Source organism: Bos mutus, chromosome 29 (assembly GCF_027580195.1).
Source record: "Bos mutus isolate GX-2022 chromosome 29, NWIPB_WYAK_1.1, whole genome shotgun sequence".
NCBI lineage: Eukaryota > Metazoa > Chordata > Mammalia > Artiodactyla > Bovidae > Bos > Bos mutus.
This window is the reverse complement of record NC_091645.1, coordinates 27776950-28353665: the sequence shown is the minus strand read 5'-3', so window position 1 is coordinate 28353665 and position 576716 is coordinate 27776950. Positions and strand designations below refer to the sequence as shown.

The window sequence follows — 576716 nt, the reverse complement described above, 5'->3', positions numbered from 1 at the left end:
AGCTGTGGTCTGAAGATATCATATGCTAGGCATGGTTCACTTGCACGAGAGTTCCAAGAGAAAGTCAATTACGCTAAGATACACACTTAACATTAGTGGATAGCAAGAACATGTGAGACCCTAAAGCAGACTGGAAATTTTTCTAATGCATGTGTCCTCACTGACTTAACCAAAACTGTCAAAAGATTGAGTTTTTTTCTGAAGTGATCTAATTTCCAGAGTGCTACTATTGCTAAAGATTCAGTTTTAAAATACTGTTTTGTTATCATTATCAATAAACTCATGTGGCCACATCACATGACCCAGTATTTTTAAAAATGTGGCCATTCTTACAAAATGAGCTTAACTACAGGTATAGGCGTCTTATTCAGTGAACTGTTACATTTTAAGAATATGTATAAATATGTATAATAGCATCAACTTTTGAAACAGAAATGCACACATATGCATGGGGAAAATCTTGGGATATATCCCAAAAGTGCTACTCTCATAAAACTGTATATTAATATTTTCCTGCAATGTGAGGAAAATAATGTCACAAACTTCAGCAACTTTTCAGTTGTAGAATAAGCACCCTATAGTGTGTTAATGACTGAAACTGTAATTGTCTTCAGGTTGTGTCCTAGTCTGTCAAGTTCTGCTAGACAGAATTGTAAAATTGTTTCCTTAATAAACATTTTTCTCATTTGTGTAAAAAAAAAAAGCATCAGTTATACAGTTTTTTTTAAAAACTGTAAAAATGTCTCATTCACATAACTGCAGTGTTACAACCCCAGTATTTTAGACAGAAAATACTTGCTACATTTTAGCTAATACTGGCTAATACTTACTATGCTTTGCCAGGGGTCTTTGCTTCATTGGCGCTGATAATGAATAAAGGAAAGAGGATAGAGAAGAGGCAGCCACTGTTTGTGAGGGGAAAAAAAAAGAATTAGTCACCTTCAAAATAGCCATGACTTTGAAGATATTAGAAGCCCAAAGTTAGTTACCTCCAGTGCTAAATAGCATGGCTTGATGGACCCTTAATCTATCAAACATATGTTTAAAATTTTTTTTTTTTAAAAAAAAGGATTTTTCTAAACACAGGCTATGTTTAACATTGTTCCAGGAAGCAACATAGAAGAAAGAATATGGGATATAGGATCATGCAGACAATATTTTAATGCTAGGAATTCCTTGGCAGTCCAATGGTTACAATTTCATGCTTCAACTGCAGGGGGGCTAAGATCCAGCATTCTTCAATGTGTGGCCCCCCACAAAAAATAAAATAATGCTAACTGACAGACATCTGTGACTATCTGTCAGGGAGAAAAATCCTACAGACCTCTAGACGGCCAAGTAAAAATGCAGAATGCCTAGCACAGAACCAGTGCACTCAAGGTGCTCCCTACACTGAGTTATTATTGTTATTATTATTACTTTTTTTTAAACTAGTTCCCTCCAAGTCCTTGCAGTCCAATTACCTGACAATGTAGGAGGACTGCATTGCTGTGAGGAAAGCCAGGGGCAAACCAAATCCAAAGTAGTAAGGCCAATTCCTTTCTATGTTTGATAACCGCTGGTGCATTTCAATTCCTAAAACAAGGAGCCAACATAATTAGGCTGCATTACTTCCTTTTAGTCAAATGACTAAATATCACTGACAATTTATTTGAGGTTTAAGTTTTAGGTTCAGATCTGCTATTTACAATACAACTAAAGTATACTAGAATTGCCCAAATCCCATAAAGCTTCCATGCAAAGATTTTACAACTGAACCATCACAATTCAAAGCTGGCAAGCCAAGTGAATTCTGCATTCAATACCAGCAGCATCATATGTCAGTATTAGTTTTGAACAAAGCAAGATATATCAAAAAAAAAAAAAAAAAAAGGCAGCCATCCTCTAGAAATCAATTAATCTCTTTCAACCATCCACACCCAAATATACCAAGGACTTTCAACATATCCCTCAAATGATCTGTATGCACCAGCATCAAACTAACTTCTCTGATTCAGAATAACTGGTGCTTTTACGCCACCTTATGGCTCTGTCAGAGCTACATGACATTGAGCTCCACAGGGTAGTCCTACAGGGCTACACCCCCCAGCACCAAAGGGTTAAAAAAACCTCTAAGCCAAATGTAAGTCCCCTCTTGCCAAAAAGGCTGCTTCATCCCAATGATGGGTTTGCCAAGGGCCTCAGTGTTGAAGAATTTAAGAAGTTTCCTTGGCAGCACCATTTCCAAACTGGGCCTCCAAGCTCTTGAGTTTCTTTGGACAGGCTTACCTTTATTGAACCAACGATATTCGAAGCAGTATAGTGAGTAGAGGAGAGACATATGCAGGAGACTAACCAGCTGACCAACAAGATGGATGGGAAAGAGACTCACAAACATCCCCTGAAGAACAAGTATGGAAAAGCTTAATTCCAACACTTCAGAGACCTAACACTGTTCACCTGTCACTCTGAGTTATTGCTCTCGCTCTCTACCCAGCCAGCCAGAGAGCTGCTTCTAAAGTTTCTAAAAGAGCAGGTGAGTGCAGAAGGCTCAGGGTGGCTGGTAAGAGCAGGTAAATTCATGTTGTTTTTTTTTTTAAATAATTTTATGATTTTAAAAGTCTCTAGTTGTTTCTATGAAAAATGATTTAAAAATCAATACCTCCCATAAACATATCTGCTCAGTATAAACGGGATACCCTGTTTTTGTGAAGCTCCCTCTAGTGGATCTTTCTTTAATCCGCCCATGTGCCCGGAAGGCCAGTCTCACCTGGAGAAGGAAGAGAGCCTGAAGCAAGAGGTTGAAGAGCATGTCAGCAATTATTTTGCTGACACTAGGAAATGGGTGAGGTTTCCTCCCAGATACCTCGAATGCCAAGTCCGCTATATCCTGCAAGAGAGAAAAGAGCTCACCAAAACGTTCAGTCACTCAGTCGTGTCCGACTCTGCAACCCCATGAACCGCAGCACGCCAGGCCTCCCTGTCCATCACAAACCCCCGGAGTTCACCCAAACCCATGTCCATTGAGTAGGTGATGCCATCGAACCATCTCATCCTCTGTCGTCCCCTTCTCCTCCCGCCCTCAATCTTTCCCAGCATCAGGGTCTTTTCCAATGAGTCAGCTCTTATCAAGTGGCCAACGTATTGGAGTTTCAGCTTCAACATCAGTCCCTCCAATGAACACCCAGGACTGATCTTCTTTAGGATGGACTGGTTGGATCTCCCCGCAGTCCAAGGGACTCTCAGGAGTCTTCTCCAACACCACAGTTCAAAAGCATCAATTCTTCGGCGCTCAGCCTTCTTTAGAGTCCAACTCTCACATGTCCACTGGAAAAACCATAGCCTTTACTAGACAGACCTTTGTTGGCAAAGTACTATCTCTGCTTTTTAATATGCTGTCTAGGTTGGTCATAACTTCCTTCCAAGGAGCAAGCATCTTTTTATTTCGTGGCTGCAATCACCATCCGTGGTGGTTTTGGAGTCCAGAAAAATAAAGTCAGCCACTGTGTCCACTGTTTCCCCATCTATTTGCCATGAATTAAATGGCCTAATTATCCATCCCCAAAGTGAAGGCCACTAATTTGCCATGAGACCTACCAGGGGAGAAAAGCCCCTGGACACCTGGCCATGAGACACCCTTGTGAGCTGAGAGAATAATTTCATTTTACAAGAGCCCAGAGCTCACCCGCTGGCTGCCTGACCAAGAAAAGTTCAGGCTGTGGAGTCGCTCCCTACGTAGCTACTAAATTGACAGACTGAAATCTGCCACCTGGTGACCAATCATGCCGTCAGACCCAGACTCCATGCTGCCCTGGACCGACCTGAAACCAAATCGCGTTGACGACTTTGCTGAGCACAAAGAGGGGGAGCACCCAGAGAGCACTGAAAATTGATGTGAGGAAGAACTCCAACCACGACCAGACATCCCCGTGTAGCGATGGGTCACCTAGGACAGCAGGGAGGGCTTATTAGTTTACCTGGAGAAAGGGAAAGCCAGAAGAGCAAAGGTGCGTCCCCTGATTTGTGACTGTGCTTCCCCTCCACACACACACCTTTGCTTCTTGCCAGCACATCACTGTACCTGTGCCAGGTAGTCTTACTTTGTCATAGAAACACCACATTCTGGCCATGACTCCAATTCAGAGCGGCCATGGATATGTGCTGCTTACTTGGACACAAAAGTGCTCACGTGGTGGTGGCCGACAGGTCAGTGACTAGTGGTCACTGGATGCAGGAATCCACCTGAGTTCATATTCCAGCTTCGCCACTTACTAATGGGTTAACCTTGGTAACCAATTTGCATTTCCTCATCTACAAAACGGTATCCACAGCAATACCTACTCAAAGGGTTGCTGAGAGATTTGACTTAGAGGAATCTGCCTTGCAAAGCAGGGGACATGGGTTTGATCCCTGGTCACAGAACTAAGACCCCACATGCCTCAGGGCAAATATGGCCTGATGCAGTCAAACAAATAAATACATAAAAAACCTAAAGCTCCGCGTTCAAAGTAAGTGTCCAATAAACTGAGGGAGACAGGAAAAACCTCCCCCCTCTATCCTGGGCAGAGAGCACAGAGCAACGGAGTCACTTACCAATAATCTGGGCCGTTACTGATTGAAGGACGGGAATAAACACTCGATAAAACAAGAGGAGACTGAACTAAAGGAGAGAAGCAACAAGGCAAGCATCAAAAGCCCTTCTTTAAAACAAGAATTTCAAGTTTCAGCGTACTCATTTTCCAGATGGAAGTGCCTTTTATCAATCAGGAGTCCTGCAGTGGCATCAAAACCGGACTCGCTGCTCTTTACCAGTCCTCCAGCGAGAGGCACACACCTGACACTGCCTAGGCTGCTCTTTACCAGTCCTCCAGCGAGAGGCACACACCTGACACTGCCCATGGAAACAAACTTTGGGGGCACAGGAGCCCAAGTCAATCAGTATTCGTGCCAATACTAAGAACGCAGTCAGCACAGGAGCACAAGTCAATCAGTATTTGTGCCAAGACTAAGAATGCAGCCATATTTTATTAATTAAAACTAACACCTAAAAACATCTGTGAAATGTTTACATTAACAAGTTGAATTATACTGAATTTCAAGTCAAAGAAAATATTTTGACTCTTTGTTTTTCAAAGTACTCAAATTTCTCCTGGGGCTGTGTTGGTTCTTGGTCAACTGTAGACAACTTTCTGGTGTGAGTTTCCACAGTAATCAGTTTGAGGACACTGCTATGACCAGCTGACGGGAGAGCCTTGCTCATGTCCATCGTCCCTCCCCTTTGAGCCTCCACAGTCACTCTGAACCAAAATGTCCAGACAATGTCATGAGAAATTGTTACCTATGACAATAAAACTTGTTAAGTCATTTAACAAAAGAGTGTATGCGCAGGGCTGTCCCTGACATTTACATACAAGAAGTCTGAGGGGACATAAAATGACTGAAAATGCACAGAATCCCGAGTGATGGCCTTAGGAATGTATTACTACGTGAAAGTTACCTGTCTCAGGTTTAAGAAGACAGCTGAGAACCATGAACACTGTAACAACCTGAATAAAGATGCTTCTAAGGCACTTGGAATTTGAGGAAAAAGAACTTACCCAGAAAACTCCACCATTCCAAGCGCAGCACTGAAAAATTCTGCTCACAATACGTGGTTCACTGGAAAAGACCACATGTGTTTAGCTCAACAGGTATATAGGCTATTTCCATACTGTCATTCAGCAGCTCTGTAGCACCATATTATTTTTTAGCACCTATTGTTCTTCCAATGTTCTCTCCTAATATCAATGAGAAAGGCTAAAAATATTTCAAGAGAAGCATTTTTTTCTTAAAAACAAAACAAACAAATAAACTCCTTTATTTCCTAAGTCCAAGACTGGAGAAGATTAGAAGGGAATGTCAGGTTCTTTTATCAAATTCCACATAGGTGCTCCTAGAAGCATCCACTCAGCCAAAAATATTTTTTATGGTTCTCTATTCACCATTCTTGGAGAAGGAAATGGCAACCCACTCTAGTATTCTTGCCTAGGAAATCCCATGGACAGGAGCCTGGTGGGCTATAGCCCCTGGGGTCGCAAAGAGACGGACATAACTTAGCAACTAAAACAACGATATTCATCATTCTGATTTCTTTTAGACACCACAATATTGTGAACAAGGATTACTGCTAGACCTCAGTTTAATTCAGTGTGAGGGAAGTGGGGAAAAATCACCTGTAACTTTTATGGGGAGAGAGTACAAAAGACAAATAATGCAGTACTGAAACTCCACATCATTATGTAGTGTCTGAATTTTATGCTCAATCTGATCACTTCCTAAAGTGCCCCCCGACCCCCGACTGGAAGGGAGTTCAGATGCTCCCTGACCTCAGCCTCCACTCCTTACCTCTCCTGCTTCCTCTCTATGCTCTGGGCTCTCCTCTGAGCCAGGATACTGCTTGCCCTTCTTCGACGCTGCTCCTCTCTCTTTTGTTGAATTCGAGCATCTAGCTTTGAGATGGTACAAATTCCCCAGATGGAGTCTTTGATTCCCTGTCGACATGAGTATTTATTATTTTTAAAGAGGGAAAATTATGGATCAGAAGACTTCTCAAAGTTAGATACAATGAAATAATAGTGTAAATCATTCTACTTAGTTTGCTACAAGGCTGAAGTGACCCTTGATATTCTTCTGTTTAGAAATCATTCCCAATTTACAGAAGAGTTGCAAGAATGGAGAAATTCCTAATATCCTTTCTCAAAATCACCAGTTGCTGTGCCACACTGTTATTTACGGGCTTCCCTGGTGGCTCAGCGGTTAAAGAGTCTGCCTCCAATGCAGGAGACCCGGGTTTGATCCCTGGGTCAGGAAGATCCCCTGGAGAAGGAAATGGTAACCACTCCAGTATTCTTGCCTGGAGAATCCCATGGACGGAGAAGCCTGGTAGGCTACGGTCCACGGGGTCGCAAAGAGTCGGACACGACTGAGCAACTTCACTGTATACATATATACTCATTTCTTTCTAGATCATTTAAGTAGGTTGCTATATCATGTCTCTTTACTTACAACTGTTCATTGTGTATTTCCTAAGAACAATGATATTCCTTAATACAAGATCAGTTCAGTCAGTTCAGTCGCTCAGTCATGTCCAATTCTTTGTGACCCCATGAACCGCAGCATGCCAGGCCTCCTTGTCCATCACCAACTCCCGGAGTCCACCCAAACCCATGTCCATTGAGTCGGTGATGCCATCCAACCATCTCATCCTCTGTCATCCCCTTCTCCTGCCCTCAATCTTTCCCAGCATCAGAGTCTTTTCCAATGAGTTCATACTACAATTTCCCCATTTGTCTCAGAAATGCCCTCTACAGCATTTTACCCATTGCATACCAGACATCAGTTCAGAATCACATGGTGCACTTAGCTCTCATATCTCTTTGCTTTCCCTCCATTAGGAAGAGCTCTATAGCTGTCTTCCTTTTTGAAGTATACACATCAGTTATTTTACGAGGTACCCTCAATTTAGGTTTGTGACTCATGATTAGACCCCAGGTTACACATTTTTAGCAGGAGTTATCACCTAAGGGGGGCTTCCCAGGTGGCTCAGTGGTAAAAAATCCACATGCCAGTACAAGAGACATGGGATTGAATCCTGGGTCGGGAAGATCCCCAGAGAAGGAAATGGCAACCCACTCAAGTATTCTTGCATGGGAAATCCCAGAGAGAGGAGTCTGGTGGACTGTAGTCCATGAGGTCGAAAAAGAGTTAGACACGACATAGCGACGAAACAACAACAATCACCTAAGTGATGGTGTGCCTTTCCAGGTGTTACACCCAGAAGCACGTGATGTCTGTGTTGGCCCTTGCAGGTGACACTGATTCTACATATTTGGAAGGTGTTATCCAGCTCCATTGTATGGCTGCAAATTTTTCTCCTTGCAACCAGTAAGGAATCTGTGGGCAGACATTTCTGAGACCAGGCAAATATCCTGCTCATCAAGTCCTCTTCCCTAGATTTGGGCATCAATTAACAAGTCTTGATCAAACCAATCTTGAATAACACGTTGCAAAATAGTGGTTTTCTAATCCATCTAAGAGTTACCAATACTGTTAAGCCAAGTTATAGCCCTCCTTGATACTCTTCTAATATCAGTTGAATGCCTACAAGTATGATTTACATCCTGTATCAAACCAGTGATACAAGGATAGATTAAACACTGGTCTCCAAAAAGGACCGGGGCTGGACCAAGGCTGAAGAAGACACAAAGAAATAATTAGCATAAAAGTATGAAAAGCTATTGCTGAGTAAGACAGAAACAGCATGGCAGTATAGCTGGAGAAGAATGTCTTTAAACATGTATGGCGAGGGAGAGAATGATTAAGTCTATAAGTCACTGACAGGGCCACTTGCCAATAACTGTAAGAGCCTCAGTGGTAGAAAGGTTACTGTCATTACCACGAACATTAGACCTGCCTATTACCCAGTTCAAAGGACTATCCTCATTCATCGACCCACTTTCATATCGAGCGTCCTTAATGAGCTAGACATCAGTCATATGGACGTGCTTAAGAAACTCATAACTCGGCAGGAAAAGTACGTAAGTAAACAACAACAATGTATAGTTTAGTAAGTGCCAGAACAGTTTTATATCCAAAGTAGAGAGGGAAGAACTAGGGTATTCAACATCATCAAGAAGCAAAAAAAGGTATTTTGGAAACAATGGTCAACCTGGATTTAAGAATGACATTTTCTCCTATTATGAGCAAAAACAAATTTTAGAGAAAATTGTCAGAATACAGAGAAATGGACACGTTTATGAACTACACACTGAAAGGAGCATACACTGGCAAGGTTCACATGATCTTTTACTTATGAGTAATGTTTATTCTTATTTTGCTTTTTAACTTGAGTCTTCCACCAACAGTTTAAAATTTTGAGATCATTAAGTTCAAGTGGCTTAAGGCCTAGCATGTGCCAGAATGACGACAGGATCCCCACCTCTGATACTTGCAGTCTGTCTGAGGCAGACAAATACACAAAGTGCATGCTGTATAACTGATCCACAGTTGACATTTTATCGCACAAGAACGGCAAGACAAGGATGTAAGGTATTAAAAGAAGGTCACATTGCATGAATTCGCTTTGGCCCTTCTAAGATATTCCTTCAATTCCACCTCTTTTAATCAAAGGAAATAAACTTATAAACACTCCCACTCCCAGGCAGAACTGGTCTCTCTCCTGCCCTCAAGAATAAAGCGACAGGGGCTCCAACTAGGGCATTGGACCTCAGACATCACTATAACGGAATGTCACACGATAGATCATTCGGGTTACTGGGTCCTAAACAGACCTTTATGGCTCTGTTGATTAGGGAGTCCTAAATGTCCCTTTAATGGGACATTTTCCTAGAGCATCATCATCTCCACCTTGTAGAATTGGAGAATAAGAGAGGTTCTATACTGTAGATCCAAACAAAGTAGGTTAGGTATTAGCATTACACCAATGTTCATTGCTTGGTTTTCAACAATATACCACAGTTACATAAGATGGCAATATTAGGAGAACCTGGTGAAGGATACAGTGGAGCTCTCTGTATGACCCTACAACTTTTCTGCAAGTCTAAAATTATTCCAAAATAAAGTTTAGGGAATTCCCTGGTGGTCCGGTGGTTAGGACTCCATGCTCTCAAGGTTAAGGGCCCGATTCAATCCCTAGTAGGGGAACTAAGATTCCACAATTCACTTGGCATGGTAAAAAAAAAAAAATACAGTTTTAAAAAAAAAAAAGACGGTCTGGGCCCAAGCTGAACAGGGTCCCCATACTAGAGACATTCACTAGACAGGTCTCCCAAGTTTCTGTGAGATGTAGGATAATTCCTCTCTCTTGAGTAGTATGGATTAGAGTGAAAACCTGTATGTGAAGAATCCAACAAATATAACAACACTACGTAACAGATTTTCTAGTCCGTTCCTGCAGCAAAAGGGTCAGAAGAAGACTGGACGTACTCACCCTGGCAAGGTCCTGCAGAAAGGTTTTGACACTGTCAGCCATCTCTTTACCGCCCAAACTATCAGCTACACAAAGGAGAGAGAAGTGTCCCCAGATTTTTCATTATGAAGGACCTGCAAATAGATGGAGTATAATCAAGGAAAAATATTTATCTTCAAGTTACATGAAGACGTTTTCCACATACTTGTCTAACAGGAGTGCAGTAGATTCTATCAGTTACATAGATACTAGCAAGTGAACCAAGTGAGATTATAGCTGTAACTGCTGAAAAACCTGAAATCAACCATTTTTAAGTCACTTACCTACCTTTCACTTTTATTCAGGGTAAATGTGCTCTTGGACCAGTAGCCTCTTCTCTGGGCCATGATGTCCCTAACTATTCCTCCTCCGTCGTCGTTCAGTTGCTAAGTTGTGCCCAACTCTGTGACCCGTGAACTGCAACACACCAGGCTTTCCTGTCTTTCACTATCTCCCAGAGTTCGCGCAAACTCATGTCCACTGAGTCGATGATGCCATCCAATCATCCCTGTCACCCTCTTCTCTTCCTGCCCTCTATCCTTCCCAGCATCAGGGTCTTTTCCAATGAGTTGCATCAGGTTACCATCCCTTCTACATGTCCCAAGTATTTTTGAGATCCAAGATCATGAGTGACAATTACACTTCAATATCCTCTTAAGCAATATTTGTGCTTGAAGTTACGTGAATGCAAATACAAGAGCAAGATGAAAGTTCTAACAAAAATTGTTAAATACGCACTTCATACACGGGGCCCTCCGGCAGCGGTAAGTTTGGATGATGATGTGAAATTTCCCACCAAGACCCTCAAATATGCCTTTCCTGTTTTCCAACTTTAAATATATACATACATATGTAAAATTTTAATAAGCATGCAAAAAATAATGAATTTTAAACTAGGCCAAAAAAAGGTTAAGTTCACATATACAAATATTCTTTAACACACTATAACTTTCCCACTGTATTTTTTGAGTCCATCTATGTCTCTGCAAACAACTCAACTTTGCTCCTTTTTACGGCTGAGCAGTACTCCACTGTTGTGCTCCCTCTGTTGATGGGCATCTAGGCTGTTTACATGTCTTGGCTATTGTAAACAGTGCCGTAATGAACATAGGGTTGCGTGGGTCTTTTTGAGTGTGACTTTTTGAGTTATGGTTTTCTCTGGGTTCCCACTGTATTTTTTTATTAGGTGAATGAAAAACCTAGCTTCACAAAATAATAACTTGAAAGTTCACATGTATAAATATTCTTAGAATATTATGCTCCCAAGTAATGTGTTTAAGGTGAACAAAGAACCCATTTTCAAAAATTTAATTAAGAACTTGGGATTCTAAACTTCTCAAATGTGACTTAATCAATCTGAGATATCCTCAGTTTAAGAGAGAGCGCATAATGACAGTATCACAGGCAGCTTCTATAAATCTCAAATTTCAAAACATAAGCACCCTTTGCTTAATGACCACTTCATCAAACTATACCTTACTGACCCAACTGGACTACTGCCACCCAGAACAGGAAGAGCAGGGAATACAGCAGTAGGAAGGCAACTTGCCCAACACTGTATGTTCCATCTGCTCCTTGGGTCAAATCCTACACAGATACACTCAGAGTCAGGTGAACAGTTAATGCTCATGATGATACATAAGACACTGGTTGCTAAAGACTATCACAGATTCACTCTTAATCGTCTACTTCCTCATCGATGAATTAAGGGTATTAAATTTCTTCCTAGGTGTTGAGTATACAGTGCAATAACATGAAAACAAAACCTTAACTTCTAATATAAACATAATCCTACTACAGAATGAGCTAGTTTGGGAGTTTAAGGAAACAGATTACTTAGTCTGGATTTCTCATAAGGCCCTGACACAACTTGAAGCGTGTTGGTTCTAATTCAAGGGGAAGAGCTCTGTTATCTGAACCATGGCCATTAACACCTGGCTTCTGCAGGGCTTCCCTTGTGGCTCAGCTGGTAAAGAATCCGCCTGCCATGTGGGAGACCTGGGTTCCATCCCTGGGTTGGGACGATCCCCTGGAGAAGGGAAAGGCTACCCACTCCAGTATTCTGGCCTGGAGAATTTCATGGACTATACAGTCCGTGGGGTAGCAAAGAGTCAGGCACGACTGAGCGACTTTCACTCTGCAGGTAACAAGTCGCGAGTTACCTACTGACCAACAGGGGCTTTTGAGGACAAGTCACTTCAATTTTACACGGAGACCCTAGCAGCCTTGCTACAGAAATAGGTGAATTATCCGGTTTGACAAAAAAGGTCAGATATGGAGAAAAACCTGCCACAACTGGAGACCAGAGACTGAATAATAATACGGAGGGAATCCTCGAACTGAGGTGAAAATAAATAAGATACATCTAGTTCACATTTCACAGACGGAGGAACTGAGTCTCTGAAGTTAAATGGCTTGCCCAAGATTACAGCACGCGAAAGGCTACAGAGAACTTCAAAACCCCGGTATTCCAACCCTCAGTCGAGACTGTCTACTCAAGCTTTGCAATGAGGAATTTTAACCAGAGCATCCCAGGGACAAAATGTTTCTTACGCCTGTAAACACAGCTGGCCATTAAATTCCTAAGCAGTCATGAGAACTGACCGAGTATCTACTGAAGCACAGTCCTGTACTTTCATTTCTAAGTCACTAAACCCAAGTCCGGAAGGCAGGTGGCTGTCACATCCCACTCCAGGTCCGCTAAAGGTAAGCATCCTCTCTTCTCACCGGGCTCCGCGGACGCTCGGAACCCACAGGTCCCTTCGGACCCGTCTCCCTGCAGCTCCTGGGCAAACTCCAGTGGAGGCTGGTCTCTCTCGGCAACCAGAGCCGTGCACGAGGCGCGGGGCAAGCTCACTTCCCGTCACACGGTGAGCTAAACCGAGCCGCGCCGCACCTGGGCAGAGGTTCGCCCGCGTCTGCCGGCTGCGTCCCCCGCCCCAGCCCCGTCCCGCCGCCGAGGCACTTTCCGGTTCGGGATCCCCGCCCGCAGCCTCCGCCCGCACCTCCCATCCCCGCGCTCGGGCCCTGCTGCCCTCCCACGCCCTCGCCGCCCCAGCCGCCGGGGTCCACCCCGCGAGCGTGCTGCGCGGCGCCAGAGCCTGGCTCGGCCGAGCTGCACCTACCCGGAAGCTTCGCCGCCACGGCTCCGGCTCCGGCTCCAGCCGGATCTCTCGCCCACCGAGGGTCCGCTCGTCTCCTCCGAGCCCCTCCGCACCGGGTCGCACGCTCCCGCCCGGGCGCTGCCAGGGCCGGGGCCGCTGCGCCCGCACTGGGCATGCCCGGGCCGCACGGGGCCGCTGGGAAGTTGGGCGGGCGCCGAGTTCAGCGGCCCAGGAGGAGGGGGGCGGGGCCACGGCGGAGGAGGGGCGGGGCTACGTGCAGACGCAGCCTGGAAATGCCCGCGGTGCGCAGAACCGGTTCCGCGCGCCTGGTCTGTCGGCGCCGCTTTCCCGGACGCTGTTCCTCCACCGTCGCCCGGTTGCCCTCCTTCCTGATCCAGTATCTATTAACAGTTCTTTGCTCTCTCTTTTTTACTTCTCCGAGGTTGCCTGTCTTTCTTTTATAAAGCCTAACAACGGAACAATAAGATGCAGAAGTCATTTTGATCTATTTGGTTAGAGATTTTCTATAACCAAAGAGTACTAAGGAATGCTGGGTTTAAATCAAGCTCATTCACCTATTAAGAATAAAATGACTAAGAATAGGTCAGTGGGCCTTCCCTGGTGGTCCGGTGGCTGAGGCTCCCGCGCTCCCAACGCAGCGGATAAGGGTTTGATCCCTGGTCAGGGAACTAGATCTCACATGCCACAGCTAAAATCTGCTCCTGCTGCTGCTGCTAAGTCGCTTCAGTCGTGTCCGACTCTCTGCGACCCCATAGACGGCAGCCCACCAGGCTCCACCGTCCCTGGGATTCTCCAGGCAAGAACACTGAAGTGGGTTGCCATTCCCTTCTCCAATGCATGAAAGTGAAAAGTGAAAGCGAAGTCACTCAGTCGTGTCAGACTCTTCGCGACCCCATGGACCACAGCCCACCAGGCTCCTCCATCCAGGGGATTCTCCAGGCAAGAGTACTGGAGTGGATTGCCATTGCCTTCTCCAACTAAAATCTGGCGCAGCCAAATAAATAAATAAATATTTTAAAAAAAATAAGAAGAAGAATAGGTCAAGCTGCCATGCAGTTTAGCTGCATTAGACTTTGTCTTCTGGCAGCACAGTGTTGGCTGAGATGAAAACGGTCAAGTAAATAGAAATGAAACTGTTTTCACCTCTGAGGCCCCACTCTGTCTACCCCAGGGCGTCGAACCATCAAGCCTGACTTATAACCTTTTTCTCCCCTATTCCCAACTTCCTGTATCTCTCACTCCACATATTTTTTCTTTCCATTTCCGTTTTCCTTCACCTCTAGGTGTGCTTAGAGCTGCTCTGCTCGGGCCACCAATAGAATCAGAATTTTACAACTAGAAGCTATTCAGTATAATTTTACATAGTGTAAGCCCAGATGTCTTCTGACTTACTCAAGGTCAGTGACAAATACCCAGACCTCTTGACTCTCCTTGAGTTAGTTACTGACCTCTTCTTCCCTGACCAACTTCCAGCCCCATTCCAGAATAGCCAAGACCCCTACCCTGAGCCTGTGGAAACTACCGGGAAGACTGTCCCAGAGTAGAAACTAACAAGATGGGAGAAGAAAACTAAGTGTTGAGAATAGCACAAGCCTCTGAAATAAAGGGCCAACCTGGAATTTATATATGTAAACCCCTTGGGAGGGGAACTTTTTTCTTAATTTGTTTTGCCTTGGCAATAATTTCATTTTCACTAAGAATAGATCTATGAATATCCAGTCAAGTTTCCTTTTCTTATAAATCTACTGCTTGATTTTTTCCACAATTAAAGAGAATGGAAAGGTGGAGCAGGAAGAGGTCTCATCTCACTTGCCTTCCCTCTCAGGATGCCTGTTTCGTGTTGCCTGATAAATTGTTTCATGTATGTTGTCTGTTTTACTTAATGCATTTATTTTATTTTTTGGCTATACCTCACAGTTTGCAGGATCTTAGTTACCCAACCAGAGAGCGAACCTGCACCCCTTGCAGTGGAAGCATGGAGTCTTAACCACACCAGGGAAGTCCCTGTGTTGTCTGTTTTTGTATTGTTTCAAATGGAAAGTGAATTCAGGTCCTGTTACTGCATTGTGGCCAGGAAAGGAATTCCCCTTCCTACTTAATTTGAGTCATAATTACTCTGCAGGGCTTCATAGGTGGCGCTAGTTGTAAAGAACCCTCCTGCCAATGCAGGAGATATAAGAGACTCGGGTTCAATCCCTGGGTTGGGAAGATGCCCTGGTAAAGGGAATGGCAACCCACTCCAGTATTCCTGCCTGGAGAGTTCCATGCACAGAGAAGCCTGGCGGGCTAAGGTCCATGAGGTTGCAAAAGAGTCGGACATGACTGAGTGAGTTAACACTTAAAGTCATCACAAAGAGGAGACAATCCTAAACTTCCTTTTTGTCACAAGAGTAAATATCTTCAACTATTTGTTATAAGGAACTACATAGAAATGATTTTTATTTCTTTTGGAACTTAATTTTGATTAAAATATAAGCAGGTCATCTGCTGAGTCTTAGCTATCTTGTTATAAAGAGATTTAAGTGGTTTAATGATAAACTGATTATTGTAATTATTACAGTAGCAGTGATTCCTCCAAGCTGCAGCCTTTCTCAAAAGTGTGAATTTAACTGCTTTATATAAAATGGATAACTAATAAGGACCTACTGTAGAGGATAGGAAACGCTGCTCAATGTTCTGTGGCACCCTCTATGGAAGGGGAGCTCGGGGGAGAACCAATAAATGTATATGTATGGCTGAGTTGCTCTGCCATGCACCTGAAACATGTCATGGTCCGGGTGCAGGTTGGAAAAGAATTTCCAGACATGAGGCAGAGTGAAAGAAGAAACAAGTTTATTAGAGTGGTGAGGGGAGAGTTGCTGCCAGCACAGGGGGCCAGCTTCCTGATAGTCAGAGAGAGCTGATGTTGAACAGGGGTCCTTGATTCATTTTTGTACCCAGGGTGTAAGGAGCGGGATAGGGGTCTTGGATGAGGCAGTTATATGGGAGGGAGGGCGGGAGAGAAAGACATACCTTCTCCCTATATGCGGGAGGAGAGGAGACAGGTTATGGTGGTCAGGAGGACCTGAAATTGATTAAGAGTTACAACATTGGGGATGGGAGGGAAGGATAATAAAGGTCTGGTTTTTCCATTCCTGTATTCCAAGACCCTCCTTGGTTTTATCTGCTCTTTCCTCCTTCAGTTCAGTTCGTTGCTCAGTCATGTCCGACGCTTTGGACATGTTGGACGCCAGCCTTCTCTGTCCAACACCAACTCACAGGAGTTTGCTAAAACTCATGTCCATCGAGTTGGTGATATCATCCAGCCATCTCATCCTCTGTCGCCCCCCTCTCCTCCCACCTTCAATCTTCCCCAGCATCAGGGTCTTTTCCAGTGAGTCAGTTCTTCGCATCACGTGGCCAAATACTGGAGTTTCAGTTTCAGCATCAGTCCTTCCAATGAATATTCAGGACTGATTTCCATTAGGATGCACTGGTTGGATATCCTTGCAGTCCAAGGGACTCAAGAGTCTTCTCCAACCTCAGTTCAAAAGCATCAATTCTTTGGTGCTCAGCTTTCTTTATAGTCCAACTCTCACATATATACATGACTACTGGAAAAACCATAGCTTTGACTAGATGGATCTTTCTTCACAAAGTAATGTCTCTGTTTTTTAATATGCTGTCTAGGTTGGTCAGAACTTTTCTTCCAAAGAGCAAGCATCTTTTAATTTCATGGCTGCAGTCACCATCTGCAGTGATTTTGGAGCCCAAAAAAATAAAGTCTGTCACTGTTTCCGCTGTTTCCCCATCTATTTGCCATGAAGTGATAGGACCAGATGCCATGATCTTAGTTTTCTGAATGTTGAGTTTTAAGCCAACTTTTTCACTCTCACTTTCATCAAGAGGCTCTTCAGTTCCTCTTAGCTTTCTGCCATAATGGTGGTGTCATCTGCATATCTGAGGTTATTGATATTTCTCCCTGCAATCTTGATTCCAGCTTATGTTTCATCCAGCCCAGTGTTTCTCTTGATGTACTCTGCATGTAAGTTAAATAAGCAGGGTGACGATATACAACCTTGATGTACACCTTTCCCAATTTGGAACCTGTCTGTTGTTCCATGTCCAGTTCTAACTGTTGCTTCTTGACCTGCATAGATTTCTCAGGAGAAAGGACAGGTGATTTGGTATTCCCATCTCTTGAAAAATCTTCCACAGTTTGTTGTGATCCACACAGTCAAAGGCTTTGGCATAGTCAGTAAAGCAGAAGTAGATGTTTTTCTGGAACTCTCTTGCTTTTTTGATGATCCAGCAGATGTTGGCAATTTGATCTCTGGTCCCTTTGCCTTTCCTAAATCCAACTTGAACATCTGGAAGTTCTCGGTTCACATACTGCTGAAGCCTGGCTTGGAGAATTTTAAGTATTATTTTGCTAGTGTTCATGATGAGTGCAATTGTGCAGTAGTTTGAACATTCTTTGGCATTGCCTTTCTTTGGGATTGGAATGAAAACTGACCTTTTCCAGTCCTGTGGCCACTGTTGAGTTTTCCAAATTTGCTGGCATATTGAGTGCAGCAGTTTCACAGCATCATCTCTTAGGATTTGAAATCCATCACCTCCACTAGCTTTGTTCCTAGTAATGCTTCCTAAGGCCCACTTGACTTCAAATTCTAGAATGTCTGACTCTAGGTGAGTGATCACACCATTGTGATTATCTGGGTCATGAAGATCTTTTGTGTATAGTTCTTCTCTGTGTTCTTGCCACCTCTTCTTAATATCTTCTGCTTTTGTTAAGTCCATACCATCTATGACCTTTATTGTGCCCTTCTTTGCATGAAATGTTCCCTTGGTATTGCTAATTTTCTTGAAGAGATCTCTAGTCTTTCCCATTCTATTGTTTTCCTCTATTTCTTTGCATTGATCACTGAGGAAGGCTTTCTTATCTCTCCTTGCTATTCTTTGGAATTCTGCATTCAAATGGGTATATCATTCCTCTTCTTCATTGCCTTTCGTATTTCTTCATTTCATAGCTTTTTGTAAGGCCTCCTCAGACAATCGTTTTGCCTTTTTGCATTTCTTTTTCTTGGGGATGGTCTTGATCCCTGACTCCTCTACAGTGTCACAAATCTCCATCCATAGTTCTTCAGGCACTCTGTCTATCAGATCTAATCCCTTGAATCTATTTCTCACTTCCACTGTATAACTGTAAGGATTTGATTTAGGTCATACCTGCATTGGAAAAGACCCTGATGCTGGGAGGGATTGGGAGCAGAAGGAGAAGGGGACGACAAAGGATGAGATGGCTGGATGGCATCACCGACTCGATGCACATGAGTTTGGATGAACTCCGGGAGTTGGTGATGGACAGGGAGGCCTGATGTGCTGCGACTCTTGGGGTCACAAAGAGTTGGACACGACTGAGCAACTGAACTGAACTGAATGGTCTAGTGGTTTTCCCTACTTTTTTCAATTTAAATCTGATTTTAGCAATAAGGAGTTCATGATCTGAGCCACAGTAAGCTCCGGGTCTTTTTTTTATTTTCTGACTATATAGAACTTCTACCATCTTTGGCTGCAAAGAATATAATCAATCTGATTTCAATATTGACGATCTGGTGATGTCCATGTGTAGAGTCTTGTCTCGTGTTGTTGAAAGAGGGTGTTTGCTATGACCAGTGCACTCTCTTGGCAAAACTCTATTAGCTTTTCCCCTGCTTTATTCTGTACTCCAAGGCCGAATTTGCCTGTTACTCCAGGTATCTCTTGACTTCCTATTTTGCATTCTTTTGTCCTTGGGTCACCACGAAGCTGTCACAACATTGTTAATCCACTATGCTTCAATATAAAGTAAAAAGTTTTAAAAATAAATAAATGCCCAAAAAGTGTGAGTTTAGAAAGAATTTAATAGGTGAATCTAACTTGCCTGATGAAGGGCATTTTACAAATTCCAACATGTATAATACAATCTAGATTTTAAAAACAGTAACAATTATACCTTACATTTTTAAAGAGCTCTTGCATACTTATTGAATATTGGGTGTCATCCATGAAACAAGTAGAAGGTGTATTATTTTCCTAATTGTATTTTTGTGTAATTATTTATTTTGTGCAATAATTGTGTATTATTGTGTATTATTTTCCTTACTGAGGAAGCCTTGTGGCAGAGCACTGAACTCAGAAGACTTGATCTCCAGTCTAACCTCAAGCCTTAGTCTCCATAACACAGGGCTGCTAAATGGGATCTATGTGAAAGTCCCTTCTAACTCCGTACTTTCTTGATTTAGTGAATTGACGTCAATACTAGCTCCAGAAGCCATAAATCCTAGTTTCAAGCCTTAGAATATTCTAGGGGAGAGACATTAGTACTATAATTTATTAGGTATCTACTATGTACCAGACCTTTCCCATTTATTATTTCACAACCATCTAAGTGTCATAATTGATTTAGGAAAAAAGAATCCAACCTGGTTTGCCGGGTTCCCAGAACACTGTCTTTTTAAAAACATATTTATTTGTGTTTATTTATTTGGCTACACCGGGTCTTAATTGTGGCATGCAGGATGCATATGGGATCTAGTTCCATACGGGATCTGTTTACTACTATTGGCAGGACCAGAGATCTAACCTGGGCACCCTGCATTGGGAGCACAGAGTCTTAGCTACTGGACCACCAGGGAAGTCCCTCATGCTTTTCTCCTTACCACACCTGCCTTCCCTTATGGCTCACAAGGCCACTCAGTTAAATTAGGGCTTTGTGTATCATCAGTAAAGTAGCACCCCTCAAATTCAAAACCCATCACCTGGAGATCTTGCTAAATAGATTCTCATTCAGTTCATCTTGGGTAAAGGCGAAGAGTGCATGTCTAACAAGCTCCCAGACATATAAGCATTTACCTAGTGCCTATTCTGTATCTATTGGTTGGCCAAAAGGTTCATTCGGGTTTCTCTGTAAGATGTCATGGGAAAACCTAAACAAACTTTTTGGCCAACCCAGTACCTATCTTGGCTATGTGTTTGCCCTCAATTTGCTTCCCTCCAGTGGGGCTTCCCAGGTGGCGCTAGTGGTAAAGAACCCACCTGCCAGTGCAGGAGATATGAGATGCGGGTTTGATCCCTGGGTTGGAAAGATCCCCTGGAGGAGGGCATGGCAACCCACTCCAGTATTCTTGCCTGGAGAATCCCGTGAAGAGAGGAGCCTGGCGGGTATATAGGGTCACAAAAGTCAGACAGAACTAAAGTGACTTAGCACGCACATGCTTCCCTCCAGTGGGAAAACAGACAAGAAAATGCAATGGGATAAACGCAAAGTCTCGAGGGACAATGAGGAATTAGCAAAGAGAACAAAGGATGGCAAGGGAATTCTACTCAGAGGAAAAAACACCAGCAAAGCTACCCAGAGTATTTAGAGCACTGTAATTTGTCCATTATGGCTGGAATAGAAGAGGAGGAGAAATGGCAAGAGATAAACTTCCTATTTACTGAGTGCCCTCGATTTGCCAGACTCTTTTCAAGTAATAGGATTAAGTGGTAAGCAAGACAGACAAGATGTCTGCTTTAATGGAGTTTACATTCAAGTAAATAGAATAAAATAATGTAATAGTGATAAGCAATTTTAAAAAGTAAAACATGAATATGTCCTAGAGATTGATTGGCAGGGCAGCTGCCACTGGCTCTTTGAAGGGAAGGCAAGTTTGAGGAGCTGATCTTGTCTTTAGATTTGAATACAGAGAAGAAGCCAGCTATGTAAAGGTCTGGGATTAGCAGAGGAAACCAAGGATACAGCTGTAAGATCAAAACTTGCTTGGTCTGTTCCGGGAACCAGGACAATGAGGCTGCAAATATGACGAGGCCGTATTTGGCTGCCTCTCCTTTACCTCCCATATCCAATCAGTTACCAAATAGTTTTTTGTTTTTTTTTAATATGTATTTATTTATTTGGTGTGTTGAATCTTAAATGGGGCACACAGGATTTTTAGCTGTGACATGCTGGATCTGGTTCCCTGACCAGGGATTGAACTCAGGCACCCTGCATTGGGAGTGCAGTCTTAGCCACTGGACTGCCAGGGAAGTCCCAATTACCAAGTAGTTTTGATTGTACTCCCTAAAGAAATGCTCAAATCCATCCCCTTGATTCCATCTCTACTGGGCTTCCAATCAACTGCCTCTAATTGATCCCCTACACAGTAGCCCCTCAACCTTTAGGAAATGGAAATTCAATTACTCTTTCTTCTACCTAAAACCCTTGAGTGGCTCCTATTCCCATCAGAATAAAGTCTAAACTTTTTATCATGATTTGTAAGGGCTCTGGGGGATCTGTGTCTGCATACCTCTTTTACCACATGCCTCTCTGTACTCTCTATGTCAGTCATCATTCCTAAAACACACCAATTTCCTCTGCCTACTAGGTCTTCACATAGCATTCTTTCTGCCTCCCTCCATCCTCCCCACATACATATCTTTCTTCTGCTGAGTCCTCCTCATCCATCACATCTTCTGTGAAACCTTCTCCAGCTACCTCCCTGTTCATCCTTTGAGCTCCTGGGACATCCTGAACTTCTCTTATCAGAGTGTTCATCCTGCTAAATTGTAATCACTTATTTAATCTGTTTCCCCCATTTATATCCACATGTCTAGTATTGGAGTAGTAGGGCCTCAAAAATTTGTTAAAAGAGTAAGTCAATAAATTAATGGAAGTCAAGATAGGCAGTTATATCATAGCTTTAGGTCACCACATGAAATTTGGACACTATCTTGATGGCAGCAAGGAGCCACTGAAGAACTTTAAGGAAATGATTCTATTTGTATTTATGAAAGATCAACGAAGCAACAAGACACAGATTTCAAGTGAATGAAACTGGAAATAGTGAATGTAAAGGTAGGAGGCTGGTTGTTTCCATTACAGAAGGGAGGAATGATGAATACCTGAATCTGAAGAAAACAGTTTACAGAGATAGCAAGAAAGAAGAAATTTAAGGACTTGGTAGCTGGATGAGAAGGTAGAGAGAAAAAGGGCTCAAGATTGGCACCTACGTTTCTAAGTTGGCTAACTTGATGGATAGAAATGCCATTCCCTGAAACTGGAAATATATAAGTAGAAATTAAAGTAGAAGATAAATTCAGTTTTAGACATGTTGAGTTCCAGGCCATATGTACAAGTGGAGATATTTTGGTAGGCAATTGAATCTGGACTTAGGAAAGAGATCTGGGTGGCAATACAGATTTGGGAGTCATTGGCATATAGATGAGATTTAAAATCATGTAGGTAGAAGAGATCACCCAGAGAAAATGCACAGATATTAAGCAGCATAAACTGAAACCACAAGCTTAACAGTTTTCAGTGAGTGGTGTATATCCTTCTAGCAAATTGTCAGAACTAAGGAAGGTCTTGGAACCCATGACTTGCAACTAGTGTCAGTAGTACGGGTGATCTAACAGGCTGTGCTCCCTCAAATTTCACAATTCACCAAAAGTCACACCTAAGGATTCATAACAGCACTCTTCCTAACTGTCAAGTTCAAGAAACAAACAAACCCCAAAACATCCATCAGCAGTAAGTGCATAAAAAAATTTTCAGTGTATTTTTAAAGTTAAATACTATATACATAAAAGTGGATCAATCTCATACATGTTAAATTTGGGGAAAAAGACCTACACCTAAGGTAGCTCAGAAATTAAAGCATCTGCCTGCAATGCGGGAGAGCTGGGTTCAATCCCTGGGTTGGTAAGATCCCCTGGAGAAGGAAATGGCAACCCACACCAGTATTCTTGCCTGGAGAATGCCATGGACAGAGGAGCCTACCAGGCTACACTCCATGGGGTCACAAAGAGTCAGACACGATTTAGTGACCAAACATCAACAAGCGACTTGGCACACATGCACTAAGAGCCAGGAATACTTTGTGTTCCCACCAGCCACAGTGGGAAAAACCTGACCATTAGAAATTGCCTCAGCAGTAGGGAAAACTAGCCCCTACTAAAGGCTACTCTGGTCCTCCCTTAGGTGAAAGTGTAAAAGCTATCCTTATTCTTGAAAGTACCAAAGTATTTCAAGTAAGATAACTATGTCCTAGGTTTCCCTTGTAACTCAGTGGTAAAGAATTCACCTGCCAATGCAGGAGACAAGAGTTTGATCCTGGGTCAGGAAGATCCTCGGGAGAAGGAAATGGCAACCCACTCCAGTATTCTTGCCTTGAGAATCAAACGGACAAAGGAGCCTGGTATGCTGCAGTCCATGGGGTTGCAAAGAGTCAGACATGACTTAGTGACTAAACAACAACAACCATGTCCCAGGAAAAAAAGCTCAAGGATATGTATATGAATCCAAAAATATCCAACTCCCAACAAGAAAATATGCATAGTGTTTGGCATTCAAATAAATATGACCAGGCATGCAAAGATGCAGGAAAATATGATGCGTTATAGAATAACTAATCAATAGAAACGTCCATGAATGATGTAAATTATAGAATAAGTTGACAAAGACATAAAAGCCTTTTTTAAAAGGAAAGTTTTATTTATTTGGTCGCATCAGGTTGTAGTTGCAGCTCTATGGATCGTCATTGCGTCATGTAGGATCTTTCCTTGCCAACTCTGTATAAGTGTTATGTTATCGATTGTTTCTCTCTGAACTAATAGATAAGAAACTGAGATTTAGAGAGGTAAAGTAATTGCCCAAGGACAGACAGATAAGTGGCAGAACTAGTCCAAACACAGATCCATGTTACTCCAAAGTTTATACGCTTAACCATTGTTCTATGCTGTCTCCTGAAATTGAAGGGGAAACTACTGGTTCAAGATGGTCACTGATACCAAATAATTAACAACTGCCTTAGACCCAGTTCTGACACAGATGCTAAGGATACAAACACACACACACACACACATATATAAATAGACATATATTTGGGCTTCCTTGGTGGCTCAGTAGTAAAGAATCCATCTGCCAACACAGGAGACTTGGATTCAGTCCCGAGGTCACGAAGATCCCCTGGAAAAGGAAATGACAACCCACGCCTGTGTTTTTACCTGGAGAATCCCATGGACAGAGGAGCCTGGCGGGCTACGGTCCACAGATCACAAAAAGTTGGATAAGACTTGCAACTAAACGACAGCTATATGTGTAACACATATTTATATACATACACAGTATTTGTGGTATTACATCAGTTGTAACTGAAAGAGTTCACTGAACTTCTCAGTTTTTCTGTCATTTTCGGTCTTGTCAAGGTCTTATTTGTTTTACTTGTTTTTTAATTGACGTATAGTTGATTTACAATGTTTCAGGTATATAGCAAAATGATTCAGTCACATATATATTATATATATAATAATACATATATTCTTTTTCAGACTATTTTCCCTTATAGGCTGTTACAAATACTGAGTGTAAGTTCCCTGTGCTACACTGTAGGTCCTTGTTGTCTGCCTATTTTGTATATAGCAGTGTGCATATATTAATCCTAAACTCATAATTTATCCCTCCCCAGCCCGATTTCCCTTTGGTAACCATAAGTTTGTTTTCTATTTCTGTGAGTCTATATTCATTATCACAGTAATCCAAGTCTATGCCCCAACCAGTAATGCTGAAGAAGCTGGAGTTGAATGGTTCTATGAAGACCTACAAGACCTTCTAGAACGAACACCCCAAAAAAGATGTCCTTTTCATTATAAGAGACCAGAATGCAAAAGTAGGAAGTCAAGAAACACCTGGAGTAACAGGCACATTTGGCCTTGGAGTACAGAATGAAGCAGGGCAAAGGCTAATAGAGTTTTGACAGGAGAACGCACTGGTCATAGCAAACACCCTCTTCCAACAACACAAGAGAAGACTCTACACATAGACATCACAAGATCTTCAATACCAGAATCAGATTGATTATATTCTTTGCAACCAAACATGGAGAAGCTCTATACAGTCAGCAAAAACAAGACCGGGAACTGACTGATGGCTCAAATCATGAACTCCTTATTGTCAAATTCAGACTTAAATTGAAGAAAGTAGGGAAAACTACTAGACCATTCAGATATGACCTAAGTCAAATCTTTTATGATTATACAATTGAAGTGAGAAATAGATTCAAGAGATTAGATCTGATAGAGTGCCTGAAGAACTATGGATGGAGGTTCGTGACATTGTACAGGAGGCAGAGATCAAGACCATCCCCAAGAAAAAGAAATGCAAAAGGCAAAATTGTTGTCTGAGGAGGCCTTACAAAAAGCTATGAAAAGAAGAAATACGAAAGGTAATGAAGAAGAGGAATGATATACCCATTTGAATGCAGAGTTCCAAAGAATAGCAAGGAGGGATAAGAAAGCCTTCCTCAGTGATCAATGCAAAGAAATAGAGGAAAACAATAGAATGGGAAAGACTAGAGATCTCTTCAAGAAAATTAGCAATACCAAGGGAACATTTCATGCAAAGAAGGGCACAATAAAGGTCATAAATGGTATGGACTTAACAAAAGCAGACGATATTAAGAAGAGGTGGCAAGAACACAGAGAAGAACTATACACAAAAGATCTTCATGACCCAGATAATCACAATGGTGTGATCACTCACCTAGAGTCAGACATCCTAAAATGCGAAATCAAGTGGGCCTTAGGAAGCATCGCTAGGAACAAAGCTAGTGGAGGTGATGGAATTCCAGTTGAGCTATTTCAAATCCTAAAAGATGATGCTATGAAAGTGCTGCACTCAATATGCCACCAAATTTGGAAAACTCAACAATGGCCACAGGACTGGAAAAGGTCAGTTTTCATTCCAATCCCAAAGAAAGGCAATGCCAAAGAATGTTCAAACTACCGCACAATTGCACTCATCATGAACACTAGCAAAATAATACTCAAAATTCTCCAAGCCAGGCTTCAGCAGTACGTGAACCGAGAACTTCCAGATGTTCAAGCTGGATTTAGAAAAGGCAGTGGAACCAGAGATCAAATTGCCAACATCCAGTGGATCATCAAAAATGCAAGAGAGTTCCAAAAAAACATCTACTTCTGCTTTATTGACTATGCCAAAGCCTTTGACTGTGTGGATCATGACAAACTGTGGAAAATTCTTCAAGAGATGGGAATACCAGACCACCTGACCTGCCTCTTGAGAAATCTGTATGCAGGTCAAGAAGCAACAGTTAGAACTGGGCATGAAACAGCAGACTGGTTCCAAATTGAGAAAGGAGTACATCAAGGCTGTATATTGTCACCTTGCTTATTTAACTTATATGCAGAGTACATCATAAGAAATGCTGGGCTGGGTGAAGCACAAGCTGGAATCAAGATTGCCGAGAGAAATATCAATAATCTGAGATATGCACATGATGCTATCCTTATGGCAGAAAACGAAGAAGACCTAAAGAGCCTCTTAATAAAACTGAAAGAAAAGAGTGAAAAAGTTGGCTTAAAACTCAACGTTCAGAAAACTAAGATCATGGCATCTTGTCCCATCACTTCATGGCAAATAGATGGGGAAACAGTGGAAACACTGACAGACTTTATTTTGGGGGGCTCCAAAATCACTGCAGATGGTGACCGCAGCCATGAAATTAAAAGACGCTTGCTCCTTGAAAGAAAGGTTATGACCAACCTAGATAGCATATTCAAAAGCAGAGACATTACTTTGTGAACAAAGGTCCATCTAGTCAAAGCTATGTTTTTTCCAATGGTCATGTATGGATGTGATAGTTGGACTATAAGGAAAGCTGAGCACAGAAGAATTGATGCTTTTGGACTGTAGTGTTGGAGTAGACTCTTGAGAGTCCCTTGGACTACAAGGAGATCCAGCCAGTCCATCCTAAAGAAAATCAGCCCTGAATATTCATTGGAAGGACTGATGCTGAAGCTGAAACTCCAGTACTTTGGCTACCTAATGTGAAGAACTGACACATTTGAAAAGACTCTGATGCTGGGCAAGATTGAAGGCAGGAGGAGAAGGGGATGATAGAGGATGAGATGGTCGGATGGCATCACCAACTCAATAGACATGAGCTTGAGTAAACTCTAGGAGTTGGTGATGGACAGGGAGGCCTGGCGTGCTACAGTCCATGGGGTCACAAAGAGTCAGACAGAACTGAGCGACTGAACTGAAATGATTTCTGTTCTTGTATGTAAGTTCATTTGTATCATTTTTTTTGAATTCCACATATAAGCGATATCTTATGATAATATTTGTTAGTTTTCATTTATATGTTCCTCTTTATCACCAATAAAAGTGATGAAAGAGATTCTCCCCTCTATCCTTTCCTACACAGGTGTTCCAAAATGTTTGATAGCTATGTATTAGTTTATTTGAATTTGTTCTTGTAAAATGTGAATTGTTTTATTATGGGTACATAGTTTTAGTTTTTCTAAAAGATGGGCTTTTACAAAAGGATGGCTCTGAGCCTGTTTCTTTTTTCCACTCAGCTCTGTTTTGAAAATGGCACCACATTTGATACTAAATGACAGCTAACCGTTTACCTCTCATTGCTGCCTGAGGAGACAATTTTGTTTTTTGACTTTTTCCTGCAGACCCAGAGGAACATTCAGACATGGTTTTGAATGTCAGATGTCTGCAGGGCCTGTGACAGGCTGAACAGGATGCTCTCGGTGGAGAAGGCTGTCACTTGGGTCTTGGTAGTTGCTGCCATTTGGTAGTTAAGGAAGTGCCGCAGAATGGTCACACTCATCGAGAGGCCAGAATCAAGATTTTCAAGTAAAATCTCCTTATTTTTTAAGTGTTGGAAAAACTGAAGACTAAACAAAATACTGGATTCAGCAGCCTGGATTCAGCCAAGGATTGCTCCAGCCTGACTTTTACATTAAAACGTTTGAATCCGAGAAGGAATGAGATCAGATTTGTTTCAGAAATTAAGAGGAGGATGAAATAGAGTAGAGGGTAGAAGATGGAAGATTAGTAATGGAGGCTTAAATGTGAATGAACCTACGGCTTATGGGTTGAAATTCCAACACATGCTACATGGAGGAACCTTGAAAACATTATGCTAAGTGAAAAAAACCAAGCACAGAAAGACAAATATTGTATAATTCTACTTCCATGAAGTACCTAGAATAGAGACAGAAAGTACAATAGTAGTTCCGGAGGGGAGGGCGGCGGGGAGGCTGGTGCCAGGAGAGGGTGGGGAGTTATTGTTTAATGGTTATGAAGTTTCAGTTTGAGATGATGAAAATGTTGTAAAGATGGATGGTGGTGGTTGCAACAGTCATGTGAATGTGTTGCAGAGAAGCCCAGGTTCTGATTTCTTGGTGGATTTGTTTCTTTGACTTTAACCTTTGCTTCTCATTGTTTTTATCATTATAATCATATGTAAATGACCAGCCTCAAGGAACCCTGCCCCCTCTGATTAACACATCCCTGCCCTGAGGTTGGTCATTCCAGGAGATATCTGCATGATAATAGCCTTTACTTCCTCAATTCCTACCCTTCTCCATCCTATAAAGGAACCTGGAATGGTGGTCAGCCAGCTGTGTACCTTGTCTCTCAGTTAACTGGCCTGCCATGCGGTGAGCGGACTGAGTTTGGACTGGGTAACAAAGCACTTAATGTCATTGAACAATACACTTAAGGGTTAAAATGGTAAATTTTGTGTTGTGTGTATTTTATCACACACAAGCTTACTATCAAATCAGCCCCCTTCTGTTAACAGGACAGAGCTGAGTTTATTTCTTAGGACAGTAAAAGGGAGCACCACCAGGACAGAACTTTCACAGTGTCTTAGAGGTCAAGGTTAAGTTAAAATTTATCGAGAAATTGCAGTTTGGTTCAAGGCAATTCTCCCCGTACTAGGGACTTGATTGGATAAGATGAGTAAGAATCGATAATCAGACTAGGCATGGTAGGAAAAGCAGGCTGAGGATTTGAGAGGAAGAATTTAAAGAATCTTTTAAAATAGGAACTTTATGGAGATATAACTCCCATACCATTAAATTCAAGCATTTAATGTGTACAATACGATGGGTTTTAGTAACTTAACAGAGTTAGGCAGCCATCATCACGATCAATGTTTAGATATTTTCACTAACCCTCCAACTAAACCCCCTACCCATTAGCAGTCACCCCCATTTTCCTCCAATCTTCTGCATCCCCTCTGTTGGGAGGAAAATCTTTCCTCCTACCAAATTAGGTTCAATAGTTTGAATTAACAATTGAGTAACTGGAGAAAAGAAAGCAAGTCTTATTTATAGGCAGACAGGATCATTCGTCACTTTCACTTTCAGGACCATTCAGATGAAGAGGCTCTCTGAACTGCTGGGGTGTGTGTCCGATTCTTTGTGAGCCCACGGGTTGTAGCCCGCCAGACTCCTCTGTCCATTAGATTCTCCAGGCAAGAAGACTGGAGTGGATTGCCATTTACTTCTCCAGTGGATCTTCCTGACCCGGGGATCAAACCCAGATCTCCTGCATCGTAAGCAGATTTTTTACCATCTGAACTATAGGGAAGTCCCAAACTGCTGGGGACGGGAGTTTATATATCATTTTAATAGGGCAATGAGAAAGGAGAAAAAGAGCTTCCATGGGAAGCACAGAAGGCTTGCTGTTGTTTATTTTGTTTTGTTTTAAGAAAGACAAAAGGCTTTATAGGAAAACCAATGCATTGACAGTTCTTGATAAAGTTTGTTTATGCAATTTCTCTTACTGGGAGTGAAGCTCCCCCAGGTGATTAATGGCAGTTTTACAGTTGCAAGGACTTGTCTATTGATCAGATAGGGATGCTCTTGAAATGCTTCTTTCTGCATTTGCTATGTCTCTAACATCTTCCATTTAAAGTAATCTTTATGTTCACAACACTGTAAATCAACTGTATGTGTATGCTCAGTCATGTTCAACTCTTTGTGACTTCATGGACTGTAGCCCACCAGGCTCCTCTGTTTAACGGATTTCTTAAGCGAGAATGCTGGAGTAGGATGCCATTTCCTTCTCCAGGGAATCTTCCCAACCCAGGGAGCGAACACCCTCTCCTGCATCTCCTGAATTGGCAGTTGGATTCTTTACCACGGTTCCGCTTGGGAAGCCCAGGTTAATCAACTGTACTTCAATTAAAAAAAAAAAAAATCATCAGTGAGACTTCCTTGGCAGTCTAGAGGTTAGGGCTCCGAGCTTCCACTGCAGGGAGAGAATAGGTTCAACCCCAGGTCAGGAAACTAGGATCCCACATGCTGCATGGTGCAACCAAAAACACGACAAAATCATCAGGAAAAAAATCTTTTTTCTTTCTTTTGTCTGCATTGGGTTTTAGTTGCCTCGTGCAGGCTTCTCTCTCTGGTTGTGGCTTATAAGCTTCGTTGCCCTGCAGCATGTGGATCTTAGTTCCCTGACCAGGGATCATATTGTCCTGCCTGGGACAATACAATATGATGTTAGGGATTGCCCCTCAATGAATGTTTAGGAAGGTTAGTCACATTTATTCCCTTCACTATGACAACATCCAGGAGTTAAAAGTAGCAAGACATTTATGGCAGAGTTAAAAACAAAGGTTCTGGACTGAATTTGCTGAGTCCAGGAATTAGGACAAACTTTAAAACAATCCCCTCCATAGTTAACTGGAGATTCAGGCCAAGAGGTCTGCTTTGCTTGTCTTTTTGCATTAAGTTACTAGAGCTACTGGAACTCAACAGTTTAGTAAGATCTAAATACTAGTTTTGTTTTTATTTTTCAATTTTTAAGAAAAGTTTTACTGAGATATAATTCGCATACCATACATTTCACACATTTAAAGAGTGTAATGCCATATTCCCTGGTGGTTCATATGGTGAATAATCTGCCTGCAATGCAGGGGTCCTGGGTTTGATCCCTGGATCGGGAAGATCCCCTGGAGATGGAAATGGCTACCCACTCCAGCTGCTCTCTCTTGCCTGGAGAATTCTATGGACAGAGGAGACAGGGTCGCCAAGAGTCGGACATGACCAAGGGACTAACACACACACGTACGATGTTTTATAGTAAATTATTCCATGTAACTGAGTGGGGCCCTCTGGGGCTCCTGGGCACGGAGGCCTCTTTGTCCCCCATTTCTTGTAGGTGTTGACTAAAAAAAGATGCACAAAGTGAAAGTTGTAGATTAAGTTTTATTTGGGGGCAAAATGAAGACTGCAGCCTGGGAGACAGCACCTCAGATAGCTCTAAGAAACTGCTCCAAAGAAGTAATGGGGAAGGCAAGACTACAGCCTTTATGACCTTTCCTGTGTTCCTAAGGTCGAATTTAAACAGTTGCCAATCGAGGAAGGAGCCGCCAAGAAATCATCTGACACAGATTAAGGGACTAGAGAGGAGGCCGACCACCTGAGATCCTGCACACACCCTAATCCTGTCAGACCCCACCTTTGACCCACGGTTATGAAAACCTTCATCAAGTTCTCTGGGGTTGAGATGCATAGTTTTTCTAGGCAGAAGTCTGGTGTGTCTCCCTTTGCCTGGCAAAGCAATAAAGTTATCCTTTTCACTAGCCTGGTGGCTCAGATGGTAAAAAAAAAATCTGCCTGCAATACAGGAGACTTGAGTTCAATCCCTGGATTAGGAAGATCCCCTGAAGAAAGGAATGGCTATCCATTTTGATGTTCTTGCCTGGGAAATCCCATGGACAGAGGAGCCTGGCGGGCTACAGTCCACGGGGTTGCAAAGAGTCGGGCACAAATGAATGCCTTTCACTTTTCTAGTTTACCCAAAACCCTGTCTCTAGGACTTAATTCAGTACCATGTACAGAGAGGCCGAGATCTCGATAACACAACCATCACATGGTCCTCAAAAATGAACCATTCCCAGTAGCTGTCACTTCCAGTCCCACCTCTCTCCCAGCCCTAGGTGAGCACTAATCTTTCTGTCTCTATAGATGCCTATTCTGGACACTTCACATACTTGGAATCTTACAGTATATATCTTGTGGGTCTCGCTTCTTAGCTTTTCAGGTTCATTCATGTTGTAACATGTAGCAGTTCTTTCTTCCTTTTATAGCTGAAATAATATTCCATTGTATGATAGACTATCCATCCGCTAATGGACTGGTGGCTTATTTCCTTTTGTTTTTTGTTTTTTCAGGAATAATGCTACTGTGAACTTCCCAGGTGGCTCAGCAGTAGAGAATCCACCTGCCAATGCAGGAGACACAGGAGACACAGGTTCAATCCCTGGGTCGGGAAGATCCCCTGGAGAAGGAAATAGCAACCCACTCTAGTATTTCTTGTCTGGGAAATCCAATGGACAGAGGAGCCTGGAAGGCTACAGTCCATGGAGTCACAGAGTCAGACACGACTAAGTGACTGAGCATGCATGCATGCATGAACTTCCTGCACACATTTTTATGTGGACATATATATTTTAAATTTTCTCCTGGGTATGTACCAAGGCATGGAATTGGTGGGTCATATGGTAAGTCTATGTTTGTTTGTGTTTCTTAGATTGTGGTATAACGCACATAAAATGTACCCCTTAACCATATTTTAGTGTACAGCTTCGTATTAAGTATATTCACACAGTATGACCCATCTTTAGAAGTTTTTCATCACATAAGCTGAAGCTCTTCACTCATTAAGCAATTCCTCATTTCCCCCCTTTCCCTAGCCCCCCAGCAACCACCATCCTGCTTTCTGTTTCTCTGAATTTAGATACCTCAGAATTTATTTTTCTGTGACTCATTTATCTCACTTAACATAATGTCTTCAAGGTTCATCTTTATTAGAGCATGTGTCAGAATTTCCTTTTCAAGGGTCAACGGTACTTGTATTCCATTGTATGTGTCTGTATATACTACATTTTGCTTATCTATTCTATCTATTGTTGGACACTTGGATCCCCTGGAGAAAGAAATGGCAATCCACTCCAGTATTCTTGCCTGGAGAATCCCATGGACAGAGGAGCCTGGCAGGTTACAGTCCATGGGGTCCCAAAGAGTTGAACACAACTAAGTGACTGACACACACACACACCTGGGGCCTGTGAATTAAACTGACAAAAGGCCAATCGAACAGGAGCTGCCGCTGCTGCTAAGTCGCTTCAGTCGTGTCCGACTCTGTGCGACCCCATAGACGGCAGCCCACCAGGCTCCCCCATCCCTGGAATTCTCCAGGCAAGAACACTGGAGTGGGTTGCCATTTCCTTCTCCAGTGCATGAAAGTGAAAAGTGAAAGCGAAGTTGCTCAGTCGTGTCCGACTCCTAGCGACCCCATGGACTGCAGCCTAACAGGCTCCTCCGCCCATGGGATTTTCCAGGCAAGAGTACTGGAGTGGGGTGCCATTGTCTTCTCCAAATCAAACTGGAGAAAAGACACTTAATTTTTAATAATGTTCATATGCATGTGAGATGACAGAGAGTAAAACTCAAAGAAGTGTTTACACTTGGACCTAATTTACTCTTTTAACAAAAAGAATTTGGGCTTCAACAGACAATAAATTGTGGGCAAGTGATTAGGAAACAGGAGAAATTGATGGGAGATAAGGACAGTTTCAGTAAGGTCTATTTATGAAAACATATCTTGATGTCAGCTTCCCATCTTCAAGGATAAAAGTCTCTTTTCTCTCAAAGGCAAGTTTACCCAGGTTTTAGGCACAGAAGGTCTATGTTTTCCTGAGGAACTGCCATTTTCAGTTGACAATTAATAGAAGCAAAGAGAAAAGACACCATAGCAAAACCTGAATAAACTAAACTGTATTCCAAAAATGATGTTCCACAATTACCCTATACAAACCAGTAGCAAACAGCAGCAGCAACAACAAAAAGCTGTTTATTTTTAAGAGAAGAAGTAAATATTTTGATTTTGGAACCATGAATGATTTTTTCCTTTGTTTTTTAATTTTGTATTTTAATCCACTTCTTTATATTTAAGAGAAAACAAACTTTGTTTGAAAAAACAAACAAACAGTCCTGGTGTGGCCTAAGACAGTCAACCCAGGGAGGAACACCATAAGGAGAAAAGCATATTTTCAGAGAAGATACCCAACAGACAAGACCACAGAGTGTGTTTTGCCTTTTGCCATTTTCCTAGCCAGAGCCAGACAAACAGCCCAGAAATATTAGTAAATTTACATATCAACCTGGTCTTCACAGTCTCCTGCCTATTTGGACCCCACACTAGGTGAAACAATGGACTTGAACTACTGCTGGGTGCTCTCTCCCTAGGCTTAAGGAAGGGAGAACTTGAGTGGAAGCCGCAGGATTTGGTCCAAGGTCCAGCCCGGAAACATCAAAGATAAACAAATCTGTCCTTCAACATCCCCTGGACTGAGATCCCCTTTGGTCCCCCTTCCCTCCCCTCTCTCCGTTTTTTTTGCCCTGGGGGCCATGCTGGTCTTCTTTTCTCTTTTGTTAGGTAGGTGCTGCCTATGGGAATGCAGCAGCTCTTCTTAGTAACCATGGGAACCTTATTGGCATGGCAACCTGGCAGCCGGAGGGAAAGGCAGCAAGAGGAGGAGGATGGGAGTGGTAGGAGGTAGTTCTATGGCAGAAGGGAGGGGGTAAAGCCGGCTTTCTTCCTGCTGAGGCAAGAAAAGGAGCAGAAAAGATGCCCACCTCTCTAGATGGCCCCAAGGAGAAGCCCCTGATGAGTTTAAACCTCACTCCATAGTCCAGTTCAGGAGGAGCTTGGGCCACGGCTGTAAGCCAAACTGGACACCAGGTCCTAGACCTACTGGTGCTTTTTTATTCTATGGCATGGCTCAGCAGGGGCAGGGGGGCTGGGAGACACAGTGAAGCATCTCATGTGAGCACGTTCTGACACTACATTCTAATTACAGGCAAAATACCACGTGGAGCTGTTGTTAGGCTCTGAGAGTCCAAGCAACTTTTGTTAAAGATGTCTAGGGGCCAGGAAATTTCCAAGCAGCATCTAAAGCAAGAAACAAATCTGTGCAATACGATTAAGGAAGGCTATTGATGGGAGAGGGGTTTGGGGGAGAACAGATACATGTCTATGTATGGCTGAGTTCCTTTGTTCTTCACTTGAAACTACCACAACATTGTTTATTTGGCTATACCCCAATACAAAATAAAAAGTTTAAAGTTTGGAAAAAGAGAAAAGATTAAGGAAGGCTGTTGTTTAGTCCCTAAGTCATGTCCGACCTTTGGAACTTTAGCTCACCAGGCTCCTCTGTCCATGGGATCCTCCAGGTGAGAATGCTGGAGTGGGTTGCCATTCTCCAGGAGATATTCCTGACCCAAGAATAGAATCTGAGTCTCCTGCTTGGCAGATGGATGGCTGAGAATGTAGTAAAAACAAAACAAGATTGAGAAAGTACTTCGACTGGAGAGGAAGGAGTGAGCAGCAGGGTCGCTGGCAGTGCCCTGATGGTCCTGTTGCTAGGCTGAGCTAGAATCCCTGGCTTTCTGGGTTTCTCCGGCGGATAGGTGTGACCTGAGGCTACCCTGCACCATGGAGTCTGATGCTGCCTTGAACGGTACTTACCTGTGTGTGCCTCAAGCAGATTGGTCTCTCAGAGTCCATTTCCCCTTTTCCTAAGACAGAGGATAATAATACTCTATAGGGCCATTGTGGAAAGGAAAGGAGATTAAGAACTTTAATAAACAGTAATAGTAATTGAAGCTCCTTGCATGTCAGGCACACAAATAACAGCTACTCTGGTTACTCTGCTGGCTCTTTAGAACTGGCTCTCTTTGTCTGGTTCTGTACCATCACCTGAGATTTGACCAATGTTTTTTTTAATGCATTGACATTTTTTTAATGTCATAAAATTTTTAGTTAGAAAAATTAATAAGATTTCTAGAATATATATATTATACATATTATTTATATATGTGTATACAAGAGCTTTTCTACACTTGATAAAGGCTTGAGAAAGAACATTAAAAAAAGAAGAGATGGAGAAATCAGAGAACATAAACTAAATGAAATTGGAACACTGAATATGAAATAGAAAAAGTGAAACAAACTAGATAAAAGTAAAAGATCTTCATATAATTCAATTGTTTTCAAACATGGCTTTAATGCATTGACTTTTAAAAAAGCAACTTTATTGAGATGTAGTTATATATCATTAAAGTCACACTTTTCAAGTTGTACAATTCTGTGGATTTTAGTATAGTTACAGAGTTGTAAGCATCGTCTGATTTTAGTACATTTTGATAACCTCAAAAGAACCTAGAGAGGGCCTTCCCTAGTAGGCCAGTGGTTAAGACTCCAAGCTCCCAATGCAGGGGTCCTCAGATTGATTCCTGGTCTGGGAACTAAGATCCCACTTGCTGCTGGGTAACTAAGCTCACAGACTGCAGCAAGAGAAAGTTCGTGTCCAACATCGAAGACCCAGTACAGCCAAAATAAAAACAATTTTTTTTTAAATGAATAAAGCTGCTATGAATTCGGTGAGCCCCGAAGAATTGATGCTTTTGAACTGTGGTGTTGGAGAAGACTCTTGAGAGTCCCTTGGACTGCAAGGAGATCCAACCAGTCCATCCTAAAGGAAATCAGTCCTGAATATTTATTAGAGGAACTGATGCTGAAGCTGAAACTCCAATACTTTGGCCACCTGATGTGAAGAGTTGACTCATTTGAAAAGACCCTGATGCTGGGAAAGATTGAAGGCAGGAGGAAAAGGGGATGACAGAGGATGAGATGGTTGGATGGTATCACTGACTCAATGGACATGGGTTTGAGTAAACTCCAGGAGTTGATGATGGATAGGGAGGCCTGGCATGCTGCAGCCCATGGGGTCTCAAAGAGTTGGACACGACTGAGCGACTGAACTGAACTGAACTGATGAATTCAGGTATAAGTTTTTGTGTATATGCATTTATCGAGTTTTAGTTCATGGTTTATCATGCCCCATGGCCTACATATGACCAGATAAAGAAAATATAAATATGAAAGATAGATTGACATGATTATTTCTTTTTAAATTTCCCTCAGACTACTTTCCTTTACTCCTATTCTCCTCCTTACTCTTACTCTCATCTCTCTCTAGAGAACAATCTAGTCAATCTCATGCATATTTCCAGATATGGCATCTGAGATGCTCACAAAGGATATTTTCCCCCACAAAGATATTCTTAAAGTGTGGAAAGGGGAGAGGTAGAGAGGGACAATGAAGTGTAGGCCAAGTTTATTATTCAATGACAATCAAAATATCACTTAGAAACATTGTTTTAAACTTTACTGAGATAGGCTATCCACTCTAAAAACTGTACAAGTCAATAAATTATCACACACACACCACCATTTAGGAATTGCCTACCTTTACCAGTCCGTCCTAAAGGATACCAGTCCTGGGTGTTCATTGGAAGGACTGATGCTGAGCCTGAAACTCCAATATTTTGGCCACCTCATGCGAAGAGTTGACTCATTGGACAAGACCCTGATGCTGGGAGGGACTAGGGGCAGGAGGAGAACGGGACAACAGAGGATGAGATGGCTGGATGGCATCACTGACTTGAAGCACATGAGTTTGGGTGAACTCCGGGATTTGGTAATAGACAGGGAGGCCTGGTGTGCTGCGATTCATGGAGTCGCAAAGAGTCGGACACGACTGAGCGACTGAACTGAACCAAAGTAAGGATAGATGTAGAGTAGCCAGAAAAATTACAGAGATAGACTGCCCAGTGACATTTGAATTTCAGATAAACAATGATTAATTTTTTTGTATAAGTCTATTTTAGGCAATATTTGTGACAGTTTTTTTTTTTTTTAAATCCATTGTTTAGGGCTTCCCTGGTGGCTCAGTGGATAAGAGTCTGCCTGCCAATGCAGGGGACGTGGGTTCGATCCCTGGTCTGGGAAGATTCCACGTGCCGCAGAGCAACTAAGCCAGTATATGCCACAACTACTGAGCCTGCTGGAGAAGGAAATGGCAACGCATTCCAGTGTTCTCGCCTGGAGAATCCCAGGGACGGGGGAGCCTGGTGGGCTGCAGTCTATGGGGTCGCACAGAGTCGGACACGACTGAAGCAACTTAGCAACTGAGCCTGCACTCAAGAGCCTGGGAGCTGCCAGCTACTGAAGCCTGTGCTGTGCAACAGAAAAGCCACTGCAATGAGAAGCCAGTGCACCGAAACCAGAGAGTAGCCCCCACTCTCCTCAACTAGAGAAAGCCTGTGCACAGCAGTGAAGACCCAGTGCAGCCAAAAGTAAATACATAAATAAATTTCTTAAACAGTCAAAGACAGGGATTGAAAAAAAAGACTAACTGGATGTCCCTTATCTTCCCTTGGAAAATCCCTAGAAGGGGAAATTAAAGAACATCCAATGAATAGAAATAATTTTCATGACTGGGTAGCAACTGAGGTTTAGTTGTAGGAAATCTCAGAATAAAATGGAATTTAGAGCTAATTTGTTGATTTAATTTACTTTGCTCTCTCCCTAGGGTTCTGTGCGACTAAGTGTTGTGTCATCTTTCTTTCTCACAATATCTCTATGAATTACTTAGGAGTCTACACATGGAGAAAGAAAAGCAGAGATATTTAAAGATACGCCAAGGACTCCCCTGGTGGTCCAGTGGTTAAGACTGTGCTTCCAATGCAGGGGATGCCATTCAGTCCTTGGTCGGAGAGCTAGGATCCCACATGCCATGGAGCTACTAAGCCCATACATCAACTATTGAGCCTGAGCATCACAACTAGAGAGCCCAAGCACCTCAAGGAAGACCTAGCACAGCCAAAAAATAAAAGTACATATATATATATATATATAAATATATATATACATTCAAAGTGAGTTTGGAGTCACTTTAAACAAAATACCAGGAATGGTTTTTGAAAGAATACATAGATTTTAAGAAGAAAGGTGTGAGGATGGATAATTGGGAGACTAGGATTGACACGTACGCATACACCACAATGTATAAAATAGATAACTAATAAGAACCTACTGTGGAGTACAGGGAACTCTACTCAGTACTCTAATGGCCTATACAGGAATGAAATCTAAAGAAGAGTGGATATGGGTATATGTATAACTGATGTACTTTGCTGTACACCTATAACTAGCACGACATTATGTATCAACTATACTCCAACAGGAATTGAAAAATAAATGAGAAATATACATTGTAGATTCATTAAACTTAAGATTTTACTGGAAGCCCTTTACATTAATATTATGAAAGAGGAAACCAAGATTCAGAAAACCTAAATAATTTTCTCTAAGTCACAAAGCTCACTAATGGTAAAGTTGATACTGAAATCTCAATCACTGGACTCCTAGCCTATGGAATTTTTCCTCATTTAAACTAAATTGTGCCCCTTCCCTTTAGTTCGTGTGCTTCTGTCTCAGTCGCTTCAGTTGTGTCCCACTCTTTATTACCCTGTGGACTGTACCCTGCCAGGCTCCTCTGTCCATGGAATTCTCCGGGCAAGAATACTGGAGTGAGTTGCCATGCCCCTAGAGTTCTTCCCAAACCAGGAATTGAATCTGTGTCTCCTGAATTGCAGGAGGATTCTTTACTGCTGAGCTACCGGGGAAGCCCTCCCTTTAGTTTTCCTCTCCATTAATGTGGTCTAGATAATCAGATCACCCATAATCACACAATTAGTGAAATGTGAAACTGGGAATTCTCCTTAGATCTTCCAAGTATTAATAGTAGAGAGCTAGATTCCTTAACACGGAACAAATAGTTTCCTGTTCTAAACAAGATTTCTCGAAGGGTTTGAGATTAATTTCTTTTCATATCTTTTAGCTGCAAAGAGTTGCCGTGATCGAATTTGGGGATAATCTTTCTTTTCTAATGGGAGCTTTCCTAGCTCAGCTGGTAAAGAATTCACCTGCAATGCAGGAGACCTGGGTTGGGAAGATCCCCTGGAGAAGGGAACGGTTACCCACTCCAGTATTCTTGCCTGGAGAATTCCATGGACAGAGGAGCCCGGCGGGCTAGGTAATGAGTGAGATTCCCCTGATTTATACATTTTGCATTTCCAGTGTCCAGTCATTATACCCAACAGGCAAATTCTTACTCCGTAAAGTAGCTGGATTTGTTTGAATATGCAAATCTGAAAAAATAAGTCAGCAGATTTTTGAATGCTCATAGATTGCCAAGCCTCTCAAATCTTCTGGTTTTACATTCATTCTATGTGGAACTAAAACAACAGTTTTAGTACTTGGCCTCATCACCTTCTCACACATTCCAGGGATCTGATCAATTTCCAAAAAAAAAAATTTTTTTTTCCTTTCATAGCTCTCCAAAACTTCCAGTCCTGGGTCATATCAGTATTTTTATTTATTTATTTAAAAATTTATTTCGGTCTGTGTATTTTATTTAATAAATTACTTTATGTTATTTATTTACTTGGCTGTACTGGGCCTTGGGTGCAGCAGGCAGGATCTTTAGGTTTCGACTTTGGAATTCTTGGCTTCAGCATGTGGGATCTCGTTCCCTGACGAGGGATCCAACTGGGCCCCCTGCATTGAGAGTGCAGAATCTCAGCCACTGGACGGACCACCAGGAAAATCCTGGTCTGTGTACTTTAAAGGGAAAAATCTTGACCATCACCAATCCAGCATTCTAAAGAGATCTTGGTGTTCAATATGGTCAAACTGTCACCCTGCAGGATGTGACAACTAGAAGAGGCTGACTTACATGAAACCTGGCTACAATGACTTTGCCAAAAAGACTAACTTGAAACTGAGGCTTTGGGGAAGAGATGGCTTCTTTGCTCATCATTTTCACAGGGTTGAAAACGCTGTTGTCGCCCGTGCCTTAGGATAGCTACGGCCCAGGGCAGGATTTGCAGAGTGTGCTGGGCTCTAGGGGTTTGCAGGTGAAGTGATTTTTATCTGGCTAGACTGGTGCAGTAAAATGGCAAAATTTGTTTGGCATTTTTATTCCCTCAAGTTTATTTCTGATTTGTCTCTGAATACCAGGGCATCCTGGGGATGGCAGAAAATAGAGACGTTCCTTGAGATTGAGGGGATGGGAGTCAATCTTCAGGAATTTATACAAATGATGTCCCTGAGTGGACGAGGGAGGGGCTCATAAAGAACCAAAAGTTAACCTAAAAGTGAGCCTGTGGAACTGAACCATGTCATGAGTGGCTTTCCCTCATGACACTGCCTCTAGGCTCTTTCCTATTGTGAGGACGTGCCAACAATAGGCCAGTCTATTCTGTCCCCATTCACCCAGGGCACATGCTGATTTGTCCTAATGAATCACTTAGTAGCCACTGAGAAAGGGAGATTAATGACCTTTATTTTATTTTATTTATTTTTGGCCGCACTGGGTCTTTGTTGCTGCTTCGCTGTGGGCTTTCTCTAGTTGCAGTGAGAAAGGCTACTCTCTGGTGTGGTGCACGGACTTCTCATTGTGGTGGCTTCTCTTGTTGCAGAGCATCAGCTCTAGGCTCGTAAACGTCAGTAGTTGCGGCACGCGGGCTCTAGGGTGCAGGGACCTCAGTAGATGTGGCTCGTGGGCTTTGGAGATCCGGCTCAGGAGTTGTGGCTCACAGACTTAGTTGCTTGGAGGCATGTGGAATCTTCCTGGACCAACAAGGTATTGAACCTGTGTCCGTCCACTGGCAGGCATATTTTTATCCATTGTACCAATAGGGAATCCCAGGACCTTTCTTTTTGACCACTGTAGACATGAAAGCTTTCCTCACACTGGGGACTTCATTTGTGTTTTCCTATTAAAATTTGTAGTTCTCCTTTCTTGAAATATCTAACTCGTTTCTAGAATAAAAAAGTTGTCATCGCATTTACACTTACAGCATGTCCAAGGGAAATCTCATTCTTTAAGGGATGAGATTCTTCAGGATCTTAAGGGATCTCATTCTTTGCCAACTAGCTCATGTATTTTTCTTTTTTCATCAGAAAACAGAAGTGACTGTTCTGGAGTTTATCATTGTTCTTGGGTGTGATTTATTGTCAATTTTTATAATGTTGCTTATTCTTTTTGAAAGTAATATACTCTTGTTCTTGGTGCACGTGCTTTGTGGTAGGGAGTAATTACTTGCTGACTGTATGGTTATGAATGGAATTTGAATCTTGGGGAATGTTCCATTTCCCTTGTGGAAACAAATTAGAGAGTTTAATTAACCCTGGAGCTTGAGGATGGAGATGAATATAGGCTCAAACTGAATGTTGCTGTTCAAGAACTACCAGTGATAGAAAAATCAAGTAATCTTACAATGTTAGCAGGTGTGATGATCTCATCTTTATTTGCTGGGCTGTGATAGACATAAGTTTTCAATGAAGATTTAGCTGCTCATTTCCAGAATGTCATGGAAAACTGGCTTCTTCGAGAAGGGTCCTTTTAAGGAAGGTCAAATACGATGAGCACAATACATATCGTGCTTTCACTGAATTTCTAAATTGAAAAAGCCATTTCTAGCCTTGAAAGCCATTTAAAAAAAAGGAATGGGCAGCCCTGTAAGATCAAGTTTCTCATCACGAGAGGCATCTAAGTAGAAGCTGTGTATAACATAATCTAGAAGGATATTGGTTTCTGCATCAGGTGAGTGATTAGACCAAATGACCTTTAGGTGCTCTATTTATGCTAAGATTCTTTGATTCCATCGAGTAAATTTGGAACTAAAATAAGTTCAGTTCAGGAACTAAAATAAGACCCTAGAAAGTTTTTGGTGAAATTTCAAGGGTGGTGGTTTACCCTGTATCGTCAACAATCAGTGGTTTTTACCTCTAACCCAGTCTTCATCTTTCATACTTAAAAGGTGTGTGTGTCTAGGCTTTAGTCCTGCTAATGCCCTCTGTAGGAAAAGCCGCACCATTCTAGCAGAATGTTTACTCCTGAAAGATTTACATCAAAGCTAGTGGTTTTCAGCTGGGGCAATTTTGTAATTTTTTTTTTTTTTTCAGCCCTGCAAATCCAGTCTGGAAACATTTTTGGTTGTTACAGCTAGGGGGTTGCTACTGGCATGTATTAGCCATGGATGCTGTTAAAACATCCTACAGCGCCCAGGACAGCCCCCAAGGACAACCACTCAACTCAAAATACAACAGTGCCAGGTTTGAGACTCTTGGTCCAAGTTAGGTGACCTTTTGGGCGACCCCCTGCTCTGTTCTCCACTATCACATAGCAATCGTGTGTGTGTGTGTGTGTGTGTGTGTGTGTGTTCAGTCTCTCAGTCATGTCCGAGTCCCTGACCCCATGGACTATAGCCTACCAGGCTCCCCTGCACATGGAACCCTCCAGGCAAGAATGCTGGAGTGGGGTACCACTTCCTACTCTGATAGCAATTATAGAGCTTTGCTTAAAACACTTTTTAACTTCTTTAAAACACATATACCTTTGTCCATTGGGAGTGTCATATTTTAGAAACTTTTAAAGCTCTAGGATGGAGAAGAAAATGGCAACCCACTCCAGTATTCTTGCCTGGGAAATCCCATGGACAGAGATGCCTGGTGGGTTACAGTCCATGGGGCCGCAGAGTCAGACGCGACTGAATGGCTAAGCACACACTGGGTATTGTATATCCTAGGGCAAAATTCCTCTCCATTTCTGGACCTGTGAAACTGATCTGCTTCCAAAATACGATGGTAAGACAAAGGATTGACTTTCCCATTCAGAAAGGGAGAAAATGAAAGAAGAAAAGAGATTACTAGTGTAAAGCTAGTTCAAAACCCAGCAGGGCAAGTTCCATGAGGTTTCAAGGACTGAGAATCATCCTCTGAGGCTCGAAGCTCCATCCTCTTGGCCCTGCCTTCAGAGTCATTCTTTCTGTTTCTCGAAGGATAACGTTCACCTCTATCAGCCTGTTTCTTAAACATGAAATTTCAGAAGTCTTAACAGTTTATCTTTACTGTGTTCCATCTCTGTGCCTTTCAGTTCAGGCTGGCAGTGTTTCTGCTGGTATAACATTCTCAGAAACGTTACATGCAATTTGATGCTTCGGAGCGAAGGGTGTCCAGGCCATCATCCTCACTGCATTTTAACATCAGCAGCAAGTAGAAATCAGGCCACATCCTCCACACTTTAAACATCTCCTCAGCTAAACATCCAAGTTCATTGCTTACAAATCTACTCACCACTCAACTCAAAAGACATTCCAGCCAAGCTTTCTGCCACTTTCTAACCAGGCTGCCTTTTGTCCAGTGTCTAATAACGTGTTCCTCATTTCCATCTGAGACCATAATTACGAGAAGCACTTTAACATTCATATTTTTAGCAACATTCTGCTTATGACAATACAGGTACACTCTATGATGATAGAAGCTTTCTCTACAATTCATCTTTTTTTTTTTTCTAAGCATTTGCCAGAATTGCCCTTTAACCCATATTTCTACCAACAATGTCTTCAAGGCAACCTAGGCTTTTTCCGTCATGTGTCTCAAAGTTCTTCTAGTTTCTATCTTTTTCCCAATTCCAAAGCCATTTCCACATTAAATTCTTTTTTTTTAAGCTGCACTGTGCAGCATGTGGGGTATTAGTTCCCCATCAGTGATGGAACCCATCCCCCATGCTTCAGAAACTCAGAGTCTTCACCACTGGGCCACCAGGGACAGTGTGTGTTAGCCTCTCAGTTGTGTCCGACTCTTTGCAAGCCCATAGACTGTAACCCTCTAGGCTCCTCCGTCCATGGGATTCTCCAGGCAAGAATACTGGAGTGGGTTGCCATGACCTCCTCCAGGGGCTCTTCCCAACCAAGGGATTGAACCCAGGTCTCCTGCACTGCAGGCAGATTCTTTACCATCTGAGCTACCATGGAAGCCCGGATCACCAAGGAAGTCCTAAATATATGTTACAGGAGCACTCCACCACCAAAGTCTGTGTTATTTCCCTAGCATTGCTGTAACAAATTACACAAACTGATGGCTTAAAACAGGAGAAATTTACAGTCTCACGGTGCCGGAGACTAGAAGTCCAAAATCAAGGTGTCAGCAGGGCCATGCACCCTCTGAAAGTTCTGGGAAAGAATGGTTCCCTTCCTCTTCTTGGCTTCCTGTGGCTCCTGGCATTCTTTGGTGTCCCTTGACTGGTAGTTGTATCACTCCAATCTCTGCCTCCATCATCACGTAGCTTCTTTCCTATTTCTCTGTGTCCTTTCTTCTTATGAGGATATCATTCACTGCATTTCAGTTCAGTTTAGTTGCTCAGTCGTGTCTGACTCTTTGCGACCCCATGAACTGCAGCACGCCAGGCCTCCCTGTCCATCACCAACTCCCGGAGCCTACCCAAACTCATGTCCATTGAGTTGGTGATGCCATCCAACCGTCTCATCCTCTGTTGTCCCTTTCTTCTCCTGCCCTCAATTTTTCCCAGCAGGGTCTTTTCAAATGAGTCAGCTCTTTGCATCTGGTGGCCAAAGTATTGGAGTTTCAGCTTCAATATCAGTCCTTCCAATGAACACCCAGGACTGATCTCCTTTAGGATGGACTGGTTGTATCCCCTTGCATTTAGGACCACCCTAATCCACTATAGCCTTTTTTTAACTAACTATATCTGCAAAGATTCTGTGTCCAAAAAGGTCACATTCTGAGGTTCTAGGTGGATATAGATTTGGGGAAAGACATCTTTTAACCACTACTGGTTCCAAGTAGCAGAGTGTGGAAATTGACAGACTAAATTCGCACCTCTTGACGACAGGCCTGAATTTTTACCTCCCCAGTGTCTAGCACAGGTCATAGAACAATGTATTTTTTTTTTAGAACAATATTTTTAAAATGTTGCCTGAAAAGTGTACCCCTATGTTCAACAGCTGAAAGGCAGAAACAACCCAGGTGTCCAGAGATGAAAGAATGGATGGGTCTAACTCTTTCATGACCCCATAGATTGTAGCCCAGGAGGCCCCTCCCTTCATGGGATTCTCTAGCCAAGAATACAGGAGTGGGTTGCCATTTCCTCCTCCAGGGGATCTCCCCAACCCAGGGATGGAACCCCCGTCTCCTGCCTGAGTATTTTACATTGGCAGCTGGATTCTTTACCACTTGAGCCACCTGGGAAGTTTGTTTTATGTACATTCAGTGGAATATCACTCAGCCTTAAATGGAAATAGAATGCTTCCACATGCTATAACACGGATATACCTTGATAGCCTTATGCTAAGGAAAATAAGACAGACACAAAAGGACAAATGATTCCACTGACAAGAGGTACTTAGAATAGCCAAATTCATTGAGACAGAAAGTAAAATGGTGGTTACCAGGGGCTGCAGAGGACTGAGGAGTTAATGTTTAACTGGTACCGAGTTTCTGTGTGGGACCCATGAAAAAGTCCTGCAGATGGATAGTGGAAATGTTTGCAGCTTTCTTGGCCTGAAGCCAGCCCCTACCCTGCATCTTTGGGTGCTAAAAGCGTTTATTACTTTTGAAACCTCGAGTGGGTTGTAGGCATGCCTCCGCTTGCTCACGCCAGTCCCCAGCAGAATAAAACGGGGAGTCCAGAAAGTCCAGGGAGGTCTTTGAGTGTGACTGCGGGCATCCGCCTGCTCACCCCGCCCATCCATTCGGCCACCCGCCTACGCTTTCATGGTGAAGCTACAGTGCCCGGCCCTCCCAGTGAGAAACCCACACTGGGAGTTACTGCAAGTTCGCATCTTGAGCTTCTGAATATTCATGAGCAAAGCAGAAAGGCCAGCGCTGAAGGGTAAGGGGAGGAAAGAGAAATAGTAGTCATAAATATTCATAAAGGCAAGCCACATGCACCAAGGAAAGCAAGGAATGTTAACGAGAAGATGACGTCCGGGTCCTGAGCGTGCCCGCTGTGCGGGTGCCCGGCGCGCGCCACCCTACCCCTCCCCGGAGCCCGGGCACGAGCGCGGGGAGGGGGCAGAGGGGGCGGAGTGGAGGAGGGGAGCCTAGAGCCGGGCGCCGGCGGAGCTGCGAAGGGAGCGCTCTCTGGCTCGCCGCTGCCGCTGCCGCTGCCGCTGCGCTCCGGCCGCTCGCCGCGGCCCTTGGATGGGGGTGTCCAGCTGAGCCCCGCGATCCGCCTGCCTCTGCCAGGACCCGCACAGGTGCCGTCGCGGGGGGCGACCTTTAGTCCGGACCGACCCACTGCCGTGGGTGGGGGGTGGACCGGGTTGTTGAAGGAGGCCCCGCGCGACTTGGGATGCTCCGGTGGGCAGGGCTGGGGGCACCGAGTCTCTGCACCCCATCCTGTCCCATCCTGGAATCGTAAAGGGAGAGTACGAGGGCCATCGCCCTCCTGCCCAGCCCTTCGCGGGAGAGCACGGTGGGCTGCCGTGCCCGGGGCCGTGGGATTCGGGAAGACCCGCATTTTGAGCATCCTCAGAGCCGCGGCCCGCCAGCCAGGGGCGCCCGCGCGTGTGTGTGTGTGTGGCTGGAGGCTGCCTGGTTTGGGGCTGGGGGAGGCAGGGGACGCTGCCGGGTGGTGCTGGAGCAGTGGGTCAGTACCTCCTCCCAGGACTGTCATCTGTTCCGGCTCCCTTACACGCCCCAGCATCTTTCATGCCTGTAAGAACCTGGCCCTCAGCCCGCCCGCGCCCCTCCCTGGGATGCCGAGCCTTTCCCCAGGACCGTGCATTCCTGCAGTGTCAGAACCACTGGCAGCTGCCGCAGACGCTGGCGGAGCGATTGTTTTACTACGAACAGGTCGGAGAAAGGACGAGTGTGATGCTGGTGGGGGCGCACTGCACTCCTGTGGGCCCAGGGCCTCTGGGGGCTGGGGGCGCATCCGACAGAGCCCCCCAGGGGCCTATCAACGCCCTCTCTTCTCCTGTCTTGCCCGTCCCTTCCCTCCTCGCCGCGACACCACCTCCTGACCCCCCATTCGTCCCCCGCGTCCGGGTCTGGTTGGGCCGAAAGGGCCGTGGCCGTGGAGTATGTGTGCGGCCTGTGCGGGGTGAGCCCGGCTTTCTCGGAGCACCAGGCTTTGTGCTGCTTGGAGGGGCCTTTCTTTACCCCGGCAGCCTGGGGGAGGGGATGTGGGAAGAGGGTGGATGGAGCAGCAGGAGGGAGAAGGGGGGAGCAGAACTACAAAGAGGCTGCTGACTTCTATGCGGTGAAATACTCTCTGTCGAAAGGTGCGGCTTGGCACTGGTTTTTGCTGAGCAGCAGTGGGGAAACCGAAGGTGGGTCAGTGGACCATCAGCTTCGGGGACGGTTTGGAGGGCGGTGGGCACATAGGATCATTTGATCTCTGGGGCAAGTAGTGGGAAGAAGGGGAGCTGGAGTGGGGCCTGTGTGGAGATGCAGAGGCCCGGCAGGGGGAGGCATGGTGAATTCTTTGCTGCTCAGCTCAGCAGAGCAGGCACTGGGAAACCGGTACCCGCAGCCTGAGCTGCGGCGACCGTGTATCATTGTGCTGCACGAGAGGCTTGTTTCCTACTGGGTCTCTCTTAAGCTCCCCGCGGTCCTTTCTTTTCCAAATTACACCATCTCTTGGGAGCCTAAATAAACGGAATAGGACATAAGCAAACTGTAGTCCTGCACTCTCGTTCTATGATAAAGAGAAAAAGACTAGACCACCCTCCTATGAGTCCTTTTTTTCTGCCATTCTTCATTTTTATGTTTCTTCAAGTTGATTTTGGAAGTACAGAGGAGGAGGATAAATGCTCAATTGAATTCACCCCAGCTTTAAGGGAAGGAAGCTTCTGAAATGAGCTGTGACTGAAGACAGGCATGAGCTTGCCAAGATACAAGAGTAGGACATCTTATTTGGGGGCAGAGGCACTCCACTAAGAGAGAAGAGGAAAAGGAGGAGAGAAGGGGCACCGTTTAAGAAGGATGGCCAGCCCCAATTCAGGGAGCCCTTCTTGAAGCTGAGGTGGGCCAGATGCTTGCCTCTCACCTCCTCTGCCACAGCCTGGGCTCTTTCTACAAAATCTGGGCTCAGTTTGGGTGTCAAGTGCTTTCAATTTTAGCTTCATCCGCAGCTGGTCAATCATGCAGACCTTCTTGGCGCTTGGGGAGCAAATGAGTTGATGAAAAGAAATCAGGCTATATTGAGAGTTTTCCAGTGATCATGTTTCTGAACTCCAGAGTGAGTGGTGATATCCATTTCTTTTTTTATAATCTTCTAGGTGAATCCATTTTCTCTAGAGCCTGTGCTGAGGACAGGTGCTTTTAGAACAATCTTGCTTGTTGCTATCACTCAAAACTCAATTGTAGTCTTAGATTCTGATTGGATTGCCCTCTTGTTACTGGTTGATGGGATAGATTCTGTTGTTTGCAATCAGCATCCTCCTTGGTATACCTTCTCGTGCCAGCTCCCTTGTCCCCTCCAGGAAGAGTACAGATTTAAAGAAAGTGTGAATATTTGGAATACAAGCTGGTTAGCTTTCATGTCTTGCTGAAATGGAACCAGTGATCTGAGAAGCTTTGACCACATGAATTGAAAATAGCAGGAGTGCCTTAGTAAAAAGCATGATAACATTCATTCAGCGATAGTTCTCTCTTTTGATAAGCATTCTGAAGCATCACACAGGGAATATCTTGGCAAGGGTAGTTTTTATTTTACTTGAAGCACTGTCACCTCACATTTTCATGTAACTATCTTTGCTTTCCTAATATTGTTGACATTTTTGGACACTTCATGTATTCCATACATTGTGCTTAACACTTCAAAGATTGTCTCATTTATTGCACAAAGCAACCTCCAATATAAGTACTATTGTAAACCCCATTTTACAGATGAGGAAATGAAGTCAAAGAGGTTTATAATTTGCCCAGAGTCTCAAAGCTGGGAAGTGATAGGACCAGGATGGGAACCTGGGGCTCTTTCAACACAAATCTCTCGTCTGTAAACCTTTCCCTAATTTCTGTCACACTGAGTGATCTTTTCTAAACTCACTCTTTTGGCACTCAGGGATTCCTAATCTTTTTTGTGCGATGAGCCACTTTAGCAATGTAGAGGAGCGCTTTGGGATCTTTCTCAGAATATGATTTTATCTCTCTTCTTTTTTTTTTTTTGGCCACATTGAGGAGCATGTGGAATCTTAGTGCCCCAACCAGGGATCAAACCTGTGCCCCCCGTAGTGGAAACTCACCGTCTTAACCACTGGACCATGAGAGAATTCCCTGAAATATGCTTTTAAATGCAAAAAATGAAGTGTGGTATATTCAAAGAACCCTCAGGAGTCTGTTGACCATAGGCGAGGAACCTCTGACTGGCAACTAGTTGTGTATTACTTAATAGTTGGGGTGTCCGATATGGTAGCCACTAGCCATACGTGGCTGTTGGACACTTGCAATTTGACTGGTCCAAATGGAGACACAGTGTGAATGTAAAATACACAGTATATTTTGAAGACTTAGTATGAAAAAATAGTGTCAAATGTCTCATTAATATTTAAAAATTTGGATTAGATATTTAAATGGTAATATTTTGGATATATTGGATTGAACTATAATATTCAAATATACAGTTAAATTATTAATTATGTTAATATCTTATTAAAAGTGACTTCCAAAAGTATTAGCTCTATACCAACACTTTCTTTTTAACAGTTGAGGAAATCAAGACCCACAGTACTTCTTACTCAGTCAGACATTGGCAGGTCTGTTGACTCTTGACCCTGTGTTCTTTCTAAGCTGTCATACTGCTTTTGTATCTTTTTGTATTTTGAGGTCTTAATCACGTTGCCTTTGCAAACCATAAATACTCAGAATGTGTTTTGTTGAGATGTGGTGGTAACTGACTCAATCCCAGTAAAATCCCAGGAAGAACTGTCCAGGTCCTCACCTGGCATGCCATCTGCCCTGCTTATGTAGAATTTTAGTTTTAAAGGTAGGGGTGGAGGATGTTTTTGCTCTCTGTTTGCTTCTCCTTGGGTAGTGGTTCCAATTTAAGCATCTGACTGGATCCGTCACCACACAGATAAGAGATGGAAGTTTGGTTGCCTTGCTGTGTTCCAGGGAAGGAAACGGAGTAGGTAGAGAAGGGCATGATAGACAATAAGCTTGTGCAGCCTGCAGTGGAAAATGAAAACTCTGTGAGGGGGACGGAAGATCATTTGTCAGTGAGCACACATTGATTGATTGCCTTGCCGCAGGCCGTGTGTGCTAGAAACCGGGGAGGGTATCCAGAGGATGTTCATGTCCTCGAGGAATTTAAATTAAAATTGGGGAAGGGCTTGGTTGTATACATACGGATAGATAAATCACAGCTGAAGGCCCGGAGCTATTGGGAAATCAAGGGAGGCCTGAATGTACAGCCTTCTGGGGTGCAGTGCCCCAGGTGGCTGTGGAGTCTGGCTTTGGAGGACACGGGTAGTTGGGTCTCTCTCTTACAGGTCACTAATCCACTCTTCTAGTTCCAGACGTAAGCTGTGTGTCTGGAGAAAACTCAGGTACTTGTATGAAAGTCTGTATTAGTGCTCTATTAGTCCACCGTTTATTGATGAGAGTAGTACCACCCAGGTCCATGAAGCCCTGTCCAAAACCCCTGGGGCCAGGCATGTTTCAGAATTGAGATGATCTCAGGTTTTGGAATGCAGTAATAGAGTGCATATTCTGCATATCATCCCTTGGGGGCTGGGGCTGGGCAGCCATCTCTATAATTTAAAAAAAAAATTAAAATTTCTGCAGCAAAACACACTAAATGGGATACATTAAAACCATAAACAGCTCTGTAAGCATGTAGATCAGGTTTAGTTGCCACATGAGTTTAGGTCATGGCAGGTTTTGCCACCAAATAAGTAATGGAAAACTTCCAGGTTATTTATTTGTTTTGGCTGTGCTGTACTACGTGTGGAATCTTAGTTCCCTGACCAGGAATCAGACCCGTTCCCCCTGCGTTGGAAGTGTGGAGTCTCAACTACTGGGCCACCAGGGAAGTTCCTTTTCAATATTTATTAAAATTAAAAAAAATTGCTTATTTGGCTGTGCCGGGTCTTAGTTGCAGCACGCAGACTCTTAGTTTTGGCATGTGGGATCTAGTTCCCTGACCAGGGATCAAACCACGGCCTCCTGCCTTGGGAGTGCATGCAGTCTTAGCCGCTGGACCAGCAGGGAACGTCCCACAAACCTCCAGTTTTGAGAGCACATGGTTAAGGATGTAGACCTATGTTAATCATCACCATCATAATACAAAGAACATAAATGGAACAACATCGATGTTTATTATCTCCCAGGCACTGTTCTAGGCACTTACCTGTGTTTACTCCTTTAACCTTTAGGACAGCCCTTTGAGGTAGGTCCTGCTATTATTTCTGTCTTAAGGAGAATAAAAGAGGAGTAGAGAGAAGTTAAATTACTGCTACGATTACAGCTGGGCAGGAGCTGAGGCGTGAGCAGATGCACACCTAGGCAGGCTGGTCTAGGTGGGCTGCATCCTTAACCTTTGTTAAAGTTAGGCTTTGTTTCTGGGGGCAGGGAATGGAAAGCAGGTGTGTCTCCAAAATGCATGCTTATTAAGTTAGCATTATTCACACTGATAATGACATTCGCACTCGTTAAGGGTATAATAGTGAGGAAGCACAGACAATGGAGCCAGTAAAGCAGGATCTTTGTTTTTAGGGGCTGAGAGTAATGAGTGATTATGTAATAAGTGATTGTGGCTCCTCAACAGAGCTGGCATAAAAGCCCAGTCCAAACTCACATTACCGTGTCTATTTCTTCCAGATAAACGAATCCTGAACGTTGCAGTTTTCTGATTGCTGTGCAAGGATGGAGGCCCCACTGGTGAGTTTGGATGAAGAATTTGAGGACCTTCGGCCCTGCTGCTCGGAAGACCCTGAGGAGAAGCCCCGGTGTTTCTATGGCTCGTCTCCCCACCATCTCGAGGACCCCTCCCTATCTGAGCTGGAGAATTTTTCTTCTGAAATCATCAGCTTCAAGTCCATGGAGGACCTGGTGAATGAATTTGATGAGAAGCTCAACGTCTGCTTTCGGAACTACAACGCCAAGACCGAGAACCTAGCTCCTGTGAAGAACCAGTTCCAGATTCAAGAGGAGGAGGAGACCCTGCAGGATGAGGAGTAAGGCGTCTCAGTTGTTCTCTGTTGTCTCAGATTAGAGCCCTGGGGTCTGGGGCTCCCTGACATAGAACGAGTTTCTGTCCATGGGTTTATGGCATATTACTTATATTTTTGTATCAGTGAGACCGCACCCTGGTAACTGCTCACCTTGTTCCCTTATATCCCTTTACAGTCACCTTTAGAGTTTTCTTAAGTTGAAACCACAAAGGAATAAAGTATTTTTAGGAAAGAGATTTCCTTAGATACAAAATCAAAATTCAGGAGCATGGGAAATTTGGGGGTCTGTCTATTTTCAGCTTTCTTTATATCATAATAATCCATCCAGATATTAGAGATAAGGGCAAGAAAAAAAATGAACTAAGAGGAACTATGTTGTTGAAACAATTTGCTTTACAAAACACCAGAACTGTGAAAATCTCCAAGTTGTTTACACCCCCTCAGGACTGGAAAGATAATCTGCAAAAGTTAAGTACAAATAAGAAAGCATGAACATTGAACCAAGAGACTGGGGAATTACCCTGGACAAAGTAAAGATGATAAGCAGGTGAAGTGGCTTTTGAGTATTCCCTGTGTCACTTAATAGTCACATTCCAGGGTCTTAACCGGAGAAGGCAATGGCACCCCACTCCAGTACTCTAGCCTGGAAAATCCCATGGACGGAGGAGCCTGGTGGGCTGCAGTCCATGGGGTCGCTAAGAGTTGGACACGACTGAGCGACCTCACTTTCACTTTTCACTTTCGTGCACTGGAGAAGGAAATGGCAACCCACTCCAGTGTTCTTGCCTGGAGAATCCCAGGGGTGGGGGAGCCTGGTGGGCTGCCGTCTATGGAGTCACACAGAGTTGGACACGACTGAAGTGACTTAGCAGGGTGTTAACAGAAGTCAGGAACAGAGATTTGAGAAAAGTGCTGTTCAAGAAGGGACTAGAAAGAGAAGAGGGTGTTTGTTGTATGAATTAAAGAAGGTGTTTGGGATATTTAGTAAAAATAGGCATAAATTCCCCATAGGGATAAATATGCATCAACTATTCTTTAGGGATCACACAGGAAATGTCGAGTAGTTGGTAGTGGAAGTTTCAGCCAAAAGAGCAACTGCACTTTGGGTTTCTCTTTTTTATGTACTTGGGGGGAAAAGTTGCCCATAAGTAAGTGGGGGAAGAAGACCCCTTCTACAGCAGGGGTCCCCATCCTACAGGCTGTGGACTGGTACCTCTTGTCAGGTCAGCGGTGGCATTAGATTGGAGATAAAGTACACAGTAAATGAAATGCGTTTGTCATCCCCAAACCATCCTCCCTACTCTCGGTCTGTGGAGAAATTGTCTTGTACAAAATTGGTCCCTGGTGCCAAAAAGACTGGGAACCTCTGCACTACAAGATTGAACCTGATTATATTTAGCAGATAGTTGCTTATTGGAAAACTACTGAGATTGTATCTCTGTGAATATTAGGGCTGTCTGTCTGCCTTACTAGCTATTCTGTCTCCAGTATCTGACACAGTGCGTGGTATGTAGTAAGTGATCAAATCATGTTTTTTGAGTGAATATTGAATGACCTGGATGAGCAATAATAGCTAGCCTCATAGGTACATGTAATGCATTTCCTTTTCTTTTTAATTAATGCTAGCCTGAAGGTACGATCACAAAGGACATTTCACTCTGGTGACCAATACTGTGACTGTGGGCTTCGTGTTTCAATTCAATTTTAAGTTTCAAACTGATTTTTTAGATTCGGAGCCTGTTACAATTTGCTCAACTCCTCGAGGTCATAAAAGAATGGTTCTGGGGCTTTATTATAATACAGAGCTTTTTTGACCATAGTTCACTGCAGTGCGCGATGGACTAGAAACACTATGAACTGCCATTTTTACACTCTCACTCCCTGTGTGACCTTGGGCTCATCGCTTAAGTCTAGTTGACTGTGATGGTGCTCATCTTTGGAACCTTGGAGCTCAGTTTCGATGCAGCAGGGCTAAAGACTGGCTAAGAACCTCATTTCTCACCTCACCCAGGCTGTGCTCTGAAAATTCCTTTGCTTCCAATAGATCATGTCTCCTTGTCTAAACCCCCCTCTGCCTCATTAAGGACAGAGGTTCAACAACCAGGTTCTTACCCTTTTCTAGCACATTAGCAGAGGCCACTCAGTGTGAATTACCATCACATGGGATTATTGGCCTTATCCTGATTTCTCTGACTTGCCTCCTTCATTGACTGCTCAGCTAAATGACTGAAAGCTGAATAATTCTTTAGAGGTAAAATATGATGTGGGGATAGTGTGGTGGGAAGAATCTGGGGAGAGAAATTGAAATACTGTGCTCTCTGGGCATTCAGCGTGTGTTTCATACATATCTAAAGCTTTACTGCTTAAAAATTTGAATCAAAAAAAAAAAGAAAAGAAAAAATTTGAATCAAATTATACAGTTTGTTACACCCATCCAGCTACTTCAACTGTAATATTATGATGGGGTAAAAGAAAAAGATAATTTAATATCCAACCTGGTTAATAGTCTCCTAAGCCCAGCCTTCTTGTTCTAATAAACTTGGTAGGATTTGGTAGTTAGAGGTTTCATCTGCCAATGAATTGCAAGTCTTTTGGATGGGTTAGAACTACATAATGGAAGCTTCAAACAAAAACAATGAAATTCTTAGCCAAAGTAATCTCCTGAGTGAGTGAGTGAGTGAAGTCGCTCAGTGGTGTCCAACTCTTTGCGACCCCATGGAATGTAGCCCACCAGGCTCCTCCTGAAAGATAGCACAAATCAGAAAGCAGGGGGAGTGATTCCCTTTGAAGTTTTGGTTTTTTTTCTTTTCTTCTTCTTGCCCTGCCATGTGGCAGGTGGGATTTTATTTCCTCGACTAAGAATCAAAACTGGACCACCTGCATTGGATGCACAGAGTCTTAACCACTGGATGGGCAGGGAAATCCCAAAGTTTTCATTTGTAACTATTTGGCTCAAAGAGAATTGGCTGAGATATCAACTTATCTCTGCCTTGTCAGGGCATGGAAGTCATTAAAAGAGAGTCAATCTGTATGAAAATATATTTTCACTTTTTTAAATTTAGAAAATACTCCAGAATCTCTTCTCTGCATATGTAGACTCACCCTTTCTTTGTCATAAGAGATCCAACCTGGAGGCCTACCGAGTGGGAATGGTCAGCCTTCACCCCACTTCCTACTTTTCTGGGTTTCCCTGTCTGTCCTCTTACAAGGCCCCTAGTGACAGAGGGGCCAAATATATGAGAACACTGAGTTTCCTGTTCCTCCAATAGAATTACTGAGTTAAAAGTGAAGTGAAAGTGAAGTCGCTCAGTCGTGTCCGACTCTTGCGACCCCATGGACTGTAGCCTATCAGGCCCCTCCATCCATGGGATTTTCCAGGCAAGAGTGCTGGAGTGGATTGCCATTTCCTTTTCCAGGGGATCTTCCTGATCCAAGAATCGAATCCGGGTCTCCCGCATTGCAGGCAGATGCTTTACCGTCTGAGCCACCAGGGGGTCATGTTAAAAATCAAGTTCCCATGATAAGTAAACAGATTGTAGTCAGCCATGCTTTAACTTGAAGACAAGTAAATCCTAAATAATCAGATAGGGAAAGTCGACAGATAGCTGTGGTTTTTAGGAAAGTTAGTTCTCTTCTCAGAGGTTCTGTTTCCCCATGTGGAAGGCAGACATAGTGTGGATTCTTTTGAAGCATTTGAAAGAATCTAAAAAGTTGTTCAAGGTCATTGGTGTGTTAATAATTCGTAATTCATAAGCGTTAACAGCAAAAGTGTACTCATGTTAACACACATCTAAGTGTGGATATTGGCCTGGCTTGAAACCGATAAAACAATGGATGAAGGCAGTACAGCCTAAGAGATGTTACCAAGCTGGAATTCTAATGAGCACCTTACCCTGTCTACCATCGGGTCAGGAATATGTATATGGGTGTGTGTATGTGCAGCAGGATTGATGTAGCCTTGATGGCTATGTTGCCAGTTTCAGACCCAGATTTTAGTGTGCACGTCTTGTCCAACTTCCCTTGTGGCTCAGCTGGTAAAGAATCCGTCTGCAGTGAGAGAGACCTAGGTTCAATCTCTGGGTTGGGAAGATCCCCTGGAGTCAGAAAAGGCTACCCACTCCAGTATTCTGGCCTGGAGAATTCCATGGACTGTATAGTCCATGGGGTTGCAAACAGCTGGACACGACTGAGTGACCTTCACTTTCACTTGTCCAATAAATTCTATTCGCTTTGCTCATCCTCTGCTAGCATCTTTTTCCAGTCCCTAGCCCTCCACGGTAAAAGACAGTTTTGTCATTTCTACAGGTATATGTGTGTGCTCAGTCATTAAGTTCTGTCCTACTCTTTTGCCACCCCATGGACTGTAGCCCTCCAGGCTTCTCTGTCCATGGCATTCCCAGGCAAGAATACTGGAGCAGGTTACCATTTCCTTTTCCAGGGAATCTTCCCTACCCAGGGATCGAACCCAAGTCTCCTGCAACCATGTAAGCCCAAGATATAAAATATGCACTTGAAAAGGCATTTCTATTATTATAGGGACTGAGGAAAGGTGGCATAGTGGTAAAGAGCCTGTCTGCCAATTCAGGAGACATAAGAGAGTCGAATTCAATCCCTGGGTCGGGAAGATCCCCTGTAGTAGGAAATGGCAATCCACTTCCGTATTCTTGCTTGGAGAATTCCAAGACATGGGAGCCTGATAGGCTACAGTCCATGGGTTGCAAAGAGTCGGACACGACTGAAGCAACTGAGCATGCATGAGGGAACAAACTGGATTTCAGGTGTCATGACAGCATAATAACGAGAATTGCGGGAACTTGTTTAATCTGAGTTTTTTTGATGAAAGATAATAGTGGATAGCTTTCAAAGTCTCCTTTCCCTAAGATAAGAGTAAATAGGAGGATTCCTCTCAGGAAGTGAAATTTTACAGTCCACCCAGGGTACTTCTGACAGGGAATACATCTCTTCCCAAGGATCCTGCTTAGGATAGGATGGACAACCTCTCTGGGGACAAAAGTCTAACCCATTCTCTCTCTCCAGAAAGCTTTGTGTTTTCCCCTCCCAGGCCTCTCTTGGTTCCCGGGGCTGCGTGCCTGCCAGTGTGCCTGCCTTTGCCTTCCATTGAACCTTCCCTGGGCTGGAGATCTAAAGAGAAAGCAGGCGTGTACCCCTGCTGACCTTGCCAGTTCTCCTTTCACAGATTGATGAAAGCACCATGTCCAGAATAATGCAGTTATAGACCTTTCACACAGAGGCGGCTGCTGCCCTGCTGTTCTCGGTTGTGATTTTTAACTTGGCATATGTTCTGATGCTCACGAGAATCATAAAATTTATAAAGAATTGGAATAGTCAAGTGGGTAGGAATATAGGCTGTAATAACTGTATTGCCTGGGTTCATATCCTACCTCTGTTATTACTGTGTGAATTTTGATTAATTAACTTCTCTGTGTTTCAGTGTTTTTTTCCTCTGCATCTGCTTTACAGTGTTACTGTGAGGAATGAGTGAATTGATCCACATAGAGAGTTTAGGATAGTACCTGGCTTGTGTTTAGTAATTGCTCAGTAAGGTTGGCTGCTATGGTAATTATTGTTAAACAAGCACTGAATGAATATGGGAAGGCGTGCAAATGATGACAATGAGTCATTCTATTAAAGGTTGCTTATAACCTCAAAGGATAAAAAGTATGTCTGTGAGAAAGGAAGGAGAAAACTTGAAAGAGAACAAGGATGCCTTGAAATCCCAAGGAGATAAAGGTTTAGGGAATTGTCACTAAAAATCTAGAACTAGAAGATGAAATCCAGGGTCTGTTAGTGAAGGCTCAGGTGAGAAAAGTTGCTGCCCTAAATGATTTTAGAGCATCTTCATGTGTCACTTTAAAGATGTAAACAGTTTCAAGGTCATTGGAAAGTGTGTAGTCCCCCATTCAAGGTCCCAGCTTCCACCCTATCTAGGAGAGGCACAGAAGGCTCCTGCCTGTTTTGGGCTTTGCTGAAACAGTTTTCCAGGCACTTGCTGCAGGGTCAGACTTCAAGGTCAGTGCCTGCATGCATGCCGTTCATTCTGAGTGTAACGCCGTGACGCTCGGAGGGTTTGTCTGTTGATCTTCCTGGTGGGTGTGGTGCTGGGACGTTTGTCTTGAAGGCAGCAAATCGTGTTTGCTCCTTGGCGTTCGAGTGCTAACAAGACTTGGATTTAGAATTAGGCTGGATTACTGACGCTCTAATAGTGTTTGATGGAGGCTGGATTGTCACCCGTGTTTAAGATGTAGACGCTCAGTCCTGCTGAATGAATGTCTAATGAACACTTGATGAGCTCTGTGCAAGTGCTTCCTTATAATTGTAGGGGAAAAAATGAATCGGTGGAGAGCCAAAGCAGTGCCATTAAGTTGTGTTTTCCTGATTGCTTTTGTTTCATCACCAAATTGTGTGCATTGTACACTAGGAAAATCTCCCTGTTTATATACTTGTATATTATACATTCCATATTTTATATATGTTAAGAACACTCCCCTCCCTCATTTTATGTATCTGATTTCAAGTGTCTGTGCTCTGACATATATATATATATATACACACACACACACACACACACACACACATCTACTTGTTTATATATCTATATATCTGCTATATATATATATAATGTACACTTATCTTTTCAGCATCGTAAACCATACTTTGTCATGTTTTGATTTGGTCCATTTGTGTACATATTTGCTTGTTTTTAAATGGCTATTTCCTTATATTTGTATAGCTAAATAAAATATCCCTTCTTGCACTTGTTTCACAGGTATCAGTCCTGTTTGATGTGCACAGGCATCTGCAGGAGATTGCATCGAGCCCTCATTATTTCATTACTTCATATTAACTCAAGTGCTGCTGACTTCCATGGAGAGCGTTGTTTTAGGAGCTTGGTTTAATGATTTACATGAACTCTTGCTGTTAACTGATTTATTTATTTTCCTGTGTGTGAAAGTTTGTGACTTCAGGATTTTCCCCAATCCCCTTCCCACTTTTTTCCCCAAGAAAACCTTTCTGAAATTGTGAGTTAAACAAAAAGAATTGTAGAATATCCTTTTTTATAATGTACCTATCAGAAAAATTTTTTAAAAATATAATAAAGGGGACCCCATCTCCCCCCACTAAAAACTAACTGAGTAGGCACTGGTGTGTTTCATATTCCTTTCATATATTTTCCTTAGAGTCTCTGTGGTGGAGACAGGGCACCTTAAACTCTGCATTCCTAGAGGACAGGGTTGTGCCACGCTGGGATCCCCAGAACATTTTGGGTAATAAGAAGCTTAATAACATTGGCATCATCCCCTTACCTCCATTAGGGGTCAAGGAGTTAATTCCTGACTGGATTGTAGGCATCTGAAACTGAAATACAGTTAACCCTTGAACAACAAGGGGGATTAGGGGTACTTACCCCTTACGAAGTGCATTTTTCTGCTATTTATGCCTCAGAAACAAAGGAACTGATAAATGACAAGGGCAGGAAGCTGAAATAGTTTGAAGAGAATCAGGACTCAAACCCTAGTTCTTTTGATTCCACATATTGTGATCTCTAAACTAACACAAACTTTCCCCCGTACTTTTTAGTTAATATAAAGATCTGTGAAATGAAAATATTGGTACTACAATATTCCTTGGAAAAATATCCACATGTAAGTGGATGCTCACAGTTTAAACTCGTGTTGTTCAAGGGTCAGCTGTATCAATAAACCAGACGATGACCTTGTTCTTAATGAGATTCAGCCAGAAAATCTGCCCAGATCAGTCTGTCTCTCTCTTCCTTCCTCTTCCTCTCATTCTTCTCTGCCCATAAGAAAGGAAACATGGACATTTCTTAGATTCATGGGACAGGAGCCATTTGGTTGAGGGGCAGATTTAGTTCTGGAGTAGTTTCTTTATTGCCAGTGGTGTTTTAATTGTAGACGCTACCATTGGTATCTCAATGATGAGAAATTCCTCCTTTTTTTTTTTTTGGCCCTGAAGTTCCTGGCTAGGGTCCATTCCCTTGGCTCCTTCTCTCCTGGTAGTGCCTGAAATTCAGTTTTTAAGCTGCTTCACTCCTACATGCTGGAAGGCAGATGATCTCAGCCTGGCACGCACAGAAGCCTCTCTCCTCCCCCGGCCTAGCTCTTCCTTCCTCCAGGCGGGGCCAGGCCACAGATGTGCGCTAATGAGAGCTTCTCTTTGTTTCCAGGGTTTGGGATGCTCTGACAGACAATTACATCCCTTCACTCTCAGAAGACTGGAGGGACCCAAACATGGAGGCTCTAAACGGCAACAACTCTGACACCGAGGTACCTCTGGGGCCCCTAACTTAACAGGGCTTGAGGAGCTGTGGATTCCAGTTTAAAAAAAAAAAAAAAAAAAAAGCACCCAGTAACTCAGCAGTCTTCCCCATTATGTAACGAAGCTCAACATCATTGCTGGGAAGGCAGGGATTGTGGAGGAAGTGAAAAGTAAGATGAAGGAGGGCATCCAGGGTATATGAGGTGAATGGAATGATTGTAAAATAGTGTAAATGCAGGTCACTTCTGTTGCTCATCTCTGTCCTCAATGTGCAGAATTAGGTGATCTGAAGTAAGACAGGAGGGTGAGTATCACAGGCTTCTTTTGTGTTCAAACAATGATGGTTAAAAAAAAAAATCAGGGTTTACCATCTAAAATGAACAGTTCAGTCCCATCAAAAAACAGTATTGACAACGTGCATGGCTGAATTCCTTTGCTGTCCACCTGAGGCTATCACAACATTATTAATTGGCTATACTCCTATATGGCGCAGAGGTTAAAGCGTCTGCCTGCAATGTGGGAGACCTGGGTTCAATCCCTGGGTTAGGGAGATCCCCTGGAGAAGGAAATGGCAACCCACTCTAGTACTCTTGCCTGGAGAATCCCATGGACGGAGGAGCTTGGTGGGCTACAGTCCACGGTTCGCAAAGAGTCGGACACGACTGAGTGACTTCACTTTCACTTTCATACTCCAATATAAAATAAAAAGTTGAAAAAAGCAGTATTGACAGGCTTGTGACAAGCTCAGGGCCTGGCTAATGGCCACGGTTGGGGCCCAGATAATAAAGAGGTCGTCATGCAATAGAGAGCAATTCTTTTTTTTTTTTTTTTTCCCATATAATTTTTGTTGGCATATAATCGCTTTACAATGTTGTGTTAGTTTCTGCTGTATAGCAGAATGAATCAACTACATGTATATATATCCCTTCCCTCTTGGGCCTCCCTCTAACCCTCTAGGAGGAATTCTTTATGAAACTCAACCAACCAGGCATGCACATGACTGGACCTGAGTCACAGTCTGTGGTTACTGACACCAAAGAAGAAGGTAGCCTACTGGCTTCTGAAAAAAGCAGAAAAGGGAATACTTGTTTTGAGTTGATTTGCATAGGTTACAGGAGCTCCAAAATGTCCCTCCTAGCTGAATATACGTGTAGAAAAGTGTTACTAAATCATATAATGGCTCTGTCCTTGCTCAAAGCCTCATTCTACTCTGCTTAGTTTTCTAGTTTTAGCTGCAAAGCAGATCTGACAATTCCCTATCAAGAAGTGCTGTCACGATTCTGTGGGCTCGGCAAACGAGGGAGGGAGGTGGATCTGATCTTTCTAGGTGCTCCAGGATTGAGTCCAGGGAAGGGCAAGAACCAGATTTCCCTTACCAGGCGATATTTCTGTAGACCATTGCCCAAAATATCACAGCAGAGAGATCAGCAATCAGTTGATTTGTTGAAAGCTGGCTCTATATAGCCTTTCTAACTCTTCTAATGATTAGCTATTCAAAATACCCAGAACCTTGAGGCTTCATTTACTGGGCAAAATAGACTTTGAATCTCAGAGATTTGCTACAATCCTACTTAGCATGGATATAGGATGTCTCAGGTGCTGTTTTGAACTCCTGAGTGCTTTTTTTCCTCTTGCAGTGCTTATATGGATAGTGTTGAGTCCTTACCCAAAATGCAAAGGAGAAGATAAGCAGTAATAGAGTAAACCTCATCACTGAGATGAAATCAGGCCTGTCGTGTGCAAAAGGCAGATTTTGCTTTATTATCTCCTTTGTCACCTTTCTAACTCATTTTGTGGATTTAGCCAAAAAATATATAAGATAACCTCCCCTTCGAAAGGACTCTAATTTATCCTCACTTGCAGATTTCCCTTAAAAGGGTTAATATTTCAGGGGAAACTGAGTGACCCTGGGAAAGATGATCTTGATCTCCTCATAGAGTTTTCTCTATCTAACCCACGGAAAAGGATGGGGTAGCAATAACGGATGGATTAAGGCTGTTTTATTTCAGCCTCCTTTATTATCTGTGTTCATTACAGCAGAAGCCCTTTTCACTGACCTCAGTTTAAATCACTTGCTATGTTACCCATGCTCTGTATTCCTTCTGTAAAACATGGTGACCAAACACCCTTGGCATGCAGTGTCCCCACGGCTGGTCGGCCTCTCTCTCTGCCAAGTCCTCTTCTCTCTACTTCTGCTTAGTTCATTGCCAAGGATCAGTTATATTTGCTTTCAAACCTGTTCATGCTTGTCCTTGTGACTATAACCAATTTAATGAAATAGAAGCTGTAGGGTTATGACTGCAAAGAGGGTCATTTTTGCTTTTATAAAATTAAAGTAACACATGTAAGTAATTTTAAAAGTCAAATCATGCTTTTAAAATAATAGGAGACAACAAAAAATACACACAGCAGCCCCTGACTTACCTTTCCCTGTTCCACAGAGGCAGCCACATCTGCTGTTTTTAGTTATTTTTTGGTCAGGCATCTACAGTTTCCTAAATAACACTTTTATATTGCTATTTCTTTGATTATTTAAAAAAGCAATTTTGTTTGTTATCTATTATGGAAGAGAAGATTTAATTCTTTTGCATCACCTCAAATACTCCCATTTGGCCTTCCCTCTTGTCACCAATTTATCGTTAAATCAATCTTATGTATAGATACTGGGCTTCCTGATGGTTCAAATGGTAAAGAATCTGTGTCCAATGCGAGAGTGCTGGGCTTGATCCCTGGGTCAGGAAGATCCCCTGGAGAAGGGAGCAGCTACCCACTCCAGTATTCTTGCCTGGAGAATCCCATGGACAGGGGAACCTGGTGGGCTACAGTCCGTGGGGTCAGAAAGAGTCGGACAGGACTGAGCGAGACGGGAAGAGGATATGTAAATACAAGTATAACTGAGTAAATACTCTTTGTTGCTGAATCATGGAGTTTTTAAAAAAAATACTTCCTGTCTTAACTCGGAGTGAAAAATTGCCTTGGTTTTCATTTGCTTAGTTTCCTGTACATCTATCATCAGTTCAACTCCAAATTCTGAGTGAACTCTAAATCTCATATATATATTTTTAAAATCAGATAGTCTTTTAATTTTTAAAATTAATTTAAAAAAATCAAAATTAGTACCCTCTATCTTTCTTCTCTAAACGAATATGGTTGTATTCCAGATCTAGTGCACAGCTCTTGTCTTGGGAATTCTTCTTGCCTCTCTCTCCTGTCCTGATTGCCATATTTTTATCTTTCTGGGTGTATTCTCTTGTTCTAGTGAAAATAAATTCAGTATATTCTTAAGAAAGGGTGGAAGGAATGTATTTGTTAGAATAGATGAGCGTGTTTTTATTTTCCTGTCATACATGTGACTGAGAATTTGACTTGATAGAGTTATTTTAGGTTGCAAAGGAATATTTACTTAAAATTGCATAGTACCATTCTCTTATCTTGTAGCTTTCAGTCACTATTGAGAAACCCCAAATCCATTCTGATTCTTTGTCTTTTATATGTGACTCTCTTTTGGTTCTCTTTAGAAGCTTTGAGGATATTCTCTTTTTCCTTTCTCATTTCTTTTACAGTAATGTGCCTTAGAGTGAGCTGTGTTTTTTTCATCCATCCTGCTTTATACTCCGTGGCCCCTTTCAACCTGGAAGCTCATGACTTTAACTTGTGGGATGCTTTCTTGTTATTTCTCTGAAGACAAACTGTTTCTGTTTTCTGCCTCTATTGAGATGATTATATGGTTTTCTCCTTTCTTATGTCAATGTGATGAATTACATGAATTGATTTTCAAATGTTAAATCAACCTTGCGCTCTTGAGATTAAACTCACAGCTTTACTGAAGAATAATTGGCATGCAGTGAACGGCACATGTTGAACTGTGCAGTTTGCTAGGTTTTGACTTATGTTTCTTATGTTTATGTCTGTGAGACCATCACCACAAGATATTAAGCAAGATAGGAAGCATGTCTACATATCCATCGCTCTTCCTTCCACCCCCTATCTTCAGGCGACCTGATTCTGTCACTGTAGATCAGTTTGCATTTTTTAGAATTTTGTATAAATAGAATCATGAAGCATGCACTCTTTTTGTCTTTTTTTAAAAATTCAGTATAATTATCTAGATATTCATTCATTTAATTGCATGTATCTACATTCATTCCTTTCTATTGCTGAGTAGTATTCCATTATATGGATATACCATTATTTTCCTATTCATTCACCTGTTAATGGACATTTGGGTTGTTTCCAGCCTTTGAATATTGCAAATAAAGCTATTATGAACATTCCGGTGTAAGTCTTTTTGTGGACATATGTCTCTGTTTTTCTTGGATAAAATTCTATGAGGGAAATGATTGGGTCATATTGTAAGTGTATGTTTCACTTTTTAAGGAACTGCCAAACGGTGTTCCAGTTTAGAACTCAAATTACCCCACCAACCCTTGGCATGCACAGCCTTTTTGATTTTAGTCATTTGAGTGGGTATAGAGCAGCATCTTATTTTGATTTTAATTTGCATTTCCCTGATAATATATGATGTTGAGCATCCTTTCATGTATATCCTCTTTGGTGAAGTGCCTGTTTAAATCTTTTGCCCGTTTTCTTAGTGGGCTGTTTGTGTTATTATGGAGATGTTCGAGTTCCTCATGTTAAAAGATAAAATGAAGCATATTAAATCTTTGACAGTTTATTTGAGCAAAAATCTGTTGAAATCTGACAGTGCCAAACCCAAAGTGGTTAAGAGTGCTCTGCCCACAGAAGTCAGAGGAAGGACTTTTACAGAGAAGAGGTGGAAGCAAAGGAAGGAAATAAGTTGATTGGTTCTAGTTTGAGTGGTTGTATTATTTGGGAAAATCTGATTGGCTGTTTGTGAGTGGTTGTCCTTTGGTTTGATTCCTAACTTTGAGGCATTGGGGGTTTTGGTTTTGCTTTGCTTAGGAACCTCCTGAAGCATTGAAGTCACCTTAGCCTAATGGTCTCTTTGTTTAATTAATTAAACACGTACATTCTAGATACAGATCCTTTGTTTGTTGTATGTTTTGTGAATATTTTTTTCCTGTCTAAGAAAGTTAGAACTTTCTTAACATTATCTTTTGAAGAGAAAATGTTCTTTTAAATGAGACAAAATCCAATTTATTCAGTTTTAAAACAGCTTGTACTTCTCATGTAGTATTTAAGAAATTGCCAAGCCCAACATCACTAAGATTTTTTCCTTTCTCCTAGAAGTTGTGTAGTTTTAGCTTTTATATGATTTATGATCCATTTCAAGTTAGTTTCTGTATACGGTGTTAGGCTAGGTCAGGGTTCATTTTTTGTGCATGGGTATGGCTATCTAGTTGTTTCAATACAATTCATTGGAATATTATCTTTTTCATATTTGATTGTCTTGGCATCTTTGTTGAAAATCAGTTGACCTAAATGTGCGGACCTATTTCTGAATTCTCGATCATGCATCTATCTGAGTGCCAATACTCTACTGTCTTTGTTACTGTAGCTTTATGGTAACGTCTTGACAGAAAGCATATGTCTTTCCACTTTGTTCTGTTTTTTCAAAGTTGCTTTGGCTATTTTAGGTCCTTTGCATTTCCATATAAATTTTGGAATCACCTGATAAATTTGTACAAACAAACTTGCCAGAAGTTCAACTGTGATCGTGTTAAGTCTATGGAACAATTTATGTGTATAGATCAATTCTTTATGTTAATGTGATGAGTTACTGCACTGGGTCTCCATTGCTGCGTGCGTGGGCTTTCTCTAGCTGTGAAGAGCAGGGGCTACCCTTCGTTGTGGTGTGCAGGCTTCTTAGTGCAGTGGCTTCTCTTGTAAAGCACAAGCTGTAGGTGCTCAGGCTCAGGAGCTGCAGTGCGTGGATGTAGTTGCTCCGTGGTATGTGGCATTCTCCTGGACCAGGGATCAAACCCGTGTCGCCTGCACTGGCAGGCAGACTCTTATCCACTGTGCCACCAGAGAAGTCCCTTGTTAACATTTTATTAAGGATTTTTGCTTCTATGTTCATAGGACTCTTTTAGTTTTCTTCTCTTGTAATGTCATAAAATGAGTTAGAAATTTTTATTCTATTTTCTGAAAAAGTTTCTGTTATGCTGGTATTATCTCTTCCTTAAATGTTTGATTGACTATACCAGTGAAACCATCCTTCTCTGTGAAAGTTGTTTTTTTTTTCTGTGAAAGTTTTTGATTACCGATTTAATTTCTTTAATAGATATAAGGCTATTCAGATTTTCCATTTCTTGCTGATTTTCTTTAATTTTGGTAAATTGTGTTTTTCAAGGAATTTATTCATTTAATCTAAGTCATTGAATGTACTGATCACAAAGTTGTTTCTGATATTCTCTTATTCTTTCAATGTTAATAAGAGCTAGAGTGATGGTCCCTTTCTTATTACAGATACTGTTGATTTGTGTTTTCTCTCTCCTTCTGTCCCTTCCCCTCACCCCCACTGCATCAGTTTATTTATGAGTTTATCACTTTTATTAATTTTCCCAGGGAACCACTTCTGTTTTTTTTTCCTTTGCTGTTTTTTCATTTTCTGGTTTGTTTATTTCTTCCCTTACCTTTACTGTACCCTTCTTTGTGCTTAAACTAGGGTTTTACTTCACCGTTCGTTTCTTTAAGCTTCTAAGATGGGAGCCTGTGGCTTCCTTGGTGGCTCAGCAGTAGAGAATCTGCCTGCCAATGCAAGAGACTTGGGTTTGACTTCTAAGTCAGGAAAATACCTTGAGAAGGAAATGGCAACCCACTCCAGTGTTCTTGCCTGGGAAATTCCTTGAGCAGAGGAGCCTGGCGGATTACAATCCATGGGGTCACAAAGAGTCGGACACGACTTACTGACTAAAAGCAGCAACAAAGGTGGGAGCTTAGATCCTATTTCAAACTTAGAAAAAATGATTTTGTTCCATTTGGGCTACAAAGTACCACAGACTGGATGGCTTATGAACAATAGAAATTTACTTCTCACTGTTAGGGAGGCTGGATATCCACAATCAGGGTGCCAGAACGGTTGGTTCTGTTAAAGGGCCTCTTCCAGCTTGAAGACTGCCAACTTCTGGCTGTGTCCTCACAGGACACATTGTGCAAGGGAGCTCTGGGAGCCTCTTTGATAGGAATACAGACCCATTCACGAGGGTCCCACCCTCCTCCGCACCTCCCCAAGGCCCTACTTCCTAATGCCATCACACTGGGGGCTAGGATTTCAACATACGTGTTGGGAGGACACAAACATTCAGACCATAGTCATAACACAGCATCTTAAAACAGGAAAGTTTTAAGCATTGCCTCAACTGAATCCGCAGTTTTAATATGGTGTGTTTTCATTATCATTCAGTTCAGAATATTTTACACTTTTCTCTTGTGCTTTCTTCTTTGTCCCATGGGTTACTTAGAAAAATGTTTATAGATATCATTTTGTCATTGATTTCTAATTTAGTCAGAGAACAAAATCTGTACAAATAAATCTTTTAAAATATACTGAGACTGATGTATGACCAAGCGTATGTTGTATCTTGGTGAATGTACCGTGTGCCATTGAGAAGAATGCTTATTTTGCAATCGGTTGTGATGTTTGTACAGGTCAACTGGATTAAGGTGGTTTATCGTGCTGTTGGACTGTCCTATATCCTGATTTTTTTGTCTCTTTGTTTTATCAGTCATCAAGAAAGAAGTGTTAAAATCTCCAATTATTAATATTAAATCATGGATTTGTCTGTTTCTTTAGTTCTGTTAGTTTTTGTTGTACATATTTTGAAGATCTGTTATTAATTACACACACTTTTATTATTGTTGTATATTCCTGATTGACCCTTTTATCATTATGATATGTCTTTTAATTTTATTTATTTACCTATTTTTGGCTGTGCTGGGTCTTCATTGCTGTGCGGGGTTTTCTTTAGCTGCAGATAGCAGGGGCTATTCTCTGTATGTGGCGCGTGGGCTTCTCACTGCAGTGGCTTCTCCTGTTACAGAGCATGGGCTCTAGAGCATAGGATCAATAGTTGTGGCGCACTGATTCAGTTGCTCTGCGGTGTGTGGGATCCTCCTGGACCAAGGATCGAACCTTCCTGTGTCTCCTGCATTGGCAGGTAGATTCTTTACTCCTGAGCCACTAGGGAAGCCCTGAAATATCCTTCATCTCTGGTAATACTCCTTGTTTTGAAATCTACTTTGTCTGATATGAATTTAACCACAAAAGCTTTCTGTTGCTGTTAGGTAAACATTTTTCAATCCTTTTACTTTTCACCCATCTGTGTCTTTAAAAATATATCTTTTATAGATTATATGTAGTTGGCTCTTTTATATTTAGTCTGACCATGATGATCTGTGCTTTTTAGTTTATTGTGTTTAGTTCATTTGCATAGTGTTTAATTCATTAACTTTTAATGTTAATAGTTTGTGTTTAGGCATACCATCTTGCATTTCTATTTGTTCCACCTGGGTTTTTCTTTTATTGTTGGTATTCCTCTGTTTCACCTTCTCTGCCTTCTTTTGGGTTAATTGAATACTTCTGGTCTTCCATTTTATTTCTGCCATGGATTTTTGGTTATACTTCACTCTTTTATTAATTTAAAAATATTTTTTAAATTATGAAAAAATATGATAACACTTTCATATTATCATGTCATATCATATAAAAGTACAATATGAAAGTTTACAGGAAAATCAAAAAATACAGAACAAAGTTACATATAGTCCCACTATATCTTAAATTATTTTTAAGCAAATAAATTAAGATTTTTAATTGGAATTTCAATATCAAACTCTCAAAAATTAATAGAATGAATATAAGAGAAATAGAAGAATACAGTAGACTTGAAAAGCACTGTGAACCAATTCAATATAAGTAAGATTTATTCACTTTTCACACAATAAGAATACAAATTCTATTCAAGTTCCCATACAGTGTAAACTAGGAGACACTGGAATATATCCAGGGACATAAAACAAGCTGCAAAAATTTCATGGGATCTGGGGACGTATGAGTTAGGTATAGCTCCCATGTTACCAGGAACTCAATAGCTTTCACACATGCCTGACTCTTTGTGACCCTGTGGACTGTAGCCCACTAGGCTCCTCTGTCCATGGGATTATCCAGGCAAGAATACTAGCGTGGGTTCCTAGTCTCTCCTCCAGAAGATCTTCCAGACCCAGGGATCAAACCTGGGTTTCCTGCATTGCAGATGGATTCTTTTACTATCTGAGTCATCAAGGAAGCCCTCACAAGCTTACAATTCATTTCAAATCTTGTTTTGCCCACGCCTGACAAATCAGACTAGTACACTGTACAACAGAGAGAAAAGAGAAGGCTCTAATTAGGAGTCATCCATGCTGCTGCCCAGCTTCCATGCTTCCATAATGTCTGAATGGCAAGAAGGGTCAATGCCTAAAAACTCTCTCCCCGCCTTCACCAGGAGCCCAGGGGGAGGACCTTGGGCAGGGGGCTGGGGTAGTTGAAAGATGCAGTATTAACAGTCAGTGAGGTAAACTCGCTAAAATTGGCCATATCTCAGAAAATGTAAATATTCCATTTAAAAAATAGATTTACTAGGACAAAAATTCTGCTTAGAGACTGACTCACACTGGCTGTCAGATGCTTATATATTATTATGAAAAATAATCCAAACAAGAAAATAAAACTTTCTGAAGTTAGGTAGGAGCCTAACTCCTACCACAGGATTTCCTAGCCCTAAAGAAAGTTCTACCATGAGAGAGTAGCTGTGAAGAAGCCTACAGGAGTTTCCTTCTACACAGCTGGGAGCTGTGGGAAGCAGGCATGTACCACAGGCGGTGGGCTTGGCAGAGAGAGGAGCATATGGGTTCAACAGCAGAAATAGATGTCACCATCTGGCACAAAAGCCCCTCAAATAATCCCATTACCTCGCTGTCCTACCCCTTACCCAGGTTGAGAGCAGATGGCCTTTGAGATTTTTGTTTTTGTTCTTTTATGACATAGTCCTGGTTTTAAGCAAAAGTAGATAGAAGGCGATACATTGTTGGGGGTGCCTGCCAAGGTAGAGTTTAAGGAAACGGGGAGATGTTTCTGAGGATGGATTCCCTCTGACATGACTGCTTGGACTGGAACAGGGGTGTTTCCTGGGGGTGCTAATTAGAACAGGAAATGTGTAATCCCCAGTAGTCAGACAGACCAGCATGCCAGCTGTTGGTGTACAAGTGAAATTGATTCCTGGATGAGAGGTGTCTGCAGAAAGATTTCCTGGAGGCACTTCTTGCCAGGCTGGAGATGACTTTCAAATGAGACTCCTGGACACAGACAGCTTGTTAGTTTGTTAATGGCTAGTTGTTCAGTCACTCAGTCGGGTCCTACTCTGCGACTCCACGGCAGCACTCCAGGCTTCCCTGTCCTTCACTATCTCCTGGAGTTTGCTCAAACTAATGTCCATCGAGCTGGTGATGCCGTCCAATCATCTCATCCTCTGTCTCCCCCCTTCTTCTCCTGCCTGCAGTCTTTCCCAGCTTTGTGCTTATTTGTGCAGGATTTGACCAGCAGTACCAGGCCTCTTGGGACACAGATAGCAAAGTCAAACACGTTGTGAATACCTTGCCGGGCTTCAACATCTAGAACCTCGATGGTTGTTGACTTTCAGTCTTGCTTGGGATGGAATTTTGGAGACAGTGCAAATATTTCAGTATTTGCTATTGCCGTTGGAGTTTGTTCTTTGGTTTGTGTGGTCAGGTTGTTCCATGGCATGTCCTGTGGAGCTCTGACACATCCATCCTTCATCAGCTATGACACCATGCCTAGATTCCAACACGATGACTTTTTGTCAGATTTTAAAAGCATGACTATTTGGGCTGGAACAACTCACCCTTTATGATATCTGCATGCTAAGTGGCTTCAGTTGTATCTGACTCTGTGTGACACTATGGACTGTAGCCCGCCAGGCTCCTCTGTCCATGGGATTCTCCAGGCAAGAATACTGGAGTGGATTGCCATGCCCTCCTCCAGGGACTCTTCCCGACCCAGGGATCAAATCCATGTCTCCTCATTGGCAGGCAGGCTCTTTACCACTAAAGCACCATCTAAAGTAAAATCTGGAAACAGAGTCCCATTTGAAACTCCTTATATAAACAGATGTGCCTTTGCTGCAGGAGTTGGTTGCCATTATTATTCACCTTGAGAAGGTTCCTTGTTCACCTGAAGGTGACCTGTCTATGGGTTAAACAACTATACTTCTTCCCTTGGGTGAGAATGGTGCTGGCTACACATGCCTTACTGTCTTTTTCTGACCATGTTGGACCCAGTGATGTATGCTGTATGGACAGAGTATTCTTGGAATTGAATGAAACTCTGCACACCTCTCAGATTCTCTCTTTACACAGTGGATAGCCAGGGTGGTCTCTGCCAGTGCCATCTGTTCTAGAGACTGGAGAGAATCCTAGTTCTGCTGATGGTCAATCAAAATTCCATCCCCCTTCTTTACCCCTTTCAGATCCATGAGAAAGAAGAGGAAGAGTTCAATGAGAAGAGTGAACACGATTCTGGAATCAATGAGGAGCCTCTACTCACAGCAGATCAGGTATGAATATGTCTTGGTTCTTGGGACTTTTAGTTCTTTTGATAGAGAAAAAGTTTGAGTACGCACTTGCCACATCCTTTTAAGGTGACAGAAAAATGTGTGGTCTTGTGGTGGCTATGTCCTGACTGAGAGTGTGTTTGATAAGGGATTGCATGTCTCTTTAAGACTCAGTTTACCCACCTGCAATAAATGGGAATGTAACTCCTGACATGTGTGTCGGGTGGGGTCCGTGTTTGGTAACAGCCAGAGAGGGGCCCAGCATTTACTGCCTCCATTTCCTGGAGGCAGTAAACCTTTTTATTGCCTTTTTATTGCAACTCATTGTACTTGGTGTCAAGATACTTAAACAAGGGTCCCAAATCCTTGTTCTCACGAGAATAGAAATGACAGATGAGGCTTTCAAGTGATGGATATTTTCTCATATTTCATAAAACATTGAAAATGTTGAACCTTCCTAAAAGAGTCTTAGAAACACTCATTTGGTAAAAAAAAAAAGAAAAAAAAAAGATATAATGCTTCACGTTTTATTGACTTACTTACATTTTGGTTTTAATAATTTGTTACTTAGGGAGAATACTCCTGGGTCTCTGGATTCCTCATTCAACCTTTCAGTCAACAACTATTTATGGGCACTTGCTTTGAGCAGGCACCTTTCAAGCATTTTCACAGAGCGATTCTGAAAAAGCTCTACCAGGAGCCTTTGGTGCCAGAAAGTGCTTTTCAGTAAAAGGAACTCTTTCATATCTGTGGTAAAGGGTGGGATATAAACAGATAAGGATCAAGAGATTAAAGGGAACTGGATTGAAAAGAAGAGGTACTAGCATTTATTCTTGTGAATTTCGAGAAGAAATGCAGTTCAGTGATCCAAATTCAATGATAACGACTTCGAGGGAAAGAGGAGCTCTGCTATAAAATTCCAAAGAGGGGTCATGTCATTTGCTTGTATTCCATGAACGGCTTAAGTATCCCCTACATTTGTGAGTGGAGATGGGGAAGCTTTGGAATAAAATGGAAATTATTCCAAAGGAGGGAACTCTAAGTGCCTTTATCTTTGGTCCAGCCTAACATAAAGGAACCCACTTCAGTGACCAGTGGCCTTGGAGCCGGAGCCCATCACAGCATCGAGAACAAATATACAGATGCCCTGTTCTGACCAGACTCATCAATGGCTCCTTCCAAAGAAGCAGCCTTTGCTCATTCCCTTTTCTTCACGTGTGAACAATTAGTGTCCAAAGTCTCGTGTATTGTTCAATAGTTCACACTTTTCCCTTTTGGCAGTTACCTAATTTTACTCTCATCTTCTAGAACCAGTCCCCTACAATAGTCTAGATTATAGCTGAGTTTCTTACCTATTTTCTGCTGTCCAGACCCTACTTTTTCTATTATTATTTGTCTTGATTTGCAGTTGTTGGCCAGCTTTAGTTCTTGTCCTGGTGAGTTCTGGAGGTAGAGCTCTTTTCTTCTATGTGAAAAGCAGTACATGAATTTGAGCTGTCCTAGGAACACGGCCATTTCCGGTCATAAGCATCATCACAATGAATGGACTGGATTTTGTGTTCGAGTTGGGTGGATGAAATATTCTCCCACTCAGGAAGAAAGTGCTCAGCAAATTGAAGTAAATGTTCCCTTCCAGGCAGCTCTGCTTTGGTTCCTGAAAGAGCAGTTTATTTCCAATAAAGCACTCATCTAAATGGTGTTCTTGGAAGAGGTTTGACGTTAAAGAGGGCTTTGTATTAAAGGGAGAATGTTTGCAAGCCTTCGGTCAGATCTATTTTTATTATTATTCAATATTTATTAAGTAACAATATTGCTTTAGGAATTTTACAAAGAAAATTAGGCACATCCTTCATTGATCATCCTTCACGCTGAGATATTCCTGCAGCAGAGAAGAGTGAGTGCTCTCTTGTGTACCCTCTTCAGGTGATTGAAGAGATTGAGGAAATGATGCAGAATTCCCCCGACCCTGAAGAGGAAGAGGAGGTCCTGGAAGAGGAGGATGGGGGAGAAACCTCCTCCCAGGCGGACTCGGTCCTCCTGCAGGAGATGCAGGCCTTGACCCAGACCTTCAATAACAACTGGTCCTACGAAGGTGAGGGTCCTAGGGGTGGACTCGTGAAGGATGAACTCAGCTCTGCTGGGTAGGGCATGAGCTTCACGTGCCACTAATAGAGCCTCAGGATCTAGGGAGTTGACGTCACTGTTCTTACTGTATATCAGTAGAGAAGTTCGCATCACAGAGGGTGGGGAGGAGGCAATCGAGCAAAATTAAAATGGTAAAATGAACCAAAGAACAAGTAGAGGAAATCTGAACTCACTATTCCAAATGATGCTTCCCTGGTGGGCTTCCCTGGCAGTCCAGTGGTTAAGACTGCAGTTCCGACACAGGGGGTGTAGGTTCAATTCCTGGTTGGGGCACTATGGTCCCACATGCTGCACAGAGCACCCCCCGAAAACCCCACTTGATACTACCATAAAGTCAATGAAAAAAATCTACAAACAGTGATGATAATAATAGCTTATATATTTAGAGAGCTTTGGAGTGCCAAAGCCTGTTCTAAAGCTTTGTGTGCATAATCTCATTTCATGCCTGTAGCAACCCCATTAGGACTGAGCTAACTGAGTTTCTGGACGAGTAAGTGACTTGTTTGAGGCCATTGTCGGGGAAATATGATTTAAAAATAATATCTCCTCCCCACCCGAGAAACCTTTTCACAGTAAAGGAGAAAGGAAACAATTTTATTATCGAATAAGCATTAAGCCAGAATATGGTGCATATCACAGTTCAATCAGTTCAGCTGTATCCAACTCTGCGACATGAACTGCAGTCTGCCAGGCTTTCCTGTCCATCACCAACTCCTGGAACTTGCTCAGACTCATGTCCACTGAGTTGGTGACGCCTTCCAACCATCTCATCCTCTGTCATCCCTTTCTCCTCCCGCATTCAATCTTTCTCAGCATCAGGGTCTTTTCTAGTGAGTCAGTTCTTTGCATCAGGTGGCCAAAGTATTGGAGCTTCAGCTTCAGCATCAGACCTTCCAATGAATATTCAGCACTAATTTCCTCTAGAATTGACTGGTTTGATCTCCTTATCACAGTCATCCACCAAAGGGCTTGCAAAACCAGAAAAAAATCTCACCTTTACCTACAGGCAATTGCGCACAACCCATTACATTGAGGAAGTTTTGCCATTTGGAGTCAGGTGACGAGTGAGGCCCCTGTTTTGTTTCTTGGTGATGACTTTTCAAAGCAGTGGCTCCCACATCCTTGAGGAAACATTCCTGAGTCCTGAGACTGGCAGGAGGTGTATTTAGCCATGAAAATGAATGACACACATTTGAAAAGGACAGAGAAAGAGATTCTGGAAGAAAAGGAAGGGAGGGGGGAAGTCTCTTCCCTCATTTTCAACAGGGAGAATCAAGCCTCTTTTTTTTTCCCCATCATGTGGCACGTGGGATCTTAGTTCCCCAACCAGGGATTGAATCACACCCCCAACAATGGAGCATGGAGTTTTAACTGCTGAACCACCAACGAAGCCCCAAGCCTCTTATTTTTAATGCATATTTGCCCCTACACCACCTTCAGGTCATAAGGGGTGGAGCCAAAATTTGAAGGCAGGCAGGTTAGCTGCAGAGTCCACACTCTTAATCTGCATATCGTATTAACTCTCTGACACAGGTTTGTAGTAATTATGATCCTGCAAACAAAGAGGCAGATGAAGCGTGAAATTAAAAGATGTAACACCAGTGGCAAAAACGGGTATAAGCTTATCAGTCTGCAGGGATAATGGTAACCATGCTGCCTGAAGGGCCACGTTCCCTGGGAGTGGATTTGCATGGGGGTAGCGGGACTTAACAAACGACAGAGAGGGAAGGCGGGATGGTTAGGGTATAAAAGTCCAAACTCTGATGAGAATAGTAGCGAAAACAGAGGCGTGACCTGAGGGACCGAGTCCTATAAGTAAGACCGTGGCTCCAGAGAGTGGAAGCAGGGCGATGTTAGCAGAAAGAATCTGTTGGGAGCCATGGATTTGGCCCCAGCACTGCATTCACAGCGGCTCCAATCAGGCCATTCTCCGCCACACAAAGGTCCCATACAGAGAACTGCTCAGTGAAAGACTGGGGAAAACAGCTGAAACGCAGAGTTAAATGGCAAAAACAGAAGGAGGAGGACAACTCCAAAGAGTGAATTGAAGGAGAAGGTTGAAGTAAGTCAGCAAATACCCCGGGCAGAGCAGGGAACGCAAAGAGAGAGGAGAATGGATTCTGATGTAGAAGAAACAAAAGATGCCATTAGAAAGGAATACATTCGAAAAGATGCTCCCGGATCTACTTTAAATGAAGAAGTCTGAGGGGATAAGAATTTAAAATAAAGTGATCTGTGTTCTGTTCTCCCAGGTTCCTTTTTCTTTTCTCTAACAGTAGCAGTAGACTCGGTGCCAACAGGCCAGGCTTCATTTTCCCATGCGTGTTGCCTGTCTTTGCATGTCTCACGTATTTTTGGACACGTATGTTGTGACGCAGGACAGTCAGTGTAGAGAGGCCTCAGATGACTCTGCCTGTTTTGCTGTTGGCTCTGTCTTGATCAGGTCTTGGGAACAGACACCACCTCTCTATTGCTCTTCGACAAAGATGTCAAAATCTTCATGTCCCCCTCTCCCAATTCTTGACCCATTTCACGTGAGAAATATTATATGTGCTCAGTCGCTCAGTCGTGTCCGACTTTCTACGGCCCCATAGACAGTAGCCCGGCAGACTCCTCTATCCGTGGAATTTTCCAGGCAAGAATACCAGAGTGAGTTGCCATTTTCTACTCCAGGGGATCTTCCTCACCCAGGGGTCAAACCAGCCTCTCTTGTGTCTCCTGCATTGGCAGGTGGATTCTTTACCACTGGCACCATCTAGGAAGCCTGAGGAATATTATAGAGACAGAGGAAAACTAGGGAGACCAATCAAGTGATCAAATGTCACATGTGTGTCCACCTGCATTTTTGTGGACAGAGTCCACAGGTCTCCCCCGGGGTTGGTTTTTCTCTCCCCTTTGTTTTCCCGAGATGATGTTTTCTTTCACAGTCCATAACTGGTCCTCCCCTCTGGCATGTGCCTGAATCGTGCAGGTCCTTCCGGGCCCCGGGAGCCTCTCCCGTGGGCTGGAGGCAGTGACCCTGCAGGATGGTCTTCCCCTGCAGGCCTGAGGCACATGTCTGGGTCTGAGCTGATGGAGCTCCTGGATCAAGTAGAGGGAGCCATCCGAGACTTCTCGGAGGAGCTGGTGCAGCAGCTGGCCCGCCGGGATGAGCTGGAATTCGAGAAGGAAGTGAAGAACTCCTTCATCACGGTGCTCATTGAGGTGCAGAACAAGCAGAAGGAGCAGCGAGAACTGATGAAGAAGAGGCGGAAAGAGAAAGGGCTGAGCCTGCAGAGCAGCCGGATAGACAAGGGAAGCCAGATGCCTCTCAAGGTAAGAGGACAGCCCGGCACGAGGACCAGAGGTGTCCAGCTTCTGGGGTCCCCATTGCGGGTCCCGGGACCAGACCAGCTGTGGCCCCAGACAGACCTGTCCTGAGCCATGACTGGGCAGGAACCCCTGGCAGACAGTGAGGCCACAAGAGGGAGAAGAGCCCACCCATCTCCTCTGTGCCCCCAGAGGATGCCTGGTCTAACTGAAGGAGACAGGCTGTAACTCTAGAAGAGAAATAAGTACAGCTATGTGCTTTAATAGGCAAGACTCTAGGAAGTGGGGTGACGGTATTTAAGACTGAGTGGAGTTGTGCCCTGGGACTCTGGGTTCAGAGTCCCTGTTACCAGCAATTTATAGTTCTGACTCATCTCTATAGGAGGTCATTGGGGTGTTTCAGGATTGAAAATTATGACACCTTGTTATAGTGACCAGATTCTTCCAACCAGTGGTTTTCAATCAGGAGGCTCAGCAGAATCATCTAAGGAGATTTCTCAAAATACCTATTCCTGAGTTCTCCCCGAGAGCTACTGAATGGGGCCTCGGGCATGTGCATTTTGGAGAAAGCTTCCTGGATGGGGACAAGTGCTTCACATCCATCCTTCCCAATGACTAGGCATTTTGTTTTCTTCCCTGAGACATTTTCATCGTCATCTGTCCAAGTTTCCCTGTGCTGCTTTATTTTTCTATTTACATACAGAGGCTGAAATGAGGAAATCCAGGAGTACCTGGGAGAGGTGGGGGGGGTGGGGCTGGGGTTGGGTCTTATCACCCAAGGGACTTACTCAGATAAGAGACTTTGAGATGCTGCTATTTCTTCTTGCAAAGCACAGGCTGAGGTGCTTTGCAAAAATTTTGGCCCAGGTCTTTACTTTCTAGATATAAAACCCCAGGGCCCTGATCTGGGATGGTGTAGAAACTGACAGGTCTGGGTAGCTTAGGGAAGACTTGCCCTTCTGAGTCTCGCTGTCCTCCCCCAGCGCTTCAGCATGGAAGGCATCTCCAACATCCTGCAGAGTGGCATCCGCCAGACTTTCGGCCCCTCGGGAAGTGATAAGCAGGTACGGCCTGTCTCTCTGCTCCCAGTTTCCTTCCCAGGCTCTTGCCACTCGGTCTCCTCAACAGAGTGGGGGATGGGGATACACTAGAATTATCCCAGCATGGGGGAAGATTGAGGGCGTGGGAGGATGTCCTAACAATTTCTTCCATTAGGGTCTTCCATTCGAAGGAGAAGCAGAATGTGTCTTTTTAAAGGCAAATCGTTTTTTGAACTTTTGTATTAGAGGCCATGGTGAAAACTCAACACTCCTTGTAGACCTGTGAGTTCAGTTGCTTTCAGAACAAAATGCGTTAAGGGAGAACCTGCTTCATGAAAGATGCTGTCCAAGAGCTTAATTAGCTTTACCACACTGGGCTTCCCTGGTGGCTCAGTGGTAAAGAATCTTCCTGCAATGCAGGAGTCACAAGAGATCAAGAGATGCAGGTTTGATCCCTGTGTTGGGAAGATCCCCTGGAGGAGAACATGGCAACCTACTCCATATTCTTGCTTGGGAAATCCCGTGGACAGAGGAGCCTGGCGGGCTAAAGTCTGTAGGGTTGCACAGAGTCAGACACGACTGAAGCAACTTAGCAAGCACACTGGCCTCCTAGCGGAGCCAGTCCCACCAAGACTGCCTCTTCAGCTGCCTTGCTGACTGTAACCCACACTGCGGGGTCTCCAGTTTGGCTTCACTTAATCAATTACTTCCCTGAGAAATGGTTTGCATTTCTGGCTATCTGGTGCCTGCCATGTGCTGAGCTCTGTTGCTAGGCCCCCAAGCAGTACAGAGATGAATGAGTCCTGGTCCTGCCCTCATGGAGTGCATAGTCTAACAGAGAAAGTTGGTATGTCCAAAGACATCTTTGAGATCGTGCACAAAACTGTATGTTTTAGGCCTATTTGTGACTGAATCCTAAGTATTCGATTCTGGAGCTACAGGCTGGGAAGAGATTGTTGTTGTTGTTGTTCAGTCGCTCAGTCGTGTCTGACTCTTTGCGACCCCATGCACTGCAGCATACCAGTCTTCCCTGTCCTTCACTGTCTCCTGGAGCTCTCCCTGGAAGAGATTTTATGAACATGTAACTTGGTCCCCTGAGTTCACAGAGGTAGAACGAAGGCTCAGAGAGATTAGGCAATTTCCCCCAGGCCACACTGCTAGTGGCAAGGCCACGGCTAAAACACAAGCCTCGTGCTTTAGAGCTTTTCTCAATCATGATGTCAGGCTCCCTCAGGACCTTCCAGGTCCCTCTGGCCAGTGCTTTTGGATAGCCCCCTGGGCAGTAAGATGATTTTGTTGTAGGAGCACCTCATCTCCACCAGAGGGAGCAAAACCAACATCCCAGATCCTGGGCGGGGTTGAGGTTTTCTCACTAGTCATTTTGACAAAAGAGAAAGCATTCATTCTCTAGTTACATTGCAGAGGAGAAGAAAATATCATACGCCCGTAAAATGTTCTCTGCTTTTAACCTGGAGGACCAAAAGCTCACCAGTATTCCTAAATAAATAAAAAGTTTCTAGTGTTAAAAGAAGACTTTGTTAGTTGGAGGGACCCTTCTCCTGGCTAATATGATCAAGTCTTATTTTGGTGGGAGGGAATTGTACTTTCTTTTTTATTTTTTTAAATTACGAAAGTATGGTAACATATTTACAGGCGACCTGGAAAATACAGAACAAAGTTATATATACTACTACTACTACTAAGTCGCTTCAGTCGTGTCTGACTCTATGTGACCCCAGAGATGGCAGCCCACCAGGCTCCCCCATTCCTGGGATTCTCCAGGCAAGAACACTGGAGTGGGTTGCCATTTCGTTCTCCAGTGCATAAAAGTGAAAAGTGAAAGTGAAGTTGCTGAGTCATGTCCGACTCCCTAGCAACCCCATGGACTGCAGCCTTCCAGGCTCCTCCGTCCATGGGATTTTCCAGGCAAGAGTACTGGAGTGGGTTGCCATTGCCTTCTCTGAAGTTACATATAGTTCCACTATATATTATAATTATTTTTTAAGTAGATAAATTCAGATTTTTAGTTGGAGTTTCAATATCAAACTCTCAAAAATTAATAGAATAAATAGACAGAAAAGTAGAAGGATATAGTAGACATGAAAAGCACCATGAACCAAAATATGGGGGTTATTTTCAAATATCTTTTGATATTGATTTCTAACATCCCATGATGATAGAAAAGACTCTGTTGATTTCAATACCTTTAGACCATGGCATTTTTGCACTCTGCTTTATGTCCCCAGATATGTTCCAGTGTCTCCTGGTTCATAGTCTATGGGAACTCAGAATTTGTATCCTACTGTTTTGTGAGAATTGTATAAATCTTAATTATGATAAAGTCTTCCTTTAAGAGACATTTTCCAAAGATGGGGGGAAATCCTGAAACAATGGTGTGCACATTGTCATGTATGTTGTTGAGAACATCAGATTTGATGGAGCGCGTGTTTTTTAGAGAAAAACCCAGTTCCTGTGCAAGTTGTCGACCCCTATCTCGGCCCCGGGAATGGGGCTTCTGTCTCACGTGCAGCATGCCCTGTTTGTCTCCTAGTACCTGAACACAGTCATCCCTTACGAGAAGAAGGCCTCGCCCCCGTCAGTGGAAGACCTCCAGATGCTGACTAACAGTGAGTTCCTCCCATTCTCAGCCAGATCAATTGCTCATTTCTGTCCCTCTTGCCCTGTGAGTTATACCCTTGGTGTCTCAGGTCTGAGGTTTCCCCAGGGCAATTTCTTTTTTATTTTTGTTACTATTATTATTTTTAATTGGAAGATAATTGCTTTAAAATGTATTGGTTTCTACCATGCAACAATGTGAATAACTCATAACTATATATGTGTGTGTGTGTGTGTGTGTGTATATATATCCTCTCCTTCCTGAGTTTCCCTCCCATCCCCACCTTTAACTTTTATTTTATATTGGAATACAGTTGATTAACAATATTGTGTTAATTTCAAATATACAACAGAGTGATTGAGTTATTCATGTACATGCATCTGTTCTTTTTCAAATTCTTTTCCCAGTTAGGTTGTTACAGAATATTGAGCAGAGTTCCCTGTGCTATACAATAGGACCTTGTTGGTTATCTATTTTAAATATCTATTTTAAATATAGTGCAGTTTCAATGGATCAAAATGTGCTCCACACCATTGCATCATGTCCCCTCCATGGGACAGAATTAAAGAGCTCTTCAGTGATACTAGGAGCTGCTTTGTCTTTTCCTGGTTCCTGGAAGGGAAGAGACTTGCCAGAAAAGACAAGCTGATGGAGGAGGTTGAGCAGGGGAACTTTCTGTGGTTCACCCACAGGTCTCAAGGCCGTGTGCTCTCCGCCTTGCCTGCAGTTTGAGGTTGCCTTGTGTTCCCAAAGCAGGGAGCTCCTTCTAAGGGACTGACTGTATTTAATGAGAAGCAAGGTTTCTTGGGTGGGGTAAGGCTGATGGGAGAGAATAGATTCTGGTTTTCCTCCCAGGCCCTGACTCTATTGTCAAGTAATATTAGCAAGCATTCAGAGCGGTTGGGGAAAACAGCCTGTGATGGAGAGCCTTTTTAGGCAAAATCTCTCGATACCCATCAGACACTACAGCCCCCAGAGGGCTGGGGCCACAGGGTATTAGCCATCAGTGCCAGCTTGATTTTTTAGGAAGAGAAAAATCCTAGGCTGAGATGTGAGGAAGAGCTCAGTAAATCACAAGGCCATCCATCACCCTGGCAACCGTGCTCTGCATTGAGTAACACACTAACGGGATGCCCGCCGTTGCTGTGCTGCCTCAGAGGGAATGGGCCGCCGTAGGGCTTTTTGATGCCTAAGGGGAGGGAAGGGGGTCTTCATCTATTTGGCTGAAGAAGATAGATACCTCCTGGGCCCATTGCTTAAGGTGTCCAAAGATTTCATTTTTATCATTTTGGAGAACGAAAGAAGACATTTCTGATAAATGGAAATCTTGCCTCCATCAATAGACACCACGTCCTTGAGAACCTGGAAGTTTAAATTCAAAGTGCATCAGCTTCCTCTTAACTCATCTGAAGCTCTTTTATTTGCATAAATATGCACTAAGATTTTTTTTAATGGGAGCAGATAGAAATGAGCTGACATTTATAGGTGTTGGTGTTTTCACAAGCAGCAAGCATTTGGAAAATAATTTGGACAAATTATGAAGGTTGATATATGTAGAGCACTCTATCATGCTGTTTTTTGAAAAATAAAGAGCTATAAATTTATTACAGATCCCCATTCAGAAATTTAGTGTGAAATCCTTTCATTTTAATCAAGAAACAGTGGTTTGTGTACACTTTGAAGTTCATTTAAAAAATTAGGGCTAGAGTATATCCATCATTTAGAATACTTTGGAAACAGAAATGTGAATAAAGGAAAATAAATAGCTTCTTCCTCCCTTCACTGTGGTTACTATATGGTGTTTTTCAAGCATAGTATTTTATGTCTTTCCCATATAGTTGGGATTACACAGACTATTAAATTTCATATCATGATTTTAGTCACATCAGTTAACATTTGGTTAACATTCTTTTTATGGCTCTCTCTTCTGTCGTATAGACATACCACATTCCAATATTTTATTCTTTTTAAAAAAAGCTGCCAACTTCCCTGAATACCAACTTCCCTGTATGTTATGAGAGCTCTCTTTTTTGGCACATCTGTGTATGGGTTTGTAAACAGTAATTCTTCTTTTCCCAGCTCCTGAGTCAAGAACATAAGCCCAAGACTGACTCTGGGGACTGGACAATTCTTATAAATTTTGGATTTTGGAGACCACCTGAGTCACATGTTGGCTGGGCTGAGTGCAATTATTGTATTTTTATTGCTATCTTCTTGGTGGGCAGCATTTATTTTAGTCTTCGCATGCCCAGCTGCAACGTATTTTCAGCCTGTTATGTTGAAATGAATCCATGTCTAAAAATACAGAAGAAAGAAAACAAACCATCGCCTGAATGGCCTGAGGTCCACTCTTTTTCTGGGCCTGGCCATGGACTCATGCCAACGTCAGCCTCTGTTTCTTACCCGCTCCTGAGTTTTGGAGTCAAGTGGGCTTCCCTGGTGGCTCAGATGGTAAAGAATCCGCCTTCAGTGTGGGAACCCTGGGTTTGATCCCTGGGTTGGAAAGATCCCCTGGAAAAGAGAGCGGCTACCCACTCCAGTATTCTGGCCTAGAAAATTCCATGGACAGAGGAGCCTGGCAGGCTACAGTCCATAGGGTCGCAAAGTGTCGGACACGACTGAGCGACTTTCACTTTCCATGATGCTGATTTGCAGCTTGTTAAGGTAATCAATGGAGAATAGGACCTCGGAATGGACTGGAAAGTCTCTCGATTGTCAAGTTGCCTCCTGACCTCAGTCATCAGGGCCAGTTGATCTTCAGTGTTTTCTTCACTTGCCAAAAGCAATACATGTACACACTGCTATATTTAAAATGGATAACTAACAAGGACCTACTGTACAGCCCAGGGAACTCTGCTCAATGTTTTGTGGCAGCCTGGATGGGAGGGGAGATTGGGGGAGAATGGATACAGGTATATATATGGCTGAGTCCCTTCCCTGTCCGTCTGAAACTATCACATTACACTGATAACTGGCTATACCCCAATATAAAATAAAAAAGTTAAAAAAATGAAATTAAGTGCAAAGATTATTGTATCCAGTGGAAAAAAAGAGTAATACATGTTCATGGAAAAAATCTGGACCTTATAGCAATACGATACTGAAGAGAACATGACCTGGGGCCTCATACTCAGAGGTAACTGCTTTTAAGTTTCATGCACATTCTTCCAGATTTTTTTCTATGAATATTAACATTTATTATTTACTCTTTTAAAATTAATATATTAAGTTCCACAACCTCCTTTCTTCATTGATAAGTATGTCTTGTATACATACACATCTATCTTTTTTTATGAAGCTGTTTGAGATGGCATAGATAGCATATACCAGAGTTTACTTAAGGCCTCTATTGATGATGAAATCTCTTGTTGGATACTCCCATCCCTTCCCTCATTTTTTGATAGTATAAACAAGGTCCAGATATTAATTTTTTTGAAGGATTTTTTACAGCACTGATTTCTGCATCATGAATAATGAATATGAGAAGGTACTTCTTAGTTTAATAACAGAAAAATCTGTTCTATGAAAAACCTTAAGTTTTAATCACTTTCCTGTTGTTCGCTTCATATGTGGTTCATATCCCTTTTCAACAAAAAGTCTGTAAGCTCCTTGAAGGTCATCAGTACTTTTGCATTTCCACAAATTCTAGTGCTGTACTGGGCATAAAGTAGAAGATATTTGTTGAATTAAATTCATTTGCTCTTAACAAACTGGAGATGAGAACTTTCCTAATAATATCTGTATGAATAGGATGTCTTTAAAGACAGATTTGTCAGAGTTTCAGCAGTGTGACAGCTGTTATTCTTAACATTTGGATTGCATCTGAAAGTTGATTCCTTTTTTAAATTGCTTTATTTATTTTTATGATCATTAAAGACACATAATTCATAGGTGATGGGGAAATTACAGATGAGCACATGCCTACAAAAAGGAAAGACTAAAAGAAAAAGAGAAATAAGAGAAAAGAGGACGTCAACTCATCAGTAGGGCTACCCTGATCCTTTTGGTGGCTTCTCCTTCACCAGCAGGTGAATGCTGGCTCTTGACAGAGGCTTCTAGACTTTGCTCAACACTCAGCAAGTGTCTGATTTCCTTGACTTCTCTCTCACTGTCTTTGGGTTGGTGGACTGTCTGGCCCAGAAGTGAGCTTATGTGTCCTGATTCGTCTTGACTCTTCTCTCTCCCCTCCCACAGTTCTCTTTGCCATGAAGGAGGATAATGAGAAGGTTCCCACTTTGCTGACGGACTACATTTTAAAAGGTAAGAGCAGCCCAGGTCTCTGGGAGCAGAAGTGACCTCCGGGGCTCCCCTCCCCCAGGACTCTTGTCGGCTGGACGCACAGAGCCCACACTGTGGGCCTCCCAGAGCCTCCACACTGGGCCAGACCAGGCAGGGCCGGGGAGCTCCGTGGACGACTGTGAGCGGGCCCTTGCCTTTGGATGTTGCTAGGAGGCCTGAGGAGGACATTCCATCACCCCCGAGTCACCAGCGCAACTCCACACAAAGAGCAGCCAAACCAGTACAAAAGGCTTATTGTTAAAGTTCTGTGGCGCTTGGGCTGTTTAGTTGGCAAAAACAAAGCCTCAGGATACCTTTAACAATCTCAACTACTTGAAAGGCAGCAAACTAGGGACATGATTAGCTACATCCTTTTATAGCTATTTCTTGTTTCATCTTTCATTGTGGATGATAGTTTTTTGTTTCATCTTTCATTTAACATATGCAGAAGTAGAGCAAATGGTGTAGTGCAGCAGTACCCAGCGTTTTTGGCACCAGAGACAAGTTTTGTGGAAGACAGTTTTTCCAGGGGGAGGGGAAGGGGATGGTTTGGGGATGATGCAGGTGCATTGCATTTATTGGACACATTATCTCTATTATTATTACATCAGCTCCACCTCAGATCATCAGGCGTTAGATCCTGGAGGTTGGAGACCCCTGGATAGTGAACCGTCACGTGCTTAGCGTGTGGCTTTAAAAATTATTAACTCCTGGCTGATCTAGTTTCATTTATAACCATACCCAGCTTCTCCCCTCCATATTATTTTGAAGCAAATACCAACCATTATATCTTTTTTCATCCATAAGTATTTCAGTATGTATTTCTAAAACATGATCACAAGATCATGATCACAGCTAGAAAAATACAACATTTTAAAGTATCTTTGAGGGACTTCCTTGGTGGTTCAGTGGTTAAGACTCCACACTTCCACTGCAGGGGGCAAGAGTTCAATCTCTGGTTGGGGAACTAAGATCCCTCATGCCATGTACATTGGCCCCACCCCCCACCCCCACCGTCCCAAAGTATCTTTGACTCTTCAACCAGTGTTCAGATTTCCCTGTAATATTTTTTCAGTTTATTTCTTTGAATTAGGATCCAAAGAAGTTCCATACGTTACAATTTCATAATGTTTCTCTTAAATCTCTTCATTTTATTTATTTGACTGCACCGTGTTTTATTTGCAGAATGTGGACTCTCTAGCTCCTGCATGTGGGATCTAGTTCCCTGACCAGGGATGGAACCTGGGCCCCTGCATTGGGAGTGCATAGCCTTAGCCACTGGACCACCAAGGATGTCTTTTAAATCTCTATTAATATATATTCCCTGGTGGCTCAGATGGTAAAGCGTCTGTCTACAATGCAGGAGACCCGGGTTTGATCCCTGGGTCGGGAAGATCCCCTGGAGAAGGAAATGGCAATCCACTCCAGTACTATTGCCTGTAAAATCCCATGGACAGAGGAGCCTGGTAGGCTACAGTCCATAGGGTCGCAAAGAGTCGACTTCACTTTCACTTTAATATATATACAGTTTCCCCTTTCCTTCATCTCTCACATCCTTTGAATTTTATTTCATGAAAAAACCAAGTGATTCAATCCATAGAATTTCCTTATTCTGGCTTTTCCTTGTTAGTTTCGTCCTCGTGGTTTCATTTAATATGTTCTTCCGCCTTTTGCACTTCCTGTTGTCCAGCGGAGCCAGAGGGCTGAACACATTCAGAGCATCCACACCAGACCGGACCGGGCAGGGCCAGGGGACTCAGTACACTAGCATCCACAGTTTTTTGGAAAGCATTAGTTTATCAGTGGTTGAGAACTTCCATTAAGAGACAGCTACCATCTGGTTGTCTTTCTTTTGGGGGATGTTAATATCTATATTAGTGTGCTCAGGCTGATAAAACAGAATACCACTGGGTGGCTATAACATCAGAAATTAATTTTCTCACAGTTCTGGAGAGTAGAAGTCCATGATTAAGGGGCCAGTAAATCGGGTTTCTAGTGAGGGTTCTCTTCTCAGCTTGCAAGCAGCTACCTTCTTGCTATGTCCTCACATGGCCTTTCTTCTGTTGATGAGAGAGTGCCAGAGCCTCTGTGCTTCTTCTTACAAGGACACTAATCCTAGCAGATCAGCACCCCACCCACATGACCTCATTTTAACCTTTCTTTCTCAGAGGCTCCATCTCCACGTATACCCGGGGGTTAGGGCTTCACCATGAATTCTTGGGTTGGGGACACAAACGTCGACTCTGTAACACTTTCCACTGGCTGTCATTCATAGTCCAGATCCTTTTTCTCGTTAGATTTTGCTCCACAGGCGCAGACAACCTTAGGTGCAGTTTCTGAAGGCTTGTAGACCTCAGTTTAGAACCTCTGAGCTGTACTGTTCTGTAAGGATCAGAAAGATGAATCTTAAATTTCTGCAGGATGGATTTAGGAAGAACTCAACATTAGGAAGAACTTCTGGCTCTTAAAGATTTTAAAAGAGCATCCCGTTTCTCAGAGGAGGTTTGTGGAAATGGGTTCTATAAGTCTGGGAGCCCAGGGGCTAGACTTTACCCCTCACGATCAGCTGAAATGTCAGTGAATGTATAAAACTAGTTAACATTTATGAGCACTTTCTGTTTGCCTCTGAGCAACGCTGTGGGCTGGGCAGAGGCACAGGCTACTGTATACATGAAGAAAAACAGACACAGGTTATTTCCCGAAGGTTGTGGTTAATAACAGCCAGACCCGGGATTTGAACCAAGGCGGCTGGACAGCAGAGAAGACCCACTTCATCACTACACTGAACCACCAGCCATCAGTGGCTCATTCTCCTTCTGGAAGGAAAACACGTGATTGCCATCCTTCCCTGGTTCTAAGGGGGCGGGTGGTTCTCTGCTCAGGACACTGGCAAGAGGTCAGGGCCACCCTGGGCCGGGAGGTCCGGCCCCACACTTGCTCTGACATGCCCTCTCTCTTCTCTTTCCAGTGCTCTGTCCCACCTAACCTTGCCCTTGGGAGCAGCCTTGCTGCGGAGGTCACCGAGCAAGAGTCATCCCACCGCAGGGACTGCATGACACCGCGTAGCCTCCGCCGTGTATTTAAACGTGTATAGCTTAACCCGGATTAAACATGAGCAAACGCGCGGGGTCCTTTGCTGTTGGCTTCTAGTCCTAGTAACCATTGGATGCATGACTGTCGGGCAGGGCTGGTGACGTCGCCTCTTCTCCGCCCGTGTTGGAGGGAGGCAGATGCTGTCACCGCTCATGATGTAGTCTGGCTCCAGCCCTCAAAAACAGCTTCCACTCTAAGACTAATTTTGAAATAAACCTTCATTTAATTAGTATGCTTCATGTGCTTTGGCGTGTGGTGTCCCTCGGTGCTCTGGTACAAACCTCCAGAGAAAGGACGTGTCGCTGCCTCCACGCAAGGCTCCTGGGCACGGCAGCGGTGGGGTGTTAGGGGATGGGGTGGTACCTGTTGTGACCTTTGGTGGGTTCTGGTGGCGCTGCCATTGTCCACACAGGGAGGAGGCCATCCACAGACTCCTAAGATCTTGTTGCTTGACAGTTCCAGATGGGGCCACACAAGGTGTGGTAGGAAGGACTGGCTGGGGAGGAGACTGGGAAGTTAGCAGCTGGAAAGTGAGGCTTAGGGGTAACAGGGCGGCTCTAGTGCCTCCTGTTGGGATGGCCGGGTCGACACCCTGAGGTCTGAGGGCTGGACGGCTGAGCTCCGCTGGGCTCTCTCGGTGTGGGGGCTGCGGCTGCTTTCCTGACCGCCCCTTCTGACCCCTGGTGGCCTCTGGCTGTCTGTGTCCTCCCCACCTCCCCGAGGCCCTCGCCTCCCACATGCTGTCCCCGGCATTGGTGACAGGCAGCTGCAACCAGCCAGCAGGTGAAAGCTGTCCGTGTGTCTGGAAGGGGCTCCGCTTTGGCACAACCTGAACTGTCTTGGCTTCCATCTTCTGGCTTGAATGGCATTCATTCTGCGGATTCTCCCAGTCCCATCTTTAAAAAAAAAATCTATTTTTTTTCTTGTGGTAAAAGTCATGTCATATAAAACCTGCTATTTTAACCATATTGAACTTACAGTTCAGTGGCACTAAGTACATTCATCTTGTTGTGTGACTCTTACCACCATCGTCCAACTCCCCAGTTTTTTCACCTTCCTAAACTGAAATTGTCCCCATTAAACACGAACTCCTCATTCCCTTCCTCCTTCCCAACCCCTGCCCCCTGGCTTCTACCAGTGTACTTTCTGACTCCATGAATTTGACTATTCAAGGTACTGCATATAAGTGGAATCAGTGTTTGCACCTAATATATATCGGAATGCATTTTTAAGGTTAACTTAATATATGTGCTACAAACAGGACTTTTACCCCCCATGCTATACAGTAGGTCCTTACCAGCCATCCACTTCATACATAGCAGTGTATATATGTCAATCCCAACCTCCCAGTCCATCCCAACCCTTCTCCCCCGTCGGTGTCCATACATTTGTTCTCTACATCTGAGTCTCTATTTCTGCTTTGCAATGGATTGGTTCATCTGCACTGTTTTTTCTAGATTCCACATGTATGCGTTAATGTACGATACTTGTTTTCTCTTTCTGACTTACTTCTCTCTGTATGACAGTCTCTAGGTCCATCCACCTCTCTGCAAATTGCACAATTTCGTTTCTGTCTTAAAAACTTTTCTCAAGTACTTGCTATGTACCTGCCACTGTCATAATCACCTCGAAATCATCTTGCGTCTCAGCATTGCCCTGATAGACGGACGAGGACACCAAGAAGCAGAGACGCTCAAAGCGGTGGAGTCAGCTTGGCGCTTTGCCTCTTGCGCACCTAGATCTCCACGCCTCCTTAGGACTCTGGTGTTTGTGTGCCACACGGAAAGCTGTGCTTCGTCCCACGGGCAGCTCCCTAGAAGGTCACAGATGGACGCGGGTGACAGTAGAAGGCATCTAGGCACTCTCTCACTCCCTGGGCCTCTGCTTTTCTAGGAGCTCTGCTACAGAGCAGTAGCAATCTCCCCCGGGGGGGAGGGGGGACCCACCAGGGAAACCGCCCCACTGCCGGCAGCTCTCCAACTCAGGCATCCACGCAGAGCAGGGCTTCCATGTGGACGGCACCCTGGCCACTACAGGAAAATGGAAAGAGCACGAGGTAGTTGTACCGATGCTCAGGCTCAGCACGTGGACCTAAGTACCCGAGCTTTGACAAAAGGGACACCTGCAGCTCTGCGTTCCCTGGTGCCACGGTCACGGGGCAAAGGGCCACTGGCAGGGTGAGGTCCTTGGCACAGTTCACGCTTTGCCAGCTCTGGGGGAGCAGTGAATTCCCCAGGAGCCTGCCTTCCTGCCTAGGGTTTGTCATATCTGGGTCAGCCGCTCCTTTCCCCCAATTTATCCTGCCAGCAGGTGTCTGAAGCAGCAGTGACAAGCTAATCAAAGCGGCTGGCAGGTAAAAATAAATCTCAAGTGTCAAGGAGATGCTCCATCTCCGAGGAGGTGAGTCTCGGAGGAGGGGTGGGAGCAGTGACTGCCGTTTCTCGCCTATGGCCCACATCGGGAGCCAAGTGGGACGGTAGATCCATGCCTCTGGTTTTGCATCGCTCTTTCCTCTGTCCTTGCTCCTCAACACGTGGGGCCCAACCCAGCAGCAGAGACAAAACATCTAGGAATTTATTACAAATGTAAAGAGCTCAGATCGCAATCCCCCGCCCACCCATCCTCTACCCCAGTCAGAAGCTGCAGGTTTTTTCCTTTTTGCCATGCCATGTAGCACGTGGGGTCTTAGTTTCCCTGACCAGGGATCGAACCCATCCCCTCGGCTGTGGAAGCCTAGAGTCTTAACCCTGGCCTGCCAGGAAAGTCCCTGGAAGCTGCATTTTAATGCGATTTCCAGGCAGTTGGTGTTTGTGTTAAGTTCAGAGACACTTTGAGAGTTGCTGGAGCCCTGACTCTCGAAGACTGAACCTGGAAAGCATGGATAGTGTGATTAACACGTGACTGCACCTCTCCTCCCCTCATCTTTCAGGAGGAGTCCCAGGGCAGATGATTCTTCAGGCCCCAGTCAGTTTGGACGGCAAAACTCAAGTCCACCCAGGGTGTCCACTCTCAGCCAGAGCACTGGGGAGACAAGTCCTGCAGGTGCCCTCCTGGGCAGGTGGGACTTGGCCTGGCCAGCGGGCTCCTTTACCGAGGCTTGTCTCCATCAACTGAAGGCCTCCATGTGGGTTTGCGAAGCCTAATCTGATCCAGCCCTGGTGAGGAAATGTCCCTGTAGGGCCTGACGCCAGCCTTCAGTTGTGTAGAGTTGAAACAAATGACCCTGTGAAAGTGAAAGTTGCTCAGTGGTGTCCGACTTTTTGCGACCCCATGGACTATACAGTCCATGGAATTCTCCAGACCAGAATACTAGAGCGGGTAGCCTTTCCCTTCTCCAGAGGATCTTCCTAACCCAGGGATCGAACCCAGGTCTCCCGCATTGTGGGTGGATTCTTTACCAGCTGAGCCACAATGACCCTGTGGGGACAAGCTATTGTCCAAATGGAATGTCCTCACACTCCGTAATCTTGTATCTCTGCTTCAGCGTGGGAGACAGATGGGGTATCTCAGAAAGAAAACCCAAAGGGAAGGGTGTTGGGGCAATGCGTTTTATGGGATAAATTGGATTTTTAAAATGAAGTAAACCTTTTGCATATGCACTGGAGTATTTTCTGGACTAGAACTGTCTTCACTTAGAGGTCAGGCAAGAGATGCGAAAAATCCAAAAAGGTGCGCTCCTCTGGATGTCATAGGATGCATGATGAGCCAAGTCCTAATGGATGTGATGAATCTGTTCTGTGGGCTTTGAGCACCACTGTGTCCTAGGGACTCCTTGCATAGCCCCGTTATGCAGACCACTTCGTCTCACCAAAGGCCAGGGGCAGGGGGCACCAGGGGCCACCCCCTCCTCAGCAGAAGCCTGAATCGGAGATGGGGGGCTTCATCTCCAAAGGAGCCAGGAGAGGTGACTCTCACCAGGGCCAGCCTCCACGATTAGTATGCGTGGAGGGGAGAGTAATTAGATGCCGCTCTTGGAGAAGAGACACTCACATTTTGTTGGGGCCTGATTATTTATTTTCTTGGGAGGATGAGAGGAGAGTCCTTAAGCTTTCTGTCTGAGCCTCAGCTTTGCTCTCTTCCTCTCTTCACCAGAGAGGCGGACGTACAGGCCACTCTGCTGACCAGGAAGGTACTTAGCTTCATATTAATGCCTTTCTTTAAAAAGAACAATGAGCCACCTTAGCCCACAGCCCTGCAGCTCCACACCCCCACCCAGGCCCTCATGCATATTCATCCTGCTTCAAAGAGCACAGCATGGAATATGCAAATCGGCCAGGCAGGAGCTGGTTGGCATTTTGATAATAGCTTTGTCTGAAAAACCCCAGAGACACAAGCACATCTAGTCCCTCTCTCTCTCCCCTTCCCTCCCTCTCTCTTCTTCCTCTATCCTAAGTCCCCGTCTTGGTTCTCTCTTCACTCTCCAACTGCCAGAGAACAGGAAAATGAATCACAGAACCAGAGGAGGGAGTCAGTGAAAGGACAGGGGTCTGTCCTCCAGTCCCATGTATTTCCACTTCTTTCTCCTCTACTCCTCCTCAAACAGAACCATTTTGTTTCTCCCATTAAAGCGCTCCCGACCTGACCATGTTGGGGTCCCTGAGCCTGCCCTCTGCTCTCAGCAGCCTCCCCCACTTCATCTAGGCTCCATGCTCCATTCTATCTCCCAGAGATGAGCTCCTTTCTCTTTGTCCTTCCATCTTTCAACCTGGTTTTACTCTCAGTGCATGCCTGCTCGGTCCCTTGGTTGTGTCTGACTCTTTGCAACACCATGGACTGTAGCCCACCAGGCTTCTCTGTCCATGGGATTTCCCAGGCAAGAACACTAGAGTGGGTTGTCATTTCCTCCTTCAGGGGATCTTCTAGATTCAGGGATCGCACCTGGGTCTCCTGCATTGCAGGTGGATTCTTGACTGTTGAGCCAGCAGGGAAGCCCTCAGTATTCCAGCCTAAAAAACCCAGGAATCTGGCCTTGCCCTCTGAACAGAACGGAGGGCATCATCTGCAGAGGCCGGAAGTGAGGGAGGGAGGGCTGCTGTCATACTGTCAGTTCACTGACCTCACGCGTCCATCTCTACTAGAAAAGGACGCAGAGAAATTCCTTAAGGGCTTACGTCCTGCCCCTCCTCCCAAATGTAAATAGTTCCAGTGGGAGCCAGTGGACTAGTGGGCAGATGATCTGTTGTGGGAGAAGCAGCTAAGGTCTGGATCCTACTTCTTTAAACTTTTTTGGCTGCACTGTGCACCATGTGAAATCTTAGTTCCCCAGCCAGGGATTGAACCAGCATGTCCTGCATTGAAGCACAGAGTCTTAACCACTGGTCCACCAGGGAAGTCCTGGACCCCATGTCTTTGAAGTCTGTTTCATCTCAGAAACTAAGAGGAGGAAAGCAAAGGCAGATGCAGGCATGCATGGACCTCCAAGGAATTCAGGGACCAGAGGAGTCTCTTCCCTTGGCCTTGAAGCTCAGCCCTGATCAGGCCAAAGCTCAGGAGGCAAATTATCTCAATCAAGGAGCGTGGGTTTGAGGCCTGGGGTCAAATCCCAGCTCTACTACATATTCGCTGAATACTTTTTGAGAAATTTAATTTCTCTATCTCCTTATTTTGGGGCTTCCCAGGTGGTGCTAGTGGTAAAGAACCCGACTGCCAATGCAGGAGACATAAGAGACGTGGGTTCGATCCCTGGGTCAGGAAGATCCCCTGGAGGAGGGCATGGCAACCCACTCCAGTATTCTTGCCTGGAGAATCCCATGGACAGAGGAGCCTGGCGGGCTACAGTCCATGGAGTTGCAATGAGTCGGACATGACTGAAGTGATTTAGCATGCACACATTTCCTTATTTTAGAAATGGGAATATTAATATTAGCAATAATACCAGTAATTCTCTCAGGGTTGTTTTGAATCATTTACAGTATCTAGCATATAGGCAAAGTGCTCAAGAAATTGTGACTTTTATTTTTGCTGGTAAACTTCAAGGAACATAAGAGAAAGAACTGAGCCCAGGGCTTCTTGAGCCTCATCATTTTTTCAAACCAGTGGTCACAGAAGATCTGAAAACAAGACCAAAACAAGACAGGGTGTGACCTGTTCCCCTAAAATCAGCCCCACCGCACCCTTTATGCTCTCTAAATCCTGCTTAGTGGTGGCCCATCTGACTCTAGAACCCATGGCCTCCAGGCTCTCCTGCATAAAGAGACAAGCAAAGAGCTGGATCATGTTCTGATTTCTCAGCAATTTCACTCAAGGCAGGCAGTGGAGGAGGGGCAGTGCAAAGTCACATTTATTTTTGCACTTAGAGAAAAGATTCTATTTTCACTGGCAAAGAGACAGGTGGAGTGACAGCAGAGGAATCACACAGACCACCCCAGACACACTTTGAGAAGCCTCACATGCTTTGTGATTAGGCCACACAGGTGGGGCCTAAGGAGCTTTCTGGTAAATCAGTTGGTAAAGAATCTGCCTGCAATTCAGGAGACACTGGTTCAATCCCTGGATGGGGAAGATCCGCTGGAAAAGGGATAAGCTACCCACTCCAGCATTCTTGGGCTTCCCTGGTGGCTCAGCTGATAAAGAATCACATGCAATGAGGGAGACCTGGATTTGATCCTGGGTTGGGAAGATCCCCTGGAGAAGGGAATGGCAACCCACTCCAGTATTCTTGCCTGGAGAATTCCAAGGACTATATAGTCCACGGAGTCGCAAAGAGTCCGACACGACTTTCACTCTAGAGGTTGGGGAAAGGTGTTGCAATCTCTCGCATAGGCGTTAAGCCTGGAAGACCGCCACTTCCTCCCCCCGCCGCCAGAGGGCAGCTCTCAGCTCGCAGGGTGGAGGTTGGCGAGATCACCGGGAGACACTGGGTTCCCTCGCTGGACGTGGATGGTAAAGGTGGATGACAATTTACAATGCTGTGGATGGGGCTCACACAGAGGGTGAGAAAGTTGGGTTTAATGACCTTAAGTTCCCTTTCCGGGACTGAGAAACGATTGTTTTCACTCTAGGCTTGGATCCTTGTCACCTGCAAAGACCCCTGGAGGGGGAGGTACTGAGGGCCACAAGGCTCTTTCAGTTCAGAGCGACTGGCCGCAGAGCTTTTTCCGAAATCAGGCTTGGGTGAGACAGTGATTCGGCATCTCTGGGTTGCTATTCAAAATGCACTGACCTCGGCCCACCGTTGGAGGGTCTGCTGTAGCAGATCAAGAATAGAACCTGGGTGCCTGCACCTCCAAAAGCCTGCTCAGCAATTCTAAGGTGCCCCCAGCAGAGTAGTCCAAGGGTGGGAGTTGGGATGTCATAGATGAAGATGGCCTTGAACCGGGAGGTGCTGGGGGATTTCATCACAAGAGTGCTGGGTTATTTCATCTCCTTCCAAAATGTTGAGGGACTTCCCTGGTCGCTCAGACAGTAAAGTGTCTGCCTACAATGTGGAAGACCCGGCTTTGATCCCTGGGTCGGGAAGGTCCTCTGGAGAAGGAAATGGCAACCCACTCCAGTACTCTTGCCTAGAAAATCCCAGGGACAGAGGAGCCTGGTAGTCTACAATGAATGGAGTCGCCAAGAGTTGAACATGACTGAGCGACTAAACTTTCCAAAATGTTGACCCCACGTGGATACCGAGCACCATACAGTCAAAGGGGCAGCAGGAAGTGTGGAGAAGCCCGGCTGCTGGGAGCCTGGGTGGTGATGTGGTTTCAGCTTCTCCAGCAGGGTGGGGGCTCCCAACAGAGGAGCGGCACTCCTAGGAGATGCTGGGGGCTCGCAGTACTGTCATCTGTAGGACAACATAGAAGATCCCCCGAAGGCGGACTTAGCAACCATCCCTTCTCGCTTTCTCACTGTACAAGGGAGGAAGTAAATTTAGATGGTCCCTGTGTGTGAGGGGCTGTATTGCCAGAGTCTTCCCCCAAATCCAGGGGAATCCAGTGTTCTTCCTTTTGCTGCAGAGGAGCCACGGGAGGCCCACAGGTGGGCAAAGCTGGCCTTCCATGAGTCTGATGTCATAAAAATGTTGCAGTACCATTGGGGGAACAACCACCCAGAAATGCACGAAAGAACAGGTGGATGAGAAAACTACACACCTGATGTGAGTGCTCTGGATAATGCTTAGGTGTAATAAGATGGAAAAAAAAATCTGAAAATGAAAAGGTATAATGAGATGTACACAACTGAAGGGAATTGTCTTAAATGGCTGATTGTAATGAGATGTACATAAATTGTCAGGCTTGTAATGAAATGAAAAAAAAGTTCTTGCCTGCTAATACTGGGTGTAATGTCTACACCTGAAATAAGTCGTCTCAGTGCACTGAGTAATGAGATGCACATAATTCTAAAGAGTGTAATGAGATGAAAAATAAATCAAACACTTGTCTTAAAATGAAAGATGTACTAAGATGCACACACCTGAAGGGCATTGTCCTAAATGGGTTTGGTTTAATGAGATGCATTTAATTTGCAAAGGGGCTAAATGAGATTGGCCCAGAGAGAGGCTGAGAAATATAGAAATGTAAGGTACACTTGACAGTGGTATAATAAAATTTGCCTGGGGGCTTCCCTCGACATCCAGTGGTTAAGGCTTCACGCTTCCCCTGCAGGGGACTCTGATCCCTCAAGGGGGAACTAAGATTCCCAAGCTTCATGGTGCAGCCAAAAAAAAAAAAAAAAATCTGCCTGGTCCGAGGGATGAAAATAAGACACCACCACAGAAACATGGAAACATGTGAGGCTTCCCAGGTGGCTCAGTGGTTAAGAATCCGCCTGCCAATGCAGAAGATGCAAGAGATGCAGGTTCGATCCCTGGGTTGGGAAGATGCCCTGGAGAAGGAAATGGCATCCCACTCCAATATTCTTGCCTGGGACATCCCATGGACAGAGGAGCCTAGTGGGCTACAGTCCATGGGATTGCAAAGAATCGGATGCGACTGAGCGATTGAGCACACAACTACATAAAAACGTGTGGCTGCTGCTGCTAAGTCACTTCAGTCGTGTCCGACTCTGTGTGACCCCATAGACGGCAGCCCACTAGGCTCCTCTGTCCATGGGATTCTCCAGGCAAGAACACTGGAGTGGGTTGCCATTTCCTCCTCCAATGCATGAAAGTGAAAAGTCAAAGTGAAGTCGCTCAGTCGTGTCCAACTCCTAGCGATGTTGGAGTAGGATGCTATTGGCATTCTTTCTGCCAGTCCTCTGTGACCCTTGCCCTGGGATACTCTGCAAAGTTGAATCATCCTCTGTCTCTCATTCGATGCCAGGCACATAGTAGGCATCCGTGGATGCTCACTGAATGATGAACAGGTTCAGGGGGTTGTAGTGTGTTTAGCAGAAGGAAGTTCATGGGAGCAGCTGTAAAGCAAGGAACTTCTAAAAGGCAACTGAGAGCGATTTTCTGAGAGCGGTGTTTCTCAAAGTCTTCAGCATCTTGATCAGAATCTGGGAACGATTAGTCGTCGTGAGACCTGATCTGTGTATAGCACAAGCAGCCCTGGTGGCTTTTATGCCCCAAGGCTCACGACCCCCTCTGGAGGTCAGGCAGACAGGTAACACAGGACTGAAGGCGTCTGGTTATAAGACCCAGGTACCTCTGCAGTTAAAGGTAGGAGATTCTTCTCTTCCACAGGCAAATATATTCTCCCCATTTTTTATTTTTAACTGCAGAACCCTCTTGGATTATCTTGTTTTCTCACTCTGGATGGAGCAATGGGTATAGAGATATGTTTTCCTTTTTATTTATTTTTTAATTAAAAAATTTATTATTGTTATTTTTGTGGCTGCATGTCATGTGGGATCTTAGTTCCCGACCAGGGATGGAACGTATACCCCCTGCTTTGGAAGCTCAGAGTCTTAACCACTGGACCACCAGGGAAGCCCCAAGTTTCCTTTTTAAAGACAACTGCTCAAATATTGGAGGGAAAGGTAAAAAAAGGAAAAAAGAGAGGAGAAAACATAATTAGCCAGTGAGCCAACTGAAGAATGGCAGCCCAGTAACAAATGGCAGCTGACCCTCAAGCTCCGTGTTGGGAGACCACGTGAGTGGCCAATGTCACGACAGCCTGGAGGCCACGTTGTCAGGGGGTGCAGTGACTCAACTACCCTCAGCCGTGGCTGGGTGGGAATCTAGGTCCGAGGTTGCCTGTTTGCTCGATTTTTCGAGATAAATCAGGAACCCGCATTTTATGTGCAAACTTCTGACTTAAATGTTGGCCCGCAAATTTTCCAAAACAAAGTATGGTCCAAACAAAACATGACTGTAAGCTGGATTTGACCTAAGTGTCTCCTGTTTGCAACTCTGAATGATCAAGTTGGAGGTTATTGTCTAGGATATGGTCATAGCTCAACCATTATGAGGATATGATGAGTTCTCTTTCAGTCTCAATCTTCCCCTAGAGTGTGAATTCCCTGAAGGCAAGAACTGTGTTTTCGTTGATCACAGCTGTAGTCTCAGTATCTAACACTGCCTGGGACAGAGTGTTGCTCAGTGCTTGAATGAATGAGTCCGTGCTGGCTGTGTTGCGACAGTCAATGCCATCATCTGGTCATGTGCAAGGCAGCAGAGAGGTCACGTGGTCCAGGAAGTTGAGCTCTGGTCAAGAACTTCCTTGGGCAGGAATCTCCAATCAGGTCATCCCTGATGGGTTTACGGGGTTGGGGCCAGAAGTCAGTCTGAACGTTCCCAGGGTCTGGATATCACAGCTCCGTCTTGAGGATAAAGGAGATCTTCCTCATCCCCACCCCACCTTGTCCCATCTCTTTCTTTCCACATGGACTTTGAGACATCCCCACGGGTTGGATAGGGTCGGGGTCTAACGCAGACAGAGGTTGCTGCCTTCTCACAACACAACCACCCACATCTCAGATGATTTAGGAGACCACTTTTTAGTTGGCTGCTTTGTATAAAAAATGGCAGAACTTGAGAGAAAAACTTAGGAAGGGGTGGGAGAGGCTGGGCTCAGGCTATTACGTAAGTTCTCAGAGGTTTGTTTCCTAAAATGCGTTTTGTGCCATGCTAGTACGATTGATTAGCTATTACTTGAAAAACAAAAGATAAATACATTTGGGGAACACGTTAAACAGGTTTCTTTCCTGTAGTACCTTTCAGAGGCTTTTATATTCTAATTCACATTACGAAACCCCTTTAACAAAGTATAATATGCACTTCATCCTAGACTAAGCCAGCTATCTCTTAAGAGTGTGTTCCTTAACTCCAACTACAAAATCCTAATTTATCACCTTCAAAAAATAATTGTCACATATAGTGGAATGATATGTAACTTTGCTCTGTATTTTCCAAGTCTCCTGTAAATGTGTTATCATACTTACATAATTTAAAAAATTAACAAGAAAGAGGGAAAAAAGTTTGTTCCTCGCAAATCACTGCTTTGAAAGTTGTCTTCCTGTCGCCAGCCCTTGCCAATGGGAACGAAGAATTCTAAACCCATGCCGGGACGTCTCAGCACATGGCCCAAGTAACGAAACCTCTAGGATCAAAGTAACAAGGCTGCCTCTCACTTAGTTGGGGATATTAGCTGTCTCTCAAATTCTTCCTGCCCCAGGGAATATAGTGCTGAACTCTGGGATTCAAAGGGCAGGCTCCCCTCCAAACACAGCTCCTGGATTCAATGTGTCAGTCAAGACTGCCCATCCTTCCTGATTCCTGGGGCCTTTCACACAAGGGATAGGGCGACGGGGGCATGTGAGGCTGGGGGATGGGCAGTGTTGGCACCAGCTTCGATGGAGGTGGGATAAGCAAGGGTCTTTGAGGGTTGGGCAAGGTGAAGAGGAGATGGAGTTCTGAGCTCCCCTGCCATGACAGCAGACCGCCAGGAGAGGGCAGTGCAGAGCCTCTGCCTGTCTTTTGCTCTCTGTCTTAGAGAAGATACCTCTGCGGTGATTGTGCCAAACTTGGCCATCTTCCTCCCCAGACTGGCAAGCTGAGGACACCCAGAAAGCCCTCTTCCTCGGTCCCTTTCATGGGTAGTCGAATGAACAAGGATTGTGGTGAGGCCTCCAGATTTCCTCTGGTCCAGGGTCCCCCTAACCCTTAACCACGTGAAAAGAGAATCACGCACCAGAATTACGGTAGGTAATAAGGTTTACTGAAAACTCGGCCACATTCAGTACTGGTTTGGTGGATACATCAGAAGAGGTTGCATAACATTAGGCAGGTGGAGGGGGGCTGGGAGGAGGATGTGTGGGCACGTGTGTGCAAGAGTGTGGGGTGGGATGCCTGTCCAGAGTGATAAGTGGAAGGGTGTATGTGTGTGTGTGCATGTGCGCGTGCGTGTGTGTATGAACAAGAAAAATGAAGCAGAACAGGAAATGTATTTATCCCACTGCACGTTGCAAAAGTCTCACGCCAAAAAAGCTAGACTTTCCTCTACCTATGGCATCAAAAGGGAGTAAAAAAATGATTGGATCACCCAGATTATAAATAAGGTTATTTGTTTCTCAAAAATCCCTATTAAAACATTAAATATCAGCTCTTTTGGGGGAAGAAATACATTCATTTCAGGGAGACCTCAGGAAAGCCACCATCCTTTTGCTCCACCTTACAGGGCCCTGGCAGGGGGCCCTCGAGTTGAGCCCAGCAGCCCACTCACATCCTGCTGCTGCCGGAGGTGGCCAACGCACATCTGACAGATGAAGCTGCAAGTCCATTAAATTAAATTCAATGGAAAACACACGTGTGATCAGTCCTGTGGTTCACAGCCGTAGGGGTGGGAGGGAACAGGAGGGCGGGGTGCCAATCCTGGGGGCCTGAGGGTTGGGGGTGGAGGCTGTGTGTCAGGGCAGATGGTGGGAAGACTCCTCCTCCTTGTGGAGCCCAGGTTCCTCCAGGGCTGTGGTGGGGATGGAGTGTGGAACAGTGAGGCGGGTGGGTGGGCACCTCCCCCACACTTTGGATATTGATGGGAAGGGGGATGTAGCTAGCACCTTCTCCAACCCCTGGCTTCACACTGGGCTGGATGCTTCTTTCCAAAGTTTCTTCTGCCTTCTCAGAAGGATAGAGTGAAGAAGAGAGGATGAAGGCTGGTGGAGCCAGCCTGGGGGCAGAGGGACAGCGGCGAGGGACAGGAGGGGTGGACATCTGCCAAGCTAACCTGGCTCCACCCTCTCCAACAGCCCATGGAAGGCCTGGAACGTCTGGAGAGCTCCATCCCAGGGCTGCGACATCTGGGCTAAGACACCACTGACCGCCTGGGTACGGCTGTGGTCCCCAAGGTCGCCTTGATATGGCTCCTAGCCCAGGTCTTGCCATCTCCTTGTGTCCTGAAGCCGACCCAGGTGAAGGGCCTCCACTTAACCTATAATTTGAGCCCATCAGCTTACCACTGATTTCCAGGAGGCAGAGAGAGAGAGAAGGTGGCTCTAATGGCTCTTGTCCCCCTCTACCAAGTCCATGGGCCTTGGAGGACTGAGGGGAGCCCTACAGAATCCAGGTCCCATCTTATTCTACAGGATGTAACGCCGTGGCACCCCTCTCCCTCCAGAGTCATGCATTCTGGTTCCCTCCTGCCTTTGAATGTCTCTCAAAGAGCTGAGGACCCTGTGGAGGTGGAGCCCAGACCCCCTTTGTCTCTTTCCTCCTGACTGTTCCCTGGCAGAGGCTCACTCTGTGAACAGCACTGGTCCATGTCCCAGGGTGGGGCTTGTAAACAACTCAAGTCCTTCAGTGGGGGGGTGCTGTGGGTGCCCTCTGTCCTCAGGGATGCGGTGAGTCCAGATCTCACTCCTGCCTCTCCGTCCAGGCTGCTCGACTGGCCCCGCCACGCTGAGTCCTCTGCAGTACTAGGGAAGTGGGGCCGGGGTTCTCGGTGAAGCTTGGTGGTTGGGAAGGAGCGGGTGTTTCCTGTGCATTTCCTCCAGCTCCTGATTCCGGGAAGCCAGGGCCCAGCTTCCTCTGTGCCGCCTGCCCCGTCCCCTTCCCCCCCACCCCGAAGCCCTCCTGATGACACTCCTCTCCCGCTCGGTGACCAGTGCCACCTGGGCGGCTCGGCTACTCCAGGGAGTCACTGTGTTCCAAGCCCAGGTCGCTGACATTCGTTGTCTGCAGCTCGTCCGCCTCCTCCTCCAGCTCCTCTTCCTCCTCCTCTTCCATCTCATCCTCCTCCTCTTCTTCCGTCCCGTCCAGTGAATCGTCGTGTGCCGCCATCATAGCCTGCTGCATGGCCATGGTGGCATTGTCTGAGGACAAGGACTGCAGGTTGTCCAGGTTGATGGACCCTAGAGCGAGAAGAAGGCCGGGGTCAGGCGCAGGAGCCCCTGTGGATGGGGTGGTGAGTGCCTACGCCGGACAGTTCCCTGGTGTGAAGTCTCCCGTCCATTCACTGTCAGCCACCCCTTGCCCCATCCCAGGCAGCAACACTCCTGGGTACCACTTCCTGCCAGTTTCCGTGTAAGTGTGGCAGACACTGCTGCCTTTCGAAGAATTCTGTAAGTAGGTATTGTCATCCTCACTCTAAAGAGGAGGAAATAGTCTCAGACCGTTGAGTCATTAGCTCAAAGGAACACAGTCAGGCACGATTTTGCTGCGCTTCTCTCCCTGGTGGGTTTAGCTCAAAATCTGTTGATTTCCACTCTACCTCATAAGACTGTTGCCCACCACATGGAAACTGGTTCACAGCCATATACATGCACATATACATGAAGGTGTGCACATACACGTGTACACCTCCACTCCACTTCCCACACGGAGCTAGCTTCACATGCCAGGCTATAAAATGCCTGGCTCATGGCTCATTGAATTATTCATTGTGCACCAGGCGACCGGCAATTAGAAAAGTGTATACAGAGGGTGTGATGGAGAAGCTGGGAAAACAAAACTCTTCCTGGCCTCCGTTCACAAGCCAGCTGCCTGCCTCGGTATTTATAGATGGCCCTGGCTCCTGGGGGACCGTGAAGACACTGACTGGTGCTAAGAAACTTCGGGTGGGTGTGGGAGTGAGGAGGGGGGCTCTGCTGAGCAGCCATTGACTCAGATGCCCACCAGTGGACTCCCACTCATCCTGGTGAGATTGCTTTTGACTTGTTAAAATATGTACCAAAAAATCTCCTTCTTTCAGGCTTTACGTACATCCTTTGGCCGGGATCGGGAGAGTTAACTATTGTGACAGAGCTGACACTGCCACTCAAGTGAGTAGACGTTCAACCTTTGACTCTGCACAGCCACACCTGTAGGAGCTTCAGGAGCCCCTTTTCCATCCCCCGACCCCAGGGTCTAGAGTACCCTCAGCCCCAGTTCTTACCATCGGGGTTTGTCCCTGGGGCACCGCCCTGTTGCTGCAGAACCCCTGCAGCAATGGAATTGGGCCAAAATCTTTGGGTGGGCCGGTGCTGCGACTTGATTTTCTTGGCTTTGGGGGCAGGGTCGGGGTTGCTGGCATCAAGCATAGGCTGCAGTATGCGTCTTCGGGCATTGATGAACCTGTCCCGGGGTCAGATGGAGACAAGTTAGCCACCACGGGGGCGGGAATATGTGTGAGCAGATGTGTGCACATGTCCTGTGTGCATGCACGCACATGTGTGTATGCACATGTGTGCATGGGTGCACATGTGTATGCACATGTGTGCAGGTGTGAGCATATTTGGGTACGTGCAGGTCTCTGCACTCATGGACACATATGGGTACGCACATGCATGTATGTGTCCATGTGTGCATGTGCACACCCATGGATGTGTATATGTGGGCTTGTGTGTGCACGTGTATGTAAGCACATGTGAGCATGTGTGCAGGTGCACATGTATGTGTGTACACACATGTGCAGAGAGCACTAAGCTGCTTCTGGACTCCCACCGGCTGGTCCTTGAATGGAACCGACTGGGGGTCTAGTCCAGGGTATGAAAGCACAGCAGTGATGAGCCCTGGGCACTGAGGAGCTTGTGAGTTCACCAGGAGCTTGGGTACAAGTTGGGATGAACGTGTGAGAAGGCCTGGGAATCTGCTCCAGACCCGTCAAGACTGAACAGTGAAGGAAGAGCTCCTTAGTCAAAAGCACTAATCTCTGATCTCTCTCCGGGGGGCCAAGGGTCCACTCCCACCCACCAGACCTTGCCCTCTGAGATTCCCATGACACCCCGGCCAGCCACAGAGGAGGGAACACGGGGAGCCCTGTGGGTCAGGACTGTTGCCTCCTCCCTCCTTCCGGCTCCCAGCTCTGCAGAATGTTTTAGCTTGAGCTCTGTTTACACAGGTTGTGAGCAGAGCAGATAACCCCTGGGGGCCTGGGGGCCTGGGGGCCTGTGGGCTTGGGATGCAGCCACGCCTGTGTGTCTATTCAAGTTTTCCGTGATGTTCTTGACACAGCTTCCCAGCAGAGGGCGCTGAGAAGCTTCAGATGAAGCTATAGGTGTGGATTTCAGCTTTTCTGTTTCCAGCCAACATGGGAGGGCTGGCACGGTGGCTGGGCGGAGACTGAAGTGAGCTGGGCACTCCCACCTTTTCCCCTGCTGTGCATCCCCCTGCTGAGCAAGTGGCCCCTGGGTCTGATAGCCTCTGGGCATGTGATGCTAACTCACCAGTTATTCACTTGCAAGAGGGTGAGGTTTGTCTGGGCTGCGATCTGCCTCTTCTCATCCTCCGTGGGGTAGGGGTGCTGAAATGAGAGGCGAAGAGCTAGTGAGGGGTGGGCACGTGGTGACCTGGTCCCCCTAGAGACCATGCCCACGACACAGGCAGCGTCCCGGGCAGGCAGCCTCAGTGGTTTGGAAGCCCAAACAGGAGAAAGTTAATGTTTGTTCCCCAGAAAGAATGGACTACCGGCCTCAAGGGAGGCTGCTCTGTGCCTAAGGAGGGCCACCCACCCTCGGCCCAGCCCCCCTTTGGTGGGGAACCAAGTGGTCTCCCAGGAGCCGGTACAGTTCAATGGTGGTCGCTCCCACAGCACCGTGGTCGCTCCCACAGCACCGTCACATCCTCCAGCCCGCTCCCCAGCAGGCAGGTCAAGCGTGATCAGTATTAGGATTTACAGTGGCCTCCAAAGCCCAGGGGACTCTCAGAAGGTGGTAAACGGGGTGAATGAATCCGTTTAATTTACACTAACTGACATTTACTGAACATCTACTCTGTGTGCAGATTCATGTAGGCATCCTAGGAGACAGAAGATAAATATAAGGACAACTACAACTTGTATATTTTACATCCTGTGAAATGCTTTCATGCACTAATTTCACTTAATAAAAGCACCTCACTAAAACTCAGTAAGGGGCAGGTTAGGGGTTGCTCTTCCCACTTTACAGATGAGGAAACTGAAGAACCATCTCCATTGTCTCCCAGATGGTGGCATCAGCTTGGAACTCAGTTCTCCTGACTGTGGCCCGGGCACCCCCATCACTGCACACTGCCACTCTGTGACATGGAGTCCATGTCTTTGGAGGGGGGTGAGTGAGGACGTGAGCCAGGGCCTTCAGTCCCTGCACTGATTCCATGCTTATCTGTCTCTCGACCTGTGCTTCATGAGGGCAAAGACCAGCTCTTATTAATTCATCTTATTAATGTATTCCCAGTGCCCTCCACATGTGCATAATGCACAAATGACGTCGTGACGTCAGTGACACACAATAACACCCAGTGAAAGGAAGCAGACACGAGGCAGTAGATGCTGGGATGAAAGAGCAGTGGGGTGTTGGCCGGAGCATTGGGAAGGCTGAACAGGTCACATTAAAGACTGGGAAATTTTGTGATGGCAGTTGGTTAGGGTGGTGAGTCCTGTGACGACCAGTTCTGTGTGACTCTGTGTCTTTCTCCGGCTTCTGCATGCCACCTGGTACCTGGCAGGCTGGCAATAGGTGTGATGAGAGTGAATGGGTTGGAGCCTTGCCCGGGCAGCTAGGGGAGGTTTGGGGGCTCTTAGGGTAGAGGGTCCAGCTGTCCTCAGGTTGGAAATATCCCCTTATTGAGGCAGAATGAGATACTGGAGCTTGGGCCTTCCAAAGTCCCGAAGACCAGGACTCAGATTTTTGCTCTATCATGACAACCGGTGAGATCTCCGGACCATCACTTTACTCTACATCAAAAAGTCATGTCATGATTAAATGAAATTGTACTCGTAAAGTGCTCAACAAGAGATGGCTCTTCAAACTATTATTGGATGATGCTGGCAAGGTGCTTAAAGCTGTCTGAGGGATGAGCTTGAGATCAACAGCCTCGGTGGAATGCTCATTATCAGTGACAAAGGAAAGCAACCTCTTTAGTGGCCTCAGCATCCCCCGGCTGAAGCAATCGGGATCATGTGTTGTTTTAATTCACACCTCTGACCCTGCCTGCCACGCCAGGGCAGCTGGGGCTTGTGAGCCACATATTAAGATTCTAACAAGAAGGAAAGCGCAGCGGTGTCGCAGGAGCCAATTCCATCTAAAAGGGGAGGAGCAGAGGGAGGTGGGGATGAGGCTGTTGCCCTCAGCGGCAGAGGAGGAGGGGCTCCGTATCTTCTGACCCCCTCCGTGGAGGGGCGGTAGCTGAGCCCTCCTCCCCTGCCCATGGAGTTTCAATCTCCGTGGCCCTCATTAGAAGCCGAGCAGCCTCCGTGTCATCCATGGCAGCTGGTCTGAGGATACAGTAAAAACAGAGCAACGTTCTGGCCTCTCTGGGCCCTACTAGCTCCTTCACATCTTCACGCCTTTGCCCTGCTGTCCCCCTGCTGGAATACTCCATCTCCCACCTTTCTACTGCGTGCGTTTCTGAGCTTCTGCAAAAGACCTCTCCCAGGTCAAGTCCTTTGTGAGGTCTCTCCCAGCTCCCCAGGGCAAGTCAGTCGCTGTGGCCCTTGAATAACTGCCTTCAGCCCACTCTCCAGTGACAGATCTCTCCCCTATCCTGGGAGTTGCTCAGGCAGGGACCCTGTCTAATCAGACACCGCATCTCCAGTGTCCAGACCAGTAGCAGGTGGCGTGGCTATTCGGTGTCTGTGTATGAGACAGATGAGTGAACCAGCATGGGAAGGAGCTGGGTGACTTGTTCCCTGAGCCTTGACAACCATGCCGGCACATCAACCACAAACTCAGGGAAGCTGCTACGGCCCAAGAGAGAGACACCCATCCATGGAACCCACAGCTTAGAGGGAAAAGCTTCAACCACAGAAGAAAGCCTCTATTAAAGAGGAGTGTATAGGGGACTTCCCTGGTGGTGCGGTGGATAAGAATCTGCCTGCCAATGCAGGGGGCATGGGTTCGATCCCTAGCCTGGGAAGATCCCACATGCCGCAGAGCAGCTAAGCCCAGGTGCCACAACTATTGAGCCTGAGCTCGAGAGCCCGTGTGCTGCAGCTCCTTAAGCCCGTGCTCCACAGAAGCCGCCACAATGAGAAGCCCGGGCACCGCGACAAAGAGCAGCCCCCGCTCGCTGCAACTACAGAAAGCCCACCACAGCAATGAAGACCCAGGGCAACAAAAAGAAAAAGATACGTAGCGCGTTTCAGTGCACACTGGGTGGTCAGAGCAGTCAGAGGAGCCTTCTCTAGGGAGGCGGGCTTCAGCTGGACTTTGAAGAATGGCCAAGCCATCTTAGTAATGGAGGGCACGGGCTTTCCAGGCAGGGGCTTTGTGCTAGGACTTATTGTCAGAGGCAAATTTCTTCCACTATTAAGATCTCCAGAGAAGGAAATCCTTCAGCCTCCCACAGATAAAGTTCGCTGTCTCTAAGGAGCCTTCCAGGGCAGGCCTCCATTCTGAATGGATGTCATAAATCCACAGATTAAGTTAATGGGAAGGGATGAGAGGTGGGGTCCCCCAAACTGGCTGGTTATTCTCTTACAAACACAGACACAAAGCCCTGATCCTCCTTCAGTGCAAGTCCCCCCTCCCCCATGGCTCCTGGGATGGGTATCTCAGGAAGCATGCGGTGGAGGCGGGGGAGGCTGGGGGTGGTGGTGGTGAGTGCAGGGTTTGGCATGGCCTTGGGGACAGGTGTGTTGCCAGAACATTCCTGGCACCCCATCTGAGTGCTCATGGGAGCAGTCCAGCTTGTCCACGCCTCAGACCAGATGATTCCTGAGGACAGAGTCAAAATAGCCCTGGCCCCTGGACAGCCCTTGATTTGGTCAGCGCTACTTTTAGCACCATCGGAAAGGCTGGGGGCCAGGGGCAGGGAGAGGAATCCAGCGTGATGGCGGTGAGCCCTCGGGCCTCGGCTCACTATTTGGACGAACTTCTCCTCCGGAGCCAGGAGGGAAGGGTGAAGACAGAGGCCCTCTAGAAGAGACACGGATGGACCAGACAATGACAGCTCCTTCTCAGGCCAGCCAGGAGCCCCGTGTGACTGGGCAGTGCTGCCTGCTGGTTAAGAGCATGGCCTCTGCAGAGGTCACTCACTCCAGTATTCTTGCCCTGGAAACCCCATGGACAGAGGAGCCTGGTGGGCTATAGTTCATGGGGTCACAAGGATTCGGACACAACTCAGCGACTACATCACCACGTGTACCATCTTTGCAGAGGTCGAGTCCTGCATCCACCGCTTAACCAGACACAGGACCTTGGCAATGTATTCTTTCACATCTGCCATCCTCAGTTTCTGGGCTTAAGATGGAAATAACAAGATGGGGCCTACTCCTTGGCCTTTGAGGATGACTGAATGAGAACACGCTGGACCAACAGTAACACTGGCCAGACTTCAGCGTTCAGTTGAATATCCAGGCTCTGGGGAAGGGAACTGCCGGATGTAAGCTGAAGAGGCATTTCACGGTACCGCAGTTGCCATCAGGAAGCTCCTCTGACATCTAACCCAAATCTTTGCTGACACCTCCCTTTGGGCCCCATTACTCAAGTCTCATCTGGGCTAAAGTGAAGCTGAAGGCATTTTTCGGTTTGAACTACGTGTCCCCCCTAGGGTCCTGGGTCTGAAAGCAGCTCACCCAGGCTGGTACGTGGGCCCTTGGCCACTTCTCTCACTCAGAGCCCACCCAGTAGGGAGCACCCACCTCCTCACCCAGGCAGACAAGTGGGAGGCTGGCCAGATCCCTGAGGGACACAGTGCATTGGAAGCAGCAGCCTGCAGGTGTGAGATGGAGCTGCGGCTGGAGCCGAGCTTGAAGCTGCTATCCTGGCCTGCTTTCCCACACTGGGGTCAGCCACACCCTCCTTCCCTTCCTGCTCCTGACCAGCTGTGTGCATGTAGCCTGCTGTGGCTACAAAACTTCTTAATCTGGCCACTGCTCTAGCAGGGCCAGAAACCAGCCAGAGGGAGGCAGCTGGGATGGTGAGGGGCCCTGAAACAGCCACACTGCATCACACAGAAGATGCCACTGATGGCAAGGCACACCCTGACCTCAGAGACGCTAAAGTGGGAGGGACGAGCAGTTTAGAATGGAGAGGGGTACAGAAGGTACCCAGGGGCCCTGCCTTTCCTGCCAGAGCTGTCCTGGCTCAGACGTCCCACTTTTCCATTCCTTTCTCTTTTCCACTCACCTCCCCGCTTACAATTGTGCACACGCAGAAAAGCACGGGGCCTTCCCAGGTGGCTCAGTGGTAAAGAACCCGCCTGCCGATGCAGGAGACAAGAGATGCGGGTTCAATCCTTGGGTTGGGAAGATCCCCTGGAGGAGGAGATGGCAACCCTGCTCCAGTATTCTTGTCTGAAAAATTTCATGGACAGAGGTGCCTGGTGGGTTACAGTTCATGGGATTGCAAAGAGTCAGACATGACTGAGCGACTGAACACGCAGGAAATCACAGAGAACTAAAATCCATAGCTTGGTGTCACCAACACCCATGTGACCACCACCTAGGTCAACAAAATAGATTTCTACTGTTGGCCCAGAAGCCCCTTTTCTGTCCCCTGCCAATCACAACTTCCAAAGATATCCTCCCCTAAGGTAATCTGATGCTCCTTGTAATTCCTTTTTTTTTTTTTTTTGCTTTTCTTTATACTTGTACAATCTATGTTACATTCTTAATCAATATGGTTTAGTTTTGCTTGATTTTTGGACCCTATATAAATGCAATCATAGAGCATGCAGTATTTCACTCCATAGTATAGTTGGGAGATCCATCCATGGTTGTTCTATGTAACAATCACCTTCATGTTCATTGCTATATAGTTCTTCATTGTAATAATCTACCACCTTCCTGCTCTTCATTTGTTCCTCCAGTCACTAAGTTGTGTCCAACTCTTTGCGGCCCCATGGACTATAGCCTGCCAGGCTCCTCTGTCCATGGAATTCTCCAGGCAAGAATACTGGAGTGAGTTGCCATTTCTTTCTTCAGGGGATCTCCCTGATCCAGGGATTGAATGCTCACCTCCTGCATTGGCAGGCGGATTCTTAACCACTGAGCCACCTGGGAAGCCCTTCCTGCTCTTCACCCTTCCCCCGGTTTCTATTTCAATCAGTCCTCCACAGAGTAGTAAAATTTTGGTCCTTAACCTGCCCCCAACCCCTTAAATCCATTTGGAACATGCCCTCCACTGCCATGAGGTCTGAGCCCCACCCTATCCAGAATTCCACACACTACAAGGATGGTCTGTTTTTCACCCCAACCAGACAGGCTGCAAGTTTTGAGAAAAGGGTCCACACTGTTCTTTTCGCCCCCACCTCACTGGCGCAGAGGAAAATGCCAGGTTTGTGCCAAGTGTTCAATACGTCTTCATTGAATGACCATAGGATCCTGGAGGGTAAGTGGTACTTGTCATCATTCCCTTTGTGCGTGTCTGTGGGTGTGAAAATGAGTAGGAAGGTGGTGGGGGGCATCAGTGATTCAGGCTCCCCGGGCCACCTGCTTATTAACAGTGCTGTTCTCACAACCAATGGTTTCAAACATATTTGTGGGGGGATGAGAAGGAGAAGGGGGTCCTTAGGAGTCGACTACTTCTCTAGAAGGGTCTCGGAGGCAGCATGGTAGCAGTAGGCAAGGACAAATAAGAAGGCCTCTAGGGACTTCCCTAGAGGTACAGTGCAGGGGGCCCGGGTTGGATCCCGGGTCAGGGAACTAGATCCCGCAAGCCCCAAGAGTCTGTGTGCCACACTAAAGATCCTGCATGCCGCAGCTAAGATCTGGTGCACCCCAAAGAAGAAGAACGGGGCTCTAGAATCAGACTGCCCGGCTTTGAACCCTGGTCTCTCACCAGCTCAAGACCCTGGGCTCTCGTGTCAGCTTCTCCTTCTGTAAAGCGGGGAGAGCAAATACACCTTCCAAAGGTTGTTTCATAACAATCAGTGTGTTAATATTTGAAAGGTGCTTAGAAGGGTGCCTGGAACACTCCATGATGCTGCTGTTTAGTCTCTAAGTCACGTCTGACGCTTTCTGACCCCTTGAACTGTAGCCCGCCAAGATCCTCTGTCTATGCGATTTCCCAGGCAAAGATACTGGAGCGGGTTGCCATTTTTCCCTCCAGGGGATCTTCCCGACTCAAGGATCGAACCCAAGTCTCCTGTTTGACAAGTGGATTCTTTACCACTGAGCCTCCTGGGAAGCCTAGCGCGCTCCATGAGTGTTTGTTAAGTAAATCAGTAACATAAAATAAACCTGCTGCTCAGCGCAAGTGGCTCTCTCTCTGGGAAAGCCACAGCTTGTTTTTCTGAGGGCAAGACCCCCAGCAGCCCCTGTGTGCATGTACAAATGTGCTTTCCTTTCAAATAGGTTTATTCACCAGCCCCTGGGTGTATATGATGGGGCATTTTCTGCTAACCTGCCTTCAGGCTCCTTGGGGGATGCTGTGGAGGTGTAAATCTCCCCTGGCCATTTTCAGGTGGAATCTTTATTTTATTTTTTAGTGTTTGGCAGCGCTGTGGCAAGTGAGATCTTAGTTCCCCAACCAAGGAATTCTCTGTTGAACTCATCTGCCTCCCTATTGTCCAACCAGAGAGAAGAGACTGTCTTCCAGAGCCACACAGGGTCCGAAGCACCTGCCCTCGCCTCCTAACAGGGCTCACCGCCACTTCCTGGAAGTAGACAGCTTTTTGGAGAACTCTGAGCACTTACAGAGCATAGAGCACCCTGTGAGAGTACTTGACATGTATTCTGATTGAATTCTCAACGCATCTATGAAGTAGGCATCATTATTCCCATTTTACGCACAAGAAAACTCAGCTCAGAGGGTGAGAAACTGGCTCCAGTTTACACAAGGGGTATGAGGCAGAATCAGGACCCACACTCCCTGTATTTTTTTTTTTTCTGCTGCCTCGGGTCGTCGTTGCTGCAGGCTTTCTCTAGTTGCCACGAGCGGGGCTGCTCTCTAGTTGCCGTGCAAGGGCTTCTCACTGCGGCGGCATCTCTAGTTGCCGAGCAGAAGCTCTAGGTGCGTGGGATTCATTAACTGCAGCACACAGGCTCAGCAGTTGTGGCTCTTGGGCTCAGTCGCCCTGTAGCGTGTGGAATCTCCCCGGACCAAGGACTGAGCCCATATTTCCTGCATCGGCAGGCAGATACTTAACCTCTGGACCACCAGGGACATCCAACCCCCTGCATCTTTTTTTTTTTCCTCCTGTATCTTTAACCATGTCCACTTCACCTGTGTCAGCCACTGCGTTTTTTAACATATTATTGATCTTCACCATGCATATGTATTATCGCCTTCACTTTATGAAAAGGAAACTGACATGAGAGAAGTTAATTGACTCATTCAAGGTCATATAGTAAGTAAAAAATGGGGCAGAGCTCAACCTCAGGTCTGTCTGCACAGGCTGTCCCAAAGGTCTCACAGACCAACAATCTCCAGCCCTCAGCCCTCAGCCCTTGTTGTGTGACTTGCTTCCTGTAGGAGCCATCTGAACAGATATGTTCCCATCCTGGCTGCCCTTCCTTGGACATGACTTGTCAAAGGACCTTTTGGAATCTGATGCCCAGTCCTGGATACACTATGCTGGACATGTCTGACCAGGAAGATGGGCAAACCCCCTCCCCTCTATTGAGTTGCCAACGCCCTGCAAGTGTGTTTGTGTGAGAGCACTGGGTTACATCATGGGGTGACCATTCGTAGGATGTGTATGATTTATCCCCTCAATTAAATGACCAGTCCTAGGAGTGCTGAAATCATCTCTCTCACCTGAAGGTCAGGTGTTAGTGGACAGAGGTATTATTTGGAACTTAGATCACCTTTCTCCATAGAAACAAGTTTTTTTAAATAGGTAGTTTTCTGGGCTAGCCTTAAAGACCGATTTGGTTGAAGATCTGTGTTCTGGTGGAGAGAAGCCCCCAGGATTCAGGAAGAAAAAATGAGAGATCTTCCTCTGCTTTCAGGGAACAGAACTAGACCCAGGTAAATGCTGAGTCTGGTGAGCATAGACTTCCTCAGCCTTTCCCTTTTTGTGCTCCATTGACTCTTCCCAGTCCCTCCTGTGACAAATCCCTGGATCCTTATGCTATCCTCCCGTCTGCTTCCTGAATCGGAGGCTTCCAGCCTTTAGGACTTTACGGTCAAATCCCCTGCAGTGATGTTCATGATGATGAAGATAAAGCTTTCATCAGATTCTCAAAAGGGTCAGGAGAGGTTGAAGACAATTGCTAGGAGCCTTTCCTCTGGCACCCCATTCTGGCCTACCTCCTCAAAATGCTGTGCTTACAGATGCTCTGATCTTCATCTTCCACCACGAATAAACACTGGCACTCTTTGCCTGAAACTGATCCTAGTGGAGTGGGTGTAGAAAACCAAGCTTTTGGACTAATTCATACCTAAGCTATGAAGGAGTGATGACCTCACCGTGGGCATTCTGACAGGGATAGGATAATTTTAAATGAGTGAGATTTCAGATAAGGTGATGAAATTAAAGGAAAAGTAATAGATAATATATGCTGGAGCAAGAATGGTGCAGTCTCCCTAAACTATTTTCTTGCTTTTCCATGTTTTTTTACTCCAGTTTCCCTAGAAGTATCAAGTTTTCTCTCTGAGGTTTCCAAGGCAGAGCAGATCACGGGGACTTTCAGAGGTATTTGTAGCAGGTATTTGTAGCAGCAGCTGTGTCTGTTTCAGGACAAAGGACCTCCGCATCCATCATCTTATTCTATCCTCGCAATAGCACTATGAGCTGGATATTGTGGCTCCCATTTCACAGCAGAGGAAACTGAGGCTTGATGAGGCCCAGCAATTCACTGCAGTTCTGCTGGCTAGGCACAGAGGGCGTGTGCGCGTGCGTGCACGCTCAGTCATGTCCGACTCTCTGTGACCCTGTGAACTGGAGCCGGCCAGGCTCCTCTGTCCATGGGGTTTCCCAGGCAAGAATACTGGAGTGGGTTGCCACTTCCTTCCTCAGAGGATCTTCCCTGACCCAGGGATTGAACCCAGGTCTCCTGCTTGACAGGCCGACCACTAAGCCACCTGGTAAAATTCTTTACCACTGAGGGGTCAGTGAGACTTATATCCAGATCTTGTCTCCAAGTACCATGCCTTTTGCATAAACTATCTCTATCTGCTGCGTAGGTGGGTGTCTGATAGGGGTAGATGCCCTCTTCCTTTAGACTTAATGCTACGCTAGGCACAGGGAAGCAGGCAAGGATGTTTGCTGAGTGATTGAAGGCAACACTGATGTGCAGAGGCAACCAGCTGACTCTCTCCTTCACAAGCCCTCCTTGGCCGGGAGCCTGCATGCAGGACACATGCTGTACCTGGGTGACTTCCAGCAGGGATGAGCCCAGCATGTGAGGCTCCAGCCCTGTGGGTGAGAACAGCTGGGAACCGGACAAAGAGTCTCAGAGACAAGAATCATGAGGTATACGTGTGTAGCAGTATCAGTCAAAGCCAAGAAGGTGAAACCCAAATGTTCATAAAGTGATGAATGGATAAACAAACTGTGGTCTCTCTAACACAATGGAATATTCATACACAGAAATGAAGCACTGCCATGTATTACAAGAGGGTAAACCCTGAAAACATCATGCTAAGTGAAAGAAGCCAGTCACAAAAGATTCCATATCATACAATTCCACTCACGTGAAATTTCCAAAATCAGCAAACCCCTCAAGACAGAAAGTAGACCACTGGCTTCTAGGGGTGGGCAAGTGATGGCTAAAGGGTACAGGGTTTCTTTCCAGGGTGATGAAATGTTCTGGAATTAGATAGTGGTGATGATTACACAAGTTTGTAAATACACCTAAGGCCTCTGAACTGTATAGCTAAAAAGAGTGGATTTTATGGTATGTGAATTACACTTCAATACCCAAAGAATCAAGCGGAGAAGGCCCTTGGTTTTGTGCACTCAGTCTGTGTGACAGCAGCCAAGTGTATCTGACGGCCCTGGAGCAAGGTCGTCAGCTCCGTGGGGTGGGGGCGAGGTGGCAGCAAGCAGAGTGCAACCCTGGTGAGACGTAGGTCTGGCTGGTGGATGCGATGGAGGCCGGAGGAAGAGGAACGGATGAGATAGTCAGGCAGCCTCACTGTATCTGAAAACGAGGGCCGGGCTATCAAACCCCACACCTGTCCCAGGATGGGGCTCTGTGCCTCGACTCGGGGTTGGGGTCCCCTTGCACTTTACCTAGATTTTGTGTGGGAGCCAAGAGATGCTGCTGTTTCTTGAGCCAGTGGAGAGGCGGTACATCCTAGTGGGAAGAAATTAGAGCCACACGGACCTGGTTTCAAGTCTGGTTACCCTTTCGGAGCCTAGTTTTGTAATTGGTAAAACAAGGATGGTAGCAGTACTCCCTCCTAGGCTGACTGGGCAGGTGAAATGAGACGATGCAGAAAGAAGCTTAGCCCGCACCCGGCAAGCCGCAGAGGCTACTGGAGTAGGGGGCTCCATTGGTGGTGGTGGGGCCACTAGGGCTTGGTTTCCTCTCCAGGATCCCCCCATAGTGAAAACATTCTGTAAAGTGGCTCCTGTGCTTGGGTGGCAGCAGCAGGGAGCAGTCACATTTTTGATGGAAATGAGCAGAATCATACAGGCAGGATGGTGGGGGGAAGCTGTGATCTGGACCGGAGGGGATGAGGGCAGAAGTGGGGACAGGGGAGGCTGGGAAGAGCAGCAACCCTCCCCTCCACAGAGGGGACCCTCTACCAGGGTTTCCCACCCAATCTGGATTTGCAATGAAATGATCGCTTCCAGCAGGAATTTAGCTGCTTTCAGCCAGAATGCAATAGCAAGAAAATCTCACTGGAGCAAGGAACTAATGGATGAAACCATCCCAATCTCACAGTAGCCTAAGAGCAAAAAGGCTCGGGGGTTGAGCCTCTATCTCAGGAGCACGCTGTCATCTGAACACATTTCCGGAGCTGCAAGTGCCATGGGACAGTGGAAAAGACAAGAAGTCTCTGACACAGGGCGAAAGGATGAAAGAATACTAACTTCTGCCTGAAGGAAAGAAGACAACAGAGAACCAGCACCCACAGAAGAAGTTCTGAGAGTTGGTATCTGTTAAACAAGTCTGCATATTATACCGTGCTCTCCCCTCCTGCTGTCAGCCATTAGAACTGCTGTCTACATCCTGAAAGCTTAGGAGGAATAGCTTACTTTGTAGAATGTTCATTAGTCAATTTATCTGCTTATCAGGAAGACAGCAGTTCTGCATTGACTAGTTTATGCTACTTCTGTGTGTTACTGTAATTATGGAACTTAATTAACTATTCTGTAAACCATGAAATATGAGTGCAAAAAAGCAAGAGTTGTTGCTAAGAAAACCAAGTGGAGTGCTTTGGAAGACTCCAGAGTCAAATTCGCTTAAAAGTGAGATCAGGTAAGACAAGTGAAAGAAACTGGGATATACAGAAAAAACCTAAAAAGATCCTACAGCCAGATTACTTCCCCAAAGCCAAGGTGCTTATTCCATTTTAAATAAAAATGAAATTTATAGATGCTATATATAGGAGAAATATGTGCAAGTAAAAATGACAAACTTCAATGAGAAAATGACCTTGTTCCTGTATCAAAACATTAGCAAACAAATATACATCTTTTAAATCCAGATAAAATGTATCTTTCTTCGCCTTGCTTGCATGTGCGCCCAGTCATGTCTGACTCTTGGCGACCCCATGGACTGTACCTCGCCAGGCTCCTGTGTCCACGGGATTTCCCAGGCAGGAATCCTAGGGCAGGTTGCCATTTCCTACTCCGGGGGATCTTCCCAACCCAGGGATTGAACCCACATCTCCTGCGTCTTCCTACATTGACAGGTGAATTCTTCACCACTGAGTCACGTGGGAAGCCCACAGTGGAATACGGCTTAGCCATAAAGATGAAATAATGCCATTTGTAGCAGCATGGACCTAGAGATTACCATACTGATAAAGTAAGTCAGAGAGAGGCAAATACCACGGGATATCATTTATGCATGGAATCTAAAATAGGACACAAATGAACTTATCTACAAAACAGAAAGAGACTCACAGGCAGAGAGGACAGATCTGTGGTTGCCAAGGGGACGTGGGGGTGCGGGAGGGGTGGGTTAGGAGTTTGGAATCAGCAAAGGCAAACTGTTATACTTAGAATGGATAAACAGCAAGGCCCCACTGTATGGCACAGGGAACTATATTCAATATCCTGTAAACCACGGTGGAAAAGAGTACGAAAAAGAACATATATACGTATAACTGAATCACTCTGTTGTACAGCAGAAATTAACAACATTGTAAATCAACTACACTTCAATAAAATAAAATAAAAATTAAAATGTATCTTTTTAATGGTTGTTCCTTTCTTCAACAAACTTTTCCAAATAACCAACCAACAAATTAGTTGCCTTGCACTGGATATGAGACCATCTACTGATACTGAGATCTGCCCTTATTCATACCTTTTCTATGCTTCCTTCCTAAAACTGAGCAGCTGCTGCTACTGCTAAGTCGCTTTAGTCGTGTCCGACTCTGTGCGACCCCATGGACTGCAGCCCACCAGGCTCCCCTGTCCCTGGGATTCTCCAGGCAAGAACACTGGAGTGGGTTGCCATTTCCTTTTCCAATGCAGGAAAGTGAAAAGTGAAAGTGAAGTTGCTCAGTCGTGTCCGACCCTCAGCAACCCCATGGACTGCAGCCCTCCAGGCTCCTCCGTCCATGGGATTTTCCAGGCAAGAGTACTGGAGTGGGGTGCCATCGCCTTCTCTGAACTAAGCAGCTACTGTGTGTCTAACACAACATTGCCACAGAGCAGTACTCGCCAACAACTATATAGAGTTGTTCCTCAAAGCAACAATGAAAACAAGAGTATGACTCAGAGTGGCCAAATGTCTGGGGAAAGCTTCAAGCCATGCACCCTCTTGCAAACTCATGAAGCCCTCTAGTACACTAAGGGTAAAGAAATAAGCTAAACTTCGGATAACCCAGATTTTCCTAAACCTATTTCATCGCACTACCCTTTCTTGGGAGCAACATCTATAATATCCTGTAAGACACACACTTGGGGATCAATCAGTGCTTTGGGGCCCATAGAAGAGGTTTCATATATGATCCCTATTGAGGAATTTACAACTGAGTCAGACATAAAACATGTAGACTGGACACACACATATACACACCGAACTGACAAGTAACAGAGTTAGTCAACGCATTCTTAGGATCAAGAGAGAATCAGTAGCTATCACGGATGAGAATGGATCAGTCAGCTACCTCTAAATAACTTTCACAAATGTTGAGTCTTAGCCTAAAAACTCTGCTCATGGTCCACTCTTCTAGAAAGTTTAAAGAGAACTCACATTTCTTAAGTGTGACTGTGTCAGGCATGGCTCTTATATATGTTATTTCATTTAATCTTCTCAACTGTGGGAAATGAGTTACTATCTCCTTTTTCAAGGAAATAGAATGCGTGCACAGCTAGTGGAAGGCCCTCAATTCACACCTCTGTCTGGCTGGCTTCAGAGCCTGTCTTCTTTTCACTGTGCCCTGTGACCAAGCGCTTTCACAGAGCCTGTCCTGAGCTGGTGTTTAGCGGGGGCTGTGTGTCTGCCTGTATCTGCAGAGCCAGCCTTGGGCCTGAAGAGGACAGCTTGTCATGCTGAGTTACTAGAGCCCAGACTTCTCCCGACCCTCTTCCTCCCCCTCATCCAGAAGTCCTGAGTTCTGACTTTAAAGGCCGAAGGGTCACTCCCTTGTCCTCTCTCCATGGCCTCTGCGGGGAGGACTTGCCAATGTCAAGTGCTTTATCAACAGTATCCACTCTGAGTGCACTCTGAGCTGCAGAGGGCCCGGGGTGGGTGACAACCTCACTCCCGCAGCTCAGCAGGTCCCCCCATCGTTCCAGGTCCTTCTGCAGCTCTAACCTGGGTCCTTCCTTCCCCTCTGCTTTGCTCAGCTGCTCTGCTGTCTCTCGCCTGTCTGGCTGGAGGTGGCAGTGGAGTGGAAGGCAAGGACCCTGAGCTATGGAAGGGGCTGGACAGGAAGGGGTGAGAGGCGGGACACTGACCTGAAGCCCAAGGTCAGAGGGCAGGCACAGCCAGGAGGGAGGGATGACCTTCTGCCTCAGGCTGAAGGCTTAACTCGGGGGGTGGGAGAGCTGCCATCTGGGGGTGGGAGGCAGCTGAGGTGATGGGAGGCAGTGGGGGTGCTGGCCTGGATGCTGGGCTCCTGGGCAGTGGGGCGGGGACTTGTCTTGCAGCCTCCTCTCCCTACTACACTTGCGTTTTCTCCCCTGAAAAGCGAGGTTGTAGATGTGTTCAGTCTTCAAAAATACACTGGGGGGTTGGGACAGGGGAGAGAAGTCAGCTAACACTTTTTAAGACCCAGGACGTCAGGGCCTCCGCACTCATTTCATTCCTTTGTCATGATCTCCACAAGAGATGAGTGTGGCCAGACCTCAGAGAATTGAGGGAAAGCCTAGATACGGAGCCATACTTGGTTGTCTCAAAAGCCCACACGTTCCCAGCATTCCCACTGCCCTACAGTTACACATTCTCACAGCATGACACAGGGGGCGCCTGCTATGGCCGGGGAGGTTGCCTGGGTGCTGCAAACCTGGGTGTCACAGGTCAGCACAGACACAAAACCTCCCCTACTGAAGCCCTCTTCTGGGGTCGGGGGCAGGGCTGGAGCTCAGCACAGACACCAGGGTCTTAGGGCCACCACAGCCCTCTGCTCTCTGCCCGCGTGGAAGAGAGACCAGGCAGGGGACCTGGGCACCTCCACCATGAGCTCCAGATCCTGAGTTAGAGGAAGAGGCTGGCCCTGGCTCCCTGGCTTCTTCACTAGGCTCTGGGCGTCTCTCCATCCTCCTCTCCTCACCTTAACCTTCAGCCTTCCAGCTCCTTCTCTCTAAATTTGGTTATCGTCTGTGCCCAAGGGGCTGCTTTCAAAATGGGCTTCCTCAGCAAAGTACTGGGGCGGCCCTACGTCCCCAGAGTCTGGGCAGGGTGTGGATCTGGTGGTGGATGCAGAGCTCCAGCCGCATCCAGCATCCCAGAGCGATGCTGGCTGTCTGCTGGGTGGGCAGACCCCCTGCTTCCGGGACAGAGATCCTCAGTTTAGTTCAGTTCAGTCACTTAGTCGTGTCCGACCCTTTGCAACCCCATGAACTGCAGCACGCCAGGCCTCCCTGTCCATCACCAACTCCTGGAGTTTACCCAAACCCATGTCCATTGAATCGGTGATGCCATCCAACCATCTCATCCTCTGTCGTCCCCTTCTCCTCCTGCCCTCAATCTTTCCCAGCACCAGGGTCTTTTCAAATGAGTCAGCTCTTCATATCAAGTGGCCAAAGATCCCCAAACCCTGGGCCTGGGCTCCATGGCTTTTGGAGGCTCTCCCATTTCAAACAAAGGGCTGATGATTAATTAATTAGTTCCCAAGATCCACTGACTTTCTCTCCTCTCTGAACAAAGAGCCTCCCTAACTCCTGGTTCTTCTCCACACTTTGCCAGCCAATATGCCTACAACCCTAAGCCTGGTATTTATCTTCTGTCTGTGTGTCTATCACTTCCATGCCAGGCCAAGAGCTTGCAGACCACTGGGAGCCTGCCTGTGCTTGAAGATTCTGCCTCCCCATCCCAGACACACACACACACACACACACACACACACTCAGCCCAGACAGAGTCACCAGCTTTATTGCTCCAACCCTTGAATGATGCAAGAAGGTCACAGTTTTGAAGTCACTCCTGATACTCAACCTAAGGCCTATCTGTTGCAACTTACCGTGCACACAAACACAACCACCATCCTGCTAGGTGCACACGGCAGGTTTTTTATAAACCCACGCCCCCCACAGTGGAAGTTCAGAGTCCTAACCACTGGGCCACCAGGGAAGCCCCTATAAACGTTACTCTTTTTTTTTTTAGTGAAAAAAAATTTTGGCTGTCCCACGGCCTGTGGGATTAGTTCCCCGATCAAAGATTGAACCCAAGCCACCTGCCTTGGAAGTGCGGTGCCTTAACCACTGGGCCATCAGAGAAGTCCCCCATAAATGTTACTATTAAACCTCAGGCTGCATCATCATCTCATGAAAGAGACCCAAGGAAACAACTGCTCACTGCATCTCTGAGCTGAGCTGGCTATCTGATGCTAGGATTTCAGCCTGGGCTGGCTGCCCACCTCGGGGTAGGGGTGGGCTTAACCACAGCTTGCCAGTTCACGCTTCTTCTGGCTGCTCTGATCAGAAGGAAAGGGATGCACACCCTCTGCTCCCTCCCCGAGCACCAAGGACTCAGGAAACAGAAGGGTTCTGGTGGAGAATCAGCATTTTCTTCCACGGGAGAGGACAGGGGTGAGCGTGGCTGCTGCATGAGCAGTAACCACAGCCCCGCTCCCACAGAATCCCACTCTGTTCATGAAACAACACTGCCCACTTGCCCACAACTTTACGCTCTTCAGAACGTGTCCATCCCCGTTACCTCATGGACGTCATATTCTTTTGAGGCAGTAGCCACAAGCACTGGAGGAATCTCCAGCTTTAGGTCCCATTTAAGCCTCCCTCTACCCTGGCCTCTGGAAGATGGTATCCCTACAAGAGAGCCTCTCTCTGAGGCCACGCCCTCTGAAGATGTGGGAATCACGGGCCGGTGTCCCAGGGCTTACTCATACCCCACACTGCAACTCCACACCCCATCACACACACACTCACCATGAGATGCTGGAAGAGCCAAGAACGCATTATATTGGTGGCATGCTTGGGCAAGACTCCTCGTTTGTTCTTGGACTTCTTATCCTCATTGTCCAGGAGGGAGGTGAGGTCAAGGTTAACCTTCAGGGCACGTGGAGAAAAAATCAGCATCAGCAGCCTGGCGGGCCAGCAGCTAGGGACCTGTTGCCATAGAGACGGCAGGCTCTCGCTGCCAATCCCCTATCCCAACTCATTCTGAGGGTCCGGGGGAGGTCACCTTTCCTGTCATCTGGCACCAACCCCTCAGAGAATGGGAGAAGGGAAGAAGAATAGAGAAAGAGGAGAAGGAGGAAGAGGGGAGGAGAGGTAGGGGATGAGAGAGGAAACAGAGGAAACAGGCTCATGCAGAAGGTATAGGAGAGAGAGGTTAGCCATAAACCATCCAATGGTCGTTAGCATTTCTGGGGTACGTGATCTTTTTTGGAGGGTTTTCCTATCAGTTACCATGGTCAGCCCTCACATCAGCTCTGTAGGCTGGTGGGGCCATGGGCAGCTGATGTGAGTCCCTCTTCTATGGAGAGGAACTCGGAGGCTCAGAGGGCTCAGCTGACCTATCCAAGATGGCGGAGCCAATGTCCGCCCTCCAGCCTCTGCCTTCAGATCTTCCCATCCCAGCCTGGCCTCTGTGTGTGCCCTCTACCCCACTGAGCTACAGACTGGCTCAGAGTGCAGAGCAGGAGGAGGAAGTGTAGGATCCCTCCATGTGACCCCGAGATCTCAGGAGCTGGTAGAACCTTTCCAATGCCCACCTTCTTGCCCGTCAGGTGGGGGTGATGATACCTCTCTGGGGAATGATGAGAGGCGAGGGAGCTAGTGGTGGAAAGCGCCTAGCAGACGGCGATTGGGCACGGAGCCCTCCCCCACGCCATGCACATATGCACACACCTGCACTGCACACACACACTCACCTGTGTGTTCTGGATCTGGATGGCTCCCTGGGGGATTGCCTGGGTGACCACCTGACCCTGGGAGGTTACCATGGTAACCGGCTGGTATAAGGCTCCACCTGAGGAGACAACCAGTTTTGGGGTCCCCTGCCATAGGGATGGGTAGGAGTGAGGGCAAGCAGGGCTCCCAATCCACTTGGCACTCACGTGTAAACACTCTCTACTCTGGAGGCCTTCAGCCCCTGTGGGGAAGGGGTGGGAGGGGATGGGGTGCAGAGAACAGAGTCTCTGTGTGTGTTTGCGGGGGCGAAGGGTCTTTGGGTGGGGCTCATGAGACTCCGACCCAAATTTGTTGCAAACCACCATCGTCAGGTCTTGCTAATGATCTGTAAGCTTATGGAACACTTTAGGCAAGAAACTCAGCTGGGAGCCCCTCCCTTGGCAGGGGGCACCGCCTCCCACATCCTAGGACACTTTGTTCAGTGTCTTGCCCCCCACCAACCCTGGAATTCCCTCAGGGCCACCCACTCTCCTCCCAGGGGTGTTCCCCAGGATCCCCTGCACAGACCTGACACCACTTGTGAGTTGACGGTTGTCATGGCGATGTTGCCCTGCTGGAGCGCTGAGGCTGGGACCACAATCCCCTGGGGGTTATTGGAGACTCCAGACATGGAATTGGGGGAATTCTGCAGGAGGTCCTGGCAGCAAGGGAGGCGTGGTTTGTGACAGTGTCACTAAGGGCTTAGCTGCCACAACCCCAAATTCCTCCTCTTCCCTCCCGCTTCCTGCCTTCCCGCCTCCCGCCTCCTGCTCCTCCCAGACCCAAATCCAAAAGGCATTCTCCCTAGAAAATGTGAATAAGCAGGTTCAACTTTACAAACAACTAACCGACAAGAGTCATCTGCTGACCTATTCCATTCCCCTGTGAACTTGAGACAGAAATTATCCCCCACACCAGTGGTGCCCACCTTGGCTTCACCGTGGAAGCTCCAGTATTGATGCCTGGGTTCCATTCCCAGACATTCTAACTTAATTGGTCAGGGGTGTGGCCAGGGCTCTGTGGGGAAAGTGCATGTTGAAAGCTCCAGGTGACTCGGATGTGAAGCCAGGGCTGGGAACCAGGCTTTACCTGCTTAGCGCATACTCATCCTTCACCCTCAGCTATCCCCAGAAGCCTCCTGCCACCGAGGGCCTTGCTGCTCAGCACCCGTATCACAGCGTTTATGACACAAAGCTCCCCACAAAGCAGCCGCCAACGTACTATCTGTACTTAGTTCAGATCTGCCGTATCGTGGCTACTAAAATATTTGCTAAATAATAATAAAGATAGCCCCCTGTCCTCTTCATCACCCGTCTTCCAGGGCATCCCATAGGAGTGTCCCCTCAGCTGGGGGCACATTTCATCAGCTCCCCCCCTCCTTAGGTCCCCAACCTAAGCCCCCTGAGGAGGCTCACTCCCCAGGCTGTCACCTGCGGGCCCCTTTCCTGCAGACAATCCAAAGCAGCTAAGGGGCCTTTTTTTTTTTTCTGGCACACTCATCATTGCCACCTAAGAGCTGGGCAGAGAGTGCTTGGACTCTGATGTAGGTGGACAGGAAGCAGGCTCAGCTGAAAGCCTCCAGGAAGGGGCAGTGAGGCCTCCCTCCTTGGTCACCGGGCGCTCTGCTCTGCTAGGGAGGGTTTGTGAGGAAGGAATTGAGTGTGAGGGTTGGGGTCTCTAGGTTTCGTTTGGAGAAAGCAAGGCAGGCATGAATGGTGGAAAGTAAGTGAGCCTGAAAAGACCCACTGGGGTCGCTGAGCACCCCCCAACCACAGTTCTTCCTGTGAAGACAAGACTTACACTGGGTAACCTGCTGGCTAGGATGGTCATTCCCATGGTGAAAGCCTGGAATCACAGGCCTGAAGCTTTTAGGATTTAGACAGGAAAATGGTTAAGAAAATGGACAGCAAGGTGATCAAGCCAGTCCATCCTAAAGGAAATCAACCCTGAATATTCATTGGAAGGACTGATGCTGAAGCTGAAGCTCCAATATTTTGGCCATCTGATGCGAAGAGCCAACTCATTAGAAAAGACCCTGATGCTGGGAAAGATTAAAGGCAGAAGGAGAAGGGGGTGACAGAGGATGAGATGGTTGGATGGCATCATCGACTTAGTGGATAGGAGTGTGCGCAAACTCTGGGAGACAGTGAAGGACAGGGAAGCCTGACATGCTGCACGCAGTCCATGGAGTCGCAAAGAGTCAGACATGACTGAACATGCCATGGTTAAGAAAATCCGGGGGAAAAGAAAGCCCCCAGTTCCCTAGCTTTGGTTTAAGGACCGGATGAGCTTGGACCATCAGCTGCAGGAAGATCGAGAGCATGCAGCAAGAAGTGTGTGCCCGGAGCAAAACCTGGAGCCACTGCCTGCAAATCTGGAGCCACAGACCAAGAAGACACATCAGGGGCCAGGGGACAGCCGTGGCACGTCACTTCCCAGACCCTAGCTCTCAGGAGCTGGCTGAGCCTTGCAGGTGGAGGCAGTCGGTACAGACAGTTTCACTCGATTCAGCTGCTTACCCACCCTTGGCATCTTCTCCAGAACTGCCTTTTTTTACCCTCCTGGACTGTCCGGCCCAGGGCTGAGGAGATCAGGCTATAAATAAGCAGCCGTGGGACTGGAGTCTGGTTGCCCCTCCTCCACGCCCTCGCCTCCTATCTGGCTTCTGATGGGGCAGGGTGGGGAAGGAGGCCTTGCTTCCCCACTGGCTCACCTCTGCGGCTGTGACCTTGCTGAAGGGAGGAGGGGCCAGCTCCTGCCTCACTTTTTCCTTTCTGGGACCTGTGAGGGCCTCCCCGCCAGAGAGGTTTATTCTTTGACCAGGACTCTCAGCCTTTCCATTTGGACAGCTCAAGTGTAACACCATCTGAGCTGCAGAAATCTAGAAACTGGAAGGGCCCTTTTGCTGTTGCTGTTGCTAAGTCGCTTCAGTCGTGTCCGACTCTGTGTGACCCCATGGACTGCAGCCCACCAGGCTCCCCTGTCCCTGGGAGAAGGGCCCTTACAGCCTGAGTATTCCAGCTCCCTGGGGTACAAACGAGGAACTGAGGCTAAGAAACCCAAACCACTTGCTCAAGGTCCCCCAGGTGGGTAGCAACAACAAGGTTAGGCCACAGCCCTCCTTCACCCACAAACACTGCATCCCCACCCCAGGGCCAAGAACTAGGCGGCAAGGTGCTCCTGGAATCACAGGGGTTCAATGAATATGAGCAGGTGAGCAGATAAAAACAACCCAAACCCAGACATACAGAGGCGGCATGAGCACCCGAGGAAAGGACGGTAGATTAGGAATTAGCACGTCATGGCTCTTTGGTCCCATGGCAACCCACCCCAGTATTCTTGCCTGGAGAATCCCATGGACAGAGGAGACTGGCAGGCTACAGTCCATGGGGTTACAAAGAGTCAGACACGACTGAAACGACTTAGCACGCATGCACAGCCCTTCAGTAGGCTCTTTATTTATAAGATGTGTCTGGCCCTGTGTTCACACCCAGGAATCCTCGAAGCCTGACTCTTCAGCTTGAGTCTGTTCCAAACTTGAGCTCCCCTCGATCCAGCCTCCCAGCCAACCTTTCTCCCAGGGTGTAAACCAGTACTGAGATTATGAAAAGCTGGGACAAACTTGAAAATTAAAAAAAAAAAAAACTACTTATTTATTTTATTTGACTGTCAGGTGTTAGGTGTGGCCTGCAGTTGAGGCATGTGGGATTGAATTCCCTGACCAGGGATTGAACCCAGGCCCCTTGCACTGGGAACATGGAGTCTTGGTCGGATCACCAAGGAAGTCTCTGGAAGGTACATTTAATAGTTGAGGACAGCCACTCCATTGACACTCACCATAAAACTCATGGCAAATGACTTTTCAATGACCTCTGGTTTGGAACCATCCATGCCACGGTGCTCATCATTGAATAAGGATATTTGGGAATTTCCAACATAAAAAGTTGTTTCAGACCTTCTTCCATCCCAAAAATAAATCCAGCAAGGTTAGGAAAATATATGCAAAGCCAGTAAAATAAATACAAGATGTATGACTTGGGATTCAACCAGCACATCTTTACTAGCCAGAGGCAAGAGAGTGAGTTATCACTTGGATCTTCCCTGGCTTATTCACACTCTGACTGGTTCTCAGCCTTGTGGCTTGGTTAACCTCTGTGCCAGCTTACCCGGTTTGGGTAACTAAAGGCAATTTATTCTTTGCATCAGACCCTTCACTTTCCTACCCTCTCCTCCTACTCTGGGTCTTTGATGGGAGGTGCTAAGAGGCAGCTGAGTTACATCAGTAAAGGAATGAAACAGAGAACCTCCTGGGTGGAGACTGTGGTCAGGGGCCTGTGCTGACCACAGCTTAGCTGGGACAGAGAAGAAGCAAAATATTGGCATCTCTGGGGTCTAGGGAAGTGATATTCATCTCTTTGTTGGTGGTGTTGTTGTTGCTCAGTTGTATCCGACTCTTTGTGACCCCATGGAGTGTAGCCTGGCAGGCTCCTCGGTCTTCCACTGTCTCCCAGAGTCTGCTCAGAATCATGTCCATTAAGCAGGTGATGCTATCTAACCATCCCGTCCTCTGCTGCCCCCTTCTCCTTTTGCTGGCAGTCTCTGACATTTGTAAATACGAGCTGTTTCACAAACCTGCCTGAGTGCTGGAGTGTTTTTAAAGACACAGATTCTCAGGGCCATTAAATGAGACCATCAGCCATCTCGTGTTTCTTTTCTTTTCTTTTCTTTTTTTAGTTGTTGGCACGTGGGATCTAGTTCCCCGACCAGGGATTGAACCGAGGCTCCCTGCCTTGGGAGCACAGTCTTAGCTGCTGGACCACAAGGGAATCCTAGCAGTCTGTGTTTTTAAAAAACCCCTCTCAGATGGTCCCAAAGATCAGCTGGGACTGAACACCACATTTTTATTACACACACTGAGTATCAGAGAACATTCTCTCACTGCACTATTTCATCTTAACCTCACCACTACCTATGGGGTCAGCAGAGGAGAGAATTCCCAAATATCGTCGATTCTGTTCGCCTGAGGAGGAATCAAGGTCCTGAGAATGGAAGTGACATTCTTGAGTCACATAGCTCTTGAATCCGGGTCTTCCAGTCCCAAGTGTGGCACGGATGCTGCGGTGGGGAGATGAGCTTTGGAGCCAGTCAGCCAGGCTCCAAGGTAAGCATGGTGTCTGGCACATTTAGGCACCTAGTAAATCATTTCCCACTTCCTCTGGCTGAGGTCACTCCACTAGGGAACGGCACAGCCAGGGTTTAAAACCTGTCCTAGAAGTCGCAGAGCCTTGCGGGTTCCTTACTTAGCAACAGCAGAGGTTCACCCAGAGTTGCACACCTAGCCATGGTGGTCAGTGCCACGTGCCCTGTGCCAGCTTCCCTGCCCAAATGGTGTTCCTGGTCCAAGGCCAAGCCACAGAATCTGAAGCTGCAGCCTCTGTCCCAGACGAGCCCCGTGACTTGACTTCGCAGCTATTTCTGGTCCTGCCTTAGTCTCCAGCCTGCCAGAGCCTTGTCTCTATGGAGACAAAGGGACTGGGTCTCTGGGGACCACCTCCTGGTCTTTTCTGAAGGAGGAGCTACTATGGCAGCAGCAGGAGCCCCCTGGGGAGAAGACGTTGGCTAAGCACACAGTGTTATTATCTTCTTGACAGCTTCCTCCTGGGGCTCATCACACTCCGAACCAGGTGGATGCTACTCCATCTAGACCCAAACAGAGCTGTTTCCTGCCAGGCTCCTTGGCCCCATAAAGAGGTGAGGGGCACATGTGGTACTTTCAGTGACATCCCAATATCCGGGGTCTCACATCCCTTGAGTTGCCCAGGAACCAGGGGCTGAAAGCTGGTTATCCAGCCCAGGAGTTCTCTGCCGTGTTCAGGAGCATGGCAGGGGTGTCCCCAAGCCTCTGGAAACTGCCAGAAGCCTAGGAATCATGGGCATTCTTCCTGGCTTCTCTGCTGGAGCTGTTGCACTGGGTCTCTTACTTTCTAGTAGGGAATGGGCCAAAAAGCTGAAAGCTTAGAGTTTCCCAGGAAGGACATCCTTTAGGGCAGGGACCAGATGACCAAGAGGTCAGATGGAAACCAATGAGCTGGCCTCCACAGGCCTCATCTCTCTCCTGCTCCTTGTGTGCTGTTTCTCAGAGACACAGGCTGAAAGCCCCTCGGGGAGTGGGGCAGAGAGAGGCAGGAGAGCAGCTTACGACAGCTGAGAACTTGCACTCCTCGACACCGCCCATGGGCCAGCTGCCAGGCCCTTGGGCCCTGGGGCCATCGGTCATTCCTTCTGACCCACAGTGGTCACTGGGTGAGTTCTACTCCACATTTCATTTCTGGAACAAAAAAAGATGACTTGTTCAAAAGGAAGCCCTTTTGAACTACGAAAAAGTGAAGGGCTTCATGATTACTTTTAAAAGCAGAGGGTGGGGTTGGGGTTGGAAATAAGCTGGCATTGACTGTGAACTCTGACACTGTGGTCTGATGTCAGCCCAGGGGGAGGTATGTCAGCTCCTTGGACTGTCTTCCTTCACTGTTATTAAGGGGAGGGCTTGTGCTGCCTGGGAAGACTTAATTTCCACTCAAGGAAGAAATTCCTGGAACAAATTGTGATGGCAGGAAGAAATGAAGAGTGAAGGAAAGAACTGATTAGAGTTTTCCTTTAAGTTGTTTTGCAATAGCTGGAATTTTTTTTATCTTATTAGGATGCCTGCGAAACAGGGGAGTGAATTGGATGAACTCGCAAAGGCCCTTCCAGTTGGGGATTTTAGAAAAAAACACCACCACTCCCTGAGATGTATTGTGAGTGGGTGGAGGGTATGCGGGGGCGGGGCGGGGGGGGGGGTGGGACAGCCAGAGCGGGCGGCCCCAGATGTCTGCCATCCACCCCCAGGCCACTAGGGGTCTCTGCTGATCCACCAGCCCAGACGTTTCTCCCAAAGCCTCCCCAGCCTCCTAGGAGGACCGGTTTGCGCCTATCTTGCCTGGGCTGGGGGTGGGGAGCCAGTTCTGAGAGCCTGGGTTCGGCTGGGAAGCTTGTCCTGACCCACTCGGGCATGCCCTTGGCCCATCCTCTCAACTCCTTTTTAACGCTTCCTGTTGGCTTGGCACACTGGGCACACAGCAGAAGGCATCTTTCTTATACATGTGTCTTTTCCCCTGTTTGGTTGCAGGGTTTTTCTTTTCTTTTTTTCTTTTAGGGAAACAGGGGTCTTTAAATTCCCCCAAGCTACCCAGCACAGCACTGGGTGCCTGATAGATGCTCGGTAGGTCGGCGGCCTGCCTGAGCTGAGGTCTGGACCTGCTGAGGAGGTTACCGTTGTCCCCAGGCACCCCATTCTTGGCAGTGTCCCTCCATTTCTGGCAAAGCCAGCGGGCTAAGAAGAGTCGGGTTCCCGAACCCAGGAAGCCAGTCACATGTAAACAAGCCACCTAACCCCGTTCCTCTTCCTCTCCTGGTGGGAGCTGACATCTCAAGGGAAAGGCACTTGGCCTGCAGGGACACGCAGCAGCTGCCGCTCTTAAGGAACCCTCCCTTGGAAGGAGGGAGCCGCTCTGGTTTCCGAGCCTGGTAGGGCGGCCTTCAGCAGGTCCTGGCCCCTGAGCTGGAGGGTGGGTGGGGTCATGGGGTGGGGGGCTAGGGACCCAGGAGGGACAGCCTTAACACCCATGGAGGAAGAAGGCAGTGGAACTCAGTGTCCTGTCACTTGGGTTGGGGGTGTCCCCTTTCCATCTCAGTAGTGACCCTGCAGAGTGGACCACCACTCCCACGCTCGGCCACGACGCAGAACTTCCAGGGGCTGGCCTGAGGTGTTGGCCCTCCACCCCCTTGGCTTCCTGCTAATCCTGGAAATGCAGACTCCCTGTGGGTCAATCGGCAAGTCCCCTTCCCCAGGCGGGGGTGCACTGATAATGCCCTTCCTGTATTTTTAGAGAGCAGCCCACCTGCGGAGTGACATCTGGTGGGCGAAGCCTGGTATCTCAGAACTCTGCTCTCTGTGGCCTATCCCCTCCCTACTTTCAATTAGCGAATCCAAATTCTTTCTTCTCCGCAATTGCTTTCTCACTTGCTCTCTCATCCCTGATTGACAACTAGACAGGGTCATGGCTCCCCACTAGGGGTCCAGGAACCCTGGTTCTCCTTCCTACACATCTCTGAAAAAGTAAAAGGACCTAGGAAATGAAAATGGACTCTGGAGGACTCCATCCCTGACTCTGTCGCTTATTAGGCATGGGGCCTTGAGCCTTAACTGCCCTGAGTTTCCCTTTCCTTGAGTATAAAGTGGAGAAAAGAATGTGCACTTTGCAGGCTGGTTGTGATGAGTGAGAGAATCTATGTCAAACACCCAGTACACACAGTGTCTGAGACCAGGGAGCTCAATAAACGTGGACGTTTTCTCCCTTTTCTCTGCCAGCTCTCCCTTGAGCAGCTCAAGAGGTAGCAACTTAGTTCATTTATCTCCAATGCGTCTTCAAGCCTTAACCCATTGCCCACATTCTCACTGAAGAATGGAAGTCTTTGGCAGTTACGATGATCAGACTCAAGGCATAGCCCCCACAAATCTGGCTGCAAGATACTCCATTTGCAGTTAGAGATTGTGTTGCAGTGGTTTTTATGCCCTTGGAACTGAGCAGGCTCGGTAGATCCCTGAACAGATGCTTGAGGCATGAGTTTCCCCCTAAACCCTGGCCTCTTTGCTCCAGGGACTGTTCTTTCTGTTCCTCCCCTTCTCCAGACTTCTCTTTACACTGGGAACACTCACACCAAGAGCTCCTAGATTGTCTACTAACCGCTCTCCACTCACCTGAGTGAAAAGAAAAAGTGAAAATGAAAGCTTTAGTCACTTAGTCGTGTCTGACTCTTTGCAACTCCATGCACTATAGCCCACCAGGCTCCTCTGTCCATGGATTTTCCAGGCAAGAATACTGGAGTGGGTTGCCATTCCCTTCTCCAGGGGATTTTCCTGACCCAGGAATTGAACCTGGGGTCTCCTGCACTGCAGGCAGATTCTTTACCATCTGAGCCACCAGGGAAACCCCAAGCCTAACTACCCCAAGCCCCTACTGACCCAAGCCTGCCTGAAATGCTCCCTCCCTCAGGAGGTCCTCCCAAAGCCAGTGAAGCTACAGCTTCTCCAATCACATTAGCTTTGGAAATTCTCCTGCACACCTATCTGATCCCTCCTGAGGTTGGCTCAGTCTGTCTCTGGGCCGGAACAGACCCTGGCCGTGAGGGTATACAGGTGGGGCCTGGTCTTTCCCAGCGGGAGGTAGAAGGATGCTGAGAGGTGACTGGGCAACCTCAGGCCACGTACATGCTTCGCTCAATCCAGACCCCTTCCAGCGGCTGCTTTCCTGTCCTTCCTCAGGGTCCTCTTGCCCCTGAGCACTGTATGCTCACAGAACTTATCTAGATCTTCAGGTGGCTCCCTCCCACTGAGGTTGAGTGCTCATCCTGGAAAATTCACAGTGTTCTCTCAGGACCTAGTGCAGTGCATACAGTAAGCGTCCCTCCAGTGCTTGGCAACTGAGTGAGAACTGTGGCTCAGCCTGATCTGCCCTGGAAGAGAGCTGGGGTTTAATCTCCAAGGCAAAAGACGGTTTAAGGTTAAATGCAAGCTTGGCGTGAGGGTCTCTTCAGTGGAATCAAGGAAAGTGAAAGTGTTAGTTGCTCAGTTGTGTCTGACTCTTTGAGACCCCATGAACTGTAGCCCGCCAGACTCCTCTGTCCATGGGATTTTCCAGGCAAGAGCACTGGAGTGGGTTGCCATGCCCTCCTCCAGGGGATCGTCCCAACCCAGGGATCGAACCCAGGTGTCCCTCATTGCAGGCAGATTCTTTTACAGTCTGAACCACCAAGGAAGCCCCTGGAATCAAGGAAGAGGTTCCTTGCTAAGGATCTGCCCACACAGGAAGCCTGGGCTCTGCTGAGTAAGAAGCTAGGATGTCATTAGACACAGGCAGGGCAGGATGGCTTCCTGGGGAGGGGGAAGACCAGGCTGTGGTCCAAGCCCTTGGAAACCCCAGTTTAGCTCTCCTGCTTGGAAGAAGCAGTCTCCTCCACTTGACACTCCCATTCTACCCCCTATAGAGAAAGCTCACGCATCGAAATGGAAGGCCACGTGTGGAGTATGCCCAGACCCCATTGTGCCAGATGAGGACACGGTATGGCATCCGAGACAGGGGGACCATGTGAGTAAAAAAAATATCTCCCACTTTGCAACACAAGACTGGATGATCAGCACACAGGCAAAAGCATGAGCCAGCAGTTTGCAACAAAGCTGGCGGGCGTCCGGAATGTTGATCCTGTGGATCATGTTCCGGAGGGGAGACACCCCTCCCCAGGCCAGGCTGGCGCGCACTGTGGCTATTTCAGGCTGGGGGAGATTAACGTCGAACCATGACGAATGTGTATGCAGATACACACACACACACACACTCACACACACACACAGACATGCTCCTCCTCTCTCCTTTCTGGTGCTGATTTCCATGCTCAGACCCCAGGCCTGCCTCCTGCACTGAGTCTCTCAGCCCCATGGGGCTCTCCTTCCTGGGGAGGCCCAGGGCCAGCCCGCACCCACCTTAGCAAGGAAGAGATGGGAGCCTGGGAATGAGGATGGGGCAACACACACAAGGCATCCTGCCCACCTTCTCCTCTGCACACCCCAGGACACTGCGCCGACCCCGCCCCGGCCCCTCCCCCCACTGCTGTCACCATTTCTCTTTCCATTTCTTTCTGCCTCTGTCTGTCTCCAGACTCACTTTCCTCTTCCTTGTCTGCGTCTCTTTGTCTTTGTTGCTCTTTTCCTCCAGTTCTTCATCCTCTCTGCACCTCCCTCTCAAACATGACCCTTGAGACCTACTGTATAGCATAGGGAACTCTGCTTAATGTTATGTGGCAGCCTTGGATGGGAGTTTGGGGAAGAATGGATACATGTATACGTATGGCTGAGTCCCTTTGCTGTTCACCTGAAGCTATCACAATATTGCTAATCAACTAAACGCCAATATAAAAATTAAAAGTTTGAAAAAAGAATATAAGGCAGAAAAGCAAAGCATACCCTTGATATTTGCCTTTCTTTCCCTCTTTCTCCCTATTTCTCCTTCCCTCCTCAGACTTCTTCTTGCCTCTGATTTTTCTCTCTCCATCTTTCTCATCATATTACATCCTTCAACAGAAAATTATTGGTTAACTACCATGCACCAGACTCTGTGTGGTTACTGTCGGGTATAGACATAATAATACATGAAATCCCGTCTTTGCTCAAAAAATGTTTGTTATCCAGGAGAGGAAAACAAGGCTTACACAAGTGATGATGATGCAAAGTCACATGTGATATTTACCACATAAATGGCCCGCCATGCCCAGGAGTTAGCTGAGAGAAAGGAAAGTCCAGCTTTGAGGTGGGGCGTCCAGGAGGCCTCTATGGGGAGGGCAGCCTTCTTACTGCCCTTGGCGAAGAAGCTGGGTTCGGTCCTGCAGAGGTGTGGGGACATCACCCAAACACACGGGCATGGAAAAACAGTGACCGAGGAGGGCCTTGAATGTTACGTGAAAGGATGTGAAAACCCTGGGGGAGCTGGTGATGGAGTTTTTGAGCAGGAGAAGGGCTTGAACAGTGCTTTAGATGATAAAGCCAGCCGCAGAAGCCTAAGAGGTGTGCGGGTGTGAAAGCATGTGTGTGTGCGTAGGAGGGCCTCGAGGTAGCCACAGAAGAGCAGAATAGGAAGCTTTGACAGTAGCTCGTGTGTAATTACCTTATTCACCCACTGAAGCCTGAACCGAGGAGCTGGGGGCAGAGACAGGAAACGAAAGGGGCGGTCTAAGAAGCGGCAAACAGGACCACCTCGCCAAGTGTCTTCTCTCTTTTTCAGTGTCTTTGTTTTTGTCAGATTGTCTGAGCTCCCCTTTCTAAGCGGATCAGAGGCCTTTCTGCAGCGGTCACCCCAGGGCCAGCTCCACTGTCAGGCACCGATGTGATGCTTGCAGTGATAGAGATCAGAGTTCCTTCCTCTTCTCTCTAAACTCAGAGGCATTGGATGCTGGGATCCCCCAGGAAGACTGACTTCTGCAGACAGTATCGCCCATGCCTGGTTCACCCAGCACCCACGTTATCCTTCTCTACTAGTGTCTCCCAGTGACCCTGCTTCCTGCAGGACAAACCTGTTGGCCCCGGGACTCCAACATTTCGGAGGCCCCTGTGGCTACTAAGCCCCCTGGCCCTCCTTTCTTTCCCCTCTACCCTGGTACACCCCCAATGCCAGAGCTCGAGTTGGGGTTGGAGGGCCCAGAAGGGGAAACCTGGTGCCTCTCCAAGGACCTGATTATTTCCAAAGACTTGTGCTAATTTTCTGATATGATCCTCACATCTCTGTGAGGCACTAAATCCTCATTACTTTTCCTGACCGATGCATTCTAATTAGATCAACACTTAAAACAAATTCACAATAGCCACAGGATGGCTTTCCATCTCATTAACTCCTCACTTATTATTTTCATGAAAATTACTGATAAAAATGTGCATCTCCATTTGGTGAGGCCTCACAGCCTCCTCGGCTCCTATCTTGCATCTCTCCCGTCACCGGGGCTGCGCAGCGTCGCCATGGTAACCCACAATAATAGAAACTAATAAATTACAAACGAGATGCTCGTTGAGCAATTATTGTCCTCTTTTATGCAAGTTTCTTGCTAATTTTGATCATAAGGGAAAGTACAATAAGACTCTGAAGGAATGAGTCTATTTCAAGAGAATATTAGCAAGCAGAAGCCTGGGCGGCGGCGTTTAGATCTGTAATAAAGTGATTTGGTGATTTCAAGCAAAGGGAAGAGGAAATAAACTTCCTGCCTCGTGTCTCCTGCAGTACTCACTATTGAGTCCCCCAGAGATCCCCTGGGGGTGGGTTCGATGTGACTTTTGTGGTCAACATGTACAAGGCGTGGCTGGCCTTCTAGAGGTCACCCTCTCCCTTCCCCTGCCTCTGCCAACCTAGAGAAATAGATGATATGTGTTGGTCCTTAAAATTTACAGGTTAAAAATGGCATCACCTTTCTTTGGCACTCTTTCCAGCACATTTCATCAAGCATTCTTAGAAAGTTCAACTGTATCCCCAAGCCTGATTGTCTCATGGGTAGAAGGCTACTGCAAACCTCCTGTGGGATCTCCATGTGCCTGTCCTGGACTCAGAGCTCAGTGGGAGAAGGGGATGAGCCTAGGGCTTATATAGACACCAGTGAGTTGGAAAGGTATTGCCAGGAAGCTTTTATAGTTCATAGGTTTGGGGGGAATATTCTGCCCTGGAGAGAACCCATTCTCTCCTAGAGCACAGAGTTACTGTTTCCACAGCTCCCGGTTCCCAGGATGAAGGTGGCAGGTGAATCTTGAGAGGAGGGGGTGACTTTAGGTGACTTATACAGTGGCCTTGAACCACAAGGAGACAGATGTGCCAGGGTGGGGTGAGCAACTAGAGAATGATCGGGGAAAAGCTGCCCCTTGGGAAGCTTCTGTATTCTTCTATTGAGTGGAATTCAGGAGAGGACCACTTCCCCCAAACCCTCCTGCCCAGAACACAAGAACTCATTAAACCAAAGCCCCTGGAGAATCCGAGGGGTGGTGCTGGCATGTCTGATTCCATTCCCAGCTCTGTCCTGCCTCATCCTCCAGCAAAACTCTCCATCTCCTTAACTTTTGTGCTTATTTCCTGCAATTTCTTGGACCTGGAAGCCAGGAGTCGCTTTGAACATTGTCCCTCTCAGATTTAGTCATTTTCTAGGGAATATTGATGCCCTGGCGTGGTGAGCACTGGGCTTTCAAGGGTCTGGCTGCCTGAAAACAGCAGGAGGAATGGACCAGAGGATGCATCTCATGATGAAAGGATCCAGTGACTCTAAACCATTTCCCTAAACCACGGGACCTTCTGATACCTGGCTTTGGAGCCTGGCTAGGAGTGAGGACCCAGTGCTCTGTGTTACCTGTGAGTGAAGGTTTATGGAAGGCTGGTTGGGGGAGTAGGGTCCCCCGAGGTCGTTCCTGAGCAGATTATCACTGTGCATCTTGGTTTTGAGGCAGGTGATGTACCGGTTACAAAAGTCCTTGCAGAGTTCATTGACTTTCTCCAGCTCCAGCAGGTGGATCCTCAGCACCTGGATCGCCTTCACCATCTGTGGAGAGGAAAGATAGGTGAGCTCAGGTGTGTCCGTATTCCAGTCCCCTCACTGTCTTGACCCTTGAACCCCAAGCACACCAGCAGAGAGAAGCCCTGCTCTGGCGATGGAGGATTTAAATTCTCTCTGTGGGTACATGCAGATTGTTAGCTTGTATTTTTAAATGCACAGATTTTTTTTTTTTTTTACTTAAAAAAAAAATCTATACACCGCTACCCTGGGTCTTTGTTGCTGCACGCAGGTTTCTCTAGCTGCGGCGAGAGGGGGCTACTCTCTAGTTGCGGTGCCCGGGCTTCTCATTGCAGTGGCTTCTCTTGTTGCAGAGCGCAGGCTCTAGGCACTTGGGCTTCAGTAGTTGTGGTGTATGGGCTTAGTTGCCCCGAGGCACCTGGAATCTTCCTAGGCTGGGAATTGAACCCATATGCCTGCATTGGCAGGCAGAGTCTTATCCACTGGACCACCAGGAAAGCCCCTGTTTACTTATTTGAGCCTCCTGTTATCATAGCTGTAATGAGGGCAGATGTGCTATTCTGAGAACAGCCTTAGAGATGGAAGGCCAGGTTTCCAGCTCTGGGCCTGCCTGTCTGTGTGGCCTTGGTCAAGTGCGTAAGTTCTGTACCTTACTACCTGACAGCTGGACGCAATGACGCCCTTCCTGACAGCTGTGCAGGATTGCAGAAAGGAGCGTCTTAGGGAAGGCACAAGATTTGAAGGGTGTGGCCCTGAACCGGCATGAGGAAGACAGGGATCAGAGCTTCTGGTAAGAGTCCCAAGAGGCCAGGGACCGGCTATTCTTAGACGCGTGGTCTGAGGGCCTCATGTGACGCCAGTCACCGTGCAGACACCCCATCAACGCTTGTTGACTGACCGCGTCATCCAGCGTGACTGAGCTGGGCGCTGGGATACTCAACTGTCTGCGCTGGCTTTTTCCATACCCTTCGGGTGGTTGTACGTGAGCCTGCCGCCTCTTCAAATGGACCTTCCTAACCTTTCAAGGCAAGAGGCTATTTCTCAATTGAACCTTTTCTTTTTATTGTTGCTATTATTATAAAAAGAAAGCACTATGGGAAGTAAGGAAAACAGAGGATGAAAAAGGCTGCCCTTGACCCAATCACCCTAGAACATAATGGGTTTTCTGGGGGAGGGGTTCACATGCACATATGTCAACACAGTTTCAGTCACTTGGCACACGCAATTTTGTTTCCTGTTTCTCCCCTTAGTTTACCAGATGTGTTTTTCTAAGTGGCAGCATTGTTTTCTCTATTCTCGCTTCTAGCCTGTGGGCTTCTAGAAGGGAGACGTGGCATCTAATTTGCTCATCCTGTTATTGTGGTTATTAACACATGTGGATACTGAGTATATAGTTCTCGAATGGGTAAAAGTTATTGAGTAAATATATTTTAAATTATTGCATACCATTCCATGCAATAATAAAGATAATAATATAATAAAATAATGAAAAAAATAATAAAAATTCCATGGGGCTTCCCCGTGACTCAGACGGCAAAGAATCTGCCTGCAATGCAGGAGACCTGGGTTCAATCCCTGGGTCAGGAAGATCCTCTGGATAAGGGAATGGCAACCCCCTCCAATATTCTTGCCTGGAGAATTCTGTGGACAGAGGAGCCTGGTGGGCTTCAGTCCATGGGATCGCAAAGAATCAGACACGACTTAGCGACTAACAGCAATAACATATCATTCCATGTGTGTGCCTTACTTAGCCAATTCCTTATTGTTGGGCATTTAGGTTAATTCCAATTTTTCAACTTTATAAAAAATGTTAAGTGAGTATTTTCCAACTTTACAGCTTATTAATCCTTCTTCATTATTTCCTTAGGACAAGGTCCCAAAAGTGATCGGGAAAAAAAATCTATGGACATTCTTTTGGTTCATGGTAGATATGGCCAAATCACTTTTCAAATAAAGATGTTGGAGCAATTGACCATCTACAAGCAAAACAGTGGATTTTCACATCTTACACAAAAATTAACTCAAAGACCAAAACATAAGGCATAAAACTGTAAAATTTTTAAGAAAGAAAAAAAAGAAACACAAGAGAAAATAATCAGGACAGAGGGCTAGGCAAAGAAGTCTTAGATTTGACACCAAAAACATGACCCAGAAAAGGGAAACTTGATGAATTGAAACTTATCAAAGTGTAAAATGTTTGCTCTTCAAAAGACCCTGTGAAGAAGATGAAAAGACAAACTACAGAACAGGAGAAAATATCTGAAAAACACGCATCTGGCAAAGGACTTATATCTAGAATATATAAAGAACTCTCAAAACTAACCAGTAAAATAACAAGCAATCCAATTAGAACATGGGCAAAAGACAGCATCAGACATTTCACTGAGGAGGACACATAGATGGCAAATAGCCGCAGGAAAAGATGTTCAGAGTTACCAGGGAAGGGTCTTCGCTGGCGGCTCAAATGGTAAAGAATCTTCCTGCAAAGCAGGAGACCCAGGTTCTACCCCTGAGTTGGGAAGATCCCCTGGAGGAGGGCATGGCAACCCACTCCAATACTCTTGTGTGGAGAATCCCACGGACAGAGAAGCCTGGTGGGCTACAGTCCATGGGGTCACAAAGAGTTAGATACAACTGAAGTGACTTAGCACACATGCATGCATCATCAAGGAAATGCAACTTACAACCACAGTAAGGTGTCACCACACACCTATCAGAGTGGTTAACATTAAAAATAGAGATAACACTAAATGTTGGCAAGGAATTAGAAACTGGATCACTCATGTGTAACTGGCGGATATAAAAAATGGTCCAGCCACTCTGGAAAACAGCAGAATAGTTGATTACAAAACTGAATATATACCATCCAGCTCAGCAGTTGCATTCTTGGGCATTTATCCCAGAGACACAAAAACATGTGTTCACCTCAAAACGTGTATATTCAAAGAAATCTTATTTTTAATAACCCCAAGCTGGAAACAACCAAAATACACCTCAACAGGTGAATGGATAAAGAAACTATGGTACATCTGTATCATGAAATCATACTTAGCAACAAAAACAAACCACTGATATACTCAACTACTTGGATGGATTTAAATGGAATGATGCTGAGAAAAAGCCAGTCTCAGAAGGCTACATACATAATGCCATTTATACAACATTCTTTTCTTCTGTTTTTATATATAGAACATTCTTTAAATGACTAAATTTTAGAGATAGAGAACAGGTCAGTGATGGCTAGGGGGTATGGTGGGGGAGGGAGGGAGGGACTGCTCTGTATCTTGACAGTCGTAGTGTCTCCATGAATACACACGTGACAAAGTGGCACAAACTAAACACACACGCATACCGCTATGACAATGTGTAACACTAGTGAAACCTGAATAAGTTTGGCGGTCATACCATTGTCATTTCCTGGCTGTGAAACTGTCCTCTAGCCATGCAGAAGGGGAATCAGGTCTTCGCTATACTAATTCTTACAGCTGCATGTGAATCTACAGTTACATCAAAATAAAAAGTAAAAAGAAAAGGTGGTTGCCTTCCAAGACGATTGATGCTGACATAAGCCATGTAGAGGCGTCTTACGTTAATCCCACGCTCCTAGCTTTTGGCCAACATCTTGATGCCCAGGAAGTCTTGTAAGGGCATCGCTCCCAGAGAATCCTATTGTCCAGGTGTGTTGGCCACACCCTCCCTGAGCCTCATCAGCATTTCAAGTGGAGAGTGATAGAGGAGCCCCCAGACTCTCATCTGGATTGTCTAATAGGTAGGGATTCAGTTCAGTTCAGTTGCTCAGTTGTGTCCGACTCTGCAGCCCTATGGATTGCAGCACGCCAGGCCTCCCTGTCCATCACCAACTCCCTGAGTTTACTCAAACTCATGTCCATTGAGTCGGCGATGCCATCCAACTATCTCATCCTCGGTCGTTCCTTCTCCTCCCGCCTTCAATCTTTCCCAGCAACAGGGTCTTTTCTAATGAGTCACTTCTTCGCATCAGGTGGCCAAAGTATTGGAATTTCAGCTTCAGCATCGGTCCTTCCAGTGAATATTCAGGACTGATTTCCTTTAGGATGGACTGGTTGGATATCCTTTCAGTCCAAGGGACTCTCAAGGGTCTTTTCAAAAGCACCAATTCTTCGGTGATCAACTTTCTTTATAGGGACAGGGATTGTGCTTGGCTAATTAAAGGTTCTTGGAGAATTAGATGAAGTATCACTCAGAGGCAGAAACTGACAAATATATATTTTCCTCAGTAATCAATGTAAAGAAATAAGAGGAAAACAATAGAATGGGAAAGACTAGAGATCTCTTCAAGAAAATTAGAGATACCAGGGGAACATTTCATGCAAAGATGGGCACAATAAAAGACAGAAACGGTATGGACCTAACAGAAGCAGAAGATATTAAGATGAGGTGGCAAGAATACACAGAAGAGCTATACAAAAAAGAACTTAATAACCAGATAACAATGATGGTGTGATCACTCACCTAGAGCCAGACATCTTGGAGTGTGAAGTTAAGTGGGCCTTGGAAAGCATCACTACGAACAAAGCTAGTGGAGGTGATGGAATTCCAGCTGAATATTTCAAATCCTAAAAGATGATGCTGTGAAAATGCTGCACTCAATATGCCAGCAAATTTAGAAAACTCAGCAGTGGCCACAGGACTGGAAAAGGTCCATTTTCATTCCAATCCTAAAGATGGGCAATCCCAAAGAATGTTCAAACTACTGCACAATTGCACTCATTTCATAAGTGGGCAAAATAATGCTCAGAATTCTCCAAGCATGGCTTCATCAGTATGTGAACCAGAACTTTCAAGCTGGATTTAGAAAAGGCAGAGGAACCAGAGATCAAATTGCCAACATCTGTTGGATCATAGAAAAAGCAAGAGAGTTCCAGAAAAACATCTACTTCTGCTTCAATGACTGTGTTAAAGCCTTTAACTGTGTAGATCACAACAAACTGTGGAAAATTCTTCAAGAGATGAGAATACCAGACCATCTTACCTTACCTACCACCTTACCTGACCTGTATGCAGGTCAAGAAGCAACAGTTAGAACTGAACATGGAACAACAGACTGGTTCCAAATTGGGAAAGGAGTATGTCAAGGCTGTATATTGACACCCTGCATATTTAGCTTATATGCAGTGTACATCATGCAAAATGCCGGACTGGATGAAGCACAAGCTGGAATCAAGATTGTCAGGAGAAATATCAATAACTTCAGATATACAGATGGCATCACCCTTATTGCAGAACATGAAGAGGTACTAAAGAGCCTCTTGATGAAAGTGAAAGAGGAGAGTGAAAAAGCTGGCTTAAAATTCAACATTCAAAAAACGAAGATTATAGCATCTGATCCTATCACTTCACGGCAAATAGATGGGGAAACAATGGAAACAGTGACAGATTTCATTTTCTTGGGCTCTAAAATCACTGCAGATGGTAACTGCAGCCATGAAATTAAAAGGCACTTGCTCCTTAGAAGAAAAGCTATGACCAACTTAGGCAGCATATTAAAAAGCAGAGACATTACTTTGCCAACAAAGGTCCATCTAGTCAAAGCCACGGTTTCTCCAGTAGTCATGTATGAATGTGAGAGTTGGACTATAAAATAAGCTGAGCACCGAAGAATTAATGCTTTTGAACTGTAGTGCTGGAGAAGACTCTTTAGAGTCCCTTGGACTACAAGATCAAACCAGTCAATCCTAAAGAAAATCAGTTCTGAATATTCATTGGAAGGAACGATGCTGAAGCTGAAGCTCCAATACTTTGGCCACCTGATACAAAGAGCTGACTCATTAGAAAAGACTCTGATGCTGGGAAAGATTGAAAGCAGGAGAAGGGGATGACAGAAGATGAGATGGTGGGATGGCATCACCGGCTCAATGGACAAGAGTTTGAGCAAGCTCTGGGAGATGGTGAAAGACAGGGAGGCCTGGTGTGCTGCTGTCCATAGGGTCGCAAAGAGTTGGACACAACTGAGTGACTGAACAACAGCTTTCGATAGGCACCAAGAACTAGATATCTAGCGCCTCTATCAGTACAATCTCTCTCAATTTTAAAAAATATTTGTGTATTTGTCTGAGCCAGGTCTTAGTTGCACTATGTGGGATCTGGTTCCCTGACCAGGGATCAAACCCAGGTCCCCTGCATCGGGAGGGTGGAGTCTTAGCTGCTGGATCAGCAGGGAAGTCCCTACAACCTCCCTTAATTTAACATTATTATTTCGACAAATAGTAAGTCTCATTAAATGCCAAACGCTGTACAAGACCTCTCACTCGAATAAGATGCCAGTCAGCTTTGTCTTCTCCAGCCAAAATAATCCTAATTCCTTAAACCTTTCTTCTTTTTCTCCTCCCTCTGTTCCTTCTTCCTTCCATCCTTTCGTTTCTTCTTTCCTCTTTCTCCGAGCTTTCCTTAACTGGACTTTTTCCTTTTCAATCAACATTTACTCACTTTAAAATCTTTCTGTGAATACACACACATACACACACACACACAGGAAAGTACACATACCTATAGTCGATAAATACTTCTTATGTAAAAAGAATCAGAAAATACAATTAAATAGAACAAAATAAAATCTACACAGAATAGCTTTGCTCAGATGAAATACACGTGCAATGTGTTTAAATCAGATCTGATGCACAGTGGCCGAAAGTGGACCTACCTTTTGGTTTAATGAAGCACAGGTGAAGGATTACTTTTTTATGAGATAACAGACTTGGTTTAAAGATTTAAGAACATAGAGTAAATCACAATGGTATTCCAAGGCAATGAATATGTAGGATCTATTCAGTATTAGAGAAAAAAGTGGGCAATGCCATTAATATGGGGCAGCTGCCTGGCATAGCACAAAGCCTGTGGGATTTACCGTCAGCCCAGATTTGAGCCCAGGCCTACTGTTTACAGATTGAGTGACACTGGGCTAATTCCACGACTTCCCTTAGCCTCAGTCTTCCTCATCCCTGACTCACAGGATTTGATTAGGGCTAAAAGAGATAATAATGTGAAAGTGCTTTATAAACCACAGGGAACCAAAGGCATATACATTTTTGCAACCTCTTTTAATGATTTCTAATATCCTGTTGGCTTTTCTATTGCTATTCCATTTTCAGAGAGTGGAAAAATAATCATCCCCAGTTTTTTCTTCTATATTTATGTTTCGTGAATCATCCTCTAGCTTATTTCTAATGCAATTTTGGGTTTTTGCCTCTAAATCAGAATAAAACTCTGGTGTATTAAACTATTTCCCTAAGTGATCGATGTCATGTAAAAGGTTATTCCAAATCTTCTAGTGCAATGAACAGTTCCATTTAATTTAATATCATCAACAACTGTGATGAATGTATCCTTAATTCCTTTTCTCCCAGTTTGGCTTCATCTTTTAGCTTCTCTCCCCACCCTTCTCTTTCAAAATACTAATTAAAAAAGCAGCCCTCTTTTTCTAAGTAGCATCCTTCACTAAAGCAAAACAAGCTGCACTCTTACATTTTAGTCTCATATAGCACACGGGCCCCACATGCGTGTGTGTGCTCAGTCGGGTCTGACTCTTTGTGACCCCGTGGACTGTAGCCCGCCAGGCTCCTCTGTCCATGGGGTTCTCCAGGCAAGAATACTAGAGTGGGTTGCCATTTCCTCCTCCAAGGGATCTTCCTGAACCAGGAATCACTTAGGTCTGAACCTGCATCACTTAAGGCTTCCTGCATTGGCAGGTGGATTCTTTACCCCAAGGGCCACCTGAGAAGCCCGCATGGCCTCACAAGTCTCAGGAAAGCCCACAGGATGGGACGAGCCTCTCTTTCTCCGGAAAGTCCCTTGGTGTGATGTCCTAAATCTATTATTTTCTGAGTATTTGGAACCAGACCTTTAACTTCATCTGTAACATGTAAGCTGATCAATAATACACCAAAGAGCTGTTGTGAACAGCTTCACATGGTTGAATGAAACCATGTACACGTGTGTCCTGGGCACACAGCAACTGTGTTGTATGTCGATTATTTACATCAACGTGCCCCTCCCTCCTCCATCAAGCACTTTTCTGAAAAGTGGCCTCTCTTGTAAGCTTGCGACCTCTTCATTTGATAATAATAAATCCTTGCCTTTCAAAGCATTTATATACATAGCATTTTACAATATGCAAAACGCTTCTCTCTCCATTACTTCATTTGAGTCGCATAAACCTGGGGACCCACAGGCACAGTTATCATTCTCCTGGAGAATAGGAAATCAAGACCCAGGGGTTAGGTAACCTGCGAAATTCCAGGCAGCAATTAGGGAGTAGCTCTGCCCTGGAGGGTAGACTCCTTTTTCCCTCTCCTTCTTCTGCATTTTGGGAAGCTGGAATAGTCTGCTTCACGTACAGATGAATCGGTAAACATGCATTCCTTCAAGTGCTCTGAAGTGCTTCCTGTGTGTCACTAGGGCAGCTGGAGAAGGCAATGGTACCCCACTCCAGTACTCTTGCCTGGAAAATCCCATGGATGGAGGAGCCTGGTAGGCTGCAGTCCATGGGGTCGCTGAGTCGGGCACGACTGAGCGGCTTCACTTTCACTTTTCACCTTCATGCATTGGAGAAGGAAATGGCAACCCACTTCAGTGTTCTTGCCTGGAGAATCCCAGGGATGGGCGAGCCTGGTAGGCTACCGTCTATGGGGTCACACAGAGTTGGACACGACTGAAGTGACTTAGCATAGCATAGGGCAGCCAAAGCTAAAATCTAATTGGGAATTTTTCCAGGCCAGCCCAGCCTGGCCTGAGCAGTTGGAAGGGTGGGGTCCCTGGAACAAGGCCTGGAACATGGAAGAAAGGTGAAGACCAGGGGCTAGAGACTGCCAGATGACTGAGGAAGCGGACGAGCACTTAGGGAGGCTGCCACGCAGGACAAGTTAAATACTTTTAAGTCACAATGTGGCACTTCCCCCGCCTCCTCCTCAGACTCTGGAGAGGCCTTGTGGTTCAGGGAAAAGAGGTGGGCTTCAGGAGCTAGACAAATCCCAGCTCTGTAACTTAGTGACTACAGGGTTCTCAGTCTTGGATTCTCCCTTCTGTAAAATGGGTATAATGATAACCCCTCCCAGGGCTATCTCGAGAATTAAATAGCAGAGCTGGGTGCTAGGAAATAGTGGATTTTGGAGGCTGAGTCTGGGGCCCTCCACCTTCTGGGATGCCCTGCAGGATTCACATGATCTCTGTACTTCCTTGTTCTCATCTGTAAAATGGGATCATAACAGCAACTCCCTCAACATCATACTGAGGATGGAAGGAGATTTGGCCAGAAAAGAACTAAAGACGAGTGCAGAGGAAGTACTAAGAAAAGACGGCGTCTAGGGCCGCATAATTGCTGAGTGTGGGCCAGGGCTCCATGCCTGTGTTTGACTCACGTTTGAGCTGCGTGGTCTTGAGCTATGATTTCACCTCATGTCGCAAGATCCTCATCTTAGTGAAAGTCGCTCAGTCCTGCCCAACTCTTTGTGACTCCGTAGACTGCAGCCCGCCAGGCTCCCCTGTCCATGGAATTCTCCAGGCAAGAATACTGAAGTGGGTAGCCATTCCCTTCTCAGGGCATCTTTCTGACCCAGGGATTGAACTTGGTTCTCCTGTGTTGCAGGCAGATTCTTTACCATCTGAGCCACTAGGCTTCTCTCATCTTTAAGCCCTCTCATCTTAAAATAGGGATAGTAATAATCTGTGCCTTGTGGGTCTGAAAAGAGGATTAAATAAGATAATACAGGTGTAGTGTTTAGGACGACAGCACCTGGAACCCAGTAAGTATGCTATAAATGTTATTTATTACTGGCTTTGATTATTATTTCCTTTCCCTGTTCTGGGGTCTTGTGGGATTTTCTACTCCTGTCGAGGTGAAGAGGGTCTGGACAGAAGGCAGGAGGGAATGACTCTCTGAACGGGTGCTGCCTGGGGTCCCTGTGGACCCATGGCTCCAGCCTGCCTCCTTCACGTGTCTCCATATTCACAACCTCTGGCCTCTGCACCCCACCCCCTTCAGAGAGGGCCCAGGGGCCTGGGGGGCCCCATGTTGGAGCTGGCTTTGCGATCAGGCAGCTCTAATCTGTCCCGTGAGCCCCACCAGAGTCTCATTAAAACGTGCCCCATAAATGTTAAAAAATTTACACATAAAAAAATTCCATGCATGAAACTGAAACCGTACGTTTTACAGCCTCAGTTTGAAATCTTGCATAATATATAAAACCTCGGCCCTGCACTGGGGGCCCGTAAATCAGATTTTATAAAACAAAAAGCTTTTGCCTTTCAAAGGGGTTTGGGGAACTTGCAAATTTTACAAACTGTACCAACTGCCAGTCAGAGGCTGCTGGGCCCAAATAGGGGATCGATGGGCCAGGTGACAGAGGGCTGGTGAGCACTGGGGTATGTGTGTGGGAGTTGGAGCCGGGGCAGGGGGTGGGGAGTGTCCCTGGGGGAGCTGACCAGGGGAAAGCCACCCCCATGGTACTGAAATGGGGAGGTGGAGAGGATCAGGGAGTGTGTGTACCAGGGGGAGAGATGCTTATTTTTTTATTTTTTATAATTAATGTCATATGTTTTTATTATTCAGACTTGCACTCCTCTTCACCTTTCATATCAGGGTTGTTTTTTGTAAGATGGTCATTTATAAATGAGGGCTTTGCTGCCCCTGGGGAAGCAGAGAGGTGGGTGATGGAGTGGAAGGAGTCAGCAGACCTGGGCGCTGACAAGTCACCGCCCTTCTCCGGACTCCAGTGTCCCCATCTGTAAAATGGACACGCTGCTCTCCATGCTTGGGGTTTTCCCCCAGTGTTTTATGATTCTAAGTTTATATTCCGGCAGCTGGCTAACTGAGAAGGAAGGTTCACTTAGAAACCTACACTCTGGGAACCTCTCTGGTCTCTGAACATCTCTGGGAGGGCTTTGTCAGCCATGGTTCCCATGGGAACCTGTCAGGAGATCGCAGGAGCCAGGGAGGTGGACACAGCGATTTGCTTGGATGGGAGGAGAGGGACCAGCAGGAGCGGGGAGGACCCATGTCTGGGGGGTGGTATGCCTGGTGGGGCTGGGGAGCAGGCAGGATCTGAGCCCCGCTCCAGGATCCAGGGTGGGACAGTTTGGGGGGATCCCAGTATCCTCGTGACAAGCCCATCTGTGAAAGTCAACATTCAAGGGCAAAGGAAAGCCGCCCTGACACACATATATATAAAAAATAAATCTCTCAATTATCTCAGCTCATTTGCTTGGGGTCTCATTTTATGTCCCTGCTCCGCTGCGCAGTATATCTGTCCGGATAAAGAGTTACAGTCCGCTGGGCTACGTGTGCGGGGTTGTAAAAAATACAGATGCCAAATTAACTGGCTGTGGCACTCGGCAGCTGATTGAGCTGATAATGACGCGATCTGACCTTTTTCTAATTTCTAATTATGTGCATCTCGGCAGTGCCGGCTGCACGACTCTTGTTCTAATGATGGCTCCTGTGGTCGGCCTCCTCACCTCCCCCCTCCTGACACAGGACCACACGTGGGAGGCAAAGGGCACTGCCTGATCCCAGCCCCAACCCCCTGAAAGTTTCAGGCTCTCCGCCACATGGTCTCTCTGATGGCCTGGAGGTGAGGTGAGGCGGCTGGAATGCCTGGCCTTAGTGATACTGCATTTGACCTTAACCTTCTGGATGCCACGCATTTTCAAAGGCCATTTAGTTCCACTAGTCACGGCGTTTATTTTTCATGACAGTCACAGGAGGCAGGTGTACTGGCTCTACAGATGGGGAAACCGAGCTTCAAAGGAGCTGTCGTCAAAGTCTCCCAGAAGGTGAGCTTGGCCTCGGGTCCTTGGCTCCTTCAACCACCTCCATTTAAATAATTGATTCATCCATCAGTCATTGACTGTGGTCAACTCCCCCAGGTAAACTCCTCCGGGTCCATGTGAGGGGTGGGCGGTGCTAAGCCTGTTCCGCCAGTGGATGACTCCCAGCCTATCACTTGGGATAGAAGCCCAGGGAGCACCAGGGGTCTGGGGCCACTGGGGCACCTCCTCCAGCAACCCCACCCTCAGATTAGGCATGGCACATGGTGGATACTACCACGTCTTGCTGGATTAGATGAAGAAATCTGAGTCTTTCCGTGAGCAGACCCCTGAGAGACCCAGGTAGTGTGGGCCAGGGGAGAGCATGGAGATGGTCACTTTTTGGTATTTCCAGGCTGTACTCTTGGGTTGACCAAAAAGTTTGTTCAGGTTTCCCCACTACATCTTATGGAAAAATCCAAATGAACTTTCTGACCAACTTAATAGAATAAGAGGTTGTCCTGGGGCTGGGAGGGGGAGGTGTCTTCCAGAACTCACCTGGCAGGTGGCAGTGGGCAAGTTTGTGAGGTTGGTTTCGCCAGGACTCCTACTTCTGAAGAAGTTTATATTCTTTCGTATTACTCAGCCTATTTTAGGTATTTCCCACCAATTGAGGCCTCAGCTTCTTTGGGGGGTCAAGTGAAGGGAGTGTTCATTCCAGCTCCCACACAAACGGCTGCCTCACATCCTGGCCCCATGACTGCTGCAGGGGTAGCTTCTAAAGACCTGATTCACAATTGTGGTTCTGAGATTTTGATCAGATGAACAGCAGAGGAGGGGCAAGTCTGCCTGCACTAACTGTCCAACTAAATGGAGAACCTGCATGGGGACAACTCTCCCAGGGGACCTGAGAGATAGGGGACTGCGTTACCGGGAAGGATGTTAGCTCAGTCACAGCCAGGAGCCGAGCAGAGGTGCACCTGGGGCTTCCAGAAACCTGCACTCATGCTCCTGACCTTGGCCAAGTGCGTATCCTCTGTCCTGTATCATAACACCATAACACTTCATAGATTTCCAGGCCAAGGAGGGGGGCCTCTCCTGGTAGCGCTCCTGGACTCCATAAAGTATCATATTCAACTCCTGAGAGAAGCGGTGGGGTGGGTCATTCACAACACAGAATAATACCCAAGTCATTTAAGTCTGCTCTGCAGATGCACTGCGTGTGTGTGTGTGTGTGTGTGTGTGTTTCTTCCTTCCTTCCTGGAGTCACATTTGCTTTTCTAACTCTGTTTCCCTTTGGGGAGTAGGTACTAACTAAATTCTGAATGGAGGTCAGCCCTATAATCAATCAACTTGTGGAAGACATATTTTCAGAGTTTCCAAATTTACCATGCATGATCTGGATAATCCACCCACAGCAAAATCAAGAATCGTGGTTAATAATCCCAGGATAACTGTTGTCACGATGAACAAACAGAGTGGTCTCTCCACAGCTCTTTTCTTAGCAGGACTCCCAGGGCTGGACGAAGAGTTAGAGTATCATCTAATCTATTGGCTCCCAAGACTTATTGAAGATTGGTTGTCTGGGAAGCCTTTAAAAATGTACGTGTGCAAGTCCCACTAAACTTACTGAATCCTGGTTTCCAGGTGGAGGGGCCCAGGAGCATGTACTTTTTAAGGCTGTAGTGATGATCTGGATGACAAGCTAGGCTTGGGAGCCTGATCTACTGTATCCTAAATGGGCAGGACATCTGCTGGTCTTCTCAGTAGAGAAGCTGGTCTTCGAGTCTGTTGCTTCCAGTCTTCCTATCTATCCACTGATGTGCTTGAATATGCATGTCACCCTTCTCCTTCACAATGTAGCACATGGCCATCAGCTCCTCTCTGGGCAGCCCAAGACGGATTTCCCAACATGCCAGGATTCCAGCCCTCAGAACATTCTGGATGCCATAGCCCTCCCCTCCTCCCGTCTGCACTGCAAGAGGGTGGGAGGTGATGCTGGTGCTGCGGGGGAGGAGGAAGGCAGAGCTTTGGCAGCATCACCAGTGTGTGCAACTCTTGGTTAAAGGTTCTCAGCTGCTGGAACACCAAGGCCTGCCCACAGCGGGGAAGCACATTTCTTTGTTGAATGAATAAATGAAAGGATTGCTTTTGGGGCATTTGGAGGGGATCAGAGGGCGGGACGACCCTAGCCAGGGTGGGGGTTGGAGGGTCTTTACCAGATTGTCCAGTTCCGGGTCATCGCTGAAGAAGGGTTTGTGTTCCTGCTCCTGCTGGTGAACAAAGTTCTCGATGTCCACATCGAAGCTGGCGGATGTGATGCACTCAGAGCCCTGGGTGGCCTGTTCACATTTCTCAAACAGCAGCGTCAGGAGCGGGAAAAGAGGATGCCTGCAGGGACAGGGAGAGCTCACACATGTGCACTCAGAGACCTGCTGCCATCAGGGCTTCTAACAGTGCAAAAGCCTTCAGGGGCCCACCTCACCTTCCCATCACCTCTTCTCCCAGGGTCTCACTCCTGGAGGAAGGCCCCGTCCCCACAGTCCGCCGGGACAGCAGCAATTCATACCCTGGCACAGAGGATCCAACCTCCTCATTCCTGGGGCCTCAGTGGCTTCTGTTCCTCCCCTACCGGGAGCCTAACTGTTCTCTTTGTCTAGATAAATTGTGTGGATATTTGATGAGGGATGCTGGGTATAACTCTTCAAAGAGGTAGGTGTCCATTTCGGGCTCAAGGTCAACCGGGGAAGGAAATATGGGAAATGTCCAGAAAAGTCCTAGATGTAAACATTCATCGTTGGTCACAGATCCACACTTGGCTGTGTAGAGTCAGCCAAGGGCAGTACCTGCGTGTTTGCAAGTGTCGATGGGGGTGGGGGTGGGGGCGGGGAGGAGGGTGTGTGTGTGTGGACCTGGCTACTCGTCACATGTGGAGGGCAGATGTCCCCACCCGTCCTGCCTCTGCTGGCTGATTCAGTTTAGGTCAGACACCCCACTTACATGTGACAGCTCCCTACACATTTCCATCAACACCCACTTAGCACAACTGCAATTAAATAATAATACGCATCATTACTTGGCCACTGTTTTTCCCCAAGACTGTCCCTGTCTCATTGATCATTGTATCCTTAGGACCTTGCCTTGACACTCACAGCAGGCACTTAATACATATTTGGTGACTGACAATGAACTGATGAATGAAGAATATGTGAGCATGAGCATGTTTGGCGACATGGGCGGTTCTGTGATGGATGGATGTAAGCTGAAGTGCTGACCTGGCCGCTCTCTAGGTGTTGGCTTCCACATCACCAACTCTGGGAACCTGCCCTGATTGCCCGACCCTGAAACCTACACAGACCCTGGCTTGTTTGCCTTACCATCTGCCTTCCTCACTAGACTATCAGCTACATGAGGGCAGGAAGCAAGCCCATCGTAGTCTTCACTCTCTGCCCAGAGTCTAGCAGTGACTGTACGTGATCCGAATAAACATTTGTTGAATATACATGTATGCTATGTGTGAGATGTCATTTGCACATGTAAGTGCATCTCATTCTCATTTCTCTGCAGCCTGAGTGAGCAGCTCTGTCTTCACACCCAGCACCTATGCGTGTGCTTATATGGGTGTTGACACTGGACTCTGGAGCCCCATTCTCCCCACTGTGGTTCCCAAAAGCATATGCACATCCCTCTCTGGCTTCTCACTGAAGTCCCCTGGGACCACGAAATCTGGCTCCTTTCTTGATGAAAATCTGTTTGCTGGGAGAGGAGAAAGCATGTGTCAGGCCTGGTCCCCAGGCTCCTGCCAACAGGGCTGCGGTAGCCAGCACCACCCAGCAGAACTTCCTGCGATGATGAAAAGGTTCTATAGTCTCCACTAACTAACGGAGGCCAGCGGACACTTAAAATATGGCTGCCATGATGATACGAATGAACTGACTTACAAAGCAGAAACAGACTCACAGAGAATGAACTTCTGACTGCCAGGGGGGCAGAATGGGAGGAAGGATTGTTAGGGAGTTTGGGTTGGACATGTACACACTGCTGTACTGAAAATGGATAACCAACAAGGATCTAATGTAGAACACTGGAAACTCTGCTCAGTGTTATGTGGCAGTCTGAATGGGAGGGGAGTTTGCGGGAGAAAGGATACATGTATATGGATGGCTGAGTCACTCTGCTATCCACTCGAAACTATCACAACTTGTTAATTGGCTATACTCGAATATAAAATAATAAGTTCAAAAAAATGGATGCTTTGCCTAGGACCTTGAATTTTTAATTCTAATTTTAACTAATTTTAATTTAAATAGCAACATACGGCTAGTGGCTACCATATTGGAGAGCACGAGAAATCTTGAAGAGGAAACCCAACTACGCTTCTTCCAGCAGGAACACTGTGATTAACCACGCCAAGAAGGAATGAACAGCCAGCCTACAGAGTGTTTGTAGGCAGATGGGGAACCCCTATGAGCCTGTCCCATCCTGGGATTCTAATAATTCTGGACAGAAAGGCAGAAAGTGCTGAGACCCATCCACAGTCAAACCCATACCTGCTGGTCATTCTACCCAAGCTCAAGGGCAGGGGGCACGGAGGGGAGGTGAACTCCTGTCTCCGATGAGCCGCCTGGCTTGGCAGAGCTGCGCTTGGACACTGCCGCCCTGACTCTTGGTTTGGGAGCTGATGCATAAACAGCTGGGCTCCAAGGCTGCAGGCTGGGTGATAGCATGGAGAGAAAAAGGGTCACTATCCGAGGCTAGCCCATCTGCAGCCCCCAAATTGCTAGAAGATCTACTCAGCCCCCTCAGGAAGCTGGTGGGAAGACAATGGGTTCGCTCAGCCAGCCGCTGAAGACAAAGAGAAAACCAGGTGAAGGGGTTAAACTCCAGTCTAAGTCTTCATTTGCAGCCACTAATACCGCAGCATATTATAGTCTAATCTAACCTGATCCCAGTTTAATGCAAGATTCTCCTGGCCCTGAGTGGAATACCAAAGAAAGCCTCCGCGGCTGTGATTTAAGCAGAGCCCTGCAGTAGTTTAGCTGAGGGACATGAAAGGCAAATTCCAGACGGTGTTATGAATTATTGCGCCTTATGAACCTTCCTACTCTCAACAGATGCCTGCTGCCATTTAAACAGCCACTAGATCAATTAGGAATGAAAGGCACAAATCGACTCTGTACAAGGGCACTAAATTACCAGGAACTAATAATCCGCAGCATCGTGCCAGGTGGTGGGGGTGCAGCCCGCCCCCCCACCCCCACGGCAGCGGCTGGTCACTGCACGTTCCTTTCTCACGGGTTGGAAGGAGGGTGGGCAGCTGCTGGAAGGAGAGGGGATGGTGTGTGTGTGTGTGTGTGGGTGGGTATGGGTGTGGGTGTCCGTGCATGCATGTGCACCTAGGTTGAATGTAGGCTGTCAACAAGAGCAAGTGTGAGTGGTGTGTCAGTGGACTGTCCTGGGTGCTTTTATTTGTGTGCACACATGGTGTTATGTCTTGCGGGACGATGCACATACGGGTTGTGTGCATGGAGCTGGGGTGCAGGGATCGTGTGCTGTGAATACACTGTGCATGTGCCCTGTGTTATATGCAGTGTGTGTGTGTGTGCGTGTGTGTGCTACATGTTATTTATATGCAGTGTGTGCGAGCATCGTGCGTTCTGTGTACACAGTGAGTGTAGCATGTGAGGCAGGGAAGAGGGAGCTGCTGGTGGCTACATCTCCCAGCCACCAGCCTTGGGGCTGAGGTGGCAGCAGGAGGCAGGCTCCTCGGCTGCTGTCCTGGCCCCTTCGGACAGGAGAGTGGTCAGGGAGGGCCTCTCTGAGGAGGTGTCATTTGAGTGAAGCCTCCAACGATGAAGAGGCATTCAGGCAAAGATCTGAGGGAGGGGCGTTCCAAGCAAGAGAGGACCAAAGCACTTGGGATAGAAATGAGTGTGGCGTGTGTTTGGAACAAAGTCCAGGTGTGTGTGGCTGCAGTAAGGTAGGCGAATGGAGGGAGATGAAGTCCAAGAGGTGAACTTGCAGATCACGGGGCTCACAGTGAAGTGGGCTTTCAGGGACTGGGGTGGAGGCTCTGTCCCTTCCACTGGGGGACAGTGTACACCTTCAAGGCAGAGCTCTAGCACTGCTCCATCTTATAAGCATCTCACCAGGAGGGGACAGATCTCCCTGCTGTGGGGGGTGTGTGTGAGAGAGAGAGAGAGAAGGAGAGAGAGAGATGAAGGCATACCCGGAAGTGTTTTCTATGACTTATGTCAAGTCTCAGTAGAAGAAAACCTGCTTTCCTTCCCGGTCCTGCAAGTGAAGGGAGCACCTGTAAGCCCAGAGCAGGCTTCCTAGTGGCTGCCATGGCCCCTCTCCCCAGCCCCTCCTGGCTTGAGCAGCACTTTCAGCTCCCAAATCCTCCCTTCATGTCCCACCCTCCCACCTCTGGGTGGAACACCCACCCTGATGCCAGGATCCCTGAGCTTAGGAGCTGGGATGACACCTGTGCTAACCCACAGCTTCTCACATGACCCCCAGGCAGGGTTGGTGGGGCTGCCTGTGGCTCCCCTGCTTATCCATCTGGATCTTCTCATCACCTGGACAGCTACCTGCTAAGCCCAAGTGTGGGGGCTGCTGAGACACTCTGAGCCAGCCCCAAGAAGCAAGTCCAGTTTCCCAGTGACTCAGCTGTTTTTTCCATGGCTGCATCGATGCTATGGGCACCTTGATGGCTGTTTCCAGCCCACTCCACGGCCCCTTCCCCAGTGGCCCATCTTATACCTGCCTAAGCGTTGACTTCCATTTCTAAGATACCCTCCAATGTCACTCCATAAAGCTGGGGAAGAGGCTAGAAGCCACCCTCAAGGAGTCCTTTCCAGTAGCCCTATTTTGGCCCTGGAATGGAGGACACAGTGGCTAGGGCAGGGACCATGGGAGCTGGACACATACGTTACCCAGAACACGAATGGCCAGTCTGATCCAGGCATGGGATGGGGAAGGCGGATTTCCAGCTATGGATGGGATACTGATGCTGCCATTCTTGACATTCCCTGAGCTTCACCCTCTCCAACTAGAAAATGAGTTTTAAGGAGTTTCACATCCCTCTGTCCAGATCTCGCCCACTGTGGATCAGTACCCTTGAGAGGCTGCAAGCAGAAATGTGGAGACTTGGTCTCCAGTGCCCAGATGCTGACGATCGAGATGTGAAAGATGGCCATTAGGCTTTCTTTCCAAAGAGCCGAGGACACCTGACCTCCAGAAGAGCTCACCTTCTCCCTCCCCGATCCCTCTCCACTCTTCTCCTTGCGTTGCCTTCCGCCTGGCCGCCCCCTCCACCCCAATCTCTCTTAAGCCGTTCAAAATTTGGAGGAAATAAATCTCACCGCACTAATTCAGGGAGAGTTTGAGCCTCGTCGGTGCAGAACAAATAAAAGGAGTGAACTGGCATGACATTTTACTGCAGAAGAGAGGTCGTTTCCAGCCACTAATAAAAGGATTTGACACAGACTAATAAAGAGAAATGAATTTCTCTAATGGCCTGATTTAGCACATTCAGCACTGTGCCTCTGCCTGGGTGCCGGGAGGGCGGGACGCCCCGAGAGCCGACAGAGCCGGGCACGGGGGACGAGAGATGATCTCAAATAAGATTTTATTATTTCTTTTCTCTTTTCTGAGTCCTCACCAACCACCGCCCCCCACCCCACCTCCACCCACATCAGACCTCTCCCCAGGAGGATATGAACCAAAAGCAAGCTCAAGATACGCACTTTTTGTTAACGATCCAAAGAAATAAAGAACCCCCTTCACAGACCCGCAGTCTTGTGCTAGCTTAAGAAGGTGATTAAACCGGATGTGTTGATTTCTACAGGGGTTTAAGCCATCATTTGGTTTAATTACTTCTGACATTTCTGCCTTCTTGTTTTTTCTACATTGCCCAAATTCGGCAGCCTAGAATGCCCAGTTTGGGGCCAGGATGTGTGGGGTTGCCCCTGGGAGACAACCCACCTGCCATAAACTGGGCAGGATCTTGGCTGAGTCCTTTGAAGAATTGAATGTGACCCTCCCTCCAGCAGCAGAGAGGCCGAGACCCCCTCGGCAAAGCCCCAGATTTTCTTGACAGCGAAGTGAGCCAGGTCCTCCCCACCTCCCCCCACACTGGACACATATTTCTGATGAAGCTTCTGAGCGCATCCTTGGGCAGCTGTGCATTTTATTCCTTCCTGTCTCAAGACAGATGTTCATAATGTAGATGGCCCGATAGGTCGCACTAACATTTCCAAAGACCTTTTGGGATAGAGACCCCAAACTACTTGGTAATTTTTACACTCACATCTAACTCAAAGTTCCCTTCTAAGGCTGAAGTTCATTGCCTTTTGTTAAAGGACTCAAGCAAAGACAAATAGACCTTTTTCTGCTTCCCTCCCTTCCTCCTTGGACAACCTGGATTTTAAAAAGTTTTTTTTTTTTTTTTAACATTTCTTTCTACTCAGAGGACCACAGACAGAGAAGCAGAGATAGGAAAAGAAAGAATGCAAAAATATAGAGCTTCAGTAGATAACCAACAGAGACCTACAGGACAGCATGGGGAACTACACTCAATATTTTGTAATAACCTATAAGAAGAAAGAATCTGAAAAAGAATATATATACATAAAACTTAATCGTTATGCTGTACATCTGAAACTAACACAAGATTGTAAGTCAACTATGTTTCAGTTTAAAAAGTTTTTTTTGAATAGCGCTTCAGAGAGGCTACAATGCAAAGAGCACAAGAGACAGAGAACAGATAGGTAGAGAGAAACAGAGCCCCATGGGCTGGGGGAGGGGAGATGATGGTCACACGCAGGGGCAGACATTAGCACTGAGCTCCCTTTCTGGGTGATAAACCTTGTGATTCACAGTCATGCCACTCCGTCACTTCTGAGCCTCTCAGCCATCCCTCGCCTTGTGACCTTGGCCAGAATTGCAGACCTCAATTATGGGTCCAGCCATGTGTGTGGCAGCCTGCCTGGCTGTCCACTCCCTGACCTTGGAGCCCCCAGGCCTGTCCTGCAGCTCCCTTTACAGCCCATCGTCAATGCTCACCCCTCCCTGAGCCTCGGCTGCTGCCTCCAGTGGGGATGGGGTGGGATGTCAGAGCCCCCAGGCACTTCCTAAGAATGGACCATCCCAGAGGAGGCAATGTAGAGTGGGAGAGGAAAATTTCCAGGTGGAGGTTTTTATTTTTATTCTATTTTTTTTTAATATTTATTTATTTATTTGGCTGCACTGGGTCTTCGCTGCGGCATGCGGGATCTTTAGTTACGGCACATGGGATCTAACTCCCCAACCAAGGATTGAACCTTGACCCGTGCATTGGGAGCTCAGAGTCTTCTCTACTGGACTGCTGGGAGAGTCCCAGAATGTGGAGGCTTATAGTGATGAAGCAGAGGGACTAGAGCCTGGTCAGGGTCAGACCTCTGCACAGGACATGAGTCACTGGCCAGAGAGGTGGGGTGAAGGAGGGCAAGCAGTGACACGACCGGCTCACCAGCCACCCAACCTAGTCTCCCACACAGTGGGGGTCTCAAGTTGCCAAAGGCCCACCACCCTGGAAACTACCCAGGGGGCTGGCGTTGTGACCTTTTATTTCTAGTGCCCCCTGTCGGAGGTCGCTGGGACCACAGAATCAGAGTCAATAGCCTGGAGCCACTTTGCCTGGTGGCCCCGCCCCTTTCCCTTTCACAGCCAGAAGGCCTATTACCAGCAGTCAGTCTGAGAAATATAGAGACATCGCTCCTGGATGTTGAGGCAATAGAGTCAGCATCATCAGATGAGGCTTCACAGCGTGGCCTCAGGCTTCTTTTCAGCACTCATTGACAGACTCAGAGGAATACGTGATGGCTGGACAGATAGCAGGTGGCCCCCAGCCCCTTGTACCTGTATCACACCCTTCACCAGCTCAGGCAAACCAGACTGTTCATGCCCCTGCTGTTCCTTCCACCTGAAATACCTGTGCGTAGGCCTCTCCTAATAGCCTAGCTCAGAGTGCCAGCCCTAGTACCAAGGCTGCCCCGACTGGTCTCTCCAGCAAGAGAAGTCATTGCCTCCTCTGAGTTGCCACTGAGATGTGCTTGGGGGTGGGAGTTCTACTTTGACCTCACAAATTCAGTGGGCTGGTTGGTCTGAAACCAGCACAGTCTCTGGAGATGGATAATTAACTGTATAACTTTGGGGCAAGTGACTGAATATCTCTGAGCCTCAGTTTCCTCTTTTATAGAAGGGGATGATACCACCTACCACAGAGGTTGTAGCAAGGAGAAAAGGAAGGATAGTACAGAGTGGCTGGCACTTAGGAAGCTGTCAGTTAATGCTTGTTCCACTTCGCTGGAGTGGCGTGGGGGCACCTTTTTTTAATTCAGAGCAACGTCGATGCTATCCGCTCCAATAAATGTATAATTCCATCTCCACTGACTCATTTGGCAGGGAAACAAGCCCACGTGTCAATTCAAATAGAGGCAGAGAAAGAGGAGGAGGAGAGGCAAAGTATAACTCATCAGAACTCGAAATCCTCTTTTTAAACCAAAAAACACTGCCGGTAAGCATTTATTTTTCTTTCCTTTAGGACGATTGTTAAACTTTACTGACTACAGTTGTTTGTGCTCAGCCGTCTTCCTCACTCCATGGGGAGCTCCTGTGATCCACAATCTCACTTTCTCTCTGAATTCTCCAGGGTCAAGCACGCTGCCCGGCACACAGCAGAAGGTGGATAAATCTTTGATGAATCAATGCATGGGGACGAATGAATGAATGAAGTGACCACCGGCAGCAAGTGGGGGTTCTGAGACATAAGCATAAAGTGCTCTTTGGGCTCAGAATCCACTCACTCCTCTAAGGTACCCAGACCAGCTACGGCCATCTGGCAGTTTCTAGCTGCTACAAAGGGACCCTCCTCCTCTGGGCTCTGCCGGGGGTGGGGGCTGCCAGGGTCCCGGAGGCAGAGGAGCCAGTGTGAAGGAAGAGCTTAGCCAGCCCGCCTCCTCTCCTCCCCGCTCTTCCCCTCGAAAGACCAGATGGAGAGAGCAGAGCGAGGTGGGGGAGACCAAGCCAGCAGCTCCCGGTTGGATGTATTTTTACTTCAGGTGTGACGTGGAAACCATGCGGGTGTATTTTTAGCCCTGCCCAGTGGGCGGTGTGTTCGCCTGGGTTGCCTTGGAGAGGACTTCTTCGTGTTGCTAAATTGGAATTGCATCTGCTGGGTTCCTGGGCTCCAACCAGCTCTCCTCCCGGCAGGTGGGCGGACAGGTCCGTCCCTGGAGAGGGTGGGGTCCCGGGCAGGCCAGAGTCTGCTTTGTCTCCATCCCTTTACACACACACACACACCCCCCTCCCTCCTGACACATTAAAAAAAAAAAAAAAGAAATGTGAAATCTCCACAAATTGATTGTTAAGGCTAGTCTACAAGGGCAAGAATACAAAGAACCTAAAACTTGCAACCTGTTAGGATCTTATGTCATAGTCCCTTCATTGCCGGCACACAGGGCACCACCGCCCCCCACCTCCCCACCCCGCCCCAGTTTTATTGAGAAATAACCAATTACTTCACTGTATAAACTTAAGCTGTACAGCATGACGGTTTGATTTACATACATTGTGAAATGATCATCACAATAGGTTCAGCTCACACACATCTTCTCAGATTGATAAAAAGAGAAAAGGAAAAATTTCTCCTTGTGATGCGAACTCTTAGAATTTACTCTTAACTTTGCTGTATATGATACAGCAGTGTTAACTACACTCATTGTGTTGTACATTACATCCCTTATAGCTTCTGTGTGTGTGCTCAGTCGTGTCGGACTCTTAGCAACCCGGTGGACTGTAGCCCGCCAGGCTCCGCTGTCCGTGGGATTTCCCAGGCAAGAATACTGGAGTGGGCTGCCACGTCCTCCTCCAGGGCATTTTCCTGACCCAGGGATTGAACCCACGTCTCTTGTGTCTCCTGCATTGGTGGGCGGATTCTCTACCACTGCGCTGCCTGGGAAGTCCCATGTCACATCCTTATACTTACTTATTTCATAAATAGAAGTTTGTGCCTTTTCTCTGGAAGTTTGTGCCTTTCAACTACCCTCCAGGATTGCCCCCTACCTCTACTTTCCACCTCTGGTAACCACGACTCTGATCTCTTTTGCTCTAAGCTATTTTTTATTTATTTTTTGGTTTTCACATATAAGTGAGATCACACAGAATTTGTCCTCCTCGATGAGGTATTTTACTTAGCATAACGCCTTCAAGGTCCCTCCGTGTTATCACAAATGGCAGGGTTTCCTTGTTGCTGTTCTTTTAATGACTGAATACTATCCCACTGCGTGCATATACGCCACAACTGCTTGGCCCACTCATCCATCAGTGGACACTTCGGTTGTTTCTGCGCCTTGTCTCTTATAAACAATGCTGCTCTGAACGTGGTGGGGGGTGGGGTGCAGATATCTTCTCCAGTTAGCGTTTTCATTCCCTTTGGGTCCCCGAAGAGGGGTTACTGGATCTTACGGTCATTCTAGTTTTAATTTTTTTGAGGATCCTCCCTACTATTTTCTATAGTGGCTATGCCAATCTACAATCCCAACAACAGTTTACAAGGATTCTCTTTTCTCCAATCCTTACTATTATTAATCCTTGTTATCTCCTATCTTTTTCATGTTCAGCCCCTTCATTTTAAGGGGAGGAAACTCAGAAGAGAAAAAAAAAATAGAAGTATCTTTCCCACAGGTAGGCAGCTACAAAGAGGCAACTTCTATCCAAGTCCCCAGAGATTCAACCAGTCCCCAACGAAAAAGCCCTGGGGAAAGGGATGCTTTGGGAAGGAGAACTCTATCCATTTTGCTTTGGTCATTGGTATTAACACACCCATGCACATTTGGTGGCAATTGGTAAGTTACATTTCATGCACTTATTGCACTGAAACACCCAATATTTCTTATTATTCCCACTTTACTGATTTGCAAACTGAGGTGCCATGTGGTTAAATAATTACATCATCAGGCTAATAAATGATTGCGTTTAGATTTAAACCTGGGTATCCAAACCCTAAACTTCATGCTTTCTCCCCTCTCCCAGGTACCATTTTTGAACCATTATTAGAATCATTTCATTGTCCTCCCCTTTTTTCTCTACTGCCCTTGAGTCTTGGGTGTTCTGGGGTCACAGAACTGAGCTGCCAGACTTACCCTTTGAGCATTAGGACCTTTGCAGCACAAGGGTGCCTCATCAAATGAGTTCCCAAAAGAATCTTTTCCTATAGTAATACGTCTGTGTGTTGAAGAAGACGTTGACATTTTTATAGATCTTTGATTTTCTCATTTGATGCCTACTCTATGGAGTAGGAAAGCTTATCTGAAGAAGTTAAATGGGTTGCTCAGTGGTAGAGTCAGAACTTAGTCTGAAGTCTTAGTCTTATGTTCTTTTCACTTGACCACAAAATGGTCCAGTGGCTTGGGAAAATCAGAAAGTGGGGCTTAGTTAAAAGAAGGGCTAGGGACTTCCCTGGCAGTCCAGAAGTTAAGAACTCGCCTGCCACGGCAGGGGACAAGGGTTCAAGCCCTGATCCAGGAAGACCCCACATGCTGCACAGCAATTAAGCCTGCATGCCTAGAACCCGTGCTCTGCAATAAGAGAAGCCACGGCCATGAGAAGCATGTGCACCACAGCTAGAGAGCAGCCCCTGCTCACCGAAACTAGAGAAACGCTCACACACAGGAACTTATACCCAGAGCAGCCAAAAATAAATGAATAAATTAATTTAAAAAAAAAAAGGAAGGGTTACACTAGCTTAGTCCATCCCTGGTGAGAAGGAATGGGCCACACGAGCCCTCAAAGCCCCAGCTTGCCGGCTCCCATCCCAGCCCAATTGCACCAGCAGGAGGACCAATGACTGCCATGCTCCCATCCCAGCCCATTTGCACCAGCAGGAGGACCAATGACTGCCATGCTCCCATCCCAGCCCATTTGCACCAGCAGGAGGACCAATGACTGCCATGCTCCCATCCCAGCCCATTTGCACCAGCAGGAGGACCAATGACTGCCATCCTCCTGCTAGGAAGGGGGCCTGATCCACTGTCACGACTCACAACTGTGGCCACCATTCACTGGGAGCCTTGCCTGTGCCAAGCACTGTCAGCTGTGAGTGTTGGTTATCTCCTTTAATCCTAACATAACCTTGTGAGAATAAGTCACTGGGATTCGGGGCTCCTGGATCTCTCATCCATGTGCCTGGTCTTGGGGAGTATCTGGACTTCTCAGCTCTACTTAGGCCAGGTGGTGAGCCGTGGAAGCAGCCAGAGCTGCTGCCTCTGAACACACCTGCTCCCAGGACCAGGCAGCCGGCGTCCCTGTGCCTGCCAGCAGCGTGTGCGGAGGCTAGGCCCAGGGGCGGGGGCCTTCAAGATGCTGGCAGGAAGGGCAGGGAGCAGGCGATGCCTGGCGCCTGGGGGAGAACTGAGCATGGTTTGACTTTCAGCTGACGGCTCCGGCAGGATCACTCCCCTGACTGTAGTCAACAGCTGAGATGTTTTCTCGGATGCCAGTGAATCCAACTGCTTCCAAAAGCAAGGAGTGTCTGCTAGAGCCCCAGCCCATAAAACCCTGCCTGGAACATCTGCTCCCAGCAACTCGTCCGGAAGCATCTGGTCCTGACTCTTCAGTTTGGAATGGCTGAACTTCTATCCCCCTCCATCCTCAGGCCACCTCGCCCAGCACGTTCCAGGAATGACCCAGCCCTCTGCCAGGGAAGGCACAGGGTTAAGCCCCAGGGTCAACTCCCTGGAGACGAAACACCCTTTGGTCACAGGGTGGAAGAGTTCCCTCAAAGACGCTTCAGCAGGAAGGGCCAGTTCCCAGGGTCCTGGCCAGGCAGCTGCTGAAGAGGTCGGTCACACGGCAGCCAGCCCCCCTGCCCAACCTCAAGCTGCTGGGGGCTCCTCTCATCCCATCCATGGTCCCGGTCCCAGGAGAGGCCTCTTGGCTACCATTTCTCTTGGGCTTCATCTCCCTTGGGAAAGCAGTCCAACACTCCCACACTGCACCATGGGCCAGGGGCCTTGCAGTCAATTCCACAAATACTTTTTGAGCCCGAACCATGTGCCAAGTTTATACTCTAGCTACTTCCTACGCCTATTTTCCTCCCACTCCCTGGACCGATCCATTCTAATTCAGAATCCCTCTTGGAACTTGACACGATGCTTACACATGGCAGAGCTCAATAAATGTTTAACCAAATTGCAGTGCGAACAGCACTCAACTGGGAGCCCTTTCCTATCTTGCTTCTTGCTGTCTCGCCTCTCAGCAGTCACCTTCTAGCCCTACCAACCCCCGTTTCATTTCCTCAAACATCTAATAGCAGCTAATGCCTGCAGTGCACTCTCTAAGTACCAGATTCCTCCCCCAGCACTTTATGGTATTATCTCACCTAATCCTCATGACCAGCCTAATGAGGAGAGGGCACTATTTTCAGTCCCATTTTACACATGAGGAAAGGCCTGGAAAGGTTTAGAGGCCAGTAGTGGAGACAGAATGGAAACCCAGGCAATTGAGGTCCCCAGGCCCTGTTCTGATGCCTGAATTTCACCTCCCCAAACACACAAGATGCCTCATGTACTGAAAGGGCCAAGGGAACCGAGCTGGCCCCTGTGTTTAAAACACCCCCATCTCGGGACTTCCCTGGTGGTCCAGCAGTTAAGATTCTGCCTGCCAACGCAGGGGACACAAGTTCAATCCCTGGTCCTGGAAGATCCCACAAGCCAAGGAGCAACTAAGCCCATGCTCCACAACCATTGAGCCTGCACGCCTAGAGCCCATGCTCCGCAACAAGAGGAACCACTGTGATGAGAAGCCCAAATGCTGAAACTATAGCCCCCACTAGCTGCAACTAGAGAAAGTCCATGCCCAGCAGCAAAGACCCAGCACAGCAAAAATAAATAAATAGTAAAAAAATGTTTTAAAGAAGTAGCTTCACCATTAAAAAACAAAAAAACCCCACCTTCACTTCATCCCATGCAGCCAACACTGATCTGTGTGTTAGATATCATAACATCATCTCATTTTAGTCTAGCTATGACTATTTCCTTTTTTTATGGTTGAGAAAACAGGCTCAGAGAAACTAACTTGTGCGAGCTGACCAAATTAATTACCACTACATCCATTTCTAGAGCTCGTCCTGCCACCCAGAATAGTTGTTCTATGACTTTTGCCCCCCTAACTACAGGACCATCAGGACCAAGCCTGAACTTCAGTGACCTTTCGAGGGACAGTCTCAAGGGAGGGACCTGCCCACTACTCTGTTCTGATCTTTCCCTAAACAAGAGCAGAGTCTAGAGTGATCCAGTCTGCATGTGACAGGACAAATGGATTACAAACAAGGCTTTAGGAATGAGTATTGCTTTCACTGGGCTAGAAGTGGACTTCTTCAGCATGAGCTGTCTAGGGCAAGGTCCCACGTGGGCAGAAACTCTGAGCGTGGTTTACAGAGAGATGAGACCGACAGGAAGAATGACAAACGCTACATGGACAGGCCAAGACTGACGGCTGAGAAGCTAAAGAGGAGGCAGAAGACTGGTTTGATGACAGGTTTCTGGAGCTGCAGCAAAGGAGCTCATTAACGGAGAGACCAGGAAACATTTGGAATCTCCTTGGGGAAAGTGGGAAAGTTGGGGCTTTGCTCAAGCAGATGCTGAGAGCTGGATGGAGCTCGATAGATTCTAGGAAGGAGAAAACTCACTGTGTTGGGGTTGAGGTGAAAGATCACAATTGCAGACACTTAGAAGGCATTCCAGGACTTCCTAGGTGGCGCCAGTGGTAAAGAACCTGCCTGCCAATGTAGGAGACATTAGAGATACAGGTTCCAGCCCTGGGTCTGGAAGATCCCCTGCAGGAGGAAATGGCAACCTACTCCAGTATTCTTGCCTGGAGAAATTCATGGACAGAGGAGCCTGGTGGGCTAAAGTCCATATAATTGCAAAGAGTCGGACACGACTGAAGAGATTTAACACACACACACACAGAAAGCATTCATTCTATGCTAGGTCTTGTTCTAAGGATTAATTTGTTAAGAGAGACCATTTCAGATTTTAAACTGAGGAGTGGACCGGATAGGACCAAGGAGTGCAGAATTGTGGCTAATCCATCCCGTACAATCAGTTATAAAGGAGCTGGTAAAACTGGGTACCTGTAACTTGGCTCCTGTGTGGGGTTTGTACTTGAGGCTGGTGGGAGCCATCTGTGTGCTTCTCTTCCCAGCTATGTCATGCAGCATCACACCGTAGCTTGAAAAGGGCCGTGGTGGGTGCAGTCACACCATGGAGATTGACGGACGTCATAGTGAGGGCTCTCCTGGTCCCTCTCCCCCCAGGACCAGTTTGCCAGCACCCCAACCTAGAACCCTGAAATATGTCCAGTCCTTCCTCGCCTGTTTAAGGAATCCACTCAACAGCTCTGATTTAGTACACCCTCGTCCAGGCTGCAAGCTCTAAGGTGCTGTGTAAGGCACTGGGGATAAATCAATGAAAACACACAGACCCTGTCTTCACGGAGGCAACGATCTAGCAGTGGAAACAGAACTAATATTAACACAATCCATTCAGTTGCGAGTAACGCCACAAAGGAGAAATACAGGGCTCTGCAGCCCCCTCAGCCTGCACACCTGATTCACAACTCAGCTCCCTGGCATTTTTCATGGTGGGACTGCCCCCACCCTTCGCTCACTGTTCCGACCTCTAGCCCAGCACTTCCCATCACTAGCAGGTAACTTCTGCTGTGCCTGGCCGGCCTCTTCCCGGGTCCTCAGACAGAATGTCAGCCTAAGCGGCAGGAACTCAGCCTTCGCAGAATGGTCTTACCAGAGTCCCCCTCCTCCCCACCGCACCTGGCCAGGCCCAGCTCCTGCCACTCTTCTGCTCCCCAGGACATCATGGTTTCCATGGGAACCCACTCACTTCAAAGGGGAACCAAGGAGACTGTAGGGGAGGAGGGAGAGTGAAGGCCGGATTAACCTCACCCTCTTGGCCCGTCTCTGTGGTTGCTGGCAAGCCAAGCCCCAGGTTCCCAGCCACCTAACACCGTCCAGCCCACAGCCCACACTGGAGGAGGGGGCGGGGAGGTGTGGTCCAAGCTAAATTTTAACTTCTTGTGAGGCGAAAACCCCAGGGGTGAGGTGGGCCTGGGGAAGGAGATTTTTGAGCTGGGTCCAAACCTGTGGTCCCCACTCCACGGGGCCTCCCCTCCACAGACCCAGGCTCGGCATTGCTCACGGGCCACAAACACAATTACCCACGATGTGCATCTAATCATGGGATCTGCTTGGATTAGACTGCAATCATTAATCTGAGCCCGAGCTCCTGGTTGCCTTGCTGATTAGCCCAGATGATGCTCTGGTATGATCCAATTAAAGACAGGCTCTGCCTCCCCTCTCCCCGGCCACACACACACACACACACACACACACTACACACACACATATACAGACACAGACACACACACACACACACACCCAGCTTCCACATCAGAAGGAACCAGTACATTTCATTAACACATCCTCACATACAAATAAAGCGTCAGGGCACTGACGGGCTCCCTCCCTCTCGTGGTACTGTCTCCTGCCGCCCTGAAGACCTGGCCAGGGAGGGGCCTCCCCCACACCTCCATTCTTCTTCGGATCTGGGAGGGGCCTCAGAGGGGGCTCCCAAAAGTCAGAGCCGGGCACTAATCTCCATGGAAAGGGTCTGGTTACGTTTATTGACATGAAATGCAGACTCCCTGATGTGCTCTGGAGCGCCGCTGCCCCAGGCAGGCAAATCTAATTAGAATTACCCGACCCTGCAGGAGGCGGGGCCCCCTCCTCCTCCCTGCCTCACCCCCCAACAAGGGCTGTGGAGAGGGCGACTGGCACTAATGGGAGAGGTGTGGTTGTGGGAGACAGACACCCTGGGGCCCTGGGACAGGAAGGGCTGCAGAGGAAAGAACCGGGCAAGGATGCTGATGTCTGTCCGCTTGGTCGTCCTGAGAGGCTGGGTGGCAATGTTTGGCTGGTTCTTTGGTGGCATCAGCTCGGGGTTTCTTCTTCACCTTCAGACAGTTGCAGAGATTATTGTGCAAATGCCACGGGCTGTGAGGGGACCTGCCCCACAAAGGTGAGACATGTTGATTGAAGGACCATCTGGGCCTCCATACATCAAGTGACACCATGATGGACCGTGGGAGGCAGCTCACTTCCTGGCTGGGCCTGGGTGGGGCATGACCCTGGGGTCTTGGGAAGGGCTATGGAGCACGTGGGTCCCACTGGTGGGACATAGAGAACTGTCTGCTTTGTGCTAGACATGGAGCCGGGTGCTGACATGGGTTGTCTCATTATTCTTGCTGAACCAGTGATTAGGCTCTATCGTGAAACCAATGCTGAGATGAGTACCAGGAGAAGGGAGGACTCGAGTCTAGGTTTCCAGAAGCTTTTTGTCACACCACTAACTGGGGGTCTTTCTAGACTACAATCGGTGCTCGCTACATGCCCTTGCCCCCTGGAGTTTGGGAAGGGGTCGGGGACCCATCTGCAGTGAGCACATGAATCACCCGGGATCTTGTCAAAGAGCAGAGCAGGAATCCCGAGGTCGAGTGAGGCCTGAGAGTCAGTGTCTCCAAACAGCTCCCAGGGGATGTGATGCTGCCAGTCCGGATCGCACTCGGAGCACGTCGATCACTATCTAAATGAGGTGTGATGACTGTACCCCAATGCATTTCAGAGGCCATGTCACTCTCCTGTGCCTGCTTCTGTTCCCCACAAGGGCACAAGCCCACCACATAGTTGAACTTATAGACCCCATGCAGCCTCATGTCCCCACACCCAGCTGCTCTGGCCAGCGGCTGTGCTGGGAACTCACCAGGCTCTCCTCTGCCTGGAAGCCACCCCCGCCTCCATTTCTCCTCTTGCTGAGCAGTCTTACTCAGGTTTCAAATCAAGCTTGAATACTGCCTCCCCCTTGAAGCTGTCTCTGTTAAAGCTCTGACCACTCTGTGTTGGTTTCTTGTTCTCGTTTTCAGAGAGTCTGGCAAGAGCCCGCACGTTACCTTTATAATTTACCCCTCTTTCTCCTGCGCCCAGCACAGCACTAGTAACAGCAAGGACTCAATGCCAAGGTGATGGGAGGACAGGAGCACTTACTGGTCTGTGTTGCGGGAGGGGGAGCTGGAATCTTTCTCAGGGTCTCTGACTGGCCCTGTGACACCAGATCCAGGCATTCTTCAGAGCCCAAGGCAGAGGTCTCTATGCACAGGAGCTGGGCCTGGCCTGAGTGTGTGTGTCTGGGGGTAGGGGGGTGGTCCTTGGGGGGCAGGCACTGTGTTATCCAGGCCTGGGAAGAACCTCCAGTCATGATCTAGGGATCAGGGCCCATTGCTCTGGACTCCCAACTGTTGGATTAGAGGCATTCATTCAGCCCATCTGAGTGCCTACAGGTAGTGCCAAGGATAATTATGATAACAGCTAAAATTACGACCATTACCATAAAGCCTGTCAGGACTGGGGGCAGGGAGTGGGGGTGAGTGAGGAAGGACTCAGTCCTCCGATTCACCCTGGGTGGGCTGGTCCGAGTGTGGGTGGCCTTAGCGCCCACTGCAGGGCTCACCCAGTGGAGGTTAATGGTGCTGATGCTCATGGCTGTTCGTGCCCACACACAAGTGGATGTGCACAAGGGTTTGACCTCAGTACCGACGCCTCCATACTTAGGCATCTTTTCTTAGTGATGTGGGCTCACCATGGATAAATGATGGCTGAAATCCCTGCCAGGGCCTCATCAGATCTGCCTTCCGAGGACTGCATCTTCACTTCACCCGTGTACACAAGACAGACCAGTAAGTCCCTGAGCCTCACCCACCCTCTGCAACAATCAGGGCCCAGCCCTGGGTGCCAGGGGCTAATGCAGACTCAAACAAGACAAGCAGCCTGCTCCCTGCAAGCAGCCCCTCTCGGGGAGGGTGTTGGAACCTCCACCATCACGTACAACCTCTACTGCTGAAAACCAAAGTCGACCGTGAATCACAGCGTGGGCCAAGAGGTAGCTGCATTACATCCACCTGGAATGCTTGTTAAAAATTCATGTCCTCTTCCTACAGCTTGACCTACTGATTCAGCATTTCCAAGCACGGAGTCCAGCTATGCGTGTTCTAACAAGCCTCCCAGAGGCTTTCAGGTGGACTCAAGTTCGCTCATGAATGAGTCCTGGACGGTGTGTGTTGGAGTGAGGGTGACAATGGGCACTGGGGCCGGGACAGTCCTGAGGCAGCTCTGAGCGGTGGGGGGGTAGGGGCATTCTGATGCTCATCGGGACTCATCCCCCCAGTTGGGCTGGGGAGGGCCCCTCCTGGGAGACACAGCCCAGGCTGCATTTCCCTCCCTGGACGATTCCAGGAAGCTGGAGCCCACCCTGCGTGGCCAGCTGAGGGCTCTCTGGGGTGATTTCAGGGGGAAGCGGGGAGAGAACAGCCCTGGCTACTGGCTTCCATGAGCCCACCCTCGGGCCTGCACTCTCATCTCTCAGGGCTGGGCTGGGCCTGAGGCTACCTGGGGGCTTCTGAGCACAGCCCGGCCAGAGTGTCTCCTACCTGTACACAGCGCGCTTGTCAGCCTCCAGCTGGGCCTGGGGGTCAATGGGGGCGGTGGGCACGGGCGTGCTGGCAGCAGCTGAGGGCGTGGAGATGTGGACAGCCTGGGCCTTAGAGGGGGCTTGAGCGGTCGCCGTCATCTGCAGAGACAAGGGAGAGGAGGTGTGGGTTAGTGGGCCAGGACTGCTGGTTCCCCGACTGGAATCGTGAGGTCTACATCGTCCCGTGTTGTGTGTGTGGATAAGAGAAAAGGTACAGAGAAATGCGAGTGTATAATGAGCACCCATGTGTACATGTGTTACAAGTGGGCAGAGAGCAGGCGTTTCTTCAAAGCAGAAAGTTCTGGAGAACAGTTTAGGACCATCCAAAACCAAGTGATGCTGAAGTGAGCTCACTTTAAAAGCCATAGTTCTTAATGCAAATTAAGGTGGTGGCCTCTGCCCAGAAGCTGGGGAAAAAAAAAAAAAACCCGAATGATGAGCCCTTTAAATTTTGCTTACGAGTCACTTGGGCTGTGCTGAGCAGTGCTGCGTTTGATTCTGTGACTTTGGAGGGCAGGAAAAAATTAGCTGAGTCAGTTCTCAATTGGGCAAAGATTTATTCCATTTAACGTAAGCCAGAGGTAACTGTTTTAATGGTTTTGATGGATAACTGAGTGTTCTGCAAACTTTGGTTTACCTGGGCACTTGAAGATAAGCGGGTTTTAGTGGACAATGAGCAGATTTCTGTTCTCAACTCTAACGAATATTTGGAGTAGTCGTTTTCCTCCTCTGTCACATGCCTTGGAAGGTGTCCCAAGTTTACATCAATCAGAGCACCTTTTAAAAATATATTGGACTTTCTGTATAAGATTTCATTTGAAGAAATGATTAAATGGCTTTAAAATTTTTGGCAACAACCATCATTACAGAACTTAATGCTTTTATATTTTATTTTCTTTGATTAAATGGATCCCTGAAACATCATATGTGGTGATAAGCCTCAACTGTTGCCTTCCTCCAGCCTGTCCACAGCACCTCACAGCTCTCATCCCCTCTGCTCTTGGGACTTGACATCCTTGTCTGCCTCTCGAGATAACACCTTGTTCACTCCTTCATCCCCAGCACGCGGATGGCACAGAGTGAATGCTTGGTATCTCTTGAGAAGATGAATGAGGGACTAACGAGTGAACACACCTTAAGAGAATTATGTTTTCCAGCTGGAAAGTTCGTCTTATGATCTAGGTCCCTGCTTCCTAGAAGAAAGAGTATGGTATTTCCACAAATACGTAACTGGTGGTGCCAGTGGCCCCCAAATGCTTGCTGTCTCAGTTTCTTCATTAGATCTGTCAGATGCCACATCTTCAGAGTGAAATAGAGTCCCTCTGCCCCTTGCTCTCCCCCTTGCTCTGCCTCATTTCACAGCCCTTATCGTGACCATGTATTTCACAACCCTTGGACTAGACACTACACTACTTGCTATTTTCTCTCCCACCTCCAACTCAAATTTAAGCTCAAAGACGGCTGATTAACAGTTGTGTTTGCAGGGCCTAGAATAGCCTGGCACTAGTTGATGTTCAACAAATATTTATTGAATGAATGAGTGACTGATGGTAAACAAAATTGAGACTATAAAAGAAATATACTGTCTCCTCATCATTTTTTGTTAGGTAGAGATATTCTTGTCTCTGTTGGCTGAGCTGGGGGAACTTTCTCAAACTTAACAGGCTAGACAGAACATCACGATACCTTGAGGCCAGCAAGGTACCACACTTGACTCCTACTGTCTCCTGTTAATAGCTTTTTGACTTACAGCAAATCCCTCAGCTTTCCTAAGCTCCTGCTTTCTCATCTGTAGGCAAACTGGTGTCCTTTTAGGATTCACGGGTATTAGGGCAGCAGTCTATGGGGCCACAAACTGTCGGACCCAACTGGGTGATTGAGCATGCACAATAAGGGAGAAAGTAGAAACAATCACTGTTCTAATCTTCAAAACACAGAAATAAGGTGCAATCAGGAAAACTAAATACTTCTAAATTTCACATTGACTTGGACCAGTTTTTTTTTTTTCACTCACTAATGCAACTGATTATTTTCCCAATACTTTTTGAGTTCCCACTGGGTACTTAGGCACTGGGGTGACTAGGATGAATGCCTGCTACAATAGTGCCCACTTTCTGGGTTTAACATGCTAAAGAGCAGGAGAATGTAGTAGACACAGATGCCGTAAATGACCTCCTGTGATTTCCTCATGGAAAACTTGGAGACATGGCCCGGTGGACAACTGTGTGGATTATTAGGACGCAACACCCAACGGATGGCAATGAAAGGAGAGATGTCAGTAGGAGAAAGGCTTCTGGGAGATGCTACATTCTTTCTCCTCGACCCTCTTCCTCGATATTTTAATCAGTGACTCAGAAAAGTTCTGAAAAAACGCTTGACAAATTTATGGGTGACATGAAACCTGGATCCAAATGATCTTTACGGATTTTGGCAACGTGCTAATTCTAATAAGATTAATTCTCATCTAATAAGTTGGAATTTAAACTTCTAACACTTTGGCCAGAAAAAAAAAGATCGATAATATAAGTACAGAACAGGGGAGATGTGGTTTAGCACCATGTTTCAGTTGACAGCAGGCTCAGTCTGTCCAAAGTGTAACGTTGTCTGTCAAACAAACCTCTATACTGATGCTCTGTGAGGATCCATGAGCAGAGGCGTGGCTCATGCAGAGCTTTCAACCCCACGCACTAAGCTGAGACGTGGCACGAAGGTACACTCAGAGGAGAGTGTACCTTCAGCCAGGCTGCTGAAGGGATTCCAAAGAATATTTGCAGGGATTTGCAATAATACTAAGACGGAGAAGGCAATGGCACCCCACTCCAGTACTCTTGCCTGGAAAATCCCATGGACGGAGGAGCCTGGTAGGCTGCAGTCCATGGGGTCGCTGAGAGTCCGACATGACTGAGCGACTTCCCTTTCACTTTTCACTTTCATGCATTGGAGAAGGAAATGGCAACCAACTCCAGTGTTTTTGCTTGGAGAATCCCAGGGACGGGGGAGCCTGGTGGGCTGCCATCTATGGGGTCGCAGAGAGTCGGACACGACTGAAGTGACTTAGCAGCAGCAGCAATACTAAGAAAGATCTGGGGGATGGGTGGGAGATGGAGGGACATGCGAGCCCCCTTTGAACCACTGAACCCGGGGTTAGATTGTGCAAGTTCTGTACTGTGGACTCCAAAGTGTCAAACTGCAACCGACACATCAAACCTGCAACACATAAAGCACATTTGGGTTCGACCCACATAGTAAGTTTCCAAGCCTCTGAGCTCTCCAAGGCTGGGATGCACTGCCTCCAGGAAGTTGTTTCCACTGGCACAGGGGCCAAGCAGAGACTCACCCGGAGATGGTGGAAGCTCCCTAGCTGGATGTGTTGGCTTAGGTGGTATCTGAAAAAGCACCTTCTTTTAAAAAAAATTTATGTATTTATTTTTGGCTGCAGCGGGGCCAGCTGTGAGAGGGCTTTCTCTAGTCGCAGCTCCAGGGGCTACTCTCTAGCTGTGCGAACATTTCTCACTGCGGTGGCTTTTCTTGTTGCAGAGCACGGGTTCTAGACTGTGGACTCAGTAGCTGTGGTGCGCAGGCTTTCTGTAGTTACGGCACACGGGCTGATTTGCCGCATGGCACGTGGGATCTTCTCAGACCAGGGACTGAACCCGTGTCCCCTGCATTGGCAGGTGGATTCTCAACCACTGAACCACCAGGGAAGTCCCCAAACCCCTTCTATTAATAGCAGTGACAGGCCATGAGAATGCTTACACCATCACTACCCACCCCAAGCGATGGCACATGGCTCCCATTAGATGACATCCAGTGTGTAAAAGTGCTTTGAAACCCTAAAGTTTTGCCCACAGGGAGGGTGGTTGTAGTTATCAAACACAAGATTTCCAGAACATGTATCTTGCCAAAAGCAAGGCACAGCTATGTGCACAGCTCATTCAAGAGTAAAATACACGTGGGCTGGTGTGCTCTGCTGGGCTCAGTCCTCTAAAGGTGAATTTCCTGTGTCCTTGAAGGAATCTACAAGGGGCTTCTTCTATGCAGATGAGCTTCTAGGAGCAGGAGGGCTGAGGGGAGGGGCTTGTTTTCCTCTGACCTCCCATTTCTAGGCAGGACTTCAGGGAAAGATGGGGCAGAAGGGCCTTCTGGGGTCTAGAGGAAAGCGTAAATCAAAAGCAGTCATTGCCAGCATCCCAAGAGGCTCTAGTTGAGAGGCTGTTGTTGGGGTTCAGAGAGCCGGGGAGCTGGTCTGAGGAGGACAATGATTCAGATTTATTTAACTCCTGGGGGTTAATTCAGCAAACTTGGCATTTCCTCCAGGTTTGGAGAATGAGTGTTTATCTCCAAATAGATTTCTTTATCTAGCCAGAGACACCCATTTCTCAAGAACTAGAGCGCAGAGGGAGAGGCCCACAGCTGTCCCAGGGCCCGGGGGCAGGGGGAAGAGGGTGTTGGGTGGTGAGATTTTGGCAGGAGGTTCTGGCCCTACAACAGAGAAGCTGTTGGGAAAGATTGCATGGATGGAGGGCAGAGATCCCTTGCTCTGGTCAATGAAGGCCGAATGATAATTTTTTGGGAATTTTGCAAGTTTGATAATCACATTAACAGCTTGAGAGTGGCCATGGTGGGAGCAATCACACCATGGAAACTGACAAATGTTGCAAATCAAATCCTTTCCCAAACCCCACCCTGACAGCTGGTTGTTAAATATTTACAAGCACACCCCTAACGTCAGAGTTTCTCTCCAGGTAACGTTCTCTTGTTCTCCTCAATCTGTAGTGAAGAGACTACACTCTCTGAGGCCACTTGCTGTGTCTCCAGCTGGTCCCAAAAGCGGCCACTCCAGACTAGGAACCCTTCTCCAAGGAGAGCCCTGGACATCCTCCCCAGACAGGCTGTGAGCCTTGATTAAGAAAGCAGGGGACTTCCCTGGTGGTTCGGGGGTTAAGAATCCGCCTTCCGATGTAGGGGATGCGGGTTCCATCCCTGGTTGGGGAACTGAGATTCCCACGTGCCAAGGGGCAACCAAGGCCATGGCCACAAATACTGAGCCTGCAAGCCGCAGTGAAAGGTCCCGCGCCCTGCAACTAAGACCTGACACAGCCACATAAAAGAATATTAAAAAGAACAAGAAAAAACTGGATACAAAGAGTGGATAGGGACAGGTGACAGTATTCCCCAGAGGCCTGCCCGAGGTGAGCTGCACTGCCGGGTCCAGAACCTACACAGGCTTCTAAAGTTCCCGTCGCCTCTCCTAGCATGGGGTCCTTGCATCCCACAGATGCTCTAACCCACTGGACTCTCCGCTATCAATCAGCTCTGATCCAGCCCTGCATTAAGCCTGGAGCTAAAGGTCGCTGCCCAGACTCTCCATTTGTGACATGGTGAGGTGAAAGCTCCTGATGCCCCAGCCCCGATCCCAAAACGCCAAGGGAAGAGTTGGGGGGTGTACGCGTGTGCGCTGTGAGCGTAGGAAGGCAGGAAGGCAGAATCTGAGGCGCTTAGAGACCCATCCCCTCAACAGTCTAGTCTGCCATGAGAACAAGCAGAGGACGCTGGCATGGCTTACGAGGTGCTTGCTGATACTGGATTAGACAGGTTCACCCGGGTACCTCCCACATGTGCTTTCTGCAAACCCTGGGCCTCCAAGGTCTGCACCCCCCACCACGACTCAGCCCAGACAGCACTCCTGAGGGAACACCCCCTCGTCTGACATGGCAAGGTGGGGCTGCCCATCCCCAGGGCCTGCCGGCCAGGTCAGGGAAGCCTTGTGTTTTGAGAACATGGGGGCCTACACAGGCCCAACCACTAGGGGCCGCTGAGGCTCCAGGAGGGCTGGTCTGCTCTGGGGGGCGGTAGAGCCAGATCTGGCTTCCCCAGTGGCTCAGCAGTAAAGAACTCTCGTGCAACGCAGGAGACTTGCAGGAGACCAGGGTTTGATCCCTGGGTTGGGAATATCCCCTGGAGAAGGAAATGGCAACTCACTCCAGTATTCTTACCTGGAAATCCCCATGGACAGAGGAGCTTGGCAGGCTACAGAACACAGGGTCGAAAAGGGTCAGACACGACTGAGTGACTAAAAACAAACAAAAGGCCAGATCTGGTTTCCTGTAACCTAGATGGAGTCCAAGGACCTGGAGGTCAGGGCTTGAAGCCATTTAGTAAATATCAGGTTTGGCCTGAGCAGTGGGGAGGCAGAGAGGGTACAATGGATGGTTTTGAGGGGAGGGCACAGTCCAGGGTGCTCAGGCCTGGACCTGCTCACTGATCCAGCCTCATCTCAGGTACAGCACCCCTCTCCCACCCCGCCCCCCACCAGACCCTCCTGGGTGGGGGTGCCCAGACACGCCCCATGATTGACATCTTCACGCCCCCGCCCCCACGGCTGCCTCAGCAGAAAGGGTCCAGGTTTCCCCGCCTGGTGTCACCCGCCCCACACCGGTCACCCCGGCATGCCATCGATGCTGTGGTCACTCTGTCTGAGACACTGGGGCTACAACAGTGAACAGAACAGACGTGTTCGCTGCCCTCCAGGATCCCCCCCGACCACGTGTGAACACACCTCTCTTTCAAGACTCAGCTGGAGGGAGTGTCAGCCCTCCCGGGAAGCCTGTCCCAATTCTCCACGCCCCTGTCTAGGTGGAGAAGGAAATGGCAACCCACTCCAGTATTCTCGCCTGGAAAATCCCATGGACAGAGGAGCCTGGTGGGCTCCAGTCCATGGGGTTGAAGAGAGTCAGACACGACTGAGCAGCTAAGCCCTGACCAGGTAGCCCCGCTCCCTGCCTCCTCTGCATGTGTGGTGATGGACCTTAAACCCTGTAGCACTTCGGGTCCTCTTCTATCCATCTCCCCGAGTGGACTGGAGTCCAGCTCCCATCACCAGCCCTGGCTCCCATGGGCTCCAGGCCTGTCTGTGGAATGGCTGAATGACTGACTGAATGAGGATACAAGAGCATGCATGCTCAGTCATGTCCAACTCTTTTGTGACCCCATGGACTGTAGCCCACTGTCCTTGGAATTTCCCAGGCAAGAATACTGGAGTATTCTTGTAGATTCTTGAAGGATCCTCCCACTGATCTTCCTGACCCAGGGATCGAACCTGCATCTCCTGCATTGCAGGCAGATTCTTTACCAGTGAGCCACCAGGGAAGCCCAGGAAATGAGAGAGTGGCATGTTGAAAGGGTTAGGGATCCAAAACCAGGAGGAGTCAAGCATGGTTCCTCCAAATATGCCCCAACCCAGTCAGCTCAAGGAAAGGAAGGGCTGGAGGAGAGGAGGGTAGTCCATTTGGCTCAAAGGGGTTCCTGCAACAGCAGGCCTGGCGCATCTGCCTTCTGATTCCAGGACCAACCAGATAGAACAAGCCATGCAAAGAAGTTACTTTGTGGTGCAAAATGGAGGTCTTCAGCAATTAATTAATTTTAAAAGGGTTTGTAGGCAGTGGCTTACAGAATGAAACTTGAAAGTGTTTGCTACCCTGCCTGCACTGCTGGGGTGACTGGCCATATACCTAAAGGGAGGAAGACCATGGACTGTGATCCAACTCTTTCACTTCCCAGCTTCAGGCACTTTCACGGGCGCTGTCTTCTCCCCATCTTTCCCTCCATCCCTGGAGGACCCTTTGCTTGTATAATAGTCCCACAACAGTGAATTCAATTAGGCCCTTGAGGGTATGCGTATATGTGTGTGTGTGTGTGAGGGAGTGTGTTTACAGCTAGAGACACATACTTGATATCCCTACTGTGTTCCCAATAAAAAGGAGAGTAATTAAAGTTCAATCCAGTCTTGTCTACTGGAGACATACAGAAGATCAAGAGGAAAAAAAAAAAAAAAAATCAATGTCAGGGTCATGGCTGAAAGAAAGCTGGAAAACACCATGGTACCCTTCACATCCACACTCTCAGCCACCCTGTGAAGCAAGGAGGGCAGAAGTTATTCCCATTTTACTGATGCAGAAAGGCTCCCAATAAGCCATAAGCTCCATTAGGGCAGGGACATGTGTCCCTGGCACATGGCACAGGTTTGCAAGACCCATGGAAAGCCCCTTGTATTTATTAACTGGTTGAGTGAATGAAAGAGATAATATTGAAACTTCTTGTCCAACTTTGTATAATTCATCAGCATTGGAGTGGGACAGGCTTAGGATTCTGAATTCCTGTTTTACCACGTTGACTTGAGTCAGCTTGCTCTTCTTCCTCCAGACCACAAACTCCAAGGACAGCACACACCTCAGAGCTGTGCTCACCCACCCCCATCCCACCCTGCTCCACAGATATCCGAGCTCCTAGAAGATCAACTGGAAAAGGGGGTGGGGAGGAAGGCAGGTTCCAGCTCCCTAGGCCCGCTGCTGACGGATCACCTGTTGCCTGATTTATTTTAAGCTTTGTGTACTTCGGCCATCAGCTATTTTTGTCACTGTTTAGAATGCTCATCCTGCTTGCAGGCAAGAGGATAGACAATAAAATATCTGAGTTTTTTTTTGTAAATACAAGAATTCGAGTAGGAAGTTTGTCAAATAAAAACCCTAGGCAAGGCCATGAGAGCACGGGTGTCTTCTAGCAAAATTCTGTGGCTAGGCCACTGTCTCCTAAGCGAGGCTTAAGGCCCCATGGTCAGACCTGAAGGCTGTTTTCGCCTTTGCCACAGTGAAGAATCCAGGCCTGGAGTGAGCTGGAGTTCAGCAGCATGTCCTGTTGAAAGACATGGGTGGCCCAAGCAGGCCACGGAGAGAGGTCACTGTGCACAGTGAGAAGAAAGGCCCGGCAGAAAATAAAAAAGAAAGAGAAGAGTCCGTTTTGATGAGTCAAAGCGAGGGAAGGCAGGTCACCCATATGGTCCCTCTGGTGCTGGCCCCAGGGGCAGAGGGAGCCGTCAATCACAGCCACAGAAGAGGCTTTCAAAGCTGTGGAATTAACTCTAAAGCTGCAGAGTGCCTCACCAGCAGCTGAGCAGAAGGTCCTGCATGGCAGGGGGCTCCTACCCGTAAAGAGATGAGAGGAATGTAAAGTGTGAAAACAACTGAACCCGCTTCTGCCTGGTCCAGCTGCATGGTCTGGATGGAGGAAGGCATTCACAGCCAGGGGCCCTGACTACTTCCCATCCCCTCCACCTAATGAAACCAGCGTGGGGACCCTAATGACTGATCAAAGGCCTTCCAGCTCCCCCAGGTATCTGCTCAGGCCTCTGCTCAGAGAGGGCACGATGCCTGGACAGGGAGGGAAAGAAGTTACTCAGAGGGCAAGAGAGACAGGTCTGGTCTCCCCCGACATGGCTGGCCCAGCCTTAGCCTTGCCGGTGCCGCATGGGGGTGGGTAGCATCATCTGGACCCCTCATCTCCCAGCACGGCATCTGAACACCATTCTCCTGGCTCTGAGGGTGGCAGGAGGATGGAGGGGGTGGGGGGTGGGGAGGAGTTCCAAGCAAGGGTTTGACTCCCTTCTGAAGTGAGCTTCCCATCTGGGTCCTGAGCTGAGAGTTCTGACTTTGTCTGTCTTGCCTGCCTCTGGTCAATAATGAGGCTGCATCCTTGGTGAATTGCCAGAACCCTTTCAATACCCCCTATCATGATGTCACACTATGCAAGCACCTAGCTACCTGCAGAGCAATTGGCTCCTAATCCAAACTGCAAGAGTGCCCCCATCCATTGCCACTGTGCCTAGTGAGTCAGACTGGCCACCAGGATTTCTGCTTTCTACTCAAATGCTCACACAGCCGACATGCTGGGGACACGCAGAGGAGTACTAAACGCTGAATACACACACACAAATAGACCAGATAAAATATTTGTCTTGCCTATAAGCCAAGGGCAAAGGTATTTGTGGAACAGTAGGTATGTGTCTGTGTTTGAGGAAGGGCGGGGGGAGGTTACTGGCAGCAGGAGTTTGGGACGAGGGGGTTAGAGTGAGGGGTGGGGAAGCTGCTGCCTCCCCAATAAAGCTGTCAGTTTCCTAAAATTGCTAGTGGAGCCACAGAGCGAGAACTCTGGTGGGTGGGTGGTGTTGCCCACGGGGTGTTATAGGAAACGGGAGAACTTGAATGACACTTCAGAGGTGGAAAGAATGCATGGTTAGACGGTATGTGCCTGGATGAGTGAGAGGGAGGCTGTGTTACCAGGAAAATTCTGGGAGGGAGACTGGAGTGGCGCTTGCTGGGAGAGGGGAGTAACAGCAGAGAACATGACTTTGAGGCTCCCTTAGGGATCCGTGGGGGTGCTGGGGCAGCGGGAGGAGGGGCTGGGAAAGTCCAGGTGACAGATGGGCAGGCAGAGGCAGAGATGCGAAAGGATGAAGAGTGATGTAGGCGCCGAATGGAGGGACCACAGGCCTTGTTCGCATCCAGGTCTCTCTGGAGACAATGTCCTCATTAAACAATTACTGGAGAATTCCACAGTCCTGTGACTTGCCCTACCTCTCCGAGCATAAAGTGAGAATCTGCATCCAGGACTCAGGTGTCATCACGCCAGAACTGAGGTACTGGAGGTGGACAGCAGAGGGCGCTGTGGCCCTGACAGAATTCAACAGGGAGCCACAGGAAGGAGGAAGCAGGCCACAGGAAGGGTCCCAGTGGGTTGTTGCTTTTGTACTCTCTAAACTTGCGATCTGTCTTCAGTGCACAATGAACACAGAGGGATGTTCTTACAAGTAATCACGGAGTTTTCCAGGATGGACGGGAACAGAACTGAGGGGACCGGAGGCCGCTTAACTGTTATACCACTTGGCTTGTGCCCAAATAGCATAGAACCATAACCACGAACATTTCTGGACTAAAATGGGAAGAAGAAGAAGAAAAAAACCCTCCCTCATTTTTAATAACTTTATTCCCCAAACTTCAAAAATGAAATTGCCAAGTTAAGAATTTGCCTTGAAAAAATTTTTCTTCCTAATTTATTATAAAGAAGGTCCGGGGCTTGGGAATTTTTTAATGCAGATTCCTAATTTTCCAAAGCGAGATTCTCCTGTGCATTTGAATAGATTATGCTCGGAATTGCTAGCCCTTAGCACAACGGGAACATTATTAAAACGACTGCATGGGTCTCAGAGGACGGGTCCTGCTTTCTCGCTTCCTTTTTCATTTTGGGGACTTTGTAGCAAAGACTGTCCATTTCTGCCCATGGAAGAAACTGGGTTTCTGAAGAGGTGATAAAGAGATGCACTCAGCGGTCTAGGCCTTGAGGAGACAAGTCATATCGGGTCCAAAGGTAACGAGATTAGACCTGAAGGAATGGAGAAGTGTGGGACCCTTTCCAGACAGCCCTGTTCCAGAAGTGATACCCTGTGGGCCTGGCCCACACTATTGGGCTGGGCTTTCCTGAGGACATGGAGTGTCAGAAAGCAGCTGGTTTGCCAGGATGATGAGCATGATGAGGGCAATGGAGCAGGCTTCTCCTGGGAAGCAGGGCTCCGCCCCTGATTGCTCAAAGGGAAGAAGGCAGGAGGACCAGAGAAAGTTCCCCATGCTTGAAAACCCAACACGGAAGACATGCTCACATGCAGCCACTCAGAGAAGCCCTGAAGAGTGGGGAGAAGGGCCCCCTGAAAGCCAACTGGCCTCAAAGTCTAGCACTCTGGGGAGAGCAGCCCTTCTCTGTGAGTCAGAGACTCTGCCTGCAGTCTTCATCCACCTCCTCTATCCCACCCATTCCATCCATGCCCTAAGTTCTCCCTGTGATTGCTCATCCTGGTCAGTTTCCTTGGGAACCAGTTTGGCTCAGGGAGGACCCATGGGAATCTAGCCACAGCCTAGTGGCCTAGCCAAGGCCATAAAGACCCCAGGCCTTGGCCTGGTCACTTTACCATGGACACTGAGACTTCATCCCTGGACTTCTGTGGTTACAAGGAGATATGTGGCTTTGCCATGGAAAATTATTCCTCTGCTATAAATGTGAGTATTTTCGATGGCGAGGTTCCAGTGGCTGCTGGAGAAGAGAGCCTTAGGACAGCCCCCTCATTGGGTTTCTGCTCTGAGGCCTCAGCTGGGGGCTGGAGCCTCCCTTCCCTCCCTAAAAGGCTACAGCAGCTTGGTGGTGGCTTCTGGAGGTGGGGGGCTGAGCACCATCAGGCTGCAGCCCCACCTCCCTCAGCACCTGGGATGGACGACTTCTCAGCTGTACCCTCCTCACTCCACCGGGACCAGCATTCCTGAACAACACAGGTCCTTGCTACAGCTCTCCTACTATTACCCCACCAAACCCAAACTTCTCCCAGCTGCCTGGGAAGGCAAAACAGGGGGTGTGGCTGGAAGCAGGGAGGCAGCTGGGCCAATCTGGTGCTCCCTGACCTCTCAGCCCAACTCTGGTCTGTCCCTGAGCCTTGGGGATGGGGATGGGAGCCCTGGCGCCCACCACCTGCTAAACACAAGCAGTGTCCTGACTGTCATTCCCGGATCCCACTGTGGAACTTAAGAGAGCATCATCCAGCTACAAAAGAAATGGAGCTGATGTTCCTGCCTCTTCATTAATACCCTCAGGTATCAGTACCCATTAGTACCCGACACAGCCTGAGCAGACGGGGCGTGGTTCTGGTCTATGGAGGAAGGATGGTGCCTCTCCCCCGTAAGGTCCTTATGTTCCCAGGTCTCCACTGTTTCAGGCCTCCTTCTATGCTTGGTTCTGACCACAGAGGGAAAGGCCCTGACACAGCTGCACACCTGGAGGCTTTCAAACAGGGGGACCGTGCAAATGCCAAGCCCAGCCCACAGTCATTCATGGGAAGCTACTGACATGAGCAGAGGTTCTGCTGAAGCCAAGGTCAGGGCAGGGTGAGCCTGGGAAGGAGCACAGAGTTGACGAGTAGGAGCAGGGATGGGGATGAAAGGACGTGCACTCGGAAGTCAGCGCTTCCAGACTTAAAAGGGGAGGAGTCAGGGGTGGTCCATGTGCTGGACCAAGTGGTCATTTTGTCGGGGGGATGACAGGGTGGACGGGGCAGCCCCACAGGCTCACACTAGGCTGGGGTGGCAGGGCCGTGGGACATAAGGCGATGCCCCCTGTACCTGCATCTCTGCATCCTGTCCACGTGGCACAGATATCCCCTGTGGTCAGGAGAAGGGCTGTGTCTGAAATGCTAACGAGTGAGGGATGGCAGCGCAGGGCAAAGACCAGCGATCAAGACAGAATGGGAATGATGGCCTGGCACACAGTAGGGGCTCGCTGCACTTTCATGAAATGAAAGAAGGAATTCAGTTCAGTTCTAGCTGGCTGCATTTCACATTACAGGGACTCGATCAGTAATAATTGAGAAAACAGGAGAGTGTGAAGGTGGAGCCTCCTGTGAACACATAGCCTCAGGAACTCTGAGTCTCAAAGAACCCAGCATGGAGGGGAGGCACACACAGGGGACCAGATCAGAAGTGATTGGTCTCAAGGACTTGGGGAGCCCGAACCACAGAAGCTGGGCCAGGTATCCGGAGGATAGGGAGGAGAGAACAGGAATACAGGGCGAGGCCGATGCCTCCTGCAGGAGGTGCAACTGGGCTGGGCATCTCAGAAGGACTTAGGGCTGCCGTGTCCGAGCTGTGGTTAATGGAGACTGGGAATCAGAGGAAAGGATAGGAGGGTGTAGAGAAATAGTCCTGGCCTTTTTCTGGATACAAACTGAATGGAGTCCTGAACAGAAGGGAGATTCCTCCCATAGGCACACAGAGACCAGTGAATGAGGGAGCTGGTAGATCAGATCAGATCAGTCGCTCAGTCGTGTCCGACTCTTTGCGACCCCATGAATCGCAGCACGCCAGGCCTCCCTGTCCATCACCAACTCCTGGAGTTCACCCAGACTCACGTCCATCGAGTCAGTGATGCCATCCAGCCATCTCATCCTCTGCTATCCCCTTCTCCTCCTGCCCCCAATCCCTCCCAGCATCAGAGTCTTTTCCAATGAGTCAACCCTTCGCATGAGGTGGCCAAAGTACTGGAGTTTCAGCTTTAGCATTATTCCTTCCAAAGAAATCCCAGGGCTGATCTCCTTCAGAATGGACTGGTTGGATCTCCTTGCAGTCCAAGGGACTCTCAAGAGTCTTCTCCAACACCACGGTTCAAAAGCATCAATTCTTCGGCACTCAGCCTTCTTCACAGTCCAACTCTCACATCCATACATGACCACAGGAAAAACCATAGCCTTGACTAGACGAACCTTTGTTGGCAAAGTAATGTCTCTGCTTTTGAATATGCTATCTAGGTTGGTCATAACTTTCCTTCCAAGGAGTAAGCGTCTTTTAATTTCATGGCTGCAGTCACCATCTGTAGAGGGACCCTCTATTCAAGGGTTTCCCTAAACACTCAAAGACAGACTCAAGTACCTGGAGCTGTCTCCCTGAGTGAAGGGTTGGGGCATTTGTCTGATCTGAGCAGGAATCGGGGTGGGGAGGGGCCCCAGACCATGAGCAGGTACTGCACCCTGGGGTGCCAGGTCCTTGATGCAGGCGACAGCTGCCCAGGTGGGATCTGAACCCGGTGCTTTGCCAAGTGCAGACTCCTCTCAGGGAGTCTGGGAAGAGAGGCTCCCCAGGCTGGACAGGAGGAGAGCTGGGGTAGGCCTGGCCCTGCCCTCCGCCCGGGGAAGGCCTCCGGGTCCCCTCCACCCCGCCGCTGGTCAGTCACTCACCTGTGGGCTGTCCTGGTAGGCTGGGGGTGGGACATTCTGCGTGGCCATCATCGTCAGAGCGGGGGCTGGGGAGGCATGTTGCATCATGGGATGGATTCACATGGGGGACCTGTGGCAGGAGAGAGGGGGCCGCACTGTTAATCGCTGAGCGCAGGGAGTCCTGGGGACCAGCCACTGGATGTGTACCCAGTCCAGGCCCCCGGGGACTGACCAGATACAGCAAGGGCTGGAAGCCCATGGGGGAGTGCAGGAGAGTTAAGGGGAGAAGCCTGAGTAGGGAGGGACTTGCTGTGCTATTTGGACTTGGAATAAACAATATTCAAATCACATGTAAAGCAATCTGGGAAGCCAGCAGCCCTGCTTCTGTTCAGCACCAGCTCCAGCCTGGTGGGGGCCCGGGGAGAGGCAGGAGTCGGGAGGGGGCCTGGTCCGTGGCAGCACTGGAGGAGGGCGTGGGAGGGGGCATTGGAGGTCATGTGGGCACGCCATGGTCAAGCGTGCTTTCCCTTCCCAGGCCTCCTGGAGCCACCCTATACCCTCAGGGCAGAAATCTCAGCTCTGGTCCTCATCATATACACTTGCCTGACTGTATGGCCTCTCCCTGTTCACCTGGGAGGGGGCCCAGTTCTTGAGGCTCTAGCTTACTGTGTTCCCCTTTTGCCTGGCACAGTAATAAAGCCACTCTTAACCTTTCCTCTTCCATAAGAAATAAAAGAAGACGAAGCCTCAGCCCTCACAGTTCCAGATTTCCAGATTCCCCCTCCCCTCCCCAGGAGTCTCCCAGCACCACAGTAACCCCGGAGGTGTGCTCACCACACCCCCTAGTGATGGGAAGGGACCTGGGGCGCCGGCTCCTCCCCAGCTGGAGGGAGGGGCGGGTAGCCCCAGGTGACCGCTTGGAGGCCTTCCAGGAAGGGACAGAGGCAGGGGAGCAGGGGCCGCTGCCGCATGAACGCTCCTGCACATTCTACTAAGACTTCCTCAGCCTGTGTTCAACTCTGAGTTCAACCGTAAGTGAAGCCAGAAGAGCCGCAGAGCCAAGGGTCCTCTTACAGAGGAGGAAGCAGAGGCAGAGAGGACAGACGTGTGTGTGTGTGTGTGTGTGTGTGTGTGTGTGTGTTTCAGGGAGGGCGTGGTGCTTGGGAAGTAGGTTCGCCAAGATCTCTAGATTTCCCCCGGTGGGGGCTGCTCTCATCTACCAGCCCTCCCATCCCATCCCCCAAAAGCGAGCTGCCCCCATTGGCCTCGAGGTCTCTTCTTGAATCACTAAGTGGTGAAGTAAGAGGAGACAGCCTGGCTGTACCACCCAAGGAAACAGAATGCTCAGAGAACTGTTCAGTTGCAGGAGAGGCCCTGAAATATTTAGAGCTGGAAACCACGGCTCATTGCCCGATACAGGCCTGTCCATCGAGAGATGCGGGGACTCCTGAGAACGTCCGCGAGTGCAGGGCCTGGCCTCCTCCTTGGTGGAGGGCGCTCAGGAGCAGGCAATCTTGGCGAGCGTGACAGTCAGACCCTCCCTCCCCTTCCTCCCTCTCCCTGGGGACCTCAGGGCTCCATCCTCTTCTTCCCTGATGTCCTCCCAACACCCCCTCCGCAAGGCCTTCCAAAATGTTCACATCTCTGAATTCTGTGGGAATTGGAGGAGTCAAAGGGAGGGTCTCCAGAGCCCCATATGGAGTGTGTGTGGGTGTGTGTTGCTGTGTTAGTTCTTTTTCAGGAAAAGGAGGAAAGACCAGCTTTGGTGACCCGAGTCTCCAAACCACCAGGTGTGCTTTGACCCAAAGTCTACGTGTGAAAGCCCTGGAAATCCAGGCATTCATTCAGTTCAGTCCAGTTCAGTCGCTGAGTTGTGTCTAACTCTTCGTGACCCCATGGACCACAGAACGCCAGGCCTCCCTGTCCATCACCAGCTCCCGGAGTCCACCTGCCGGGAGCTGGCCTGAGGAACTCCACCTGTGGCAAAGGTCATGAGAGAGGAGGCTCGGCATACACAAAGGCGGGATCACGGGAGGAGTTCCTCAGGCCAGCTCCCGGCATCCACCCAAACCCATGTCCATTGAGTCGGTGATGCCATCCAACCATCTCATCCTCTGTTGTCCCCTTCTCCTCCTGCCCTCAATCTTTCCCAACCTTTCCCAGGGTCCTTTCAAATGAGTCAGCTCTTCGCATCAGGTGGCCAAAGTATTGGAGTTTCAGCTTCAACATCAGTCCTACCAGTGAACACCCAGGACTGATCTCCTTTAGGATGGACTGGTTGGATCTCCTTGCAGTCCAAGGGACTCTCAAGAGTCTTCTCCAACATCCAGTTCAAAAGTATCAATTCTTCGACGCTCAGCTTTCTTCATAGTCCAACTCTCACATCCATACATGACTACTGGAAAAACCATAGCCTTGACTAGACAGACCTTTGTTGACAGAGTAATGTCTCTGCTTTTTAATATGCTGTCTAGGTTGGTCATAACTTTCCTTCCAAGGAGTAAGCATCTTTTCATTTCATGGCTGCAATCACCATCTGCAGTGATTTTGGAGCCCAGAAAAATAAAGTCAGCCACTGTGTCCACTGTTTTCCCATCTATTTGCCATGAAGTGATGGGACTGGATGCCACGATTGTAGTTCATTCAGCAGAGGTTTATCAAGAGTCAACTATATGCAAAGACCTGTGCTGGGGGTGAGGGGACAGATGAAAAGAGGCAAGGCATTCTCCCCAGGGAGGGAGGTGATGGTGCAGTGAATCGAGGTTCCTGTGGAGAAGGTGGGGGGAAGGATGACTTCCCATGCTAAAAACCCGAGACTGCAGGGAACGCCTCTTGGCCTCACTGAACTTGTACCCTATCCACCCTGGCCTCACTTCCGAGACGGACCGCCAGGTCATCTTTGTAGCCAAAGCACCCAGGGTCACCCCATCTCACACGCACTAGGTACTGAGACCCAAGCTCTACTTCTGCAAAGAGGCTTGGAAGGATGCCCCAGGTGGAGCCTAACTCTGCAGGCAGGGAAACCAATGCCTTTTTCATGGCTGGGTCTTGTCCAGAAGGTGAAAAACATCCCAGAAAGGCGAGAGCAGAGTGAAGAAGACTGGGGGACAGGGCATAGGATATACACTCCTTGAGACATCAGAAAGAACCTGAAGAATGAAGACTTCTGAGATATTAAAAGGGGCACGGAATCTCTCTTTTTCAGAAAACCTGGAGGGAATAAAGGAAATACGGGCATTTCAGGGATGTGCTAGGTTGAGCTTTCCTGGAAACTCTGGCAGATGGGGTAATTTTGGATAGGTCGTACGGGTCCTGAAGGCAGGATCCCTTCCGGGGAGCACCAATCTTAAACGCTCCTTGCCCAGAAAAAGCAAACATCTGTGGGGCTGTAGGGCCAGAAGCCTCCAGAAGGGGGAGCCTGGGGGGCAGAGTTTGGCGGCAGATTTTTCTTCCCCTTGTGGGGGTAACTAGGGACAGGGGAGCCTGGTGGGCTGCCATCTATGGGGTCGCACAGAGTCGGACACGGCTGAAGCGACTTAGCAGCAGCAGCAGCAGCAGCAGTTCCCTCCTGGGTTTCCCAGGTGACTCAGTGGTAAAGAATCTGCTTGCCAATGCAGGAGACATGGGTTTGATCCCTGGGTCAGGAAGATCCCCTGGAGGATGGACAGAGGAACCTGGTGGGGTGCACTTGATTGAGCACACTCACAGTTCCCTTCCACCTTGGGTTTGGGTTTATATAAATATATATATACACCTATTCCCCAGATGAGAAAGTCATCGTGAAGGCAAAGCACAAGAAGCTCAAAAGGAGGAAGACTGAGGCTAAGAAGAGGACTCTTTAGTTTGCATTCTTTTTGTTCACTGTCCAATGGATGGGAAGTAGGGTCACTTTAGAAATGTTTGTAACAGCTGATGAACTGCCCTACCTGGGGGTTAAAGAGAGATGGCAAGAGTAGTCTAGGGCTTCCCTGGTGGCTCAGATGGTAAAGAATCTGCCTGCAATGTGGGAAACCTGGTTTCGATCCCTGGGTCAGGAAGATCTCCTAGAGAAGGGAATAGCAATTCATTCCAGTATTCTTGCCTGGAGAATTCCATAGACAGAGGAGTCTGGCGAGCTACAGTTGATGGGATTGCACAGAGTCGGACATAGCTGAGCGACTCACACACACACACACACACACATACACACAAGAGTAGTCTGCACCCAGAAACCAGCACTATCCAGGCTGACAGGAGATTTTTCCATCTGGAGCCTGCTGGGCTGTGGAGCAGGGTCTAGAGGCCACGGGAACAATTTTCTGAGGACCCAGATGGCCTCTGCCCCTCCTCTCCTCCTCTCTGGGGTCACCACAGGCCACTAGGCCACTGCCCTACTGCCCTCTGGGGGCTTCTCCTGCAAAAAACAGGAGGCCTTTTCATCACGGGCTTAAGTTTCCTTCCCTACGTGCTCAAGCACAGAGCCTCTGGTAACCTGACTCCGGGGGGACCGGGAGCCCACCACCACATCCGGAAGCTATTGCTTTTCTTCACCCGCACAGGTGCCCCTTCTTCCCACCAGCTGGGCTTGGGGTGCAGAGGGTCCACGAGGGAGCATCCCGGAGAGGAATGTGGGGGTCTGACTTCTCTTGGCCGAGGCTCCACAGCAGGGGTGTGGGGGAACTCCTTGAGCCATCACTGGGCGCCAGGCCCTTTGGGGAACCCTGCCTTTCTGGCGCTTTGGGAGGCTGGAGGGCGCGGGGGCCTCGGAGTATTTGTTTGTGGCCGACGGCTGGGAGGCTGCTCCACCCTGTCCAGAGGCCCCAGCCCTCTGTCACCGGACACCAGGGCTCTGGAGGGACACAGCCAAGACTGCAAATGGAGGACACACGAGGAACAGTTTACCACTGAGAAATATCCCAGGTCACAGGACTATTTTCAACGCTGAGCACCTTTATTAAGGGGAAGCTGGGAAGGAAAAACAAACAAACAAACCCTAATGCAACACTCAACCCCACAGTGATATCCAGAAGAAATCATTTGTCACTGATATTATCATCCGAAGGAGCTAAAACTGCCATTTTACAGAGCTCAGGGGCCGAGAGAGGATGTGCGCACAGGTTGGGGGTGGCTGAGGGATGTGAAGGCCACCCCTTAGGAATTAGGGAGGAGCAGCCCGGGAGCACTCACTCCCTCTGCCTCCTCAGCTCCAGCTCCCCAGCCCCACAAAGTGAGGCTCGACTGGAGCCCAAACTCCAGCTTGTTGACAAACAGATTGAGAAAAAAGACCCAAGCTTGTTAGGAAGGAGCTCATTAGGACTTGTTGACAAGAAACCCATTAGACCAATTAACATTCTATTAACGGCCCGGGGCACCAAGGGGTTAACGCTGCCCAGCAGTAATTGGGTTGGGGTGCCTGGGTTGGGGGCTCAGGGCCTTAAGGATGAGAAACTAAGTCTAATTGGGAACTCTCCGGCCAGCCGACCCCACAGCATCAGGAGCAAGCTCCCTGACCCCGGCTGACCCTCCCCTGGAAGGCCTGAGGTGGGAGAGGGGACAAAGGGACCAGCTTCCCTGTGGCTCCCCACTGTGGGCCACCCCCTCCCCCGCTCCACTGGAGGCTGGGTAGGTGGCTGGCACAAGACAGGCTGGGGAGATGTTTCCACCCTCTGGGACACCTACCCTTCTTCCCTCCCTTCCCCTAAACCCCCTGGACCAGGGAAGGGTTCTGTATTAGCCTTGGGAAGTAAGTCTCCTCTTTTGGAGAGCTTTTCAGTAATATTGCCCTCTCTTACAGAACCTCTTTGGAGATGCTAGGATCCTTGAGAGCCCAGGGCCTGAAGAGGGGTGGGGAGGGGTGGGAGGCAGCTCTGGTCCTGGGCCTGCCCCTTTCCTCCCACCTCCCCCCTTTCCTCCCCACCCCCACCGCCCATCACCCTCCCTGCCTCCCTGTTCCCATCTTCCCTCCCTCCTTCTCTCGCTCCACAAAAGGGCATCAAAGAGGCAGCACTGAGGTGCCCCCTGGCCCAGGAGCCCTCCTCTTCTGTCCCCCCCACACTGGTAGTATCATTTTCCTTTCCCTGCTCCTACAAGAGGCTGTGGCAGTCTGGGCCTCCATTTCCTCATCTGTAAATCCCCAGTGATCATATGGAGGCTGAGCTTAGGGTCAGAAAAGGCTGGGTTCCACACCCAGCTCTGCCACCTCTCTGTGACTGTAGGAGTCCCTTTCCCTCTTGATCTGCAAAACGAGGGAATTCACTAGAATATTCCCAAAGCCTCTGCCCAGGGTTAGCACACCACACAAGCTCTGCTGAATAGAATGGAAACAGTTGAAGCTGGTAGCTTCATTCTAAAGCCTCCCTCATTTGAGAGTGAAGCAAGGGGGCCCCGGAGTCCAAGAGAGGCAGGAAGCCTCCTCCACGCCCCCAGCCCAGGGGCCCCAGGTGGCTCCCGCCCCCTCCCCCAACCCCAGGCCCGCCCCTCTGAGCAGCTGCCCAGGCCAGGGTTCTGACGTCTAGACAGATTTGCAGGAGGCTGAAATAACACAGTGAACTCAGCAGGAGGGCCCGAAAGGCTGCATTAGTAACCTGGCTGGCTCAACCGTAGGCAGTTCCCTTTATTTTCCTTCCGCGGAGAGCCTGGTCCAAAAGGGAGTCTCCGGCCCAGCTCCCTTCCCAGAAGCAGCCTGTAGGTGGCGCCGCGGAGCCCCACTTTAATTGCATTATATAATATAACCTGTTTACTAAATCATGTAATCAGTCGGTTTAGGATTTACAGCTTCGGATGTGTATAGAGAATTGGACTTTGAGTCAAATTTAAAAACAAATAAAAATGAGAGGCAGCTGTTGCTGATAGTGTGATATTCATCTTTTGGAAACAAATTCACCCCGCTGCTATAAATTATGCCTGGGGAAAAAAAATGTGTTGGTGGTGGGAAGGAGTTGGCTACGTCTCCTATGCTGGCAACTCGGAGCGATGAATCTTGAAATAACGGTGTCAACCTGTCACTGATTTCATGTGACTCTGTGGATTTATCTAAAGAAACGCAAGCATGCGCGTGCACACACACACTCAGACAAACACACACACACACACACACACACACACACACACACACACACACCAGGTCTCTTTCGCAAAACCCAGTAAGGGTTAGAAACCGCAAGTGGAAAGCTGAGTGCCTAGAGGAACTGGATGGTCCCGGATCCTTGGTGCTTGGAGTCAGCACCGGGGTGACAAGGCTTAGGCCAGTGTGGAGATAGATGGTAGGAAGGATGGAGGTGAGAGAGAGGACACACCCATGGGTGGGAAGCTTCAAAGTGTAAGCAGGTCTGATGGAGGTGTTTCAGAGAGGTGAAGGGTCCTTGTAGAATAAAGGGAAAGGGCCAGCCCCAAGAGCCCGCCCCCGCCCCCCGCCCCGACCAGCACAGCAAGCGCTGGATCTGGGCTTGCCGTTCAACCCAGGTGCTAGGGAGCCAGGCGGAACCTCAGGGCCTGGGGTGACAGGAATGCTGTGGCCTAGTGACTGGTGTTCCCCACTCCCCCCCATCTTTCTGACTTTAGGGTCCTAGGGGCAGATAGAATCCTCTCAATGTAATGAGGCCAGGATCAGCATGGGAGCCAGAAGAGTAATCGAGTCTGCACTGGAGGAAGTATTAGGATTCACATTCAGGATCAGACTCCCCAGGCTCACTCACTGAGCTGAAGGCTGGCCGAGAGGTCACACCTCCCCCATCACCGGGGTCCCAGGGGGGTCACTGCTCCCAGCACAGAGCTCAAGTCCTGGCAGAACGTCTCAGCCAGAAGGGCGACCTCCCTGGCACCCCTCTGGTTCCTGCTTGGAACTCTCAGTGGGGAATGATTCTCTACAGCAAAGGTGACAGCCAAGACAGCAGGCAGCTCCGGCCCTCATGGTCACCCACAGCCCTCTGCTCTGACTGCCTTTCGCCACCTCTCTGGGCAGCCCACTTGGGAGGTGGAGCCAGGTCATGACTTCTTGTGACGGTGCTGGTTTCCAAGGAACAGAGGAGCCAGTGGGTCCAGCCTGAGTTTGACCAGCCTGGCCAGTTTCAGACTCCTTGGGAGATGGGGAATCTCCCTCTCTCTACCTCTCTCTCCTCCTTCAGCCCGTAACCTCCCTTTGGTCTCTGGAAGAGGCTGGAACCATCTGTGGACCGTCCCAGCAGCGAGGTCCTCTCCGTGGCCTGTGGTCCTCCCTCCAGGAGCCTCCCCCTCCTCCCCTCTCCCCACTCCAAGGCCATTTCATTCTTTGTGCTGGAATAACAATATGTCTCCTCTGGGGCCGGGTCTAGGAGTCATTTCTGTGCTCACGGACCCCAGTCTGGGGATGGGCTACAGCTTGCTGCGAGACCCAGTTCTGGGAGGAAGGGGCTTATAATCCACTCTGGACTCCTCTGTGCCCACAGTGTAGTGTGTGTGTGCTGGGGTAAGGGGGGTGTTGGCGGGGCTTGTGACATTCCCTGGGTGTTGCAGGGATGCTGGGAATCTCTGACCCAGGTCAGTGGCTCTCCTCACCCCTGATCGGCTTTCCAGGGGAGGAGACCCATCCTGCCCCACTGCCTCTGACTCACGGGGGCTCCTGGCACCTCAGCACCCAGAGTCAGGGCTGTAGCTTTCTTTCCTTTATGTACCCGGTTCCCTTTTACTGTTCAACTTGGTTTCAAAAAAAAATGGACCCGGGTCAGATTTAGGAGAGCAGCCTTTACTGTGGCCCCAGCATCTCTCCTGTCTGCTCCTTCTTCGCACACAGGGACCAGGAAGTGACAGTCCCCCGTTTTCCTCCCTGCCTTGGCTGTCACACCTTTTCTGGCTTCAAAAAGCCGCTGATATATTTTACAAACTGAAACAGCAATTTAATTCCCCCTGATAGCGGCAATTGTCCATTAGATCTTCCTACCGAGGAGCTTAACAATAATTCCTTTCATCCAACTGCTTGCTTCTTCTTGATCTGAGAATCAATCCCATAAATAGCAGGCGAGAGTCTTCACATTACTCTCCCCCTCCAGCTTTTAGCATTTTGATGAAGATTCTCATCTCCTCTTTAAGCACTTTACAACTTGGTGATTTTTCCCCCCTTTGGTTCCTTTAACAAAATAAAACAAAAAAGCAGAAAGGGGGTGGCAGGGGAGGGGGGAGCATGCTAGCTATAAGGGTAAGCACAGCCCTGCATTCTTCTTACAGAGAAGTGGTATGTACTTTCTCCTGCTGGAAGGCAGGGGGTTGGCAGCAATGACCTCCAAGGGTCATCTCCAATCTGCCTTCAAGCAAGTGCTGCTCTGCCCCAGAGGCCCCATTGGTCTGGTCCTAAATTTCACCCACAGCTGGGTCCTGCTTTTGCCAGTGATACTTGACTTAGAACATAGTTTCTCTTTCTCTTCTGCCCTGTCTCTGCATCCCAGGAAAGGGGGTTGGAGGAGGCCATCGCTGGTTCCAGGCACGAAGCCTCTCCCCAGGCCCGTAACCAGGGTCCCGCCCATCCCTTGGGCAACTCTGGAGCCTAGAGATGGGAGTCCGCCCTCTCTTTTTCATCTCCAGCCCTCTTCATCTCTATCCAAACAGCATGAGTGGGAGAGGTGGGGAGGAACGGAGACAGGAGAGAGCTTGAGGCCTTTCATTCAATTATTTTTCTTCTCTCTCAAACGTGCAGGCAGTCCTAGGGGTCTGGGGCAGAGGAGGGCCCTGCAGCTCTTCCATGGGAGCAGCCAGGGTGGATTGCCAGGGCAGCTGGGAGCCCCGGCCAGCTCCCCCGGGACCCCATCATGTGCTCCTGGTCTGCACACATACACAGAGAGAAACAAATCTAAAAATGAACCCAGGGACTGAAATCCCCCTCGACAAACCCGAATCCCAGGTTTATTATTATTTGTTGAGAGCTGACAGCAGCCACTGCTCAGGAACTGAGCTGAGAAAACAACACGGGCTGGGCCCCTGAGGCTTGCGACTCAGCAGAGACAGACAAACAGCTCAGACGCTGGGGACCCCAGATGGAAGGAGCGTTTCTGCTGTCCTACCTGCCTGCTTCCTCCTATCAGTCAACTGCCTTCTCAGAGGCAGTCACCCGGGAGGCCGGCCCTCCCTGGGAGCCAGGAAGAAGAATAGAAGTGAGGGGCTGGGATGGAGGTGCAGGGAGAGGTCTGGTTAGGGGAGTTCCCAGAACTAAGGGACCCAGGCACCTATCGGGTATGGCACCTGAGACGCTCTCAGATTCTCCTGGAAGCAGAGGATGCTAAGAGGGTCAGCCAGGCCACCTTTCTCTCTGAGAAGGACTGCACCACATTATCTGGCTGGATAATATCTGATTTCATTTTTAAAAACTGCCTCCAGAGGGGAAAAAAAAGGGGTCAAGAATCAGGGCTATGAAAGCAAGTAGTCCTTTGGGCTCAGTTTATCATTGAAAAGCCACTCATCCCCGACACTTCCTGACTCAGCCCATAGCTGTCCTCACTCTGGGCCCTCGGTGAGCCCATGAGAAAAGACAGGGGGACCCCGTAGAGTCCACAGCAATGTGGTCAGCTTGTGGGAGGAAAGGGCACCAGCCGGGTGCCTTGGTCCTCACAGCTGTTTGGAAGTAGAGCAGGTACACTGGCTCTGTGTTCCTGATCTGTCAGAAAGGCAGCCCTGGGGGGTAAGGGAAGGGAGGATGGCATCTTCCATGTGAAAGGGGGTGATGCCGGGCAGTCACCCCTGGGTTTCAGCATCCAAGCCCCAGCTATCAGACAAGCCCCATCTACCTCCTGAGAAATGGTGCCTCTGCGGTGCTTCTCTGCTGGCAAGGTCCTCTGTGTTACACGACCACACCTCTGCCTGCATCAAAACTTTGCTCAAAGCCTTCTCTTCCACGAAGCCTTTCTTCACTTTCTACTCCAGGACCATCCTCTCAGCTGGAGCCCTGCCGTCAGGCAGAGGGAGGGCATGCAGCAGGATTTAGCGCTACGTGTGTTTCTATGTCCTGGAAAGCCTGCTTCCCACTTGGGTCTCATCTCGCCCATTGACCTCTATGTTCCCAGCAGACAAGATCATGGCCTTGCCTTCCTTTTCCTTCTGGGGAAAAAGGTCTGTGCAATGTGATTTTACAAGGTCTACCTCCTTATGGAGGGCTTCCCAGGTGGCTTAGTGGTAAAGAATACGCCTGCCAATGCAGGAGATACAGGTTCGATCCCTGGGTCAGGAAGATATCCCTTGGAGAAGAGAATGGCAACAACTCCAGAATTCCTGCCTGGGAAATCCCAAGGACAGAGAAGCCTGGTGGGCTACAGTTCATGGGGTTGAAAAAGAATTGGATACGACTGAGTGACTAAACAATAATAACAACCTCCTTACAGAGCCTGGATAGACATAAAACTTCCTTTGGTTTATTGTTGAAATGTCAAACAGACCAATAAATCTAAGGATATTAGATACTAGGACTTGAAGAAAGGATAAATCTTTAAGTCCCAGCAGTCATTTACACCTTAGTGAGAATAAGTTTGTTTCCCTGGAGCCAGTTTTGCCCTGGAGTGAGATGATAATCCAGAATTATTAACAACTTCAACTCACTGAGCCCTTGCCATGCACCAGGCATTATGCTAAGCCACTGTCACAGAGAACCCTATTTATTGTTCCCAGCAACCGTAAGGTATAGCTGTGATAGTTGTCCCCTTTCAAGGATGTGAACACTGAGGTTTGGAGTGGTGGAGAGAGTTCTCAAATGTGACACAAGGCCTGATTTCAGAGTCTGGACGTTTAACCTAGAAGTCTGGGGTGGAGGCGGGGAACACCAGCGGAGCCCTGGAAATGGAACAGGAGAAAGACAAAGCTGACTGTGCAGAAGCTACCATCTGGAGTCAGGACACCCAACACAGGTGGTCCCTAACTTCCACATGCCCTGAAGGTCAAAGGGTCACATTGTAGCAACACACCTAAATGTCACCCGTCTGCCAAATTTGAGCTTTTGCACCTCACTAACGGGCACATACTTTATGCCTGTGGATGGTGAGGCCTCTTAAACAGCAACTGTTCATCTCTGTCAGTCCTGTCTTCTCTGGACAGCAGGGTGTGTGCAAATTCATTTAAAATCTGTATTGCATTTGCTCTTATTATTGTATAAAAATGAGTGGAAGACGGGAAACAAAATGCTGCTAACACCCATGAGAAGTCGGGGCCTCACAAACACGATGCAACCAAGACAGAGATGCTTCCATGAGCGCTGAGAGAGGCAGGTCTGAGCCTCCGTCGGGGACTCACTGGACTGTGGGTTCAATTATGAAGGGAAAGAACAAGATTTGAGAACGACTATGAAATGATGGAATACATGGTTGAAGACGGCACGTAACAGGCGATCACGTGTCTCAGCCGTGGGCTCAGAACCCTGGGAACTGGTGCCAGGCGGGGCCAGGGGCTGCCTGCCCCCTGACCCCTCACCATGCAGGCAGCTCGGGGCCGGGATCCGACTCATGTCGGCGGGGATGCTGGCAATGTCTCCCTTCTGGGCTGCGGCCCGGGCAGAGTGGGGAGGGAGGGGGTCTGAAGTCTACTTGCTCCCTGTGAAGTCTCTCTGCTTGGCCTTCTTTCTCCGCCCCACCCATGGTTTTCCAAGGACCACCCACAGCTGCAAAGAAGTCCCTGTTCTGGAGGGAAATATGCCGTGACTCACAGGCTAAGAGGCACCTGGCTCTATCTGCGGAAAGCCTGTCTGATGAAACAGGACTGGCTTTTATTCAGGTTAGGGGCACCCCATGCTCAGGGAGCATCCCTTGACATAGCTCCCTGAGTCCTAACTTTATCCCCTTGCAAAAGCCCCTTCCCCGCAAACCTTCCTTTCAGAACTGCCTCCTTCTCCTCTCAGCCCAGAGAGGTTTCAGGCAGCTTCTGAAGGGGTGACCAGTAAAGACATCTTTGCTGGCCAGCAACGGGATTATTACCCATAACCTCCAAAGCAGGAAGCAATTAAACAAAAGTGCAGGGGGCTAGAGCTCTGTTCTGCGTCCCCCTGGCCCCTGCCAAGCTCCATCCCTTCAACCTCCAGCTTTGAAAAGGGGTCAGTAGTTCTCGGGTTTCTAACAGGGAAAACTTGAGTCATATGCTGGCCCTTTCTACCGCACTCAACCAAGAAGTGTTCCATATTAGCAGCGGGTGTCTTTGAATGCTAGCCACTTGTCCGAAAATTATAACTTGCCTCAAATGCTGCCCTTTGCAGGGACGACTCATTTCCTATCATTGTGGTCTCGGTGGAAAGAAATCCTGCCTTCATTAGAGAAACTTTGTGGACTCGAAGTTCAAGTGCTTCTACTTGTGCCAGTTAAGACAGACCCCATGGAGGGCAAGTTCAGGGCGGGGAGGCGGGGACGTGGAGACAAATTCACACAGTGGACTCTGGACCTGGGGGACCAATTAGGATACTTCGATTAGAACAGAGAATGATCTTTTGGGATCTGAGCGCTTGTTGATCTGGGTGTTCCAGGGTCTGGCCCGTTCAGGGAGAAGGAGTGAAGCATGTCAACTCCCAGTGTAGAGATTCTATCCACAGCAGAGTGGCCTGGGCAGGGCAGGAGAGAGGAGTGTGAGGTGTCTGCTCCCAGAGCCCATCTGTGGGGAAGGGAGGAGGAAAAAGTGGGAATTCTCAGCCACAATGCCTCCCCAAGGGCACAGATCGCCTCAGGCTGGGCAAGATCCCTGCTATCCACAAGCCTCTCTGATCTCCTTTTTAGGGCCTGGCCGTCTCAGGTTAGAGCATCTGCTCTGCAGCCCTGGGAAGAGAAGTCTGTTGTTTCTTTGTTCTGGGATTCATAAAAGTGTAAAAAAGGATCTCACCTAATGAGGCCCTTGCTGTGGTCAGGGATTATTTCACGAACAGGAGCAGTGTATGCATATGAGCTGAGATAGTCTGGGGAGTAGGGGGCAAGGTGGGCAGAGGGAGATGAAGAGAGGAGGCCCATGTAAGAATGATCAGGAAGGTCAAGGAGAGCGGTCCCCAACAGGATCAATGTTCAGGGGATGCTGATGAGATCTGAGGTTTCAGAGATGTGTCTGTCACTGGGGGCTGGCCACTATGGCTGCCCTGGCTTGAGCTGACCGTTGTCCTCACTCCTTACTCTTAGCTTCTTCCTCAAGCCCAGAAGCAGCGTTGGACGCAAGGCTCCAAAGAAGTCTGTTCAGAGCAGTTTGCCGGAGGGCTGGCAGAGCCGTGGTGGGTCTGAGTGCTGCCTAGAGGAGAGGTACAGAGGAGAAAATCCCGTCCGAGGCCACAGCCAAGTTGAGTGGGGCTCCTACCCGGAAACCAACAGTCATTTACTGAGCACCTGCCATGTGCCAGGCTCTGCAAAAGGCCTTGGACGTCCCAGAAGGAGAAAACAGGGACGAGTGGAATAAATAAAGATACGAGATGAAGCAAGATAGATGACTTCAGATTTCAAGGGATCCCGAGGGCTGAGTAAGAGAAATAAAAAAGGAGCAAACCAAATCTCAAGCCTCAGCACACAGTGGTAGAAATTCAGAACTTTAAAAAGAAAAGAAATCTAAAAGTGGATTCTCACTGCCAGACTGGAAATAAGAGAGTGAAGCAGCACCTTCAGGACCTACGAGAAAATGCTGTGGAACGTGGGACTTGCTCTGAGTTCTGTCAGTCAGGTTCAAAGAGAAGATCAAGTCTGTTTTGGGTACATGAGGACTCAATTTACTCCCCTCCCATCAATATAAAAATAACTAGAGGTGATAATTCAAAAAACAAGGAGGCTGGAGGAAGAAGACAATGGAAAACAAAACAGAGCTGCAGCCCAACGGGAGGAAGGCAGCTGGAAGGACGGAGGGGTGGGCATCAACCCTGGGGCTCAGGAGACTCTAGGCAGTAGCCGGGTGGTGAGGTCAGTGTTCCATTCCTTTTCCTGGGGTCAAATCCCAAGAGTAAGTCCTGTGGCTGAATAACATTTCCACCTTGTTATTAACCTATAGACAAGGCCTGGAAAATTCAATGGACTGTATAGTCTATGGGGTCGCAAAGAGACGACAAGACTGAGTAACTTTCACTTTCACTTTGGGGCTTCCCTGATAGCTCAGTTGATAAAGAATCTGCCTGCACTGCAGGAGACCCTGGTTCTATTCCTGGGTCGGGAAGATCCCCTGGAGAAGGGAATGGTTACCCACTCCAATATTCTTGGGCTTCCCTTGTGGCTCAGCTTGTAAAGAATCCGCCCACAATGCAGGAGACCTGGGTTCGCTCTCTGAGTTGGGAAGATCCCCTGGAGAAGGGAAAGGCTACCCACTCCAGTATTCTGTCCTGGAGAATTCCATGGACTGTATAGTCCATAGGGTCACAAAGAGTCGGACACGACTGAGCGACTTTCACTTCACTACCAACCTATAGTCAACATGCGGAGGTAACCACAGTTATTTAACAGAATAAAAATCTTCTAAATCTTATAAAGTTAGCACATAAACTATACTAAATAGTATAACACTGTGCACTCTGTAATATATATATTCCGTATTATATATAATACTATCAACTAAAAATAGATAGCAAATATAGTTTGATCAAACTAATATAAATTGGAAGGAGAAGAATGTGTGCTCGTTTCCCCAACTTCCACAGCAGATCGTTCATAAATAAACACATGCATTAACAAGAGGGACTGAGGAAATGTCCTGGTGGTCCAGTGGATAAGACTCCAAGTTTCCACTGTAGGAGGCATGTGTTCAATCCCTGGTCGGGGAAGTAAGATTCCCATGCTGCCCAGAGAGGCCAAACAAATAAATAAATAAATAAAATATCTTAAAAAAGAGAGAGATTGACACATATTGTATGACATAATAAGCAACCACGTGCGTACATGCTCAGTTATGTGACTCTTTGTGACCTTATGACTGTAGCCCGCCAGGCTCCTCTGTCCACAGGATTCTCCAAGCAAGAATAACCGGAGTGGGTTGCCATTTCTTCCTCTAGGGGATCTTCCCGACCCAGGGATTGAACCTGTGTCTCCTGCATTACAGATAGATTCTTTATGACGGAGCCACCTGGGAAGCCCAATAAGTGGCCACAAAATCAGCTAAATCAGAAACCGTTTCTTGGGGTTGACTGGATGGTGAACTAGTGGGCAGAGGTGGGGGAAAGAAGGGAGGCTTTTTAGAATACTATGCAGCAATCAAAAACAATAGACTGAATCGATTTATCTTGACCTGGAAAACTCTCCATTATATAGCCTAGTTTAAAGCAAGTTTTTAGAACAGCATTTGAAACTTAAATCTCACTGTGTTCAATTAAACACCCAAACCGATAAGACACAGTCTGTGTCCTCAAGCAACCCCACCTCTGCAGCCCCTCTCCATGCCGCTCTACCCCACCGGCTTCTGCTTCTGGAACATCTCCCTCGCTCAGAATTCTGCAAGATGCAGATCTCTTTCTATGCTAGGGGAGAGCTGTTTTATGTATGTTTCAAGTCACAAATGCAAGTTCTTGACTACAAGTAGTAAGTTCAAAGATGGACCTGGATGAAGCCGCTCAGGAGATGAAAGCTTCACGCACAAGTAACTGGCCAGGGGGAAATCAAGTCGGGAAGGGAAATCTGAGAATTACAGATGCCGAGGCTAAAAGGCATCTCACAGAGCTCCCATCCGCGTTTCACATTCACAGATAAAGAACATACGTGGGGCGTGATGGAAGGTCACTGTATTGAATTAGTGCCCAGAAGAGGGGGAGTTGGGCTTGTTATCAACCAGAGGCAGGAAAGAAGCCAAGAGATGCTGAAGCTGGAGTAGCAGCCTGATGCCAGGGCCCTGCAGAGGAGCCCATAGGGAGACGGTGGGGGGTGTGGTGTGTGGGGCTGGGGTCCACTTCAGGAGCTGCTCATGGAGAAGGTGGCTTGACTTTGGGGAAGACCAGGGGAAATCAGACAGGAATACACTTCCTTAGTGTCCACACAAGCTGGAAAGAAGCAGCTTCAATCTGGGCAGGAGGGGACACATTGGGGAAGGGCTGGGAGCATCCATCGTGTGCCAGATGTGCATGAGGTGCCCTACAGTAGTTCCGGCATTTCATCCTCACACAAGCCCTGCAAGGTAAATGCGGTTGTCCCAGTCCATCAAGACAGTGATAGTTAGAAAACCTAAGTCATGTAACTTGCCCCAAATCCCGCAGCCAGCAAATGACAGAGCTGGAATCTGAAGCTGGGCTGCTTTGATCCAAAGTCCCTGCTCAAGGAATCAGAGGGCATCAATCAATGTGTGGTCACTCATTGCTAGGAGGAGTGTCTTTCCCAAACTGGGATAAACTAACCCTTCTCACCTCCTGAATCCTGTGTATGGACTCAGGCCCCCTGCCCAATCCATGAACACCCAGGCATAATGGCTGGCTCAACTGGCCCAGTAGGACCCTGAAAATTCCCACCTCGGAGGAGAACAGGAGTTGGGGTTCCCTTTCTCCCAGCCCCGAGCCCTGCATTGCTTCTGAGATGTCTGGAAGGAGGTGCACTGGGATGGAGCATGAACACAGAGTGGAGAAGAGAAGCTGGAAGCCTGGACCCTTGGTTTTTAGTGCTTAGCTCCATACCTGCCCTCCTCCAACCGCCAGGGCACCTCATTGCCCTTGATCCCACCCCCAGATGCTGTCGGCTCCCCCACGTCTCCCCAGGCGCCTCCGCCCCCATGGAGCCTCTGACTTCAGCAGGAGGCAGGCAGGCAAGCCCACAAGAGAATGTATGTCAGTTAGGGGTTGTCGTTGACACGTGGAGATCATTAACGAGGCTTATTTTTAAATTGTAATTGCAAAATGTAAATGCTCCCCAAACTGATGTGTAATTGCTACCCCCTCCACCCCAGCCCTTCCCCTCTGGTGCCAGCTTTGCAAGGAGAGAATTAGAAAATAAAAAGGGGGTGGATTATGTAAGCAAAATGATTTTAAAAAAAGAGAGCGAGAGAGCTAAGAATTTAAGTGAGACAGCTGGCGGCTCCCTGATTGCCACACTTCCAGCATTAGCTGCAAAAATTGTCCTTGCCGACTACACCCACCCAAGCAACGGTGTCAACTGTATTGAGTCCCAGAACACAGAACAGACTGGAGCTCCCTTGGCAAGATGGTTCAGTGGTCAGTGTGTGTGTGTGTGTGTGTGTGTGTGTGTGGTCCTCTTCAATATACATGACATTTCTAATTACCTGCCTCTCTCCTTCTTCTTCTCTTGAGGGAAACAAGGTTTTGTGAGGAATCTGGCAATGATTACTGCCCCCCAAACAAAGACTGGATCCCAGGTGGGACTAGTAAAGAATCTGCCTGCCAATGCAGGAGACTCAAGAGACGGGGATTCAATCCCTGGGTCAGGAAGATCCTCTGAAGAAGGAAATGGCAACCCATTCCAGTATTCTTGCCTGAGAAATCCTATGGACAGAGGAGCCTGGCGGGCCACAGTCCATGGGGTTGCAAAGAGTTTGACATGACTGAGTACTGAGCACATATTGGGTCACAAAGACTGGGAAACTAGAAGATCATGGTGGCCCTAACACATCAGGGAAACTTACAAACACCCCAGCAGGGTCCTGTAGATTTGGGGTGGGGAGGGGGTGGAGCCCATCTCACCATAACAGATCCAGCCCTTATCATGGCATACTGGAAAGAAAAAAGACTTGTTTTGGATAACTGGATTTCTAAACCCCTGCCTACACTGCTACTTAGGTCTGTGAGATCATCAGGTTACTTAAGGCGATTTTAAGAACCCTATCTGATAAGAGGATTAAGTGAGATTCTCTGCTTTATACTCTCTAAGGAACTAGTTCTCATAGTTCATCACACACATCTTCGATGCAGTTTCCTCTGTGTTCATCAGAAACACTGGGGGCAGGGTGCAGATTCTCAGTCTAAACCTAGACTCACAATTTGGGATCTCTGGTGTGAGGTCCAGGAACTGAGTTTTTCACAAACACTCCTGGAGACAAGGCTTGCTCCAGAGGGCTGGACAAGTATTACCGTCATGGGTGTGAGTAACAGCCCATCCCTACATAGCAACAAGAGTTTCTTGTTCATGGAATATGCAGAGCGAAATAGAGGTAGGCAGGGACTAGGCACAGCTCTCGCCCCATCCTCCAGGGGCCAAGGAGAAACAGAACGGGTTTGCGTGTTCTGAGGTCATGTGCAGTAAGTGTCAGCTAACGTTATGGGCTGCTTCTCAAGGTTGTCCGAAGAAAAGACAATCTGCCTGGAGGGTTTGCTAAGTACTAGTCACTCAGTTGTGTCTAATTCTTTGCTAGTCCATGGTCCGTAGCCCATCAGACTCCTCCATCCATGGGATTCTCCAAGCAAGAATACTGGAGTGGGCTGCCATTCCCTTCTCCAGGGGATCTTCCCAACCCAGGGATTAAACCTGGGTGTCCTGCATTGCAGTCGGATTCTTTACCATCTGAGTCTTCAGGGAAGCCTGGAGGGTTTAACCACGTGTTGAAGGATGGAGAACGTTTCTTACTGTTCGGTGATCCCGGCAGCCTCTAGGATGGCCCTCAGGGCACTCAGTCCTCTCCTCACTTCCAGCTGGGCCAGCAATCCTTCCTGTTGACCAGAACCAGCGCACCTGTGAGAAAGGGAAGAGCAGCACTCAGAAGGGAAGGCTAGAGGTACAGGGATAAAGGGGGACCCCACTCTGCTCCCCCTCCTCCCAGGCTGGTGGTGAAGGATACACTCTGTGTGCTCTGCAGACCTCCTACTACACGATCATTCAAGCCCCTCTCCTCGTTGGGTGTTCAGACCCACCGAGCCGTGTTAGAGCCCAGCCCTTCTCTCGGCAGGAAATGGCCTGTGATTGCCCATCTGGTCTCCTGGAACCAGACAGCCCCTCTGCCCCAAGTGTGGTCAGGTCACTGAGTGATTTGTGAAGCCTGGGGAAGCACAGCCGGTTTCTTGCTTTAAACTGTAGGGAACTCAGAGAAAGAGTGGCAGTTGCCACCTGCTCAGATGTGTGCAGGAGTTTCAGACGCTTTCCCAGCAGACAGGCTTCATCTGGGGGTCTGAACACTGGTGGGTGGGAGGAGGGCACTGGTCGGCAGCAGGAAGGAAGAGTCTGGAGGGCAAAGGACCAAAAGCAGTGAAGAACAGCCTTGACCTAAAGGGGGCTTCAGCTGCATGACTTATTTATTTATTATTAGATTTGTTGGTGTTCAGTCACTCAGTAGTGTCCAGCTCTTTGCGACCCCATGGACTGCAGCATGCCAGACTTCCCTGTCCTTCACCATTTCCCAGAGTTTGCTCAAACTCATGTCCGTTGAGTCGGTGATGCCATCCAACCATCTCATCCTGTGCTTCCCCCTTCTCCTCCTGCCCTCAATCTTTCCCAGCATCAGAGTCTTTTCCATGTGACCCTATGGACTGTAGCCCACCAGGCTTCTCTGTCCATGGAATTCTCTAGGCAAGGATATGGGAGGGTTGCCATGCACTCCTCCAGGGGATCCTCCTGACCCAGGGTCTCCTGCATTGTAAAAGGACTCTTTACCATCTGAGCCACCAGGGAAGACCATAATTAGATTCAGTTCAGTTCAGTCGCTCAGTCATGTCCGACTCTTTGTGACCCCATGGACTGCAGCACGCCAGGCCTCCCTGTCTATCGCCTGTCCAACTCCTGGAGCTTGCTCAAACTCATGTCCATTAAGTCAGTGATGCCATCCAATCATCCCATCCTCTGTTGTCCCCTTCTCCCCCTGCCCTCAATCTTTCCCAGCATCAGGGTCTTTTCCAATGAGTCAGTTATTTGCATCAGGTGGCCAAAGTATTGAAGCTTCGGCTTCAGCATCTGTCCTTTCAATGAATATTCAGGACTGATTCCCTTTAGGATTGACTGGTTGGATCTCCTTGCAGTCCAAGGGGCTCTCAAGAGTCTTCTCCAACACCACAGTTCAAAAGCATCAATTATTCGGCACTCAGCTTTCTTTATGGTCCAAGTCTCACATCCATATGTGACTACTAGAGAAACCATAGCTTTGACTAGATGGACCTTTGTCAGCAAAGTAATGTCTCTGCTTTTTAATGTGCTGTCTAGGTTGGTCATAGTTTTTCTTCCAAGGAGCAAGGGTCTTTTGATTTCATGGCTGCAGTCACCATCTGTGGTGATTTTGGAGCCCAAGAAAATAAAGTCTGTCACTGTTTCCCCATCTATTTCCCATGAAATGATGGGACCAGATGCCATGATCTTAGTTTTTTTGAATGCTGAGTTTTAAGCCAGCTTTTTCACTCTCCTTTTTAACTTTCATCAAGAGGCTCTTCAGTTCCTCTTCACTTTCTGCCATAAGGGTGGTATCATCTGCATATCTGAGGTTATTGATATTTCTCTCGGCAGTCTTGATTCCAGCTTGTGTTTCATCCAGCCTGGCATTTCGCATGATGTACTCTGCATATAAGTTAAATAAGCAGGGTGACAATATACAGCCTTGACATACTCCTTTCCCAATTTGGAACCAGTCTCTTGTTCTATGTCTGGTTCTAACTGTGGTTTTTTGACCTACATACATATTTCTCAGGAGGCAAGTAAAATGGTCTGGTATTCCCATCTCTTTAAGAATTTTCCAGTTTGTTGTGATTCACTCAGTCAAAGACTTTGGCATAGTCAATAAAGCAGAAGTAAATATCTGTCTGGAACTCTGTTGCTTTTTCTGTGATCCAATGGATGTTGGCAAACTGATCTCTGTTTCCTCTGCCTTTTCTAAATAATTAGATTAAAATGGATTTTGTTTCTCAACATTTGAAATGGACCAAAATGTTCAAAAATGAGTTTGGTGGTCAGCATTGGTATAAGGCTTGGCCTGACACTTCCCAAACACATCAATTTCTCCTTGTGGATCGAGTTTCTAATTTGACTCCAGTTGAGGCTGCGCTTGGGGCAAAGGATGACAGGGGGTCGTGGGATGGGGGTGTTTAGGAGGGGGGCTGCTATACCTGAGCTTTGTTTTCAGGGCAGTCTCAGGGACCACCTCCAGCCAAGAGCCCCAACCCTGCAACCAGAGGTAAGTGTGTCTTTAACATTGATAATTCCTTCCTAGTTAACACCATCTTAGTCTCCCTGTAAAAACACATTTGCACCTTAGTAAAGAATGTAATTAACTAGTGACATGACAACAGGAGGAGCTAAACAGCGGCTGGGCTTGGAGCTGCCCTGGGAACTGGGAATTCAGACATTTGCCTGAACAAGACTTGCCTACTTCCTTCCTGGGAGTTGTGCATGCGTGTGTGTGTGTGTGTTTGGCCTACATGCACTGCTGGGAGGTGAGGATGGCAGAAGCGCAGCATCCTGGATCCTGAAGGGTGCATGAATTCCCAGCTGCAGGCCCGAGGAAGCAGGGGAGCTGGGAGATGGGATGAGCTGAGAAGAACTCCAAGAACAGGCAGGGTGGTTAATGAATTTCCATGAGCACAATCTGGGTTGAAACAACCCCCTTCACCACCCTGGACTCAGATTTCTCCAGAAAAGAGATGGCGGATATGAGACATTCTAAGTGGCAGGAGGCTCAGGCCCCTTGGTACTGCCCAGCGAGGATGCCATGAGCACCAAGGTACTCCTACTCCAGGCCACTTCTCCTCCACTGGTCTTGACTGTGACTTCTGTGAGTGACTCCCAGTCCTCTGCCCCCAACTTCAGAGAACAAAACTGGGGGACAAGCCCACGTCTTCCCTCCTTAAGCCCCACCTCATGTCCTCCTCTTCTCACTTCCCCACTTCCCATCCCTTTCCAGTCCAGGCGGAAGATGGTCTCCAGCCTTTCTGTTAGGGAAAGAACACTGATTGAAACCACCCACCCTGGCCAGACACCATAGTAACCATTTGCATGAGTTGTTTTATGACAGGAGGTCCTGGAAAGGAACACAGAACTAATAAGCCTCCACCAACTGGAAGAGTTTAGGAAAGGTCAAAATGAGACACCACATGTCTGACCACCTCCCAGAATCCTCTCTGTCATTCATCCTCCCAGAATCCTCTCTGGCATTCATCTTGGCTGAACAAGGTATGTACCACCAGGAAGGATTCTTGACTTAGAATGATTGGCTAAAGACAACCCAGGAATTAACCCCACCACCATAAAACCCCAAACTGCAAGCCATGTGACAGAGCTGTTCTCCTGGGTTGCCTTACCCTCCTGCTCTCTGCCCGGGTGCCCTTACCCAATAACATCTCTTGCTTTGTCAGCACACGTGTCTCCTCAGACAATTCATTTCCAAGTGTTAGACAAGAGCCCAGTTTCGGGACCCGGAAGGGGTCCCCCTTCCTGCAGCATTTCCACTCTCAGGGACATTCCTAGAAAGGGCCCTCCTTCCTGGTCACGCGGGCCAAGTCCCTCCAACTTGTGAGCCACCTCCAGGCTTCCCAGGCAGCCAGTTGCATCCTGCGTCCATCCAGACCCACGCCCGGGATGGGTGCACAGCTGTGTTACCTCCCACTCCAGAATCCTTAGTGACTCCCTCTTCACAGGCACCTACAGGTGTTCAGTCTCACGGCAAACCACTCTGCCTTCTGGGCTCAGCTTCTACCCTTTACCTGCAGACTGCCTACCCTCCATCCATTCACAACACCTTCCATTCCCCAAGCTGCCCCACAACCTCCTGCTGTTCTCAGTGCCCCAGTTCTACATTTCTACCTGAAAAGACTCTCACGATTCTTGAGTGTTCAGCGTGGACATTCTGGCTTTTTCCTCTACAGCTGGCCGCCATTGTATCTCCCTCTGAGTTTCCTGGGAATACACTGCTTGTCATCTTCTGAAAGCTCTCGCCACATTTCGTATTATGGTCTAGTTATTTTACACGTCTTTCATCTCTTTCCAAACTGGAGACTCCTCATAGGCAGAGACCCTGTCTTACATCCACGTAATTGTTCAGTTTACAAAGTACTTTGGTATGTAATATCTTCTTTAACTCTTTAAACAATCTTTAGAGGGCAATATTTCAATATAATGGCTTCCCAGGTTGGGCAGTGGTAAAGAATCCACCTGCCAATGCAGGAACTCACACTGGATCCCTTGGTTGGGAAGATCCCCTGGAAAAAGAAATGTTAACCCACTCCAGTATTTCTTGCCTGGAAAATCCCATGGACAGATGAGCCTGGCGGGTTATAGTCCATGGGCTTGCAAAGAGTCAGACACAACTGAGTGACTGAGCATGCATTCATTTCAATACAGTAACAATTTTTATTACCTTTACAAACTAATATGTTTATTGCACAAAATAAAGAAGACAGAGAATTTTTTTTTTTTTTTTGGTGGTGTGTTGCAGCTTGTGGGATCTAGTTTCCGAGCCAGGGATTGTACCTGGCCTCTGGCAGTGAAAGTACTAACTCCTAACCTCTGGACCTCCAGGGAAATCCCAGAAATTTTAAAGTGAGTTGTGATCCTATCATACAAAAATAATCACAGTTAATATGAAGGGTAAAACCCTTCTTTCTTCAAAACAGCACATACTATACATATTGTTTGTTCTGGAAGCAGTTGTTTATATTTAGCAGCATATCATAAATACCTTTGCATATGATCTTAGTGACTATGTGGTGTTCCATTTACAGATGTACTATAATTATCCAACCAATTGTCTATTATTTCCAGATTTTGCTACTATAAACAAATAATTCCCATTCCTTTATTTTTTTTAATAGACTATTTTTTAAAGCCTCCACTGAATTTTACAATATTGTTCCTGTTTTATGTTTTGTTTTTTTTTTGGCCAGGAAGTGTGTGGGATCTCAGCTTTGCGACCCAGGGATCGAACTCACAACCCCTATATTGGAAGGCAGTGTCTTAACCAGTGAACCGCCAGGGAAGTCCCATAAAGCCCATTCTTATAGCTGAGTTTTGCTCCAGACTTGATTATTGTCTTAGGAGAAGTTTATAGATGTGGAGTTGCCAGATCTAAACGCATATTCATTTGAAAGAATAATGACTTGCAGAAGGTCACACGTATTTACATCACATCTGCAATTTATGCGAAATATCTTTTTTCCTGTTGGGTAGTTGATCTCATCGTATCAAGGTGGATATCGAGGCTGAGGAAAGTCGAACATCAGACTTGCCTAAGAAGACAAGCCGGCACACAGCATGTCTTCTGGCTCCGGATATTTCGCTCTTCCAACCTCCCCACCTCTCTTTGTTCTTGTATTTCTTACTGGCACAGAGGGAAGCCTGCAGTGTAAATGCTACGGAAACGCTGGGCTTCCTGAAGGACGAGGCAAGGTGATGTGTCCTAAGTAGTGGGGTGGGCCACTCCTGGGGGCTCAGCTCGTGTCAGCCTCCCCTGCCTCGTGTCCCAGGGGTCTGAGACCTATTTTGGCAGAGGACAGCTCTGGTCTTAGGTAGACTTTTAACTATTGCTTCCTCCCTTCTTCTGGGCAGATGCAAACTGCTTCAATGTAGACTCCATGCATTGAGAATCTACCATGTATTAGGGCCTGAGCGTGCAAAGATGAAGCACACACACACACCGAAGCTCCCCACATCTCAGAGGGCATAACTTGTCGCGCGTGGATGCTGCTGCTGCTGGCTGTTGGTCCCACTGCCCCTCCTCTGCCAAAGCCCTTATTGCCAGGGGCAGAGGACAAGGCCCGAGTCAGGGTTGCAGAAAGAGGCTGACCTGCCTGCCCAGTGTGTCCGGCAGCCCCTCCTTCTAATTGCAACCCTTTCTGGCCCTGAGGGGCCAGAGCTCCCGCTCTGCATCTCGCTGCAGTGCTTGCTTCTCTGTCTTTCTGCTCCAGCTGTACCTCTGTCCCTGCCCTCACCCCTCACACAGCACAGAGGGAATCACACCAGTTTAGGGAAAAGACGCCAACCCTGCCCCACTGGGGGACTAATAAATACATAGCCGAGAGGGGAAGGACGGTCCCTGGTGATGCCCATGTGTCCTACGCAGGGCACCGCTTCAGGGCTACAATACACACAGATTTCCCCTTTCCCAGAACTGACGACTGCCTGGTTCCCACCAGCCTGGAGAAAGCTTCAAGGCAGAAAGAGAGCCTGTCATCTTTTTCTGTCACTGCCATCTCTTCCTCTGAGCATAACAGGGCAACTCATAGGGCAGAAGGGCCCGAGGAAAGTGAAAGACAGTCTGGGCCAGAGGGCAAGGCCATCCTCCCCCATGCTCATGCCCACCTTGCCCGAGGAGGGTCCCGCGTGTGCCTTTTTAGATCTTTCCAGAGAAAACTCGTTCCCTTTGTTTTGTCACCATACAAATTCCTTCTCCTCTAGAGGCTTGCAGGCAGTCTGTAATACCACTGCCCTGACCCTGGAGCTGGGCTGGGGTCCAATTAACAGGCAGCTGGATAGGCACGGAGGCGGACAGAGACAGAGAGACAGATGGGGAGACATGGGCCCCTGTGACCCAATGGCCCAGATGCTTAAGGGACAGGAGGAGCCAGGACCTTCAGCTTGAAGAAAAGGTCCCTCTGTCCCCACAAGATCCCCAAGGAAAGCAGTGGCTCTGCCCCTGATTTTTAGCTCTGGGCCCTGAGGCTTTTAACCAGGGCGCCCTCTGACCTCTGATGGATGGCAGGCTTCCCTGGAGAACACCTTTGCCTGTTCAGCGGGTCTGATTTACACTTTTCAGATGAACAGGGCAGTGCTGAGGACTGAGCCTCTGGAATTCTGGCCAGACACCCAGACCAAAGGCCTGCCCCCTGTCCACTTTAGGGAGCTGCCCCACCCTGGTATCTGCCCCACGAGCAGAAACACTGGAGTCTTTGTCCTCACTGGCCCAAGAGCCTGGAGAGAATCCATTCTGTCTGGAGACCCTCCAGGGCCTGTGTTTGCATAGTGCAGCCCTGTGATTTGCCTACTAGGACCCTCGGGCATTTCCCCAAAGATACAGGTTCCTCTCACCTCCTGCTGGGGTGGCTGGTTCCAGCTCTGCCAGGAGCTTGCTCTGCAATGTGGCACAAAACCCTCCACCTCTGAATTCCAGTCCATCCCCATCATCGGCACTCTTCATCACTGCTGTCTGCATATAAGAGGTGGGACCTGACGCCGTGCCCCGTTCTCACACGACCCCATTCTCTGACTGCTCTTGAGCAGCTATCGAGTTCAAACATCCCAGCAAAAGACTCAGAGTTCACCAGAGCTGTGAGGACCATCTCAAAGAGACCGGATTCCAATCCTCTAGGAAGAGAGGGCCTCCTTGGGCTAAAATAGTTTACAGGCTTGTTTATACAGCTTCTCCCCGACTCAGAAGTCTGCAATGACTTGCCGAGGTCTATGAAGACAAAATTCAAATTTCATAGCCTCTTTTCTTGTCTTTCATCATCAACCCCAACCTATTTATCTTACTTAATCCCTTGGTTTTTCAAGCCTGAGCCTTTGCTCCAGCCATACCAGCCTGCCCTATCTCACAACTGAGCACACGCCATGTCTAGGCCCTCTTCCCCTCTTTCTCAGCCCACTAGGACTGCCTGGAGGGCCTGGTGGCCCTCCTTCCTCTGCGATACCCAGGTCCTAGCCAACCCTCAAGTCTTACTTTTCTCTGAATTTCTGCAGCTGAGTGAAGTCAAATTCTTGCTCCTCCATCCTATGACTGGCCCTGAATCTTACTTTATTTTGGCCCTTATTTTGTGAACTGCTTTCCGTGTTTGTCTGAATCTCAATGGCATGCATCATAGATGTTTGAGGACAAGACTGGTGTCTTTGGGACTTGCCTGGTGGTCCAGTGGTTATGACTCTGAGCTCCAGGGCGCCCAGGTTCAGTCCCTGGACAGGGAACTAGATCTCACATGCTGCAACAAAGATTGAAGATCCTGAGTGCCACAACTAAGACCCGTGCAGTTAAAGAAACAAATATTAAAAAAAAAAGAGAGAGAGAGGCTCAAGACTTCCATTTCGCTTATGTCTGCCATGTGTAACTAGGCTAGTGGTGTGCCTATGCAGATCATCAGCAGGATCATTCTTATCACAGGAAGGGCAACCACGACTGGAAAACTAAATCAGATCAGTGCTTAACCAGTTCAGCTAGACTTTGCCTGTTTAGTCATTGTTACTCATTGTCAAAGGCATCACAATTCTCTATGCCTCAGTGTGTCTCTGAATTGAAAGATTTGAAGAAAACAATGGGTTGTTACACATGCTCCTTACACATGCCTCTTAGTAAGTTGGTGGGGGAGACAGTACAGTGGGAAAAACTGGATTCAAATCCTAGATCTCCCTTTTCCTAGTTGTATGTGGTATGCTTAGTCACTTCAGTTGTGTCCAACTCTTTGCAACCCCTTGGACCATAGCTTGCCAGGCTCCTCTGTCCATGGGATTTTCCCAGTAAGAATACTGGAATGGGTTGCTGTTTCCTCTTCCAGGGGATCTTCCTGACCCAGGGATCGAACTCACATCTCCTGCATTGCAGGCTGATTCTTTACCCCTGAGCCACTGGGGAAGCCCCTTTTCTAGCTCTGTGATCACCAAACTCAACAACAAGGTGTTTACTGGGACTGAACTGAGCAGTTTTACATCAGACATAAGATGTGCTCAGTGGATAATAAAGGACTCAGCGTTGACATAGACAAAGCCTGTGATAAATGGTGACTATCATTGTTAAGACAATGACAGCATGGTGGTTTGTTTAGATCTTGTTTGGCAAAATCATACTCATCCTTTAAGATTCAACTCTGTGAAGTTATCGCTCAATGCTCCTCTACCCTCTACAAGGCAAGTCACTCCCTCCTTCCCGCTCCCCTGATAACTGGGACTGTTTCTCCTATAAGATAAAGCCCAAAGTTCTTAGCTATGAACTCCAGGCTGAATCTCATCAAATTATTATTATGTGTCACTAGAGGGGTCCCTCTCATTCAGCTCTGAGCTGAACAAGGACATCCTCACCTTTTATGTTTTCAGCTCTGGCCTAGCATCAGGATCAATGTGTGTTTGTTAAATGAGGGGATGAACAGATGAGCAGCAGGGCCGAGAGCAGTCAAGAGGCCCGGGCAGAATTTGCCCAGACCCAAAGGTGAGCCTGGTGATAGGAAATCCAGCGTGGAAAGCAAGTGTCCCTTTATTTGTTTTTTTTAATTTTTTTTTTTTTTTGGATATGGACCATTTTTAAATTTTATTTTTAAATTTTAATTGGAGGATAGTTGCTTTACAATATTGTGTTGGTTTCTGCAATAGAAAACCATAATTGAAGGGGGCTTTCCTGGTGGCTCAGAATGTAAAGAATCTGCCTGCAATGCAAGAGACCATAATTGAAAAAGACATGTGTGCCTCAGTGTTCACTGCAGCACTATGTACAATAGCTAGGACATGGAAGCAACCTAGATGTCCATCGACAGATGAATGGATACAGAAACTGTGGTACATATGTACAACGGAATATTACTCAGTTATAAAAAAGAAAGCATTTGAGTCAGTCCTAAGGAGGTGGATGAACCTAAAGCCTATGGTACAGAGTGAAGTTAAGTCAGAAATAAAAAGACAAATATTGCATATTAATGCATGTGTATGGAATCTGGAAAGATGGTGCTGATGCAGACCATTTTTAGTCTTCATAGAACTTGTTACAACATTGCTTCTGTTTCATGTTTTGGTTTTTTGGCCATGAGACATGTGGGATCTTGGTTTCCTAACCGAGGACTGAACCCACACCCCCTGCATTGGAAGGCAAAGTCTTAACCACTAGGCCACCAGGGAAGTCCCTAGCAATTGGCCCTTTAAACTCACCTAAGATCGGCCTCAAATTTAAAGAATTTGCTCAACTTTTCCAGCAGGATTAACCTTCTTGGGGAAAGCCAGCAGCTCCATCACAAGCCCTTTGACCTTCTCTGCAAACCCTTCCTATCTGCAGCCTCCTTTTCCTCAGCTGGGCTCCATCCTTCTCCTGCTGCTCCCCACCATTCCTCTCCCCAATGGTCAGACCTCCAGCCTTGAAGCCCCTGCTCCCTCAGCCCCCCAGGCTGTTGAATGACCCTGGGTTCTAGGACCGCCTTCCCAATCCAGAAATGGGAGAAGGTCAGTATGTCCTGACACAAGCTAATCATTGTCTTTTGCCCCCAGGCAAAGCAAGCTGCACTTTCCTCCTCTCCATCACCTCTGCCACACCTGGCTCAGCAACAGCCTCCTAATCAGTTTCCCTGAGCCTACCCCCTCCTCCCCATTTGAATGCAGATTTCCAAAGAATAGCAAGGAGAGATAAGAAAGACTTACTCAGAGATAGATGCAAAGAAATAGAGGGAAACAATAGACCGGGAAAGACTAGAGATCTCTTCAAGAAAATTAGATGTACAAAGGGAATATTTCATGCAAAGATGGGCACAATAAAGGACAGAAACAGTATGGACCTAACAGAAGCAGAAGATATTAAGACAAGGCGGCAAGAATACACAGAAGAACTATGCAAAAAAGATCTTCATGACCGGGATAACCACGATGGTGTGATCACTCACCTAGAGCCAGACATCCTGGAATGTGAAATCAAGTGGGCCTTAAAAAGTATCACTATGAACAAAGCTAGTGGAGGTGATGGAATTCCAGTTAAACTATTTCAAATCCTAAATGATGATGCTGTAAAAGTGCTGCACTCAATATGTCAGCAAATTTGGAAAACTCAGCAGTGGCCACAGGACTGGAAAAGGTCCGTTTTCATTCCAATCCTAAAGATGGGCAATCCCAAAGAATGTTCAAACTACTGCACAATTGTACTCATCTCACACAGCAAAGTAATGCTCAAAATTCTCCAAACCAGGTTTCAACAGTATGTGAACCATGAGCTTCCAGATGCTCAAGCTGGAATTAGAAAAGGCAGAGGAACCAGAGATCAAATTGCCAACATCCGTTGGACCATTGAAAAAGCAAGAGAGTTCCAGAAAAACATTAACTTCTGCTTTATTGATTATGCCAAAGCCTTTGAGTGTGAAGATCACAACAAATTCTGGAAAATTCTTAAGAGATGGGAATATCAGACCACCTTACCTGCCTCCTGAGAAATCTGTATGCAGGTGAAGAAGGAATAGTTAGAACCGAACTTGGAACAATGGACTGGTTCCAAATTGGGAAAGGAGTACATCAAGGCTGTATATTGTCATCCTGCTTATTTAACTTATATGCAGAGTACATCATGTGAAATGCTGGATTGGATGAAGCACAAGCTGGAATCAAGATTGCCAGGAGAAATATCAATAACTTCAGATATGCAGATGACACCACCTTTATGGCAGAAAACGAAGAGGAACTAAAGCGCCTCTTGATAAGTGAAAGAGAAGAGTGAAGAAGCTGGCTTAAAACTCAACATTCAAAAAATGAAGATCATGGGATCACTTCATCGCAAATAGGGAAACAATGGAAACAGTGACAGACTTTGTTTTCTTGGGCTCCCAAATCACGGCAGATAGTAACTGCAGCCATAAAATTAAAAGACGCTTGCTCCTTGGAAGAAAAGCTATGACCAACCTAGACAGCATATTAAAAAACAGAGACATTACTTTGCCAACAAAGGTCCATCTAGTCAAAGCTATGGTTTTTCCAGTTCAGTTCAGTTCATTTCAGTCGCTCAGTCGTGTCCAACTCTTTGCGACCCCATGAATGGCAGCACGCCAGGCCTCCCTGTCCATCACCAACTCCCAGAGTTCACTCAGACTCACGTCCATTGAGTCGGTGATGCCATCCAGCCATCTCATCCTCTGTTGTCCCCTTTTCCTTCCACTCCCAATCCCTCCCAGCATCAGAGTCTTTTCCAATGAGTCAACTCTTCGCATGAGGTAGCCAAAGTACTGGAGTTTCAGCTTTAGCATCATTCCTTCCAAAGAAATCCCAGGGCTGATCTCCTTCAGAATGGACTGGTTGGATCTCCTTGCAGTCCAAGGGACTCTCAAGAGTCTTCTCCAACACCACAGTTCAAAAGCATCAATTCTTTGGCGCTCAGCTTTCTTCACAGTCCAACTCTCACATCCATACATGACTACTGGGAAAACCATAGCCTTGACTAGATGGACCTTTATTGGCAAAGTAATGTCTCTGCTTTTGAATATGCTATCTAGGTTGGTCATAACTTTCCTTCCAAGGAGTAAACGTCTTTTAATTTCATGGCTGCAGTCACCACCTGCAGTGATTTTGGAACCCAGAAAAATAAAGTCTGATACTGTTTCCATGTTTTCCCATCTATTTCCCATGAAGTGATAGGACCAGATGCCATGATCTTTGTTTTCTGAATGTTGAGCCAACTTTTTCACTCTCCTCTTTCACTTTCATCAAGAGGCTTTTGAGTTCCTCTTCACTTTCTGCCATAAGGGTGGTGTCATCTGCATATCTGAGGTTATTGATATTTCTCCTGGCAATCTTGATTCCGGCCTGTGCTTCCTCCAGCCCAGCATTTCTCATGATGTACTCTGCATATAAGTTAAATAAGCAGGGTGACAATATACAGCCTTGACATACTCCTTTTCCTATTTGGAACCAGTCTGTTGTTCCATGTCCAGTTCTAACTGTTGCTTCCTGACCTGCATATAGGTTTCTCAAGAGGCAGGTCAGGTGATCTGGTATTCCCATCTCTTTCAGAATTTTCCAGTAGTCATGTATAAATGTGAAAGTTGGACTATAAAGAAAGCTGAGCGCCAAATAATTGATGCTTTTTGAACTGTGGTGTTGGAAAAGACTCTTGAGAGTCTCCTGGACTGCATGGAGATCCAACCGGTCAATCCTAAAGGAAATCAGTCTTGAATATTCATTGGAAGGACAGATGCTGACGCTGAAATGCCAATACTTTGGCCACCTGATATGAAAAACTGACTCATTGGAAAAGACCCTGATGCTGGGAAAGATTGAAGGCAAGAAGAGAAGGGGCCGATAGAGGATAAGATGATTGGATGGCATCACCGACTTGATGGACATGAGTTTGAGCAATCTCCAGGAGTTGGTGATGGACAGGGAAGAAAGAAGTGCTGCAGTCCATGGAATCGCAGAGTTGGATACGACTAAGTGACTGAACTGACTCCCTCCTCCACTTGACTGCCACAGGATATTTCTAGCAGCTTAGAGCACCCTGTGCACAATTCTCTTAGCACTTGTCCTGCAAAATTGTGGTTCTCTCTTTGCCTACCCCACTAGATCATATCATCCTAAACTGAAAGTGTTTAGAGCCTAATGTGTGTTTTGTTCATATTAAGTGTTCAATAAGTTTTGGTGGAATAAAGGAGTAAATAAATATATCTATTCAGCAGAGGGGCTTTCCCAGGTATTGCAGTGGTAAAGAACCCAGCTGACCATGCAGGAGATGCAAAACCCTCAAGTTCAATTCCTGGGTCAAGAAGATCCCCTGGAGTAGGAAATGGCAACCCACTCCAGTATTCTTGCCCAGGAAATTCCATGGACAGAGGAGCCAGATGGGCCACAGGAGTCCATTCGGTCACAGAGTCGGACAAGACTGAGCACACACACACACACACACATATTCAGCAGAGGATATGTAGAATGTATGGCACACAACATGCTATGTCCTTTACAAAGAATTATATCTCCCGGTTTATTACTCAATCCTTGCAACAGCCCTGTAAAGGAGGTAGTATTAGTCCCTATTTTTGAAAGAGGGAACTGAGGCTAGAACAGTGACTCGAATAGTCACAAAGCTGGTTAAGGGGCGAAGGGAAAGGGCAGAGTCTAAGGCTGGCCTCCTTTGCCTCCCTAGCCCCCTGCCCACCTGTCCCCTTCCCTGCCCAGCTAGGGAGAGGATGCACAGAGGCTGAGCTGCTGCTGCTGCTCTGCCTCACTTGGGAAATAAACAAGAAGAATTCTTCTTCTCATCATTTGGTGAGTCGGTGACATTTCGTTTGACAAAGAATCTAGGAAAAGCCTCTCCTGGGACCAGTTTTGGGACTAGGCTGTGATAATATTGCTTTATTGAAAAAGGATGCTAGGAACTGAGCTCCGGATGGCCTTTTACTTGGAATAATTTATGCAGGAAATGAGAAATAATTTTTTTAAAAAGAAACACACATTGATCTACACATGGTCACACAGATAGAAGTGATGGCAGCACACACACACATGAATAATCCCAGAGACACAGACATGCAAAGGCATAAATTCCAGTTCTCCATCAAGATTGTGGCCACACACCCTGTAAAATACCGAAAGATTGCAAGTGTGGTCAATTCAGAGCCCTGTGGACACACCCACTTGCAAAACTGTCTGATGGCTCTGACTTCCCCTCCATGCCTTCCAGGGGAAATTGTGATTTTTTCCCCCACACATGTAAATTTCAGTCATTAAGGGACGCACAGGAAGCTTGACATTGGAGAAATTAATCTCTCCGTGCCTCCGTGCCCTTCGCACTGCCCTGTTCCCTCCTGTGATGATCACACAGTGTCCGGAGAGGCTGCCTATCAGATGACCTGCGCCCCAGGCACCAAGTCCCCACTCTGGATTCACACTGCCTGCGCCTCCAAGGCTTCGGTCATAACCAGTGCCTGGAGGACCACAAAGGAACCAGGAAAAGGCTGAGAAATGAAATGTCTGTGAAATTCTCGTTCGGATACCTCTCAGAAATGAATCTCAGATGCAGAAGGGATGGGAAAGGAGTTTTATCTGAACTATCTCCCTCCCTAGACTGCTTGGGAAGGGCTGGGATTTGAAAGGAAAGCTGAAAGTCAAGAATTCCCCTCCAGCCATGGTGCTTTTGACCTGGGCTGAGAGCAGCACCCAGGATCCCTATTCTTGTGGAATCAGCAACTGAGGAACTCAGAGAGGCCAGGAACTGCACCAGAAGTCAGGACACTTGGGTTGTATCCATCACCCTCCTGGTTGAGCTCGGGATGTGACCCTGGGTACATCACCGTCTGGTCTCAGTTTCTCCATCTATAAAGTAAGAAGTTTAGGACTGCGACTTCCCTGGTAATCCAGTGGTTAAGAATCTGCCTGCCAATGCAGGGGACATGGGTTCGATCCCTGGTCTGTGAAGATTCCGTATGCAGTGGGGCATCTAAGCCTGTGTGCCACAACTACTGAAACCTGCGTGCCCTAGAGCCCATGGTCTGCAACAACGAGGGGCCCAAGCACCACACCTAGAGAGCAGCCCCTGCTCGCCACAGCTGGAGAAAGCCCAAGCACAGCAATGAAGACCCAGCACAGCCAAAAGTAAGGCAGAAAGACAGGACCGGATGGTCACTTCTGCTGCGGTCTCATCGGGTGAATCGTGGCTCTGCCTCCTGCATGCGTGCTCTGTCGTGTCCAGCTCTTTTCAATCCCATGGACTACCACCCGCCAGGCTCCTCTGTCCGTGGGGTTTCCAAGAATACTGGCGTGCGTTGCCATTTGCTACTCCAGGGCATCTTGCCCACCCAGGGATTGAACCCAAGTGTCTTGCATCTCCTGCACTGCCAGGTGGACTCTACCACTGTGCCACCTGGGAAGCTTGGCCAGCTGCTAATGAGACCTCAAACACCTCTATGTACCCACGATGATTATATATCCCAAAGCATGTCCAGCTAGCTTTTAACATTTTGCTTGATAAAAGATGCTTACTCCTTGGAAGGAAAGTTATGACCAACCTAGACAGCATATTAAAAAGCAGAGACATTACTTTGCCAACAAAGGTTCGTCTAGTCAAGGCTATGGTTTTTCCAGTGGTCATGTATGGATGTGAGAGTTGGACTGTGAAGAAAGCTGAGCGCCAAAGAATTGATGCTTTTGAACTGTGGTGTTGGAGAAGACTCTTGAGAGTCCCTTGGACTGCAAGGAGATCCAAACAGTCTATTCTAAAGGAGATCAGCCCTGGGATTTCTTTGGAAGGAATGATGCTAAAGCTGAAACTCCAGTACTTTGGCCACCTCATGCGAAGAGTTGACTCATTGGAAAAGACTCTGATGCTGGGAGGAATTGGGGGAAGGAGGAAAAGGGGACGACAGAGGAGGAGATGGCTGGATGGCATCACTGACTCAATGGACGTGAGTTTGAGTGAATTCTGGGAGTTGGTGATGGACAGGGAGGCCTGGCGTGCTGCGGTTCATGGGGTAGCAAAGAGTTGGACACGACTGAGCGACTGAACTGAACTGAGACAGTACTTTGTGAAGTTGGTAGTACTGGAATCAATACACCCATTCTACAGATGGAATAATCAAAACTGAGACTTGGAGGATCTTGGCCAAGGTCACAAAAAGAAATCAGTATTCATTCAACTCACAAGAAGTTTAAATATTCCCTTGGACATCACTCTCTATTAAAAAGGAAAAAAATGTACAACATACCTTGGAAACCCTGAAATTTGCTCTGGAAAATATTTGTTTCTTTTGGCCAGCTTGGACTTGTTAAGTAAAAACTGTGATTTCAAAGCTTCTGCTGCCTTTTTGCACAGCTTAGGGTAGAGGCCCAGGGCAGATGTTCTTTTATTTAGGAAAAAGGTTTAAGGTCTTCTGGCTGTTAAAGGGGAAGCCAGGCCTACTCCAGGAGGGGAAAGAGGAAAACAAAAGGGAACTCAATTGTTATTCACTCATTCAACAAATATTTATTGAGTGTCTGCTATGTGCCAGGAACTGTTCACAACTGTTAACAAAACAGATACAAATCTCAGCATTCGTGGGGTTTACTTTCTGGTCTGGTCGAGATGGGAGTGGTGGACACGTGATAACAAGGCAGTAAATAAAATACACAGGGCCGGATAACAAGGGCAAAGGAGAAAAGGTAAATGAAAGGGAGTGTGGGGAATTGAAAGTTCCCCACTCACTTCCGGCGAATCTAGGCCAGAGCCTTATAAACATAGAGGAGCATAAAACTCAGAGCAGAAGGGAGGAGCAAGAAGGTGCTGGTTGGGAGAACAGGTGAAAAGGTGGCAAGCCAGGCTGTGAAGGAGAAAATGGACAGTGAGGAGGAATTTCTTCTGTGAGGATTCAGTTCAGTTCAGTCGCTCAGTCGTGATTAGGAGAGGGATTTAAAGACCTGGTTATCTCCTATATCAAGTTTAACTTGTTCTGCCCCCTGCCCTAGAGCATACCCCCTCCTCTGGCATCTCCTGGGGCTGGGACCACTGGTACCTGCCTTGGCCACAAAGTTTAAGGGTGCTCCACAAAATGTAATGGGGATGAAATCAGGACCTGTAAGTGTGCTTAGACACATTTGAATTTAACTCAAAAGGAAGAATCAGTAATACTGATTCTGCCAGTGTTGAAAATGTTGATGCTTTGTTTATCATACATTTTTGTCATTAATTTGGAGGTCTAAAAATATTGCATTAAAATATGATTTCTCTTGATTGCTGAGTTTGGGGGCACCCCCTTAAAGTTATGGGTTTCCCAGGTAGCTCAGTGGTAAAGAATCTGCTTGCCAGTGCAAGAGACTCGGGTTTGATCCCTGGGTTGGGAAAATCCCCTGGAGAAGGAAATGGTGACCCACTCCAGTATTCTTGCCTGGAGAATCCCATGGGCAGAGGAGCCTGGCGGGCTGCAAAGGTCCATGGGGTCATAAAAGAGTTGGACACGATTTAACAACTAAACAACAACAACTTAAAGTTATGCCTGGGGTTAGACCCTGGCTGCAGAGCTGAAAGGGGGTGCAGTTAGCCATCTGCCACCTGGGGTGAGTGAGCCTGGCACCAGTAAAAATGTACCCAGGCAGCAGCTTTGTTACAGGAAAGAAAGAGAAGGGGCCCTGCCCACAGTGGAGAGAGCTGTGCTGGGGGGCCGAGGAGGCCGCATGCCTAGGACCCCAGGACTGAGGGAGGAAGCAGAGCAGGGCTTTCTGCTTGACGAGACCCTGAAGCAAAACAAGATCAGGAGAACCTAATGCCCCTTCTCTCTGGGACTCCACAGAAGCTGTGCCTTCCTCAGTGTGGGAGGACATCTCCAGTTGTTCTGTGGGGATGTTCACAGGAACAGTGGGCTTGGGGGACACGCGGGTGGTTTGTTCTGTGGGGATGTTCACCGGAATGGTGGGGCTTCGGGGACACATGGGGGACACATTGCTAACTGCACCCCCTTTCAGCTCTGCAGCCAGGAGTCCTCCATAATAATTAAACCATGAAAGCACCAGAGTCCATCCCTCGGGAGTGCTGGGGATGGAGTGGGGGCAGTCCCGGGGTACCCCCATGGTCATGAGACCCTGACCAGCCATCCTGCATAACCAGAAGGTGCGGGGAGGGTGGTCTCCAATTGTCTTGGCTCCACAGGAAAGGAGGGGGTGGCATCTTGTCACAGGGTCTGCCCACAAGAGTGTGAGCCCCCTGAGGACAGGGAGTGGGCAGGGTGTGTGTCAGAACAAAAGGGAAGGTTCTACAGAGGACAGAGTCCAGGAGCACATCCACAGACCTGCCTCCAGGGGGCTGTTGGGTGGGCCCAGCCAGTCTGCTTTCCTCACTGCTCCCTGCTTCTCTCCAGTGCGCTCCAAACCCTAGGGCCTTTGATGAGTCACTCCTGTGTTCACAAACACTTTTATTATTGACATAAATAAGTCAGCTATTTGAGACCTCTCAAGTCCTGCAGAACTTTCCAGGCATATGTCTCGTAACTCTCCTTCATAACCTCTAGATCGGGGCTGGCAAACTACACCCAGGCCAAATCCTGAGGCTGCCTGTTTTTTGTAAATAAAGTTTTATTGGCACACGGCCCTACTGTTCCTTTACTCTGGCCTAGGTCTACTTTCCACACCAGTGGCGGTTGAGCAGCTGCAACACTGAAACCTGAAATATTTAAACATAAAACCTGAAATATTTACTGTCTGAAACGTTCCATAAAATGTTTGCTGAGCTGGTCTAGGTTGCAGGTAAGCTGTGCTCATCTCCTCACAGCCTCTGCGAGGCCTGTGCTGGTCCTGCTTTCCAGGATGAAGATGCTACATTTCCCTGCTCTAGCCACTGGACTACGGCTGATTCTTCAAGGGCTCAGGTGAAACATTATTCATCATGTGATGTCTCCTGGATTCCTGCAAAGAGTAGCTCACTCTTCTGTACAGCCTTGATCCATTGTTAGGGTGACCATGAACAAGGTACCACCAAAGCTGAACAATTTTGACAGGGGAGGAGAGCACGATTAATAATTACACAGACACTACAGGCTTCAAGGCTTCCCTGGTGGCTCAGATGGTAAGGAATCAGCCTGCAATGCAGGAAACCCAGGTTCGATCCCTGGGTTGGGAAGACTCCCTGAAGAAGGGAATGGTAACCCACTCCAATAGTCTTGCCTGGAGAATTCCAAGGACAGAGGAGCCTGGCAGGCTACAGTTCATGGGGTCACGAAGAGTCGGCTGATACTGCAAGGCTTCAGCTGAAACAGTCCCAGGCAAACTGGGCTGTCCAGTGGTCCTACACTTGATGCTTGATTCATTCTGCCTCCTTTGGGTCAATCATTTATATACCAGCTCCTCCAATAGGCAGGCTGCTCCAGGGCAAGGAAACTGTGGGGGTTTTGGCCCTCAGAGCATCCTTATCTATAGGCTAAGATCAATGAATGTCCATTGAAATGAAGGAGAAAGAGCTCCATTCTAAACAAGAGCAGTTTCTGTAGGAGCAGCAGCTGGAAAAACAGAGACAGAGGAGCCATTACCCGGAACGGGGAAGAGGCACTTGCAGTCCATGGAGGTGGCAGGCTTGTGTCTGCGTCATTGTACCTGCATACCCAGAGCAAGACTTCCCTGGTGGTCCAGTGGCTAAGACTCCACACTCCCAGGCAAGGGAGCCTGGGTTCAATCCCTGGTGAGGGAACTAGATCTCATGTGCCACAGCTAAGACCTGGCACAGCCAAAATAAATAAATAAATTTATATGTTTATTTTTTTAAAGAGCCAGGATAGTGCCTTATCCTCCGGAAGTCCCGCCTCTGCTTCCCTGCTCCTCTGCAGCACCCACCCTCTCCCTTCCTGCTCTCCCCGTCCATCCACTCAGCTGCTGCCCCTCCTGGCACCTCCCAGGGAGGTGGTCACAACTACATGAGTCTCTGCAGAGTTAGAAAAAGGGGCATGCCACTTCAAGGGTGAGAGTTTATTTTTGCAAGTTCTGAGCTGGGTGATCAGAATTTAGGTATATATACATCTCCCTTCATAAAGTTCCAGCAACAGGGGACTTTCCTGGGGGTCCAATGGCTAAGATTCCAAGCTCCCAATGCAGGGGCCCCGGGTTCAATCCCTGGTCAGGGAACTAGATCCCACAGGCCACAGCTAAGAGTTCACATGCCGCAGCTAACGATCCCACATGCTGCAGTGCAGACTGAAGATTCCAAGTGCCGCAACTAAGAACTGGTGCAGCCAGATAAATAAATATTAAAAGAAAAAAAAGCTCCAGCACATTCTACAGACTTCAGCTCACCAAAGTGGGAGCTAGGAAACAAACGGCTAGGGACTAAGATGACCCACTGAATACATAGATGCTCGCCATCTGTTCTCTGCTGAACAGCTGGGAGACCTCTTTGAAGTGAAAATTCCATTCTAAGCCCTCGCCTTCTTCTCGCTGGTTTCAGTTACTGGTTTCCCACTCTTCTTGAGATCAAGACCAAAATCCTTACCTTGGCTCAGAAGGCCAGGTGTGGTCTGGCCCTGCCCACCTCTCCTCCTTCATCTAGCTGGCGCTTGGCCTTCCAGCCATTCAGACCTCTGGTCCTCAAACAGGACATGCTTCTTCCCATCACAGGCCCTTTGCCCAGCCACCCCATTTCCTGCAAGATGCTCTTCCCTCATCCACCTGGCACTAGCAACTCTGCTTCACTGTCACATCTCAGCTGGACCTGCTTCCTCCAGGGGAGCAACACCGACCTCTCAGACCAGGGAGGCCTCCTTTGTATATTGCATTTCAGGCTTCAGTACCACTTACTGCTGTTTATAATTACATACTCAACTGCGATGATGTGGGCAATGCCTGTTTTCTCCCCTAGGCTCCCTGTGGGCATGGATTCAGGTTTGCTCAGCTCACTTTGACTCCTAGCACACAGTGGCACTCACAGACATTGGTTAAATGATCATTCATGCCAACCCAAGCCAAAGATCAGGAAGGTGACCTCTGGCCACTGCTCATGTCGTAAATTAAAGTGGTTGGAAGTGAGAGCTGGGCATTAAAGTCCTCTCTCTTCCCATCCTCCACTTTCAGCTCTTACTCCTTCTCCTGAAAAAGCTGTCTTTAGGGACCTATAACACAGAGGACCACAAAATGGAGCTTACGTGGGGCTAGATGCTGACTTTGAGTTCACAGGTCAAGACTGGCAAGAGATGTGGACAGACCCTAACAGAGCAGACAGCCAGCCAGTAGGAGGAGGGCTGAGCCAGCACCAAGCAGGTCGACTGAGGGCCTCCCAGCAGGTCTTGTCTCCTCCACAGCATCTTGGGCTCAGAGAAGCCAGAGGAGCCCTTTGTACCGCTCAGGTTTCCTCTTTCCTCCCGCCCTTCCCCAGGATCTTTTGTGCCCAGGGGGTGGGGGGTGGAGGGTATATGTTCACCTCACTGCAGGGCAATCTCTCTGAGGGCAGGAACTGGGCCCTGAATGGCTTTGGCTCTCCATAGCTCCTGGTTAAGGTGCAGCACAGGACTCACATTTGTAGACTCTTGTTCTGATATGCAGGGTATACGGGCTGCCTGCTTAGATGCAGAGCCAGAGGATGGTGTTCAGGCCTGGTGAGGGTGGTGCCAGGAGCCCATGGGACACAGTGGGCTAAGATGTGCAGAAAGGTCCAGACCAACCCGCAGGCCTTCACAGCTGTGCTAGACTAAGAGGCTGCCTGCTCCCTGGGCTGGCTCACCTGAAATATAGAGTGGCTCACCACACCCTCTCGGGTCAGAGAAAGACATGTCCATACCTCCGTTCACCCACCCACCCACCCACCCACCCCAGCAACCTGGCAGCTGAACCCTGGGGTGGGCCCAGCCCACCAGGGAGAAGACAAAGCGGCTGCCTCCAAGCTGGCACCAAGCCCGCTGCTGTGAAGAGAGGCCTCTCTGCACGAGGCCGATAAATAATAGAAAGTGCAAGTGGCCCGAGGTAGCAACCAAGCCGCTGGGCCTCAGGCAGGATGGGGCGAGCGGGCCCCCACGTCAGGAGTACAGGGATTAATAACGTATCAATTTTAATGTAGGGAGAGGGTTTTTTTTCTGCTTCACAAACAGCAAAGTGAATGTTTGAGCATCCCGGCAGGGGGTTAATGAGGACTCTGATTAGTTATTCGGATTTCTCCACACTGCCTCAATCCATCCTGCTAGGAAGCAGAGGAGGGAGGCGGCCGGGTGGAGAGCTGCACAGGGCCCCTCGGCTGAGAAGACAATCTCAGTCTGTGAGCAGGTCTCAGCCCAAGGAAAACCGCAGCCCACTCCCACCCCGTCCTTGCCACCTCCACACACCGTGGTAGAACAGGGAGCTAGACCAACTTCCAGATGACCTGTCCAGCCCCTGGATTGGAGGGGCTTGACTCTGCAGCCACACGGAGTGTCAGTGAGAGAGCATGTCCAGGCTGGAGTCCAGAGGCCTGGGGCTTTCCCAGTACACCAGACTGCCCTCCCCACTCCTCCTGCCCAGCCAAGGCGAATATTCTCCTTTTGCCTTCAGGGAAGCAGCAGATCAGGGATAAGCCCATGTCCGTCTATCAGAAGTCCTCAGCTAGGGCTGTCTGCTGGGCTGGGGGACCTTGGAACCTCCTTGTTGGGAAATCTCTGCCTTCTGGTCCGGGCTGGTGCCCAGCTCAGGGATGGAAGATGAGGCTTGCTGTGATGGCCCCTGAGAACGGGAGCCTCCCAGCATCACTACCTCCTTCTCTGTCCCAGCTGCCAGGGGGAACTCCAGCCACAACCCCTCCACCCTCCCTGCAGACTCCCAGGTCAGTGACAGATCCTGTTCATTTGGCCCCAGACACGCAGGGCACAAAAGAGGGGCAGGAACCTGCAGAGACGCAGCACGCGCTCAGGAAGAGACATCGCCAGGCCATCTGGACGCGTGCTCCATGCCTTTCCCGCTATTGCACCGCAGATGGACTTTGGAGCCAGGGGCCCCACTCCCCATCCACTCCCAGGTCCCAGCCCATCTGCTACAGTCTGGGACCCAGATCCAACCCACACCCAGATCCACAAGGAAATGATGTCACCATAGGCACCGCCCCGCAGTTTTCCCGAGATCATCTGAGGTCCCCCAAGTGCCTCTTTCAGGAGGTTCCTGAGGAAGCGCCTCTCGCATCACCCCCAAAATCCTCAAAGCGCATGCTGAGGTCCTGTCAGCTCTCCCTGACATGAATATTTATCTTTCCCAAAGCCAGGGACTGTCATATTGGCACTCACAGGCACCTGTGGCTTTTCATCTTGGACTGTCGCCCCGTTCACTGTGAATATTGCAGCTGAAGTTTATTGAAGGTTCCCGTGAGCCAGCTGTCTCGTCCAGCTTTACACACATGACCTTGTTAACCTTTGGAGACCCAGTGAGGTGATGCTTATGTGCACCTCCCCCAGAACTCTCTGCAGCAAGATCTCCTCTCTTCATTGTATCAATACCGGAGACACCACATGGCTAGTAAGCACTTGCATTGTGGTTGTTGCAACTGAGTAACTGATTAGTAATTTAATTTCCTTTTAATTTTAATAGACACATGTGTCTGGTGGCTACCAAACGAGACAGCATAGACTCCAGGGTCGAGCAGCACCCTCCGTACCCCAAGCCTGGTAGGGGCACAGACTGGAATCACTGGGTTTGTCTGCTTTTCCGTACTGCCTTTAAAGGCATTCTTGAGTGTGTGAAGAAACTCAGGCAGAGAAGATAAAGAGATAGCGCGTAACCGTGGAGGGCTCATGCTACATGCCAGAACTGGGTACAGAGGTGAGTGGATCTAGTCTCTGCCCTCAGGGGCTCTAGTGCAGCTGATTCTACTCGGGACAGCAGGACTTAGGTGCACGACTGAAGGAGGTGGGATGTGGTCCAGATACTCCATGCCACCCCCTACCCCAAACTCAACCACGCCCAGCCATGAGCCCCACCGTCTCCACTCTGCCCACGCTCCCCAGGTTTGTTCCTCATTCTGGATGAATGGCGTCATTGTCGCTGCAGTCACTCAAGAAGGAAACCTGGGGACTTCCCTGGTGGTCCAGTGGCTGAGACTCCATGCTCTCAATGCAGGAGGTCCAGCTTCCATCCCTGGTCCTGGAACAAAGATCCCACATGCCGCAACTAAGAGTCTATGCACCACGACTAAGATCCGGTGCGGCCAAACAAATAAACAAAAAAGGTTTTTTTGAAAAGAAGAAAACCTGGAGACACCCTCACCTCCTCTTCTTCCTTCCTCCCCCTTCTCTCACCTCCTTTCCATCACATCTGATATCTCACTGTTAAGGTACTTTACTCTCTCCTTCCCACCCGCACTGTCTACGCTCCCAGCTCTGCCGTCTCTTCGCTCTCTCACGTCACCCCGTGATCCAACCACACGGTGTAAACAGGCATTTCCAGGCGCTCAGCACACTTCCCTGTGCCCCGTGCTTCTGAGTCTGCTGTCCGCTCTTCCTGGAACACCCATGCTGGCCTCATTTACTTGGACACACACGCTATGTCTCTGGACCCTCTTCCGCTGAAGGCTTTGCTGAGTATCCTTCCTCTCTGGCCGCTGGTGGCTCCTGAGACCCTGAGCACTCCTCTGTTACGCACTAACTGCCTTGGGTTAAGAGTTCTGGCATCTCCCCTGGCCTTCTCTGAGGTCAGAGACGGTGGCTTTGTCATCCCTGTGTCCAGAGGGCCCACAGGGTGCGGCGTGTGGCGGGAGGTGGACAGGCAGGGCACGTGTCTGCACCAGCAGTTGTCTGAGGCCTGGAGCACCTTCAGGCCCTGCCTTCGCACCTCCCACGCCCTGCCTTTCCGCATTAGGAGTCTTGCAGCCTGGCACCGAGAACATTCCTGATTCACCTCACAGCCTGCTTCCTGGAGGCATGGCAGGGTGACGTCCCACAGAGCCCAGCACTCAGCGTGAGCTCCCGCAGCTCTGAAGAGTCTCAAAAACAGCCCCAACCAAAACGGGCTTGGGTCTGTGACTTCCAAACGGCCTTGCGCACATCTCTGCCTTTGTCTCTGGCCTCCCCACCCAGCCCCACTCACCTTCCCAGTTCCCTTCATGAGCCTCTAAACTGCCAAGTGCATTGGGCACCACCCACAGGAAACCACAGATTCATTCCTGACAACTTACCACCCTGGGCTCCCGCCCTGGGAGGGACCAGCATCATCGGAGAGGCGGTGCCCTCGCTTGCCCGCAGCGCTACCATTCGCAAAGCAGTTCCTTCCATGTTTTCTCATCTCATCCTAACGACCCTCCTATGTGGGGAGGGAAGTTGGGCCCTGTTCCCCCGCTTTACAGATAAAGAAATAGAGGCTCAGGGACTTCCCTGGTGGTCCATGGATAAGACTCTGTGCTCCCAATGCAGGGGGCCCAGGTTCGATCCCTGGCCAGGAAACTAAGATCCCACAACTGAGTCTGAGTGCCCCAACTAGAGAACACGTCCACCACCACTGCTGAGCCTGCGTGCTCTAGAGCTGACACACCCAGTGCACTTCCGGCATGCTGCAAGAAGACCCAGCACAGCCAAAATGGACAGAAAACGAAAGAGAAGAAATAAAGGTTCAGGGAAATGAAGAGCTAGACCCAAGATTCATGTGGAGATCTTTTGATTCTAAGTTCAGTGTTCACCTTACTGGGAGGATGGTGATGTCACCAAGAAAGGTGGATGAGAGAAGTGATAACAGGGGAATAATAGGTTCAGAGGAGGTGTTGATGAGTTTATTTGAGAGTGTGTTGTGCTCAGTGTTTTGTTTTTTTTTTAACTTTTTGTTTTGTATTGAGGTATAGCTGATTAACAAACAATATTGTGATAGTTTCAGATGAACAGCGAAGGGATTCAGCCATACATATATATGTATTCACTCTCCCCCAAACTCCCGGCCCAGTGTCGGGATGGGGCACCATGGTAGAGGACAAAGCTTGGGATGCCTGTCTGGGGGTGTAGTCCACCCCAGTCCACCCTGTGGTCCAGCTACATAAAGTCATCTGCTGTTACCCAAACACCATCCTGTTTCTTCACCTTTGTGCCTCCCTAAGGAATTTACAGCCTTCTCTGCATCTCTGATTTCTGATACACTCCCCAGCCTTCCATGACCGCTTCAGATGCTACCTCCTGCATGATCTTTCCCTGATCTTCTCAGGTAGAAATGGTCCCTCTTCCCTGGGGACTCCTGCACACTTTGTATAAGCCAGCACTGTCGTCTTCATCTCATCCTGTCTACGGCTTTGGTAATTTGCGTGTCTGCCGCGTCCATCGTGGGGACATTCTTGCTCACCTCTGTATCACCCACTATATTTAGAACTATGCCTTGAGCAAAAGAGGAAATATTGGTTGGGCTGAATTTCATTGCTAATTATGTTTTTAAGAGAGGAGGGTTTGACCTATGTCTTTCTAATGGGGTATAAGAAATGTAATGGACATCGCATCTTTTGCCTGCATTTTCAAATCTGAGCTCCACGATGGCTTAGAAGCACACATGCAGAAGATGAAAGGAGGGGCTTATCAACAAAAAACAAGACACAAGAGTAGCCTGAACCCATTAGAAGTGCGCTGGGAAGGCCAAAGACTAGAATGAAGTGGAGACTGAAAACACTCTCCTCCCTACACCCCCTCCCTCACCCGCTCCCTCTCTTCTCTCTCTTAAAAAAAAAAAAGCAATACTTGAAGCAAACAGAAAGAGACAAAAATAAGGGATGAAGGCGGCTACAGCCTGGGGCAGACGGAGGAGGTTACAGATGACAGAAGGAAAGCAAATGATTTAACTCCCACTTTGCTTTGTTTTCTTCAAGGACAGTGATCATCAAACCAGAAAAATGATTTATAAAGGTTTCAAGTTTGAGATAGGTGAGGAGATGGTAAATGAGCATCTTATAGCTTTAAATAAAATCAAGGCTGCAGACACAAGCAAATCACATCTTAGAGTAAGGAAAGAGCTTCGAACTGTAGAACCACTGCTATCTATTTGTGAACTGATGGAAAGAAATCATTTTTAGAGATGGAAGATGCAAAAGCTGTGTTGTCTTTCTTTTTTAAAAAAAGATCTTTTTGATGTGGATCATTTTTTAAAGTCTTTATTGAATTTGTTACAATATTACTTCTGTTTTATGTTTTTGGGGTTTTCTTTTTTGGCTAAAAGGTATGTGAGATCTTAGTTTCAGGGATTGAACCAGCAGCCCCAGCATTGCAAGGTGAGATCTTAACCACTGGACTGCCAGGGAAGTCCCAGAAGTTGTATTTTCTTAAAGTGGTAAACATTAGATTCTGGAAGCGACATGAGAGTGAGTCTGATATTCATTGCTAACAAAAATTCCAAATTGGAATATTTATGGAAGAAATAAGTGACGACCCCAAACCAGAATAGTTTCATTGAAAAACAATCACATCAAACTAACTTTATGGCCCTTAAAAAACACTTAGAATCCCTAGGCTGGTAGATAAGGAAGATTCCAAGACCTATCTTGATTTTAGCAAGCTCTGTGACATCTTTCACAATATCTGTCTGGATAGGATAAGATGGGATAAGATGGAAGTGTAAGCTGGATGCACAGGGACAAATAAACAGTTACTAGGCCTACCATCGGAGAAGGCAATGGCACCCCACTCCAGTACTCTTGCCTGAAAAATCCCATGGACGGAGGAGCCTGGTAGGCTGCAGTCCATGGGGTCGCTAAGCGTCAGACACGACTGAGCAACTTCACTGTCACTTTTCACTTTCATGCATTGGAGAAGGAAATGGCAACCCACTCCAGTGTTCTTGCCTGGAGAATCCCAGGGACGGGGGAGCCTGGTGGGCTGCCGTCTATGGGGTTGCACAGAGTTGGACACGACTGAAGCGACTTAGCAGCAGCAGCAGCAGCAGACTTACCATGGGAGGCATTTTGTAATACATGCAAATATCACATCACTAGGCAGCACACGTGAAACTAACATGATATTGCGTGTGTGCTATGTTTCACTAAAAAGGAGTAAGTTGGATGGGGAAAGTGGTAGGTGAACTTTTAGCTAGATTGTGATTGTCCCCAGTCAGTACTGATTAGTACATTTCAGCATGAAGGGAGGTCTTTCATGTTGAAATAACCAGCTCGGGGTGTTGAGCATCGTTACCAACAATTTGCATACCACTGTAGAAGGTGTGTCTACCATCCACACACGGAAGGGATACTTAATGTGTTTAAAGACAGAATTAAGATTGAAAGCGTGTGAGGCAGGAAACACAGGCTGAAAGCAAGGCCTGTTGAACAGAGAGAAATAAAGTTATACTGGGAGAGTAAAATGCAGACAGTGTAAGTGAGGGAGATGGAGCTTAAAAGCATCACATATGAAAAAAAAATTCAATAGGTACTAGTGTTATGATGTGGCTGCCAAAAGCAATAAAAAGGTAATTGCAATCTGAGGCTGCCCTCCTACGAGTCCAGGTGAAGGGGGTAATGGCTCAGACCACTTTGGAGGGTTGTGTTTACGTCCGAAGGGGAGACCTGATCATCAGCTGTGCATCTGGGGAGGGAGGCTAGGATGCCAGAGAAAGGTAGACACCTGCAGAACAGAAGACGTGGGGGGAGGAGTGCGTATTACCTTCAGTATTTAAATTAGAGCCATTGTGCAGAGGAGGGGCTTCCCAGGTAGTAAAGGGGCCCAGCGGCAAAGAACCCGCCTGCAATGCAAGAGTGCAGGAGTTCCATCCCTGGGTCGAGAAGATCCCCTGGAGGAGGAAATGGCACCCACTCCAGTCTTCTTGCCTGGAGAATCCCATGGACAGAGGAGCCTGGTGGGCTACAGTCCAAGGGGTTGCAAAGAGTCAGACACGACTGAGCACACACACACACACAACGCAGCTGCAGCATATGCCGAGGACACGTTGGTTTCACACTGGGCTGCCTGGAGGACAGAACTGAGACAGAGAGGTGGAGGTGACAGAGACAAATCTCCCCATCACGTGAGGGTGTTCTACAAGCGAGAGCTGCCCCAGCAGGAAGAGCCGCCCTCCCCGGGAGTTATTAGGAAGGGGACAAAAGTCTGCTGCTGGAGGTACCTTCATGGTATGGCAGGTTAAACTCACTGACCTCTGAGGTCCCCGCCGGCTCTAAGACATGACGAGATCCCTGAGCGAGGAAGGTGTTTCTGATTGGGGCCAAGCCTCTCCAGGGTCCCTTGAATGCATTGCAGAAGTTGCCATCTCCTTCGCCGGCATAATAAATCTGGTCACGCATTCTGGGCACTGCTCTTGGGAAAGATCATAGTCTCAGGATGTGTGGCATTTGGAAGAGAGCCCTCATGCTCCTTTTTGCTCCTCACAGAGATCCCCCGCTGCCAGCACTTCAGGAAGGAAGGTGGGCTCCTGCTGCACCTTCCCCCGGGGCTGAGCGGGACTGGGCAGAGGTAGCAGAGAAGCTGCCATCCGTGGAGCTGGCAGGGCCCAGCCTGGGCACAAGCCAGAGAGCCAGCCACGCGGCTGAGAGCGTGACCACAGGCTGATAACCGGTCAGGAGGGAGCAGCGAGGAGCAGAAAAGGGGTAGGTTCTAAGGAAGGCCGACCTAAGAGCCAAATGGTCTCCCGGGATCGTGCGCTCAACACCTGGGGATACGAATTAAGCATCTGCGAGGGATCCTTATTTCCAGCCATCTCTGTGCCTTCGCCCACATGGCTCCCTCTTCTCGAATGTTCTCCCTGGCCTCCAGGTTTGCCTTTTCTGGTTTTGTTCATCCTCCAAGGCCCGGATCCTTTGTCCCACCCTTTAGTCTCCCAGTTGAGGACGTTTCCCACGGCGGCACCCGTCGTGAGCTTGACCCCTGGGTGAGGCGAGGGGTCCCTGGCACAACCACTTTGCGGACTCACCCACTAGGTCAATTCTGTGCCTCCTGTGTCCCCTGCACTAGGAAGCAAGCTCCTTGAGAATAGAGAAAGGTTCTCTTGTATATGACTAGCCTGCGTGTCAGTGGCAAGATGACAGGTGGTAGAGAGCTGAACCCAACCCTCTAGGTATCCTGTTCAGAACGAGTGAAAGGAGCACGGTGGCAAGCCCCGAAGGCCCATTTGAGCCCACACGCTTATGATTTTCCTCCGTAAATGTTGTTTCAGGTATTTCCTCCTTTATCACATACGTCAAACCCTGTTCATCTAATGGCCTGCTTTCATTTCTGGATCTTTTTCTGTTGCTCTCCCTCATCCAACTATCCATCCATCTACCTATCCTTCCACCCATCCATGCTTCCCCACTTTTAACCAACACATAATGAGCATCTGCTACAGGCTAGGTTACCAAAAAGACTAAGATGTGTTTGCTGCTTATATGGAGGGCACGGTTAGAGCAGGGGACACAGCCATGTAAACAGATAATGAAAACCCAAGGTGGTAAGTGCTGCACCAGAGGTGAGGGTGGTGTGCTGGGGCTGCAGGGGGAGTGATGGAAAGAAGGATGCTGCTGGTCAAGGTACCGAAACCGCTCATCACCCTCTCAGCCCTGCATGTGAGCGGGTGCCTCGCGTCCTTTTCCCTGGCCAATCCTCCTAATATAGCCCTCAGAAGAAGGATGGGGACTGTGGAGAACAGGGACAGAATGTAAAGGGCTTGGCCTCGTGGTCCATAGAGAGTCCGTGGTCAGACTTAGAATGAGCCCCAGACCCCTCTGCAGCCATGCTGGGGTCTCTAAGGTCCAGAGTCTGCATTTTCGAGCCGCTTACCTCCCCCCACCCCCAATGCAGCAGCACACTCGGCAAGTCATTTATTCCTCCATAACATTTGCTCGAAGGAACGCTGCCGCTGAATTATGGCTGGGACCATTATCTCACAATAACTGTCTGGGAAATGTTAATGTTAATGCATGGATCATGCAGAATGCCACATTAGGGGTTTTATGGTGGACATAACATTTTTATGAACTTTTTCTCTGGTAGCATCAGCCTTTGATGGAAAGAAAAGAAAAAAGAAAAGGAAGAAAGACAGGGTGGGAAGGAAGAAAGAGAGCTGGCATGGGGAGCAGAAGTGCCATCTGAGAGTACCCCGGACTGAGCCAGTGAGCTGCTCACCCCCAGGAAGGCCCGCCTGGCCATGCTCCAGGGGCCGAATATCTTCAGCATTAGGTATTTGTGAGCAGGAAGCAACCAGCCAAATTGGCGACTGGTGGGAGACAGGGTCTACTGGGGCAGACCCATAAAACTTCTCAGTCTTTTCAGCCACCTGCTGCCAGGCGGGCACTTGGTGCCAGCCAGGGAGGGCTGGGGAAAGGTGTGCGAGGCTTAGGGGGGCGGCCAGCTTGCCCCCTGGGTGAGGGGAGGGGTCCCTGGCACAACCGCTTTGCGGGCTCACCTTGAGGAGTGATGGCTAATGGCTTAAAGAGATTTTAATTTCTGCCATTAAAAGACAAAAAAAGGAAAAACACGATCTTGGGAATGGCAGTATTTTACACCTGGCTTTTAGAAAGGACTAATAAAGGCAGTGTTTAGCATTTTATATCCTTACTCAAAAATAACGATCTTTGGTTCTCATCTCAGACATATTTTAAGTGAACTCGTGTCTCCTATCTCCAGAATCTTCCTTCAGGAGGCTGGATTTATAGCTCTGTTCTTTACCTGCCCTGGGCTTCAATTTAAGTCTCATAACTGCTGCACAACGGTCAGTTTGCCTCTCCTCTCCCCCGCATGCCCGCACCCCTGCTTCACCTCTGCAGTTGCCCTGATGCTGTTACTGCAATTTTTCTTCCAGACAAGAGTACTGTTTAGCTCCTGACCCTGCAAGACACCTGACACCTGTTTACAGTCATTGCTTCGAGCACAAACTCGGGCTGGGGGTGGCACAGCCACACTGCTTGGCGGGCCCCTCCCTGGAGCCTCCAGATCCTGGCCCAGGGGAGTCAGTCCCTGTCCAGCCCGTGGGTCCCTCTGACCCGGGACAGGCAGGGCAGGGGGACCTGAATAGGGGGGTCCCTGGCCTCTGGAGCTGGCAGGGGGCTGGATCTTAACGGGAACACAGCTGCGGGAGTGCTGAGAAGAACTGACAAGCTAGCATGGTTCCCTAGAAAAAACTGCCAGGCTCCTCTTGGACGACAGTGTGACTCGAGATGACCTTAGGCAGGTCACTAAATCTCCAGGAGCCATTTTTCCTCCGGGAAAGCGAAGCCAGAGCAATCCGTACACCTCCCTGCGCCGGAGTCGGTGATCCTACGGCCGCGCAGACCACCTGGAGGCCGGCCGTGTGGGCTGGGGTGTCTTGTCTGCCCCTGAGGCTAGGTGAGCGCCATGGGCATGGGGCCAATGGGTTTAGATCCAGACCATGCCTCTTCCTAGCTCGGAGAACTTGGACAGGTTTTTACAAACTCTGAGTTTCCATTTGCTTGCATGTAAAAAGGCAATCACAGTGCCGACCTTGTCAGTTGGGAAGGCAAACCTGCAACTGACCGCTGTGCCACATGTGAGGTTCCATGCTAGAGTGGAAACACCACGAGGGCAGGGGTCTTGGCTTGTTACCTCCACAATGTCTCTCTCTAATACCTGGGATGGTTCTTGGCACAGAGTAGCCCCTGCCATCAGTATTTTCAGTATTTAGGGAATGAATGAACATCCAGGGATGTCTGGATAAATAGGAGCTCCTCAGGATCCCCATCTTTACCCAACAGAGACCCTGGGCATCTACCCTGAAGCTGCCTAGAGGAGGACATCCCCCAGGCTCATGGGGCTGTTCCACTCTCCTGACAAAACGCCGGCTTAAGGGACATCGGATGCAGTCATGATCTGGGATGCAGAAGGCGTGTGTGCAAGTCCACACTTCTGCTCCCTCCCACAGAGAGCAGGGGTACTTGCTTAGAGCACCCCCTTTCCAAACACCCCTCAGCTCCTAGCTAGGCCACTCCCCTTCTTCTCAGGATGCCATATTCTCGTTCCTGGGGACCCCCCGCCATATGTTCCATTCGAGCTCTAAACTGCATGCTAATTGTCCTGAATGAACAGCTCCAGCTGGAAAAGCAGGCAGGCCATTTACAGACCTTAAGATAACACCCAGTTTCCCGTAAGTGAGGGGGTTTCCTGGGAAGGGGAATGGAAAGTCTTTCTTTCAGGGCCAGAGCTGGGCGAGACAGGTCCCTGGGGCTGGGGCCACAGTCCAGGGCACCGGCTCCTTCTGGTCTCTACCCAAGCAAACCTGTTTCTGAGGGGCCCTCCCTGTGGAGATTCAGAGCCATTCTCTGGCTCCACCAGGCAGCCAAGCTCCCATACGTACACTCGCTCTCCACGGGTGATGAGGGTCCCTTCCAACCATTTCCCTTGCCATTCCAAGAGTCCAGCAACCTCCCTGCATTCTTCAGGAAGCCTGTGGGATTGGCCTGCATTAAGCTCCTAAAGAAGGCTGAGCACTGAAGAATTGATGCTTTTGAACTGTGGTGTTGGAGAAGACTCTTGAGAGTCCCTTGGACAGCAAGGAGATCAAACCAGTCAATCCTAAAGGAAATCAACCCTGAATATTCACTGAAAGGACTGATGCTGAAGCTGAAGCTCCAATACTTTGGCCACCTGATGCGAAGAGCTGATTCACTGGAAAAGACCCTGACGCTGGGAAAGGTTGAAGGCAGGGGGAGAAGGGGACGACAGAGGATGAGATGGTTGGATGGCATCACCAACTCAATGGACATGAATTTGAGCAAGCTCCAGGAGATGGTGAAGGACAGGGAAGCCTGGTGTGCTGCAGTCCATGGGGTTTCAAAGAGATGGACATGACTGAGCATCTGAACAACAACAACAGAGCCCCTAATTCAGACAGGCTGCTCATGTCCATCTTGAGGCAGCAGGGAGGGAGTGTGGATGGAGGGCGGGTAGAGAGTTAGGCAGTGAACACGTTACCATGTTATCGTGCAGGTGAGGACCCCTGCATCTGCTCTCACCCACCGGCCTCCGCATCCTCTGGTGGTAAGGGGTAGAGATGGGGTTTTTCTCTGTGTCACCTTCCTAATGCCTGTTCCTACATGGAGGCCCAATTCTTCCCACGGTTCTGCAATGCTGATTCAGCTCTGTCCTCCATTTCTGTCAACGTTTCCCCAAAGCAGAAGGAGAAATGTTTAAGCAGCAGTTTTCTGATAAAGCAGGAGCCTTGAGGATGGGAGGCATCTCAGAGGCCCGGGCGCCAGACTTCCTGAATCAGGGCAGGGGAGGCCGAGGCCAGGTGCGGAGTCTCCAGACTGGTGCTGGCTCTGGGCGGGGAAGGACCCACCACTGCCCTTGCCCCTTTTCCAGGGCCTGAGGCCTCCCTGGGGGCGCAGTAGAGAGGCTGGGGCCCAGTGCCAGCTCTCCACAAATGAGCTGTATGCACTTAGACACGGCACCCGGGCTGGGCCCCCATGTGCTCATCTATAAAAGTGATGGTGAGGCAATGCTTGTTCTCCTTACCCCTCAGGGGAGTCTGAGGCTCACAAGGAAACAAGTGCAAACAGGAGATGAAAACTGAAAAGCAGACTCCAAAGGTAAGCGACTAAGGTTATGCTTATTTCCAGGGCTGGGGTCCTCGCACCCCCGTGGGGATTAAGGTTTTGGAAGATGGGAGACATAGCCGTCCGGGTGGAAGGAGTCTTTTGCCTGGCTCTCCGCACCCAGCACGGCGGCAACAAGTTAGTTGCTGCAGAAACCAGGCAAACACTTGGGCCCCCTCGGCCTGTCCCTTCTAGAGCCTGGAGTTGACAAAGCCTGACCTCTGGACAACTGGCCGCTCACAAACCTCCCTGTTTAGGAGGAAGCCATTGGCGGAAGTCTTCAGGTGGGTGAAAGGAAGAGCCCACCAGCCCTGAAAAGGGCACCTTGTGGGCTGAGGAGCCGGGTTAGAGCTGGGGGTCCAGGTTGAAGCTGGACAACCACACTGTACCAAAGGCTTCTGCGGCCCTCAAGGTCTCTCAAAACTCAGACATCCCCTGACTTCTGTGACCTCCTGGTGAAAGAGAGGTGGGGAGGGCTGGGAGGAGGGGATCCTGAAGCTCCCATTGAGGGGGTGTCCAGTCAAAGAGGAAAAGCTGGGGGTGGGAGCTCCTGGCCCACCTGCCTGTCCTGCTTCTTTGTCAGGCATCGTGTGTACACGAGACTGATGGCTCCTGGCAGTGGAAGCCTTGGGGGCCTTGACCCTGGAGGGTTACCCCAATCTCCTCTGCCCTGTGGCGTCCCTGTACACAGGGTAGCCAAGAGTTCCCCACTAGTGGGCCTCTCTCCAACCTGAGGAGGGCAGCTGGGGAGTGAGTTAGAGGCCAACTTCCTCCTGGAGGGCTCTGAGCCCAGCTGCAAGCCCAGCCTGCTGAAGGCAGTGGGGCCAGGTGGTCAGTGGGAGTGCTACAGGTGGAGAACCACACCCATATCAGCATCAGAGGCTAGACAGTGTCTAGTCTCTGAAAAGCAGAGACATCACTTTGCCGACAAAGGTCCATAAGGTCAAAGCCATGGTTTTCCCAGTAGTCATGTACAGATGTGAGAGATGGACAGTAAAAAAGGTTGAGCACTGCAGAATTGATGCTTTCGAGCTGTGGTGCTGGAGAAGACTCTTGAAAATCCCCTTGGACAGCAAGGAGATCAAACCAATCCATCCTAAAGGAGATCAATCCTGAATATGCATTGGAAGGACTGATGCTGAAGCTAAAGCTCCAATACTTTGGCCACTGGATGAGAAGAGCTGACTCATTAGAAAAGACCCTGATGCTGGGAAAGATTGAGGGCAGGAGAAGGGCGTGACAGAGGATGAGATGATTGGATGGTATCACTGATTCAACAAACATGAGTTTGTGCAAACTCCTGGAGATGGTGAAGGACAGGGAAGCCTGGAGTGCTGCAGTCCATGGGGTTGCAAAGAGTCAGACATGACTGAGAGATTGAACAACTGCAGCATCAGGGAGAGAACAAAACAGATCTCTTATCAGACACGGCCTCAGTTACTCAATGGGTGGCCAGGGGCTGGGGCAGCTCTGGACTCAGGTACCCTCTGCCCTTTAGGCCCAACTTCTAGGTCTGATGCCTGGGTGTGGCCTTTCAGCTCCTGCTATCCTGCTATCTTCTCTGTGCCTGCGATGCTGGTGCTCCCCTCCTGGGCCAGCAGAAAGCCTACTCCTCCTTCAAGGTCCAGCTCGGATGTCACTTTCTCTGGGAAGCCTTCCTGGATCTCCTCCAGGCATCACAGCCAGCCTCTCTCTGGATTCTCCAGGCAGACGGAGCTAGCTGCGTCCAAGATGCTATGACCACATAGTGGACCATCAGCACTGGGCCCAGAGCCCCTCACACCAGCCCTGGGATCTCCAGTAGCACCACACTCAGAGCCCTGCACACAGTAGGCACTGACACATTTACAAGCGTGCAAATGTGTGATCTCGTGCTTGCTCTGGCCTAAATATCAGCCAATCCATCTGTGAAACTCACACCCAGAAAGGAAAGAATGAGAAAGCTGGCCCTGGGAAAACATGTGTATCTTCTTCTCCTAGTGCCCGTCTCATGCTTCAGCCCAGAGCCCCCCAAACCCAAAGCCTGCAATGAAACAATAGATGATCTTTTGACATTTCCAGGGCTGTTTGGAAGGAGGAAAGATAATATGTAATAAATTCATATACTTCTATGTGTTTCTTGGCTCCGGCGGTTCTATTTCCATCTCTTTATGCAGGAGTCCTGGGGAGCTGAAATCCTTGATAATGCCAAACAATGCAACACTTTATTCTCTCTTTACTCTGTCTGCAACCACAAAAAAATATCAACGTTATGCTAGCAGCTGTGGGAAGTGAAATCAGATGCCACGTTCCTTCCTGCACGCAGGAGTCAGTCCCGCTCTGGAGGCACTGTCCCTATGCCAGGGTCCTGGGCAATGAGAGTTTAGGACCTTTTGTCTGATGGACCCAAGGGGAAGGATGGCCTGGCCGCCCCCCTTTCCCCAGGGGATATGGACTGGAGGGTCTTGCATCCCTGAGACATCCAATATGAGCTGAGATGTTTTTCTCTCTGCCCTCTGTCCTCACTGTCTGTGGTCTTTTTCCAGTCCTCCCACCTCCTTCAGTGGACTGGCAGCATCTGATCTGACTCCAAACAAAAGCTTCGTGGGCCAGAGCCAGGCCAGGGCCCCAGAGGAAGCCTGAGCAGGCTGCTATCTTTGAGCTCGGGCTTGCAACTTGTGCAGCCAAGTTTCAGCCCGGGGCTGAAATAAGCATCTATTACCATCACCTTCATTTCCGGGAGGAGGGAGCCGGGGACTAGAGCGAGGACAAGACTCGCCCAGGGCCACACGCTGCAATCTGCTAGAGCTCAGAATTTCATCTTCCCACCCCTAGGTCAGAAATGTGTCTATCTTTGTGAGTCATCTAACACATATTAGATGCCCGCCATGTGTCCGGGTCCCAGGAAGCTTTCCCTGGGTCTGGAGCCTTTGTTTTGTTTTCAGGTTTCCCTGCAGAGGTGAAATCTGGGGCTCTGCCTGTTTGGATCTGGGTATGTCCTGTCCGGACAAATAACACCTGACATCAGCAGTCACTAAAACCCCTCTCTCTGCACCCACCTCTCTCTTTCTTTCAACCATGCACACAAACACACACACTCACGCACACTCACCCCCTTGCACTCCAGGCACCCTCAAGCACACTGAGCACCCCGAGGCGACTCCCCTACGTGAATGGACTATCCCTTCCTTTCTGGGCTTCCCAAGTGGAGCTAGTGGTGAAGAACCCACCTACCAAAGCAGGAGACACAAGAGACGAGGGTTCTATCCCCAGGTTGGGAAGATCCCCTGGAGGAGGAAATGGCAACCCACTCCAGTATTCTCGCCCGGAAAATTCCATGGGCAGAAGAGCCTGGCGGGCTACAGTCCATGGGGCTATGAGAGTTGGACCTGACTGAAGCGAGTGAGCACAAAAAACAAACCTCTCCTTTGCATGTAATTCTCAATGCCAGGGTTTGAATCTTGGTTCTGCTTCTTGCCAGCTGGGGCACCCTCTGTGCCTCACTGACTGTATCTGTAAAATAGGGATAATACTAATAAACCTCCCCCTGCCCCAGAGAGGACTGAATAGGACACACATGCCAAGTGTTTAGCACAATGCCTGGTGCAGAGTGTTCAAAAACCGCTTGCCGCCATTATTATTATTTTATTTTTGTTATTATCAATCTGGTAGGGAGTGCTTCGTTCCAGGTTTAGGAAGAGCCCTCCAACCAGGTGGCCAGGCTGGGCGATCGGCAGGCCAGGCGTGCAGGGAGCAGGCAGTGATGTTCCTGCAACCCTGTGACCAATTCCCACTCCAAGGCGCCCCACGTGGGTCTCTGGCCACGACCCTCACGTGCACAGATGGCCCCCAGGGCTTATGTCTCTTAGCAGGCTCAGCCTTTCCTCACAGCCCATTGTAAGGGCCCCTTGTGTGCCCCACCCACACTCCACAGCCCGGGAGCTACTGTTTCCTTGACGCCACCTCCTGAGGGACCTGACCTCAGTCTACAGCTCATTCCACCAGGGCTGCTCAGCTGCTGTTTCCAGCCACTCTCATGCTGGTGGGTCTTCCCAACCACAAAAGTCCTCTTCTCCCCTCCAGCCCAGGCTCAGCTCAGTCCAGCAGAAGTATGTTGAGGGACTTCCCTTCCAGTGGTTAGGACTCCGCGCTTCCCCTGCAGGAGGCACGGGTTCGATCTCTAGTCAGGGAACTAAGATCTCAAAAATTGTGTAGTTTGACCGAAAAAAAAAAAAAAATACATTGAATGTCCACCACGTGAGAGATCTGCTGATATCACACAGCAGCAAGAATGACGGGGTTAAGACTGTTTGTCCCCAGAGGGGTCCTGGTTCGGAGGGGGTCACACAACCGTGACAGTGAGCTAGTCTGTCAGGAGGGTAATATGGAGCTCAAAAGAGGGCACAGGGCCATCCTGGGGTGGAGGGGACACTGAGGGGTGGGGAGGAGGGCGGTCCAGACAGAGGACGTGGTATTTGCAAGGGTAGGAAATAGCAGCGTGATCCAGGAACCAATGAGAAGTTTATGGAGGAGACGAGGCCGTGACTCCAGTGCAGACTCAGCTGTGGCCCCACGTGCCAGGCTCAAGAGTTTGGCCTACAAAAATCCCTGATGGTCCAGTGGTTAAGACTTTGCCTTTCAGTGCAGGGAATGAGGGTTTGATCCCTGGTCAGGGAGCTAAGATCCCACATGCCTCGGGGCTAAAACCCTCTAAAAACATAAAGCAGAAGCAATGTTGTAACAAATTCAATAAAGACTTTAAAAACAGTCCACATTAAAAAAAAGAAAAAAATCTTAAAAAAAAAAAAAAAAAAAAGATCTTGGCCTGTATCCTTCCAGGAAGAGCCTATTTTCTTAGACATGGAACACTCATTCAGAGATTCACTGCCAATGTCACCTCCTCCAGGAAGTCCTCTCTGACTTCTCTAGATGAAACCCTTTCTTGCCCATGCTTTCTGAATGATGAGTTTCTATCTCTTTCAGCACCTACCATATTGCTCTAAGTTTTGTTTAAACAGCTGTTTCCACCATCAGGCTGGACACTGAGAATAGTTTTCTATTCAATTTCAGATCCACAGAAACTAGCAGAGGACGTGACATACTCAAGTGCTTCCTGAATATTTCATGGGTGAATGAATGAGAGCAAATGGAAGTTGAATGATCTCCTCATCCCCTCTACCTTGCTCTCTGCCTCTAATCTGAATCCTCAGCTTGAATAATAAATATTGATTTATATCTGTATTTATCTGTTTCCTCATCTATACAATGGGAATAATAATACTCTACAGATTGCTTTGAGGAATCTGTAGAGTATTATTTGATATGCTTTAGAGTAACAGCTTAATATTAGTCAAAGTGTTCAAGACACAGCTCAGTACATCTTAAGCACCCTGCGAATGTTAGTTTTCCTTCATTCAGCTCCTGTTTATTATCCACCCACTATGTGCCAGGCACTGAGTTCACAGCAATAAAGAAAACAAACTCTCCGTCTTCATAGAATACACTTTTAGGGACTCCCCTGGTGGTCCGGGGGTTAAGATTTTGCCTTTCAACACAGGGGGTATGGGTTCAATCCCTGGTCCAGGAGCTGAGATCCCACATGCCTTGAGGCCAAGAAACCAAAATATACAAAAAAAAGAAAAATTTTGTAACATATTCAGTAAAGACTTTAAAAATGGTCCACATTAAAAAAAATCTTAAAAAAAAGAATACAATTGGATTAGATAATAAATAGACAAGCAAATGCACAGTACTCAAGACAGACAAAATTAAGCCAGAACCAAAGGGGTTGGGTATCAGGAGTCAGGCGGGGGTTGCTGTTTTCTACGAGGTGGTCAAATTGGTGACAACCTATAGGCGTCTCGCTGGTTAGATGACAGCAAAGCAGAGACTGGACAGTGTTCCAGGCGGGAGGGGATGTTGGAGGAACAGAGGAGGCCAGTGTGGCCGCTCTGGGAGATGTGGCTGAACTGGCAAGCACCCGGTCAGGCAGGGCGGGGCTAGGCTTGCATCTTCATTCTGGGCAAAATGGGAAGCCACTGGCGGCTTTTGGGCAGAGGAGTGGTGGGATCTGCTTATCATGTTGGAGTTTCTGGCTGTGGGCTTGACAACAGACCGAAGAGGGAAAGGGTGAAGCAGGACAATGGGTCGGGGGTTTTCACAACAACCCAGGTGCAACGGAGACACGGACCAAGGTGGGAACACCAGTGGTGACGGGTTTGGTCCGACCAGGTTTCTGAATTCACGGGTGTCAACTGTGAGAGGAAGAGAGGGGCTGGAATGACCCCGAGGTATTTTTCCTGAGCACCTGAGAGCTCAGCTTCATCCTTCACTGGATGGAGAAGCTGCCTCCCAAGGGCGAGGTGTGCGAGGTGGAGAGAGCAAAAGGACATTCTCATAATGCTTGTGCACACTCGGGCAGGGGGAGACTCACACGCGGTACAGATGAGGGAAGAGGGGGACCCAGCAATCTAGGAAAGAATAAACAACTGAAGCCGGACGCAAACACGGTCCAGACAAGAAAGGTTATGGCTGGGCAGGAAGGGGGCAGTTGTGTCGGCTCAGGCTCTGAAACCGCCCTCTCTTTGAAAGCCACCTTCTCACGAAATCCAGCGGCCTTGTCCTGACCTCATTTCCCTTTAACTCGGTGCCCATACGACCCCGGGATCCACCCTATTCGATGTGGCCCCACCCCTACTGGTCACTGTGGACACAGGCGTCCACCAAAGGCCACCTCGAGCCCTCACGATGCTCTCTAGCTCTTCGAGTGGTGCACACATGCAGATCACACACACACGTGCACACACGTGCACCATACACAAATGCACGTGCACAATTGTGCACACCGCAGGTTCGATCCACGGGAGGGCGTGACTCACAGATTCCTCTGGAGCTGACCACTCTCCCTAGGACTTTCCTCTCAGCCTGACGTTTCCTCTGGGTGTCCAGCTGTCACCTTAAGTCAAGCTGTGCTCAGTACCAACCCGCCAACAGTTTTTCAGGGCGCCTGGCTCCTTTCTGTCCACAGCATCACGGCAGTCTCTACACTCTGGCTCCAAGGTCTAGGTTCATCATTGACTTGTTCTTCTGCCCATCTTCTTATCCACAAAGTCTTTAAGCCCGATCCCTGTGTTCTAGGAGATGCTGCTTATATCCCATGACAGAATTCCTGCAATACTGTGGCCCTGCCTCTAGTTCCCCTGCCTGGCCAGTCCTCCCGGACAGAGGCCACCGTGAGATGGATCCAACTAAAGTATGACCCTTACTACTCTGCTTCTCTGGGTCTTTGTGCCTGGCAAGACAGAGCTCCAATTCCTCAGCCTGGTGTTTACTTCTCTCTGTAACCACATCTCTCTCCTTCCTCTTGCATGTGTGCAAGAGTGCTCAGTTGCTTCAGCCATGTCTGACTCTTTGCAACCCTATAGATTGTAGACTGCCAGGATCCTCTGTCCATGGGATTCTCCAGGCAAGAACACTTGTCTGGAGTGGGTTGCCATGCCCTCCTCCAGAGGATCTTCTCCACCCAGGGACTGAACCCAGGTCTCTTGCATCTTCTGCATCACAGGTGGACTCTTTACCACTGAGCCACCAGGGAAGCCCCTTCCTACCTCTTACTGGACCCCAATACTCCACAAGAGGCAGGTGGTGAGAGAGCTAGCGATTGTCAGGTACCTAGTAGCACCACGCATGTGCTTACGGAATCTCAAGACAGCCTTGTATGACGTGCCAGCACCGTGCATGCAGACAAAGAAAAGGATTCTTGGTAGGGTAACATCCTGGACGCCACGGAGCTGATGAATAGCAGACGCAGGATCGATGCACAGGTGTTTTTACTTTAAAGCTCATGCCCTTCCCATCAGAATCACACAGGGTCCTAGACACGCACAAATCTTTTCTCAGGAGAGCTGGATCTCATTTCCCAGTTCACTCAAGTGCCGACCACTGCCTCTCCACCCACCCTTCCCTCCCGCCTCTGTCTTTCATCCTCCATAGCCAATTCCCAAGGCTCTTTCTCCATCCAATTCCATTTCTCCTAGACTCTCTACTCAGCTCGATTTTCTCCTTCCTTTCCATGCATGTTCTTTTCTGGACTTCTCTGCTGGCCGCGTAGGCAGAGAATGTCCCCAAGATGACTGGCAGCTCCTAAGTTTGGGGAAGGGGGCTTATCTCAGCTTCTGAATATCCCACAGTTCTGTCAGGGCCCATAAATACTTGTGGAAACGAAAATAATGAAAATACAATAACAACTAGTTCCTTCATAGGGACATTCAAAACAACTTAAAGCAAGAGTCATTTGTGTTTCAGTTTAATGTCTTAATTTCCTCCAGTTAACATGGAAATAACTGTCTGAAATTACAAGTTAAGTGGGATAGTCATGTTAGGCAGCTTTGTTATTTAAGAAAAATATTATGACAACATTAATGGCAGTGAACTACAGAGTTCAGCTCAGGAGACAACTTCCTTCCTTAGCACACAGTTTTCCATTGCTCAGAATATTCTGTAACACTCTGAGTGTTTTTCTCCTCCATCAATGTCTGGGGAAATGAGATTAACGGTAATATCCTCAGCCATTTTGAAGACATTTGAGTAAGAGGGTTATAGTGAGAAGGGAGACGTTGTATTTCCCCAGGGGTGTGTGTGTGTGTGTGTGTGTGTGTGTGTTACAACTATTCAACAAAAACTTCAACATGAGGCTGCTCATTGATAAGGCCTGCTGCTGCTGCTAAGTCGCTTCAGTCATGTCCGACTCTGTGCGACCCCATAGACGGCAGCCCACCAGGCTCCCCAATCCCTGAGATTCTCCAGGCAAGAATACTGGAGTGGGTTGCCATTTCCTTCTCCAGTGCATGAAAGTGAAAGGTCAAAGTGAAGTTGCTCAGTCGTGTCCGACTCTTATCGACCCCATGGACTGCAGCCTACCAGGCTCCTCCGTCCATTGGATTTTCCAGGCAAGAATACTGGAGTGGGGTGCCAGTGCCTTCTCTGCGTTGATAAGGCCTAATTCACCCCAAAATTTAAAGAGAAAAGATGTGCAAAAGAACCTTTTGAGGGAGAGGAGACTTTCAGACACATGGGCATAGGTATTCCTCCAGGAGGTTGGACAAAGAATAAGCAAATGAATTCTGAAGAAGAAATTTCTCTTCCTAAAAAAGAGATGCCAGGAACACCCAACACCTGGATGAGTTCCCTGGGGAACAAGGGCGCCTCTCTGCCCACATGTCCACCATCCCTGGAAGAGCGCTGTCCGCAAGGACCCAGAGGAGTGGGTGCATAGCGACCTCTCCATCACTTGCCCATTAGCCACCTGCCTACTTACAACACATAGTTTGGCTAAAAAAAAAACAATTAAAATTTGTTTCTGTAATTAGGCGATTAAAAGCATATGGCAGGACTTCCCTGGTGGTTCAGTGGATAAGAATCCACCTGCCAATGCAGGGGACACGGGTTCCATCCCTGGTCTGGAAGGATCCCACATACTGCAGACTAAGCCTGTGGGCCACAACCACTGAAGCCTAAGTGCCTAGAGCCTGTACTCTGCAACAAGAGAAGCCACTTCAATGAGAAGCCCTCGCGCTGCAACCAGAGAGTAGTCCCTGTTCGGCGCAACTAGAGAAAAGTCCGAGCGGCAAGGAAAACCCAGTGCAACCAAAAATTAATTAATTCTTAATTAAATTTTAAAAACATACAGCAAAGAAGGTAAAGAATTTAAGGAGCACAAAACATTAAGTATGAAACCTAAGCATTTCTCCTACCTCTGACCTTGAATCCCCATTCTTCCACCTCACAGCCAGAGGCGATTAGCGTCACAATTTCTAGATCTCCCTCCCAGGGATGTTCTGTGCACACCCAAACAGGTCTGTTTTCACGCAAAGAGCAGGGTGCTCTAGGATGCTGCTTTGCCCTTTGTTTGGTCCCTTTGGTGTTGGCCTGTAAATAGCGTGAGGGTCCCTGATCAGCCTGTAAATAGCTTTGTGCGTCCATGGTGACTGCCCCCCTTTCCCTAAAGCAAGCCTGTAACACCCTCAGTCTGCCCCACCCTCTGGGTTCTTGTTCACCCCGCACCCCCCCACCAGCTTCCACATTTCACACGCACATCGAGTGGATAACTGTCTCCAGTCTTGACCTGTTGTACTTCCTCTCTCTCAGGGCAAACACTTCTAGGTATAAAGTAGCCCGGACTCAGGTCTGAAAGGACCCCCTGCCTGTCTTCTAAGGCTGCAAAGTCACTGATAGATAGAAAGGGAGGGGGGAAAGGAAGGGGTGACCGCAGCCAGCCTCGTGGATGGAAGCCATCTTCCGCACAAGACTGGACCTGCTAAGTCCTGAGGATCCTAAACTGAGGACTCATTACCTGCCCAGCCGTGTAGTAGGATCTGGGGAGTCAAACACGAAGCCTGCCTTGCAAGGACACCACAGCAGTGCCCCCAGGATCCAAAATCAACGTTACCACCAGCAAGGGTTCCTTGAACCTGAACCAGCTGGTCTCAGCCCCTCACCCCCTACCCAGTTCCTGAACATGACGCACCAAAGGGGACCTGTGTCGGGGCGGAGCTGGCACTCACTCCAATCCTGCAACCGCCGCCGCCTCCACCAGAGACTGTCATTAAAGCTTTGTCCCGGGCGCTCTGATTTACATGTACAAATAATCGCTGTCAGGGGCACGAGCCCCGGAGAGCAGTAATAGATTCTGGTGGTAGCAGATGCAGATGCAGGAAATAAAAACAAAAATGAAACACGCCAGCCTGGCAGAACTCAATGCTGAGAGAAATCCTAGGGGGGAGAAAAGCCTGCCGGATAGGCGGGCCAGAGAGGGTCCATGAGATCAAGTATTGATTGGTTCGTTCATCTTTTGCAAAAGCCAGCCTAGGACTCTTTAGAAAAAAAAAAAAAGTGGTGGTCACATATATAACATAAATATGCCATTCTAACTACTTTGAAGTACACAATTCAGTGTCATTAATCATATTAATGCTATGCAACCATGATCACTACCCATTTCCAAAACTTCTCCATCATCCCAAACGGCATTGCTATATTATTTTTCAAGCAATAACTCCCCAGCCCCGTGATGCCCCCAGCCCCTGATAACCTCTAATCTACTTTATGTCTTTATGAACTTGCTTGCTCTAGACAGTTCACAGAAGTGGGTACAGGGATTTCCCAGGTGACCCAGTGGTAAAGAATCCTCCTGTCAATGCAGGAGACGCAGGTTCGATCCCTCATCCGGGAAGATCCCACATGCCGTGGAGCAACTCAGCCCGTGTGCCACAACCATGGGGCCTGTGCTCTAGAGCCTGGGAGCTGAAACTCCTGAAGCCCGCATGCCCTGGAGCTGGTGCTCTGCAACAAGAGAAGCCACTGCAGTGAGAAGCCCATGCACCGCAACTAGAGAAAGCCCGCAGAGCAAGGAGGACCCAGCACAGCCAAAAATTAATAAATAGATTTTTTTTAAAGTGGGTTCACATGACATTTGTCCTTTTGTGTCTGGTTTGTTCATTTTTTTTTCACTTAGCCTAATGATGTCAAGGCTCATACAAGTTGTAGCAGAGTCAGTTCGCTTTTATGGTTGGAGACTCGTCCCCTGTACCTGTATGTATATACTACATCTTGTTTATCCATTCATCTGCTGATGGCTGCTTTTCCACCTTTGGCCATTGTGAATAACACTGCTGTGAATGTGGGCACACAAATGTCTGTCAGAGTCTCAGCGGTCAATTCTCTAGAGTATAGCCATAGGACTGGGATTGCTGGGCTATGTATGTGGCGACTCTATGTCAAGCTCTTTGGGGAACTGCCATACTGTTTTTCCCAGTGCCTAGCCAAAGACGTGAGGGGATGACTCGGTCCCAGTCTAGAAGGTGTGTTCTGGGCACCCTGGCCTTGGAGACCGCACATTCCTCTCGCCTGGCCAGCGTGGCCCAGAGTGAGAAGAAGAGAAGAGTGCAGAGCTTAGAGGCTTCACAGTAGGGCCTGATAGGCCTGGCCCCCCAAGCCCCTCCCCAAGTACCCATCCAGCTCCAGGGAGAGAGCCTACTATAAACTCCCAGGGTGGGAGACAGCGAATCAGTGCCCACTGCCTCCTGCTCTATGTGTGAGACAGTGACCCCTCACTCCACCAACACTTGTCCTGGGTCCCCTCGCTCCCCCCGCTGTGCCAGCTGCCAGCTCTGGGCTGGGGCATCGTCATGACGCCCGTGTGCAGTCATAGTCCTGGGCCTGGCTCTGCTCCCTCTCAGAGACCCCTTCTCCCAGCAGTGCTGCCTGGCTAACTCCTGTGCACCCTTCCAGACTCAGCTCAGGTATTACTCCCCTGGGGAAGCCCCCATCTCCTCAGTGGAGCTGGGTACCCCTCTCTGGGCTCCTCAGCACCTTGGGAATCCACTCTCAAGGCTGTCATCATGCACTCACTGATGCTTTCAGCTTACTGATGTGTCTCCCCAGCAGAGAATGAGCATTTTATCTGTGCATTCCCAGGACAAACCAGGCCTGGGGCCTAGTGTTTACTGAATGAATGAATGAACGAAAGTAAATGACTGAATGAACTGCACACTGTTTGTAACCCTGATGAATGTTTGTTGACTGACCTAATGAGTGAGTGAATGAATGAATGGGATCCCCGGGACTGCATGAGCCTGTGGAGCAGACCCTCAGGCCTCATTCATGCATTCATTCGCTTATTCCAGTCACGGCTAAGTGTCAGTCTCCATTAGGTACTGGGGTTCAGCTGCAAGTAACACTCAGCTTCAGCCATCAGGAAGCCCACTGAAGAAGAGGAGACCGAGATGAACAAGCAGTGAGCTTCAGGCAACTCCATCTCCCCCTAAAGCACACAGGGACTTACATCACATCAAAACCCCGGCCAGGCCTCCTTGGCTCCACCAGTTGCTGGCACAGCTGGCTGCGGGCAGAGGGGCGATTAGCATGCTATATACACCTGTCCGCGCTGCTCCGCAGATCCAGGGGCCAGAGAATTAACAACCAGGAGGATTTTTTTGGAGTTCCCGGAACCCAGCCCCGCTCACATCAGAGACCTCATTCCCCTTTAGGGATTCATTCGCTCTGCACAGCTGGTTAATTTTTCATCAAGGGTGGGGGTGGGGATTGGGAGAATGCTCTGATCCTTCACTCTTTCATGCTGGGGGTGGGGGAGAAACACAACATCCGATCCATTTTATTTTTAGATGAAATAGGAACAGATTGTGGTTGCCAGGCAAGACCCAGCCCTCACAGGGCTGGTGCTGCTGCTGCGGGCTGATTAATGGTTATTGGGCAAAGGATGAAGCATCCAGACGGCACAGGCCTCCGGTGAAGGTGCTTACACATTTAATGAGCACCGGATGGCATGCTGGTGGTAAGCAGCAATTTTTTAAAGTGATTTAAGGTCCTAGTCTTCCGACCCACACCTTCATCTCCTCCGCCACTAGGACCTGGTTGGGTGAACTCCGTGCTCTGGCCAGGGTGACCCTTGTTCCATTCCTCTGTGAGCACCCCCTCCTCTCACGGAGCCTCTGACTACAGCACCAGGGGCAAATGCTTCTGCTCGAATCTGACCCAGAACCCACAGCTCGGAGCTGAGAACTGGGCCTCAGTTTGCTTATCCAGAAAATGGGAAAGAAAAGAATAAGAAAATGGCCTTAGAACTTCCTTGGTTGAGTGGTAAAGACTCCGCCCGCCATGCAGGAGACATGGGTTCCATCCCTGATTCAGGAAGATCCCACATGCCTTGGGGCAACTAAGTCCGAGCGCCACAACTACTGAGCCTGTGCTCTAGAGCCTGGGAGCCACAACCACTGAAGCCCTTGCACCACAGAGCCTGCGCTCCACAAGAGAAGACACGGCAATGAGAAGCCCAAGCACCGAGAGAGTAGACCCCGCTCGTTGCAACTAGAGAAAGCCCATGAGCCTCAGCAAAGATTCAGCACAGCCAAAAATAAATAAATTAATTAAAAATAAATAAATAAATAATTTTAAAAAGAGAAAGTGAAAGTGAAGTAGCTCAGTCGTGTCCGACTCTGTGCGACCCCATAGACTGAAAGAGAAAATGGCCTTATAAATAAATCAGGGTGGAAGTGGCAAAGGGCCTTCATGCTGATTATCTCATTGAATTATCATTCAAAGCATTTACTGGCTGCCTACCAGGTATCCCCTGGCTTTCCTGGTGGCTCAGATAGTAAAGAATCTGCCTGCAATGCAGAAGACCTGGGTTGATCCATGGGTTGGAAAGATAACCTGAGAAGGGAATGGCTACCCACTCCAGTATTCTCACCTGGAGAATTCCACGGACAGAGGAGCCTGGTGGGCTACAATCCGCACGGTCACAAAGAGTCACATGAGTGAACGACTAATACTTTCACACTCTCACCAGGTGCCCCAAAGTTGAGGTGACCTCAGCAGGTCTGTGGAACAGATGCTGCTGCTGCTGCTGCTGTTGCTGCTAAGTCGATTCAGTCGTGTCCGACATAGACAGCAGCCCACCAGGCTCCCCCGTCCCTAGGATTCTCCAGGCAAGAACACTGGAGTGGGTTGCCATTTCCTTCTCCAATGCATGAAAGTGAAAAGTGAAAGTGAAGTCACTCAGTCGTGTCCGACCCTCAGCGATCCCATGGACTGCAGCCTTCTAGGCTCCTCCGTCCATGGGATTTTCCAGGCAAGAGTACTGGAGTGGGGTGCCATTGCCTTTTCTGGTGGAACAGATACTAGCCCTCTATTTCAGAGAAAAGGAACCTAGAGAACCAACCTGCAGTACCCACCCAGGTCACACAGTGACCAGTGGCCAAAGTGGGTGAGGAGGAGATGCTCCGTCCTCCGCTGCTGCCCTGGCTGGGAAGTGGGCTTGCTCCACTGGTTGGGGGTGCTCCCAGCCGGCAGCTGAGAGGTCTTCCCTGGGTGACAGGGCCCTTGGCTGCTATGGACTCCGGACTCTGTGTCCGTTCTCCTGAGATGTCCACACACGATTGTTCCAGGTCAGAGGGAAAGCCCCTACTGTGCGCCTAGGACTGTGCTCTGAGTTCCATGCTCTGTGTGAGACCCAACAGCCACAGTCCCCTTTCTCAAGAAGAAGGCAACTCTACTGTTGAGACACAAAATCTCGACACGGGTGACTCTGACAGAGGGTGGGTGTTAAAGAACAAACACCAGTGCTTCTCCACCTTCCCGGTGCTTATGAATCACCTGGGGATCTTGCTCAAATGCAGGTTCGGTGGGTCTGGGTTGGGAGCTGAGACTGGCAGAGGCATTTCTAACAACCTCCCAGATGGCCCTGGTGCTGCTTGTCCTCAGGCCACACTTTGAGCAGCAAGGCTTTGTATGGTCCCTTATGACAAGTGAGAGGAGCTTGGGTGGACACGTCCTGCAGGAGGTGTGCTGATGCCCAGTTCTGAGGAGGGGAGGGACATAGGCATCTTCAGTACAGGCTCTGGGAGTGAGGAGTTGCCTGCCTTGCTTAGTCGCTCAGTCGTGTCCAACTCTTTGCAACCCCAGGGACTGTAGCTGGCCACGCTCCTCTGTCCATGGGATTTCCCAGGCAAGAATACTAGAGTGGGTTGCCATTTCCTCCTCCAGGGGATCTTCCCAACCCAGGGATCGAATCTGTGTCTCCTGCATTGCAGGAGAGATTCTTTATCTGCAGAGCCATCAGGGAAGGAGCAAGAGGTTATGGGGCCACAGAAGAGGGCCCCTTGTGGCCTGGTAGAACACATTTTCAGCTGGGACTGGAGGCAGAGTAACTGGTCCTCATCATGGGACTGTGAGCTGATCGCTTCCTCAACCTGGGCCTCATTTTCCTCCTCTATAAAGGGAGAGTTCACCAGTTCCCAACCTGGGCAGCTCGTTGAAACATCTGGGGAGCTTTTAAAATAAAACATCTGGAATCCTTCCCCAGAGGATTTTACGCAGTGATCTGGGGTAGGGCTCAAGCCCAGGTCGTTTTTAAAAGCTCCCTAGTGATTCTAAGGGGAGACCTGGGTGGAGACCATGACACTGGATGATCTCAAAAGTCCTTCCTCACCCACCTCATCTTTACATTTGGACAAAAAGCTCCAGAAGTCCCAGCTTCCGTTCCTGGGCATGTGGACTGAAGCAAAAACAACAACAACAACAAAAACCCCCAAACCAGTATTATAGAAATCCTCAGAAAACCTTCACCACAATGCCAGAAATCTGAGCATTCTCTGGTGGAGGCCAGGTGGAGGGGCCGTCCTGCCCATCTGGTTCCCATTAATCCCAGGGCATGTTTCACATCCCTGGCAGGTACCTGGGAGCAGCCCCCTGGGTGGCCCTCGGCAGGGGCCTTTCAAGCCAAGCCCTGCTGACAGGCTGCAGGGCTCTGGGGGGCCCTCCTGGCTTCCAAGTCACTTGCCCCCTCTCAGGGGCAGAATCCCAGGCAAATTAGAAAGCAAAGAAAGCAGAAGCCCTGGCCGCCCTCATTAGCAGTCTGTCATAGCGCGTGAAGGCCTTCGATAAATTCTGCAGCTCGGCAGCAGCTGCCGAGGAGACCCGGAGGGGGAAGATTCGTTTGTTCCTCAGAAGACTAAGTCTTCAGGAATTTCCAGCCCCATTCCTCCTCCCCACCGCCCCACCCCCTTAGCTGGGAACTAGCCCAAAGCCACGTGTTGCTCTCTGCCTGTGGATTCCAAGGCTTTGGATAGAGCGGAGAGGGAGTGACTACCCTGTCTGGTGAGACCCTGAGGACCCCTTCCTCCCTGCCAACACAGGTGGGGATCTGGGCTCTTTTTCTAGAAGGACCCCCAGAGTATTTGGCTGCTAACACATCCTCTCCCCAGGCTGCAGCCCCAGTGGCTCTGTGCAGGGTTGGGGAGTAGTCTTTGCCAAGTCACCCCACAAGAGATGCTCAGTCAGCTTGGTGGAGTTGGGAGTGGGTGAGTAGCCTGCATGCAGGGTGCCTCGGCTGAGCCTCCACTTCCCTCAAAGAGATGCTGCTTCTTCTTTTCCCACCAGTCACTCCCCAAATGCTACAGCATTGGCCTGGACCCTGGGGTCACACAGATCTGAACAGAGTCCCCATGCCACTGCGTAGTAGCTACAAGATCTCCTTGTGCCTCTGTTTTCTCATCTATAAAATGGGATAGTAAAATCTGCACTTCATACGGTGATGATGGGGATTAATGCAGTAAGATGGTTAATGGTGAGGGGCCAAGGGAGAGAAAGGTCCAAGTCAAAGGGTCTCCGCATCCCCAGCTGGCAAGCAGCTGGGCAGCAGAGGGTTCAGAAGGGCCTGATCTCATGAGCCTGGTCTCATGAGGGGACCCACATCCAGGATGAAAGCATCGGTGACTCCGCCCCTTTCAGGAAGGAACAAGAAGAACCTCCAGCTGTACTCTGCCTGACACTTACGACACGCACCATCCTTCCCCACGCATTCTGGCCAAGCCACCCCTGGGAACTCTGGCCAAACAGTCTCGCCAGCCCCCTGAGCGGGAAAGGGCCAAGGGCTCCAGCTGCAGATGTCCCTCCCAGAGGGAGCCTGAGGCCCGGCTCACATGGAACTTGGAGGGGAAAGGGGAAGAAATGCTTAGTCACTCAGTCGTGTCTGACTCTTTGCAGCCCTGCAGACTGTAGCCCTCCAGGCTCTTCTGTCCATGGGATTTTCCAGGCATATTTCCAGGCATATTCCTCTATCCAGGGATATTTCCAAGAATACAGGAGTGGGTTGCCATGCTCTCCTCCAGGGTTTCTTCCCAACCCACAGATTGAACCGAGGTCTCCTGCATTGCAGGTGGACTCTGGACTGTCTGAGCCACCAGGGGAAGGAGAATACACTGCCAAGCGCTGCCCTGGCCCTTATGCGGCCAGCCGAGTAGTTACCCAGGCGGGAGGCTCAGCAGCACCCTCAGGCCAGGGTGCCCCCAGCCCCAGGGGCTGGCAGGGAGCGGTGGGGAAAGGGGCTCCCAGCCCCTTTCTCAGCTGGCAGCAAGAGATAGCACAGTCGGTCAGCACACACCAGGACCTTGGACTCAATCCTTTTATGAAGTCTGATGAACTTTACTTTGAAGGAATTGAGTCCAAATCCATTTTTACACAAAATTTCGGTTTGAGGGGAAGAAAGTTTTATTTCAGAAGGATTCTTTCCTCTACAAAATTGTTTACCAGGAGATGTTTCAGTGACAGCTTCCTAATAACTTTAGGATATTACTTGAATTTTAAAAAACCCAGTCGACACACTAAGTGTTCAGGAATCCAAGTTGGTGAAACACTAAATCCCTTTCAGGTGTTGACTCTGCATGTTCACCCACCTGTCAGCATTGGTGTCCTGTCCCAAGTTCTGCTCTTCCTCCTTCCTTTCTTCCTTCCATGTCTCTGCAGTTCTACCCATCATTTACTGAGTGTGCAGGGTTTCCCCGGGGGTCAAGTGGATAAGAACCTGCCTGCCAATGCAGAGAACACAGGTTCGATCCCTGCTCCAGGAAGGTTCCACATGCTGCAAGGCAAATAAGCCCGAGAGCTACAGCTACCAAGCTTGAGACTGTGCTCGGTATTAAGAGAAGCCACTGCAATGAGAAGCCCACGCACCACAACCAGAAAATAGTAGAGAAAGCCAGCGTGCCTCAGTGAAGATCCAGCAGTGTCAAAATAAAGAAATTAACTAATTAATTAAAAAAAAAACTGAGTGTATGCCGTGTGCCCAACACTGAGATGGGGGCTTGTCTATTGGTCTCTCGTTAATCCTCATGACCAGACCCTCACAACGCCTCCCTGGTCACTCGTGACCCACCCAGGACCTGTGGACTGCTGGTAAATATTCAACAACAAACTGCTCTCTGAAATAATATTCCTACGTGGCCCATTTAAACATACCAATAAGGGCAGAGATGCAGAGTAAGTAGTATGCCATGATATATAATAGCATTTCCACCATTCAGACACAATAGGCATCAACAAACTCAAGGGCATAGATAACAGTAAAATGTAGAAGAATGCCCAGGAACCCATGAGTTTTGAGTATTTATTACCTTTGTGTTCAATATAATTTAATTGAAGCCTACATAATTTTAATAATGGCTATGCTTTTGGCTTGCCAAATTCCTGAAAATTTAACAGTCAGCTCTTGCAAGCTGGCCCACGCTGGCCCTGGTACCCCACTGCCTAGGACCGAACTACTGCTGTGATGGGGCTGCTGCCTCCACTGCTACTGCCACCACTGCATTAACCCCCAGGAAGAAGGAGGAGGTCAAGCACAGCATGTTAAATGCAACCTTTCATGGGCATCTCATTGCAAACCTCTGGGCTAAGTCATTTATTATCCCCATTTTACAGATGAGGATCCCAGTGAGGCTACCCTGAAGCTTCAGAGACGTTCAGTGATTGATAGCCCCTCTGACAAACCTAGACAGCATATTAAAAAGCAGAGACTTCACTTTGTCAACAAAAGTCCATATAGTCAAAGCTATGGTTTTTTCAGTAGTCATGTATGGATGTAAGAGTTGGACCATAGTAAGCTGTTGTTCAGTTCAGTTCAGTCGCTCAGTCGTGTCCGACTCTTTGCGACCCCATGAACCACAGCACACCAGGCCTCCCCGTCCATCACCAAAGAAAGCTGAGCATTGGAGAATTGATGCCTTCCACTTGTGGTGCTGGAGAAGACTCTTGAAAAGTCCCTTGGACTGCAAGGAGATCAACCCAGTCTATCCTAAAGGAAATCAACTTTAAACATTCATTGGAAGGACTGTTGCTAAAGCTGAGGCTCCAATACTCTGGCCACCTGATGGGAAGAGCCGACTCACTGGAAAAGACCCTGATGCTGGGCAAGATTGAAGACAAAGGAGAAGGGGGTGGCAGAGGATGAGATGGTCAGATAGCATCACCAACTCAATGGACATGAGTTTGAGCAAACTCCAGGAGACAGTGGAGGACAGAGGAGCCTGGTGTGCTGCAGTCCAGGGGGTCATAAAGAGTCGGACACAACTTAGCAACCAAACAACATTAGATCAAATCCAAGCCCCTCAGTCTAACTGTCAAGGCTGTAGACCAGACAATTGGGTCTTCATTTTATTCAGTTTAATTTCTCAACACCTTATCTCAAGTGGATTTCAGGAGAGAACTGGGAATCTGGGGAAGGTTTTCTCTGACTAGTGTGAGAGCCTTTTTCGAGATAGAAGAGATGTGTAGGAGCACTATCCTGGGTTCTAACTTTGGCTCTGTCTCTGATTTATTGGACCTATTACCCACCCGAGGCCTTGGGGTCCCCAGCTGAAGAAGAGGGGGAACAACGGCCTGCATGATCTTGATCCCCCTCCAGACTGTAGGCTCATGGCACAGTGTCTGCCTAATAGCCTACAGAAAGCACAGGGGCAAGCCTGGATTCCATTCTCCACTGTGTGGCTGACTCACTCCCAGATAGGGCTTCTTCTGCTTCTCTCAAACTAGAGCCAATCCCCATGTGGTCAGTCTTCAAGAAGAAGATTGCTGCTGCTGCTGCTGCTAAGTCGCTTCAGTCATGTCCGACTCTGTGCGACCCCTGAGATGGCAGCCCCACCAGGCTCCACCATCCCTGGGATCCTCCAGGCAAGAGTACTGGAGTGGGTTGCCATTTCCTTCTCCAATGCATGAAAGTGAAAAGTGAAAGTGAAGTCGCTCAGTTGTGTCTGACTCTAGCGACTCCATGGACTGCATCCTACCAGGCTCCTCCGTCCATGGGATTTTCTAGGCAAAAGTACTGGAGTGGGGTGCCATTACCTTCTCTGAGAAGATTACTGGTTACCTAAAAAGCTGGACCAGTACATGCCCTCACAGAAGATGGGGGACCTCTGTAGTGAAACAGCCATGAATGAGGAATGGTCTGGGGGAGGCTGCTCAGATCTGGGGATGGGGATGGGCAGAGGCTCAAATGACCTCCAGAAGTCTCTGGTGTCCTCTCCCCGAGGAGGCTGGTCTTGTGGGTTTCCTGAGATAGATGGATTACAGGTCTGGAATCCATCATTCCCTTCATAACACAAATAATTGCCAAATGCGCTCAAGCACTCGGTAGCCTGGATATTCACTCTAGCAATTCTCTGTGTGGACGGTGATTAGACCATCATTATCTTAATGCTTCTTAATTTATCTTTCTGATTAGCAACTTACCATTTTATTTGCAAAAAATAGCCTTCTGCTGGGTGGAAGCCAGCCGAGCACAGCAGCTGTCATTTTCTCTGTACTAAATCAGGCCAGGCTTAAGTTGGTTCTCTGGTGATGCTATTTCTTGTGTCTTGGCGCTAACACGCACCACTATCCATCATGGTTGTTGTAAAGGCTCACTCCTGGGGAGGAGGACTACAGGCTTAGGGGTCACCTCTGCCCAAGGAAGGGACACCCCTCCCCAATCCACTCACCCAGGGAAGGACTCCCAGAGTCTGACCCTCATGCTGCCCTTATGGGATAGCCCATGGCTGCTGAAACTACGACTGAGGTCAGTGGTGTATGGAACAAAATAATAGTTCCCATCTCACATCATGTAAAGCACACGAGCCCCATGATTTGATTTAATTCTCAAAACAACCCTGTACTTGTGTATCACGATTATTTCCATTTACAGATGGAGAGACCCAGACTTAAAGAGGTTACGTAATTCGTGTAGGACACTATGACTCGGAAGTGGCAGAGCTAGTTTTGAACAAGAACCTTTTCCCTTTCAACCTGACCCTTTCATTTTCCCAACTTAACCATGAACAAATCATACTGCTTTCTGGTTCCTATTTCCTTCCAGAAAATGTCTTTATTGTTTTCTCTCCCCATAACACATGGGTCACGACCCTGGTGTGTTGCTGCTGACATTGTCTCTAAGAGATCCATCATATTCACTCTACTTGGATATCCAAACCCTACCCTTCATGTATTCCAACTATCCCTGTCTCCCCCAGACAGCAATATACCTAGATATTCATGTACATAAAGGAACGCAGAGGTTTCATTACTTGACTCCAGAGAAGGTCCTTAGGTAGAGGGAACTCACTGAAGGAGGAGGTGGCTGTAATATTGTGTCTTAACCTAGCCTTGGTTCTTGAGGTGCCATCCACTTAATCACGAATCTTCCTGGGTAACAGGATATTTGCCCTCACTAAGCTCTATCTGGCTTCCCTGATGGCTCAGTGGCTAAAGAATCCACCTGCAGTGCAGAAGAGATAGGAGACACAGGTTCTATCCCTGAGTCAGGAAGATCCCCTGGAGAAGGGACTGACAACCCATTTGTGTTCTTGCCTGGAGAATTCCATGGGCAGAGGAGCCTGGGCTACAGTCCCTGGGTTCATAAAGAACTGGATATGACTGAGTGACTAAGCACACAGCACAAGCGTGTGAGACCAGTCTGCTCGCCCAATATGGCGGTCATTGGCCACACATGGTTATTCAAATGTAAACATAAAATTCAGTTCCTCATTGTACCGGCTGCATTTCAAGTTTTCAGTCACTGGATGTGGCTGGTGGCTACCAAATTGGCCAGCACAGATATAGAACATAACTATCACTGCAGAAAGTGCTACTGGACAGCATGTGTCTAGATAATTCAGACCTCTAAACCCACTTGGAAGCTTTTGTTAACTAGCTTGGATATCTATAAGGTGCAAATTTAATGGATTATGGTTAACTATTTTCCTTACTTTGGATAGCATTTGTTGTTGCTTAGTCGATAACTAGCGTCCGACTCTTCTTTGACCCCATGGACTGTAGCCCAAACCAGGTTCCCCTGTCTATGTCATTTCCCAGGCAAGAATACTGGAGTGGATTGCCATTCCCTTCTCCAGGGGATCTTCCTGATGCAGGGACTGAACCCACATCTCCTATCTTAGCAAGCGGGTTCTTTACCATCAAGCCAACAGGGAAGCCCTTGGATGGTAAAGCCTGCATTTTCAAAATGTGATCCTGTCTTCTGGGAATTGATGAGAAACGGGAATCCTCAGGTCCCATCTCAGACCTGGGTCAGCTCGGGCAATCTGCGCTTTAACGCTCCAGGGATTCTGCATGCTCACCAAGTACTAGTACATCCCTCGGTATCCCCTGGTGATTGAATCCAGGGCCTCCAAGGACACCCAAATCCATGGCTGCTCAAGTCTTTTATATATCATGGAAAAATAGCTGTATATAGCCTATGCACATGTACCTATATACCTTAAATCATCTCTAGATGACTTAAAATATCTAATACAATGTAAATGCCATCTAAATAGCTGCTGGAGTACAGCAAATTCAGGTTTGCTCTTTATAAGCTTCTGTATTTGGGGGAGGGAATATTTTTGATCAGAGGTTGGTTGAATCCACATAGAGGAACCCACGCTTTCCGAGGTCTGACTGTGTAGATAAATAATGATGCCACGTGCTCAGAGGTTGCTGTGTGCTGGGCATGGCAGTGAGCTCCTACAAGTATTATTCCCCCTTAACCTGGCAATGATGCTGTGAGATAAACATCATAGTCCCATTTCACAGATAAGGGACTGAGGTGCTGAATAGGAAGCATCTTGCCCAAGATCACTCCCCAGTGGCAGGGTGGTAAAGAACCCACTTGGAATACAGGAGACGTAGTCCCATCCCTAGGTCTGGAAGATCCCCTGGAGGAGAGCATGGCAACCCACTCCACTATTCTTGCCTGGAGAATCCCATGGACAGAGAACCCTGGAGGGCTATAGTCCATGGGGTTGCAAAGAGTTGGACATGACATGGCAACTGAGTATGCATGCATGCAGCCCAAGGTCACTTAACAGCTGGCAGAGGCAGTTTTCAAACCCAGTTTGGTACGACTCCCAAAGCCTGTGCCGTAACAGCCCCATGTTTGAAGCTAGCAGAGAGCTCCTCCTGTCAACTGAAGGGACTTGGAGATTCTCTCATTTGACAAGCTGAACAGTGGGACCCGAGACGGGAAAAGGGATGAGGCCAAACTTCCCACGGAGCAGCCATGACAACAGCAGTTCCCCAGCAACAACAGCTCCAAATGGGGAAATGTCCCAAGTGGGGAAATGAGCTGGATTTGGGTAATTCATAGACCAAGCCTCCACCATTCAGGACAGTGGTCTTTTTTTGGGTCTTTCTAGTTTGGCCAGCCCAAACTCAGGCATCTTGTTTTAAGGGTACATGTGAGTTCAGAGAAACGAATTGCTCTAAAAATAAAGTTCTTCCCTGGAAAAACTGTGGATTTGTTTTTCTTAAGAGTTCAAGAAAACCTCCCATGATTGTTATAGGGGATTAGAGCTCGAAATTGCTGTTTCCTTCTTTAATCTCCGCGGTGGTCCCTAGGCTGGCAAGTTGGATTTCACAGTAAAGGAAACACATGATTTGTTTTGTACAAAAGTTATGTGCCCGAAACATTCAACAAACATCCACTGAGCATCTATGTTATCCAGATACTTTCCCTCAGGTCATCTCATTTAATCTTCAGAACTACTCTCTCCGGACCTGTTATTTAAGACAGTGGCTATTATTATTACTTCCATTTAATAGATGAGGAAAGAAGGCTATTCACTGGGTAAGTGGCCAGTCAGAATTCAAACCCAGGTCAGCCCATTTTACAATTTCTCACTGTTTACCACATATACAAGCTTACTCTGTCTGGCACTGGGGTAGATTAAGGAAGGGACTGGACTCTGAGGATCTGGGGACAAATACAAGAAAATCTCAGGCACACTAGCCTGGTAAACACGGAAAAGGAAAGACGTTCGTTCTAAGGGACAGCAGGTCAACCTCTGGGAAGACTTCGAAGGAATATTTCTAAACGGATTTGTATAAATTGGGCCTGTTCGACATATTCCTGGAATCACACTTGACCGAATCCCATGTCTATATCCCAGGCTCTCAATTCCTTTCCTCCTGAGGCAGGTCTGGGCTGATTCTGGCCATCAACTCCTACAGCCCCAGGGGGAGGCTTGGCCCAAGCAAGTGGCCTGGGCTCCAGAGGATACTGACCTCTGGGCAACCCTGATGTGACAGCTAGGCTTGTCAGCTCCAACCAGCAAGTTCTGAATAATCTTTAAAGTGTGAGCAGCTCCGGGTTACAGGAAAGCTGTCTAGCCAGTGTTCAGGAGGCCAGTGGGATCACTCAGATCCCCAGGTCCCTCTGGCTCGCCGTCTGTCTTAACTCTTTGCTTGGAGACCCTCTGCCTCCTGGCCTCACACAGACACCCCTGAACCCCCTGATTCCTGGAAAGCAAGCAGGACTGGAGGAAGGAAGGGGCCAGGAATAATCCTTGCACAATTCAGCCATGGATGTCCAATCGCCCTGGCACCGCAGACAGCCAGACCTTGCCATGCCTGTGCTATTACTGGCCAGGCTGGGTGGGGCGTGGGGAGCCCAGGAGGGCATGTAAGGGGTGAGCTCATGAAACTTGGAGCCTCATCTGTGGGAGGACTCCAGCCAGGTCCTTTACATGGAGCACCAAGTAGAAACATGTGTCACCCCCTCCTCCCCAATACTGCCTATGACACTCGCAAAGGAGCCTACACCAGGGCATTCCATTAGAACTCAGATCCAATAAGGATTTCTTCCAGATCACCCAGGTATTCTCTAAATTATCGGGGTAAAGCTAGAGAGGACCCATTCCCTTCTCTCCCTGACTCAGACTGACCTGGGCTGGTCCTTTTCCAAAATTTTTGATGCTAAGAGAATCCTGGATGCCAGAGAGGAACTTTTTTAGGGGAGACACGGCCTCCGTTTGCCTCTGTGCAGATGGCCTGGCCCCCTCCTCCCCCGGCCCTAATTTCCCATTCAAGATCCCCAGTGTCATTCCCCAGATGCCGGCAGGTTAAGAGGGGTGGTTATAAGCTGAGCTTCAAGCAGCCCCAGGAGTCTGGGTGCAGGTTCAGACTGTCACGAGGTGCATATCAAAGCTGGAGTTTAAAAAGTGTACTGGGAATAGTGCAATTATCTCGCTTCACCACATTTCTCAGCCCCGACTGAGGTTTAATTAAAGCCAAGTAAAAACACAGAGTCGCCATTTCAGTTATCACCCCCATTGCATGCTGGTTAAAAAAAAAAAAAGAGGAAAGGGAAAAAAAAACCCTTTATCAGGGACTTAAAATTTTTTTCCGTGGGTATCTTCCAGCTCAGTTGGATATTATTCCTTCATAACAGCCACTTTAAAGAAAAAAATATATATTTAATATATACGTATAAAATGAGTTAATCCCCCATAATCTCCTTGAGTTGTACCTAAAACACAGTTTCTTGCAGGTGACCTTTTCAGAAGAGGCTGTTCCTATGGCAACCGCATTGTTTGATTCAGTCAAGAGAAAAATGCTTCATGGAAATGTATTTAATTTTGCTTAATTTGATGCTGTATTTAACACTTGCGCGGGCTGAAAGGAGAGAGGGGCTGAAAGGCAGGAGTTGGCTCTTCGGGCCACATTCATGGGCATCCTATTCTGAGGTCCCGAGGGCCCCCCAGGCCCCATAATGCTCTCAGTACAGGCTCCTGGCTCAGGGCTGAGGGACAGAACTCCGAGTTCTGCAGGGAAAAAGAGGGATAGGGCCCATGGGGCAGCCGCTCCAATGGTGGGCCACCCAGCAGCCATCGCAATTTGAATAAAAAGGTAGGACACACGGGTGGCAAAGCTTTGGACCAAGAGTTAAGGGGCCTGGGTGAGGTCTTTGTTCTACTGTTCCCCGCGCATGTCCTCACCCGAAACATGAGGCCACCGAATCCGACCACCTCCCAGGTATCTTTTAGTGCTGAGCCTGAGTCCCGTGTGCAAGACTGGTCTCTTCAAGCCATCTCTGAGCCTCACGGAAGGAGCACTGGGCTTCGGGTAGGCACACAGTAAACGATTTGTTCGTGTCATCAGGTAGGAGCCCACTCAGGGGCACACCACAGCCCGGTCCTGAGAGGGCTGGGTGCAGCCTCACCCACCGCAGGTCACAGGTGCTGCACTTACTTCTCACCATCCAGGCGAGTCCACCGTCACAGACAGGGTTCCAGAGCGGACAAGCGCGGGCACTCGACTAAGGCACCCCCGAAGCCGACAGGGCTGGAGGTCCTAGTCCAAGGCAACCCCGAAGCCGACAGGGCTGGAGGTCCTAGTCCAAGCTTTCTGGTTTGCAGTGGCACCTCTGCTGTTTGGAGCAAACCACGAGGTGAGACCAAGTGTCCTCCCACCCACAGCCGCTATGCCTCGGCTCCTTCTGCCTCAGCCTCAGATGAGCAGCACCCATAAACTATACATGTACCTCTGTTTTTTAAAATTTTTATTTATTCACCCATTTATTTATGGGTGCTCTGGGTCTTTGTTGCTGTGCATGGGCTTTCTCTAGTTGCGGCAAGCAGGGGCTACTCTGTAGTTGAGATTTGTCAGCTCCTCACTGTGGTGGCTTCTCTCGTTGGGGAGCACTAGCTCTAGAGAGCCCTGGCTGCGGAAGTTGCTCCGTGGCATGTGAGATCTCCCGAGACCAGGGATCGAACCCACATCCCCTGCATTGGCAGGCAGATTCTTAACCATCGGACTACCAGGGAAGTCTCGTACCTCTGTGCTGAGTAAATTCTAACTCCACTTTTTAGCTTGATGACCATGGACAAATCGTTTCACGTTACTGGTCCTAAATTTTCTCACCTGAAAAATAAAGGCATTGACTGGGGATATCTAAAATTACATTCTCTGTGATACAAATCTAATCTTCCATTCCCATATGCCAACAGCTGACACATGTCCAGTGGTGGACGGGATTAGCCACCCAGATCTTCAGTCACCATGTGGCGCTAACTCCAGTCATTCAGCCCTTCCGCTGAGGTCTCCCGCTGAGGCCGCCACTTCCCCATCACAAGCCAAGCATGGCACTGCCACTGTCCTTAACCACAGACTGTGATGACTTTCAGGACAAATCCCGTCGTGCCTCAGCTTCTCACTCCCCCGAGTTGCCATCAATATCTCAGACCTCCCAGATTCGACATCGCCGTGTGGACACTGAAGTCCATGCTGTGCATGCCCCCTAACCCCCTAACCTCCCCTCCCACTTCTCTCCCTATCCTTTTACTTTGCCCTCTAGGAATTCTGGTCCACTCTATCTCCTTCACTTTCTTGCTATAACTGAATCCTGGTGTCCCCCCTTCCACCCCAGGGTATATTTTCTTGGAAGCCCTTCTTCTTGGTGGAAGAAGTTTTGTCTCCCACATCTGACGTTACTTCAGAATGGGAAGGTGAGTATGTATCTTCCTTGCTCCTCTAAGCAAGGAAGCTGTCTCAGCTGTCTCTTTTTGCTTTCAAAATTCCAAGCTCCTTTGAAAAGTTTACCATCAGACTTCGTGACCCTCCCCCTACATACATAACGCCATCATTCTACCAAGTTCCTGGTCACTCCCCCTCATTCCTGGATGATGAATGAGCATCATGCTGAATGAGCAGCACACGTATCACTGAGGCTTTCTCTCTACTGTTCCTGCCACCATCGTTGGAGACTCCAACATCCATGAAGACGGTCCATTCCACATCCTGACCTCTTAGTTCCTGGACTTTCCTTGCTCCAATGAGCTTTTGCTCCACTCACAGGGCTTTTCCCTAGGCTTGGTCACACCAATCACTGAATCTCCCTCTAAGTGAAGATTTCCAACTCCCACTTTCTGACCATCACCACCCTTTTTGGGGCTAGCTTACTCCAACACTCCCACTCCAGTCATTCTCCAACCTTATCAAGATCTCATTTCATCAAAAAAAGAAAACAACACTTTTTCTTTTTGTCATCGATTGCTGCCACTCCCCACACATGCCTACTTTCTTCCTTGCCCAGCTCTTGATTCCAAAATCCACACTCCAGCCACCTCCTCACCAACAGCCCGAAACTTCTGGCTTCTCTCCTTCTGCTGTGCTGATCCGTTATGCCTCCAGCCTGGTGTCCTAGCCACTTACGTGGAGCCTGCACCAGAGCAGCTGAACATTGCTGGAGAAAAATGACCCAGATTTGCTGACTAGACTTGGTACAAACATGGCCACAAATCTCACTCAACACTGTCAGAAAAACCTACTACACTTCCCTAGAAAATTCAATTTCCCAATCTCTGAGGAAACCATCACACTTCCTTCTCTCCGCTTGACTCGCCAACACACCCTTCTCTGTCCCGCTCTCCAGCTGATGACCTTGTCATATATTTCACAGAGAAAATAGATTTCTATAAGATGAGAACTACCTCATCTTCCCATGGACAAGTCCTTCACTGTATCTGCACCCGAACCCAAATACGCTGCCGGCCCCTTCCCCAAGTTCAGTCAAAAAAGAATCCTGGCTCCTTACCCAAGGGCAGCACCTTCACTGGGCTCTGAACCCATTCTTCTGTGCCTTTTTGATAACTTTTTTTTTTTTTGCAACTTCTGTATTGCATTATCATTTCTCCCTCTTTTCTGAGTTATTTCCACCAGCATGCTAACATACCTCCTTTTAATAAATGCTCCCTGGACCCCACTTTGTCCTCATTTTCTTTCTTTCTTTTTAAAAAAAAAAACATTTATTTTATTTATTTTTGGCCATGTGGGGTCTTAACTGCAGCACTTGGGATGCTTCATTGCAGAGCTTGCAGTGGTCTATTGTGGCTTTGAGAGCTCCAGAGCACGCAGGCTCCGTAGTTGCCACACTCAGTCGGGCTTAGTTGCCATGGGATCTGCTATATGGGATCTTTACAAGAGACTCAGGTTCCAGCCCTGAGTCAGGAAGATCCCCTGGAGAAGAGAATGGCAACCCACCCCAGTATTCTTGTCTGGGGGATCCCATGGACAGAGGAGCTGTGGGGTCACCATGCCTGAGTATGCACCTAACATTTTCTTACTGCTGTGCTTGTCTCTCGTTTGTTGACTCTTTCCCTCCCACTTAGAACAGGGACTCCCTCAAGGCAGGGACCCTGTCTTGTTTAGCACTATCCCCTGCACCTACCACAGGCCTTGCACACAGGAGGAACTTTGCATTTATTGAGTGTCTGCCTGAAGGGAGCAATCTGTGGCTAGGTGTGGGGGCAGAGGTGGTGAGGGCAGGCTCTGCCATCTCACTCACTCTGTGCCAGGACTGGCCCTTCCCGGCGCCTGGTGCACAGCCTGTGATGGGGAATACGTGGGATGCATTATTACGTCTTGGAGTTGGATGCTCTCTGAGCAGCCCTGGTTAAAAGAAAAAGAAAGAAAGTGAAGTCTCTTAGTCATGTCCGACTCTTTGCGACCCCATGAACTGTAGTATGCCAGGCTCCTCTGTCCATGGGATTTTCCAGGCAAGAGTACTGGAGTGGGTTGCTATTTCCTTCTCCAGGGGATCTTCCTGACCCAGGGATCGAACCCAGGTCTCCCACATTATAGACAGATGCTTTACTGTCTGAGCCGCTAGGGAAGTCACCAGGGAAGCCCTGGTTAACCCTCCACCTAAAGTAGGATTTTCCCTATATTCAGACATCCCTCTGATGTCAGGTGGTCACTGAGCCTTTCGAGATCCTCAAATGTTCAGTGAGGAAGCCCAGCAACTGAGAGGGTAGCCTGGGGCCACTGCCCACAGAGCCTGGCCAGGCGGGGCCGTCTCCTACCCCTGGTCAGTACTGTATCCTGTGCCCCACCTCCCGGCCCCCTGTGCTCCTTGTTGCACATCCTTGCCTGTGTTCTTGTGGTCTACTAGGTTCTGTAGTTTATCAAATGGTGAAAAAATAAAAAATAGCCACAGTTTGGGGAAGAACCCTCCACTGCACACCGGGCTAGAACCACAGCAGTGACGGAGCTGCATGAAGCACGCCCTCCATCTGAGCTCCCCCGAGGACCCCACTTTGGGAGCTGGGGTGCCTCACTGACTGCTGAACATCCCTCTCCCTTCTAGGGTCAGGTGCTCCCTTCCCCAGGACCCTAAGGTCATGAAGACCACGTGGTTAGGGATGTGGGCCATTCAGACCTGGGTAAGACTCAGCTCATGTGACCATGGGCAAGTTACCTGGCTGAGTCTCAGCCGTGACGTGGGGATATTAATAACACTGAGCTCAAGGGATCAGTAAGAAAGTAAATGAGGTTGTGGATTCAAATCACAGAGCACAGCTATGGATATACCGAAAGCCCTCGAGAAATGAGAGTGGCCATGGGTTTTAGGTCCTCCAGTTCCACCCTCTGGCTCCAGAGCCTGGTAACACCCCCTTCCCCATGGTTGGGAGGAAGGAACTTCGCATCAGGCCTCACCCTGGTCTGACTGGGAAGAGAGAAGATTTTTCTTCTGCTGGTACTGTTTCTGGGAGGGGACCAACCTAGGGGAGTCTCAGAGAGTACATTCCCAGAGAATCTGGGTTAATCACACCCATAATCTCTTGAATCTCACAGATTAACAAGGAGTTAGAACTTACCCAAGTCTTTGTTGATTATGGGGCAGGGGCGGGGGAGGGAACAAAACTGCAATATGTTAGAGCTGAAAGGATCCTCCCTGTGCTCCCAGAAATCATCTAGTCCTGCCTTCTCATTTTGCTAATTAGGAAACTGGAAGGACTTCGCTGGTGGTCCAGTGGTTAAGACTCCATGCTCGCAATGCAAGGGGCACAGGTTCTATTCCTGGTCGGGGAACTAAGGTCCTGCATGCTACAACCAAAGACCCTGCATGCTGCAACAAGACCAGGTGCAGCCAAATAAATAAATAAATAAATATATATATATATTTTCTTTTTAAAAAAAGTAAACTGGAGCCCATAGGCCCCCACAAGATCATACAGTAAGAGCCGGAGCCTCCTAACTCAGGACAACACGCTTGCTCCCAATTCCCTCCCACTGTAGAAAACCACGTGTAAGGCACCAAACCACAAGGGATTTCACTCCCAAGTGGCTCCATCCAAGCCAAAGCCGAGAAACTCTTTCTCTGCTCTGTTTTTCCTCACCCCTTGAGGAAGAAAGTGGTGGAAGGGGATCTTCCAGGAGAGAGGGCAGCACCGTGCCAAGACGACTGGCAGTGGAGACCCTGGGCCAGGTTCCTGCTGGCCTCTGCATCCCTGGCCTCTCTTTTTCCATCCGCCCACCCCTCCTTTTTCATTCTCTTCTTTTCTCGTTTCGCCTGGGCTGCCTGCCTTTTCGGCTGTTTGCTTAGAGCTGGGCTCTGTTTGCTGAGCCGTTATTCATTTTCATATTACCTGGGATATTTTCAGCTGCTCCTCTGGGTTTTTAGGAGAATTTCAAGCGGCAAGAAGCAATGTGGGCTGCAAAGGCAAACACACATTCATGACCTCTGAGCCTCGCCGGGGAATTTGTGCATCTTATCAGCTGCCTTCCTGACTAGCACGGCCACTGTCTCCTGGCCTGACACTCGGCCCCTCGCCCTGGGCTTCTGGGGAGCAGGGCACACTTTCAGGGAGACAGGCTGCAAGATCTCATAAATCTGAGACTGAGGCAGCGGGCTGGCTTGGGTCAAGGACATGCAAGGCCTTTGGCCTTTCCTCCTCTTGCAGGACAGCCTCCCTGCACTGTGGCCAGAACCCAGAGAAGAGCATCTCAGAAGTGCTTTCATCACCTCTCAAACAGGGGAACAGTGAGGCATCCAGAGCAGTCGATACCCCCCTCCTCCAGCCAACAACTTCCAGAAGGCACTGTTCACTGCTGGTCCTCTGCACATCCCAGCCCAGCAGTGGCGGCCCAGGGAACAGGTGGGAACGACAAAGGAAGGGGCACCAGGGAGAATAAGGTTGCTCCTCTGGGGCTTGCTGAAGCTTTGCCCCTTGGACTCTATTTACTTGACAAGATCAAAGCCTGAGGAAGAGCTCCTGAATCCTCAGCCTGGTCCCTGGTGGAAGGGGACCTGAATCCCTCACATTAAGGAGTGGGGGCACCAAAGGGCACAAGCAGTCAGAGGAACCTGGGGTATAAGATCAGATCTTGACTGAGTCTTGGCTGGCCCATGGATTAGTCATGTGACCTCAGCAAGTCAAACGTTCAGCATCTCAGTCATCTCAGTTAAAAACCTGGGATGAAGACCCATCTCAGGGTTAATGGAAGCATCAGTAAGTGGTGAAGGGCTTTGGAAATGTCATAGATTACTCATCCAGAGTCAGACATTCCATCAGCGGATCAATCATCCAGGATCGAGAATCAGCCCCATCGAGACAGATGCCTTGCTGTCCTCACAGCCCCGCTCTTAGAGACCCAGAGGCACCGCGGTTGCCAGCTCTCATCTCTGCCCCTCCTCCAGGCCTCCATGCAATTTGTTCCAAATGTTCCAGGAGACTAGGCGAGAGGCCTGGGTTATTGGATGTCAGGTTTAATAAAAGGCCCTGAGCGGCTCTGGGCTTGTCATGCTCTCTGGCTTTGTCACCATAGCACTGGTGGCCCTGGCCCTGAAACTCCAGGTGCTAGACATCAGGAAAGCAAGAGCGGGTTTTATCAATAGGCCAAGGGAAGAGTGGTCATCTGTCCCGGGAGGACAGGCAGTGGCAGCCTCCCCATCAGCACGCCGGGCCCCTCTGCGGCTCCAGCTGCAGTTACCTCACTTCTGGGCTCCGTGGGCTGAGTGAGTGGAGCCAGGAACAGGCCCATGAGCTGGAGCAGGGCCTGCAGAGGAGATGACTCCTTAAAGAACTGGTGGTTTTTTTCTTTTTCTCTTGAGGAAGTCATCAAGTTACTGCCAGCTTTCCCTTAACTCTGCTAGTTTTGTGACAGCGCATACATGGATGGACCGAGTAGAACTGAAACCAGAGCCTTGGGGGTCAGGAACCACGTCTCTTCTGAAAACCAAGCGCCCTGCAGAATATCTGAGGCACAGAGTCTGCTCAGTGAGTATTGAGTGAATGAATGAATGAGACAGGGGAGGGGCTGAAAGCTGAGCCAGGCATGCACTCCAGGTGCAAATGAGGGGAGAGAAAGTCCACTTAGAAAATTCGAACACGAAACACATATCCAGGTAGCGTTCAACATCCGAGAAGTCCAGAAAGAGATTATGAATCTCTTTACCCATAGGACACAGTGGATGAATGGGAATGTGTTCTTATAAAGGCAGAAGCAAGACAAAAGACTGACAAAAGAAGGTGAATATACAGCCCAGAGCCTGGCTAGAGCCCAGTGGGTAGCATCCTGTGGCCACTGCCATAGGGGGGAGAAGGTGACATGGCACAGGGCAGCAAAGTTATTCACATCTTCCTGTTCCTCAACCCCTAGAAGCAACACCGGTCCCCTGTGAAGGACACAGAAATCGTGCTACTGGGCGTCATTGTCTAGAACCTTCTGTTTCATCCTCAAGCCAGCAGAGGCTCAATATCTTTGATTCCAGCTAAGGGGGAGCCCCTGACAGGCCTGGAAAACCCTTCCCATGGGTCAGATGTCACCCGCCCCAAATAGCCCATGCCTATCACAGACCCAGAGCCAGGAGCCCGAGCGTAGGAGACAGGGTGTCAGTTCTGGTTTCCATGTTTCTTCCTATCATCCTATTTTGGGAGACAGTAAATGCAAGAGCACCTAGGAAGGTGGGCAGGGAGTTAGGCATCACTTATTCCAGTTTTCTCCTCAATGAAATTCCAGGCTGGGGAGGCCGCACTGGCCTTCCAGACCACGACGAGTAACATGTGGCTAAGTACAAAATAAAGATTTTTCCAAGGCATTTGTTATCCTCTCATTATCCTCTACCCCACCAGCCAGTTCACGAGAGTCTGGACCATAAGTGAATGGGAGATTTTAAGCTTGGGAATGCACATTGAATGAAGATATGATGCCAGGCCTGGGGACAATTTGAGAAGCCACCCAATGGGGGAGAGACTGACAAATGCTACATTAAAGTTAAAAGTGAATCCCCTGGGACTTCAGCCCAGAGTCTGGGCCTTTAGGATGACGCGCAGTGGGGCGCATCACAGCAGGATCAGACTCAGTCGCTCGCCTCCTGCAGAGGGAGGACCACACTGGGGCCCAGGAGCAAAGGATGCGGATGCCACTCCCCTGGTTCTCAGGATCCCTCCTCAGGATTTAGCAAGGTTGGGTTACATCCAGAGGCATCAAGAAATCCAGAAACACCGAGCTATTCAAATATTAGACCTTGAAGCCTGGGGGTGGAGCTGCTCTCCTACAGGTCCCTCGAAAGATTATTAATGGGGACAGGGGATGCACAGAGGCAAAGGGGGAACACTCAGGACCCCGGGACGTTCTCCTCTCCATCGCCTGTCTTGTTTGCTGTCGCATCTCTAGTGCCAGTGACAATGCCCAGCATAGAAGAAGAACTCAGTAAACTAAAAAAAAATTAGATGAATACAAGCAAGAACCCTGATCTCTAGGAAACTGTTTGTTAGCCAGTCCTTCGTGGGAACTTACCAAAACAAAACCCAACCCAAGGACTGCCACCACCCCCTGCCTCCACCCTCAAGATCTAAGAATGCCTACATCTCTAAGTCCCAGCATCCTGAAGGATGCAGGCTATCAAATGCACTTGAAGAGACCTTGGCCATCCCACTTCCTTCTAGCCTCACTCCCAGCCCCAGGCTGGGCAGTGGACACCATCTACCTCCATCAACTAAACACACACGTAACCAATGGCCAAGGGGTCTTTCCCTCAGAGATTTGTCACATCTCTGCGAGTGTGAGCAGACGGGCTGGATTCTCCAGCCCTGGCGTTAATTGTAGCCCATGTGCTATGATTACAAAGCGGAATTAAATGACACGCCAAATTAAAGAGTTATTTTTTCTAATAAATATTTTGCATAGGATGTGTTTATAACAGCATTAATTATTTATGCTGCCATATAGAGAAAGCATAAATATAAAGAGAGAGAGAGAGATCAGACAGTTCCTGTAGGAGAAATAAAATGAAAATTTCCATCAGGATGATGAATACCTGCAGGGTTCTTTGGGGGTAACTTTGGACTGGGGCTGGGGGGAGGGTGGAGAGAGAGGGACAGCTCGAGAACAAATCTGACAAACAGTTATCGAGGCTTTTGAGGGAGGAATACGTTAGAAATGAAAGTGAGTACAGAAAGTTTAAATATTTAATACCTGCATTAATTCTAATTCACACTTTCTTTATTTTTCAGATTAAAAATTTACAAGAATTCCCATCTCTATCATCCTTCTCCCCTCGTGAGACACTTCTCGGTCACACTTTCAGGGACCACATATAGCAGCACCCTGGTGGAAAAGGGCATGTGATGGTAACACATCCATCCCCCCACCACATGGCACCCTCCCCCACTGGCAGTTCCCCCAGTGCCACCCCAGGAGGCTACAGTTGTTAGCCTCTGGTGCCAGAGTGACTGATGGACCCAAAGCCACTTCCTGGCCTCCTCAGCTCATCCCAGAGACGGCCATGGAATTCTCAGAGATGACGCAGCCACCTTGTGGGTTTAAAGTGCTCGCCCGTGTCCAGACCTTGAGGGTAGAGAAGAAACACCACCACTGAACTGATTCCTCCTTGAAGCAAGAGATTTCTGTCACATACAGCCCAGACCCCCTGCCCTCCAGGAGCTTTTGTTCTAAGGCCTTCCAACTTCTATATGCTTTAAATGATGTTGCTGCAAGCCAGAGTTAATTTGGATGCAAGGGAGGAATAACTTCCTGAAGATCTGAAGGTTGCACTTGAGAGAGTAAAATTCTGCATCCGTTCCAGCTCCCAGCTTCAGGCCCAGCCTCCAGCCCAGCATTAAGCTGGTGAGCAAAGTCTGCTCATAAGAATAATAAAACATATATCCGTAAGCTTTGAAAAGGAACTTTCCCACATCACATTTTAATATGCTAGACAGCATATTAAAAAGCAGTCATTACTTTGCTGACAAAGGCCCATATAGTCAAAGCTATGGTTTTTCCAGTTTTCCAGATGAAAACCAAAACTATGGTTTTCATCCAGTCACGTATGTATGTGAGAGTTGGACCATAAAGAAGGCTGAGTGCTAAATAATTGAGTCTATTGAACTGTGATGTTAGAGAAGACGCTTGAGAGTCCCCTTGGACAGCATGGAGATCAAACCAATCAGTCCTAAAGAAAATCAATCCAGAATATTCATTGGAAAGACTGATGCTGAAGCTGAAGCTCCAGTACTTTGCCACCTGATGCAAAGAGCCAACTCACTGGAAAAGACCCTGATGCTGGGAAAGACTGAAGGCAGGAGGAGAAGGGGACAAGACATGGATGCTGGATGGCATCACCAACTCAATGGACATGAATTTGAGCAAGCTCCGGGAGATGGTGAAGGACAAGGAAGCCTGGTATGCTGCAGTTCATGGGATTGCAGAGTCAGACATGACTGAGCAACTGAACAACAACCACACATCACATTTGACCTCACAGTGTCATAAAGTGGTCAGAGGGTTGTTGGGAGCCTTCATTTTAGACACAGGAAACCCAGGTTTGGAAAGCCTACACGAGAGGTCCAAGGTTGTCTACTTCAAATCAAAATTGCTCCCACTGTTACAGGAAGCAGTTTCACCAGCACATGGTCCCAGACACTAGGTACAGAGGGAGAGGGGAAAATGGACCGAGAGGTGCTTTCTGAGCCCACGCACTGACTTCGGAGCAACAGTTGGCCTGGTGACATTTGCAGAGATGGGGACAATACGGGGGGAGCGACTGCTCTCTGCTCACTCCAGGGGCCACTGGGTCCTGGCCCCATGCTCCTCCTAAGGCTCCTGTGACCCTTAGGCCAGAGACTCTCAGAGGTGAGCTGCAGACAGACCTGTCTCATGTCTCTGACCCTCTGGGTGTCAGACACCCATGTGGCATTTTCTCCTTTTCTCTCTCACAGCTCTCCGCCTCCTCCCATCACTCAACACAAACTCCTGTACAAAACACCTTCATAAATAGTGCTGATTAGCTCCTTGTTCTAATCAGGCTGTACTCAAAGACAATACCCTGCCCCCAGCCCCCCTCCTCCTCTTGTGTCGACCGATCCACAAAGTGTCTATAAATCAGCAGAGAAAACACACACACACACACACACACACACACAGGCTCCTCCATCAGAAAACTGAGCAGGAAACCGCCTGTGGTGGGATCGGAGCTTATCGATCTGATGCTGGAAGACGTTTGGGGTTGTTTGTTGTTTTCACTCCAGATACCCGCTGGAGCCAGGCCAGCCCTTTACGCAAGATGAGCAGAGCTAGGATCATCCGGGAGACAGAATCTTCCTTCTTCCTCTTTCTCAGAAAGTCTGCATCGGAACGGGCAGGGGGAGAGAGGCCCTGGCAGGTGGAGGGCAGGACCAAAGGAGCTGAGGAAAGCTGACTTCAGGGACATTCCTCTCCAAGCACATCCTTCGATTCACTCCAGGGACAGGAGGGAGGTCTGCCTGGGCACACGAGTATGCCTGTGAGCACGTGGAGACAAGTCTGATAGACCAGCTGCTTGAACTTCACCAACGGGTCTACCCACCCCTCCCAACTTCACTGGTTGTGATCTTTTTAGATGATGAAGGGGGAATGGAGGTGGCAGAAAAGAAGGTATTGGGTTGGCCAAAAAGTTCATCCAGGTTTCTTCATAACATCTTACGGAAAAACCCGAATGAGCTTTTGGCCAACACAATTACTTAGCCAAATGAACCTGCTGACCAGGGTCTATGTTGTGCTCAGATGTCAGTATCAGACCTGATGACAGTGATAGCAATCACAGAGCTGACTCCTTGCAGGAAAAGAACCCTTTCACCTAAGGCTCTGAACAGCTTCCCTCTCACCGACATAAAAATCAAAAGCTAGAGACGATGTTTGCAGAAAGCGCGCTCCTAAGATCCTAGCACAGCGAGGAGCACATTAAGGCATTCTTGTTTTTCTCATTTCTCTCTATTCTGTCCTCATTTCCGTGCGCTAACTAAAATGATTTAAAGCCTGAGTCGAGTCGGGAGAAAGCACTGAGGCCTCTCCTACTCCCCACCCCCACCCCCAGGTTTATGCGTGTAGATGGGTTTTGCTGCTATAAGAAAAAGGGGCAGAAACTGGGTAAGAAATTCTGCAGGTGACGTGAAGAGCTACCTGCTGCTTTCTCAAGAACAAATGCCCGCTTTCCACCTCCACACCCCCAGCCAAACTCCTCCAAGAAAGCAGGCCTGTCCTGTTGTCTGTCTCTAGAAGCATTTCACTTGCTCAGGGAGAGTAATAAGTTCAAAAGTAAAGGAAATCACAATGGCTAAACGCCCTCCAGAAACAGTGAGACATGCACCCACTCAGAGGCATTTTCCTGGAAATGACATAAAATGGGAAAGCAAAGGATTGCAATCAGGAGGCTGAAAAATTGTGAGACCTTGGATAAGTCGCTTAACTTGTCCGAACTTCAATTTTCTTCCCACTAAAAATAAAGAATTCTTGCCTCTTGGGGGATTTAATTCCCCTAAGCTGAGGCTTACTGGGTTCTTACGTGTTGGCCCTGTCGTGTTTATCATATCATTTAGTTCTTTGAAGAATCCTGCGAGAATGCAACTAATTCTTCCTTCTGAGAGACAGGACAACTGAACGGAGGATCTGACGGAGGGAGCCCAGGTGCTCTGCCTCAGGGTCAGGTGTCCGGTCCGTCATGGCTGTCCCCTCACGGGCAGATGTGGGCATTTCCACCCAAGGTCTTTGGAAAATTTAAAGGCTGGAGAATGTGAGGTGTTGTTTCTGAGAGTTTGGACAGGAAAGAGAGGAGAAGGGCACTTTTCCTTTTTCGGTTTATCTATTTTTGGCTGTACTGGGTCTTTGTTGCTGCTCAGGCATTTCTCGAGTTGCAGCAAGCAGGGGCTACTGTCTCGCTGCGGTGTGTGGTCTTCTCACTGTGGTGGCTTTTGCTGCAGCTCCTGGGCTCTAGAGCCACAGGCTCAGTAGTTGAGGCCCACGGGCTTAGTTACTCCGGAGTATGTGGGATCTTCCTTGATCAAGAATCGAACCCATGTCTCCTGCATTGGCAGGCAGATTCTTTATCACTGAGCCACTAGAGAAGCCCCCGTAGTTTTCCTTTTTTAAGCTTCACCACTCACGGTCCTCCTTCTAGACGCTTGGGAGCCAGAACTTTCTCCTCCCTTTGTTCTAGAAGCACTGCCTCACTTTTTAAAGCAGTAAAATCACAGATGACCCATGAGCCTTGGGGGGAGAGTTGGGGGTTGGGGTGGAGCCATGAGGGCTTCCATCCCTCGAGAAACCTGAGACATCCCAGCACACTGCTTCTCCACTTCTTCCCTGGCTCTCGAGGGTCCAGGGCGAGACCTCTCCTCGTACCAGACACCAGTGTCTCCATCTGGAATGGAGATAATCTGAGCAAAGCTGAGCAGCCAGCCAGCAGGAGGTGGTGGTGGAGGGAGGGCAGGAGGGTTGAGCCCAGGGTTGGGGTGTGGTCACAGGACCGTCTGTGGTGCCGGGAACATCTCAGATGTTCAGATGTGGGGGAAGCACCTCAGATGTTGAGGAGTAACTTGGAAGGCCTTAGAAAGTCTGGTACAGGCTGATAACTGCCAGGTGGGTTTGTTCATAGAATGTGCACTAAGGGTGCCATGGTCATAAATGTTTAGGAAGCCCTGGGTTAAACTGGGTTGTCTTGCATCCTGAACTTGTTAAAATCTTTAAAATGGTAAGGAGCCCTGTAACTCTTCAAAAGGAATTGTTTAGGCAGCATTTCCCAAGTTTGCTTGGCTTCAGGGCTCTCCCCTCCCCACCCCCCGCCCCCCAAGGAGCCCACTGTGCTGCAGAGCCCACTTTGGGAAGTGCTAATCCAAGGCAACACGCCCATTTCACAGAGGGGGATGAAAACTCATGCAGCTTCTAAAACTGGTCGTCTTCCTGAATGCCCCTCATCCCCAAGGGCTGAGAAATCCTCCACACCTGTTTCCGGGGGCTAGGGGAATGTGTCCGGCTGCAGCTGTGGTGTGTGGAAGAAAGGACATCTGTCCCGTCCTTTTAAGGGGGTAAGAGGGTAGATGGGATGAGGGGAAGAGAAGGAAGAACTAGGCCCTTTGAAAGTGCATAACCATTGATCAGAAAAGATGAGCAAGACAGCCGGACAGGTCACTCTGGGAACACTACGCCTCCCCAGGCACCACCCTGGTCACTTGTCAGGACACCAAGTCCTAGCCCTGTGCCCAACCCTGAGGTTATTAGGCCTGCTCAGAGACACCAGCCCTAATCCCAGTTTCCCCATTTGCTAATGGCTCCCTTCTGGGAATAAACTTAAGTCCAACAACAAGGGCCCTATGGCCCCCAAGTTCCCTGTGGCCTGAGCTGTGTTCCAAGGGGCCTGGGGAAGAAGCTCTGGCCTCCCTCACCGTTTCTGGACTTGAACAGCGAGCCCAACCAGGGAGAGGAAGGAGGGGAGGAGTGATGGCCTCTGCCCAGGAATGGAGGCCTGGTGCCCCCACGCTATCCCATCCTCACACAAAGCAGTCCAACCCCTCCACCACCCCGATTCCTCACCCAGAAAATGGATCAAGGTCCCTGTGAGCTTCTAATGTGTCTGTTCTCTACTGAGTCTCCCTTTCCGAAAGTGTCAGGCATGGCACCAACCTGCTCAGGTTAAGGGAGTTTATTTCTAAGGGGCTTGAGAAAGGTGACCTTTCCCATCCTCTGACCCTGTCTTTCCCAGAGGTCACTGAGGGCGGGCGGGTGGAATTCCGATGGCCCTGGAGTGGGATGGAAGGGTGCGTAGATGGAGGACAGCAAGCCCCCTCCCCCGCCCATCCTACACCATTCCGGAACTTTCTCCTCCCAGCTCTGAGCCCAGCCAAGGCAGCTGTGATCCAGACAAAGACCTGATACGTCCAGCCAGGCCGAGCTGGGCGGTCTGTGGATGAGTGGGCGTGGGAGGGTGGCAAAGAGCAGGGGGCGAGGGACAGCCAGAACCGGAAGAGAGTCCGCCTGCCCTGTCCTGCTGGTCCACACCCTCTGTACTCAGACGAGACTGGAGATAGCCACTTTCTGCAGGGGGTGGGGGGGCCATCTGGCCCTCGGGCAGCCTTTCCCCCTCCTGCTTTGCTCCTCAGCCACATGCCCTTGGGCTGAGCTAAGTCCAGAACCCGGCTGAGTAGGGGAATTGTTCTGAGAAAGTGGCCCGTTGGCTGGTTGCTATGGAAACCGACATACCACAGCGCTGACCCTGGAGAGGTTTAGCATGCTCCCCCAGCAGGGATGCCAGCAGCTGGACTGCAGCTGTTACCGCGTAAGTGGGGGCTGGAGCCTCCGCCAGCAGTCCCTGCTGTTTGCCTAAACTGGTCCGGGCAGCAGATCCCCTCCGTGTGCTCCCCCCACCTCCCAGTTCTCACACCACCTCCCACTCCTGCAGCCCAGGCAGGAGGACGGGGGGCGGGGGTGGGGAGCACACACCAGGGAAGCATTCTTGAAGAGTAGTGCCACATCCTCCTACTGCATTTCTGGGGAAACTGAGGCCCATAGAAAAGGGGGGTTGGCACACAGGTGCCGTGGATCTTCGCTTATGTCCCTCTTGGTACAAATGGGCATGTACCGTAGGTCGTCTGCTCCTGCAGATGCTTAACCCAGCATCACTCCCGGACACAAGCCTGGGGTCGAGGGGGCGTCGCTGACAACAAAAGAAGCACCAACCAGTGAGCATAGAAACAGAAAGAGGAGCACAGAGAGAAGGAGCGAGCTGGCGAGCCGTGGGAGAGGCAGACAGGTCCGAGGGGCAGAGTCAGAGATGGAGGGAAAAGGGGGTGATGAGGTGCCCAGAGGAGAGCCTAGGTCTCAGCTAGTTCTGACCCCCTACCCCAAGCATGTGGCCTTTGAGGACAGGTGGTGGCTCAGAAGGTAAAGAATCTGCCTGCAATGCAGGAGACCTGGGTTCGATCCCTGGGTTGGGAAGATCCACTGGAGGAGGGCATAGCAACCCACTCCAGTATTCTTGCTGGAAAATCCCAGGGACAGAGGAGCCTGGTGGGCTTTAGTCCATGGGGTCACAAAGAGCTGGACACGACTGAGTGACTACCCTTCACTTCAGGGGATGGGTAGTGGTAGAGGGCAAAAAATACTGGTTTCGGGGTGGCATCTCCAGCCATCCCACAATGCCTGGAGCTCCTCAAGTGGCCCCGAGCAAACACACCAACCTGTCAAGACTCAGGCTGGACGCTAGACAAACACCCCCTGCCGGAGAGGTGAGATGGCTCTCTCGGCCCGCCCCCCTCCTCCACCCGTTAGCTGGCCATCCTCCTGTGGCAGCCAGAACACAGGTTCCTTTCATTCTGAGGTCTGCCTCATGCCCGGCTTGCTCTGACCCTCATCCCCAACCTTGAAGGTCACTCAGGCCTGCTCCCTCCCCCACTTCCCTTCCTCTAGAACTGGGATGTGAGCAGGCAGCCCCCTCCTCCTCTCCAGTACCCCTGTCTCACCACTCCCGATGAGTTTACATCTTTTTCAATAATCTTCCCCTCCAGTCACCCTAAAATCGTTGGTTTCAGATGACTGGGTGGCCACTCTGCACCCCTTCTCCCTTCTGAGCTCCCTCATGAAGATCAAGCCCTGGGGCAGCGGTTTGCTTTTGCACTGACCACTTTGAAAACTCCAGTCTCTCCAGTGAGTGATTTCCACTGTTTTTGCAGCTCCAACAAGTACAGCATCAGAGCCGGTGTCATGTCCGCTGGCCCAGCCCTCTGCCTACAGAGCAAGAACCAGCTGTGTACATCTGGGCCCTTGGCCTTGACTTGGGAGTGAGCAGGACTGGAGCCTGCCCCTGGCCAGCAAGGTCATCGGAGAGCGTTTATTGAACGATGACCCAGAACCAGGCATTGTGGATGTGGTGGTGAGGGGAGCATGTGGAAAAAATCTCAGGCAAGGACCCCTGTCCAGAAGTTTGCAGTTTTACCTATCACAGGAAGCAGACAAATCAGCGCTCATCAGTACCTTGCATATGATGCCACAGGTGCTGAGTCCCCACTCCTGGGAGAAGAGCTGCCCACGGGGAGGGTCCCTGCCCCCTGCCCAACGCCAAATGCAGACACTCACTCAGCATCGACGGATCTTTGCTCAAAGTGTGGTGGTGAGGGTGAAACCAGACCCACCAAACCCTCCCAGTGGTACAGCTCCGACCAGAGCTGGACATAAGACACAAGCAGTGGACTCCAGGAAGCAGCAACATCCCAGCCCAACAGCATGCATCTCTTTACCTTCTCACCAGGCCATCCAAGACATGAAGTGGGCCAGGACCCATGGTGTGACTCCCTTTAGGACTCAGTCACATTGCACCTGAATAATGAGCAGCATTTACAGTTTCCATCATCACTGTCTCATTTAAATCTCTACCATCTCCTGTGAGGTGGGTGCCATCATGACACTCATGTAACAGATGAGGGCAAAGAGGCCTAGGGAAGTGAGGGGCCGCACACAGCAGAGCCAGAATTCAACTGCACCCTTTGCGTCCTTCCCACGTGGGCCAGTCCACTTTCCATGACCACGGGGCCTCTCTGATAGTTTTCTGTCTCTCACAGAGTCTAGCACAGGACAGCTGGTCAGTAAACCTCTCTTGCATAGCAGGAAATCACCAAGTCGCCCGGAAGGTTGCAGCAAGGCGTGTTCTGCTGCATCCATGTGCATGGGGTGGGAGTTTCTGGTAGAGGATGAAGCCCACCCTGTGGTTGTGGTCAGCCTCCCAGGAGGCTCCCCTAGCTCTGAGCTGCCTTTTTGAAGGGATGGCGGCAAAGGAAAAGGAATTCGTTTTCAGTCGAATTTGCTTCTAAAACATCTCCTAACTCCCAACCCAAAAGAGCAGCAAACATCTTTCTGATTAAAAAAACAAAAATTGTGGAGAAGGAAATGGCAACCCCCTCCAGTATTCTTGCCTAGAAAAAATTCCATGGACAGAAGAGCCTGGAGGACTAAAGTCCATGGGTCACAAAGAGTCAGACACGACTGAGCGACTGAACACAGCACACATGCCACGAAGACCCAGCACAGCCAAAAATAAATAAATAAATAAATAAAATCATAGTTTCAAAGAAACAAAAATTGGAGGGGAAGGGTAGGTGGGAGATGAGGAGCGAGGTGGGACAGTCAACAGAGAGCAAGCTCTGTGAGGAGGAGCAGAAGTTCAGCAGGAAGACGACACAGGAGGCTAGGCAGGTCCTTAGGCAGGCTTCCCATAGCGAGGCCCACAGCCAAGCTTGTGTCAGCAAGGGAAGGTGGGCTCGCCCCGGGGTCCTGAGAGGAGGAGATGCTGTGGGTGCCCTTTGGCTGGAGCAAAGCACTGAGAAGGAGAATCCTGGTGGCCAGGCTGAGTGACCAAGAGCTGGACCACAACGCCGTATCCATCTGAGCAGATGCCTGGGGAGCACTGGGCGCTGGGGCAGGACGGCTGGAAAACAGAGAGGCACTCAGGGTGCCTGGCAGAAAGAGACCAGACCCTGCGCGCACATGGATTGATCTAGAACCAGAAATCTAAGCTGGAACAAAAAGGCCACTTTACTTATTTATATTTTATTGGTCACTTATTACAGATATTTTTAAAATGCGGGAGCTGGTGGGGATTTTAGGGATCACTTTGTACATGTCCCCTAGAACACAGTATGTGTGTTAGTCACTCAGTCGTGTCCGACTCTGTGAGATCCCATGGACTGTAGCCCTCCAGGCTTCTCTGTCCATGGAATTCCCCTGGCAAAAATAATGGAGTGGGTAGCCATTCCTTTCTCCAGGGGATCTTCCTGACCCAGGTCTCGAACCCAGTTCTCCTGCATTGCAGGCAGATTCTTTACCGTCTGAGCCACCAGGGAAGCCCTGGAACAGAGTAGGTGCCCCCCAAATGTTTGTTGAACGAATAGAGAGAGAAGCAGAGCTCTGACCCTGTAGATAATTCTCATCGCAATGTGCTGAGACCCTAAGACATTGACAAAGCTTCTGAAGCATCCAGGAGAAGAATGTATGCTGTACACTCGCTAACATCCTTTCAGGGTTGGGTCTGAAAACCAGTGCTCTGCTTCTGATCCCGGGAAAGAAGGCAAACGAAGAAGGGGGCGGCAGAGGATGAGATGGTTAGATAGCATCACCGACTCAATGGATATGAGTTTGAGCAAACTCCGGGAGATGGTGAAGGACAGGGAAGTCTGGCGTGCTGCAGTCCCTTGGGGTGGCAAAGGGTCGGACATGACTGAGCCACTGAACAACAACAAAGCTCTGATTACGGCAACTCCTTGTGAATCAGAATTCAATTCAACTCCATCTCATCAGCCTGTATGGGGTTCCTAGCACATGCCAGATACTGTGCAGAAGTAGCCTGTGCCCCTTTGGTTCCAGATTGTTCACTGCTGCAGCAGCTGAGGCTGCAGAGGGGGCCGGGCTGCAGTAGGAGCTCCGAGGACCCCAGGGCCAGAGGCATATTCTGTGCATCCCCTTGGGTCCCGGGCAGCTTCTGGTTTGGGTTAATGGGGACCTAGCTGACCCTCTCCTGCTCAGCCCTCCCACATCAACAGAGTCCCCCCCATCCCCCACCCTCCCTAGCAGCCTGGGGAGGCCAAGGGAGGGGCGGAAGGCTGCCTCTCTCCCCTGCCATTTCCTCTGCAGCTCCCTCACTGGCCCTGTTTTTCAGACCTCTTGTAATAAAAACAAGCCAATAAAATGAACATGAAAATATATTCATTAGGATTTATAATGCTCATTAAAACTGCCTGTGTACGAAAGCATGACTTAGCTTCATATAAGTGGGAAAAAAATGCAAATTATACTGCATGTGAAGAAGATATTTCCCTAATCGTCCAATCAAATGCCAGCCCAATTATCTGTGGCCAACCCAATGGGTTAAAATTATACTCTCTCTCCTTGGACACAGTGAGGCGCCTGAAAGTGTTTCATTTTAATAAAAATGAAATCTGGACCCTGCAGAAAACCAGCTTCACTAATGACGTGTTTACACAGAGAAAGACAATTTCTAGTTAATGGTGATTACTACCGAGAACAAATTAAACTTCCCAGAGTATATGGGTTAGAGATAATGGGAAAGGGGGGAAAAGTTATGGTTTTAGTGTGTGTGGAGGCATGGGGGACCGGGTGACAGGGAAGAAGGAAGCTGAGGGGACCCCAGGAGGAGGCTGAGAAGGCAGGGACCTTGGGCTGAGTGCAGGGAGGAGAGCTCCAGACATGGGCTGCATTGCTCCTGTCCGGTCCAGCTGGGGCAGGGGACTCTGGCATTTGGCTCTGGGCTCTCAAAACCCCAGGGCGGGCCACCTTCATAGGGGCAGAGCTCCATTCCCTCCGCAAGCTCAGGCCCCTGCAAATCTGCCCTGTTTTCTTCCTGAGAAGGTAGGTAAGTTACTCCTATCAGCCCCCAGTAATGGGGAGCATATGCAAAGCACTTGCGATTCCACTCCACTGGCTTAGTGATGACAGAGCAGAGGAAGGCTTAAGGGGAGCCAAGCGGGTAAACTTGGGGACAGGCGATGGAAGAAGCAAAACAGACAGGAGAAGAACGAGAAGGTGCTGATGATGAGGATAATGTAACTCTACCTGCCCCTCGCTAAGTCCTCCTCATCTGGCGGGCACCACTATCCCTTTTCATCCTTACCAGTGGGGCAGTATTATAGCATCATCAGAATTTTCCTGATTTTTCAAGCAGAATCAGAGGCTGAGCAATGTTATTTAACAGCCCAATGTCACAGGCCTAAGGAAGTAAAGAAGCTGGTAATTTGCAGGGTATAAAAACGAAGCCTCAGGACTTCTAACGTGGTCCAGTGGTTAAGAATCCGCCGTGCAATGCAGGGGACGTGGGTTCGACCCCTGGTTGGGAAGCTAAGATCCCGCATGCTGCGGGGCAACTAAGCCCATTCGTTGCAACTACTGAGCCCACGAGCCACAGCTAGAGCTGAGCGCTGGAAGGAAAGATCCCACATGACGCAACAAAGACCTGACAGTCAAATAAATAAATACTAAAAAAAAAAAAAAAAAAATGAAGCTCATTCGCCACCCCGCCCCCAACCTTGAACTCAATTTCCAATCCTCTTCTTTGGCCATTAGAGGCTATGAAGGTGCTCTAACAGGAAAATCTTAAAAATTGTCAGATCCCCTTTGCTGTCTTCTCTCCCCCACCTCCTACAACCAGGTGAGTCGAGGGGTGGGAGAGGAGAAGGGAGCCAGGATTCCTCCAGTGCTGAGTTGTAATGTATGTTCTTTTGTAAACAAGAACAATCATTTGTGAACAGGCCCAGATGCAAACAGTCCCCAAATCAGGAATTCCAGCTCAGAGGCGCAGAATAATACAGCTTTGGGGAAGATTTAATAATAGTAAAATTAAAATTGTAACTGAAGCATAATGAAGAATGTGGTACAAACAGGCACTCCAAAGAGGGGGAAAAAAAAAACCCAGCACAGATTAGCCCCTACGGAATAGTGATTGGTTGAGAGCAACAGTAAACAATGCACAGAAATGCAACTTAATTATCTCGCAGTTCTTAACATCCTACCAAAGCCACGCAGAAAGCTTTGATGTTGGCAGCAGCGGAGGCAGCGGCAGCAGCTCCTCTCTCTCCCTGGCTCCTGGAAGAAGATCATTACTAAGAAATCTGTACCCACCTCAGCAGCTGGGTGGGGGAAGAGCAGTGGGGTCCATCTGCCGAGAGACCCGGAGCGGCCAATGGCCCGGGAAGAAAGCATCTCTCCAGGGGCTACTGAGTCAGGGGACTGGTGGACAAAAAGGGATTGAGCACAAGAATCGATACCCTAGGAGGGGAGGCCCGGCTGACCATTAACCCCTAGGGCTAGGTGAATAGGCCCCCTTGGGGATTCCCGGATCTGTCAGCCCAGGACTGGACTGAATGAAATCTGGCCTGCCCCTCTGTGCCTACCCCAAATACAGACACAGTGGGTGTTATCTGGCCAAGAATGTCTCTGTTGTTCCTGGTTTTGCACCTGAGATGCCCAGTTAGGGTGGGAGGCAATGAGGAAGAGGCCCAGAAGAAGGAAGACACTTAATTCTGAGTCAAATGTTTCTTTTAAGAATTCTTCTGATGGATGTCCAAATTGTAGCGGAGGGAAGTCCCTGAGCCCCTCAAGGGGATAGTGGTGAAATCTGAGGGGTCTTATTCTGGATTCGCTACTTCCTGCTGTGGGTTGGAGGCTGGGCAGGGAGGAAACAATCTCAGTACTGCTACATCATTTGGGAGCCTGAGCTTTAGAGGTGAGGGGATAGAGCTGAGCAGAAGTTCTCCGTATGCCACACCCCTCATTCCTGGCAGGGCAACTTTTAGAAGCAAAGAAAATCTGCCTCAACCCCCTAGCCCACACCCCACCTTCACTGCCCCCTAACCCACTATCTGGGTAAGCTCTACTAAATCACACTGCAAAGGAGTGCAGTGCCCCCTGAAGGCAGGAGAACAGGGAGGCAGAGTGTGAGATGGTTGGATGGCATCACCAACTCAATGGACATGAGTTTGAGCAGACTCCAGGAGACAGTGAGGGCAGGGAAGCCTGGCGTGCTGCAACCCATGGGGTCTCAAAGAGTCAGACACAACCGAGCAACTGAACAACAGCAACAACAACAAAAAATCCTGCACAGGACTCTCACAGCACTCTCATAACACTTATCATTTGGCAAATACGTGGTTTACTTATGGTCCAACCTCCTTCTCCATTGACAAACAAACCCCTCAAGGGTATGGGGCTTGTGGGGTTGTTCAGTCCCAGTGCCTGGCATAAGGCACACTCTCCATAAGCCTGGGTTGAATAGAAGAATAAAATGCCAAGAGCCGGAAGCCTCAGACCCACTGTCCTTCCCACCCTCCCTTTGTCAGTGTCACCTTAGAGGTGCGGCGCAGTCTCATCTCAAACACTTGGACTCAGGACACAAGAGGTGCCATGTGAGTGCCACTCCTAGAGCCTGTAGCCCCAGCGGATGCAGGTACAGCGAACTCACTAGACAGGTGCCTAGCATGGCTCTGAGCCCTTGGCGTGTATCAGCTCATTTTAGCCTCACAAAGCAGATTTTTGATCCTGCCAAGTCCACCGACTGGCTATGTGACTCTGTGATAGTCACTTTATCCCCTGGCCGTCTGTTCTCTCATGGAATGGAGAGGATTGGGCACTAACCTGGAATACCTGTTAGCCCATGAGTTCTGGAAGGCCAGGGGCTGCTGGCACAATGCCTGGCACGTGGTAGGTCCTAGGTAAATGCTTACTAAATGAACAGTGATGTTTTGCCCAGCTCCATTCTAGGATCTGAAGACTTCTTATCCACTGTTCTGTAGCACAAAGTTCGGTTCCCCATTTCCCTTGGGCTCAGGAGGCCTGGCCTGGTGTTTCCAAGAGCCCCAGGAAGCCCCAGATTTAGAACTCACTTAGATCCTCAACCCCTGTGGAGAGTGAGGTGGGGAGCCCTAACTCAGCTTCAGAGCTGGCGGGAGAGAGCACGGCAGAGGGTTCTGTGCTACCCAACTTGTATGAGAGGCCACATTACAGAGGGGCCACGATCCCACGCATTGCCATGGGGTGCTGCTGCTGCTGCTGCTAAGTCACTTCAGTCGTGTCCGACTCTGTGTGACCCCATAGATGGCAGCCCACAAGGCTCCCCCATCCCTGGGATTCTCCAGGCAAGAACACTGGAGTGGGTTGCCATTTCCTTCTCCATGCCATGGGGTACACAGCCTCAAAACAATAAGGCTTCAGGTGAGGGCAAGGGTAATGGTTCTCTTCATCCACAGATTTAGAAACTGAGACTCAGCAAGGGCAAGGCACTTGCCCCAGGTCACACCGCTGTTTAGTGATCAGGAACCCTAGTGCTTCCTTCCTCCTCCTTCTCCCCTTGTTGCCCTCCAGCTGTGATCAGAGCCCTGATTCTGCAGGTTGAGAAGGGACCTGCTCAAGAGATGGCCCCAATTCTCCTGAGCACAGCATCTCCCGGCACCCCATCACGGCCTGGGAGGAATGGCGATCAGAGCAAGATTTGAGGAGCTGGAAAACTATCGTTGACTTTTGCACTTGAGTATTTAGACACATTTTATTCTTTGTAACAAAAAGCTGCCTGGCAATTGCACTAAATTTTCACAGGAGACAGCAGATGCGAGCACCTCTTCACTTCGCTTGTCTAATACAGCGAGTGGCTCGCCGCTGTCTTCCCTTTGTTTGTTTCTCTGGTGTGTGCTCCCTTCAGTTCCCGGGAGCCCAAGGAAGCCTGGTGTTACATAAGCACCTCATCGGAATAAACATCCACTTCCATGCTGCTTCCTTCAGTCCTTGCCCTGGAGGAGCGCTTACCTCAATCCCCACGTTCTCCCAGAGCACACAGAAAATTCTGTTCCTGGCCGCTGGCTGCCCCTTATCAGCAGGCAGCCGACCCAGGGAGCCAAGCCCAGTCTGGCGCGTATCTGGGCAGCTCGTCTGCTCCTCCTGTAATGGACAGGGGGCAGGAAGTTCCTGTCTGCTGACCTCCCAGGCCCCCCCTGAGCATCCTGGCATCACTAATAGTATATTCATAGATCACCAGTGCACCAGGCCGGGTGCTGGGTACCAAGGGTATAAAGAGGAGTGAGCCAAGATCCCCTCCCAGGGAAAACCCAAAGTACAGCTGAGGTGACAGACACGCTAAGAACTCACTACAGATCAGCAGCTATAACAGAGAGAGAGGAGTGTATTCTGGGAACCAGGGCGGGGGCGAGTGCCAGCTCTGTTCAGGAATTAGTGGCATTTGCATGAGGCCTTGAAGGACTCACGTGAATGAACGAATGAGTGAGTTAGGACATAAGCAGAAAAGATGATCCATAACAAAGGGCATGAAGAGTACAGAAAAACAGCAAGCAGAGGATGGAAGAAGCCACTTCTCTTAGCCCTTGGCTGCCCCCAAACCGGCTTTGGCATAGCCCATTCCTTCCTTGCCCTGAGAAGGAATCCGCAGGCTGGGAGTCCAGGGGGCCTGCTTATGTAACCTGTTTGTGATGATAACAATACCAGCACAATGGGGTTGTCACAAAGACTAAATAAAATACTTCAGGCAATGCCTAATAGAGTGTCCTGGACACAGCAGCCTGGATACACGGGGAAATCATCACGATTCCTTTTATCACTATCACCACCACTGTGGTACTCACGAGCTTCCAGGAATCCAAAAAAAAGTGCTCGGAGGCATAAAACACTTCTGGATGAACGTGATTCACCACTTGTTGTAAGCTTACATTCTTCACTCCTAACCCAAACATATCAGAAAGGGTCTTCCTGCTCCTTCTTGACTATGAAATAAAAAACCCTTTAAAAGAGACTACCCTGGGGACTTCCCTGGCCATCCAGTGGTTAAGACTCCACGCTTCCAATGTAGGGGTCAGGGGTTCAATCCCTGGTCAGGGAACTAAAATCCCATATGCCATGTGGCACGGCTGAAAAAAAAGAAGAGACAGCCCTTAACTATGGGAGATGCCTGGGCAATGCTCAAAGGCCTTGGTACAGGTTGTGTTGCCTGGGTCAGAAGTCAGAGCCCAGAGGGGACCTGCTTAGCCTGGAGCACAGAGTTTGATGATGAAGCTGCTTATCGCCCCTTAATGGAGTGAGCTGATGCCCACCTGCAACCCACGGGCCCCGCTGGTGAAGAAACTGGGGCTCCACAGCTGTCACTGGGGACAGACACCCCACCTCTGCTGGGATTTGAGCCTGGTAGCCCCACATCCTAGGGAGCTCCCCGGACCTCTCATGGTCCTTGTCCTGAAATGGGAACCCCACCACACACATTCACCTGACTGCTGGAGCCAGAAAACAGCTCTCATCCTTAACACCCCCCTCCCTCACCACCACCACCCCCACTTGGAGCCCATCATTTCTCCGCCTGTAACATCTCACTAATGTACACAGCCTTCTCGTTCTCCTCCGCCTCCTCCAGGCAGGACACCACCATCACCTGCAGCAGCTTCCTCAAAGGTCTCTTGCCTTTTTGGGGGGGCCTTCCCTCAATCCACTCTATGGGCTTCCGTGGTGGCTCAGTGGTAAAGAATCTGCCTGCAATGCAGGAAATCTGGGTTTGAACCCTGGGTCAGGAAGAACCCCCAGAGAAGTAAATGGCAACCCACTCCTGGCTGAATTTGTCCTGTCTTGGAAAATCCCATGGACAGAGGAGCAGAGTGGGCTACAGTCCATGGGGTCGCAAGAGTCAGACACGACTTAGCGACTAAGCCACCACACCACAATCCACTCTACACACTCAAGTAGGAGCAATCTTCCCAAGGCACATCTGGCCAAATCAATCCTCAGCTTAAAATTCTCCCATGTCACTCAATCTCTCAGTAGCCGAGCCTTCGGGACTCTTCCTGATCTCCAGCCCCTCCTCCCATCACAGCCCTTGCCCCACACCGGCTCCTGTCTTGCATCTCACTCTTCCAGGCCCTCTCTTGCTACAGAAGTTCCCTCAGCCTCAAAGACTTCCACCCACGCCCTTGTCGCTTGGTAAACTGGTCATCCTCCCGGTGACAACCCAGACCCCATCCCCTGCCCTCTAGAAGTCACCCTCGACCCCACAAGATTTTACTAGGTGCCCTCCTGAGAGCTTTCCGGTGGTCCTCCCTTGCCTGATGACAGCACTTAACACATTGTACTAGAAGTGCCTGCTTGCCTGTCATCGACCTCTGTTCTTTCACTGATCTGTAAGCTGAAAATGTCATATCCCCATCCTGAATCATGCCTGAACACAGCAGGCAATAAACATGCATTGGGACTTCCCTCGTGGTACAGTGAATAGGAATACACCATGGATTCGATCCCTGGTTCAGGAAGATCCCACGTGCCGCAGAGCCCCTAAGCCCATGCACCACATCTACTGAAGCCGAGGGCCTAGAGCCTGTGCTCTGTCTGCCCCGATAGAAGCCACCGCCAAGAGAAGCCTGCACACCACAACTAGAGTAGACCCTGCTCGCTGCAACTAGAGAGAGCCCACTTGCAGTGACAAAGACTCAGTGCGACTAAAAATTAATAATCAAATAATTAAAAAAGAGTCCATCTCCATTTTTAAAAAAACAAAAAATGTGCTCAATGAATAACAAATGAACAAGTAAACAAATAAACAACAATGAATGAATGAATGAGGATATATAAACTGAAAAAAATTATATGCAGCAGGAGGTGGTATATCATCCAGTGGGAGTCAGCACAGGATGGAGGCATCAAGAGGTCAGGGGTCGACAGGAAGGGAGGGGACCTGGAAGAGAGGCAGGGAGGATATCCGAATAGAATGTCCCTGTCTTCCTGCACCCTGGAACCCTGGACCCCATCTGCGTCAACCTCAGCTACCCGGGAACAGAGAGTTTCGTCAACAGGGAGACTTGCACTATTTCATAAACTTTCTTTAAATTAAAATCAGGCAACACACACACATACACATATACCCCACAGACATCTTCGTCGCTGAAAAGTTGCTCCCTATAAAATAAAAGAAGCTGTTTAAATGTCTTCCTTCCAAGCTAGCCCCACAGAGCTGGAGCTGAGAATACATTAGCCTTTAATGAAGTGAGACTCTCATCTTCCAGGAGACACCTCATTTAGCGCAATTGTTTCAGAGCCATTACAGAAAGACAATTACAAGGAAGCGGGGAGAGTAATTGGAAATGCTGGCAGGAGTTGGGCGAAATGATAATAAATAAAAATATTCAACCTAATAAGCTTCCAGGAGGGGGTGGGATGAAGAAAATCAACATAATTAGAACTGAACCTTAGCAAGGAAAAACAGACAGCAGGGTGGCAAGTGCTCAACTCGTACAGGAAGAAAGAAGAAGTCACACACAGCCCGTGATCATTCTGGGGCCGTGGGCCACTGGCCCCTCCAGAAGCTGCTGGAGGGAGGCGGTTGCATCCGCAGCCCAGAAGCACTGGGGACTTTGAGGATTCTGGTCCTGGCTGCATAACCACCTGGGGTGGAGGAAGCAGGTCCAGCCTGTGCCCCAGGGTCTTCTGTGTGTGGATCCCAGGGAGGAGCCAAGAGCCCTGATTCAGCCACTGACTATCTCCAGTTCTGCAACCCTGGCCAAGAGGCCCCCGGCTTCTGGTCCTAAGAGGAGGGAGGCCAGTTGTCAGATCTATCAGTGTCTGCCTTCTCGAAGGCCATCTCCCTCTACTGATGGATCTTCCCTTCAAACTCAGCCCTTATGATAGGCCCCTGCTTGGCTTCTGAAATTTCCACATAGAAGCCTAGAAGTTGAGCTGAGAGACAGCCTAAGTACCTTTCCTGGTCCCATTCTATCTCCCCATCCCACCCTCATGGGAGAACTATCACTCCCAGCTTGCACTGGACTCTGACCACATCCATGGAGGGGTAGCAGGGCCCCTAGAACACAACTGCATTGGTTGATGGGTTCTGCCCTCCCTAAAATACCAACAGACCGACAGTCTAGAGCATCTGCTGAGGAAATGGTAAGATTCCACAGGACCTATGACCGAAAAATAAATAAATAAATAAATAAACATTTTGAAAAAGGAATATAAATAACTTGAGATCAGAGACCTCAGATTTGTCACCCAGGACCTAACTCACAACCTGGTACCCAGGAGGCATTGCTGTTCAGTCGCTATGTCACGTCAAACTTTTTGCAACCCTATGGACTGCAGCACTGCCAGTCTTCCCTGTCCTCCACTGTCTTCTGGAGTTTGCTCAGATTCATGTCCACTGAGTCAGAGATGCTACCTAACATCTCATCCTCTGCCGGCCTATATACTTATTTTTTGTTGTTATATAATAGACCCCAAGTAAATATATGAAGCATACTCTCTGAGAGCAGACATTTGAGGATTAAAGTCAAATTTTAAAACTTTAAAAGACTCTCAGATGTCTCAATTTAAATAAATAGTGTTCAAGCCCCATGTAATTTATTGAGTATCTGCCATGCTCCAGACCCTGTGGAGTCACTGCCACGTGTCACCGCTGAAGAGGGTCCCCAAATTACCATCCCCAAGGAGTTTGCCCTCCAGCGAGATTCAGGCTGTAAAGCTTTAGGCATGATATGGGGCCATGCTAGGGGACAGGACATTTGTCTGGAGACACTGGCACGTATGCATTGAACTCATGTCCTGGACAGTGGGTCAGGGGCCCAAGTCCAAGGTTTTCAGACGTGTTTACAACTCTATCAGTAAAAAATGTTTAATATACCTCAGTACCTACATATATGAAGATGCATGTGTGGGAGAGTATATATAAAGCCTACTGCTCTGCCAATACATGAAATGTCTTATGGAGCATATTCAAAAATAGAAATCTGGACAGGATGAGATAAAATATCCATATAAACAAAGGGCTTCCCAGGTGATGCTAGTGGTAAAGAACCAACACAGGAAACATAAGAACTGCTAGTTCGATCCCTGGGCTGGGAAGATTTCCCTGGAGGAGGGCATGGCAACCCACTCCATATTCTTGCTTGGAGAATCCCATGGACAGAGGAGCTTGGTGGGCTACAGACCATGGTGTCGCAGAGTCAGACACGAGTGAAGCAACTAGCGCGCACACAGCACAGAAACAAAGTTGTACTGTTTTCTTCCCTTATTCCAATGGCCCATCTTGCTCACTCTGGTTTGGAGACTCTGCGTGTAGCGTATCAGTGTCTGGGACTTGACAGTCCTGCCATAGAGAAGTAATTCCAGTCTGCTCAGTACACCAAACAGAATTTAACACCTGTTTTTCTTTTGCTGGCTGGAGCCTCCAGTTTCCAGAACTTGGTGACAAATGAGCCTCCAGCTCCTTTAGAATCGTGGGGTAGAAAAGTCAAAGCAAGAGGATGCAGGGAGAACCCAGACATCCCCCTCTCTGAGACAGACCAGGAGTAATCCTGTTCATTTGGCAAACATGTGCGATAAATTCAGAATGTGCCAGGCGCCATGCCACATGGAGTGAGGGCTTACTGCATCAGCTATGTGCCCTGTTCTGACATATCTCCATGGAAAAGGACAGACAGGTACACCCAGGATGCAGGCAGACTCTGTTCAGAGTCACCAGGCTCTTGGGAAGGGAGACACTGCTTGCGTTCCCCTCAGGGCTCTGGAAGAGGTGGTGCGGGACTGGGGAGGAAGGGCAGGCTTTGGCTGAGCAGGGAGGACTTTTCAGGAAGAGGAAATGCCCGTGGCAAAGACACAGGGGCAATAAATCAATGGGCGCATTCTTCTCTGCCATTCTCAGCTCCATCTGGAGATCCCATATCCTGAGGCCGGTGAAAGGGAGAGAATACTTATAGAATTGAATATAAAAGGGACAGGGACATGCTCTCAGACCAAACACCCTGGAAACTAGAGAGCCACGCGTGCTGCCATGACAGCCTCCTTTCAAGCCTGCCAGTGGTTCCTCCAACAAAATAAGCACTTCCTGAGAACCAGAGGCTAACGGGAGGGGAAGGCATTCTAATAACAGGCATTCTCTGCTCTGAGGGATGAATTGAGCAGGACCTGGCCTGCGGCGAGGTAGAACAAACGAGTCCTAGGGTGCTGCATACAGTAGCTTTCCTCTTAAAGAGCCCAGCATCCCTAGTAGAAGCATAATGAAAATACGATGTGATTAATAGTCACAGAAGACTTCCCAGGTGGCTCAGTGGTAGAGAATCTTCCTGTAAAGCAGGAGATGTAAGTTGGATGCCTGGTTCGGGAAGATCCCCTGGAGAAGGAAATGGCAACCCACTCCAGTATTCTTGCCTGGAAAATCCCATGAACAGAGGAGCCTGGCAGGCTACAGTCCATGGGGTCGAAAGAGTCGTACATGACTGAGCGACTAAAGGACAACAACAGTAGTCTCAGAGAGATGCCCAGTGTGCACCAGGAGCTCAAGGAGGATAAACCCTAGCTGAGATGAGGTCACAGACCTACTGATCATGGAGAACCTGAGCTCTAACCAGGTAAATGAGGGGGATGGGATGGAGGGCACTTCAAGGCAGAGACGACCTTGTACAGAAGTCGAGAGGCAGGTAAGGGTACCAAAATCCCCAGTCCTGCTAGCAATGGCGGATTGTCTTGGGATCTGGCAAAGCCAAAGAAAGCAATGGTCATTGGGGCCCTTGGAAGGAGACAGGAAGCCCAGGGATCACTCCCAGGCTGACCCTGCCAGGCCTAGAACTGGGTACCACACACAGTGGTGCTTAATAAATGTGTGTTGATTGTAGATTGTCATTTCTAGGAAGTACTGTAGGCCGGGATAAGCAATTCATTCTTATAAAGCCCCAGGAAGGACCACATGCTGAGATGCATTTGTTAAAGTCTTCTGATGAGAGAGGGAGGGAGGGAGGGGAGAGAAGAGGGAGGGGGAGGAGCTGAGATAGGGGCTGCCCACCCTTGGCTTTATAGAGCCCTTGGCCCCTTGTATCCAGTTCAGAGTCTAGAGGGGAAAGTAGAGCTGAGCCATGGAGAAGAACGGAAAACAACAGAGCTCTGCTTCCAGAAGTAGGGTCAAGCATGCCTACTATTTCCTTTGATTTTCCCAAATATTTTGTAAGATGAGGTTTTCTTTTTCTTTAACAGATGGGGAAACTAAGGCTAAGACCTGGTCCTGGCTTGTTGGGGAGGAAGAGAGAGAGGGGACTGGAGTTTGAGTCCATGGCACCCTGGGCAGATGGGGAAGGGGGAGGTGAGCTGGACACCGTGGGTGCACAGTCCAAGGTCTCTGGACTCCTCCAGGCTCCCCAGGTTCTACAGCCCCTGGACATCCCCAGGTAGAACTCTAGATGCTGGTGCAGACCCACTGTAGGTCAGACTTGGCCAGTAGCCCTCTAGGACCTGGGAGGTTCTTCATTAAAGGTGTCCAGAAGCATCCTTAGTAGACGAGTCCACAGCAGCCATCCATCCCCTTCTCACCCTGGTTCCTTCTCCAGCTTTGACTTACACACTTTGTATCTAGAATGCCAGCACATCCTACAGAACCCCTGCAGCCTCCCCAGGCCCTGACATCACTACCCTGCCAGGAGGTGAGAGCCCTAGTTTCCAGTCCAGCCTCTCCCACTAAACCCTCAGTGGCCTTAGGCAGGGGATGCCTCCTTTGAGCCTCAGTTTTCCTATTTAGTTCCAAAGAATTCAGCGATCTCTAAGTCCTTGAGCAACTCATGAGCCTCTTCCTCACTTCCTCTCCTTTTCCTCCCTGCCCCACCACGCAAAAACCAGGAATCCCTTCTCTCAGATAAGTGACCATTGAAGCCCCTGGGCATCCCAATTTATGCCACCTGAAGGCTCTTGAGAGTCCCTTGGACAACAGGAAGATCAAACCAGTCAATGTGAAAGGAAATCAACACTGACTAGTCATTGGAATGACTCATGCTGAAGCTGAAGCTCCAATATTTTGGTCATCTGATGTGAAGAACTGACTCCTTGGAAAAGACCCTGTTGCTGGGAAAGATTGAAAGCAGGAGGAGAAAGGGATGACAGAGGATGAGATGGTTGAATGGCATCACTGACTTGGTAGACGTGAGTTTGAGCAAGCTCTGGAAGTTGGTGATGGACAGGAAACAGTCCATGGGGTCACAAAGAGTCGGACATGACTGAGTGACTGAACTGAACTGATAGTCATGACTGCTTGTCCATTACACATTTATCCAAATCCACAGAATAGAGTGAACCCTGTCGCTAACTACAGACTCCGAGTGATGATGTGGCAATGCAGGTTCATCAGTTATAACAAAAGATTGAAGGTAAAAGGAGCAGGGGGCAACAGAGGATGAGATGGTTGGATGGCATCACCGACTCAATGCACATGAGTTTGAGCAAACTCTGGGAGATAGTTAAGAACAGGGAAGCCTGGAGTGCTGCAGTTCATGGGGTCACAAAGAGTCTGACACGACTTAGCGACTGAACAATAAATAGAGGCAGGCAGGCAAGCTAGGGCCAGGGGCCTCTGCACAGCCCAGCCAGGGTGTCCTGGCCACGACATCTGGGGATGGGGCAAGGTCCCTGACCCAAAGTCAGCTGCTTCATTCCCAAGAGATGTCCTAATGTGGCAGGAAGTACATACATCCTCTCCGGGGTCGTGTAGACCTGAGTTCACATCCCCTCCGCTCCTCTTTAGCTATGGACCAATGCTGAGTGTGTTGCTCACTCTGTCTGATTAAGCCCGGCTTTCTGATCTGTCCTGAGGCCCTGTCTCAGAGGGCTGGGGGGAGGGTTACGACAGGTAAGCGCACTGAGCAGAAGCTGTTCTTCAGTGCTTCCTGGGTCGGGTTAACGGCAGGACTCCCAAAGTCCTCTACAGTCCTGGGGGTCACGCGGTATGTGGAGCAGTGCCACCACCCACACTCGGCCAAGTCACCAAGGCTGAGCAGTTCCGTAATGAAAAAGCCCACCTTCCAGCAGGAAACGTCTCCTCCAGGGCAAAACCCAGGTGGGTCGCTTGAATGTGATACAGTTGTTTTCGTTTTCTTTTAATGAGTTTAGTTATAAAGCATCCGCAGTGAATTCCTCCTGCTTCTGCAGGTACTAATACTTGGACAGTTGGGGATCATGCTAAGTCACTTTAGTCATGTCCTACTCCTTGGTATCCCATGGATTGCAGCCTGTGAAACTCCTGTGTCCATGGAATTCTCCAGGCAAGAATACTGGAGTGGATTGCTATTTCCTCCTATAGGGGATCTTCCCGACCCAGGGATCAAAACCCTGTCTCATGTCTCCTTCATTGGCAGACGGGTTCTTTACCACTAGCACCACCTGCATCAGGGGCATTAATTAAACTCATCCAGCCTCCCCACAAGACCGGGTGGTCCCCAAATCAGACACATCCCCTGCGTGGCCCCCTGCCCCAGAAAGCGGCTCCTCCACCAGTTCCGGCCTGGAGATGGGTCCGCCTTATGGACCAACCTCACAGGCACCCTGAGACGCCCACCCCAACACCCACCCCAAGCAAGCCTAATTCAGTCCTAAGTATTCCTAAGGTGCCTTCCCATTTCCCGCTGTAATAAATGGCACAGAATGCAAATGGAGGTGGATGTGGGACACAGATGTTTGCACTAATTTAATTGAGGGAACACCTTGGATTAAACACTTTGCAAAACACTCACAAATAGGTTCAGTGCATTCGGTAATGAAAAGCCTCCCAGCCCCCTGGCACTTGGCTGCGGCTGCCTGGGGGCTCTGGAAGGAGCAGTGCTGGGAGTGGGAGGGCATGGAGGAGAGGCCAGAGCAAGGTGGAGACAAGATGCCTCCAAACACAGGGAGAAGGCGCCGGAGCCAGGGTCCTGGGAGGGCTTCCAGCAGATTCTTCACCAGCTGGGACTGACTTCACCAACAGACAGGATCTGGGGGTGCTGGGGATGGCGGTAGGCAGCACCTGCCTCCCCACATGGATGGCGGCTCATCTCTGGGGAACCATGACAGGCCGGTGCCTCCCTCCTTGAGACTCAGCCCCAACACTAATGCCTCACTGCTCGCCTGGCTGCTGGCCAGTCACCAACCTGCATGGGATTTAGGACTCCAGGGACCCCAGGGAAGATCAGCCTACTTGACCCTTTGGGCCTGAGAGTGGGTGGGAACTCTCAGAGATTTGGGGGTTATTTACACAGCAGTGCTAATTTCTCTGAAGCTGCTTCTTCCTTACCTTCCCCTGCAGCTTAGAGTGCTTCAAAAGTTCAAATTCTGTGCATCTACCAACCCCCGAGCACTCCTTCACCTTTCACCTACCCACCCATCCATCCATCCATCCATCCACCCACTCATCCATCCACCTGCCCACCCACCCATCAATCCATCCACCCACCCTTCCATCCATCCAACCACCCATCCATCCTTCCACCTGCCCGCCCACCCATCCATCCATCCATCCATCCACTCATCCATCCATCCATCCATCCACCTGCCCACCCACCCATCAATCCATCCACCCACCCTTCCATCCATCCAACCACCCATCCATCCTTCCACCTGCCCGCCCACCCATCCATCCATCCATCCATCCACTCATCCATCCATCCATCCCCTACCTCTGGAACTACAGACATGAGTGACACCTGACACCTGCCCTGGAGGTACGTGTTGTGTCCCAGGAGGCAGACTTCACAGTCCCGGGTCCACATGATAAATGCCTTCAGGGAGGTACACTTGGTAACCTGAGAGCCCAGGGACAGGGAAGCAACTTGGCATGACAGTCTCAAAAGACCAGAGGAGAAAAGAAGAGTTTACCTAGCAGAGGGAACAGCATACGCAAAAATAATGAACGTAGAAAGCCTGGCAGCAGCTGAGACTCAAGAGAGATCGTGTGTGTGGGTCCACACGGGGGACACGTAGCACAAATGAAGATCTGCCTGCGCCATCTTCACCAGACCCCTTCTCCCACCCCAGCCCCCGAAAGGTCCCATAGTCGGGCCAGTGTGGAATCAGTTCCTGTGATGCTTGCTCCTACGTCTCAAGAGTTCCAACAAGGTCTGGGTGATTTTACATTCCTGAAAACAGAATCCTTAATTTTCAAACACAATGATCACTTCAAGCATAATAACCATTATAATAATAACCTCTTATACTTGCATAGTGCTTTATAGTTTATAAAACACTTTCATGTATCTCTTATAATCTTCCACCAACGACCCTTCGAGAAAGATAGAATAGGCACTATTAGTATTTTTGCTTTCTGGATGAGAAAATTAAATCCCAAGATCCCAGCTACCTAAAGAACAGAACTAGGGCTCACATTCAAGACTTCCTGATAGCAAAGGGCATGCTTGCTGACTCATTCACTCATTCAGTGCATCATGGAGTATTTGTTGAGCACCTATTATGTACCAAGAAACCCTTCAGACTCAGAGCATAGATAACATGGTGGGATGTTAAGATGACTGGAAGCCTCGATGAAGAGACAGAACATTGGCACCAAGGGGAAAACATCAGGGCAAAAAGCAAAGCACTGAAACTCAGAAACAGAGGAAAACATAAAGCACTATCTTCAAACACTGCCCCCCGCCCCACACACACATGAACACCCTACAGTCTGCACACATACAAGCAAGAGGCATATACCCTTATCACATAGGAAGATATGAGCCATTTCTCCTCAACTGCCCTCATGTTTCCCAGCATGGCCTGCAGACTCCTTTATCCTTACAGCCCCACTCCTAGCTAGGCAACAGACCAGAGCCAGCAGCCAGAGGCTGCCTGTGGGGCTTCAGCTTCACCCATCTCCCAGCACACACACAGGTTCTCCCAGTGCAACACCCAGGAATTCCAGCACGGGGAGAGCCCAGGGTGTGCCCATCCAGGGCAGCTTAGGTTACAGTCAGGATGGATAGACAGGATGGGATGGGATAGGATGGGATGGGATGGAGAGATGGATGGATGGATGGATGGATGGATGGGTGGATGGATGGGTGGATGAGTTCATGGATGAATGGATGGAAAGATGGATGAATGGATGGATGGATGGAAAGATGGATGAATGGATGGATGGATGAATAGATGGATGGATGGATAGATGAATGTATGGGTGGATGAATGGATGAATAGATGGATGGATGGATGGATGAATGGATGGATGGATGAATGAATGGATGGATGGATGAATAGATGGATGGATGGATGGATGAATGGATGGATAGATGGGTGGATGGAGAGATGAATGTATGGGTGGATGAATAGATGGATGGATGGATGAATGAATGGATGGATGGATGATGGATTGGATGGGTAGATGCATGGGCTGGTTGGATGGCTCGCTAGCTGGATAGATGGGGAGGGAAGGCTGGGAAGCATAGGAGCTTTCACCTACCTAGAGCCTGCTGGGGCCCTGCCATTCAGCCAGTTACAGGCAAGCACTGCCTTACTCTCTGATGAGGACAGATAAGCCTCAGTGCCCTCTACAAAAATAATACCCATCTCACAAGATCCATGTCAAAATGTACGACAAGAGATGCTGATGTACCCTGCTGATGTGCAGGGTCTGGCACACAGAGGGAATTAGGACCTTCCCATCCCGGAACCAAAGGTAATGGATGAGCAAGTAACTCTGCAAAGCCCCTACAGAAGTCAGTCTCCTGTCGCTGCACCACCATCACTCATCCTGGGGTTTGGAAGACTTAATGGAGAAAACCTCTCCATCACTCCACCCTCTTCCCCTTGGCTCATTCATTCGTTTTTCCATTCATCCAAAACTGTAGGGGCCTACTGTGGCCAGGCATGATTCTAGGTACTGGGATCAGGAGAAGAATAAGATTCAGTTCCTAACTTGGCTAGACAGACAGATACCTTGTTTGAGGTCCTGTGACAATATACAGGATGTGGAAAGACAGCACCCTTTCAGGAAAGGCAGGAAGCCCCGTCAACGGTAGTCAGAGAGGAGATGCGTAAGCTGGGCATTGCAGGAGGAGCAAGTCTATCCAGGCCGAGGAGATTCCAGATGGAGGGAGCAGCAAGTGCAGAGGCACCGAGGTGCGAAGTTACGCAGAGTATTTTGGGGAAACCGAACAACCTGGCATTCTAGGCACCAGGAGTAGGAGTGTCTGTAAGTAATGGGGAGGAGGGAGCTGCAAGGTGAGCAGGAGAGAAAGCTGGCAGGTAGACAGAGCTGAGTTGTGCGGCCCATGGCCAGCCAGGCCCAGGAAGCTGCAGACAGTAAAGAATCCCTGGGGATGTGGGGGCACAGGTGTGACACGGGCACAGGCTCACAACAGCATTTATTAAGCTCCAGGTGTTGCAGGCCCAGAGCTAGGCTCCTTCATATTCTGGCTGGCTCTGTCAAACACGAATTTGACAAGGTTTTCTCCTCTTTGATTCATTCAGTTATCCCTAGAGAAATGGCCAGTTTGGCCAATCTTCCTCTCTGAAGAGCCAGGCTGGCTGGCTAACAGCAGAGACCAGGGGAAGGTTCCCACATCGCCACCATCACCAACCGCAGCTAGAGCTGCTAGAATCAGTGCCTAGAAGGCTCACAGAAGCTCCTGAGGATTGGGAAGAACTTGAGAAAGGATAATGGTGGAGGTGACAGGAGCCACAGAGGAAGCAGACAGCAGGGAAATCCCTCAGGCTGGACAAAGAGAATAGGAGAGAAAGGCCAGGTGGGTGGTGGCAGCCACTTTGTACTTCCAAACCCTGCTGGAAGCTTCTCCAGGCCTGCTCGCAGCAGGGAAGTTTACCCTCCCTCCCTTCCTTTTCTCCCCTCCCTCTGTCCCTCTTCCCAGCTCCTCTCCAGAAAGGTTTATGGAAAAGACTCCAGATAGCCCTGTCTCCTGCAGGCATAGTCACACCAACTGAAAGGAGATTTAATTAGCAAAATCTCGTTAGGCAAACGAAATTATCCGTAAGACAATACTCCTCTGGACAGGGGGTATGATTAAACAAAGCCATTAATTGAGAGAGTCGCTTGGGCAGCCCCCCGGAAGCGTTCATCTCTGGGCCTGGCTCCACAGTGCCTCCTTGGGCCAGTGGAACAGACCCGGTCCCCTCTACCCACCACACACCCTCCCCACTCCATCTCTGCTCTTCCAGGACCCTTCCAGTTGGGGCTGCAGACCTCGTAGCTCATCAGCGGCCTCTCTGTCGTCAGATTCCTGCTAAAGTGCCTTGATTGCATAATGTCTATTTGCATAATGTAAATTGCAATCTCCTAGCTTGGGAGGCAGGAATCACAGAACAGCCATTATTTTTTACCACTCCACAAAAATTCTACATTTAGAAAGCAGATTTGCAGCTCAGAAAGCCGTATAAATCTGAATCCGCCACCAACGCCATTAAATCACACCAATTAAGCCGGACCAACGAAGAGGCCCCTGTCACTGTTCTCTGCACACTCAAGGACTCCCAGCCCAGATGGAGGCCATGGAAAACCGGAGGCTGTTGGCGGCGGGGCTGGAGCCGAGTGGCAAAGGCAGGATGTTCTATCTTGTAAACCTTCAGACACACGCCCCGAGCACAGGTGCCCATCACGACTTGGTGGGCAGAGGACAGCCTGATTTCTTGTGGGCACATTATTTGAAGACTCTTCATTTATAGAGCAGGACACTAGCGACTGAACTGAACTGAACTGAACACCGTAAGTGGGGAAGAAGCCAGCACCTTCCTCAAAGAGAGAGGAGAGATTCCAGGAATTTCACACAAGGGTGCAAAGTCCAGACCTTCAGCATCTCTTTAATGACCTTTTTCTGTCTTTTCCCAAGTCCCCTCCAGCCAAGAGAAAGAAAACCAAGGGCAAATTCTGCTCAGACTGGGCTGGGCTGGGCCAGATTCTGAGCTCCTTCTGAGAGCTGTTTCCTAGGGGTCACTAGAAAGAGAGAAGCCAGTCACAAGTTCCCCAGAGAGGAGCCTTTCCTCTGAGAACAGCTTCCCCATAGCCACATACCTGGTTACTCTTTTGCTTCTTTACTGCTCATTCAATATTCATCTGTCAAAGGGCAGGATGCTAATGTGTATTATTAAAATATCAATAGTTTATGAGTGAACTTTTATGGAGAGTACAGTTAAAGGGAAGATGCTTGACCATTTCCGTCAGAAGCGATGGAAAGGAACAGTCTTTCCAACTCCACTTTTTTCCCTATGTACTGTGGGGAGGGGATGGCTGAACCATTACAGGGTATCTAATGTGTGCCAGGAATGGCCCTAAAGCTCGTATGTGCTGAATTTCATTTAGTCCCCAAGCCGCCCTGGGACGCGTGTACAATCCCATTTCCATTCCAGAGACGAGGAATCTAAAGACCAAAGAGATGTGTCCGGAATCACAGAGGTTCTAAGTCATAGGGCTTAAACTTGAACCCCAGCTTTGGGCTTCACACCCGATGCTCCACCCCCAAATTGAGGCCTTGAAAATACAAATGGTCTTTTAGGTTCTTATCTGTTTCCTTCACCTGCCCAAATTAAACATTGGTTTCCTGACTCAAGTTTCATGAAAGGAGAAAGGAGAGAAGAGGAAATCATTCCATGCTTTCACATAGACCCATGCCCACAGAGTCAGTCTCTGCTTTAGAGATGTCTAAGCCAGTTCAGTTTTCATTCCAATCCCAAAGAAAGGCAATGCCAAAGAATGTTCAAACTGCCACACAATTGCACTCATCTCACACAGTAGCAAAGTAATGCTCAAAATTCTCCAAGTGAGGCCTCAACAGAACGTGAACCAAGAACTTCCAGATATTCAAGCTGGATTTAGAAAAGGCAGAGGAACCAGAGATCAAATTGCCAACATCTGCTGGATCATCGAAAAAGCAAGAGAGTTCCAGAAAAACATCTACTTCTGCTTTATTGACTATGCTAAACCCTTTGTGCAAATCACAACAAACTGTGGAAAATTCTTCAAGAGATGGGAACACCAGACCACCTGGCCAGCCTCCTGAGAAATCTGTATGCAGGTCAAGAAGCAACAGTTAGAACTGCACATGGAACAACAGACTGGTTCCAAATTGGGAAAGGAGGACGTCAAGGCCGTATACTGCCACCCTGGTTATTTAACTTATATGCAGAGTACATCATGTGAAATGCGGGACTGGATGAAGCACAAGCTGGAATCAAGACCTTTTTAATCAATGTTGAGGGACTGGTCTGCCCAATACACAGAGGTACTTTCTGAATCGACCCTGCTGGGCACTGATGTAGGAATTAGTCATATGCTTCTCAGGGCCCCTGTATTTTGTCTTATATTACAGTTTTATTACATCTGTCTCCCTCCCAGACCATAAGTTCCTTGTGGCCAGGAACAGTACCTTGCTTATTTATTCATTCATCCAGTCATCCATTTATTCCATTTATTATTAAGTTAATAATAACTGAGTACATCATGCAGAGTACAATATGCAGAGTACATCATGAGAAATGCTGGGCTGGATGAAGCACAAGCTGGAATCAAGATTTCTGGGAGAAATATCAATAACCTCAGATATGCAGATGACACCACCCTTATGGCAGAAAGTGAAGAGGAACTGAAGAGCCTCTTGATGAAGGTGAAGGAGGAGAGTAAAAAAACTGGCCTAAAATTCAACATTCAAAAAACTAAAATCATGGCATCCGGTCCCATCACTCCATGGCAAATAGATGGAGAACAATGGAAACAGTGACAGACTTTATTTTCTTGGGCTCCAAAATCACTGCAGATGATGACTGCAGCCGTGAAATTAAAAGGTGCTTGCCCTTTGAAAGAAAAGCTATGACCTAGACAGCATATTAAAAGGCAGAGACATTATTTTATCAACAAAGGTTTGTCTAATCAAAGCTATGGTTTTTCCAGTAGTCATGTATGGATGTGAGAGTTGGACTGTGAAGAAGGCTAAGCACCGAAGAATTGATGCTTTTGAACTGTGGTGTTGGAGAAGACTCTTGAGAGTCCCCTGGACTGCAAGGAGATCCAACCAGTCCATTCTGAAGGAGATCAGCCCCGGGATTTCTTTGGAGGGAATGATGCTGAAGCTGAAACTCCGGTACTTTGGCCACCTGATGTGAAGAACTGACTCATTGAAAAGACCCTGATGCTGTGAAAGATTGAAGGCAGGAGGATAAGGGGACGACAGAGGATAAGATGGTTGGATGGCATCACTAAGTCGATGGACATGAGTTTGAGCAAGCTCCGGGAGTCGGTCATGGACAGGGAACCCTGGCATGCTGCAGTCCATGGAGATGCAAAGAGTCGGACACGACTGAGCAACTGAACTGAACTGAAGCCAGTTCCCATGAAATTAAAAGACACTTGCTCCTTGGAAGAAAAGCTATGACAAACATAGAAAGCATATTAAAAAAAAACAGAGACATTGCTTTCCAACAAAGGTCCCTATAGTCAAAGCTATGGTTTTTCCAGTAGTCATGTACAGATGTGAGAACTGGACCATAAAGAAGGCTGAGCACCAAAGAATTGATGTTTTCAAATTGTGGTGCTGGAGAAGACTCTTGAGAGTTCCTTGGACTGCAATGAGATCAAACAAGTCAGTCTTAAAGGAAATCAATCCTGAATAGTCATTGAAAGGACTGATGGTGAAGCTGAAGCTCTAAAATTTTGGCTACCTGATGGAAAGAGCCAACTCATTGGAAAAGACCCTGATGCTGGGGAAGATCGAGGGCAGGGGAAGAAGCAGGTGACAGAGGATGAAATGGTTAGATGGCATCATCGCCTCAATGGACATGAGTTTGAGCAAACTCATTGAGGAGATGGTGAAGGACAGGGAAGCCTGGTATGCTGCAGTCCATGGAGTCACAAACAGTTGGACACAACTTAGTGACTGAACAACAACAAAGCCAGTTCCCAGAATCTTTTCTGCACGTTTGGAAGGTAAGGAAGGACTGCGGGTGATGTTGGAGATGAGGTCATCAGACTTCCCCCTTTTACGGGAGAGTAAACTGGGTTTCTCGGAGCCTCAGGATAAAGTAATTAAGGCTTTAGAATAGAGTCTTAAGTTTGATTTCAGGTCTGTGGCTAACTTACTGTATCCCTGACTAGGGTTCCTCTCTGGTGTCTGGACCTCTGCCCCCTTTCTGTAGGTACTACTGAGATAATAACAGTGTCTCATAAAGCAGTAGAGGGTTTTAAGGAGAACATGCCCATCACATGCTGATCAGAGTTCTAGCATATAGTAAGTGCTCAACTAACATGGTTATTAATATTAATATTTAGCCAACTTGTGGAAGACTTCAGACGCTCCCTCCAAACCTTTTCATCAAAATCATGCCCCTTTGGCCCCTCTCTTCCCTACCCCCTCCCTTTTGTCACTAGCCATTCCCGTATCTTTGGAAAAACAAACTGGTTCTACCTCAACCCTACAGCTGCTTGAGTTCTGGTTGTATCCCCTTAAGTCAGGACAGGGCATCCAGAGGACTCAGATCCTCTTTCAAAACTTGGCTGCAACTGGCTCAGGAAAACGGCAAAGGACAGGGAGTTTGGGCCTCAAGGGTTCCGCCTCCCACAGGGTATAGTGTGTCTATGTGTGTGTGTGTGTTGTGTGTGTGTATGTGTGAGTGAATGTGTGTGAGAGTGTTATGTTTGTGAGTGTGAGTGTGTGTGAGTGACTGTGTGAATGTTGTGTGTGTGTGAGCGAGTGAGAGTGTTGTGTGTCTGAGTGAGTGTATGAAGGTGTGGGGACGAAGCAGACTGTGGCCTGCCCTGAGCCCCATCCAGGGATGGACCTCTTCATCCAATCTTTGGCCAAAGCTGAGTCTCCCAGCTTGGAAAGCCCTGGAGTCGGGGGGTGGGGGGGGAAGGAGCTACGCCCCAGGGAATGAAGGGCTCAAGGCTTGTGGCGTCTGTGTCACAGGTCTAAGTCCCTCTCCAGACCTGGCACTTCAAGCTGTGGGCTGCAAACTGGAGCCCCTCTTGCTGAGAAGGACCATTGGGTAGAGGTTTCTACCAGCTGCAGAGCCTCAACACCAACATGTCCTCAGGGACTCCTGCCAGGGGGAGGAGCCTAGCCTTCCAGGGGGGCTTCAAACACAGACATTGTGTGAGTTAAGAGACGGTTTGATTCTTGAAAGCAGGGCTTTCCGTAGCTTGCCTCAGGAGGCTGTGCTTTGCCATACCTGATGAACACTAGCTGTGGGCGTGTCCTTGCCAAAGACAGCTGCAATGACATATTACCACCCCCCAACACATTCTTCATTGAACGTGCTGTGCCTATTCCTCCTTTGAGACGGGATTAGGGGGTGTCCACGTCCCCTTCTTTAAACCCAGGTGAGCCTTTGTGTCTGCCCCAAACAGGAACATGTGGAAGTGATAGCAGGCAGCCCCGCCCAGCTCCTGGCTCCTCTCGGGGGATGCTCCCTCAGGGCACCCATGTTATGAGGATGTCCAGGCCACAGGGAGAGGGCACATGGGTCTGATGTCAGCTAACACCTTGGCTGACAGTTGGTATCCACCTGCAGAGTGACAAGCGAACGAGCCTTCCGATGATTCCAGCATTCAGCTTCTGCCCCCGAGGAGACCCCAGGCCTGTGGACCAGAGACAGTACCCCCCACCCTCGTGCCCTGTTTGGACTCTTGACTCACAGAATAAATGAGCTCAATAAATGTTGTTAAGTCACTAAGTCTTGGGGTGGTTTGTTACATAGCCCTAGGAACTGGAACACCACCCAAATTATGTTTGACTTTTCCTTTTCAAATCCAGCCCTCCCTTCAGACTTTGAGACCTTTCCCTTCTCTGCAGGCTCCCCTGCATGGGGCAGCCTGAGCAAAAACCCTGCTCCCTGAAAGACCCTTTGAATCATCCCATTTCAGCATCCTGGGACCTGCAGATTCCCGCTCTGCCTCCGTCCTCTGGGCAGGTCCCAGATTGTCCCCGAGAGGGCGCTCCCCCGAGGCTGGGTGGTCGCAGGCTGGGCACCAGCTGACCTCACGGATCCAGGCAGAATGTGTGCAGACCTAGTTCCCCTACTTGCTGGCTCTCACGAAGTTCACGCTCGGCTTGCTCCTCTCACACTTGACTTGACTTATGGGGTCCCTCTAACCTCCGCCGCGAGCAGACATCGATTCTCACAAAGGTCATTATCTTCCTACCCTGGCTCCCCCCTCCCGCCCCCTCGGCTCCATCTCTGAGGTAGGTTTTCCTGGAACAGGAGGGAGGGAGGCACCCTTTCCCACCCCCAGGCCTGCGGGCTTGAGAGGGGGTGCCCTGGGAGCCGCACCCGTCAATCACGGAGGCACCGGCACGGCCTCGCAGGCCATTAGGCAGAGGGCCGGCGCCCTGCTCAGTCACCGGGCAGCCATCGGCAGGATGTTAGACGATCGCGGGGTGGCCATTCTTATGATTTATTCAAATACTCATTACAGTCAATCTATTTTTACACAGAGGTGAAGATGTGCACTGATAACGGTTAATCATTTATAATTCCATGGACTGGTTGGGAGCCAATGTACTATCAAAGTCGCAGCCGCTGGGGCCCCGGGAGCCCCTGAAGCAGAGTGGGGGAGGTTGCCCAGCCACAGGCCCTTCCAGTTGACACTGCCTGAGCAGGGCCGGGATGGAGGGCACAGCTGGAAATAAGGATGAGGGGATCCCAGACCAGTCTCCAGAAGCTCAGCCTCATGAGGGCACTGTGCGGGCAGAGAGATGCCCAGCAGACAGATAAGGCAAAGAAACCCAGAAGATGGAGAAACCACCTCTAGCTGAATTACCAAAGAAAGTTCCACTGAGCAGACTGGACAGAGGCCAGGGCCTACGGATTAGAAGACTTCTGCCAAGTGGGAGAGTCTGATGAGCAAATACACACACATATAAGGTGCAGTGGTTCCTAGGCTGACCAGAGGGAAGCGACCAGCCGTATTTCCTTTTTCCTCCCTCGTGTCTCTCTAGAAACAACCAGACATAAAAGCAAGTGCGAGCTCTGAACTTCGCCTGGTTCCTCCTCTCACAGCCTCCCACACTTAGCTCGCACACCATAGTGGCTGGGGTCTGGCCTGGCCTTGCAAACTCCAGAATCTCCCTCTCCAACACTCATGACTCACAGAACACATCAGACCCACCGTAATGCACAATCAATACAATCTAATTAAATAGGATGTCCTGTTACAGGGCCTCTTCGTCACATTCAGGCCTCATCTAATTACAGGTCCACCATATTTCACGTCCTGACCAGCTCATTGTCGAGCGCGTCCCTCGCACAAGGCATGGTTGTGGAAGATCAGGTTCAGGGCTGGTCTTTAACCCATAACCTTATTGAGTTAGCTTAGAAAATGCCAATCAAAGCTACTCACAGTTCACAGTCCCTTTGCTGGTGAGCGGCATGGAGGTCGGCCTCAGAGTCCCACTCCAGTTTCAACCTGATGGTGAAAAAAGACATCTTTATAGACTGCGTGTGATTCAACACCTCCCCTGTAGGAGTCCCAGAGAAAAAGCAGCTCATGGCTGTGGGGCGCCCTGAGCTGAGCAAAGCAATGATCATTTACCAATGCCTCTTGTCTGACCAAAGACCCCAGCAGAGGGGGACAGAATGGAGGAGCCCCTGGGAAAGCTTGAAACTCATATGGGGGAGCTGCCCAGACAAGCAAACACCACCACCAGTGCTGTGGTTTATGGCAGGATTACGGAAAGTGAAGAGTCCCCTTGGGTTAGAAGGGAGATGTTCGTGGGGAACAGTGATGGGGTGTTACTGATAAGATCAGAAAACATGATTGCTTTACCCTGGGATAAAGCAACAACAACAATAAAAAAGAAAAACCCAGCACAGGGACTACCCTGGTGGCCCAGTGGTTAAGAATCCACCTTGTAATTCAGGGGACTTAGCTTCAATCCCTAGTCAAGGAACTAAGATCCCATATGCCTTGGAGCCACTAAGCCCGAGTGCCCCAACTCCTGAGCCCAAGTACCGCAACTAGAGAGTCTGTGCACTGCAGCGAAAAATCCCACATGACACAGCGAAGATCCTGCATGTTGCAACTAAGACCCAGTACAGTCAAATAAATACATTTTTAAAAGAGAAAAAAAAAAAAAAGCCAGCACATATTTATACCATCTACACTCACCCAGCCCAGCAGGAATAAAATCCATGGGTCCCATAATAAAAGTGCTGCCACGTCATTGGTGAAACAAGAATATCCATCAGATAAGATGAGAACGTACATAAAGCAGTGCTGAACTGTGTGGTAGAGACTATAACTCGAGACTATAACTCGCTCTCTCTCTACAGAAACAGGGACTGTGAGAGCTGGAGACTTCAGGGAAGTTTTCAGGGAGAGGGAGAACTTGACCGGGATCTTGGAGGACAGGTCAAGCAAAATTCAGCTGGTGGAAGAAGACAGGTGGCATTCCAAGAAAGGGTGCAATCTGAGCAAGAATCATGGGGGAAAGCATGGAGTGTCCAGGGACAAGGCAGAGGCTGCGTGCCTGAGACACTGGAGGAGGAATTAATGCTGAGTCTGCCAGCTGGGGCCAGAGCATCCCAGCTCGAGTGGCAGCTGGAGAGGTCAGGCTTGGGCTGGGAGCTTGGAAAACCATGGAAGGTTTTCCTACAAAGAAATGTCATGAAAGAGAGAACCCTCCCCACCCCCACCACTCTGTAGTATTTTCCTTTTAGTTAAGATGAGAGGTTCCCTGGAAAAGGTGGAGTTTCAGACAGGACATTCAGGAATGGAGTGTGATACAACGCACTCCTGGAAAAGATGTCCCTCTTGTTCACGATGATGTCACCCAAGATGAGGCACTTCCTGGGGCTGTCTACTAACATCTCCAGGACCAAGACTGCTGACTCATGGAGGTGCTTCAGAGACAAGACCAGACCACTGATGGCACGTGGCTGAGGACGAGGACTGCATTTATGCATCTGTTTAGCCCACAACATAACAGGTTCTCAACAAGTGTCTGCTGCAATGTTCAGAGGTGGACTCTGTTCATTCTAACCAGAACCTGACAACTAGCTCCTAGCTGGCAATGGGCTCCAACTTGTAATCTTCTACACTATTGACACATTGCTACTGAGCATATATGAACTCAAGACAGGAAGTTTCTTGATTGAACTGCATGCAGTGAGGATTTATCCCTGCCTGCTGGGACTGACTGTTGAGACACCAGAGACTTGGAAGGAAATAGGTTGGACTCCATGTACACATGCTGGTCAGCTGGACAGGACAGCCACTCTGTTCGGGAGATGGATTCTGATGGGCACGTGTTACAAAGCTTTGAACAAGTTGAAAGGATGGGCCAAAACTAAAAAGTCAATTTTTCCCACGACCGGTTTTTATCCCTCACACAATAACATCATGACAACCATAAATGAAATAAATTTGAAAATAAAAAAATTCTTATTACATCCTATCACTCTAAACCATCAAATTATTATATGCTATGTCCACATGCAAATCCATTTTAGTTTTTTACTGAGTTGTGGAAAAAGATTTGACAAGAATAAATATACCAAATACTACTCTTAACATTCAAAAGTCAATTGCAAAAGTCACACATTGGGAATTTCCCCGGTGGTCCAGGGGTTAAGAATACACAGGGGACACGAGGTCGATTCCTGATCTGGGAAAATTTCACATGCCAAGGGGCAACGAAGCTTGTGCGCCACACCACTGAAGTGCAAGCCCCTAGAGCCCACATTCCAAAACAAGAGAAGCCCTTGCCCTGAAACTAGAGAGTAGCCTCAACTAGAGAGAACCCATGCTTAGCAACAAAAACCCAGCACGGTCAAAATAAAAGAAATCACAGATTGGGGTGACCTGGTTTTTTAAAAAGGGCAAGTGTTATTTGAGTTAAATGCAAGTTGAGGTAGAGCCCAGGGTGTGATGTTGCTGCCAAACCCCTTACATTGATCTCAGTTGCCTTAATAGCTGTATGATAGGCAACCAAGAGAATGGTCCTCTCACTTTAGACGTAGCGATCTACAGTACTTTCAGATGCAGTTTTGACATCATATTTTAATAACTTTGACAGTGATGGGTAGAAGAGAGAGGTGAGCAAAGATGTCTAGTGGTCAAAGTACTGGCTAACAGTTTAGTAATTCAAAGCACAACCTCTGGAATCAGACAGTACAGGTGTCTATCACAGCCCCGCCGCTTCCTGGCAGTGGGCCCGTGGGTAAGTTACTTAACTTCTCTATGTCTCAGTTTTTCATATGCTGTTGTTCAGTCGCTAAGTCATGTTTGACTCTTTGCAACTTCACGGACTGTAGCACACCAGGCTCCTCTGTCCTTCACTATCTCCCAGAGTTTGCTCAGATTCATGTCCATTAAGTCAGTGATGCTATCTAACTATCTCATCCTCACCACATCCTTTTCCTTTCGCCTTCAATTTTTCACAGCATCAGGGTCATTTTCAATGAGTCAGCTCTTTGCATCAAGTTGTCAAGTATTGGAGCTTCAGCATCAGACTTTCCAATGAATATTCACGGTTGATTTCCTTCAGGATTGACTACTTCGATCTCTTTGTAGACCATAGGGACTCTCAAGAGTCTTCTCCAGCACCACAATTCAGAAGCATCAGTTCTTCGGCACTCAGCCTTCTTTACAGTCCAACTCTCACATACATAAATGACTACCAGAAAAACCATAGCTTTGATTATACAGATCTTTGTTGGTAAAGTGATGTCTCTGCTTTCTAATATGCTCTCTAGGTTTGTCATGGGCTTCCCTGGTAGCTCAGCTGGTAAAGAATCTGCCTGAAATGCAGGAGACCCCAGTTCAATTCCTGGGTCAGGAAGATCCCCAGGAGGAGGGATAGGCTACCCACTCCAGAATTGTTAGGCTTCCCTGTTGGCTTAGATGGTAAAGAATCCACCAGCAATGCAGGAGACCTGGATTTGATCCCTGGGTTGAGAAGATCCCCTGGAGGAGGGAATGGCAACCCACTCCAGTATTCTTGGCTGCAGAATCCCCATGGACAGAGGAGCCTGGCAGGCTACAGTCCACGGGGTTGCAAAGAGTCAACATACAACCCCATGACAGAGCATCTAAGGATAGCACAGCACAAGTTTGTCATAGCTTTCCTTCCAAGGAGCAAACATCTTTTAATTTCATGGTTGCAGTCACTGTTTGCAGTGATTTTGGAGTCCAAGAAAATAAAATCTGTCACTGCTTCCATTTCCCCCCTTCTATGTGCCATGAAGTGATGGGACCAGATGCCATGATCATCGTTTTTTAAAGTTGAGTTTCAAGTTTTTTCCCTGTCCTCTTTCACCTTCATCAAGAGGTTCTGCAGTTCCTCTTCACTTTCTGCCATTAGAGTGGTATCATCTGAATGTCTGAGGTTGCTGATATTTCTCCCAGCAGTCTTGATTCCAGCTTGTGATTCATCAGTCCAGCATTTTGCATGATGTACTCTGCACGTAAGATAAATAAGCAGGGTGACAATATACAACCGTGACGTACTCTTTTCCCAATTTTGAACCAGTCCACTGTTCCATGTCCAGTTCTAACTGTTGCTTCTTGACCCACACACAGGTTTCTCAAGAGGCAGATAAGTTGGTCTGGTATTCCCATCTCTTTAAGAATTTTCCTTTGTTATGATCCACACAGTCAAAGCCTTTAGCATATTTAATGAAGCAGAAGTAGACATTTTCTGGAATTCCCATGCTTTCTCCACGAATGTTGGCAATTTGGTCTCTGTGTCCTCTGCCTTTCCTAAACCCAGCTTGTACGTCTGGAAGTTCTCAGTTCATATACTATTGTAGCCTAGCTTAAAGAATTTTGGGCATAACCTAGCTAGCATGTGAAATGAGTGCAATTATAAGAAATTTGAACTTTCTTTTGGATTGCCCTTCTTTGGGACTGGAATGAAAACTGACCTTTTCCAGTCTTGTGGCCACTGCTGAGTTTTCTAAATGTGCTGGCATATTGAGTGCAGCATTGGAACAGCATCATCTTTTAGGAGTTTTAAATGGCTCAGCTGGAATTTCATCACCTTCAGTAGCTTTATTTGTAGTAATGCTTCCTAAGGCCCACTTGACTTCACATTCCAGTATGTCTGGCTCTAGGTAAGTGACCACACCATCATGGTTCTTCAGGTCATTAAGACCTTTTTCATATAGTTTTTCTATGTATTCTTGCCACCTCTTCTTAATCTCTTCTGCTTCTGGTAGGTGGCTTCTGTCCTCGCTATTGTGCCCATTCTTGCATGAAATGTTCCTTTGGTATCTCTAATTTTGGGGAAGAGATCTCTAGTCTTTCCCATTCTACTGTTTTCCTCTACTTCTTTGCATTGTTCATTTAAGAAGGCCTTCTTATCTCTCCTTGCTCTTCTTTGGAACTCTGCATCCAGTTGGGTACATCTTTCCCTTTCTCACTTGTCTTTTGCTTCTCTTCTTTTCTTTGCTATTTGTAAAGCCTCCTCAGACAACCACTTTGCCGTCTTGCATTTCTTTTTCTGGAACTCTCTTGCTTTTTCCACGATCCAGCGGATGTTGGCAATTTGATCTCTCGTTCCTCTGCCTTTTCTAAAACCAGCTTGAACATCAGGAAGTTCACGGTTCACATATTGCTGAAGCCTGGCTTGGAGAATTTTAAGCATTACTTTACTAGCGTGTGAGATGAGTGCAATTGTGAGGTAGTTTGAGCATTCTTTGGCATTGCCTTTCTTTGGGATTGGAATGAAAACTGACCTTTTCCAGTCCTGTGGCCACTGCTGAGTTTTCCAAATTTGCTGGCATATTGAGTGCAGCACTTTCACAGCATCATCTTTCAGGATTTGGAATAGCTCAACTGGAATTCCATCATCTCCACTAGCTTTGTTCATAGTGATGCTTTCTAAGGCCCACTAGATGCTTTCTAAGCCACCCACTAAGGATGTCTGGCTCTAGGTCAGTGATCACACCATCGTGATTATCTGGGTCGTGAAGATCTTTTTTGTACAGTTCTTCTGTGTATTCTTGCCATCTCTTCTTAATATCTTCTGCTTCTCTTATGTCCATACCATTTCTGTCCTTTATCAAGCCCATCTTTGCATGAAATGTTCCCTTGGTATCTCTGATTTTCTTGAAGAGATCTCTAGTCTTTCCCATTCTGTTGTTTTCCTCTATTTCTTTGGATTGATCGCTGAAGAAGGCTTTCTTATCTCTTCTTGCTATTCTTTGGAATACCAGACCACCTGATCTGCCTCTTGAGAAATTTGTATGCAGGTCAGGAAGCAACAGTTAGAACTGGACATGGAACAACAGACTGGTTCCAAATAGGAAAAGGAGTACGTCAAGGCTGTACATTGTCACCCTGTTTATTTAACTTATATGCAGAGTACATCATGAGAAACGCTGGACTGGAAGAAACACAAGCTGGAATCAAGATTGCCGGGAGAAATATCAATAACCTCAGATATGCAGATGACATCACCCTTAGGGCAGAAAGTGAAGAGGAACTAAAAAGCCTCTTGATGAAAGTGAAAGTGGAGAGTGAAAAAGTTGGCTTAAAGCTCAACATTCAGAAAACGAAGATCATGGCATCCGGCCCCATCACTTCATGGGAAAGATTGGGAAACAGTGGAAACAGTGTCAGATTTTATTTTTCTGGGCTCCAAAATCACTGCAGATGGTGATTGCAGCCATGAAATTAAAAGACGCTTACTCCTTGGAAGGGAAGTTATGACCTACCTGGATAGCATATTCAAAAGCAGAGACATTACTTTGCCAACAGAGGTTCGTCTAGTCAAGGCTATGGTTTTTCCTGTGGTCATGTATGGATGTGAGAGTTGGACTGTGAAGAAGGCTGAGCGCCGAAGAATTGATGCCTTTGAACTGTGGTGTTGGAGAAGACTCTTGAGAGTCCCTTGGACTGCAAGGAGATCCAACCAGTCCATTCTGAAGGAGATCAGCCCTGGGATTTCTTTGAAATGATGCTCAAGCTGAAACTCCAGTACTTTGGCCACCTCATGCAAAGAGTTGACTCATTGGAAAAGACTCTGATGCTGGGAGGGATTGGGGGCAAGAGGAGAAGGGGATGACAGAGGGTGAGATGGCTGGATGGCATCACTGACTTGATGGACGTGAGTCTGAGTGAACTCTGGGAGTTGGTGATGGACAGGGAGGCCTGGCGTGCTGCGATTCATGGGGTCGCAAAGAGTCAGACACAACTGAGCGACTGATCTGATCTGATCTGATTTCTTTTTCATTGGTATGGTTTTATTGTTTACTACCTCTTGTACAATGTTAAGGAACTTTTGTCCATAGTTCTCAGTTCCCATCTGTAAAATGGCACTAATGAGGGTTCTGTTCTGCCTTTGAGGTTGGCTGTAAGGGTTGAATGAATCCATATACTGTAAAATGCCTAGAACAGTGCCTTGCACAAAATAAACAAACATTGCATATTACCTGTCATTGTTGTGATTTTAATTATCAGGAGCCATGAAATAGAAGATATGGGAGAAGAAACTGGAGATGGACCTCCATTTGCCCCTCTTTAACATGACCTATTGGTCCTAGTTCTATTGACAACAATCTCTCTCCCACATGGAGTCCTCCAGATATTTGAAGAGGGGTTGGTGTTGCTCCACAGGGTAGACTTAGGGCTAACTGACAGATATTAGAGGAAGCGAATCTGCAGTTCAATATATAAGGACTTCTCTAGTCCGCAATGGCACCTCACTCCAGTACTCTTGCCTGGAAAATTCCATGGATGGAGGAGCCTGGTAGGCTGCAGTCCATGGGGTCGCTAAGAGTTGGACACGACTGAGTGACTTCACTTTCACTTTTCACTTTCATGCATTGGAGAAGGACATGGCAACCCACTCCAGTGTTCTTGCCTGGAGAATCCCAGGGACGGGGGAGCCTGGTGGGCTGCCGTCTATGGGGTCACACAGAGTCGGACACGACTGAAGCGACTTAGCAGCCGCAGCAGCAGAGGAAGCCAATCTGCAGTTCAATATATAAGGACTCCTCTAGTCCAAAGAACCATCCAACAGGGAGTTAGGCTTCTTTGGAAAATGAGCTTCCGACTCAGGAAAGAGGATCCTTTGTTGGATAAGAAGATGCCCCTGAGTATGGTCTCCCAGACGTGGCTCCCCTCACCCATAAAACACTAATAAGAAAACGCTGGGAGACTGGGAGAGGTGACAAACACGCGTATCGATAAAATATTAAAAGTGTCTTCTTTTATCATTGTTTTATAAAGTAAATCAACCCTTCAAAGTAAGGTGCGCACAAAGGGCCACTCATTGAACTCTCTGAAATGAATGGGGCATCATAAACAGCAGCAGCCCTGCCCCACCAGTGTCACGCCTGTCTCCTCTTTCTGTCTCTGTCTCTTTCGGTCTCTATGTGTCCATCTCTCTCTCTCACACCCAACACACATGCACACATATGTGCACACACAACCTCTCCACATTGTCCTTGATTGCCACTCCTCACTCTGCACCAGCGGAAAAGTCTTCTTGTCTGGCACTGACCCAGGGGCGCTGCTGGGGAGCCAAGTACATGTCATTTTAGGGCTTCCAAGGCCAGCAGCCTCTCTTCCTGGAATGCCACATCAAAGGCCTTGTGACAAGCAGCCCTGCCACTGTACAACCAGAATCTAAACTCAGGCCTGCCTTACTCACCAATGAAGATAGATGTGAATCATAAATGGGATTTATAAATATGTGGACATTCATGAAATGGTAAATGAGGACGGAGCTGAAGAACATTCATCATTAAGAGGTTGAGGGGGACAGAAGAAAGCTTCCCACAGGAGGGGACACCCTAGAACTTGACTCTGCATGCCCCAGGAGAGCTGAGCCAGCTCCCACGAAGCATCCTGGGTAAGAGAGAAGGCTGGAGGGAGATGGGCTTGGAACTTAGCAAGATGGGTCTAACACAGAGGGCACTAGACCAAGGGCATCATGGGTTCACACCCTGACTCCATCATTAACTTACTGTGTGGTCTTGAACATGGAACTTTAACCACTGGCTGCTTCCGTTTTCCCATCTGCAAAATGATAGTGCTTGACTAGATGATTCTGGAAGCATGTGACTTCTACACATCTCTGATGTTGCCCAGACTCACCCCTTCCCCCACCGCCCCATGGAAGCCCTGAAGTAGCTCAGTCTATGACTGTGGTTAAGAATATAGACGTAGGAGGCAGCAGTTCTGGGTTTAGCATGGGTCCATCGCCTCCCTAACGTTAATCTCTACAAACATCAATGTTTGTATCTGTAAAAGGGGAATAAGAGCAGCGCCTTTAAATGAGGTGATGCCCCAAGAGAGTTTTGTGCAATGCCTGGAACATACTCATAACAACGAATGGGGCTGCTGTTGCTGCTCTTCAGCATGAGGAGGTGAGGGCTGGCAGCAGCTCGATGGGGAAAGGGAGGCAAATCAAGAAGCCTGAGGGCCTCTGCCTTCATCCCACCACCCATGACAAGCCGCTCTGCTCTTCCCCCGACCAGGCCTTTAGGAGGAGGACAAATTGTGACATGACAATCTGTTCTCAGGCACCTGGAGTCTCTCTGGATGGTCCCCATCTCTGATAAACCTCTGTAGGCACATAAGTAAAACTCCCCAAAGAGAAACAAAACTTAAAAAAGACGCTCCCAGGGCTTCCCTGGTCGCTCAGTGGTAAGGAGTCCTCCTGCTAATACAGGAGACTTGGGCTCAATCCCTGGTCTGGGAAAATCCCACATGCTATGGAGCAACTAAGCCCGTGCACCACAACTACAGAGCCTGTGCTCTAGAGCCCGGGAGCCCCAACCACCAAGCGTGTGCTCTAGAGCCCGGGAGCCCCAAGTGCTGAGCCTGTGCTCTAGAGCCCGGGAGCCCCAACTGCTGACGCCCTCACTCTACAGCCCACATTCTGCAACAAGAGAAGCCACCACAATGAGAATCCCACATACCAGAACTAAAGAGTAGCCCCTGATTGGCACAACTAGAGAAAACCCACACAGCAATGAAGACCCAGCGCAGCCAAAAATAAATAAATAAGACCCTCTGAGACAGAGTCACCTGCAGGGTCACAGTGGGTCCTGCGTCTCCCGCCTCATCACCCCGAGAACCCTCTCTACTCCACCTCCACTCCCCTCACACCCCCCCATGAAAGCTCGCTGTGGTTTATGTTAATGTTAGAGTGAGGCGGTCAGTCAGTCACAGCATCGCAGGCCCTGAGCACCAGCCTCTCGATAACACAACGACCGAGGAAACGAACACCGAGAGACCCGGCTGGCACTAAGCGCTTGGCTCTGGGAAACGTATCTGTCCAGCCCTGAGGGTGCTGCACAGGTCTCCTCAGAGCCGGGTGAGAACAGGCTCATTTCCCGCCGTCCTCAGCGCCCTGGGCTGCAGGCAGGTCTGGGCGCCCAGCTGCAGAGAGGACCGGGGAAATTGCCTCAGTCATGCCCTCCGGCCTCAGCCCAAGACTCTAAGCCAGGTCCTACACCTGTAAAGAGGGCACCCTCGGGGATGAGAAAACACCGAGACACAAGACGTACTTATTCTCCATCAGGAACATCTCTGCTCTTCTTCCTGGCCCATCGTCACCTGCCTTAGGCTTCCTTCTCTCTGCTGGGCCCCTAATCCATCTCTGGGCCTCCAGCCTCATCCCCTTCCGGCCCGTCCACCACTTCCCCCAAGCCCGGGATCTCCCTGAAACACAAATTCCGTCATGTCCGTTCCTCCTCCAAACCCTCCAAGGACGGCTCAGCGTCTGGCAGAGGTCACCCCCCGGCAGATGTTTTCATAAACACTGACAACATCTAAAAAGCTGAAAGTTTCACATTTGAAAATCCAGATCCTAGGTTTTTCTCCCGAATTCGGGATGAACGCCAAACTTGCATCTTCACGTGGCAGTCGCTGGATGACAACAAGTGTCAGAGGCCCCCTTTTCAGGCCTGGGTCCCCCTGTTTGTCTCACAGAGAGAAGGCAGGTGTCGCTTGCAAGAAGCCCACAGGGCCGGGCACCTGGAGGCTGACTCATGCTGCCGGCTGAGGGCCCAAGGTGGCAGTGTGGAGGTGACTCATTGCGTTCGCAGACGCGCTGTTCCCAGCCAGGCCCACAAGCGTTCCTCCTTCTCTCTCCCCTGGCTCGCTGCTTCACTCTGGCCAGGAGACAGCCAGAGAAGGTCCTAGGGCAGTTTCTAGGAATGCCAGGACTACAGGGCCCCACCCCTGAGTCCAGCCTCTCCCCACCCCCAACTCAGTGGAAGCTGCACCCCCTCCCTTTATTTCCATCCCACTGTTCCTATCAAAGCCCTAACAGCACATATTTTGTTAATTGTACAAACCTAATGGGGGAATGCATTGGCAAAAAAGGGTAATGGCCATCAGACCAGCAATAAAACAAAATTAATGGCCCATAGGAAGAAATCATGTCCACTTAATCCCGGCTCTGAAACTCTAATAGAATAATGGAATACCAGCGGAGGGGTTTTTCTCTCCACGCAGATTGCTTACACCATGTTAATCACTTGCAAAGCAGGCCACATACCACTCCGGCTCACATGACCCTCCAGGGAAAGTAGCAGACCAGAAACATTTAGTGCCAGGCTCATTACTGACATGCCCCACCAGCAGCGACACCTTCCCCCCTTCCTCACCGCCCCAGGTGACTCTGGGACAGCAAGTGGGGGTGTCGTTGAGAGCCATCGGGTGTGGTGGGCTGGAAAGCGAGACACACACCTAACAATAGCAGACCTTTACTGAGTGCTTACTATGTGCCAGACACTGGGCTGGTTGAGCACTTTCCAGGTATTGTATTATATCTTCATCTACTGTAGCTACAGACGCCAGCAAGATAGCCACTAGCTACCTCTGGCTTTTTATTTATTTTTTAAGTTTGTTTTTTTTTTTTTTAAATTAAAAAAATTATTTTTGGCTATGCTGGATCTTCAGCACTATGTACGAGCTTTCTCTAGTTGTGGTGAGCAGCGGCTACTCTCTAGTTATGGTGCTCGGGCTTCTCGTTGCGGTGGCTTCTCTTGTTGCAGAATCTTCCCTGTAGCTCAGACAGTAAAGAATCTGCCTGCAATGCAGGAGACCTGGGTTCAATCCCTGGGTCAGGAAGATCCTCTGGAGAAGGAAATGGCAACACACTCCACTACTCTTGCCTGAAGAATCCCATGGACAGAGGAGCCTGGTGGGCCACAGTCCACAGGGTCACAAAGAGTGGGCCACGACTGAGTGATTAACACTACTGCTACTACTCTTGTCGCAGAGCATGGGCTCTAGGGCACATGGACTCGTTAGTTTCAGTTCCCAGGATCTAGAGCACAGGCTCAGTAGTTATGGCATATGGGCTTATTTGCTCTGCTGCATGTGGGATCTTCCCGGATCAGGGATAAAACCAGTGTCTCCTGCACTGGCAGATAGATTCTTTAGCACTGAGCCACCAGGGAAAGTCCTATTTCAATTTTTTTAAAGGTAAGATTCTTTTTTGTTTGGCTGTACCACGAGGCACGTGGGATCTTAGTTCCCCAACCATGGATGAACCCGTGCCTCCTGTATCGGGACCATGGAGTCTCAACCACAGGACCATCTGCCAAGGGAGTCCCTACATCTGGCTTTCAAAATACAAATCCTAATTCATGAAAATTAAATAAAATCTAGTCTTCAGCCTCACTGGCCACATTTCAAGTGCTTGACAGCCATGTGTGGCTGTACTGGGAGGCCCAGAAAGACCATGCTCCCATCATCACAGGCAGGCAGTGCTGCTCTAGTATATGAAAGTCAGTTGTCTTGCTCATTGAACTGATTCTGAAATCAAGGCACAGAGTGGTGAGGCAAGCAGCCCAAGGTCATGGCTGAGCTGGGTTCAAGCCCAGGTCTCATTCAGCCTGGCTTCAGAATCCCCACCTTCCACACAATTTCTTGATAGAACGAGTGGTCGAGGTGGCTAGGAGACCCTTTAATGGTTAGCTGTAGAAAGACTCTTCTGTCTGCCGCAGGCCCCTGGATCCCTAGAGAGCAGACAGACCACAAGACTCCACTTGGGGGCCGGCACTATGGGGTCTCAAACCCTGGAAGGTCATCTGGAGAAGGAGGGCTTCATACTTCATCCAACCCAACCTCCTTCAATTTATGGATGAAGAAACCGATACACAGAAAAGTTAAGTGGCTTGTCCAAAGTCAGACAGCTGATTAGTGACAGAGTTAGGACTACAGTTCAGATTTCCTGACGACCATGCCTCACTGGCCAAGGAATAGGACAGAACCAGGCTCTGAGAGAAGGTGAGAGAAGGAGGCGGTGTCCCTGCAGCCTTCCTGGGGAGTCCTGGCCAGGTCAGAAGATGCTGGGAGGCACCTGAGGGGACTGGGCTCCGTGGAGAAGCAGCAGAGGAAGAAAGAGGGGCAGCCACGGGCCTAGAAACTTCAGCGATTCAAAGCATGACACTGCATGGCTACTAACTTTGGAAAAAATAGTATGTCAAGATCTATTGCAATTAAAAGCACACAGACACTTCTCCTCAGCAGCCCCAGTCTGAGAATGTATCCTATAGAAAGGAAAGCACCAGAGATTTCCCTGGAGGTCTAGTGGTTAAGACTCCAAGCTTCCAGTGCACGGAGTGTGGGCTTGATATCTGGTTGGGGAACTAAGATCCCACGTGCCAAATGGCACAGCCAAGAAATGAAAATAAATAAATACAATTTTTTTTTAAAAAAAGGAAAGTACCCATGCATGAGGATAATGCAGCAGCAATTTGTAGTGGGAAGAAGTGAAAAAGAAGCTAGATATCCACCAGGTGGGGAATGTTCGAATAACCTGCAATACAGCTATACTGCCATTAAATGCTGCTACTCAAAAGGCCAGGGCTTCCCTGGTAGCTCAGCTGGTAAAGAATCCGCCTGCAGTGAGGGAGGCCTGGGTTTGATCCCTGGGTTGGGAAGATCCCTGAAGGAAGGCATGGTAACCCACTCCAGTATTCATGCCTGGAGAATTCCATGGACAGAGGAGCCTGGTGGACTTCAGTCCATGGAGTTGCAGAGAGTTGAATATGGCTGAGCACAGCACAGTGCATCCAAAGGAGCAAGTTAGATCTACATCTTTTGCCACAAGAGACGCCATAATGTTCCAAGTAAGAAAACCGAGTAGCAGAATGATGCGTGCGGTGTGATTCCACTTTTGGAAAAATAGAGAAAAACTCCAGATTGAGTGCATCCATGTGCACGAGTCTGTGTGAGCACAGAGATGGAAGGCGCAGCCCGCGCGTTCACGCCGGTGCTGGTGTGGGACAAGGAACCGAGGGGTGAAGGCCACCGCGGTTCCGACGCCTTTGCCTGGCTTCAGGTCGCAGTGAGCACTGCCACTTCTGTAATTTTTGAAAAGAAACTCAGTCTTTTTTTTTTTGAAAATTGCTCAGTCGTGTCCCGGACTGTACAGTCCATGGAATTCTCCAGGCCAGAATACTGGAGTCGGTAGCCTTTCCCTTCTCCAGGGGATCTTCCCAACCCAGGAATCGAACCGGGGTCTCCTGCATTGCAGGTGGATTCTTTACCAACTGAGCTATCAATAAGGAAAACAAGATAACTGATAAAAGAAAGAAAAACTGGCTGGACTTGGGAGGCAGTCAAATCCGACTTCAAACCTGCCTTACTGGGACTTTCCTGGTGGTCCAGTGGCTAAGACTCCAAGCTCCCAGTGCAGAGGGCCCAGGTTCGATTCCTGGTCAGGGAACTAGATCCCACATTCTGCAACTCAGACCCAGAGCAGCCAAATAAATAAATTAAAAAAAAAAAAAAAAAACCTGCCTTACTAGCTGCATTGTGTTGGGCAAGTTACTTAACGTCTGTCCATCATTGTTTGTTTCCTCACCTGGAAAACGTCTGTCCATCATTGTTTGTTTCCTCACCTGGAAACTAATGATAATAATATCATAGCATGGTCGGCGGTGGATGGGGGGGTGGTGGAGATTGATAAGAAAATAAATTTAAAGCTACTCAATAGCCTAGACCTTTTTAATCAATGTTGAGCGACTGGTCTGCCCAATACACAGAGGTACCTTCTGAATTGACCCTGCTGGGCACTGATGTAGGAATTAATCATATGCTTCCAGGGCCCCTGTATTTTGTCTTCTATTAAAGTTCTATTACATCTGTCTCCTTCCCAGAACATAAGTTCCTTGTGGGCAGGAACAGTACCTTGCTTATTTATTCATTCATCCAGTCATCCATTTATTCCATTTATTATTAAGTTAACAATAACTGAGTACATCATGCAGAGTACAATATGGAGAGTGCATCATGAGAAATGCTGGGCTGGATGAAGCACAAGCTGGAATCAAGATTGCTCGGAGAATTATCAATAACCTCAGATATGCAGATGACACTACCCTTATGGCAGAAAGTGAAGAAGAACTAAAGAGCCTCTTGATGAAAGTGAAAAAGGAGAGTGAAAAAGTTGGCTTAAAGCTCAACATTCAGAAACTAAGATCCTGGCATCCGGTCCCATCACTTTATGGCAAATAGATGCGGAAACAGTGGAAACAGTGTCAGACTTTATTTTCTTGGGCTCCAAAATCACTGCAGATGGTGACTGCAGCCATGAAATTAAAAGACGCTTACTCCTTGGAAGGAAAGTTATGACCAACCCAGACAGCATATTAAAAAGCAGAGACATTACTTTGCTAACAAAGATCTGTCTAGTCAAGGCTATGGTTTTTCCAGTAGTCACGTATGGATGTGAGAGTTGGACTATAAAGAAAGCTGAGCGCCGAGGAATTGATGCTTTTGAACTGTGGTGTTGGAGAAGACTCTTGAGAGTCCCTTGGACTGCAAGGAGATCCAACCAGTCCCTCCTAAAGGAAATCAGTACTGAATATTCATTGGAAGGACTGATGTTGAAACTGAAACTCCAATACTTTGGCCACCTGATGAGAAGAGCTGACTCATTTGAAAAGACCCTGATGCTGGGAAAGATTGAAGGCAGGAGGAGACGGGGCCTACAGAGGACGAGATGCTTGGATGGCATCACTGCTTCAATGTACACGAGTTTGAGTAAACTCTGGGAGTTGGTGATGGACAGGGAGGCCTGGCGTGCTGCAGTCCATGGGGTCACAAAGAGTCGGACACGACTGAGGGACTGAACTGGACTGAACTATTAATAACTGAATAATTGTGTCTTAGACACATGCACCAACACTGTGCCTGACATCAGAGATGCAACAGTAAATAGAACAGAAAAGCTCCTGCTTTCATGGAGCTCATATTCTAATAGTTCACATTATATAATTCACAATTATATAATATTGAAATGATAAGCACTGAAGAAAAAAGATGCCCAAGGCAAGGACTTGCTGTACAGCACAGGGAACTCCACTCAATGTTATGTTCCAGGCTGGATGGAAAGGGATTTTGGGGCAGAATGGGTACATGTATTAATATATGCATGGCTGAATCCCTTGGCTGTCCACCTGAAACTATCACAACACTGAATATAGACTATACCCTAATACAAAATAAAAAGTCTTTTTTTTTAAGGAAAAAAAAAGGGCAACAGGCTAGGGAGCAGAAGTGACTGGGGAGGGCATCTTCGAGAGGTAGGATATGAAAGAGCCTCAGAGTTCCCTAAGAAAGTACTCTTCGGGCATATTTCACAGACCCAGTGAGGTTAGTAGTTATGCAAATGATGTTAGTTGAAGAACAAAGTAAAAATAGATTCGATGGAGAACAGAGAATAATAAAGACTCCTTAAAAAACATCCCTCTACTTCTAAGTTTATACCCCAAAGAATTGAAAGCAGGGACTCAAAAAGCCAATTTGTATTCCCACGTTCATAGCAGCGTCATTCATGGGAGCCGGAAAGTGAAAGCAACACAGGCATCCACGGCTGGATGATGGATAAACAGAAGGTGGTCTCTAAGTACTACAGAGTATGGTTCACCTGACAAAAGGAAGGACAAGTGCTACAACGTGGATAAACCTGGAGAACATTACGCTTTGTGAGATAATCCAATCACAAAGTAACAAGTGCTACCTGGTTCCACTCACATGAGGTACCCAGAGTACTGGCATTTACAGAGGGAAAATAGAAAGGGGGTTATCAGGGACTGGGGGAGAGAGATGAAGAGCTTTGGTTAATAGATACAGAGTTTCAGGGACTTCCCTGGTGGTCCAGTGGCTAACACCCTACGCTCCCTATGCAGGGGTTCTGGGTTCGATCCCTGGTCAGGGAACTAGATCCTCAGTTCAGTTCAGTTCAGTCGCTCAGTCGTGTCCGACTCTTCACGACCCCATGAATCTCAGCACGCCAGGCCTCCCTGTCCATCACCAACTCCCAGAGTTCACTCAGACTCATGTCCATCGAGTCAGTGATGCCATCCAGCCATCTCATCCTCTGTCATTCCCTTCTCCTCCTGCCCCCAATCCCTCCCAGCATCAGAGTCTTTTCCAATGAGTCAACTCTTCGCATGAGGTGGCCAAAGTACTAGAGTTTCAGCTTCAGCATCATTCCCTCCAAAGAAATCCCAGGGCTGATCTCCTTCAGAATGGACTGGTTGGATCTCCTTGCAGTCCAGGGGACTCTGAAGAGTCTTCTCCAACACCACAGTTCAAAAGCATCAATTCTTCGGCGTTCAGCCTCCTTCACAGCCCAACTCTCACATCCATACATGACCACAGGAAAAACCATAGCCTTGACTAGACGGACCTTTGTTGGCAAAGTAATGTCTCTGCTTTTGAATATGCTATCTAGGTTGGTCATAACTTTCCTTCCAAGGAGTAAGCGTCTTTTAATTTCATGGCTGCAATCACCATCTGCAGTGATTTTGGAGCCCAGAAAAATAAAGTCTGACACTGTTTCCACTGTTTCCCCATCTATTTCCCATGAAGTGATGGGGCTGGGTGCCATGATCTTCGTTTTCTGAATGTTGAGCTTTAAGCCAACTTTTTCACTCTCCTCTTTCACTTTCATCAAGAGGCTTTTGAGTTCCTCTTCACTTTCTGCCCTAAGGGTGGTGTCATCTCCATGTCTGAGGTTATTGATATTTCTCCCGGCAATCTTGATTCCAGCTTGTGTTTCTTCCAGCCCAGCATTTCTCATGATGTACTCTGCATATAAGTTAAATAAACAGGGTGACAATGTACAGCCTTGACGTACTCCTTTTCCTATTTGGAACCAGTCTGTTGTTCCATGTCCAGTTCTAACTGTTGCTTCCTGACCTGCATACAGATTTCTCAAGAGGCGGATCAGGTGGTCTGGTATTCCCATCTCTTTCAGAATTTTCCACAGTTTATTGTGATCCACACAGTCAAAGGCTTTGGCGTAGTCAATAAAGCAGAAATAGATGTTTTTCTGGAACTCTCTTGCTTTTTCCATGATCCAGTGATGTTGGCAACTTGATCTCTGGTTCCTCTGCCTCTTCTAAAACCAGCTTGAACATCAGGAAGTTCACGGTTCACATATTGCTAAAGCCTGGCTTGGAGAATTTTAAGCATTATTTTACTAGCGTGTGAGATGAGTGCAATTGTGCAGTAGTTTGAGCATTCTTTGGCATTGCCTTTCTTTGGGATTGGAATGAAAACTGACCTTTTCCAGTCCTGTGGCCACTGCTGAGTGTTCCAAATTTGCTGGCATATTGAGTGGAGCACTTTCACAGCATCATCTTTCAGGATTTGGAATAGCTCAACTGGAATTCCATCACCTCCACTAGCTTTGTTCATAGTGATGCTTTCTAAGGCCCACTGGACTTCACATTCCAGGATGTCTGGCTCTAGGTCAGTGATCACACCATCGTGATTATCTGGGTCGTGAAGATCTTTTTTGTACAGTTCTTCTGTGTATTCTTGCCACCTCTTCTTAACATCTTCTACTTCTGTTAGGTCCATGCCGCAATTAAAAGAGTTCACACACCACAATTAAAGAGATTCCACATGCTGCGACTAAAGACCCCGCATGTCACAATCAAAACTGAAGAACCCATGTGCCACAACTGAGAACCAGTGCAGTCAATAAATAAAGAAATAAATATTTTTTAAAAAATACAGAGTTTCAGTTCTGCAAGATAAAAGCATTTTGTAAATGGATGATGGTGATGATTCAACAGTATGTGGACCATGAACTTCCAAATGTTCAAGCTGGAGTTAGAAAAGGCAGAGGAACCAGAGATCAAATTGTCAACATCCGTTGGATCGTCAAAAAAGCAAGAGTTTCAGAAAAATGTCTACATCTGCTTTACTGATTACACTAAAGCCTTTAACTGTGTAGATCACAATAAACTGTGAAAAATTCTTCAAGAGATGGGAATACCAGACCACCTTACCTGCCTTCTAAGAAATCTGTATCCAGGTCAAGCAGCAACAATTAAAACCAACTTGTTCCAACAAAACCAGACTTGTTCCAAATTGGGAAAGGAGTACGTCAAGGCTGTATACTGTCACCCTGCTTATTTAACTTATAGGTAGGGACGATGGAGCCTGGTGGGCTGCCGTCTATGGGGTCACACAGAGTCGGACATGACTGGAGCAACTTAGCAGCAGCAGCAGAGTACATCATGCAAAATGCCGGACTGGATGAAGCACAAGCTGGAATCAAGATTGACGGGAGAAATATCAATAACCTCAGACATGCAGATGACACCACCCTTATGGAAGAAAACAAAAAGGAACTGAAGATTCTCTTGATGAAAGTGAAGGAGGAGAGTGAAAAAGCTGGCTTAAAACTCAAAATTAAAAAAACGAAGACCATGGCATCCGGTCCCATCACTTCATGGCAAATAGATGGGGAAACAATGGAAACAGTGACAGACTTTGTTTTCTTGGGCTCCAAAATCTGCAGATGGTGACTGCAGCCATGAAATTAAAAGATGCTTGCTCCTTGGAAGAAAAGCTATGACCAACCTAGACAGCATATTAAAAAGCAGAGACATTACATTGCCAATAAAGGTCCGTCTAGTCAAAGCTATGGTTTTCCCAGTAGTCATGTATGGATGTGAGAGTTGAACTATAAAGAAAGCTGAGGGCTGAAGAATTGGTGCTTTTAACTGTGGTGTTGGAGAAGACTCTTGAGAGTCCCTTGGACTGCAAGGAGATCCAACCAGTCCATCCTAAAGGAAATCAGTCCTGAATATTCATTGGAAGGACTGATGTTGAACCTGAAACTCCAATACTTTGGCCATCTGATGTGAATAACTGACTCATTTGAAAAGACCCTGATGCTGGGAAAGACTGAAGGCAGGAGGAGACGGGGCCGACAGAGGATGAGATGCTTGGATGGCATCACTGCTTCAATGTACATGAGTTTGAGTAAACTCCAGGAGTTGGTGATGGACAGGGAAGCCTGGCGTGCTGAAGTTCATGGGGTCACAAACGGTCAGACACGACTGAGTGACTGAACTGAAATGATGGTGATGATTGTACAATATGAATGTGCTTAATGCCACTAAATTGTAAGCTTAAAATGGTTAAGGTGGTGAGACATATGCTCTATGTACTTAATTACAATTATGAAAAAGATGATAAGGGAGTTCAGGGCAGTAAGAGAGATCAGGGCGCCCCAAGTCTGTGCAGCCACAGTGGGGGAACACAGAGGGACTGGGGTTCCCAGGCCAGTGGGCCAGCAGGGGAGGCAACCTTCCTATGGGAACATCTGATTCCAGAATGCTGAGGCTATACAGATGAGACAGCTTAGGGTGAAAAAGAAAAGGAACTGTTGGGAGGCTTTGTAGAGGCCTGGGTTTCCCTAGTGGCTTAAATGGTAAAGAATCCACCTGCAATGCAGGAGAGAATCAATCCCTGGGGTCGGGAAGATCCCCTGGAGAAGGACATAGCAACCCACTGCAGTATTCTAGCCTGGAAAATCCTTATGGGAGGAGCCTGGAGGACTATAGCCCATGGGGTCACAAAGAGTCAGACACGACTGAGTGACCGAGTGCATGTCCCCAGAGAGGTTAAGAATCACTGGAGGGGATAATCGTTAGGCTTATATTCAACTAGAAAATTCTAAGATTCTGAGAAATCTTGGACTAAGTACCAACAAATATTGGGCCTCAAAGAAGTCAAGATGCTTATTCCTGCCTTGCCTGCAACAGAGATGTTGTAAAAACGGAGCAAAATGATGATATACTTTGAAAAGTTAAAATTATTTCCTTTGTGCAAGTAAAGATGGTTATTGCTGCTGTTTCACGGAAAGCAGGGGCAGTTCTGGGCCAGACACACAGGTGGAGGAGGGAGGCCAGCTCGTCCAGGCCCTGAATCCTCAACAAAGGATATACAGTGGCTGGAGGGGATGCTCTGCAGGGTGACTCTCCTTTGATAGGAAATGAAGGCCCCCGATCTTTCTTGTGGAGAGGGGTCTCAGCCAGAGAGAAAAGTAAACACAGCCTCCCCAGGAGGTGCAGCTCCAGATAGAGCAAAGGCGTCCTCTGGGCCAACAAGCCCCCTTCTTGCATCTGGCTTCACACTTGGGAGGAAATTTTCAACTGGGCGAGTGGCAGGCTGAGGAGGCAACTGGCAGAAGAGCCCAAGTGGAGGATGGCATCTACCACGGGAGAGCAGGACCCGGATTGGAAACCTGGGTCATGACGAAAGCAGGGGCTTGGGAACCTGGGGCACCAGGGCAGAGGGAACCTGGGCATAAAGGAAGCACCAGCCAGGAAGAGCAGCCCAGAGGCAGTGTCAGAACCGCACGTGCTCGGACCTGGATGGGACCTTAGAGACATCTATTCTGACTCCTCTTTTCACATGTGAAGAAATGGGTTGAGAGAGGGGTGGAGACTTAGCAGGGAAGTCAGGCCAATAGCTCCCTTCATTCATTTATAAGATGTGCTTTGCATATCAGAGGCTTCCCTCCGGTTGGAGATCAGTAATAAAGGGTGGGGCTTCCCTGATGGCTCAGTGGTAGAGAATTTGCCTGCGAATGCAGGAGACTCAGGTTTGATCCCTGGTCTGGCTGGAGAAGATCCACAAGCCTTGGAGCAACAAAACCTGTGCGTCACAACTATTGAGCCGGTGCTCTAGAGCCCGCGTGCCACAACTACTGAAGGGCATGCCCTAGAGCCTGTGCTCTGCAACAGAAGAAGCCGCCGCAATGAGATGCCTGCACACCACTGGCAAAGAGCAGCCCCTGCTCACCGAACTAGAGAAATGCCCACAAAGTAAAGAAGACCCAGCACAGCCATACATAACTAAATTAACTGATTTTTTTTAAAGGGTAGCAGTTTTTTAAAATAATGATAATAATAAGTGGTGCATCAGCTCCCTGCCCCCAAGGAGCCCAGTGTGATGAGAGAGACAGACGAAAGGGTGAAGGGTCGAGGGTCCCCCACTCCAGGCAGGTGCATCCAGATGGGGTGAGGTGGGGACTCAGCCACTCCCTCTCAGACCAGTCATTGCTGGAGGGAGTGGGAATATTCCCTCTGAGGTCAAGCCAAACCAACAGCCCCTTGCATCTCAAAGAAGGGTACCCACCATGGCAGCCATGGAAAGGAGCCTCGAGGGTCCAGCCCTGCTATTAGAGGCCACGCTTGGCCGGCCAGCCACAGGTCCCAGGAACCAGACCTCTCTAAACTGCGATTCCAGTCCATCACTTCCTAACTCGTCATGGGGCCATGGGGCCTGGTCTTGGATATTGCTTCGTCAGTAACATGAGAGGGCTCCAGCTTGTTCAGCTGAGGGTAGGCAGATGCACTCAGCACAAATGATGATGCTCAATGGCTCTGGGGTGCTGATTCTCTGCAGAGCGGTGGCTCCGTGGAAGAGAAGCCAGCCACTCTGCTAGTGTCCCCACCTGGATCCTCAGATCGCAGCAGGATGCTGAACGAGCATTTGTTCCCAATTGTTCTTAGCCACTAATTTGGCTCCAGGGGATAACACCAATCTGAGAACAAACGGAGTAGGAAACTGTGCCTTTCCTGAAGGAGGCCCAATTCACCATCAACAGGGAGGGTCCAGGAGATTTCCCGAGTATGTCACACTCACCCTCGGCCTCCTGAGCAGGCCTGGCCGCCTCCCTCTCCAGCCCGGAGTCACCTGGCTGCCCTGCCATCTGCCGTGGCTCACTTGCTCAGGGCCCCTCTGAGGTGCCTCCAGGAGATTATTCTGAGGGCAGGTAGATAAAATGAGATTCCTTGCTAACAGTAACTAGCCAGAACAATCTCTCTCCTGAGCTGCTTACAGTCTCCACCCGCCACCTGCCAGCAAAAGAACTGGTGAGAGTCATAGGCTGGCTCAGGCCACCCTCCCCGGGTGCCGAGAGGGCCACTGAGGCCCTCTCCAGGCAGAACCAGCTCAGAAGGCCCTCTGTCGGGTTGCAGTAAGGTCGGCTTGGGATGCCCCTCCCGAGAGACACAAAAGCAGCTCTGTTTCTGGCCGAGTGAAGAGCAAGCACCCTCCAGGGGTACAGGGGAAGGAAGAGCTGGTGAGCAAGGCCCCAGCAGCAGATGCTTTCTCAAGACTGATGGGCAGAAACCCCTGGAAACAAGAGGCCCTGCTCGTCGTGAAATTGTCTCCTTGTGGCTTAAAATAACTGAATCAGAGAACATTCCCTGCGACGCTCTTGAAAGCAAACTGGTAGATAAAATACTTTTACCAACGCCTGCAGCAGACAAGCCAGAATTTCTATGACAAAGATACCTTCTTCACCAGCATGTGGCTTAGCTCGTCAGTAACCTCATAAATTCAGCATAGTATGAGAACACTGGAAAGTAAACAATGTTTAAAAAAATCTCTGAGCAGTCAAAGGACATGTTGCAAAATCTTTGCACTAAAGTCTATAAACCTGAGTCATAAGAAAACTCCCTGGCTTTGCTTAGAGCTTCTTCACTGATTTCATTTGTTGTCGTTTTTGTTTAGTCGCTAAGTTGTGTCTGACTCTTTGCAACCCGATGGATTGCAGCATGCCAGGCTTCTCTGTCCTTCACTATCTCCCAGAGTTTGCTCAAACTCATGTCCATTGAGTTAGTGATGCCATCCAACCATCTCATCCTCTGTGGTCCCCTCTTTTCCTTCTGCCCTCAATCTTTCCCAACATCAGGGTCTGTTCCAGTAAGTCAGCTCTTCTTATCAGGTAGCCAAAGTATTGGAACTTCAGCATCAGTCCCTCCAAAGAGTATTCAGGCTTGATTTCCTTTAGGATTGACTAGTTTGATATCCTTGTTGTCCAGGGGACTCTCAAGAGTCTTCTCCAGCACCCAGTTCAAAAGCGTTAATTCTTCGTATGCGTTTTTTATATGCTCAGTTATCTGAACCCTGGAGCCACAGCTGATTAGAAGCAAAAACATGAAGAGGGAGCTTGGGCTTTGCCAGAACGCAGGTTGAGGGGATGGAGGATTGACCAAGGAGAGAGCTAAGGGGAACCTTGTGAATTACCACACAAGTTGCAGTCATTTTCAGGGTCATTTTCTCAGGAAGTTAGGAAGCAGTCCACTGATGATGTTTAAAATATCTTTGGAGGACTTTCAGGAGTAAACCTTTACCCATTCAGAAATCCCAAGTGAGTCTCCTTCTAGATGCTTCCAGGTTGCTGGGTCCTTCCTGTAGGTTGTCTTTTTTTTTTTTAACCAAAGGAAAGCTTTACTTCTATTTCAGTGACTGCAGCCATGAAATTAAAAGATGCTTGCTCCTTGGAAGGAAAGTTATGACCAACCTAGATAGCATATTCAAAAGCAGAGACATTACTTTGCCAACAAAGGTCCGTCTAGTCAAGGCTATGGTTTTTCCTGTGGTCATGTATGGATGTGAGAGTTGGACTGTGAAGAAAGCTGAGCACCGAAGAATTGATGCTTTTGAACTGTGGTGTTGGAGAAGACTCTTCAGAGTCCCTTGGACTGCAAGGAGATCCAACCAATCCATTGTGAAGGAGATCAGCCCTGGGATTTCTTTGGAAGGAATGATGCTGAAGCTGAAACTCCAGCACTTTGGCCACCTCATGCGAAGAGTTGACTCATTGGAAAAGACTCTGATGCTGGGAGGGATTGGGGGCAGGAGGAGAAGGGGATGACAGAGGATGAGAAGGCATGGATGGCATCACTGGATGGACGTGAGTCTGAGTGAACTCCAGGAGTTGGTGATGGACAGGGAGGCCTGGCGTGCTGCGATTCATGGGGTCGCAAAGAGTCGGACACGACTGAGCAACTGAACTGAACTGAACTGAACTCTTGATCTCACTCATGTATTTTTTTAATCTTGTTACTAATTTTATGTGAGTATAGTTGCTTCACAATGTGTTATTTTCTGCTGTACAGCAAAATGAATCAGCTGTACGTATACATGTGTGCTGTGCTTAGTTGCTCAGTGGTGTTCGACTCTTTGTGACCCCATGGACTGAAGCCCGCCAGATGCCTCTGTCCACGGGGGTTCTCCAGGCAAGAATACTGGAGTGGGTTGCCATGCCCTCCTCCAGAGGATCTTCCCAACCCAGGGATCGAACCCAGGTCCCCTGCATTGCAGGCAGATTCTTTACCATCTGAGCCACCAGGGAAGCCCAAGAATACTGGAGTGGGTAGCCTACTCCAGGCTACCCTGGATTTGCAGGCGGATTCTTCATAGATCCCCTATTTTTTTTATTTCCTTCCCATTTAGGTCACCACAGAGCATCCAGTGGAGTTCCCTGTGCTATACAATAGGTCCTCATTAGTTATCTGTCTTATACTTTGTATCAATAGTGTATATATGTCAGTCCCCATCTCCCAATTCATTCCACCCTAGCCTTCACCCCCTTGGTATTCATTTGTTCTCTACATCTATGACTCTATTTCTGCTTTGCAAACAAGTTCACCTGTACCATTATACTAGATTCCACATATGTGTGTTAATGCACAATATTCATTTTTTTCTTTCTAATTTACTTCATTATGTATGACAGTCTCTAGGTCTACCCACGTTTCTGCAAATGGCACAACTTCATTCCTTTTTATGACTGAGTAATATTCCACTACATTATGTACCACATCTTTATCCATTCCTCTGTCGATGGGCATTTAGGTTGCTTCCATGTCCTAGCTATTGTAAATAGTGCTGCAATGAACATAGCATGTATCTTTTTGAATTATGGTTTTCTCTGATACATGCCCTAGAGTGGGATTTCTGGGTCATATGGTAGTTATATTTTAACTTTCTTAAGGAACCTCATACTGTTCCCCATAGTGGATGCACCAATTTATACTCTCACTAACAGTATAGGCCCCTTTTCTCTACATCCTCTCCAGCATTTATTGTTTGTAGATTTTTTTTTTTTTTGATGATGGCCATTCTGACCATGAGATGATACCTCATTATAATTTTGTTTGCATTTCTCTAATAATTAGTGATATTGAGCAACTTTTCATGTGTTTGTTGGCCATCTTTGTGTCTTTGGAGAAATGTCTAGTTAGGTCTTCCACCCATTTTTTGATGGTTGTTTGGTTTTTTGATATTGGGCTACATGACCTGTTGGCCTATTTTGGAGAGTAATCCCTTGTCAGTGGCTTCATTTGCTATAAACCACAGACCTATCGGTCATCTTGAGCTTGTGCAGAAGCTGGTTATATTCATTCCTGGTTGGCTTATTTATTCAGTCAACAGGCATTGACTCTCTAGATGCTGGAGTGGTCTAACAATGCATAAAATGAGAAGAAGGCAAGGGTGGCTTTGATACACTACACACACACACACGCACGCATGCACGCACACCAGGGACACTCATTATGCCTTAGATGCTCAACAGACACATGTCATACAGATGTAGAAAACACATCTGTAAAGAGGATAGGCAAGCCAGTCAGACCATCCTTTGACCCAGTCCCTAGCTACTCAAATGAGAATCTTTGTGGGGAAGCACTGTAATATTTCAGGAGTCAACTAAAAATGTCATCTGATCAAAACTTTAAACTGCTCCACCAAGAAAAACAAAAAGACAACACAGCATCGGGTCTGGAAAAACACGGAACAGATTTTCCAGTTCATCTTAGAGAAAGCGGTTGCCCCTCGGTGAGCCTGGCTTCCCCATCAATAAAACAAACAGTTTGGAGCCATCAATGTCTGAAACACTTCCAGCTCCCTAGTCAACAGGATCTGAGTTTTATGCAAGGACTGACCCTCCCTGCTTGATTTCTTTTATTTTCACCAAAGATTTGGAAGGAAGGATTTTTGACCAACAGTTATGGCCTCCAGCCAATCATCCAAAAACACATGTGTTTTATCCAGAGTCCCTTTAGATCTCTGCCCCAGATGACTGACCAGAGGGGACAGCAAGGGACTCTTCATCCTCTCCCCAGTCTCTCAGACGGCAGGCCAGGGGACATGGTGCTGTCATCGTTTGGGAGACAGGAAAATCTTTATGACACTCATAAGGGGTGGTTGGGAGAGCTTGGAATTCGGGCAATGTGTTCTGAAGAATTCAGGTTAATAATTTATATATGTGTTTCTTTAAAAATAAAAAGCCTCTTCTGAAACAAATTACATACAAATTGTGTGACATTTGAAGGAAATTTGCCAATGTTGCTCAGTGAAGCATAATAAATATATGCAGCTAGCTCATAATAATAAGTTACTTAAACTCAGGGCACTAAATGATTTATTAATTGTCTTCTAATCCTTTCCAGCTACAATGAAAACCAGGAGTGTGGCCATATTTCACATACCAGTTCATAATGCTTCCGACGCCAAACAACAAGGCTGCCATTAGCTATCTCATCCATTTTTCACTCTGGTCCCTGATTCTGCAGATGGGCCTGGAGCAGGTCTTGGAAGAGGGGACTATCACTGTCAGCAAAGGGGTAGATGCACGCCAAAGACACCCCAGCCCACTGGCATCTCCCAGGGATGTCTACTTGGCCTCGAGTTCTCCTCCTTGGGGTCCGCTTCCTGCCCGTTAGCACTGCCGTCCGTACACGGTGTGCCTGGATCTATTAGTCCTGGAGAGCACAGCACATTGTCTCCTGGGATGCCCAGCACCAGGCTCGTAGCCCTGAGTCCTCTCCAGCAGCAGAGTGAGCCAAAGCGATCGGAACCAAGATGGGAAGTAGAACACCAAGACCTGCCCTTTCTCGAGAACAGGCTGACCCAGTGGGGAATGTGGATTTCTGCTGTCCGTTCCACTCATCGGGCCTCCTCCCCACCCCTAGTGCTCCAGACATTAGCCTCTGCTTCCTGGGAAACTCTGTGCTCAGACGGTTGCCCAGAGCCATCTGCAGCCCCAGTTCTCTCTTGGGATTCACACCCATGTGGCTGCGCTGACTGTGTGTCTGGCAGGAGGAACATCACCAGGAAGCTAGAAGTCTAGCCAGATACACTGCTGGTGGATGGACAGCTAGGACAAGGTAGGGTCTCAGGAACTCAGTGACTCGAGAATCACAGAGATTGAGTTCAAGGGTGAAATGATTCTCCAGGCAGCCTCGCCTCCCCCAACATTGTGTTCTTCTTTTTGTTTAGTCTCTAAGTCATGTCTGACTCTTTGTGACCCCATGGACTGTAGTCCACCAGGCTCCTCTAGCCACAGGATTTCCCAGGCAAGAATACTGGCATAGTTGCCATTTCCTTCTCCAGAGGATCTTCCCAACCCAGGATTGAACTTGCATCTCATGCATTGGCAGGTGGATTCTTTACCACTGAGCCACCTGTGAAGCCCACCCCCAACATGCTTCTCTCCAATATTCCCATCTCAGAATCTGCCACCAGGTGCCAGCATCTGAGAAGCATCTTCCATCCTGCCTCTGCCCTCTTTCTCACTCCCACACCCAGTCCAGGGGACCTCACTCCCCAAGCACACTTCTCAGATCTATCTCTTCCCATCTCAACTACCACTGCATAATTCAGAGCTCAGGGGTGAAAATCATAAGCAGCTCTTACCCAAGTTTTGAGGGATATCCTTAGAGTTTTTGTTCTACTTTTTAACAGGTAATATGTAACCTGGTTCCAAAATCAAATAGCACATAAAAGTTTACGCTAAAATGTCTTCCTCTCATCCCTGTCTCCCGCTTGCTCAAGCAAACACAAATGTAGATTCTTGTTTTCCCCTTTTGTGCACACTTTTCTGCATCTTGGTGGATTTTTTCTTTTTACACAATGTATTTTTGGAGGTCTTTCCATATCAGTACAAAGAGAGCTTCCTTATTCCTTTTTAAAGACATATTATTCCACTGTCAGTATCGTCTATAATGTAGCTAATTGGTCCCCAATTAATGGACACTTGGGTCTTTTCCAATCTTTCACTCTTACAAATGATGTTGCAAGGAATAAATAAATAAATACATTTTTTTAAAAGGGACTTCTCTGGTGATCCAGTGGCTAAGACTCTGTGCTCCCAATGCAGGGGGCCCAGATTCCATTCCTGGTCAGGGAACTGGGTCCCACATGCCACAACAAAAGATCACAAATGATGCAACAAAGATCAAAGATGCCACATGCTGCAAGTAAGACCCAGCACAGCCAAATAAATAAATATTTTTAAAAAGAATAACTTATGCATATGTCATTTCATATATGTGCAAATATATCTTTAGGATCAGTTCCCTGATATGAAATGGCTGGTCAATGGGGATATGATTTATAATTCTGACAGCTATTGCCAGATTGCCCTCCAAGTATAGCTATACTGATTTATACTATAAGTCAGCCAGCTCCCCCCGAGACTTGCCAGTACAGTGTGGCAACAAACTTTTGGGATTCTTGCACATTTAAAAGATGAATGAATAATGCTCACTCAGGATGCTTTCAATTTGCATTTCTCTTATTATGTGTAAGATTGAACATCTTATATATGTTAAGAGTCATTTGTATTTTCTTTTCCGTCACCAGTCTGTTAGAATTATTTGCCCGGTTTTACTAATGGGTTCTATTTTGTTGTTGATTTTTAGGAACTCTTTGTATAAGAGGGAGAACAGCCCTGTGATTCAAGTTACAAAACTTTTCTCCCAGTTAGCCATTTGTCTCTTGGCTTTGCTTTAGGTATTTTGCAGGTGCTTCCTAAAATGTTTAATTTCAATTCTAAAAGGCCAGCAGCATCCACTCTCCCATTTGTCGCAAGCTCTGTGACTCCCCAGTTTTACAGTTGACTTGCTTCACTGTTTTTAAATGTGAGCCAGGACATCAGTGTGATGTCTGAAACTGCTGCCATCATTGTGTGACCCAGAGGGAAGCTGGTCTGAAAACAGCTGATATACAGAGGGGGACAGAGAAAGAACCTGGGGGCTTGTTGATGTCCTTGAGTCACTGAGCTTATCCAACCCTAAAGCAGTCCTGCTTCTGAACTTCACAATACATAAGAAAATGAATCCCTTCCTGTTTAACCCACTTCGGGTTGGATTTGCCACTATTAGCAGCCAAAGGCCTTCTGACCGATATACACCTTGAATGTTCTAGCAGAAGTCTGATCCCTTCCAACCCACGCCCACTGCTGCTGAGGCCTGTGTTCTAGAATATTAACCTGGCAATGCCCTTGCCTTATCCTAATACATCCCAAGGCTCCCATCACCTACAAGATGCGATCAAGCGATGGAGCACATGGTCTGTTGCCGCCCCTCCTCCCTCCCTGCTCCTGCTGCCTTACGCCTTCTCCCTCCATGGAGAGGCCATCCCTCCTTCTCCTGATCCCCAGGACAGTCTGTTCTGACATTACCTCCTCCAAGCAAACTGCACACCAAGTCCCTGTCCCCACCCCATCATCAGCATGAGCAGCCAGAGCTTTCTCCCAAGGCTGCACTCACCTCTTGGTCTATACTTCTTTCTACGTGCCCAAGCCCCGACCCTGCTCATGCCCTGTGAGCTCCTTGAAGACAAGGAGATACCATGTTTATTCTGCATCTCTAGCTCGGGATTCCACATGTGGCAGGCATCTGAGCAGTGTCTGCAGACCTGAACAGAGCTCCCTAATTTCATCTCACCTGTCCCCCAGATGTCCCCTCCCACCTTCTTCCTACCCAAGTCCACGTCACTGTAGAGAGAAGCTAAAAGAGAGGTCCCATCAGAAAGGGAAGCAGATGACCTATTAAACCACCAGATTAAACCAGGCCATTTGCCCTGGGTGTGGGTACCACACTTGGGGACCCGGGATTGCAGCCCATCACCCCCACCGCACCAGCAGGTTGGGGCCGGGGGCCGGGCTCCAGCCACTTAACCAGCTCTGTGAGCACAGAGAAGTCACCTAAGCCCTCTGTGCTTCCGCCTCCTTATTTAGGAAGGAGGGATGAGATGAAGATGACCCGGCTGTCATCAATCAGCTCACAGAAACTGCTCGGTACCGAGAGCCACGCTGGCTCCCCCTTAGAGCTGAAAGCAGCCCCTGGAGAGTGAGGCAGACCCCGACCCCTCACTAGGAGGCCACTTGTCTAGTTCACACACCATCCTGGTGACCACAGAGCAGAACTATATTTATGAGAACAAGAGGGAGAGGAGAGCGCGGGCGGCCACTGGGCGCTTCTGTGTGTGGCTCGTGGTGCCTGCGTGTCCCCACACGCACATCACAGCCACCCTGCGAGGTGGTGCTTTCCATCTGATCTAGAGAGAGCGAAGCTCACGAGAGCCAGACAGCTTGCCAGAGTGTCCCCGGCAGGCACCCGGTGCAGCGGGGCTCAGGTCTCAGCACAGCACTGTCCGGCTCTCACACCTGAGTTCTCCTCACTGCCTTGTGCTGTCTCCACACCACGTGGAATGCAGCCGGCCTGACAGATCCAGGACTTGTGTTCCTGCTGATGAAATCAGAGGTGGTGACCAGGGAGAGGGGAGGAGAGAGGGGTCCAGGGTGAGAGACAGGGAGATGCGAGGGCGAAGGAGAAGCTCCTAGAAGAGATATCTCCCTCGTCACCAGCATGCCTCTGCTTGTGTGTGTATGTAAGACTCCGTGTGTGCTTTCGTGTGTCTATGTGAGACCATGAGTATGATTCTGTGTGTGCATACATGCACGTGTGTATATGACTGCGTGTTATAGGTGTATATGACTGTGTTAAAAGTGAATATGACTCTTCAATGTGTATGTGCATGCCTGTGTGTATATAAGACTGTATGTGCCTTCGTGTGTATCTATGTGAGATCACATGTATGATTCTGTGAGTACATACATGCACATGTGTATATGACTGTGTTATACATGAGTGTGACTCTGCAAATGTGTGTGTGCATGTGAGTGCCTGTGTGTGTATTGAGGAGGGCTGAGGGGAGCCCACACGGACTGGCCCCCTGCTTCCTTCCATGCCAATTCACACTCAGGCCACAGCAAGCCCAAACCTGCCCCCGATCCCCATGAACTCTGCGTGGGGGCAGCAGGGGGAAACTTCACTTGTTAACTCGCCTCGTCACAGTGTCCCCATGTTCCCGGCAGTGGCAAGCAGCCATGCGACACAGCAGGACTGGCTCTGTTATTAGCCCAAGGGTGACCCAGCCAGGGTGCTGAAGGGACCAAGGGGGAGGCAGGAAGCGCCTTCTCTGGATGGACCTTCCCCAGCCTGGACACATCACGGTCGGTCCGGTCAGAGAGGACTCTGGGGAGGCCCTTCTGCCCGCGGGTCTCTCAGTTTTCAAAGACTTTCAGAGCACAGAGTGAGACACACTCCTCTTTCCAATCCATCAATCAGCAGCGTGGCCTCCAGCTGGGAAAGGAGTTGGGGGGTGGGGTCCCAGGAGAGCAGGCGGCCTTGGTTCCCGGCCAGCTCTCTCAGGACCCCTTGGCACCCACCAGCACTGCCCCCAAGTTTCTCTTCCCTTCTGCCCTTCATTCCATCTGACGCTGTCTGTGGGGGAGAAACATGCCCAAGGTCGTCCAGCCTGTTGGGAGCAGACAGACTCGGAATCCCAGCTCTCCCCATCCCTGGGCACTGCTGCCCGAGTCCTCTGAGCTCTGTCTGATGACAGTTACAATCAAGGATTTTCTCTCTCAGAAGGGTGAAAGAAGACAGTTTGATGGGGCCTGGACCCAAAGCCAATCCTTACCCTTTCCCCAAACTGAGAAAAGAAAAAAAAAAAAAAAAATCCCAGCAGATGAGGCAGAGAGGCTCATTGTCTGCATCTCCAAACCCCTCGAGTACTGGTGCCCCCAAACCAATTCAGAGAGAGGCCAACACAGTTGATTTAAGTCAAAAGGCCCTTCTTTAGCCATTCCCCGCAGCTTCTCTGGAAAACAAGATGCAGACACTAAACAACTAAGCTTGGAGTGTGACCACCTAGGCCTGAGAAGGAACAATAACAACCCTCCAGCATCCCTCGGTCTTATGATGTCTTCAGAGATCTTTCACCTCTGTCCTCTGGGTCCGTGAATTACAGGCTCGGGGACAACAGAAGTTTACTTCCTGGCTCAGACCCTGCTTTTCTACAGGGCAAATTCTGCCCATTTTACAGGCAGGAAAAGTAAGGCCTGGAGGATTCGGGGTCTGCCCCACTGGACCACAAGCACTGCTGTGTCCGCGGAGATCCTAACCCACAGTCCAGGGCCCTTTGCATGGTCCCCAGCTTTTCTCTGACTCTTTGTAACCTTGATCAGAAAACCAATTATCACTGTACCAGCTCCCAAGCCCTGTCTTCCCGGCGGGAGGAAAATAGTCCCCTAGTAGCAAGCTGATATTTAGAAAATCTGAGATCCTCCCAACTGCTCCGGAAGACCCAGCCTTCCCCTTCCAGGACTTAGCGTCCTCGCTGCCAAAACAGGGGGAGAGAGCTTCCAACAAAAGTTTGTTTTCACGGAGATTTTATTTCCTTCGCAGAGGCTCTCCCTTCACAGATTTCTCTTTGTTGGAGTTTGCACTCAGAAGTCACCAGATACACAGCCCCCTGACCCTTCAAGCCCTCGGGGGATCTCACGCCTTTATCTCTCCTCCCAGGCCCACAGCCTGCCTGCTCCCTACTGAAAAGGCCCTTTGAGCCCCTCTAGAGAGAGAGGGGCTCTTCAAATGGACCTAAGCTTCAGTGGGACTGAGTCCTGCATTTCAAGGATGGGGGAGTAGGGAGAGAAAGAGAGAGAGGGAGAGGAGGAGGGGGAAGAAGGGGGAGGAGGGAGAAAATGGAGCGGGGAGGTGGAGGCAGGGCGCTGCACGTCTCAGACTGTCAGCAACTAACCACAGCCCTGTATCCATCGGGCGGTGGCTGGGCTCTCCGATGGTGGAGGATGTGGGTCTCCCAGACTGTCCGCAGACCTTGGGTCAACTTGCACCAAGGCAGGGACAGCTCCGGTGAAACTCGGAAGGGGATGACATTTGTCCTAGCTGGGCAAGCCTTTCTTATTTGCCCTTTTGGGGATCAGCCACCCTCTAGGGCACACAATTTAGAGATTCTGCTCTGGCCGTCTCTCTGAGCCATGTAAAAAGGGGCTGACAACATGAATCCATGCCTCATGGGCAACCCTCCTGGCGTGTGCGGTCAAGAGAGAGGAAAGAGAGAGGGAGTGAGAACAGGAGGAAGAGAGAACCAGGAGGGTAAACGCTTAGCTCTGGGGACCAAACTGCTCAAGGTAGAATCACAGGTTCAAGATGCGGGTGGGATGCAGAGGCATCAGTGAGCCGCTGTCACTGATGGAGGCCAGCCATCCTCAAAGGCCTCCTCCGGGAGGGGTGATGTCACACACGTGGGCAGGAGGGCCAGGAGGAGCTGCATCTGATTCTTTGCTTACGACTTGCTCACTTTGTGATCATGGACTACTTATCCCATCTATGTGAGTCTTCTCCCCATCATCTGCTCAAATGGGGACAATGATTTCAAGGGTGGTGAGAGGACAGACAGCAGACCTTAAAGCCAAGCAGGGGACCCCAGCACAAAGCCCCCCACCACTGTGAGGACTGGGGTCGAGCTGGACAATCCATCCTTCTCTTCAGGTCTCCTCTGTGCACAGCCTCACCCTTGTCCCAGCAGCAGAATTTTATTTTGTTCTGTGTTTTATTTTTGACCATGCCACACAGCAAGTGGGATCTTAGTTCCCTGACCAGGGATCAAACCCACATCCCCTGCACTGGAAGTGCAGCATCTTAACCACTGGACCACCAGGGAAATCCCCCGACAGCAGAATTTTAAATGTTTAAGTGTCTATACTAGCTTTTGTCATAAGGGCACAGTGAAGAGAATTTACAGAGCACTTTTCAAAACTATGGGCTTCCCTGGTGGTTCAGTGGTAAAGAATCCACCTGCCAAGCAGGAGACACAGGTTCAATCCCTGGGTTGGGAAGATCCCCTGGAGAAGGAAATGGCAACCCACTCCAGTATTCTTGCCTGGATAGTTCCATGGACAGAGAAGCCAGGTGGGCTACAGTCCCTGGGGTCAAAGAGTCAGACATGACTGAGCGACTAAACAACAACAACAATTCCTTTTCCTTTTCAAAACTAGTATCTCATTTGTTCCTCAAATGGTCTTATTCCCATTTAATAAATGGGAGATAACTGGGAGTCAGAGATATGACGTGACTTTTCCAAAGCCACGCAATAGGTCAGCAGCACCGGTAAGATGAGGCCAAACCCAGATGGTGTCCAAGGCAGACACGACTAAGAAATGCCACCCTGTACAGGACATGGCGGCGGGGGACCGATGGGAGGGAACCTGGGGCTTCTGCCAGAAGGGAAACCACGAAGGACGACAACTTTTGGAAAATGAAGGATTCTAAGCAAACCTTTAAAGCCTGGATTGGAAAAACCAGAATCTGCGAGCAACGCAGAGGGACGTCTGTTGGACAAGGAGACGGGAGAGAGCAGCTTCACACCATTTCCATGGCCTGAGCGGGAATCCAGGGAAAGCTGTCCACTACATCTGGGACATGAAGACCCGCGAGAGGGGGCCCTGGGCCAGACTGGGGCGCAGGAGACTGACTAGGTGGTAGAACCCAAATCAGTTAAAGTCCACTTCCCAAGGCCACTTACTAAGTGTGGACCCGTAATTACCATAGGACAGACGAGCCTGGTGGGCTATAGTCCACAGAGTCGTAAAGAGCTGGGCACGACTGAGTGACTTAACACACACGCACGCACACACTATAGAACATGTGTCCGAGATCGCCACCATATGGTACTCAACAGCAGTGGGGGAGGAGCCAGAGAAAGCTTTGGGTCCTGGTCTAATTCAGACCCACCCAGAGGACCTTCAGCCTCGGGGCTGGCTTTCTGGCTCCTATTTCCTCTCCACACATGCCTTCCAGGAGGCTAGGGACATCAAAGATGGGTATGACGTTCCTTCTCTTCCCCCTGTCTTCCCATCCTGTTCAGTGGGGTCTCCTGACAGCACTGAGCTCTGACCAGCCCTTTATGAACTCCTCCTTAACCTCCTGACTGGTTTTAACCCACCCCCAGGGCCAGGCCAGGCAGAGTCCCACTTGGACTAGAAGGATGACTCCTGGCGGACAGTCTAGCCAAGGATTCTGGGGCCTCAGATCCATAATTACCAGCTCCAGAATATATAAGACTGCCTCCTCCAGAACACACAAGACTGCCTACACTCTTCTAGACTGCTCTCCTGCTTAACTAGCTGCAAAGGAACTCTTTTAGAGGGAAGATGACGAGTCCCTCCTGGGTCTGGGGAGGCTTATAGTGAAGCAATTTCAAACCGTCTCCTTTTGCTTTCAAATGTACTTAATCAACATGAAAAGGATTGTGAGGGCTGGAGCTCCTACAGGTAGACTGATGGAGAAGAATAAGGTTCATAAATCATTTAGCATGCAATCCAAACAAGGGTGCATCTTTTTTTCTTAAAGTAAAAGGCCAGGTCAAAAAGTGGAGCTGTATAGGAAACCAAAACCACTGTAACTTGTCCCAAATATAGAGTGTCCTCAGGTGGGGTTTATTTTATTTTCATCTGTGATCTGACCCTCAGTACTCTTTTCCCAGCCTGAGTCCCTCCCCCATCCTGTAGGCTGAAACCAGCAAAGGGGTCAAGACCACAGAGAGACAGCTGATATAAACAGCTGCACCCCACCTCCCCTGCAGGCCAAATCGGGCACTGACAGTCTCTCCTCACCAGCTGACTCCACCCTGGGCAGCTGGGCCTGCAGTGGGAGCTCTGGGAGGAAGGGAGCAGGCCCATGGGACCCAGGCAGCATTCTTCACGCCTCAAGTGTCACCTTCTCAGAGGGGCCATCCCGCCTTCGGCATAGAACATAGACATCCCAGCCACTCCACCCCCAGACCTGCTTTGTTTCCCCTGATGAGCAAATATTACTGATTTACATTATATTAGATAGATTTTTAAAATTTTATTTTGGCCATGCCATGCACCATGCAGGATCTTAGTTCCCCAACTGGGGATCCAACCTGTGCTGCCTACAGTGAGAACGTAGAGTCCTCACCACTGAGCCAGCAAAGAAGTCCCAAGATAGATGCTTACTGTGCGTCTCCCCCATGCGCGTCTCCCCCAGCAGGATTTAAGTCTGAGAGGGTAGGAAATTAATGTGTTTTGTTGACAGTTAAACTCTAGCACCTACAGCACTACTTGGCACATGGTAAGTACTCAATATATATTTGTTGAATGGATGGATGGATGGATTGGGTGGTTGGTAGGTGGGTGAATACATAGGTAAGTAGATAGATAAAAATGTAGTTCCTTTCCCTCATCCAGGGAACATTCCATATAGAGAAACTCTTATCCAAAGTAGGAAGATGGTAGTCAAAAGCTGCAAGTCTGCTGTTGATTTCTAATTCTGACTGTCATTTTGATCCAGAATAAAATAAACCCGCTCATCAGCCTCACTTTCTCCATCTGCAGAATAGGTATCCCTCCAATGCAAGGAAAAAGAAGAGTGAGAAATTAAAGAGAATTAACGCTTACTGGAGCTTCCCTGGGGGTTCAGTGGTAAAGAATCTGCCTGCCCATGCAGGAGATGTGGGTTCGATCCCTGGATCAAAGGGAAGATCCCCTGGAGAAGGAAATGGCAACCCACTCCAGTATTTTTGCCTGGATCACTTCATGGCAAATAGATGGGGAAACAGTGGAAACAGTGTCAGACTTTATTTTTCTGGGTTCCAAAATCACTGCAGATGGTGATTGCAGCAATGAAATTAAAAGATGCTTACTCCTTGGAAGGAAAGTTATGACCAACCTAGACAGCATATTCAAAAGCAAAGACATTACTTTGCCAACAAAGGTCTGTCTAGTCAAGGCTATGGTTTTTCCAGTGGTCATGTATGGATATGAGTTGAACTATAAAAAAAGCTGAGCCCCGAAGAATTGATGCTTTTGAACTGTGGTGTTGGAGAAGACTCTTGAGAGTCCCTTGGACTGCAAGAAGATCCAACCAGTCCATCCTAAAGGAGATCAGTCCTAGGTGTTCATTGGAAGGACTGATGTTGAAGCTGAAACTCCAATACTTTGGCCACCTGATGAGAAGAGCTGACTCATTTGAAAAGACCCTGATGCTGGGAAAGATTGAGGGCAGGAGAAGGGGATGACAGAGGATGAGATGATTGGATGGCATCACTGACTCGATGGACATGGGTTTGGGTGGCCTCCGGGAGTTGGTGATGGACAGGGAAGCCTGGCATGCTGCGGTTCATGGGGTCACAAAGAGTCAGACACGAATGAGCGACTGAACTGAACTGAACTGAATCCCATGGACAGAGGAGCCTGGAGGGCTATAGCCCTTGGGGTTGCAAAAAGTCGGACACGACTTAGCAACTAAACACACACAGACACACACACACAATGCTTTACTGATGGTCTCCTTCCAGTGTTCTGTGCTAGGCACCTGACTGACAAAAGTCACCCCATTTAATCCTCACAACCACCTGTGAGATTGATACTGTGATTACCTGATCCCAGACAAGGACACTGTCAGAAATATAAAGTAACTCACCCAAACTTGAACACTTAGGCAGTGACAGAAAGGGGATTCCAACCCAGGCCTGTCGATCCCTAGGCCACAGCTACATCACACACTGCAGAGTTTATCCATGACCCATGTGGAGAGTGCATCCACCCAGAGGAAAATCCAGGCTGTACCCAGTGGAATTTGGAGATCCTGAACTTTGCCCTTTTCTAGAAGTCAGCGTGGGGACTGAGGTGACCAACTTGTTCCAGTTTTCCTGAGACTTTCCAGGTTTCCATATGCAGGACTCCTATCCCAGTTCCAGGGCCTCAGTTCCAGGCCAACAGAAACAGCCAGCCTCCCCTGGTGGAAGGCAGCTACAGCTAGAGACCCTGAAAACTCTGAACCCAAGCGCAGGGGGCTTCCTGCGAAGGACCATGGCCCCCATGTGCTCCCACTGCAGCGATGGGAGGGCCCAGCTGTGTCTGGTCCACTTGGCTGTACGTCCTCCAACACCTCGCCTGCAACTGATTCTCTACATGCAAGTCCTAGCCCATTTTGGTGCAGGGGGAGGACAGGAAGCTATGAGGGGTCCTGCCCCTCCTCATTGCCCCAAATGCAGACTTTGGCCTCAGAACAAGAACAGTGTGGGCTCCTTCCCTAAAAGATTGCAACCGCAGGGACAAGATGACCTGCTGAAGGCAAGGAGGGCAGATTCCTGGAATTCCAGCCAAGGAGCTGGGCAGTAAGCGCAGAATTTAGGACAGCCCAGAAGTTAGCAAGAAGCACGGTAGGGCCCACGGGGTGGAGTGTCCTGGCTTCCCAGACCACAGGCACGAACTCGAGCATGAGGTCACCTCTGTGAGATGCTCTTTCAGTACAAGAGACCACATCTCTGCTCCCCGGCAGACTTTGGTGGAAACTTTACTCCATGTTTTCATTCCCCTGCCTCCAGAGGGGTCCATCCTCCAGCCTCCCTCCTCCACCTGGCTTCCCCTCCATCCGGAGTAGGGGCGGGTCACTCCTTCTCCTGGGGCCTACAATAAGAACAGGTTGGGCAGGAAGGTCACAGGAGGCCAAGGGCAGGTGAGGGTAGGAGTGAACAAAGATGCTGGGACACATGTAGGGTTGCATAGGACACACTCCTTTGAGATTAATCTGTTCAGGGCCTCAGGAGAGGGGCCCTCCACCCTTCCGTTCATTTGTTCTTTCACAACAAAGGTGGCTCTGACCTGCATCTTCTAGGCCAAAGCAGTGGGCCCACAACCCACTCATCGCCTCGCACATCCTCCAGCCAGTCCAGCTCATCCCTGTGCTCATGGGCACTTTACTTCACAAATGCCTGAGTTTTTCAGCAAGGCATTTTCAGTGTCCTCCAACTCTGGGACTCTGAGTTTGCCTAATAGCCTCCCTTTCTTCTCAGCATATATCTCTAATCTCCCTTTCCTTTCCTCCCCTCTCAAAAGCAGACCCCACTTCCTCCTTCCTAAGGCCTCGCCTGTGCTCTGACCCTCCATCCCACGGTGCCCATCTCTTGTGAGTGTGTGTGTGTTCATGTGTCTATGGTCTCTCCCTCTGCTCAGGCACCTGGACCTATGCACATAGAGTCTCCCAGACCCAGCTATCATGTGACAGGCATGTGTTTGTTAGTCATGTCCGACTCTTTGTGGCCCCATGGACTGTAAGCCACCAGGCTCCTCTGTCCATGGGATTCTCCAGGCAAGAATACTGGAGTGGGTTGCCATGCCCTTCTCCAAGGGGATATTTCCAACCCAGGGATTGAATCTGAGTCTCCTGCATTCCAGGTGAATTCTTTACTGTCTGAGCCATCAGGGAAGCCCTGTTACAGGCATGACAGCCCTGCAGACCCATCACCGTCACAGATACGAAAGCATAGTGGGAAAAATGATAGCCCAGAAGGCAGGACTCCCCCCAAGACATATATTGGCCCTGTGTCCCCAGAAACTCCATTTCTTCATCTGCAACATGGGTGCAATGGCCCCTGTCTGATTCCCCATCCAAGGGTCCTCTGGCAAAGCCAGGCTGACAGCTGGCCACGCCCCGCACACACTGGCTGCCCCCGCTTCCTCACTGCATTCACGGCTCTTCTCCCTCTGTACCCTCTTCCCTGGTGATCTCATTCGCTTTCATGGTTTTGACCACCAGGCGTGGCTCATGGTTTCCACACCTTTATCGCAGTCACATCCTCTAACTGTGCATTCAACTTCCTGATAGACAACATCTCCAACTAAGTATCCCACAGATGCTGGAACTCAAAATGTTTCCTTTTTTGAAAAAAGAATGAAGGAAGAAGGGAGGGAAGAATCTGCAGAAGGAAGGATGAAGGAAGGGAGGGATGGAGGGAAAAGGGGAGGAAGAGAAGGGAGGGAAGACTCCCAGCCCAGAAGACCCTTTGCTCCTCCTGGATTTCCTGGCACAGTTGCTGGAAGCACCGTCCACCCAGCGGTGTTGTTGTTGTTCTGCCACTCAGTCATGTCCGACTCTTTGCGACCCCATGGACTGCAGCAAGCCAGGCTTCCCATCCTTCACTGTCTCCCAGAGTTTGCTCAAATTCATGTCCATTGAGTCAGTGATGCTATCTAACCATCTTCTCCACCCAGAACGTAAAGTGAAAACTCAGAAGTCTCCTTGGAGCCCTCCCTTCCCCTTATTCTCACAAAGTTCTGGGGTCTGGCCCCTGCCCTCTAGCCACAGTGCCCCGTCTCCAACCAGCCCTCCTCACTGCATGCCTGGAGGGCTGTGCTAAGTTTCTAACTGGCTTCCTTACATCTAGTCTTGCCCACATTGATCCAGTCTTCTCAGGACGGCCAACATGATCTTTCTAAAACACAAATCTGCCCGACGCACTTGCCAGCCTAAAATCCCTTAATACCAATGAGGGCTACAATTTACTGAGTATTCTCTTTGTTCCAAGACTGCTCTCTTAGCACTCTGTGGTGACTGACCCACTCAGTCCTCATGAGAGCCCAAGGCAGTCAGTACTATTATTACACCTCTTTTACAGATTAGGAAATTGAGGCACAAAGAGATGATCTTTCGGCCAAGGTTACACAGATGATGAAACAGAGCTGGACCTGTTTCTCCAGTGCTATTTCATGTTGCTCCCTCAAGGGTTCCCCCATGGGCTAGATGAAAACGCCAAGTTCCTTAGCTGGCATTTGAGGCTCTCTAGGACAATGGAGACTTCCTCCTGCCCCAGAAACCCTGAGATGCTCGCTTGGTACATCTGCAGTTGGCTGGTTTTGTATCTGAGCCTCCATGCACATGACATCCTGGCTTGACTCTCCCCCTCTCGCATTTGGCCACATTTGGACAAACTTCCCCTCAGGTCAGTTTAGACGTCACAAGGGATGGACCCCGCCAGCCCCGCTGACGGCCATCAGCCTGAGCCAGGTATCCCTCCTTGGTGCTCTACAAACCCCCACTCCACCCTTGAACTTCTGTCCACAGTTCTCCCCTGGATTGTAGACTCCTCAGGGTTGAGGACTAGGTCTTATTCCCCTCATCTCGGCAGGGCACAGCATGGTGCCTAGAATGTAGTAGCAGATGCCCCGTAAGTATTCCCTGAGATAAACTCAACTCTGCCTTCCTCAGCTTACCCCATCCCACGCCAGTCATTCCAGATCACCTCAGCGTACAGCAGTTTCCTTGTTCCAGAATTCCCTCAGCACAGAGAATCTGTGCCACTCATTCGGTGATTAATCCATCCCGTCCCGTCTCGTGACACCTCCTGCCCTGCCATCTTCATTATTATTTAACTCCTACATTGTCACTTTCTTCTCATGAACCGCCTCCCCAGTTAGAGGATAAACTTGGAGGTGGAAATTAGGGGCTAGATTTCACTTCCTAAATGTTTCCTGGTGGCTCACCAGTAAAGAATCTGCCTGCAATTCAGGAGACCCAGGCTTGAGCGCTGGGTCAGGAAGATCCCCTGAAGAAGGAAATGGCAACCCACTCCAGTATTCTTGCCTGGAGAAACCCATGGACAGAGGAGCCCGGTGGGCTAACAGTCCATGGAGTTACCAAGACTCGGACAGGACTGAGGGGCTAAACAACAGACAACGAGTGCCTTGTGCAGCCTCAGTGCTCTGTAAACGCGCGGTGATGTAGCTAAATGCAGCCTGAGGAAGCCGAGGCTGGGCTGAGGGCAATGAGAGAGGGAGAGACCCTGACTTTAAAGTAAGGGCTGCTTCGAGGGGCCAAAAATCGGGGGCTCATCCTCATCCCAAGCAAGAGAGTCAGCTGCTGGCTTTAAAATCGATTTTTAATTGAACGTAATAAAACATTGAATTAAAATTTTAGATCAGGAGTCACAGTGTATGCATAAAAGCCAAAAATATCATTCCCTGCCATCCGTCAAGAAGCAGCCACCCTGGCCTGCTGGGCCCCAAAGCCCAGTCCCCCTCAGTTGAGCCAAGAAGCATGTGGAGCCCCTGCAGGCCAAGTGGTAAAGGGGAGAGCCCACCTGGAGCCTCGGGGTCCCAGGCCTTCGACAAGGGCTCACTCCTCCCCTTCCTCTCCAGAAGCAACTCCGTGCCCAGCCACACAGTTTCATTAAAAATAAAAAGTATCCAGCCCAGTACTGCCAGGCAGAATGGATACAAAAATAAATGCCAAGAACTCAGGCATAGAAAACCATTCGTGATTAAACTATGTACTGAATATCTTCTAACTCACTCCAACGTGTAATGAACACATAACAGGCACAAACTCTGTGCCAGGCCCTGCCCACTGAGTCTTGGGAATAGAGTCGCCCGCAGGACAAGCCCCATCCTTCCAAGAATAAACAACTGCTGTGTACATGGCATGCAAAGGACGCAAAGAAAGAGGGGACACGGTCCTCGTCCTCCGGGAGTGAGCAGCCTATCTCTGGAGTCAGGCCCTTTGTGTATCAGATCAGATCAGTCGCTCAGTCGTGTCCGACTCTTTGCGACCCCATGAATCGCAGCACGCTAGGCCTCCCTGTCCATCACCAACTCCCGAAGTTCACTCAGACTACCTTTGTGTATGGGTGTGGAGTGTTCTCATGGCTGCCATTAGTCCACTTGACAGCCAGTGGCACCAGAGAGCCTGCGCCAAACACAGTTGGTCCCAGAGCTCAGAGAAGGGGAGGATCACCTGGAGAAGAGGCAGGTCCGTGGCCTGAGGAAGACTGTCCCGATGTGTTATAGAAAAGGCATTAGCAGAGTTGGGAGAAGGACAATGCGAGCCTGAAAGGGGGTTTGAAAGTGTTAGTCACTAAGTCGTATCCAATTCTTTTCAAACCCATTCTCAGTTGCGTCCTTCTCATTGCAACCCCAGGAACTGTAGCCCCCCAGGCTCCTCTGTCCATGGCATTTCCCAGGCAAGAAGATTGGAGTGGTAGGCATTTCCTTCTCCAGGGGATCTTTCCAACCCAAGGATCAAACCCGGGTCTTCCAAATTGCAAGCAGATTCTTTACCATCTGAGCCACCCGGGGAGCCCCATAAAATCTCATCCCACCTTTAAGGCAAACCCCTAGGGGCTGCAAAGTAAGGCCAGGAGTGGGGTTTGGACTGGGGTCAATTAACATTCTAAATGGAAACCACATGACAGGGTGAGGCCCAGGAAAGAAAGGTGATGGCCTTAAAGACATAGTCACCTGGAGGAGAGGTTTGGAACTGGGTGGTCAGCCATTTAGGGAACTTTCATTGACAAAACTGGGGAATTCCCAGGGAAACGGATAAGCGGTCATGCTTTGACAGGAATAGAGCAGTCGTTCAAGCCACAGGCCAGCAACTTTTCACTTAGTGAGCACAGCACTGCCAAATCCACCAGCCCCGAACTGTTCACTATTCACCCTTACCGTGGGTGTGGCCCACAGACCAGCAGCATCAGCATGATCTGGAAGCCGGTTCAAAATGCAGGATCTCAGCCCAATCCAGACCTATTGACTCAGAATCTGCATTTGGCTTCTTTGGTGGCTCAGTGGTAAATAATCCACCTGCCAATGCAGGAGACACGAGTTTGGTCCCTGAGTTGGGAAGGTCCCCTGGAGAAGGAAATGACAACCCACTCCAGTACTCTTGCCTGGGAAATCCCACAGACAGAGGAGCCTGGTGGGCTACAGTTCCTGGGGTTGCAATGAGAAGGACGCAACTGAGAATCTGCATTTTAACAAGACACCCATGTGTCTCATTTGTTCAATAATGCTTGAAAAACGTGTTCCTGGTGGCCCTTTGTCCCCTGGACATCCAACTCCTAGCCACCTTGGCTGCATCCTGAGGACCAAAACCAGAGCCCCGCCAGCTGCACCCACGATCCTGCCATGGACTAAACCTCCTCTGCTTAGAAAGCAGGAGGCCATGGCTTCTTCCCCGCGCAGCCCATCATGGGGATCCTCTCCAGCTTCAGAGTCTCTTAGATTCAAGCAACTTTGAAAATGAGATTTACTCTCCAGGGTGTGATCTTGCTCCCTGCCAACCCCCAATGTATGAATTTCTGGTAAAAAGCAGTTCCAGGAGCCACAAAAAGCAGCACTGATTTTTTTTTTTTCCCCTTAACCTACAACCCGCCCTCCAGACAGAGGAACCTAAGAGGCTTGTACTTCTCCCTACAAGGGAAGCAGAGGTCAAGGCAGAGCATTGGTCGGGGGACACGAAGCTTGGGATGAAAAGGGCCGACGCCAGATTGCCCCAGAAATGCCATAGAAATTCTGGAGTTCTGAGTTTTAGTCCCTGCTTCAGGGGCCGGGCAAGCAGACACACACTTCTTTCAGCCGCACAATACACTACGTGGATCAGTTTGCTGATGCAGGTCACACGTGGCTTCAAGCATCGTGCTGGTGTGCTAACGAAAGACCACCCCAGCCTGGGTTTCACTAGCCTGACTGTGCTCCCAGAAAGGCCAACAGGGAGGATATTAGGGTTTGTGGCTTGAAACTGTAGACTGGGGGAAAGAATGCCCTCGTCGAGGGGATGGGGGTGGAAGGGAGAGAAAACCAAGGCCTTGCAGTCCTGTCTCCAGGAACATTTTACATGCTCTCTTCCCGCCCAGGCTTTGCTGTCCCTCTATTTCCCTGAAGGGCCAAGGAAGCAGGGAGGCATGGGAAGGAAGCAGGGGCCTGGCCCCTGCTGAGGTGGCAGCACCCTGGCTGCATATCAGGCCTGATGAGACAAGATAAATATTGATAATTAGAGGCCAGATGTGAGGACCCACCCCCGGACCCTCTGTTTTGGGGTTTTGTGCATGGTGTGTCCACAAGGCCTAGACTCATCCAGCTCCCAGAACTAGAGTCTTTCCTCTAAGATTTGAGATGAAGGAAACAGGACGGAAACTTTACCACAGTGAAATTCCATCGTGAGGGTCATATATTTAGGGACTGCAAATGTTTTACCTCATCAGAAAAGGTTTTTTTGAATTCTAAAAAAGAAAAAAAAATTCACCAGGCAGCCGAGGGCAGGCAGTGAGAGAACAGTGAGTGCTCCTTCTAAGGCCTGATGCAGCCAGACAAGTACATTTTTAAAAAGACCACTCTGCTCCTAAACCAGGACCTCTCCCCGCAGTGCACCTGCCGAGCACCCCCGCCTCTGGGGGCAGGCACTTCTCCACCTGGCAGTGCAGGTTCCTCTGCTGTGGGGGGTGTAGGAAGATGTAGGGTTTGAGAGGAGAAGCAAGGATCGGGAGATGGAGTCCAGAGACAACTGGGCACGTCCACTCCCTCCCCTTCCACACCTCCCCCCACCAGCATTTGACATTTCCCCAGGACCCAGAGAGACCAGGGCTAATGCCCCTGGAGGCATGGGGGCGGGGGAGTCACAGCTGCAGCCCCGCAGGGCCCCAGCATGTCTGGGGTGAGATGGGGGGCTCTCTTGGGGATGCCATTCAAGCCCTGTCTTTTGGGGGAAAAAAGCCAAAGAAAAACATGTATTTATAACATGAACTTCCCTCCGCTCCTTCCCCTCAGCTAACTGATTAATTAAATGAATACAAAGGCCGTCTTGTTGGGAGCCCCAGCCGCACGGACCCTCTGTGTTTTCTTTAAGCCGGCCTAGCAAACAGGAAACAAAAGGCTTAATTCTGTCTGGTTTCATGAAGGGGGCTGTATGTCACAGCCAGAGGCTGGGGCTCTGCCAGACCCCGCGGAGCAGCCACAAGGCAACTCGCGACCCCTAGCCCCCTAGCTGAGCCCACCACCCCTCAGACACCTCTCTTCCCCAAACCAGAGCTGATGCCAGGCTAGCCGGGCTCTAGGGGGAAATGACTGCATGCAGGAGAGAAACTGAAAAGAGAGCTGGGAGTGCCCAAGAGAAGGCTCTGGAAGAAAACCTTCAAGGCAGTGGAGGAATTGGATCCATGGGGTCGTTCACAATGGGAGAGTGGGAGGGTGTGCTGAAGCTGGGGCTCTCCTGACGAGTCAGATGAAAAATGACCATTTCCAAGCTGTCTTACTTTCTATTCCGGAGCCTCTCAAATAGTCTTCAGCTTGGCTGCACACAGGTACCCCAACCTCCCTCCCACAGGTGGAAACCGCGGCTCGGAGAGGGACCGAGGTGGGTAGTCCCAGCACAGCACGCCTCCCAGAGCTGCCTTCTCCCCAAGGCTTTGTCCTCTCTTCTGTGGCCAGACCTTGCGGACACTTTCCGTGTTTTCTGGGAGTCACCAGAACTTTGAATGAGGAGGAGGTAGGCTGCTTTTCTTCTTCAAAGGAGGAAAGCAATATTTGAGAAGGATCAGAGCTGCATTGCTGTAGTTCCAGCTTCCCAGGTGGCGCTAGTGGTAAAGAATCCGCCTGCCAGTGCAGGAGACGTAAGAATCATAGGTTTGATCCCTGGGTGGGGAAGGTCCCCTGCAGGAGGGCATGGCAACCCACTCCAGTATTCTTGCCTGGAGAATCCCATGGACAGAGGAGCCTGGGGGACTACAGTCCATAGCATTGCAAAGAGTCGGACACGGAATGACTGAGCACGCACACTGCAGTTCCAAAGTGCTCCAAGGCTTGTTCTTAAAAGTTCACGGGACCAAAGGGCATGGCCCCAGCACACCTCACCATTGCTCAGCCCTAACCCAGAAATGACAAAGAAGACACCACTTCCTCCTCGAGGGGGTCGCAGGACACAATTGATAGCAATTCAGCCCCAACCTAAGCTCCCAGCTCAGAAAGCGCTTCTGGAACCAAAGGCCTGGGAGGCCTGGAAGAAGGAAAGAGAATGAGGTGGTGGTCTGAGAATGTCGTGGTGGTCTGAATCTCGGCCAGTGGTCTGAGCTCAGGAGCCTGGTCAAACCTTCTACTTTACAGCCTCTCAAATCACTCGGCTCTATGACCTTTACAGAATTTTTGGATGTGCAGGTGTTCTAGGCTCTAAGGAGACAACAGTGTATAAAAGAGACAGACCCCTGCTCATGTGGAGCGCACATCCCTTTGGAGGAGAGAGCAAGAAAGCAAATGCCCCACCTGGCCCTCCATTCACTCATTTGCTCAACAGTTGCTTATCCAGAGTGCTGGGGTGCCTGTGGTGATCAATCCAGACACTCTCCTTGACCTCCTGGAGCCTGTCTAAGCGGCAAGTCAGACCACACAAATAAAGACTCGGCTGCAAATGGCCTCGATGAAGAAGAGACTTGGGGGAAGGAAGATGGCTCTGGCTTCCGTGTAGAGGAGAGATCGGGGCACGAGGGTGAATGGGAAGCCAGTTGGAAGCACTGCAGCGGCCAGGCTGTAAGCAGAGATCTGGCCGAGGGCATGGTGTGGGGAGTGCAGAGCCATGGTCGGGCCAAGACTTACCTTAGACCCTAAGTCAAATGGACAGGATTGGCTATGTGGAAATGGGGGAAAGTGCAAAGTCAAGGGTGCCCTGGTTTTCAGTTCAAGCAACCTGGTGAATGCTCCTGCTGTCCCCTGGGGTGGGGAAGGCTGGGGAGGTGCAGACTAAGTTGAGGGGGAGGAGAGCAAGTTGGGGTGACCTTTCTGTCCCCACCCCACACTGACTCCAGCTCTTGGAAGAGAATCTCTGCTCATCGCTTTGTCTTATTTCCTTCTGTGACTAATGACTGCGACCAGGAAAGCAAAACGTCTTGACAGCGGGGACCTTTGGCCTCACCTCATTACACCTGCAAGGCAGGGAGGCCAGGGGCTGGGACCCGGCAGCCAGGACCCGGCGCTGTGCCTTAATGGAACACCAGGTGTGCTCCGCGGGTACTGCTCTCAGAGGACATCAGTGTCGCTGCTGTGTCGACGGGGAGCCCGGGTTCCCCTGTGAGTGGACACGGCCTGCATCTTAGCCAGTCCACAGAGCATCACGGAGAGATCGGGAGCCGCACGCGGCTTCATCTGGGACAGCGAGATGCATCACACCATTTTCTTTCGTGCTGACTGACTTAACCTCCTGGTTTGGTTTTTCTCAGATGGATAATAAATTTAATTTGTATGAATGAATGTGAGAGGGTGGCAGGGGCACCTGGACCTGAATGACAGTGAGAACGAAAGAGGGCTTTGCAGCAAGGAGAAGCTCCCTCCTTGCAGACAAGGAGGGAGCAGCCTGCATCCCACTGCAGCCAAGCTCCTCGGTCTTTTCAGAGTAGACAGGGGCCTGGGTGGGTGACCAGGGCCAGGGGAGCAGAGGCTGGTCAGCTGAAACATCAGTCAGGTGCCACCTGGGGGTGGGCTGAGGGCAGGGGTGTGGGGACTCTGACAACCACCAATGAGAAGGAGAAAGACAGGAAAGAAGAAGGAGGGTGAGGAAGACACAGGGGAAGAGGCAGGTGGGGAGCAGGGCCAGCCAAGGAGCAGAGAGGGGAGGTGGGTGGCCGGGTGAGTGGGGTGGGGGAATATCTTGTCTGAAGAGTCTGGAGGTCAGATCTGCAGGGTTAGGATGCAAGGCCTCTGGCTGTCACAGGTCAAAGGGACTCAAAAGAAGTGGAGACAGAAACAAACCTACCCTGGTGAATGTGCCTGAGTTCACATGTGCCCAAGTCAAGTTGACCTTGGCACTCATATCACCAGGCAACAATGGGCAGGAATGAGTGTGTTGAAGTAGAACCCAAAGCAAGTTTTGAAGGGAGGGCTGGCCCCCTCCCTTGCTATCCCCCACCCTTCTTATCTCTTGGGGAAGGCACCAATAGGGAAACCAAGGTGGAAAGGCTGGTCCACGGGGTGTGTTACCTGTTCCCCATCACCCCTTTGCCTTTCTGCACTTTCCATCCAAAAAGCTGACGGAAGCAAGGATTCCAGACAGAATTCTTTGTCCCCTTGGGAGGGAAGCCTGCTGTAGAAATGATGGTGGAACATCTGGCCTCCTCCAAATGAGACCTCCACTCTAAACTCCAACACAATTCATCTCTCTTTGGTCAGTAGACTTGAGAGCCCCCAGCAAGTCCCAGGAAGATGGCCCTCCAGGCCTTAGCCTGACCACAGGTTGGCAGACACTGCCAGGAGGCCCAATCCTCCCAAGCTTCTTTCTGTTCAGTCACTTAGTCGGGTTTGATTCTCTTTGTAGTCCCATGGACTGCAGCATGCCAGGCTTCCATGTCCATCAGCAGCTCCTGGAGTTTGCTCAAACTCATGTCCATTGAGTCGGTGATGCCATCCAACCACTCATCCTCTGTCATCCCCTTCTCCTCCTGCCTTCAATCTTCCCCAGCATCAGGGTCTTTTCCAATGAGTCAGCTCTTTGCATCAGGTGGCCAAAGTATTGGAGCTTCAGCTTCAACACCAGTACTTCCAATGAATATTCAGGCTTGATTTCCTCTAGGATTGACTGGTTTAATTTCCTTGCTGTCCAAGGGACCCTTAAGAGTCTTCTCCAATACCACAGTTTGAAAGCATCAAGTCTTCTTTATGGTCTAGCTCTCACATTCGTACGTGACTACTAGAAAAACCATAGTCTTAACTATACCTTGAGGTCCAGACAAAGAATCAACTGCCTCCCAGAGGGCCCTCCACTGGCCTACAAGCCAGGATTATGCTGCTAATGTGTCACGTGGGGAGGTAACAGCCAGGTTTCCCAGGATCTTCCAAGCTGCAACCCACAGCTGTGGTGTGGTCCTCAGAGACAACTGTGCAGGCGACTGTGTGCAGGGCAGTGTAAGCAGGGGTGGAGGTGACCCAGCCAGAGGTCACCGTGATCCTTTTCCAGGAATCCCACCAGCTCTGTGCACAGAGAGCTGCTGTGAAAACAACCCCAACCCCCTTACTGACCCCAACTCTACAGCAACCCGGGACCTCTGGTGATGTGCACTCCTCCTTGACGACTCTCAGCTCACTCCCGCTGCAGCTGCTGCGTCGGAACCTCGACCTGGGTCTCTTTCTTCCCTGCCAGGGGCAGGCAAGGCTCTGAGGCACAGTTATTTATTACTAACAAGTCCCCAATGGGAGAACGCTCCCTATCTGAGGCCTCAGCAGAGACTGGAGAGAAGCCGAAGACCCCCGGTGAAGGCCTAGGCAGGACCTCTTTCTCAGGTGGGTATGGAGCAGAAGAGCTTTCTCTGGGGCCCCAGTCAAATAGAGGTTCAGAAAGAAAGACCCTGGGGCGGAGACAGTCACAGGACACCAAGAGCAACCTCTGGGCTGTGCTCACTGCCTGCCCCAGAGGCTGGGCAGTAAATAAATGAGTCTGAAGGTCAGAGTGGCTGTGCCTGAGAAATTGCATCTTCCTCTCATCCTAGATACAATGAATTACACAAGACTGGGGTCTCCCCAAGCGCCATCAGTCAACACCCACCCTCTCCAACCGCACAAGGCCTCTGCCCCCTCAGAGACACTGGGCCCTGGCTGGGGCTGGCTTCTACAGTAGCTCCATCCAGCAGAGCTTCCTGAGGTGATGGACATGAGGTGACTGAACTCTTGCAGTGTGGCCAGTGAGACTGAGGAACTGAGTTTTTCATGTGATCTCATTTTAATTCGCTGAAATGTTTTAAAATTTTTATTTACTTATTTATTTTTGGCTTGTGGGATCTTAGTTCTCCCACCAAGGATTGAACCCAGGCCCATAGCAATGTAAGTGCTGAGTTCTAACCACTGACTGCCAGGGAATTCTGGCTCAGAGCATCTGCCTACAATTGTAAGCGTCTGCCTATAATGCGGGAGACCTGGGTTCGAACCCTGGATCGGGAAGATCCCCTGGAGAAGGAAATGGCAACCCACTCCAGTACTCTTGCCTGAAAAAGTCCATGGATGGAGGAGCCTGACAGGCTACAGTCTATGGGGTCGCAAAGAGTCAGACATGACTGAGTGACTTCACTTTCACAGGCACACCGTGGTGGCTACCATATTCTTACCACACAGGGTAAAAGCCAATGGTCTCAAGGAAGAACATTCTCCATGCCTTCCCAGCACTGACACAGGCCTCCTCTCTAAGTGATGAAGCACCGGGGCCCTGCCTGGGGGAGGCATGTTGTCAAGTCCCTTTAGTCGTGTCTGACTCTTTGCGACGCTATGGACCACAACCCGCCAGGCTCCTCTGTTCATGGGATTCTCCAGGTAAGAATCCTGGAGCGGGTAGCCATTCCCTTCTCCAGGGGATCCTCCCGGCCCAGGAATGGATCCCACATCTCCTGCATCTCCTGCTTTGGCAGGCCGGTTCTTTACCACTAGTCTGGGGGAGGAGGCATGCTTTATATTCATAGTCTCAGGGCCACTTCCTTCCGGGAGCCTTTGAAAGCAAGCAGCGGCTCTATACTTAGAATCATGGAAAATTAACTTGGATGAGACCTTGGCCATGACCAGATCCAGCTCCTCTGCTCTATTGATATGGGAATCCAAGCCCAGAGAGGTGCGGCAGCTGGCCAAGGTCACAGAGGAAACTGTAGCAGGGCCATCAGAAGCCAGGCTTGACGTCACTGCTCTACGACCCCCGCCCTCCCTGGACCGCCTCCAAACCCCAGTGTACCCTCCCTGACTGCCACACTTCCACCCCCGTACAGACTGGAAATTCTGTGAGAGAAATACACAACACTCCGTGAAGGTGCTGGGGAGACACCCTGGGTCTGGCGATAGGCTCAGAAGACGGATTTGACGGAAGCATCTGATGGGCTCGGGCCCTGCTCAGGCTCTGTCCGGAGACACCATTCCTCAGGGGACGCCTAGCCCAGCCCCTGACACGCGGTCAGCACTCAGCAACATGAGTGAATGAGAGGAAAAAACTGAACAAACTCAGGGCCAAGTTTGGGGCACACCCAGGGATGCACAAGCCCAGGAAAAATGACCTGTGACCCTCCCGTTGGCTCAGAATCTGAGAGGAAACCCCACCCATGCTGTTTCCAGGTACAAGCTTTGAAATGGGGAAGTGTCCCTTTGAGGAATTCTGGCCTAATCCACACGTCCAATACGCAGAGACAGAGCCTCCCAGGACATCCATCTCCAGCTTCCCAAGCAGACCCAGTAGTGGCAGAGCACAGATGCCCTCAGCCAGGACAGAGGCCCTAAACCGAGTGCTGGTAACCTGGAGACCCTGAATCCTAGCGATCCCCCATGGGATATTGTCAATACACTTTGTGTGTGGGTATGCATGTGTGTGTGTGTGTACGTTTTTCTTGGGCTAGAATCCATCATTCTACCACGCTCTCCAAGAGGCCATGACACCCAAAATCAAATTTGGAAGTTGGAGAAATGATTGAACATTGCTCACAGAACTCCTCCCCTGGATGTTTGCACGGGGCTCAGAGTCAGCACCCGTAAAAAGAGACCCTTGTCCCACAAGAACCTTGCTCTTTTCATGACTTAGGATGTCACTCCCTCAACTCTTCAGGCTGGAGATTCCACCCCAAGGCAGTCTCCCAGTACCTGGTCAATCACCAGGTTCTACTGGTTCTACAGAGCTCTCAAGTCCATCCTGTCGCCCATTCCTCCCACTCTAACCTGGACCACACCCCCTCTCCCATCACTGCCCAACTCCTGCCAAGTTCATCCCCTTGCTCCTGCCTCTCAGGTCTCCCAGCACAAACCATCCATATCTTCTTAAAAACTTCAGTTTTACGATATTACTCATCTGCTCACAATGTTAAGAACTGGGGGTGGGAAAACCATGTGTCTTGAACCCATATCTTAAGCCAGTCAGCAAAAGGATGGAGGGTGTAACAGAAAGACCTTAGGCTTGGGAGTCAGACCAATCCTGGTTCAATTCTGGTTCTGCCTCTTCCAAGTTGTGTGTTAGTGAGCAAGTTATTTGACCTCTCTGAATATCAGTTTTTACACCTATATGCATACTAAGTAGCTTCAATCATGTGCGACTCTTTTGACTCCATGGACCCTCGACTTCTCTGTCCATGGGATTCTCCAGCCAAGAATACTGGAGTGGGTTGCCATGCCCTTCTCCAGGGGATCTTCCTGACCCAGGGATTAACGCTACATCTGTTATATCTCTTGCATCAGCAGGCCAGTTCTTTACCCAGCACCACCTGGGAAGCCCTCTTACACGTATAAAAAGGAGTAATAATAAACACCTTCCTTAAAGAACCAGTATTTCTTGTGTAGTGGTTAAGGACTCAGAAACCAGACTCCTCGGGTGCCAATCCTGTCTTCCCAAATGCCTAGCTGTGTGACTTTGGGCAAGTTCCTCAACCTCTGTGTGCCTCGGGTTGATTATCTATAATATCAGAGGATAATAATAGTACCTACCTCACGGAAGTGCTGTGAGGACTGAGTTCATGTGAAGAGCTCAGAACAGGGCCTGGCGCATAGTAAGGGCCGCATCCCCTTTAGTTATTATTACTGGTAGGATTTGTGGTGATAATGAAATTAGGAGCATACAAAACACTTTGCCCACCGCCAGCCAAATCGTTGATGCTTAATAGGTGACAGCGTCTTTCCCTTCACTAAAATGTGCGGAATGAGCCCGTTTTAAACTTGTGGAGTTCACATCAGTGGCAAAATATCCAAGGGTGAGCACTCCAGCAGAAGCAGAGGAGGGATGAGGCTTAGAGGGAGGCTGAAGGAAGGATGGGATTCAGGGGACTCACCCACACCCCCAAGGAAGGGCTGAACGTCCCCCTCTGTCAGCTGGTGTAATAGAGCGATCCCACCTCGGAGGATCGAGGGTCGAGGCCCCCACAGTGCAGTGAGGGCCCCCCTGTGGGGACACGGGGGACTGGGGTACAAACCGCCTTCCTCTGGGCCCCCAAGACTACTGGACAGCAGCCTCCCCGGGAGACTGCTAGAAAAGCCGCCTGTGTCATCTCCTGATGAAAGGCGTCAGCAAAGGCCAGGAGAGGATTACTGCCCCCGAGGAAGGTTAGGGGTGGAAGCAGGCCTGGAGGTGGGGAAGAGGGTGCCAAGGAGCTCTTACCCAGGGTTCAAAAGATCCTGGTGGGAAAGGAGGAGCTGAGTTCCCAGGGTTCCCACGGCCTGCCCCGCATGACAGAGCAGAGCTTGGCGAGGCCTGCCAGAGGCACCGCCACTGGACTTTGGAAAACCCTGAGGCATCACGTTGAGCCTGGCTGTGCCCCCTCCTCTGGGGCCCTGCCCACAGTTCCGAGCTTGGAACAGCTACCAACCAGCCCTAGGATGTTTGTTGCCTAAGCTTGGGACGGGCTCTCACAGCCATCGTTCTCCTTGATACAACACCCCAGTGAGAAACCTCCAATTGTACCCCCATCCTGCAGATGAGGACACTGAGGCTTAGAAGGTTCCACCTGGAACCTGCTCCTTTCCAGCCTGAAATCCTGGTCTCTCGTGGCTCTGACCTTCCGGCTCACTGCATCCCGCAGCACCAGAAAGAACCCTGGAGCAGGTTCGCACAGTGAATTCCTGCCATTCACCACTTTCTGTTCCCAGGCCAGTGTCCCTCTCCGTCTCCACCCCGGGGCCCCCTCCCGGGGTTTGAGGAGGGAGCGGGAGGGAGTCCGGGTTAACTCGGGCACAGGACAAAGCTGCCAAGCCTCTCTCGTAACCAGGAAGAACTGACTGTACATTATGCACACATTTGTAAGTTATGAGCATCCCGGAGAGAGAAAGAGGCACATAAATTAAAGTGGCCAACTTGTATGCACACATGCACACTGGCACGGGCAGAAGGCTGGCTTTAAATGGTAAAAATTAGCAGCTTGAAACAGTAAAAAAACCTCAACTTTGCCTCAGAAAGATGCAGGGCAACTTCACAGAGTTTTATGTGGCCCATAAATTAGAGCTGAGAAAGGGCCTCTGCAGACTCCTTGGGACAGACGGGGCTTTCCGCCGAGCAGATAGGCGGCGTGGCAGCATTACAAATGTCCCGAGCAGTTTATATACAACAGCACAGCGTGAGTTTGCTGGGGGATATTGGAGCTGGTAATTGCTATTCTAAAACTGGCCTTGTAAGCTTGAAGAAATGTTTTGAGGGTGGGGAAAGAGCCAATTTAAGAGCTTTATAAAGCCGTAAATGCCTTCCGAGCAAACCAAACATAATCTGTCTGGGGAGACAGGTCGTCCCTCGAACCCAATGGCGGACCCCGCAGGGCCGCACAGGGGGGTTACCCTGCACACCCCACTGCAGCAAGTGGGTCACCTGTACGGAGACAGGGGACTGTCCCTGATGACTGCGGTGCTTCTAAGTCTCCCCTGGGGCAGGCTGCTCTCAGGGTACCTCGGGATAAGCTTCCCATCCAAAACCCCACTCAGCTACTTTCTCTGCCAGCCAGTGCTGTTTCCTTCACCACCAAGACCCGTCCCCTGCGCACCCCTGCCCCCCACCACACACACACAAACAGGACCAGCTGGGCCTGCTTCTTACTTGCTGACCAAGTGTTCCACTTCCTGTGGCCCTCAGAAACAGGGAGGGGCTGGAGACCCCAGAGACATGGCAGGGAGTCCTCCAACTTGGCCTCGGTTCCACCCAGAAAGAGGGGCTTTGTAAGAATTAAGTTAGGAAATGGACATAAAGCACCTGCCACATGGCACTCAATAAAGCATAGCTATTATTACTTTATGGTTGCTGTTACTTAGGGGAGGAGCGTGTGCTCTGGGTAAGAGGCTCCCTCAGGCTCCTGGTTCAGGTCGCGGGTTGTCATTGGAGAGGCCCCAGGCATGGATGCTGCTGGCTTCCCGGGAAACCATTCCAGCGCCTGTTTCCTGACTTAATTTGCCCTTATCTCCCCCAGAGGCCTGCAGACACATTCTTTCTCCCAGCCCCTGCCCTCACCTCGAAGCTCTGCCAGGACCCCAGAGTCCTTTTCTAATCCTCTGTCAGCTCAGAGCCTCTTCACGCCCTGAGATGTGTGAATTTCCCCAGGTTTATGGCTGGAAAAGCCAAGACCTGCCGGACTAGAAGCAGCCAGATGCCTGCCCTCCCCTCCTCTGCCCTCACCGGCCCCCTCGGCCTCCCTCTCACGGTCTCTCCCACAGCGCCCTCCACCACGATAATCCCACTCTCTTTTCGGATGTCAATATTTCATATCGGAAAACAAAAGCCATATAATGCACAATTACCCACTTTCCATTGTGTTTTAACAGCTCTACTGCCAGCGTGAAGCACCGCACAGGAGCAGTAGAGAGGGATTCGAGATCAGGCTTCCAGTGAAATGTGTTTTTAGTTATGTGTATGTTCATAGTTTCTGCAACACCTTATTAAAGTTGAAAGCTATATATAACGGTGTTACCGGTGGCACTTCTCAACACCGCTCAAGTCGGGCTTCCTTACCAAAGTAAATGTGACCCAGCTGCCTCCAAGCGGGCACCTCCTGAGACCTCCTTTGCCCCTCCTGAGCTCTCTCCCACTCCCCCCGCCCCTTCTGAAAGAGGCATGTGTCTTAGGGAAGAGACATTCTTCTAACAGTCTTGCAGGTGCCTTTCTGTGACAGACATCTTACAACCCGAATCAGGAGCTCGGAGAGCTTCCTGAACCCACCCCTCCCCTAAAACTCTCACATAGGAACAATCTAGGCCTGACTGCTCTCCCCACATAATTATGCCAAGCAAGTTTCATCTCTGGGACTCTGCTAAGGCCGTTTCGACCTCCTGGTTTGCTCACATTCTTTGCCTGTGCCTTCTAAATGCCTACTCATGCTTCTAAAGTGTTGTAATCCACTCACAAAATAAAATCAACGCAGGTGGGAGCCTGGTATTGGGGAAAGTACAGCCACTGCCTGATACACACGGGGGATCGGTGCCAGGACCCCGTGGGTACCAAAATCTGTGGATGCTCAAGTCCCTTATATAAAATGGTGTCGCATTTGTAGATAACCTAGCACATCCTCCTATATACTGTACTTTGTAATGCATGCGTGCTAAGTTGCTTCAGTCGCATCTGACTCTTTGTGACCCCATGAACCCTTCCAGGCTCCTCTATTCATGGTATTCTCCAGGCAAGAATACTGGAATGGGTTGCCATTCCCTCCTCATACTGTACTTTAAATCATCTCTAAATGGCTTATAATACCTAATATAATGTAAATGATATGTAAATAGTTGTAAATACAATGTAAATGCTATGTAAATAGTTGCTGGCATGTGGCAAATTCAAGTTTGGCTTTTTGGAACTTTCTGGATTTTTAAAAAAATACTTTTTGATCCACGGTTGGTTGAATCCACAGATATGGAACCCGCGGACAGAGAAGGCCTGCATTTGAATCCTGTCTGTGCCATTTGCAGAGCTGGGTCACCTTGAGCAAGCCTGTTGATGTCTTCTGTGTTCATTTTTCTGTTTAGCTACAAAATAAGAGTCTGAACTACCTGATTAGAAGGGTCCTTCCAATCCCAGGATTCCTAGATGAGCACCGATTCAGGGTTTCTGGGAAGAATTTCTTTATACCTACCAGGCATCTGGTCCCATCACTTCATAGCAAATAGATGAGGAAAAAGTGGAAACAGTGGCAGATTTTATTTTCTTGGGCTCCAAAATCACTGCAGACAGTGACTGCAGCCATGAAATTAAAAGATGCTTGCTCCTTGGAAGAAAAGCTATGACCAACCTAGACACCATATTAAAAAGCAGAGGCATCACCTTGCTGCAAAGGTCCATAAAGTCAAAGTTATGGTTTTTCCACTAGTCACATACGGATATGAGAGCTGGACCATAAAGAAGGTTGGGAACCAAAAAACTAACGCTTTTGAACTGTGCTGCTGGAGAAGACTCTTGAGAGTCCCTTGGGCAGCAAGGAGATCAAATCACTCAATCCTAAAGGAAATCATTCCTGAATATTCATTGGAAGAACTGATGCTGAAGCTCCAATACTTTGGCCACTCGATGTGAAAAGCCAACTCATTGGGAAAGTTCCTGATGCTGGGAAAGATTGAGAGCAAGAGGAGAAGGGAGCAACAGAGAATGAGATGGTTGGATAGCATCATCAAATCCAGGAGATGGTGAAGGACAGGGAAGCCTGGCGTGTTACAGTCCATGGGGTCGCAAAGAGTCAGACAGAACTTAGCAACTAAAAGAAAAACAACCACCAGGCACTTGGTGCCATAAGGAATATAAGCATGAATAAGACTCAGTTCCTGGCCTCAAGGAGCCTGCAATTTCATTGAGGAGAAAGGTCTATGAGAACCAGAGTGAAATTACCACAAATACTTGCAGCCCTTGTGCAAGAGAGCAAGGGCACATATGCACAGTCATGAGGCAGTACGTGATTAGATGCTAAAAGAGTTGCGCAGCAATAATTGCTTGAGGCCGAGGAGTTCAGAGGATGAGGGAGCACCGAGGGACACCTAGTCACAGAATACTGAATGGAGAGATGGGCGCCCACGTTGGGCTGAATGACACACGGACAGGGATTTGCATCAGTGGGAACTGCCAAGCAGGAACTCTTCATGAGCATGCGTACTCACTAAGTCGTGTCCAACTCTTGCGACCCCATGGACTGAAGCCCACCAGGCTTCTCTGTCCATGGGATTTCCCAGGCAAGAATACTGGAGTGGGTTGCCATTTGCTTCTCCAGGGGATCTTCCCGACCCAGGGATTAAGCTCAAGTTTCCTGAATTAGCAGGTGGGTTCTTTACCACTGAGTCACCAGGGAAGTCCTTCATGAGCAACAGTGGTTCCTAAAGGGCAGGTCGGGGGACAGGGCATTGACTAATGAGAGTGTAAATTTTAAAGAAATCAAAAGGCAGAAGACAAAAGCAGAGGTTGAGTTACAAAGGATTTTAAGTGCCAGATGCAGAAGCCTGACTTATGTGCTGTTATCCAGCAAGGGATCAATGGAGTGAGCACAGAACACTGTTTTTTGAAAGGACGAATCAGGCAACAGTTTGCAGAGTGGACTGGAAGTAAGAAGACCAGACAGAAGGCAACTGCAGCAGTCCAGGCAGGAGGTGACAGCATCTGAGCCAGGATGGTGGCAGTGAAGATGCAGTGACATGCCATTTAAAAAATTTTATTATTAGAGTATAATTGCTTTACAATGTTGTATTAGTTTCTGCTGTACAACAATAATCGCATATATGCCCTCTTTCTTGAGCCTGCCTCCCACCCCTCTAGGTCATCACAGAGCTCCAAGCTGAGCTGCCTCTGCTACACAGCAGCTTCCCACTAGCCATCTAATTTACACATGATAGTGTATATATTATATATGTCAATACTACTCTCTCAAGCCATCCCCCCCTCTCCTTCCCGCACTGTGTTCACAGTTCCGTTCTCTGTGTCTGCGTCTCTATTCCTGCCCTGTAAATAGGTTCATCAGTGTTATTTTTCCACATATATGAGTTAATATACAAATTTGATTTTCTTCTTCTGACTTACTTCACTTTGTATGACAGACTCTAGGTCCATTCACATCTCTACAAACCACCCAATTTTGTTCCTTGTTATGGCTGAGCAATATTCCACTGAACATATGTACCACATCTTCTTTATCCATTCCTCTGTCAACGGGCATTTAGGTTGCTTCCATATCCTGGCTATTGTAAATAGTGCCACAGTGAACACTGGGGTACATGTGCCAGGCATGGAGAGGGATGGGAGGACAGCCTTGGCCTCTGAAAGTTACAGACTGGATGATCAGTTACTTATCACCTGGAATTGGACACTCCAGATGATGATAGGCGAGCCATTACAATTACACTGGCACAACAGACTTAAGCCAGGACTGTCCTAGTCAAACCAGAGAATGAAGCGGGGGGTGGAGGAGAGATGGACTCCAGGGTTTCAAGCCTGCAAGCAAGGAAAAGCTTGGAATTGACAGGGACAGGTGCGAGGGGTGGTAGCACAGAGCAACAGAGAAATAAGTGATGAGAGCAGTTTGTCGAAATTGAGTGTCCAAGCAGATTTTAAATTCTATAAAGACAAGAACTGCCTCTAACCTGCATTATCACACAGGTATTTGCTAAATTGAATTGAGACAATAAAGACCTTCTGAAGTTAATCCAAAGAGGACCGATTGTTGGGGAAATAGGAGGCAGGGTTACCCCTCTCCCCTCAGCTTCGTTTGTTCATATGCATGCTTTTAGAATTTCAGTTGCTGTGCCTCTTGGTGGGCTTGTCCTCGTAGCCATCTGCAGCCCAGGGAAGTCTCATCATGAACTGATGATTCTAATGTTGCTGAAAACATAAATGGGGCATCGAAATGGCCAGCACTGGCAGGAGACTCAGTAAATCCTGCTCCAAGCAGAACAGAGGGGGCAGGGAAGTAAATTCACCAGGTCCCTCTTCCAACTAAAATGCAGAAAATGAGGCGGAAAAGAAAAGAAAATAAAATTCAATCCCCTCAAGATCAAGAGAGCAAACATGTAGTCTTCCCCTGTCCTGGGCTGACATGGACTTTTGTGTGAGGACTCAGAAAACCTAAGAGTTTTCTACAGGCTGCCTCCCACCATCCTCTTTCCACAGTCGGGATTCTCTATTCCAGGATCATGTCCGCCCTTTTTCTATGGAAGACACACAAGTCCACCAACTGGGTCTTGTATCATTGTCCAGAATAGGATCTTACAGAGCTCCAGTGACCCAGAAATTTGAGGCAGAAACTAACCATTGGCTATGAATTATCCAAGTACCTGTGGCTGCAGTTTCGCGATAAAGCTAATCTCTCTAAAAGTGTTGATTACTCCTGAGTTAACAACGCAGGGTTTGGGGTAGGACAAAGTTGCCTGGCCCAGCACTTCTCCTTGAACTCCAAGTATGGTGCTCCTAATCCTCAGAAAGTTTTCCCCCTTGGAATCGCCTGATGGAATCAAGTCCCCAGGTCTCTCTAGCCGATCTGGTGACATCAACAATGTGAAAGAAAAAGGATGCTGTGGTTTGCAGTGGCCCTTTTTTCCACTGCTCGCCCCCGCAGTTTGCAGCAAGCTCGGTAGTCATGGTGAATCCTTGCAGCGATGATTCCCTACTGGGGTCAGATCACCCCTGAATGAGTGATCAGTCAGGATGGGCTGAGGGGTGGCAATGTCTTTAAGAACGCCTTCCTTCCCTCCACCCCCAGGGAGGTTCTGAAACACCCTGCAAAGAAGGGCAGTTATCACTCTCTCCCCTTGAAAATTACTGGACAGAAAAGAAGTCAATTTACAAATCAGGAAAGTCATCATACACACCTAACTTCTTTTGAATATCTGCCTGCTGTATAAATCATCTTGCCCTGTAGCCTTCCTTTCCTCGCCTCTAAAATGGGGGAGGTAATAATAAAAAACCTGCTTCCATGGGCTATCATAGGATCACATGATGTAAAGAAAGTGCCAGCAACATAGCAGGAACTTCACAATTGCGGGGCGGGGGGAGGTTGTTAGTTCAGCTAACACTTTATTAGTGTGATTGGTGTTGCCATAAAATTAATATTTTTGAATTAGTGGGTATTGTCTTTGAACAGGCTCCAGATATGATTCTCTGCTATACACTGAAAATGTGCTCCCTAAATTCACATGAGAAAATCCCAATTCCTTAATATGATGGTATTAGAAAATGAGGCCTTTGAGAAGTGATTAGGTTGTGAAGGTGAGGCCCTCATGAATGGAAATAGTGTCCTTATAAAAGAGACCCCGGGGAGTTTCCCTGCCCGTTCTGCGTGTAAGGTCACAGCATGAAGATGGACATCTATGAATCAGGAAGTAAGCCCTCCATAGACACCAAATCTGCCAGTGCCTTGATCTTGGTTCTCCCAGCTCCATAACTGTGAGAAATAAATTTATATTGTTTATAAGCTATTGAGTGTACAGTAATTTGCTATAGCAGCCCCAAAAGACTAACACATTCTCCTTCAGGAGAAATACATTTATTCAGTAATAAAGCAGATAATATCCCCCATTCCCACCTGGCTCAGGGCCCTAGGAGTGGTCCATCATCAGAAGGGCAGTGGACAGCTAACTCGACGATGAAGGACTTTCCCCCTGAGATCAGGAATAAGACAAGATGCCCACTTTCACCACTACTATTCAACATTTATTAGAAGTTTACCCAGATAAATTAGGTAGAAAAAAAAAAAAAAGAGCTAGTGAATTTGTTAGTCACTCAGTCATGTCTGACTTTTTATGATCCCAGGCTCCTCTGTCAATGGGATTTCCCAGGCAAGAATCCTGGAATGAGTAGACATTCCCTTTTCCAGGGGATTTGCCCATCCCAGGGATCAAACCCAGGTCTCCTGCATTGCAGGCAGATTCTTTACCATCTGAGCCACCAGGGATGGGCATTCAAAAGGAAGAAATCAAAATTTTTATATGTAAATGACATGAACCTACATATAGACAATCATGAAGAATCCACAGGAAAGCTACTAGAACTAATAGATTCAGCAAAGTTGTAGGGTACAAGATCACACGCAAAGATCAGTTGTGTTTTTATATACCAACAATGAGCAATCTGAAAAGGACATTAAGAAAGCAATTCTATTTATAATAGCATGTAAAAGAATAAAATACCCAGGAACATATGTAGCAAAGAAAGTGAAAGACTTTTACCCAGAAACCTGAAAAAACATTGCTGCAAAAAACTAAAGAAGGCCTAAATAAATGGAAAGACATTCCACAATTATGGACAGGAAGACTTACAATTGCTAAGATGTCAATACCACTCAAAGAAATCTACAGATTCAACACAGTCTCTATCAAAATTCCAACAGGTTTTTCCATGGAAAGAGAAATACTGATTCTCAAATTCACATGGAATCACAAGAAGCCCTGAATATAAAAAACAATCCTGGGGCAAAAAAAAACAAAGTTGAAAAACTCACACTTCCCAACTTCAGATTTTACCACAAAGCTACAGTAGTCTAAACAGAGTTGAATCAAGAGTCCAGAAGTAACCCTATACATTAATGGTTAATTGATTCTGGCAACTCACTCCAGTATTCTTGCCTGGAAAATCCCCTGGACAGAGGAGCCTGGTAGGCTACAGTCCATGGGGTTGCAAAAGAGTCAGACACGACTGAGCTACTGAGTATATACAGGGTACCAAGGCCACTCAACTGGGGGAAGGAATAGTCTCTTCTACAAAGAGTGCTGGGACAACTAGATTTCCATATGCAAAAGAATGAAGCTTTAGACCTTACCTCATGCCATACAAACCACTAACTCAAAATGGATCAAAAACCTAAAATTAGAGATAAAACTCTTTAAAAAAAACAAACAAACATGGGGATAATTCTATATGATCTCAGATTTGGCAATGATTAGAATACATCACCCAAAGCGTAAGTAACAAAATAAACGTATATAAATTGAACTTCATTAAAATAAAAGCTTGTTCATCACAGGACAATATCAAGGAAGTGAAAAGACAACCTACAAAATCTTTGCAAGGTACATTTCAGGTGAGTTTGATATTCAGAATATATAAAGAACTCCCACAACTCAACAGCAAGAGGAAAATCCATTTTTAAAATGAGTAAAGCACTTGAATAGAATTTGCTCCAAAGGAGAGATATAAACAGCCAATAAGAAGAAAAAATTTTAATAAAAAAAATTGGCCAGTAAGTACATGAAAATATGCCTCACCATTAGTCATTAGGGAAATGCAAATCAAAACCACAATGAGACACCACTTCAAAGCTAATAGAATGACTATAAACAACAACAATAAAAACAGAAAACAAGTGTTAGTGAGCATTTAGAGAAATCGGGACCCTGGAGTTTTGCTAGTGGGATGGTGCAGCCACTGTGAAAAACAGTTTGGCAGTTCCTCAAAAAGCTAAATGTAGAATTATTACGTGTGTGTCAGTCACTCAGTTATGCCTGACTCTGCGACCCCATGGACGGGCTCCTCTGTCCAGGGGATTCTCTAGCCAAGAATACTGGAGTGGGTAGCCGTTCCTTTCTCCAGGGGATCCTCCCAAACCAAGTATTGAACCTGGGTCTCTTGCACTGCAGGCAAATTCTTTACTATCTGAGCCACCAGGGTAGCCCAAATTACTATATGACCCAGAAATTCCATCCCTAGGTACATACCCAAAAGAACTCAAAATAGAGATTCAGACAGTTGCAGCATTATTCACAATAGCTGAAAAGCAGAAACAACCCAAGTGTCCATCAACAGATGACTGGATTAAACAAAATATGGTACATATATATACAGTAGAACACTGTTCAGTCGTGAAAAGGAATTAAATTCTTCTATGTGCTACAACACAGACAAACGCTGAAATAGCCAGTCACAAAAGGACAAATATACTATCATCCACTTAGATAAAATAGCTAGAATGGATAAATTCCCAGAGACAGAAAATAATTAGAGTTTACCAAGGGCAGAATGAGGGTGGAATAGGAGTTATTGTTTAATCTGCCTGGAGTGGTGAAAAAGTTTTGACGATAGATATGATGACATTTGTACAACATTGTGAATGTGGTTAATATCACTGGATTATACACTTAAAATAGTTAAAAATGGCAAATTTTTATATTTTACTCAAAAAAAAGGACAAGGATAAAGTGTCGTTATTTAATTTCCCACGTGAAACTAAATTGAACACAGAGAACCTAACCAAAGAGAAAAACTCAGATTTCTTTCAACCTTGAAGTCAATAGTTACAAATGCATGTGGGCTTTGCAACAGCTTCTACTTGGCTGAGACATGGGGCCACTGGGCACAGAGAACAAACTCTAGGAGAGAAGGACAGAAATGCTGCTTGCTTTCCACAGAGGGGCTGGGATCTGGTACATACAAATGGAGTGAGACCAAATAAATGTTTACTGAGCACCTCTTATGTGCTGCACACACAGCAATAAACAGTGAGTAATCTTCCTGGAGCCCTGGCCTGTGTTCAGTCGTCAGGACATCTTTCTTCATGGTTTGTTTCAGGTCTCAAATGAAAGGACTGTGTAGATAGAAATGCATTATACAGGTGAGATGGTGTTGTTATCATTACTGTTACCACTAGGGATTTATTGGGTCTTCTTGGAGGATGCTGGCCTAGCCAGCCTCTGACTCAGGCCAAGAGAAAGACATTGGGTGCTCCTGAGTGTGGAGAGGAGAGGTCCTGAGGAGAACAGCAGTCAGCATGTGCAAAATTCTGGAGGCTCAAGTGTCTACCCCACAGTAGACTGGGGGTGCTACTCCCCAGGAGAAGGCTGACTTTTCCCGCTCCTGGCCAGCTGGCTAACACCCCAACACACGCCCCTGCTTACGGCTCTTCTTTCCCTGACTTTCTTCACTCACATCCTTGCTTACGGCTCTCCTTTCCCTGACTAGTCAATCCTTCCCAAATTTCAGGGTCTAGCTCATGGGAGACAGGCTTGCTCTTGGAAAAGTTGAGACGAAGATAGGCCTGGCTTCTGCGCCAAAGTTATCAGCTGGGCGGCTCGGCCTTTGCCATATGTATAGATAGAATCAGTCACTCACAGACTTAGCAAATGAACTTATGGTTGTCGGGGGGTGGTGCTGGGGGGAAGGATGGAGGCAAGGGATAATTAGGGAATTGGGGATGGACATGTACACACTGCTATATTTAAAATGGATAACCAACAGAGATCTACTGTAGAGCACAGGGAACTCTGCTCATTGTTATGTGGCAGCCTGGATGGGAGGGGAGTTTGGGGGAGAGTGGCTACATGTAGCCATTGGGGAGCCATGTACTTTGGGGGAGAGTGGCTGAGTTCCTTTGCTGTCCACCTGAAACTATTACAACATTGTTAATCAGCTATACTCCAGTATAAAATAAAGAGTTTAAATACTGGAAAAAATAAACAAATAAAAAAACCGAGGCAGTCACACCTGCATCCCAAGCCTGCTCCAAGATCATACATATCAGGGGTTTGGTACCCCACCCGCCTGTTCCATCAGGTCTCTGGGTCTTGCAGCCCTCTACATCGCCTTCCTCTGAGACGCTCTTCTCTGTGTCTCTTGTTCGATAAGGAATCCTCTCTGTCCTGGAACATCTCTTCTGACGATCCACCCTCTTGTATTGCTATGTAACTCCTCCAAAATAATTTAATTTTCCATGTTTCCACACTTCTCTCTTCACTCAAACTGTAATCTCCTTCACGTAGAGGCCAAAGCTCATCATCTTTGTTTTCCTCCCTGGTGGCTGGTGCACGGTGGGTGCTAAACAAATTGAAAATGGATTTGAGCCAAATGGAGGGGCCACAGGCAACAGAGGAAAACCTCACAGGAAATAGAGCGTGTTCAGCTTCGAGTAACAGCCCATTGGTCTTCTCTTCTCTGCATGAGTCCGTCCCCTGCTCAGACTGGCCCTTCAAGAATACTCCGTTCATCGAGGGAGTGCAATCTGCTGATGCCCCCGGCTTGTCAAAGTCAATGTTAGACTGGAAATCCAGGAAAAGAGTTGATCTGAAAACAATCATCTCTTCTTGTGACTTTTAGAATGCCTTGGAAATCATGTTTATCTCCTTTGTTTCATTTTGGCCATTGAAATAAGCAATGTAGGGACTTCCCTGATGGTCCAGTGGTTAAGACTCTGTGCTCCCAATGCAGGGGGCCTGGGTTCGATCCCAGGTCAGAGAACTAGATCCCATATGCTGCAGTGAAGATCTGTGTGCCACGTGCTTAGTCATGTCTGACTCTTTGTGACCCCATGGACTGTGTCCCGCCAGGCTCTTCTGTCCATGGGATTCTCCAGGTAAGAATACTGGAGTGTGTTGGCATGCCCTCCTCCAGGGGATCTTACCAACCCAGGGATTGAACTCACATCTCCTGTGTCTCCTGCATTGCTGGCAGATTCTTTACCTGCTGAGCCATCGAGGAAGTTCCCAGTGCAGCCAAATAAATAAGTAATAAATTTCTTTTTTTTTAAAGGTCAATGTAAAAAAAATTTATAAAAAAAAAAAAGAGTTCCTGTCCCATGAGCACAGTTCACCCTCCATCAGAGAGGCAGGGAGTAGCTGGCCATGAATTTAAGACGTGTCTCCAATAATCCACATGGCAGGGGACCCATGGTCAGAAACATACTTGTCACGTGCTGCAGCCATCATGCCCTGAGTCCCTTGACCAGATGACTCCCAGCCCATTTAAGAACCCTCTGTGCATGGCGCTGGGGGTGCCTAGGCCAGCCTCTCTGAGAGAAAGGAAGTGGTGATTTCTCCCATCCTATAGCAGAGACATTACTTTGCCAACAAAGGTCCGTCTAGTCAAGGCTATGGTTTTTCCTGTGGTCATGTATGAATGTGAGAGTTGGACTGTGAAGAAGGCTGAGCACCGAAGAATTGATGCTTTTGAACTGTGGTGTTGGAGAAGACTCTTCAGAGTCCCTTGGACTGCAAGGAGATCCAACCAGTCCATTCTGAAGGAGATCAGCCCTGGGATTTCTTTGGAAGGAATGATGCTCAAGCTGAAACTCCAGTACTTTGGCCACCTCAGGCAAAGAGTTGACTCATTGGAAAAGACTCTGATGCTGGGAGGGATTGGGGGCAGGAGGAGAAGGGGACGACAGAGGATGAGATGGCTGGATGGCATCACTGACTCGATGGACGTGAGTCTGGGTGAACTCCGGGAGTTTGTGATGGACAGGGAGGCCTGGCGTGCTGCGATTCATGGAGTCGAAAAGAGTCGGACACGACTGAGCAACTGATCTGATTTGATCTGATCTGATAGCCAACACTGGGAATAAATGATGACCTAGCCTGTGACAGGAACACCTATCATGTGCCAGGAGTTATATACGGATCAGGCCATCTGAGTCCCCACCCAACACCATCGTGGAACTATTACAGTCCCCATGTTTACAAAAGAGGACCCTGAAACGCAGGTTTACATGATAGTCAAGATGATAGTCCGCAACAGACGTGGGATTTGAACTCTGGAGAAGGAAATGGCAAGCCACTCCAGTTTTCTTGCCTGGAGAATCCCATGGACTGTAGCCTGCCAGGCTCCTCTGTCCATGGGGGTCTCAAGAGTTGGACATGACTTAGCGACTAAACCACTATCTCTAGCCACAAGCTTCTATCTTTCTGTTAGGCCCTCCGGGGACTTCTGTTATTGCTGAGAGATTCAGAAGCCAGATGGAGGGAGCAAGGGGACAGCTTTTAGTGGCTGTATGAGTCTGTCTGAACTGACTCACAGGGTTACCAACCACCCCAGCGCCCGGGACCCAGGGCTCCACCTGAAATTGGGGCTTTCAGCACCAAAGCACTAAACCAGTAGGGCCCCGGGCAAACTGAGATGGTTGGCCTCCGGTGACTGAGGCTTTCCTGTGCTCTGTGGCTCCAAAACAAAACAAATGCATTTTCAGAATGCAAACATCAGCTGAAGGATAACGTTGATGGCTCCCACTCTGAATAGGAACACAGCTTGAGGCCTGTCCCCCAGCACAGCCCCCAAAGGCCCAGGCACCAGGGCAAAGACATCTTCTCTGTGTATCCCAGCTCCAGCCTAAGACCAAGAGTGGCCAGTCTGGGTGGAGCTGGGGCTTGAGGGGGCGGGCAGAAGAGCAGAGTGCTCAACACTGGAAGCTGATTGGACCCAGGTCTTGAGAAACAAATGCTCATCATCGTTGGGAGATTATTTGCCCACCTCACACACAGAACAGCCACAACCTCATAGACCATTTGGAGCAGCGGTCCCCAGCCTTTTTGTCACCAGGGATCAGTTTCATGGAAAACAATTTTTCCACGAACCAGGGGTCAGAGCAGGTGGTTTCAGTGTGATTTAAGCTCATTACATTTATGGGGCACTTTATTTCTACTATTATTACATCAGCTCCACCTCAGATCACCAGGCACTAGATTCCAGAGGTTGGGGACTCATGACTTGGAGGATCTTCTCAGAAGTTCCCCAAATGTTTAAGAATCCTGAATCCTGAGGGTCTCGCCCTCAGCTCTGCCTAGATCAAAGCGAGTCAAACAAAGGTCAGGGAAAGAGGGCTCCAGGCAGAGAGAACAGCCAGTATAAGAACCCCAAGGGAGAAGCATGCCTGACCCCTCTGGGTTCCACAGGGAAATCTGAGTGGGGATGATCTGGCTGGCCAGAGCAGTGCAAAAGGAAGACAGCGAGAGGAACGGGACTGGGGAGGTGGGGATTCTGCCACGGTGAGGGCTTCGGCTTTTATTCAACGATGAATCCAAATCATTAAGGCTTTGACGTAAATGAATTTGACACCGTTCACTTATATGATGGATTTGCTCATTTTTTACTTCTACCTCCCTCCTCTCCACCAAGGACCTGCAATCTATTTATGATTTTTATTATTATTACTTTCATTTCTGTTTCTCTCTCCGGGCCTATAGCCAGCGTTTTTAAATTTTTTATTTCTTTATTTATTATTTCTGGCTGCACAAGGCGTTGGTTGCTGCACTCGGCCTTCTTTCCAGCTGCGGTGAGTAGGGACTCCTCTCTAGCTGGGGTGTGCCGGCTTCTCGGGGCGGTGGCTCCTCGTGTTTCGGAGCACAGGCCCTAGGCACGCAGGTTTCAGTCACTGTGGTGCATGGGCTTAGTTGCCCCTGGGCAATCTTCCTGGACCAGGGATCGAACTCGTATCCCCTGCATTGGCAGGTGGATTCTTCACCGCTGGACCAGCAGGGAAGTGGCTTTAGCCAAGCTTTAGCCTTGTCTCTACTTTAGAATCACAGCCTTGGTCTTCCCTTCTCATCCGAACGTGCTGCCTGGTCCAGATCAGACTGCTTGTGGGTGCTTCCCAGCTCTTCCAAGTTGTCCCTCCTGACATGGTTCTCTGCCCTGGCCCCCTGGCCATCCATCAATACCTCCTCTCTCCCCAGGGCCTTCACACCTACTGTTTCCCCCACGCACACACCCTGGAATACACTTTGCATGTGTGCACAGTTGCTTCAGTTGTATCCGACTCATCAGGACACCATGGACGGTAGCCCACCAGACTCCTCTGTCCATGGGATTTTCCAGGCAAGAATACTGGAAGGCGTTTCCACACCCTCCTCCAGGGGAACTTCCTGGCCAAGGGATTAAACCCTACTCTTTGCTTCCATCTTTATTCACTCATTTCCTCCTCTCCCTTCAGATCTCAGCTCAAACTTCTCTTCCTTGCAGACTCTTCCCTGCTCTCTCTAAATAAAATCTCCTGTTTAAATGCTCTCGTAGTTCCACATTTTTCCCGTCAAAGCTCCTTTTACATGTGTTGTTTCAAATTTATTTGTATGATTTTTTTTTTAATTAATGTTTCTCTCCATCCACTGAAAACTCTATCAGGCTAGAGGCTACATCTGTTTTTGCTCCTTTCTAGCCCTTGGACTGCAAGCAGATCAAACTAGTCAATCCTAAAGGAAATCAACCCTGAACATTCACTAGAAGGATTGATGCTGAAGCTGAAGCTCCAATACTTTAGCCACTTAATGTGAAGAGCTGACTCACTGGAAAAGATCCTGATGCTGGGAAAGATTGAGGGCAAAAAGAGAAGGGAGCAGCAGAGGATAAGATGGTTAGATGGCATCACTGACTCAGTGGACATGAATCTGAGCAAATTCCGGGAGATAGTGAAGGACAGGGGAGGCTGGTGCCCTGCAGTCCATGGGGTCACAAATTGTTGGACATGACTTAGCAAGTGAACAACAGCAACAATAAAGCCCAGGCACCAAGACAATGCCTTGCACACTCGCGAGATTCGTAGTAAGTACTTGAATAACTGAATGAGGAAATGAATGAGTGCGCCCAGGCCTCCTGTGTATTGGCACCCTAGTGGGGACAAGGCTGGACCAGCTCAAGGCTCTTTGGAGGCCCTGTGGGTGTGGTCAGAGCCCTGAGCCAAGTGGGGAGGGGGCAGGGCTGAGAGGGGAAAGGATTCAAGCCCACAGAGCCCCCTTATCATATCGGGCACTTTACCCAGGTAATCTCATTTCTATTCCATGGCCACCACTTGAGTCGAGAATTACTATCCCATCTTACAGCTGAGCAAACTGAGGCTCAAGAAGTAAGTTTCTCTAGGTCATACTATAAGCACATTTGTAGTCAGATTTAGACTGTCTAATTCCAAAATCTGTGCTCTTTCTGCTCTGCTCCAACTGTCCTGGCCTGGGCAGTTTCTAACCTACCTCTGCCACCAGTTTCCTGTGTGACCTTAGGCAAATTACTGCCCTCTCTGAGCCTCATTTCTCCATATATAAAATACAGAGGCTGAAATAGATGTCTTTATGTCCTTTCCAGTTCTGAGATTTCTGAGACTTTAAAATTTTATGCTTCTACATTTATAAATTCACACAATGGGTGCTAAAGCACCTAGCTCAAGGGCAAGCACAGAGCAGCCTCTTCCTAAGTGTTCATTTCCTCCCTCCTATCCTCCCAATTCAAAGAATCTCTGCTCTGCAGCCCTCCCATGGCCACTTACCCTGTTCTGATTATTGAGGGAGCCCCAGAACACTGTGCCCGGCCTTTGGGGAAGACTCGCCAGCTCTGACATCCATGCCTCCAGCCTGCAGTCCTCGGACAGCCATTCCAGCTGGGCTCCCCAGAGAGGCCCACACCTCCCTGCACCCACTCCTTCCTGACTCCTGAAGGGGAATTTTGTGTCCAGCACTGTGGGGAGAGAGAAGGACATGCAGGAAAGGAACCCACACATCTTTAGTACCCTGTGCCAGGGACTAGGGGCTTCCCTAGTAGAGAATCCACTTGCAATGCAGGAGACCTAGGAGACGAGCTTGATCCCTGGGTCAGGAAGATACCCTGGCGGAGGGCGTGGCAACCCACTCCAGCACTCCTGTCTAGAAAATCCCATGGACAGAGGAGCTGGGCTATGGTCCACAGGCTCTCAAAGAGTTGGACACAACTGAAACAATTAAGCAAGCAAGCAACCAGGGACTAGACCAGGCTCATCGAACCTCTGCAGAGTCTTTGTTCTCCCAATTTCACAAAAGGGAAGAAACTCAGGCTCAAAGGCTTAGGAAATTCCCCAAAATCACACATCCAGCCTGTGGCATAAGTGAGGCCCTACCTCTCCAACCCCAAGGCAGATACACTTTGCCAACCCCGGGGGATGCTGATGCCTCAGGCAAAGGTCCATTCTGTACCACCAGCTATTCCCTTGCAAGCATCCATTTTTTTTTTTTTTAAATCATCTGTTTAACTTTGCATTTACAGCCCTAGTCACTTAAACTCATCAGTCTCTCTCTGGCTACCCACTCCTGCCTCTCCATTGCCCCCTCCAAAGGACCAGACTACAAAATATTCATCTATTGTTCCCAGTGTTTCCAACTTCACCAAGGAAACAACTCAAGAGGTTGACTTCATCCCATCTAGGGGGAAGGGCCAGATCTGTGATGAATACAGTCCTCTCAATGGTACCAAGAAAGAAGGGTGAGCCTTCCTCCCCAGCTCACAGCTGCTGCCCTTAAGGGGTTTCCAGAAATCAACTCAGGTGAGACATGAATGTGAACATCACCAGGCAACATCACCAGGCAGCCCCAGATACGAGCAGGGCCCCAGCCAGGAAAGAATGGGCAAGGGAGGCCTGCATCGTTTAAAGGCTCCCCTGGAGGCTGTGCCCTGGAGGAGTGTGGAAGGATGGGTTAGGGGGAGGGGCTCTGTGGGAACAGCATCAGCTCTGCTCTGTGAAGCCGCCTGGTAAACTCTGCTGCTGCTACTGCTGCTAAGTCGCTTCAGTCGTGTCCAACTCTGTGTGACCCCAGAGATGGCAAGTGAGAGCAAAATCCCTGGCAGGCTGTCTCTGGCGCCCACTGGCTTTCTCTCACCTTGTTCTGCCCTTGCCTGGGATGGAAAAGGAGCCCCCCAGGATGAGGGGTTGGCCTACTCTCTCTCTTCAGGAAGGGCCTCAAGTGACCACGAGGTCAGGCAAAGCCAGCCCAAGGTGACTAGAATCCTCACCAGTTCCCCTTAAACCTCAGCATGAAGCTCATGTCCCCAGGATGCCCTCCAGATCCCCAGAGGAGCGCACATCCCCCAGCTATGTGCTCATCATTTTCTGGACTTCTCCTCCATGCCTCTTATCATGGTTTCACTAATTACTCACAGAACTCAAATGCCCATCTCCCCTGAAGACTGTGAGTTCCATGGGCAGGGTGCCTGTCTGCCTAGTTCACGGTCTCCTCAGCACCTTCACCAGGTCTGACATGTACAAGGTGTTCAGTAAAAATCTATAGCATGAATGTTACCTACAGGGAGGAGCCTATGGCCTGGTGCAGACTGACGGGACCCAGCAGAGGCCAACCCTCCCCACACCAGGCCCGAGATGGCCCCTCACTGGGCCAAACGGGAAAACGTAAGTGGCGACAACCACTGGCACATAGTAGGCTTGCAATTCCGGTTTGCTGACTCTATGCGGGAATCTAGAAAACCACCCATTCACGCCCCAGCTGTGGGGCCATTGTGAACGGCCACCCTGCCAGCTTTCAATCACTTAAACAGGGTTGTCATCACTCTCTGAGTGAGCATGAGGAGGGTGTGTGTAGTGTGTGTGTGTGTGCATGTATGTGTGCTCAACCCTAAACTATTAAGAAACATAGAGTCTGTGCCAACTGATTTTCTCCCCCACATGTTACGTGTGAAGCACAGTGCAGGCACTTTTGTTTATGTTTATGTAATATGCCAACACATCCTCATCTGCTAGCTCAGGTGGTCCTGGCCAGTAGGCGTTATCACCACCATTTTACTGAGGAGGATGGTGGGGCCAGCTTTTAAGGCCATGCACTAAGCATACAGCTGAGTCTCAGCTCAAACCCAAGGCTCTGGCTCATGAGGCACCGGTCTGCCTCAGTCATGCTCCTTGTCACGCCAGAATCTCATCACCTGTGACCTACCCAGTCAAAGCCCTGTATCTCACATTGAGCCTGCTATGAGCTGGAGCAGAGGGTCTAGGCTGGCAGAGAGAAGGAGAAAAAAGTTAGCAAGCCATCCATAGCAACTTACCCCTAAACACACGTCTCCCTAGAGCAGGCAGCAAGCTGGGCTGAAAAGACCACTGATCCAGAGGGACACCGAACCAGATGGGTGACCCTTGGCAAGTTCTCTTACGCATGCTGAGCCTCACTTTCTTTCCTGGGTCTATGATGATGGCCAGATAAAGAGTGAGTGCTCCCAGAACGTAGTGAAAGGGTCCCCACTCTCCTGCGGACTTGTGCAGCTAACTCAAAAATCACAGGACTCAGAAGAGCCCTTTTCTTCCCGTGGTCTGCATGCTCGCTATGGGAGCTGGTCTCCTCCCTCCCAGCGGAATCCAGCCCCACTGTGGACGGGCGGCAGCTGGACTCTGTGCAGAAAGAAAGTGGGGGATGTTCCCCTAGTCCCCTGCCAGCAGCTAACTGCACCACCCAGAGCACAGCCCGCGAGTGCAGAGCTCTCTCCATCTTTTCTCCCTTCCAAAGCCAATGGAAACGACTCTGAAGAGTATTCCAGGAGACCAGACGTCCAGCTTGGAAAGGGCTTTTCCCAACAATCTGGGCGTCTACAGGTGGTAGCATCCTCCCATCTCACTGCTGCTAACGGGATGCCTTCCTCTGGCCCCCAGGGAAAGCTGGGGAGTCCCACCAAGCTCTCTGGCTGTCCTCCGGGTCATACTAACGACGAGTGAGGAACCCCCAGGGGACTGCCGCCCCACTGTGCATCTAGTCAGCTCCTCCCAGAGAGGGCTGGAGGGAGATGGGCCCATGAGACACGCTCCCATCAAGGCAACAGTGCAAAACCACCACTTCTGCTCAGGCCACAGGAGAGCATCAGACTTGAGCTCCCTAACCGCTGGTCTCTCCTGCTTGATGACTATCCCCCCCACTCAGAAAGGGCCCCTCGGTGGGAGCTCGCCAGCTCCAGCACCCAAATTAAGTGAGACCCGGCTGCCCTTAAATCTCCTTCTCCCCACCCCGCCCTGCTTAGTCAGAGCCAGGCAGTCCTACCACCGCTGGGCCGAACATCCCCTGGAGCCCACCACCTCCTCCGGACGCAGGGCGCCTGGGCGTCGGGAGCACACACTCCAGCATGGACAGCCCCCAGAGTCACAGAATAGCAGATCCGGAAGGGGCCTTGAGGACAATCTTATCTAACCTCCTCCTTGTATAAAATGAGGACGCCAAGATCCAGAGAAGCTAAGAGGCGTGTCGAAGGTCAAACACACGAGGCCCTGAGAACCACACAGCACATGGCCAGGCTTTCATTAAGCAGGTGGCTCGCTGACGGATTTAAGGACCACCAGAGAGGGCTCATGACTGAGAACACACTCCTGTCACCACGAGGCCCTGGGTGCACATGTGGAATCTCTCTGGGCTGCTTCTCTCAGCCCCTGACCTGGAGTTGAACTCACAACCCACACAGAGCAGGGCCTCACCTGAGAAAGGGTGGGGACAGCCCTGGACCCCCGGCTCAGCACAGGCCTGGGAATGGAGACTACTCAGAGACAAGGGACAGCGCAGTGAGGACCACATGAGGGACCTCTGGGTGTGGGCTCACTCCCCCTGCTCCATCTAGACTCCCTGAACCACCCTGGACTCAGCCCAAGCAGAGGCCCTGCCACTTACAGCCTCAGGGTCCCCTGTGTCTGTCAGGACGGAGAGCCAGAGGACCACACGTGTAGCCCCAGGACATCACATCAGTCGGCTCACTCTGAGCCACCTCCCAGCCGCGGCGGCCGGTGGACGCAGGGTGATGGCATTGCAGCTCTGCCACCCGCTGCCCCTGCCATCACCCCGCCTCCCTGCCCGAAACCCACCTCCCCATCTCCGTGCCAGGCACCCCAGCCCTCCTGAAAGCTTTGTGGAAGTGAAAAAACAGCAGCCCAGAGAGACTCCAGGTATGCGCCCAGGGCCTCAGGGTGACAGGAGCTCGTTCTCAGTCCCGAGCCCTCCCCGGCGGAACTTAAATCCGTCAACGCGGATAGTCTGGGTTTCCATAACAGCCGGGAGGTACCCGCAGTTTGCCAAACAAAGGTTTGGGTGGCGGGGAGCTGGGTTCAGGCGGCTCCTGTGAAGAGACTCTCAGGAGAGGGCAAGGTAGAGTTCAGGACACGGAGGCTCTTAGAGCTCAGCGGTGCTTGTTCTGTCTCTGGAAGGCTAAAGAAAGAGCCCTCATCATCATAGGTGGACGCAGGCCACCCTAATTACCGTGTGTCCCCCTGGACAGACAGAGGCATCTGCCGTCCCTTCCTGGCTCTGTCGCTTCCGCCACTCTCTGAGCCCAGGTTCCTCTCCCTTGTAAAGTGAGACAGCGTCACAAAGTTGAGAGGCTCAGACGAGAGAGTGCATGAGAAAATTCTCTAATTGGGGGAAAAAAGCTAATATTCACCGTGAACGCTTATGGATACTTTCTTCTAGAAAAGTCACAATACTCCTCTTGTTGGGTTAGTCACTCAATCCTGACTCTTCTCGACCCCAAGGGTTGCCATTCCCTTCTTCACCCAACAGTCCTATGTGCTTTGTATTATTACTATCCTGCAATGGCAACCCACTCCAGTACTCTTGCCTGGAAAATCCCATGGATGGAGGAGCCTCGTGGGCTGCAGTCCATGGGGCCACTAAGAGTCGGACACGACTGAGCGACTTCACTTTTACTTTTCTCTTTCATGCATTGGAGAAGGAAATGGCAACCCACTCCAGTGTTCTTGCCTGGAGAATCCCAGGGACGGGGGAGCCTGGTGGGCTGCCGTCTATGGGGTCGCACAGAGTTGGACACAACTGAAGCGACTTAGCAGCAGCAGCAGCAGCAGCAGCCTGTCCAGCTAAGAAAAGTGAGGTTAAGGGAGGTTCGATGATGTGCCGAAGGACACAAGCTTAGTTGTAGTAGATCCAGGGTCAGAACACAGAATGGCTCCAAAGCCAGTGACCCTTCTCCCAGCACCACACTAGCTCAACAAAAGAAGCAAACGGCACTTTTTAAAGAGGCAGGTGAGTCTTCAGATAAAAGGCCACCTCATGGAGCTGTCCCTACCATTCTTTGTGAGTTATGTGCTCAGTTGCTGTCGTGCCCAGGGACTATAGCCCGCCAGGCTCCTCTATCCATGGGATTTCCCAGGCAAGAATACTGGAGTGGGTTGCTATTTCTTCCTTCAGGGGATCTTCCTGACCCAGGATGGAACCCATGTCTCTTGTGTCTCCTGCACTGGCAGGTGGGTTCTTTACCACTGTGCCACCCGGGAAGCCCGCCCCTACTGCTAGACTTGCCCATTCACCCTGGGAAGGCCATCGATCAAGCCAAAGCCATTGTCAACTCCCCATTGTCTTGGGAGACCCTACAACAGAAGGACACCCCAGGGCCAAGCCCTCACACTCCGTGCCTTGGCTGCTACGCGTCATACTTGTTGGTTTGGTGTTTCAATAGTGGTTCCAATGACCATCTCTGTGTGAATCAAGTCCATGGAAGGAAACACAGGATCACAGAACTTTGGGCTGAGCGGGGCCTCTGAGAGCAAGTTCCAGCTCCTGGTTAGATGGCCGAAGTAACTGACATCCACAGGTCAGTCACATGTTGTAGGTCAACAGCAAGCCAGTGGCCAGTCTGGAGCAGAATCCTTGTTCTCCACATCCCAGCTGCTCTGGCATCAGCAGCTTCGTGGCCCCCGAGAGGGCCGGGTGTGGGCCTAGCCTCTGCTCTCCTGGCTTAGGGAGTGCAGGGATGGTAGGTAAGAGAGTCGAATCACAGCCGGGAGTGAAATTAGCTGGTTGGCCCCCTGCACTAAATCATAATCCTAAGTTCTATGCATTGAAAGATCAAGGCGTGAAACCAGCCTATTCCCCAACAGGGAGGCCTGGGAGGCTCTCCTGAGGCAGTGGTGGCCCCTTCTGACCCCCTGGCTGTGGTCATAGGAGGCTGGACTTTTTAACCTAGTACAGTCTGCCCACCACCCACCCCCCACCGCCAGCCATCACCAGGACAGTACTGGAGCACCTTGACCTGGACAGTCTCATGTTTTGCCCCTCCAACTCCAGACCAACTGAGAGCTCACCTCCACTCAGCCCCCATCACTTGGCAGCCTCCCATCCTCCTCTTGCCTCTGTTGTTAACAATTGATTTCTACCTTTTTTTTTTCTTTTCACTTCAGTGCATGCACACGCATCTCTCAGTCCTTTGTGGGTCAACTTTGTCCTTCCTGGAGCTGCACAGTCCCTGGGGACACGCTCTGTGTCCCCATTTCTACCACAGCCCCTCCTGAAGTCTGCATGCAGACGGGAGCACACGGCTGTTTGTTCAGCACTTGTTGCTGTGCCAGTGACCTGTGGGAGGCCCAGGCCATGTCCTGGGGAAGGAAAGGCAAGGGAAAGGGGAGGCTGGATAAGCCACAAGCTGGACAGAAAACCAACTGAGCCCATCCTGAGGGGCAGACACTGTGCTCGCACTTTATAGACCCTCTCTCCACAGTTCTATGAGCTATGTTCTTCTATTTCCCTCTTTACAGATGGGGAAACTGAATCAGAGATGGTAAGCAACTTGTCTGTGTGTGCATGGTAAGTCACTGCAGTTGTGTCCGACTCTTTGCAACCCTATGAACTCTCTCTCTCCAGGCTCCTCTGTCCATGGGATTCTCCAGGAAAGAATACTGGAGATGGTTGCCATGCCCTCCTCCAGGGGATCTTCCCAACCCAGAGATCCAACCCTCTTATGTCTCCTGCATTGCCAGGCAGGTTCTTTACCACTAGTGCCACCTGGGAAGCCCACAGCAACTTGTCTAAATTCACCCGATTAGTAACTAGTAGAGTTAGACTTCTGATGTGGTTTTTTTCTGAAGCTAACCTGTACTCTGAACTTGTTGCAGCAAACTGCAGCAAACTACCTGATGGTCACGTGTGTTCGTTCCATTTGTTTTTGATGCTGCGTCCTCAGTGCCGAGGACCATGCCAGGCACAGAGGAGCCACTCTAAGTATTTGCTGAATGAAGGAACAAAGGGTTGAATAGACCCCCTGCTGCCCATCCTGGTCAAGACAGTGAGGGCTTCTTCTGCCCCATTATTGGTTACTCTATTACCAGGAAGTCTGCACAACTGCTTGTTCCTCTCTCCACCCAGAAAAATACCCAATAAACTGAAGTGAAAGTGAAAGTCACGTTCCATTCTTTGGGACCCCATGGACTGTAGCCCCCCAGCCAGCCTCCTCTGTTCATGGAATTCTCCAGGCAAGAATACTGGAGTGGGTTGCCATGCCCTCCTCCAGGAGATCTTCCCGATCCAGTGACCGAACCCAGGTCTCCTGCATTGCAGGTGGATTCTTTACCTTCTTAGTCAGGAAAGCCTGTACAAACTAAGGATCCTGCAAAGGCCGCGTGGCGGATGGCTGGGTTAACTAGGCTTGGGATGGGGCAGTGGGGGGCGGGTAGGAGCATAAACTGAACACAGAAGACTAGATGATGTGAGGGAGTTAAAAGGTTCTCAGTGCCCTGTGACCTGCTGACTCGGGACCACTCTCTGGCCCCTTTGGGTAGGGTCTCCTCCCTGTCCTCAGGCTCCCTCCTCCCCCCACAAGGCACCCCGCTGCCTGGCCTGAGCTGTACTGAAACTGGCCATGTTCCTACTGAGCAGAGAAAGTAACAGTTACGCCACCCTCCCCAGCCCCATCCAAACCCTCCGGAGTCTGCCCTGGGCCCTAGGGCTAGCGGCTTTTCTCCACATTCCAGCCAAAAATAATATGAGAGCGGAGCTGTTTGGTGGAGAACTTAATCTAATCTTCATTGCTTCAGTTTTAAAATATCCTGCCTGGTTTAGGGTTTCTTATTACACACTAAGATGTGTTTTTAGTGAGATAGGTCTTAGCAGAACCAGCCTTCTTGTAATTAGAAACCCAGGCGGGCAGGGCTGGGGGGTGAGAGATCCAAGCCAAACAGCAGATCTCCCTCAAGACAACACTCTGGCAGCAAGCTCTTCCCCAGCTGCCCAGGGCTGGTTCCTCCTTCCTCCTGGGGGATCTGGACCGAGGAAAAGTCGAGCTCTGGTGGAAGGAGTGCCTTCCATCTCCCTCCACCCTCATTCTGTGTGTCCCAGCTCTTCCCCCATCAGACTGGAAACAGATGCTGCCTGTGACCACTGGAGAAGGATGTGCGGAGGGAAAAATTACCCCAAGAAGTCTCCCCCCACCCCCGGATGAGGGAGATTTAAAGGCAAAGCATTCCACTGCAGCCTGTCTCCAGTATCACTGGCTAGCTTTGAAAAATCAGGCGCCGGAACGGAAGGAGGTTCCAAGTGCATATGCACTTTTGTGTAAGGGCCGGGTGTAACTTCTCAGGCTTTCTGGCCCAGAATCTGCTTTGATCTGCCAGCGTGGAAGCTGCTCAGCGAGGTTCAAGCTGCAGTTAGCTCCAGACCAGCGCCCACCCTGCTCCCCACCCCCACCCCCCACCCCCAACCCCAGCCTCTTCTTCCCATGACATAAAGAAAAGAGACAACATTTCTGATCGGTCAGATTCTGTGTTCATCTGATGGGTGAAAGCTACTCCAGGTGGCACTGTTGGGAATCAGTACCCTGGTTCCCCCAGCTCGGGGTTAATTGCTTTTCCAGGAAAAGTCCAGGTGGATTTTGGAATCACGGCAGGTATTTCAAATTCTAGGATATAAGAAAGGCGGGAGTTCAGTCCCTCCACCCAAGTCTAACTGGGAACTCCTGAGAGTTGTGGGGACCAGCTCTGGGGCTCGGCAGAGCAAGAAAACACAAAGAAAGCAACTTTACTTCTCAGAAGTCTCCTCCCTCCAATTTCCTTTATTATTTAGAGTGAGGGATTAGGCAGCAGTCTTTCTCAGGGCCTAATGAGGAATTTGTGTGAGACATTCCACTTTGCAGACGAAGAAACCAAGACCTGGAAGCTTAGCTAGCTGAGCCACTTTAGTCATGAAGCCAGACAGTCACAGGGCATAAAACTGCCAGGGCCCCAAGCTTCAGCCTGAACACCGCGCGGCACGCTGACCTGCCAGCCTCCATCACCTCCCTCCTCCCTTTCGCACCAGGCATTGTTGGTGCTCTTCAATCGCACAGTTGTGTCCAGTTCTTTTTTGACCCCATGGACTGTAGTCCACCAGGCTCCTCTGTCCATGGAATTTTCCAGGCAAGAATACTGAAGTGGGTTGCCATTTCCTCTTCCAGGGGATCTTCCAGACCCAGGGATCAAACCCCGGTCTCCCGCATTGGCAGGCAGGTTCTTTTCCACTGAGCCACCAGGGAAGTCCCACCAGGTATTAGCTTTAATTAAATTAGCAGATCCTCATCGCAACAAGCCTGGCCATGCAGCCTGGACGAGCCCAGCCAGTAAGGCTCCTCCTCCAAAATTCGGCTTCTCAGCCTAATTCAATCTTCAGTAAGTCACGGATCTCATCTGAAGTGTCATACAAAGCATGGTGTGTTGGCTAGAATCAAGGCTAACGGTGGCTCGTGATGATTTCATTCCCCACGTAACTTCCTCTGTGGCATCATTTTCATCCTCTCCCTACACTGATCTGCATTTTGTTTGATCCAGACACTCTGCTTCACATGCCGGCACCTCGGGCAATTGCATCACACATTTATATATATCTTACAGCATCGCTGTCCTGGTGCCGCACGGCACAGGAAAAAAGAAAAACTTATAACTGCATTTCTCACCTTCCTTGAACTAATTTAGAAAATGTGCTCCAAATTAAATAAATCGGGAACAAAAAGTTTGAAATTGAAGATAGAATTTCAGAAGAGGGGGAGGAGGCTAAATAAATAGCAAGGAAATCTTGCAACATGTTGGAAGCCTATAAATTTTATAGGTTGTTTCTTTAATAAAAACAAATTCAATTGCTAACAACACAGTATTATTAAGCCGCTAACATTTAAAAATCTAATTTGGTCTGCTCTGCTGCTGTTTCTGTTGCACATTGCATTCATCCAGGGTAAGGAAGTCAGGTTGATGGGTTTGGTTTGGTTTCTAAACCAGGCTAATAGAGAGCCCTTTAAAACCCAGCTTTTTTGCTTTCTAGGCATGCCTTGGTCCCTAATGAGTTACAGCCCCAGGTTGAAGATGGACATAGCAGAAAGAAATTTAACACACACTCTGGTACACCCATAAACATCAAGGCCAAGGAAGAGGAGGTATGTTTCCAGTTAAGCTAGAACTCCATGAATTCAGGATTCTCCACTCACAAGACAGTAATTCTCCTTATTTCATCACTAACTTACTTCAAATGTGTTTATACAATTTATTGCTACCGAACTTCCAGGCAACTGGTGTAGAGTTAATGAAACCCAGCTTGGAGAAGCTTTGGGCTTTGAACAACTAACCACAGTTTAAATGGTTATGACATGCGGTCAAAGCCGCAGGCCAGCCCCACTGCAGTTTCTGTGTTAGGACCTAGTCAAAAACCTTGTCATCTCACCTTTTGTGCCAAATAGATTGAGAAAAGGAAAAAAGCCCAGGAAAACAGCCTTCCATGTGTCTTCTCAAGGTTCCCAGCCATCCTCCCTGACATTTTAACACATCTATCTCCCTGAATGCCAGGCAAAGCCCCTCCCCCAGTCCCAAGTAAATATTTTAGTTGCAGTTTGAATGGGCAGCCAGTTGAAATCCTGAAATCCAGTTTGAGTTTAATTGAACAAGGTCAGGCCTACATAAAGCAATGTGGAGAGGGGGGTGTCAGGGGGAGGCACCCCGCCACATTTGCAGTCAGACTCAGTGCAAGTCCAAAAGGCAAGACAGGAATGTACAGATGGCGCTGGACTGGAAAAGAAGTGAGCTCCTCTTGCCGAATGACTTGGACATTGATTTTTATTAATCCTCATTGTCATACGGCGTCCTCCCCCCAAGCTCTGTCCATGTGAAAACTCCAGGAGGCTCCCTCTTTCTAAACAGGCCCATTTTGGAAGAGTAAAGGGGAGGTGCTGGACTTGCCAGGGCCGCACAATAAAAGCCCTTTTTGAAAGCAGCACTTTCATTAACTTAAAGCAATCTATGGACTTAAAAGCAGAGAGCTGTAAACTCGCAGAACGGATCATAAAACAGCCAGTCTCAAGTTGGGTACACTTCAGTGCAATTTGCACGAGGCATTTTACTGTGAGCGGTGGCCGGGCCCATCTCCCTCCGGTAACCCCCCGCCCCTTATTCTGAACAGCATCCCTTTCTCTCGGCTTTCATGCTTTTCGCGCTCACAAAGCGGGAGGCGGTGACCGGGGAGTCTCCGTGGGGTCACGGCTCCCTCCCGCCCTCGGGCTCTCCGCGGGAGAGAGGGCGCCTGAATTCCAAGCCTGCAAAACAACAGCCTCGGAGCTCCGCCGCCGGGCGGCCGCGGCGCCCCGGGGCCGCCGCGGCCACTCGTGGGTCGCGCGCCTTCTGCGTCCCGGAAGCGCCTTCTGGCTGCCCGGGAGAGGGGCGCGGTGTGTGCAGAGTGCTGGGACAGTGGGTTTGAGATGGCAAAGGAGAAATTTCAAATCTTCCTCCTGTTCACTTCCCAACTCTGCTTCTCCAGTGGCCCAAGGGGTAATCTCCGTTCCTAGTCGGGACTTCTCTTCCCCCTCCCCGGCCCCACCAAGCTAGGCCAGAGCCAAGAGGGGTGCAGCTTGAGTGGGCGATCAGAGACAGGAGACCCGCCCTACCTTCCGCCCACCAAGGTCCTGAAGCCTCGGGAAGGCCAGAATGCAGGGCACGCGGTCGGGCTAGGGACCAGGACTTTGCGTAATAGAGCTTGTGTTTGGACACCATCATTTTCTTAAATTTGAAGAGGAGGAGATAGTCTAAATCTGCTTCAGATGTGAAGCTTTCGGTTTCCACTAGTTGGAAAACATTTCAACACGCTGGAGGAGTACTGGGGCAAAGGGTTAAGGGCAGAGGACCCCAAGTTCCCCCCCTTTCTCAAGCGGATCGTCACACGGGCGGCCCGGCGTGTGGGCTTCCGGACGAGGCCGGGGGGAAGTACAGACAGAACCTGCGGGTCAACAGCTGGCGGCTCCGGTCCGGGCGCTTGAGTTCGAGCCCAGCACGCCCTCCGCCGCAGCCCGGACTCCCCAGGCCTGGAGCGAGGCCTTACTGCTAGCGCCCCCCGCGCAGGCCGCGGCCCCTGCGAGCCACGGCACCCACCCCGCCGCGCTGCACCCGCAGACTCCAAGTGGCTTCCGGAGCCCGCCGAGCCGCCAAGGTCCCTATCCATCCCTGGCCCTGCGAGGCTACCCTGTCGCTTCGCCCAGAACACCCCTTCGAATTGTCCGCTTCCCGGAATCTTTCTCCAAGGACCCGGTCCTGCGCTCCTCAAGTCCTTTCCTCCAGATCCTCTTTCGGGGATAAGCGGCAGGAATTTGGGGCTCGCCGGCCATGGCGCCCATCAACTACTTTCATTGCCTACCTAATCGTTTTTCAACCCACTGAGAGTGGGGACTCCCGGGCGCGACCCTCCCCAAATTCCAATAGTTTTAACTCCCCACCCCGCCTCCAAAAAAAGCCGTGAACCCGTGGCTAAACCTTAAAAACCGCCACCAGTTCCTCCGATTCCAGCCTCAGATGTAAGCCCAGGCCCCTAACTCCAGCCTTCCGGCTCCCTGCTTTGACCGGTGTGCAGATTCGATTGGCGGCCCTTAGATCCGGCTTCTGAAAACAGCTTGGATCCTAAAAACCCGAACTCTAACCTCGTCCCGAAGCCCAGCCCTCATTCAGGGCTGATGCACAACCACCGCCCACCCCTCTCCCTACTCCCAGTCCTAGCCCCTGGTCTCCACACAGCGCCGGAACCTCGGGTTCTCCCCTGAGAGCCCCCGGAAAAGGCGGCCCGCGTGGCTCGTTTCTTCCTCTGGATCTGGAGTCGGGAAAGCCCCGCACGCCTCACCCGAAAGAAACGCAAACTTTGCGCAGCAGACTCGGGACCCTGCCCCATCCCCCTCGGCTCTCTCTCTTTGAGCGCTTTCCGACCCCACCTCTTACGAACTCGTGCCCTAGTTCTTAAGCCAGGAGGGCTTCCAATTCCCGAATCTAGCCTAGGGCCCCTACGCCTCCCCACACCTCGCCAAAGACTCCCAACAATCCTTGGAAAGCTAGTAACGCTACAAATTAACGGCTCCTCCCGCGTTAGGGTCCCCGAGCCTGGTCCGTGCGATCCCGGCTTCCCTGATCCACAGCTCGTGCTCCGCTGTCCCCACGGATCCGCCTGCAAACCCTCACTCGTCCCGGCTCCCCAGGCCGGGCAGGACGCGGCCGCGGCTCCCGGACTCCAGCCACCCGGCCCGAGTCTGGGGCTGCTCCGGCTTCCAGCCGCTCGAAGGCAGCTCCAAGCTGCTGGCGCCAAGGAAGCGCCGGCCCGAAGGGCGCCCGAAGCCGGGAGAAAGAAAGCGAACCTGGAGCCGGCCCGCCGATCTCAGCCTCCCCCGCGGAGCGCCCAGCCCGGAGCTCCCGGCACCGGGGCTCCGCCGGCCCGCGCGCGAGTCCCTACTCGGGTCCCCGGCGCACCCAGAGCGCAGCTCCCCGCCCGCCCGCTACGGTGTCTTAGGCCCGCGGGGGTCCGAGTCCGCAGCCCCGCTCCTCGCACTCGTGGACAATGCACGCCCGCCAAGGGCCCGAGCGGGGCGAGGCGGCGGGGCGGCGGGGCTGCGCGCTGGCCGGGCCCGGGCGCGGGCGGGCCGCCTCCTTCCCGGGCCTCAACGCCGCTCGCGCTGCTTCGCTCCGCGCTCTCCCGGCGCTTCCCCAGCTCCTCTGCACGCTCCCGCCGTCCCTCGCTGCTCCCTGCCTCCCTCCTCCCTGCTGCCTCCCTCTCTCTCCTCCCTGCTGCCTCCCTCTCTCCCTCTCTCCTCCTTGCCCTGTCGCAATGAATAATACTCCGGCTTGGGGACTGGAATAAAACACACGCGCTCTGAGGCAGCCGCCCGCAGCAGCAGCACCCGCCGCCGCCGCGCCGCCGCCGCCTGCAAAAGCGTCTCTGACATGGAAATGAATGACAGCTTACCTGATGCCAATCTTCATCAGACTGACACCGGCGTGACAACACAGCCTATACTTCCCAGCACTGCTCGGGACGTCAGCGGCACAGGGACCCGCCCCCCGGAGCCCCCCCCTCCACACACCTCCCCTCTCCCCACTCCCCCTTTCTCCCCACCCCCCCATCACCCCCACCCACTCCCGGCCCCGGCCGCTTCCAAGTCGGAGCAGCCGCCGGAGTGTCTCCCTCTGCTGGAGACTTTTCTAAGACGTCTAAGCCGGCTCCGGCTGCCGGGAGAAAACCTCAGAGTGAGAAGTGGCCTCCGACGGAAGAACGCAGCCGACCCCCCACCCCCTGCCCTCCAGGAACTCGGGGATACTACCTGCAACCCAGGCCAAGTCCCCCTCGGCAGACAACCGAGGCGGGGCTTCCAGACAACTTGAGTTCAGCGGGGTGGAGATGCGGGGAAATTTTCTTCTGTGGACCCTGAGAGCACTCCCCAGAAATTATGAAACTTAAGACTGGCAAGAAATCCTTCCCCCTACCCCCACTCCTCTCCCAGCTCCACCCCATTGCTGCCTGGCTGGCCTCATTTTTATGATTGCATTTGAATAATTCTCATTACCCTGGCCCCAGAAAAGGTGCTCAGATGACACTCTGGTTAGTTATTCCTGTTCTCAAGAGCTCCTTCTGCTCTGGGCTTCCTGGGGCGGTTGGTTCTTCCAGGGGAAGACTGTTAGCAGGTGGGGCAGAGGGAGAGATAAAAAGGTGTGGGGGCTTTGTCAGTAAAACACCTCTTTGCAAATGCGAGGCAGGCCTGTTTTAAGCCTCTTCCTATTTTCATTCTAAAAAGTGGCAGAGTTCTGGGGATCGGTGAGGTGGTGTAAAAGGAGAGGCCAGCTGGACTGTTACAGCCTGGGACTGACTACTGGGGTGGCTTCCTCTGCTTCTGGGAGGAAATTCAACAGGAGGAGGACCAACACAAGCATGTGTGGTCAGACGTGTGCCTTCTTTCATTCCACCAAGATTACGGTCCTACTAAGTGAGTGTCAGGTGGAGGCTTGCTTGCTTCCACAACTTAGCACGTGGCCCTCTGTGTAAGGGACAAGAGAACCCCACTTCCCCTATGAAATATGCTTCTTGCTCTCTGGAGAGGAGCCATTTCAGCCACTGTCAGGCAGCGATTGATCCCCTGACCCCAGACCAGGCAGGGGGCCTGGATAAAGCCTAGACAAAAGACACGGATGTAAGTGAGGAAAGCAGAAAGTGAAACCCAAGCAGCCCAGGTTTTCAGGTAAAGAAGCTGACCCAAGAAGCTGAAGGCTACCCCTTCGCTCTTTCCAGGCCTCTGGGTCATTCCTTGTCTGCCTCCTTCCTGGCCAAGAATGAGAGCCATTAGCTACTGCTCAGAGGAGGCAATTGAATCTTTTTTTTTTTTTTTTTTTTTACATCACAACCCAGATATAGCAAATACTGTTTATACAGATCCTCCCAGTGCCCGCCCCCACCCTCACCCCACCCCACCTCCCACCACATTCCACTTCCAAAGTCGCTTGTGGAAGACACTTCACTGGAGCCCCCATCATAGACAGAACTGAATCCTCTCAGCTTCTCATAGACCCTCCAAAGACCTCACTAGGTGTATTTATGTCACCCCAGCTTGATCTGTGGTCAGAAACTCTGGCTGCTGACAGTATAATTGCACTTATATATTATACATTGATAATAATATAATAATAATGAACACACTTGCCCTTTTTATGTAGTACAGAAGCAGCCAGATTCTCCAACTCAGAGGCTGGAGGTCAGGCTGCCATAAACTCTCAGAGGGAAGCCCAGTTCAGATCCAGGAAGGGGAGGGAAGATCCACTAGCCCCTGGATCCCTGGAGGGAGGGTTTTCTCTCTTTCCCAGGGCTCCCAGTGAGCTGCTGTAGCTTGCAGAGTCAGAGGGAAGAATCAGGCTGCATGTAAATACTTAACCCCATCAGAGAGGTGTCACTGAGCCGTAAATAGTGCTGCAGGCAACGGCCATGCATCACTGACTCACACTTGTCACGCCCCTCATTTTCTGAAATCTAGTTCCTTGCCCATCTCTCTCTCTCTCGGTACAGGAGATCCATTGCCATGAGCTATTTTGGAGTCTACTTAAATACTGTGATTTCTACACTAATATTCTTTTGAGGCTTTAAAATGCACATTGTAATTTTAAATAAAGATATCTTACTTTGACTATTTTTGTAATTTGCAGAAGTTTTAAAATGATTATCTAAATGTAACTGTTCTGGGACTTCCCTGGCAGTCCAGTGGTTAAGAATCCGCCTGCCAGTGTGGGGACACAGATTTGATCCCTAGTCCAGAAACTAGGATCCCACATGCCACACAGCAAGTAAGCCCATTCGCCATAACTACTGAGCCCAAGCTCTAGAGCCTGAGAGCCGCAACTACCGAAGCCCGTGCACCGATGCTTACAAGAGAAGCCAATGCAGTGAGAAGCCTGTGCACCGCCGCTAGAGAGTAGCCCCCACTCACTGCACGTAGAGAAAGCCCATGCACAGCAACGAAGACCCAGCACAGCCAAAAAAAAATTTTTTTTAATATGACCATTCTTATAATCATTCAAAGCAAATGTTTGTCCTGTACCCAAGCTCAGCTGTGTGCTAGAGCTAAGGATAAAGGGCAGAAACAAAGAAATTCAAATAACAGCTCCTGTCCTCAAGAAGCTTCCATTCTTGTTGAAGAAGGCAAAGTCCCAATAGAGAAAACATTAAAAAATAATAATACAAGAATCCAACAGATGACACAGCTCACAAAAAAATTAATGAACAAGTGAATCGACAATATGTCAAATTCCATAAACTCCATTTCTAAATGTTGGCTTTGTCAGTGAGTAGAGAAGGAATAGAGTAGAAATGAAGTCTGTAGAATTCATTTCAGATATCCACCATCTCTCCCCCATCATCCTTCTGAGGATGAAGAAGAGGGTAGAAAGGGGCACGTATGTCACTTAAGTCACCAACACATCAACATTAGAACCAACAGGAGTTCCTACCACTCTTGCCATCTTTCTTCAGTGCTGGAGTTCATCAGGCGTGGTTCTGGGCCATGTTCTCAATCTATCTGCGCTTAATCCATCTTTAGTAGAAGAAGCTAACAGCAACCTAAGTTGTCCCTTCTGAGCCCTTGTGCTCATCCTCAGTCACTCAGTCATGTCCGACTCTTTGCGACCCTATGGACTGTAGCCCACCAGGCTCCTCTGTCCAAGGGATTTCCCAGGCAAGAATACTGGAGTGGGTTGCCATTTCCTTCTCCAGGGCATCTTCCCAATCCAGCAATCAAACCTCTGTCTCCTGCAGTGGCAGGCGGATTTTTACCACTGAGCCACCTAGGAAGCCCTCTTCTGAGTCTTAGACATGTCTAATCAGTGGCCTAACTGAATCCTGTCTATGCTGCTGTCTATATCACCTTGTAAATTAAAGACTTGTCTGTATTAGTCTGCTTGGGGTACCATAACAAAATACCACAGACTAAGAGGCCTAAACAACAGACAGTTATTTTCTCACGGTTCTGGAGACTGGAAGTCCAAGGTCAAGGTGCCAACGAGGATTAGTTCCTGATGAGACCTCTTTTCCTGGCTAGAAGATGGCACCTTCTTGCTGTGTCCTCTCGTGGCCTTTCCATTGTGTACGCCAGACGGCAGAATGCCCTCTGGTGTCTCTTCCTCTTCTTATAAGGGCACCAGTTGTATTGGACTAGGGGCCCACCCTTATGACCTCATTTAAGTTTAATCACCTTAAAGCCCATCTTCAAATACAGCCACAGTGGGAGTTAGAGCTTCAACACATGGATTTAGGAGGGACACAATTCAGTCCGGAACACTGTCCACGTGCTTGTTTCCTTTATTCTCAACATAAAGACTGTGAGTTCTTTGAGCATGGGGACAGTATCTTATTTCATCTTAGAATCCTTAGAACCTGGTACTGTGCTCATTCAAAAAACAAAAAAACATTGTAGAAATACTCGTTGAATTGAATGGAATGGAATTTCTTTCTCTGTCATTGTCCCAGTCCAGTTTAGGGACTTATCACCAATCACCTCGAGTATTTTGATGATTTTCTAACTGGTCTCATTACTCCAACATGTCCAATACTTCCCCTATACTGTCACCAAAATGTTCTTTCTAAAACAAAGGTTGGCTCACACATTGGCTTCCCCTCAAAATCCTCAATCACTTTTCACTGCTTATAATATTTAGCCTAAAATGTTTATTGAGCCTTGTAATAAAAAGGATGGCTTTCAGTGCCACATTCCCTACCTCCTCCTCCTCCTCTGGCCCTGGCCACCTTTCAGCTCATCTCCTGTATTCTTGCATACACCTCCCAACTCCAGCTTCAGTGGTTCCAAGTGCTGCCCATGGACTTCCTGCATGACAATCCCCTGGGAAACCTCTTTATAATTCAGGGTTCCTGGTTCCAGCCCTGGAGGAAGCTGGTCTGGAGAAGGGCCTGGGAATCTGTCTTGTTAAAACTACTGCATGAAGAGAATGAGAAGACAAGCCACACACTGAGAGAAAATATTTGCAAAGACATGATAAGGGACTGTTATCCAAAATATATTAAAAATTCTTAAAATTCAACATGAATAAAACAAACAACCTGATTAGAAAATGGCAGAAGACCTGAACAGACACCTCACTAAAGAAGGTATACAGACAGCAAGTAAGCATATGAAAAGATGTTCAACATCATATGTCATCAGGCACATGCAAATTAAAACTATTCAGATACCACTGAATAGTTATTAGAATGGCCAGAATCTGGAACATGACAACATCAAATGCTGGTGAGGATGCAGAGAAACAGGAACTCTCCTTCATTGCTGATGGGGATGCAAAACGGTGCAGCCGCTTCGGAAGATGGTTTGATAGTTTCTTACAAAACTACGCATGGATCTTACTGTAAGATCCAGCAACTACACTCCTTGGTGTTTACCTGGATAAACTGAAAACTTACATTCCCGCAAAAATCTGCTCACAGATGTTTGTTTCCAGCATATTTATTCATAGTTGGCAAGCCTCAGATGCAACCAGGATGTCTTTCGGTAGGTGAATAAACTGTGGTACATCCAGACAGTGGAATAATATTCAGCACTAGAAAAGGAATAAACCATCAAGCCTTGAGAAAACATGGAGGAAACTTAAATGCGTATTACTAAATGAAAGAAACCAACCTGAAAAGGTTACACACTGAATGATTCCAACTGTATGATTTTCTGGAAAAGGCAAAACTGTTTAGACAGTAAAAGGATCAGTGGTTGCTAGGGCTGATGACTACTGGAAAAACCATAGCTTTGACTAGACAGACCTCTCTTTCTAAAGAGGGGGAAAGGATATGAATAGGTAGAGAACAGAGGATTTTTAGGGCAGCCAAATACTTTGTATGGTATTATAATGATATATGTATGATATATGATCCTATTAGTATGATACTATAATGAAACAGCTCCTTGGAAGAAAAGGTATGACCAACCTAGGCAGCATATTAAAATGCAGAGACATTACTTTGCCGACAAAGGTCTGTCTAGTCAAAGCTATGGTTTTTCCAGTGGTCATGTATGGATGTGAGAGCTATACCATAAAGAAAACTGAGTGCTGCAGAATTGATGCTTTTGAACTGTGGTATTGGAGAAGACTCTTGAGAGTCCTCTGGACTGCAAGGAGATCAAACTGGTCAATCCTAAAGGAAATCAGTCCTGTACATCCCACAGAATGTACAACGACAAGAGTGAACCCTGTTGCTGACTACAGACTCCGAGTGATGATGTGGCAATGCAGGTTCATCAGTTATAAGAAATGTTCCACTCTGATGCGAGATGTTGATAATGAGGGAAGCAGTTCATGTTGGGGCGGAAAGCAGAGAATATAGGAGAAATCCCCATCCTTTGTGTTCAGTTTTGCCGTGAACCCCAAACTGCTCTAAAATATAAAGTTTCTTAATGTTTTAAAAAGTCACTGTGATGGAGAGGTTTGGGCACTTTCATCCCAGCCACCCTGGGCACTCATGGATGTGAAAACACTCCACATGCACCCAACACTTTCCATACTTGCTCAGCTTGACTTTTTATTCTTACCCTACCTTCCAAAATTGTAACTGCTGTTGAGACTTCACTGAAATATCACCTCTTTTCAAAACTTCCTTGGTTCTTCCAGCAGAGAGCACTCACTTTGGAATTGCAGGGACCTGACTCAAATCTCCACCCTATCACGAAATAGCCAGGTGTCTGGGAGACTCCTGATGCTCTCCAAGTCTCCGTTTCTGCCCTTGTGAAATAAGGATGATGATAATATCCCACTAGTGAGCCCATGGAGATGAAAGGACGTACTGAAGGCAAGGAGCTCAGCACAGTCCCTGGCACACGGGAGGCTCCCTAATAAGCAGAGCCATTAGATTTAATGGCCCTTTCCCAGGGTTTCCATGGCACTTGCCCGTGCCTTTATTCTAGAGCTTCTTTAATTGGCCTGAGGATGGGAGATAGCATTTATTGAGAATGCTGCAACAGGCTCTGAGGGCTGAAAACACAGATAATGGGAGCAAGGGAAAGCGGAAAACGGTGCTTACTCTTTACCTAAGGCCCTTTCCTAACCCTGGAACCAGGTGGGACAGTGGTGCTCCGGCAGTCAGCGCCAAGTGAGAAGAGTCTGCTTCTGATTAAATGCCTGAAGGCACGTTCCCTCAGAGACTGGGGCTGGGGACCAGAGCAGTGAAAAATCAGCCTCTATAACTCATCTGAAAGGCAGAGCTCCAGGACGGTGCTCTGAGCTGCAAGAGGGGACGTCGAGGCCCCTCAGACTCTAATTCTTTTTTTTTTTTCTTTTACCCTGAGAAAGCCTCTCTGGGTATTCCGTTGCGTTCCACTCCCGCCCTCTGAAGCACGGGGGCTGCAGCCTGTCCTCTGGGCACAGACAGGCAGCTAATTGGGTCATGTCTCTAACCGGCTTCCCTAATAGAGGAGCAATATGGTCCCCAAAGCCTTTCAGAAAACCCATCCTTCTTATGGTGCCGACATACGTTTGGGGGGATTCTTTAAGCACTATCTCCCGCCCATGCCTTACTTCTGCCAACCCCCACTCCCAACACATACACACACACACACACACACATACACACATGAACACACACACGAATATATAAGCTCTCAAGGGAGCTGCCAGGCCTTAGCTCCAGATGAGGGACTCCACCGGAAACAGGAAAAAGTTTAGAGTGATTCTGCACTTTGTTCCAGGTGCTAGCAAGAAGTAGGCAGTGTCACAGCCGGTCTGAAAGAACGGAGGAAGAGGACTATTGGGAGAGAGGATATTGAGACTGGAACATGCTGAGATGATTGCCAGAAAGAGCCACTCGTGGGAGGGGATACATGTATACATACGGCTGATTCATGTGGTTGTACAGCAGAAACTAACACAACATTGTAAAGCAAGTGTCTTCCAATTTAAAAAATTGATATTTAATGGATTAAAAAATGAGTCATTTGTGGGAAATGGCATCCCAAGAATTTAGCCGCCAAAATTTGAGGAAGAAAGATGTAAAGCTGTGCTTACCCACCTGGCAGCCACTGGCCACTAGAAGCTGCTGAGCACTGGTGTGCAAATTGAGATGTGCTGTAAGCGTAATGCCCGTAATAGATTTAGAAGACAGTATACAAAAGAGTGCAAAGTATTTATTAATAATTAGCTTATATGTATGAGATAATGCAGGCTTCCCTGGTGGCTCAGCAGTAAAGAACCCACCTGCCAATGCAGGAGATCCAGGTTCCACCCCTGGGTCAGGAAGATTCCCTAGAGAAGGAAATGGCAAACTACTCCAGTATTCTTGCCTGGGAAACCCCATTGACAGAGGAGCCCAGTGGGCTATAGACCATGGGGTCACAAGAGTCAGACACGACTTAGCAGCTAAACAAAAACAACAATAAGATACTGAGATGATAGTCTTCTAAATACATTGAATTAAACAGAATAGGTTACTAAAACTATTTTCACCTGTTTCTTTTACCTTTTTAATGTGGCTATTGGAAAATTTAAAATTATTATGTGACTTGCCTTCAATTTTTATTAAAGCCTCTTGTCTGGGCTTTGGATTTGCCCTGGTGTAACTGTGTCTGGATGCTGAAACTTTTATCATTGATCACGTATCACTCTGGTAGCTGAGGAGTGATGGGGTGAGGGGAGGCCAGCAGGACATCCAGTGCCTCCTCCCTCAGACTTCAGATCCCCCCTCCTCTGCCCCCAGGGTTATATGGAGTATTTGAAACATCCCCCTCCAAAACCAAGACCTCTTCTCCTATCTGTAAGGAGGGACCCAGCCCCCATATCCTTTTCAACCACCTTATCAGCATCACAGTCGTCACCCTCTCACCACCCTCTCCCTCAGCTCCATCCCCATCCTCACCACGGTCATCATCACCGCCCTGCATCCTTCCTCCTGTCCAGTGGATCATGTCCTCCCCATCTCCAGGGATGAACTTGATCTGTATTTGTTGCCCCTGATGCTGCAGCCAACCTCTAGGCCCTCCTGAACAGAAGGGCTGGATGCCCAACTTCATTCTGGTGGCTGGGACCTACAGCAGCCTGATGGCAGGGCTCTGAGAACCAAGGAACAACTCTGGGAAGGGGAGAGGGCCACAGCTCCAGCAGAAGCTGATCATGTCTTATCACTTCATAGGAGGAGGGTGAAGAAGAGTGGTCTAATGAGAAAAGAAGATATCCAACTTAAGCAGCACGGGGAACACGGCTTGTTTAGCAAAAGAACAAAATTGAGTGACACCAATAATAATAATAGCCAATACGTATGGATTTATTTGTTCAGTGCCAGACTCCATGTAAAGTGCTCAGCATGCCATGTCTCATGAACTCCCCATAGCATTCCCATGAAAGCTTAGGTAAGTAACTTATCACCAGGAGGGGACTCAGGCAGCCTGCCTCCAGAACTCACACTCCAAACCACGGTCCTGCGCTGCTTCCTTAAAAGCATACACGTCCACTTCCTCACTCCCTCATTCACTCATTCATCCTCCTTCAGCGTGTGTGTGACTGAGAGCCGCTAAGCCACGTGCCAGAGTATTGGTTCCCCTTCAGCATCCAGGCTGACCAGGCACATCCTAAGCCCTTGGACTCTATGGGTGAACAGATCACCCTCCCTGAACGCACAGGGGTCTTACAGGTGTTTGCCTTCAGATCCCTCTCCCATTCTACAGGCAGAGAAAGTGAGGCTGGGTCAGAGGGGCAAGAAAGGAGTGAGTTTAAAGTTCTCCTGGCTTAATCTCAGCTTGGATTCTCCAACCAAACCAGGGTGTGTCATCCAGCCCCACCCTTTCCAGGACCTCTGGACAGATTTGGCTTGGCTTCTTCTGCTTTCCTCCCCACTGGCCTCTATTACAACTTGCAGTGGGAAAGGCCACACTCACGTCAAAACTCAGCCTCTCCAGAAACTCTACATTCGGACACCCGTGTCCTGGATCCTTCTGCATTCTTATGCTCACATTTCCACTCTAGCAGTGTGCAGTGGAAGACTGCTTTGAATGTGTTCTTTAATTTCAAGTACAGAGACTTTTGTGGCAGTCTAGTGGAAGTCTAGATTCCACACTTCCAATGCCAGGAACTCGGGTTTGGCCCCTGGTGGGGGAACTAAGCTCCCACATAGCACACAGTATGGGCTAAAAAATTTTTTTAAAAAGTAAAAATAAAAAATTTCAAGTATGCATTATATCTCCAAGCAGATTTTGAACTTTTCAAAACCAAGGAGTGTTTCTTTTCTATCTTGTCCTTTCCAATCTCTCAGCATTTGTTAGCAACCTCGGCCTATCTGAATTGCCTAATAAATGCCGATGGCTTGATGTGCCATGGGCAGACTTACTGTGTCTGTCTGTCTGTCTGTCTGTCTGGGTGGTACGCTGAATCAGTATGCACAGCAGGGGTGTCTGTGCATCCAAGGATCAGTGTCAGCATGATGCACGTGTGTGGATGAATTCTCCAGCTATTACGGTTATGGAAACTTAGACACACATCAGCACAATCCGTCAATTTCCAGACGTTATCTCTCATGATAATTTCCTGCCAAATCTTTGAGTTGCAATTAAGAAAGCAGATAATTTGAAACATTCTCCTCTGCATGTTGAGATGGATTATAATCCTAATTTGATAAAGACTCTTAATGACTCATTAGCCACCCTTGGCTTCTCCTCAGGTCAGCCAACTTCCCAGGCGCTGGGAGGCAGCGACGCTTGGGCCATTACATGTTATTGCTTCAGCAGCACTAAAACAAAAAAGACACGACAAAGCCACAACCGCCCCGCGGCTCTTTTCTTCAGCTCCCAGATTTGGGCGTCGATTTTCTTTTCCTGGCTTTGAACAAAGCCTCTAATTTCCTGACAACCACATGCTCTCCCCAGAGTCTGCTCACGGCCAGGAGCGGCCCGCACGCCGCTGCAGCCAGCCGTCTGCTTGGGGAGTAGTGGGGGCTGCCGCTTCTCCACCCACAGTGTGTTTCCTGGGAAGTGATCCCCAAGACCAGAGGGTGGGGTCCTTGGGAGCAATGACGATTTCAAGTTATTTGCGGGTGATAATCACATAACAGTCCCCTCCTGTGTTGGCTGAACAGGGGTCAGAAGTAGAGGAGGCCATTTAGAGCAGGGGTCCCCAACCTCCGGGATCTTAATGTCTGATGACCTGAGGTGGAGCTGATGTAATAATAATAGAAACATAAAGTGCACAATAAATGCTATATGTGTGTGCTGTGCTAGTTGTTTCAGTCGTGTCCTACTCTTTGCGACCCCATGGACTGTAGCCCACCAGGCTCTTCTGGCCGTGGAGTTCTCCAGGCAAGAATACTGGAGTGGGTTGCCATGCCCTCCTCCAGGGATCTTCCCAACCCAGGGATCGAACCCAGGGCTCCCATATTGCAGGCAGAATCTTTACTGTCTGAGCCACCAGGGAAGCACTAGAATCATCCCAAAACCACCCTCCCACTCCTGTCCATGGAAAAATTGCCCCCAAAAGGTAGGGGACTGCTGATTTAGAGGCTTCCCCACCCCTCCAGCCCCAGGCTTCAATCATTAAATTTTTCACAGAAGCCAAAGCCATGGTTTTGCTTGAGTCATCCACTCTAGAATTTAAGAAGCTTGACTCTCGGAAAGTTCTTTCTTGAGTGTGGGCTTGTGTGGACATGTGTGCAGTACACATGCACCTGTGCACGCACACACACACACACTCATCACAGATGAATACGTGGGACCCACACCCACACATCCACAGAAGCACAGAGGCAGCATGCTTCTGTGTGCCAGGACGTCTCAGAACGGTCTCTGAGCCTGAGATCAGGTAAGGAAGGAAGGAGGAAGGGAGGCTTGGTCAATCAACAAATGTGTGTCTCTGCAGCATGCCTACCACGCAGCGGGCACAGTGCTATAGGAGGCTATAGGATGGTACCAATAGGATGGAGAAGCTGGTGGTCGTCCACCGTGGCTGGACCTGGGGCTGTTTGCTACATTCTGAGTTGGAGCACGCAAGGATAGCACTGGTGGTCACCAGCAGCCTTCTGAGTTCCAATTCCCTTCCTGCCCTCCCCATGTGTTCTCTCACCCTCGTCCCCCTCCACTCAATCTCTGCTGTCACAGGGTAGGCTTGGGGTGAGCTAAAAAGCCCCCAATCCCCCACCCCTTCCCGCCCTGTGCCTTCGATCAATGTGACAAATGCTCTCTGGGCAGAACCCCTGAGGCTGTCTTCTCTGCCACCCACCCCTCCTTCCTTCCCAATGAGTCCAGGGAGATCTGAACAGAGGGGTGATGGATAGCCCTGTCTCATTGTTCCAGACTCCGAATACACCAGGGCCGGGGAGAGCTGCATAAATCAGCCCGGGCTGGGCTCTCACCAGCGTGATGACTCGACAAGAGGAATGGAAGGCGAGGGACCGTAAAACTGTCGATGGGCTAAGTCGTTTCATTCCAAGTCAGGGCCAGGGAGAGAAAATGTTTGGTTCTTGGGAGACAGACTTATTTGAAGAGGATGGATAAGCTGACGGAGGGAGGTCTGCATGTCTGGATGCTCAGAGGGAAGGAGGCAGAGAGGGGCTGGTCCACCAGGAGAACTTCAGCTGAGTCGTCCCTCATCTGTGTCCATTCACTCCCACCATCCTAGAGGGGCCTCATCTGTGTCCACTCACTCCCATCATCCTAGAGGGGTGGGAGATACTCGTGTCCCAAACTTGGATAATGTTTGGAAAAATTAGCCTCTAGTGAGGATGGAAGATTCTCACCCAGATGGCTGATAAAACATACTTTCCCCTTCTCTAAGGCAGGAACAGTTCAGCGGGGGGCATGTTGAAGAGAAGGCACCACTGGCCATGGCTCTATCAAACTGTGATCAGGGACTTCCCTGGTGGTCCAATGGTTAAGAATCTGCCTGTCAAAACAAGGTTCACAGGTTCAAACCCTGGTCCAGGAAGATCCCACAGGCAGGGGAGCAACCGTGCCCATGTGCCACAACTACTGAGCCCACGCTCTCGGGCCCATGCTCCACAAGAGAGGCCACCGCACTGAGAAGCCTGCACAGCACAAGTGCACAGAGAGGAGCCCTGACTCGACGCAATTAGAGAAAAGCTCATGCAGCAATGAAGAGCCAGCACAGCAAATAAATAAATAAAACTGTGATCAGGAGTTTTATTCCCATTTTGTTTACTCAAATGTTTACTGAGCAACCCTGAGTGCCAGACACTGTGCTCTGTGCTGGGGAAAACCCTGTTAACACGGGAGCTCACAGTCAAGTGGAGGGACAAGGAAGTAGAATCATACATCAACAGCAGGTACGTCATTGTCCTTAATCACAGCACTTCTGACATTTGTTGATTTGCTTGTCATTCTCCCCTTATGAGACTGGAAGCCCCTTAAAAGGAGAAAGGGGAAGGAGACAATATCTAAGGGCCAGTTACATGCTCCCGTGTTACGTACCATAGTCATTCCATCTCCACCCTAACACTTTGTGGTGGATTTATTATCTTCATTTTACAGATAAGAAGATTGAGGCTCAGAGAGCTTAATTCACTTGCCCGAAGCCAAAGCAGCGTGTGGGAGAGCTGGGACACCTAACTAGGACTCAACCCAAGGCGGCATGTCCCCACACACTGCTCAGGGTCTCCCCACATTGAGCCCCTTAGCCCCCGCAGCAGTGCCTAACCCAGGACATTATTGATTATATCAGGAGGGAGGGGTTAGGAGGAGCTTGGTTAAGGCTGGGGAGCGGGTCAGGGAGGACTTTTTTAAAGAACAGACGGACTTTGCCAAAATGACAAGGGAAGGAAAGCCAACATGCAAACAACAGGGAGACGTGAAGCAGCCAGCTACTCAAAGCCCCCCGCTCCCCATGAGTCCCCCTCCCCCTCCCACCCCAGGCCTGAGAAACAGGAGCTCGGCAGTGACACACTCGGGGCTTCAGCACTATGGAGTGGCGGGCTTTTGTTTTGTTGTTATTGTTGGTAAATTTCCTGGGACCAGATGATAAGATCCAGGGAGGATCCAGTCTGCTTTTCTCCCAAGTGTAATTCCAACACCTAGTGTGGTGCCTGACTCATTTTGGAATGGGTGAAAGAGCTGGACCAGGAAAAAAGAGGTTTTCCTTACAGGCCTGCCTTCCCATGAGGCCTGTATAATTGGGCCAGTCTGGGAGCCCCTCCTGTTTGGGGTCACGAAAAACCACTTTAAGGCCAGACAAGCAGCAAGGTCAGACCAAAGGAAGAGAGAGCAGAAGAGAGAGCCAGGGGCCTCGAGCAGTTGGCAAAGAGCAGCCCTGCTCCTCCATCTTCTCTGCTTCTTTCTCCAGTTCTGGAGCCAAAACCAAGCTACGAGCTGAGAGAAAGGGGCTGCAGAGCAGAGAGTAGTCCTGGCCCCTGTCTTTAGCTCAGCAGATGGTGCTAGTAGTAAAGAACCTGCCTGTCAATGCAGGAGACATAAGAGACTCAGATTCGATCCCTGGGTCAGGAAGATTCCCTGGAGGAAGGCATGGCAATCCACTCCCGTATTCTTGCCTGGAGAATCCCATGGACAGAGGAGCCTGGTGGGCTACAGTCCATAGGATCACAAAGAGTCGGACACGACTGAGGTGACTTAGCATGCACAGGGCCCACAAGAGTCCTTGTGTGGCAGAAGCCTGAGAAACACCAACATTCAAGGGACAATATGAAGAAGAGGAGCCAGCAAGGGGAATTCAGGAGCTGTGAGACCCAGACGGACATCCAGTCACCCATCCCCTTCTTCTCCAGGACACAGGCATCACCCCAGGGAAGCCTGTGAGCCTGTGGGTCAACAGCCTACCCTTTAGTAACAAACTACAAAGACGCGAACCAAGGACACGAATGTGAGAGGGGAAAACTGAGAATTAGAGAGTTTCACAATTATTTTTTTTAAGAGAATGAAGGAGGAAGAATGGTAACTGGGTCAACAGAGAGAGGAATCACAAGCCAAGGGTCCATGGAGCGGGCAGCCTCACCCTACAGAGCCCTGGAAAGCTCAGCTTTTGGCGGCACCAAGCACTGTGGGGCTGGGTTCTGATGCCTGGCTGGACAGGGGGCATGGGTGGAAAGTCTGTCTGCGGAAGGGGCCTCTCCTCTCCCAACACAGCCAGTCAGTCATGCCCTTTATCCTTCAGGAAATGAGAAATGTTTTCTTTGGAGAAACTAAATAAGCACAATATCGGACTTGAGAACACCAAGTATGGCGGAAGGTGAAGAGTAAGGAGGAGAGGTGGATTTAGTCCTTTTTCTGACCCACCTAGCAACTCTGAACCACCACCAACCAGTAGAATAAAACATTCTACTCTGAAGAATTGAACAGCCCCCAAAAGAACTCCAGTTACTGATATCTGAAGTTCCCTCAATAAGAAGATTTATTTTCCATCCAATCACCCTGATAAAGCCCACCGGTCAGCAAATTCTGGCACTTACATAACAAGCCTCTAAAATCAACGTTTAGTGCCTCTTTCTTAAATGTGAATAAACAGTTGAGAATCATCAGAGTTGTTTTTTTTTAATTTTTAAAGTTTTAAACAGGAAAAAAGGAGCAAGTAAACAGGAAAAAAGGGGATCTAACAATAGAAATTTTGCAAGGAACAAAAGTTCAGAAAGAGTAATAACACCAGTCCACAAAGATAAAAGGAAAGATTGTATTCACAAAACAAGAAGAGGCTACAATGAAAAAGGAAAAAATTAAATGAAAAAAGCCTCTTTTAAGTTAAAAATATAATTAAAATTTTTTTCAAAACTCACATGATTCAGAAGACAAAAACTGAAGAAATCTTCCAAAGAGTGAAAATGCAAAAGAAAAAAGAGAAGACTAGGATAAAGACAAAGGATGTTCGTCTCCTGATTAGCCCTGCACAAAAAATGAGAAAAAGATATATACCAGTCAGTGCCTGCCACCATGATCATTATGACATGTTAAATCATGAGGAATAAATGGAAGTTTCTGAAGTCTTCTAAAGAGAAAAAAACAAGTAAAAGACACAAGAAAAAGAAAATATCAAACTTCTTCAAAAACAACATCAGATGTTAAATATACCTTCTAAATTCTGAAATAAAATATTTTTAAATCTAGAATTCTATCTCAAATAAATGATCAGTCTCATGCCAGAATAGTATAGAATATTTCCAGGTAGCCAATGACTCCAGAAAATTACCTCCCAAGCACGAATTCTTAAGAAGTTATTAAAAGTTGGAGTTTAGTGGGGTTCAGTCCACTAAAGAGATGAGGGATTCAGTAAATAGAGGATCCCATGTGGGAAGGCAGTAAAGGAAATATTCATAATGATGATAAAGCAAAGTCTCAAGACGACAACTATACACTGTTTCAATTCCAAGAGCAGCCAATCCGGACTGGAGCAGAAAAACAGAAAGTTCTTGGAGGAATAGCTGTAGAACAAAGTGGAACTGTAGGAAAAATTGACAGGTATTAGCAGAATTGTTAAACCATCTGAAAAAAATGCATGATAAGTACCTTTGGACATCAGGTCAATATAAAGGAGGCAATTATTAACTCTAGGAAGAAACAAAGAACTGTACAAAAGAGGACACGTGGTCGCAGTACACTACTTGACTCGGGAAGAAATATTTGCACATTCATTAATATATAAACAAGATATCGATTTAACAAAAAATAGGTTTATGTTGGAAAGATAGAAGGAGAAGTGTAGGAATGAAATTGAGGGAGAATTGTGTGGGAGAACTAAGTTCTCATCTATCATGATAGAAAGTCAGTGTACAAGTTCTAAAATTAGCAAGTCAAGAAATAGCAACAAAGGATCTCATTTTAAAACATAGCCATGTATTAAAAAAAAAAGAGAAATGAGTTATAAAAACAGAGTGACTGGTCTGGAGAATGGGAGTGTGAAGGAGACAAGCAAGGCAAACTATGTATATGTACTATGTGATTAAAATAAAAATTAAACATTTGAAAAAGGGCCTCTGTGGCTCACACACAGTCCAGCTTACATCCCCAGGGTGTGAGAGCAGATGAAAAATTTTAGCCAAAGCTCTGATCAAAATAAATGATGCAAAGTTAAATAAAAATTAAAATGAAATAAATGATACATTTTTTTATCTGAGTGTCTGCATATACCCAATAGGCTTCAAAGATGAAGGGATCTGATCCTGGCCTCCAGTTGTGGACATTACAGGCAATTCTCAAACATACCATGATATTTCATATCTGTGCGTGCTGGTCTTTCTGATTAGAATGCCTCAAAAAACAAACCTCCCAAGCCCCTAAGATGATGAATTTCTCTTCAACCTTTAAAACCCTTCAGAGTTACTGCGTCTTTTAGAAAGTCTTTCTTGATACCTCTTCCCCACAGTTCTTTTTCCGTCTTTTGGCCTACGTCTGACTCTTCTGTGAATCCCTCTAGCAGAGCATCCGTCACCCCATGTTTCAGCTGGTAATAAGCTGACTCTCTAACTAACGCCCGACCTTCTCCGCAGTCATCAGCTTGTGCTAGTTATGCTGCAGGATGAGCGGCCACAGGGTCTCAGACACTCATTGCACGAAGGTTTATCTCTTGTCACGTTATATGGCGGCTGTGGCTCTGGATCTACTCCATGTCTTCTCCCCAGGTGGTGCCCAGCTAAAGGTGCAGCCCTCTTCTAGACACGCCACTCTCCTGGAAGACAGAAAAGAGAAAATGTGGGCAGGACCATAAAGTGCCCCCAAAAGCCTCTGCTCAGAAGTGACCTACATCACTTCTGCCCAAGCCTCATTGGTTAAAGCTACTCACATGACCACATCGGACGTCAATGACCCAGGTTAAGTACAGTCCTCTCACGGTGAAAGGAAATAAAGAACTGCATACAATAACACCATCTACTGCAGTCTCCTTGGTGGGGCCACAGCTTATTTTTGCATCCAGGACCTGACATAATGTTTGGCACCAAGTAGGCATTCAGTGCATTTTCACCAACTTGAACTGAATTATCAAATATACAAATCTGAGAACAGAAAGAGAAAAAAGGGGAAGGGCTGAGGTACAAACTCATGGTATGTGAAATAGCACTGGGCTTGGAATCAAAAGACTAAATACCAAAAGCCAAGGAACCTTTCTGGGCTCATCTTTAACTGAAGGAGATGAACTAGAGGATCTCTAGGGTTCCTTCCAGTTCTAACCTTTAAAAGAGTTTGTAATGTGTTCCTTAGTATCTGCTTGTCAATCTGCCAACTTCTATTAGTCAAGTGTCTAGGCCTAAAACTGGAAAAAAATAAAAATAAGCCCCTAAATCAGTTCACGTGCCAAAACTGAAAATTCACCCATGTCTGTAAAAGAAAACAAAACTATACTTCAAAAGGGAATATGTTTTCAACAAAAATATTGTGGCAACAGTGTTTTTCTTTAATAAACTATTTTCTGTTTTGAGCACATTGTTCTAAGCCACAAGATTTCCAGCTACAGGAAAGCTAGCGTGGCATTGCAGAGGGGTGATTACACATCTGAATGGATCAACACGGGGTTCAGGTTCACACGTGGAAATTGTCACATCAATTAAAACTGTCTCACACATAGCAGAAATTCTTTGTTTGTTGAACAAATACATACCCGTCTAGGTTGGATTTGTTAGGCTTTGAAGCTATCATTCCCAATCCAATTTATCCTTATTTCTGTATATGTGTACGTGGTCTTTTTTAAAGCTTTTAGAAAAAAAAAAATATAAAAAGGGTCGAGAAATCCTGTAGCTAATGGGCTGATCTACTAAGAGAATTATTTAACAGAGGCTGAGTCCTGAGCCCTGTGTTCACCTCAGCAGAAGGTGAATGCTGTGATGACCCTGTTTGATTAGAGAAATGTGTATCCTTAAGCTTCCATCCATAAATCACAGGTGCCAACCCAGGTATCCATCACTGTCAGATCATAAAAACAACATGTACATGGCATTTACTATATACCAGGACTGTTCCAGATTCTTTACATATATGAACTCTCATATTGATCAGAGCTACTCTAGGAAATAGGTCTTGTTATCATTTCCATGTTACTGATGGGGAATCAAGGTACAGAAAGTTTAAATAACCCATCTGAGGTCACACATTAAGAAGCAGGGCTGGGTTTTAAAACTGAGCAATCAGGTTCCAGTCTGAACTAAAGTCAGCTCTTCTTTATTCTGCCTGAGCACGTGGCATGCTGTCAAGTGAGCTGGTTCCATTCCTGGATAGAGGTATAGCCTGAAGCCATCAGCATACAATCTCTCTCCGTCTTAAAGACCCTTGCCATAAGGCTTCCCTGGTAGCTCAGTGGTAAAAAAAAATCCACCTGCCAATGCAGGAAACACGAGTTCCATCACTGGGTTGGGATGATCTCCTGGAGAAGGAAATGGCAACTCACTCCAGTATTCCTGCCTGGGAAATCCCATTGTCAGAGGAGACCATGGGCTACAATCCACGGGGTCACGAAAGAGTGGGACATGATTGAGCGATTAAACAACAACAACAAACTTACCCTGCCCAGCCCAGGAGACTAAGGTTTCCACCCTCAAACTGGGCACTATGATTAAAGTGAGTGTGTCTGGCTCCCTCAGATGCCAGAAAGAGTCATTTTTTTTTTTTTTTTTTAGGATGAGGATGCTCATCTATCCTCAACCATCTCCAAGCCTTGAGACTCTGTGCCCTCTTGCCTGGATGAGTGTAAGCAAAGATGATGTCTCACTGGGACAGCGGGGTCTCATTCCTTGTGGCCACAGCACTGCAATCGTCAGGCAAGGCTCTTTCCTGTAAAGGCCAATCAATACTGCTCCACCCCACGTCCCCACCCTTTCCTGCTCCTCGCTCTATAACTGCTATTGATTACAGCAGAGCTGGGAAGCAAATGCCAAAATATATCAATCAATCACCAAGATGGCAGAGAGACTTTATTAAAACCATTACACCTTCTTCTGTTTTCCTGCCCACCCCAGCTTCCTCCGCCCAGTGGCCATTTCTCTTGGAAGGTTTCCAAGAACTTTGCAGACATGATCTGATGGCTGGTGGAATTTCCTCTATTTGGGGAAAATTTAGACCCTGAGAAGGAGCAAGAACAAGTCCCGTCGTGAGAAGATGGAAACCAGGTGTGTGAAAAAACACGCATGTGTCTGTGTGTAGTACGCATATGAAAATGTGCACGTATGCCAGTTGGTTTAAAGGAAAACCTAGAACTTAGTCACATTTCAGAAACACTTGGTAATTATCGCTGAATTTTTTACAAATCAATTCCTTCTGGTCGCTTAATGTCCTTCACTAAGTGGTTTAATTGTGAAATTTCACTTTATAATTGGGTTCATTTTAATGCAGAAAGTGGTAGATTTGCATAAGCAAATGACAAACAGTTAACAAAATCCATTAGCAGAGAGGGAGGCATCCAATGAGCCACACACCTGGGCTTGGAATCAAACCTGCGGTGAGGGAGTGCCCGCCCCAGCCCAGTGCTGTTGCCCCTAAGCAGACGGAGGGGAAGCAAAAGAAGCATTTCAAGTGCTTTCCTGTTGCTCAGCATGGGAGGAAACCAGCCCGTGTGCAGAAAACACAAAGTGAGGAAGAATTTTTCCTTGTCCCTCAAAGACCAGAGACCTTTCTGTGCAAGGAAACTCAGGCAAGGATTTTTAAAGAATCCAGAATGTACACAGATCTTTGACAACTCTTATTCCGGGTTTCTGAAAAGACCATTAGACTCAGAATAATCCTCTCCGGTATTCTCGCCTAAAGAATCTGATGGACAGAGCAGCCTGGTGGGCTACAGTCCATAGGGTCGCAGAAAGTCAGACATGACTGAAGCAACTTAGCACGCTCACAGAAGGGAGTATGGAGCCCTGACCTCCAGTCCTCATTCTGTCATGAGCTAGCAAGGAGCCTCCTGTTGGGAACCTCAACAGATCCTGTCTAAATGTCTGTGTGTCTCAAGCTCCTGCTATCAACACAGGTAACTGACAAAGTGATTCATTCATTTCAAAAATATTTACTGAGCCCTTGCTATGAGCAGGTACTGTAGAAATTACAGAGACTCACAAGGAGGTGGGGTAAGGACCAAGCTGGAGGACATGCAGATAAGCTGGAGAAAAGCCCCTGCTCTCATGGAACTTAGGGTCTGATGGAGCGTTATGAACTGGACTGTATCCTCCCTAAATTCACATGCTGAAGCACTAATCCCCTGTGTGGCTGTGTCTGGAGACAGAGTCTTTAGGGAAATGCGTGCATGCATGTTCAGTGGCATCTGACTCTTCGTGACCCTATGGACTGTAGCCCGCCAGGCTCCTCTGTCCATGGGATTTTCCAGGCAAGAATACTGGAGTGGATTGCCATTTCCTTCTCCAGGGGATCTCCCACGTCTCCTGCATTGGTCGGAGCCACCTGGGAAGCCCCTCTTTAGGGAAGTAATTAAGATTAAACAAAGTCATGAGAGTGGGGTCCTGATCAGGAAGGGATGTCAGAGCCTTCTCTCTCACCACGCACACACAGAGAAGAGGCCACGTGAGAACACGGGGAGGGGGGTCCATCTGCCAGCCAGAAGGAGAATCCTCACCAGAAACCAACTCCGCTGCCAGCTTGTCTGGGCCAGGCAGCCTCCAGACCCATGACAAAATAAAGCTGTGTTGTCTCAGCCACATACTCGGTGGCATTTTATTATGGCAGCTGGGGCAGCGTAACATGTTTCAGGATGGGAGGGGCCAGATCAGGTGCACCCTGCCCAGTTCTAGGGATAAGGGAAGGCTCCCAGAAGGATTGGCAGGGGAAGAGAAACCAGGGCAGGGCACATCTGTGGACGGAGCCTGTAGTGTCAGAGGAGGAGTGGAGAGAACAAGGCTGAGTAAGTGAGGGGAGCCCTCTGGGGGAGGTCTCATGAGTAAACGTGCCCTTGAAGATCTTGAACACGAGACATTGTTCTACCTTGTAAAACTTAGGACACACCCATTGATGATTCTGATTCTGCTGGGGGGAAAAGAATGCCAGTGTGGGTTCTACAGGAACGAAGAAGTAGTCAACTTTTCTTGCCACCCTATGCAGGGGAATCTCCCTTCAGCATGTCTGCATACATTCCCTGTGGAAATCTTTTGCTTTTCTGTCTATAAGCTTCCCCCTAGCCTTTCAGAGCATCTGCTGGGATGGTTCCTTCTTCAGGTGCTTGCTTTCAATTCTGCAAAATTCCCTTGCTTTTTGTTAATAATTGCTAACATTAGCCCCCAGTGGCTCAGCTATAAAGAATCTGCCTGCAGCGCAGGAGATGCCAGTTCAATCCTGGGTTGGGAAGATCCCCCGGAGTAGGAAATGGCAACCCACTCCAGTATTCTTGCCTGGAAAATCCCATGGACAGAGGAGCCTGGCATTCACGGGGTGGCAAAGGGTAAGACAAGACTTAGCAACGAAACAACAACAAAATTGAGTTAGCTAACACTAAGGTGATGGACAGGGAGGCCTGGTGTGCTGCGAGTCATGGGGTTACAAAGAGTCGGACACGACTGAGCAACTTATCTGATCTGAACACTAACTGTGTACCAGACACTGTTTTGAGGGCTTTTTGTGTATTGGCTCTTTTAATCCTCAAAACCACCACATAAAGTAGATTCTATTAACTCTAGTTTATGGATGAGAAGGCTGAGCACAGAGAGATTAAGACGCTTGCCTTGGGCCACTCAGCTAAAATGGAGCAGCCAGGATTAAAAGCTGCAGTCTAGCTTGGGTGTCCTTACTCCTAACCACAAATCCATATTGTCTTTGGCGGGGGGAATGGACAGAGAAACCGAGACTCGGGTTCCCATAGCTAGTTTTAAGTGCAAGAGTCTTTCTGATTCCGGAGTCTATGCTCTTGATCTCTTAAGGAAATGGAGAAGAGGTAGGCGGCTTTGAGAGTCACTCAGGAAGGAAATTAATTAGAGCCACCATGGCACAGTTGAAAACTAAAGGAGAGGGGGAGAGAGAAAGAGGAGGTTGGGGTGACAGCCAGGTCTCTGGTAAATCGCACAGCCAGACCTTCATCATCTTGTGACACCTTCTTAATTCATTTATTTGTTCAGTGGCGTCTGACAAATACTTAGCCAGAATCTACTATGATTTGGCACTGGGCTGAGAAAAGAGGAACAGCCACATACTGATGACCATGACACTAATCTGCCCCTTCCCCTTGCCCTCATCCAGGAGCTCAAAGACTTTACATTCTAGGAATGGGTTGATATCTGAATAAATGCAAAAATTATCACAGTGTGATTAGAGACGTCTATCAGTATATGTCTTTCTATCCATAAAGCATTGAAAGGAGGACAGCCCTTGAGGAAGGTGCCATGTAAGCCTGTTGTGAAGGATGATGGGAATATCCCAGGAGAGCAGCTGGGCTCCTTGGAGCATTCCTGGAGAGCATATGAGAGATCCCTGAATCCCTGGACACAGAGGCATAGAATCAGAGCATGTGAGCAGTGAGAGGAACCTCAGAGGTCGTCTCCTTTCAGCGCCGTGTCAGGCCCTGCAGGCAGAGCCCCATCAGAGAGTCAGTCCAGCCCGAGTTCCAGCCCGGAGCCCAAGCGCAGCTCCCTTGGGGAGCACAGAGACAGATGGTCCACAATCAACAGGACAGCATCTGTGTTCTGGGCCTTGTGATCCACCAGTAGCAGAGGCAAGGGAGACAGAAGTGGGGGAGGAGTCAAGAAAGTCTCCAAGTCCCTGGTTTGTACAACTAGAGACAGCTCCGAACCTCCGCCTCTCCCAGCGCCTCCCAGGTTCCCAGCTTCCGGCTTCCACACCCCGCTCCCCCCACCCCCACCCCCACCCACCCCCACCCCCACCCCCACCCCCACCCTGTCTTAGGTTTCCAAGTAAGGATCTCTTTCTCAGCCCCTGTCTTCTCTCTGCTCTTCCAATTCCACCTTCAGTTGCAGGCTCTCTTTTCAACTGTTCCCGGGGAACCCAGCTACTACCGGTGACCTGCCCTGTGGTCCATCACGGTCAAAGGGTTGCCGTTCAGCAATCGGCCAGCAGGGGGCAGTCCTGCAGCCGGTCTCCGTCCCGGCCCGAACCTCCCAGCCCCCAGGCCGGTCACAACTTCTTAGAGATGCAAATTGAGAGGCAGCCTTCCTAACCCGAGAGGGCTGCTAATTCTCTGAAGAGTATGCAGATTTCCAGCCTGCCTTTGCCTGGGTTTGTTTGTTTTACTTTGCAATAAATTTAATACAGATTGCCTGAAGCAGAGAGGCAGATGGACTATAAACTCTGCATTTTGAGCAGCCTTAGTTACTGGGTTGGTATGGGTTTTGATCCCTGTTTAAATTATATCTATGAAATTTGACATGGATTTGGGTCTGGGGTTTGCTGGCTTCGTGGTGCTCTGGAGCCGCTTCTAGAGAATTTACAAGGGCTGATTTGATTATGGGGACTTTAATTTCTCACAGAGGCTAACAAGGAGGCTGAGAAGCCTGGCTGATGTGTAACAGAAAGAAGGGAAAAGGAGAAAGTTAGGTCGGGTTGCTGCCTGCCCCGGTGCACATGATGTCAGCACTGTTTTCTCTCACCCTTTGCAGGGCCTTAAGTTAGACACCCCAGGGACCCTGGGCTGAAGCCTGTGCTGACCCAGGGGGAGGGAGGAGGTGGAGTTGTGCAGTGGAAAGTGTCCACAAGAAGCTCAGTGTCCAGGAAAGAATCAGGCGGGCATATGGGGCAGACAGAACTAAAACATCTATAAAGAGACATTAACATGAAGCGCACACAAAGCATTGTATAACTGTGTAAACCGGGCTTGAGGGGACATGGCAGAAGCAGGGAAACTGCAGCTCATCCCTCCCACTGGCGCCTGGTCTGTGTCCCAAGGGGCAGCCCTCTCCCCTCCCCGCTCCCTCTTAGACCACCAAAGGAAAGATGATGCAATGAACCAGGAGTGGGACAAGCCGGGTTCTAGTCCCAGCTCCTCCAGATGTTTGTTGCAAAGTTGGGTAATAGGTTCTGTTTCATGGAGCCTCAGTTTCTCTATCTGCAAAATCAGAATCACATGATTGTCACAAGGCCCAAGTAGGATAACTTGGGTAAGAATGCATGTATGTTGGAAAAGACTGGAACATAAACTGTCTCTAAGTGATCGGGCCATTTTCTCCATTACGAAAGAATCACTGATTAGAATGGGAAGGCCTGGGGCAGAGGGGAGGTATGAAGGGAATTCTGCAAACTTGTCTTAAGACTGAGAGTCAGGCCCCACAGTCCAGACAGGTGCAGAGGCCGGCTCTCGGACTTGGCCCTTCTGCTCACCTGCACACAGAGCCTGTATGTGAGCAGAGGCCTGGCTGGGCACCAGGGGTGGTTTCCAGCAGTAGCAGACTCCGGGCACTGTTCTGGGGGACTCTGGGGGCCTGGACCCCCAACCTGAGATGGACAGGCAGGTGGGACCACAGACTCATCTTCCCTGGGAAATCCCAGAGTCCAGGCACAGCCAGCCACAGGGGAAGGGCCCTTTCTCTGCACCCGCTTCTGTGCATGTCTGCATCCTTTTGCAGAGGCTGGCCCGGGAAGGGAGCTACAAAGAATCATTGAGGCAAAGGGACAAAGAGAAGGAAGGAGGCAGATAAAGGAAGAAGGAAGGAACACAGGACATGCTGATGTGTGTTCCTTGCTGGTGGGGGAAGATCACCAGAAGACAAGCAAAGAAGTGGGAAGCCTGCAAAGCGACCAGAGAAGGAAAGGGCCAGGCTTTGCAAAGGGAGGGCGGCTGTGGGAGGTAGAGGCTGAGATTAAATGGAAATGAGGGGCTTGGTCACCATGGAGAAAGAAGTTGGAAGCTTTGGCAGCAGTTAGTCTATTAGGAGGAGAGGAGGGGATGAAAGCTGCTGTGGGTGTGTCTCTACACACCAAGGGGTTGAAAAATAGCCAGCTAATTCAGCCCCGAGCAGGGGGTGGAGGGGGAGGGGAGGGTGAAGACCACCAGTTGAATGGTTGAATTCTCCCCAAAACAATAATCCTTTTCCACTGTCACTTCGACATTCTACCTGTTCCTCTGGCCTCAGAACACAGTAAATTAAAACTGTTAGTTGTCAATATTTTGTTAAATTAAATTTGCTGACCCTCTCCACCATACCCACACACTCCCTCTCTCTCTCTGTCTCCAGCGATCTATATGGCAAGGAAAAGAAAGTGTGTTAGTCGCTCAGTCGTGTCGGACTCTTTTTGACCCCGTGGACTGGGATTCACTAGGCTCCTCTGTCCATGGAATTCTCCAGGAAAGAATACTGGAGTGGGTAGCCGTTCCCTTCTTCAGGGCATCTTCCCAACCCAGGGATAAAAACCCAGGTCAGGGCATCTTCTCAACCCAGGGATCAAACCCAGGTCAGGGCGTCTTCCCAACCCAGGGATCAAACCCAGGTCTCCCACATTGCACGTGGATTCTTTACCAGCTGAACTGCAAGGGAAACCCAAGAATACTGGAGTGGGTAGCCTATCCCTTCTTCAGGGGATCTTCCCGACTCAGGGCTCTAACTGGGCCTCCCACATTGTAGGCAGATGCTTTACCATCTGAGCTACCAGGGAAGCCACCAGACAAGTGAGGGAAGGAAGCCCTAAATCCTGTGGCAGCGATGGAAGGAGGAAGATGAGGCTGAGGCCAGGAAGGATTGGGGAGCGGGGAGGGATGACGGTGGAAGTGAGTGTAACCAGACGCCTCTCTCTTCATAGAACCTCCCGATGAAGATGAAGAAGTTCAGCTAGCACAGGCCATAAGCCCAGAGGATGGTCACTCTGCTTTCCAGTTTGTGCCCGGGCAGTACCATCCTTAGACCCACCACTGGGACTCTGCCGGACCCCACACTTTAGAAGGGCTTGTGCCCCTCTCCTATGGGCATTCCTCCCCAGGAGGTAGGGAGCAGAAACCTTGCTCCCCTTTCTGGGTCGTGTTCCAGGGGCTGGGCCAGCCTCAGGGTGAGCACTGGAAGGGGAGTGGGGAGTTATGATACAGACACATCTTGGGACAGGGATCAAGGGACATGGGGCTCCTGGCAGACCAGAGCTGTGCTGGTGATGGAAAGGTGGGGAGGGGAGGTGCTGGGGGCAGGCCTCCCCACACCCCCTTGCCTTGGCCTGAGAATGTCAGCTGCTGCCCTGAGCAGGGGAGAGCCTGTCTTCAGAGATGGAGGTGAGGAGATTGAAAAAAAGCCAGGAATCCAAGATTGTTAGAGGTTAGAAGCTGAAAGAGAAAAAGGAGCCAGAGGAAGGACAATTGAACTCTGAGCATGTGTGGCATAGGACAGGGGAGAAAACGAGAACTGTAAGGGCATCTCCTGTGAGGTTTGGTACACGCTCATACCAAAACCCATTCATTGTTTATCTGCAATTCGAATTTGACTGGCTGTCCTGTATTTTATCTGGCACCCTCTCCCTGAGGCTGGAGGAGTTGGAATGGTGGCCGGGAGGCTAGGTCACGAGTTTGGTGAGGACAAGAGTATCTTCATAGATCTAAGAGGTAGACAATCTTCCTAAAGCTAAAGCATGCCAGAGAGCCCTAACCATACAGCGTCAGTGGGTCAGGCCAATTCTTCCAACTATGATGGGTTATGAAAGACCCCATCATTTCCAAAGGCCCTGGGCTGTGTAGAGAGTATGGCCCCTTATCTGTCAATGACTGAGATGGAACCAAAATTCAAGTGGTAGACAACTGAGTCCCCCAAAGGGGAAAAAAAAAATCTCTTTTTGCACCTGCTGGAATCCCAGAGGCTAGCGAGGTTCAAACTGATAAGAAAGAATTTCCTTCACTGAAAGCATCTTGCCTCAGTGCTTCATGTTGAAAAGGGGGTCTCTGCCAGCAAAGGAGAAGTGTAATTCACACTTTTTGCGAAAGTTGACACAACTCTATGCTATTTTTTACACTAAAACTCTTCTACTGTAACTGATGCTCTTGTTTTCAGAATCTAACCTCTTAGATGCTACATTCCAAGAAGAAAGTAAACAAAGAAATACATGAATCGATAATAATCCTACATTAATTTTGAACTCAGTTATGAAAACAGAAGCAAAAGAAATCAATGGATCCCAAACAAAAAAGGATGGACTCAGAAAAACAATTTTTAATCTCCAAAAGTTTCACAAGGGTAAGACAGACAACAGAGAATATAATAATATTAAAGCCAAAATAATAAAGGAACATAACAGCAGTGTCCTGTTAAGTAACTGGATGGGATTCATCAGTGTAGCAACTGGTGCTGAGCGTTTTTTAATTTTCTCCCTGCTGGAGATTCGCCTCTCACAGTCTCAACAAGGAGATGAACTGCTTGTCAGAGATGAGACCTTCCACAGAGCAAAATGGCATTCTCCAGTGTTTATTTTCTTCTTCATACCTCCTCCCCAAAGAGGAAAAGCTGATCATTCTTTAAAAGACCCAAAATCTAGAAATGATTCCTTCTGTCCCTGAGGATCACCCAATTACATCATGCAAAGAGTTAATTTCACTATGGTTCATGCTGGGAAGCCGGGTTTAATACAAATTACTAATTGTCTTTCCTTAGGAAGGAATCAACTTTGAAAAAGCAGAAGACAGAGGCAGACCCGGTATTTAAAGGATGCATCCGGGCCAAGGGAAGGCCCAGTGGTGCCATGGTGCTTTCAACAATCTTAGAAAATTTGAATCCAGGAGAACAGTGGGACCCAAGTACTAGGGGAGCCACATGAAAAGAACCCACAGCTGAGCAGTCAGGGCTACATGTCCTCCACAGGGTGATTCAGCTGCAGAGAAATGACATGATGGCTCAAACTGGACTAACATTGTTAATTTTTTTTTATTTTAGAATTTTGTTAGCATTTAATTAATTCTTAGATGTGAAAAGCTACAAGTGTTGGGAAGTCATACCTATTCTTTTGTCTGCACCTTTTAAGTCATATTATGATACAAAAAATCCAGGTCCATGTTAGATGTCTGAGAGACTATTTTTCCTCTTTGAGAAAACTCTGAACACTAATCAAATATGAGTAACAATGGTAGAGTGGAAGGACTTAGGCTTAGGGCCTGAGTCTAACATCATTACTGGGCATCAGGGGCAGGTCAGGGCTTCCCCTGGTGGCTCAGGGGTAAAGAACCCGCCTGCCCAAGCAGGAGACATAAGAAATGTGGCTTCAACCCCTGGGTCGGGAAGATTCTCTGGAAAAGGGAATGGCAACCCACTCCAGTATTCTTGCCTGGAGAATCCCATGGAGAGCAGAGCCTGGTGGGCTACAGTCCATGGGGTCACAGAGTGGAATATGCCCGAAGTGACTGAGCACACACAGGGGCGAGTCTGTGCCTTTTCACTTTCTCAGGGGTGCTATGAGAATCACAGGACACAGTGGATGTGGAGTAACCATTTTAAAAGTGAAAGTTGCTCAGTTGTGTCCGACTCTGCAAGCCCGTGGATATAGTCCATGGAATTCTCCAGGCCAGAATACTGGAGTGGGTAGCCTTTCCCTTCTCCAGGGGATCTTCCTGACCCAGGGATTGAACCCAGGTCTACCGCATTGCAGGCAGATTCTTTACCAGCTGAGCCACAAGGGAAACCATTTTTAAAAGTGTTGCTCAAAGCATGTGAAAAGTATTTTCCATAGTATTGTAATAAAAGGTAAAGAGTCTAATTTTGAGATGGATAGTCCCTGGATTCGCCTGCATGAACTCAGTGAGATGAAGAGTATTGTTTTGGGGGAACTTCCTGGTGGTCCAGTGGTTAAGACTCCGCCTTGCAATTCAGGGGGTGCAGATTCATTCCCTGGTCTGGGAGCTAACATCTCACATGCCTAGTGGCCAAAAACACAGAACATAAACAACAGAAGCAATATTGTAACATATTCAATAAAGACTTTAAAAAAAGAAAGTGTTGCTTCTGTTGTGGTTAACCTAAGAAGACTGCAGGGAAGAGAAGGAAGGACATAGAAGAGGGAGCGTGCGCTGAGCCTGCTGGTTTACTTGCTCAACTCAGAGACACTGCAGGGCTGCCTCTCCACCCGTGCTCCCTGATGGGGTTGGTAGCCCCTGCTGCCCTATTCATTCCCAGCTCTGCTTTCTTTCTCCTGCCTTCCAAGACCCCCTTCTGAGTCAGTCTGGGAAATGAGACAGAAAAGGTATTACTTAATGGTGTCTGAGGAAGACTTGTCAATTTTTCCTGCTCTGGCCCTCGCCCAACTTTCCAATCAGCAGTACCGCACACCACGTTGGACCCACCAACCTCGGTTCAGTCAGAAATTCCAGGCACTGAATTCTCTGAAGGAGAGAAAGCAGAAGTAGAGAAGGCTGGGGTAGAGGCGGAGGTGCATGTTAGCACCTACCCAGTGTTGACATTGGAAAATGGATGCAAATAAAAATTAGTGACATCTTAGTAGAGATTTTAGACATTAGTAGTTTCCAGACAACAGCAGCATTTTTGGTCATTATTTGACACCAAAAGGGAAGAGGCTGCTCAAATGTTGCCTTTTTTTTTTTTTTTTTTTGTATTTTTACCCCCAGAGCATGAATTAGCCATTGTCTTACCAACAGAGAATAAAACACAATTCTTTTTTATAAGTAAAAACAAATTCAGTATATAATAAGATACCATTGCCTGGAGAATCCCATGGACAGATACCATTGTAGCCTGGTGGGCTACAATCTGTGACGTTGCAGAGTCGGACGTGACTGAAGTGACTCAGCACGTGCCCCTCCTCAAAAGAGTGAAACAGGCCAATGCGATGGAAGAGCAAATCCAAAAACAGGCTTTTGCAAGGAAAACTTGACATACGATAAATCTGGCATCATGAATCACAGTAAAAAGAATTATTATTTTGTACATGGTAAAATAAATTTGAATCTATTTCATAACTGAATAAGAAAATAAACTCTATGTGGAGTCAACACCTCAATGGGAAAGGTGAAAACATAGACTAGTAGAAGAAAATATATGATAATATGCTGTGACCTTGAGGTGGGAAAAGATATCATAAGGAGAAAAATGGCTGGAGTTTACATTGTCATTAAAGACTGCTGTTCGGTGAAGTATACCATCGACCGAGTTAGCAGACAAGTAACACCTAGAAGAAGACATTTGCACGAACAAATGTTCAGGGAATCCAAAAAACTAGTAAGAAAAATAAAAAGAGGAGACAACAGAAAAAAGAGCAAAGTATAGGTCTATAAATAGGTAGTTCATAGAAAGGGACATCTTAATGGCTAACAAGTCCTTGAAATGATGCTTAAATTCACAAATAATATGAAGAACACAGGGGAAAAAAAATAAGGTATCACTTTCCAGCAGGGGTCCCCAACCTCCAGGATGTAATGCCTGTTGATCTGAGGTGGAGCTGATGTAATAATAATAGAAATAAAGTGCACGAGAAATGCAATGCACTTGAATCATCCCCAAATCATCCCACCCCTGCCCGTGGAAAAATTGTCTTCCGTGAAACCAGTCCCTGGTGCTAAAAAGGTTGGGGCCCACTACTATACAGCTACTACTACTACTACTACTACTAAGTCACTTCAGTCGTGTCCAACTCTGTGCGACCGCATAGACTGCAGCCCAACAGGCTCCCCCGTCCCTGAGATTCTCCAGGCAACAGCACTGGAGTGGGTTGCCATTTCCTTCTTCAATGCATGAAAGTAAATTAGCAAAAAATCAGAAGTCTCATCATACTAAGTGCTGGCAAGGATGTAGAGAAACAAGAAAGCTGATAAATGTGCATACTAGCACAGTTATTTTAGAAGGCAGTTTGGTAGGACTTACTGAAATGAAGACTTCTTGGAGCCCAGGACCCAGCACTGCCACTGCATCGGTACACACGCCCTGGAGGAAGTCTCGTACCGAATGTCTGTCACCTCCCTGATGGAGGCAGCAAAGCGCTAGTGGCTCTGGGCGTCCATTAACAAGGGAAGAGAAGAGTAAACGGCGGTGACTACAAATGACGAAACCACGTGCAGTGGTAAGACGGAATGAAACAGAGCTGCTTAAAGCAACAGGCTTCCCAGGTGGAGCTAGTGGTAAAGAACCTGTCTGCCAAGGCAGGAGACCCAAGAGACTCAGGTTCAATCCCTGGGTGGGGAAGATCCCCTGGAGAAGGAAATGGCAACCCACTCCAGTATTCTTGCCTGGAGAATCCCATGGACAGAGCAGCCTGGTGGGCTATACAGTCCACGGGGTCGCAAAGAGTCAGACACGACTGAACCGACTTAGCACAGGACAAAGCAACAGGGATAGGCTTCCAAACGGGAGATGGGGTATCATTTGGGGGAGAGGCTAGATTCATAGCACAATACCATTTACATAAATTTTTAAAAGACACAAAGGAACCCTACTTATGTTTCAAGGGTACATTTGTGGGTGAATAAACTTATGGAAGGTGAATTAGAAGGACATAACAGGACAGTGGACACTGGGGTGCTCTGGGCATCCCCCTCTTCAGGGCCAGCGCACAAGTCTCATCTTAGAACCTTCTCCAGAAAGCCCTCATCAAGGGACACATTAAGTAATCAAGAGTGGGAGCCCTCAGTGTGGAGAAGAGAGCCCGCATGGAGACAGGGAAACAGAAGGAGGCAATGAAGTTCCAGGAAGTCCACGAGAGGTCCCGGTGGACCGGCCCTGATGGCTTAACTCGGAATCAAGAACGTGACCGACGCCGTCAGGTGCAAAACCCACCAGATCAAAACCATCTGCCTGTGCGCAGTTCACACGCTGCCCCTTCCCTGTTCACTTTACTCTGTCACTGAACACCTGCCTGTGGGCCAGTGGACTCAGAAAAGCCAGGCAGGTAACTCGGCGAGGTCTTATGTTTTCTTACCCTTGTCACCAGGCACATCCTTGAGAACTTGGAAGCCAGGGCTGACCCCGCCTCCCTACCCTCACCTTGGCCTAAGCCTATCCTTACTGCAAGGAGCTATGAGAGAGCTGCATCCTGTCCACAGGGGAAGGTGGGAGTCAGTGTGGTGCCTGTGTGAGAGTCAGACACTGTTTTCAGCTCGGGCCTGGCACAGCCCCAGATTCAACAGAGATAAAGAGCATTTTTTTTCCATTCACTCTGTCACCAGATGGAGCAAGATCTCTTCATGGCACTTGTGAGGTGGGGATGTTTTCAGGGGAGCAACCCCGGCTGCCTCTGCGAAGGTGCCGCACTAACTGTGCTCCTGCTCTGCCTTCTGCTCCCCGTCCCGCTGCCCTCTCTTCTCCTCTGACTCTCCTGCTTGATGCTTTTCTGGGACAGGAACAAGTTCACTTCCTTGGGCTCTGACCCAGTCTCCCCTGCACCCGCCACCTCCCCACCCCTCCACCTCCCCATCTCCCGCCCCGGCCAGATCTCCAGAGTCTTTTGCCCTCTTCAGGGTCTCTGGGTTAACTTTATGCGCTCAGACATGGAAACAAATGAGGCTAAGGAAAGAGGAAAACTCTTTAAGAGAGAAGCCAGAGCACCTGTCCGCACCTTGAAAAGTGTGATGTTTAGTTAAGCCACCCAGTGGCTGACCAGAGGCTGAGTTCTCGCGCCTCATTAAAACAACAGCAGCAACAACAGAAGACCATGTTAGAAGGAATATGAGTGAATTATAATATGAACTCGCCAACTCACCCTTTTAATAAAATGCATTGCACTCCTGCAGTATCTATAGCATATAAGTATGTTTGGAAGGCAGGGGCTTCCTGAAGGAATAAGATACCATCCTTCATGTCTGGGAGCTTACAATATGATAAGAAGGTAAGGCTTGCACACAAATATCTATGATGTAAAGTGCAACGAGGTAAGGTCACTGAGAAAGTTACCCCTGAATGCTCCAAGTGTTCAGAGTGGGGAACCTCACATTAGAAAAAAGAAGCCAAGGTTTCCTGAGCCGTATAACTTTTTGAGATGAACTGCAATTGATGGAGAGAACTTGTTGTTAAAATAATTTTCAAATTAACTTGGATGCATTTGCAAAAATGAATTGGATAGCATTTTTTAGTTTATTATTTGACTATGCCAGGTCATTGCTGAGTTGCAGCATGCAACATACTCTGAGTTGCAGCATGCAAACCCTTAACTGCAGCATGTGGGATCTAGTTCCCTGACCAGGGAATAAACCTGGGCTCCCTGCATTGGGAAAGTGGAGTCTTAGCCACGGGACCATCATGGAAGTCCCTTGAATATCATTGTTTCAATGATGATCAACAACAATTCTACTTGTTTTTTAAGAGTTATAGAGGGTAAGAAGTCAATATTCTCTTCTCATCCACCCCATTCCATCCCCCCAGATTAACTATTTTAACAATTTGTTGTGTATCAGCCCTCATCTTTAAGTGGAAATGATTTTCACAGAAAGAGTAGGAAAAGGGTATCACAGGTAAAGAATGGGAGTAAGAGAAAAGGCAAGTCATGTGCCTGGAGTGCTCAGCAAAAGCAGAAGAAGATGAGAGAGGACAGGGTGAGGGGAGTTGGATTCTTGCCGCAGAGGTTCCCCTGTTTGGAATTCTGGACATTATTCAGTAGGCACTGTTAGATAAGAAATGGTAAAAAGGAATTAGGAATTTTTAACTAAAAGAGAAGATCTTAGGAGGCTCATGGCAGCAGCAATAATTCAATTATATAAAGTGCTCTCAAGTGCAAGACAGACAAGGCTTTTAATGTGAGAATCCATAGGTCATAATTTGGGTCAAAAACTAGACCCAAATTACAGTTACAGGAGCAAGATTTCAGTTCTGTGTAGGAAAAGACTTTCTAACAAGCAGACTTGTGCAGTGAGGGAATGGATGGCCCAGTGAGGAGTAGGTTCCTCCCCACGGAGATGCTCACTCCAGCAGAGGCCCCATGACCAGTCACCGCAGACAGAGGACTCAAGCATCCAGCAGGCAGCTGGTGTGAAAAACCTGTAGCGTCTTTTCTAGTGTTAAGGTTCTATAGTAAAACGGGGACGCGTTTTAAGGATGTTCAAGGGAGGGGTTAAATAATTAGAGCCGTGCTATAGAAAAACTCATCTGGCAGAAACCTATAGGTTGGGTCAAAGAAGAAACCACCTTAAAACGTGAGCATGAGGCTGAGGGAACAGCTCAGTGAAAGGCAATCAGGACTCTGGTTAAACATGGTGAATTAGACATCTTTATCTATTTTCCCTCAAAAAAATCCAACTAAAATGATGGTAAAGAGAGACTTCCCTGCCAGCTCAGAGGTTAAGACTCTGCACTTCCAAGGCAGGGTATGCAGGTTTAATCCCTGATCCCATATGCCATGCAGCATGGCTACCCCCCAAATTTTTTTGTTTCCATTTCTCATTGTATTCAAATGACCTCCCAATTCTGGAATGTGGGTGTCCTAGCAAGGCATTTCTTTTGACAGCTCTGCACCAACGTGTCTTCTTTCCTAAATACACAGGATGCAGTCTTGATTTCAACAATCCAAATTCTTGATGCTAAGGGCTAGGAAAGTGGATACGTTTTCCTTAGAAAGAAATCAAGTATTTTATATATGACCTCTGAGAATAACAACTTTAAATGAGATCAGCCACCTAACCCATTAGAAATTCTGCAAAAGGCCAGTCTGTTTTATGAACCAATGTGTTAGCCATGCTCCTCTTTCTGTGATTACAGAGAGACTTAACACCCCTGAGCATTATTCTTTCTATCTGTAAAGCCCTTTTTGACTACTGGTCCTTGATTATAAGCTCTGTACAGCCTAGGTTTGGATTATCAACCTCCTAGGGTTGTGTTTATGAGGGCTTTGTGGAAGTAGTGCTAAGTTTCTATTTTCTATTTGCATTAGCCAGAGGAGAACTCAGAGAAACCTAATGACAGGCTTATGATGAATGCTGTTATGAGAAATGTCCAAGAAACAGATGGGCATTTGAAGAGATTAGACATTTTGAAGCATCATTAACCCACCCTCAGCCTGTTTAACTTTTGACCCAGCTCTGGCACCTGACTGCAAGAGGGCCGTAGGCGTGAGACACCCCCCCACCCTCCCACCTGGGTGGGAGCTGATAGAGGCAAGGCGGCTGCCATGGGAAACAAAGAGGCAGACAGCTTCCCTGAAGGACAATGAGATGAGAAGCAGCTAGGAGGGTCCAAGGGACCAGGATACCTGGCAGAGAAGAACTGCATCCTTGCCCCAACTCCATCATTCCTCTCCCAGCCTCTGCCAGCTCTGCCTCTAGGGTCCAGGGGCTCACATGGCCCAGCTCCCTCCCTTCTCTTCCAATTCCTCTCCTGGTTCCTTTCTTTGTCCCCTTCCGTCCCCTGCTCTCCCAATGGCCTTATGCTGTGCTCTATCCCAGCTGCCCTCAACAGCATTCAGTCTACATCCTCAAAGTCACATGTTTTCCTTGTACACTCGTTGCCAGAAAGTCTTGATTGCATACGGACATAGAAGAAAGACTCCAGTCTCCAGGAAGATTGGAGAATGTCTTTATTTCTATTTAATTACTAAATTATTTCAGTTTTCGTTTTCTTGATCCTGATTCTGGTTCTTGCTTAAGTATTAATTGGTAATGCTTGTTCTTCAAATTGGGGCTTCCCTGGTAGCTCAGCTGGTAAAGAATCCATCTGCAATGCAGGAGACCCCAGTTCAATTCCTGGGTGGGGAAGATCCCCTGAAGAAAGGATAGGTTACCCACTCGAGAATTCTTGGGCTTCCCCGGTGGTTCAGACAGTAAAGAATCTGCCCACAGTGTGGGAGACCTGAGTTCGATCCCTAGGTTGGGAAGATCACCTGGAGGAGGTCATGACAAACCACTCCAGTGTTCTTGCCTAGAGAATCCCATGGACAGAGGAGCCTGGCGGGTTGCAGTCCATGGGGTTGCAAAGAGTCAGACATGACTAAGGATGCACACACGCTCTTCAAATCACTTTTTACATCTCCCTAGCAATTCACACCTGATGACTCCCATCATTCTAGAACTAGGATAGAATCAAGGTTTTAAACATGAGGAATTTCTGTTGACTCTCACTAGCCACAAATATTTGGGATTTGCAGATTACAGCATGAGGGAGGGGGTTTCATATCTCCTTCAGTGCAGGTGCTCTGCTGAATCCAGCCCTACGTCCCTTACAATTAGAACAGCCTTGCTTCGTCTAACTGAAATGTATCATGTTGTTGTGCTTGCCATCCCATGAGGAATTTCATCACAGCACCTACCCCTCTGGGGAGTCTCTCGCAGGCCTTCAAAACAGCCACCATCCAATCTTCTCAAGCTGCAGGGGGAGGATCTGGGAGAGGGAGGGAGCATCCATCTGCTCTGATGGATGAGGACGCTGACGTCAAGCAGGAGACGGCGCTTCGTCAGAGTCGTGTACCTGAGGGCAAAAGCCAAGCACACAGCCTAGAACCCTGACCCCCAATCCTGTGTGCCTCCGCTGTGCTGCTCTCCATCCCCTTCCTGAGCTTCCACGCTGACCCCTGGGCCTTGTCTTTCTCGATGGCATGTCTCTAATCTAATCCCTCTGGGATCTCCAGCAGTGAGGTTTAGTGTTAGGTGGCTCCGTTTGTCTTTGATTCTAATCATGGGCCCTGCCAGGGGCTCTCTTTTAACCAAGAGGCCAGCTTTCCTCAGCATCTCTTATTGGCTGATTTCTGAGAAGGATAGAGTTGTATGTGTCATTAGCAGCTTATATCTTCTTTTTCAAACTTTTAACTTTTTATCTTGTGTTGGGGTTTAGCTGATTAACAATGTTGTGATAGTTTCAGCTGCACAGAGAAGGGACTCAGCCATACATATGCATGTATCCATTCTCCCCCAAACTCCTCTCCCATCCAGGCTGCCACATAACACGGAGCAGAGTTCCCTGTGCTCTACGTAAGTCCTTGTTGGTTATCCATTTTGAATATAGCAGTGTGTACATGACCTTCCCAAACTCCCTAACTATCCCTTCCCCACCCCGACAACTGTAAGTTCATTTTCTAAGTCAAAAGCAGCTTGTATCTTGACTTCCTGTCAGGATGATCAAAACTGATTTCTACTGGGACCTGAAGAAAGATGATCCAGCCAGGGCTCCTCTAGGGTAGAAGACAGAGTCTCCCAAGTGCCTCTACATTCCTTCTTTAAATTATATGGACTTTGAAATGAGTGATCTGTTTAGACCCTTGGACCAATTAGGCGATGAGAGCAAGAGTATCTGCAGCTCTTTGTTTCTTTGATGAGCTCCACAAGGAAAAGGAAGTAGGCGTCTGTGTGACCCACTATTCCCATGACCCAGAGAAGGTGAGTCGCTCACCCAACTATCACTCTAGGCTTCTTGGAACAGTCTGATCCAAAGGACCTGGAACTAAGAATACACATGGGAGGTGCCCAGTAATATTTGTTGAATGAATGAAAAAGAAGTTTTAATGTCCTTCAGTGTCTCTTCAGTATTTAGATAACCCTCACTCTGGACTTCCCAGCTGGCCCTAGTAGTAAAGAATCTGCCTGCCGATGCAGGTGAAGCAAGAGACGTGGGTTCCATCCCTGGGTCAGGAAGATCCCCTGGAGGATGAAATGGTAATCCACTCTAGTATTCTTGCCTGGGCGATCCCATGAACAGAGAGGAACCTGGTGGGCTACAATCCATAGAGTTGCAATGAGTCAGACAGGACTGAGCACTTGGGCACACACACAAACATTGGACTAGAGGTTAAAAGGAAAGAAATTAAAAAGAGTTTGGCACTGAGACAGAGGAAGGCTGTGTCTAAACATGAGATAGACATCACATCCTTTCTTAATGCCCCAGATTCTCCATGTGCAGTGACTTGGGAGATAATATTGGCAGACAGAAGAGAATGAAAACTTATTTCCAAGCTCTCCCAAAACACCATAAGTGTTCCATCTCCATGATCCAGACATCTAGGCCTATTTTTGACCAAAGGAAAGAGACCAAAAGTTTGGAAACCCAAATTTTTGCAGAACTGAAAAATGTGCTGTTTCACAGCTTTAGCTAAACAACGCCAGCTTGATTATCAAATATTAGAATTGGGAGAAACGAGCATTGATGCAAGTAAAAGAATATTCTGCTGCTGATTTAAAGACAAGTGAATCGCTAAATATTTTTATTAGCAGCAAATTTGCTGCTTGCTGGAACTAATTTCACGCCCTGTAGATATGGTGCTTAAGTTGGAAATGGCGTTAAATTGCTCTCCTTGAGGCGGGTAAGGCTTCTGGTGGCAATAACCGCTAGATGGCACAGACCGGGTCGCTCCTCTAAGACAGGCAGCTTTGGAGCCAATCACAGGGGAGTTCACAGGAAGTTCCACCCTATGTGTCTCCTTCCCAAGAAATGTTTGTGTCTCAAATAGCCAAAACTTTTAAAAAGGAAGTTGTCTAGAATGTGTTGCAGGGAGGAAGCCAATTCTAACTCCATGTTGGAACTGTTCCTTTGACTCGCTTTTCATTGCTTTTGTTATTATAATCATACTTAATAGCTGATCTCAGAGAATCCTGCCCCTGACTATTAAACTAAAATGCATTTGTTCAGAACCCTGTTTATGCCATGGACGGCAGGAAGGAAGAAATTAACATATCCCCTGCCTGAGGCTTACCATTCTAGGAGATGTTTGCAAGATTAATGGCCTTTTTACTCTGCTTCCTCACCTCCCACCATCTCTGATCTAGGAAAGAACCTGGTATCCAGACCCCATAAGATGGTTATTTAGAGGCGCTAGCCTGCCATCTTCTCTGTCAGCTGCTTTCTGAATAAAGTCTCTTCCTTGCCTCAATAGCCTGTGATGGACCATAATGGAAAAAATTTTTTTTAAAGAATGTGCATATGTATATAACTGAGTCACTTTGCTGTACAGCAGAGATTGGCATAACATTGTAAGTCAACTATACTTCAATAAAAAAATTAAAATTAAACACTCACACACACAGTTTGAGATGCTCATTAAACAGATCCTTAATAATTGGTTAATACCAGAGCCAACAGGAGTTCACTAAGAATAAGTGTTGCCAAACTGAACTCATTTCCTATACAGTAGAGTTAATGACCTTGATACATCAGATCATGTTGCTCAGAGACTTCTGATACAGCTAAAACTCTTCACCTACAAGATAAAGCCTGAATTCCTTAATCTGGTGTTCAAGATCCTTCTCACTCTGTCTCATTTCCTGCCACTCATTTCCCTGAACCTACACTCCACCTGTATTAGAAGGCCTGCTGTTTCTGAACCAAAGACATTCCCTCTTCCATATTCTGTTTCTTCAGTCTGGAATATCTTTCCATATTCATTCTCCACTTATGTTAAAATGTCATTTCTCTTGTGAAGACATTCATTTTCCTTTTCCCCCTATGAAGAAGTAATCTACTTTTTCTCTGGGTTCTCTGTATATTTTATCCTGCTAATATATAAAATGATATGATGTACGTGGGACTTCCCAGGTGGCACCAGTGATAAAGAACCCACCTGCCGATGCAGGAGATGTGAGAGACTTGGGGTTCAATCCCTGGGTCAGGAATATCCCCTGGAGGAGGAAATGGCAACCAACCTACTCTAGTATCCTTGCCTGGGAAATCCCATGGACAGAGGAGCCTGGCAAGCTTTAGTCCATGGGGCCACAGAGTCATATATGACTGAAGCAACTTAGTACACACGCATATGATGTACACGGCATAGTACCTATTATAGAAAAAACATTAAAAAATATATATCTCTAATACAAATTTGAGGTAACATATATTTAATTATAGAGCTTCCCTAGTGGCTCAGTGGTAAAGAATCTGTCTGCCAAGCAGGAGACACAGGTTCAATCCCTAGGTCAGGAAGATCCCCTGGAGAAGGAAATGGTGACCAACTCCTATATTCTTGCCTGGGAAATCCCATGGACAGAGGATCCTGGTGGACTACAGTCCATGGGGTTGCAAAAGAGCTGGACATGACTTAGCAACTAAAAAACAACAAATACTTAATTATACACATATTGATTTGAATGAACGTCACCTCCATGAGCTTTTCAAGACATGAGTGATGTCATGATCATTTTTGTGTTCTCAGTACCTACCACAGAACCTAGTAGATAGGAGGTCAACAATAAAAATTTATTGATTTGAACGGGAGGACGTGCCAAATACAGTGTATCAAGTTATCACATGAATAATGTTGTAAAATGGGTCACTGGGCAAAACTGAAGCTGTGTGAACACAGATCCAGACTGGAAGGAGGTCTCCAATGATACTAAATTCTATCCTAGACAGAATTTTTATTAGTGACCTGGATTAAAGCATATAACAAATGTATATCAAATGTGCAGACAAGCCAACTAACATCATAGAAAAAGAAAATTGAAGGCTTAAAAAATGAATCTAGGGACTTCCCTGGTGCTCCAGTGGTCGAGAATCTGCCTGCCAATGCAGGGGGCACGGGTTCAATCCCTGGTCTGGGAACTAAGATCCCACATGCCTCAGGGCAACTAAGGCCGGGTCCCACAACTACTGAAGCCTGAACTCGCTGAAGCCCATGCTCTGCTACACGAGAGGTCTCTGCAATGAGAAGCCTGCACCCAGCAACTAGCGAGTAGTCCCCATCCACCGCAACTAGAGAAAGCCTATGCACAGTGATAAATAAACAAAATTCTTTAAAAATGAATCTAATAGGCTGGAAGCTAGTAGTCTAGAAAACTAACAAAGTAACATTTAAATAAATGTAAAGTTCTATATTTAGATTTCAGAAATGAATCACACATACTGAATATGGTGGAGAATTTACTTGGCAGTAATTAAGGTACAGAAGAGTTAGGAGCGTTGGTTAATCAAAAGCTTTAAAAGCAAACAGTGAGATGTGGCCAGTAACAAACTAAGGCCACGACAGTCCCGGACAGTCACAGTGTGTCCAGCTCAAAAGAAGCCGCAATGTCACGGCCGTACTCCACGCCTTTAGGGTTTATTTGAAGTATTATGAGCAATTCTAGTGCCAGATTCTGAAAGGTGCTTCAATGAACCACAGTTCATCCAAATAGGTGTGACCGGGAGGGTAAGGGAGTCCAGAATCGATGAAATAAACACAGAACGAGGGAGCTCTGTGTGTACTTAACTTGGAAAACTGAAAAGGGAAGGAAGATTTCATTGTATCTTCAAATATTTTTCGAGTGGCCTTTTATGTGTTGCTACAAATGGCAAAGCTTAAACAGAATGAGTAGGAAATATGAGGATGCAGTTTGACCCAATTTAAGAACTTTCTCAGGTTTATAGCTATCCAACAACGAAGCGGGCAGCTTTGGGAGGTTGAGAGCTCCTTAATCCTGAATATATTCAAGCAGAGACCAGAGAACCAGATAAATATCTATAAGAGATTTATGAAAGAGTGTATACACACACACACACACACACACACACACATATATATATATATATATATATACATACACACAGGCTTCCCAGGTGGCTCAGTGGTAAAGAATCCACCTGCCAATGCAGGAGATGCAAGTTTGATCCCTGGGTTGGGCAGATCCTCTGGAAGAGGGCATGGCAATCCACTCTTAATATTCTTGCCTAGAGAATCCCATGAACAGAGGAGCCTGGCGAGCTACAGTCCATGGGGTCACAAAGAGTCAGACATGATTGAAGAGACTTAGCAGGCACGCGCGCACACACCCTCTTACACTATTCAGAAAACAGAGGTGTAAAAATAAAGCCTAAGGTCACATAAACCAGCCACTCCCCATTGATCAGAACTCTAGTTTTTCAAGCAATGATGAGCATAATCAACGTTCAATTCCCTCTCTGTCACCAGCCTTTTCCTCTTTTTCAGAATTAGACCCTAGAACATCTTCCCAGCATGAGAAATCTTTCCAACTGTCAAATAAACCAAGTGAATACAGTCTTGTCATGGTCGAGGACCCTAAAACATTTCATTTGATACTTAACGGTAAAACTGACCAAGTTCTTCCTTATTTGGGCGAAACAGCTTCTTGCAGAGAATAGACAAAATGCCTGACTCCCAGCTGTTGAGCCAACAGGTTGAAATTTCTCTGAAGAACACTCTGGCTTGTAAGAACTGGCAAACAAAAATCAGAAATCAACAGCATGTTGCTTGTCTCTTCCATGTCTGAGTCCTGTCAAAGAGGATTTCTTCCCCCTTCTCCAAACCCAGGAAGACAGGGGCTTTTACGAGACACAATGCTGCAATAATTCTGAAGCAAGCCATCCAGGTTTGCTTTCCGTTCTATTGTCTTATCCTGTCAGCTCCCTCATCTCCCAGAATCCAGGCTTAATAATTTACAGCGGAAAGACATTTAATAAATAAACGGCCAGATTGGAGCTGTCAGCTCCGCACAATGGGGCTGTTTGCATCTTCCGCTCACTCGGCATCAGCACCCCGCTCTCCTGGTTTGCTTCAGCTGAAAAAATCCCGTTTGCTATTTTCATAAAATTAGTTCCTCTGCAGTTTCTATTAATCAGAACACTCTTTGGAGAGAATTATACTGGGATTTCATCACCCTCTGAGTTCAACCATTATGTGAATCTGATGAATTTTTATCACCTTTATAAGTGACAGAAGAGGTAAAACACACACACACACACACACAACTTGGGTGGGCTGATGTAAGTGAGCAAAGAGCTCTTCCCTCATACCATCTAAGGTCTTACAAACCTGAGAACCTAGATCAAGTCTCCCCTACCACGCATCTGAGCAGCTTTCTCCCCAAAACACATCCCCTTATATATCTAAAATTCCAAATCTTCTTGGGGTTATGAACTCTTAATATCTTATGAAAGCTAAGGACAGTACTCCCTAGAAAAGCTCACATATGCACATATACACTAAACCTCACCCTTTGATGGGTTTGTGGACACCTACTGCCCCTATCCACACATAGGGTCCATCCATGGACTCCAGGGCAAAAACTGTGTCCTATGCCTTTCTAGCTGTCTTCATCTCTTTTAAGAACCTAGACTGGAATAGAAAGTCAGCCATCTCTGAATTCCTTTGTTGAAAGAGAAAGTGTTGTGTTTTTTTTTTTAAACATAAAAGTGAGAAAGTTTTTCATGACGGCTATACACTTTTTGAGAAATGAGAAACATGGAAGACAGAAGACAGCTCATATTGGCTGAAATGGTGAAAATCCAGTTATCCATAAATTGATTGTGGTGCACTATATTTCTTTGATGAGACAAGAGAACAAAATTAGAAAGGTTTTTGAACGCTCCTTGTCTCCAGACTATAGAACATCACTCCCATCCTAAGATAAGCATCATATCAGAAAAGACACAACACAAATGAAAAAAACAAAAAAACAAAAACTTAGACCAATGAAACCACAGTTCTATTAATAATACTGGTTCTGTCCGCTGACTGTGTTTTTAGGAAGAAGCAACTTACCTTTATCAATGTAAGACTTTGAAAGTCTATTTCAGTTCCAACATTCCATAGAATAGGATTCATTAGAGATCTGTAAGAGAGTAAGAATCAAAACTTTTCCTAAGGGCCCAATAGTAATTTTTTTAGTCTTGTGGGCTTAACGGCCTCTGCATTAACTACTCAACTCCGTTGTTGTAAATGAAAACAGCAATGGACCACATGTAAATGTAAGAGCATGTCTGTGCTCCAATAATACTTTACTAATGGACAATGAGATTTGAATTTCAAAATTTTCACATTTTTGTTCTTTTGCTTTTTTCCCCAAACATTAAAAAATGTAAAAATCATTCTTAGCTTGCAGGTCATACAAAAAACAGACAGCAGGAAAGTTAGACCTACAGGCCATAGTTTGCCGACTCCTGATCTATGGCAATAGGTTAAAATTATGATCTGAAAAATCACACTGGTGATTCAGGGTAATGTTGGAAGGCCAGTAACTCAGGTCCAACAACTGACAGTAGTACTGGAAAGCTTTTTTTTTTTTTCCTAACCCAGTGTCCCAACTAGCAGAATACAATGATGGTAACTTTTGAATCTCAGTGAATAATCAACAAGTATTGAAGTTTGGGTACATTTTCAGACCTATGGAAACACATGAGAAAATATATACAAGAAATTTAAGGCTGTCTGGCAGGAAAAGTTTGGATAGCTGTAATATGAATAGGAAAAAATTGTCTTGTCTTGAAATCATTCCTTATACTCAGTAACCCTAAACAACCCTTGCTGCTGCTGCTGCTAAGTCGCTTCAGTCGTGTCCGACTCTGTGCGACCCCATAGATAGCCTTCTACCAGGCTCCCCTATCCCTGGGATTCTCCAGGCAAGAACACTGGAGTGGGTTGCCATTTCCTTCTCCAATGCATGAAAGTGAAAAGTGAAAATGAAGTTGCTCAGTCGTGTCCGACTTAGCGACCCCATGGACTGCAGCCTACCAGGCTCCTCCATCCATGGGAGTTTCCAGGCAAGAGTACTGGAGTGGGGTGCCATTGCCTTCTCTGAAAGAAGCCTTTCTGCTACCCTATTTCTCTATTAGGTAGCATGATGAATGATTTTACACATTTGAGAGAAAGGAAATTAGACACTGGTTATTGTTCTTGCTTGGACTTTTCTGTTCAAGAGAAAAGAACATTGTAATTAAACAAATTATATGCATACATATATGGCATCTATGTATACTCTACAAGTACGAGGTAAGTGACAGATATACAGCAGAGCTGTGGAGTTCTATATGATACCTGGTATACAGAAGACGATTTTTAAAAAGAGAAAGATTGGATGGTCAAGTAATCACTCTTCTTTAGAGTGAACTTCAATTAAGAGATGGCAAAAGATGGAATGCTACGGTGATAGCACCTCTCTCAATTTCAATGACAGGGTAGGATATGAACATTTAATAAAACAACTACTACGGGCTCCCAGTGAAGAGGGGAGATAGGGATGGGTGTGGGGGGAGAGCCCCTTCTTACGAGGGAGAAAACCTAAAAGGCTATTTCCATCCAGGAAGATGTAAGAAGTTGGGAGTGCCTCATCACTCATGCCCTGTTCTTAATTTACAATTTAACTAAAGTCAGTTGGTCACTAGAAGTGTAAGGAGGTTAACGTTCCCAGTCTCAAGCTTTTGAACACTTTTCCCCAAAATATTAAGAGCCCAGACCTATCCTCAACAGCTGGTCTTCACAATGTTATTGTCCATTATTTGTCTCCACCTTATTCCCCGGATATTCTGCCCTCAATCTTGTCTTGGCCTCTTTGTTGAAACTATTTTCTCTCCTTGGATCCCCTTCCATCTTTGATCCATGCTTCCCATTCCTACCTATATGCCAGGGCCCAGCATTAGTTCTAGCTGTACTGTGAAGACCCACACGAACTCCAGCCAAAGCAATATTTCCCCCGAATAATACAAGTCAGGAGTCCACAGCCTCCAGGATTTAATGCCTGATGGTCAGAGGTTGAGCTGATGCAATACTAATAGAAATAAAGCGCACAATAAATGTAATGTGCCTGAATCATCTCGAAACCACCCCCAGCCACTGCCCTCCCCAGTCCATGGAAACACTGTCTTCCACGAAACCAGTCCCTGGTACCACAAAGTTGAGGACCGCTGAAACAATTGAAGGAGTGCTCTAAAAGCTGCAAAGCTCCTGCAGATATGTAATATTACTATTAATATTAGGATAGTAGTATTACTATCTTTTGGAGAAATTAACTATAAATAAAGTTTGGCATTTCTCATATCTTGCTTTAGAGTGCTTCCTAATTGTTTCATACACAGTTGATATTAACAAACCACAAGCTATTAAGGCAGGAGTCACACATCCTATTTCTTTTGTATCCTCAAAGTCTCTAGTGCTTAGCTACAGTTAACAAACACTTCCAAGGAGATGAATTATCAAAATAATGGCTTTCTTAATCACAGAACTCCTCATTGGGCCAAGTAAACATAAGTTGTTAAACACAAAAAAATCATCAATCAGTACACATGACTGCAAATGAAACCTTGAGAGCAGAATAAATGTGAGATGTACTTTCAATGGACTTCAACAATCTTCTTCCATTTCACTCATAAAGTTGTGGTTGGGGAGCTGAACCCCCTAAATCAGAGACTGAGTGTTCCAGGATTGAATAGTGTGCTTCGAGATGCTTCAGCATTTTGTGTAAGGTCAAAGGTTCGAATAGGGCTGCCGCTGCTGCTGCTAAGTCCTATTTGGTATGTTTTTTTGTCTGTCCACCCTTCCTGATTCAGCAGTGGAACATGCATTCTTTATCTTATTTCCTTTGGTTGGCCTGATTTACGGATCTTTTAGTCTACACACTATAACCTCAGGATAAAATCTTGAAAAGTTTTAGTTTGCAGTTAGGCAAGAGCAGTTTGCTAAAAGCATGGACCATCTCCATTCCCAAATGCCAGGAGGCATAGCTACAGAAGATTTACTTGACTTGACCCTGACTTCTCTTTCCCAGTCTGCCCCGTGAGTAATAGGATGATCCTTGCCATAGTGTAAATCCTAAGGCTAACATTAGAATAATGCTAAATACAATAAAGTGAGATGAGGACAAATGAAAACGTGACGTTATTACAGAATCAGTGCTTTAGGAACTCAGTTTTCTCCAAGATGTTTCTCAGGAATCCTTAGTGACTGGGTCTGACCCACTCTCTGAGGCCTAATTTGACTTGATCCCAAGTCCTTTGGTCCACGAAGCCAGTAGGACTTGAACTGTGATACCCACTAGACTCCGAAACAGGCGCTAAGGGGTTGCCTGGACTCTGGGCCTCACACCAGCTGTGCTGTCTCCATAGTAACAGAGTAACAGTAACTGCTTATAACGCAGTTATATAAGTAAGCAGTTATAACTGCTGCTGCTGCTGCTGCTAAGTCCTATTTGGTATGTTTTTTTGTCTGTCCACCCTTCCTGATTAAGCAGTGGAACATGCATTCTTTATCTTATTTCCTTTGGTTGGAAGTTATAAGCAGTTATAACTTCCGCCCAACAACCCGCCCTCCGGCGGGACTGACCAATGGTCCCGTGGGTTACCTAAGGGATGGTGTGATTGACAACGGGGTGGGGCGAGCGCGGGGAGCCCGGACGACCTCTATTCAATCGAACTTGAGGCCTGTCCCAGCAGCCATCGACCAATCAGAGTGCGTAACGGAGGGCGACGTGTCCACCCACCACGCTCCCTGTTGCCTGGAGCCGCGGCGGCGTAAGCAAATGAGGGGAAATTCGGAAGTTAAAAGAGTGGCGCTGATTAGCCAATCCAGAATCTCCTAGATGAAAGCCCACTTGTGATTCGTCCTGAGTAGACCCAAGCCCCTGTGGGCTGAAACTGGCTGGGCTGAGAGTGTGGGACCCGGGAGATGCGAAGCCAGGTGAGCGGGGTGGAGGTGAGGAAAATAGGGGCGGCTGAAGAGAGGAGAGAGAATGGTAGGGGATTGTGGCTGACGGGGGCTGGAATAAGGCTGGGAGCGATGGCGGGGCAGGGACCCCTCAGACTATTATCATCGCTAATCTCCACCCGAGGTCCGGCGGCCAGTAGATGCTGAATTGGGGGAAATCTTGTGATCAAAACCCAAATTTCTCTCCCAACTCCTGGGAAGTGGCCAGGCGAACATTCTGAAGATGAGACCTGGGGGGCACTGTTTTCCTGTTGCCGGTTTGAATCAGCGACTGGGCAGGGAAACTGTTCACTCTCCAGCACTGTAGGGCTGCCTGCTGGGGGCCCCCGGGTGGTGTGGATGACAGACAGGCTGTGGTTGCGCACTTTCAAATCGCAATAGCACCCAGGAAAAAGGGTGGAAGGATGTAATCTGCATCCACTGATCTTCCTTTTCTATCATCACGTGAAGAGATGGTGCCATATCGGTGTTATTTTGGTAGTATGGCAATTGATTTTTTCCCAGACTTTCATTTGATTTCATTACAAAAGTAGAGGCATTATCCTAATATTTTAAAACTCAAACCATATTGAAGTGTTTAAAGTAGAAAAAAGTGTGAAAGTTCACCCTCTCCCACCCAATTATTTTTGAAGACTTGGAACAGCTATAAAGGAAAATGAAAAGGAACCCCCCAGAAAAACCGTTCACTACTGTAACCCATTCTTTTCGCTTTTCTTTAAGACTTACTTTTTATTGAGGTATTGGTTTATAACATTGTATGTTTCATGTGTACAACATTGTATTTCCATCTCTATATGCTCTACAGCGTGCTTACCGCCAAAAATTTAGTTTCTATCAGTCACCCTACAGTTGATCCCCTTTAGCCATTTTTTATCCTCCCCACATTCTCCTCTGATAACCACTGCTCTGTTCTGTGGATCTCCCTCTTGTTTTGGTTTGCTTTGTTCATTTTTGTTTGTTTATTACTAGTATGAGTGAAATTATGTGGTATTTGTCTTTCTCCACTTATTTCACTTAGCCTTAAGAGTGATCCATGTTGGCATGGCAAGATTTCATCTTTTTTAATGGTTCAATAGTGTTCCATTTTATTTATTTATTTATTTATTTTTCCCCATTTTATATATGTATATATATTGGTGGCTCAAATGGTAAAGAATCTGCCCTCAATGTGGGAGACCCGGGTTTGATCCCTGGGTTGAGAAGATCCCCTGCAGAAAGGAATGGCTACCCACTCCAATATTCTTGGCCTGGAGAATTCCATGGACAGAGGAACCTGGAGGGCTACAGTCCACAGGGTCCCAAAGAGTTGGACACGATTAAGTGACTAACACTTTCACTTCATGGGTATCTCTCTCTCTCTCTCTCTCTCTCTATATATATATATATATACACACCCAACTTCTTTATCCATTCACCTGTTGATGGGCACTGAAGTTGTTTCCATATTTTAGATATTGTAAATAATGCTGTGGTGAACACAGAGTCACATATATCTTTTCAAATTGGTGTTTTCATGTTCTTTGGATAAATGCCCAGAAATGGGATACCTGGGGGTTTTGGTAGTTGTATTCTTAATTTTTTGAGGAATCTCCATACTGTTTTCCATAGTGCCTGCATGCTCCATCACTAAGTCATGTCTGACTCTTTGCGACCTTATGGACTGTAACTCTCAGGCTTCTCTGTCCATGGAATTCTCCAGGCAAGAATACTGGAGAATGGGTAGCCATTCCATTCCCCAGGGGATCTTCCCGACCCATGGATTGAACCTGGGTCTTCTGCATTGCAGGCAGATTTTTTACCATCTGAGGAAGATGGCTAACCACCAGGGAAGCCCAATTCTCAGAAGAGGGTTGAAAAAGCCTTGTATATTAATTAAAAGGCTTCCCAGGTGGCACAGTGGTAAAGAGTCCACCTGCCAATGCAGGAGACACAGGAGACACCAGTTCGATCAGTGGATTGGGAAGATCCCTTGGAGAAGGAAATGGTAACCCACTCCCATATTCTTGCCTGGAAAATTCTTTTTATTTTATTTTTTTATCAAGCTTTACTCAATAATTTAGCTATTCCAATAAGGGAAATAATCACAAGCATTATGCCCACACTCAGTTAACAAGATAAAATGAGTAGATGTTCACCCTTTCCCCACAAAAACATTCTGTACTTTATCCAGCCCTGCCTTTCTATGCTTAGTAAGAAAATGTATGGTTTGGTTGTAAAATGACAAACTTCATTCTTATAAGAGGTTGGGGATATTCATCTCAATACTTTAAAGCTGTACCGTGTACAGAACCCAATGTCAAATGAACTTTCATGTTTCTCTGGAGGAGTGAAGGGCAATATTTCTAATAATACCAGCTTCAACTACTATTTGCTCTGTATTCTAGGTGTTAGAGTTGGTACAAGCCTTACAGGTAATTTACATAATATCCAAAACAGCAGCAACTACACTTAACTAGTTCTCTTGCTAAGGGCAGTACTGTCAACCAAGCAGGAAACCTGAGTCACCTCTAATGCCACCTTCCTAAGCCCCTTCCCATTTCCATAGCTAAGATGAAGCCCAGACCTGCCTCATCTCTTATCTGGAGAATTGCAATAGTCTCCTAACTGGTCACTAGTCTCTATTCTCTGATCTCAGCTCATATGTACCCTGCTACCAATTACCTTTTTAGAAATTAATATTTATCTCAAAAATTTCAAAAATAGTTAATATTGCCCTGGAAATTATAACAAAGACCTATACACAAACAACTAGATTAATAAACATTAACTTTTTTTCTCTCATCTGCTTAAGTTTTTTATTTTCAAGAAACAAACCATCACAGATTTAGTTCAGATCCCTTTGTTCTCTTTCCTGGCCCCATTCTCCTTCCTTCCTCTCTCCCCAGAGACATACAATCTCCTGAAATTGTTTTGCGCCATTTATGCCCATGGTTTTATGTTTACTGTATATCTCAAAATATATAATGATTTAGGTATTTTTTTTTAATTTTAAAGATACAAATAGTATAGTATTGTGGGCTTCATTCTGCAACTTGCTTTTAGACTCGATATTGGGTTTTTTTGGGTTGACCAAAAAGATCATTTGGGTTTTTCCATAAGATGTTATGGAACACACTTTTTGGCCAACCTAGTAGATACATTCATGTCAGTACAGCTAGCTCAAGTTCATTGATTTTAAGTTGTCATGAGTATATAATACCCATCCCCTTACTGATGGGCATTTAGATTTTCTCAGATGTTTTGCTATCATGAACACCTTTGTTCACATCTCTTTATGCCAGAGTTTATTGATCTAGGCTTGGGCTTCTCTCATAGCTTAGTTGGGAAAGACTGCCTGCAATGCAGGAGACCCGGGTTCAATCCCTGGGTCGGGAAGATCCCCTGAAGAAGGAAATGGCAACCCACTCCAGTTCTTGCCTGGAGAATCCCATGGACAGAGGATCCTGGCAGGCTATAGTCCATGGGGTTGCAAGAGTCAAATGTGACTTAGTGATTAAACCTCCACATGGTTCTTTAAGGGGGTGGCACTTATATGTAGAGTACATCATGAGAAACGCTGGGCTGGAGGAAGCACAAGCTGGAGTCAAGATTTCCAGGAGAAATATCAATAATCTCATATATGCAGATGACACCACTCTTATGGCAGAAAGTGAAGAAGAACTAAAGAGCCTCTTGATGAAAATGAAAGAGAGAGTGAAAAAGTTGGCTTAAAGCTCAACATTCAGAAAACTAAGATCATGGCATCTGGTCTCATCACTTCATGGCAAATAGATGGGGAGACAGTGGAAATGGTGGCAGACTTTATTTTTCTGGGCTCCAAGATCACTGCAGATGGTGATTGCAGCCATGAAATTAAAAGACACTTACTCCTTGGAAGGAAAGTTATGACCAGCCTAGACAGCATATTGAAAAGTAGAGACATTACTTTGCCAACAAAGGTCTGTCTAGTCAAGGCTATGGTTTTTCCAGTGGTCATGTATGGATGTGAGAGTCAGACTATAAAGAGAGCTGAGCACCGAAGAATGATGCTTTTGAACTGTGGTGTTGGAGAAGACTCTTGAGAGTCCCTTGGACTGCAAGGAGATCCAACCAGACCATCCTAAAGGAGATCGGTCCTGAGTGCTCATTGGAAGGACTGATGCTAAAGCTGAAACTCCAATACTTTGGCCACCTGATGCAAAGAGCTGACTCATTTGAAAAGACCCTGATGCTGGGAAAGATTGAGAGTAGGAGGAAAAAGGGATGACAAAGGATGAGATGGTTGGATGGCATCACCGACTCGATGGACATGGGTTTGGGTGGACTCCGGGAGTTGGTGATGGACAGGGAGGCCTGGTGTGCTGCAATTCATGGGGTCACAAGGAGTCGGACACGACTGAGCGACTGAACTGAACTCTCCGTTTGGTCATTTTGGAGTTTGTGAGGGCACCTTTGGTTATTAGTGTGATTTTGGAGGCACTCCTGGGGTTTACAGAGCAGGACTAGGGCTGCTGGAAGTCCCGTGATACACTGGACAGCCCCTCACCATGAAGAATTGTCCTTCATCCTGCACAACATCCCAAGTGTCTCACAGGATATTCATTTCTAATATGAACCCAGAATCTTACTCCAATTTTTATATAAGCATAATGTATCTTTTGGCACAGTTGAACATAGTAAAATTTCCAGGAATGCAACTCTAATGTAAATCAGGGGGAAATTATACTTATTTGTAGTTTGGAACTCTTACCAGAGTCGTTCATCACTGTAGAAAACCCCGTAAGTGAAGGCAGCCCAGCCCGTGGTATTTGAGTTGCTGTGAAACACACCTGCATCAGCCTGCGTTTGTAGTTCTTGCGTTCATGCCGATTCTAAGTTTAGGTGCGAGCATCTGAGTGCGGTCCTTCATTATGTATTCTAGTGTAGTCAGCCTTGAACGTTTGTATATTTAAACATATGCTGTTTTATTACGAATAACTTTCCATTTAAAATTGGCTGCTGTGTATGATATAAAGCAGAGATCTGGTTTTATTATTTTCTGATTGGATAATCACTTATCCCAACACTGTCTATGAAACCCTCTACCCGTTGACTATGAAGCCAACTCTGTCCTGTGCAAAGTTCTCCTGAATGCGTGGCTCTGCTTCTGGGCTTTCTGTTTTGTTGCACTGGCCCATGCGTCTCTATGCCACGATCACACTGTTTTAATTACCGTGGTTCTATAATGTGTCTTGTAGCAGTTGGTAACATGAAAGGCGAGTTTTCCATCCTAGTTCCCAAAATTGTTTTTGCTATTCTTGGGTTTTTGCTCTTGCATGTGAATTTAGGATTGGTTTTCAAGTTCCACAAAAAACTATTTCGAGATTTTGGTTAGAATTGCATTGAGCTGATAACTTAAGGAAAATTGAATTTGAATATTAAACCATCCCATCCATTCAGGAACAGGGGTTATTTCTCTATTCAGGCCTTTAAAATATATAAATATATCTTTGAATAAAGTTTTATACTTTTTGCCATAAAAATCTTTACATCTTTTGTTGGATTTATTCCTACTTCCCTGTATATACTTATTCATACACACAACCCTTTTATTGCAAAAGGTTCAAATATATTCAAAAGTATAGAAAATAGTATAGGAAAATTGATATATTCACCACTCCATCTTCAACAGTGAATTCAGGACTAGCCTTGTTTATATTGATCCCTTTCTCCTCTGTCCTAGATAATTATAAAATTCCTAGACATCATTTTCTGTTATTTGTGTTGTGTGTGTTTGTGTATTTGTATATTAAAAGTAATCTTTTAGTAATATAACCACATCATCACATTAAAAAAAAAACATTATTTTTCACTTAAAAAATAAACAGTGATTCCCTAACATCGTCAAATACCCAGATACTGTTCAAATTCCTCCAGTCATCTCCTAAAAGGTTTTGTGTAACAGGTTTGTTTGAGTCAGGAGCCAAACAAGGCCCATATATTACATTTGTCTGGTGTGTCTCTTCAGACTTTCTTTGAAATAAACCTTTTTGGAAAAGTAAAAGACACATAATGAAAAATATGCAAATCAGAAGTGTACAGCTAGATACAGTTTAACAGAATTAACAAAGCTGTGTAACCCACACCCAGCTGAAGAAACAAAATTCCATAAGCACCCCAGAAGCCCCTTTAGTCACAAGGCAACCACACTCCTGACTTCTACCCCCAAATTAGTTTGAACTGGTTTTGAACATTATGTATATGTTATCACACAGTGTGAACTCTTTGGCCTCTGGCTTTCTATACTTAGTGTTTGCAGAGCCTACCCACAGTGCTGGGATGGTTGTAGTCTGTTCACTCTCGCTTCTTTTTACTCTTCCACTGTATGAGTGAATAAGTTGTATCTATAACACCAACTCTTTGCAACCCTAAGGCCTGTAGCCCACAAGGCTCCTCTGTCCATGCAATTTTCCAGGCAAGAATACTGGAGTGGGTTGCAGTCTGCTACTCCAGGAGATCTTCCTGACCCAGGGATCGAACCTGGGTCTTCTGTGTCTCCTGCATTAGCAGGAAGATTCTTTAACACTAGCGCCACCTGAGAAAGCTCACTTACCTATTTAATTGATGTATATTCAGGTCATTTCAGGTTGTAACTATTTCTAATAGGTCTGCCCTGAATTTTTGTGCATCTTTTAGTGAACTTATGACATGTCTGTTGGGGACACACCCAGGAAGAGAACAGTTGGATCTAGGGTTCACATATTCAGCTTTATTAGATATAGCCAAAGAGTCTCCAAAGTGCTAGTAAGAACTTACACTCTCCCAGCAGAGTACAAGGCTTCCAGTTACACCACATTTTTGTCAACACTTGGAGTTGTCCATCATTTTCATTTTAGCCATTCTGGTAGGTGTCTAGAGGTACTGTATTTTATTTGCAATTTCCTAATGAAGGAGATTCTGAAGGAGATCAGCCCTGGGATTTCTTTGGAAGGACTGATGCTAAAGCTGAAACTCGAGTACTTTGGCCACCTCATGCGAAGAGTTGACTCACTGGAAAAGACTCTGATGCTGGGAGGGATTGGGGGCAGGAGGAGAAGGGGACGACAGAGGATGAGATGGCTGGATGGCATCACTGAGTCGATGGATGTGAGTCTGGGTGAACTCCAGGAGTTGGTGATGGACAGGGAGGCCTGGCATGCTGCGATTCATGGGGTCGCAAAGAGTTGGACACAACTGAGCAGCTGAACTGAACTGAATGAAGGAGATGGGAATACCAGATCACCTGACGTGCCTCTTGAGAAACTTGTATGCAGGTCAGGAAGCAACAGTTAGAGCTGGACATGGAACAACAGACTGGTTCCAAATAGGAAAAGGAGTACATCAAGGCTGTATATTGTCATGCTACTGATTTAACTTATATGCAGAGTACATCATGAGAAACTGTAGGCTGGAAGAAGCACAAGCTGGAATCAAGATTGCTGGGAGAAATATCAATAACCTCAGATATGCAAATGACACCACCTTTATGGCAGAAAGTGAAGAACATCTAAAGAGCTTCTTGATGAAAGTGAAAGAGGAGAGTGAAAAAGCTGGCTTAAAGCTCAACATTCAGAAAACGAAGATCATGGTATCTGGTCTCATCACTTCATGGGAAATAGATGTGGAAACAGTGTCAGACTTTATTTTTCTGGGCTCCAAGATCACTGCAGATGGTGACTGCAGCCATGAAATTAAAAGACGCTTACTCCTTGGAAGGAAGTTATGACCAACCTAGGCAGCATATTAAAAAGCAGAGACATTACTTTGCCAACAAAGGTCCGTCTAGTCAAGGCTATGGTTTTTCCTGTGGTCATGTATGGATGTGAGAGTTGGCCTGTGAAGAAAGCTGAGTGCCAAAGAATTGATGCTTTTGAGTTGTGGTGTTGGAGAAGATTCTTGAGAGTCCCTTGGACTGCAAGGAGATCCAACCAGTCCATCTTAATGGAGATCGGTCCTGGGTGTTCATTGGAAGGACTGATGCTAAAGCTGAAACTCCAATCTTTGGCCATCTGATGTGAAGAGCTGACTTCATTTGAAAAGACCCCGATCCTGGGAAAGATTGAGAGCAGGAGGAGAAGGGGATGATAAAGGATGAGATGGTTGGATGGCATCATTGACTCAATGGACATGAGTTTGGGTAAACTCTGGGAGCTGGTGATGGACAGGGAGGCCTGGCGTGCTGCAGTTCATGGGGTCGCAAAGAGTTGGACACGACTGAGCAACTGAACTGAACTGAATGACTAATGAAGTTGAGCACTTTTCACATATATATTGGCCATTTGTATATCCTCTGTCAAGGGTTTATTCTTAGCTGCTTGATATGTCAGTTTCTGAGAGAGACTTATTAAGACCTGTATTGATGACTCCTCCTCCCACATCAATCATCAGAAGTTTCCCAGAATGAATTCAGACTTTCTGTGTCTGACCTCCTAGGAAACCCAGGAACACCCAGAAGCCCAGCAGCACCCCTAACAGCAGGACCAGCTCATCGCACTGTGCCAGGTGCTCAGCCGTGCCCCCCGCATGGCTGGCACGGTGCTTGGCGTAGGGGCCGGCGTGTTCGTCCTCGCCCTGCTCTGGGTGTCGGTGCTGCTGCTGTGTGCCCTGCTGTTCAGAGCCTCGGGGGCAGCTAGGTAAGGCCTTCTCTCCAGCTGGGAGTCCGAGGTAAAAGCAATCAGATGCGAAATCGCTGATGCTCATGAAACATTTAGAATTCAGAAGCTCATTGTCATTACCGGCAGTTGGAAGGAGTTGCATTTTAACCTCTTTATCATAAGCACTGACTGTGTTATTTATACTCGGAAGCAGAGGTGGGAGGAGAAGGGAGGGAGTACATGTCAGCTCTCAGCATACAGGAGATGAGGACATGGGAGATGAAAAGAGAATCTGCTTTCGCTGTCGCTTGAGTTTCTTGGGGTCACGCGTGTGCGTGTTTCTTAATTGTTAAGATTCATGGCAGGTGCTGGGTCCAGCCCGTGAGGCTCCAGCCCAGGGCCCCAGAAAGCTGAAGGGTCATGGGTGACTTGGACTGGTGTTGACTTACAGAATCAGGGTATAAACTGACTCTAAGGACACTGTAGAGTCATACTCCTGGCCAGATTGTGTAGGTACAAAACAAGTTACATCATTTACTAAAGTTTTTTGGTTGCAAACACAGCAGTGGGGGATCAGGGAGGGGCCACTTCGGGTTTTCCTATGACCACACAGAGGTCAAAATAAAAACTACCTATTCCTGACAGGGTACGATTGACGTACATACACTACTGTGTATAAAGCTGACTCGTGGGAATCTGCTGAATAACACAGGGAGCCCAGCTCGGTGCTCTGCGCTGACCTAGAGGGGTGAGATGGGGGTGGGTGGGAGGCTTAAGAGGGAGGGGATATATGTGTACATATAAGTGATTCACCTTGTTGTATGTTAGAAACCAACACAGCATTGTAAAGCAGTTATCCTCCAATTAAAAATAAAATTTAAAAATCCCACCAATTCCCATTCTTAGGAACTTGGAATTCCCAGGAATAACAGGAATGCATCCCGCTAGTACCTATCTGGGAAGATGGGCTTTGGGAGGAAGGGGAAACATTTCTGAATTCCCGTGGTGCTGGGGCAGCACACTGGGCCCTGTTAATGGACTGAGACGGAATATGGACCCCAGGGAAAAGCCAGGCCCAGCCTAACAGATTGCAGAGGACGCTAAGCCGTGCTTTTAACCCCCTGTCTTTGGGCCGCAGGTTCTCTGTCATTTTCGTGTTCCTCGGTGCTCTGATCGTCACAGCCATTCTGTTGCTCTTCCCTCGAGCCAGTGACGCCCCAGCCCCCGAGGCAGAGATGAAGGTAAAAGCCTGGGTTTTGTTTCATCAGTCTTCTTTCTCCTGGTCTAGACCTCTGCCCTGCCCCGCGTGGTCCCCAGTGCCAGCAGGGCTGAAGTGTGTTCAAAAAATTACAAAGTTGAAACCAGGATGGGGTGTGGGACGGCTCAGGGTGGGTTTTAAACTCCCTCCCACTTCTTCCCGTGTCCACTGGCAACACCTCGAGGCAGCTGTTTGCCTGGATTTGCTTCCGAGCTAGCCCGCCGCAGGGCCAGAGACGAGCGGGCAGGCTCCCACTCCTGGTCGCCTTGGCTCGGAAACTCCGATCCCAGGCGACACTCAGGTAGTGCCCTCAGGTGCTAATCGACATGCTTTTTCATCATGTGTTTGGATTTTCCCGCTGGCGGTGAAGAGGGAGTATTCTCCATAGAGAAGGGCAGAGAGGAAGGAGGAACACCGCTGTGGTGCGTGGACAGTGTAGCCACAGATGCACTTCACACCAACAGCCTTCGGGGAGTCCCTTCCGTTCTCCTTTCCAGAACCAGATCTCCCAGCACATACCTGTCTAAATGGAGTTTTATCATCTCTCTCATAGACGCCCCCCATCCTGGTTCCTTCCCGACTGGGGCTCTGGCTTTACCATGGTCTCAGATCTCTACAGTCTTGATAATCTCTACAATCTTGACATCCTGTGGCCCATTACTCCTTCTAGCAACTTTTTTCCGCTATTTTAATTTTTTAAGATGTAATGATGGCACTTCCTTGGAGGTCCAATGGTTAAGACTTCACCTTCCAATGCAAGAGATACAGGTCCAATCCCTGATTAAGTAACTAAGATCCCACATGCCTCGTGGCGAAAAAACCAAAACAATGTTGTAACAAATTCAATAAAGACTTTAAAAATGCTCCACATCAGCAAAAAGAAAAAAAAAAAACTAAACAAAAAAGAAGTAATGGTGATAATAGCTAACACTGTTTAAGGCATCACTGTGTGCGGGGTCCTGTGCTAAGCATGTTATTTACATGCTGTCATTCAAACCTCAGGACAACCCTAAGTAGCACGACACAGGTACTGTTAGTGTCCGTTTCATAGGTCAGGATGCTAAGGCTGGGAGGGGCTGGGGTAACTTACCCAGGAAGAGGCCGAGCAAGGATTCAAGCTGAGGTCTGTCTTCAATACCTTCACAATGGGGACCCAACAGCATATCAGGGGCCATCACCAAGAGTTTAAAGGCAACTGTTTTGACACCAGACATCAGTACACAAAATTATATTATAACTTCTGAACTGGACTCGGCACCCCTTTCTAGTGCTATGTAGGACTGACCATGGCCAAAGGGAAGACATTCTGAAAATTCCAAGGGAAACAGTACTTAGCCACACAAAACTAAGGTGCTGTTTTCATACATGCTGGGTTTTTTGGTCAGCATCTGACAACCACTCTGACCATGCCAGGACAGTGACCAGTTTTCCTATCTTAAATGGGGAAAGCGATGAAGTCTGGGTATTTCTTAATCACTGGGGATGTGAACATTGGAAGAAGGGCCCAGAGCAAACCTGTCTTGAAATCAATCCGTCTTCCTTCTTTGCTCTGTCATGTGAGTTTCAGACCCAGTTTCAGACCAGGAGAGCAGATCAGCCTTTTGAGCAAAATCTGTTCATCAGCGCGGCCAGCAGAGATTGGAGTTCTCATTCTCAGGTTTGGAGCCCCAGCCCCTGTAAGCGGCCTGGCTCAATACTGTATCAATAATACATGGCCTGGGCCTTCCGCACCCAAGGCCTGCTAATTGGCTAATTAAAAAGTGAACCGTGTCGAACAAGGAAACATGTAGCCCGCAAGAGACATGTTCAGTCCTGGAGCCAAGGTCAAAGTCATGTCAGAGCCGTTTCATCCAACTGACCTTTGTTGTAAGCTGGCTGTTGGGGTAACCTCCAGAGCAGCCCTCTCCCCTGGTGTCCTTGGATCTCAGTGATCACAGGAGAGCTTGGACTTGACAGGTGCTTGGTGCATCTCTGCTGTATTAGTTACCGACTGCTGCTGTAACAAATCACTGCAAGATCGGTGGCTTACAACACACATTTACTATCTTATAGTTCCACAGGCTAGAATCCCAAAATCAGCTTCCCTGGGCTAAAATCAAGGGGTTGCCGGGGCTGTCGTCCTTTCTGGAGGTTCTGGGGAGAAATGTTTCCTTGCCTTTTCCGCTTCCAGGGGCCACCCTTGGGCTTGTGGACCCCTTGCTCCCTCTTCAGAAACAGCAAAATAGCATCTCTCTGTGTCTGCCTCCATCCTCACATCTCTGTGTCTCTGACCCTCTCTTCCGCCTCCCTCAACCTCTTCTGAAGAGCCCTGTGATTACATTGGGACACGTGTATTAAACAGTTCAGACCAGCCTCCTTATTTTTTTATTGGAGTATAATTACTTTATGATGTGTTAGATTCCGCTGTGCAATGAAGTGAATTAGCCATATGTACACATATATCCCCTTCCTCTCGGACCTCCCTCCCACCCCACCGCCATCCCACCCCTCTGGGCCATCACATAGCACCAAAACTCCCTGTGCGATAGAGCGGCTTCCCACTAGCTATCTGTTTTACACATGGTGGTATGTATATGTCAATCCCAACCTCCCAATTTGTCCTCCTCTCTACTTCCCCCAAAAACATAAATACAATGGAATATTATTACCCTTAAAAAGGAACAAAGTTGAGGCATTTGTAGAGACAACAATGGACCCAGAGTCTGTCATACAGCATGAACTGAGTCAGAAAGAGAAAAACAAATATTGTATATTAACGCATATATGTGAAATCTAGAAAAATGATGCAGATGAACCTATCTGCAGGGCAGGAATAGAGACACAGAGGTATGGACATAGAGAATGGACAGTCTCCCTATTTAAGGTCAATGGGTTAACAACTGTAATTCCATCTACAGCCTTAATTCTCCTTTGTCATGCAATTTAACACATTTAGAGTTTCTGGAGATCAGGATGTGGACATTGTAGAGCCATTATCGTATCAACCACAATCCTGCAGGTATTTGGGGATGTCTTCAGGTACTAGGTTCTGAAAGCTTCGGGAGGTTTCGATGTCCCTGGTCACTTGGTTTGTGTTCCTGCTCTATTAAGTCTGTAGATTAAACTGCTTTTTCCTGCCCAGACTTAGGCAGCACCCTTTGGATCTGTGGAAAACAGAGTTCCAGCAGTGAACAGTAGACAAGTGGGTAGAGCCAATATGAACAACAGGCCTCTGTCAGCAAAGACCAGCAGCTCTGGGGCCTCAAGTACGGCTGGTTGCCAGGCAGCCAACTGTACGAACTGGGACAAGTTTCCTTTCCTCTTAGTGTTTCAGGACCGCAGGTAGATGGCCATTCCCCAGCCCTTGGAATGCTGGGTTATGAATGTTAGGGTTCAGAACTCCTCTGGTAAAAGTTTTAGAGTTCCCTTTTCATTCTGGAAATGACCCCTCCTGAGTTGGCCATGGGTTGATGGCGTGGGGGTTTGAACCTTGAGTATGTGGGGGATTAGTATACTATTGTATTTTTATACATGTTTAAAGTTCTCCATAATGAAAAGTTGACAGCCACAAAATAAGCCTTTCTGAGACCAAGCAAGCAAGGTTCTCGTTCATTCTTTCGGATAACTCATTTCAGAACAGAAAAGGACTTGCCTTCAGAGTGTTTATGAGTCTCCTACATCAAGCCTGTGTTTGTTCCCTGTACTTTATTAAGCCTTTTCATTAAGCTTCTGTTTATCTTGTATTTCTGCCTCAGCATGTTGAGAAAAAGGTTCTTATCCATTTACAAGATGTTACTGGAAGTTATGAATATGGACAGATCCTGGGCCCACTCATTAGAGATTCCAGTTGAGCCCAGTCAAGGCGCAGACATGACAGTAATTTCACTTTTAACGTTTCTTTCTCCAGATTGTAGATGCCTTTTTCATTGGCCGCTATGTCCTGCTGGCTTTCCTCACTGCCGTCTTCCTTGGAAGCCTTTTCTTGGTTCTAATCCATCACATCCTGGAGCCAATCTATGCCAAACCACTGCGGTCCTACTGAGCCGCCTTCGGGAAAACCAAGACCTTGTTCTCCCTCTCGCTTTGATGTCACTGGTGAGCAGCAAGGTACTGTTCAGAGTTTTGTGTTGACAGCCTTCCTGCCTTAAAATCAGAGGATCATCTCTTCATCATGAAGACAAATCCGTTGAGTCCTGGCTTCCAGAAACAGGATTGCAGAATTGCCCCTGAGGAGAGATTCTCACCAGCTTAAGGGGGATTTCACTGTCTTCTCAGCACCTGCACCTCAGGTTCTCCTCCTCTTTTGAAAAGGAAATAGCAACAGTGATCTGCTTAGGTTTTTCAGTCAAGACATCAGCAAGTGAATTTTGAGAAAAAGGGTACTTTAGCTTCTCCTGTCCAACAGATGGAAGAACTTGGTCCTTTTTGATAATATGTGAAATACTTAATTTCAAGGTCAAGATCATTTGGGAAAGAAAGGCCCTCAAAGTTCAAAAGATTATTTGAACGTGGTGACTTGGAGACATATATCAGGTGCCAGCTTTGCAGCGCTCTGCGTGTCACACCACAGGGCTCCACTAAGGCCTTGGTGTCACTTTCTGCTGCCTCGAGAAAGCAGTCAGCAGCAGCCAGAGGACTGACTTTCACCTCAAACTCCTGGGCACAGCTTCCTGAATCTAGCATTTCTACAGTTCAGGTTCATGGGGGGATTAGAGGCAGAGTTTGGAAACGCCAGTTGTGTGTCCTGCCGCCCTCTCTAGACTCTTCTTCTTCCAGTATTTGGTGGTCTTCGTTCCTTTATTTAGTTACCGTAAGTGTCCATGTTGGGGTATTGTCATCCCTTTCATCTTTGTAGCTCTTTCTCCAAAGCTGATGAGGAATGTCTATCCCCAGGCTTAGATATAACTTTATACTTCAGTTCCCAGACCAAGTGAAATCTGTCATTAAATGGTGGGTGGGGGCGGGCAGCTCTAGGCTGTTTTCACCTTGGGAGTCTCAACCTGGCACCTGAGAACTATTTGAAGGACCTTCTGGCTGAAAATTAAGAACCAGAAAAAAGTTGGAAAAAGAACTTTGATAGAGTACATGCTATATGCCAGTTAGTGCACAAGTCTTTCCCGCCATCCCCCCCACCCCCAACGCCCACCGCCCGCCGCTCCACAAATGTAAATGACAAGCCTGTGTGTTCAGGGCAAAAATATACTTTTGTACAAAGGGTATTTTAGCTCGGCCTGCCTTCTGTAGATCCCATAACTACCAGCAGTGGTGAAGAGAATGATGGATCACTTTATATCTTTATGCTCAAAGCAATCATGTCCAACCCTTAAGAAAAAAAAAACCCCACAGGATTGGGATAAGAAATAGAAGGCTGAGAGGGCACAAAATCACAAAATGAATTTCGCTAAGTTCTATGGGGGGGACCCCCAATAATCAATGGTTAATATCATTCCCCTTGTGCTCAGGCCTTCCTGGAGACAGACTTAGAGGGTGTCCCTTAAATACAAACAGAAATCATCTCAGTGTCCCCATTCGTTGCTCTATGATCAAGGCCTCAGCACGGGTTGTGCTACCCAGAGGGAATCCTGTGGCAAAGAAACTGGTGATCCCACTGTTTGGGAGGTGGGAGGAGAGCAATTCAGGGCTTCTGTGCAAGAAAACAGGTTATTTCAGTTCAGTTCAATTCAGTCACTCAGTTGTGTCTGACTCTTTGTGACCCCATGGACTGCAGCATAGCCTCTTTTTTTTTTTTTAATTTTATTTAATTTTTAAACTTTACATAATTGTATTAGTTTTGCCAAATATCAAAATGAATCCACCACAGGTATACATGTGTTCCCCATCCTGAACCCTCCTCCCTCCTCCCTCCCCATACCATCCCTCTGGGTCGTCCCAGTGCACTAGCCCCAAGCATCCAGTATCGTGCATCGAACCTGGACTGGCATCTCGTTTCATACATGATATTTTACATGTTTCAATGCCATTCTCCCAAATCTTCCCACCCTCTCCCTCTCCCACAGAGTCCATAAGACTGTTCTATACATCACTGTCTCTTTTGCTGTCTCGTACGCAGCATAGCCTCTTAAAATTGTATCCTGACAAAGACCACATCAGCACATTACCCCGCACTGATCCACTAGATGGCGCTGTCTCAAGCTGGCAGAACACACCAGGTAATTTTTTGACAAGTTCTTTCTGTGTCTCATAAAATAGAGGTAAAGCTAACATTCTTTACTGATGCGCAGTATCAGATATTTAACCTAAAAATTCACCAGAGTTATTGTGCGCTGTTGCGTTGCTAGGAAATGTACTACCATTCACCCACGTTGCACACAGCAGGTGTCTCGGAGCTCATTATGTGCTCACAGAACGTGAAGCGTGGTCCTTGTGGAGTAAATCCACTCGAGAACGAGGCTCTGAGGCTTCTCGGCTGCCTTCCTGACTCCGTCCCGGGATAAAGACATCCAAATCATTTCTAAATGTTTTTACTCTGACATAAAGTAAGCCATTTCTTGTTCTGTTCTCTGAGACAGACTTTTCTATCAACTCTGTCCTGTCGTTGCTGCAGTTGAACGATTTTGTTTTGCTTTGATTTGCATCGATGGGTCCAGCAACGTGCTGTGGGGACGTCCCTGGTGGCCCAGTGGTTACAGAATCCGACTGCCAATGCAGGGGACACAGGTTCAATCCCTGATCCAGGACGATCCCACATGCCGCGGAGCAGCAGAGCCCATGTGCCACTCAGTTGGCCCGTGTGCCACTGCTGAAGCCACTGCAACGAGAAGTCCTGGTACCCCAACGAAGAGTAGCCCCCACTCAGCAACAAAGACTCGGCACAACCAAAAATAAATAAAAATACAAAAGAAACCTGCTGCAGTTATTTCACAGGTGAGAGACAAGCAGAGAGATAAGGGGATTGTAAAAAGTTGCACAAGTAGTAACGAGGCTCCCACTTGACACTGGGATCCTGGTATCTCATTTCTCAAAACAGTTTAATGATCAGTTTTGGCTTTCAGGCAACTCCTTATTTTTCCATTGGCTAATATTATTTCCTAACTACTTATACCCACCATTCCTGTGACCCATATCCAAAACAGATAAGTGAAAAGTGAAAATGAAGTCGCTCAGTGGTGTCCGACTCTTTGGGACCGCATGGACTGTAGCCTATCAGGCTCCTCCGTCTATGGAATTTTCCAGGCAAGAGTGCTGGAGTGGATTGCCATTTCCTTCTCCAGGGGATCTTCCCAACCCAGGATTCAAACCCTGGTCTCTCGCATTGCAGGCAGATGCTTTACCGTCTGAGCCACCAGGGAAGCCCATCAAAACAGGTAAAGGTCTCATTAAAGAATTCCTAATTAACACTTAAGTGTTAGTCACCCAGTCGTGTCCGACTCTGTGCCCACCAGGCTCCTCTGTCCGTGGGATTCTCCAGGCAAGAATACTGGAGTGGATTGCCATTTCCTTCTCCAGGAGATCTTCCTTCCAGGGATCAAACCTGGGGCTCCTGCATTGCAGGCAGATTCTTTACCGTCTGAGCTGCCAGGGAAGCTCAACCAGTTAACATTTCTAGTACAAATAAAAAACATTTTATCAGGACTTCTTGGCATGCAGTTTTAAATATTTGGTTCTTACCACATAGGAGCAACTTTCCAGACGTTGGAATGGGAACCGCATGGGTATGAATCTAAAGAAGTGATTATCCTCACAGGAGCATAAAAACTCAGGATTGGAAGAGATTTTATCACCCACAGAATTCAACCTTTCATCTCTATTTCCAGCCCAGATACTTGGGAATATTCTCTTCTTTACCTGCTGAACTCACAATTTTTATTGTATTTAGCAAACACGTAGGAGGCGCTTTTCTAAGCAGCCCTCAAGTATTAACTAACGGCATCCTTATAGCAACTCTTCAGTATTCTTAATACCCCCATTTCACAGACAGGGAACAGAGGGGCAAGGTGGTTTGCTTGAGGTCACTCAGCTAGGAGTTAAACAGGAACCAGGACTGAAGTCAGGCAGTCTCAGCTCTTCACTGTCTTCTACCACGTCCCCTGGAAGGTGAAAACAAAGGAAAAGGGAGGAGGCAGGAAGTAGCGATGAAATGCAGTTGAGTCTTCTGCAAAATCTGGAATCTCAGCAATCCAGGGCTATGCAATCAGAAGCCACACGGACTCAGGGACAGCTTCACTGATCAGCTCTGGTTTGGGGGGCCCTGCGCTGTAAGATTTCAGCTTCCCCCTCAAGTAGGTGTCCTCACTGATGGAGCGACTGGTGGATTGACTGTCAAGGACACACATGACCATCTCTCTCTTCAACTCTGCCTGCCTGGAAAAATGGATGCTTGGGTTGGTTTTCAGAGGCGCCAATGGAAGAACCAAAGCCGCAAGGCAAGAATGCATGTGCGTCTCTTGGCCTCTGTCTCTAGCAAGCCACATCAGTTGCTGTTTACTCAAGGAAGATATTTCCAAGCCCCCTGCCCACCCACTCAACACACACCTTCCTGCCTCAGTTTCCTGGGACCTAGGAAATGACAGCAGGGATCAAAACCAGGGCCCAGCACCACAGACAGAATGAGAAAGCTCATCTTCTGGTTTTCCCCACACACATTGGATACTGTAAAGCAGGGGTCCCCGACCTCTGTGATCTAATGCCTGACGATCTGAGGTGGAGTTAATGTAGTAATCTAAGAAAGTGCACAAGAAACGTAATGCACTTGAACCATCCTGAAACCATCCCCCCAGCCCCTTGGTCCGTGGAAAAACTCTTCCACAAAACCGGTCCCTGGAGCCAAAAAGGTTGAGGACCACTGATGTAAAAGATGTGCATGTAGCCCAGGTCCTGCCCTCAGGGAACTCAGGGTAGTTATACATTTATTTGGTATTTGGTGGCATTTATTTGGTGGCCCCATGGCCATCCTCTCCACTTGTTTTTTTTAATCTTTGAGGATTTCTTTGGTTTTGCTATCTTCAGATTGATATTGGCCCCTTTTTACCCTGGGGATGCGTAATACTTTCCTTTGCTGCTGTAACAAATTACTACAAACTTAGTAGTAAAGAGGGCTTCCTTGGTGGCTCAGATGGTAAAGAAACTTCCTGCAATGCAGGAAACCCAGGTGTGATCCCTTGGTTGGGAATATCCCTGGAGAAGAAAATGGCAACCCACTCCAGTATTCTTGCCTGGAGAATCCCATGGACAGAGGATCCTGGTGGGCTACAGTCCATGGAATGGCAAAGAGTCGGACACGACTGAGCAACTAACACTTTCACTTTTTTCACTAGTAATTTAGAACAATACCAGTTTATTAACTTATAGCCCTTTTGAGGTCAGATATCTGAAATGAATTCACAAGGCTAAAATCAAGGTTTTGGAGGCTCCAGAGAAGAATCCTGTTTCCTTGCCTTTTCCAGCCTCTGGAGGCTGTCCATATTCCTTGGCCTTGCCTCCATCTTCAAAGCCAGCATCTTCTGGGAATTCCCTGGTGATCCAGTGGTTAGGACTGGGCACTTTCACTGCTGAGGATGCAGGTTCAATTCCCAGTCAGGGAACTAAGATCTCGCATGCAAGTAGCAAGGTGGAGGCCAAAAATTAAAAAATTTTAGAATATTTTTTAAAAAGCCAGCATCAGGGACCTCCCTGGTGGTCCAGTGGTTAGGAATCTGCCTTCCAACACAGAAGACATGGGTTCGATCCCTGGTCAGATAACTAAGATCCCGCATTGGGACAACTGAGCCTGTGTACTACAACTAGAGAGAGAAACCCGCGTGCCACAAGGAGAAGACCCCGTGTGCTGCAACTAAGGCCGCCTCCGCCAATAATAAATCAAGTAACTAATTACATGTTTAAAAAGGCCAGCGTCACCTAATCTGACACCTGACACTGCTGCCTGCCTCTCCGATTTATCAGGAGCAGCTGTGATTACACTGGGCCTCACTCCCAATCCAGAATAGTCTCCCCACGTCATGGTCCTTAACTGCATCTGCAGAGTCTCATTTACTGTGAAAGATAACATTCACTGATCCTGGCATTCAGGATGCGGACCTCTCTGGAGGAGGGGGCATTATTGTGCGCCCTCCCCCCCAATGTAGAGCCCCAACCTCCACCCCTAAGGACCACCTCCTTCTACCCTCCCTCACCCATCCTCCCCATACCCCACGCCTGCATAGCTGAGGCCTGCCCCTCAGCTCCAGGTCCACTCTCCAGTTCTCAGGGTGCCCACCAACCCCACAACGTGTCCATTCCTTCCCCAACCTCACTCTTGATGGCCCCCCTCAGAGCATGGAGATCCACTGAGAGAGTGGCTTTCCTTTTCTTGGCTTATCCCCACTCCCCCTCATTAGCCCAGCCTCCCCATGGATCTCCGAAGGAGGAATGCGAAGAGTTACTGCTTTTTAATTACAAGTGCTATTGTAACATCTATAAGGAAGAACACTTTAAGCTTAATTGAGACCAAATGTGAAGTTAAATTAAATGAATAACTAATTAACGTGATGCTCCCGCATTAGCCCCGAGTGAGTGCGGAGGCCCAGAGAGGAGCCAGGTAGGTCCCAGGCCTCCAGGGACAGACAGCCGGTGCCCAGGGCTGCAGGGGAGCAGGGACCCTGGGCTGGGGAGCCAGGTGTCCCAGGGCAGATCTCGAGGTGAGGGGGCCCCAGACTCCCACCTTCACCCCAGCCCTCATTTCTGAGGCTGGCCCCGAGAGTTCACTCGCCCTTAGCGTCTCCACAGCACCACACTGAGCCGGTGACCGTGTCCTGCGCGTTTTCCAGTCCCTGCGCTCACGTTATGGGCTTCGTGCGTGTTCATTTTAACTTCCGTCCTTCTGGACCGTCACATTTGTTCGTCCTCTGCCACTGCGGTCACCCTCCCCGGCCCTGCCCCTTCAGGGCTGGACGGGCAGATGGCAAAGTCCTTGAGTCACCCACCCTGGTGTTTTTCTCTTGCATTGTTTAAACGCTTCCCTATTCCTGTCTCATCCCCTAACTAGACAAGCCCCTCAGAGCAGGGCATGTGTTTAACACTAACTTGTCTCCTTCACTCACAGGGATCCTCTGAAGGACGTGACGTTATTAGTTTTCTAATAAGGAGAAGGTTTAAAGCCACCAGCAGTGAGGCTGGGGAAGAGACTTCCAGAGGAAAAGCAAGCAGACGAGGGAGCCTCTGGAAGCCTAAAGGGAGCGGGGGCCACAGGCTACCATGGAGTGAAGGCGCCATCTAGTGGCTCCCCTGAGTGCGGCTGCTTTGTTGTTTTTTAAAGACAGTGATGGGGGCAGTTTATCTATTTTTATTTTTTATTATTTATCTGGCTGCGTTGGGTCTTAGTTGTGCCACATCAGGTCTTCCTTGCTGCACACCGACTCTCTACTTGTAGCGCACGGGGCTCCAACACACGGGCTCAGTTGCTCCACTGCATGTGGGATCCTAGTCCCCTGACCAGGAATCAAACCTGTGGATTCCTTGTGACACTGCAAGGTGGGTTCTTAACCACTGGGCCACCAGGGAAGTTCCTAAACCTGGTGCTGAAAGATGCCTTCTAGAACCTAAATTGCAGCTCTGCCCTGGGGGCCTGAGGATTAAGACATCTCAACTCAGTTCAGTTCAGTTCAGTCACTCAGTCATGTCCGACTCTTTGCCACCCCATGGACTGCAGCACACCAGGCCTCCCTGTCCATCACCAACTCCAGGAGTTTACCCAAACTCATGTCCATTGAGTCAGTGATGCTATCCAACTATTTCATCCTCAGTTGTCCCCTTCTCCTCCTGCCTTCAATCTTGCCCAGCATCAGAGTCTTTTCCAATGAGTCAGCTCTTCGTATCAGGTGGCCAAAGTATTCAAGTTTCAGCTTCAACATCAGTCTTTCCAGTGAACACTCAGGATTGATTTCCTTTAGGATGGAATGGTTGGATCTCCTTGCAGTCCAAGGGACTCTCAAGAGTCTTCTCCAACCCCACAGCTCAAAAGCATCAATTTTTCCGCGCTCAGCTTTCTTTATAGTCCAACTCTCACATCTGTACATGACCACTGGAAAAACCAGAGCCTTGACTAGATGGACCTTTGTTGGCAAAGTAATGTCTCTGCTTTTTAATATGCTGTCTAGGTTGGTCATAACTTTTCTTCCAAAGAGTAAGCGTCTTTTCATTTCATGGCTGCGGTCACCGTCTGCAGTGATTTTGGAGCCCCCCAAAATAAAGTCTGCCACTGTTTCCACTGTTTCTCCATCTATTTGCCATGAAGTGATGGGACCGGATGCCATGATCTTAGTTTTTTGAATGTTGAGCTTTAAGCCAACTTTTTCACTCTCCTCTTTCACTTTCATCAAGAGGCTCTTTAGTTCTTCTTCACTTTCTGCCATAAGGGTAGTGTCATCTGCATATCTGAGGTTATTGATATTTCTCCTGTCAATCTTGATTCCAGCTTGTGCTTCATCCAGCCCAGCATTTCTCATGATGTACTCTGGATGTAAGTTAAATAAGCATGGTGACAATATATAGCCTTGATGTACTCCTTTTCCTGTTTGGAACCAGTCTGTTTCATGTCCAGGTCTAACTGTTGCTTCCTGACCTGCATACAGATTTCTCAAGAGGCAGGTCAGGTGGTTGGTATTCCCATCTCTTTCAGAATTTTCCACAGTTTATTGTGATTCACACAGTCAAAGGCTTTGGCATAGTCAATAAAGCAGAAATAGATGTTTTTCTGGAACTCTCTTGCTTTTTCCATGATCCAGCGGATGTTGGCAATTTGATCTCTGGTTCCTCTGCCTTCTAAAACCAGCTTGAACATCTGGAAATTCACGGTTCATGTACTGCTGAAGCCTGGCTTGGAGAATTTTGAGCATTACTTTACTAGTGTGTGAGATGAGTGCAATTGTGCAGTAGTTTGAGCATTCTTTGGCATTGCCTTTCTTAGGGATTGAAATGAAAACTGACCTTTTCCAGTCCTGTGGCTACTGCTGAGTTTTCCAAATTTGCTGGCATATTGAGTCAGCAGTTTCACAGCATCATCTTTTAGGATTTGAAATAGCTCAACTGGAATTCCATCACCTTCACTAGCTTTGTTTGTAGTGATGCTTCCTAAAGCCCACTTGACTTCACATTCCAGGATGTCTGGCTCTAGGTCAGTGATCACACCATCATGATTATATGTGTCGTGAAGATCTTTTTTGTACAGTTCTGTGTATTCTTGCCACCTCTTCTTAATATCCTCTGCTTCTGTTAGGTCCCTGCCATTTATGTCCTTTTTTGAGCCCATCTTTGCATGAAATCTTCCCTTGGTATCTCTAATTTTCTTGAAGAGATCTCTAGTCTTTCCTATTCTATTGTTTTCCTCTATTTCTTTGCACTGATCACTGAGGAAGACTTTCTTATCTTTCCTTGCTATTCTTTGGAACTGTGCATTCAAATGGGTATATCTTTCCTTTTCTCCTTTGCTTTTTGCTTCTCTTCTTTTCGCACCTATTTATTTGTAAGGCCTCCTCAGACAGCCATTTTGCTTTTTTGCATTTCTTTTTCTTGGGGATGGTCTTGAGGGAACAAGATCATCCCCAAGAAAAAAAGACACTTCAACTGGCTCCTGCTTTTCAAGCCGGAGTGAGTCTTAGTAGTTTGAGACTTACTATTTGTCCACCACTATTTTCTGGAACTCAAGAGAGTTCCAGAAAAACATTCTGAAGGAGATCAGCCCTGGGATTTCTTTGGAAGGAATGATGCTAAAGCTGAAACTCCAGTACTTTGGCCACCTCATGCGAAGAGTTGACTCATTGGAAAAGACTCTGATGCTGGGAGGGATTGGGCAGGAGGAGAAGGGGATGACAGAGGATGAGATGGCTGGATGGCGTCACTGACTCGATGGACGTGAGTCTGAGTGAACTCCGGGAGTTGGTGATGGACAGAGGCCTGGCGTGCTGCGATTCGTGGGGTCGCAGAGTCGGACACGACTGAGCGACTGAACTGAACTGTCACCACTGGTGTGTATACGACCTGTCTCAGTGTGTATCCAAAAGATTTGTAGCCAAAGAATGAACCAGCCTCCAGGCATACCCTTGGGTTATCAGTATCCCCACTGCTGAGGAAAGGAGTACACAAAGGCCTTATATTGTCACTCTGCTTATTTAACTTACATGCAGAGTACATCATGCGAAATGCCAGGCTGAATGAAGCACAAGCTGGAATCAAGATTACTGGGAGAACTATCATTAACCTCAGATATGCAGATGACACCATCCTTATCACAGAAAGTGAAGAGGAACTAAAGAACCTCTTGATAAAAGTGAAAGAGGAGAGTGAAAAAATGGCTTAAAACTCAACATTCAAAAAACTAAGATCATGGCATCCAGTCCCATCACTTCATGCCAAATAGATGAGGAAACAATGGAAACAGTGAGAGACTTTATTTTCTTGGGCTCCAAAATCACTGCAGGTGGTGACTGTAGCCATGAAATTAAAAGACGCTTACTCCTTGGAAGAAAAGTTATGACCAACCTAGACAGCATATTCAAAAGCAGAGACATTACTTTGCCAACAAAGGTCCGTGTAGTCAAAGCTATGGTTTTTCCGGTAATCGTGTATGAATGTGAGAGTTGGACCATAAAGAAAGCTGAGCACCGAAGAATTGATGCTTTTGAATTGTAGTGTTGGAGAAGACTCTTGAGAGTCCCTTGGACTGCAAGGAGATCACACCAGTCCATCCAAAAGGTAATCAGTCCTGAATATTCATTGGAAGGACTGATGCTGAAGCTGAAGTTCCTATACTTTGGCCTCTTGATGCAAAGAACTGACTCATTGGAAAAGACCCTGATGCTGGAAAAGATTGAAGGTGGGAAGAGAAGGGGATGACAGAGGATGAGATGGTTGGATGGCATCACTGATTCAATGGACCTGAGTTTGAGCAAGCTCTGGGAGTTGGTGATGGACAGGGAAGCCTGGCATGCTGCAGTCCATGGGGTCACAAAGAGTCAGACATGACTGCATAACCGAACTGACTGAACTGCCTCCTCTAGGCACAGCTGCCATGAGCACCCCAGTTTGGAGCACCCAGCACACTGCTCCGAGGTCCTGGGATGCTGTGCCAATAGCCCACATGATCCCCAATGAGCACAGGAGCAGCTGGCAACAGACGTTGGCACCGGGCTGATGGGCAGTGTCAGAGGGCAGACAGAGATGCCAAGAGCTTGCCTGGCAGACCCAAGGGTTCAGGGTGGCCAACAGTGAACACTCAGTAACCACTGGTATTTCATTATCAAAATATTTAATAACATACTGGGACTTTGGGTCATGCCCCCCCCCCACCCCACCGCCCTACACACTTCCCCCACAGCACTGCCCTGATAAGCCATCTGCCCTGGGGACACAGAGGGCTGGGACAAGAGGGAGGCAAGGTGCCCTCACACTCAGGAGCTGGCCACGCCTGGGAGTGACACCCCCAACACTGCCCTGCCTCTCCCTGGTCCCTGGAGCATACAGCAATAATGTTTTAATCAAAGTGGGTCAGAGGTTGGAAACAGGATCAAATGGAGGGTAGAAGCAGGGGTGCCAGTGTGGGGAAACACACGGAGAAAACAGGCTTGTGGACATAAGGGACCAAGAGAGGTCTGGTGGCTCTGAAATAACACTTTCAGGCAGAGGCTGATTACACGGGTTCAAGTTTGACATGAGAAGGAGAGACACACTCTTTCCAGGCCTTGGCCTCACTGAACCTCGGCTATCCATCTTGGAATCTGGACAAGAAAGAGTCTGAGCAGACCCCTCCTTGTACCAAAATGCTGACAGCCCTCAGCCCCAATCTCTCCGGCCTGCGGTCTCCAGAGTTCAGGCCTGGATCACTGTCAGCGGAACTGACACCATCAGGGATCCTCACAGTCTCTCCTCTCCTTCCGCTGGGCCTGCTCAGGACTGTACGGTATGCTGAATCATTGCCCTGTTATCAAGGGCTTTGGAAGTTAATAGATACTGTTTAATAACCATTAGGACCAGGTAGCCTCTATGCTCTGTTAGTCCCTAAACAATGATGGAAATCTTCTCTGACATGTTCCCAGCAGCCACAAGACTGGTTACGTGTTCATAAATTTTCACTTAGGAAGGCATGTCCTGCCTCCCCGTCCCCCAGGTTAGCCATAGAATCATTACCATGGCCCCTGGGCGGCATGGGGGTGCTCCCAGATCGCTGTCCAGCCTACTCCATCCGTTAAGTGACCCTGTAATAAACTGATCCATTGATGGCGCGGAGCTGCCTGAGCGTTTTGTTTTGGTCTCAAGATGCCTTCTCAGTATGGTGAGCACTCTGCGTTCCCTCCATTCTCCAACAAGGCCCTTGAGTTTTCCATGTCCTCGAACTTGGCGGTCCTTTCCCGTGGAGCGTCTCCTAGCCCTTGGAAGCCTCATGGGCTGGGCTGGCTGGTGCTGGGTCAAGGGGCTTTTTGCCTCAGCCATCTGTGTGGGGGGGCACCTTGGGACCCGGCAAGGTCCCTCCATGTTTCTGCTCTGATCAGGGGCCTCACATTTCTCTATACCTGCATGAAGAGGACAGAGGCAGTGGAAGAGAAGGTGAGACACTGGTTAACAAGTGTTGGCTCCCATCCCAACAGTGGGAACAGGGAAGGCAAGTCCCCTTGCCTTAATACTGGGTCCCTTAATACTGGCCTGGCCAAAAAGTTCATTCGGGTTTCCCCATAACATCATATGAAGGAGATCAAACTGGTCAATCCTAAAGGAAATCAGTCCTGAACATTCACTGGAAGGATGCTGAAGCTCCAGTACTTTGGCCATCTGATGCAAAGAACTAACTCATTAGAAAAGACCCTAGTGCTGGGTAAGATTGAAGGCAGGAGGAGAAGGGAATAACAGAGGATGAGATGATCGGATGGCATCACTGACTCAGTGGACAGGAGTTGGAGCAAATTCCAGGAGTTGGTGATGGACAGGGAAGCTTGGCGTGCTGCAGTCCATGGGGTCACAAAGAGTCGGACATGACTGAGTGACTGAACTGAACTGATAACAATGTATGGAAACACCCCGAATGAACTTTTTGGCCAACCCAATAATTGCTTTTCCTCCTGTTCATTGTCATTAGGGCTCCCCGTCCCCTCTTCAGCAGGGAGCACCAAGCCAGAATCATGTTTCAAAAAACTTCACAGTGTTTGTACCACGTCTGATGGCTTTGCAAAGCCATGTCATATTTTATCCCAGCGTGTCTCAGCCTGAGACCAACCCAATCAGGTATTTAGGAATGAGCACCCCCATTGGACACACAAGGACGCGGACATTCGGAGAAGGTGCCAAGGTTCGACAGAAGCAGGCGAGCAGAGAAGTCAGGATTGTCCAGGGTTTCTGGTGCCGAGCCCTGGCTCTGTGCCTCCGCGCCCCCGACACAGGCCTGCCTCACAGAAAGACCCATTGACGATGCAGATGGCAGTGAACCCGCACACCTAGGTCCGAAGGCGGGCTCTGCTGGGACGAGCTAAAGGCCTGAGGTGTGTTCCGTGAGCTCTGAGCCTCTGTCCTCTCGCCTCTACCTCTCGGGGCTGCTGAGAGGGACGCCAGTACAGCTAGACAGACTCAAGTCAACGCCCAGAGCAGACGCTCACTATGCATCATTCTCCTCCCCTCCTGCCTCCGTCCCTCTCCTCCCCAGGTCCCCGCAGGCCTGGTCTGGGGGGCGGGGGGCAGCAGGTGGAAGCAGCATTGGTCTTGAGGTGCCATCCTCTGCTCCCCCTCCAGGGCAGGGCAGGACAGAGGCCCCGCTAACGCCTCCTGCCCTGCGGGTTGCTCTCCCTGAGCCGGGATGACACCTTCCTTAAAGGGAAGTGCCTCCCCAGATATGGCGCTGGTTCCCAGGTCCCCAGCGGGTTCTTCCTCACATTTACCATCCAGACCCTGTCCATCGCTCGGGCTGCTTCTCACGAGCAAGAGCTTCCTAAGGAAAGCCAGAAAGGCTGCGAGAGAACATTCCCAGCCTCAGCACCAGCTGCACGGCCCAGCCTCTCACGCCCAGGCTCAGCCGCGAGCCTGTCTGAGCCACCTCTGCACCCACCACCGCTGGGCGACAGGCAGACCACGCCTCAGGTCAGCTTGGGGTTTTGTTCCAGAGGCTTCGCTTGGCACTTGCTTTTTTTCTGCATACCCCAGTCAGACAGGCCAGACGCCCTCGGCTTCTGAACTCTGGGAGGTGCAGACAGCTCAGTGTCTGAGTTCAGAGGAAAAACTATTTCCCCAGATGCCATCTCCTCTGTCCTGGGGGGTGGGGCCCGTCCCAAACCCTGTCACTCTCGGTAAGGAGAGGCTGCTGACCTTCCCAGCGGCTCTGGCCTCTGAGGAAATACTTCCCAAGCACCATATTCCACCCAGAGTCCGAATCTTTGGAACTGGCCCCCAAAGAAAAAGCGAAAGTCAGAAAAGTCAGGAAAATCAGAAAAATCACACTGGAGGAGAGAGAGGCTTTGCATGCACTCTTAAGAGCACAGTAGTCACAGACTTGAAGGAAATACTCACAAAAGTCATGGGACTTGAGGAAAAGACTATCACGCGTGGGTTAGGGCCACATTAGAGCTATGGAGACACATGGGACAATAGACGACGGGTTAGTGGAGCTGGGGGCCGGGCCGGGGCTCACGGGCACGTTCGGGGTCCGCGGGCCACGTCCCTGAGGTCTGGGCTGGAGTTGGGCTCAGACTGTGCAGAGCCCCCGAGCGATGGATTTCACTCCCAGGAGGAGTGAGGCTGGGTGGACAGGGCCCCAGCGCTCCCTCCGCAGGACTTACCCTCTGTCTTTGCTCAGGGATGACTTCCAGGCCAGGATCTCTTTGTACACCAGCCGGCAGAGGAGCTGTGGGGAGGAGGGGAGGGAGACACAAGCATGGAGCATGTGGCCAGTCCCTAACACTAGGTGACCACTGGGCTGGCTGTTCACAGTGCCATTCTGCAGGGGTCACCCATGGGAGGCAGAGTGCTTCGTGCAAAGGAAGCGGTCCTCATCGTCTGGACACTTTGGAGCCCCAGCTTCCAGGCCTGCAGGAGGGGACCCCTCCCCTACCCATCTGTGTGCCCCCAAACTCTTACCAAGCAGGCCAGGACGTCGGCAGCGATGAGCATGTAGAAGACGTTGTTCCAGCCCGTGGGGGATATGAGCCCGGCCAACAGAGGCCCTAGAGCCGCACCTGTGCGGAGCACAGTGTCAGAGAAGGGCCCAGAGCAGGGGCTGTGCCCTCCATCCTAAAACTCTGCCCAAGACCAGGCTCGGGGGTCTGTTGGGAGAGCCCAGGGTGAAAGTTACAGACCTATGGATCCAGTGCCATCGATGATGGCTGTCACAGTGGACAGCGCCTTGGCGTTGCCCTTCAGGCTCTTGTGCGTCCCCTGGAGAGACAGCAGAGTCAGGGTGGGTGGGTGTGGGGGCCAAACTAAGAGGCAGCGCCCTGAGCAGGACTGCGACTGAGAAAGGGGCTGGCTCGGGGAAAGGGAGTGATGAGGGCTTGGAGTTGGGAAGAAACAGGGAACCAGGGCGGACTCTGAAGGACTTTGAGGATCTCGTCTCTGCAGGCTGGGGGAAGGGGAAAGACGTGGGGAAGATGAGCCTGGAGATAGAGCCCCTGGCCAGGCCCCGAGGTGGCCCTGCTTACCAGGTCAGCTGAGACAGCAGTGGTGATAAGCGCGTAAGGGCCGTTGACCAGGGCTCCACAGATAAGCAGCATGACTGAGGTGGTGATGGAGACGGCCAGTTAGAGAGGAGAAGCCACCATCATCCTCCGCCCCAAAGCAGGTGAGTCCCCCAGGCTCCAGGCTGAGAACCTCCACTTCCCCAGGCTGCCCACCGTGCCCCCAAGCCAGCCTCGTGTGGTCCCCAGGGCAGTGCCAGCTCCCTACCTATGGAGATGCCGATTCCTCTCTGGCCAACATGGTTGTACAGGAACATCTGAGAGAGGAGAAGTAGGGGGGCAGGGTCACAAGCTGGCTTCTCCATGGGCCGCCTCCATTAGCTTGAAGCCCAGAAGACTGGAAACCCCAGAAGCCCGCTTTCCCTTCTTTCCTCTCATACCCTGGCCTCTTGGTCCTCAAGTGTCCCAGGGAGGCAGGGTCTAACATGCAGTAATCCATCGTTTTCCTTTGCTCCAGAAGTCTCCTCTCCTATCAAACCTCAGCCTCTTATTCTTTCCTTGGTCAGGAAGTTTAGCAGCTGACATCCCCCGCTCCAACTGAGGTCAAAGAGCCACTAGTCCTTTTCCAAAATTCTCAGTCTGGATCCCTTTCCCTGTGCTGATCCTGGCTTCTCCTCCCCTGGCCGTGCACAGGGCTGCACACACGCAAAGAGACGGGTGTGTGTGTGTGATGCCCGGGCGTGCACACAGCTCCCGGCCCTCAGCCTTGAGGTTCTACGCACCATGGGGGCAGCCAAGATCAGCATGACGCAGCAGGTGGTGGCCCTGCCATTGATGTAGTCAGAGACGAGCCCCGCCAGAATGCCGCCTGGAATACAATGTGCACACTGCCGCCCCAGGCACGGGGGACCCCCGAGCACTGCCCCAGCAGTCCACTCGGGGCACCCCGGGCCAGCAGAGTGTCTCCCTCTGCAACCGTCCCAGTACCCATGGCTCACGGGAGGGCCACCTGGGCAGGATGCCACCTTTTCCCTTGCCATCTGCCTAGGTCACGTCTCGCTGGAACCTGTCCCTCTCGTCTGCAACCCAACAAGAGAAGAGGTGGATCCAGCTGAGAGGCACGGCAGGGCGTGGCCTTACCTATGATGCCACCAACATCGAACAGCGTGGAGAGGTCCCCGGCCTCCTTGGCAGTGAAGTGAACTGTGGAAAACGAAGCACGTGCTCAGACCTGGGGACTCAGGGCAGACAGTGTGGAGGGCCACTGCTGGAAGCGTCCCCGCAGACTCCCGATCCGGGATCACTGCCCCCTTCTTCAGAAGGAGTGGGGGGCCTGGGGGGAAGCGACTGGCCAAGGTCACAGGTGAGTCTGCAGCAGTTCGGGACGGGACGCCCTTTCTGGCCACCAGGCCCGTACTACCTTCTTCCCGTCGGATGGCCTTGATCTCCGAGAGCACAGGGATCTGGCCCCAAGGACCCTGTCCCACCGGGGGGCACCCCAGCGCTGTCTGAGCCTCAGCCCGTCCAGCCACATGCCTGCCCGCCCCTGACAGAGCAGCACGCCCGCACAGGAGCTTGTCACCTCCTTCTGAGTTCCCTACTGATAAACGGAGCCAGGAAGGAGGCTCACTAGGAAAATGGGCACCTCAGGCCCCTGACCTTGCCCTGGGATTAGAAGGAGGGACGCCCAGCAGTGTGACTGGCAGCCCAGCCCTCAAGGTTGACTCACGGTCTGTAGCCAGCATCAAGGCCACAGAACAAAGAGTCAGTGTCCACAGGGCCGCCCTGGCCTCTAGCCCTGTCTTTGGGGGAGGCCCCTCAGTTGCAGACAGGGTGAGGGTGGGAGGTGGCAGGTTACAGCTTGAGATTTGGCCCTGACTCATCCAAACGGCATCCTGTGGCCCAAGTGTACCGTGTGGACGGCAGCTTGTTCCCCCAGGGCCCTGGAGGGAGGCCGGTGTCCCTGCTGAGAGGTCCTTGACCCTGGCAGGGCTCTGGGGCTCTGGGCTCTGGGGGCAGAGCTGCTCCTTGATAGAGCAGCCCCACCTGGGGAAAACCAGAGACCCAGGACAAGAGAACACAAACATCCTTTTCTAACCACAGAAGTGACCTCTCCTCATATGTCTGTCCATCCTTGGGCAGAGACAGAGGCAGGGGACAGGAAGTCCACAAGGTGGGCAGCCCAGCAGACCTGGGCACTGGGCATCAATGACCCAAGTATCCCGGCAGCCCCTGGGAAGAGAACGGTGTTTCCCACCAGGCTACCAGCAGCAGGGGCAGCTTGCCAGGCCCTCTTCCTTGGGCTGGGGAAGGCTTGAGAGACTCCTGGAGGCATTCAGAAGGCAGACCGTTTCTCCAGGACCCTCCAATCCCACCCATCTATGAGCCAGCCAATGGGCCTGAAGTGGGGTTTTGCCTACACTTGAGGCCGGAGTAGATGTTAGAGAGGATTTGAGTTCCTAACCCCGACTGAGTGCCAAGTGAGGAAAAGTGGCTGGAATCAGTCAGGGACTAGGAGGGTTTCTGCAAAACTTAGCTTCCCATGAAAGAAAAAATCTTCCTTCTGTGCTTGGAGAGTGTCAGCAGAAATCCTGCCTATTCGTGGAGTCATAAGCACCTCATGGTGGGTTTCTTCCTTGGAGGCCCCCCCTTCCTCTCTCCCCTCTTCCTCCCCGTGTACTCACCCACATTGGAAATGTACAGGGGCAGCCAGTAGAGGAAGGTGTAACTGACCAGCTTGGCGAAGAGCAGACACAAGGAGAACTCGACCACGCCCTGGGAGCACAGCAGAGGGCAGATGGGAAGGTGGGCAGGACAGCCTGGGGCCTGCGGCCACCGAGCCCTGTGCCAGCACTTTCCACCGCCCACCACACGGAGCAGCCTCTAGAACACCTCCAGTCTCAGGTACGGCAACATGCCTGCTGCCTGAATGCTAGGGTAACGTCCGGCCACATGACCCTCCCCAGGAGGGCCCCCGCCCTAAGCACTGCACGTAAAGACACTCCAAAAACCATGGATCACCCTGAGCATCCCCATCTCCTGAGACCCAGCAGAAAAATCTAGAGAGCCTCTCTCTTCCTTCTGGTCCACAGACGACTCACCGGGATGCGCAGGGCCCCGAAGAAGCTGATGGCGGAAGGCTGAGCACTTGCTTCCTTGGAGCAGGTGACAGCTGATTCCAGGCTGCTCTCTTTGTTACAGCTGGGTCCATTCGCGGGGTCCTCAGGCTGATCTTGGCTCTCTTCTGGATTACCCTGAGCAGAGAAGAGCCCTTACTGGGGGCACATCCACATACCACTCCCCCACCAGCTAGAGGGACAACCCATGTGAGATGAGCTGCATGAGGTATGCACCCCCTCCTGAACCGGACTCACAGCCTGCCAGGGAGCCACCCGTGGGCCCAGCTTTGGACACACAGGCCCCTCCTCAACTCCCCAGGCCTCTCTGGGACCAGCCCCCTGGTGGAGTGGGGCTGGGGGCCACACTCACGTGGTGCTGAGGCGGGGAGCAGTCCACGTCTTCTGGGTCTGAAAGGAAAACCTTCTAAGAAGCTTGCCAGCAGACCAGGCCCTCACCCTGCATGGCGTGTGAGCCCCACACCCCCAAGGGGGCCCGTGGACTTTTTAGCACGAGGGAGCCAGGGCTCCAGAGACCACCTTTGAGGCCTGGGTCTCCTAACCACGGGAGCCTCTTGGACTTTCATTCTCTTGCTTACAAGTGACCATGGCCATGACTCCAGGGGCCATCTGTCAGGGAGCCAGAAAAAAAGCAGCAAGCATGGAGAGGGTGCCGTCCAACCCATTTCTCCAGCCTCAGGGTCAGAGGAGCCAGCGTTTGCCAGGCATCCTGACATGCGTCTCACAGACACTCTCCACAGCCCAGGAAAGCAGGTGTCCCATGCGAGAAATCGAGGCCCAGAGAGGTCGTCCTCTGAGTCACACGCCTGGGCCTCCAACCCTGCGACCCCCACGGGACCAGCCTCCTTCTCCCGGAACCTAACTGGGAAGCTTCGCTCTGGCCCTGTGGGGATGGGGGGAGAGGGGTCCACTCACATTCGATGAGGAAGAAGAAAGTGATGACGCCCATGATGGCGGTGATGACGCCGGGCACCACGAAGGACAGGCCCCACTGCTGATCCACCCACACGCCAGCCAGCAGGGAGCCCAGGATGTTGCCCACGGACGTATGGGAGTTCCAGATGCCCATGATGAGCCCCCGCCTGGAGGGGAGGTGGGGAGGGGGGCAGGGAGGCAAGAGCAGGAAGCGTAAGAAGAGAAGCCCTGGGCTCACCGACACCGCCTAGGCCAAGTGCGAACAGCTGGCTGCCTGTAGCCTCCGTGCCCGAAGACCCCAGTCGGGGAGGAGGGGCAGGGCTGGCTGGCATCGAGTGAGCGACAGCCAGGCCTGTGGTGTCCTGCTCCCCAGCCAGCTCCCTGAGCAAGCCCTCCCTCCCCTCCGTCCCAGGGCCGCAGCCCCACCCTTTCTTCTCTTGCCCTGAGGCTGTGACTCTGAAAGCCTCAGCTAAGGGTGACTGCCCCCAGGGGACATGGACACTGTCTGGAGAGTTCTGGTGATCCAGCCCAGAGTGTGCTGGTGGTGTCTAGCAGGTAGAGGCTGCTAAACACTACAACGTGTAGGACGGCCCCCCAGCAAAGAATTACACAGCCCCAGATGTAGCCCACAGTGTTAACAGCGCCAGGGCTGAGAAACTCTGCCCAAAAGAAACTTTTTATTTTTTTTTTGCACAAAAGCCAGTTCAAGGGAAAAATAAATAAATATATAAGACATATACATATATATGCATTAAAATATATGAGTATATGCATTTATATATATACACACACACAGAGTTTTATAGGCTTCATTTTTGTTTTCATGCAAAATGGAAACTCATCTATTATGAGGAAAAGGCATAACGAAGATGGCAGGTTTTAAGGATTAAAACCTCAGCAATGAAAAAAGTCACTGCTTTTAGTCACTAAAACATTTATATCCCAGCCTGTGCGAGTCAGCAGGACAGAGGCTTATTTCTAATCTTTGGTCCTAAAATCGTATCAGAGGCCACAAGGGACCTCCTGCCCCCACACCAGCCCAGCACCCCCAGGCAATGCCCACCCGCCTCCCTGGTCACACTCACTTGCCCTTCCCGAACCAGTTGCCCACGCAGCTCACCACGGCAGGCCAGCCCGTGGTCTGCACGAGTCCATTGAAGATCTGCAGGGAAAGTGGGGGGACAGAGGCCCCTGGACTGAGTGGTGCAGCCCCTGGGATGGGGGAGCCCTCCAGAATCCACACTATGCTCCCTGTTCCTTCACACGCATGCACACACCCACCAGCTGATGCCCCTCTGACCCCAGGTCCCTACAGCAGAGACTGGGCCTCACAGGCACCTCCACAGACCTCAGGCTGACGCTCAGTGCAGACTCCCTGAGCTGGCGAGGCCGCCCTGGCTGTGGGCAGGGGACCCCGCACTGTGATAAAGGAGCCTGGGTCGGGATCTGCTGTGACCTGGAGCGGCTGGGAAGGACTCACAGCCTCTGTGATCTTTCTGTGGCAGGAACAGAGCCCCGAGTGCAAGACGGAGGAGGCTCGTACCTGCACCAGCACAAAGTACCAGAGCACGTGGATGTTCCAGAAATACCCCAGGCCAAAGAGTGAGGTGAAAAGGCCGCTGAGCAGCATTCCGGCTGTGAGGTAGTACCGGAGGGGGAGCCGCTCCCCAAAAATGCCGCTGCAGAGAGAGTTGGATTCGTGGTTAATCTCGGCTACCTCGCACCCCTGCCCTCCGCCTCCTGGCTCCCCCAGGGCCCCACCAGGGACCTCTGTGTTGCCACTAGGCGCCTCTGCTTTGTTTGACGACACGCCTCACAACGTGCCCGGCAAAGTGGCCTCTGTAACATCCCCGTGACCCTCTTCTTCCCCTTTGGCTGACCAGTCCATCTCATGCATTCTCTCTCGCATCACGTTTATGGTTTTACCTGTCATGTATGTACATGTACACAGCCCAGCTGTGTGTCTACAGCCCTGAACTTTCTCCCAGGATCATATCCACATTGCTTCTGGACATCCTGACTGCGTTGCCTCCCAAATAGCTGCTAATCAACAACTCCAAAGACTGGACTCCTCTGCCCCCCTCCCAGACCCTGCCCCATGTCTGCGCCCCTCAGTGGACTCGATGGCATCCCCACATTTGGCCACTCAAGCCGGAAGCGAGCTACCTCAGTCTCCTGTCCCTGCGGCCCACCCTCCACAAGCGACCTCCAAGACCTGCCTGCTGCTCCTCTTATTTCTCTCCAGCGCGTCATTTCTCTCCATCTCTATTATTAATAATACCATTCTAACTCAAGCTTTCCTCCAAGCCCAGCTGGAGCTACTATTAAATCTGTTCCTTAGTGTGACCTGCTAGTCAGCCCTGAAGTGAACTGTCAGTCACTCCGTCATGTCCAACTCTTTGTGACCCCATGGACTATAGCCCAGTTGGGCTCCTTTGCCCATGGGCAAGAATACTGGAGTGGGTTGCCATTCACTTCTCCAGGGCATCTTCCGCATTGCAGGCAGATTCTTTACCATCTGAGTTACCAGAAAAGCCAATCAGCCCTTCTCTCCCTCAAGTCCACCTCCGTCAGCCTCTCAGTATCTGTCTGACATGTGGATCTGAACATGACACCCACTGAGCCACCCACTCAGTGGCTCTCCTGAGCCCACAGCCTAGTACACAATGACCTCGTTCTTCAGCCCCGTCTTCTGCATTTTACATGTTGGTAAACCTGTTAGGAGTCCCCCACTCCACCCCCTGCCCTCTGTGCAGTCATGCTGCTTCAAATTACACCTGCCTTATTTCACCAAGCCATGACTCCATTGTGCGAGTGTGCTCAGTCATGTCTAACTTTCTGCCACCCTGTGGACTGTAGCCCTCCAGGCTCCTCTGTCCAAGGAATTTTTTAGACAAGAATATGGGAGAGGGTTGCCATTTCCTCTTCGAGAAAATCGCCCCACCCAGGGATCAAACCTGTCTCCTGTGTCTCTTGCCTTGCAGGTGGATTCTTTACCCACTGAGCCACTGGGAAAGACTCTTGTCTCTATTCAGTTCAGTTCAGTCGCTCAGTCGTGTCCGACTCTTTGTGACCCCATGGACTACAGCATGCCAGGCCTCCCTGTCCATCACCAACTCCCGGAGTTTGCTCCAACTCCTGTCCATTGAGTTGGTGATGCCATGCAACCATTTCATCCTCTGTCATCCCCTTCTCCTCCCGCCTTCAATCCTTCCCAGCATCAGGATCTTTTCAAATGAGTCAAGTCCAATTTCTCTTCATCAGTTCAAGTGTCATCTTCTCCAAGAAGCCTTTCCTGACCCCTCTTTTCTAATCCCAGCTCAGACTAAGCGACTCCTTGGAGCTCCGTACGTAGCCACCTCTGTCTCAGAGCCACCACACTGTTTATAACGTAGCTGCTGAAGCATCGGTCACTCCACTAGGCTGTGAGCTCTCTAGAGGTAGTACCCAGCCTCAGCCACCCCCACCTCCTGGGAACAAACATCATGCTTGCTACATAAAAGCCATGCTGGGCTTTCAGCTTTCGGGTTATCCGTGAAGGATCCCTGTCCAGGACAGACCATATTCCAGCCACACCGTTGACATGCCATCTGAGTGAATAAACTCAAAAGAAGATCCAGGAAGGTCTTTGCAGGAGAGTTACTAAAAGAGGGAGTCAGCCAGGTGAAGGAGCAGGCTGGGTGATGGTGGCAACACGCCAGCTACGGGTGACGGGATGTGTGGAAGGCTTGTCTCATTTCCAACAACTTTCTCTCTGGCCCCACGGCCCCAGGTTGGTGTAGAGAAGACAGCAGCCTGAACCACCCTACAGGCCAACATGGGCTCTGCCTCTTACCTGATAAACATGCCGATGGCATAGGCCACGAGGAAGGCGTTGTCCACGGCCCCCAGTAACTCCTTGTAGTTGCTCTTATCTGAAGGCAGACGGGAGAGACAGAAAGCTGGCTATCTGGATGCCCCCTGCAAGAAGCCCTTCCCGGGCCTGGATGGGGAGCAGGCGTGGGGAGGAGTGGCTCACCCCGCTCTTACCAAAGGGGGCCCAGTTGCACCACGTGGTGTCGTTGAGACTGTGGGTGCTGTTGACGGGCTGGATCACCTCTGAGCAGTTGTGGTGCAGACGGCTCTGGAGAGGCAACGGGTGTGCAGGTCAGGGGTAGCTGGTGGCCCCAGAGTCAACCCAGCCCACAAGGGAGCCAGTAACCTCCCCCACCACAGCAGGCCACTGCCCGTCCCCACTGGACTCCCTGCGTCTTCCTCTGACACCCGGTCTGGCAAGGGGCCACGGCAGAGCCTTGGTGAAGGGCAAGGGGTGTCTATGAGCAGCACCCAGGGGACCCAAGGGTCCTGCTCTCTGGTTCCACCCCCAGTTCCCCGACACCGCTCTCTTGGTGAAGAAACCCAGGAAACTCTCCTGGGAAAAAGAACTGCTGAAAGTGGGAGTCAGCCAAGGGGGAAGAGACAGACTTGGTGACCAAGACAAGGGACAAGGACGGTGCTTCACTGAGCTCCGGGCTGTGCTTCTGAAGTATTTCCGTATTTCTGCTGAGCCCAGCAGTCCTGCATTCTTCCTTACCCCCGGGCCAGACTCACCTTGACGACACTGATGGGCTTCCGGGACATGTGATAGCAGGTGTAGATTAAGAAGGTGATGAGCAGGATGAAGGCTCGGTACCTGCAGGGGAAGGTGGGCATCTGGGTTAGCAGAGAGTCCAGGCCTACTGTCTCCACTGTGTCCAGGAAGCAGTCCACCTGTGCTCGTTCTGGCAGCACCACCAACGCTCCCCTCCAGACACAAGCTTGGGGCAGAGGCCAAGGGGAGGGGAGGGACAGGTGCCCAGAGGCCAGAGTGCTCGGAGTTCCTGCTCCCGAGGGCAGAGGCCTCCCAACAGAGCTGGGCCAACAGCGGCGTCCTAGACGGCACCAAAGTGCCCTCTGTGGCTCTTGTCACTGCCCATCGCCTCTACTTCTCCCTGTCCTCCCTAAGATCAGGGTGCCTCTGTGTGCGTGTGTGTGAGAGAGATGGGGGCGCAGGGAGACAGGACTGTGTTTAAATACCAGAAACGGTGGAAGCCAGGAGGAGGAGGATGCATGCCAATTGTCTTTTTGTTTAAAAAACTTTTTGCTTTGTTTTGGGGCAGAGCTGATGAACAAGGTGGTGATAGTTCCAGGTGAACAGCAAGGGGCTCAGCCATACATACACATGTATCCCTTTTCCCCCACACTCCCTTCCTGTCCAGCCTGCGACATAACACTGAGCAGAGTTCTCTGTCTATACAGTAGGTCCTTGCTGGTTGTCCATTTATTTTACTTTTAAATTTTTTATTATTTTTAACACCAGAAACATTTTGTATTGGGGTACAGTCGATTAACAATGTTGAGGTAGTTTCCAGTGAACAGCGAAGGAACGGAGCCATACGTATACATCACCCATTTTAAATACATCAGTGTGTACATGTTGATTCCAAACTTCCAGAAAGGGTCTATCTTTAAACCGAGGTCAACTACTCCTCTTAAGCCTAGTTGGCTGCTCAGTCGTGTCTGACTCTTTGCCACCCCATGGACTGTAACCCTCCAGGCTCCTCTGTCTGTGAGATTCTCTAGGTATGAATACTGAAATGGGTAGCCATTCCCTTCTCTAGGGGATCTTCCCCACCCAGGGACCGAACTCAGGTCTCCTGTGTTGCAGGCAGATTCTTTACCGTCTGAGCCACCAGAGAAGCCTAGAACACTGCAGAAATGGTGCCTGCTACTGTCCAGTAGGAGCAGAGTCCAAAACATAGAGGGAAATGTGGCAGCAGAGGAAAAGCCAGTTGACAGGACCCAGGTCCTCTGCCTGGCTCTATTCTAGTCCATTCCTCCAGACAGAAGGGTCACTCTTTCCATTGTGGCTCACGCATCACACAGCCCTCTCCCACCCCCACTTCTCATCCCATGCACTGATCTGGGGTGGAAAACACAGGTCAGCCAGGAACCACTGAAGTTTCCACTGACCGCCCCATTCCCCTCTTCTCCTGAGGATCTTGGGGAGGGCCACTGTGTCCTCCTGAGTCACTGCTTCCCCAGCAGAGCATCAGCTGAGCCGACTCAGCATCCAGGAGCCAGGAAGTACATGGAAAAAGAGAGCTCATCGTGGACTCCAGCCCAGGAGAAAGGCCAGAGCCTTGTCTTCTTAAAGATCCCCTGGAGAAGGTGGGGAAGGAGGGGAGGGGGCCTGGAAACCCCATTCTATCCCTGGGCTCCTTGAATCAAAGAGCCAGGACACTGGAGGCTCGGTCTGCCCTCTCTAGCGATCTGCCTCCAAACCCCAAATCACTTCCCCACAAGCATGTTATGAAGGCTCAAGTTTGTGAAATGAAGGGTGTTACATCAGAGGCTGAACTCAGGTTGGGCTGCCAGGACCCTTCTCACTTCGCCCCTGGACTTCTGGTCTATCTCCATCTCTCCACTGCCTCGTAGTTCATCTTCTGAAGAGAATGAAGGTACATGTACCCTGCCGTCACCAGGCTGAACATTTCTCAGTGGCTCTCCATTCCATTAAGTATGAAGCTCTGTACAAAATAAAAAGCTTAAAGCTTGGGGAAGAATGAAGCTCCAACTCTTTAGCCTGGCTTTCCGGCTCCTCTACTGTGTGGTCTGTCTGGCTCCTACTTCCAGACACGGGGTGCACGGGGGCAGGGAGTCACAAGGGATTCTCCAGGGAATCTGGGGTTATTCCCAGGGACTGCCACAGTGACCCACATAGACAAGCTTGGTGGTAGCAATGTTTTCCAACTGGTAAATGGCTCATGACTCCTGGATCAGGGACTTTCAGAATCTGGCAGCGGGTGGGGGGAGGGGGTGGAAGGATTTGGAGACTGTGCCCAACTGGGCTTCTTCAGAAAGCAAAGGATGGAAGAAAACCACAGCCCTGCAGATTAACACTCACCAGTGTCCTATCTGGAAAAAAGCTTCAAGTTTTGTAGACGTGCGTGTGTGTGTGTGTGTGTGTGTGTGCGCGCGCGCGTGTGCACTCAGTCATGTCTGACTCTGCAACTCCATGACTCCTCTGTCCATGGAATTTTCCAGGCAAGAATACTGGAGTGGGTTGCCATTTCCTGCTCTAGGTGATCTTTCCAATCCAGGGATCCAACCTGTGTCCCCTGTATTGGCAGGTGGATTCTTTACCACTGAGCCACCTGGGAAGCCTCTAATTAATTGTGCAACCAAATGCAAGTTCTTTAATTTTTTGCCTCTGGTTTCCTCATCAGATGTACAGGGAGAACAGCATCAACCACATCTAAGTCAAACACAGGTGAATGCAATGTAACTCTCACCCTGGTCCCCAGGTCTCTGCTGTGCTACCCTTAAGACCTCCACCCCTGGGCTCAGCCAAGTCTCTTTTCGCTGCTACATGGATGCAGTGACCCTGGTGACAAATCAGATCTCCTTGGCTTCCCAGATGGTGCCGTGGTAAAGAATCTGCCTGCCAATGCAGGAGGCTCAGGAGACGTACGTTCGACCCCCGGGTGGGGAAGACACCCTAGGGAAGTATTCTTGCCTGGGAAATCCCATGGACATAGGGAAATCCCATGGACAGAGGAGCCTGGCAGGTACAGTCCATAGAGTTGTAAAGAGTCAGGCAGGACTGAGTGACTGAGCACGCGCGCTGGGCCTCAAAGATCCCCGGGGCCCCGCTGAGGCCCCGGCACTGACTGTCCTCCCTTGACAAGCCTGGCCGTGAGGCCCAGGCTGCCCTCAGCCACGAGGAGCCCTCAGGAGCCAGTCGGAGTCAGTGAGGGGTCAAAAGGCACAGCCCCGCTGGCAGCCACCCTTCTCCTCCCCACCCCCACGCCCCTGCGCTGCCCACCACACGGCTTCTGCCCCAAGGGCCGGCACCCGCCCACCTGGGAGGCACCTCCGAGCGCCGCCCTGGACTTTCTCCGGCCTGTGGCCCCCGGTGCTCTTCCTTATCTGCCCCCCACCTGGCATCCTCTCCCTCGGGTGGGGGAAGCTGTGACAGAACAGCAAGCACATCCGGGCCCCGCTGCTGACATCTCCGTCTCCCTGAGATGGAGCCAGGACCACCCCACCCCCATGCGCATCCCACCACGTGCCGGGCCCTGAGCTAGGGACCTGGGGAAACCAACCGTAAGAGAGACCTCTGCCCGCTGGGGCTCGCGGGGCAGCAGGGCGACAGCAGGACCAGTGTGACTGTGCTACAAAAGAGGGCGGCCAGCCCCGCGAGACTCCGGAGCAGAAGCCCAGACCGGCTGCGTGGGGGCAGGGGCAGGAGAGGAATCCGTGAACGGACCTGAGGCTGTCATGCAGGGTGAAGGAAGCCAGAAAGAGAAAAACAAACATCGTCTATCAACCTGTATGTGTAGAAGCTAGAAAAAGGGTATTTGCAAAGGAACACAGACTTAGAGAACAAAAGTATGGATACCAGAGGGGAAGCAGAGGGTGGGATGAATCAGATTTGGATTGATGTGTATACACTACTGATGGCTGTGCTAATTCGCGTCACTCAAGTTCAACTCTTTTGCAACCCCATGCACTGTAGCCCGCCAGGCTCCTCTGTCCATGGGGATTCTCCGGGCAAGAATACTGGAGTGGGTTGCCATGCCCTCCCCCAGGGGATCTTCCAGACACAGGGATCAAACCCAGGTCTCTTGCATCTCCTACACTGGCAAGTGGGTTCTTTACCACCAGTGCTACCTGGGAAGCCCTAAGTATAAAATAGATAACTAAAGAGAACCTACTGTAGAGCACAAGGAACTCTACTCAGTGTTCTGTGGTGACCTAACTGGAAAGGAAATGCAAAAAAGAGAGGATATATATATATATATATATATATATATATATAGCTGACTCACTTTGTCATACAGCAGAAACTGATACAATATTGTAAAGCAACTATACTCCAATAAAATTTTTTTAAAAAAGAAAGAAAGAAAGAATCCTGGAGGTGAGGTCTCAGTATAGTCTTCACAAACTAGCAGGCGGCAGCCAGGTCCACCAGGGCTGGGGCGGGAGCAGGGCCAGAGAGAGGGGAAGTGCGTGTGCTGAAGCGTGGAGGCGTGAATATCACTACCTGTTTGGGGAACTCTGTATGGTTCAGGGTGTAGTTCAGGGTGTCTGGAAGGTGGGGCTGAGCCAAGCATGGCAGGTGAGGGCGCTGGGAAGGAGGAAAGGGACAGGTCACGGAGGGCCCTGGGCAAGATTGGACTGTCTCTTGGGGCGACGGGATGTCACTGAAGTGGGATGGGATTTTCTAGGTCACAGAGTTCTGGGCACCAGCCAGGTAGGGACCCAGGGCTCTGCCCTGCTGGTGAGTTGGGAAAACTCCAGACGGCTTCCTCGCAGAAGGCAGGGCCGGCTTCCTCTGCCTCGTCCATCCTGCCAGCCACTCCCCAGGCACATGGCCACCCCCGGGAAGACCCTTGGTGGTGCCCTGGACTCAGGAATCAGGTGAAACCTGCTCTCATTCCTCACACCTGTGTGTCACTGAAAGTACAGTTTATCACCTCTCTCACAGGGTGATGCATACCTCTTACAGGTTTCTGACACGCAGTCCACACTTAAAAATGACAGCGACGATGATTTCAGGTTTTGAGGAAGGAAAACTGGAGCGGGCGGGAGGTGAGCAGGGTGGGGGTGGGCACCAAGCTGCTCTGAGTAGTGGGGGCTCCAGGCCCTGGATGTGCCTGTAAGGTAGGGGTCTGGAGGCTGGCTAGTCCACTCCTCCCCACCGGCCCAGTATGCAGACCTGGGCTGGAGGCGTCTTTGCAGACGCCTGAGGCTACGAGTGCCCACGGGGGAGCCTGCAAGGGGACAGAGCACAGGTTGGTCTGCTGGGCCCGCCCCTGCACTCCCTTGGGAGTAGATGGAGAGGCTTAGCAGAGGTCCATAGACATGCCGATCGGCCAGATTCCAGCCCTGCCCAGAGGCCTGCTGACCTTTCTCCCAGCTCTGACCCCATCCCTCTGTAGAGAACCTGACACCCAAGAGAGCAGGAGCGTCAGAGGGAGGGAGGCTGTGGGGCAGAAGGTCCTCAGAGTGCTGTGTGACGCCAGGCTGGGCACTGGCCTCCTCTGGGACTCCTTGCCTGGACTCCAGCACGGTGGCAGGAGGAGCCCAGAGGGGCCCGGCTAGCTGGGCAGAGCGTGCTCGGAGCCGGGCCGCTCCTTGGTCCAGTTCACTTTCCGCTTTGACATCTCTTAAAGAAAAAGGCCAAGGTGCCACAGTTCAAAGGGGACTGGGGACATGGGTGGAGTGCAGGGCTGGGCTGAGGCCAGCAACCTCACAGTAGCTCACTGAAGATAGCTGATGGGCTCCTGACGCCTGTGGAAGCCTCAAGTTTCACTTCTGCTCACGAGCCCTTCTTTCAGAACCAAGGGGCCCCAGAAAGGGGGGCAGGGGGAAAACACTCACAGAGCCTGGCCTTACCCAGCTGGCCCCAGGGCAGCTGCAGAGGGGAGGGAAGGCAGCCCAGGGGCTGGGCAGGCTGGACAAGCAAGCCAGGGACCCCGGAACCTGCTCGGCAAGGCCCACAGACTGTTCCAGGCTGGGCGCCTATCCCAGGACCCTCCAAGTCTGTGTTAGTGAGAAATGTCACTTCCGAGAGTCTCACCTCCCCTTGCCCAGCACTGGTTACTGAGTAACCAAGTCAGATAGAGAGGTGGACTGGCTATCTCTTAACTATTAGCTGACAGTCCAACTTACTCTTTCAAATGAGCACGCTAATAGCTTTATGGACCTCGTTAAGACTTTGCACTAGAAACGCTTCTGAGGTAGGGACAAAGAACAATGTCTGTCAAAGCAGTGACCGATAACAAACAAAACCCCAAGGACCTGCTACCACCACCAGCGCAACAATAGAAAATAAGAAAGAGCCCAGGAGAGGGACCTTAGGAGACAGGGGCGGAAGGCCCCTTTCGTCCAGCGTCTACCGGGTCATCCCCCAGTCCTTGCATCCCCCTCCTGGCTTTGCAGCCACACTGCAGACAGTTCCCATTCCCATTTCAGGCCCCAGGTCAAGGGGGACTTGAGCTCCCTCATTGACCCACTCCTATCACTTCCTGCCTCAGCCCAGCCCTTCAACGGAGTCTGGGGCAGCTAGTAGATGGATAGGGCCATTCGGGTTGGCCACGTGAGAGACTGGGCTGGTGGTGACCTTGGCACTTGCCCTGAGGAAATGAACTTGGTGGCCTGTCCTTGGATGTGCCAGTTCTGGGACTCAGCAGATCTGAAAGGGAGAGAGGGCTGGGGATGGTAAGAACCAGGGCAATGGTGACTTTCCATCACTGCGCTTCCTCCCGAGTCCTCCACTACCACTGAGACACAGCCTGGTAGGGAAAGGCCAGGCTGAACAGACCGCACAGGGCAGAGCCCCCGAGCTGGGCTTTCCACTGACAGGAGGGATGGAGACAGGCCATACGGGACGGGCCAGGTCTGTGACGGCCTCTGAGGAACAAAGCCCTCCTGGAGCTGAGCGCAGCCTGACTGACGGATCCTCCAGGTGCTGCCCTTTCCTCCAGCTGGGACTCAGACACTTGCTCAGAGGGATCGAGGGGACTCTGGGCTCGGTCCCAAGGTCCTTCCGGAGAAGGGAATCATTGGCTAGTAGCACAAGCAGCCCAGGACTTTCTAGAAGGAATGAATACATCATCATCTTTTTTAGGAGAGTGGAAACTATAGGCTAGATTGCTAGACTGCTTTGTTTTGAGAAGGAATCTAAGCAGGGGAACCCCGAGTGTTCAGACAGAATGAAAAGACCTGGCTTTCAGCTACAGCATGAGGTGTCGTGTGGGTACCTGGAAAACCTCTGGGAGTGTGTGAGAGCTGGCAGGGTTTGGGAGAAGTGGGCAGGAAGCTGGTCTCTCTTCTGCAGAGAGGCTATGCAAACAGCACCAGGGGAAGGCACTGATGGTGGCAGGGCTGTGGTCCTGCCAGGGCATCAGGATGGGGGCCCTCCTCTGGAGAGTCTCCAGAGGCCTGGCCCCTGGCTCACCCTCTTCTATGCCTCCTTCCAGGCATGAAGGATCCAGGAGGTGAGGCATGAGCCAGAGGCCAAAACGGGAGCAGCAAAACTGTCCACCTCGCCTCTACCCCACATACCAACTCGGGGCTGTGAGATGGGGGGTGGGGTTGTGGGCTTCACTGACTCCACCCTTGGTGTCTGGCCCCAGTTTGGTGTCACTTGGGAACTGCTCAACCCCAACTTCAGTGCTCAAGTGGTACTGCCGACTGGAAGACATAAGGCCTCGGCCATCCATACAAACCATTCCCAAACCCCTGCTGCCTTCTAGATTAGCCGGCGGCTCCTGGGGCAGACTGCCCCACCCAGAGCCAAGGAAGTGCTCATCAGTCTGCTCCCTAAAGGGGAAACAGCAGAGAGGAAGAGGAAGCAGAACAGCTGGGGGAGAAGACAGCAATCATGGGTGGGTGGGGGAGGGGAGCGAGCAGGGTCACATGCTCTCTGGGGATCAGCCTGAAGACGGGGGTGGGGGTGGGGGATGCAGGAGTGGGGACAGGGGACAGGCTCAGCCCTCCAGGTCCTCTGCCAGGATCTCTCATTCCTTCTCAGAGCTGCCTCTCACCATCACAGCTCATCCTTAATGGGTACCAGGAAAATAAGACAAGAGAAAGCTGCTTTGGCAGCATCTGGGACCCCTGGTCTGAAGCTACAGCAGAACAGGGAAAAGTTCGTTAGACCAACAAGAGGCTGGGTCTTAACTTCTGGTCCTGTGACTGCGACCCTGGGCCAGCTGTCTCACCTCTCAGCCTCTGCTTGAGCTTCTTTTAAACAAGACTGTTAACTGTCATCAAGGTGGCCCTGGGGATTAATGCAGAGAACATTTCACCTCTCAGTCTCACTTCGATCTTCCTTTAAATGAGATACTAAGGGACTTTCTGGTGGTCTAGTGGCTAAGACTCTGCACTCTCAATGCAGAGGCCCTGGGTTTGATCCCTGGTCAGGGAACTAGATCCCATAGGCCACAGCTAAGAGTTCACATGCCACAGCTAAAGACCCCGCATGCCCCAACCAAGACTGGGCACAGCCAAATAAATAAATAAGATCGCGAATTCCTATCATAGAGGGGGTGGCAGAGAATAATATGGTTGGATGGCATCATCAACTCAATGGACATGAATTTGAGCAGACTCCAGGGAGAGAGTGAAGGACAGGGAAGCCTGGCGCGCTGCAGTCCACGGGGTTGCAAGGAGCTGGACACGACTGAGGAACTGAACATTACAGGAGATGTCCATAAGTACTGTGAGCTGCAATGGACCTGGCAGCAGGCCCTCAGCAAACTCTGGCAGACAGATCCACTGGTTCCTGCTGCAACTACCACCTGCCTCGCCTTTCCAGCTCCCGTGGGAGGACCAGAATGTGGGGGAGGACTGCCATGAGGGAGTTCGCAACTCCTGCTTTCCTGCCTGTCCGGTGCCTCATCCCGTTCCTGCTCATCCGGCTCCTGCTCCTCCTCCCACGGGCCACAGATCCCAGGAAAATGGGCCCAGCCCCATGTGCAGCAGCCATAGTCATCTCTCTGGCAAGATGCCCACATTGCCATCTGCCCCCAGACAGGCCCACTCAGAGGCTGGCACCGGCTAGAGCAGGCCCAGCACTGGGCGAGGACACAGCAGGGGTCTGACTGGAGTAGGAGGGGGGTACCATCTTCCTGGGCAGAAACTCCTCCGAGTCTCTGCCTTCTGCCGGCACAGCTCATGCCACCTGCCTCTCAGCCTCCTATCCAGAGGCCACGCCTTCAGACCCCCAGGCTCCCGCCAGCAGGTGACCAATGCTGAAGGGACAGGCTGTGACCTCCCTGCCCTGACTGCCACTCCACGGCCTCTGCTCAGAATACCTCCCGATCCAGCAAGTCAAATGCTACCTTTCCTTTCTAATGAAGATGAATCCCACCTCCAGAAACTGACAAGCACCAAGCCATTCCCAAGGACTAAGTGTGCTCCAGACACCAAACTAAGTGCTTTCAATGTCTTCTCATTAATTTCACCAAAGCCCTGGGCTAGAGGTACATTGTTATTTTCATTTCAAAGACAAGAACCTGAAGCCTCAGAAATTTAGTAATCTGTCTCAAGCAAAACGCCTCTGTTTTCTTTTCCCCTCCCACCCTCTAATCAGAAGGAAAAGACCAGGGACTTGGGAGTCCATCTAACCTGGATTCAAATTCAGCTCAATCATTGACTAGCTATGTGGTGCTGGACAAGTTACATAACTTCTCTGTGCCTCATTATATCCTTATAATGGGGAATTAGGCCGGGAAACAAAGATCTTGCAGTGAACCACAAACACAATGCCTGGTACAGAGTGGTAGGAAGAGCAAGTAGAATAATAGTCAATAATTAATGTTTAGTCAGTGCTTACTGTGAGCCTGGCACTCATCTAAGCATTTTACCTGCTTCACCTTGCGACAATCCTTAATCCTTACAACTATGGAATGAGGCAGATGTTACAAATATCCTTGCTGTACAGACAGCAAAGCCGAAGCTCGGGGGGAGCCCACCCGCCAAGATCCCACTCCAGAACGCCTGCTTTCTTCTCTTCTGTTTAAAAGTCCTCCCTGGGAACGTGTGGAAGCAGCCAGTTTGATAATGAGAGGACACGCCCTCCCTCTAGCTTAATCCTTAATTCCGAGAAAGTAGGACTGTGTCTTAATCAACTTTGTAAGCCTGAGAGTTCAAAACAATCATGTGTCTACAGTAAGAACTACAAAGATGTTGGGTATTTGTTAGGAGTCCAAACCTACACACGTCAAGAAAGAAGTGAAGGAACACTTGCCGTGGGCTCTCCATCAGCCACGGGAGGTCAAGAACATTCATGGATCACTTTTGCCCCCAAGAACCCACCTGACTTTTGCTGATGCTGGGGCAGCTGGGGGGTAGTGCTCAGAGAAGTTAACTATACAAAAGGACACAGTGGTGAGCGGATTTCAATTCAGATCTGTCTTAAACCTGGGAGACATGGTTGGATTCACACTTTAAGAAGTGTCTCAGTGACATGTGCAGCTGTAGAAAGTTATGTGTGTTTCTGAGCTCTTCCAAAATGCTGGTGTGGGACAGGCAACTTCCAATAACCCAGTCTCTCTGCCCCTTCATTTCCTCTGAAATACAAGTTCCTTTGGTTAAAAAGTATAGTTAATATATATGAATAAGACTCTACTAGGAACAATAAGTGGCAGAGAGGTACAACTTTGTATATACAGTAATGAGATGTATTTTTGTTTATTAAGAGAAAAAAGAGAAGTAGAATATGATTATTTATATAAGTATCTCAGAAATGGTTTGCTGCATGAGAAATTTCCATAGACTTCTCAGTACCCTCTTGGTCCATGATCTGTCTCTATGGATCAGTATCCTGGTGTGCTTTGCCTAATGATGACAGTATTGTTACCAGTCATGACTTCAGCTAATCTTATCCAAGCTGCAACTTTACTTCTTTATTTTGAGTCTAGCATCTTCTAGGTCAGTGGCTTTCAACTGGGGAGGTACATCAGACTTCCCTACAGAGCTTTATTAAAACATAGATGTTTAGGACTTGCTGGTGTATGTTCATGCACAGTTGTGCCCGACTCTTTGCAACCCCATGGACTGTAGCCAGCCAGGCTCCTCTGTACATGGAATTCTCCAAGCAAGAATATTGGAGTGCGTTGCCATTTGCTCCTCCAGGGGATCTTCCCAACCCAGGGATCAGACCCATGTCTCCTGCATTAGCAGGCAGATTCTTTACCACTGAGTCACTTGGACTTACTAAATCTAAGTTGACATTCTTGGTATTCCATTGGTATATTATGAAAATTATGTCTTAAGACTTCTACATATCTCTAAATACATAAAAATATATATACTGAGATACAAAAAATCTTGAGATATTTTTCCTCTATAAAAATTATCGATTCTTAAAAATTGGATATTGTGTTCACCATCTTCTTTGAAATTAACCTTAAGTATGTTTTTAGACACTGTCTAATATTTTCTGGGTTGGCTTTGTGTGTGTTACATACCTCAGGAACAACCAGACTTCACTGTTAGCTGCATTTTTCTTGTCATGACTTCTCATCAGATCATTCACTTTTGAAAATTATCATTAATAAATTAATCCATACCTTTTCAGATCTCTGACCCTTACAGATAGTTTCTGTTCTATTCTGGATGCTCCCTAAAGGCTCTGCAATCATCTACAAGCCGAAGGTTTTATCTTTAACAACCGAGCACTGTCTCACGAAATCAGTGGACCAGGTACACACTCGTGGGTACAGACTCCTGGTGATATCATTCAGATATCTTTAAGAACATACTTGTGGACTGAGTCAGGACTTCCAAAACTTAGGTAAAAATGCTGACAGGTTTATGAGGTTGCTGACCCAAGATTCAGCAGAACAAGAATTAATCACTTAGAACTGAATGGACTGATGAGGGTAATTGTCACTGACATTCGGAATGCCAGTGACATTATAGCGTTCAGTGTTCTGAATATATAAGAAAGCTCTTTTTTCTTTCTTCTTAATATGCCTGTAACTCATAACAATTTAGGAGATTCTGTTTTTGTAAACTGAAATGAAATGTTGTAAATATTTTATTCTCTCTACCTGACTCCCCAGAATTTAGAAACTTTCATTGTCTCCTTGTTTTTTATAAAATACAGTTATTTGCAAAAGTTCAGTAAGAATCTGTCCTCTTTATTTTATCAGGACGTATTTGAGAACGGGTTTACCAGGTGTCTCTGTCTCCGCAGTAAAGAATCTACCTGCCTATGCAGGAGGCGTGGGTTTGATCTCTGGGTCAGGAGGATCCTCTGGAGAAGGAAATGGTAATCCACTCCAGTGTTCTTGCCTGGGAAATCCCACTGGACGGAAGAGCCTGGGGGACTACAGTGCATGTGCTTGCAAAGAGTCAGACATGACTGAGTGACAGAACAACAACAATTAGAAAACTTGGTTTTGCAACCAAGGTCTTGCCTGGAATATTGTATTTGACAATGATACTCATCTAATCAGATATTGATGCCACTCTTAAGGAATTAAGATTGACAGCCAATGCAAAACCCTCCCAAGAAAACTGGCTTACTGTCTTCCCTTACAGGCAAATCAGGACTTCACTTCCTGGCAGGCCCAGGAACCTTAGGATATTTTGGGGACCTCAAGAAGAGGGGAATTTGTCTATTAATAAATGTATAGGTACATCAGGTAAAACCTAGTGGAGACAATTTCTTGGCTTGGCTTCCTAATCTCAGAACAGTAAATAATAGAAGGCTTTTAAAAGTCCAGTCTCAGAACCCTTATGAAAACTTCCAGCCAAGTGAACTTAACACAGTAAATTATGTATATAGATAATCAGATCAAACCTAACACGACCAACCTTATTTTGTGACCAAAAATAATCATTCTTTGAGACTATTTTTTATCTTAGCAGAGAAAAGTGTAGGAGAGGAAAAAAAAATGTGTGTGTGCTTCTCTGGAAAACTGTGCATTGCCAGGAGGACAGCCCTCCCCTCCAAGTTATCTGATTCATGCCTGTCCCTGACCTTGAATTTCATCAAACAGTAAGTAACAAATGAAGAAGAAGTGAAGAGAAGTCGCTCAGTCGTGTCCGACTCTTTGCGACCCCATGGACTGTAGCCCACCAGGCTCCTCGGTCCATGGGATTTTCCAGGCATGAATACTGGAGTGGGTTGCCATTTCCTTCTCCAGGGGATCTTCCCAACCCAGGGATTGACCCCGGGTCTCCCACATTGTAGGCAGACGCTTTACCGTCCAAGCTACCAGGGAAGCCCAAGTAACAAATAAGTCATATAAAATATGTCCATGAACTGATAGAGTTTCAATAACCTTCTCTCTCAACCAGTTTTGCCTCAATATTCCTGACTTAAATGGGCATCTTCTTTGTATTCTTTTTAAAATTGTGGTAAAACATCTGTAACATAAAATTTAACTATTTTTAAGTGCCCAGTTCAGTGGCATTTTGTACCTTCACATTCTTGTGAAACCCTCACCATTCATCTCCAGAACCTTCTCATCTTCCTAAACTGAAACTCTGTACCCATTAAACAGTAACTCCCCATTCTCCCCTCCCTGGATTTTCTTTTGTGCCAATTATACCATCTTCTGGCACTCTCATCACCAGTGAAATAAAATCTTTTAAACACATGTTCATTTTCATATCCTTACAAGAGTCATCTGACCTTTTTCTGAAAAATACCAAATAAACAAATGAGTGAGGAAGGCTGACAGTGATGAGGAAGGTCCCCAAGGAGGACTGTCACTAATTGGAAAGTGCCTTGGGTGACCATCCTGATTTGCCCAGGACTGAGGGGGTTTGGGGTGAAGGATTTTGTTTTAAAACAAGGCTGGGTCCTACTAAGAGCTTGCACCCTATCTAAAGGGTGATGATAATACTCCTAATGATAAAATTTGAGAATTTAGGCCTGATATTGCTAGATCAGAGGAAGGAGGAGTCTGGCTATTAACGTTAAGTTTTATCATTTGCAAGTGATGGCAACTAACACAAAGTGAAACAGAACGAAAGAAAGACACGGTGCAGACCAAGCAAAGTGTTCCGTTGTGTGGCCTCTGATGAAGAGTGGGTTGAAAACTCTCCAGCCCACCAAGCCTCCTTGTGCAGGAGGAAGTCGCTGGCTGGCTGCCGGGGTGACCAGCCAGTTGAGGAGCAGCTGGCCCTGATCTGAGAGGTGTGCCCTCCCCGGGGGTGTCCCTCAGGGCCTGGAGCCGCTCAAGGCAAGCTCCCAGGACCACTAGGTTCTGGTCTTGGAGCTATCCGAGGGCTAAAAGAGACCAAATGGGACACTCGGCAACTCCAACGGCCACTTTCTCGTAGCAGCAGCTGCCACGCCCTGACCTCGGTTCCCTAGTCTACAAACCGGGGGTCCCCCGGGTGATAAAGGAGGCGCTCTGAATCGGGTCTCTCCCAGTGGGTAGTGTGTGTGCGCGGAGGTGAGGATGCGAAAGGACAAGGCTGAGACGCTCCTGGACAGCGTCCCAGGGAGGGGTTCGGGAGAGGCGGAGTGAGCACGTGCCACCTCACCTCCCCGCCGACCGCCGGCCAGATGCTACCAGAACCCCCCACCCTCACCCCAACAAGCGCCCTGGGACTCCCGGAGTCGGATATCAGTAGCGAGGCCGCGGGGCCCGGCGCTCCCCGTGCCCCCACGCCCCAGCCCCGCTCACTTGCTGTCCCTGGAGAAGGCACGGAGGAACCAGATGCCGGGCGCCAGAGAGGACCGCATCTTGCCCGGCGGTACCCGAAGCAAAGGCGGAGCGGAGCAGGACGCGGAGCTGGGCACGCGTCCCGATCTGACAATCCCCGGGGTTTAAATGCCCCGCCGGCCGGCCCGCCCAGACCCCGCAACCCGTGGCCTTTAGCCCCCGCCCCCTTGCACCTGACCGCCCTCGGGGCCGCCGGGCGCTGTGCTGAGCGCACGCGGCCTGCCCATCTTCTGGTCCGTCCGCTCGCACGCGAATTTCCCGTGCTTCGCCTGGGGCCGTGGACCCGCGGCCCTCCGCGCCTCTGTGGGCTCCTCCTTCAGCCAGAACTTGCCGGCTCACTTCCCTGAGGGAACCGAAAGCTGCGATCACACATGCAGCCGGCTCTGAGCGACCTTCTGTCTGCCCGCAGCGGCTCCTGCCGCGCCTTCCTACCCTGGTTACTAGTGACCCAGACACTGCCGGGGAAACTGAGGCCGGCTGGAGGGCCAGGACTGACACCCCGCGGCCCCCGGACAGGACCGCGATCTGAGTGCGAGCGCCCCCTGGCCCCAAACATACTTCCCAGGTCCCAGCAGGGACTTGCTGTCCCATTCAGATTCCAGCCTGTGCGCTGAGCCAGACAGGACCCTCCGATCCTCCCCGCCACCACTCTACTCCCCACGGGGACAGGGTCGCGGCCATGCAACAGTGGAGGGCCCCTCGGAGGCACAGAATTCTGCACACATCTAGCCTGAAGAGTTCCAGGGCATGTTTCCACCTATAAAAAAGGAGTTATTGTGAGATCGTTGGCTGTGAAACCAAGGGTGAACTATCGCGGAGTGGAGAGGGAAGCGTGGCCTGGAGAATAAAATTGTTATTAGGCGTAAACTAGGAACGTCCCTGTGCAAATAGATTTCAGCTCTAACCCCACCCTGCCCCTGACTCCTAGGAGTGCCCAGGCCCAAAGTTCAAGGTCAGAGACTTGCCGGTAAGGGCTATACCAAACAGGATCGGACCCAGGAGAGTGGGCTTGGCCCCTACCAGTCCCGGAATCAGGCAAAAAGAGGTAAACAGAATTGTAAAACCCTCCCTTAACACCAGGAAGTTTGGGAGCCAGTATCTAGCCGCAGAGATGGAGATGCCAACAAGCAGAGCACAGGAGGTGGGGGACTAGAAATGAAAGGAGAGAGGGAACAGGAAGAAGGAGCTGGCTTGGGTGTGTAAGGTATGGAGCTGAGACACCTGAGGAAGAGCTCAGCTACTAGTAGCTAACTCAGCCCTTAAATTACACCATACACAGTGCCCAGATGTACATTTATTCCATTCATTCTTACAAGTCAGTGAGGCGGGCATGATCCATCTGGGAAGGCTAACCACATATGCTGGTTTGCCTGGGACAACCCCAGGAGACACCTGCTTCCCCAGAATGCATAATGGACAGCTCTGAGGTCAGTAACACCCAAAAGACATTGGGCCTGAGAGAAGGCAGATTAAGGGTGGAAAAGACACTGGAATAATGAGCTGATATCACCAGGAAGACAGCTGCTTGTGTCCCAGGGACTAGAAGGAAGGATAAAGTTGGATATAAAGGAGCCAAGGAAGCAGCTGAGCTCACTTGAGGCTACACAGGAGGAGTACATGGATGTGAGCAAGGGAAGGAAATAACTGAACACCAGGCCTCCAGGGGGCTTCCCAGGTGGCACTAGTGGTAAAGAAACTGCCTCCCAATGCAGGAGACATTGGAGACCTGGGTTTAATCCCTGGGTCGGGAAAATCCCCTGGAGGAGGGCTTGGCAACCCATTCCAGTATTCATGCCTGGAGAATCCCATGGACAGAGGAGCTTGGCGGGCTACAGTCCGTGGTGTCGCAAAGAGCTGGACATGACTGAAGCGACTTAGCACACACACAGGCCTCCAGGGGTGCTATCCAGACCTCAGCTGTGTGGAATCGCTAGCTTTCCATTGGAGAAAGAGAGAAGCCAAGGAATAAGACTCATTACCACTCATTTTACATGCCCCTCCAGAGAAGATGTGTTTTTGTCCCTCGGGAGATCACGCTCGTCTGTGGCTGGAACCCTCAGAGAGGCACAGAGACCATCCCCTATAGGTGGTATGGCTCCCGAGCTGTTGGGGGCAGACCCAGTCCTGAGACAGTCTTTGCCTTGTCCTAGTTCCTTCTTGGGAATTCGACCTTAGGTCCCTGTTCAAGGGGCCAGGATGGTAGTGGGGACACACCGAAAAGTGTTCCTCCCTTGCTCCCGTGGGGGAGCTGACAGTCGTCTTCTTGCTTCCTTGCTTAGGGGGGCGATGAAAGAGGATATTCCTTTCACTCACGTACACAAGTGTCCTACCCTTGGTTCACCTTCCTGTTATCTGGCCCCCCTCATACGCTACCTGCTCAAACCCAGCCGGGTGTGTGTAGTAGTATCTAAAGGAATATTTTTTAATTTTTAAATTTCTGGCATATGAGGTCTTAGACCCTTGACCAGGGATCAAACCCATGCCCCTTACACTGGGAGCACAAGTTTTAACCACTGGAACATCAGGAGGTCCCATCGATAGACCTATAACTGGTCAAAAACGCTCACCATGACACTCTATTTAAAATGGATAACCAACAAGGACCTACTATATAGCACAGGGCACTCTGCTTAAGGTTATGGGGCAGCCTGGATGGGAAGGAGTCTGGGGGAGAATGGATACAGCTATATGTTATGGCTGAGTCCCTTTGATGTTCACCTAAAACTATCACGACATTGTTAATCAGCTACACCCCAATACAAAATAAGAATTTTTAAAAAAATGTTCACTTATAGTTTAGTATCGAGTGAGTGAAAGACGCTCAGTTGCGTCTTTGCAAGCCCATGGACTGTAGCCCACCGGGCTCCTCTGTCCGTGGGATTCTCCAAGCAAGAATACTGGAGTGGGTAGCCATTTCCCTGGTGCTGGCAGTTCATGGCCTTTTTGTCCATCAATCACCAGTTCCTATTGCTAGCAAGTTTCTTTAGCCATCCACAGAGCTTTTTGGGTGGTCAGTTATTTGTTTGGATCCTTCAGATAGGGCAACAAGTGTCCTTTCTGGTACTTCAGAGGGACCCAGGGACCTGAATTCTTGAGAAAGTCTGTGAGAACAGACCATGAGGGAAAGCATCAGGCGGCAGAACCTTCGTGTTTCCCTGCACACACACAAGCATCATTATTCAAACACATTTTTCCCCTCCCACTTCTGTCTCACTAAACAGAGACTAGCACAATTTTTGTGATAGAATCAAAGCCCAGGGTCTTGATTAATGGGGTAGGAGTTGAGATATTAGGAGAAATAGAGATTATTAAACATCTTAAAAATTCGTTTTCTTTTTCTTTTGGCCACGCCCATGTAGGATCTTGGTTTCCCCACCAGGGATCAAATCTACACCCCCTGCAGTGGAAACACGCATTCTTAACCATGGGCCACAGGGGAAGTCCCTAAAGATTCTATTTCACTTAGGCCTTTTTACTGAGAGGCCAAGTGTAGTGAAAAGAACACGGGCTTTGCAGCAGAGCCACCTCTGTCTCAGCTGCTTCTCTGAACCTCAGTTCTCTCCTCTGTAAAATGTGGATAATAACATCTGTCTTGCAGGGGAGCTGTAAGAATTTAAAATTATGCATATAAAAAGTGTATGGCCATATTAAATAAGTTTGGTGGAACAATTATTATATTTGCATAAGCTTATATTTAGCATTAGGAACAGATACTGACTACAACTTTTAGAAACCAATGGCCATTATACATGTGGAAAAAATACAGGCACCAGAGGATCAGAGTCCTTAAAAAGTGTCGGTGGACAATGAGGTACCATCTCACGCTGGTCAGAATGGCTGCTATCAAAAAGTCTACAAACAATAAATGCTGGAGAGGGTGTGGAGAAAAAGGAACCCTCTTACACTGTTGGTGAGAATGCAAACTAGTACAGCCACTATGGAGAACAGTGTGGAGATTCCTTAAAAAACTGGAAATAGAACTGCCACACGACCCAGCAATCCCACTGCTGGGCATACACACCGAGGAAACCGGAATTGAAAGAGACATGTGTACCCCAATGTTCATTGCAGCACTGTTTACAATAGCCAGGACATGGAAGCAACCTAGATGTCCATCAGCAGACGAATGGATAAGAAAGCTGTGGTATATATACACAATGGAATATTACTCAGCTATTAAAAAGAATGCATTTTAATCAGTTCTATGAGGTGGATGAAACTGGAGCCTATTATACAGAGTGAAGTAAGTCAGAAAGAAAAACACCAATACAATATATTAATGCATATATATGGAATTTAGAAAGATGGTAACGATGACCCTATATGCGAGACAGCAAAAGAGACACAGATGTAAAGAACAGACTGTTGGACTCTGGGGGAGAAGGCGAGGGTGGGATGATTTGAGACAATAGCACTGAAACATGCATATTATAATATGTGAGATAGATTGCCAGTCCAAGTTTGATGCATGAGGCAGGGTGCTCAGGGCTGGTGCACTGGGATGACCCTGAGGGATGGGATGGGGAGGGAGGTGGGAGGAAGGGTCAGGATGGGGAACGCATGTGCACCCATGGCTGATTCATGTGAATGTATGGCAAAAACCACCACAATATTGTAAAGTAATTAGCCTCCAATTAAAAAAAAAGTTTTGGTGGATATAACAGAATAGATTCACCTGAAAAGTCTTTAATATCCTGTGAGTGTGTGTATAGGTATGAATGTATAGACATGTGTGTATGTCTGTGAGTGTATACAACTTCACTCACTGAGTTACTGTAAGCATTGTGATAACACACGTAGAATAATTGGGGGGTAACAAGAATGGATTTATGGGTTGAGTCAAGTGTCATGAAAATGAAAGGTGCTGAAATCTTAAGAAGAGTTGCTTTTAAACTTCTTCCAGCCAATACAAAAAAAAAAAATAGATGAACAAGGTGGCTGTGTATCCAAAAAGGTTTTGTTTCTCAATAAAAGACAGTGTTTTGGGAACTTTCTTGCACTGTTGGTGGGAATGCAAATTGATATAGCTACTATGGATAACACTATGGAGTACGCAAAAAAAAAAAAAAATACTAGGAATCAAACTACCATATGACCTAACAATCCCACTACTGGGCGTATGTTCGGAGGAAACCATAACTGAAAAAGACACATGTATCCCAATGTTCATTGTAGCACTATATTGCTAAGACATGGATGTCCATTGACAGATGAATGGATAAAGAAGTTGTGGTACATATACACAATGAAATATTACTCAGCCATAAAAAGGAACACATTTGAGTCAGTTCTAATGGGGTAGATGGACCTAGAACCTATTATACAGGGTGAAGTAAGTCAGAAAGAGAAAAATATCATATATTAATGCATATATGAGCTTCCCAGGTGGTGCTAGTGGTGAGGAACCCGCCTGCCAATTGCAAGAGATACAGACAGTTTTGATCCCTGGGTCAGGAAGATCCCCTAGAGAAGGGCATGGCAACCCAGTCCAACATTCTTGCCTGGAGAATCCCAGGGACAGAGGAGCCTAGTGGGCCAGAGTCTATAGGGTCACAAAGAGTCGGACACAACTGAAGCAACTCAGCACACATGGAATCTAGAAAGACGGCACTGATGGGACGATCTGCAGGGCAGCAAGGGAGACACAGACACAGAGCACAGGCTTGCAGACACGGTGGGGAAGCGGGACAAGCTGAGAGAGCAGCACCGAAACACACACGCTACCATATATAAAATTAGACAGCCAGTGGAAAGCTGCTGTACGACACAGGGAGCTCAAATCTGGTGCTCTATGACAACCTAGAGGGGTGGGAGGGAGGTTCAAGAGGGAGGGGACATATGCATACCTATGGCTGATTCATGTTGATATATGGCAGAAACCAACGAAATATTGTAAAGCAATTATTCTCCAATTTAAAAAAATTTACATTAAAGAAATTAAAAGAAATAAATCCAAAACATAAACAAATAAAAGACAATAGTTTGGAAGCTCTTGGCAAAGAAAGCCCCAGCATTGATAAGACTGGTGAAAGGGAGGGGCTTAAGTCTACTCAAGACTCAGTGGCCTTAAGAATGGGCTTTTGAGACCACTAAGAGTGAAACACGGAGAAGGCAGTGGCAGCCCACTCCAGTCCTCTTCTCTGGAGAATCCCAGGGACGGGGGAGCCTGGTGGGCTGCCGTCTTTGGGGTCGCACAGAGTCGGACATGACTGAAGCGACTTAGCAGCAGCAGCAGCAGCAGCAAGAGTGAAACAAGGCGGAAGCCCTGCTCTCACGCCATCAACCGGTGGCAGCAGATATATATAAGGAGACAGACTGCAGGGGCGGGGGGGCAGACTGGGGAAGTGGTTAAATTATTATGGTCTCTCAGGACTTCCCTGGTGGTCCAGCAGATGAGAATCTGCCTGCCAACTAAGGGAACATGGGTTCGATCCCTAGTCCAGGAAGAGTCCATGTGCCATAAGGCAACTAAACCTGTGTACCACGATTACTGAGCCCATGCTCTGGAGCCTGTGCTCCGCAACAAGAGACTCCAACACAGTGAGAAGGCCGTGCACCATGACGAAAAGCAGCTTCCGTGTGATGCAGCTAGAGAAAGCCTGTGTGCAGCAATGAAGACCCGGCACAGCAAAAAACAACTAACTAAATAAATAATTTAAAAAGTATTATGGCCTCCCAAAGTCACTTTGTTCAAGGGAGAAAATAAAAAAGGAATATATAAAAGGCAGCCCCCCGGAGTCTGCTCACACAAGCTGAGGACAACTTTCGGTTGCTCTAGTATCTAAAAGTAACAATTCATTCCTTTATTCATTTAATCAACACTTTTTGAATGGCAGCTATGCGCCAGGCATGGGGCTCTGTGCTGAGGATATACTGATGAGCAAGAGAGGCATGGCCCTAATCTCAAAGTCACAGTTGAATGGGACAGAGATGTGTAGAGATGTAATTCCACCTCAGAGTCCTAGGAGAAGTTGTTGTTGTTTAGTTGCTAAGTTAAGTCCAACTTGTTTGCGACCCATGGACTGTAACCTGCCAGGCTCCTCTGTCCATGGAAATCTCCAGGCAAGAATACTAGAGTGGGTTGCCATTTCCTCCTCCAGGAAATCTGCCCCACCCAGGGATCAAAGCCAGGTCTCCTGTGATGGCAGGCAGATTCTTTGCCACTGAGCCACGAGGGAAGCTCTAGGAGAAGAGCTACCACGTATACAGGTATGTTCATACTCCTAAGTATGAACATACTCCTAAGGTGGCACTGACAAGGGATCAAATAACTGGAAGAGCTCAGGGCATTCACGGTACCTCATATGAGAAGCAGATGTGAACTATAGCTGGGTGTGGGCCAAGTGGAGAAGAACAAAAAACTGGGACCTGCAGAGTGCCTGGACACCAGTGTGTGCAAAATGACAAAGCAGGAAAAAACGTGGTCTGTTCAAAAAATGGTGCATAAACAATTCTGTTAGCTGGAGAGCACGCTTGCAGAGTGAGGTGTTCCAGAGGTTACAACCACAGTCCATTGTGGTGAAATAACCTTAAATGTCAGTGTTAAGGGGCTGGGATCTTGTTCTTTGGACAGCTGGATGTAAAGAAAAGGTTTTCAAAAAGGATTGAGAGGTGATCAGATTTATGTTCTTAGAGGAGAAATGGCTATTTTTAAGGCCTGGTGGGCATCTGGTTTTTGGATCAGATGGAATAGACCCACTGCTCCCCATTCTACTTGGTGGTGGTGGTGATTTAGTCACCAAGTCGTGTCTGACTTTTGCGACCCCATGGACTATAGCTTGCCAGGCTCCTCTGTCCATGGGATTCTCTAGGCAAGAGTACTGGAGTGGGTTGCCATTTCCTTCTCCAGAGGATCTTCCCAACCCAGGAATCGAACCCGAGTCTCCTGCATTGCAGGCAGATTCTTTACCGACTGAATTACCAGGAGGAAGCCACGCTCATTGCTAAGCGCTAAAACCCCTGGGCATTAAACACACAGCACCATAAGAAAACTCTGAACAAGTAGAGAGAAGAAGCAAGATTAGCTAGGAACCTCGAGATCTGGGATAAGACAGAGCAGTGATTTGTCCAGGTTTCCTTTTATTCTGGACTGGGTACTGGAGAAGCCTGCAGTCCAGAAGTACAACAGCACAGGCAGAAAAAGAGAAGGAAAGGAAAAAGAAAAAAAACACCAAGAAAAGCTGGCTATTTAAGTAAAGGCTCAAGAAAAGGGTAGCCTATGCAAACCAAGTGGAAGTGGTAGTTGCTCAGTCGTGTCCGATTCTCTGGCACCCTGTGGACTGTAGCCCACCAGGCTCCTCTGTCCATGAAATTCTCTGGGCAAGAATCCTGGAGTGGGTTGCCATTCCCTTCTCCAAGGGAACTTCCCCACCCAGAGACTGAACCCAGGTCTCCTGTATTAAAGGTGGATTCTTTACTGTCTGAACCACCAGGAAAGCCCCCACATACGGTATGGTTCCATTTAAATAACATTCTTGAAATGACAAAATTATAGAGGTAGCGAGGAGATGAATAGTGACCAGGGCTTAGGGATCGTGTAGGGGGGTAGGAAGGTAACTCTCTAGGAGTAACATGAGGGGGAGGTCTCTGTGGTGATGGAAGACACCATCGTGTCTTGACGATGGTGGTGTTTACATGAATCAGCGCATGTGGAAACAGCAACATAGAACCATATATACTGGGTTGGCCCAAAAGTTTGTTTGGGTTTATCTGTACCATCTTACAATACATACTGTACTAATGCCAGGTTTCTGCTTTTGATATTGAGCTATAGTTATATTAAAAGGAACCATTGGGGGAAACTAGGAAAATTTCCTCCCTGAACTATTTTTGCAATTTCCTATGTGTGTGTGTGTGTGTGTGTGTATATATATATATATATACACATGAAAGTGAAAGTTGCTCAGTCGTGTCCGACTCTTTGCGACCCCTTGGACTATAAAGTCCTTGGAATTCTCCAGGCCAGAATACTGGAGTGGGTAGCCTTTCCGTTCTCCAGGGGATCTTCCCAACCCAGGAATCGAACCCAGGTCTCCAGCACTGCAGGTGGATTCTTTCCCAACCCCACAAGGGAAGTCCATATATAATTACTTTATAGAAAGTTTTGTAAAATATGAAAAAAAAAGCAACTCTGTCAACTTTTAAATTCTTTCTAGTAGTTCTCAGTTTGCTAATTCTAGAAATGGGATGGTATGACTACCTTTTTAAAAAACTATATATATATTTATATATTTATTTGGCTATGTTAGGTCTTAGCTGTAAGCACACAGGATCTTTAGCTGTAGCATGGGGGATCTCAGCTCCCTGGCCAGGGGTTGAACCTGGACCCCTGCACTGGGAGCGTGGAGTCTTAGCCACTGGACCACCAGGGAAGTCCCATGAATTTACCTTTTAATATAAATCTTTTCTTTTGAGAATATGCTGTGGAGTGTCAAGGTCAGCTGTCCATGCTAATTCAAGTTAACATTTAACTTTCCTTATTCATGATTTCAGCATTATTCCCTTGATTCCAAATGGTTCCAGCTCTGTTTTTACCTAACACTTTTGTTTGTACCACTTCACAGCTAGGAGATTATACTCCTCCCCATTCCAAAGACAAGAAAATTTAAGCTTATAGAAGAAAAAAGGCATGTACTGAATCACATGATGATGGTGGTGGAAAGAGAAGATATAAACTGTTCCCCAGGCCACTCCGAATATATGGAGATCAGATTCCTTTGTTCTCAGCCCCTGGGGTGACTGTGGGATGCCTTCCTGCCTTCCACCGCTACTCTCTTAAATCTATACTTGGGAATACAGTTTTACTGCATCATTGTGAAACAAGAGGAATGAAACAGGGAGAACAGGTTGGACAAAGGAAAATTGGAAGTTGGATTTAGAAATCAGAAGCATGTGACTTCAAAGAACTATGATGCTTTTTGCAGACAAGAATTGGAAGGTCTTTTAGGGAAAAGTTTACTAGTAAGATTAAAGGAAGCCTGGATAAACAAACTAGTCTCATACAATAAAAACTAGAGATGTTCTTGCTACCTTTAGATGCCCATGGCAGCAAAGGCAGGCCCCACATTTGGACAAACTCTCTTTATATCGCCTTTGGCCCAGAAATACTTTCATCCTACAGTTTCTCCAAAAAACTCTTTCCTACGGGAGTCAGATCCCTATTTCCTTGCACACTGTTGGCATTCCTTGTAAAATATGTAAAGGACAGGCAGGAATTGTGTTTGAGATTGAAATTCCTGGGACAGTCCTAACCCTCGTGCTTCTGAGAAGCTCTTAGGTTACTTTCATCTTTTGGCTGCACCTTGTGGCATGTGGAATCTTCTTGCCCCAACCAGGGTTTGAACCCACAGCCTGTGTATTGGAATCTTGAAGTCTTAAGCACTGGACCTCCAGGGAAATCCCAGAGAAACTCTTATTTTAAACCCCAAAATTGGGTTTGATTCTTCCCCTTTTCAGAATCAAATATCATCTAAATGCTCTCACCATATGCTAAAATGTGCTCTAGCAACTTCTATCGATTGAGCCCTGTTTCTAACCTTTTCCCCCACTTTCCTACTAATGACTTTGTGTAGGTCTTTGTAGTTTAGAATGACAGAGCTTCAGCTGGTTGTGGGGGGCGGATATGCCCACACATCTCTGGGAAAAAGAAAAAAAGTGAAACAGACAATTCATCAGTTTCTTTCAGTCTTTGTGTTATCTTGTGAAGTCCTGCAAGTCTTAGGCTTCTCTGGTGGCTCAGCTAATAAAGTTACATGGGAAGCCCAGAAGACACACAGACACAGAAGCCTCAACATTTAAAAATACAATCAGGTTGAAAACAGATGAACTATGAATGAATATTCAGTCTGGTTAATTAACAAATATTTTAAAAGTCAAATATGAAATTCCTTATAAAAACTTCCAACAAAGCAATCTTAGGGATACCTGGATCATGAACAAACACTCTTACTGTACCTATATAAATAATTAGACACAATCCAATGAGACCAGCTTTAGGTTATGATCAAGAATAGTCTTGCTTTAGGGCTATTTTTGATCAAAGCATAGGAGGCTGTAGAAAAAAATGTTATGTTTCAGTGGAAAACTATATATGGTTTAGAGGACTCCCTTCCAGGTTATCTGATTTTAGCCTATAGTTAATTTAATTTACAGTTCTGCAAATTTTAAATAACTATTTAGAAAGAAATCAGGTTTGTCTCCATTTGAAATTTCACAACATTCTTTTATTCATATAAATATGAGTACTTTTTTTTTTCATTTACTTTTTCTTGGAACTACATCTGCTTATTTCCTTTGGACTTTCAGTCTTTAACACATGCTCATTTTAATATCAACATGCTCATTTTATTATCTGTATAAGAGGCATAAGTTTACTTTTTCCTGAAAATTGTCTTTTAATGTATATAAACAATTACCACGTAAGACAGAACAATATGTGCTACATAAAATTACAAGTACTGTGCTATGATTGGGCTTCCCAGGTGGCGCTAGTGGTTAAGAACACGTCTCCTATGCAGGGGACATAAGTGACGTGGGTTCAATCCCTGGGTTGGGAAGATCCCCTGGAGGAGGACACGGCAACCCACTCCAATATTCTTGCCTTGAGAAACCCATGGAAAGAGGAGACTGGAAGGCTACAGTCCATAGGGCCGCAAAGAATAGGATATGACTGAAGTGACTTAGCAGGCACACATCCATAATTGGACAGGACGAATACTTGCTTCTGATTATAGAGGAAAACCATAGAATGGGAAAGACTAGAGATCTCTTCAAGAAACTTAGAAATACCAAGGGAACATTCCATACAAAGATGGGTACAATAAAGGACAGAAATAAAGGACCTAACAGAAACAGAAGAGATTAAGAAGAGGTGGCAAGAATACATGGAAGAACTATACAAAAAAGACCTTCATGACCCAGATAATGACGATGGTGTGATCACTCACCTAGAGCCAGACATCCTGGAATATGAAGTCAAGTGGGCTTTAGGAAGCATCGCTACAAAGTTAGTGGAGGTGATGGAATACCAGTTGAGCAATTTCAAATCCTGAAAGATGATGCTGTGAAAGTGTTGCACTCAATATGTCAGCAAATTTGGAAAACTCAGCAGTGACCACAGGACTGGAAAAGATCAGTTTTCATTCCAATCCCAAAGAAAGGCAATGCCAAAGAATGCTCAAACTACCACATAATTGTACTTATCTGATATGCTAGCAAAGTAATGCTCAAAATTCTCCAAGCCAGGCTTCAACAGTACGTGGACTGTGAACTTCCAGATGTTCAAGTTGGATTTAGAAAAGGTAGAGGAACCAGAGATCAAATTGCTGACATCCGTTGGATCACAAAAAAAAAGCAAGAGAGTTCCAGAAAAACATCTACTTCTGCTTTATTGACTATGCCAAAGCCTTTGACTGTGTGGATCACAATAAACTGTGAAAAATTCTTAAAGAGATGGGAATACCAGTCCACCTGACCTGCCTCCTGAGAAATCTGTATGCAGATCAAGAAGCAACAGTTAAAACTGGACATAGAACAACAGACTGGTTCCAAGTCAGGAAAGGAGTACGTCAAAGTTGTATATTGTCACCCTGCTTATTTAACTTATATGCAGTGTATATCATGAGAAATGCTGAACTGGATGAAGCACAAGCTGGAATCAAGATTGCCTGGAGAAATATCAATAACCTCAGACATGCAGATGACAAAACCATTATGGCAGAAAGTGAAGAAGAACTGAAGAGCCTCTTGAAGAAAGTTAAAGAGGAGAGTGAAAAAGTTGGCTTAAATATTCAGGAAACTAAGATCATGGCATCTGGTCCCATCACTTCATGGCAAATAGATGGGGAAACAATGGAAATAGTGACAGACTATTTTTGGGGGCTCCAAAATCACTACAGATGGTGACTGCAGCCATGAAATTAAAAGACGCTTGCTCCTTGGAAGAAAAGTTATGACCAGCCTAGACAGCATATTAAAAAGCAGAGACATTAACTTTGCCAACAAAGGTCCATCTAGTCAAAGCTATGGTTTTTCCAGTAGTCATGTATGGATGTGAGAGTTGGGCTATAAAGAAAGCTGAGCACTGAAGAATTGATGCTTTTGAACTGTGGTGTTGGAGAAGACTCTTGCAAGTCCCTTGAACTGCAAGGAGATCCAACCAGTCCATCCTAAAGGAAATCAATCCTGAGTGTTCACTGGAAGGACTGATGCTGAAGCTGAACCTTCAATACTTTGGCCACCTGATGCGAAGAACTGACTCACTGGAAAAGACCCTGATGCTGGGAAAGATTGAAGGCAGGAGGAGAAGTGGATGACAGAGGATGAGATGGTTGCATGGCATCACTGACTCGATGGACATGAGTTTGATCAAGCTCCAGGAGTTGGTGATGGACAGGGAGGCCTAGTGTGCTGCAGTCCATGGGGTCGCAAAGAGTCAGACACAACTGAGTGACTGAACTGAACTGAACTGAACCGAAAGAAAACAGACATGTTTTCATAGAGCAGGTGGTAGTAATAGGCTTCCCTGATGGCTCAGCAGGTACAGAATCCACTGGCAATGCAGGAGACAGGGGTTCAATCCCTGGGTAAGGAAGATCCCCTGGAGAAAGAAATGGCAACCCACTCCAGTATTCTTACCTGAACTATCCCATGGAAAGAGGAGCCTGGCAGGCTATAGTCCACCGGGTCTCAAAAAGTCATACGAAATTAAGCATGCCTGTGGTAGTAATACTTGGCTTTAAGGGTGAGTAAAATTTTAAGACTGAGAACTGGAAGAATAAACAAAATGACTAGTAATCCTAAGGGGCTCTCCTGACCCGAATGTTATGAGTCAGCACCCAGCACCCTTGGGTCCCAAGGAAAGGCCAGAGTCAATCCTGTGAGATTCATGTAGCAGCAATTCCCAGTTTGGAAACAGTATCAGGGAATCTCCCTGTATATCTGACCTGGCAAGGCTTACAGTCCCACTGCTCAGCTGATGAAAGACTCCTGGCAAGACCAGGAGTGTGAGGCATGATGTAACTGGGATAAGTGGCTTATCAGTTCAAAGCACTGTATCTTGAAATGAGGATCAGTGTGTATTTCCTGTATGTCAGATAGAACTACACCACAGCTTAGTCAAATTCCCTACACCATGCTGCCTCCATAGGCCAGGGATGTCGTTGTATGGATGGATCTAATTGTGTTACTCCTGGGGTCAAATTAGTTTCATTAATGACTTTTAACCCATACATTTCCATTTTGACAATGGTAAAGAGGAAGAGGTAGGTAAGGAGTTCAGAAAATGTAATAGGACTTAAGGTAAGGTTAGCAGAGCATTAACTAAGTCTCCAGCTATTATTGTTTATCTGTGTTCTTCATAAATGGATTTTCCGGCGAGAGTCAATAAGTCTAGACTTACTATAGACTTACCATTACTTACTGCAAACGCTACAGTATAAGCCACTTAGACTATATTAGTCTCCTAGACTAACAACAAATACCTCCACAGTTTTCAGAAACCCATGTCTAGCTAAACCATACTTCCAATTGTGTTGGCTCAAATTGCAATCACATTCTACTTCAAACCGTCCTTCCCCTTCGTCTTCTATCTCAGTCTCAGCCTGTTTCTTGCCTTCTGTCTATGTGGTCCCCCCTCCCAGTCTCAGCTCTGTTTGTTTGTTTTTTTCTGTTGTTGTTGCTGTTTGTTATTTTAAATTATTTTTTTATTAATTTTTATTTTATATTGGACTACAGCAAAGAGTCGGATACGACTGAGTGACTAAGCATGTAATTGATTTACAATGTTGTATTACTACAGAAAAGTGATTCAGTTCAGTTCAGTTCAGTTCAGTCACTCAGTCGTGTCCGACTCTTTGCGACCCCATGAATCACAGCACGCCAGGCCTCCCTGTCCATCACCAACTCCAGGAGTTCACTCAGACTCACGTCCATCAAGTCAGTGATGCCATCCAGCCATCTCATCCTCTGTCGTCCCCTCCTACTCCTGCCCCAATCATATACATACATTTATTCTTTTTCTAATTCTTTTCCCATTTAGGTTTTTACAGAACATTGAGCAGAGTTCTTTGTGCAATACAGTAAATCCTTGTTGGTTATCTATTTTAAATATAGTCTGCCTGTGTGGATGCTAAATCACTTCAGTCATGTCCAATTCTTTGCAACCCTATAACCTGTAGCCCACTAGGCTCCTCTGTCCATGGGATTATCCAGGCAAGAATACTGGTTTGGGTTGCCACTTCCTCCTTCAGATCTTCCCAACCCAGGGATCGAATCCAAGTCTCTTATGTCCCCTGCATTAGCAGGCGGGTTCTTTACCACTAGCGCCACCTGGGAAGTCCCTAAATAGAGTACATCTGTCCTTTAAATTTCTTTTGTTTTAGAAAAATTTTCTAGTTGTATTGCCATCGTTTTCTTCAATATTTTTTTTTAATTTTATATTGGAGTATAGCCGATTAAACAATGTTGTGATAGTTTCAGGTGGACAGCAAAGGGTCTCAGCCATACATATACACGTATCCATTCTCCCCCAAACTCCTTTCCCGTGTTTTTTGTCTTTTTACAGAGCAGGGGTCACAGGCAGAAAGGCCCTTGTCTACCATCCCTGACCCAAGTTACTGGTAAGAAAAGAACAAACAGTTAACTTACGTGAAAAAAGACTCATGAGGCTGAACCCTTAGAGACTGAGCTGTGTGACAGTCAGGTTTTATGTGTAGGCTATAAAGTCTCAATAGTGACAGGAAGAGATGTGTTGTTAGTCAGCTCAATGGCAATTGCTTTGAACTCCTTAGAGAAAACACACAATCCATCTGGGGAAACAGGGTAAGACATGTTCCTCCTCCAGCTGAACCACAACTCAGTCTTGCCAGTGTGATAAGGTGGCCAAATCCTGTGAGAGGAGGTACCTGCAGTTCTAAGCTTGGAAGGATTTTAAGGTAGGCATCATCTCATCCTTTGGTTGAGCAATAAACAAGGTGTGCTAATTTACAACTTAAACGGCACACCCATCCATTTGGCAACTGGGCAAACTCTCTTTCCTTGATTCTCCACCTCCAAAAAAAAAAATTGGCTTTATTGGCTGGATGGCATCACTGACTCTATGGACGTGAGTCTGAGTGAACTCCGGCAGTTGGTGATGGACACGGAGGCCTGGCGTGCTGCGATTCATGGGGTCGCAAAGAGTCAGACACGACTGAGCGACTGAGCTGAACTGAACTGAACTGAAGCTCACAGGAGGATGGAACAATGAATACAATCAAATACCCAAAAGCTTCCCTGGTGGCTCAGCTGGTAGAGAATCCGCTTGCAATATGGGAGACTTGAGTTCAGTCCCTGGAGTGGTAAGAGCCCTTGGGGAAGGGAACAGCTACCCACTCCAGTATTCTGGCCTGGAGAATTCCATGGACTGTATATCCATGGGGTCGCAAAGAGTTGGACACAACTGAGCGACTTTCATTTCACTTCAAATAAAGGTAAATGTCATCATAACCCTGGGACTTAGAAAATCTTTTCTCTTCAATATTAATACGAAAAGTCAAATGAAATGCCTGAACTATCCCATTGAATTCTCACAACTCTATTAAGTAAGTACTATTATTATTCCCATTTTGCAGATGATGAAATGGAGGCCCAGAGAACTCAAGTAACTTGCTTAAGGTCACACAGCTGATAACGTGGTACAAGAATTGAACCTGTGACTGTGACCTTAACCACAGCCCAAACTATCCCACAGAAGTAGGGGCTATGAAGACAGAGCAAGAAAGAAATCTGACAACAAAAACCAGTGTTACAATCTCTAGCAGATCCTATTCAGAGGCAGGATAGAAATCTAAATGACTTTTCCCATCTCTGATTTACAGCACATAAATATTCTGAGTCCCATTTGACCCTAAGATTTCAAAGCTTCTTTTACTAAATTACCATTTTGTTCTTTTTGTTATTTCTACCCTATTTCCTTTTGTAATTTTAAAAATTTCTACCCTATTTTCACTTCGCTGACAAAGGTCCGTCTAGTCAAAGCCATGGTTTTCCCAGTAGTCATGTACAGACGTGACAGTTGGACCATAAAGAAGACTGAGCACTGAAAAATTGATGCTTTTGAACTCTGGTGTTGGAGAAGACTCTTGAGAGTTCCCTTGGACTTGCAAGGAGATCAAACCAATCAATCCTGAAGGAAATCAGTCCTGAATATTCATGGGAAGGACTGATGCTGAAGCTGAAACTCTAATACTTTGGTCACCTGATGTGAAGAGCTGACTCACTGGAAAAGACCTTGATGCTGGGAAAGATTGAGGGCAGAAGAAGAAGGGTTTCATCAGAGGATGAGATGGTTAGATAGCATCACTGACTCAATGGACATGAATTAGAACAAATTCTGGGAGGTGGTGGAGGACAGAGGAGCCTGGCATGCTACAGTCCACGGGGTCACTAAGAGTGAGACACGACTTATCAACTGAACAACAACAACCCTATTTTCCATGGTCTTTCATCCCTGATTTTCCCAACTTTTATATGCCTGGGAATTTACCAAATAATAAAACCAAGTGACTGACTGCCCATTCTTTTTATAGAAAGACCACAAAATGGGAATTCCCTGGCAGTCCTGTGGTTAAGACTTTGCCTTCCAACGCAGGGGGTTCAATCCCTGGTCAGGAAGCTAAGAGCCCACATGCCTTGCGGCCAAGAAACCAAAACATAAAACAGAAGCAATATTGTAACAAATTCAATAAAGACTTAAAAAGGGTCCACATCAAAAAAAAATCTTAAAAAAAAAAGACCACAAAATGCTTCAGCCTCTAGGTTCTAATCACCACCTGAAAATAATGATCATGTCATAAGTCACACAACTATAAAAATTAATTTTTAAAGTCATGCAACTAAGGGATATTACTTCCCTACCTAAACTTCCTATTATTGGGGAGGGCAGTGGAAGGGGAAGGGGAAAGGGAAGGACATTTTATAAGGCTAACAAGTTTATTTTAGCCCCAAGTTTTTTAAATTACTTTTTAAAAATTATACAAAAATAGAGTGAATAGCATAATAAAACCTCAATATACTGGCCCCATGGGTTTCCCTGGTGGCTCAGATGGTAAAGCATCTGTCTGCAATGCGGGAGACCTGGGTTCAATCCCTGGGTCAGGAAGATTCCCCTGGAGAAGGAAATGGCAACCCACTCCAGTACACTTGCCTGGAAAATTCCATGGACGGAGGAGCCTGGTAGGCTACAGTCCATGGGTCGCAAAGAGTCGGACACGACTGAGTGACTTCACTTTCACATACCTGCCCCTTAGATTCACTATTATCAAAGTGTTGCTGCACTTCTCTATATCTTTTGTCCCATTTTGCTGAATTATTCCAAAGCAAATCTCAAACATAATTTTATTTCATCCCTGTATACTTCAGTATCCATTCCTGTATAGGTATTTTCTTATATACTACTACTGTTATCTTAACAAAATGAATAGCTTAGACTATTCAAAATTGCTTCACACATACCTTTTTCAGACTCATATTTTGTTCTACATCAGGATCTAAGCAAGGTCCATACATTATATTTGAGGGTTGTAATCTCTGTGAATCTGTCTCGATGTAGAGCTACCTTCCCATTTTTCAAATTCAAGCCATTAACTTGTTGAAGAAATTGGGTCAATTTTCCTACAGAGTGGTGTCTCCTCTGGATATCTGCTTTCTCATGGTAGAATTCATTTCCCTCTCTCTCCCTATCTCCTATAAAGGGAATTCTCACCGTTTTCCTCTTTACATATTCTTTTCATCTAAACTAGAAAACACAGAAAATGATTTGAGACTGTTTTCTCAATTCTCCCAAGGAAGGTACACAGCTCGTGCCATTCTAAGTGTGTAACTAAAGTGAACTTGGGTCTTATTTGCCCGCCGGGGAGCAGAGCCCATTCACAAACACTGGGGCATCACCAAGGAAATGACAGCATTTATTTGTAAGGTGCCAAGCAAAGAGTGCAGGGTAGCTGGTACTCAAAAGACCTGAATTCCCCAGTGGATTTCAGGGAATGATTTTCAAGACAACCTTAGGGGCGGAGGTTGCAGGGGGCGTGATCAGCTCATGGACTTTCTTCTGATTGGTTGGTGATGAGGTGGTAACAGGGTGATATTTCAGGAATCTTTATCATCAATCGTCTGGTTCCAACCAGTCTGGGGTCTGTGTGCTCATGTTCAGCATTTAGTTACCATCCTCCACCTGGGTGGGTGGGGGGTTCTAAGCCCCAGCAGAACAACTCAAAAATACATGTCAGGATTCCTGGAGGAACTAGGACTCTTATTGCTGAACTGGTTGACTGCTTTTCCTTTGATTCTGCGCTCCCTCACTTCCCTAATTAGCAACTGATTGAGCCTGCTCATTAGAACTCAAGGAAGTTTTAGCAGATGAAAACCTTTTTCTATAAGAAACGGGGGACACAGAGGGACTTTTGTGCCCAGGAGGGCACCACCGTCCACGGTTTCAATCCCCTTTTCTTTGATACTCTTCAGTTGTATCCAGTTCCCCTAGGGGACTAGAGGCAGGACAAGAAAGGGAATAACGTTTTAGATAAAGGGGTTAATCATAAACTCCGCCAGAGAACTCAGTTTTAGGGGGCCTTTGTTTCAATTGAAGGATTCCCTGGTGGCTCAGCTGGTAAAGAATCCGTCTGCAGTGCAGGAGACCTGGGTTCGATCCCTGGGTTGAGAAGATCTCCTGGAGAAGGGAAAGGCTACCCACTCCAGTATTCTGGCCTAGATAATTCTATGGACTGTATAGTCCATGGGGTCGCAAAGAGTTGGACATGACTGAGCAACTTACACACACACTGGTAGCTCAGACGGTAAAGCATCTGCCTGCAATGTGGGAGACCTGGGTTCGATCCCTGGGTCGGAAAGATTCCCCTGGAGAAGGGAATGGCAACCCACTCCGTACCCCTGCCTGGAAAATCCCATGGACGGAGGAGCCTGGTAGGCTATAGTCTATGGGGTCACAAAGAGTCAGAAACGACTGAGCGATTTCACTTTTCCTAGAGAAGGGAATGGCTACCCACTCCAGTCTTCTTGCCTGAAGAATTCCATGAACAGAGTGAAGAGAAGTTAATTTATTATACATAGTTGATTCCTTAGGGCAGTAGAACTTAAATTTCAGAACCCAAATGAAAAAGGTTTAAAGTCTTGATTATATTGTTTCAACTTTTTTTTTTTTGGCAGAAATAAATATTTCATTGAAGGCACTGAATGCTTCATATTGAAGGTTATCAGGAGGTACAATGTCTATTCTCGCTTTTAGTGACAGGAAGATGAATTAATGGGTTCAGATGATGACAGTTAAGTAATAGTTTCATCCATTAATGATTGCCATAGATATTTTGAGGGAGGGGGAGGAACCTAAGACAAGAATCAAGTGAAACATTTACCAAAGGTGATCTCATCTTAGGGCCTGGACAGGATGATGACTCATGCAGCACATACAACACCAAACTGTCTTCATCAATCTTAATCAAAATAAATCAATTTGACTTCTCCCCATCAGCACACCCAATAATAGTGGTCAGTAATGCTGAGAGCAAGACTGGACACAAACCATTCATTTATATCCTAAGAGAGGCTTAAAAATAAAAATCAACATATTCAAAGTCTTTTACCGAGCAGAACGGGTATAGCCGGCCAGGAGAATATTTGCATTCATCTTCTTCTATAGTATTTTCCAGGCTTCCCTGGTAGCTCAGCTGGTAAAGAATCCACCTGCAGTGAAGGAGACCCTGGTTTGATTCCTGGGTCAGGAAGTTCCCCTGGAGAAGGGATAGGCTACCCACTCCAGTATTCTTGGGCTTCCCTGGTGGCTCAGATGGTAAAGAATCTGCTTGCAACGTGGGAGAACTAGGTTCGATCCCTGGGTTGGGGAGATCCCCTGGAGGAAGGCATGGCAACCCACTACAGCATTCTTGCCTGGAGAATTCCATGGACAGAGGTGCCTGGCGGGCTAGTGTCCATGAGGTCGCAGAGTCAGTCATGACTGAGTGACTAAGCTCTGCACAGTATTTCCCTGGTGGCTCAGATGGTAAAGAATCTGCTTGCAATGTAGGAGACCCATATTTGATCCCTGGGTGGGGAAGATCCCCTGGAGAAGGAAATGGCAACCCACTCCAGTACTCTTGCCTAGAGAATTCCATGGACAGAGGAGTCTGGCATGCAAAGAGTTGGACCCTACAGAGAGACTAACACACACACACACACACACACACACACACAGTGTGCTTTCCTGAGAAGCAGGGGAGAATGCCCAAGATGGGACACACAGTAAACTATGATCACTACTCTTAAAGGGACACTAAAGGAAATCTTCTGCTTCCAGAAACCAGAATCTAAGTAAGTAAACAAAGAAAAGGCATACCTGCTACCTATTATACCGTAAATTGTTGGAAGATATGAAAGAAAGCAGCAGTTTCTAGCCTCTGCACTGAGTAGGTAGTCAATAAAGTTGTTGACAATCTTATTCCTGCCCATCATAAAAGGGCTAAGAAAGTAAGGGTAAGTGATACTGGACAACTTCCAGTAATACGCTGGAGCAATGCCAGGGAGAGGACACAGAGTTCACGAAATCAGAGCAATCTGAGAAAGCTGTTTTAGGTTGAACTGCCTAGGAAAATATGTCACGCATCAGCTTTTTGATCGTTATTGCATGAAAACAAGTACATGAACATCCTCTGCAACTACCACAATCCTGGAATTGCCTCTATCACATACACATTCCGTCTCTTGGCCCAAATTCTCTAAGTTGATACAGGTCTCTCTGGGAACAGCACACCTGAGCCTGGGGTACTGAACCCCCCTTGCCGGACACACACCTGTAGTGTCCTACACCCTCCTGTCCTAGTCCACTATGACCCTACTGAACATGCATTTACTGTGACAAGATTAATATTGGGGTCAGAGTTGAAGAGAGTGAACTTGTCTAACACTATCGTGCTATCTACAAGTAAAATGTACGAGTCCACGACTCGTCATGAAGAGCAAATGAAAATGGAGAATTAGTGAGGTCAAAGGTATAAAACATAATTAATGAATTTGTAGAATGTGAGAGCTACAGGGGAGATTAAAGTTCACTTAGTATAACCCTCTTTACAGAAAACTGTAGCCCAGAGAAATTAAATTACTTGCCCTGAATTAGTCATAATTACAGAATGAAAAACAAAGTAACATGATCTCTGTAAGGACATCAAAAACATTAGGTAAGACTACTAATCATGTAGACGTATTTGGAATTTAAAAAATTCAAGTCTGTGTATTTATTTAACATTTACTGAAAGCTTGTTACGTGCCAGATACAGCATTGAACAAAAATCCGTGTCCATGGAGTATACAATCTAGTAAAGAAACTAAACATTAAGTAAACTATACAGTATGCCACACAGCTGTGGAAGAGGAAGTGGCAACCCACTCCAGCATTCTTGCCTGGAGAATCCCACGGGCAGAGAAGCCTGGCTAGGCTACAGCCCATGGAGTCACAAGAGTCAGATACAACTTAGTGACTAAACCATACAGCTGTAAATATAATGAAGAAAAATACAGTAGGGGAAGGGGAGGGGGGACCTAAGGGGAGCAGGTGGACAGGAGGGTCACATTTTAAAACAGGTGGTCAGGGGCTTCCCAGGTGGCACAGTGGTAAAGAATCTGCCTGCCAATGCAGGAGACGCAGGAGACACAGGTTCAATCCCTGGGTCAGGATGATCCTCTGGAGAAGAAAATGACAACCTACTCCAATATTCTTGCCTAGACAATTCCATGGACAGAGGAGCTTGGCAGGCTACACAGTCCATGGAGTCACAAGAGTCAGACACAACTGGATGACTGAGCATACACGCATACACACACACACACACACACACACACACACACACACAGAATGTCCTCTAATTGAAATATACTTGATAAGGTAATAAAGTGATCCAAAAAATTGTCTGAGAAGTGTCTCCAGACAGAGAAACAGCTAATAAAGAAGACTTGAAGCAAGAGTCCCTGGAATGCCCATCCAAATACCAGGTCAATGAAGCTCAGCACAACAAGCAAGGAAGAAAGCAGTGGGAGATAAATGTTTCAGAAGTGGAACCAGATTTTGTCTCTGTGTATGTGTGTGTTGTGTGTAGAGAGTGGGGGTCATGGGTTTGGTTTTGGATGTGTTAAGTTTGGCTGCTGTATTGAGAAAGTACACAGGTACAAACAGAGATTATTTTGTTGTTGTTTAGTTGCCAAGTCATGTTTGACTCTTTTGTGACCCTTTGGTCTGTAACCCACCAGGCTCCTCTGTCCATAGGATTTTTCAGGCAAGTATACTGGAGTAGGTTGCCATTTCCTTCTCCAGGGGATCTTAACAGCCAAAGACTGAACCCGCATCTCTTTCATTGTAGGCAGATTCTTTACCACTGAGCCACCTGGGAAGAGATTACTTAGGAACTCTTAAGATAATCTATGAGATAGACGATGGTGGTATGGACCAGGCATCTCACAGCATTAGTAATGTGAACTGGAAATGTATTTTGCAAAGCTGACACAATTTGCTGATGAAGTGAAGGATGAAAGAGACAGAGTGGGGAAATTCAATGATTTCTTCAAGGTTCTTGGTCTCAGTAACTAGACACATGGAATTGCTAATTAACCAATACGGGGAAGACTATATGAAGAGCAAATTGAGGGGAACCAATGATGAGGAAATGTTAAGTAGGCAGTTAAGGTTAAAAGTTTGGATTTTCAGAGATCTATGCCAGATATATAAATGTAGGAGTTATCAGTATATAGATAAGAGACCCATGAGACTAAAACAGATCACCCGAAGAGCAAGTGTAGATAGTAAAGGTGTCCAGGGACTGAGCCCTGGGATACTCTTAAAAGCTTTGGGGTTGTGGAAGCCAGGTATAAGATATTTCAGTAAAAAATGGAGTGATCAATTGTGTTTAATTCTGATGGCAGGTCAAGATAAACTTTAAGAATGACCATTGAATTTAGCAATGTGGAAGTCACTGATGGGTTTGAAAAGCCTCTTCACCAGAGAGGGAAAAGCAGATAAGTCTTACTACAATGTATTCCATGGATGGAGGAGCCTGGTGCAGACTACTGCCCATGGGGTTGCAAAGAGTCAGACACGACTGAGCGACTTCACTTTCACAATGTTTTCAAGAGATAATGTGATGAGAAGAACAAGAACAACAGACATTAAAAATTAGTTCAGAAAGGTTACAAGACATAAGACTGAAAAATGAAAGTGAAAGTTCTCAGTCATGTCTGACTCTTTGTGACCTCATGAACTATAGAGTCCCTGGAATTCTCTAGACAAGAATACTGGAGTGGGTAGCCTTTCCCTTCTCCAGGGGATCTTCCCAACAAACCCAGAGATCAAACCCAGATCTTCGACAATGCAGGCGGATTCTTTACCAGCTGAGCCACAGGGGAAGCCCAAGAATACTGGAGTGGGTAGCCTATCCCTTCTCCAGCAGATCTTCCCAACCAGGAATTAAAACAGTGTCTCCTGCACTGCAGGTAGATTCTTTACCAACTGAGCTATCATAATATACAAAATTCAACTGTATTTCTACACACTTATGATGCACAATGAGAAAATAAAATTAAGGAGATAATTCCATTTAAAATAGTATCAAAAAGAACAAAATATTTTGAAATAAATTTAACAGAAAAGTACACATAATATGCTCTGAAAATTATAAAACATTGTTGGAAGAAATGAATGGAATGACATCCCACGTTCATGAATCAAAATGATTTATAGATTCAATGTGACCCTTATCAAAACCTCAATTTTTGCAGGAAGGTGATCTTAAAATTTCATATAAAAATGCAAGGGACTCAGTATAGCAAAATGACCTTTAAAAAGAAGAACAAAGATAGAAGCCTCATGCTTCTCAATTTCATAACTTGCTACAGTAATCAAAACAGACTACTTTGGTTTAAGTATAAATACATAGATTAATGGAATAGAAAGGAGATTTCAGAAATAAACCCTAATATTAATGGTCCATTGATTTTTGACAACAGTGTCATATCAATTCAGTGGGGTGAATAATAGTTTTTTGAACAAATGATGCTGGGACAACTAGATATCCTCATACAAAAGAATGAGGTTGGATGCCTATCTAACTCTATACATAAATATTCCCAAAACAGATCATAGACCTCAGTGTAAAAGCTAAAACTACAAAACTCTTAAAAGAACATACAGGAGTAAATCTTTGTGAACTTGGATTGCGTGCACACGTGCTCAGTCACTTCAGTTGTGTCTGATTTTGCGGCCGTATGGACTGTAGCTCGCCAGGCTCCTGTCCATGGGATACTCCAGGCAAGAATACTGAAGGGGGGTTGTCATTCCCTCCTCCAAGAGATCATCCAGATCCAGGGACTGAATCCGTATCTCTAGCACTGCAGGCAGCTTCTTTACCCACTGAGCTACCGGGGAAGCCCTGAACTTGGATTAGGTAATGACCAGAGCAACAAGAGAAAAAGTAGATGAACTGGACTTCCACAAAATTAAAAAATTTTGTCCTGCAAAGGAAACTATCAAAAAAGTGAAAAAACAATCCCCAGAACAGGAAATATTTACAAACCGTAAGTCTAATAAGGGACCTTATGCAGAATATATTAACAACTCTCAGAACTCAATAATTATCAAAAGATAAATAACCCAATTAAAAATGGCAAAGGATTTGAAAAGACAGTTCTCCGAAACAGATAGACAAGGGGCTAATAAGCATGTGAAAAGATGCTCACCATCATTAGCCATCAGAAAAATAAAGATATGCTCACCATTGTTAGTCATCAGGAAAATCAAAATCACAATGAGATACCACTTCATACCCTTTAGGATGACTATAATCAGAGAGATAGATAAGGATAAGAGTTGGAGGATGTGAAGAAAATCTGAACCCTTATACACAATTGGTGTGAATGTAAAATGATGCAGATGCTTTGTAGAAGTTTTCAGTTCCTTAAAATGTTCAACGTTAGGCTACCATATGACCCAGCAAATCCCCTTCAGGGTATATAGCCAAGAGAAATAAAAACACAGCAAAGCTTGTAAACAAATGTTCATAGCAGCATTATTCACAGTAGCTAATTAGTAGAAACATCCCAAATGTTCATCAACTGGGTAAATAAAAGAGTATATCCAGAGTGGAATATTATTCAGCAATAAAAAGCAATGAATTACTGATACAAGCTACAACATAGAGAAATCTTTAAAACATGATACTAAATGAAAGACTCTAGTCACAAAAGACTATTTATTACATGACTCCATTTATATGGCAAGTCCAAAATAGGCAGATCTATAGAGACAGAAAGCGCGCTGGTGATTGGCTGAGAGAATGAGGAACAACTGTTAGTGGGTATGGGATTTTTCTTTTCTATACTAAAAAAATTTGATTATTGTTAAAAAAAAACTATAAAATTTACAGTTGCAACCAGTTTTTAAGTATACTTTCAGTAGTGTATCTTAAGTGTATTTATATTCACACTGTTGTGAAAGAGACCTCTGGAACTTCTTCATCTTGCAAAACTGAAACTCTACTCATTACTAACTTCCCATTTCCTCCCGGCAACCACTACTCTGCTTTCCTTTTTTAAATTTTGGCCGTGCTGCGTCTTTATAGCAGCACATGGGCTTTTTCTCTGGTTGCGGTGTGCATACTTCTCTTGTTGAGGAGCACAGGCTCTAGAATGCGAGGGCTCAGCAGGTGCAGCCCACGGCCTTGGCTGCCCTACAGCATGTGGGATCTTAGTTCCCAACCAGGGATCGAAGCCATGTTTCAAGCATTGGAAGGTGACCACCAGGGAAGTCTCCATCACTACTTCCTGTCCGCATGAATTTCATTATTCTAGGTTCCTAGTATGAGTGGAATCACACAGTATTTGTCTTTTTGTTCCTAGCTTACTTCACTTAGCACAATGTCCTTAAGGCTAGTACAGGTTACACTACATGACAGGATTTCTTTCCTTTGTAGGGCTGAAGAGTATTCCACTGTATGTATGTACCACATTTTGTTCACCCCCATCTGGTGATGGAAATTTGGGTTGCTTCCACCTCTTGCCACTATGAACATATCTGTTGAAGATTCTGCTTTCAATTATCTAGGATATATACCCCCAGTGGGATTGCTGGATCACCTGGGCATCTCCTTAGAGTGACAGGTGTTCTAAAATTTGACAGTGGTAATAGCTGTACAACCACAGAGTATAATAAAAACCACTGAATTGTACATTTCTAGTCAGTGAATCAAATGATATATGAATTATATCTCAACAAAGGTGTTAAAAAACACAACTCAGAAAGGCTAAAGAAGGATTTAGTTGCATAAGGATTTTGACTGAACTGGATAATTAATCTGATTAAATAACCAGTCAATCTTGTCACACGAGTAATTCTGACACTTATTGTCAATGACCTGGCTAGATGTTTAGGTGTTTTCTGAGACATAACTTCAGTGCTTTTTCAACACTGACCATTAGAAGTAGGAAAAAGAAAATGTCAGTACCTCACCTTAATTCACAATATTAAAACTTTTCATATTGTGTCAAGAAACACTGTAAAGAAATAACAAATTCATACTAACTATAGCAATTTTTATTTCACCTGCTCTGTAGGTATGGCATTCACCAGATTTTTTATAGATAGGAAAATAAAGGACTTTACTCTCTTTGACTTCAGATTCACTTTTTGAAATGTCACTCACAATTATTTCACATAAAAGATGCTCAAAAGGCAGAGGGTTTATTTGCCTTTTTTGCTATAAAAACTATAAAATTAAAAAGTCCTCTGTTCATCGTCACTGAATGGGGAAAGAGGTAATAAACTTAAAAACACGAGAGAAAAAATTTTGAGGAAAAAACGTACATCAAATTCAGATTGTTCTCATCTCTAACTGCTGCACACAACTAGAAAAGATAACAGCAATATAGATGGCCACTGGTGTTCAGAAATTCATTTCTTCGTCTTCTCTTCTCCTTCATCCAAACATTTTCAGTTTTGTCAAGATTCAAGTGGTACAGTTATATAAAGATAATAAATCAGATCATCTCAAAGATTTCTAATAATATCTTCTGAGCAGAGCAGAGCAAAGTGAGAGAAAACTCACCAGCCTGAGTGATCATTTTTAAAACAATACATACCAGATGGTTTACGGTAATGACATAAGTCTGGAAGCCAGTTTTCCATCTTGGTCCCAAGCACAGAGTGAAATAATGGTCATGATTTAATTAAAAAGATACCAATTGTGTGGGACAGTCTTTCTTTCCAAATTACATATCTTATACACTTTGACAGTTTTTCCTAAAATAATCTCTTGGGGTAGATTTTAAGTAGGCTGAAATACTGATGGTTGATTTCAGATTCTTATTACAGGTTTTTCAAAGTCCGTCTATGTGCAGAAGCAAAATTATGAATGGCAACTCGAAGATCTGAGTTCCCCTCAGGGATGTCACAGGAGTTGACGACTGAATGTAGTGCCCGGGTATACGCTGCAAATAAAGATTAACATAGTGATCAATGAAGTAGGATTCTAAACATTTCTCCCAACCTCTTCCTATTAGTACTGCTTCTCTGCCCAGTCTTAAAGGCATTAACTTTAACAATCCGTTGAATAAGTATTGAGTATTTACCACATGCCAAGTACTCTGTGATTACAGAAAAGATCATGAGAGGATGGACACAGAAATTAAATTACAGTGTACTATTTCCAAACCAGAGGCATATACAAAATGTCATCACAGCATGAAGTTCAAAACGAAAAAGAAACTAGGAAAGGATGAAAAAGATTCCCAAAAGTGGCAACATTCCAAAAAAAAGAATCGGTAACATTTAAGATGGTCTTGAAGGATTAATAGAAGTAAAGGAAAGAAGGCCTTCTAGGCAAAGAAATGAGTGTGTGGGGGTACAAGGATACATTTTTTATGTGGTGTGTACTGACAACAGCAGGTTCGATATGGCTGGAGTATGGCCTGGGGCCAGAGAGAAAACATGCCGTTTATGCACCGTATTTTGTACTTCAGTGGTAAGTCCGACAGATCTGATGATAAGGGAATGGCACAATCAGATGTGTGTTTTTAAAACATAATTCACAGGACTGATAAGAAACTCATATCGCAGATGGAACATTAGGGATACAAACACCACCACCATTTTCAGTGTTTGTATGAAGCCTCTATAATCTCCACACTATGTAAATCAATACATTTAGGAATGGACAGGAAACAGACATATTAGTGACAACAGGAAATGACTCCATTTCTTCTAGCTGGTATTCCTAACAGAGTTTATATTGGTCCTCATGTTTCTCAGTGACCCCTAGCAGAACTGGCAGTCTAATGTGGATATACACACATTATAAATAATATACAGATGATAAGTCTTCGTTAGATAACATTCAAGAATTTGGATAACAGGGTATTCAACTGGACAGAGGCCTAACTTAGATAGCTATAAACCTCTAATCTTCTTCATTTACAGGAGGACCTGCAACCCTAGTCTCGTTACTGTACAATGGGCTAGGACTATTTCCCCAGCATAAATGAAGACAAGAAGATAACATATCTCAAAGAGAAATATAACTCACTATAATTATTTTTATTGCCTCAGAGTTGTTTTGTAAAGGGGGGTATAACAGTCTTTGATATATAATAAGCACTTAGTCAATAAATGCTAAATTTCTACTACAATCACTACTTCTACTCTTGTTATTTTTTATCTGCCACCAGGCCCCAACCATTCCTTAAAGATACTTACCTTTGTGGTTTTTATAGAAAATACAATTGTTGGCACAGGTATCTGGATGAGCATCCCAAAAATCAGGACCACAGCAGCAGAGTGGAGGTAAAGTAATATTATATAGTTGCATTTTCTCCTGGATCTGGGCTCTTAAAGCTTCTACATATCTATAAAAATACAGTATGACCAAGCAAAGTGAACCACCAGGAAGAGAATGCACATGAGTCCTTATTTTACTCCTAGCTCAAACTGTGAAACTATTTCTTATCACTGAGCCTCAACCCTTCCTCTGTGTACTAAGAGGCAGTACAAGGAAAAGCGCAGTGCTATTCCAGAGAGGTATTAGGCGACCAAGAAATCCGTTTACCTTCTGATGCACAGGGTGAGGGTTTGATCCCTGGTTGGGAAGCTAGGATCCCACATGCCTCATGACCAAAAACAGCCAAAGAACACAAAACAGAAACAATATTGTAACAAATTCAATGACTTTAAAAAAGGGTCCATGTAAAAAAAAAAAAAGAAATGTGATGAAGTTTTGTGCCTCCTAAAGCATAAGAAGACACAGTCAATTCATTTTAGGGAAAATGAGAACCCCGACTTCCTAACAGGTCTCCTCCAGGGCCAAAACTTCATGCAGAACTTTCCAAAGTACCTTTGGTATTCTTTTTCTTTCTGCTGTTGTTTTTCTCTGGCTCCTTTTATTTCCTCAAGTTGTAGTTGGGCTAATATCTCACTCATCTTCTCCCCTGAACATGGCTCTTTATGGGATTTCATTCTTAATATCCTCTGTTCTTCAGCATAACGTTGCTGCTCTTTCTTTTTCTTAATTCTGAGAATAAAATCATAACATGGTTAGGAATTTCATCACGTCATTATTTAGAATTAGCTTTTAGGTCCAAATACCTCAAGAAATTCCCAGAAAGAGGGGAATCAGGAAATCAGTTTAACAACCCTAGAAAAGCCTCAAAACCCCCTGCTGGCTGATTTAAGTTTATCTCATTGCTCATTCTCTTGAATGGAAATGACCAATAGTTACTACTAAAAGAGTGTTCCCGGAAGAATTCTAACACAAGAACTTTCTGAGGTTAAAATTACAAGCAGACAGGACTTCGGCTTTTAGCTAAAATGGATTAACGGGAACTAGATTTGCCCTACCACCTTAAACAACCAAATAAATAAAACAACAAATCAACCCAGAAACCAACCAGACCAAAAACAAACAAACAAACAAACAAACAAAACAATGGTTTTCTAGACACTGGATATTCATTGATGAAAGACAGTGATCCTTGACAGATGGAAAACAAATGAAGTGAGTCCTACAAGTGTCCAAGTTCACTGCCTTCAAAGTTTCCAGGCAGCAGCAGCACAGGGCAGGAGAGTTGAGGTGGAGCCTGAGAGACTTTCTGAGTTGGGGAGATGACGCTGAAAGTACAGGGACACAAAAGCAACTAGAGTACTTAAGACAGAAAACCCAGGGGCGAGAGCTGCTCAGAGAGAGAACCCCAGAGATCTAGGGGGTCTCCTAATACACAGCAGAGCACTGAGCATGTATGTGAGGACGCGATCTGAGACCAACGACAGAGCCATCCTAAAGAGGGACAGGGAACAGTGTCCTGCGCTCACACAGCACAGAATGGAGACTGTTCCCACCACTTAAGCCTTGAAACACTCATAACGTACAGGCATTGGGTAGAGTTTTCAGAAAGACTTCACCTCAGTAGTGGGGAGTAACGGTTGTTCCAGACACAACCAACACTGTAAAAGCAAGGCCCCAAAGTAACTTAAATAAAAGTGTTAGTCTGACTCTTTGTAACCCCAAGGACTGTAGCCCACAAAGCTCCTCTGTCCATGGGATTTTCCAGGCAAGAATCCTGGAGTGGGTTACCATTTCCTTCTGCATTCCTAAACAAAGCTCAGAAAAATTTTATAAGAATACAAAAATAACCAGTAACCAACCAATGAAGTAAATTCAATGTTGGACGTCTAATCAAAGATTACCAGGCGTGCAAAGAGGCAGACAAATACAATTAATAATGAAGAGAGTAATCAACCACTCAAAATCAACCTAGAATAGACAGTGATTAGAATTAGCATAGAAGGAAATGAAAACAAGATAGAACAACTATTAATAGATCCTATACATTCAAAAAGTTTAGACATAAAGAAGACTGAGATCAACTTATCAAGATGAAAACTACAATTTCTGAAATAAAAAATACACTGGAGAATAATTCTGTATATTAAAGAAATAGAATTAATAATTAGTAACCTTCCAAAACAGAAAGCACCAGACCAAGATGGGCTCACCAAACAATTAAGGAAGAAATTACACCAAATCTCTTCAGTCTCTTTCAGTGGACAGAAACAGAAAGCATGCTTAACTCATTCTATGAGGTCAGCATTACTCTAAAATCAAAACCAGATAAAGATATTAGAAAGTATTACCAATATTTCTCATGAACAAGAGGCAAAAATCCTCAAAATATTAGCAAGTCAAATCTAACAATGCACACATATATCACAATCAAAAGGAATTCAGGCCAATAATGAAAGGCTGGTTCAACATGAAAAAAATCAATTAATGTAATAGATCATATCAAAAGCTATATAGGAAAAATCACAATTCTATAAAAAGATGTACAGAAAGCATTTGACAAAATCAAACACCATACAATCCAGCAGTACCCTTGGTATTTACACAACTTACATCCACACAAAACCTGCGCATGGATGTTTGAAATAGTTCATTTGCCAAATGCTGGAAGAAACCAAGATGTCCTTCAGTAGATGAACAGATAAATAAACTGTTGTACTTTCAAACAACAAAATATTATTCAGTACTAAAAAGAAATGAGCTATCAAGACATGAAGAGACATTCAATGTAAATGCCTATTACTAAGTGAAAGAAGCCAATCTCAAAAGGTTACATATTATATAATTCTAACCATATGACACTCTGGAAAGAGGAAAACAATGGAGACAGTGAGAGATCAGTGGTTGCCAGAAGCTGGGGTTGGAGAGAGGAAAAGAAGGTGAACAGGCAGAGCATAAAGGAGTTTTAGAGTAGTAAAACTATTCTCTATGATACTTAATGATGGATACAAGTCACTATACATTTGCCCAAACCCATAAATGTGCAACACCAAGAGTGAACCCTAATGTAAATTATAAACTTCGGTTGATAATGATGTATCAATGCATGCTTATCACATGTTAACAGTTATACCACACTGGTGGGGGTTTTTGATAATGGGGGAGGCTCTGAATGTCAAGGGATAGTACATATGAACAACTGCTCTACCTTCCTCTCAATTTTGCCATGAACCTAACTTCTCTATAAAAATAAATTCTTTATTAAAAAAAATACACTGGATGGGATTACTAGCAGGTTAAACACTGCAAAACTAAATCTGAAAGCATAATGATAGAAATTATCCAAAATAAACCACAGCGAGAAAATCCAAAAATTTAAAAGGAACACAAAAAAGCAATGAATCCAATTAAAAATGGGTAAAGGACTGGAAGAGATATTTCTCCAAAGATGATCTATAAATGACCAACAAACATAAGAAAAGTTGCTCAACATCACGAATCTTCATTCAAATGCAAATCAAAATCTCAATGAGATTATCACCTCATACTATATTCACAATATGGATATGTTTATTTGTTTATTAACACTACTTAACCGTACACTTAAACATGGTTACAATGGTAAATTATACATTATATGTTTTTACCATCAAAAGAAAAAACCGTGTCACATAAATAAGTGAATAAATGAAGGGAAAAAAATGAAATCAAGCTGTTTTTAGACGTAGAAAACCTGAAAGACTTCATCCCCAATACGGGCATAACACAGAGACAGTACAGGCTTGGTTCTAGACCACTGTAATAAAGGGAAGATTGAGATAAAGCAAGTCACATGAAGTTTTTGGTTTCCCAGTGCATACAAAATTCTGTTTACACTGTCGTCTTTTAAGTGTGTGATAACACAATGTACATGCCTTAATTTAAAACTAATTGGCATCAGCAGACTAGCTCAACACAGGGTTGCCACATACCTTCAATTTGTAAAAAGATGCAGTATCTACAAAGTACAATGAGGCGCGGCACAGTAAAACAAGGAATGCCTGTATACCCACAACTGCAGGAAATGTTAAAGGTTATCTTTCAGACAGGAACAAAATGATACTTCAGGTAATATATATAAGATTCTTATTAGTTAAATCTCTTTGAAATAATAACAGACTTCTTTAACAAAAATAACAATGTATTTTATATGTAAAAGTAAAATGTATAACAATAGTATAAAGGTTGGATGAGAGAAATGGAAGTACACTACTCTAAGATTCTTATACTAAAATTTTTATATTATTTGTGAAGTAGTATAATATCATTTAAAGGTAGAGTGTGAAAAGTTAAGAGATATACAACTATAAATCCTAGTGTGTGCATGCTCAGTCTCTTCAGTTGTGTCCAGCTCTTTGCAACCCCATGGGTTAGAGTCTGCCAGGCTCCTCTATCCATGGAATTTCCTAGGCAAGATGGAGTGAGTTGCCACTTCCTGCTCCATGGGACTGAATCTGGGTCTCATGCATGCACTAGCAGGTGGATTCTTTACCAATGAGCCACATGGGAAGCCCTATAAATTCTAGAACAACCAATAAAATAACAAAAATGTCATAGTTTACAGGCCAACAATGGAGATGCACTAGAATCATAAAAATATAAAAGTAATTCAAAAAAGGTATAAAAAGAGAAAAAAGAGAACTAAGAAGAAATGGGACAAACAGCAAGATAATATATCAAACCCTACCAATAATCACGTTAAAAGTAAATAGTCTAAACACCCAATTAAAAGGAAGAGATTGTCAGATTTGATAAAAATCGTAGGATTTGATTCAACGACACACTGCTGACAAGAAATGCACTTTAAATAGAAAGAAACAGATTAAAAATACAAGAAATGCAAAATATATGCTAGCACTAGTTAAAAGAAGTTTGGAATAACTATATTAATATCAGACAATGTAGATTTCAGAGCAAATAAACTATCAGAGATAAAGGTCATTTCATAATTATAGAGTCAATTAACTGAGAAGACATAACAATTCCAAACATTTATGTATCTAATAAAAGAGCTTCAAAATACATGAAGCAAAGGCTTACAGAACTGCAAAGAAGATACAATAAATCCACAGTTAAGGCAGAGATTTTTAATACCCTCTCTCAGTTATTGACAGAAAAACCAGGCATAAACATGGCAAAGATATAGACTTGATCAACATCCTCATGAAATTAAAAGATGCTTGCTCCTTGTAAGAAAAGCAATGACAAACCTATACGGTATATTAAAAAGCAGAGACATTACTTTGCCTACAAAGATCCATATAGTCAAAGCTATGGTTTTTCCAGTAGTCATGTATGGATGTAAGAGTTGGACGATAAAAAAAGCTCAGCACTGAAGAACTGATGCCTTCGAACTGCGTGCTGGAGAAGACTCTTGAGAGTCCCTTGAACAGCAAGGAGATCAAATCAATCAATCCTAAAGGAAATCAACCCTGAATATTCATTAGAAGCACTGATGCTGTTGAGTATATTTTCAAGTGTTTATTAGCCATTTATATATTATTTCCTTAGGAGAAATGTCTATTTAAATCCTTTGTCTACTTTTTAATTGGGTTATCTTTTTATTACTGAGTTGTAAGAGTCCTTTTATATATTCTGACTACAAGTTTCTCATCAGATATATGATTTGCAAATAATTTCTCCCATCTTTAGTTGTTTTTTTCACCTTCTTTATAGTTTTTAATTTTGATGAAGTCCAAGTTATATTAATCTTCTCTTTTACTGTTCGTTGGACAATTGATTTTTGACAAATGCACTAAAGTATGCAGTGGAGAAAGAATAACTTCAGCAAGAGGATATCCATATACAAAAAAACCACTTCACACTACATGTGAAATGAACTCAATCTAGATCACAGACTTAAATGTAAAACCTACAATGATAATCTTTCTAGAAGAAAACAACAACAAATTTTTGTGACCTTGAGTTAGGCAATGATTTCTTAACTATGACACCGAAAGTACAATCTCTTCAGTCATTTACGAAATGTAAACTAAAACCACAATGGGGTACCACTACACACCTATTCAAATGGCTAAAACGAAGAAGCCTGATCACACTTTAGTGTCGGCAATGATGTAAGGGGACTTGAACTCTCTCACACTGCTGGTGGCAACATAAAGTGGTACAACTACTCTAGAAAACCATCGGACAGTTTCTTTAAAAACTGAAATATATACCTACCATGATGATCCAGTCCACTCTCAGGTATTCACCCAAGAGAAAAGGTAACATATTTCCAAAGACTTGCACATGAATGTTCACTGCAGCTTCATCTGTATTAGCCCCAAACTGGAAGCAACCCAAATGTCTATCAACCTTTGAATGTATAAACAAATTGTGGTATATCCAAACAATGGAATGCTATCTATAAGAAAAAGGAATAAACGCTTGATACCACCACAACAAAGACAAATCTTCAAAATAATTACTCTGAATAAAAGGAGGTAGGCCAGGACTTCCCTGGTGGTACAGTGGCTAGGAAGGAGTCTGCCTGCCAGTGCAGGGGACAGGGGTTCAATCCCTGGTCCAGGAAGATTCCAACTGCAGCAGAGCAACTAAACCCATGAGCCTATGCTCTAGAGCCTGTGAGATGCTACGACTGAGCCCCTGCACTGACAGCCTGTGCTCCCCAACAAGAGCAGCCACTGCAATGAGAAGTCCGCACGCCGCAACTAGAGAGTAGGCCCCGCTCTCCGCAACTAGAGAAGCCCATGCACAGCAATGAGGACCCAGTGCAACCCCCACAAAATAAAATTGATTGATCTTTTAAAAAAGGAACTGAGCCAATCCCACTTCTAGGTATATATCCAGAGAAAATCATAATTGGAAAGGATGCATGCACTCTTAATGTTTATTGGAAATAGTCAGGACATGGAAGCAATTCAGATGTCCATTGACAGAGGAATGGATAAAGAAGATGTGATACATATATACAATGAAATATTACTCAACCATAAAAGGAACAGAATAGTGCCATTTGCAGAGATGTAGATGGATCTAGAGATTGTCACACAAAGTCAGTCAGAAAGAAAAAAACAAATATTGCATAATATTGCTTATATGTGGAATCTAGAAAAATGACAGAGATGAACTTATGTGCAAAGCAGAAATACAGTCACAGATACACAGAACAAATTCACGGCTACCAAGGGGGATGGGATGAATTGGGAGACTGGGACTGACACATATACACTACTGTGTACTGAATAGATCACTAATGAGAACCTACTGTAGAGCACAGGGAACCCTGCTCAGTGCTCTGTGGTGACCTAAATGGGAGGGAAATCCATAAAAGAGGGGATATATGCATATGTATGACTGATTCACTTTGATATACAGCAAGAAACTAACACAACATTGTAAAGCAACTACACTCCAATAAAATTTAGTTAAAATAAAAGGAGCTGGGCACAAGAGGACATGTTGCAGAACTCCAGAAAATGCAAACTAATCTACAGTGACACAAAGCAAACAAGTAGTTGCCTGAGGAAGAGGGGGCTGCGCAGGTAAGAGGTACTACCAAGGGCATGAAGCAACTTTTGAGGGTGATACATATGTTCACTGTCTTGACTATGACAGTCATTTCATGTGTCTGTCTACGGATGTGTGAAATTTTATACGTGTAGTTTCAGTTCAGTTCAGTTCAGTAGCTCAGTCGTGTCCGACTCTCTGCGACCCCATGAATCGCAGCACGCCAGGCCTCCCTGTCCATCACCAACTCCCAGAGTTCACTCAGACTCACGTCCATCGAGTCGGTGATGCCATCCAGCCATCTCATCCTCTGTCGTCCCCTTCTCCTCCTGCCCCCAATCCCTCCCAGCATCAGAGTCTTTTCCAATGTAGTTTACTGAACATCAATTATACTTATTTTAAACAAAACACCTTCTAGCAGAGAGCAAAAAACACCTTCTAGTTGCACAATGAGAAAATTGCCAGAAAATCTAATTTAAGAGCTTTTGTTAAGAAATATAACTATTCGGGACTTCCCTCATGGTTCAGTGGTAAAGAATCTGCCTTGCAATGCAGAGAACACAGATGCAATCCCTGGTTGGCACACTAAGATCCCACATGCCACCAAGCAACTAAGCCTGTGCACTGCAACTTCTGAACCCGTGCCATGAGAGAACCCGTGCACCTCAACGAAAGACCCTGCATGCCATAACTATGATCTGACATAGCCAAGTAAGTAACTATTTTTTGAAAAGCAATATAATTCAAGACTTGAACTTATAGATGTATGCTGATAATGTCAGTTGCTAAAAATGACTTTGAAACAAATGAGCTGCTATTTTCTGAACAGTAGTATGAGGTCAATTCACACACCTCTTCAACAAAGCATGGTCTGCTGAAAATTCTGGGCTTCCATCCATTTGTAGCAGCCTGTTTACTCCAGGGGAATTCTGGGCTTCCTTTGTTAGATTAATACAGGTATATACTAAAAACCAGGAAGCTGTCCTACAAAGGCTCAAAGATCAGGCACTGGAAAAGTACAAGAAACTTGATGTGCGACTAAGTTCATCCAGATTCTGTCACCTCCAGTAGAGGTGACAAGTCCACTCTAAACAAGGATTTTCTTATAACTGTTCTGCACACTTGCCATTCTTTCTTGAGCTGTAAGTCTACTAGGAGTATTCCTCAAACAGTCTAGAACATAAAAATAGCTTATATGGTATGTTGTTGTTGCTTAGTTACTAAGTCATGTCTGACTCTTTGGGACCCCATGAACTGCAGCATGCCCGGATCCCCTGTCCTTCACTGTCTCCCACTGAGTTGGTGATGCTATCTAACCACTTCATCCTCTGCCATCCCCTTCTTCTCCTGCCCTCAATTATTTCCCAGCATCAGGGTCTTTTTCAGTGAGTCAGCTCTTTGCATAAGGTGGCCAAAGTTTTGGAGCTTTAGCTTCAGCATCAGTCCTTCCAATGAATATTCAGGGTTGATTTCCTTTAGGATGGCCTTAGGTTTGGACTTTAGGTTTGATTTCCTTGCTGTCCAGTGAACACTACTCAAGAGTTTTCTCCACACCGGAGTTCAAAAGCATCAAGTCTTCAGCGCTCAGCCTTCTTTATGGTCCAGCTCTCACATCTGTACATGACTACTGGAAAAAGTATAGTTTTGACTATACGGGCCTTTGTCGGCAAAGTGATATCTCTGCTTTTTAATACACTGCCTAGGTTTATTGTTGGAGAAGGCAATGGCAAGCCACTCCAGTACTCTTACCTTGAAAATCCCATGGATGGAGGAGCCTGGTATAGGCTGCAGCCCAGGGGGTCACTACGAGTCGGACGCGACTGAGCGACTTCACTTTCACTTTTTACTTTCACACAATGGAGAAGGCAATGGCAACCCACTCCAGTGTTCTTGCCTGGAGAATCCCAGGGACTGGGGAGCCTGGTGGGCTGCCGTCTATGGGGTCGCACAGAGTGGGACACGACTGAAGTGACTTAGCAGCAGCAGCAGCAGGTTTGTTGTAGCTTTTCTTTCAAAGAGCAAATGTCTTTTAATTTCATGGCTTCAGTCACTGTCTGCAGTGATTTTGGAGCACAAGAAAATAAAATCTGTCACTGCTTCCCCTTTTTCCCCATCTATTTGCCATAAAGTGATGGGACCGAATGTCATGTTAGGTTTTCAAATGATGCGTGTTAAGCCAACTTTTTGACTTTCCTTTTTCACCCTCATTAAGAAGCTCTAAAGAGCTTCCTTCACTTTCTGGAAAGAGGAAAGAAGTTCCTCGTCACTTTCTGCCATTAGAGTGGTATCATCTCCATATCTGACTGTTGATATTTCTCCTGGCAATCTTGATTCCAGCTTGCGATTCATCCAGCCTGGCATTACACATGATGTACTCCACACAGAAGTTAAATAAGCAAGGTGATGATATACAGTCTTGCTGTATTCCTTTCCCAGTTTTGAACTGGTCAGTTGTTTCATGTCCAGTTCTAACTTCTGCTTCTTGACCCATATACAGGTTTCTCAGGAGACAGGTAGGTCTGGTAGTCCCATCTTTTTAAGAATTTTCCACAGTATGTTGTGATCCACACAGTTAAAGGCTTTATGTAGCCCAAGAAGCAACAGTACAAATTTCTCTGGAATTCCCTTGCCTTCTCCAACGAATACTGGCAATTTGATCTCTGATTCCTATGCCTTTTCTAAATCAGCTTATATCTGGAAGTTCTCAGTTCACCTACCGCTGAAGCCTAGCTTGAAGGATTTTGACCATAACCTTGGTAGCATGTAACATGAGCACAACTGTACAGTAATTTGAACATTCTTTGGCACTGCCCTTCTTTGGGACTGGAATGAAAACTGATCTCTTCCAGTCCTGTGGCCACTGCTGTGTTTTCCAAAGTTGCTGACATACTGAGTACAGCACTTTAACAGCATCACTGTCTAGGAAGATGCTAGGTAGGTTGCTTCCGTCCTCACTGTCGTGCCCATCCTTACGTAAGGTTTTCTCCTGATCCCTCCAATTTTCTTGAAGAGATCTCTAGTTTTTCCCATTCTATTATTTTCTTCTATTTCTTTACATTGTTCATTTAAAAAGGACTTCTTATCTCTCCTTGCTATTCTCTGGAATTCTGCATTCAGTTGGGTATATCTTTTCCTTTCTCCCCTGCCTTTCGTGTTTCTTCTTTCCTCAGCTATTTGTAAAGCTCTTCAGACAACCGCTTTGTCTTCGTGCATTTCTTTTTTTGGTAATGGTTTTGGTCACTGTCTCCTGTACAGTGTTATGAACCTCCATCCATAGTTCTTCAGGCACTGTCTACCAGATCTTATCCCTTGAATCTATTTGATCCTCCACTGTACAATCATAAGGGATTGGTTTAGGTCATATCTGTGTGGTTTTTCCTACTTTCTTCAATTTAAGCCTGAATTTTGCAATAAGAAACTGATGATCCGAGTCACAGTCTGCTCCAGGGCTTCTTTTTGTTAACTGTATAGAGCATCTCCATCTCTGGCTGCAAAGAATATAATCAACTTGATTTTGATATTGATGATCTGGGATAGCAACCCCTGGTGGCTCAGACGGTAAAGAATCTGCCTACAATGCAGGAGGCTCAGGTATGATCCCTAGGTTGGGAAGATTCCCTGGAGAAGAGCATGGCAACCCACTCCAGTATTCCTGCCTGGAGAATTCCATGGACAGAGGAACCTGGCGGGATATAGTCCATGGGGTCCCACAGAGTCAAACATGACCACATGGAGACCATCTGGTGATGTCTATGTGCAGAGTTATCTCTGGTGTTGATGGAAAAGAGTGTTTGCTATGTCCAGTGTGTTCTCTTGACAAAACTGTTAGGCTTTGTCCTGCTTCATTCTGTACTCCAAGGCCAAACTTGCCTGTTACTCCAGGTATCTCTTGACTTCCTATCTTTGCATTCCAATCTCCTATGATGAAAAGGACATCTTTGTTTGGTATTAGTTCTAGAAGGTGTTGTAGGTCTTCACAGAACCCAGTCAACTTCAGCTTCTTTGGCATTAGTGGTTGGGGCATAGACTTGGATTACTGTGATACTGAATGGTTTACTCTATAAATGAACCAAGGTCATTCTGGTGTTTTGGGGACTGCACTCAAGTCCTACATTTTGTACTCTTTTGTTGACTATGAGGGCTACTCCATTTCTTCTAATGGATTCTTGCCCACAGTAGTAGATATAATGGTCACCTGAATTCGCCCTTTCCTCTCCATTTTAGTTAACTGATTTCCAAGATGTCGATGTTCACTCTTGCCATCTCCTGCTTGACTATGTCCACTTTACCTTGATTGATGGTCCTAACATTCCAGGTTCTTATGCAATACCGTTCTTTACAACACTGGATTTTACTGCCACCACCAAACACATCTGTAACTGAGCATTGTTTCTGCTTTGGCCCCATCGCTCCATTCTTTCTGGAGCTATTAGTAATTGTCCTTGGCTCTTCTCCAGTAGCATACTGGATACCTTCTGGCCTTGGGGGGCTCATCTTCCAGTGTCATATCTTTTTGCCTTTTCATACTGTTCATGGGGTTCTCGCAGCAAGAATACTAGCCATTCCCTCCTCCAGTGGACCACGTTTTGTCAGAACTCTTCACTATGACCCGTCTGTCTTGGGTGGCCCTGTAATGGCATGGCTCATAGCTTCACTGCATTACATAAGCCCCTTCACCATGACAAGGCTGTGATCCATGAAGGGGATCACAATCAAACTCAAATGCAATATAAAGTTGGAACAAGGAAGAAGTAAGAAATCTCAATACTCCAACTTGTGTAGAGAGATGTTTTATTCCTAGTAAGGATCAAGATATAAAGGCATACCAGGCAGTGTACTAGGAACATGAGAAAGGTAATGTGGAGAAGAGCCACGGCACACATACTTATTCACATCTGAATTTTCTTTTTTTGGCCATGCTGCACAGCATGCAAGATCTTACTTCCCTGACCAGGGATCGAACCCATGCTCACTACAGTAGATGTGCCGAGCCCTAACCACTGGATGGCCAGGGAATTCCCCACAATTAACTTCAAAATATACATCAATTTGTTCTCTTAAAATAGAATGCGTGATATAAGTAAGAGAATAAAAGGAAGAGGTTAAAAAAGTATAAAAGTTTAAATATGAGCCTAGGATCATAGGTGCCCTTCGCCAAGGATCTATTTACATAAAGATCTTTTCCCAAAGAGAGCCAGTTTAAAAAAGTAAATGTTTTCAGGACATTCATATTTGATTAGTTCAGTAACTCCTGAGCTGGTGAAAAATGCAAATGTGAAAAGATTTTTTACAGATGAGAAATCAAACTGAGGTTTTCAGTTGTTGCTGTTGTTTAGTTGTGTCTGACTGTTTTGCAACCTGGTGGACTGTAGCCCACCAGGCTCCTCTGTCCCTGGGATTTCTCAGGTAAGAATACTAGAGTGGGTTGCCATCTCCTTCTCCAGGGCATCTTCCCCACCCAGGGATCAAATCCTCGTTTCCTGCATTGGCAGGCGAATTCTTTACCACTGAGCCACCAGGGAAGCCTTAGGTTTTCAAGAGTGAAACTTAAATGAAGCCAAGTGAATAATAACAGAACGGTTTAGTTACTGGTATCATTCTCCATAGGCTTCCCAGGTGGCAGTAGTGGTAAAGAACCCAACTGCCAACGCAGGAGACATGAGACGCTGGTTCCATCCCTGGGTCAGGAAGATCCCTTGGAAGAGGGCATGGCAACCCACTCCAGTATTCTTGCCTGGAGAATCCCATGGACAGAGGAGCCTGGCGGGCTACAATCCATAGGGTCACAAAGAATCAGACACAACTCAAGTGACTTAGTGCACACACACATAATTCTCTATACCATTTATTCTCTATACCTATAAACTAAGAGCTAAGGAAACATGTCAGCATTGTTTCTCAAATGTGGGTAACAGGAAAATTACTCGAAATTGTTGGTAACAGGACAATTACTAGCAGTGATGGAATCAGCCCTTTCCCCTTCTTCCCCCCTAGTTAGTCCTCTCCTCACAGTCAAACATCTTAAGAGTCTAGCCTTTTCCTCTCTGATCTCCTCTCTCCTCCAATGTGGCTTTTAAGACCCATCAATCACTGCACAAAACAGCTCTTTCTAAGGTCATTGGTGGCCTACAGGTTAATCCATCTAGCATTTACATTCTCAACAGGGGTGACATTATACCCACGGCAGCAAAAATTGATTCAAGGGAGCAAAATATCTTAGATGTTAAAATAGTTTGTGGCCCTCGAAAAGGTCATAGTACATAAACAGAAATATACCATGTCTATTTCTTACTCTAGAAGAAGGCATTGTCCATTTCTTATTCTATGCCTTCTCCCTAGGTGACTTTTTGCATACCATCTGCTTCTGTGACCACCCCTATCATCTGTAACTCATTAAGCTCCAGCTCCAGCATAGACCATTCCTCTGAGATTTAAACCTAGTTAACTGGCTGCCAGTTTGACATTCCAGTTGAGTGTCTCAAAGGTATTTATCTGGGAAAAGGATCCACAGCTTTGGTTAGATTCTCAAGTTAAGAACTACTGCCACACAGTAGTTGCAGAAAGGATCATAACAATAAAAAATGGCAAAATCAACTTAAAAAGTTGATGAAAACAATTACTTTATAAACCTCTCAAATGTCTTTAAAGCTTCTTACGTAAATACACTTTTTAGTTGATACACAATAGAAACTTAACTAGGTTGGAAATCAAGATGTCAACACATGGGTTTTTCCCAGGGCACTGACATGAATACAATTACAGTGGTTCTCAACCCAGTGTCAAACTTTCAGTCAAAGAGAGGAAGAATATAAAACTCTGCAAACTGATTTGTCAACTTGCTACACTGAGTGTCTGCACAACAAGTAGATGGCAATATTTACATTTGGAAAGCATCCTGAAGAGAAAGCAGTATCACAGGTAAAGTACAGTAAAAATACATTCTTAGAACTACAACAACTCAACATCTTGTTCGTCATCTTTCATATAAGGTCACGCCACTAATCCTTTACAAAGTTAAATTTCGTAATAGATAGAGATCTAGAACTAGAATTGGAGACTTTTTGGCTCTATGAATTCATACTTCTTAAGCAATCACAGAAATCTGCCAACACTAACACTGTCAGATAAAGGGAACTCTGCATTCAAGAATAAGAAGTAGCTTTATTTCGGGGGTTAAAAGAGGTGTCTGCTAGAAAAATAACTTCTTAAGGAGATGAAAGAAATCTTCCTCTTCGGTACAACAGGATTAATGTCTAATCTAGCACAGTCTAAATCTCTGCCTGCCAATCCTGTTTTCCTGTTCAACCTTTTTCTCTCTTTCTTGATTCTGACAGTATTCTTCCTTAGTGATTTCTGAAATCATTACTAAAAATAACGTAATATTTCCTACTAGATTCTCTACTTGAATTTCCTTTAGGCACTTCAAATCCAATTTGCCCCAAACTAAACTTATCTTCTCCACCTCTACCTCCTTGCTGGAAAATCTGTTTCAAAGCAGCTCATTAGGTAAATAGGCTAAGGGTGGCCTAAGCCATAAACCTGGAACTTATCTTTGAATTCTCCTCTAGCAGTATCTTACCAATTCTATGTCTTTTGCTCTTAAAACTGCCTCCTCCTCACTGCCTCCCTGGCCCTGGCTTATAACTTATTGAAGTTACAGACTTCAAAGCAGTTAGGTGATGGAACTGAATAAATTTGGGATTGAATCCCAGTTCTGCCACTGTTAAGTATGATCTTTATCGTAGGCAACTTAGTTAACCTCTCGGGGGCTCATTTTCTCATCTGTAAAATAAAAAGGATAATTATCTCCTAACATCTAGTCTCAGCCATTTTACCCATGCCTCACAATGTGTCTAAGTGGCTCCCGTTTTCAGGATAAAATCCAAATTCCCTCTTATAACATACAAAGTTCTTTATGATCTTTCCTCATTTTATAAGGCTTACCTCTTGCCATTCTATTAGCTCCAATCACATCCAACTCAGAAGTGTCGTGCTCCTTCGTGTTCCTGCTTTTACAGTGTTGGCCCTTCTGCCTGGAGTTCCTGTCTACTCCTGGTGCACCGCTTCCAGCTGCGTCACATACACTCTTCTGACCCTTCACAGCTCAGCCCAGGAAGTCTTCCCTGTACTGCTATACCGGGACCCCAATTTTGAGTTCAAAACAGTCTCTGTGCTCTCATACCTTCTTGTAATGTTTTCCTTCTACTGACATTAGAAGAAAGATTTTATTTTACTAATATTTTACTTGATATTTCTACATTTATGTTGATTAAAGAAATTAGTCTGTAATATCGCTATCTTTTAATATCCAAGACAGGTTGATTTTAAGGTTATACTGGCTTCTATAATTATTTGGCAAGTATTCCTGTTTTCCATTCTCTGGAATATTTTATGTAAAACTTAGTGCTTAAATATTTGGCAACTAACATTTATTGAGCATGTACCACATGCCAGATTCTACACTAAGTTCATTTGCCATGTTACCTCACTTAATCATCACAGCAACTTTCTGAGGCGTATATTCCTCTTATATCTGTTTTATAGAGAAGAAACTAGGGCTAATAGTAACTTTCCCAAAGTCACAAAGCTGGTGGGCAGCAGAGCTAGGACTTGAACACATATCTCCCCAGGTTCTTAATCACATGCTATATTGTCTTGTAATACTTAAATATATCGCACTATAATTATTCATTTATTTGCCTCTCCATTAGTCAGTAGAATCTATCTACTAAGATCCTTGAAGGATGGGATCATATCTTCCATATTTTGTATGCTTTAAAGCTAGCATCATGTCTACCAATTAATATATGCTCAATAAACAGCTGCTAAATGAATAAATGAAGACATATCATTTGATTCTCGTACAACTGGGTGAGGTAAAGTGGTTACTATCAACTCCTATGTAGAAAGCAGGTATATGTTTACTTTAGAATGCTGCTAAAGTGGTTTTGTCTTTAAGTTAAAACAAATAACTCCCTTGCAAAGAAGGGCATACATTTCATTTCTTCAACAAGTAAAAAGCAAAAAATAATTTTATATTATTTTCAAACTGTCATTGCCAGCAGATTGAATGTTCTGATACCATCTGTAAGACAGAGACCTTCATATTTCTTCTGGGGTCAAGAGTATAAATCCAACAAGAAAAAGATTATCCAGTGAGAAAATGGCAATAAAACAAAAGCCTTAAGCAGAAAAGCTTTTAAAGAAGGTCAGCAGAATAGCTAAAGAAGAATTCCCCACTGACTACACCATGTGGTAGGCATGTCATAAGAAGATTTAAGGTAGACATAAACTACCCACAGCAGAGATGTCTTGGCTTCAATTAGATGAACTAAAATTTCTATTCTGTGTTTTGCCTGATGAGTCTGTAAAATGCTTATATATGGGCACCACAGAATTCAGATTTTTTTCTTTTTGATGGAGATCAGATCAAAATTATGGCAAAATGACTAAATTATAGTACGACAAATCTGGCCTAGATATAAGAATGGACTTCCTGAGAGCCAATGTCCTTAGATTCTGAAACTATTATCCAGGGAATTAAATAATTACAGTCCCAAAGAACATTAAGAACAGAAAAGATCCCTGAACTATTTAAACAGAATTCTGCCTAAAGGCTACCCTTGGTAAATTCACAAGGATTTTTCCAAGCCTCTCTCTTCTAATCCCAATCCAAAACACACATACACATACACTTTTCTACTGTAGCAGTTTTTGCCAAGTCGCTTTTAGGACAACAGTGTTATAACATGTCTCAAAGGGGAAAAAAATGTGAGAATAAAAACATACCAAAGGAACTACTAAACACCTCACAGGAAAACCACTCTCACCAGTGGACTGCCACATAAAAATTTCAGAGTCTTTGTAGTCTTTATAGCAAAAAAACCCCAAGACATTAATCTAGGGGGCCCTTTCTGCTTAGGCTCCCAGAGTCAAACATATAAATAATAAAAAATTGAAATGCAGAAAGAACAGAAAAAAATTACTTATTTCCCCCAGTGAAAGACAATTCCTAAACATCTTGGAATGCTTAATTTAATCATTGTGTTCATCATCATTGTTCTTGCAAAAAGCTTTGCTTCTGTTGGGTCCATGGCTTGGGAGAAGTTCAGGGGTAGTTAAGAAGCTGTCCTGGGGAAGAAGGCAGATGCTTGGGCAGAAGCCCTAAGGTCAAGGGCTAATAGGTGAAGCAGTGACCCTAATAGGTCACTAGGTCTTCTTATTTTAATTTCAAGTAAAATTTATGTTCACAAGAGAAATTAAGTCTATAAATGTTGCTTTCTTATAAAGTCCTTGTCAGGTTGGTACTAAGATTATGCTGGCCTCTACAATTATTTGGGAAGTATTCATTATTTTCCATCCTCTAGAATAGCTTATATAAACCCTGGTGTTATTTTTTCCCTTAAATATTTGGGATCCCCTAATGCAGACATCAACCTAGACAGCATATTAAAAAGCAGAGACATTACTTTGCCAACAAAGGTCCATCTAGTCAAGGCTATGGTTTTTCCAGTGGTCATGTATGGATGTGAGAGTTGGACTGTGAAGAAAGCTGAGCACCGAAGAATTGATACTTTTGAACTGTGGTGTTGGAGAAGACTCTTGAGAATCCCTTGAACAGCAAGGAGATCCAACCAGTCCATTCTAAAGGAGATCAGTCCTGGGTGTTCTGTGGAAGGACTGAAGCTAAAGCTGAAACTCCAATATTTTGGCCACCTCATGCGAAGAGCTGACTCATTGGAAAAGACCCTGATGCTGGGAGGGATTGGGAGCAGGAGGAGAAGGGGACAACAGAGGATGAGATGGCTGGATGGCATCACCGACTCAATGGACATGAGTTTGAGTAAACTCCAGGAGGTGGTGATGGACAAGGAGGCCTCGTGTGCTACGATTCACGGGGTTGCAGCGTCGGACACAACTGAGCGACTGAACTGAACTGAATGCAGACATCTGAGCCTGGATCTAAACATTGAGTTTTTCTTTTTGGTAAAATTTTTTTCAAAAAGTGATTTAATTTGTTTACATTCCATAAGTGATTTCTTTTTGTGGGGTTAGTCAGATTTCTATTTTTTCTTGCATTCATTTTGTTCTTTTGAAGAGTCTGTCTATTTCATCAAAGTGTTCAAATTTTCTAATGTCTTCTTATTAACATTTAATGTTTCTAGGCTCTGTAGTAATGGCTTCTTTTTCATTCCTAATATTGGTAAATGATGCCTTCTTTCAAGTAACAGTTTTAATTCTTCCTTTCTGATTTAATGTCTTTTATTTATTTCTCTTGCCTAACTGCTCAGGCTAGGATTTCCTATACTATGTTGAATAGAAGTGGCAAGAATAGGCATTCTGATCTTAAAGGAAAGCTTTCAGCTTTTTACCATGGAGTATGATGTCAGCTATGGACTTGTCACATATGGCCTTTATTATGTCAAGGGACATGTCCTGAATGAATGCTGAATTTTGCCAAGTGCTTTTTCTGCATCTGTTGAGACAATCACATGATCTTAATCATTCAGTATGTTAATTTGGTGTATCACATTGATTGATCTGTGGATGTGAACCACCCTTGCATCTCTAAAATAAATTCCACTTGATCCTGGTGTGCAGTAGTTCCTTAGAAAAATGAACATCCTCTTACCATATTATTTAGCAAATGTACTCCTCATTATTTACCCGAAGGAGCTGAAAATTTATGCCCACACAAAACCTACACATAGATGTTTAAAGCAGTTTTATTATAACTGCCAAATCTTGGGGGGAAAAACAAGATATCCTTCAGGAGGTAAATGGACAAATAAACTGTAGTATGCTGCTGCTGCTAAGTCACTTCACTCGTGTCCGACTCTGTGCGACCCCATAGACGGCAGCCCACCAGGCTCCCCCGTCCCTGGGATTCTCCAGGCAAGAACACTGGAGTGGGCTGCCATTTCCTTCTCCAATGCATGAAAGTGAAAAGTGAAAGTGAAGTCGCTCAGTCGTCTGACCCTCAGCGATGCCATGGACTGCAGCCTTCCAGGCTCCTCTGTTCATGGGATTTTCCAGGCAAGAGCACTGGAGTGGGCTGCCACTGCCTTCTCCAAAACTGTAGTATATCCAGATATTAGAGTATTATTTGTCCATATGTAAAATAGGATTATGATGTGTCAGTGTAGGTTTATGAGTTGTAACAAATTCACCACTATGGTACAGGATATTGACAGTGGAGGAAGCAGTCCATGTGCAGGGTAAGAAGTAAACGGGAACTTTCTGGACTTTGTTTAATTGTGCCATGAATCTAAAACTATTTCAAAAAAATAAACCTATTAAAAAATATAACTCTTAACCATCTTTTAATATTGCAACCCAGATCAAAAATAGCTGTTTCCACTATGGATAAGAAGGTAAAACCACTGCCTGACTCTTTCTAAAATCTAGCTTCCAAAATGATCTTAACTGGTAATTCACAGCTCACACTGAGGATCAAAGAACTTACTTTTCAATTTTCTTCTTATGTTCTTTTTCCCTTTGTTGTTCTTTCACTTGTTCTCTTTCAATATCCATGAAAAGTCGTCTATACCTCAGATACTGCTTTTGACGCTAAAGAAGAGAAGTAAAAATGTTTAAGACTCTGCTCTCAGAGACTTTCCAAGAAAGGAAATATCCTTACTACTAGCTCAGTAGGTTGCTGCTGCTGCTGCTGCTAAGTCGCTTCAGTTGTGTCCGACTCTGTGCGACCCCAGAGACGACAGCCCACCAGGCTGCTCTGTCCATGGATTTTCCAGGCAAGAGCACTGGAGTGGGGTGCCATTGCCTTCTCCGGCTCAGTATGTTAGGACACAACAAATTGCTTCCAATCTCACATATACTGATGTCCAAAAGCCATTACCACTACATACCTCTTTCTTGTCTTCCTCTTGACTTACTCCAGACTGAAGTGCCAGGGGAGTTTGAAATTCAGTGTTCAATCTTGATTGATACTCATCACCAACCTGTTAGGAAGTCCAGTCACACAAAGTGACAAAACTGCCAAAAGCGAGACCTATGCACATTTTTGACAATTTTATCTACTAATTCTTTCCCCTGCAATCTTGAGCTCAACTAGATTTAAAAAGTTAAAAATATATATATATATAAAAGAATAAAATTTTAAGAAAGAATAAAGGCATTAAACAAAAACAAAAGACTCAGGTCAAAGACATGGATGAATTCATGACAAATAAAAATGTACAGAGGCCTTCTACAATGGTCACTTGAAATAATTCTATTATGACTGTGTGCTTGGGATCGAATATAGGATATAAAATTAGATCTCTTACTATCTCATATCTATAATAATTTTCAATTTGTACACATTCTTGATGGTGTGAATTTAGAGAATAAAAGCTTGAAAGAAAAGATTATAGCAATCAGCTGTCATGGCAGGGAAGAAACTAGAACTTATTTTCTTCCAAAATACTAGGAAAGCCTGTTGACATAACTTAGTATACTTACTTTCACATTATGTGGCTCAAATTATGATCTCTAACTTTTAGAAATACAAGTTTTAAATTACTTTGATCTTTTTAGCTTAAAAGTTATTTATCAAAAAAAAAGTTATTTATCTGTCAGCAAAGTTGCAAGATACAAGATCAGTATGCAAAAATCAATTACATTTTTATGTACTTGCAACGAACAATTTGAAAATGAAATTAAAGGTAAAATCTATATAATATACCATCAAAACACACCTTATGAATAAATTTAATAAAAGAAATATAAATTATACACTGAAACCTACAAACCATGTTAAAAGAAATAAAAGATCTAATTGAGTGAAAAGACATCTCTTGTTCATGAATCAGAAGACTTAATACTGTTAAGATGGCAAATGAGTCAACAGATTTAATGCAGTCTGCATCAACATTTAAGTTGATGGGACTTCCCTGGCAGTCCAGTGGTTAATATTTCACCTTCTAGACTTCCCTGCTGGCCCAGTGGTTAAGACTGCACCTGCCAAAGCAGGGGACATGAGTTTGATCCTTGGTCTAGGAATATTCCACATGCCGTAGGCAACTAAGCCCACGTGCCACAGCTACTCAGCCCACGCTCTAGAGCCTGTGTGTCACAACTACCGAAGCCTGCACACCTAGAGCTTGGGCTCTGCAACAGGAGAAGCCACGGCAATGAAAAGCCTGTACACCACAACCAGACAAAGCCTTCCTGCAGCACTGAAGACTCACCTTCCAATGCAGGAGACGGGGGGTTCGATCCCTGTTCAGGGAGCTAAGATCTCACAGGGCTTGCAGCACAAAAACCAAAGCATAAGACAGAAGCAATATCGAAAAAAAAAAAAACAAAACCCTCAATAAAGACTTCAAAAATGGTCCACATTAAAAAAAAATTACGTTTACTTCTCTGTAGAAGTTGACAAGGTAATCCTTAAATTCATACGATTGAAAGTCGCTCAGTCGTGTCTGACTCTTTGCAACCCCGTAGACTATACAGTCCATGGAATGCTCCAGGCCAGAATACTGGAGTGGGTAGCCTTTCCCTTCTCTAGGGGATCTTTCCAACCCAGGGATCGAACCCATTGCATTGCACTGCAGCCGGATTCTTTACTAGCTGAGCTTTACCCAGAATAGCTGAGATGATCTTGAAACAGAGAACAAAGTTGGAGAACTCACTCTTTTCAACTCAAAACTTATTACAAAGCTACACTAATCAACACGGTGTGGCACTAGCCTAAGGACAGACCCACAGATCAGTGGACAGAACTGGCAGTTCAGAAATAAACTCATATTTACAATCAACTGATTTTTGACATGAGTGATGAGAATTCAGTGGGTAAGAAGAATCTTTTCAACAAATGCTGTTGGGTCACCCTGGATACCCACATGCAGAAGAGTGAAACTGGACCCCTACCCAACACCATATATGAAGATTAATGCAAAGTGGATCACAGACCTGAACGCAAGAGATGTAAGATTCCTAGAGAAATACAAAGGAGTATTAGGTGATGGTTTCTTAGATATGACATCAAAAGCACAAGCCACAAAAAAGTAAATAATATGGACTTCATCAAAATTAAAAATTTCTGTGCTGCAAAAGAAACCACTGACAAAGTGAAAAGACAACCCACAGGACAGGAGAAAACATTTGCAAATCACAAAATAAATAAGGGTACTATGTGTAGAATATATTAAGAACTCACATAAGTTAATAATCAAAAGACAAATAATCCAATTAGAAACTGGGCAGAGGATTTAATAGTTTTCTAAAGAAAATACACATACAGTCAATAAGCACATGAAAAGATGCTCATCATTAATCATCAAGAAAATGTAAACCAAAACCACAATGAGCTATCATTGCACAGCCATTAAAAGAGCTATAATTAAAAAGACAAAAGACAATTACAAGTGTTAGTGAGGACGCGGAAAAACAGAAACCTCGTAATACTGCGGGTAAGGATGAACAGCGCTGCGCCACTTTGGAAACCAGTTTGGCAGTTCCTCCCGAGGTTAAGCATATGGATACCAGAAGTCTCAGCAATTCCCCTCCTACTTATACACCCAAGGAAGATGGAAACACATATCACAGAAAAACATATAAACGAATGTTCACAGCAGCACTATTCACTATTAACAGTCAAGCAGTAGAAACAATCCAAATGCCTATTAACTGATGAATGGATAAATAAAATATGCTACATGCATACAATGGAATATTATCCAACGAACAGGAATGAAGCATTGCTACATGCTACAAGGTTTATGAACTTGGAAAACATTATGCTAAGTTAAAGAACTCAGTGATAAAAGGCCATTCTATGATCCCTTTTATATAAAATGTCCAGAATAGGCAAATCTAGAGAGATTTAAAAGTAGACTAGTGGTTGCCTAGGGCTGGGGTTGAAGGTAAAGGGCAAAAGGGGATGAGTGGTTGCTAAAGGGTATGTGACTTCTGGGCAGTGATTAAATATTCTAGAAGTGACTATGGCAAAGTTTGCACAACATTCTGAATATAGTAAAAACAGTGAATTGTACATTTTCAATGGGTTGTATACCTGTATGGTATACAAAGCAGCTAGGCTTCATTATTTGACTACTCCTTATTTGTGAATTTGCCTATTCACCAAGATGTATTTATCATAGAATTAATGCTTGCAGTGCTTGTGGTCGCCTCCAGACATGAACAGTACTGGGAAAAATCTGAGTCATCAGATGGACATGTTGTCAGCTAAGGTCAAACACTGTGATGCTCTGCCTTCTTCTTTCAGCCTTCATACTGTAAACAGTATCCTTTCAAATGTACACTGAGTCCAAAGCTTTTTGCATTTTTGTGCTTTTTTTGTTATTGTGCTATTTAAAACACCCCTCAAGCACTGTGCTCAAGTACTACCTAGTGTTTCTAGCATAAGAAGGTTGTGATGGGCCTTATGGAGAAAATACATCTATTAGATAAGCTTCATTCAGCCATGAGCTATAGTGCCGTTGGCCCTGAGTCCAATGTTAATGGATCAACAATACATATTAATAAGGTGTCTAAACAGAAATTCACACAAAACAGTTAAGCAATGGTTCAGTATTGACTAAAATTCAGTTGCAGTATTTATGGCAAGTTTATAGAACATAACTATTATGAGTAAAGAGAACTGACTATATACCTCAATAAAGTTTGTTTGTTACAGATAAAATCTAAAAACAGTACGTAGCAAAAGGTTAATGGTGGCTATCTCTGTAATTTGGGGTCTTTTATCCTTTGTATTTACTTTTTGCTGAAATAAAAATGAAATCATTTTTTCTGCTTTCATAAAAGTAAGAAAGGACTTCCCCAGTGGTCCAGTGGTTAAGAATCCGCCTGCCAATGCAGGAGACACAGGTTTGATCCTTGGTCCAGGAAGATTCCACATGCTATGGAGCAGCTAAGCCCGTGAGTCTCAACCCCTAGAGCCTGTGTGCCACAAGAGAAGCCACCGCAATGAGAAGCCAGCACACCTCAGTTCCAGAGAGCCTGCGTGCAGCAACCAAGACCCAGTACAGCCAAAAATAAGTATAGGAAAAAACATTTTTTTTGGTTAAGAAAAATTGGACTTCCAGCACTGGCCAAGAAGTAAGCCCATTCTGAGCCTCTAGCTCTCTCTCACTGATTCTAAGTATAAATTGTAGGAAATGTGGCTCTAAGTATCTGCAGAGTATATGGGTGGGGTACCCTGAAGAGGGGTGAGTTTGGAATGCTACTCAATACTCTGTAATAACCTAAATGGGAAAAAGAATCTAAAAAAGCATGCAGATATGTACATGCATGACTGAGTCACTGTGCTCTACACCTGAAACTAATACAACATTTAAATCAGCTATAAACCAATAAAAATTAACTAAAAAAAAAAAGAAGGCTGAGTTAGAAAAGCGGATTCCTTAATTTTGTGTATGAAATGGCACACACCCCAGCATCACCCCTGAGCTGTGCTGCCTGGGATGGACTTAATGCAGTATAAAGAAGGCTCTGAGAACTGAACTAACATTGGAGCTGCTGTTCACAGAAGATGAGAGAGAACTTGGAGCCTGAACTTAACCAGGTCAGCTGCCTGCTAGAACAAAAAAAGGAACGTTCTTCAGAGGATTTTAACAAGAATATAATGTTCAAAATTGGACCCAGAAGAAAACATGGAAAGTGAATCCAGAATATGGATCCAAAGAAAGACAACTCTGGGATGAGACATTCCTGGTGGTACAGTGGATAAGACTTCACGCTCCCAATGCAGGGGGCCTGGGTTCGATACCTGGTCAGGGAACTAAGATCTCATGTGCCACACGGTCCAAAAAAAAAGGGACAATTCTTCCCCTGAGATTAGTAGAAACAGGGAAGAATGGCAAAAGAGTAAATGGTCAAGGGAGTTATTGAATGATGGCCCCTTTTTTAATGAAAGTCAGAGAGTACAGGGTTGCAGAAAGAACTTTATGGAGTATTTAAGGTTTGGAATTATCAGTGTGGGCCATGTGTGAGGGAGCTAACAAGTAGCAACTAAGAAAAACGCTAAGCAGCACTGGGGATCTAGCTGTGACTGTAAAACCCTAAGTATGAATGTGTATAATTGTATCTATTCCATTAAAGAGGGTTTTCTTTACAATAAACCTGGATTATTCGGGAGTCTGAAAGGTCAAAGGACTGATCTAGGATTTTCAGGGCTGGTGTGACAGAAGGACAAGGAGAGGTTCTGGCTATTAAAGTGGCACCCTGAATCAAACAGTCAGGATTAGGTACCCCTCTTCTTGCTCAGTTAATGGCCTATCCATTCTCTACCACTAATTACGCTGCTTCATAATTATCACTTATTTATCAGTCTCTCTTCTTCAGACGGTCTGAAATTTGAGTGCTAAGTCTTATTCACAGCTATATCTTTAATATTTAAAACCTAAACAATGGCTAACATCAAACTGGTGCTCAATAAACGTTTGACTGACTGACCAATTCTTTCTAAACAAATTTAGCAAGAGACAAGCAGGTACTAGGCACCATGCTAAAGGCTGTCCACACTCCAGTAAACAAAACAGGTATGCTATTTCTCTTCATAAAGCTTACAGACTACTGGGAAACATGCAAATAAGTAATTACCAACTGTCTTGTGTATGGAGAAGGAAACAAACAGAATACAGGGACAGAGGAAAAACACAAAAGGGGAGGAGGCCTAATCTTGATAAGGTGGTCAGAGCAGAAGTTAAAGTTGAAATCTAAAGGATGAGAAGCAAAAAAGAGAAGACTCTCAAAAAGAGGGAAAAAATAGGCAAAGGACAGCAAGTAGAAAGGGCTTGCAGAATATAGAAATGGTGATGCAGAATAAAACACAACAGCCTTCCCTTAGACCAACCTTAGAGACCCAAACCAAAAATAATAAAGAAGCTGCAGTTCAGTCTGAAAAGCTCAGCCCAAGTGCTTCTTTCTGCCTTTCTTCCTCCTTTTCTTTCTGCTCTCTTAAAAGGACCAAGGGAAAATTTCTCTTTATCTCTTTCATATATTCTAACAATGCTAGTTGCCTGAAGGCTCTGTTTCTAAAATAACAAAAAAACACGAGTTAGAAATTATGCAGACAGTGTAAAATTCTGATGGGAATAAACTAGACTTCAGTCATAGGGAAATCTCAGTAGGCCACAGTACCGTGACACTTTCTTGGAAAACATAACCCTAACAAGTTCCAGCCTAAATGTCTTAGTGATCTGCCTTATGCCCTACCAGGTTCCTGATGGGGATCTAGTCCTGGCTGTTGGGTGCAAGATTCTCCTGACCCCGACCCTTCAGAAACCACTTACTTCTTTCCTTCTCATAAAAGAAGAGACACCAAAAATACACGTTTTATAAGAGAATACACATGTAAAAAATACAATTTTCCAATAGGTAACAAGTGTTTCTGACAATACCCTAGCCTTCAGGGAGTAATCTTAGGTCAAAACAGGTTTCACACACCATGAAATAAACCAAGAATCTGCTTTTTGCTCAGGCTTACTGTTCCCAGCTCAGTAGGTACCTATGACCCTATCTAAATTCCACTGCTCACGCTCCACAGTCTGCTCTACCTGTTTTCTGCTGGAAGCCTCTCTCTGCTGCTTGGGCGCAAGATGGTGATGCCCATCCAGAAGCAAATCTTCCTGCCATCTTTCAGCTGTTCCAACACATGGTTGCTGTACGGAGCATAAGCTCTAAAAGATACAAAAGCATTCACCAAATTGCATAAGCAGTGACATGATGTTGGTAAAAATACTTTAGGCTGCAGTGATAGCCCTGATGTAATCTAAACATGTCAGAAGAGTCTGATGCATTAGGGAATGAAAGCAGACACTACTCTTGCCACTGCTACGGATCTTAACTGTATCTGCGAAGCAATCCTAAGTTTCTCTACTGGTAAAACAAGGAATAATGGCATCGATCTCCCAGGGTTATTTTGAGAGTTTAATGAGACAAAGGATACAAAGTTCTAGAACCATTGTGGCTATGGTAAATGTTTAATGAATTTAAGCTGTTATTCATAATGATACTAATAACATTACTAATACTATTAATAAGAGATAACACTATCATCGCTTGCTGGCAGCATAGCTCTAGCAAGCCCATATCAAACTCTCACTAATTGACTTTCTGCTGCTTACTCTTCACTATACTAGGCTCTACCTTCTCTCTGGCAGAAACTGGATCCTGGATTTCATGAACGACACATTCACAGTGCTCCAGAAATAGCTCCTCTCTCCATCTCTCATCTGTCACATTATGTGAGGCCTGCCCGAAGTTCCTGTGCTAAAAGAAAAGAAACCTTGAACAACTGTCCAAGAAGCAGCATCAGGCCAGGGCCCTAGCGAAAGCTTCAGTGAAGAGGCCAGAACGAGTCTCAACAGGGCAGAACAGTCACAGAACAAGAGGGCATTATACCTTTGCCCATTGTTATTGACCTTAACACTAAACCCCTGAAGCAGTTATGACTTTGCCCTGCCAATCTGGAATTCAAACCTAAGGAATCTACTGTAACTTACTCCCCACTATATTCTGTTCTACTTACTCTCTGGGAAAGGCTAGGTCTTGAACACTGGGTGAGACATACCAACCACACTCCAGAAGCAATTCCTCTTCCAAGCTCCGATTTCTTGAAACATGAGGGTTGCATAATACACTTGCTCTAAAGGAACAACAAAATACAAAACTAATTGAGCAAAAATAATAGGTTATTATTTAATAACCTATTAAATAATAATAGTAGTTTAATAATAGTACTGTATACTTCAGTGACAACCCAAAATAATGATACTAGGGGAGGATAATTTAACAGGTGTGTGCATGCATGTATTTAATATAAAATTTCCAAACATACATCAAAGTAGAAAAAAAAATAGTATAAGGAATCTAAAGATACCCATCACCCAGCAATTAGCAACATCATGTTTTTTCATATATCTTTTCTCCCACATTATTCCTAGAGTATTTGAAAGCAAATCCTAGATTATTCTGGCTTTTTCTTTTTCTTTTTTTGCATGGGGTAACTCTTTATTCAACAACACATTTAGAATAAGATAAGGAAACAAGAAAATATCTTTATAAAGTTGCCAACATTTTCTCAGGTAAAGCCAGGAAATAAGCTTGTGTTACTTCCCTTAAGCACGCCTACTCAATGTCCCCGATAATTCCATGCATAAACAACAGAAGTGGTGAAGTCTGGGAAGTTTTGAGTGGCAAACAGCTTGTTTTGTTCTTCATCATAATTGGTCTGCAAACTGGATGTCTGGCTTTGGTATACTGCTTCAGCTGCCCAAGAGTAGAATTCCTTCAATGTATAGAAGACTAAATGTTCAAAGCCAAATTTACTGAAGGACTTGAGTTTACCAAGAACTATTTACTGACAACCAATCAATATTATACAAGTAAACTCTACCTCTTATTTGGCCCAAATGACAGACTTATGCTTTGTCACCTGGACTCTCTTTAGATCTGACACATTTTGAAATAACTGAAGACATCATACTCTTAGCCTAATGCCAGAAGCTTTAATTCTATGCAGCCTACATACAAGCTAGCTTGACAAGCTCTAGCCCAAATCTTAAGTAATCTCAGTTCAGTTCAGTTCAGTCGCTCAGTCATGTCCGACTCTTTGCAACCCCATGGTCTGCAGCACGCCAGGTCTCCCTGTCTATCACCAACTCCTGGAGTTTATTCAAACTCATGTCCATTGAGTCGGTGATGCCATTCAACCATCTCATCCTCTGTCATCTCCTTCTCCTCCTGCCTTCAATCTTGCCCAGCATCAGGTCTTTTCAAATGAGTCAGCTCTTCGCATCAGGTGGCCAAAGTGTTGGAGTTTCAGCTTCAGCAGCAGTCCTTCCAATGAATATTCAGGACTGATTTCCTTTAGGATGGACTGGTTGGATCTCTTTGTAGTCCAAGGATTCTCAAAAGTCTTCTCCAACACCACAGTTCAAAAGCATCAATTCTTGGGTGCTCAGCTTTCTTTGTAGTCCAACTCTCACATCCATACATGACTACTGGAAAAAACATAGCTTTGACTAGACGGACCTTTGCTGGTAAAGTAATATATCTGCTCTTTAATATGCTGTCTAGGTTGGTCCTAACTTTTCTCCCAAGGAGCAAGCGTCTTTTAATTTCATGGCTACAGTCACCATCTGCAGTTACTTTTTTAGAAAGTAGACAGAGTTCCCACTGTCTTCTGCTCTACCTGCTCTCTGGGGGGAGGGGGGCGGGTCTTACATTTTAGGTTGAATATACTGATGACACCCCAGAGTCAATTCATCTTTCTTCTCGCATTAGAGATGACAGTTGCTTCAGAAATACGTTTAAAGGAAACAACAAAAACAGAAAACAAATCGTCTAACCAGGGCAACATGCTAACCTTAACACTCTGGGCTTCAGTGAGAACGCCAGAGAAATGGTACCACATGAGGGTATTCTGATACATTTTAGTTTGAACAGGGATGTTAAACTTTTAACCCAAGTCTATAGATCTTACTTTTTAATCCCGAAACATTCACAGAACAGTCTGACAACCTCCTCAAAATTTAAGTAATTTAGAATCTGCTAATTCCCCTACATTGTTCATGTAAGAGCAGTATACCTGTGGGAACAATGCCTCACCAAAATAATAAACTAAAATCGTCTGATTCCACAATAAGAATACAAGTATGATTTATCAGCCTTCTGAATGACAGAACTGCTTTGATTGATACAGTTCACTAAACAAGGGTCTGATTCTATATTTCACATTACCAATTGTTGGAAATGTATAAAATCCAGTTACTTTTTTTCCATCTATCTCTCTCTTTTTTTTTTTTTTTGCAGGATGGGGAGTAGGGGCACACCTCAGAGCATGTGAGATCTTAGTTCCTCAATCAAGGATTGAATTGCACCCCCTGCAGTCGAAGTGCAGAGTCTTTACCACTAGAATAGTGTTGTCACTCAGTCGTGTCCGACTCTGTGACCTCATGGACTATAGCCCGCCAGGCTCCTGCGTGCATGGGTTTCTCCAGGCAAGAACACTGGAGTGGGTTGCTATTTCCTCTGCCAGGGGATCTTCCCAACCCAGGGACAGAACCCAGAACTCTCGCATTGCAGGCAGACTCTTTAAAGTCTGAGCCACAACAGAAGCCCACTGGACCGCCAGGGAAGTCCCGCATCTATATCTTTTTGATTGAGCTCTACCTGATCTCTGATGGAAGCCTGGTACTGAAGTTTAGGAGGCAGATATTGATAACTTGCCAGAGAAAAGTCTTTTCTCCCTTTCTCATTCATATCACAGTATGTCTCCTTGAAGCATACCTTCTAAAAGACAAAAAAAAAACATAAATTGTCAATTGTTCAACGGGAGTAACATGAAATAATAGAAATAATAGTCCAGGCTTTATTAGAAACCTTACAGTAATTTTTTCAACTCCAGATGATGTGAAACAATATGGAATAAAACACAAACCACACTTCCTGAAATCTCTCTGAGAACAATCTTGAAAAGTTCCAAACTAAGCCCAAATAATGCAATTCCTCATGTTCTCTCCTTTTTCTGCTCTGCCTTGCCACTGATGAAGGCCTCATCTTCACGCCTGTGTAAAAGATCCTGACAGATATCCAGAGGAAACACCTCTCCCTGACTCCTACCTATCAACATTGATACTGCTGGCTTCAAATCTGCTTTCTAAAAAAGAACAAATATAAATAGCAGTTATTCAGTTAAGAAACACAAGGTAATCAATAATACTTTAGGTTGCAGTGAGAATTCAGAAGTTAACTGAGGCCATCATCTTAAGAGAATAAGTTAATACACTATACTCTATGCCACATAAGCCTAGCCACAGCCCTAAGTAATTTACTTCCTGTTGATCCCTTTCTTTTCCTCTTAGTCTAATCAATCTCTGCTGGAGGGCTGGCCTTGGGACCTGGGTTAAAAATACTGTTGGGACACTTGTGATCTACTCTTTTTTCCCATCTTTCAGCTCTCAAAACAGACAAAAGCTGCGAGAAATACTTCATCTAACAAAGAAAGTTTTTTTAAAAAGTAAATTGTCCAGACAGGGGTAATATGCTGCTGCTAAGAATTTTAACACTTAATAAGAATGCTGGACATGTAAGAAATCAATCAGACAAGTTATTTCTTCCCCAACTATGACTCTCTAAATCAGCTGCAATAGTTCTTGCAAATCCCACTACAAGCCTTAACATGCTTATTTCTTTTTGTTGTATCTTCTTTCCATTTTATTTTACCTGATCACTGGGTAGAAAATCCTGGTCCTGACATTCAGGTTGAATATTCTGGTCTTTGGGGAGAATGTGCTGATCTGTGGGTAGAAAAGTCTGATTTTGGAGTGGAAAATCTTGCACTTCCAAGGCAATATCCCCATCTTCTAGTCCAACAGTCTGGTCTTTCAGGATACAACTCTTAGTTTTTGTCTTAATGGCCTGGGCTTTGGGCTCAACAGTGTGGCCTTCCAGGTCGATATGCTGGGTACTGAGTCTCAGCTCACAGCGCTGGGCTTCCCACTCAACATCAAGGACACTCGTCAAATCCCCCTGAGCTTCTGGAAGATAATCCTGGGCTTCTGGCAAAACGTCCTGATGTAACTGCTTTACTTCTTCCTCTTCTATCACATCAAATAGTGGGGTTTTGAACTGTACTTTCTAAAAGTGAACAGGAACATTGAATATAGAATGCCATGTAGCAGTAACACTCAGGTTTTCTGTGAGATTCCTAAAATAATCTTAAAAGGATATGGTAGTCAAACAAATTACTAAGATAAAATGCAAAATTACAGTCTTTGCTCAACAGAACCTGAATCTACAATCCCAAACCAGGCACAAGAATACCAACAGCTCAAGTCCAAATCATAATTACTTTCATTTCTATTATACCATCTCCCTTCCCTCTGCTTTACCTGAGCTCTGCTGAAAGGTATATCTTTGTCTTCAGGAAAGAGAGCCTCCTGGTCCCCCCAAGACAAATGCTTTTTCCCTTTCTTATCTATCATAACAGATGAAGATTCCTCAGGTTCCTAAAGAACATACAAACAAAAATGGAAAAACAAACAAATGTATCTATTACAGGTAGAAACAAGAATGCATGTAAAAGAATTAAGTTAGAATTCTTCCTCACACTACATATAAAAAAAAACTCCAAATGGATTATAAGAGCTAAAATTATAAAATTCTTAGAACACGTAGAATTAAGCGATGGTTTAATAGATCCTACACCATAGCACAAGCAGCAAAAGAAAAACAGGTAAGTTAGATGACACCAAAACTAAAAATTTTGTGCTAAAAAATGATAGCATTAAAAAAGTGAAATGAATATTTACATTGATGGCAATGTTGATACAATTTCATTGTTATGTTGATGGAATGTCAGTCTTGTAAATACGGTTTTAGAAACAGAAATTTTTTATTGTTTTAAAAAGATTTGTTATTTTGGTAATTTTCTTTTGATGAATTGGTGGATAGTTGTTTGAGGGCCTTTAAACTGCTTACAAAATGGTGGGATTTTTTTGTATAGTGGATAAAATGAGTAATTGAAAATGTGTCCATAGAAATCAAAGGTAAGTGGGGTCTTTGTGAGATGAGGAGTAGTTTTAATGTAGAAAGATATATTTACAAATGAGTCTAAAATTTCAAAAGAATTGGATAAAAAAATCTATTATGAGAATAAAGCAGTGACATAGTTAATTTGGAACTTTTGTTCTTACACCAATAAAGGAAGGGACCCCAATAAAGAGGCTTCTCGCACACATACACACGAAAAAATGAAACAACAACCCAGAGAATGGGAGAAAATACTTGCAAATCATGTAACTTGCAACCCCCTGGACTGTAGCCCACCAGGCTCCTCTGTCCATGGGATTTCCCAGGCAAGAATACTGGAGTGGGTTGCCATTTCCTTCTCCAGAGGATCTTCCCAACTCAGAGATCAAAGCTGTGTCTCCTGCACTGCAGGTGGATCCCTTATTGCCGAGCCACAGGGAAGCCCAAAGAATTCTTACAACTTGATAATAAAAAGACAACCCAACTTAAAAATGGTACTGCATCTGAACACAGATTTTTCTTCAAGAGAGATAAATAAATGGGCAATAAGCACATGAAAAGATACTCAAGATCATTAGTCATCAGGAAAATACAAATTAAAAGTATGGTGAAATGCCACTCCAAACCTACTTAGGAGGCTATAAAAAGATGGGCAACAACAACGATTGAAGAGGATGTGGAGAAACTGGAAACCTCATATATTGCTAATGGAAAACAGCTTGACAGTTCCTCAAAATATTAGGCAAAGAGTTACTATGTGACCCAGAAATTCCATAACTAGAAAAATGAATGTTCACCCAAATACATGTAACTGCTTACAGCACAATTATGCATAAAAGCTAAGTGGAAAAAATCCAAATGTCTATTAACTGATGAATGGATATACCAAGTGTAATATACTGATGTACTGATACATGCTACAAGGTGGATAAACTCTGAATACATTAAGCAAAGTAAAAGAAGTCAGTCACAAAAGCCCCATTTTATACTATTCCATTTATATGACACATACATTTACATGAAATGCCCAGAATAAGCAAATCTACAGAGACAGAAAGTAGCTTAGTGGTTGTTTAGTACTGGGGACAGAAACAGGAAGGGACTAGAGAGTGACAGTTAATGGGTACAGTGTTTCTTTTAGGGATAATGAGAATCTTCTAAATTAGATTGTGGTGATGGTTGCACATGGCAACCCACTCCAGTACTCTTGCCTGTAAAATCCCATGGACAGAGAAGCCTGTTAGGTTACAGTCCATGGGATGGCAAAGAGTCAGACATGACTAAGCGACTTCACATGATGGTTGCACAATCCTGTGAATATACCAAAAACCACTGAAGAGTACACTTTAAAGTAGGTAGACTGTGTGGTATGGGAATTATAGCTCAATAAAACCATTAGAAAAAAATTATTGGATATTATAATCTCAGTACTTAATTCCATCTTGTATGGTTAGTTATAACAGGGCATCTTTTTTCCCCTCTACTCTTTATATTTACCTACCTGATCATCCATAAATTTCTGGTAATCTGCAGGAGTTAAAAGACCTTGATGGACCTCCAAGGGCAGTTCTCCTCTTACACCTATATTTATCCTGGTAAATGATGGCTTCCTACAAAGTGCTTTCTGCAAAAAAGAAAAACTAATACAAATACAAATGGTCTAGAGAAAGCAATATGCTCATAACACTAAGTTGAGTTTTTGTGAAATATCTGATACAATCTTACCAGTTTATGGTAATCTAATACAGAATAGAGTTCTAGTTCAAGTATACAAACAAACCATTTACATAACAAACGTAAGGAGTGAAATAAGATAGTAGAATACTTTAACTTTCTTTGCAATTTGCCCTATCCTAGCCAGTAACAACTTCAGAATGCTTATAATTTTGTCTTGGTGATCTAACAGTGGGCAAACAAACCTATCTTCCACGTGTATCTCTAAATCTAGAACAACGGTAACAACCAAACAGATTCTAATGTCAGTAAAAATAAGTCTAACAAGCAAATGAAACCAGAGCTCAACTGGGTTATAGGCTGTTCTCCTTTCTGACCAGCAGATTCCTCCTGCTCACAACTGAGTGGGTAGAACTATTCAGATTTAAAGCAAAGACTACATACTCGATAAGAAAAATTTCGCTGTCAATTATATGGCATAGATTTGTTTGTGGTACTTTATCTGAAATAGCACATGCATTATTTGAAAGCAAGCAGCTAGACCAGAGTTCATCATTATCATAATGAACTACACTTAAATGGCACCTTTGACGTATAAAACTGGTTTATACAAGGATGTTATAAAAGACTTAACCTCCTCCCTTCTATTGGATAATTATTTCAGTCAGACCTAGGAACAGTACTCTTTTTGGAAAAACACCAATTGAAAGGTTATAAAGTATCAGTCTCTGGGATCTGGTCATCCTTCTTTTTCTGGTTTAAATAAACTGGGTCCAACCATTTCCTTTTCGCAGTACCAGGAAGTCAGTCTTATGGACCAAAACTACAGTACTGCCAAATCTGCGGAAGAGGTATGAAAATTGTCAAGAAACCAAGGCAAGAATTTAGTTACAAATGAAACTGTGTCTTGAGTCACAACAATGCAATCCTAGAGGTAAGCACACTTAATGCATCCAAGGTGGAACGCAATACTCGGCACACCCATGCCTACTTGCTTTTCACATTTCACGACGTGTGCCAGTCACTTGGCCGTGTCCAGCTGTTTGTGACCACATGGACGGTAGCCCGCCAGGCTACTCTGTCCACGGGATTCTCCAGGCGAGAATACTGCAGTGGATTGCCACTTTCCTTCTCCAGGGATCTTCCTGACCCAGTGATCAAACCCAGATCTCTTGCATTACAGGCACATTCTTTACCATCTGAGCTACAGGGAAGTCCATATTTAACTATAAGTTTCTTAATTATCACTATAGAGGAAGTATTCTACTAACTACAAACATAGAGGCATGTCTTTGATAGTTGCTGGTTGCACTGAGATACTCAAGGAAAAAATACAAAAATAAAATATAAACATATATGTAATCTAGGAAAATGTAAAAAAAAAAATACCAATTAGGTAGGAAAACTGAGAGAGAACTAAACAAGAGACAGCTGGTAAAGGTACCAAAAAAGAGTAAAAAAAAGACTGATTAATAATCCATTTTATCGATGCTGCCTATCAAAACTTCCAAAATTAAGTAAACACAGGGAAATATACTGGTTTAGGATCCAAATTTGTGAATATGGAAATAAGGAGACACCAAAACAATGTGATTTTATAAGCATGGCTTTAAATATTCTTTTAACTCTAACTTAATATTTAGGTTCCAATTCGATCTAACTTTATTCTATAGCTTTTCTCACTGCAATCACAGTCTTTATTTTCACTATGGTAAAATATATACCAGGACGTCCAGAAAGTTATTCTATATTTTGAAACAAAAGAATTTCTTTCTGGACTTCCCTGGTGGTCTAGTGGTTAACACTCCATGCTTCTCCTGCAGAAGGCACAGGTTCAATTCCTGGTCAGGGAAGTTCCTCATGCTGTTTGGTATGGTGAAAAAAAAAAATCCAAAAAACCAAGAGAATTTCCTTTTTTAAAAAAAATGCCATTGACCTCTTCCTTCCTGATTAAAATTTAAAATATATACATTACGGAAAATTTCTATGATTAAAAAAAAGAAAAAAAATCACTTGTAATAACACTACCCAGAAATCATCAGCATGAACCTCTTGGTTCATTTCTTTTCAGGTCTTTGTCTATGCATATAGCATTCTCTCCCCATCTCGATATTTTGCCTTACACTTATCATTGGAAACAATATTCTGTATTTATGCGCTTGTTTAAGAATATGCTTCCCTACTAGCACAGGAGCTCCTTGAGGGATCTTTTCATTGCTGTTAAGTTCTGCTTCTAGAACAATGCCTGGAAACTACAGATAGTCCATAAATATTTATTGGATGAATTTTTTAAATTGAGCTTATACTATATCTAATTTATATCCTACTTTTTCCTTTTACCTTTATATCACAAACACTTTCCCAAGGCTTCAAATATCCTTTGAAAGCATGATATTTTTGATAACAGCTATATATGGATATATCATGTTTGTAGACCACTCCCTACTATTGGAAAATTAAGGTCATTTCCAATTATTTTTCAGTTCTAAATAATGCTGAGGTATAAATTAATCTTTATCCTATTTTTCACCTGTATTTTTAGAAACAACTCATGAGAACTTAGGTTACCTCCTGGGTGGGAAAGCTTTTCTTTTTATCATCTGGAAACTCTGGTGCATCTTTCTGATTCACAGTTTTAAATGATGCCAGCCGGTGACGTGCTTGTTTCATGCTTTGACTAAGCTGCCAAGGAAAAGGGAAAAAAAGAAAACAAAAACAGGCTACAGTCTTAATACCAGATTCACTAAGTGTTCCAACAGGAAAACAGGCCCCTATTATTAAAAAATGCCAGACCTGAGACCAGAGGATTACCTGCAAAGAAGACTTTCTGATGTGCTGATAAGCTTTTACAACACTGTTTTATTATTCTAAGAGACTGCATTTCATAACTTGATTTAAGTGCTGTTACTCAAATCATTTTTTAATAATGTATGCTTTATATTAAGTAAGTACACAAAAATATTAGAACCTAAAGATCTAAATTTGGAAATGCTTCAGCAGATATTCTTTACCTTTTATCCATCTTCTTAATAAAGAGTTATTTCTTCAACTGGTCCTTGCATGCCTGATCACTTTTATCATTCCTACTTCCCTAAAATTGTTTTTTCTTATTTACACGGGCTCCTTTTTCACCTGTAACATTTGAAGACTGTACTTACTTGTCTTTTCTTAAATGTCTCTTCTTCCAGGAAGCCTTCCTACATTAATTTAGAACACAAACGCAAACATCTCAACAGAACCAATTTGTTTCAAGTACTCTAGACAACAATTAGTAATAAATATTAATATCAAATATGTTAATTTTGTGTTTATTCCGTATTTCTACCTAGCAGTTTCAGTAAGCACCTACTTTGATTTCTTTTTCAGAGAAGCACTGCCTATTTTATATTTCACATATTTGCACAGAATGTTCCTTTAAGGAAAATCCAGGAAAGTGTATCCTTAAACAATTCAGTGAAATTATGGCAAAGCCAGGACCAATTTCAACCCATCCAGTGAAAGTTTAATGACATCATTTCTTCCTTAAAGGGAAATAATGATTATGGTTTACAGATATAAATAACAAATATTTTATGGTATTTACTAATAGTGACTAGAGATGAAAATTCTCTCTTGTTACCAGTCCAGTTTCCTTACAGCGTATTACCTCTGTTTTGACCTTGCTTCTAAGAAAGTCTATACCTCTAGCCAGAGAAACCAGCTTGAAACATTATACTCTATTCTATTAAAAGGAGGACTTTTAAATTTAGTTAGAGTAGAGTAGCTGGGCTTCCCTGGTGGCTCAGACGATAAAGCATCTGCCTGCAGTGTGGGAGACCCGGGTTCAATCCCTGGGTTGGGAGGATCCCCTGGAGAAGGAAATGGCAACCCACTCCTGTACTCTTGCCTGGAAAATTCCATGGACTAAGAAGCCTGGTGGGCTACAGTCCATGGGGTCACAAAGAGTCGGACACGACTGAGCGACTTCACCATAGAGTAGCTAAATTTAGTTAGTAGAGTAGCTAAAGGGGTCAGTCCAGTTCAGTTGCTCAGTCGTGTCCAACTCTTTGCGACCCCGTGAATTGCAGCACGCCAGGCCTCCCTGTCCATCACCAACTCCCCAAGATAGAGTTAATTACAATGCAAAAAGACACAGTATATTTGCAGTTGAAGTTATGAAAAAATAGAGCCAAGAACAGGCCTGCTTTAACTCACTGTCAGGTATGGCAGACATAACTGCCCTGTATAATGGGACCAAGGATGCAAAATACTTGGTGTGACAGATTTAAAATAAGAGTTATGTAGTCTTCATTTTCCATCAAGTCCAACCTCTATTAGAATCGCAGACTGACTTTAGTCCCTTAAGCAGGATATTTCAGCTGGTCCAGCAATTGGACTATATCTAACATTCAGTTTCTCTGTCATTAAATCAACCCAAAAGCCCTTTCAATGACCTGCTATTAGGATGTAGTATGCTGAGTAACAGTCACCCAAAGATATCAAGGGGCTTCCCAAGCGGCATCAATGGTAAAAGAACCCATCTGCTAATGCAGGATGTACAAAAGATGTGGGTTTGATTCCTCAATCAGGAAGACCCCCTGGAGAAGAGTGTGGCAACCCACCCAGTATTTCTGCCTGGAGAATACCACAGACAGAGGAGCCTGGCAGGCTATAGTCCATGGTGTCCCAAAGAGTTGGACACAACTGAAGCGACTTAGCACGCACACAAAGGTATCAGGTCTTAATTCCTTAGACTTGTAATTGTTACTTTATAAGGAGAAAGGGCCTTTGCACATGTGATTAAGTTGAGGATCCTGAGATGAGATAATCTTGGATTATCTAGACCAACACTAAAAGCCATCACAAGTGGTTTTTATAAAACAGATAGAGGAAAACTAGACATACAGAAAAGATGATATGAAGATGGAGCCAAAGATTGGTTTGATGTGGCCGCAAGCAAAGGAATGCCAGCAGACACCAAAAGCTTGAAGAGTCAAAGAACAAATTTTCCCTAGAATCTGTGGAAGGAGCATATCCCTGCAGACACCTTGATTTTGGCTCAGTGAAACTGATTTTGGACTTCTGGTCTCCACAACTGTGAGAGAAAAAGTTGTTGTCATTTTAAGCTACTAAGTTTGTGGGCTTACAAATCCCCCTATTTGTTAAATGTTCATTTTACATAATTTATGTAAAATGAACATGCATACAAAGAGGCTAAAGGAGTTATAAGTATGCCAAAGTTTTGGAGCTGTGATGATGAGAATACCAGTTAGTAGTAGAAAAGTAAGTAAAGAAGAGTGAACACACGTAGAGACAGGGTGACCAGCTGTCCCAGTTGGCCTGGAGCTGTCCCAAAGGAGTTAGTGCTTTGGACACTGTCTCACTGTCTAGTTCTCAGTGACATCTAGTGGATAGAAAGTGCAACAGAAACAGTAAGATTAAAAAAAAAAATTGAGCTTCTATTGTCACAGATTGCATAAGCAAAAGTTTATAGGCTTAGAGTAGTTTAAGTCACTGAATATTCCTCAGTAGCTCATCTTCTTTAAAGAAAAAAACAGGGTCGGGACTTCCCTGGTGGTCTAATGGTTAGGACTCCTTGCTTCTACAGCAAACAGCATGGATTTGATCCCTGGTCAGGGAACAAGAAGATCCCACAAGCCCCAAGGCCCAGCCCAAAAAAAAAAAAAAAAAAAAAACAGGGTATAAAAACTTTTATATTCTAGACTTTTTATTGTTCCTATCTTAAAATTCTTTTTAATTTACCAATTCAACTCAGTTTACCAGTTCAAAATATACAGCTCAATTCCACCTCCTCCAAGAATTCTTCCCTAACTATTTCTTTAGAATTAAAACATTTTTGAACTTCCACTGCACAGATTTATCACCAAATGCAGCAAATATTTCCATATTATTAACCAACAGATTCGGAGTCTGTTAGCTTTGAATCTCACAGAAGGCAATGGCACCCCACTCCAGTACTCTTGCCTGGAAAATCGCATGGACGGAGGAGTCTGGTGGGCTGCAGTCCATGGGTTCGCTAAGAGTCGGACACGACTGAGCGACTTCACTTTCACTTTTCACTTTCATGCATTGGAGAAGGAAATGGCAACCCACTCCAGTGTTATTGCCTGGAGAATCCCAGGGACGGGGAGCCTGGTGGGCTGCTATCTATGGGGTCGCACAGAGTCAGACACGACTGAAGCGACTTAGCAGCAGCAGCTTTGTATCTCTACTTGGAAATGTAAACCCATGAAAGGTCCTATTTCACATATCATTAGTATCCCCACAATGCTTAACAAACACAGTATATTCAAATATCTGTGGACTGATGTGTCCTATTTAAGTATTATACAGATGAAGTACAAGCCTCACTACAATGAGATTTATAGCTACCAGCACCATGAAAGCAAGGGCTGTGTCTGTCTTGGTCAATGTTTTATCCTTTGTACTTTATGCAGTGTCTGGCTCAATAAATACTGGCTTGGTAAATTGTTCATAATATTTAAAAGAAAATAAAAAATGATCACTACAAGCCAAACAATAACAACAAAAAGTCATAGTCTGGGAAAGAGAAAAAAATCTTTTTAAAAAGTATTTCAACACACATGTACTTATAAAGCTTTCTCTATTTATCCTAACAGCACAAAAAGATTAGCTTTATATTTATGACCAAGCATGTTAGTATCACACAACTTTTATTTTCACATAATCATAACTTTCTACATTTTTTTTCTCCTCTTACTAACACTTTGGATTACATTTTAAAAGGATAAGATAGGAGAAGGAAATGCCAACCCACTCCAGTATTCTTGCCTGGAAAAGTCCATGGACAGAGGAGTCTGGCGGGCTGCAGCCTATGGGGCTACATGACTGAGCACATACGCATGAGGAGGGTGGAGGGAGATGAGTTGGTAGCAATAAACTTGTAGAACTAAATAAAATGAAATAAAATAAAATGATAAGATGAAAGATTATTCCCACAACGAAGGTGAAGAATGTGACCAAGTGAACAAAAGCCAAGGTACAGTCAGCAGGGTGGGGGTGCTGATTAGATGGCATCAAGTGACTTGAGTGGATGGAGCTACTCATGGCGATTAATTTTTAAATATTAGGTATACAAAGTCAATCAGCGAAAAATTATATTAAAAATTTGTGAGTATGTCAATTTAGAGTTTACTTATTATTACTTGACTTATAGATCAATTTATTGTGATAATCAGACTGAGGGACAGAAAAAAGAAACAAAAACAGTCAGTGAAATTCCCATATATGTACTGAACCTTTGTGGAATAGAGGTTAGGAATCACTTTTGTCCATATGCTATAAACTGAGAGTCACTTACCCATAACAACTTAAGTATAATTGGAAAATCTACATTCTTTGACTTAAAGCTTTTTTTCATAAGTTTTGAACTCGAATACTTTGGTATCATAAGTGTCCAATCAATAAATATAAATTTTTGTTGCTGTTGTTCAGTCACTAAGTCATGTCCAACTCTTTGCAACCCCACGGACTATAGCATGCAGGCTTCCCTGTCCTTCACAATCTCCTGGAGTTTGCTGAAACTCATGTCCATTGACTCGGTGATGCTATCCAACCATCTCATCCTCTGTCTCCCCCTTCTCTTCCTGCCCTCAACCTTTCCCAACCATCAGGGTCTTTTCCAATGAGTTGGCTCTTCACATCAGGTGGCCAAAGTAGTGGAGCTTCAGCTTCAGCATCAGTCCTTCCACTGAATATTCAGGGTTGATTTCGTTTAGGATTGTCTGATTTGATCCTCTTGCTGTCCAAAGGACTCTTATATAACTTTAAATATATATTAAAAATAAACATCATCCCATTCATCTTCACTTTAGAAAGGTAAAAAAAGGGGGGGACATGATAAAAATCCAAGTTGATGTGACACCTAATCTCTACATCATAGGCCAGGTATGTCATATATCTAAAAAAAGAAAGAAACCAGAGACATAAATAAAATGAAAATGTACTTACAGCCTGGGCTTGTTGGTGGAACAGTTCACTCTGATTCTCTCGGTCTTCTATTCCACCCTCAAGCATCTGGGGAGGAGGCAATCTGGCCCTTCCAATAGCAGCATTCAAATTGCTTGGAAAAACGCTGGTTCTTTTAGGAGTTAAGTGTGCTGGATCTGAAGAGTACATGGCTATAGAGCCTTCTTTCTCTGCCTAGACGAAAGAAGAAAGAATGAGATTCTCTAGTTGAGAGTGATTCCCCCCAGCCCAGTATAATCAACTAATATCTACAAGCAGCCCAAAAGTCTTAAAACCAGGGTTGGTGAGAGGGATGGGAAATTTTAGTTGGCAAAGAAACTAACATTTACCAGGTACCTACTGGGTGCTAATAATCTACATTATCTAATTCTCAAAACAACACTGTGGGACAAGTATTATATCCCCACTTCACAGAAAAAGAAACCATGCTGAGAGAATTTAAGCACTTGGCCCAAGGTCACATAGCTGCTGTGGCTGCTAAGTTGCTTCAGTCGTGTCCGACTCTGTGCGACCCCATAGACGGCAGCCCACCAGGATCCCCCGTCCCTGGGATTCTCCAGGCAAGAACACTGGGGTGGGTTGCCATTTCCTTCTCCAATGCATGAAAGTGAAAAGTGAAAGTGAAGTCGCTCAGTCCCAGCAACCTCATGGACTGCAGCCCACCAGGCTCCTCCATCCATGGGATTTTCCAGGCAAGAGTACCGGAGTGGGTTGCCATTGCCTTCTCCAAAGGTCACATAGCTAGTAGGGAGCAAAGCCAGAATTCAAACCCCAGCCCAAACTCTGACATTATTTATTACTATTTGGTGAAAGCAAAAGAGGTAGTCAGAACAACACAGGAAAACACAAACAACAGGTTCTCTGCCTACAAATCGACTGCCCTCACTAGTTAATCAGATTATACAAAGCCTGGGCTCAAAAAAGGTGATTCTGTTATTGCCTAATAGCATTTCCCATAACAAACACATGTTCCATCCAATCTTTACTCAGGCTCACTTTTGAACTTACAGCTTCATAAGACCGCTGAAGTTGTTGCTTTTTCCTCAGCCTAATTTGCTGATTTACTCGGCTTTTGACTTGTCTCTGAAAACGCTTCAGAGCTTCTTGCTTCTTTCTTAGCTGCTCCTTCAGTTCTTCTTCAATTATATATGCTGAAGTCTTTAAAGATGAAAGATAGAAAATAAATTCACTGTCCCACTAGTTTTGCCTACTGTAAACACAAAGTGGTCAGGATACAATCCCAAAAAAATAATTCAGTTCTATAATCCAAAATTCCCTGTACAATAAAGAAGTCACAGTAGTTCAGAGCTGATAATCTAGACATAGCTGTGCTGTGCTCAGTCGCTATGTCATGTCTGAGTCTTTGCAACCCCATGGACTATAGCCCACCAGGCTCCTTTGTCCATGGGGATTATCCAGGCAAGAACACTGGAGTGGGCTGTCATGCCCTCCTCCAGAGGATCTTCCCAAACCAGGGACTGAACCCAGGTCTCCTGCATTGCAGGTGGATTCTTTACCATCTGAGTCACCAGGGAAGCTCAAGTGAGTACCAAGAACTTAAACCAAATCACAAACTAAAACTTAGAATCTGTGAACACAAAAATCAAATCTTAATTTTTCATGTACTGAGAACTAAAAGTTTCTTCATTAATTCTCAATGAACCAATTCAAACCTATCTTATGTTTCAGTTTCTAAAGTGAGTAAAACAGTCCACATATACCAGACTGCTCAACTTCCCTGGTGGCTCAGATGGTAGAGAATCCACCTACAATGCAGACCTGGGTTCAATCCCTGGATCTCGAAGATTCCCTGAAGAAGGGAGTGGCTACCCACTCCAACATTCTTGCCTGGAGAATTCCATGGACAGAGGAGCTTGGTGGGCTAACAGTCCATGGGGCCGCAAAGAGTCTGGCATGATTGAGAAACTAACACTAACATACCAGGTGGCTCACCACTCACCCACTATGTGCTATTATAAAATGAGAATTATGCTGCATTTTTAACCAAGCATGCCCTTCCTGTCATCTCTACCTAGAAAAGGCCTACTCAGTCTTCAAGAACATCCAATACCCATCTGGTACCTCTCATTCTTGGAGAAGCAAATGGCAACCCACTCCAGTATTCCTGCCTGGAAAATTCCATGGACAGAGGAGCCTGGCAGGCTACAGTCCATGGGGTCCCAAGAGTCAGACATGACTTAGCGAATACACCACCGCCACCACCCACCACCTCTCATTCTTACTAACATTGAGTACAATAATTCTTAACTCCCTATTAGATTATGAATCCTTTGAGGATAGGAAATGAATTCATTCTCCTTTGTTTCCCCTACTGTAATGGAGCCTATAATACAAAGATACTCAATATTTATATAATGCTTAATTACAAAACAATCTGGAACATTTTATTACATGAGTCCTTGATCATTGTTCACTTCCTTTAAGTGCTCTGAATAGCAAAGAATGAAAATAATAGTAGTCACCATGATTAAGGATCTATTAGCATAAACACTTTAACTCATATCACTGAATCCTCAAAACTAGCTCCAATACTAGGTATTCTTATCTCTTACATGAAAGATGAGGAAACATTCATCTTTAGTAGCAGCCAAAGATCCTACAGCTGGCAAGTAGCAAAGCTAGAACGTTCTCTGACTCCAACACTTATGTCCTATATTGTATTGCTCTTCTCTAGACTATGTTTCTCTTCCATACTGCTAAGTCGCTTCAGTCGTGTCCGACCCTGTGCGGCCCCAAAGATGGCAGCCCACCAGGCTCCCCCATCCCTGGGATTCTCCAGGCAAGAACACTGGAGTGGGTTACCATTTCCTTCTCCAATGCATGAAAGTAAAAAGTGAAAGTGAAGTCATAAGGAATCTCCAAATTAAATAAACCCATCATACCTCCTGTCTATCCCTACTTCTAACACAGTGATACCAAATTCTAATTCTGAGGGGTGCCTCAAATTATTTCACAGTCTCTAAATTCTCAAAATCAAGTGAATTTAAATTCCAATTAAAATTATATGAGTTCCAAGAAATCTGTCCCATAAACTATTCTAGAACATATGTACCAGAGAGTAGAATGTACAAGTATCAATGAACAATTAGGTAACACAATTCCAAAGGAGATATATATATATATAAAGTCTGGACAAGTGACTCAAGTTAACTTAAGACCAGACAAACTGAAGCCACCGGCGCCTCTTTCCTTAACTCCCATTGTGTGTCTGCCTTCTTTTGCCCTCACCTTGAGATTACCAAACATTTTCCTGAAGTGCATGACTGGTTCCAAATTGTGGCTTTCAAGCGTAAACCAAAGATTAAGAGTGTACCACATTTTAGAAACAACTAAACATCTTTGTATGATAATTTAATTAACAACTACATATTCGTTCAATAACCGTAAAGCAAAAACATAACTATTTATGACGGAATACAAACGGCAACCCCAGACTGCTTATCCGAGCACAAGGAATTAGGGAAGGCTAACAAAAAGAAAGATGGGAGAAGAAACCGCACCACATAGGCATCAAACTGACACTCACAGCTGCCGGGACTTCTGAACTATCTGGCGGGGCAGGCTCCACCCAGGCCCCGACGGGTACTATAGCCTGGTTCCTCTCAGCCAGCACTGCCAACACATTCTTGCTCTTCAAGGGGTTTAAAGCCAGGGGCAACTTTGAGGTATTTCGAGGCTTCTTGAGGGGGGCCATACTTCTTGGCATCTGTGACTCCTGGTTAGGAGAGAGGAAAAGCTCAAAATCTTCAAATGACCGCCTTAAAAACTCAATTCCCTAACAGCTGTGCCACAGACTTCTGAAAATGAGTGAAGCCTTGCAGGAGACCCTAGTCTGACAAAGATTCTGGCGAAGGAAGGAAGGGGGAAAAGAAGGGGAAAGGGAAGATACAAAAGAAGTGTTATAAAGGCAGGAAATGTTTCAAGATCGCCCTCGAAAAGCAACACGGAAGAGAGCGGGGGACAAATAACCTGACTGAGAAGGAAACTGTGCCATTGGTGGCGCAGCGACATGGGAAAGGAAGAAAAGAGCGTAGCAGCGGGAGGGCGACGGGACTGGGAGGGTGCGGGGTGGGAACCTGGGTCTGAAGTTCAAATAATTGGTATCCGGTTATGGGGACAGCGCTGAACGCCGGGGAGTCCCGGACCAGAGAAAATCCTGTTTCTCAGGCCTCGGGGTCACACTCTGGCTGAGACTGCACCGGCCTAGTAGTATCGATCGCAGCTGGCCACACCTCAAGCTAACGTGGATACTAAGGTAACTACCGCCAGTAAACCGCCGCTTTGGAGAAGGCCGCGCCGCGCTGCCCCGCCCCGCCCCTCGGCGGCCTCGTAGCCGCCTCTACCGGGCTTGCGTCATCTCCCAGGGACTGGGAAAGCGTGAGGGGCGGAGTTTAGCGCTCCAGATGTGCGTCACCTCCGCTTCGTCTCGCTGAGGGGGCGGGACTTGTGAATGCTGGTGGAATGGGTGCGGCCTGGGTGGGTCCACCCGGCGGCTGGGAAACCGGCCATCAGAAATGTAGGTCTGCCGGCAGTGCTTCGAATATCCCAGCGCCGGGAACGTCCGGCATCTTCCGGAAAAGGAGTACGTCGGGCTGAAAAGCTGGTTGACTGAGCGTGTTGTTGCTAAGTCGTGTCTGACTCTTTTGCGATCTCATGGACTGTAGCCCGCTAGGCTCCTCTGTCCGTGGGATTCCCTAGGCAAGAGTACTGGAGTGGGTTGACATTTCCTTCTCCAGGGGATCTTCCCGACAGGGGGGATCGGACCGGGTGTCCTCCTTGGCAGGCGGCTTCTTTACCATTGAGCCATCAGAGAAGCCCATAACTGAGCTGGCCAGGGGCCTAATTGAAGGAAGCACAGGAAAAGGATGGGCAAAGGCGGGCCTCGCAGGGCTTCCTTGAGGAATGAACTAA

General features: G+C 47.4%; 6 protein-coding genes across 18 annotated transcripts in view; 2 read left to right on the top strand and 4 right to left on the bottom strand.

Moving 5' to 3' along the window:
* Nucleotides 1–13303, bottom strand: part of EI24 (EI24 autophagy associated transmembrane protein) — a 14779-nt gene extending 1476 nt beyond the window's left edge. Inside the window, exons 1-10 of one of the 2 annotated variants that reach the window (XM_070364992.1) lie at nucleotides 13111–13297; nucleotides 9968–10080; nucleotides 6364–6509; nucleotides 5577–5637; nucleotides 4573–4639; nucleotides 3801–3925; nucleotides 2750–2869; nucleotides 2269–2380; nucleotides 1464–1575; nucleotides 831–905 (exon numbers count right to left, since the gene is read on the bottom strand). In XM_070364992.1, coding sequence (XP_070221093.1) covers nucleotides 831–905; nucleotides 1464–1575; nucleotides 2269–2380; nucleotides 2750–2869; nucleotides 3801–3925; nucleotides 4573–4639; nucleotides 5577–5637; nucleotides 6364–6509; nucleotides 9968–10009 — 860 coding nt within the window. In that variant the 5' untranslated portion in view covers nucleotides 10010–10080; nucleotides 13111–13297. Of the gene's footprint in view, nucleotides 1–830; nucleotides 906–1463; nucleotides 1576–2268; nucleotides 2381–2749; nucleotides 2870–3800; nucleotides 3926–4572; nucleotides 4640–5576; nucleotides 5638–6363; nucleotides 6510–9967; nucleotides 10081–13110 lie in introns of both variants that reach the window. The other variant, XM_070364993.1, reaches the window with a different exon arrangement.
* Nucleotides 13304–46448: 33145 nt separating this feature from the next.
* Nucleotides 46449–89383, top strand: FEZ1 (fasciculation and elongation protein zeta 1). Of its 3 annotated transcripts, none has more exons than XM_070365102.1 (10): nucleotides 46449–46553; nucleotides 52490–52845; nucleotides 61049–61148; nucleotides 72588–72674; nucleotides 74595–74763; nucleotides 77860–78131; nucleotides 79109–79189; nucleotides 81717–81792; nucleotides 85977–86042; nucleotides 89029–89383. In XM_070365102.1, the coding sequence occupies exons 2-10, from the start codon at nucleotides 52535–52537 to the stop codon at nucleotides 89043–89045; spliced, it is 1179 nt and encodes a 392-aa protein (XP_070221203.1). In that variant the 5' UTR covers nucleotides 46449–46553; nucleotides 52490–52534; the 3' UTR covers nucleotides 89046–89383. The 3 variants fall into 3 exon arrangements, with proteins under 3 accessions (XP_070221203.1, XP_070221201.1, XP_070221202.1); XM_070365100.1 differs by lacking the exon at nucleotides 46449–46553 and adding an exon at nucleotides 46658–46920; XM_070365101.1 differs by lacking the exon at nucleotides 46449–46553 and adding an exon at nucleotides 47363–47518.
* Nucleotides 89384–101220: 11837 nt separating this feature from the next.
* Nucleotides 101221–399385, bottom strand: PKNOX2 (PBX/knotted 1 homeobox 2). Of its 4 annotated transcripts, none has more exons than XM_070365178.1 (13): nucleotides 399286–399385; nucleotides 312683–312748; nucleotides 205545–205649; nucleotides 186151–186259; nucleotides 171511–171650; nucleotides 152130–152301; nucleotides 137971–138159; nucleotides 124534–124663; nucleotides 123987–124084; nucleotides 123040–123159; nucleotides 105663–105739; nucleotides 104393–104571; nucleotides 101221–103370 (listed from the first exon to the last, which is right to left on the bottom strand). In XM_070365178.1, the coding sequence occupies exons 4-13, from the start codon at nucleotides 186235–186237 to the stop codon at nucleotides 103144–103146; spliced, it is 1419 nt and encodes a 472-aa protein (XP_070221279.1). In that variant the 5' UTR covers nucleotides 186238–186259; nucleotides 205545–205649; nucleotides 312683–312748; nucleotides 399286–399385; the 3' UTR covers nucleotides 101221–103143. The 4 variants fall into 4 exon arrangements, with proteins under 4 accessions (XP_070221279.1, XP_070221278.1, XP_070221280.1 ...); XM_070365177.1 differs by lacking the exon at nucleotides 399286–399385 and adding an exon at nucleotides 398931–399017; XM_070365179.1 differs by lacking the exon at nucleotides 399286–399385 and adding an exon at nucleotides 229913–230075 and having other exon boundaries at nucleotides 312683–312735.
* A 46998-nt stretch (nucleotides 399386–446383) lies between these two features.
* Nucleotides 446384–463276, top strand: TMEM218 (transmembrane protein 218). 2 transcript variants are annotated; one of them, XR_011463083.1, is made up of 5 exons: nucleotides 446384–446538; nucleotides 454996–455195; nucleotides 456295–456397; nucleotides 460301–461203; nucleotides 462464–463276. XR_011463083.1 is itself a non-coding variant. In XM_005894354.3 (4 exons), exons 2-4 carry the CDS (start codon nucleotides 455086–455088, stop codon nucleotides 460433–460435), a joined length of 348 nt encoding a protein of 115 aa, XP_005894416.1. In that variant the 5' UTR covers nucleotides 446384–446538; nucleotides 454996–455085; the 3' UTR covers nucleotides 460436–462456. The 2 variants fall into 2 exon arrangements, 1 of the variants encoding a protein (XP_005894416.1); XM_005894354.3 differs by lacking the exon at nucleotides 462464–463276 and having other exon boundaries at nucleotides 460301–462456.
* A 7248-nt stretch (nucleotides 463277–470524) lies between these two features.
* On the bottom strand, nucleotides 470525–499385 carry SLC37A2 (solute carrier family 37 member 2). 2 transcript variants are annotated; one of them, XM_005894353.3, is made up of 19 exons: nucleotides 499213–499385; nucleotides 484616–484697; nucleotides 484055–484148; nucleotides 483861–483939; nucleotides 481569–481704; nucleotides 481111–481187; nucleotides 480026–480192; nucleotides 479463–479500; nucleotides 479075–479227; nucleotides 478658–478748; nucleotides 477114–477176; nucleotides 476756–476841; nucleotides 476242–476290; nucleotides 475998–476071; nucleotides 475656–475734; nucleotides 475438–475535; nucleotides 475140–475204; nucleotides 474871–474927; nucleotides 470525–472892 (listed from the first exon to the last, which is right to left on the bottom strand). In XM_005894353.3, the coding sequence occupies exons 1-18, from the start codon at nucleotides 499269–499271 to the stop codon at nucleotides 474900–474902; spliced, it is 1518 nt and encodes a 505-aa protein (XP_005894415.2). In that variant the 5' UTR covers nucleotides 499272–499385; the 3' UTR covers nucleotides 470525–472892; nucleotides 474871–474899. The 2 variants fall into 2 exon arrangements, with proteins under 2 accessions (XP_005894415.2, XP_070221129.1); XM_070365028.1 differs by lacking the exon at nucleotides 474871–474927 and having other exon boundaries at nucleotides 470526–472892; nucleotides 499213–499383.
* A 19992-nt stretch (nucleotides 499386–519377) lies between these two features.
* Nucleotides 519378–576168, bottom strand: CCDC15 (coiled-coil domain containing 15). Of its 5 annotated transcripts, none has more exons than XM_070364975.1 (17): nucleotides 576069–576168; nucleotides 575332–575520; nucleotides 572793–572942; nucleotides 571767–571958; nucleotides 566364–566477; nucleotides 563623–563745; nucleotides 561482–561598; nucleotides 560814–561227; nucleotides 559761–559880; nucleotides 557158–557232; nucleotides 556734–556856; nucleotides 556142–556264; nucleotides 549488–549580; nucleotides 549085–549188; nucleotides 529662–529838; nucleotides 529028–529176; nucleotides 519379–527763 (listed from the first exon to the last, which is right to left on the bottom strand). In XM_070364975.1, the coding sequence occupies exons 2-17, from the start codon at nucleotides 575509–575511 to the stop codon at nucleotides 527642–527644; spliced, it is 2376 nt and encodes a 791-aa protein (XP_070221076.1). In that variant the 5' UTR covers nucleotides 575512–575520; nucleotides 576069–576168; the 3' UTR covers nucleotides 519379–527641. The 5 variants fall into 5 exon arrangements, with proteins under 5 accessions (XP_070221077.1, XP_070221076.1, XP_014333281.2 ...); XM_014477795.2 differs by having other exon boundaries at nucleotides 575882–576132; XM_070364974.1 differs by lacking the exon at nucleotides 576069–576168 and adding an exon at nucleotides 575775–575822.
* Between the last annotated feature and the right edge of the window lie 548 nt (nucleotides 576169–576716).

Excerpts from the sequence above, each read along its gene's own strand:
- TMEM218 (XM_005894354.3), top strand. The coding sequence starts at position 455,086 with ATGGCTGGCACGGTGCTTGGCGTAGGGGCCGGCGTGTTCGTCCTCGCC. Across the intron at positions 455,196-456,294 it reads AGAGCCTCGGGGGCAGCTAG|GTTCTCTGTCATTTTCGTGT; the intron begins GTAAGGCCTTCT and ends TTTGGGCCGCAG. Across the intron at positions 456,398-460,300 it reads CCCCCGAGGCAGAGATGAAG|ATTGTAGATGCCTTTTTCAT; the intron begins GTAAAAGCCTGG and ends TTCTTTCTCCAG.
- CCDC15 (XM_070364974.1), bottom strand. The coding sequence starts at position 575,816 with ATGTCGCTGCGCCACCAATGGCACAGTTTCCTTCTCAGTCAG. Across the intron at positions 561,599-563,622 it reads AGAAATTTATGGATGATCAG|GAACCTGAGGAATCTTCATC; the intron begins GTAGGTAAATAT and ends TATGTTCTTTAG. Across the intron at positions 561,228-561,481 it reads TACCTTTCAGCAGAGCTCAG|AAAGTACAGTTCAAAACCCC; the intron begins GTAAAGCAGAGG and ends GTTCACTTTTAG.
- FEZ1 (XM_070365102.1), top strand. The coding sequence starts at position 52,535 with ATGGAGGCCCCACTGGTGAGTTTGGATGAAGAATTTGAGGACCTTCGG. Across the intron at positions 72,675-74,594 it reads CTCTACTCACAGCAGATCAG|GTGATTGAAGAGATTGAGGA; the intron begins GTATGAATATGT and ends TACCCTCTTCAG. Across the intron at positions 74,764-77,859 it reads TAACAACTGGTCCTACGAAG|GCCTGAGGCACATGTCTGGG; the intron begins GTGAGGGTCCTA and ends CTTCCCCTGCAG.
- PKNOX2 (XM_070365178.1), bottom strand. The coding sequence starts at position 186,237 with ATGATGCAACATGCCTCCCCAGCCCCCGCTCTGACGATGATGGCCACG. Across the intron at positions 171,651-186,150 it reads CCTACCAGGACAGCCCACAG|ATGACGGCGACCGCTCAAGC; the intron begins GTGAGTGACTGA and ends TTGTCTCTGCAG. Across the intron at positions 105,740-123,039 it reads GGCTCTTCCAGCATCTCATG|CACCCCTACCCCACGGAGGA; the intron begins GTGAGTGTGTGT and ends CTCTCATTTCAG.
- SLC37A2 (XM_005894353.3), bottom strand. The coding sequence starts at position 499,271 with ATGCGGTCCTCTCTGGCGCCCGGCATCTGGTTCCTCCGTGCCTTCTCC. Across the intron at positions 480,193-481,110 it reads AACTGGTTCGGGAAGGGCAA|GCGGGGGCTCATCATGGGCA; the intron begins GTGAGTGTGACC and ends CCTCCCCTCCAG. Across the intron at positions 475,735-475,997 it reads CTGCTGTCTCAGCTGACCTG|GGGACGCACAAGAGCCTGAA; the intron begins GTAAGCAGGGCC and ends CTGTCTCTCCAG.